The sequence below is a fragment of the Heptranchias perlo genome, chromosome 13 (assembly GCF_035084215.1).
Source record: "Heptranchias perlo isolate sHepPer1 chromosome 13, sHepPer1.hap1, whole genome shotgun sequence".
NCBI lineage: Eukaryota > Metazoa > Chordata > Chondrichthyes > Hexanchiformes > Hexanchidae > Heptranchias > Heptranchias perlo.
The window spans coordinates 62521496-63098211 of record NC_090337.1 but is presented as its reverse complement, the minus strand read 5'-3'; the positions used below and the strand labels follow the sequence as shown (position 1 = coordinate 63098211).

At 46.7% G+C, this 576716-nt stretch overlaps 4 protein-coding genes across 5 annotated transcripts; 2 read left to right on the top strand and 2 right to left on the bottom strand.

Moving 5' to 3' along the window:
* Nucleotides 1-141063: 141063 nt before the first annotated feature.
* LOC137331653 (claudin-15-like) lies at nt 141064-178542 on the top strand. 2 transcript variants are annotated; one of them, XM_067995590.1, is made up of 5 exons: nt 141064-141413; nt 165929-166093; nt 169464-169545; nt 173584-173688; nt 175138-178542. In XM_067995590.1, exons 1-5 carry the CDS (start codon nt 141194-141196, stop codon nt 175217-175219), a joined length of 654 nt encoding a protein of 217 aa, XP_067851691.1. In that variant the 5' UTR covers nt 141064-141193; the 3' UTR covers nt 175220-178542. The 2 variants fall into 2 exon arrangements, with proteins under 2 accessions (XP_067851691.1, XP_067851692.1); XM_067995591.1 differs by lacking the exon at nt 141064-141413 and adding an exon at nt 157631-158010.
* Nucleotides 178543-184991: 6449 nt separating this feature from the next.
* On the bottom strand, nt 184992-191234 carry dusp28 (dual specificity phosphatase 28). Its single transcript, XM_067994802.1, has 2 exons — nt 190641-191234; nt 184992-185669 (listed from the first exon to the last, which is right to left on the bottom strand). Exons 1-2 carry the CDS (start codon nt 190983-190985, stop codon nt 185550-185552), a joined length of 465 nt encoding a protein of 154 aa, XP_067850903.1. The 5' UTR covers nt 190986-191234; the 3' UTR covers nt 184992-185549.
* A 21886-nt stretch (nt 191235-213120) lies between these two features.
* On the top strand, nt 213121-320358 carry ankmy1 (ankyrin repeat and MYND domain containing 1). Its single transcript, XM_067995589.1, has 16 exons — nt 213121-213475; nt 219993-220139; nt 234483-234952; nt 258812-259028; nt 260083-260247; nt 261833-262314; nt 264148-264319; nt 267777-267926; nt 269098-269250; nt 274081-274188; nt 286122-286253; nt 289484-289597; nt 292703-292868; nt 305831-305981; nt 317559-317725; nt 320110-320358. Exons 1-16 carry the CDS (start codon nt 213197-213199, stop codon nt 320340-320342), a joined length of 3306 nt encoding a protein of 1101 aa, XP_067851690.1. The 5' UTR covers nt 213121-213196; the 3' UTR covers nt 320343-320358.
* A 29860-nt stretch (nt 320359-350218) lies between these two features.
* LOC137331650 (glypican-1-like) lies at nt 350219-512903 on the bottom strand. The gene is made up of 9 exons (XM_067995588.1): nt 512169-512903; nt 451589-451747; nt 398965-399356; nt 379352-379517; nt 377553-377683; nt 368298-368429; nt 367103-367236; nt 353501-353676; nt 350219-350792 (listed from the first exon to the last, which is right to left on the bottom strand). The coding sequence occupies exons 1-9, from the start codon at nt 512317-512319 to the stop codon at nt 350569-350571; spliced, it is 1665 nt and encodes a 554-aa protein (XP_067851689.1). The 5' UTR covers nt 512320-512903; the 3' UTR covers nt 350219-350568.
* Between the last annotated feature and the right edge of the window lie 63813 nt (nt 512904-576716).

Here is a 576716-nt window from a genome sequence, read left to right as displayed (position 1 = left end):
GGTGTAGACTTTGTAAGAACTGAAAACTGGAAGGTCCGTGAGCCCTAAATAGGACTGAACAAAATGGAGGGGAGGGAAAAGATTTCAACAGGTATAAATTAGGATTTAATGGCAAACAGGCTTTTGTGAACAGGTGCAAAGAAGGTCAAATCTGGTGACTGACATATAAAGATGATCCCGCGAAGCCCTGAGAGCTTCCTAAAAGGACAAGAGGACATGAATGTAGCTCAACAAGTTAGTCAAAAGGCATGCAGAGGAAGAAGGGCAAGTGTGTGGGAGAAATAGAAAAGAAAAGCTACAAATAAGAACATAAAAACATAAGAAATAGGAGCAGGAGTAGGCCATACTGCCCCTCGAGCCTGTTCCGCCATACAATCAGATCATGGCTGATCTTCGACCTCAACTCCACTTTCCTGCCCGACCCCCATATCCCTTGGTTCCCCGAGAGTCCAAAAATCTATCTATCTCAGCCTTGAATATATTCAATGACTCAGCATCCACAGACCTCTGAGGTAGAGAATTCCAAAGATTAAAATACGGGAAATCGGAAAGAAAAACAGAAAAGTCTAGGGACACACAGCAGTCCCACCTTCACTTGAAGGGACAAAGGAAGGGCCAATGACCCAACCACTGAGCCTCCCACCAGAACTCTGTTCTGACCAAGAATCCACACCCATTTCTCCTCTCCCCCCTCCCCCAATGCCAACGGACCCATCGGGCGTCCCCAACAACCCCTCCCCCGCTACCAAGAAAATGACCAAGTAGTCATTCTACTTTTCAAGTTATTTGACCATGGAAGGGGGACCTTCGCAGACAAGTCCAATCCTATTCAATCCAACATGCACATGTGTACATTCTAACAGGGGGAACTGGAGAGAAACCAGGGCTAGATTTTCTGATCACTGTAATTTTAATGGGTTGCTGCTGGCATTAAATTAAGACTCATTGGAAAATCTAGGCCCAGGAGTGGAACCTTGGCTAATTTCTCCCTAATCTGGGGACACTGAGGCCAATTTTTTACATCACCACTGCCCCCATCCGAGATCAACTACTCAACACAAACCAGAGGGTCAAAGGTGGGACTTTCATTCTGCAAACCCTGGGGGTCGATTTTGACTCTTAGGCGACCGACTGGCGGAGTGCGCTGGTGAGCCGCCTGTGCCGAAGACGAAGGGCCCACCCCGCCATTTTGAGGCTTTGGCCTCATTTAAATTTGGCAGGCAAGTTACAAGATGTCAAACAACAGGCGTCCCGATGCAGCTCGCCGGATTGACGCCTCAAGATCTGGCCGGGGCAACCATCATCAAGGTAAGTTTTGATGATGGGAGGAGGGGGGGGTGGCGGTCACGATGGCGGAGGGTGTGGGTCCCAGGCAGCAACGGCCCAGATTTTTTTGTGGGTCCCGGGAGTAGGAATCCTCCAGGGCCCACAAAAGTAATTCGACACTTACATTTTGGCAGGCGTCTTCGGTTCCATCGCCCGTGGAACATCAGAGTGTGCACGGCACAAGTATCTAAAATGGCAATCGGGGTCCTATTTACATCAATAGATACCAATTTCTATATTAAAAGGGGCCTATCGCCTGAAACAGGCGGGCGCTTTGGACACCTCACGATAGACCCCTTTCAAAATGGTGTTAACAGTGGTGGTAAGGTGACTGACCCCATCTTGAGGCCATTGCCGTCCCGTTAAGTCAGGCAAGGACGGTGAAAATCGAACTCCCGGTCTTTGCATGAGCAGCTTTTGAAATCCGGGTTGTGCAATGACTTCATCCATTGCTCGCAGGCTCCATCTTTGACAGACTCCCCCTAGATTATAGTACAGTGAATAAAAGTGTACCAACAATCTAACACTGGGTGAGCACCCACTGTGAGAGACATTAGCGGGGAAATCAAAAAGAATAATAAGAAGATAAGGAATCGTGGAATGGAAAAAAAATCACAGACCAGGCACAACAAGTGTCCAAACTTTAAGTGCGCTTACTTTAGCTGTAAACAGTAGAACCCCACAGGGAGTGTGTGAAGTTATAATCCACACTCTCTTTAATTCACATCCATCTCAAGCTGCCAACAATAACAGATCTTGACGTTCAGATTGAGGATTACCCAGCACTGAGAACACACCTATACTCCAGGTGCATGAAATTCAAACAGGAGGGACCGGTAGAGTCAGCACAAATAGAAACTTGGGTGTTGGGCTTTGTGGGTCACACAGGCAGAGCTTGGGGAGCGCATATCACCCGTGAGACACAGTGTGGGCTCCTCAGCAGGGCAACCTGGCCTTTGGTGAACTCGAGTTTCCCTTTAATTTCCCAATGGAAACTGCTGTATTAATAACTCACTGATCGTCAAACGTAATCAGGAAAAGCTCCAGAATATTCATCTATTCTCACCCCTCCACTGGAGCAAGCTTTTGGCTTAGTGGTAGCATTCCTGCCTCTGAGTCAAAAGGTGCAGGGTTCAAACCCCTCTCCAGATAGTCCCCAGTGAGTGGAGACCAGGACTCCAGCTCTGAATTCCAGGTTGATGTCCAGTGGGCACACTCGTGTCCAATGGGTGTGAGTGGCACTCCCCCTGCCCCCCCCTCCCCCATCGTGTGTGTTTTGGGAGGCCATAAGACCCTCCCACTGTATAGGACTAACCACCTTGTCAACCAGTATAAAGGTGGTTATGGCCATGGAAGGAGCGTTAATCAGCCTACGAATCTTTCCACTACTTCACACTATTCTCTCCAAGGGAAGAATGTGAAGATACAAAATACAACAACAATCTTTCCACTATTCAACCCTGGCCCTCCAAGCAACATCTCCAATCCCCCTCCCTACCTCAACAGCACAGGAACTTTCATGTCCCTTAGAATATTTGATCAGCTCCTTCTGTGACTGCACTTTATCTCCAATTCCCTTCCCAACCAGATATTTGTGCAGTTCCTTTTTGAAGGAATTAATTATCCCAACTGCTTTTGAGGGGAAGTAACTGTTGAACAAACATGAAATCGTTCATTTTAATCATCCTTGATTATTTGTTTTGACCATCCTGCAACATGTAACGATTTTTCTCACCAGCCATTTGAGAGCATGTGTACTATTCCCAAGTTACGACCTGGCCTCTGCCAACTCAGCCCTTGAAGCAGCCACTAGAAGGTGCAAGATAGCACTCCGGGTGGCTCTCCCACCAATTTTCCCTCCTTCTCTGTGGGTAAGCGACTTCATTCAAAGCCACTGGTATCAATCTTTTAATCAACGACTGGCAGCTGTCATGCAAGTAGCCCCAGGAGGACATTTAGCAGTGCTACCATTGTTCTTCCTTTTCAACAATGTCCCAATGTATTGTGCAAAGATATTACAAAATAACAGAGAGAGACAATAAAAATCCCTCATGAAGGAGTCACTTTGGATGACATTCACAACAAAGCACATCATTCGATGCTATTTGAAGTCTAGACAGTGGTTTCACCTCATTCCACGAGTTCCACTAAGGGCCATGGATTGATGTCAAGTCTTCTCCATCTGCAGCTATTGTAATTCTCAGTAGAGTGCTCATCTCCACCGTGATTGATAATTGGACAATTTATGAATACCTCTGTTGTAATGGTGCCTATTATAACCTTGTCCCGTGTCACTATAATAGAAAGAACTTGCATTAATATAGCACCTTTTCGTGTCCTCAGGACATTCCAAAGTGCTTAACAACCAATGAATTTCTTTTGAAGTGCAATTACTGCTGTTATGTCAGTAACCACAGCAGCCAATTAGCATGCAGCTAGATCCCACACGCAACAACTTAATGAATATTTTTGGTGGTTTTTATGAGGGAGGAATGTTGGCCAGGACACCAAGAGAACTCTCTGCTCTTCTTTGAATGGTGCATGGGATCTTCTGCTGGCAGGCAGATGGGGCTTACGTCTCCTCTGAAAGAGATGTAGAAGATCCTGATGGAACTGAGCCCCGCACATTGGGTATAAGGGGAAATGTTACCCCAGATTCCCATTCCTTATCAATGTCCAGTGACCCCTATTGGAAAGTGTGTGCATCTGAATATTGGATGAGGTTAGGACATGAATTTGGCTGTGATAACTCAGCCTCCAATTAAATTACCTGTCAAAGTTCACCCCCTAGCCTCATCTATCAAAAATGAGCTCTTGGGCAAGATATCGGACAGTGGCTGGTATCTTTGAAGGAAGTTAGGACCTTCAAAAAAGGAGGGGAAAATTAAGAAAAAAACAGTAATGATAGAATACACAAAGCAGCAAGTGACGGATTGCACAATGTTACAGATTTGCTGTACAATCTCACAGCTCTTATATACCTTCAGGCCCTAAATCAGCAACATTGTGCCTCAAATTATTAGAGATATGGGAAGAGAGACCTAATGGGCAGACCTTGAACTGGTGTTCAAGAAAACACTCGCCTAGCACTCTCCACAGTATCATCCACCATGATGAGATTGTAAAGTCCGCTAGTGGGGGAAAAAAGCATCTAGTTAGAATTCACCGGCCATAGCTGAGAATGTGCTCCCTTGACCACTAGAAGCCAGCCACCTGACTTGTGTGAATGAACCGCAAATATATGGTTGAGATATTGGTCTTCAACCGCAGAGCTGAAAACTCTCATTACACAATTTAGATTTAATTCTCGTCACGCAAGTAGCAGCCTTCAACATCAGTGATGTTACAAAAGGTCAAAGTTTCAGGAGCAACTGGAGACCGAACGATTGAAAGAATGCCTGTGATATAAGCTCAGTGGTTAGGCCAACACAAGTGTGTGTTGACATAAGACCCAAACATGCCCAAAAGGCCAAATCTGGTGTAAGTAGAATAATGAGGACGTGATATCTTACCTTGTGGAATATGGCCCATCGCCCAACTGAATTGATCCCAAGAAGTTTTACATTATTCGGATTGCAGTAAATAATCATGGTGTTGGGACTGTCAGCACTGAGCGATGGTATCTTTGAGTGCCCAGTGGTTTGTTGGCACTGGTGCGAGGATCATTGGGAATCTGTCACTAGCAAAAAGAGCCTGGGACATTCAAAACTGTTCCCTGTCATCACAACCCTGTCAAAACACAGGAGGAGGCCACAAATTCCGTTCTGTTATGGGGCGAATTCGGGCGTTGTGACAGCGGAAGGCCTGGAAATTGGGGCAGAACTAGTTTCCAATTCCGATCCTAGATAGGCTCCTAGCTGCCCTGTTAAATATGAATGGAGCCGGGGTGGGGGGGGGGCATGGGGGGGGAAAGGGGGGAGGGGGGGTTAGTGCTTCTTTGACCTGCCTTCCCTCCATCACAGCATCATTTGGGAGATGTGTCTGGGGTGGTAAAGCAGGTGTACGAGCCATTCTGGACCACACATGGGCCCCACTATGTTGAAATATAGAGGTATCAATTACTATTAGAGCCTGGGACCTACCATCCTGCGAGCAACAGGGGTAAAGGTGCTGCCAGTCGTACTCTCCCAGCAGACTGGCCTTGTAAGTGCTCAACAGAGCAGCGAGATCTCCCTGTAGTATCGCTACTGGCATGGGCACATGGCCCCACTGGAATTTCTACCGTTGGAGATCCCTCCTTGATTGATCCCAACCCTGCCTTGACACCATCTCACCATGTACACCAATCCCTTCTTTCTCTAGAAATACATTTAGTATAGGAAACCACAGGGTTCCATGTTTGCGGTTGCTTTAGCTGATATCAGCCAGTGGGACAACAATTGCGACATGGCAATTGACTTCAGTGTTCCTGAGTTAGGGAGCCGGAAAGTCAGCTGGAGTTCCTGATCCTGACTGCTACCCAGGAACCTCTGCTGGGATGTGCATCTTTGATGAAGGTTGGATGGAAATTGGACTGGGCTCTTCTATGCTGTTTCATGTGGCGGAATAGCCCGTCAATGTTCACTGCCTAGGCTCATACGTGAAAAATGATCATTAGTCTTAGGTACTGGAAGGCAACTACTTCCACAGAACCATATATGGGGTAGAGACAGTACCATCAGAGGTGAGGGGAGGAAATTGGGCCAAACAAAATATAAAATGGTAACTCCTTAGCTATATCAAGAAAAGAATGGATTGGATAGTGAATTAATGTAATTCAAATCCACTGACGGATGAACTCATTGGCACTGGAGGCATCTGATTCAAGGAACCAGATAGATGTTTGGCAAAGAAAATGATTGAGGAGCTTGACAGATAGAGCAGTGCAGAGAAATGTATTAACTTTAGAATTGAACAGAGCAACCACATTGGTCACTTCAGGCCCTGTATGTTCCAATGTTCCAATCTAGGGACTGTCCTGCAAATGCTGTAGGGACAAAATGTACAAGAGCCGCACCAACACCTACACTAACGTCAAATTCTGAAAACAAAATAAGGATTTTTATTCAGCACAAGCAACTGCTAAGATTGTAGTCTTCATTGCTACGAGATCATTATAATAATTCTGTACATTTCAATTACACCTGCCTCAGTGATTAGTGGAAACCTTCAGAGGATCAGACTCAAGATAAAGTGCCACATCAGCCATAATGTTACTCAACGTTGCCATCTCAATGGCACCAGGATGGATGATAGGTGAGTCCATAGCTCATTGAATGAGGACATCCTTGGACTGCATGGGGGTGGGTTACTGGTAATGGACCAATTCTGTTTGTATTTTGACTGCAGAGCCAATCTACTCAACTATCTTTGGCTGCCCAACCCTCACTATTGTTATGCAGTGTGCAATCTAATATATCACCGTGCACCGAGCAACCAGCACAGTGATAGCCCCCACCAGCATGACTACTGGTTCTTGTCCCTGGGTGTGCTGAGCTCCTGAACACTAGGTCACTGTTGCCTCTTGCAGGATAGTCATTCGATTCCTTGCGCCTTCTAAGAGTAGGCCCTGAGGAGTTTCCTGTCTTGGTCGTATCTCCTTCTCTCCCTGCCAGATAGGATATTTTTGAACTCATATTTCTTGCTCCAAAGGAGACTCAGTGGGGTAGAAATTGGACCTTGTTGCACCTGTATCACGAGCGTAAAATGGGCACAAAGAGGACCAAAAATTGGGGACCAACGTCCCGGCCCAAAAGTATGCCTGAAAGTCCTTAGTGGCCACGTAAAACAGGCCTAACACTTATTTGGATAGCGATGACTGGAGTAGGAGCCAGGCCTGCTCCGCTCAGGATTCTTCAGCAGCTGGTAGGTTTTTTTAAAAAAAATGTCAAAAATCATTTCTGTGGAGCCAGGAGGGGCAGGAGAGCTCCCCTGACTCCGTGGCTCTCCCAATTGCCCACCCCCCTCATCTCCGCTCCACCTTCCCTCCTGGGACTTACCTTCGGGTATTTTCTTAAAATAACCTTAATGAGGCCTGAGGACTGATCTCGGGCAGGCCTCAGTCCTCCCGGTTCGGCGCAGCACATATTTCAGGCCCGAAAACGGGCCTAAAGAAATTCCTAACCCAGAGTCTATGCCTTCAGAATCTTAGAATCCTGTTTCTGCTCCTCATTGGAAAGAACTATGGCTCTGGACACAAATATAGCAGCAGTGTCTTTGGGAGACATGTTTTCATAGCTGTGAAAACCATTTTACGCTTTGAAAAACAATTTTGTTTGAAAATTTATGGAGTACTAATGCAAGAGGACAATGAACGCTGGCCGTGGTTCCACGTACTTTTCATGAAATATTTGACAATCCGTCCAAGTATGTGTTATCTTCATGCAGAGAATGACATAATAGTAGACACATATTATACAACGTAGTGCCCAGGATTGATCCATTCAGAGAGATCCTAACCTCTCCCGCTGTAGTATGCAATTATTTTTCAAATGATCACAGGGGATTTTGCCTCCACTACTCTATCTGGAAGTTTATTTCACACGTTGATCACTTTTTGTGCAAAGAACAATTTTGTGATATCAAGTCCTAAAGTTAAGGTTTTACTAGTTTGAACCATGTTCGCAGTTCTACTCCTTCAATTTAAAGTAATATTCTGTATTAGCTTTCTCTATACCTGTAACAATCTTATATATTGCTTGGCGCCTGGCTGTAAATCTCACAGGATATCCAGCTATACGTGGGATATCACTCGGAGCCTGGTTGTAGCTCTCACAGGGTATCTGGCGATAACACAGGAGCTCAGAGTTAGTTATTATAGGTTAGCACAGTCATCGTTTTTGTATAAAAAATAGTTCATATTTCAAAGGGTTAACTTTTTCTGTCAGAAATAATTTTGTTTTTTTGATGAGCACCACCCAGGTACATCAAACTCAAGGAAACAGTGACTCAGACCTCACTGTCACTACTGGATTCTTTTATCTGACAGTGAATCTCTTTATTCTGCTGCTGCTGATAAATGCCTCTTGGCACAGTGACAAATCTCACCATTCTACAAGCCCTGGTCCAAGTAATCAGCTCCTGGTGATTCTCCCCTGTTTACTTTCTCAGCGCAGGGCCATCCGATTCACATCAAAAGAAAAATCAAACAGGAAAAAAAAAGGAAATAGCAAAATTAATCAGGCTTGTGCAAACTCACACAAGTCAGGGCAGGTGATAAAGGCAGACATTACCTGTAAATTGTCCTTGGTTTGGTGAATTAGGGATGGTAAGCAAAGAAGGTTAGCTGTGAAATTTTAACTAGGCTGTTTTAACTGTGATGTTTAATTTAACATTTAACTGGATGTGCTTGTTGGTTGACATGGTAAGCTATGCCAGCTTTTCTGCCCCTTCCACAGATATTGCTAACCGCTAGGTAGAGACATAACGTACTGCCAATCACCCTTCAAACAGAGACATTGCACACTGCAAGACTCACCACCCAAACAGGGCCATTGCATATTGTCAGACTCACCACCCAAACAGAGACATTGCATACTGTCAGACTCACCACCCAAACAGAGACATTGCATACTGTCAGACTCACCACCCAAACAGAGACATTGCACACTGTCAGACTCCTCACACAAACAGGGCCATTGCATACTGTCAGGCTCCCCTTCAAAGAGAGGCATTGCTTACTTCCAGGCTCCCCTTCAAAGAGAGGCATTGCTTACTTCCAGGCTCCCCTTCACAGAGAGGCATTGCACACTGCCAGGCTCCCCTTCAAAGAGAGGCATTGCTTACTTCCAGGCTCCCCTTCAAAGAGAGGCATTGCTTACTTCCAGGCTCCCCTTCACAGAGAGGCATTGCACACTGCCAGGCTCCCCTTCAAAGAGAGGCATTGCACACTGCCAGGCTCCCCTTCAAAGAGAGGCATTGCACACTGCCAGGCTCCTCTTCAAAGAGAGGCATTGCATACTGTCAGACTCTCTACCCAACCAGCTGCATTGCACACTGTCAGGCTCCCCATTCAAACAGGGGCATTGCACATTGTCAGACTCCTCAACCAAATAGGGGCATTGCATACTGTCAAACTCCCCACCCAAACAGCTGCATGGCACACTGTCAGACTCCCGATCTTAAAAAGGGACACAGCACATTGTCAGGCTCCCCATCCAAACAGCTGCACTGCACACTATCAGTCTCCCCACCTAAACAGGGACATAGCATACTGACAGGCTCCCCATCCAATCAGGGTTCTTTGCATACTGTCAGACTCCCCACCCAAATAGGGGCATTGCATACTGCCAGGCTCTCCTTCAAACAGAGGCATTGCATACTGCCAGGCTCCCCTTCAAACAGAGGCATGGCACACTGTCAGACTCCCCACCCAAACAGCTGCATGGCACACTGTCAGACTCCCCATCCAAACAGCGGCATTGCACACTTGTAGGCTCCCCATCCAAACAGGGACATTGCATACTGTCAGGCACCCCAATCAAAAACAGGAATTGCATACTGTCAAGCTCTCCATCCAAACAAGGGCATTGCATACTATCAGGCTCCCGTACAAACAGGGGCATTGCATACTCTCAGACTCCTCACCCAAACAGAGGCAATGCTTACTGCCAGGATCCCCTTCAAACAGGGGCAATGTACACTATCAGGTTCCCCTACAAACAGGGGCAATGTATACTATCAGGCTCCCCTACAAACAGGGGCAATGTATACTATCAGGCTCCCCTACAAACAGGGGCATTGCATACTGCCAGGCTCCCCTTCAAACTGAGGCATTGCACACTGTCAAGCTCTGCATCCAAACAAAGGCATTGCATACTGTCAGACTCCTCACCCAAACAGGGGCATTGCATACTGCCATGATTCCCTTCAAACAGGGGCATTGCATACTGTCAGAGTCCCCACCCAAACAGCTGCATTGCACACTGTTAGGCACCCCATCCAAACAGGGACATTGCATACTGTCAGACTCCCCACCCAAACACAGGCATTGCACACTGTCAGACTACTCACCCAAACACGGGCATTGCAAACTGCTAGGCTCCGCTTCATACATGGGCATTGCATAGTGCCAGGCTCCCCTTCAAACAGGGGCATTGCATACTGTCAAACACCCCATCCAAACAGGGACATTGCATACTTTTTATTGATTCGTTCATGGGATGTGGGCATCGCTGGTGAGGCCAGCATTTATTGCCCATCCGTAATTGCCCTTGAGAAGGTGGTGGTGAGCCACCGCCTTGAACCGCTGCAGTCCGTGTGGTGAAGGTTCTCCCACAGTGATGTTAGGAAGGGTGTTCCAGGATTTTGACCCAGCGATGATGGAGGAACGGCGATATATTTCCAAGTCGGGATGGTGTGTGACTTGGAGGGGAACATGCAGGTGGTGCTGTTCCCATGCGCCTACTGCTCTTGTCCTTCTAGGTGGTAGAGGTCGCGGGTTTGGGAGGTGCTGTCGAAGAAGCCTTGGCGAGTTGCTGCAGTGCATCCTGTGGATGGTACACACTGCAGCCACGGTGCGCCGGTACTGAAGGGAGTGAATGTTTAGGTTGGTGGATGGAGTGCCAATCAAGCGGGCTGCTTTGTCCTGGATGCTGTAGGACTCCCCACCCAACAGGTGCATTGCACACTGTCAGACTCCCCTTCAAACAGAGGCATTGCATACTGTCAGACTCCCCTTCAAACAGAGGCATTGCATACTGTCAGACTCCCCTTCAAACAGAGTCATTGCATGTTGCCAGGATCCCCTTCAAACAGAGGCATTGCATCCTGCCAGGATCCCCTTCAAACAGAGGCATTGCATCCTGCCAGGATCCCCTTCAAACAGAGGCATTGCATCCTGCCAGGATCCCCTTCAAACGGAGGCATTGCATACCGCCAGGCTCCCCTTCAAACAGAGGCATTGCTTATTGCCAGGATCACCTTCAAACAAAGACATTGCACACTGTTAGACTCCTCACCCAAACAGGGGCATTGCACACTGTCAAGCTCTGCATCCAAACAAGGGCATTGCATACTGTTAGACTCCTCACCCGAACAGAGGCTTTGCATACAATTCCCTTCAAACAGGGGCATTGCATACTGTCCTACTCCTAACCCAAACAGCTGCATTGCACACTGTCAGGTTCCCCATCCATACTGCCAGACTCCTCACCCAAACTGGGGCATTGCACACTGTCAGGCTCCCCATCCAAACAAGGGCATTGCATACTGTCAAGCTCCCCATCCAAACAAGGGCATTGCATTATGTCTGACTCCACACCCAAACAGGGGCATTGCATACTGTCTGACTCCACACCTGAACAGGGGCATTGCATACTTTTTATTGATTCGTTCATGGGATGTGGACGTTGCTGGCGAGGCCAGCATTTATTGCCCGTCCCTAATTGCCCTTGAGAAGGTGGTGGTGAGCCGCCTTCTTGAACCGCTGCAGTCCGTGTGGTGACGGTTCTCCCACAGTGCTGTTAGGAAGGGAGTTCCAGGATTTTGACCCAGCGACGAAGGAGGAACGGCGATATATTTCCAAGTCGGGATGCTGTGTGACTTGGAGGGGTACGTGCAGGTGGTGTTGTTCCCATGTGCCTACTGCTCTTGTCCTTCTCGGTGGTAGAGGTCGCGGGTTTGGGAGGTGCAGTCGAAGAAGCCTTGGCGAGTTGCTGCAGTGCATCCTGTGGATGGTACACACTGCAGCCACAGTGCGCCGGTGGTGAAGGGAGTGAATGTTTAGTGTGGTGGATGGGGTGCCAATCAAGCGGGCTGCTTTGTCCTGGATGGTGTCAGAATCCTCGCCCAAACAGGTGCATTGCATACTGTCAAGATCCCCATCCAAATTTGGGCTTTGCATACTGTCAAGATCCCCATCCAAACAGAGGCATTGCATACTGCCAGGATCACCTTCAAACAATGGCATTGCACACTGCCAGGCTCCCCTTCTAACAAAGGCATTGTATACTGCCAGGATCACCTTCAAACAGAGGAATTGCATACTGTCAGACTCCCCACCCAAACAGGGGCATTGCACACTGTCAAGCTCTGCATCCAAACAAGGGCTTTGCATATTGTCGGACTCCTCACCCGAACAGAGGCTTTGCATGCTGCCAGGCTCCCCTTCAGAGTCGTTGCTAGGCTCCCCTTCAAACAGACATTACATACTGCCAGGCTCCCCTTCAAACAAAGGCATTGCACACTACCAGGCTCCCCTTCAAACAGACATTGCACACTGTCAGACTCCCTATCCAAACAGGAACATTGCATACTGTTGGACTCCTCACCTGAACAGAAGCTTTGCATACTGCCACGATTCCCTTCAAACAGAGGCATTGCATACTGTCAGACTCCCCACCCAAACATAGGCATTCCATACTACCAGGCTCCCCTTGAAACAGGGGCATTGCATACTGTCAGACTCCCCAACCAAACAGCTGCATGGCACACTGTCAGGCTCCCCATCCAAACAGGGACATTGCATACTTTTTTTTGATTCCTTCATGGGATGTGGGCGTCGCATGCGAGGCCAGCATTTATTGCCCATCCCTAAATGCCCTTGAGAAGGTGGTGGTGAGCCGCCTTCTTGAACCGTTGCAGTCCATGTGGTGAAGGTTCTCCCACAGTGCTGTTAGGAAGGGAGTTCCAGGATTTTGACCCAGTGACGATGAAGGAACAGCGATATATTTCCAAGTCGGGATGGTGTGTGACTTGGAGGGGAACGTGCAGGTGGTGTTGTTCCCATGTACCTACTGCTCTTGTCCTTCTAGGTGGTAGTGGTCGCGGGTTTGGGAGGTGCTGTCGAAGAAGCCCTGGCGAGTTGCTGCAGTGCATCCTGTGGATGGTACACACTGCAGCCACGGTGCGCCGGTGGTGAAGGGAGTGAATGTTTAGGGTGGTGGATGGGGTGCCAATCATGCAGGCTGCTTTGTCCTGGATGGTGTCACACTCCTCACCCAAACAGGTGCATTGCTTACTGCCAGGCTCCCCTTCAAATAGGGGCATTGCATACTGACAGACTCCCCACCCAAACAGCTGCATTGTGTACTGTCAGGCTCCCCATCCAAACAAGGACATTGAATACTGTCAGACTCCTCACCCGAACAGAAGCTTTGCATACTGCCTCGATTCCTTTCAAATAGGGGCATTGCATACTATCAGGCTCCCCGACGAACAGAGGCATTGCATTCTGTCAGAGTCCCCACCCAAACAGCTACATTGCACACTGTCAGGCACCCCATTCAAACAGGGACATTGCACACTGTCAGGCACCCCATTCAAACAGGGACATTGCACACTGTCAGGCACCCCATTCAAACAGGGACATTGCACACTGTCAGGCTCCCCATTCAAACAGGGACATTGCACACTGTCAGGCACCCCATTCAAACAGGGACATTGCACACTGTCAGGCACCCCATTCAAACAGGGACATTGCACACTGTCAGGCACCCCATTCAAACAGGGACATTGCACACTGTCAGGCTCCCCATTCAAACAGGGACATTGCACACTGTCAGGCACCCCATTCAAACAGGGACATTGCACACTGTCAGGCTCCCCATTCAAACAGGGACATTGCACACTGTCAGGCTCCCCATTCAAACAGGGACATTGCACACTGTCAGGCTCCCCATTCAAACAGGGACATTGCACACTGTCAGGCACCCCATTCAAACAGGGACATTGCACACTGTCAGGCTCCCCATTCAAACAGGGACATTGCACACTGTCAGGCACCCCATTCAAACAGGGACATTGCACACTGTCAGGCTCCCCATTCAAACAGGGACATTGCATACCATCAAGCTCCCAATCCGAACAAGGGCATTGCACACTGTCACACTCCTCATCCAAACAGAGGCATTGCAAACTGCTAGGCTCCGCTTCAAACATGGGCATTGCATACTGTCAGGCTCCCCTTCAAGCAGGGGCATTGCATACTGTCAGACGCCCCATTCAAACAAAGGCATTGCATACTGCCAGGCTCCCCATCCAAACAGGGACATTGCATTCTGCCAGGCTCCCCTTCAAACATGGGCATTGCGTACTTTAAGGCTTAACTTCAAACAGAGGCATTGCATACTGTCAGACTCCTCACACAAACAGAGCCATTGCCCACTGCCAGGCTCCCCATCAAACAGAGGCATTGCATGCTGCCAGGCTCCCCTTCAAACAGAGGCATTGCATACTGCCAGGCTCCCCTTCAAACACGGGCATTGCATACTGCCAGGCTTCCCATCCAAACACGGGCATTGCATACTGCCAGGCTTCCCATCCAAACTGAGGCATTGCACACTGTCAGGCTCCCCATCCAAACTGAGGCATTGCACACTGTCAAGCTCTGCATCCCAACAAGGGCATTGCATACTGTCAGACTCCTCACCCGAACAGAAGCTTTGCATACTGATAGGCACCCCATCCAAAAACAGGCATAGCATCCTGTCAAGCTCTCCATCCAAGCAAGGGCATTGCACACTGTCAGACTCCTCACACAAACAGGGGCATTGCATACTGTCATGCTCCCCATCCAAACTGAGGGTTTGCACACTGTCAAGCTCTGCATCCAAATAAAGGCATTGCATACTGTCAGACTCCTCACCCGAACAGAGGCTTTGCACACTGCCAGGCTCCCCTTCAAACAGATATTACATACTGCCAGGCTCCCCTTCAAACATGGGCATTGCATACTGCCAGGCTCCCCTTCAAACAGAGGCATTGCATACTGCCAGGCTCCCCTTCAAACATGGGCATTGCATACTGCCAGGCTCCTTTTGAAACAGGGGCATTACATACTGCCTGGATCTCCTTCAAACAGAGACATTGCATACTGTCAGTCTCCCCACCCATACAGGGGGATTGCACACTGTCAGGCTCCCCATCCAAACAGGGACATTGCACATTGTCAGACGCCTCACCCAAACAGGGGCATTGCACACTGTCAGGCTCCCCATCCAAACAGGGACATTGCACACTGTCAGACTCCTCACACAAACAGGGGCATTGCACATTGTCAGGCTCCCCATCCAAACTGAGGGTTTGCACACTGTCAAGCTCTCCATCCAAACAAGGGCATTGCATACTGTCAGACTCCTCACCCGAACAGAGGCTTTGCATACTGCCAGGCTTCCCTTCAAACAGATATTACATACTGCCAGGCTCCCCTTCAAACAGATATTACATACTGCCAGACTCCCCACCCAAACTGAGACATTGCATACTGCCAGGGTCCCCACCCAAACAGGGGCATTCCATACTGTCTGGCTCCCCTACAAACATAGGCATTGCATACTGCCAGGCTTCCCATCCAAACAAGGGCATTGCATAATGTCAGGCTCCTCAACCAAACAGGGACATTGCATACTGTCAGACTCTCCACCTAAACAGCTGCATTGCGCACTGTCAGGCTCCCCATCCAAAAAGGGACATTGCATACTTTTTATTGATTTGTTCATGGGATGTGGGCGTTACTGGCGAGGCCAGTATTTATTGCCCATCCCTAATTGCCCTTGAGAAGGTGGTGGTGAGCCGCCTTCTTGAACCGCTGCAGTCCGTGTGGTGAAGGTTCTCCCACAGTGCTCTTAGGGAGTTCCAGGATTTTGACCCAGCGACGATGAAGGAACAGCGATATATTTCCAAGTCGGGATGGTGTGTGACTTGGAGGGGAACGTGCAGGTGGTGTTGTTCCCATGTGCCTGCTGCCTTTGTCCTTCCAGGTGGTAGAGGTTTGGGAGGTGCTGTCGAAGAAGCCTTGGCGAGTTGCTGCAGTGCATCCTGTGGATGGTACACACTGCAGCCACAGTGTGCAGGTCGTGAAGGGAGTGAATGTTTAGGGGGGTGGATGGGGTGCCAACAAGAGGGCAGCTTTGACCTGGATGGTATCAGACCCCTCACCCAAACAGGTGCATTGCTTGCTGTCAGAATCCCCATCCAAACTCGGGCATTGCATACTGTCAGACAACTCACCTAAATAGAGGCATTGCATACAGTCAGGCTCCCCTTCAAACAGAGGCATTTCATGTTGCCAGGCTCCCCTTCAAACAGAGGCATTGCATACTGCCAGACTCCTCCACCAACAGAGGCATTGTTACTGCCAGGATCCACTTCAAACAGAGGCATTGCATACTGTCAGGCTCCCCATCCAAAATCAGACATAGCATCCTGTCAAGCTCTCCATCCAAACAAGGGCATTGCACACTGTCATGCTCCCCATCCAAACTGAGGGTTTGCACACTGTCAAGCTCTGCATCCAAACAAAGGCATTGCGTACTGTCAGACTCCTCACCCGAACAGAGGCTTTGCACACTGCCAGGCTCCCCTTCAAACAGAAATTACATACTGCCAGACACCCCACCCAAACTGGGACATTACATTCTGTCAGACTCGCCACCCAAACAGGTGCATTGCACACTGTCAGACTCCCCTCCCAAAAAGCGGCATTGCACTCTGTCAGACTCCCCATCCAAAGAGAGGCATTGCCGACTGCCAGTATCCCCTTCAAACAGAGGCATTGCATACTGTCAGACTCCTTCCCAAGCAGAGACATTGCACACTGCCAGGCTCCCCTTCAAACAGGGGCATTGCATATTGCCAGACACCCCACCCAAACTGGGGCATTGCATACTGTCAGGCTCCCCTTCAAACAAAGACATTTGATACTGTCAGACACCCCACCCAAACAGGGGCATTGCATACTGTCAGGCTCCCCTCCCAAACAGGGGCATTGCATACTGCCACACACCCCACCCAAACTGGGACATTGCATACTGCCAGACTCCCCTTCAAACAGAGGCATTGCATACTGCCAGGCTCCCCTTCAAACAAAGACATTTGATACTGTCAGACACCCCACCCAAACAGGGGCATTGCATACTGTCAGGCTCCCCTCCCAAACAGGGGCATTGCATACTGCCACACACCCCATCCAAACTGGGGCATTGCATAATATCAAGCTCCCTATCCAAACAAGGGCATTGCATCCTGTCAGACTCCTCACCCAAACAGACGCATTGCATACTGCCAGGCTCCTCTTCAAACAGGGGCATTGCCTACTGCCAGGCTCCCCTTCAAACAGGGGCATTGCATACAGTCAGGCTCCCCTTCAAACAGGGGCATTTCATACTGCCCGGTTGCCCTTCAAACAGAGACATTGCATACTGTCAGACACCCGACCCACACAAACACATTGCCATCTGCCAGGATCCCCTTCAAACAAAGGCATTGCAGACAGTCAGATTCCCCACACTAACAGCTGCATTGCAAACTGTTAGGCTCCCCATCCAAACAGGGACAAAGCATACTGTCAGAATTCCCGCCCAAACAGCTGCATTGCATACTGCCAGGCTCCCCACACAAACAGAGCCACTGCACACTGCCAGACACCCCACACAAACAGGGCCATTGCTTACAGTGAGACTCCTCACCCAAACTGGGGCATTGCATACTGTCAGGTTCCCCTCCAAACAAAGGCATACTGTCAGACTCCTCATCCAAACAACTGTATTGCAGACTGTTAGGCTCCCCATCCAAACAGGGACATTGCATATCGTCTGACTCCCCACCCAAACAGCTGCATTGCACACTGTCAGACATCCCATTCAGCAGAGGCATTGCATACTGTCAGACACCCCACACAAACAGGGACATTGCATACTGTCAGACACCCCATCCAAAGAGAGGCATTGCATACTGTCAGACTCCTCCCCCAAGCAGAGACATTGCATACTGCCAGGCTCCCCTTCAAACAGGGGCATTGCATACTGTCAGACACCCAACCCAAACAGAGACATTGCCTACTGCCAGGATCCTCTTGAAACAGAGGCATTGCTTGTCACCAGACACCCCACCCAAACAGAGACATTGCATACTGTCAGGTTCCCCTGCAAACAGAGGCATTGCATACACTCAGACTCATCACCCAAACATAGGCATTGCATACTGTCAGATTTCCCACGCTAACAGCGGCATTGCATACTGTCAGGCTCCACTTCCAAACAGGGGCATTGCATACTGTCAGGCTCCCCATCCAAACTGAGGCATTGCATACTTTCAGGCTCCCCTTCAAACAAAGACATTTGATACTGTCAGACACCCCACCCAAACTAGGGCATTGCATACTGCCAGGCTCCCCTACCAAACAGGGGCATTGCTTACTGTCAGGCTCGCCACCCAAACTGGGGCATTGCATACTGTCAGACTCGCCACCCAAACTGGGACATTGCATACTGCCAGGCTCCCCTACCAAACAGGGGCATTGCATACTGTCAGACTCGCCACCCAAACAGGGGCATTGCTTACTGTCAGACTCGCCACCCAAACTGGGGCATTGCATACTGCCAGGCTCCCCCACCAAACAGGGGCATTGCATACTGTCAGACTCGCCACCCAAACAGGGGCATTGCATACTGCCAGGCTCCCCTTCAAACTGAGGCATTGCCTACTGCCAGGCTCCACTTCAAACAGGGGCATTGCAGACTGTCAGGCTCCTCTTCAAACAGGGGCATTGCCTACTGCCAGGCTCCCCTTCAAACAGGGGCATTGCCAACTGCCAGGCTCCCCTTCAAACAGAGGTATTGCATACTGTCAGACACTCGACCCACACAAACACATTGCCTTCTGCCAGGATCCCCTTCAAACAGAGGCATTGCAGACAGTCAGATTCCCCACTCTAACAGCTGCATTGCAAACTGTTAGGCTCCCCATCCAAACAGGGACAAAGCATACTGTCAGAATTCCCGCCCAAACAGCTGCATTGCATACTGCCAGGCTCCCCTTCAAACAGAGCCACTGCACACTGCCAGACACCCCACACAAACAGGGCCATTGCTTACAGTGAGACTCCTCACCCAAACTGGGGCATTGCATACTGTTAGGTTCCCCTCCAAACAGAGGCATACTGTCAGACTCCTCATCCAAACAACTGCATTGCACACTGTCAGACATCCCATTCAGCAGGAGCATTGCATACTGTCAGACACCCCATCCAAAGAGAGGCATTGCATACTGTCAGACACCCCACCCAAACAGAGACATTTCATACTGTCAGGTTCCCCTGCAAACAGAGGCATTGCATACACTCAGCCTCATCACCCAAACCTAGGCATTGCATACTGTCAGATTTCCCACGCTAACAGTGGCATTGCATACTGTCAAGCTCCCGATCCAAACTGGGGCATTACATACTGCCAGGCTTCCCTTCAAACAAAGAGATTTGATACTGCCAGGCTCCCCTCCCAAACTGGGGCATTGCATACTGTCAGACTCGCCACCCAAACAGCTACATTGCACACTGTTAGGCTCCCCATCCAAACTGGGGCATTGCATAATATCAAGCTCCCTATCCAATCAAGGCCATTGCATCCTGTCAGACTCCTCACCCAAACAGAGGCATTGCATACTGCTAGGCTCCTCTTCAAACAGGGTCATTGCATACTGTCAGAGTCCCCATTCAAACAGGGGCATTGCATGCAGCCAGGCTCCCCTTCAAACAAGGGCATTGCATAATGTGAGAGTCCCCATTCAAACAGGGGCATTGCAAACTGTCAGGCTCCCCTTCAAACTGAGGCATTGCATGCTGCCAGGCTCCCCTTCAAACAGAGGCATTGCAAACTGTCAGGCTCCCGTTCAAACAGGGGCATTGCATTCTATCAGAGTCCCCACCCAAACAGCTGCATTGCACAAAGTCAGGCTCCCCATTCAAACATGGTGATTGCATACTGTCAGCCTCCCCATGCAAACAGGGGCATTGCATACAATCAGACTCCCCAGCCAAACAGAGGCATTGCACACTGCCAGGCTCCCCTTCAAATAGAGGCATTACATACTGCCAGGCTCCCCTTCAAACAAAGACATTTGATACTGCCAGGCTCCCCTCCCAAACAGGGGCATTGCATACTGTCAGACTCGCCACCCAAACAGCCACATTGCACACTGTTAGGTTCCCCATCCAAACTGGGGCATTGCATAATATCAAGCTCCCTATCCAAACAAGGGCATTGCATCCTGTCAGACTCCTCACCCAAACAGAGGCATTGCATGTCACCAGACACCCCACCCAAAACTAGGCATTGCATACTGTCAGGCTCCCCATCCAAACAGCTGCATTGCATAATGTCTGACTCCCCACCCAAACAGCTGCATTGCACACTACAGGCTCCCCCACAAACAGAGGCATTGCATCCTGTCAGACTCCTCACCCAAACAGAGGCATTGCATGTCACCAGACACCCCACCCAAAACTAGGCATTGCACACTGTCAGGCTCCCCTTCAAACAAAGCCACTGCATACTGCCAGACTCCCCACACAAACTGAGGCATTGCACACTGTCAGACTCCTCACCCGAACAGAGGCTTTGCATACTGTTAGGCTCCCCATGCAAACATGGACATAGCATACTGTCAGACTCTCCACCCAAACAGGGGCATTGCACACTGTCAGGCTCCCCCGTCCAAACTGGGGCATTGCATACTGTCAGACTCGCCACCCAAACAGGGGCATTGCACACTGTCAGGCTCCCCCGTCCAAACTGGGGCATTGCATAATATCAAGCTCCCTATCCAAACAAGGCCATTGCATCCTGTCAGACTCCTCACCCAAACAGGGGCATTGCATACTGCTAGGCTCCCCTTCAAACAGGGTCATTGCATACTGTCAGAGTCCCCATTCAAACAGGGGCACTGCATGTTGCCAGGCTCCCCTTCAAACAAGGGCATTGCATCCTGCCAGGTTCCCCTTCTAAATGAGCCATTGCCCACTGCCAGGCTCCCCTTCAAACAGGGGCATTTCATACTGCCAGGTTGCCCTTCAAACTGAGGCATTGCATACAGTCAGACTCCTCCGCCAAACAGAGACATTGCATACTGTCATACACCCCACCCACACAAACACATTACCTTCTGCCAGGATCCCCTTCAAACAGAGGCATTGCATGTTGCCAGGATGCCCAGGGCCATTGCATACAGTCAGATTCCTCACCCAAACTGGGGCATTGCATACTGTCAGGTTCCCCTCCAAACAGAGGCATACTGTCAGACTCCTCATCCAAACAACTGTATTGCACACTGTCAGGCTCCCCATCCAAACAGGGACATTGCATATCGTCTGACTCCCCACCCAAACAGCTGCATTGCACACTGTCAGAAATCCCATCCAAACAGGGCCATTGCATACTGTCAGACACCCCACCCAAACAGAGACATTGCCTACTGCCAGGATCCCCTTCAAACAGAGGCATTGCATCCTGTCAGATTTCCCATGCTAACAGCTGCATTGCATACTGTCAGGCTCCCCTACAAACTGGGGCATTGCACACTGTCTGACTCCCCACCCAAACAGGGACATGGCACACTGTCAGATTGAACAACCAAACAGCTGCATTGCACACTGTCAGGCTCCCCTACAAACAGAGGCATTGCATACTGTCAGACTCCCCACACAAACAGGGCCATTGCAAACCATCAGGTTCCCCTCCAAACAGAGGCATTGCATACTGTCAGACTCCTCACACGAACAGGGGCATTGTATACTGTCGGACTCCTCACCCAAACAGAGACAATGCATACGGTCAGGTCCCCTTCTAACGGACATTACATTTTGCCAGGCTCCCCTTCAAACAAAGACATTGCATACTGTCAGACTCCCCACCCAAACAGCTGCAATGCACACTGTCAGGCTCCCCATCCAAACAGGGACATTGCATACTGTCAGACTCCTCAAACAAACAGGGGTATTGCACACTGTCAGACTCCCCAACCAAACTGCGGCATTGCATACTGCCAGGCTCCCTTTCAAACAGAGACATTGCATTCTGTCAGACTCCCCACACAAACAGTGGCATTGCATACTGTCTCGTTTTATCTATTCAGGGCAAACCACCAACTGCTTAAACTGGATTTGCTCTACTGGCTTAGTTAGTAACTGTATTGAGTCCGTTGAGAGAAGTAAGATCCCAGGTTTGATCCACAGTCTGTGCTGTTAGCCGGTCTTGAGCAAGGCAATATATGGACCACTCTAATTGTTCTCAGTGCCCCTGGGCTGGGGAGTGGAAAATCAGCCAGTGTTCCCTGCTGATATTCAAAGGTTTAATTTGTTCTCAGCACTCTGATTTATTTTTTTCTCATTTTCTTTGGGCATTCACTGGAATGCAAAGGTTTACATTCGGAGAACATTCCTGAAGCTGGATATGTTACAAATAATGGAGAACCAAGCAGCCAATCGGAATGGTGCTGAATCACCCATTGATCCCTTAATAAGCCCAAAATCACGACAAACGATGCTCTGGAGCGTGCAAATCTGAACATCGAAGGAGGGGCTAAGGGGTAGAATAATAATTTACATTTCTGGAGCACTCCATGGAAGGCTCTTTACAAGATGGTGGAAAACTGTGATCAACAAGCAGGAGGGAGAAAGGGATTAAACAACAGGTTGGGATGAAGTGAAAGGCCTAGTTAGAGAGAATTACACTAAACTGTCAACACAGTCGACACTTTTTAATCATAAAATTAATTTTAAAAAATTGTCTCGAGAGCAGGTTTAGGAGTTTGGCCACAGGTCAGCCGCTGCTCGATTAGCACCAAGTCCACAATTACTACCCACTGACGTACAGTAAGCGTCTGCACTGGCTCAAACACACACAGCAGCTTGTATCCCTCGCTGTCTGGGCTCTTGGTCACTTGGACAAGAGCAATGGTTTCTCTAGCACCCGCGCCCTGCCCCCGAGACTAGTAACCCCGGGAGAAGTGCAAACCTTCAGGATAGGATGAGAGAAAATAGGAGAGAAGAAATGTACAAAAAAAACCTGAGTAAACGACACACCTGCCAATCTATAAAGATCCGATACCCTCTAACTGACCTCAGGATGTGCCGAGGAGGAATTGGCCTCAGCTTGTGCCTATTTACAGCAATTGGACCGTTTAGTCGTCAAGAAAAAGGACACCTTAAACGCGGCTTCACTTTAGCAACAGAATAATACATATCAAGAAGTGTTACACGAGGTGTTATAAAACAGCACACCCTCCCACTGACTGTGCGCAATACCACGGGAGATCTGCTAGTTTCTTTTTTAAAATACACTGAAGTGGTCAGGTGCTTGTCTATAACCCACCATCACAGTGTCGTGCAGTCTCAGTCTGTAGTAAGTAAGAAATTATCAGCCGAACCTGCTGAATGACAATTCATGGTATTTATCTTGTGAATTTGTGTTTTCTTTTAGGAGGGATGAATCGCCAAAGTAAGGGACGTGATTTTTGCAAAAGGAACGCTTCTTATATTTTCGCATCTGGTGTCAGGTTCAATTCCAGGCTAAAGGCCCCTTCATTATTATCCATCAGCCTGAGTAGGTGAGTATCCTCTCCCATCGCAGTGCGATACTTGCATTCCTCACACCGTCCATCTCTTGGTGAGATTGACAATCTGCTGTGAACTCTTGCTGAATTAAAAAAAGGAACTTGTATTTATATAGCTCCTTTCAGGGCGTCCCAAAGCACTTTACAGCTAATGAAGTACTTTTTGAAGTGTAGTCACTGTCGTAATGTGGGGAGACCCGGCAGCCAACTTGTGCACAGCAAGATCCCACAAACAGCAATGAAATAAATGACCAGTTAATCTGGGTATTTTTAGTGATGTCGGTTGAGGGTTAAACATTGGCCAGGACAATTTTGTGCTGTAGACTTGCCCCAAACTCATTTCATTATTAAAAAAGACTTGTTTCCTATTAGCCCAGGCTGGATTCAAAACCAGGGCCCAGACAGGGAAGGACAATGCTCTAAGCCTCTGTGCCTCACCCACTCCATGGACATGATTGTCTATCTTTTTCTGAAAACTTTAAAAAGTAGTGATCCTATCATTTTAAATCCACGATGGGGATGAATACCTACAAGAAATTAGAGCAGGATTTATCAAGAGAGGGATTATTTCCGACTTTCAAATAAGTCTTCTCTTTATTATATTCCACCCAATGTCATTCATTGATCTCTGACCAAGAGAATGAAAAGGCACCTGACTCCATCTTAGAATTCAAGCCTTGTCACATGAAAGCAAATCGAGGAAAAACATCTTTGCACAAAGCATTGTGAGAATTTGGAACACACTGCCCCATAAGGTGTCTGTCTAGTCCCTTTAATTTGATACAATAAACATATTTATATTGTTAAACCGAGGTCAATGTCCAAAATTTCATAGTGCGGGACATCACCAAAGTGAACAGACAAGAACTTGCATTAAATAATGCCTTATCGCATCTGGGACATGCCAAATTGATTTACAATCAACAGATTACTTTTGAAGTGTAGTTACTATTGTTACGTAGGAAAACACGGCAGTCAATTTGCATACAGCAAGATCCCACAAACAGCGTTTATTGCCCATCCCTAATTGCCCTTGAGAAGGTGGTGGTGAGCCGCCTTCTTGAACCGCTGCAGTCCGTGTGGTGACGGTTCTCCCACAGTGCTGTTAGGAAGGGAGTTCCAGGATTTTGACCCAGCGACAATGAAGGAACGGCGATATATTTCCAAGTCAGGATGGTGTGTGACTTGGAGGGGAACGTGCAGGTGGTGTTGTTCCCATGTACCTGCTGCCCTTGTCCTTTTAGGTGGTAGAGGTCGCGGGTTTGGGAGGTGCTGTCGAAGAAGCCTTGGCGAGTTCCTGCAGTGCATCCTGTGGATGGTACATACCGCAGCCATAGTGTGCCGGTGGTGGAGGGAGTGAATGTTTAGGGTGGTGGATGGGGTGCCAATCAAGCGGGCTGCTTTGTTCTGGATGGTGTTGAGCTTCTTGAATGTTGTTGGAGCTGCACTCATCCAGGCAAGTGGAGAGTATTCCATCACACTCCTGACTTGTGCCTTATAGATGGTGGAAAGGCTTTGGGGAGTCACGAGGTGAGTCACTCGCCGCAGAATACCCAGCCTCTGACCTGCTCTCGTAGCCACAGTATTTATGTGGCTGGTCCAGTTGAGTTTCTGGTCAATGGTGACCCCCAGGATGTTGATGGTGGGGAATTTGGCGATGGCAATGTCGTTGAATGTCAAGGGAAGGTGGTTAGAATCTCTCTTGTTGGAGATGGTCATTGTCCGGCACTTGTCTGGGGCGAATGTTACTTGTCACTTATGAGACCAAGCCTGGATGTTGTCCAGGTCTTGCTGCATGCAGGCACGGACTGCTTCATTATCTGAGGGGTTGCGAATGGAACTGAACACCGTGCAATCATCAGCGAACATTCCCATTTCTGGCCTTATGATGAAGGGAAGGTCATTGATGAAGCAGCTGAAGATGGTTGGGCCTAGGACACTGCCCTGAGGAACTCCTGCAGCAATGTCCTGGGGCTGAGATGATTGGCCTCCAACAACCACTACCATCTTCCTTTGTGCTTGGTATGACTCCAGCCACTGAAGAGTTTTCCCCCTGATTCCTATTGACTTCAATTTTACTAGGGCTCCTTGGTGCCACACTCGGTCAAATGTTGCCTTGATGTCAAGAGCATGTTTGTCCATGTTTGGACCAAGGCTGTAATGAGGTCTGGAGCCGATTGGTCCTGGCAGAACCCAAACTGAATATCGGTGACCAGGTTATTGGTGAGTAACTGCTGCTTGATAGCACTGTCGACGACACCTTCCATCACTTTGCTGATGATTGAGAGTAGACTGATGGGGCGGTAATTGGCCAGATTGGATTTATCTTGCTTTTTGTGGACAGGACATACCTGGGCAATTTTCCACATTGTCGGGTGGATGCCAGTGTTGTAGCTGTACTGGAACAGCTTGTCTAGAGGTACGGCTAGTTCTGGAGCACAAGTCTTCAGCACTACAGCCGGGATGATGTCGGGGCCCATAGCCTTTGCTGTATCCAGTGCACTCAGCCATTTCTTGATATCATGTGGAGTGAATCAAATTGGCTGCAGACTGTCTTTTGTGATGGTGGAGATCTCAGGAGGAGGCTGAGATGGATCATCCACTCTGCAACCATCTTCATCCAGAAGTGCCAACGCTTCAGTCTTGTCTTTTGCACTCACGTGCTGGACTCTGCCATCATTGAGGATGGGGATGCTCACTGGAGCCTCCTCCTCCCGTTAGTTGTTCAATTGTCCACCACCATTCACGACTGGATGTGGCAGGAGTGCAGAGCTTTGATCTGATCCGTTGGTTGTGGAATCGCTTAGCTCTGTCTATAGCATGTTGCTTCCACTGTTTAGCATGCATGTAGCTTGTGTTGTAGCTTCACCAGGTTGGCACCTCATTTTTAGGTACGCCTGGTGCTGCTCCTGGCATGCTCTTCTACATTCCTCATTGAACCAGGGTTGACCCCCTGGCTTGTTGGTAATGGTAGAGTGAGGAATATGCCGGGCCATGAGATTACAGATTGTGCTGGAATACAATTCTTCTGCTGCTGATGGCCCACAGCACCTCATGGATGCCCAGTTTTGAGCTGCTTGATCTGTTCTGAATCTATCCCATTTAGCACAGTGATAGTGCCACACAACACGTTGGATGGTGTCCTCAGTGTGAAGACATGACTTTGTCTCCACAAGGACTGTGCAGTGGTCACTCCTACCAATACTGTCATCGACAGATGCATCTGCGACAGGTAGATTGGTGAGGACAAGGTCAAGTAAGTTTTCCCTTGTGTTGTTTCGCTCACCATCTGCCGCAGGCTATGTCCTTCAGGACTTAACCAGTTCGGTCAGTCGCGGTGCTACCGAGCCACTCCTGGTGATGGACATTGAAGTCCCCCTCCCAGAGTACATTCTGTGCACTTGCTATCCTCAGTGCTTCCTCCAAGTAGTGCTCAACATGGAGGAGGACTGATTCATCAGCTGAGGGAGGGCGGTAGGTGGTAATCAGCAGGAGGTTTCCTTGCCCGTGTTTGACCTGATGCCATGAGATTTCATGGGGTCCGGAGTCAAATGAGAGGAAAGATTAGTTAATTTGTTTTGGGTGATGTTGGTGCTAGAGGAATGTTGGCCAGGTCACCAGAACTCCCTTGCTCTTCTTTGCTGGGTCTTGTATGTCCAACGGAACAAGCAGACAGAGCCTCGGTTCAACACCTCATTCAAAAGACAGTACATCGCAAAAACCCATGCAATGCCACTCCAGATGTTGGCTGGGACCCTGTGCCTCTTCAGCTGCCAGCTTATGATGTTCATCGTAATAGGCGGACAATCATGGGCAGGCGAGCAGAGAAACGGAATACTTTGGCCTATAAGCTCAAGAACCTACAACCTACTAACTCAGTAGCGCGCATATCGACAGCTGCTCCAAGTTGGCACTCAGACAAGATGGATTAGCAAGTGGTGGTTAGGTGATGATGAGCTTGGGTTTGGAGGGCGAGAGAGTCCAGAAGCTATTTGAAAGATAGAGTGTCGGAGGACGCACTGCTGGAGATATATCCATGGGAATGAAGAGCCAGGGGTTGTGCAGAATCAATCGCGGGCAGAAAAACAGTGGCGAAGTTGGAGGTCACTATAAAATCCAGAAGCGGCGGAGGAATGGACTACAGCCCAGGAGAGAGAATTTCTGGCCAGGAACAAACACTGTAGCAAAATAAAGTTGAAAATCCAGTAGAATTAGAAGGGCAGTCGTAGGCTCAGCAGGTAACAGCAGCGGTGGGGGATGGGCTGTGGGCCAGACAAAATTACCTTAAAATTTAAGCAACTGAATAGCTGATCAGAGTGACAGGTTGAACTGACCTAGGGAATAGAGGGCGATCAGTTATTTCGGGAAAAACTGCTTGTCCCAAACCAAAGCAATAAAGATCCATAGTAAATCAATTCCTTAAAAGAGGCACCAATGCTGTTTTAATTGGACAATATGTGGAGTGTAAGTTATTCAATTACACTGGACCTCCACTTGCTTTGGCTTGAGATTCAGATTTTATTTAGGGATTAGCAGTAATGCGCCAGGCCGATCAGATGCGGCCGTGAGCGGCTGTGCGACACGATGTAACTACAAGCAACCTCCCAGCACGAGACATTGCGAATCCAGAGAAACAGCCACAACAATTGGGCTCCTCAGGGTGTATCATAGAATCATAGAAAGTTACGGCACAGAAGGAGGCCGTTCAGCCCATTGTGTCTGTGCCGGCCGAAAAAGAGCTATCCAGCTTAATCCCATTTTCCAGCACTTGGTCCATAGCCCTGTAGGTTACAGCATTTCAGGTGCACATCCAAGTACTTTTTAAATGAGTTGAGGGTTTCTGCCTCTACCACCCTCTCAGGCAGTGAGTTCCAGACCCTCACCACCCTCTGGCTTAAAAAAATTCCCCTCAGCTCCCCTCTAATCCTTCTACTAATCACTTTAAATCTATGCCCTCTGGTCACTGACCCCTCTGCTAAAAGAAATAGTTCCTCCCTATCCACTCTATCTAGTTCCGTCATAATTTTATACACCTTAATTAAATCTCCCCACAGCCTCCTTTGTTCCAAAGAAAACAACCCCAGCCTGTCCAATCTTCTCTCATAGCTAAAATTCTCCAGCCCTGGCAACAACCTCATTAATCTCCTCGGTACCCTCTCTAGTGCAATCACATCTTTCCTGTAATGTGGTGACCAGAACTGTACGCAGTACTCAAGCTGTGGCCTAACCAATATTTTATACAGTTCTAGCATAACCTCCCTGCTCTAATATTCTATGCCTCGGCTAATAAAGGAACGTATCCCGTATGCCTTTTTAACCACCTTATCTACCTGTCCTGCTACCTTCAGGGATCTGTGGACATGCACTCCAAGGTCCCTTTGTTCCTCTACACCTCTCAGTATCCTCCCATTTATTGTGTACCCCCTTGCCTTGTTTGCCCTCCCCAAATGCATTACCTCACACTTCTCTGGATTGAATTCCATTTGCCACTTTTCTGCCCACCTGACCAGTCCATTGATATCTTCCTGCAGTCTACAGCTTTCCTCCTCACTATCAACCACATGGCCAATTTTTGTATCATCTGCAAACTTCTTGATCAAGCCCCCCACATTCAAGTCCAAATCATTAATAGATACCACACAAAGCAAGGGACCTAGTTCTGAGCCTTATGGGACTCCACTGGAAACAGCCTTACAGTCGCAAAAACATTCGTCAACCATTACCCTTTGCTTCCTGCCACTGAGCCAATTTTGGATCCAACTAGCCACTTTCCCTTCGATCCCATGGGCTTTTACTTTTTTGACTAAATTGGGCCAAGTAGTGCCCGTTGTTTCGGAGCTACGTGGCCTTTCGAACATCCAAGATGGCGTCTTGGCTGTGCACGCATGTTTCCAGTGTGATGTGGGCCAGACGCCATCTTGGTATAGGAGTTAGTGCGTGCGCAAATACCGAACACCGGAATCATGTAAAGTAAGGAGCAAATGGATACAATCAGTGTGCAATGCTGATTTAAAGCGATAGACACCATTTTGGGACTTAACGCTCAACTCAACGCATAGTCTTAACCCCGACCATCTGAACATGTCTTAGAGTGCCTGGAGGACCCCCACCAGCACTATTTAAAGGGATTGCAGGATATACAGGTTAGTGGCTGGATTACTGCTTCTGGCTGCCAATACATTTGTAACTGTTTTTGGAGGTCTCTTATACTTGAATACTAGGACGCGGGGTCATAGAATAACATTTAGAGCCAGGACATGCAGGAGTGAAGTTAGGAAACGCTTCTACATGCAAAGGGTGGGAGACATTTGGAACGCTCTTCTACAGATGGCAGTTGATGCTAGCTCACTTGTGAATGTTAAATCTGAGATTGATAGATTTCTGTGAACAGAGGGTATTAAGGGATATGGGGCTAAGGTGGGTATATGGAGTGAGGTCACAGGTCCACCATGATCTCATTGAATGGTGGAACAGGCTCGAGGGGCTAAATGCCACTGCCACTTGCTGCCTCCTGTTATGCGCCACCTTCTTCTGCAAAAAGCGGGACGTGTCTGGATGATGTGCCTGCCATGGTTGAATAGCTGCCAGTGTGTGTAGCCTGTGAGGTGTGGGTGGACGGCTTGCCACAGAGGTAATGTGTGAGGGTGAGAGGAAGCATTTGACTGGAAGAGTTGAGTACTGATGGAAAGAGTTTGTTGGTATGTGGGTGATGGGGGTGTAGTGCATGGTGCAGTTGGTAGGAGATGCCACTTGACAGTTGACCTCTCTCACCTTGACCAATCATGTCAAAGCATTGAACTTCTTCCTGCACTGTATCCATGTTCATGATGCTGTGCGCCTGGCATTGACTTCGTCCCCTGCTGCCTCCCATGGCCTTTTGGGCATATGTCTGGAGGGCCTCTTGCCACCCCCCTCCCGCCCCGCGGATATAGGATGTCCCTCATTCTGAACACCTCTTGCACCAAGGCCTCTAGTGCATCAGCAGAGAACCTTGGTGCTTGCACTCCCGCAGGCCTGGTACCAACTCAGATCGGCAGATTGGTGAGGTCAGGCATGCAGATTGGAAGATGTGGGATTTAGTAGTGCGCAACCTTTATTCAATGTTTTAACATAACTCATCAGTTTGTAAACATAGGGATGGGACCTGCACCTGTGTTTTACGTGTGCAATGTCTGATCTCTGTTCAGAATCTGTGCAGACAGCAGACTGTTATTTTTAGCGAGTAACAGGTACCAGCTACCTTTAATAGATTTTAAAAGACATCCTCCCTTTAAGAGATTGGGGCTCCCCCTGCTGGTGGAAAGTGCAAATTGAATTGAATTGACATGCAAGGCCTGCATTTCAACGCAGATTGAAGGTGAGTACTGAGGCTGGACCACGTTCTCGTCCTGCCTGCGCAGGGGCCATTGGGCGCAGGTTAATAGCGGATGACGCTACCTACACCCAATAATAGGCCCTATCGAATTTTTCTCCCATTAACCTTTACTGTGCTCCAACCTGACTCATATCTCCTCATTTATAAATCTGTACAGTGGCAGCCTACCTAGTTTGCGTAGTTTTGCTTACTCACTGAATAAAATTGGTCAAAAATACATCAATTTCAGATAATCTCGTAATATATGACCTGTTCAGCTCTCCCTGCCCTACATTTCCAATATCACTCAATGGTTGCACTCTCATCTGATTAAGCTGTGATGTTATATGAGCTTTATACTAAATTTTCAGGTGGATTAACATTAAGCTGGTGCTAAGGGTGGCAGCCCTTATATGGGATCTTATTGCCTTCTATGATGTCAAATCGAATTGAAATTCCAATCAATTCGTCCTCACAGTTTGAGCTTTTATCTGGTTCGCGATCTTTCAGATCAAGTGAAAAGTTGCTCGGGGACTTCTAGCCTTTTCCCATTACACAGTTCTCTGGTTTACATCCCAGTTTAGTTGTGGGTGTTCATCTCCAATCAGACCTGAAACACTCCAAGTTGCAAGATCCTTCCACTCCTTTTATCTTCTTTCGAATTAGCCATTTTAAAAAGAGGGAAGTATCAATTCAGATAAATCTTGAGTGGGGAAGGAATCCATCTGAACAAGAGGTTACCAGACTGCGGTCTTCACCCACGCATATGTATATATACACACACAGTATAAAGACAGCAAATCGCACACCTCTGTGTCCGTCACCTTTTACTTCAGTCTTACCTTTTTATATGCAAAATTTTGGGTCTGCTTGCACCTGATTAGCTAAAATTTCATATTCATAAAACAGCAACAAATCACAACTGAACGGGAAGAAAACATGTCAACCTGTAAGTTGCAAGCACAAAAGGAAACCGGTCATCGTGAAGTTCAAAATCTACCAATAAAAAATAGACGGTCAGCAATAGTTATAAATGAAGAAGAGACTAACTGCTCAAAATATCAGGTGGAAATTTTTTTCGGCTGCCAACTTGGTTTCTTCAATAAGCTGAAGTTATCCAGTGGTATAAATGTAATAGGGTATCAGCTGCGGCTCATTCAGTAGCTCTCTCACCTCAGTCAAACATTGTGAGTTCAAGTCCCTCTCCAGAAACTTGAGCACATAATCTAGGCTGACACTTCAGTGCAAGGTGCTCCCTTTCAGATGGAACATTAAGCCGAGGCCCTGTCTGCCCTCTCAGGTGGATGTAAAAGATCATACGGCACTATTTCGAAGAAGAGCTGGAGAGTTCTGCCCGGTGTCCTGGCCAATATTTAACCCTCAACCAACGTCACTAAACAAAGATTTTCTGGTCATTTATCTCATTGCAGTTTTTGTGATCTTGCTGTGTTTAAGTTGGCTGCCACATTTCTCACATTACAACAGTGACTTCAAAGGTACTTTATTGGCTGTAAAGCATTTTGGATAACCTGAAGGGATTCGCAAAATTTCACATGTTCCCCCCACCCCGAAGATTTATTGGAGTTATTAAAGAAACCCTGGTGTGACTGTTTTAAAAAATCCAAGGTCTCTCAAAATGGCTGCAGTCAGACACATGGCCAAGGACCGGCAGATTTGAAATTGCATTCTCAACAACTTGGCAGGCTTCGTGTCTCGGACAGGTTTCTTTAAACAATGCAGCTGCATTCTAGCCCTGAGGCAAGCTATCAACATGGCCGGCCAACACATCAAAATTCGAGCAGGAAGTGATCGCAGATCAAGGTACATTCGGAACAATGGTAAAGCAGTTAGCGAACAGATCGATACAGGAAATGGCCATTAATGTAAATGGGCCAGAGATGGGGTCCTTTGTCTTACGTTTCGTGCTTAAATCAAACAATGAAGCAAGCTGATAAGGTATGAAAAAAACCTGTTACCAAGAGGGTATAACTGGGGCTGCCCAGTATATCTCTCTCTGGCGCTGTTCTCTTCGCCTCTTGGCCCTGTCCTGTCTGTCTGCTAGCAACTAAGAAGGAAGGCTATTCAGTAAACCTCGCAACCACATGTCGACGGCAGCAGCAGGCACAGAGGCCAGGCCTTTTTCATCTGTTTCACCGGTGAGCATTAATTTTCTGGCCGCCACAAGACAACCTAGCATAAGTGTAAGTTTGGGGGTTAAGGGATATTGCTAAACTTGTGATTTTAGAATTTTCCCTCGATGTGTCCGTTTCTTTCAACCCGATAAGTGTAAGACTGTATTACATCCATAGCGATTTCTTTTTATCTTCTGTATTATACTGTTTACCTTGTAGTTTTAGTTTTCTTATTAATAAACATTGGTTTTCCTTGTACCAATCCACTGGTCTGTTTGTCTGTCTTTGTTACCACTCGATAAGTCCTCAGCTCAGAATCAGGAAGGGGTAAGCGATTCGCAACCGCACTGCGGGCAGGGCAGCTCAGGAAAAACATAACTGGCTGACCTATTATAAGCCCGAGAAACAGTAAAAAAAGAAACCCCTTACAGAAATGGCGAGCCAGCCAGGAGCTGAGGCGAAAGTGTGTAACAAGACAGACAGTGGTGCGGAGGAGGAATCCGCAATGGAGATAAGGTTGTCTGCCTATGTGTGCGGCAAGGTAAATATCGCGAAAAAGTGGGTGGGCGATATGTTAAAGGCCGAGCGTCCCATAGATGCAGCCATCCAGTGGACAGCAAGTAAACAGTATAAGAAAAGTATTGAGAAGGCGGTCTGGCTCTTGTGTTTTAAAAAGCAGGTCTTTGTACTAGACCATGCTGTAGCAGTACAAGCAGCCAAGATTAAACAGTTGACCCTAGAGCTGCAGGAAAAGACAGCAGCCGAAGAGCAAGGGGTAGCAGCGCTCCGGGCAATTAGCCAAGAAAGGGCGCAGATGGCAAGGGACCACCAGGCAAAGGTAGAGCGCCTGGAATACCAGATCGCTGAGCTCAAAAGTAGCACTAGGGGTAGAATGGAACACCTGGAATACCAGGTCAGAGAGGCGAGAGGCAGTGAGGTTAGGTTAATGGATAAGATCCACAGCCTCACGCAAGAATTAAAAGAGCAGGAGGAGAAAGTAGGCGAGGTAAAGGCAGCATATAAGCTGGCCTGCGCCCAGGGGTTTGAAGAGGCAGATCATGGCCCCTGCAGGCAAGAAATAGAACGTTTGGGCATGGCCTTAGCGAGGGCGAAGGGCATGGTTTGCCTCCTTAGCCCGAAGGCGGGCCAGTCGGATTTTACCGGCAACCCAAACAGGGAAGTCCCACAGGCAGCTCCCAGAACGACACTGGTTAGGGAACCAGAGGCTTCACGGCCATCACCCATAGCCCCGAGTTTTCAGGAGGTCTGGCAGCAAGGGGGAGTGGAGGATGAAGTATTAGGGGAGACCCAGCAATTCCTGGTAGATAGACCAGGACCGGGACCAGTGTACCCCCTCCGACAACGGAGGTACGGCCCGCCCGCCGATGGCGAGGACCTAGGGGCCATCCAGAACCAGTTTGTAGTGCCGCATGGCACCCCACAGCTCAGGGCCATGGTTAGCCATATCCCTAAGCTTACAGTGGAGGGAGACCCCTCTCTACACTTCCGTGAGATAGAGCAGGCAGCGTGCGTTAATGACTGCGATGAAGCAGAACAAGCAAAAATGCTGCTGTTTTCTCTGGGGGGTGACCTCCTCCAAACCTTATCAGATGAGTGCAAAAGGGGGCAGAAAGATTACGAGGAGTTAAAGGATGAGATATTGGAGGCCATGGGACTAAATGATGGGAGTCCATTCGCCCGGGTGGGAAAAACGGTACAGCTCCCTGGGGAGTCCCCACAGGCTTTCGCAGACAGGCTGTGGCCAGTCTACCGGAGCGCATGCCTGGGAATGCCAGGGCGGGCATTCCTGAACAGAGATCAATTGGCCCACTGGCTCCGCTGTCTCATGACAAACTGCCTGCCCCAAATTCGAACACGAGCTGTGGCCTGGTTTGACCCCCGTAGCCCCCAGACCACCGAGGAAACAGTGATCTGCCAGCTCACGATAGCATTTAAAAATATCAGGGGTATCGAGATGCCCCAACCCAAGGGGAAAGTCCACGAGGTTAAATCAGGGGCCCAGCATAAAAGGGAATGGCACCAGGAAGGGAATCGTCCCGCCCAGGCTAAGTTAAACTGCTTTGGGTGCGGGAAGAACGGCCACTGGCGGAAAGATTGTAAAAACCCCTGGAAGGATACTAAGGGAAAGAATCCCACCGCCCCAGCCCAAAAGGCAGCGACGGGGGAGGCAGAGACAGGAATTGCCCCCGCTGCCATGGAGTCATTTTTTGAGGCCATGCGATCTTTTATGGCCAGCCAGGGAAGAATAGCAGCCACTACCGGTGTGGTAGCTCCCTCAGCCCCCCCTAACAATGCCCCGCTATGACTAGAGAAGAAAGCGCAGATCGGTCAGCAGGAAGTTAAATTCCTGGGCCTGACCGTCCGCGCAGGGGAAAGAGCCATAGACAAGGCTAGGAGGGGAGCGGTCCAAGAGCTACCAGTCCCCAGTACTGTGGAGGCGAAAAAGCAGGCAGCTGGGATCGAACCCGAGGTTAGAAATCCCCAGCTCCCAGCTCACAGGCAGCACATGCAGGTGCAGTCGCATGCATCAGGGGAGGAGTCACCCAGACCCCTGTCCAAACCACTCCCCCTCTCTTCTGGGACTCAGGTGGGGAAGAGGAGGAGCCCGAGGCAGGTAGCCCCACCCCCGACCCAGGTTTTGAACCTGGAGAGGAAGGCTCTCAGCAACAGGCAGCAAACAGCAGGGGGTTGCCTGTTCCCAGCTCAGACTTGGGAAGGGAGGAGCCACAGGGGAAAAGTCCCCAGCCAGCGAGGGCTGCGACCCACAGCAAGGGTCCGCTCGCCAGGGTAGCCCCACCAACAGCACTTCCTAGGAGGTCCCCTCGGACACCCCAGCCTAGGAAGGCATGGTCGCCGGCTCCCCAGTTTAAAAGGGCTACCTCCCGTGCTAAAGTTAAGTCGAAAGACAAAGGTCCTCAGCCAGCAGTCGCGGGCTGTGAGGGACCGGAAGTAAAGCTCAGTACAGCCACACCGCAGGAAGCAGCCTGCAGCAGTCCTGACAGAATTTGAGCTGGCCGCTCGGAGACGGGCGGCGGATGTATATAACTTTAGCAGTTAAGTTGTAGTTTTAAGTTAAGATGTATAGGTTTATTATAAGGTGTGGAACCGTAATGTAATTTTAAGATGGAACCGTTCCAGTGTTGTCTACGTGAGCCGAGGTCCAGGGACCCGCTCACACTTCACCTGAGCCAGGCAGCCTATCGGGAGCCCGGCTAGATGTTCTTTATCTTTTACAGGGAATGTTCGGAGGAGTGATCCTGCTCGCCCTGTCTGGACTGAGCCTCGCGAGAAGGGGCGACACCGAGGACCACCACATCTTCGGATGCTCCGGAAAAACGGCGCCCCTAGCCCACGATGGGAGTGGCCTACGCGAGGCGGATGAAATCGCCTTGTACACTCACGAGGGGAGCTGGCCCGGATGGCTGGGGTCAAATTCGACCCAGTACTCGAGCCAGACCGGTTTTTCATACAGGGAGACCTCCCTCCAGTGCCCGAGGATACGAATTATCACCCCAAGGATTAGCGTCACCGTGGGAAAAGGAATATGTTTGTCATGTAAAGGCAACGTTCCCCTGGATAGGTGGTGGTGGCTTAGGAAATTAAGTAAGGATATGGGGAACCCCAGGGTAGAGTGGGAAAGGTTAGGGAATAACACCCACAGGACCATCACAGGGACCCAGGGAGGGTTAAGTGTGTGCTGGGACAAATGGTGGGAACCGGATCAGGGGATCTATGTCTGTATGTGGGGTTCAGAGAAAGTCTGCCCCACAGGCATTTCCATCATTTTCCACAGCCAGTGGCAAGATGACGGGAGGGGGATGGACTGGGAATCGCGCCTGAGCGCATGCGTGATCCCATAGTCCCCAATCTCGGTTAATGCCACTGAATTAGTAACCCGCCCCCGACAGCCCCTGCCCACGACTGTGACGTCACGTATGATAGTAGAGGGATGCCCCGCCACCACCAAGGGACCAGGGAACGGCTTGGTGCTAGTACCTACAGACCAGGTGCTGTATCAAGGGGTGCACTACGCGGTAGCCTCCGTGATTTTAAACCTCACCGAGGTACACCTACCCGCGTGGTGCCCCACACAGACCGCACAGTTGTATCAAGCCCTCTTAAAAGAGATGTTCCGTAAATTTTATCAGTTTGATTTTTCAGACGTTGACAGAACCAGACTATACACCCACGAGCTTTTAGACGGGATTGGGAGACAAAGAAGGGGTGTTTTTAACGATGTCTTAACTGGTTTTAACACGGGGTCTTCTGTCATCAACAGCTTAGATGACATCGAGCTGCAGACCCAGATTAATGGTTTAAAAACCCAATTAAAGAAAATATTAATCGATGCGAATAAGGTGGTGGGTTCGGAACTGCACGAAGATCAGGCCATGACTCTCCACTTAAAGGAGATCATAGCGGAGCTGGAAAAGCATGCAAAGACGGTGAATGCGCTCATTAGGGAGGGTCGGAATGCGTCAGACCAGGCGGCGCAGAATGAAGTGTGCGTGCTGTATGGGGCATGGTTGCTGGGCGAGGCCCGCAGCAATCTGGAGGATTTAAAGCAAGGTTTAGTCCCCTCCTGGATCAGCAACAAACACCTCGCAGCCCTCCACCCTTTTGAGAATACATTAAGTCCGTGCCAGCTCCGCCTAGCTTCTGAGGCCTACCCAGTCCCAGTGGACTGTGGGCGTTCCAACCACACCATCATAGGGATAGTTGTAAGGATGCCAGTCATGGGCGGGACGGCCCGACCCGTGCCGGTGTACAGGGTGGAGAACATTGGTGTCATTCAGGGGGGTGCACACGTTCGTTTCACAGCGGTCCCGCCCTACGTCATAAAGTGGGAGCATGGTATGACGGGTACTGACCTCTCGGGGTGCCAGAGCCGGGGATCACACATAATCCTGTGTCCCCAGCACTTGAACGCCTATTCAAAACCGCAGTGCGGGTTCAGAGCTGCTGACGCGAAGCCTATAAACTGCACCATGGAAGCCATGGCACAAGGCCATGTTCCCCCACAGGTGGCGTATATAGGAGGTGGGACATATTACGTCACCACAGCAGTGTCTCACTACCAGCATGGTCAGTACAGCTGGTGCGCGGTGAGTGACAGCAGTTTCTGCTTTAAACCCGAGGCAGAAGTTCAAGTGGCACAGATACGAATTGTCCCCATCCCTGAACCATCCACTGTTCACCTCACTGTGAAAGAGAATTTCACCAACCTCCAAAAGTATGTAGCCCACTTTGGCTATCAGATCCCCCCCTCTCCCAGAACACCTCGTTAAATTATTAAAAGCAGTAGGGGTGTCCCAAAAACACTTTTACATGCTGGAACAGAAGACTGTCCAGATAGGGGCCGATATTCTGAGTATTACGACCCCACCCTGGTGGGACATCTTTGAGAATATCGAGGTCCCCTCCTGGATTCGTCTGGCATCACACGTGCTAGTAATCTGTCAGCTCGGGATCGTCCTCTACCTGGTTTGCGTCCAGTGTAGGAATAGGGGTCTCGAGGTAGTAGTTAGAACACAAAGGGTATGGAAGGACCAGTATGCTCGGGTAGACGAAACACCCATGTGAGTTCGGGGACGCATCCCTTGCGAGTGATGGCAGCCTGTTTCATTATTTTAATAAAGATGGTCCCTTCCGTTTGTTGTTTTCAATAAAGTAATGTTTACGTTTTGATGTTATTTTGAATAACGATTGTTCATTGTTGTGTTGTATAGTATGCGAAATACTGTTTCATCCCAAGTGGTGCAGGGGTATTTGGACCCCTCCGTGCTGGGATTGTTGTAATTCAACCTTGTTTTCTATCCGAATGCCTGCCATACACTGGGGTTCTCTCCAAGTAAGGGAATGTATGTGTCGAGGGATTAGGGATAGGTAAATAAAGGGGAAGGTTGTTTGCAACAGTCAGAAATCTTTGCTCACCTTGCATGGACACTTCAAGCAAGTTTAAGTATCCACAGGGGGGAGTGAAGGGATTTGCAAAATTTCACATGTTCCCCCCACCCCAAAGATTTATTGGAGTTATTAAAGAAACCCTGGTGTGACTGTTTTAAAAAATCCAAGGTCTCTCAAAATGGCTGCAGTCAGACACATGGCTGAGGACCGGCAGATTTGAAATTGCATTCTCAACAACTCGGCAGGCTTTGTGTCTCAGACAGGTTTCTTTAAACAATGCAGCTGCATTCTAGCCCTGAGGCAAGCTATCAACATGGCCGGCCAACACATCAAAATTCGAGCAGGAAGTGATCGCAGGACAAAAGGTGAACCATCAAGGTACATTCGGAACAATGGTAAAGCAGTTAGCGAACAGATCGATACAGGAAATGGCCATTAATGTAAATGGGCCAGAGATGGGGTCCTTTGTCTTACGTTTCGTGCTTAAATCAAACAATGAAGCAAGCTGATAAGGTATGAAAAAAACCTGTTACCAAGAGGGTATAACTGGGGCTGCCCAGTATATCTCTCTCTGGCGCTGTTCTCTTCGCCTCTTGGCCCTGTCCTGTCTGTCTGCTAGCAACTAAGAAGGAAGGCCATTCAGTAAACCTCGCAACCACATGTCGACGGCAGCAGCAGGCACAGGGGCCAGGCCTTTTCATCTGTTTTCACCGGTGAGCATTAATTTTCTGGCTGCCACAAGACAACCTAGCATAAGTGTAAGTTTGGGGGTTAAGGGATATTGCTAAACTTGTGATTTTAGAATTTTCCCTCGATGTGTCCGTTTCTTTCAACCCGATAAGTGTAAGACTGTATTACATCCATAGCGATTTCTTTTTATCTTCTGTATTATACTGTTTACCTTGTAGTTTTAGTTTTCTTATTAATAAACATTGGTTTTCCTTGTACCAATCCACTGGTCTGTTTGTCTGTCTTTCTTACCACTCGATAAGTCCTCAGCTCAGAATCAGGAAGGGGTAAGCGATTCGCAACCGCACTGCGGGCAGGGCAGCTCAGGAAAACATAACTGGCTGACCTATTATAAGCCCGAGAAACAGTAAAAAAAGAAACCCCTTACAAACCTGAGGTCACGAAAGGCGCTGCATAAATGCACTATTATAAATAACATTTTTAACATAACAAAGATGTAAACAATTATGACATTTACAAGAAAATGATTAAAAATACTTGTACAACAGCATTTTCTGTGTTTGAAGTATATTTACCCTCCTGAGGCCTGTGCCTATTCGAGAAGCCTGAGTTTTGAGTATATGCATGCTCACAGAATGTTGGCTAAAGAAAATCAGACTAGCAGTTCTCAACATGCACCTGTGCCCAAAACTGTTTGAAAGTTTTATGATAGACAGCAAGAATGGCCATTCACAGCAGGTGCCATGACTTGCTGTTTGAAAGCCCTGCCCCTTCAATTGAAAATTACTGAGAATGAAAATGCTCTGGGGAAATCATTCTTAGCAATAACAAGATTATTTTTGTATTAAGCACCAGTATGAACCCTTCATTTTTTTACTGAGGTAACTTTGAAAGTAAAAATGTATATTCTGTGTACTAGATGATGTCCCACAACAAAACACCAAGTACTCTAAGAGAGATGAACATCACTACAGTTGAGGGGAAAATTTACAGGTGTAGAAGGACATTTTTTTTATTCGTTCATGGGACGTGGGTGTCGCTGGCGATGCCGGCATTTATTGCCCATCCCTAATTGCCCTTGAGAAGGTGGTGGTGAGCCGCCTTCTTGAACCGCTGCAGTCCGTGTGGTGAAGGTTCTCCCACAGTGCTGTTAGGAAGGGAGTTCCAGGATTTTGACCCAGCGACGATGAAGGAACGGCGATATGTTTCCAAGTCGGGATGGTGTGTGACTTGGAGGGGAACGTGCAGGTGGTGTTGTTCCCATGTGCCTGCTGCTCTTGTCCTTCTAAGTGGTAGAGGTCGTGGGTTTGGGAGGTGCTGTCGAAGAAGCCTTGGCGAGTTGCTGCAGTGCATCCTGTCGATGGTACACACTGCAGCCTCTGTGCGCCGGTGGTGAAGGGAGTGAATGTTTAGGGTGGTGGATGGGCTGCTTTGTCCAGGATGGTGTCGAGCTTCTTGAGTGTTGTTGGAGCTGCACTCATCCAGGCAAGTGGAGAGTATTCCATCACACTCCTGACTTGTGTCTTGTCGATGGTGGAAAGGCTTTGGGGAGTCAGGAGGTGAGTCACTCGCCGCAAAATACCCAGCCTCTGACCTGCTCTTGTAGCCACAGTATTTATGTGGCTGGTCCAGTTAAGTTTCTGGTCAATGGTGACCCCCAGGATGTTGATGGTGGGGGATTCGGCGATGGTAATGCCGTTGAATGTCAAGGGGAGGTGGTTAGACTCTCTCTTGTTGCAGATGGACATTGCCTGGCACTTGTCTGGCGCGAATGTTACTTGCCACTTATCAGTCCAAGCCTGGATGTTGTCCAGGTCTTGCTGCTTGCGGACACAGACTGCTTCATTATTTGAGGGTTTGCGAATGGAACTGAACACTGTGCAGTCATCAGTGAACATCCCCATTTCTGACCTTATGATGGAGGGAAGGTCATTGATGAAGCAGCTGAAGATGGTTGGGCCCAGGACACTGCCCTGAGGAACTTAGTGCTGGTCTCTACATCGTAGTGTATTCCAGCAGCTGCATCTTATTTATTTCTGCTTGTATGTAGCTGTTTTTGAGTTTTGAATATGAATATTGGTAATTTCTGGAAGAGCTGCATAAGTTTGAAGGGAAGTTCTGAATAAAATATCTGCAATTTAAATGTTTTACCAAATGATTCTGCTTAAATATGCTAAGAATTGTTGCACAGATATTTGGTGAAGAAAATGCAAATAAGAGATGATTAATGTTTTATAAAAAGTCCCACGCTAAACAAATGGTCTGTAAAGTTTCCTCAATATTTCAGGCAGAGGTTTATTTATTTATTAGTGGTATGTGAGGAGGATAAATATATTTATCTTTAAAAGATCTTTATTTTCAATAAACGAATCAAAAAAACACTCACACTATCTCAGAGATTTCTTTCAAGCTTCTTTCTAAATCCACTCCCCCATATACGAATCCTAGCATTCTCCTTGCAATGTGGCATCCTCTGACTCTCCATGAGCAATGCCACCGAGGATACACTGGTCTATATTACATAAGAACATAAGAAATAGGAGCAGGAGTAGGCCAATCGGCCCGTCGAGCCTGCTCCGCCATTCAACAAGATCATGGCTGATCTGATCCTAACCTCAAATCTAAATTCATGTCCAATTTCCTGCCCGCTCCCCGTAACCCCTAATTCCCTTTACTTCTATTTAAAAGACTTGGCATCCACTGCTAATTCAAAATGTCACAAATGCAAAGTCTCTGTCATCCTTGCAACTGATAAGCCCAAGTATCATATTCATAAAACAATAATAAATCACCGCTGAATACTCCAATTGACCTCAGGATGTGCCTGGTCATCTCTCCCCATCTCCAACCTCCCTTTCCTCTCCAAAGTCCTTGAACGTGTTGTCACCTCCCAAACCCCTGACCATCTTTCCCGTAACTCCACGTTTGAATCCCGCCAATCAGGTTGCCGCCCCTGCCACAGCCCTTATCAAAGTCATAATTGACATTTTATGTGACTGTGACGATGGTAAACTATCCCTCCTCATCCTTCTCGACCTGTCTGCAGCCTTTGACGCTGTTCACCACACCATCCTCTTCCATTGTCCAGCTGGGTGGGACTGCGCTCACCTGGTTCCATTCTTATCTATCCAGTTGTAGCCAGAGAATCACCTGCAATGGCTTCTCTTCCTGCTCCTGCACCGTTACCTTTGGAGTCCCCCAAGGATCCATCCTTGCCCCCCTTCTATTTCTCATCTACATGCTGCCACTTGGCGACATCATCCGAAACCACAAAGTCAAGTTCCAGATGTACACTGACGACACCCAGCTCTACCTCACCACCACCTCCCTCGACCCTTCCACTGTCTCTGATTTATCTCACTGCTTGTCCGACATCCAGTACTGGATGAGTGAGAATTTCCTCAACTAAATATTGGGAAGACCGTAGCCATTGTCTTTGGTCCCCGCCACAAACTCTGTTCCCTAGCCACTGAGTCCATCCCTCTCCCTGGCCACTGCATGAGGCAGAACCAGACTGTTCACAACCTTGGCATCCTATTTGACCCTGAGATGAGCTCCTGACCACATAACCACTCCATCACCAAGACCGCCTACTTCCACCACTATAACATCACCCATCTCCACTCCTGACTCAGCTCATCTGCTGTTGAAACCCTCATCCATGCCTTTGTTATCTCTAGACTTGACTATTCCAATGTTCTCCTGACCGGCCTCCCATCTTCCACCCTCCATAAACTTGAGCTCATCCAAGACTCTGCTGCCCGTCTCCTGACTCGCACCAAGTCCCGTTCACCCATCACCCCTGTGCTTGCAGACCTACATTGGCTCCCGGTCTAGCAACGCCTCGATTTTAAAATTCTCATCCTTGTTTTCAAATCCCTCCATGGCCTCGCCCCTCCCTATCTCTGTAACCTCCTCCAGCCCGACAACCCTCCGAGATTTCTGCACTCATCCAATTCTGGCCTCTTGCGCATCTCCGATTTTAATCGTTCCACCATTGGCGGCCCTGTCTTCAGCTGCTTAGGCCCTAAGCTCTGGAATTCCCTCCCTAAACCTCTCCGCCTCTCTACCTCTCTCTCCTCCTTTAAGACGCTCCTTAAAACCTACCTCTTTGACCAAGCTTTTGGTCACTGCCCTAATACCTTCTTATGTGGCCTAGTGTCAAATTTTGTTTGATAATTATTCCTGTGAATCGCTTGGGATGTTTTACTATGTTAAAGGTGCTATATAAATGCAAGTTGTTGTTGTTGCTCATGGCAAATTAGACTTTATGACATTAAAGGTTAAATACACCTAAGCAGCAGAATAAAACATTGCGCATCGCATGGTTTAAAATTTAAATTTCCTGTCCTTGTAATACAATATATACTCTAACTTGCCATTAACTGAGAAAATGAACAGAAAGTTGTAGGAGAAATTTATCTACAAGGAGAGTTGCTGGAGCGTGGAATCCTTTGCTACCAGGAATGGTTGAAGCAGGGACCACTGCATCTTTTAAGGTAAATATGGGTAAACATTTGAGGAAAAGAAGATGCAGGGCTATAGGGAGAGCATGCGGCGGTGGCATTAGCTTTGGATGGGTCAACAACAAATTGCACTAATATATCACCTTTAACGTAGTGAAATGGCCTCCTGTGCTGCAAGCTTCTACGGTACTCCTTGATTTACGTTACTTTCTCTTAGAATTTCTTTCAGTCTTGGTAGTGTCCTGCACTATAGACCTTAGCTCTTCAATCGGGTTTTACAATTAATAAATTTCTATGGAGTCAGTAATTTCTTTGCATTGATCTTACAGTTTCCAGCTGAAAGAATTTACTAAAAGTGAGTTATAATCTAGAGCTAACTCTTTGTAAACCTAAATGCTGTTCTCTGCAAATAGATTTTTTTTTTCTGCCAACTATTTCAATGTTACCGGGTAAAGTCACCAATCCCACGCCTCCAGTAGGGAACAGTCCTCAACGGGAGTGCGGGTCAATGGATTGGCGCTCAAGTGTTGTAAATCCATCTCCATCAACAACAACTTGCATTTATATAGCGCCTTTAACATAGTAAAACTTCCCAAGGTGCTTCACAGGAGCATTATCAGACAAAAATTAACATCAAGCCAAAGAGCGAGACATTAGGACAGATGACCAAAAAGCTTGCTCAAAGCAATAGGTTTTAAGCAGTCTTAAAGGAAGAGAGAGAGAGAGAGAGAGGAGGAGAGGGGAAGAGGTTTGGGGAGGGATTTCCAGAGCTTAGGGCCTAGTCAGCTGAAGACACGGCCGCCAATGGTGGGGTGAAGGGAATGGGGGATGCACGAGAGGCCAGAGTTGGAGGAACACAGAGTTCTCGGAGGGTTGTAGGGCTGGAGGAGGTTGCAGAGATATGGAGGGGCGAGGCCATGGAGGGATTTGAATTAGCAGGAGAAATCCTGTGCTTCCTTTGAGCATGGCTCCCCACTGGGATCTGTGATTTTTCCCAATATCACTCGCATAAAGAATTGCATTGTGTGTGCCAAACATTTCAACACAAAGCTGCAGTTTGCAACATATTTCAAAAGAGTGAATCTGCCTTTGGCTATGTAACCATTTGTTCACAATACAATAGCAATGACAGCTTTCATCAACCCCCAAAAGTGCAAGTATACACAAAAGCACAGAAGTGAAAATTAATGCTTACCTATGCCAATATTCAGGTGTAACAACAGTAACAGAACAGGTGTCATATCCTACTGAATCTGTACTGTACCCTCTCTTTTGTCTCTACATCCTTCCTACAGTGTGGAGCCCAAAACTGCACACAGTGCTTCAACTGTGGTCTTACTAAGGTTTTATATAGAGTCGCCATTACACCTTAACTTTTAGATTCTATACCTCTTGCCATAAAACCCAATATTCCATTAGCTTTCTTTATGGCGTTAACCACTTGAGACGCTGCTTTTAATATCTTGTGAACCTGAACCCCCAAATCCCTCTGCTCTTCCACATCATCCAGCTTTCCCCCATTCAAACTATAATTAATACTTTAATTATAATAACAAAATTTCCTGCCTCACGTTTATTGACATTGAATTCCATCTGCCACATTTTTACCCATTTCACCATCTTATCACTATCCCCTTACATCTCCCTTTTTAATCTCAGAAATATTGACCTCCTTTAGCTTAACTAACTTCTCTAACATTTTCCTTTTATTTATCATAAATATCGCTCATCTCCCTTTCAACCAATTTGAGATTTGCCTCCTCCCCAGTATGCTTCTCTTTTACAATATTGTCCTGGCCAATATTTATCCCTCAACCGACATCACTAAAACAGATTATCCAGTCACTATCACATTGCTGTTTGCGGGATCTTGCTGTGCGCAAATTGGCTGCCCCGTTTCTTACATTACAACAGTGACTACACTTCAAAAAGTACTTCATAAGCTGTAATATGCTTTGGGATGTCCTGAGGTCATGAAAGATGTTATATAAAAGAAAGTTCTTTCTTTCTATTTAACAGATACTGAAGCAAAGTACTTGTTCAGTATCCCTGCCAGCTCTCCTTATCCTCTACAAACTCACTCTCTTCTCCTCTCAGGGATCTGGCCTCACCTTTAATAATTCTCTTTCTGCCGATATATTTGCAGGATACTGCTCTTTTTGTTATTTTTTGAGATTCTCTCTCCTTGTTTTCCTTATCCTTTCCTGAAACTCTTTTCTTATTTTCTCTTATTGGGGTAGGAATTAATGTGTTTCCGATGCGAGAGGCCCGAGGAGCGATAAAAACTGGTCCTCAGGCACCATCTGAATAGCTGGGGAAGAGCGGCCAACACTGACCGCATCTCCACAGGCAGCTCGCCGGAGGGGAAGCGTCAATTTCAGGCCGGCAGCGGCCCTCAGGTAGATTTCGGGAGGTGGTCTGGAGCGGGCTTTGTGTGGGTGGGGGAGGGGGGGACGCTGTGAAGTTTGGGCAGCGCTCCTGATCCTCCTGGCTTCGTAGGAAGATTTTTTTTTAATTTCAAAAACTTACCTTCGGTTGTTTGTTGTGGAGGCCGCCGAAGACTCCTGAACAGGTCCGGTTTGATGTCTACCCTGCTCTTGAGGTGACCAATTTTATAGGCCTTTGGCCTCTAAATTATATATTCAAGGAGCCTAACACCTATTTTAGGCATCTGCCTGGGACGCCTAAAATATGGGCCCCACAAAATGGCAGTGGGACCAACGCCTGCGCAGAATGGGCGCAGGCTATTCCAGTGCTACATTGGCGTGATTTGGGCCTGTTTTACCTCAATTTCGAACCCATTCGTGTCGATTTTAACCCCCCTCATCCAGCGAGAATGGTACGTGGGGGAGGGGTTAAGATCAGGCCTACTCCACTTACCGGCCTGAGACCTCATCGTCCCCGCCCGGCGACCTCTAATCTTCACTGGCTTTGAAATCGGCCAAGGCTCCCGCTGTAGGCAGACGAGGGCCCAATTTAAATGCAAAAGTGGCGGCCCGCTGACATCATCGGCGCCGCAAAATGATTTTCACGAGGGCTCATGGGGAGGACCCTTCGGGAGGAGGGTCAAAACCGCCAGAGAAACCTGGCGGGATGCAGCAGAGCGCCCAGAAGAGGCCAAGATAAGTAAAACCTTTGACTCTTTGGAGGAGCAGGAAGAAACCCTTGGCCCTCCCTCTCCCTCCCCACACCAGCATCTGATTGGGAACACCCCCTTCCCTCCCCAGCACTTACCTTCTGCCGGGACCCTTCCCCTTTAGGCTCACGGCGGCGGCCGGCTCTTCCGCCTCAATTCCCGCTCTGGCCCGCTGGTCTTGACATCATTCCCGCTTCGAACGGGCACCGATCTCAATTATTCAACTGTGGCCCTTCAGTTAAAACCAGCCAGGCCTCGCTTCCCTCATAATGGCAGTCTGCTTCGGGCCTCCCACACACCACGCCCGACGTTCCCCCCACCCCCCTTTAAAATCGGGGCCTGTGCCTCTTATCAGTTTTATCCTCCCTTAAGGCTCCGTGTGCCCTCTTCTTCAATTTTAGATTGTTTTGAATTTATTTATACACAGCGTCCTGAAACTTGAAGAAGTCCCCTCTTTTTAAAATGGTAAGCTGTATATTTATTCTGCAACTTATTAAAAATATCTCAGTGTTGCTCTGGTGAATTTCTCTTTCAATCTCACCTCAGCTAGCTCATCTTTCTAGAATCTATCCTATTCCAATCTGGTGCTCTTCTATCCCTTTCTGTTTGGACCATAAACCTTATCAAGTTATGTCCACTGCTCCTGAGGTGCTCGCTCACATTTAATTCATCTCCCTGAACTATTTCATTACTCATAACGAGACCTAGCAACACCTGTCCCAAGACACTACCTGATGAGCAAATCCTGCACACATTTTAGGAATTCCATTCCTTTTTCTCTGTTTACTCCCTCCCTGTCTCGATCAGTGAGTGGGTAGTTAAAACCTCCGAGAACAATCATTTTGTTCTTCCTACTCATCTCCCTGATCTGTCTATAGATTTCATTTCACTCCCATAATTAGGGGATCTGTAGTACGAACCCACTGATGTGACAATCCTTCATGTTGACTCGTGCCTGAACCTCCTTTTTATGTCCGTCAGTTCTCCCTGCAGCAAGTTTTCTCTCCTTCACCGATACTGCCACTCCTTCTCCTCCTTTCTTATCTATTCCATCCTTCCTAAAAATATTCCAATCCAATATGTTCGTTTTCCATTCTTGCTCATTTGCAGCCAAGTTTCTGTTCATGCTCTGAAATCTGTACCTTTCCATGACATAAGGGTAAAAAGTTGCAGGGCTATGGGGAAAGAGGAGTGGGACTAATTGGACAGCTTTTATCAAAGAGCCAGCACAGGCATGATGGGCCGAATGGCCTTCTTCTGTGCTGTAAGATTCTATGATTCAGTGATGAGGGGGGGAATTTTCACCTTCGCCACCTGGGTGGTAATCTGGCGGAGCGGATCGAACCCAATCATTGATTAGGATGGAAATGGGACCAGTTCTACAACAGGTGTGCAATTCACTCGACCAGATTACCACCCAGCCGGTGAAGATTAAAATGATCCCCAAGAGCTTCTAATTCCCTCAGTTTATTTCCTGCACTCTGGATATTCACTTATTTTTTTGGTCCTTTTCCTTTGATTTAGTCGTCCAAGATAACATCCCTTTCCTTCATCTCAGTCTTTTCCCTGATTATAACTGAACTTCCTACCTAACAGCATTGTTTTTTTTTATTCTTTCATGGGATGTGGGCATCGCTGGCAAGGCCAGCATTTATTGCTCATCCCTAATTGAGAAGGTGGTGGTGAGTCAACTTCTTGAACCACTGAGTGGCTTGCTAGGCCATTTCAGAGGGCGATTAAGAATCAACCACATTGCTGTGGGTCTGGAGTCACATATAGGCCAGACCGGGTAAGGACGGCAGGTTTCCTTCCCTAAAGGACATTAGTGAACCAGATGAGTTTTTACTGACAATCCAGTAGTTTCATTGCCACCATTACTGATACTAGTTTTTTTTTAATTCCAGATTTTATTTAATTAATTGAATTTAAATTCCCCAGCTGCCGTGCATGGGATTTGAACTCATAACTCCGGAATGTTTTTTCCATAACCACTATACTACCATGGTGGGACCACCTTCAACACACGGACTGCAGCGGTTCAAGAAGGCGGCTCACCACCACCTTCTCAAGGGCAATTAGGGATGGGCAATAAATGCCGGCCATACTGGCGACGCCCACATCCCGAGAATGAATTTTTAAAAAATTGATTTTCCTCCTCCACTCCCTTTATTCCTTTTGCACCCTACCCCTTTTGCTAAATTTGATCTTATTTGTACATTTTTCTTATCTATTTTCACCTTCTCTATTTGCTCTTTCTGATTGCTTTTATTTTTGATTGTGAATAACTTCATGGATAGCCTGCACAGTGTACTGAGTCACGATGGACCAGTATATCAACAGTCGCATCAAAGAGACCAGTGTGGCATATGTACCATTGTGATTGAAAGGCATGCAGCCTGAAGCTGAAAACACAGAGATGTGGGTGTTACCTTCCCTGAGTGCCTAGCACTCTCACCTCTCAATCAAAAAGCTGTAGGTTGAAGCACCATTCCAGAATCTGAGTGCATAATTTAGGCTGGCAACTCAAAGCAGTGTTGAGGGAGTGCTGCACTGTCGGAGGTACTGTCCTTTGGAGGGGGCATTATACCATAAAGGAGACCTACTCATGGAGGCAGAGGGGATGGCCGAGGTACTAAATGTGTACTTTGCATTTGTCTTTACCAAGGAAGAAGATGCTACCAGAGTCGTAGTAAAGGAAGATATAGTTGAGATACTGGATGGGCTAAAAATTGATAAAGAAGAGGTACTAGAAAGGCTAGCTGTACTTAAAGTAGATAAGTCACTCGGTCCGGATGGGATGCATCCTAAGTTGCTGAGGGAAGTAAGGGTGGAAATTGTGGAGGTACTGGCCATAATCTTCCAAACATCCTTAGATACGGGGGTGGTGCCAGAGGACTGGAGAATTGCAAATGTTACACCCTTGTTCAAAAAAGGGTGTAAGGATAAACCCAGCAACTACAGGCCAGTCAGTTTAACCTCGGTGGTGGGGGAACTTTTAGAAATGATAATCCGGGACAGAATTAACAGTCACTTTGATGAGTGTGGATTGATTAGTGAAAGCCAGCACGGATTTGTTAAAGGCAAATTATGTCTATCTAACCTGATAGAGTTTTTTGATGAGGTAACAGAGAGGGTAGATGAGGGCAATGCAGTTGATGTGGTGTATTTGGACTTTCAAAAGGCGTTTGATAAAGTGCCGCACAGTAGGCTTATCATCAAGATTGCGGCCCATGGAATAAAGGGGGCAATAGCAACATGGATACAGAATTCGCTAAGTGACAGGAAACAGAGAATAGTGGTGAACGGTTGTTTTTCGGACTGGAGGGAAGTATACAGTGGTGTTCCCAGGGGTCAGTGCTGGGACCACTGCTTTTCTTGATATATATTAATGACTTGGACTTGGGTGTACAGGGCACAATTTCAAAATTCACAGATGACACAAAACTTGGAAGGGTAGTGAACAGTGAGAAGGATAGTGATAGACTTCGAGAGGATATAGACAGGCTGGTGGAATGGACGGACACTTGGCAGATGAAATTTAACACAGAAAAATGTGAAGTGATACATTTTGGAAGGAAGAATGAGGAGAAGTAATGTAAACTAGAGGGCACAACTCTAAAAGGGGTACAGGAACAGAGAGATCTGGGGGGTTATGTGCACAAATCATTGAAGGTGGCAGGGCAGGTTGAGAGAACGGTTAAAAAAGCATACGGGATCCTGGGCTTTATAAGTAGAGGCATAGGACTCAATTTTGAAGCAGAGCCGAGAAGGTGGCCGGGGGGGGCGGGGGTGTCAATTTGAGGTCGGGAAACCCATTGTACGGGTTTCCCAGACGTCCTTACAATTTTGACGTAAGGTTTCCTGTCCGACTGACTGGCTGATTGACAGGCTGGTCTGAGTCGGACTTGAGACCAGCCAGGGATAGGATGTCTGCACGTAAGTCTGCAGGTAAGTCTTTGTTTACATGAAAGGGGATGGATGAGGAGGGCATGGGTGGGCAAGGGGCATAGGTAGGTATTGGTGGTCACGGTGGTCGGAGTCATGGGGGATGGGAGTGGGGGTCAGTCATGGAGGGGCAGGATCGGGGGTCATGGCGGGGGTCCGCAATCGTTGAGGGGGAGGGTCGGGGGATCGGGGTCGGGGGATCGGGGTCAGGGGTCGGGAGATCGACTTTGGGGTCGGAGAATCGGGTTGGAGGATTGGGGTCGGGGGACGGGCTCGGAGGGTCGAGGTCGGGGGTCGGGATCGGGGGTCGAGGTCGGAGGATTGGGGTCGGGGTCAGAGGGGGGGAATCGGGGTCGGATGATCAGGGTTGGAAGGTTGGGGGGTCGGGGTCGGGGAAGGTCCGCGATGGGGAGGGTCCGATATCTGGGGGGTCCGCAATTGGGGTGAGGGGTCGGTGCAGGTAGGCTTGTTGGGCCTGGGGGAAGCACTCCTGCTCCTCTGGGCCCACGAGCTGTGCCTTTCCAGGCAGTTACCTGCAGTCTCGGGCCTTCTTGCCTCCTTTCACGAGGCGTAAAACAGAAAGTCTGGGAATCCCGGCCCCCCGGGGTTGAAATCAGGAATTAGTTAAAAATGGAGGCACGAAGACTCCTTGAAAGATTTTAAGGCCCGACCCACCTCCTGGGAGCGGGTTGGCCGCCTGCCCCTCGTCCCGCCCCCGTGAAAATCGGAAATGGGCGGGTTGGAGGTGGGTTGGGGGCGGGTCTGAAATAGTGTCAATTTTCAATGCCCCCCCCCACCCCGCCTCAACCCACCTATTTTTTATTTTTAAAATCGAGCCCATGGAGTACAAAAGCAAGGAAGTCATGATGAACCTTTATAAAACACTGGTTCGACCACAACTGGAGTTTTCTGTCCAGTTCTGGGCACCGCACTTTAGGAAAGATGTATAGGCCTTAGAGAGGGTGCAGAAGAGATTTACTAGAATGATTCCATGGATGAGGGGCTTTAGTTACGTGGATAGACTGGAGAAGCTGGGGTTGTTCTCCTTAGAACAGAGAAGGTTGTGAGGAGATTTGATAGAGGTATTCAAAATCATGAAGGGTCTAGACAGAGTAGATAGAGAGAAACTGTTTCCATTGGTGAAAAGGGTCAAGAACCAGAGGACATAGATTTAAGGTGATTAGCAAAAGAACCAAAGATGACATGAGAAAAAACTTTTTTACACAGTGAGTGGTTAGGATCTGGAATGCACTGCCCGAGGGGGTGGTGGAGGCAGATTCAATCATGGCCTTCAAAAGGGAACTGGATAAGTACTTGAAGGGAAAAAAATTGCAGGGCTACGGGGATAGGGCGGGGGAGTGGGACTAGCTGGATTGTACTTGCATAGAGCCGGCGCGGACTTGATGGGCCAAATGGCCTCCTTCCGTCCTGTAACCTTTCTATGATTGTATGTCCTGGCCAATATTCCTCCCAAAACCAATTCCATCAACAACAGATTAACTGATCATTTATTTTCATTCCTCTTGTGGAATATTACTGTGCTCACATTGTCTGCCACGTGTGACTGCACTTCAAAATGTAGTTTGTGTGAAGCACTTTGAGACGTTTCTCAGACACATGCTGAGGTGCTATATAAATGGAAGTCTTCCTTTCTGTACAGTGCAGTAGTGCTCACTATATGTTTAATACAGCTGTGAAACATGATCTCTTTATTTGGCACTAATTGGTCATCTTATTTAGAGAGGCTCCAGGATGGCTTGTGTGGGAAATGGAAGAAAAATGTCAGACACATGCAGCAGGGAGTGCTCTCCTGAGCTTGGGGCTGAGGCACGTGGCTGTGACAGAATAGAGAGAGCTTAACTCTGCATCTGGCTGTCTGAAACCTGGTCTGGAATGCTGGAAGCTCACAAATGGGGAGAGTTTCATCCTTCTCCTTGACGAGCACAAAATATAAAGGCTGCATATAGTGATACCACTATTCCCAGACAGAATGGAGTTGACTGGGTAATTCCCCCATCAATCTCGCCTGGAGACCACACCGCTGTAAGTGACTGGGATTGATTTCATGCTCATAATTTGTATTATGTAACTATCCTCCACTCACTGCATTTTACTGGAGAAATAAACTTGCTTTTATCGGGAGTCTCTGCTGCAGTTTCAGTCATGAATTCTTTTTGCTGTAGTTTATTGTTTAAATAGACTCTGCTTGCGATAAAAACATAGAAAATAGGAGCAGGAATAGGCCATTCGCCCCTTCGAGCCTGCTCCGCCATTCAATATGATCATGGCTGATCCTCTATCTCAATACCATATTCCCGCGCTCTCCCCATATCCCCTTGTAGTGGGTAGAGATTCTGTTTAAATAGACTCTGTTTGTTGTTTGATAAGTAAATAGACTGTAAAATCGACTATTTGCTGTAAAATAAACTGTTTTCTGTGAGTCCTATCATATGCCCCACCCCACCTCCAAATCAAGTGGTAAGACAGAGTGAGGCCTATCATCACATTCAAGGTTATTTTCCAAGTGCATATCCAACTGGCAGGACACCTAACTACATATCAGAAAACCATAATTCTACAGACAACTGACCACAGGACAATGGACAATAGAGGAAATCTTTCAAGGGTAGCCTGAAGGGAAGTTGCAACAAATGCAAAATTCATCCAGAGAGCTGGAGACATCTAACCCAAGATCATGCAGTCTGGAAATTTGCCATGAAACATGGCACCACACACTTGAATTAATAGAGTGTTAGCAGTGGAAGAGAGGAATCATCAGGAATAAAGTCAACCAGTGACAGTTGGCTAACGGGCAGCAATGGACATGCCATGGACGTGGCTCTCACGAATTTGCCTATGGAGCCAGTCCAACAAACACTAGTTTCAGGCAGGAGAAGACCTTCAGCCCACCTATCCACAGTATTCCCTTGGTGCATTTCCAAGAACACTGAATCCCATTTATTGACAAGAACTTGTCTAGTTTCTTCTTGAAATCCATTAAGATTTCTTGTTCCATCACCCGTGCCGGTAATCTGTTCCAGATACTTACCACCCGTTTAGTAAAAAAGTTCCTCTTGCATTTCCTGTTTTCTTTTGTTGTGCTTAATTTGTAAATACGACCCCTTGTGTTTTGTAATTCTGTAATGGCAGAAAAGCTTACTTGGATCCAATTTGTCCCAACCTTTCATAATTTTAAACATTTCTATCATATCCTCTCTCAGTCTTTACACCGCCAAGGGTCAAAAGAGTAGGAACGATCAGACAACTTGAGAATAGTGATTGGGGTGATCAGAAGTTTGGGTTTCAAAATCCTGAAAATTATATGAGGGGGAAAAGACTAAGGGATGAAATGAGCTGCACGTGTTGAGGTCCTGAGAAAGAATGAAGTAGAGTAGGAGACAGTGCAGTTGTCCTCGATTATATCCCAGTGCGATCCTCGATTATATCCCAGTGCGGTCCTCGATTATATCCCAGTGAGGATGTAGGGAAGAGGAAGAATATGTAGGATGGAAATCTATAGCTTAAGAGGAACAAGAGAGGAAACTTCAAAGGAGTAGATGGTGATAAAACAGAGAAAGACAAGAAAGGCTATGACAGGCTAGAGGTGAGAGAGAGGTTAGAGGTCAGAGTGAGAGAAGTACCTAACAGACGATGAACTTTACCTGGTATGTTGCTCCAGAGAGGGAGAGAGGTGCTGGAATTGCCTCACCATATATGGGAGTGGTATTCCTCTGTTGGACGGGCTTGGTTTTTATAGATAGTTAAAATATTTGAGGTCAGAGGGTGCTTCCCTTCTGGGGGGAGTTGGAGAGGGAGAGGAGAGGAAACTAAGAGGAGGAATAGTAAGGAGAAACTGAGGAAAAAGTTAAATCTTTGATCCATCATGATATGCTTCAAGGCAAGTGTGACCAAACTACACTTTTGCAGGCTACATGCAGTCACGAAGCCCAGGAAACTCAGCCTAGCTTTTACTTAAGGTGTCAGCCGTGGCTCAATTCGTAGCACTCTTGCCACTGAGTTAGAAGGTTGTGGATTCAAGTCCCACTCCAGAGACTAGGCTGACATGCTAATTCAGTATAGAGGGAGTGCAGCACAGTTGGAGCTGCTGTTTTTTGGGTGAGACGTTAAACCAAGGTCCCATCTGCTTGTTCAGGTGGATGTGAAAGATCCCATGGCAATATTTCGAAGAAGAGCAGGGAAGTTCTCCTTGGTGTCCTGGCCAATCTTTACTCCTCAACCAACATCACGAAAAACAGATTACCTGGTCATTTATTTAATTGCTGTTTGTGGGACCATGCTGTGTGCAAATTGGCTTTTTTTTATTCATTCATGGAATGTGGGCATCGCTGGTGAGGCCAGCATTTATTGCCCATCCCTAATTGCCCTTGACAAGGTGGTGGTGAGCCGCCTTCTTGAACCGCTGCAGTCCGTGCGATGAAGGTTCTCCCACAGTGCTGTTAGGAAGGGAGTTCCAGGATTTTGACCCAGCGACGATGAAGGAACGGCGATATATTTTCAAGTCGGGATGGTGTGTGACTTGGAGGGAAACGTGCAGGTGGTGTTGTTCCCATGTGCGTGCTGCCCTTGTCCTTCTAGGTGGTAGAGGTCGTGGGTTTGGGAAGTGCTGTCAAAGAAGCCTTGGCGAGTTGCTGCAGTGCATCCTGTGGATGGTACACACTGCAGCCACAGTGCACCGGTGGTGAAGGGAGTGAATGTTTAGGGTGGTGGATGGGGTGCCAATCAAGCGGGCTGCTTTGTCCTGGATGGTGTCGAGCTTCTTGAGTGTTGTTGGAGCTGCACTCATCCAAGCAAGTGGACTCCTGACTTGTGCCTTGTAGATGGTGGAAAGGCTTTGGGGAGTCAGGAGGTGAGTCACTCGCCGCAGAATACCCAGCCTCTGACTTGGTCTTGTAGCCACTGTATTTATGTGGCTGGTCCAGTTAAGTTTCTGGTCAATGGTGACCCCCAGAATGTTGATGGTGAGGGATTCGGCGATGGTAATGCCGTTGAAAGTCAAGGGGAGATGGTTAGACTCTCTCTAGTTGGAGATGGTCATTGCCTGCCACTTGTCTGGCGCGAATGTTACTTGCCACTTATCAGCCCAAGCCTGGATGCTGTCCAGGTCTTGCTGCATGCGGGCACGGACTGCTTCATTATCTGAGGGGTTGCAAATGGAACTGAACACTGTGCAATCATCAGCGAACATCCCCATTTCTGACGTTATGATGGAGGGAAGGTCATTGATGTGTGAGGCAAAGGAGGAGATTGCGGGGGCTCTGACACATATATTCAGAACCTCTCTGGCCACAGGGGATGTGCCAGAGGACTGGAGAACCGCTAATGTAATACCATTATTCAAGAAGGGGAGTAGGGAAAAACCGGGGAACTACAGGCCAGTGAGCCTAACATCAGTGGTAGGAAAATTATTGGAAAAAATTCTGAAGGACAAAATTAGTCTCCACTTGGAGAAGCAAGGATTAATCAGGGATAGTCAACATGGCTTTGTCAAGGGAAGATCATGTCTGACTAATTTGATTGAATTTTTTGAGGGGGTGACTAGGCGTGTGGATGAGGGTAACGCAGTGGATGTGGTATACATGGATTTCAGTAAGGCCTTCGATGAAGTCCCCCACAGGAGACTGGTCAAGAAGGTACGAGCCCATGGAATCCAGGGTGCCTTGGCACTTTGGATACAAAACTGGCTTAGTGGCAGAAGGCAGAGGGTGATGGTCGAAGGTTGTTTTTGTGACTGGAAGCCTGTGGCCAGTGGGGTACCGCAGGGATCGGTGCTGGGTCCCTTGCTGTTTGTGGTCTACATTAATGACTTGGATATGAATGTAAAAGGTATGATCAGTAAGTTTGCTGATGATACAAAAATTGGTAGGGTGGTAAATAGCGAGGAGGATAGCCTCAGTCTGCAGGACGATATAGATGGGTTGGTCAGATGGGCGGAACAGTGGCAAATGGAATTTAACCCGGAAAAGTGCGAGGTGATGCACTTTGGAGGGACTAACAAGGCAAGGGAATACACAATGAATGGGAGGACCCTAGGCAAGACAGAGGGTCAGAGGGATCTTGGTGTGCAAGTTCACAGATCCCTGAAGGCGGCGGAACAGGTAGATAAGGTGGTAAAGAAGGCATATGGGATACTTGCCTTTTTTAGCCGAGGCATAGAATATAAGAGCAAGGAGGTTATGATGGAGCTGTATAAAACACTGGTTAGGCCACAGCTGGAGTACTGTGTGCAGTTCTGGTCGCCACACTACAGGAAGGATGTGATCGCTTTGGAGAGGGTGCAGAGGCGATTCACCAGGATGTTACCAGGGCTGGAGCGCTTCAGCTATGAAGAGAGACTGGGAAGATTGGGTTTGTTTTCCTTGGAGCAGAGGAGGCTGAGGGGGGACATGATTGAGGTGTACAAAATTATGAGGGGCACAAATAGGATGGATACTAAGGAGCTTTTTCCCTTCGTTGAGGGTTCTATAACAAGGGGACATAGATTCAAGGTAAAAGGCGGGAGGTTTAGAGGGGATTTGAGAAAGAACTTTTTCACCCAGAGGGTGGTTGGAGTCTGGAACTCACTGCCTGAAAGGGTTGTGGAGGCAGGAACCCTCACAACATTCAAGAAGCATTTGGATGAGCACTTGAAATGCCATAGCATACAAGGCTACGGACCAAATGCTGGAATATGGGATTAGAGTAGACAGGGCTGATGGCCGGCGCGGACACGATGGGCTGAAGGGCCTCTATCCGTGCTGTATAACTCTATGACTCTATGACTCTATGACTAGCTGAAGATGGTTGGGCCTGGGACACTGCCCTGAGGAACTCCTGCAGCAATGTTCTGGGGCTGAGATGATTGGCCTCCAACAACCACTACCATCTTCCTTTGTGCTAGGTATGACTCCAGCCACTGGAGAGTTTTCCCCCTAATTCCCATTGACTTCAATTTTACTAGGGCTCCTTGGTGCCACACTCAGTCAAATGCTGCCTTGATGTCAAGGGCAGTCACTCTCACCGCACCGCTGGAATTCAACTCTTTTGTCCATGTTTGGATCAAGGCTGTAATGAGGTCTGGAGCCGAGTGGTCCTGGCGGAACCCAAACTGAGCATCAGTGAGTCGGTTATTGATGAGTAAGTGCCGCTTGATAGCACTGTCGACGACACCTTCCATCACTTTGCTGATGATTGAGAGTAGGCTGATGGGGCGGTAATTGGCCGGATTGGATTTGTCCTGCTTTTTGTGGACAGGACATACCTGGGCAATTTTCCACATTGTCAGGTAGATACCAGTGTTGTAACTGTACTGGAACAGTTTGGCTAGAGGCGCGGCTAGTTCTGGAGCACAAGGCTTCAGCACTACAGCCGGGATGTTGTTGGGGCCCATAGCCTTTGCTGTATCCAGTGCACTCAGCCGTTTCTTGATATCATGTGGAATGAATTGAATTGGCTGAAGACTGGCTTCTGTGATGGTGGGGATATCGGGAGGAGGCCGAGATGGATCATCCACTCGGCACTTCTGGCTGAAGATGGTTGCAAACACTTCAGCCTTGTCTTTAGCACTGACGTGCTGGACTCTGCCATCATTGAGGATGGGGATGTTTACAGAGCCTCCTCCTCCCGTTAGTTGTTTAATTGTCCACCACCATTCACGACTGGATGTAGCAGGACTGCAGAGCTTTGATCTGATCCGTTGGTTGTGGAATCGCTTAGCTCTGTCTATAGCATGTTGCTTCCGCTGTTTAGCATGCATTTAGTCCTGAGTTGTAGCTTCACCAGGTTGGCACCACATTTTTAGGTACGCCTGATGCTGCTCCTGGCATGCTCTTCTACACTCCTCATTGAACCAGGGTTGACCCCCTTGCTTGTTGGTAATGGTAGAGTGAGGAATATGCCGGGCCATGAGGTTACAGATTGTGCTGGAATACAATTCTGCTGCTGCTGGTGGCCCACAGTGCTTCATGGATGCCCAGTTTTGAGCTGTTGGATCTGTTCTGAATCTATCCCATTTAGCACGGTGATAGTGCCACACAACACGTTGGATGGTGTCCTCAGTGCGAAGACGGGACTTCGTCTCCTCAAGGACTGTGCAGTGGTCACTTCTACCAATACTGTCATGGACAGATGCTTCTGCGACAGGTAGATTCATAAGGACGAGGTCAAGTAGGTTTTTCCCTCGTGTTGGTTCGCTCACCACTTGCCACAGGCCCAGTCTGGCAGCTATGTCCTTCAGTGCTCGGCCAGCTCGGTCAGTAGTGGTGCTACCGAGCCACTCTTGGTGATGGACATTGAAGTCCCCCACCCAGAGTACATTCTGTGCCCTGGCTACCCTCAGTGCTTCCTCCAAGTGGTGCTCAACATGGAGGAGGACTGATTCATCAGCTGAGGGAGAGCGGTAGGTAGTAATCAGCAGGAAGTTTCCTTGCCCATGTTTGACCTGATGCCATGAGATTTCATGGAGTCCGGAGTCAATGTTGAGGACTCCCAGAGCCACTCTCTCCTGACTGTATATCACTGTACCGCCACGTTTGGTGGGTCTGTCCTGCCGGTGGGACAGGACGTATTCAGGGATGGTGATGGATGAGTCTGGGACGTTGGCTGCCACACTTCCTACTTTACAACAGTGAGTACACTTCAAAAGTACTTCATTGGCTGTAAAGCACTTTGGAACGTGTTGAAGTCATGAAAGGCGCTGTATAAATGGAAGATCTTTTACTTCTATTTCTCATTCGATGGTTTGTGCAGTTTGAATTTTGTGGGCCTGTCGGTTTGAAAAGGGCTGTTCTTGGCACTGTTACCTCATTGGTGGATAAATAACGACACCAAGATCTGTTAGCATCCACAGCAGGAGGAACAGGCCAATTAACAAAAAAAACAGCAATGAACATTTTATTTGTGGCCAGTGAGTCTCCATGGTGAGCACCTCAGTGGCCTTACGGAGGCAGAAAGCCGGGACATCCCTGCCTGAAGAGCTCTGGGTCTCAAACAGGGGATGTCGCAGTTCCCTCGGTAACTGATCAGTGCCTAGAATGGATGCACGTGATATACAGGTGAGAGAAAAGAACCTGGAATGAAGCCGCAGCATCATCTGTATTTAAACAGCAGCGGTCGGTAACAAGAGGCTCGTCTGCTGGTCCCCTCAGAGCATGAGAAATCATGTAAAATATATCAATTTCAAAATTAATAGATCAATCTCGGAATGAATGCAGAAATGTATAATTACGTTTCTAAATTAATAAATAGCTTTCCAAATCAATTTACAAACTTGCAGACTGATATAAATTAAGCAATTGGTTTTTTAAAAATTAATTTTCCAGTTATTTATAGCCAGATGATCTTTTTAAATTATTAATGATATCGCCAAAATAACTAGTTCCAGGGAAAATTATGATTAAACTCCATTTGATTTGTAAGATATCAAAATGAAAAGTTTGCTAAATTGAATTTAAAGAGATCACTTTTTTAAATCTATGTACTGTTCACACTCTGACCTGTCAATCACAATGTCATTCCTTGGCACATCAAGGGAAGAGAATCGTTACTGATATGGTCTTGGATCCAAAGGGTATTTTTTTTGGAAGAGTAGGAACATTTAAAGAGGCCTGGTCTTTGTATTACGCAATTGGCAATCAGGCTCAGCTCTTGGAACAACCAGCAGCATCTTGCTCTTAAAAGAAAGAACTTGCATTTATATAGCGCCTTTTGCAATGTCCCAAAGTGCTTTACAGCCAATGAAGTACTTTTAAAGTGTAGTCACTGTTGTAACGTAGGAAACACAGCAGCCAATTTGTGCACAGCAAGATCCCACAAACAACAATTTGATAATGACCAGATAATCTGTTTTTAGTGATGCTGGCTGAAGGATAAATCTTGGCCAAGACTCCAGGGAGAACTCCCCTGCTCTTGTTTGAAATAGTTCCATGGGATCTTCTACATCCACCTGAGGCAGCAGGCAGGGTCTAGGTTTGATGTATCATCTGAGAGACAGCACCATCTGATAGTACAGCACTCCCTCAGTATTGCACTGGAGTGTCAGCCTAGATTTTGTACTCATGACCTTCTACCTCAGAGGCACGAGTGCTACCATTGAGCCATGGCTGATCTGGGGACAGAGACAGAAAAGTTGAGGGAGGATGTGACCTTAGCGGCCACTTGCAGTGTCATCCCTATGATGGAGGTTGGCTGCAGTGTCCTTGCAGCAAATGGCACAGCTCTACAACCAGCGCTCTGCCGATCCAGAGCCTGGGGAGCCAGTCCCCATTGCTCCTTCCAAGGTGGAAGCACCAGGGCCTAAAGATATGGGTGATGGCAGAACAGCAGGTGTGGCAGTCTGGTTCCGGTGTCCACTGATCTCCTTGGCAAGCCTTCTTTTATCTTGTACCTTTCAACCGTGAAATAATGCACTTGGGGCACTTCAGAACAATGCCCCCCCCCATGTTAAGTTTAACACTGACTGCCACAGGCTCTGTAGTTTGCACTTAGACGCGTGCTGCCCCTGCGAAAGTCTGTTTTGGAAGAGCTCCCTTCATGGGCACCCTTTTTTTTCCAGCTCTTTCTGATCTACGGAAGTCTTGTGAATGTTTTAGTCGCAGACAGATTTCCAGTAAATTAGCAGACAATAAGTATTCCTCTATTTTAATTTTCACATAAACATTTCCTACTGTTATCAGAAGAAAAATATACTCCAATAAAAGTAGAACAGTTTGATAAAAAGGCCATAAAAGTAACAAAAAGCAGGACTGAAGGAAAGGTCCTTGTTTCCCAAAAATTATCAAGAAAACATAGGAACATAGGAACAGGAGTAGGCCATTCCAACCCTAAAGCCTATTTTACCATCTGTATCTCAACTCCATTTACCTGCCTTTGATCCCTATCCCTTGATACCCTCGCCTACCAAAAATCTATCGCTCTCAGTCTTGAAAATTCCAGTTGATTCAGCATCTACAGAGGGAGTTCCAAATTACCACTACCCTCTATGTGAAAAAGTGCTTCCTGATTTCACTCAGGAAAGCAGGGCCTTCTGATCCCTGGTCAATTTGTCTCCGCCTTCCGCCTTCCGCCTTCCTCACTTGGGACGGTGCTGGGACTAGGATTAAAGAAGGACAGGGAAATAGAACAAGCAAAATGAACTGCTTTATGATAGGTCTACGAGGGTCATCATTCAGGATTGTGGCCCTGCACAGAAAACTAATGAGAACCCGTGCCACGGACCAGTTATCATAGAATCATAGAATCGTACAGCACAGAAGGAGGCCATTTGGCCCCCCGTGCCTGTGCCAGCTCTTTGAAAGAGCTATCCAATTAGTTCCACTCCCCTGCTCCTTCCCCATAGCCCAGCAAATTTCTGACCCCCCACCCCCCTGCCAAGTATTTATCCAATCCTCTTTTGAAAGTTACTGTCGAATCTGCTTCCACCGCCCTTTCAGGCAGCGCATTCCAGATCATAACAACTCGCTGCGTAAAAATAAAATTCCTCATTTCGCCTCTGGTTCTTTTGCCAATCACCTTAAATCTGTGTCCTCTGGTAACCGACCCTCCTGCCAGTAGAAACAGTTTCTCCTTACTTACTCTATCAAAACCCCTCAGAATTTTTAGCACCTCCATTAAATCTCCCCTTAACCTTCTCAGTCAGTAATACATAAAAGTTACAACATGGAAATAGGCCATTCGACCCAACCAGTCCATATCGTTGTTTGCCCTCCTCGCGAGCAAATATTTCTAAACACACTTACCCATCCCGTTGCCATATCCCGTATTGTTACTGGATTAGTAATCCAGAGAGCTGGATCCAGAGAATGTGAGTTCAAATCCCACCACGGCAGTTTGAGTTCAGTTTAATAAGAAATTTGGAAATAAAAAGCTGATCTCAGCAAAAGTGACCATGAAGCTGCCAGATTGTCGTAAAAACCCAACTGGTTCACTGATGCGCTTTAGGGAAGGAAACCTGCCGTCCTTACCCAGTCTGGCCTATACGTGACTCCAGTCCCTCAACAACATGGTTAATTAACAACTGCCCTCTGAAGTGGCCAAAAAAACATTCAGTTGTATCAGCTACCATCGGTTCACGAAGAAGACCTACCACCACTCCCTCAGGGCAACTTGGTAATAAATGCCAGCCTTGCCAGTGACGCCCACATCCCGAAAATGAATTTAAAACAAAAAAAACCCTTTCCCTTCATCCACCGAGCCAATCGGAGGTCACATGACCCGAGCTCACGGATACATTGGGAAGAAGGTCCGAATTCCAATATTCCGATCAGGATTGAAATACATGCTGCTTTCAAAGGGAAAGAGAAAACACCAATAAAAACTGGTACAGTGCAAGTGAAGATGGGGAGACCTCCCCCGTGAGCTGGTTAAAGTAGAGAATGGATCAGAGTCTATTCAACTGATCAGCAAATTTAAATATTCTCCGACGCAAAATAATTAGCTTAGATATTTATATTCAGATATTTATATTCTGTGAGTATTGCTGATGCTCACAGTATGTAAAGCCATTACATTTCACTGGGAAGCTGTCCTGAGATCAAAGCAGTTTATTGTCAATCGACAGCACACATCGATAGGCAGAGCCTTGCTGTCCCCTAGTGGCAAGTTGTAATATAGCCAGAAGTCAAAAACAATTCTTTGCTCACTGTTTTCACTGTGATGCATAAATAAGAGGTATAATTCTGTTCCTAATACGCCTCTGGGGACATTCATCATTGGGAGATTTTTTTTTAATGGGAGGTTTTATTCTAATTTACTTAGTTTCAGTTACGATCATTACAATGATGGTTAGGCCTCAACTGGAATGTTGTGTCCAATTCTGGGCACCGCACTTTAGGAAGGATGTCAAGACCTCGGAGAGGGTGCAGAGGAGATTTACTAGAATGGTACCAGGGGTGAGGGACTTCAGTTATGTGGAGAGACCGGAGAAGCTGGAATTGTTCTCCTTAGAGCAGAGCAGGTTAAGGAGAGATTTAATAGAGGTGTTCAAAATGATGAGTGGTTTTGATAGAGTAGATAGGGAGAATCTGTTTTCACTGGCAGGAGAGTCGATAACCAGAGAACACAGGTTTAAGATAATTGGCAAAAAAGGCAGGGGGGAGATGAGGAGAAATTTTTTACTCAGCGAGTTGTAATGATCTGGAATGCACTGCCTGAAAGGGTGGTGGAAGCAGATTCAATAGTAACTTTCAAAAGGGAATTGGATAAATACATAAACTGGAAAAAATTGGCAGGGCTATGTGGAAAGAGCAGGAGAGTGGGACTAATTGGTAGCTCTTTCAGCGAGCAGGCACAGGCACAATGGCCCGAATGGCCTCCTATCAGGAAAGATTGAGCAGGCTGGGGCTCTTTTCTCTAGAAAAGAGAAGACTAAGGGGTGACCTGCTCGATGTCTTTAAGATTATGAAAGGGGTTGATGGGGTAGTAATAAGAGATGTTTCCACTTGAGGAGGAGACCAGAACTAGGGGCCATAAACATAAGATAATCAAGACAAAGCAGCCCGCTTGATTGGCACCCCATCCACCACCCTAAACATTCACTCCCTTCACCACCGGCGCACTGTGGCTGCAGTGTGTACCATCTACAGGATGCACTGCAGCAACTCACCAAGGCTTCTTCGACAGCACCTCCCAAACCCGCGACCTCTACCACCTAGAAGGACAAGAGCTGCAGGCACATGGGAACAACACCAGCTGCACGTTCCCCTCCAAGTCACACACCATCCCGACTTGGAAATATATCACCGTTCCTTTATCGTTGCTGGGTCAAAATCCTGGAACTGCCTACCTAACAGCACTGTGGGAGAACCTTCAATACATGGACTGCAGCAGTTCAAGAAGGCGGCTCACCACCACCTTCTCAAGGGCAATTAGGGATGGGCAATAAATGCTGGCCTAGCCAGCAACGCCCACATCCCATCAATGAATTAAAAAAGACCTAACAAATCCAATAGGGAATTCAGGAGAAACTTCTTTACCCAGAGGAGTGGTAAGAATGTGGAACTCACTACCACAAGGAGTAGTTGAGGCAACTAGCATAGATGCATTTAAGGGGAAGCTAGATAGGTACATGAGGGAAAAAGGAATAGAAGGATACGCTGATAGGGTTAGATGAAGTCGGGAGGGAGGAGGCTCGTGTGGAGCATAAACCCCGGCATGGACCTGTTGGGCCGAATGGCCTGTTTCTGTGATGTACATTCTAAGTAATTCTATGTAATTCTGTGCCCATCTTTCCCGCAACACCAATTTTGAACCCTTCCAATCAGGTTTCCGCCACATCACTGAAATGGCCATTTTCAAAGTCACAAATAATATCCTCTGTGACTGTGACCATGGTAAACTATCCCTCTTCATCCTTCTCCTCATCCTTCCTACATTACAACAGTGACTACACTTCAAAAATACTTCATTGACTGTACAGCACCTTGGGACATCCTGAGGTCATGAAAGGCGCTGTACAAATGCAAGTCTTTCTTTCTTTCTTTTCTCGACCTGTCAGCAGCCTTTGACTCGGTTGACCACACCATCCTCCTCCAACGCCTCTCCTCCGTCATCCAGCTGGGTGGGACTGCCCTCACCTGGGTTCCATTCCTATCTCTCCAGCCATAGCCAGAGAATCACCTGCAATGGCTTCTTTTACCCACTTCCGCACCATTACCTTGAGTCCCCCAAGGATCTATCCTTAGCCCCCTCCTCTTTCTCATCTATATGCTGCCTCTTGGCGACATCATCCAAAAACACAACATCAGGTTCCACGTGTTCAGTGGCGATACCCAGCTCTACCTCACCACCGCCACTCTCAACCCCTCCACTGCCTCTGATTTGTCACGCTGCTTGTCCGACATCCAGCACTGGATGAGCAGAAATTTCCTAAATAACGGGAAGACCGAAGCCATTGTCTTCGGACCCCACCACAAACTCCGTTCCCATAGCCACTGACTCCATCCCTCTCCCTGACCACTGTCTGAGACTGAACCAGACCGTTCACAACCTTGACGTCCTATTTGACCCTGATCTGAGCTCCCGACCCTATGTCCTCTCCTCACCATGACCTTCATAACATCACCTGTCCCCACCCCTGCCTCAACTCATCTGCTGCTGAAACCCTCATCTGTGCCTTTGTCACCTCAAGACTTGACTATTCCAATTCTCTCCCGATCAGCCTCCCGTCTTCCACCATCCATAAACTTGAGCTCATCCAAAACTTTGGTGGGGCGGGGGGGGTTACCAGTAATTTGGGGCAGAACCTGCCAGAATTCTTCCTTTTCCAAAGTTCTGGAGAGAGTTCCCTTACCCCCTCCCCGCTCCCCCCCCCCCCACATCACTGGAGCATGCCTGAGGGTGTTCCCAGGCTACCTGGTGAATTATGGCCATTATTATCGATAAAATAGAGAGAGGGGAAAGGTTGCAATGGATGGGGTTTGGAGTTAGAGGTGAGAGAGGGATCACCAAACAAATAACAAGACTTTTCTTGTCTCCTGTCAAGGAGTGAGCTCCATATTATAAAGGCTTGCCTGTTACTGGACAGAAGCAATACAAAAATAGGGCAACTCAACCTTTGAGACAAGGCTAGAAATTACTGTTGGTGATATCAGCAGACGAACAATTAATGGGAGCCATTTGAACTTTTATCATCGGGTGAAAAACAGGTGATAGCAAATCGGCAGCCTGTTTACGCCTCGCCCAATTGTCCCATTGAACGGAAAAGAAAATCGGAGGAGTTGTAATACAGGCTGTCGATTCGCCAACATCCATTTTTCGCCAGACGATAAAGGTTAAAATGACCCTCCCAATGCGTTCAGATCACATTGCTCCATCTGCTTTTTATGGGTGTTACCCCATTTAAATCAACCCTGTTAACGTGCCATTAAACCTGTGCTGGTGGAATGTCAGGGGAACGTATTAAGTGTTCCTCGGCTAACACGGGATTCGAGCCCATACTGTTCCAACAAGGTAGCGCAACTGTCCCACAGTGACATTGTGGAGGACATTTAACGTACACAGTCCGGTCCTTGTAAGACCATCAATGTACTGAATAGTATGGGCACAGATGGATACTAATGGACAGTTAATAGAATTTTCAAACAGTCAATAGGGAGTGCATTGCTCTTCATAATGCACTGTATTGTTAATCTGTCATATACTTTATCAATAAAAGTACCATTGTTCAAAGGAACTAAGATTGCGGGCAACGGAACTGAGTGTTCCAGGGGAGTATGAAAAGCTTTAATTCGGTCACTGGAAATCTTTTCTATAATGTGTGGCAGCAAGGAGCACTGTAATTATGAGGCACAAAAGCACTGAAAATTGCCATGTACTTACTAAGAAGGAAAATCAATCGCTGGCCACAAAGAGTTGTCTTTTCACATAATGGAGAGCGAACTTGTTAAATTCGGTGGTCAATGTAAGAGAGCAAGAATACCATTCACACAATTATACAATAAACCAGAGCTTTTATTTTTGCTTTTCTCTTATCCAGAATCATCAATGTTCTTCATTACAATGGAATCTTGATCGTGTTGTGTGTATGTCATGACAGGTGAAGGATTTTTTTTTTCTCAAAAGGATTATGCTCTCTTCTTCCTGCAAACTGCTCTGTATTGCCTTGCCCACTTTGAAAATAGCACTGCGCAACTTTCAGACATCAGGATCTTGCGCCCTGCTGCAAGTTTTGTTCATTTCTGCTTGGGAATGATTGGTGCAGTGCGTTAGAAATGCTGGCTTTTTCAACAGGGAGTCCAATTTAAAGGACTTGCTCCTTTTCTTCTTGGGTTACCTTCTGCTACAAACAAGAGGCCAGGTGCCTGCATGGCCACCTGGCCTCTTGTTTGTAGCAGAAGGTAACCCAAGAAGAAAGGGAGCAAGTCCTCCAGCCAATAGGACCGTTCCCAACGTACGTGTGGACAATTGGGTGGTGGCCATTTTGCTCGGTCCCGGTAGGAATCCAATTTTTCAGTCAAGTTCAGTGACAAAGTAGACCACCCTCGGGTATTCAAGTAGACTTTCCGTTTGGCTTCACCAGTTCCACCCGAGCAGATTAGGCGAGTGCGGGAGTGGGGGGTGCTGAGGTAATCAGGTGAGCAGGCCTTCAGCCTAATTGTAAGGGAGCAGGATTTTATGGACGGCAGGATTCGGGGTCCAAGGGCATTCTCACGCGAAATGTGAAGCATCCCAAAGCACTTCAGAACGAAGGGATTACCTTTGAAGAGCAATCATTGCGACAATGTAGGCAAACCTGGCAGCCAATTTGTGCACAGAAAGATTCCTCCGACACCTCCTCCCCACCATACAGCAAATGAGACGAATGACCAGTTAATGTATTTTGTTGATGGTGTTGGTTGAAGGAGGAATGTTGACCAGGAGAACCTTCTACTCTTCTCCCAGTATGCACAATGGGACACACCAGAACAGTGCTCAGTTTGATATCTAATTCAAAAGACGGCACCTCTGACAATGCGGCACTCCCTCAGTACTGTACTTGAAAGTCAGCCCAGATTATAGGGGGCCACTTTGGTTTGCTTACTGGCCTAATCATGCTGAAACGTGATTTGGCAGGCAGAAATCATAAGAAAGAACATAAGAACATAAGAAATAGGAGCAGGAGTAGGCCAATCGGCCCCTCGAGCCTGGCTTTGAAATGGGCAGCCAAGGCTTCTGCCCGAAGCGGGGTGGGGGTGGGGCAGCCTCATTTAAATATTTAAATCAGTGTCTTACACCAGTTGTAGGACCTTGACACAATTTTTAGGTACCAATGGGCACCACATACACTCCCCCAGTGGTACTGGATATGGAGCAGCTTAGTCAGCGATCCTTAAGGGCTGCTCCAAAAATGGGGCAAAAACCTTGATGCCACCCACTGCCTGCTACTCAGTGACCCCCCCCTCTCCCCTCCCCTTTTAACATTTAACTTGCGGCTCAGTTACATGATGGAGCCGAGTATCTTCCGGCCGGTCAGTTGCCTGACAACGCTTGTTGATCCAATTCAAATAGGCCTGGCCGTGAAAATGGTTTAGGCCTCTCGCTAGTGGCATCAGGTGGGCAGCGCGACCACACCACCCACTGCCCGTTCGATGTGCACGACAATCGAAAATCATCCCCATACACTCAAGTCCTGGAACGGTGCAGGAAACCCCCCGCCATTTGATTTAGAGGAGAGAGCGCTACCAACTGAGCCAAGCTGACACGACAAAGCCCTGATAATTATGCAGATTACTTAAATTATCTATAAGGCACAATTTAATTCTAGCTCATGGAGTAACGAGGCGTCTAGCAACAAGGGAAGAGGGTCTCATGCCAGATTGCAGGACAATGTAAAATTAATGATGGGTTTCCTTTTTAAAGTGCCCAAATCTCCCTATTGGTGTGAGTGGCATAGGATGAAAGAAGGCATGCCAGCGAGATTAGCTGGCACCAGAGTTGTATTGCCCACATACCCGTTTTATCAACTAAGCATATTGCAGATCCTGAACAGCTATCTGGCAATGACTGAGGGCAACTGCCTTCCCTGGTTCGGGGTCAACATAGTGACCCGCAGTCAATATAAGGTTGGCACTGCCCGTGGCATTCAAGGTCACAATCTCTCTCTCAACTTCTATGTTCCAGCTCCTTCCCGGCTACCACGGGGGATGTCAGCAACATTAGTCAATCCACAGTGCATTGATGCATCAAGCAGATCACTGTTGCTTTGTCTACCAAGGCAAACGCCTTTATCCCATCAATGGAAAGCCAACAGCACTCCTGCTCCTCCAGGGCCCACAAAAATAATTTGACACTCACCTTTGGCGCGCCTCTTCCATTCCATTGCCCGCGGGACTGGTCGGGGCCTGCACCGCGTAGGTTCCAACCAGTTCTGACCAACATTGACAATCGGGGTCCTATTTACATCACAGGACCCCAATTTGCATACTAAAAGGGGCCTATCTCCTGACGCAGACGGGTGCTTTGGACGCCCGGGGGTAGGACCCTTTGAAAATGGAGCCGGACACATTGCAGGTGTTAACTGGGGCGGCACGGCCAGCGACGCCAGCTTGAGTCTGTTACCATATCCCGTTTATGCCAGACGAACGCAATGAAAATTGACCCCTTCCTCTTTAACCAGGACAACAATCGAGCGAGAGGTTTCTTTTTTCCTTAAACACGAGCGGTAGGGAATTTCAATCAGCATCTTCTCTAGGATTTAGCTCCCTACTAATTTCTGCCATGATTGGAAGTTGTATCTTATCTGTCCGCCTCATTCTTCCTCCCTCTTTCTGCACCGTTTGAATGACATTAATACTGTTCATCCAAAATTAGAAGGCAATTTTAAATTGAAGAGGGGAGCAGAGAGGTTGAAATGAAATCTGTAAATCTCTGGACACAGATCTGGGCTTCTGACTTCTGGCACTTTACATCCACACAAAATGTGCTTCTAGATAAATGGAATCGGCTGCAAAATTCCTGCAGCTACCTGGACAGAATCCGATGCATTGTCTGCTCTGATTTCCCTCAAATCACTTTCTATCTTAATCTGACAGCCAGACTTGATTAACCTGCATGTAAATTACTTTTCTCGCCACCAGCTGCTTTAGTGAAATTATCTTAATTGTACAGTTATTACCTTTAAGCTTCAATGTGTGCACTTCCTCCCTATCTCGTTATAGACTGTAAAGGGCATGGAAATTGTCTGTTGTCTACGTATCCTTAAAGGGGCAGTGAACCAGTTTCCCGACTTCAATTTTCCTGTAGTCTCTCCTGAAGCTGCTGATGTACAATTCCACGGGTAATGGCAACTCTCCGGTTCCTCCCCCAGGTGTCCCTTCTTCACTTATGAGTCTCCGCCCCTGCCTCAGCCCATCTGCTGCTGAAACCCCCATCCATGCTTTGGTCGCCTTCAGACTGGACTGTTCCAATGCTCTCCTGGCCGGCCACCCATCTTCCACCCTCCGTAAACTTGAGCTCATCCAAAACTCTGCTGCCCGTATCCTAACTCGCACCAAGTCCAGTTCACCCATCACCCCTGTGCTCACTGGCCTACGTTGGCTCCTGGTCCCCTAATGCCTCAAATTTAAAATTCTCCCTCGTGTTCCAATCCCACCATGGCTTCACCCCTCCCTATCTCTGTAACCTCCTCCAGCCCTACAACTCTCTGAGAACTTTGCGTTCCTCCAACTCTGGCCTCTTATCCATCCCCCACTTCCTTCGCCCCACCGTTGGTGTTCCGTGCCTTCAGCTCCCTAGGCCCTAAGCTCTGGAATTCCCTCCCCAAACCTCTTTGACTCTCCACCTCTCTCTCCTCCTTTAAGACTCTGCTCAAGACCTACCTCTTTGACCGAGCTTTTGATCACCTGTCCTAATGTCTCCTTTTATGGCTCAGTGTCAATTTTTATGTTTGATGACGTTTCAGTGAAGTGCCTCAGGACGTTTTACTACGTTAAAGGTGCTATATGAATGCAAGTTGTTGTTGCTGTTGATACACAGTGAGTGCCAATCATAGAGGGCCATCATAGCCAAGTCCCAATCCTACTCACACTCAATCTCCTCACTCTTCACCATCCAGCAGGCGTGATGGGATAGTGGAGGCCTAAATTCAACATTGTTGCTCCCATTTTACAGGCGTAAAACGGGCACAACGATAACCAATTGAACCGCGCAGAGGCCTGTGCCCGATCTGCATGGGCGTTCGGGCCACTGCTAAATTGGTCGGGGCCTTTCCCTAGGCAGCCCTGGTGGCTGTCTGAAATGAGCACAGGCCTCAATATTGAAATGAGGCTCCTGCGCCCATTTCAGACCCGTACTCCTAAATTCGTTAAGAACAGTTGGAGTTTACGATGTGCAAGCCCCGCCTCGAGCTGCCGAAACGATGGTCCTTAAAGGGACCCCTGGAAACCACTCAATAAAAGGGGCCAAAGCCTCAGAAATGTTGTTTTTTGTTGAGTCAGATGGAGCAGGAGTGCTTCTCGTAGCTCCACTACACAACTGTGGGCCACTGTCGGCCCAACCTCACTCCCCTCCCGATCGCTTCCCCCTCTCCCCTTCTTAGCTGTGGGCCTCGACGTCAGCCGAAGTTGGTTAGGCCCAGACAGGTGAGCAGCTCGGGGCACCTGATTGGCGCCTGCAGCTCGTCTGAATTATGACGATAAGCCTAGAGGAGGAATTTTGTTCGGTCCTCGGGCCTTCCGTTCTGGTGCGCCATCGCAGCCTGCCGTCGGAATCACGTCCGGTTTGGGGCACTAACGGATTTAGGCCCCAGTGATCTGGAGTGGGAACTGTAGTTCACTTCCTCCTCCACATCCCACTAGGCCCAAATTTTAAAACCCCAACTGCTGCCTCATGTAGCAACAGTTACCACAGGACAAGCCGGGAATCAAACCTGGGACCTTCCTACTCTTATATGGTTCATTATTACACCAGCAATGATTTTGTCCACTAGGCAATCAGGGGAGTTACATACACCTCCTCCTTAGGCCCAGTGAGCCTGTTTTTTTATAAGAAGACTACCTAAATTTTACTTTAAAAAAAAATCATATAGTCTCCTACTCCGGCTCATTCTTTCCCAGGATCCCAAAGCTGTAGAAGTCCTTACCTCCTTCCATTTTCCTTTCCTCCTCCAATATTGGTGTTGTCTAACCACTCCCACTGTACCTGATTTACTCTGTATTCTCTCCTATGCTTTCCCATCTAGTTGGTGCTGTGCTCTGGCCCTTCACCCTTCTTTCTCAATAACAATAGGAAAGAAGTGCCTTCCCAATGGCTTAATTGATCAGTCTGCTATCTAAAGAATTAGAAAAGTCCATAGAAACAGAAAATAGGAGCAGGAGTAGGCCATTCGGCCCTTCAAGTCTGCTCCACCATTTAATGTGATCATGGCTGATCCTCTATCTCAATGCCATATTCCCGCTCTCTCCCCATACCCCTTGATGCCTTTTGTGTCTAGAAATCCATCTAGCTCCTTCTTAAATATATTGTCCAACTCATTGCTGGTGTAGTAATACGCCACACAGAGCAAGAAGGTCTCAAGTTTGATTCCCGACCTGTCGTGAGTTAGCTAACACTACATGAGGCAGCGGTTGGAGTGTTAAAATTGGAGTCAGTCCAAGACTAATCCCACTGCCCACTCTCCATAGCCCTGTATCCTCCTTTGCTTCAAATATTTATCTACTCTCCCCCGAAAATATGGAATGGTCTCTGCCTCAATCACTCCTTGTGCCAAAGCATTCCATGCTATCAAAACTCTGGATGAAGAAAATTCCCCTAACCTCTCGCCTCACTCTCAGTGAAAATTTTAAATTGACCAGCACTTGTTACTGACTCCCGATCAGAGGAAATAGTCTTTCCGCATTCACCCCATCAGAATCCTTCAGATTCTCTCAAGTCTCTCCTCATAACTACAGTTTCTCAGTGTGGAATGGAGCTGTATAGACCACGAAGATTGAAGGTTTGATCCCTGCTTTGTGCTGAGTTGGCTGATCTCAGGGTTGTTAATATTGCCCCAGTGCCTCTGGGATGGGGAGGAGTAAAATCAACCAGGGCTGTTGCACCTCATTGCTATCTAGCAACTCCCACCGTACAGTATGTGTCTGGGGACATCATGTGAGGACAGGATTCATAGAATCGTACAGCACAGAAGGAGGCCATTCAGCCCATCGTGCCTGTGTGCTGGCTCTTTGAAAGAGCTATCCAATTAGTCCCACTCCTCTGCCCTTTCCTCATAGCCCTGCAGATTTTTCCTTTTCAAGTATTTATCCAATTCCCTTTTGAAAGTTACTATTGAATCTGCTTCCACCGCCCTTTCAGGCAGCGCATTCCAGATCGTAACAACTCGCCGCGTAAAAAAAAAAATATTCTCCTTATCTCCCCTCTGGTTCTTTTGCCAATTATCAAAACCCTTTAGGATTTTGTACGCCTCTATTAAACCTCCCCTTAACTTTCTCTGCTCTAAGGAGAACAATCCCAGCTCCTCGAGACTCACCACACAATTGAGATATCTCATGAAGGGACTTCAGTTATGAAGGATTGGACCACTTGGCTGAGGTAGCAGAGGGTTCCTGCTGCACCCACGGAGCTACATCCTGCTCTTTCACAAGAGAAGGAAATTAAGATGCAAAAATGACTTTTGCAAGCATGTGTCCGTATTCAGGAGTGAAATTGTCTTGACAAAGCTTTTATCTAGCAGTGGTTATTCAACTGGCATAGATATGAAGGGAAGGCTAAGTAGTTTTTAAATGAGAGTACCGGAATGTATTAGCGAAGCACTGAAGAAGCTTTTAACTATCGTTAAGAATTTAACAAGTTGACCTATCTTAAACCCTACCTTGTGACATTAGTGCGATATTAAACTAAAAGGGCTTAAGTACAATGAGCTCCAATCCAGCAGAACAACCCTATTCGAAAGCACCTGACCTTTATTACAAGGGTGGTTGAAGCAATTAGATACGGTGCGTGACTTTTTAATAGGCATAAATCCAGCCTGTAATGCTAAAGCCAGCTCTACAGTAAGAGATCCCTGTCATTTCCTGGCCATGTAACTCTTACTTCCCTATAAAGGTCCGATCAGTCCAAGACTTGAACACTGCTCCCATATTGGTGCAGGCTCTTTCAGTCCCCCTCCCTCACATTCCTGGACAGGATGCTTGAAATCCATCCTCTTTGGTTGGAGCTTTAAACTTCGGCAGGGGCCTAAAACGGGCGTTATCAATGGAAAGAAAAATTGGATGCGTTGTAGAACCCTCGTTTTATGCCGCCACTGAAGTTGAAAGCTCCAGCCTTTATCTCTCCAATAAACCATCCCCACTCTCTCCCAAACTAACTTTCTTGTAATTCTCTATTTATCAGTGGCACTGAGATCATTGCCCCTATGAGTTTTTCTATTTTGTGCTATGTCCTGAGTGTATTGGAATCAACAATCATCACACCATCTCCTCCTTATTTTCCACCCCACATCATCAAGACTGTGGAAATCCTTACTTCCCTGAATCTTCCCATCTTTTTACAATCTACAGGCTTGCAGGAACCAGTTCTGAATACTGGTCAGGGAGAGGGTTCTACTGGGGAGTACAGCCAGAGCCAAGTCCACAGCATCATGGGTGGCTCAGCTCTACAGAGGTGGAGGAGAAAGGTCAAGAGAGCGATAGTGATAGGGGATTCTATAGTTAGGAGAACAGACAGGCATTTCTGCGGCCGCAGACGAGATTCCAGGATGGTATGTTGCCTCCCTGGTGCCAGGGTCAAGGATGTCACTGAGCGACTGCAGAACATTCTGGAGGGGGAGGGTGAACAGCCAGATGTCGTGATCCATATCGGTACCAACGACATGGGTTGAAAGAGGGATGAGGTCCAGCAGGCAGATTTTAAGGAGTTAGGAAAGAGATTAATAAGCAGGACCTCAATGGTAGTAATCTCCGAATTACTACCAGTGCCATGCACTAGTGAGTATAGAAATAGAAGGGTAGAGCAGATGAATGCGTGGCTGGGGAGATGGTGCAGAAGGGAGGTGCTTTAGATTCCTGGGGCATTGGGACTAGTTCTGGGGGAGGTGGGACCTGTACAGGCCAGACAGGTTGCACCTCAACAGGGCCGGGACCAATATCCTCACGGGGAGGTTTGCTAGTGCTGTGGGGGAGGGTTTAAACTAGCTTGGCAGGGGGATGGGAACCTGAATGTAGATTCAGATGGGAGAGAAGCAGAGCTGGAAATGGAAGGCAGAAAATTAGTAAGTGAGTTTGAAAGGCATAGGAAACAAAGGTTAGAAACTAGATAACAGAGGAGTTTGGCAGTGCTTAAAGGTATATACCTCAATGCAAGGAGTCTAGTGAATAAGGCAAATGAGCTAAGGGCACAGATAGACACCTGGAAGTTTGATATCTTAGCTATTACAGAAACATGGCTTAAAGAGGGGCAGGAATGGCAGCTCAAGCTTCCTAGTTACAGGGTATTCAGACGAGATAGAGAGGGGGATAAAAAAGGAGGGGGTGGCAACATTGGTTAAAGAAACAATTACAGCTGTGAGGAGGGATGATATGTTAGAAGGATCATCAATATGAGGCCATATGGGTTGAGCTAAAGAACAAAAAAGGGGCAGTCACACTGCTGGGAGTGTACTATAGACCCCCAAACAGTCAGAGGGAGATAGAAGAGCAAATATGTAGGCAAATTCCTGAGAAGTGTAAAAACACTAGGGCATTAATAGTAGGGGATTTCAACTACCTGAATATTAACTTGGATAGAATCAGTGTAAAAGGCATAGAGGGCACAGAATTCTTAAATTGCATTCAGGAGAACTTTTTTAGCCAGTACGTAGCAAGTCCAACAAGAGGGGGTGCAGTTCTGGATTTAGTTTTAGGGAATGAAGCTGGGCAGGTGGAAGGAGTATCTGTGGGAGAGCATTTTGCTGGTAGTAATCATAATTCATTTAGATTTAGCATAGTTATGGAAAAGGACAAAGGAATAAAAGTTTTAAATTGGGGAAAGACCAATTTTACTAAGCTGAGAAATGATTTAGCAAAAGTGGACTGGAAATAGCTACTTGAAGGCAAATCAGTGTCAGAGCAGTGGGAGGCATTCAAGGTGGAACATAGGAACAGGAGTAGGCCATTCAGCCCCTCGTCCCTGCTCCGCCATTTGATAAGATCATGAGATTCAAGGGGTTCAGAGTAAACATGTTCCCACAATAAAAAAGGGAGAGACTGCCAAACCTAGAGCCCCCTAGATGACAAAGAGCATACAGGGTGAGATAAGGCAAAAAAGGGAAGCTTACTTTTCTGCCCACCTGACCAGTCCATTGATATCTTCCTGCAGTCTACAGCTTTCCTCCTCACTATCAACCACGCGGCCAATTTTGGTATCATCAGACATGTCAGACACCAAGGGCCCGATATTAGGAGGGCGGCAGGTTCGCAGCGGGGGGGTCGACGCACCCAGTGAAATCGGGGGGCTCCGCACGCAATCGCAGGCTAATTGAAGCCACTTACCTTTGCTTCCGGGTTTCGTGCTGGAAAGCTGCGCAGCGGGCAAACTGCACATGCACAGCATAGGCTGTCAACTGGAGGAGCCTTCTTAAAGGGGCAGGCCACCAATGCTCCTCCTGCAGCAAACAACCAATTTTGAACCATGAAGCAGGCCAGAGGAAAGGCTGCCCCAAGGTTTTTGGACTCCTCACTCCAGGTTCTGCTTGATGGGGTGAGGAGGAGGAGGGAAATCCTTTTCCCATCTGATGGGAGGAAGTGCCCTCCCTCCACCACGGAGAAGGCCTGGCTGGAGGTGGCAGAGGAGGTCATCAGCAGCGGCAACGTGCCACGAACCTGGGTGCAGTGCAGGAAGAGATTTAATGACCTAACCAGGTCAGCCAAAGTGAGTATACTTACGCATTCTCCCACACTCCGTCTTCCACATCACCTCCACCACCACAGAACCCCTTCTGCACGGCCACCACAATGCTCTCACATCACTCCTCACATCCACTCAGCCATCATCCTCACCTTGCCTGCACTTACTCACCGCCCCAGTTCCCATTCAAACACTACCACGCAACCCAATCCCCATACAATCTCATGGCTATGTCGCACACGCACCCTCCCATGCATCTCCCTCACGCTCAACCCCACCCACACCAATGCATGCAGCGGCTCACCATGCAACCATCACTCAATCACGCCTCTGTGTTTTGCCTTGATAGGAGAAGAGATGCCAGAATGCCCGGGAGAGGGCACGGACCGGAGGGGGCCTGCCACACCAGGTGACACTAACAGACGCGGAGCAGCAGGCACTGGAGATAAGCCGCACGCTGGAGTGCCTGTCCGTGGCGGATGCCGAGATTGGGATTGCACCAGCGGCTGGTGACAGAAATCTAACACTCAGCACTCATGATAGCAAATGACCTTAGCATCACTTGGCATCTGCAGCACCTCAACATCTGTCCACATGCTTAATATTGCTTTCTGCTCTCTTGCAGGCCCATCTGCGAGCGCCGTGACTGCGGAGGGCGATTCCTCAGAGGACCTGCCGGCCTCTGAGGGTCCATCGTCACATCTGAGCCGTCCATCCACCAGCGCAGATACACACACCTCGGTGGCTCCCCGTCCTCAGTTAGTTGGGCTTGCACATGGTGAGCCACCACACACATGTGAGCACGAGCAGACCCTGGTGGCAGGGGCAGCCGTGCAGAGTTCGTGTCGGTGGGAGCACTCTTCTCCAGGCTCTGCTCAGCTGGACCCAGATGCTGAACACTGGGGGCCAGCCATGAAAAGGAGAGTCATCGAGGGCCAGCAGCACATTGCCGAGGTACTGGAACAGTTGCCACGTGCACTCTCCACAATCGCGCAGAGGATGGAGGAGTCCAACTCCTGCATGAGTGGAATACTGTCACAGTGACGTGAAGGCATCTCTGAGATAGTGTCGCGGGTAGGTGCGGGAATGTCTGCGATGGAGGAAAGGCTAGTCTCCATCGAGCATCAAGCACGGCTCAACAATGAGTCCATTCAGGCCCTGACAACAGCCGTTCGGATTCAGGGTGAGCAACATTCTGCAGCCTTAAACAGGCTGACAGATACTTTACAACTGGCCTGCCAAGGCTTCACACAAGTCCTCCAAACTGTCGTCCAGCAGGGTGGAAGGAGTGATGTGGGTCTGGGTCAGGAGAGGGATGATGGTGAAAGGGGACATGGAAGTGGGGACACCACTCAAAGTGCTCCCACGTCTCACCCGTTGCCCCCCTCTCAACCAGTACCCGCAATGCTGCCCCTCTCCAGGTGGCTGAGTCTGCCCCTGCACAGGTGCAGGTGGAGCAGTCTTTGGAGGGGCCCTCACGGGCACCGAAACCCAGAGGGCGTCCGCGCAAAGCATCTAATCGTTCAGGGCATGGACAAGAGCAACCTGCCACTACCTCTGCTGAAGCCACAGGAATAGCACCACGTAGGGGTTCCCGTAAACGCAAGGCGAAGGTTTTGTGAGCAGAAAGGGAATGCACAAGGTTGTTTGACGATTTGTCATGTTTTTTATTTATATTTTTTTTCTGCCACATTCACAATAAATCTTGTTATCACCACTACTGCCACGTCTTTGCCATTCTTGATTGGCTTGTGGAATAGGTCTCGTTCATGGGGTTCACCATGAACACGCACACTTGATGCGACCCATTGGGTCATTCTACAGTGGGTGCAGGTGTAGTTGCACCACTGTTTTTTGCAGGGGGCAGGGGAGGGGGCTGGTATGGCCGCTCCTCTGTCCAGGTGATGAGGACAGTCTGATGTTAGGAGAACCGTTCACATAGCAGTGACTCCTGGCCTCACAAGCAGCCAGGTGAGCCGCTGTTCTGCCCATGGGTTGTTCCTCCTCCTCGTCCTCCTCATCCTCGGCCTCCCCCTCGTCCTCCTCGTCCTCCTCCTCCTCCTCAATTTGGTTGGCAGATGTGCATGGGGCCTCCTTCAGCGGCACTTCTCTCTGTTGTGCCATGTTGTGCAGATGACTATAATGCGTCCCACTCTGTCTGGTGCGTATTGAAGCGCTCCCCCAGAAAGATCAAGGCACCTGAAGCGCATCTTGAGCAGCCCTATAGCATGCTCAATTGTAGACCTGGTAGCGATGAGGCTGTCGTTATATCGACGCTGTGGCTCAGTGGTGGGGTTCCTCAGAGGTGTCATAAGCCACGTGTGCAGGGGGTATGCCTTGTCCCCGAGGAGCCAGCCCTTGCGGGTGTTGGGTGAGTGGAAGAGGGGCGGGATGTTGGACTCCCGGAGGATGAAGGAATCGCGGCAGCTGCCAGGGTATCTGGAGCACACATGAAGGAATCTCTTCTTGTGGTCACATATGAGCTGAGTGTTGATGGAGTGATACCCCTTCCTGCTGATGGACAGTCCTGGCTCGTGTGGAGGTGCTCGGATTGCTATATGGGTGCAATCGATTACACCCTTGGGAAGCCAGTCGCAGCATGGAATCCAACTGCCCTCTCCATCTGGCTGAGGTCATCCATGGGGAAGTTGATATAGTGCGAGGCCCTGTGAAACAAGCCGTCGGTTACCTGCCTTATGCACTTGTGTGCAGACAACTGAGAGACCCCGGTGTTGTCCCTGGTGGCACCCTGGAAGGATCCGGAGGCGAAGAAGTTGAGGGCAGTGGTGACTTTGACAGCGACAGGTAAGAAGATGCTGCTCGGTCCATCCGGGAGCAGCTCGTCATTAAGGAGGCTGCAGATGTCCGCGACTACCTGACGACTGACTCTGAGCCTCCGTATGCACTGCTCCTCAGAGAGGTCCAGGAAGCTGAGCCTCAGTCTGTGGACCCTGTGGCGAGGGTAGTGCCTTCTGAGACGCATCTCTCTCTGCGGTTGCCCTCCCTCCTGCTGTGCAGGTGGATGTGTCACAGCACTGTGTTGTGGAGCTCCACGTGTCAGAGGTGGACGGCGTGGCCGGCGAGGCTGGTGATGCTGTTCGTCCTCCGAGGAGGTCATGACTGCAACTAGGGGGGCCCCCATCCGGAAGATGTACATTTGAGGGGGTCCGCAAGGTAAGTAAATGTGTCCACACACGGGGTTGAGGTTCCAAGTTGGTGAATTGTAGTGTTAGGAGGAGGGTGGTGGAGGCCAAACTTTGTCCCAAGTGATAGAGTGGCCTCCTGCAATGAGTGAGGGTCTCCCCCCCGCACCTGTCAAATGGACCTTTGCAGCTGCCACAGGCTGGTGACTGCAACACGTCCGTTTCAACTGGGAGTGTTTCCCCTAGTACGGGAAACAGTCTCAGTTCATTGCAAAATCCCACCCCTCCTAAAATATCAGGTCAATCAGGTCTGTAAACGACCTGAAGTACCTGGTTAATTACCTTAAGTGGGATCCCGCTGGCTTTAATTGCTGACGGGAGTCCCACATGCGGGGGCTGCGCGCGCATGTCAGCGCGTCACTGGGAAACCTGGAAGTGGGTGGGTTGGAGCCGGGCTCTGGACCCGCCCCGGGAATCCCCGAATTTCGCAGCCCTCTTGCCACGACCGCACCCGGTCGGGGGTGCGAAAATCGAGCCCCAAGAGCTCAATACTGCAGAAAGCCTGGAGGAGTATAGAAAGTGCAGGGGTGAAATTAAAAAGGAAATTAGGAAAGCAAAGAGAGGGCATGAAAAAATACTGGCAAGTAAAATTAAGGAAAACCCCAAAAATGTTTTATAAATACATAAAGAGCAAGAGGATAACTAAGGAAAGAATAGGGCCTATTAGAGACCAAAAACGTAACCTGTGTGTGGAGGCCGAAGATGTGGGTATGGTTCTTAATGAATACTTTGCATCTGTCTTCACAAAAGAGATTGTAGTTAAGGAGGAGTGTGAAATATTGGATGGGATAAACATAGTGAGAGAGGAAGTATTGAGGAGTTTAGTATCTTTGAAAGTTGATAAATCGCCAGGCCCGAATGAAATGTATCCCAGGCAGTTAAGCAAAGCAAGGGAGGAAATAGAGGAGGCTCTGACCATCATTTTCCAATCCTCCCTGAATACAGGCGTGGTGCCGGAGTATTGGAGGACTGCTAACGTTGTACCATTGTTTAAAAAGGGAGAAAGCGATAGACGGAGTAATTATAGGCCAGTCGGTCTAACCTCGGTGGTGGGCAAATTATTGGAATCGATTCAGAGGGACAGCATAAATCGTCATTTAGAAAGGTACGGGTTAATCAAGGACAGTCAGCATGGATTTGTTAAGGGAAGGTCATGTCTGACTAACTTGATTGAACTTTTTAAGCAGGTAACAAGGAGGGTCGATGAAGGTAACACGTTTGATGTAGTGTTCATGGATTTTAGCAAGGCTTTTGACAAGGCCCCACATGACAGACTGGTCAAAAAAGTAAAATCCCATGGGATCGAAGGGAAAGTGGCTAGTTGGATCCAAAATTGGCTCAGTGGTAGGATGCAAAGGGTAATGGTTCTCGTGACTGTAAGACTGTTTCCAGTGGGGTCGCACAAGGCTAGGTATTGGGTCCCTTGCTTTTTGTGTTATATATTAATGATCTGGACTTGAATGTGGGGAGCTTGATCAAGAAGTTTGCAGATGATACAAAAATTGGCTATGTGGTTGATGGTGAGGAGGAAAGCTGTAGACTGCAGGAAGATATCAATGGACTGGTCAGATGGGCAGAAAAGTGGCAAATGGAATTCAATCCAGAGAAGTGTGAAGTAATGCACTTGTGGGGGGAGGGGCGAAACAAGGCAAGGGAGTACACAATAAATGGGAGGATACTGAGAGGTGTAGAGGAACAGAGGGACCTTGGAGTGAATGTCCACAGATCCCTGAAGGTAGCAGGACAGGTAGATAAGATGGTTAAAAAGGCATACGGGATACTTTCCTTTATTAGATGATCCAGATGGTCCAGATGAGTTGCATCCTAGATTACTGAGGGAAGGATGGAAATTGCGGAGGCCGAGGTCACAATCTTTCAATCCTCCTTAGATTTGGGGATGGTGCCAAAGGACTGGAGGATAGCAAATTTTACACCCCTGTTCAAAAAAGCGGAGAGAGGTAAACCTGGCAATTACAGGCCAGTGAGCCTAACATTGGTGGTGGGGAAACTTTTAGAGACAATAATCCGGGACAAAATTGATTGGCCCTTGGAAAAGTCTGGGCTAATAAATGAAAGTCAGCATGGATTTGTTAAAGGAAAATCATGTTTGACTAACTTGATTGAGTTCTTTGATGAAGTAACGGAGAGGGTTGATGAGGGTTGATGTTGTGTATATGGACTTTCAAAAGGCATTTGAGAAAGTACCACATAATAGACTTGTTAGCAAAATCAAAGCCGAAGGGATTAAAAGGACAGTGGCAGTGTAAATACAAAATTGGCTAACGGACAGAAAGCAGAGAGTAGTGGTGAATGGTTGTTTTTCAGACTGGAGCGACGTATACAGTGGTTCCCTAGGGGTTGATATTTGGACCACTGCTCTTTTTGATATATATTAATGACCTGAGCTTGGATATACAGGGTAAAATTTCGAAATTTTCAGATGACACGAAACTCGGAAATGTAGTTAACAATGTGGAGGATAGTAATAGACTACAGGAGGACATAGACAGATTGATAAAATGGGCAGACACATGGCAAATGAAATTTAACACAGAAAAGTGTGAAGTGATACATTTTGGTAGGAAGAATGAGGAGAGGCAATATAAACTAAATGGTATAATTTTAAAGGGAGTGCAGGAATAGAGAGACCTGGAGGTGCACATACACAAATCTTTGAAGGTGGCAGGACAAGTTGAGAAGGCTGTTAAAAAAGCATTTGGGATCCTGGGCTTTATTAACAGAGACATAGGGCCCGATATTACCAGGGCGGCGGGTTCGCGGCGGGGGGGTGGGGGGGGGCGATTGGGCGCGTGGGTAATGCGCCCGGTGAAATCAGTCTGCCCCCTGCGCAATCGCAGCCTAATTGGATCCACTTACCTGCTCCTCCGGGTTCCCCACTGCTGACCTGCGCGTCGGGCGGGCTGCGCATGCTCAGTAAGGTCTGTCAGCTGGAGGAGCTCTATTTAAAGGGGCAGTCCTCCACTGACTGATGCTGCAACAAATAGAAAAAATTACAGCATGGAGCAGCCCAAGAGGAAGGCTGCTTCCATGTTTAATGATGCCTCACTCCAGCTCTTATTGGATGGGGTGAGGAGGAGGGGGAGGACAGAGATCTTCCCCCCGGTGGGCATGAGGAAGCGGCCTGCCTCTGCCACCAGGAAGGCCTGGCTCAAGGTGGCAGAGGAGGTCACCTGCACCACCAACAAATCGCCCACCTGCATACAATGCAGGAGGTGCTGCAATGACCTCAGTAGGTCAGCCAAAGTGAGTACACTTACTCATTCTCCTACACTCCATCTGCCACATCACCGCCCCCACCCCACACCTCCTTCTACACTGCCAACACTACTCTGTCACATCACCCCTCACACCCACTCAAAGCTCATCCTCATCTTACCTGCACTTACTCACCTCGCCAGTACTCATCCCGCCACTACCACTCAACCCAATCGTCATACAATCTCATGGCTCTATCTCGTACTCACCCTCTCATGAATCTCTTTCACAGTCAGCCTCACTCAACCTGCCACTACCTGTGCTGCAGCCACAGGGCATGCATCACATATGTGCAGTAGGAAGCGTAAGGCAAACGTGTCATGAGCATGAAGGGAATGCACAAGGGTGTTTGAGGGTTTGTCATGGTTTTTACTTATATTTAATTTCTGATCAACTCACATTACATATTATATTGGCACCACTACTGCCACGTCTTTGCGAATCTTGTCTGGTTTGTGCAATGATGCCCTTTCCTGAGGATCACAATGAAGACCCACAACTGATGACACCCATTGTGTCACTGCAGAGTGGGTGTAGGTGTATTTGCAGGGCTCTTTTGTGCAGACGACTGAGAGACGTCGGCGATGTCCCCGGTGGCACCCTGGAAGAATCCGGAGGAGAAGTTGTTGAGGGCAGTGGTGACTTTGACAGCGACAGGTAAGAAGATGGTGCTCGGGCCAATCGGGAGCAGCTCGGCATGAAGGAGGCTGCAGATGTCCACGACTACATGTCGAGTGACTCTGAGCCTCCGTGTGCACTGCTGCTCAGAGAGGTCCAGGAAGCTGAGCCTCGGTCTGTGGACCCTGTGGCGAGGGTAGTGCCTCCTGCGACGCATCTCTCTCTGCGGTTGCCCTCCCTCCTGCTGTGCAGGTGGATGTGTCACAGCACTGTGTTGTGGAGCTCCACGTGTCAGAGGTGGACGGCGTGGCCGGCGAGGCTGGTGATGCTGTTCGCCCTCCGAGGAGGTCATGACTGCAACTAGGGGGGCCCCGATCCGGAAGATGTACATCTGAGGTGGTCCACAAGGTAGGTACATGTGTCTGGACACCGGGGTAAGTGTGCAAGTTGGTGAATTTAGTTGTTAGGAGGAGGGTGGTGGAGGCCAAACTTTGTCCAAAGTGACAGAGTGGCCTCCTGCAATGAGTGAGGGTCTCCCCCCACCACCCACCTGTCAAATGGACCTTTGCAGCTGCCACAGGGTGATGGCTGCAACACGTCCATTTCAACTGGGAGTGTTTCCCCCAGTACAGGAAACAGTCTCAGTCAGTTGTAAAATCCCATCCCTGCTAAAATAACAGGTCAATCAGGTCTGTAAACAACCTGAAGTACCTGTTCAAGTACTTTAAGTCGCACCCTGGCGGCTTTAATTGCCAGCGAGAGTCCCACATGCGGGGGCTGCGTGCGCACGTCAGCGCGTCAGTGGGGAACCCGGAAGTGGGCGGGTTGGAGCCGGGCTCCGGACCCGCCCCGGTCATCCCCGATTTTCGCAGCCCCCGCGCCACGAATGCACCTGATCAGGGGTGCGAAAATCGAGCCCATAGAGTACAAAAGCAAGGAAGTTATGCTAAACCTTCATAAAACACTGATTAGGCCTCAGCTGGACTATTGTGTTCAATTCTGGACATCACACTTTAGGAAGGATGTCAAGGCCTTAGAGAGGGTGCAGAGGGGATTTATTAGAATGGTATCAGGGATGAGGGACTTCAGTTATGTGGAGGGACTGGAGAAGCTGGGATTGTTCTCCTTAGAGCGGAGAAGGTTAAGGGGAGATTTGATAGAGGTGTTCAAAATCATGAACGGTTTTGATTGAGTAAATAAGGAGAAATTGTTTCCAGTGGCAGAAGGGTCAGTAACCAGAGGACACAGATTTAAGGTGATCGGCAAGAGAGCTATCCAATTAGTCCCACTCCCCTGCTCTTTCCCCATAGCCCTGTAACTTTTTTCCCTTCAAGAATTTATCCAATTCCCTTTTGAAAGTTACAATTGAATCTGCTTCCACCATTTTTTCAGGCAGTGCATTCCAGATCATAACAACTCGCTGCCTAAAAAAAAATTCTCCTCAACTCCTCTCTGGTTCTTTTGCCAATTATCTTAAATCTGTGTCCTCTGGTTACTGACCCACCCATCAGTGGAAACAGTTTCTCCTTATTTACTCTATCAAAACCCTTCATGATTTTGAACACCTCTATCAAATCTCCCCTTAACCTTCTCTGCTCTAAGAAGAATCTCAGCTTCTCTAGTCTTTCCTCATAACTGAAGTCCCTCATCCCTCGTATAATTCTAGTAAATCTCCTCTGTACCCTTTCCATCTACCTCAATACTTGTTATCTGAATTCATTCCTCACTCTCAGTTGCTTCACGTTTCTTTCCCTTGTTTTCAGTCTTAAACTATAGAATCAGTAGATCAGCATATGCCTCTCCTCATCCTCAGTCATGCTTTGAGTAAGTAATCTCCTCTCCCTCAGTCCACTAATGACTAAATAAATTCCCATGTTATTTTCCCATAGTCTTGAGAAATAGACGATTCAGTCAATGTTCTCAAACTCTCTCTGCAGCCTCAGTAAATTAGGGAAAAAATGAATTCTCTAACCTTCTCTCTTCGGTCCCAATGAACTAAGGAAATAACCCTTCTGTGGCAATAGAATATTTTCACACTGTGAGCAGCAAGCCAGGTAGAGCAACCTCGTAACTGTGTGACTACATATCATCCATTGTCATTTTTGTCAGGTTATTAGCATGTGTCCATAGTCAGGAATTCCTAGCCTGTGGGTACTAGCTGTCGTTGAATTTTGAAGGGAATTAATTTAAATTGAATGTTTGTGTAGTTTAGGAGAGAAAGCTATCAATCTGCAGATTGTCTGTCGGAAGAACTCCCATCTCCTCGCTTATAGGTCATGTACCGACCGGACAGCCCTTTGGCTCTGCCAATTAATTATTGGATGGCAGAATTTGGATGATGGCGGCCTGTCACAGGGATTAATACCTGATTGAACTTTAAAGGCATAGAGTACAAAAGCAAGGAAGTCATGAAGAACCTTTATAAAATACTGATTCGGCCACAGCTGGAGTATTGTGTCCAGTTCTGGGCACCGCACTTTAGGAAAGATGTGAAGGCCTTTAAGAGAGGGTGCAGAAGAGATTTACTAGAATGATTCCAGGGATGAGGGACCTTAGTTACGTGGATAGACTGGAGAAGCTGGGGTTGTTCTCTTTGGAACAGAGACGGTTGTGAGGAGATTTGATAGAGGTATTCAAAATCATGAAGGGTCTAGATAGAGTAGATAGAGAGAAACTGTTCCCATTGGCAGAAGGGTTAAGAACCAGAGGACATAGATTTAAGGTGATTGGCAAAATAACCAAAGGTGACATGAAGAAAAGCTTTTTTACACAGCGAGTGGTTAGGATCTGGAATGCACTGCCTGAGGGGGTGGTGGAGGCAGATTCAATCATGGCCTTCAAAAGGGAACTGGATAAGTACTTGAAAGAAAAAATTGCAGGGCTACGGGGATAGGGCAGGGAATGGGACTAGCTGGATTGCTCTTGCATAGAGCCAGCACAAACTCGATGGGCCAAATGGCCTCCTTCCATGCTGTAATCTTTCTATGATTTAATGATTCTATGAACTCTGTTTCTTCCTGCCCCACCTTACAACAGCAAGTTCAAATTTTCACTTGAGACTATTTGCTGCTCCAGGAAGCTAAAGAGATCTCCCTTGAGCACTACTGCTAATCATAAAGGACACGAGAAAATATGGACATTGAAAAGACTATTCCTTCACACAAGCCAGTCCATCCACAGCCCATGTACAATCTACCCTATCGTTCACTTTACCCCACCCATTTAATCTCCTTCCACAGACCATGTACAATCTACCTTATCATGGACTCTACCCACCCATTTAATCTCCACCCGCAGCCCATGTACAATCTACCTTATCATGGACTCTTCCCATCCATTTAATCTCCTCCCACAGCCCATGCACAATCTACATTATGATGGATTGTACCCTACCCATTTAATCTCCTCCCACAGCCCATGTACAATCTACCCTATTATCGACTGTACCCTACCCATTTAATCTCCTTCCACACACCATCTACAATCTACCCTATTATGGACTTTACCCACCCATTTAATCTTGGTTTAAGTACTCCTTGGTCCCAAAAGTATTCAAGCAAAATTGCAGAATACTCATCCATCCTCACTCCTCCACGATCCGAACCTGACCCTCTGCTATACAATCAACACCCTTCTCTGCACTGCTCCTCCAACCTACCCCAGCAACACAAGAACCACTGGGGCAAATGTTCTGCTCAGTCTGGCCAGTGATGCCATTGTGTAACTGAGCAGGAGCCAGGAAATCAGGCAAACATCCAATATTGCCACATCCACTCCAATTTTGCACAGTCAGCCAGCCCGGCCTAAGATGCTCTCACATGAGCTTCATTTAAATAATACAATGTATGCTAATATCAATATAATGAGAGCAAGTGTGATTCCCATTCAATGGACAATGAGGATCCGACCCGATCCGGCCAGATAGAAAGTGCCTGCTTAAAGAGATTCCAGTTATATTTGCCCCATGATGATTTCCTATCGTGGACTTTAACCGCGAGTTTCAAAGTGGTCAGTTTATTGGACAGTTTTTTCTTTGGAAGCAACATTTTTGATTGTTCAGATTAAACTGCAGAATATGGAGATCACTTTGAGGATTTATCTCTTTTTGTGTAATTTGGAAGACGGAGAAGAGTTAGAAAGGAAAGGTATGACTAAAATGAAACAGAAAAAGGAGGCATATGTCAAATGTAAGGGTCATAATACAGTACAGAACTAAGCTGAATACAGAGAGTACAGAGCAGATCTAAAAAAGGAAGTAAGAGGAGCAAAGACAGAGTATGAGATTAGATTAGCGGCTAAAATAAAAGGGAACCCAAAAGTCTTTTATAAACATATAAATAGTAAAAGGGTAATCAAAGGAAGGGTGGGGCTGATTAGGAACAAAAAAGGAGATCTTCTTGTGAAGGCAGAGAGCATGGTTGAGATAATAAATGAATACCTTGCATTGGTCTTCACTCGAGAATAGGTGAGGCCACGTTCCCCGCAACTCCTGTGAATTAAATTAATGAAAATACTTACTGCGGGCCCTGTGGCGTTGAATTGTTTGAATTTGAACTTTAAACAAAATTGTGCACTATCGATCCAGGCTCTGAGTTGAAGCGCAGTTGGAAAAGTCTGTGAAGAGAAGACACGCCCACAAAGTCTGTCAGATTCAGGCTGCATTGCTCAAGCAGGCAAGCAGACTTCATTCATTGAAAGTTAGTATTCTGTGTGTCATTGTAAGTAAAAAATTTAATTTTTTTAATAAAAAGCCAAAGAAATAATTGAATTAAATTAAAGAGACAGAAGGAAAAAGTTTTTTAAAAATTTCATTTTTTAATAACCAGAAACTATTAAAATAAGGAGTACTATGAGACTCCATGTTTTTAAAAGTTAATTTTTAAGTGATTGACAGTCATTAAGACTAAACTTAGTTTAGACCTGGTATTTTTAAGCATACCTGTTTGGTGGCGTAATTAGTTACTTTCCAGCTGGGCAGATGAGCAAGTTGGTGCTTGTTCAATGATTTCACTGATTGCAGCGTGCGATGGCCCTTTAATTCGAAGCTGTCAAATCGCCGGTGAACCACTCAGAGCAAGTTCCAGATTTCCGCGTGTCACTACGCATGTGCAAACTTGCTCCTTCAGTTCATCACTAACAACGGGGAGCGCTGTTGAGCTCCTCTGTTATTGCGGGAGCGATTTCTGTCCCCAATAATCCGGGACAAAATTAATTGGCACTTCGAAAAGTATGGGCTAATAATTGAAAGTCAGCACGGATTTGTTAAAGGAAACCCTAATTGAGTTCTTTGATGAAGTAACGGAAAGAGTTGATGAGGGTAGTGCGGATGATATTGTGCATATGGACTTTCAAAAGGCATTTGAGAAAGTACCATATAATAGACATGTTAACAAAGTTAAAGCCCATGGGATTAAAGGGACAGTGGCAGCATGGATACAAAATTGGCTAAGGGACAGAAAGCAGAGAGTAGTGGTGAATGGTTGTTTTTCAGAGTGGAGGGAAGTATACAGTGGTGTTCCCCAGGGGTCGGTATTAGGACCACTGCTCTTTTTGATAAATATTAATGACCTGGACTGGGCACACAGGGCATAATTTCAAAATTTGCAGATGACACGAAACTCGGAAATGTAGTAAACAATGTGGAGGATAGTAACAGACTTCACAAGGACATAGACAGACTGGTGAAATGGGCAGACACATGGCAAATGAAATTTAACGCAGAAAAGCGTGAAGTGATACATTTTGGTAGGAAGAATGAGGAGAGGCAATATAAACTAAATGGTACAATTTTAAAGGGAGTGCAGGAATAGAGAGACCTGGGGATGTATGTACATAAATCTCTGAAGCAGGCAGTACAAGTTGAGAAGGCTGTTAAAAAAGCACATGGGATCCTGGGCTTTATTAATAGAGGTATAGAGTACAAAAGCAAGGAAGTTATGCTAAACCTTTATAAAACACTGGTTAAGAACATAAGAACATAAAAAATAGGAGTAGGAGTAGGCCATAAGGCCCCTCGAGCCTGCTCCGCCATTCAATAAGATCATGGCTGATCTTCAACCTCAACTCCACTTTCCTGCCCAATCCCCATATCCCTTGATCCCCTTAGAGTCCAAAAATCTATCGATCTCAGTCTTGAATATATTCAACAAGTGAGCATCCACAGCCCTCTGGGGTAGAGAATTCCAAATATTCATGACCCTCGGAGTGAAGAAATTTCTCCTCATCTCAGTCCTAAATGACCGACCCCTTAACCTGAGACTATGATCCCTGGTTCTAGACTCTCCAACCAGGGGAAAAACCCTCTCCGCATCTACCCTGTCAAGCCCGTTTAGAATCTTATATGTTTCCCTGAGATCACCTCTCATTCTTCTAAACTCCAGAGAGTATAGGCCCAATCTACTCAATCTTTCCTCATATTACAACCCTCTCATCCCAGGAACCAATCTACTAAACCTTCATTGTTCCACCTCTATGGCAAGTATAACCTTCCTTAGGTAAGGAGACCAAAACTGTACACAGTACTCTAGGTGTGGTCTCACCAAGGCCCAGTACAATTGCAACAAGACTATCTTGTACTCCAACCCCCTTGCAACAAAGGCCAACATACCATTTGACTTCCTAATTGCTTGCTGTACCTGCACGTTAATTTCCTGTGTTTTGTGTACAAGGACACCTAAATCCTTCTGAACACCAACATTTAATAGTTTCCCAACATTTAAAAAAATCCTGTTTTTCTATTTTTCCTACCAATGTGAATAACCTCACATTTCCCCACATAATACTTCATCTGCCACCTTTTTGCCCATTCATTTAACCTGTCGATATCCTTTTGCAGACTTTTTGCGTCCTCCTCACAGCTTACTTTCCCACCTAGGCTTTGTGTCGTCAGCAAACTTGTGTACTTGGTTAGGCCTCAGCTGGAGTATTGTATTCAATTCTGGGCATCGCACTTTAGGAAGGATGTCAAGACCTTAGAGACAGTGCAGAAGAGATTTACTAGAATGGTATCAGGGATGAGGGACTTTTCAGTTATGTGAAGAGACTGGAGAAGCTGGGGTTTATCCCCTTAGAGCAGAGAAGGTTAAGGGGAGATTTAATGGAGGTGTTTAAAATCATGAATGGTTTTAATAGAGTAAATAAGGAGAAACTATTTCTAGTGGCAGAAGGGTCGGTTGCCAGAAGACACAGAATCATAGAATCATAGAGTCATAGAATGGTTACAGGACAGAAGGAGGCCATTCAGCTCATCTTGCCCATGCTGGCTCTTTGTAAGAGCAATCCAGTTAGTCCCATTACCCCACTCTTTCCCCGTGGCCCTGCAAATTTTTTCCCTTCAAGTATTTATCCAATTCCTTTCTGAAAGCCACAATTGAATCTGCTTCCACCACCCTTTCAGGCAGTGCATTCCAGATCATAACAACTCGCTGCGTAAAAAAGCTTTTCCTCACGTCACCTTTGGTTCTTTTGCCAATCACCTTAAATCTATGTCCTCTGGTTCTCGATCCTTCCGCCAATGGGAACAGTTTCTCTTTATTTACTTTATCTAAACCCTTCATGATTTTAAACACCTCTATCAAATCTCCTCTCAACCTTCCCTGCTTTAAGGAGAACAACCCCAGCTTCTCCAGTCTATCCACATAACTGAATTCCCTTATCCCTGGAACTATTCTAGTAAATCTTTTCTGCACCCTCTCCAAGGCCTTCACATCCTTCCTAAAGTGCGGTTGGTAAAAGAAGCAGAGGCGACATGAGGAAAAAAAATTTTGTGCAGCGAGTTGTTATGATCTGAAAGAGTGGTGGAAGCAGATTCAATAATAACTTTCAAAAGGGAATTGGATAAATATTTGAAGGGAAAAAATTTACAGGGCTATGGGGAAAGAGCAGAGGAATGGGACTAATTGGATAGCTCTTTCAAAGAGCTGGCACAGGCACGATGGGCCAAATGGCCTCCTCCTGTGCTGTACCTACTATGATACTATGCTATGAGGAAGGATCGAATGTGAAGGTTCTTATAATGAAAGGGCAGTATTGCGTGCCTATTGATAGATTATTTCAGTTTGATAAATTGGGGAGGGCCACGGGACATGCATTTAAACTGTGCAAATGTAGGAATAGGCTAGATGTTAGGCGGTTATTCTTTTCACAGGGTAGCGAGCCTCTGGAATGCATTGCCGCCTGGTGCAATGGGTGCTGACTCTCTGTTATGCTTTCAAGAGGGAGCTGGACCGGTTCTTGGCTGGGGCAGAGATCGCATCATGTAGAAAGTAAGTGGATTAACAGCTAATGTACGAATGGTCAATGTGATCTCCTGGACTGGTTTCAATTGCCTGAGGGGGTCGGAGAGGAATTTTCCAGAGTTTCTTTTCCCCTCACGTCTGAGGGAAACTGCCTTCGCTTCACCAGGCAGGCAGTGATTGAGTTGTGCCATCTGCTGGCAGCTGATCTGAAGACAACCTGCACCATGGGGATGACACTGTCAGCAGCACTCAAGGGTCACCACAACCCTGGACATTTATGCCTCAGGCTCATTCGAAGCTGCCAGAGGGGACATCAGCAACCTCAGTCAACGGGCAGTGCATAGATACACTGTGTTTTTCACGAGGGCAAATATCTTCATCATTTTCCTGTGGAACTTGGTAGCAGAGTAAGAGTATGCTGCAATTTTTCATAGTCAAGGGCATTATTGACAGCACCCATGTAACATTTGGGCCCCCCACACAGTTTTTCAGTTTTTCAACCTTACAGTCAGCATTTCTGCCCAGGTGTCAGCTCAACATTGCTTCAGAAGAAAAATCAACCTGAGATTGAAGATTAGCAATAAGCATCAATCAGATCATTTGGAGGGCAGGAATTAAGGTTGTTAGAACCAATGAATCAGATGTTAATTTTATACCTGTTGGTTGCATTTGAATTTGAGGCAGAAACATTTTAAGATGAGCTGATGGTTTCTGAGAGTTGCAGTTACAAGGCAACTCTCCAAAGAAGTAATATATAGCATGCTGCAAAAATGCAGCTTTTAAAAACATTTTATTTTCCTCAAAATAACTTTCAGGGGCATGCTTGGCTGTTGCCTTATGTGAAGGTTTATTTTCTTCAAAACTAGTTGTGGACTCTTTTTTGAGCTAAGTGGGGCTGTTCCCTGGTGTCAATGAAGTAATTGGTTTCATATGAGCATACCTGATGGTGTACTTGTAGAATTGCCGTTGTTTGGAAATAAAATAAGGAGCAAGATACAAACATATGAACATACAGAAAAGCACAGGAAAAATCCAATATATCCAAATAACCCATCCCATTCAGAAATGGTGCAGCCAACATGCACCATCACCCCGTGCAACCTCTGGAAGAGGCAGAAAAAACAGTTAACAAAACGTTGGAAAAAAACTCTGGAAAATTCCTCTTCATCTCCAAAGGCAATCAATTTCCAGGAAACTGCAGCAACTTATATCACGAATTACAACTACCCCTCATCTATCTTCGAGGACTCAAGATGTCTTCCACTCTTAAGAATTGGAGTGATCATGAATTTTACTTCATACACTGAAACTCCTACTTGAAGATTTTACCACAATGTACTACGGTGATGCACGATTCACACCTTTTGGCCTGTTTGTTTTTGACTCGCTGGACTTGGTTATGTTCTGTAACTTTGGAAGGCGTTTCCCGTTTGCTTATGTGCGCATGGTCTTTTTGTGCAGAAACAGGGGGGAGAGAGCCCACACCATCCATGTTAGAGCAGTCAACGTCCATGGGGAAATGTGTGGAGGGAGGTTAATAAATAGTAAGTTTTTGATAGATTGCAAATCCTGGGCTGGAAGCACTCAGTCAAAGCAACCTGGGAGCAGAAAATTTATCTCCCTGCGCCTGTTCCTGCAAATCATGATTCTGTGCATGTTTTTTTTTAATGATCGCTGTGTGTAATTAATTAATAATGAATTAACAACAATTAATAAATATTAGAACAACAACTTGCATTTATATAGCACCTTTAACATACTAGAACATCCCAAGACAGTTTCACAGTGGTGTCATCAGGCAAAAATTGACACCGAGCCAAAGAAGGAGATATTAGGAAGGTGACCAAAAGCTTGGTCAAAGAGGTAGGTTTTAAGGAGTGTCTCAAAGGAGGAGAGAGAGGGAGAGCGGCGGAGAGGATTAGGGAGGGAATTCCAGAGCTTAAAGCCTAAACGGCTAAAGACACATGTTGAAAAGAATAACATAGGCTCGAAATTACTTTTGGTGACAATGGAGTGCGAATGATGAGTGCTTTCGTTTGACATTCTCTACCAACTATTAATATGTCCGCCTGTTTGTGCGCAGCTCTATTATGTACCGACCCACAAAAAAGCATCCCACCCTTAAGTCCACCCTCAGCCGCCAAGAATGCAGCTGTATGTCAGAAATTATGAGGAAATCTGACTGTCTTGTCTGCTGTAGTACCTAGCATTGTGCTTCTTCCATATGTCTCTCAAGTGGCAGGAGTAAGTCTTGGGGGCTGGCTGCTGGGTGTCAGTGAGAGCCTCTTGAGATTGAGGTGGACCTCGCCTTCCTTGTGTTGGGTCATGGGAACGCCTTTCTAATTGCTTCCGCCATGTCCACTGCTGCAGTGACTTTCTGGATTTTGGCCACTTTCCGGTACATGGACAGTCACCCTGAGCAAGGGAGGCTGGATAGTCCTGATGCAGCGTTGTCCTAAGGGACAGCTGAGTCTCCCATGCCACCGCTGATCCCTAGAAGAGTAATTTTAACTTTGTGCGATGATATAAAATGGGCAATATCATAGTGGACACCCGTTATATGCCCTGCCATATATCCCCTTCCATTGGCTTCAATAGAAAGGAGAATCAGGCGTTGTGTATAATAGGCAAAATTTGATTTCGCCCGTTTTACACCAAGGCACAACGGCAAAATTACCTCCTGCAAGTTTGAAGACTACATACAGTGACACCTAAATGTTCACCTTGAGAGAAAACTCTATGTGGCTGTACATACTTTGCCCATCTACTTGACATAGGGAAAGACTAGCTAGCCATTAACCATTACACACTTGCTGAGGCTAATAAACTTTTATTTCCCCTCTGCTTCTTTGTCCTTTGGGTGTCAGATACAGCATTACCTTGCTGGATGGCTCCCTCCCAAGCTGAGTGCACAGATCTCTTGTGGGAAAGGTAGTCCTGGGAACGCAAACAGTTCAACTCTCCTTTCCCACACTTCCTGCAGAAGCACGTCCAATGCAGCGTGTTCAAAATTATGAGGGATTTTGATAGAGTGAATAGGGAGAAACTGTTTCTACTGGCAGGAGGGTCGGTAACCAGAGGACACAGATTTAGGATAATTGGCAAAAGAACCAGAGGGTAGGTGAAGAGACATTTTTTTACGCAGCGAGTTGTTATGATCTGGAATGCACTGCCTGAAAGGGTGGTGGAAGCAGATTCAATAGTAACTTTCAAAAGAGGATTGGATACATACCTGAAAAGGAAAAATTTGCAGGATAAAAAGCAGGGGGTGTGGGACTAATTGGATAGCTCTTTCAGGCACGATGGGCCAAATGGCCTCCTTCAGTACTGTAAGATTCTATGATTCTATGTTCTGTAAAGGAAGATATCTTGCAATATTCTTCAGCCATCTGTATTTTTGTGCAACAAAATTTCTGCACTGGACAAGAAGAAATACACTTCCCCTTTAAATAGCAGTCACAGGCCTTTCAGAGCTGAAGCTTTGCACAATTTGCCAATCCACACTGGCAGTGTCCAGTGTAACCAATGACTAATATTTTTTTATTATTTGTTGTCAGTATGTGAACGACACTGGTATTGCTGCATGTATTGCCCATACCTACCTGCCCTGCCAAGGTGGTGGCAAGCCTTCTCCATGGACCACTACAGCCCTTGTGGCAATAGTGCTGCCGTGATGATATTAGGTAGGGAATTCCAGGACGATGAAGGAACGGCGATGTATGTCCAAGTCAGGATGGTGTGTGACTTGGAGGGGAACTTGGAGGTGATGGTGTTCCCACAGCACTATCCTTCTCAGTGGTAGAGGTCACAGGGCAGGAAGGTGCTGTTGAAGTAACCTTGGTGAGTTGCTGCCTACTGCAGCCACAGTTCACTGGTGGTGGAGGGGGAGGATATTGAGACCGAGCTCAGGAGATCACCTAAGGTTGCATGATTTTGGGAAGCCTAAAGCTTTCTGCTCTCTGGGCCCACCACTTCAGAGCCGGGACCTGAAAATATACCCTATTTTGCTTCACGAAGTTCTGTGTTTAAGACTACATTGTGTAATATTGCAGGTGTCCATCAGAGGGAGCAAGATCTTGGTGTAATGCTGTCTTTCATATGGGAAGCTCTTGGTTGAGGTATGTGAGTCAGCAAGTTGGAGAATATGTTGTTGAATAAAAACATTGATTTTGTAATTATAGGACCCAGTTCTACACACAATAATGACTATTTGATAAACTTAGTCTATACCAGTTCCTTATTATCTAAAACAGTTTAACTCAGGATGTGTATTGATGCCTTGTCCAAGGCCAAAGCATCGGGCCTAGCTTTGTTACATTCTTGGTACTCAGGGTGCTGTTAAAGGCAGAGAGAAATAAATCTTATTCAGCCAGAGAGAGAGGGTGGATCATTTCTGTTGAATTGTGTCCCTTGTTTATGCCCAGCAAGTTTTTCCATGAAGGGACAGATCGCACTGGAGTTGTATGTTCCAAGTTACTGGAGCAAAGATTCCAGTACCACGATTCACTGATAATCCCTGAAAAAAATACTTGTTCTCCTGCCCATGTTTCCCTAGTAACTGACAGGCTATCTGAGTGTATGAGTTGCACCTCAAACAGTGGAGGGCTGAATTCTTCAGGCATCTAATCACTGATGGAAAACATGCTGTTCCCCCCTCTTCTTGGACCCCAAGAACCCAGACAATGTTTAAATCTTAAAATATACCATTTAAAGCATCCTTTCCAGGCCACTACACTTATTTGCATACTGATTCACCTCCGACTTGGGCCCTCTGTCCATCCCCTCAACGCACCATTGGTGGCAAAACCTTCGGCCTCCTCGGATCTTCTCTCTGGTTAAAACCCTCTCTCTTCCCTTTCCACCTTTACAACCAAACATTGGGTCACACTTCTTAACTCTCCCACCATGGCTCGGCAGAAGTTCCTTTTCATTTTCCTTCCACTTTCACTGTAAAATGCCTTGTGATGTTTTCTACATTAAATGCACCATACCATTACAAGCAGTTACTGTTGTTGTCAGTGCTCATTCTTCATATGTGACCACCCACCTTGCACCCTCTGTAAACTTGACCTCATCCAAAGCCCTGCTGCCCCGTATCCTAACTCACGCCAAGTCCCGTTCACCCATCACCCCTGTGCTCGCTGACCTACATTGGCTTCTGGTCCAGCAACACCTCAATTTTAAAATTCTCATCCTTGTTTTCAAATCCCTCCACGGCCTTGCCCCTCTCTACGTCTTTAACCTCCTCCAGCCCCACACCCCTCCGAGATCTCTGCTGTCCTCCAATTCTGATCTCTTTCGCATCCCCGATTTCCTTCACTCCATCATTGGCGGCCGTGCCTTCAGCTGCATCGGCCCCTAAGCTCTGGAATTCCCTCCCTAAACCTTTCCGCCTCTCTACCTCTCTCTCCTCCTTTAAGACGCTCCTTAAAACCTACCTCTCTGACCACCTGTCCATATATCTCCTTATTGTAAGCAGTGTAGATGAAAACATAAAATTACAAAGCGATATTGATAGATTAGGTGAATGGGCAAAACTGTGGCAAATGGAATTCAATGTAGACAAATGTGAGGTCATCCACTTTGGATCAAAAAAGGATAGAACAGGGTACTTTCTAAATGGTAAAAAGTTAAAAACAGTGGATGTCCAAAGGGACTTAGGGGTTCAGGTACATAGATCATTGAAGTGTCATGAACAGGTGCAGAAAATAATAAGGCTAATGGAATGCTGGCCTTTATATCTAGAGGACTGGAGTACAAGGGGGCAGAAGTAATGCTGCAGCTATACAAAACCCTGGTTAGACCGCACCTGGAGTACTGTGAGCAGTTCTGGGCACCGCACCTTCGGAAGGACATATTGGCCTTGGAGGGAGTGCAGCGTAGGTTTACTAGAATGATACCTGGACTTCAAGGGTTAAATTACGAGGAGAGATTACACAAATTGGGGTTGTATTCTCTGGAGTTTCGAAGGTTAAGGGGTGATCTGATCAAAGTTTACAAGATATTAAGGGGAACAGATAGGGTGGATAGAGAGAAACTATTTCTGCTGGTTGGGGATTTTAGGAGTAGGGGGCACAGTCTAAAAATTAGAGCCAGACCTTTCAGGAGTGAGATTAGAAAACATTTCTACACACAAAGGGTTGTAGAAGTTTGGAACTCTCTTCCGCAAATGGCAATTGATACTAGCTCAAATGCTAAATTTAAATCTGAGATAGATAGCTTTTTGGCAACCAAAGGTATTGAGGGATATGGGCCAAAGACAGGTATATGGAGTTAGATCACAGATCAGCCATGATCTTATCAAATGGCGGAGCAGGCACGAGGGGCTGAATGGCCTACTCCTGTTCCTATGTTTATGTGGCTCGGTGTCAAATTTTGTTTGATAATCGCTCCTGTGAAGCGCCTTGGGAGGTTTTACTACGTTAAAGGTGCTATATAAATGCAATTTGTTGTTGTTGTTGTTGAACAATTTCTGTTTTTAATTAGTTCTGTCCTCTCCAGATGCCGCTGACTCCATCCGCACAAGGGTTGGGTGTCTTCTGGCAACTTGCTAAAGTGGCCATTCTTTACACGTGAAGTAAACAGTAAGCGTCAGTGACTATTCGACCGCGGGGGTGCCACAGCCCCACCCGATCGTGTCCTCCCCTGACATCCACACACTTTCCAGGTCACCAGTTGGCGATCCAGCACAGCAATCCTGAATGATTGCTCCGCCCTCTGGCCCCCACTCTGGTTCTGACCGTTCGTTGTTTGTTTCTGGGAATATCGTTGAGTTCTACAAAGCAAAAATCGAAGTGCGTCCTTGTGGTAAAAGGGACGATTTTTTTGAGTTTGCACTCCCGGGCGAGGGGGCGGGGCTTCACTCAGGCGCACATATCTGGAAATCCCGGACGTGCTGCTCTCGATTTTCCATCAAATTGGAAGGGCCCAAAATTTCCCACTGCACATGCTCAGCCGACGAGGCTGCCCAACGGCCACACAAACTCGTACACACTGGCCATTAAATTCTTCATCTTCCTCATTGACACTTTGAAAGGACAATCCTGAATGGATTCTGCATCTAAGAGTAACAAGGAGACCCACCTTAGTTCTCTCAGACAGGGAGACTTCACCTCCTGACTGCTCCAGTTCCAGTGTCGCTATTCGCCAGGCCCGTGGCAGGAACATGGTAACTAATTCTGAGGACCAAAGGAAATGGGAAGGGGATAAGGTGGAAGGGATAAAAAATGTGGCAGATGGAATTCAATGTCAGTAAATGTGAGGTGGGACATTTTAGTTGAACATTAAAAGAAATGATTATACTTTGAATGGGGGAAAGCTGGGTGAAGTGGAAGAGCGGAGGGATTTGGAGGTTCTCGTTCACAAGACGTCAAAAGCAGCGCCTCAAGTGGATAAGGCCGTAAAGAAAGCTAATGGATGACCGGGTTTTATGGCAAGAGGTATAGAATATAAAAGCCGAGATGTAGTGGATGTGGATCTACTTAAAGCCTCAGTAAGACCACAGTTCATGTACTGTGTGCAGTTTTGGGCTCCACACTACAGGAAGGATGTGAGGCAGTAGAGAGCGTACAGCACAGATTCACTAAGAGGCTGCCTGGTGTGAGGAAATACAAATATGAAAAAAAGACTCGAAAAATTGAGGCTGTTTTCATGAGAAGAGAGGAGATTGCACAGTGATTTGATAGAGGTTTTATTTTATTATGAAGGGGTGGGACAGAGTAGATAGAAACAGACTGTTTCCAGTGGTTGTGAGGTGTAGAATGAGAGGGCATAGATATCAGATTGAACGTAAGAGAATTAGGATAGAGAACACGAGAACCTTTTGTATACAGGTTCTGAGGTGGTAGAATACACTACCAGAGTTAGTGATTGAAACAGAGATATTTAAGAGTAGGTTAGATAGATGGTTGAAGGAAAGGAGGATAAAGGGATATGGAAACAGGGCAGGCACATAGGATTAGCACTACTGCTTATGTGAAGAATAAACACTGGTTGCAGAAAAGGTCTATTCCTGTGTTGTAATTCTATGTAAGGAAGTTTTCAGACCACTCTGAGCCACTTCTTTGAAGTTTCAAACGGTTTGTACCAATTGGGCGGGAACATTAAAAAAAGCGGTTGACACTACATTAATGATTTGCAAGGATGCAATAAACCCAAACTGTACAGCTAGAGCTTATCAAAGGACACGTTGTCAAGTTAATGGAACAAGATATTGCACAGAACAAGAGCAAACACAAGCAGTGGGCAAAATAATCCTCCAAGTGGTAATAGTAATAGGAACCAAAAGCAAAATACTGCGGGTGCTGGAAATCTGAAATAAAAACAGAAAATGCTGGAGAAGCTCAGCGAGTGAGGCAGCATCTGTGGAGAGAGAAACAGAGTTAACGTTTCAGGTCGATGACCTTTCATCAGAATCGGAAGATGTTAAAAGAGTTAAAGTTTTTGAGCAAGTACAGAGCCGGGGAAAGGGGGGAGGGAGGGGAGGGGAGGAAAGAACAAAAGGGAAGGTCTCTGATAGGGTAGAGGGCAGGAGTGATTAAATGACAAAAGGGGTAGTAATGGTTCTCTCCGACGGGATTTCCGTTTGTCTCTTTTACCTTGTTCACCTTCACTGCTTTCTGTCTCCCTACTCATGTTTGATCAGGTTTCTTCTAAAACTTGCTTTCACAGCCACAACTCCCATTACCACCTTCCTTGCCTTGCACCATCATCCCTTTTGTCATTTCATCACTCCTGCCCTCTACCCTATCACAGACCTTCCCTTTTGTTCTTTCCTCCCCTCTCCCCTCCTTTCCCTGGCTCTGTATTTGTTTAAAAACTTTAACTCTTTTAACATCTTCCGATTCTGACGAAAGGTCATCGACCTGAAACATTAACTCTGTTTCTCTCTCCACAGATGCTGCCTGACCTGCTGAGTTTCTCCAGCATTTCCTGTTTTTATTTATAATAATGGGAAGAGTAGTTGACTTCCTGCTCCGCTCTCTCCCTCCCATCCCATGCCAATAATAGATGGCTACCACACGTGCTTTCAGAAAGGGTTTAGGAAAGTCCCCAGGAAATGGGATGGTAGTCATGGAAACCTGCCAGCCGCTGTTCCCTTTCATTGCTATCAATCAGGGGGAGTGATAATGCCAGATGATGCCAGTCTCATGTAGCAGGATGATACAAAGTACTAAACAAAGAAAGAACTTCCATTTATATAATGCCTTTCATGACCTCAGGACTCACGACAACCAATGAAGTACTTTTGAAGTGTAGTCACTGTTGTAATGTAGGAAACAGGGCAGCCAATTTGTGCACAGTAAGGTCCCACAGACAGCAATGTGATAATGACCAGATAATCTGTTTTCTTGATGTTGGTTGAGGGATGAATATTGGCCCCTGGACATAGGGGAGAATTCCCCTGCTCTTCTTCAAAATATTGCCATGGGATCTTTTACATCTACCCGAGAGGGCAGACAGGGCCTCCGTTTAACATCTCATCCGAAAAACGGCACCTCTGACAGTGCAGCACTCCCTCAGTACTGCACTGGAGTATCAACCTAGATTTTGTGCTCATGTCTCTGGAGTGGGGCTTGAACCAACAACCTTGTAACTTAGAGGCAAGAGTGCGACCCACTGAGGAACCGCTGACAACACTCAGTGCCAGGCTGCTAGAAAAACGTGTAGGTTTGATCCCTGATCTGCTCAGCGACAATTGGAGGCTGTGGTGTCTTCCAACAACGGACTGGAGAGGGGACAGACGTGCTTCAGTGGTCCCTGGTGCATTTTGGTCTGATTACAGAGGCCTAATAGCTAATAGCTTGCCTGGTAAGTGCACCAGATAGGTTAATATTGCGCCATTCAGGTCCCAAGTTCAGTTCAGGCGTGGGGAGGGGGGCATGCTGCATGTGATTCTTCTGACCATTGATATTAAATGGTTAAAAAAACCATGGAAGCACAGGTCTGAATCTTGACTAAGCAGGAGATGCTCTCAGCAGGAGCCCAGAGTTAGAAGAACATACCTATTGTGTTAAGGCTCCTTCTAACTCACGTGTTCATACATCAGACGTTGTTTATCCTACTCTCCTTTATTATCTCATCTCTGTGAGAGGTCGATGTTTCTATTTGGATGATGATGTCATTGTAAAATGGTCAATATTTGAATATTATAAAGACTTTGTTACTCCTGTAGCACTTAGTAACATTAATAGGGAATTTTACAATCTATGTAATGCTGCAACAAGATCTACCTCATATCCCACCTCTGCCTGATAATTCCACCTTGCACCCACTCAGTGTTTGTGGATAATACAATCAACACTTGCAGTCTGAGTACTATTTCCTGTAAAGGTAAGTTGGGTGTGATTATTGACCATCTGCTCAAATTCCAGTCAGTGTGAAGCTGTTATCAAGGAGGCTTGTCAATCGCTGGAATCTGATTCCAGTAAAAACAAGTTATTCGAACTTTGTGTCGATCACTGCTGAGGCCACATTGGGAATATTGATTTGGGTTTTGGGAATCCTGCCTTCAAGAGAACATTGATGGGTCGGAGAAGGGCTAATGAAGTTCTGCGACTTTGGCCTTCTATTTAACAAGAGAGAATCACAAAGCTGAACTTATTTTCATTGCTGAAACAAGATTAAAGAAAGAAATTGTATTTATATAGATCCTTTCATGTTCTTAGGATGTCCCAATGTGCTTCACAGCCAATGAATTATGTTGTTCTGTAAACAATCGTAGCAGCCAATTTACTCACAGCGAGGTATCAAAAAAGCAAATGAGATAAATGATCAGTTAATTTGTTTTGGTGGAGACATTAATGCTGGCCAGGACACCAGGATAACTCCCTTGCTCATTTTTGAGTAGTACCACCCGATTTTTTACGTCCACCAGAGCAGATAGACGGGGCCTCAGTCCAACATATTCGAAAGACAGCACCTCCGATAATGCTGCGCTCCCTCAGTTCTGCACTGAAGTGTCAGCCTAGATTAACTGCTCAAATCTCTGGAGTCGGGGCTTGAGTTTTTGACCTTCTGACTCAGAGGCGTGCGTCTCTTGAACCCATGAAGGAAGGACATGATCCAGATCTGTACAAAGTTGAGAGGGTAGATGCAAACAGCTTACTTATCTTCGATTATGATTACATAGAATTGGAGAATTAGAACAATAATAAATTCTCAAGCAAGACGCGAGAAGCTTATTTTCCACAGAATAATAAAAATGTGAAAAGATTCCCATCGAAAGCAGTTAATCGTGATAGAGTCTGAATTGTTTGGCCCCTTGATTGTAATGTTGAAATGGCAGATGGCCTCTTTAATTAGTAGGGGTTTTCTGTGATGCAAGAAACTGCTTTCCTCAAAGATGGAGACATTGAATCAATTCGTAAAAATCCAGTTAACCTTCATTTTTCCTGAAGGCACTTTATATTCATCCTTTGTATTATGTAGAATCTGTCTCCTACATTGATAAAAACTCTATGTAATCTCCAATGCGAATCAGAAAGATGCTCGAGATATTGTTTCACCTGGGAAAAGTGCCTATTAAGAATATCTGGAACTATCGGATCTGACAGAGTTCACAGCAAGCCTTGCAAAAGCCACTGGTGAGTTAAGACAGTGGGGGAAAAATATTGGATAGGGCCTGTTTTTGGGTGGGGGTAGCGCAATCCGCTATTACCCCACGCCCAATGGCCCCTGCGCAGGCAGGACGAGACTTTCGTCAGGCCTGAGAACTTACCTGCAATCTTCTTTGGAAATCAGCGTTGAACGAGGATTCCTTGCAATTCGCACTTTCCACCAACAGGGGGTGCTCCAATCTCTTAAAGGCAGGCTGTCTCTTAAAAAATCTCTTAAAGGTAGCTGGTACCTGTTATTTGCTGAAAATAACAGTCTGCTGTCTGCACGGAGTCTGAACAGAGATCAGACATCGCACATGTAAAACACAGATGCATCTCCTGTCCCTATGTTTACAAACTGATGAGTTATGTTAAAACATTGAATAAAGGTTGCACACTACCAAATCCCACATCCTCCAATCTGCGTGCGAAATCGCACCAATCTTCCGATCTGAGTTGGTACCAGGCCTGCGAGAGTGCAAGCACCAAGGTTCTCTGCTGATGCACTAGAGGCCTTGGTGCAAGAGGTGGACAGAAAGAGGGACATCCTATATCCACAGTGGGGCGGGGTGGAAAGAGTCCCTCCAGACATATACCCAAAAGGCAGTGGGAGGCAGCAGGGGATGAAGTCAATGCCAGGTGCACAGCATCATGAACATGGATACAGTGCAGGAAGAAGTTCAATGCTTTGACATGAGTGGTCAAGGTGAGTGAGGTCAACTGTCAAGTGGCATCTCCTACCAACTGCACCCCTAGCCGCATCCACTGCTCCGCACACAACACCCCCATCACCCACATACTAATAAACTCTTTCCATCAGTACTCAACTCTTCCAATCAGATGCTTCCTCTCACCCTTACACTTTACCACTGTTGCAAGCCGCCCACCCACAACTCACAGGCCACACACACTGGCAGCTATTCAACCATGACAGGCACATCTCCCAGACACACCTCCCGCTTTCTTACAGGAGAAGGTGGTGCATATCAGGAGGCAGCAAGTGGCAGTGGCATTTAGTCCTTCGAGCCTGTTCTGCCATTCAATGAGATCATGGTGGACCTGTGACCTTACTCCATATTTTTTTTTTTCATTCATGGGATGTGGGCATCGCTGGCGAGGCCGGCATTTACTGCCCATCACTAATTGCCCTTGAGATGGTGGTGATGAGCCGCCTTCTTGAACCGCTGCAGTCCGTGTGGTGAAGGTTCTCCCACAGTGCTGTTGGGAAGGGAGTTCCAAGATCTTGACCCAGCGACGATGAAGGAACGGCGATATATTTCCAAGTTGGGATGGTGTGTGACTTGGAGGGGAACGTGCAGGTGGTGTTGTTCCCATGTGCCTGCTGCTCTTGTCCTTCTAGGTGGTAGAGGTCGCGGGTTTGGGAGGTGCTTTCGAAGAAGCCTTGGCGAGTTGCTGCAGTGCATCCTGTGGATGGTACACACTGCAGCCACAGTGCGCTGGTGGTGAAGGGAGTGAATGTTTTGGGTGGTAGATGGGGTGCCAATCAAGCGGGCTGCTTTGTCCTGGATGGTGTCGAGCTTCTTGAGTGTTGTTGGATCTGCACTCATCCAGGCAAGTAGAGAGTATTCCATCACACTCCTGACTTGTGCCTTATAGATGGTGGAAAGGCTTTGTGGAGTCAGGAGGTGAGTCACTCGCTGCAGAATACCCAGCCTCTGACCGCTCTTGTAGCCACAGTATTTATCTGGCTGGTCCAGTTAAGTTTCTGGTCAATGGTGACCCCTAGGATGTTGATGGTGGGGGATTTGGCGATGGTAATGCCGTTGAATGTCAAGGGGAGGCGGTTAGACTCTCTCTTGTTGGAGATGGTCATTGCCTGGCACTTGTCTGGCGCGAATGTTACTTGCCACTTATCAGCCCAAGCCTGGATGTTGTCCAGGTCTTGCTGCATGCGGGCTCGGACTGCTTCATTATCTGAGGGGTTGCGAATGGAACTGAACACTGTGCAATCATCAGCGAACATCCCCATTTCTGACCTTATGATGGAGGGAAGGTCATTGATGAAGCAGCCTTAGCCCCTTATCCCTTAATACCCTTGGTTCACAGAAATCTATCAATCTCAGATTTAGAATTCACAGTTTAGCTAGCATCAACTGCCATTTGCAGAAGAGCGTTCCAAACATCTCCCACCCTTTGCGTGTAGAAGCATTTCCTAACTTCACTCCTGCACCTCCTGGCTCTACATGTTAGGCTATGTCCCCTAGTCCTGGTATTCAAGTATAGGAGACCTCCAAAACCAGTTACAAATGTCTCGGCAGCCAGAAGTAATAATCCAGCCACTAACCTGTAAATCCTGCATGGTCCCTTTAAATCGCGCTGGTGAGGGTCCTCCAGGCTCTCGAGGACACATTCAGATGGTCGGGATTAAGACTGTGAGTTGAGTTAAGTGTGAAGTCCTAAAATGGTATCTATCACTTTATATCAGTGTCGCACACTGATTGTATCCATTTTCTCCTTACTTTACATGCTTCCGGCGTTTGTTATCTGCACCTGCGTGAACTTCTATATCAAGATGGCGTCCAGCGCACGTCACGCTGGAAACGTGCGTACGCAGCCAAGACATCGTCTTGGCACTTCGGGATGCCGCATAGCGCCGGAACAACGGGTGCTACACGGCCTAATTTAGCGCCCAGTGATTTTTTTTCCCTATGACCCTGTCTGAAATTGCGCAGGATCACAGTGGAAACTGAGGCAAAATTGGATGGCCTCCCCGCCCCAAGCTCCATTTTCCTCCCCTGGCCCTGGCTGGGACTGCCTCCAGCTGCCGTGTCACACCCAGTGCATAACAATGCTGCAGGAGGAGTAGGATCCACCTTCCAGACCCATTTCCCTCCCCTCCACCCCTCTTACCTCCATTCCCCGGAAGTATCCAGTTAAAGGTGGCAATCAGGCTAGGATGCCCATCATCCCTGTGCTCGCTGACATACATTGACTCCCGGTCCAGCAACACCTCGATTTTAAAATTCTCATCCTTCTTTTCAAATCCCACCATGGCCTCGCCCCTCCCCATCCCTGTAACATCCTCCAGCTCTACAACCCTCCAAGATCTTATGCTCCTCCAATTCTGGCCTCTTGTGCATCCCCACTTTTCATCACTCTATCATTGGTGGCCGTGCTTTCAGCTGCCTAGGCCCTAAGCTCTGGAATTCCCTCCCTAAACCTCTCCACCTCTCTACCTCTCTCTCCTCCTTTACCTTCTTAAAACCTACCTCTTTGACCAAGCTTTTGGTCACCTCTCCTAATATCTCCTTATGTGGTTCGGTGTCAAATTTTATTTGATTACGCTCCTGTGAAGTGTCTTTGGATGTTTCACTGCGTTAAAGTTGCTATATAAATGCAAGTTATTGATGTTGTTGTTAGTTTCAAAAGAAGGTAAGGGCCTAGTAGAGGCCTCCTCCTCCTATTCCTCCAAATAGGCCCCCATTTCTGCTAAGACCTACAAAGGCAGTAAGTTTCTACATCTTTGGGGGGGTCTTTTTCCCCTTTAAGGTCCCTCGCTGCCTCTTCAGGTGGCAGTCCCATTGCACCATTGCCTGATTTTCCTGATTGCAATGGTAGGCTCCCTCTTGGTGTTGAGAATCTTATCAGTATCATGCCTTGCATGGGAAATGACCCTCGACCCAGGAAAATGGGCCAGGGTTATGCCAGAGTCGGAGGAAGAGGAGGGCGATGAGGGGGCAGAAGTCCCTACTGACTCTACTCCACCCCTAAGGGGGAATCCCACTCAGTGACTCTCCCTGATAATTCACAATTCATAATTACATACCAATTTGACAGAGAGATTTGGGCTAATCAAGAAGCCATGCTTATTGAGGGTAATTAGCCCATTATGGGCATTTTCTTTGCATTTTATAATGGGTAAATTTTAATTGAAAAATGGATTTGAGTGAATGGGTGAGCATAGACCATATTGTTAATTTAATTTAGCAATGTTATTTTCATGACTTAGAGCCTCCCATGTGAAAGTAGTTTCTAAAATGGGGAGAAAATCACTTCTTAAGGACTTTTCGAATGATAAGCCCGTGAACAAGGCAATAAATAGAGCTAAGCTGTCCCTAATTGTAAATGAGCTGTTAATTATTACAAATCTTTTATGAGTGTCACATAGCATTCCATCTTCACAAATCTATGTAGTGATAAGGGAGGGCATTTACCCATCTAGCTCATCCATCCAGAGGGACCTAATGTTCCCCTTCCCAATCATTAGCATCTAACCGCTACTAGAATGACTCCAGAATTTTGGTCTCCAGTACCCCACCTGGATACTGGAGCCAAAGCACTCGGCAGTATTTCCAGATTACCATCGATCAGTTCATATATTCTGAAATCCTATTCATTTTTACAAAAACAGACCGTTCATAGAAACATAGAAAATAGGAGCAGGAGTAGGCCATTCGGCCCTTCGAGCCTGCTCCGCCATTCAGTATAATCATGGCTGATCCTCTATCTCAATACCATATTCCTGCTCTCTTCCCCCATATCCCTTGATGCTTTTTCTGTCTAGGAATCTATCTAGCTCCTTCTTAAATATATTCAGTGACTTGGCCTCCACAGCCTTCTGTGGTAGAGAATTCCACAGGTTCACCACCCTCTGAGTGAAGAAATTTCTCCTTATCTCAGTCCTAAATGTCCTAAACTGAGACTGTGACCCCTCGTTCTGGATCCCCCAGCCAGGGCAAACATCCTCCCTACATCCAGTCTGTCTAGCCCTGTCAGAATTTTATATGTTTCAATGAGATCCCCTTTCATTCTTCTAAACTCGAGTGAATACAGGCCGAGTCGACCCAATCTCTCCTCATACGAGAGTCCTGCCATCCCAGGGATCAGTCTGGTGAACCTTCACTGCACTCCCTCCATGGTAAGTATATCCTTTCTTAGGTAAGGAGACCAAAACTGCACTCAATATTCCAGGTGTGGTCTCACCAAAACCCTGTACAATTGCAGTAAGACATCCTTGCTCCTGTACTCAAATCCTTTTGCAATGAAGGCCAACATACCATTTGCCTTCCTAACTGCTTGCTGCACCTGCATGTTTGCTTTCAATGACTGGTGTACAAGGACACCCAGGTCCCTTTCTACATTAACATTCCCCAATCTATCACCATTTAAATAATACTCTGCCTTTCTGCTTTTCCTTCCGAAGTGGATAACTTCACATTTATCCACATTATACTGCATCTACCATGTATTTGCCCACTCACTCAACTTCTCTAAATCGCCTTGAAGCCTCTTTGCATCCTCCTCACAACTCACAATCCCACCTAGTTTTGTGTAGTCAGCAAACTTGGAAATATTACATTTGGTTCCCTCATGCAAATCATTGATATATATTGTGAATAGCTGGGGCCCAAGCACTGATCCCTGCGATACCCCACTAGTCACTGCCTGCCACCCTGAAAAAGACCCATTTATTCCTACTCTTTGTTTCTTGTCTGTTAACCAATTTTCAATCCATGCCAGTATATTCCCCCCAATGTCATGTGCTTTAATTTTGCACACTAACCTCTTATGTGGGACTTTATCAAAGGCCTTCTGAAAATCCAAATAAACCACATCCACTGGTTCTCCCTTATCTATTCTACCAGTTACATCCTCAAAAAACTCCAGTATTTAGTCAACTTTCCTCATAACTTGGTCCTTTGACCCTGGGGATCAACCTCAAAGCTCTTGTCTGCAACACTTCCAAGGCCTTGGATGTGTCAGTGACCAGAACGGAATGTACTATTCGGGGTGAGGCCTGCCCAGAGCTTGATAGAACTTAGAGTACAGCGCCCTCAGATATTGGCTTCCAGTCTGGCAACACCTCGATGTAAAAATCTCATCCTTGTTTTCAAATCCCTCCATGGCCTTGCCCCTCCCTATCTCTGTAACCTCCTACTGCCCTACAACCCTCCGCTATCTCTGCAGTGCTCCAATTCTGGCCTCTAGCGCATCCCAGATTTCCTTCGTTCCACCATTGGCGGCCCTGTCTTCAGCTGCCTTGGCCCTAAGCTCTGGAATTCCCTCCCTAAACCTCTCTGCCTCTCCACCCCTCTCTTCTTTAAGTTGCCTCTTTAAAACTACCTCTTTGACCAAGCTTTTGGTCACCTGTCCTAATATCTCCTTATGTGGGTCAGTATCAAATTTTGTCTGATAACACTGCAAAGCACCTTGGGATGTTTTACTGCCTTAAAGGCACTATATAAATGCAAGTTGTTGTTATACCCTACTGATTGGGTGATATAGCTCAGCATGATTGCTGCTCTGCAATGACTGGACGTGGTCACTGTTGAGTCTACAATCACTCTCAGATCTCTTTCAGACTCTCCCGTAGCCAGTTCAACATAAACACTTACACTCTTAGACCATGTGCTAGGATTGCCTTCCTGCATTAGTAAAATGCCCACAAACAGTGCCACTGAAGTTATCCAGTAGTATAAATGTAATCAAGGCAGCATTTGACCGAGTGTGGCACCAAGGAGCCCTAGTAAAATTGAAGTCAATGGGAATCAGGGGGAAAACTCTCCAGTGGCTGGAGTCGTACCTAGCACAAAGGAAGATGGTAGTGGTTGTTGGAGGCCAATCATCTCAGCCCCAGGACATTGCTGCAGGAGTTCCTCAGGGCAGTGTCCTCGGCCCAACCATCTTCAGTTGCTTCATCAATGACCTTCCCTGCATCATAAGGTCAGAAATGTGGATGTTCTCTGATGATTGCACATTGTTCAGTTCCATTCGCAACCCCTCAGATAATGAAGCAGTCCATGCCCGCATGCAACAAGACCTGGACAACATCCAGGTTTGGGCTGATAGGTGGCAAGTAACATTTGCGCCAGACAAGTGCCAGGCAATGACCATCTCCAACATGAGAAAGTCTAACCACCTCCCCTTGACACTTAATGGCATTACCATCACCGAACCTCCACCATCAACATCCTGGGGGGTCACCATTGACCAGAAACTTAACTGGACCAGCCATGTAAATACTGTGGCTACAAGAGCAGGTCAAAGGCTGGGTATTCTGTGGCGAGTGACTCACTTCCTGACTCCCCAAAGCCTTTCCACCATCTACAAGGCACAAGTCAGGAGTGTGATGGAATACTCTCCATTTGCCTGGATGAGTGCAGCTCCAACAACACTCAAGAAGCTCGACACCATCCAGGGCAAAGCAGCCCGCTTGAGTGGCACCCCATCCACCATCCTAAACATTCACTCCCTTCACCACTGGCGCACCATGGCTGCAGTGTGTACCATCCACAGGATGCACTGCAGCAACTCGCCAAGGCTTCCTAAACCCACGACCTCTACCATCTAGAAGGACAAAGGCAGCAGGCACATGTGAACAACACCACCTGCACGTTCCCCTCCAAGTCACACACCATCCCTACTTGGAATTATATCGTCGTTCCTTCATCGTCGCTAGGCCAAAACTTTGGAATTCCCTTCCTAACAGCACTGTGGGAGAACCTTCACCACACGGACTGCAGCGGTTCAAGAAGGTGGCTCATCACCACCTTCTCAAGGGCAATTAGGGATGGTCAATAAATGCTGGCCTTGCCAGTGACGCCCACATCCCATGAAAGAATTTTTAAAAAGACGCTAACCATTAAAATAGGAACAAGCACAATGGCCACATCTTTGTAAAAATAAAAAAGATTTACCATACACGAACTGCAAAGATCAATGGGAATCTCTACAGATATTGTGGAACATGACATTTAAAGAGGTTTAAAATCGTTTACTCATCAGCACAGTTATATCCCCAAGGGTGGGAGTGAGCCTTTGGTTTAGTGGTAGCATTCCTGCCTCTGAGTCAGAAAGTGCAGGGTTGGAACCCCACTCCAGACAGACCTGGCGAGTGGAGACCAGAGCTCCAGCTCTGAATTCTGGGTTGACGTTCTACGGGATACTCGTGTCCGGTGAGTGCCCCCCTCCCTCACCGTATGGGTTGTGGGAGCCCATAAAACTCTCCCGCCATATAGGACTAACCATCCTATCAGCTGGTATGAAGAGGATTATGGCCATGGAAGGAGCATTCACGTCACGGCCTGTCAGACTCTTAATCAGCTCTTTCCACTGCTTCACACTATTCTCCAAGGGAAGAGTGTGTAAATAGGAAAAGAACAGTGGCCATGCAAATGACCTAATAAGCTTTTGGCCTACCAATATTTTGCATGACTCTTGAGGAGATTAGATTTTACTGTGCCATATTTTGCGAGGGCAATGCAATCTATGGCACTATAATGTGAATTATATTGTCACCTTGTTCTATGCTGCTTATATATGACAGTGCAGCTCTGGAGCTACCCCGGCCTACAGTGCTGTAATATAAACAACCTAGTGCTCATGGAGGCCCCAATACCCACATAGTAAGGTGGGCCTTGAAGTGTTCTCCAGAGGCCACTTATACATAAACAGCCGTCTCCAGCACCACTGAATGGCGCTTGCTGCCATTTTTTTCGGCCGCTGACAGGCCGAGCTATCAGCTTACGAGAAGAAGTGGCAATTAGCAGTGCCAGATGCTTACTCGGATCCCAGGGAAGGTCAGGGACAGCTAAGTCACGTCGTTAATGTGACTCTGCACAGTTTTGCCTGCGTATACTGGAAGCAGTTGCCAGAATGTGAATAAGCCAATTGTGCATCATAAATGTAAATAAGGTAGCTTGTTAATAGTGAGAAGTGTATTGTGTCAAGATGTTCCCAAGATGAGCTAAGGGTTCATTGATAAGTCTTATCAGTGGTGCAGTACAATAGGAAGAGCTTGGCTGTGATGTCTGGTTGGGTATATAAAATTGTTTTTATATAGAGAGCCAAAAATAAGAATTGACGTCTGAGAGCTGATTCAGCAGTTCTGCTCAACAGGAGAGAGGGCTCACAACCAGGGCAGAGGGATCTGGGAATTGGGAGAACAGACACGTTCCCCACTTGTGCCAATTTCTTACTGGGCTGAAACTCCGCATTTTTCTGAATTTAGTGAGCTGAAAAGTTTATGCCCGTTTTATACCTGAGCCTCATAAAAGCCCCAAATTTGATGCAAAAATATTCAAATGAGCCCCTAGCACAATCCAGGTTTGTTCTTTATCCCTGGTGCACCCATTGGGAATGGGACCATGGTCGATAGAGCTTTTAAATTGCCACAAGATTTATATTATTTTTGCTGCAATGTTTACCTTTCTGTGTTGTTTTTATCAGACACTTCTCTATATTTCTAAAATTTTTATTGATATTTTTGCAAAAAAAACTTTAGGGGCCAATTCTTCTATGCCAGATGTTTATTTTCAAAATAGCTCATATGCGTTGCTTCATGGTTAAGTTGGCAGAATATGGACGAAGTCATGGTGGTGAGATGATCGGGTATCAGACTATTCCGGTATTTCTGGAGAGAGTATGGGTCTGGGATGGATTTGCAACATTCCCCCAGGATTTCCTCAGAAGTCTTTCTGCTCTGTCCACGTAACTTTGTCAAAAGTGCGATGGAAACCCCATCTATCCAAAACTCATCGGACCTCTGCTGCCCATATCCGCGCCAGGTCCAGCTCACCCATCACCCCTGACCTTGGCCTTATCCTTGTACATTGGCTCCCAGTCCAGCAACGCCTCAATTTTAAAATTCTCATCCTTGTGTTCAAATCCCTCCATGGCCTCATCCCTTCCTATCCCTGTAATCTCCTCTAGCTATACAACCCTCAGAGAACTCTGCCTTCCTAAAATTCTGGCACCTGGAGCATCGCCCACTTCCTTCACCCCACCACTGGTGGCCGTGCCTTCCGCCGTCTAGGCCCTAAGGTCCAGAATTCCCTCCCTAAACCTCTCTGCCTCTCCACCTCTCTCACCTTAAGATGCCCCTTAAAACCTATCTCTTTGACCAAGATTTTAGTCACCTGTCCTAATATCTCCTTATTTGGCTCAATATCAATTTTTGTCTAGTTACGCTCTTGTGAAGCACCTTGGGGCATTTTCCTACGTTAAAGGCGCTATATAAAGGCGAATTGTTGTTGTTTATGCACGAAGCAGGGTGTCCATCACACTTCCGGCAAAGTTACGGTGGCGGAGTGGGAACAGGCCCGAGGAAGTTCAGAGCCAATATTGTAGTAATGGTTCTCTGACCCATGCTCCCTGTAAGCCTGCATCTACGCTGAAAGTACAGACCTGCGCCGTACCCGGCAGGAAGATCTCTGATAGCCTGGCGCTACTCAGGGATACGATCGCCTACGTACAGGACGGGGGTGAACACCTGCCTGATCAGCCTGGACCACGAGAAGGCTTTGACAGAATATCCCACACGTACATGATGGACGTGCTCTCCAAAATGGGGTTTGGGGAGGGAATCCGCAATTGGATCCAACTGCTCTACACAAACATCAGTAGCGCAGTTTCAATCAACGGGTGGGAATCAGAAAGCTTTCCGATCAAATCTGGAGTCAGGCAGGGCTGTCCTCTCTCCTCCGTCTTGTTCGTGTGATGCACCCTTTGCCGAGTCCATCAGGAGGGATGCGGGCATAAGAGGGGTGATGATCCCAGGCAGCGGAGGCACTCAGGTCAAGGCCTCCCTGTACATGGACGACGTCGCCGTCTTTTGCTCGGATCAGCTGTCGGTCCGCAGATTGATGAGCATCTGCGACCAGTTCGAACTGGCCTCGGGGGCCAGGGTAAATCGTAGCAAGAGCGAGGCCATGTTCTTTGGGAACTGGACCGACCGATCCTTTGTCCACTTCACCGTCAGGTCGGATTACCTGAAGGTGCTGGGGATCTGGTTCGGGGGGGCCGGGGCGTGCACCAAAAACTGGGAGGAGCGTATTTCCAAGGTTAAGCAGAAACTGGGACTGTGGGATCGACGATCCCTCTCGATCGTGGGCAAGAACCTGGTCATCAGGTGCGAGGTACTCTCGGTGTTGCTGTACGTGGCGCAGGTCTGGCCCATACCTCGCTCGTGCGCCGCGACAGTCACCCGAGCCATCTTCCGCTTTATCTGGAGATCAAAAATGGACCGTGTCCGCAGGGTCACGATGTACAAATCTCCAGAGAAAGGGGGGAAAGGCGTGCCCAACGTGGCCCTCATCCTGATGGACACCTTTGTGTGCGGCTGCATCAAGCTGTGCGTAGACCCTCGGTACGCAAACACAAAGTGTCACTACGTGCTGAGGTTCTACCTGTCCCCGGTGTTGAGAAGGATGGGCCTGGCCACGCTGTCATGGAACGCTCCGTCCAGTTGGACCGTTCCGCCCCACCTGTCCTTCGTGGAAAGGTTTGTGCAGAAAAACACCTTTGACCACAAGGCGATCAGCAAGTGGTCCGCACGTAACGTCCTCGAGACCCTGAGGGAAAAGGAGATGGTGGATCCTGTCGGTTGATTCCCCGAGCAGACTGTCAATGTCATTTGGCAGAACGCCTCATCGCCAGAGCTTTCAAACAAGCACCAAGACCTAGCTTGGCTGGTGGTGAGAAGGGCCCTTCCCGTCAGATCCTTCATGCACTCCCGGGCTCTCAGCACCACCGCGCGCTGTCCCCGAGGAGGCTGCGGTGGAGACGAGACCGTCACCCATCTCCTTTTGGAATGTGCCTTTGCAAAGAAGGTCTGGAGAGAGATGCAGTGGTATCTGCCCAGGTTCGTCCCGAGCAGTTCCGTAACACAGGATTCTGTGCTCTACGGGCTGTTCCCGGGGACGCACACTGAGACGGACATCAACTGCTGCTGGAAGACCATCAACTCGGTGAAAGACGCCCTTTGGTCTGCCCGAAACTTGCTGGTCTTCCAGTGCAAGGAGCTGTCCTCGACCGAGTGTTGCAGACTGGCACATTCCAAGGTCCAGGACTACGTGCTGAGGGACACACTGAGGATGGGTGCAGCCGCCGCAAAGGCTCTGTGGGGAAAGGCAACCGTTTAGAGCCTTCCCGCCATTGTATACCGAGGGGCTGAAATCAGGGAAAAACCCCCTCGGGCAGAATGCAAAACTCAAATTGATGTAATGTACCTGTAGTAAATCTGTAATGTACCTGGAATGAATCACCTGTATTGATTGTGATGCAGTGAGACACCCGAGAGTGTCATGAACTGTAATTATGACCAATGTGTTTCATTGAACTATATTTGATGTAACCTGCAAATTGCATAATCTATATTGTGTACGTTTGGAATGTGATATGACAACTGTATTGTATGTACTGCTGCAAATTTTATGAATAATATATATTTTTTGAAAAAAAACAAGCAGCTAGTTAATTCTATTCAAACCTGACACCAATAAAGTATGCTGGAGCATTCTGACAACCTGTCCTGATCCCAAACATTCATTTGTCCATTTATTTGCTGAGGGAAGGCATTCACTCATCATTTAGGGCTGAATAAATAACAGGCGGTAACAAGGAGGGTCGATGAGGATAGCGCGCTTGATTTAGTCTACATGAATTTTAGCAAGGCTTTTGACAAGGTCCCACATGGCAGGCTGGTCAGAAAAGTAAAAGCCCATGGGATCCAAGGGAAAGTGGCAAGTTGGATCCAAAATTGACTCAGTGGCAGGAAGCAAAGAGTAATGGTTGATGGTTGTTTTTGTGACTGGAAGGCTGTTTCCATTGGGGTTCCACAGGGCTCAGTACTGGGTCCCTTGTTTTTTCTGGTATATATTAATGATTTGGACTTAAATGTAGGGGGAATGATTAAGAAGTTTGCAGATGATACAAAAATTGGCTGTGTGGTTGATAGTGAGGAAGAAAGCTGTGGACTGCAGGAAGATATTAATGGACCATATGAGACCAAAAGAGATAGGAGCAGGAGTAGGCCATTCGGCCCCTTGAGCCTGCTCCGCCATTCAATAAGATTATGGCTGACCTGATTTTTACCTCAACTCCACTTTCCCGCCTTTCCCCATATCCTTTGACTCCCTTGCTGATCAAAAATTTGTCTAACCCAGCCTTGAATGTATTCAATGACTCAGCCTCCACAGCTTTTTGGAGTAAAGAATTCCAAAGATTCATGACCCTCTGGGAGAAGAAATTCCTCCTCATTTCCATCTTAAATGGGCGACCCCTTATTCTGAGACAATGCCCCCTGGTTTTAGATTCCCCCATGAGGGGTAACATCCTCTCAGCATCTATCCTATCGAGTCCCCTCAGAATCTTGTATGTTTCAATAAGATCTCCTCTCATTCTTCTAAACTCCAAAGAGTATAGACCTAACCTGTTCAATCTTTCCTCATAAGACAACCCTTCCATACCCGGAATCAACCTAGTGAACCTTCTCTGAACTGCCTCCAAATCAAGTATGTCCTTCCTTAAATAAGGCCACCAGAACTGTACGCAGTACTCCCGGTGTGGTCTCACCAGCACCCTGTACAGTTGTAGCATGATTTCCCCTGGTCAGGTGGGCAGAAAAGTGGCAAATGGAATTCAATTCGGAGAAGTGTGAGGTAATGCATTTGGGGAGGGCAAACAAGGCAAGGGGGTACACACTAAATGGGAGGATACTGAGAGGTGAAGAGGAACAGGAGGACCTTGGAGTGCATGTCCACAGATCCCTGAAGGTAGCAGGGTAGGTAGATAAGGTGGTTAAGAAGGCAAACGGGATGCTTTCCTTTCTTAGTCGAGGCATAGAATATAAGATCAGGGAGGTTATGCTGGAACTGTATAAAACACTAGTTAGGCCACAGCCTGTGTACAGTTCTAGTCACCACAATATAGGAAAGATGTGATTGCACTTGAGAGGGTACTGGGGAGATTTATGAGGCTGTTGCCAGGACTGGAGAATTTTAGCTATGAGGGAAGATTGGATAGGCTGGGGTTGTTTTCTTTGGAACAGAGGAGGCTGAAGGGAGATTTAATTGAGGTGTATAAAATTATGAAGTGGATAGGAAGGACCTATTTCCCTTAGCAGAGATGTCAATAACCAGGGGGCATAGATTTAAAGTAATTGGTAGAAGGAATAGAGGGAAGCTGAGGAGAATTTTTTTCACCCAGAGGGTGGTGGGACTCTGGAACCCGCTGCCTGAAATGGTGGTAGAGGCAGAAACCCTCGTTGTATTTAAAAGGTACTTGGATGTGCACTTGAGGTGCCGTAACCTACAAGGCTATGGACCAAGAGCTGGAAAGTGGGATGAGGCTGGATGGTTCTTTCTCGGCCTCCGTCTGTGCTGTAAATTTCTATGATTCTATAATTCCAGTGTACCCGAGTGTCAGCCATAGCTCAGTGGTAGCACTCTCACCTCTGTGTTAGATGGTTGTGGGTTCAGAACCCACTCTGGAGACGTAAGCACATAATCTAGGCTGACACTCCAGTGCAGGACTGAGAGAGTGCTGCAATGTCGCAGCTGCAGTCTTTTGGCTGGGACTTTAAACCGAGGTCCCATTTGCCCTCTCGGGTGGACGTTAAAGATCCCATGGCACTTTTTTGAAGGAGAGCAGGGGAGTACTCCCGGTGTCCTGGCCAATATTTATCCCTCAACCAACATCATTAAAACAGTTTAACTCATTGCTGTTTATGGGAGCTTGCTATGCGCAAATTGGCTGCCATTCTTCCTATATTACAACAATGACTACACATCAAAAGTACTTAATTGGTGTGAGGCACTTTAGGACATCCTGAGGTCGTGAAAGGTGCTATATAAATGCAAGTTCTTTCATTTCCTCAATTCCAGGGGCATCTTTATTATTCCAAATAGGCCACTTCATTAGAAACCAAGATCTGGGCTTGGAATTTGCTTGGAGTTACCTCCTGCTCCGTCACCGTAACTTCACCAGAAGTGTGGCGGAAAATCTATGTGCGTAAACCAGCGGAGCGGGAGGAGAATCAAGGCTCTGGTCTCCCCATTGGCTCGGCAGGTTTATCCAGTGAGGAGCTGAGGCACACAGGCTAAAAAAAACTCCTGCTCTGATCATTGGTCTTTATTGAGTGATCTGTTCTGAGCCGTGCCACAATTGTTCTCATCACCTCCAGGTCGGGAAGAGCGGAAAATTTGCCAGGATTCCAGCTCCCTGATTGTATTTGGTGACCTCATGCTGGAAGGACTCCAGGGGAGACAAGATCGGACTTGAGTGACGTCTTTTCCCCTAAGCCTCATCCCTCACCATGGTCCCAGCCTGCCAGCATTCAACTTAAGGCACACACGTGATTAATGGTTGCTCGAGCAAGTTGCCAGATGGTGTTTGCTGTCCATGGAACTGTAACCCAGTGAGGAGTCAATGCCTTCAGTAAGGGAGGGGAGACAGATGGCAGAGCAAATTAGTGAGGGGATAAAAAGTCAAGACTTAACGTGTCTTCCATCGGTCAACTTGATTCTGGGTAAGAATACAATTGACAAAATGACTGGCTATTTCCCTTCAATCGAGTCAGATGACATAGTTACTCAGGCTGACTGTATCTTTCTGCTAGCTGAATTAATCAGCCACTCGATGTTAATTGAATGGCTCACATACTCTCCCGCAAAGCCTCTGTTTGACAAGAATTAGGAGACAAAACCAGCGACACAGCTTGACTGGTTGGGTTTTATCTCAATGAAAACTCATCATCAACTACCTCGAGCCCGAGTGAGTCATTTCCACACAGAGGCAAAGGTCCCCTTCTGTAAACAGTGAGACAATGTCATTGTATATTTACAATCCATTTAATTATTTGGATGATATTAAGTTTCGGTAACTGACGAACCCTGCAAGTATGGAGTGGGATATGAAATATGATGGCAAGTACTGAAAGTTCTAATCTCCATATAAGGAGTGTAGTCGAACGCCCACGTTCTTTATTTGAATGGGCTGGGCTGGGGTGTGCTGGGCTGTTTTCCTAAACTCCTTGAGGTTTTTATATAATAGATACATGGTTATGAGATTTTGTGTTCAGACTGATTAATTTTTAACAATAAGTCACCGCCTCATCAGTACAATCCAAAGATATTTGTAGCACCAGTGTTCTGGTCATTTTTATGAATCATATTTTAAATCCAATACCCCCAAGAAAGAACTGTACTGTTTGGAAAGCTTGTGGGAGTGGCTTAGGGAATAGGATTGACTGGCAGGAGTTTCGAGCCAGGCTAACCTGACGAAGGTGCATTCATGTACAAACGGCCATTTCACACTGACAGGCTGGGTGGAAGGGAACCCAGGCCGATTGACGTCATCACCATGGTTACTGAGAACAATACCCGAGAGGTAACTCAGAGACATTCAGTCCCAACCGAAACTGGTGGAAGGCAGGAGATGGCCGGGCCATTGTCTTCCAGGAGAGAAGCCAGTTAAGCAAGATCGGTTTGAGATCGAAACCCATAACCTGCTAATGGGGGCCATCAACTCAGGAAACGACAGACACCCAGTAATCAGCACCCATTGTTTTTTTTTTATTTGTTCATGGGATGTGGGCGTCGCTGGCGAGGCCAGCATTTATTGCCCATCCCTAATTGCCCTTGAGAAGGCAGTGGTGAGCCGCCTTCTTGAACCGCTGCAGTCCGTGTGGTGAAGGTTCTCCCACAGTGCTGTTAGGAAGGGAGTTCCAGGATTTTGACCCAACGACGATGAAGGAACGGCGATATATTTCCAAGTCGGGATGGTGTGTGACTTGGAGGGGAACGTGCAGGTGGTGTTGTTCCCATGCGCCTGCTGCCCTTGTCCTTCTAGGTGGTAGAGGTCGTGGGTGTCGGAGGTGCTGTCGGAGAAGCCTTGGCGAGTTGCTGCAGTGCATTCTGTGGATGGTACACACTGCAGCCACTGTGCACCAGTGGTGAAGGGAGTGAATGTTTAGGGTGGTGGATGGGGTGCCAATCAAGCGGGCTGCTTTGTCCTGGATGGTGTCGAGCTTCTTGAGTGTTGTTGGAGCTGCACTCATCCAGGCAAGTGGAGAGTATTCCATCACACTCCTGACTTGTGCCTTTTAGATGGTGGAAAGGCTTTGGGGAGTCAGGAGGTGAGTCACTCGCCGCAGAATACCCAGCCTCTGACCTGCTCTCGTAGCCACAGTATTTATGTGGCTGGTCCAGTTAAGTTTCTGGTCAATGGTGACCCCCAGGATGTTGACGGTGGGGGATTCGGTGATGGTAATGCCGTTGAATATCAAGGGAAGGTGGTTCGACACTCTCTTGTTGGAGATAGTCATTGCCTGGCACTTGTCTGGCGCGAATGTTACTTGCCACTTATCAGCCCAAGCCTGGATGTTGTCTAGGTCTTGCTGCATGCAGTCACAGACTAATTCATTATCTGAGGGGTTGCGATTGGAACTGAACACTGTGCAATTATTAGCGAACATCCCCATTTCTGACCTTATGATGGAGGGAAGGTCATTGATGAAGCAGCTGAAGATGGTTGGGCCTACGACACTGCCCTGAGGAACTCCTGCAGCAGTGTCCTGGGGCTGAGATGATTGGCCTCCAATAACCACTACCATCTTCCTTTGTGCTAGGTATGACTCCAGCCACTGGAGAGTTTTCCCCCTGATTCCCACTGACTTCAATTTTACTAGGGCTCCTTGGTGCCACATTCGGTCAAATGCTGCCTTGATGTAAAGGGCAGTTACTCTCACTTCATCTCTGGAATTCAGCTCTTTTGTCCATGTTTGGACCAAGGCTGTAATGAGGTCTGGAGCCGAGTGGTCCTGGCGGAACCCAAACTGAACATCAGTGAGCAGGTTATTAGTGAGTATGTGCCACTTGATAGCACTGTCGACGACACCTTCCATCACTTTGCTGATGATTGAGAGTAGACTGATGGGGCGGTAATTGGCCGGATTGGATTTATCCTGCTTTTTGTGGACAGGACATACCTGGGCAATTTTCCACATTGTCGGGTAGACGCCAGTGTTGTAGCTGTACTTGAACAGTTTGGCTAGAGGCGCGGCTAGTTCTGGAGCACAAGTTTTCAGCACTACAGCCGGGATGCTGTCGGGGCCCATAGCCTTTGCTGTATCCAGTGCACTCAGCCGTTTCTTGACATCACGTGGAGTGAATCGAATTGACTGAAGACTGGCTTCTGTGATGGTGGGGATATCGGGAGGAGGCCGAGATGGATCATCCACTCGGCACTTTTGGCTGAAGATGGTTGCAAATGCTTCAGCCTTGTCTTTTGCACTCACGTGCTGGACTCTGCCATCATTGAGGATGGGGATGTTTACAGAGCCTCCTCCTCCCGTTAGTTGTTTAACTGTCCCCCACCATTCATGATTGGATGTGGCAGGACTGCAGAGCTTTGATCTGATCCGTTGGTTGTGGAATCGCTTAGCTCTGTCTATAGCATGTTGCTTCCGCTGTTTAGCATGCATGTAGTCCTGAGTTGTAGCTTCACCAGGTTGGCACCTCATTTTTAGGTATGCCTGATGCTGCTCCTGGCATGCTTTTCTACACTCCTCATTGAACCAGGGTTGATCCCCTGGCTTGTTGGTAATGGTAGAGTGAGGAATGTACCGGGCCATGAGGTTACAGATTGTGCTGGAATACAATTCTGCTGCTGCTGGTGGCCCACAGCGCCTCATGGATGCCCAGTTTTGAGCTGCTAGATCTGTTCTGAATCTATCCCATTTCGCATGGTGGTCGTACCACACAACACGTTGGATGGTGTCCTCAGTGCGAAGACGGGACTTCGTCTCCACAAGGACTGTGTGGTGGTCACTGCTACCAATACTGTCATGGACAGATGCATCTGCGAAAGGTAGATTGGTGAGGACGAGGTCAAGTAGCATCCATTGTCTCTCCAGGTGCAAGGTCTGGGAGTGGGAAAACGAAATAGCATTTTTCACAAAGATTTCAAAGGTTATGAGTCACTCCAGGGCACGGCGGGCACGGCGGGGGCGGGGGGCGGCGGGGAGGTCCAGACAGATCACCTGAGTCAATACATCGATCAGTATTGGTGGGAGAAAAGGTGATGGGTTTTGGGGGATATAAGGAGCCGTTTGGCAATGGTTCCTGGCTCGGCTCTGCTCTGCGCTCTTCTCTCTTCTCCTCAGCATCAATCTCCAGTGAGTCTCCCGAGTGGGGCTCGCCTCGATTCAACGGAACACCGCCAGAAGCTGAGCGCTGCTCTTCATCCCTCATCAACAGACCTCGACTCAAACTGGAACTTGGATACTGCGTCGGTGGTGAAGAACCAGGAGCGAGATGTGCAGGAAGAAACTGCAAGCAACAACAGGCAATCGGGGTGAGCATATTGCCTGCACCTACACATCCACAAGACCACTTAACTGTGTGAGGGGGTGATTGTAAGTCCCAACCAAACCTTAGGGGGTTTTAGTGCTGGGGTGAGGGGTGCTCCTGTGTTAGTTTATTTCACGGGAGGGTTTTTCTCTCATTAGGCCGTGGTAATTTAGCACGGTAGGGCTTATTGGACAAGCCAGGGTTGTACGGTTTGTACTGTTTACTAGTGTTATTGTTAATCTTATTAAACACAATACGGTTGAGCCTGAAAACGTGTGTCCGAGTCTGACCTGTCCTTACAATCCCTATCGTTCCAGAACTTTTAGTAAGAGGTGTGTTTTCGGTAAGCCCAGGAAAACCACTTACATATTCCAGCACAAGGCGTCACTGAGCTCCTTGTAGGCCATTTTGGTAGTGCGGGGGGAGGGGAGGGAGGGGAGGTGGGGTCACTTCTCAAGGAGGAAAAAAAGAGAAAAAGGCTTGTTGATAAACCCAGGTGAAGCTATAGCAGCCAGTTACAGACTGACAGTGTTTGAGGCCTGGGAGTAGGGCACTGGCCTGCTTGCAACTACTAGTTGTTATGGTTTCCAAATTTAAGTGTAACCCTTGGGGAACTGATGACAAGTTATCCTGGGGTACAATCAGGCTGCCGGGACCACCGACCAAGGTAACAGCAATGCTTTCCCTGTGCTCTCAAAATTTGACTCAGTCACGTCCATTATGGGACAGAGACAGAGCCTCAAGTCAAAAGATGACAGTTTATAATCATGGGTCCCACCTCTAAGGTGGAGATTGGGGCCTGGGAAGCAAAAGCAAAAAACTCCCAGTGGCTGTTTATGGACAGGATAGCAAGGAAGGTCACTCCTTGGTTTCCCTCTCAGCCAGGACGTAGGGCAGGGAGACCTAATAGAAGGGAAATGTACAACATCCATCTTTTAAAAGATTGCCGTGGCCTGAGGTTACACTGTGTGAATATTAGTGTTCAAACATTTGGCATGTTGATATTTCTGCTACTTTACCAGAACCGTTAACCCAATGACTTTAAACTTGCAGATCTCCCATGGCATTGCTCAGGGTGAGTCAGAGTCAACACTATTATAATGACATGAGCATTATACCATGTAACACAGCATAACAAGTATTTTCCTCTGAGCTGCCCATCGTTCCGCTGCCGTAACTTTGCCGTAAGTGCAGCGGAAATTCTGTTTACGAGCTGGAAGCAGTCCGGCCTATGTATTATCATATAGTTGATCTCATGTACAAACAAAATGATTTCTCTCTTCCTGTAACTGTGTCTCTGTTCCTTTCCCACACTCTCATTCTTGCTGTGTCATTCTCTCTAACTTTCTGTTTATCTTTAATTTCTCTCTCTCTCTCTCTCTCTCCGTCAGTCTACCTCTCTCTCTCTCACTTTCTCTCTCTCTCTCTCTCTGTACAGCTCTCACACACTTTTCTCACTGGGGGTCTGTATCATGGTGTTTGTATCTGAGTTGTTTTCTCACTCTTTCTGTCCTCCCTTCTGTCTCCTCTCTTCTTTTGCATGAAACTCTCTCTCACACCGCCCACCCCCACCAAAGGCTGTGGATGCTGGGTTAATGGAAATTTTCGAGACTGAGATCGATAGATTTTTGTTCGGTAAGGGTGTGCCAGGTCTATGACGTGATGTGACATTCCAAGGAGCTGTGGTATTAGAGCTGTGATTTGCCACACAGTGAGTTCCCAATCTCAATAATGCTGCCAGCATGAGGCAGAGAACGAACACCAGGAGATTCCCCATAGGGGGAAAGGGACATTTGGAGGTAAAAGCATGGTTGGACTCAAGTTGTGGGCCACCCTAATGACCTTATAGAGTTGGTATTCCCAGGGGCCTCGGAGCAGACCACCTAACTGCCTTTTCATGGGAACACGGGGCAGAAAGACTTGAACAACACGGATTATGGGACGTAATGATAGAAGTGTTTAAAATGATGAAAGGATGCAACAAGGTAGCTAGAAGCAGATAATTTCCAGTGGTTTTTCAGGTTCTTTTTAAAATTTTCTCAAACTTACCTTTGGTTGGTGGCTGCTGAAGAATCTTGAGCAGGGCAGGTCCGACGCCTACCACATTCATCGGGAAATAATTTTAAAAAGGGGTCCTTCAGCAGGCGTTAGGCCCCTCATTAACATATTCTAAAGGCCTGAAGCCTGCTTTAGGACTCCTAAGAAACTGGACCCACGAATTTAGCAGTGGGACCAGTGCCTGCGCAGATTGTGCGTGGGTCGTCCCACTGCTAAATTGGTATGCTTTGTGCCCGTTCTACGCCCGAAAAACAGGCGAGTTGCCTACCAAATTCTACCCCGAGATGTCCTTTTCAAAATATAAACCGGCCAAAAGCTTAACGCTAGCGGATTTCCAAACAAAGAACGTGACTGGGCGTAAAGCAGAACAGGCTGCAAAGGGTTAAAGATTACTACATCCTCAGGGCACTAAATTCGCTGTGTCGGTTCTTGGTAACGGTAAACAGCAGTTTGTATTATGCTAGGTAATTGCTGTTAACGTTCAGACTTTGAACAGAAAGAGAGGAGAAGAGCTCCAGATGTTAAACATTAACTACATTGTATCCTCTCCCATCCCTGCAAACTCCAATTTATTGCATTCTACTGCTACAAGGAGATTAATGTGAAACCATCAGAGATGATAACACACTTTCCTTTTGTGGGGCGTTTTGGAGACTGGACTGTGGATATCACACTGCAGTCAATGGAACCGAAATCCCACCCCTCTCCCGTCTTTCCCTTTGGCCCAGCTACCCGGTGTCTGCTCTTTTGTCCTCCTTAATGCAAGGTGCTTTCAAATGGCTTTCTGTGTGTGCGGAGTACTGTATAAACACAAGTTCCTCTTGACAATACTGAAATTGAAGTTGGATCGACCCCCATCCCATCCCCAGCATCCTGTTCCTGTGAATATTTCATCACATGGAGCTTTACGCAACCTGAAAAAAACCCCTAAATGATGCAATTGGTTGCACTTTTGATTTAAATACTGGTGCATCAAAAGCAAGTGGGATGGAGGGCCTGTGGGACCTGGCTCCAAATCCAGTCCAGAGTGATGGGATGGAAGTCTCCCTCTCTTCGCTGTCTATTGGCGACCTTCAAGAAATTCATTTGGCATTGCTCTTAGCCATCCTCTGAGAGGCCCTGGTGAGGGAAGCAATGGAGCAGGTGTTGCAGACAGATGTTGGATGTCTTCCATGGTGGGGGTGGGAGATGGATGCCCACTTTAATGCCCAGAACTGTCTCCTTGCAGTTCCTCCCTCCCCCTCATGTTCCGCACAGAACATGACAGTTAAATGAACATATACATATTCACAAATTTCCAATTCACGGATCGAACCAAAGTAACGTTTTGGCACAATAGCACTGAGCTGGAAGTATGTAGTTCCACATGTTCACTGCTATCTTCACGTCCACATGATGTTCAGATACTTCTGCGACACTCCTCAGAAGGTTGCAAAATGGATGGGCTTCAGACCCAGGAGAGCAAAAGAGGTCCAGTGTGGGGAAACCCAGAACTGAAGGTGAACATGGAGCCAGAGACGAGCAGAGTCTGGAGGGAAAAGGGGATAAGACAGTCAGAAATCAGGCAGGATGTAAAACCAGTGGCTGATCCCATCCCATCAGTTTCCAACAGGATGGGTCAGGTTAAAATTACCCCCATAGGCCAGTGGGGTGGGCAGACAGGTGGCAGATGCAGTTGAATGTAGAAATCAAATTGAAGTGATGCACTTTGGAAGTTTGAATAGGGAAAGGGAACACAGCTTATATTGTAAGGTTTTCAATGGATTGCAGCAGCTCGAAAAAAAACAAAGAGATGGAATGAGATGAGGAGGCTGGAACTTCAGAAGGCTCCAGCCCTCGTCCGTGTCCATCCCATTTCCCGCACTTCTGCCCTCACCCCTTCCCCTCCCTCCCAGAACCATGATAGGGTCCCTCTTGTCCTCAACTTCCACCCCACCAGCCTCCAGATTCAATGGATCATCCACGTCATTTCCACCACCTCCAGCGCGATCCCACCACCAAACACATCTTCCCCTCCACTCCGCTTTCAGCATTCCGAAGGGACCACTCTCTTTGCGACACCCCCAACACTCGCTCTCCTCCCCACGGCACCTTCCCGTGCGAACGCAGGAGGTGAAACACCTGGCCCTTCACCTGCTCCCTTCCTATCATCCAGGGCCCCAAACACTCCTTCCAGGTGAAACAGCGGTTTACTTGTACTTCTTTCAATTTAGTAAACTTTATTCATTGCTCATAATGCGGTCTCCTCTACATCATGGAGTCCAAACGCAGACTGGTTGATCACTTTACTGAACACCTCCTCTCTGTCCGCAAGCTTGACCCTGACCCGCTTTCCATTTTAATTCCCCGTCCCTCTGTCCTCGGCCTCTTACACTGTCCCAGTGAAGTTCAACGGAAGCTCGAGGAACCTCACCTCATCTTTCGTTTAGGCACTTTACAGCCTTCTGGACTCAACATTGATTTCAATAACTTCAGATCATAACCACTGCTCCCATTTTTTCAGTCAGCCAGTGCTGGTAATGGTTCTGCTGCTGCCATTTACAGCTACTCCTGATCAATCTTTTGTTTCTTAACCTGGCCCATTACCACCCTCCTCGCCTTGCACCATCATCCCTTTTGTCATTTAATCATTCGTGCCCTTTACCCTATCACAGACCTTCCCTTTTGGTCTTTCCTCCCCTCCCCCCCCTTTCCCTGGCTCTGTACTCGCTTAAAAACTTTAACTCTTTAACTTCTTCCAGTTCTGGTGAAAGGTCATCGACCTGAAACGTTAACTCTGTTTCTTTCTCCACAGATGCTGCCTGACCTGCTGAGTATTTCCAGCATTTTCTGTTTTTATTTCAGATTTCCCGCAGTATTTTGCTTTTGATTTAATATAGACGCAAGTCTTTCTTTTTTTTAAATATCGATCGATTTAGGGACGGTCACTTAATAATGACAAGCCTTCCCCCCAAAAATCTAATTCAATCCATTCCTAAGCGGATGATATAGGGGATGGAGTTCCAATGACCAATGTATTTCAGTTTTATCTTCAATCTATAGGAATTGGGATACAATAATGCTCATTCAAAGATGAATTTTCTTGCTAATCAGATTCAGTGCTGGAACATGAACATTGTGGAAGTTTGTCTGGGAGACAAGTTTATCAGATAAATTCTACACCCACACACTTCCTCAGAAAATCTCCGTGGACTGTTTCATAAGTCGGCAGGTAGGTCGTCTGCTACAGTAAACGGTGGAATAACAATTCTTACTGCGTCACTCCTGGCCCACAAGACTGCGCACTCCCAGCCTGCGATTTTCTGTCCATTAATTTCAGTGATGCAAAGTCACAGACTGGAAGTGCGCAATTTTGAGACGTGTGCTCAGACCTGAAGGATGTGGTGAGTGGTATTCCACGGAGCTCTGTGTTGGGTCTGCTCTTATTAACTATCTACAGAAAGGATCTGGACTTAGGAACTCAAAATGCTCTCCCCTCGCCACCCCACCTCTGGATGTGGTATAATGGGATAGAATGTAAATTTTGGCCCTGGGAGTTCTGGGCTAGGGAGGAGCAAAATTAGCCTCTGGTTATCTGCTCTAAAGCAGGCGTATGGGTACATCATGTAAGGCTAGGATTGGGCTTGGCTGTAGAGCACCCCATGGTTGAATAGCCGGGTGACAGGCTCAAATGTGAAGAATGGTCACTCGGACAAGGCAACGGCCTGTATTTCTGGCATGAGTCAAGAGAGGGGAAGAGGAAAGCCTGGAACAATATATTTAAAGATGAAGAATTTATGGGTATTGCGATATAAAGGAATCTGGAGCAGATATGAAAGCAATCTCACCAGTGGAGCAAAGCCTGCAATAGATCTACAAGGTCAGTGCTAATTGTGGGGACGTGTTTACTAACGCATTAGTGTAGTCCCTAAGATGGGAACGTTTGTCTTTTTTATCTTGTGCACTGCACACAACTGACTTGGACGTGAAGGCTCCCGGCTAATCATTATCTCAGTTTATCAATGGTTGGACTCCAAAGTACGGCCTGCAAAAAATATGCCCTTTTATGCTGGAATAGGGATCAGCGGATAAAATAAAATATGTTGCTTCAGTTGGCAAATCTGATGTGGAAACCATACAGATGAGGACGATCCCAGGTGCCATCTCTGCTCCATGCTGAGGCAGTTCTCATCTAAGGCAGAGGCTGTGATTGTCCTCAGCGTCCCTCGGCTAGGGGGAAAGGGCGGGGAGAGTAATCATGCAGGGTTCCCATTCCTGATTGCTATCCAGTGGCCCATTGCTGGAAAGAGCATGTGTATGGAGGGCTGATTGGATTGGGTTTCTGCTGCGATGCCCATCACAGTCGAATAGCTAACAGTCAAACACAGATTTTGTGATCAGCACTGTTTTGAAACCGACCGCCAGCTCTACGGTAAGACCAGTCAGAAATTCCAAGCTTTACTCTCCAAGCTTGTACGTGAAGATTGGAACTGTCTCCCAGCATGAGTTAGCAGCACTGGGAGGAGCAAGGAGATGATGGAAAGGTGGATTGTTAGCAATAGGCTTCATCTACCTTCTTCAGCCAGGTATGAAGTAAGTGCAGAGTTAAAGGCCAGGCAGGACTTTTAAGTGCATATAAGCGAGGTCAGTAAATGGCACCTGCGATAAATTAAATCCCCTCATCCATCGCCATTAATGAAGACTTTGGACACACTTCAGGTTCAGTCAGTCTGGCTCAGCAATATATTTAGATGTTACTAAAGATTGTGTCAGGAGCAAACTCAATGCATCAAGGGTTATGGGCAGGAAGGCAATGTTAGTGGATTTTCAATTGATTTTGATGAAATAAATCCATCTCAAAATCTCAGAATTCACTTATAATAAGGAGCAAGAATCAACATCATTACCAGAAGTGACTTTTAAACAATGTTTCTTGAGATGTGCGCGACACGTGCAAAGCTGCATTTATTGCCCACCCCAAGTTGTGCTGAGGATATTAAGAGTCAACCACGTAGTGTGGGACTGGAGTCACATGTAGGGACGGTAGTTTCCCTTCCCTGAAAAACAATAATGAACCAGTTGGGTTTTGACAACAATCTGGCAACTTAAAGCAAGCAAAACTCCATGTCTCCACAGATGATTCTTCCATGTGCAACTCCTCAGAGTCAATGTAACCTTGGGAGGAGGGAGGTGAAGATGGCTGTCCAGCATGAAGACCCTGGTGTGACTGAGGAAGGTATGCAAACCAAAGAGGTGCAGTGAAGCCTAGGTGGGGAACAGAGCTTACAATGTACGGTCAGACAGTAGCGGATATCCTTCCTGAAGCCAGCACAGATAAGAGGAGCACATCAACCAGAGTCTACAGATCTAAGGACACCACAGTCCCAGTGGTCTGATGTTGGACAATCTTGGTTACAGTATGTTGCATGGGCTCAATCATGTGCATAATAAAAGATTAAGTACATTATAGAATGATTTACAATATTGTGAGGCCCAACTGTCACATCATGTAGTCTCTCTTGTCAATCTGATTCACACTATTGTGAGCTTTTATGAGATCCTCTTATATATCCCTGTGTCATTATTCAGACACCATAGAATTAGAGGAGTGGAATCTTGAATGAATGTTTGGACCTTCCTGACTAAGGTGATGCCAATGTTTTCATCTTTTTCCCGCTGTCTCTCTTTCTGTGTCTTCCATTGTATGTCTGTCTAGCTGTTGGTAGCTCAATGACAGTCTGTCTGCCCTGATACTGAATGACTGAATGTGTGAGGACAGGGGAGAAAGGAAGAGAATATTTGTAAACAGAGCTAGGGAGCAGAGAGAAAGAGAAACAGAGAGATTGCATGGAGAATCAGAGAGAAATTTCAGGGCAAGACTCTGCAAAGTGAGTCTATGTGGAGAAAAACTGGAGTAGAAAGAGGGAGTGTTGAGAAGAAGAGGATAGAGATAGAGGCCCTGAAATTCCTGGGCCCAGGAGGGCAGAACGAGGGCATAAGCTGGGCTGGGTGGCAGGGACCTGGAATATGGAGCAAGGCCAAGTTTTGCTGGGTTTCTGCCCCTCTTGTGAAATTACAAGGGCACCTCTTGCTTCTGCTGTGACATCGCTCAAGGAGGCAGGCTTGGAGGAATGCCCCTCCCCCCCACCAGAAATCCCACAGTTGAGCCTTTCCTGTTGTCAAGGTGATGTACACCTGCATGAATAAGGCATACTGACTGAACCAAGCTGGAGTTGGGGCCTAATGCCAGTTTCCTATCACAGAGAGGTCAATTGCCATTCAGAGACCAGCTGTAAAGAAACTACTGATTTTTTTTTTGAAATTCGACAATTTGGCTGATACATCCATCCCCTCCTCCCCCCGCCGACTCAGTGGCAAGGTCCATTCTTGACATTGCTGGTCTCCTTGGGGGTCGGCGCAGGAAGCACAGTACATGGCACGGGCGCATACCCCTTTCATGCTAATGACCTTATCCCTGGGATTTGGGACAGGTCAACACTGGCGGCCAGAAGTCCCACTCTGCTGCACTCCCGGTGACTAAGGGAGGCTCAAGGAATTTCATCCTCGGAATCTTGAAATTACAGCACAGGAGGAGGCCATTCAGCCCATTGCACCAGTGCTGGTGCTAGCTTTTCAACTGGAGCTCTCCACTCTACTTCGATTTCCGTATGCTTTCGTTGTATCCTTTTATATTCTTCCTTTCCAAATACTTATCCAATTTTTTTTTGTTATATCCTCTGTCTCATTGGCCTTTTGTGCCGAACTGAAGCAATTCCCATGTTTTTAATAACTGCCTGTGTGAAATTAATTCTTTTTACTTCCCCCTTCATTCTTCCAGTGATAACTTTCTGTCTACGGCCTCCTGATTACTGAGTCCCCAAATCAGTGGAAACAATGGCAGCAATTCTGACTTTCTGTGATAGTGTAAAATGGGTGAGCATGAATCGGCAGCCCGTTTTACATCTCTCCCCATTTTTATTTCCGTTACACCATCGCACAAAGTCAAAATTACCCCCAATCTTTCACTGTCCTCTCAACATCTTCATCATTTTGAAAACTTCGATTACCTCCTCAACATTCCCTGTTCAAGCGAAGAAACCTATACATTTATTTTTCATTTTGGTCATTTGTATTGTAATTTTTAATATTAGAAAATTCCTTTGTAGATTCAGAAGTAGTAGAAGACGTTAGAAGCTGGATCCATTTGACTAACTTTATAAACTGAGACACTGTAAGTAATCAGTTCCAACTGCCCGCTGTTTTCTGGTTAATCCCCACTTGTGTTATGAACATAATACAACTCTCTTGACTCCTACATCACAACAGTGACTGCACTTCAAAAATACTTCATTCACTGTGAAGCACTTTAGGACGTCCAGAGGTCGCGAAAGGTGCTAGAGATATACAAGTTCATTCACTCTTTCTTTCTTTCTTTCTCAGCTTTGGGATAAATTCTGCATCCAGTCGTTCGCTCATCGCGTGTCCTCACATTCTGGTCTCTCTGGGGAGCAGGATGTGATTACTGTGGCGGCGGGAGGGTTTTTAAAATTTGGTTTACTTGCAAAAACAAGGTCAGCACCGTCGCCCCAGGGATGTTCCGAAGTTTTGGAGAGGGAGAGATGAGAGAGTCCCTCCCAATCTCTGTTTGCACAACAGACAGTGCGTAGGACATTTGGACTGACACACACACACAGTCACTGGCAGAGAGGTAAAAGCATTCTAGAATTCAGTCTATTTTACTGTTAACATTGTTTCAATGGCATGTCATTCAACAACTGAGATTGTTGTTTTAAACCAGCCGCTGGTAGCTGTTTCAAATTAATTGAAAGAAATCAGCTCAGTCACAACTACCTTCAACGGGAGAAACCAAACTAACTGGTGTCAGCCTTGGCCAGAAGGTCATGGGTTCAATTCTCACTCCAAAGACTTGAGTGCAAAATTTAGGCTGACACACCCAGTGCAGTATCAAGGGAGTGCTGCACTGTTGGAGGTGCCATCTTTTGGATGAGACATTAAACTGAGGCCCCGTCTGTCCTCTCAGGAAGATGTGAAAGAACTCATGGCACTATTCGAAGTGAAGCAGGGATGTTCTTGCCAATATTGATTCCTCAACCAACACGTAAAAAAACCCAGGTTATCTGGTCGTTTATTTCATTACTATTTGTGGAGCCTTGCTATGAGCAATTGGCTGCCGTGTTTCCTACATTAAAACAGTGAATACCCTTCAATAGCACTTCATTGGCTATGAAGCGCTTTGGGACGTCCTGAACTCATGAAAGGCGTTATATAAATGCAAGTTCTTTCTTCTTTTTCTTTAACTAATAATCAGTGGCATGTTTTACTGATTATATCTACCTGGTATAAAATGAGACGCAGCTGGTTTATTCCTGCCTGTCATTTTCATATCTTATGAGGAGGTCCATTCGCCCATGGAGTTATCCGGGCACTGGCATTATGAAGTAATTGACCAATTTCATAAACAGGAAGTTAAAAAGTCCCCAGTGGCGATGGCAGTGAAGTCTCGGAAAGGACTGCCATGTTGTCCATATGATGTGAGCCACACGGGATGATGGAATGACCAGTGAGCAGTTATGGATTCTGACTACCTGCACAGTAATGACCTCACAGCCCTCCTCTGCTAACACCATCATGGATCCAAAAGGTGGAAAGTGCTGGTCCTTGGTCGTTGGTCGTTGAGCATTGGTCGTTGGTCACTGGTCGCTGGTCATTGGTCGTTGGTCATTGGTCGTTGGTCATTGGTCATTGGTGGTTGGTGGTTGGTAGTGAGCATTGGTCATTGGTCATTGGTGGTTGGTGGTTGGTAGTGAGCATTGGTCATTGGTCATTGGTTATTGGTCATTATTGTTCACCCTGCTGGCTGATTGGACTCAAAACTAAACACAATGGCCCTTAGATTTCCGGGGCTTGCTCAGGCAACAGGGAAGCCGAAACCTGGGGTGGACATCCATTCGCCAGAGTTCGGCCTCTCATTTCAGCCCATCAGGAATCCCAGCACTTTCAGAGGCAAGCCCATAATATGCCCTCCCGCTTGTCATATAAAGAAGGGAAATATATCATACCATTTCACGGTGAAATTTCTCACCCTCAAACCCCCCCTCCGCCCTCTTCTCAGCCGGATGCCCCTATACCCCCCCCACCCCCCAACACCACTCCCAAGACCTCTCCAGGAGTTTGAGGGCCAAAAGATTCAACAAAAGCCCAACATAAATTAGACCAGTTGAGCCAAATAGCCTTTTCCTGTGCTGTAATTTCTATGTAATACTATATAAATGAATACATTCAATGGATTCTAAACAGAAGTAGAATTGGGGCAGCTTCACAGCACAATCTAATCTCAGGGTTCAGATGACATTTATTCAGCTCTCACTGTTCATATTACAATCTGAACAATTTTCACTTCTAATCATTCGCAAATAGTTGTGTTTTTTTTCTGAACCTTGTTTCGATGACGCAAGTTGTTTGCTACAATTTCCTGGAGTTCCTCAATGGGGATGAGGGGAGACTCGGTAGGGGGCACGAGGCAATCCACCACCTCACTGGCAATGGACCCCAAATCGTCCCCGGTGCCCAACACCGAGTAACCATCCTCCTCAAGGTCATCACTGCCCGCGGCCGACCCACCCCCCCCCGCACAGGGTGCAGCAAACGGATCGGGGGCACCAGCCGGCCTTCCCTCTGTGCCAATCTCACCCCCAGGATCAACGGCAGAGGAGACCTTCCTAGGGTCCTCCGGAGGGGTCTGGGTCAGAGGGCGGTGGCGAGCAAAGGCCCCCTCCCGCCCCTGCGCAGTATAACTCCAGCACCGGGCTCTACAGCAAAACAGGGAATAAGACTATCCCCAGTTCCACCAAGGTGCCCGGCACCAAGCCCAGAGATGGGGAGAGTGGGCTCTCCCCTTCACCATCACCACCAACCGACCCAGCGGATGGAGTGTTTTTATTAACGTCGTCAACCAGGTCGAGCAGTTCCTGGGAGATGTCAAGTTGCTGTGGCTGGTTAACCTCAGCCTCATCAGCCTCGCCCACCCCAGCCCCCTGGACACTCGACCCGGTGACAAGTGACAGTTCGATTAATGGATCCATGGCCCCCCCCACCCCCCTATAGGCAGGGCTTCCTTATACCCGTCAGCCCCCCCCCCCACAAACCGGGAGGTACAAGCTGGACAGAAGGACCTGTCCCACCCTCCCGAGAGGTGGACGACTCCTGCCAATGGTGTGAGGTGGTGAGGGGTGGGGGGAGAACGCAGGATCCACGCCCGACGCTGACTCCTCTCCCATGGGGGGGGAGGGGGGGCGTCCCTTTGCAGGCTTCCCCTCCGCTTCCAACGAGTGGCACCTTTTTTTCCCAGAGGGATGCGGAGGGAGGGAGACCGCTATGCCTGTTGGGGTCTCCACCTCCGCACCCTCCTTATCTATATGTGTTCCCGGGCTCGGGCACTGGATGGAAACAGCCGCAAATAGTTGTTATTCTCTGTCAGAACTTGGTGTTTATATAGCACTCCAGTTGTAAAAGAACCTCTCAAAGCCCATCACAATGGGGCGTGTTGCGTTCCAAGTGGGAAATAAAAGAATTTGGAAGGAAACCGAAGGCATGGCCAAAGAGATGGACTTTTAATTTCAAGCTTGCATCACTGGGGCCACTCTTGTTCCTGAGCCAGGAGGTTGCAGGTTCAAGCCTCACTGCAGAACTTCAGCACATAATCTAGGCTACCAGTTCAGTGCAAGACTGGGGGAGTGCTGCATTGTTGGAGGTGCTATCTTTAGGACGAGATGTGCAGCTGAGGCTCTACCTGTCTGTCCAGGTGAATGGAAGGGAGTAGGGATTTCTTCCAGTGTCCTGACCAACATTCCTCCCTCAATCATCATCACCTAAAGCAGCTTAACTGGTCTTTTGTCTTATTTGCTATTTGTGGGTCCTTTCTGTGTTAGATTGCATACCATCAGTGACTAAACTTCAGAAACGTCTTGAGGATATGAAAATCACAATATCAATGCAAATTTTTCCTTTTTTTCAGAGACTTTTAAAGGCAGGGAGGAGGCAAAATGGGCCTGGATAAGAGTTACCAACATACGAGCATACGAACAATGACAGACAGAAAAAGACCCCACTCAAAACCATGTGATCTCCTGGGAGAGGCGAAAAACCAGATAAAAACCCAGGCAAATTTGGGGGAATAAAACCTGGGAAATTCCTCTCCGACTCCTTAGGTGATTGAAACTAGTCCAGGCGATCACTCTGGCCCTGAATTCTATACATTTCATTACCTACCTTTTGTAAGAGGTGATCTCCGCCCCAGCCAGAAACAGGTCCGGCTCTCGCTTGAAGGAAGTCAGTGAATCGGCGTTCACCACACGAGCGGACAGCCTGTTCCAGAGGGCCACTATTCTCTGGGAAAAGAACCACCTCCTGACATCTAACCTCGATCTGGCCTTTTATACAGCTTAAAATTGTGACCCCCCTGGTCCTCCCTAACCTATTTAATTGGAACAAACCGTCAACTCAAACACAATCTATTCCTTTCATCATCTTATAAACCTTGATCAGATCAATCCTAAGTCTATGTTTCTCTAAAGTGGTTGAGTCCCAGTTCTGTTAGTCTATCTCGATAACTAAGATGCTTTAAACTAGGAATTAGTCTAGTGACCCTCTTCAGCACCCTTTCCAAAGCCTCAATATCACCCACCATGTGGGGAGACCAAACTGGACACAGTATTCCAACTGAGGCCTGACCAAGGTCTTGTACAAGGATAAGAAGGCCGGAGAATAATGGCTGAAGCATCAGCCCTTATTTTCTCTACCTGTCCATGATATTTTAAATGATCTATGTACATGGACCCCCTCAGTCTCTTTGGACCTCCACTGTTTCAAGCTTTTCACCATTTAGAAAGTACTCTGATCTATCCTTTTTAGGTCCAAAGTGGATGACCTCACACTTGCCTACATTGAAATCCATTTACCACAGTTTTGCCCATTCACTTAATCTATTAATATCTCTCTGTAATTTAATACTTCCATCTACACTGCTTACAATATTGCCTATCTTTGTGTCATCGGCAAACTTGGATATGTGGCTCTCTATCCCGTCATCTAAGTCATTAATAAATACAGTGAATAGTTGCAGCCCCAACACAGGCCCCTGTGGGACACCACTAGTCACATCCTGCCAATTTGAGTGCCTGCCCATTATCCCTACTCTCTGTCTCCTGTGCTCAATCAATTTCCTAACCAGGTCAATAATTTGCCCTCAATTCCATGAGCTTCAACTTTAGCTATAGTATATATAGCATATGCATTTAAGTATATATCCCTAATGAGGGATATATACTTAAATGCATATGCACTACGATTTTTTTTAATACTTGCTTCCATATTGGTCTGTTAGAATTTAATGACCACATGATTCAATGACTGCCACCCCTAGAGGTCATTCTGTTGCCTACGATTTGGTTACAATACAATTACCTCTTCTGTCAACTTAATTTTTCTTGTTTATTCTCTCTCTCCATGCCCTCCACACCCAGTTTCTCTGAGCCAAACACCACCGATAGTAGAGTTGGCAGTCAGGTGAGCACCCTTGCTCTCAGAACTCCAAGAGTGATCAAGTGATGAGGGGTCCTTTGATATTCCCTCGCTTCCCTCCTGTGGGAAGTGCCCTTGATTTGGTGTTAAGAGTTGTATTAGTGGAGTCCTGGGAGCAGGCAGCCGATGGTGCATGAAGTGGATAGAGCCAGAGGGATAGCACAACAAATTAGGGCCATAGTGTCACAACATCATGGGTTTCTACCTTCAATTTCCTATGTAGCAAATTCTCAAGATGAAACAAAGGGACACGGCCCATAGAGAGAGTGGGAAAATCCAAGTGAAAGACACCATCATGTGGTGACTCTACAGTTTCAGTGCAGCTGGAATCTTGGCCGTGACCTATCTGGAAAATGGGATAAGGAGAACCCCAGAAAAAGCCATTTAAATTGAGAGTAAATAAAATATAATCCATCTACTTTGTGGTATTTCTATTTCTATTCCTTGAGAAAAGAAAGATTCTCTTCACAGACCAGGGCTCCTGCTCTTATATAAATGAACCAAATCCCACCTTGCTGTCCATTTAGTGTTAAGGTTGTAGCAAAGAAATACGAGCAAAGGCAAAATGGAGCTATCACTGGTTTTGACCATCATTCCTATAATGGACGCATGTTGCAAATGACCGTTAAATATATTCCTGTGTTGGGACCAGGAAATGCCACATAGGGAAGGTTCAATTATGTACAAGTGCAATGTTAAGAAAGAATGAACTTGCATTTCACATAGCATCATATCACATCCTCCTAAAGAGCTTCACAATCAACAAATTACTTTGTTGAGATGTCGTGCAGTCACTGTTATTTATGCAAACACATTTTGTACACAGCAAGATCCCACAAACAATAAATGAAAGTAGTGAGCAGTTAATCTGTATTTGGTGGTGGTGGTATGTGTTAAGGGAGAAACATTGGGCAGGATACCAGGGAACTCCCAGCTCTTCGATGAATGGTGCCATGGGATCTTTTACAACCAATAAGGCCTCAGTTTAATGTCTCATTCAATAATGAATACCTCCGACAGTGCAGCATTCCCTCAGTCCTGCTCTGAAGTGTCAGCCTGGATTACGTGCTCAAATCTTGGATGGGGCTTGAGCCCTTAGCCTTCTGACTCAGAGGTGAGAATGTTACCAATTGAACCTGGATTTTCAGTAGGTTACCGTAACATAGGAACAGGAGTTGGCCATTCAATCCTTCGAGCCTGGTCCGCCATTCAATTAGATCATGGCTGATCTGTATCTTAACTCCATTTATCCACCTTGGTTCCATACTCCTTAATTCCCTAACCTAACAAAAATCTATCAATCTCAGTTTTGAATTCTCCTAGCCTCAATAGCTTTTTGAGGGGAGAGAGTTCCCGATTTCTTTATTTTTGTTTTTCTTTTTCTCTCTTTTTTTCCCTGCTAAATCATTTTTTAATCAGGAATATTACAGATTTCAAAACTTTTACAAAGGTGCTTGCAAAATCAAGCAGCCATAATAACCCACTATAGGTCCTTAATGCAGTTGCGACATGACCTTAATTTACTATTGTTCTTCAACTACCATTCTTACAAGGCTGCAGGTACTCAGAAGATTTTTGAACTGAGAGTGAGAGGGGTCAATAGGAAAAGACTCAAGAATATTTTGTGACTTGTGTAATGAACCAAATTCCTGTTCAAAAATCCCAAATGTTTCCAACTGCTAATAAACATTTATAAAATGGATTAGTAGCTATTTCGATTATAAAGCACCTGACTAAATGCTGAGCATAAAGCATTGGGGAGAAATTTCATAGGCTATTTTGCTCCTGTACACTTTACCTCTAGTTATTCAGCTTCCCTCAAGAAACCCAATGAATTGGGTGATAGACCAAATTATATATCGTCTGTGGGAAGAATGGGCTTGATGGATCAGAGTGATGACCTTCTATCATTACATGCTCTCATATAAAATCCAGTCTATATGTTGAACCTGTGGACAGGTACTTACAACCTGCAAACCTAGGGATACAACTCAATTAGTATTGCAAAGAATCCTTCACTGCTCAATTAATGGCTAAAAATGTAGTGATCTTGTTTTTCCACCACTTGTTCACAATCCACCTTCTGATGTGGCTCTTCACCAAAGTCATAACCCTGATGTAGAGCTGTAGGGAAGGGACAAGACGATAATCTTTTTAATAAGGCAAAAGGCCAAGATACATAGTGGAGGACACCACACATGTTGGAAGGAATAGGAGAGAAGGTGAGATAACTCAAGTAGCAATGGTTAAGTGGTTGCAAGCTTGGGTTTTCAAAGCCTGGAGTTTGTAGGAGAACGTAAAAACTAAGGGAAGTTCCACATTTCTGTGGTCCGAGGAAAGAATGAATTAGGACGGGAGCTGGTAAGGATGCAAAGAGAAGGAAGAACAGGTAGGTTGGGGTAGTTGAAGCTTAGGAGAAACAACAGCAGTAATATTGGTGAAACAAGAAAGTAGGCCACTGGAAAAGATAGAGGTTGGAAGCTGGAGAGCAGAGAAGGATCATTCAACAGGCAACAAGTTCTTTATTTGACCCTGTATAGGAGGGAGAGAGGTGTTAGAAAAGCCTTTCCCAGAAGAGTAACAAATCCAGAGCCAGCAACAGTACATAAAGATAAATTGTGAAAAGCGCTCAATTGCACAAGATTCTAAAGTCCTTACTTTGTTTCCATTAGCTCTAGTGTAAACATAAATCACTTATTTTACAAACAGAAACTGTTTATTTATGTAAAGTATTGACCTTGAGATTAATTCCCATTGCCTTATTTGCACATTTCATTACTTTGCAGCCTCCCGATCCAACCAACCCTATGTCCCTTTAACAAGGAGCTTATTTCCCAAACTGTGTGGTGGACATTTTAATTGAAACAGACAACTAACTCTCACTCCGTTATTGTCTCTGCAGATAAGAACCTTCAGGTTCTCTTGGTCAACACCAGCCCCTATTTATTCAGTGATAGGAAGGGATGAGAGTGACAGCCATTCAGATTTTCTCTCTGCTTTTGGCCTTCCTGGGACTAGTCCTTGCCTCTGTTTCCATGATGTCTAATGAGTGGAGGATCTCAAGCACATCTACCACACTAATTACTGCCAGCTGGATCTACGATGGGCTCTGGAAGACATGTGCCGCCAATGCTATGTGGGTAGTACAGTGCACCTACTACCTGTCTTTGCTTTCCTTACACCGTAAGTGGCAGCTTCTCCTGAATTTCCTGTCATCGGTAATTAAAAAAAGTTTGAGGGGAATTTTCTAACCAAACTTTTCCCGTATCCTAGCAAACCTCCGATGGTGTTGTTCTTCGTGAGGACAGACCGGCTGGGAATTTCCTCAGAGCTGCTCTCGCTCCGCCATCATAACTCCACCGGAGGTCTGGTCGGTAACCCCGCTCACGGTCGTAAACGGAGTTTCTGCTACACTTCAAGCAAAGTTACGGCAGCCGAGCGGGAGATGCTCCAAGGAAATTCTACGGCCATTGTTTTGCAACAATAGGGCCACTGATTTACAGTGACTAAGTAAATCAAACTCTTAAATTATTAAATGGTGGTCTGGGGATTTTCACCAGCGCTTGCAGGAGCGAATTCTTCCTCTCTGTCCAATATTCTGTGAAAACCATAAGTGAGTGGCAAGGTGGTATGCAAGATGCACCAATTGGAGGCAAATAACTGTGTCTAGAACTTCAGCTTCTGCTTGGAGTAGACTTCAGGTCCAATGGCTGTGGAGGGACCTCGGCTGAAGCAGAACCTTGGCTCTGTCGGCTTTCTGCCTCTTCACAGCAATCACGGCAAATTCCGATGAAACAGGGGTGGGGGATGGGGTAAGGTACTTTAATCATTCTGCGATTCTGTGAGCTCTACTTTGCGGACTCTCCTATTGTACCACAACTGGTTTGGGCACTCGCCCGATCATGGTAGTGACCCCCATTGCAATGGGACAGAGTCATTTTTGGCTAAAAGAGTAGTTGGAAATTCTGCCCCCACCCAACTGTTAAAACTGGATAGCCATGTGGTGAAGGAAAGAACACTAGAGCCTGGTCTTGAGTTGCTTCTGAGCCTATATTCTCAGAGTTTCCTCTTGCACACACCCCACACCCTAGCTAAGCTCTCCAATAAAAGGATCCAAGAGAGTCTCCAATCGACACCCACCACCTGAATACAATTAACCCCAATTGATACAAACCATACAATTAACACCAATGTCCAGTAGCAAATGGTGAGAACCTTTAGCCTCTGCTATGTAGTAGTCCTGGGTGGTGTTTAGTGGCAGTAGAAATGCTTCCTCACTTTGGTAATCAATGATTTGGATGAGGGAACTAAATGTAACATTTCCAAGTTTGCAGATGACACAAGCTGGGGTGGAATGTGAGCTGTGAGGACGATGCAAAGAGGCTCCAATGTGATTTAGACAAGTTGGGTGAGTGGGCAAGAACATGGCAGATGTAGTATAACGTGAATAAATGTGAGGTTATCCACTTTGGTTGTAAAAACAGAAAGGCAGATTATTATTTGAATGGTGATAGATTGGAAAAAGGAGAGGTGCAACGAGACCTGGGTGTCCTTGTACACCAGTCGCTGAAAGCGAGCATTCAGGTGCAGCAAGCAATTAGGAAGGCGAATGGTATGTTGGCCTCCATTGCAAGAGGATTTGAGTATAGAAGTTTACAACATGGAAACAGGCCCTTTGGCCCAACATGTCCATGTCGCCCAGTTTATACCACTAAGCTAGTCCCAATTGCCTGCACTTGGCCCATATCCCTCTATACCCATCTTACCCATGTAACTGTCCAAATGCTTTTTAAAAGACAAAATTGTACCCGCCTCTACTACTGCCTCTGGCAGCTCGTTCCAGACACTCACCACCCTTTGAGTGAAAAAATTGCCCCTCTGGACCCTTTTGTATCTCTCCCCTCTCACCTTGAATCTATGTCCCCTCGTTATAGACTCCCCTACCTTTGGGAAAAGATTTTGACTATCTACCTTATCTATGCCCCTCATTATTTTATAGACTTCTATAAGATCACCCCTTAACCTCCTACTCTCCAGGGAAAAAAGTCCCAGTCGATCTAACCTCTCCCTATAAGTCAAACCATCAAGTCCCGGTAGCATCCTAGAAAATATTTTCTGCACTCTTTCTAGTTTAATAATACAGGAGCAGGGATGTCTTACTGCAGTTATACAGGGCCTTGGTGAGACCACATCTGGAGTATTGTGTGCAGTTTTGTTCTCCTTATCCAAGGAAGGATGTCCTTGCCATGGAGGGAGTGCAACGAAGGTTTACCAGACTGATTCCTGGGATGGCAGGATTGACGTATGAGGAGAGATTGGGTCGACTAGGCTATATTCACTAGAATTTAGAAGAATGAGAGGTGATCTCATTGAAACATATAAAATTCTAACAGGACTAGACAGACTAGATGCAGGGAGGATGTTCCCGATGGCTGGAGAGTCCAGAACTAGGGGTCACAGTCTCAGGATACGGGTTATGCCATTTAGAACCGAGATGAGGAGAAATTTCTTCACTCAGAGGGTGGTGAACCTGTGGAATTCTTTACCACAGAAGGCAGTGGAGGCCAAGTCATTTGATGTATTCAAGAAGAAGATAGGTATATTTCTTAATGCTAAAGGGATCAAGGGATGTGGGGAAAAAACAGGAACAGGGTACTGAGTTAGACGATCAGCCATGATCATTTTGAATTGCGGACCAGACCCAAAGGGCCGAATGGCCTACTCTTGCTCCTATTTTCTATGTTTCTTTGTTTCTACGGTAACATCAGGAGATGGTCCTGGGTTTTATGCAGAACTAGAGACTGGATCCTGGAGGTTGGAAGGACTGCAGTGGGGCAACTAGGGCCTGGTAGCATTTGGATCCTTTTGTCTGGAGTCACTGAGGAAGGGAGAACCAGAGGTTCAACAAAAGCGGAATGTGGGGGTTGGCTCACTGGTGGGTTCCTGGTGTTTGTCAGTGGTGAGGGAAGGGACGAGACATGTTCTTAGCAGCACGGGGAGTGACACTGAGTTAGGAATTCTATAGATTAGTTCTCAAAGAAATGGAACACAAAATAATCTGTTACCCCCAGAGGGCAATCCTTTTTTGAGGAAGAATGAGGCACTCATTCTATAGGTCATTAATCCAGCTGCCATTAAATCCAATGCCACACGTTTCAGGAGACAACTTCACCTCGTTTTGTTTAATACTTGGATTGTTTATTCCTCAGCTTTTCACAAAAACTGATTAATTTAATTCTCACTGAATTAATTTTTACGTTAATTAGTCAGATGCAAAGAGAAATGATCCACCAAAGATCGAAGGACAAAAAACTAGACAAAATAGTTAAGCAGAGACTAACAAAAAATACATGGATAAGATCCATTCTAAATCTGTACAGATTTGAGTTTAATTATTGATTTTCATGTGAAACTTTGTCAGAAGCCCGTTGGAAGTCAAGATACACCATGTCACCATAGTCCACTTGGGTTGTCACTTCCTCAACAAAGTCAGGGAGACTGGCCAGACAGGATCTATCCCTCTTGAATCCATGTTCGCTGCTGTTTACTAGATTCTTATTGCACAGGTGGTCCTGAAGTTACTCCTGATAATCAATTCCATTAATTTACATGGAATGGAAGTAAGTCCAAAGTTGCCTGTGTCAGTTTGGTCACCTTTTTTGAGTATAGATGCCATTGGCCTGTTTCTAATTTTTTAGTACCTCCCCAATGTTCAATGGCTCCCTGATAATGATTGTCAGTGGTTCACAAATCTCCTCCTGAGTATCTCTCAGCACTCGGGGACCGATACGATCTATCCCTGGGGATTTATTTGTATTGAGCTAATTTAGTATGTCTAACACCTCCATCACATTTATAATGAAGTCATTAATTTTACTTGGGATATTTTGTCTGGAGAGGGCATGTTGCAAATGTTCACTGGTGAATACTTAGAGGAAGTTGTCATTCAGAATATTTACCACTTTGTGCTTGCGCTCAGTTTCAATTTTTTTTGAAGTTTTCACCTCTTCTCTGACTGCCCTCTTGCTGTTGTGGTACTGAGAGAATTTGTAACCGTTATGTTCATCTTCAGATGTTTTGTTTTTTCCCCAGATTTTTCTATGCCTCAATGATCACCTTTTTAACATGTTTCTGCAACTTCTTGTACTCCTCCCAATGAGCCCCTTCTCCTTTTCCCTTCCAGAGTTTCTACATATCATTTTCCCTCCTTTTCATACTTTTAGTTTATTTACTGATCCATTTAGGGTCACATTTGTTTGGTCTGAGTTTGTTGGTTTTGGGAATGTATTTATCCCACATGCTCAGCATTATACCTTTAAAGTTGATCCATTTTGCTTCTGCTGAAATGTTGTTGAACAGCCTCGCCCAATCAATTTACTTTACCCAGCACTGCTCTCAATCCCAGCACTGTAATATAAATGAGGGACCCTGATCTCAATCCCAGCACTGTAATATAAATGAGGGACTCTGATCTCAATCCCAGCACTGTAATATAAATGAGGGACTCTGATCTCAATCCCAGCACTGTAATATAAATGAGGGACCCTGATCTCAATCCCAGCACTGTAATATAAATGAGGGACCCTGATCTCAATCCCAGCACTGTAATATAAATGAGGGACTCTGATCTCAATCCCAGCACTGTAATATAAATGAGGGACCCTGATCTCAATCCCAGCACTGTAATATAAATGAGGGACTCTGATCTCAATCCCAGCACTGTAATATAAATGAGGGACTCTGATCTCAATCCCAGCACTGTAATATAAATGAGGGACTCTGATCTCAATCCCAGCACTGTAATATAAATGAGGGACTCTGATCTCAATCCCAGCACTGTAATATAAATGAGGGACTCTGATCTCAATCCCAGCACTGTAATATAAATGAGGGACCCTGATCTCAATCCCACCACTGTAATATAAATGAGGGACTCTGATCTCAATCCCAGCACTGTAATATAAATGAGGGACTCTGATCTCAATCCCAGCACTGTAATATAAATGAGGGACTCTGATCTCAATCCCAGCACTGTAATATAAATGAGGGACTCTGATCTCAATCCCAGCACTGTAATATAAATGAGGGACTCTGATCTCAATCCCAGCACTGTAATATAAATGAGGGACTCTGATCTCAATCCCAGCACTGTAATATAAATGAGGGACTCTGATCTCAATCCCAGCACTGTAATATAAATGAGGGACTCTGATCTCAATCCCAGCACTGTAATATAAATGAGGGACTCTGATCTCAATCCCAGCACTGTAATATAAATGAGGGACTCTGATCTCAATCCCAGCACTGTAATATAAATGAGGGACTCTGATCTCAATCCCAGCACTGTAATATAAATGAGGGACTCTGATCTCAATCCCAGCACTGTAATATAAATGAGGGACTCTGATCTCAATCCCAGCACTGTAATGTAAATGAGGGACCCTGATCACAATCCCAGCACTGTAATATAAATGAGGGACTCTGATCTCAATCCCAGCACTGTAATATAAATGAGGGACCCTGATCTCAATCCCAGCACTGTAATATAAATGAGGGACTCTGATCTCAATCCCAGCACTGTAATATAAATGAGGGACCCTGATCTCAATCCCAGCACTGTAATATAAATGAGGGACTCTGATCTCAATCCCAGCACTGTAATATAAATGAGGGACCCTGATCACAATCCCAGCACTGTAATATAAATGAGAAATTATTTACACTGCCAAGAATTGAATGCTACTTAGTCATGCAAAGTGAAATAATGGGGCTAATGTTCTGCTTTAGCGCTCTTCGGGTAGAGCTCAATCAGATGGGAGCGCAATCAGAAATTCAGGATCTGAGGCCATTGCATCTGATTCATGGCCTGCCCTTTTTTTCCTCTTTCATTTCACTTTCTATTCTCGAGACCTTTATTGGAAATTAAATTGCAATAAATTACTGAGAGGCGCATTTCATTCTAAGATTGTCACTTCATCTACCACTCTTATATTTATATATATATATATATATATATTTAATGTGGTCCTGAGCCAGGCAGGGCAGAAAGATCCTACAAATTTGAGATTTGAGGGTGGGATCGACCCTAAGAAATACCAGGCAGAAACCCTGGACTCAATATCCATTTACGCGGTTTCTCCAGATTTCCGCCAATCTTCCATTCCATGAGATCGGGAGAAGCACCACGAAGATTCTGCCCCTTGATTTTTAATGCAATGTGTCCAGTTACCAAACCTCCCTCTCGCTCATCGTGTCAGTTTGGCTCGTTTGGTAGCGCTCTCAACCTGCAGCATAGTGTGTTTGCCTTGGCTGTCCATATCTTAGAACTTTACAGCACAGAAGGCCATTCAGCCAGAGCTAAGCGATTCCACAACCAACGGATCATATCAAAGTCCTGCAATCCTGCCACATCCAGTCGTGAATGGTGGTGGACAATGAAACAACTAACGGGAAGAGGAGGGTCTGTAAACATCCCCATTCTCAAAGATGGCGGAGTCCAGCATGTGAATGCAAAAGACAAGGCTGAAGCATTTGCAACCATCTTCAGCCAGACGTGCCGAGTGGCTGATCCATCTCGGCCTCCTCCCGATATCCCCACCATCACAGAAGCCAGTCTTCAGCCAATTCGATTCGCTCCACGTGATATCAAGAAACGGCTGAGTGCACTGGATACAGCAAAGGCTATGGGCCCGACAGCATCCTGGCTGTAGTGCTGAAGACTTGTGCTCCAGAACTAGCCGTGCCTCTAGCCAAACTGTTCCATTACAGCTACAACACTGGCATCCACTCGACAATGTGGAAAATTGCCCAGGTATGTCCTTTCCACAAAAAGCAGGACAAATCCAATCCGGCCAATTACCGCCCCATCAGTCTACTCTCAATCATCAGCAAAGTGATGGAAGGTGTCGTCGACAGTGCTATCAAGCGGCACTTACTCACCAATAACCTGCTCACCGATGCTCAGTTTGGGTTCTGCCAGGACCACTCGGCTCCAGACTTCATTGCAGCCTTGGTCCAAACATGGACAAAAGAGCTGAATTCCAGAGGTGAGGTGAGAGTGACTGCCCTTGACATCAAGGCAGCATTTGACCGAGTGTGGCACCAAGCAGCCCTAGTAAAATTGAAGTCAATGGGAATCAGGGGGAAAACTCTCCAGTGGCTGGAGTCATACCCAGCACAAAGGAAGATGGTAGTGGTTGTTGGAGGCCAATCATCTCAGCCCCAGGGCATTGCTGCAGGAGTTCCTCAGGGCAGTGTCCCAGGCCCAACCATCTTCAGCTGCTTCATCAATGACCTTCCCTCCATCATAAGGTCAGTAATGGGGATTTCGCTGATGATTGCACAGTGTTCAGTTCCATTCACAACCCCTCAGATAATGAAGCAGTCCGTGCCCGCATGCAGCAAGACCTGGACAACATCCAGGCTTGGGCTGATATGTGGCAAGCAACATTCGCCCCAGACAAGTGCCAGGCAATGACCATCTCCAACAAGAGAGAGTCTAACCACCTCCCCTTGACATTCAATGGCATTACCATCGCCGAATCCCCCACCATCAACATCCTGGGGGTCACCATTGACCAGAAACTTAACTGGACCAGCCATATAAATACTGTGGCTACAAGAGCAGGTCAGTGTTTGGGTATTCTGTGGCGATTCACTCACCTCCTGACTCCCCAAAGCCTTTCCACCATCTACAAGGCACAAGTCAGGAGTGTGATGGAATACTCTCCACTTGCATGGATGAGTGCAGCTCCAACAACACTCAAGAAGCTCGACACCATCCTGGACAAAGCAGCCCGCTTGATTGTCACCCCATCCACCACCCTAAACATTCACTCCCTTCACCACCGTGCACTGTGGCTACAGTGTGTACCATCTACAGGATGCACTGCAGCAACTCGCCAAGGCTTCTTCAACAGCACCTCCCAAACCCGCGACCTCTACCACCTAGAAGGACAAGGGCAGCAGGTACATGGGAACAACACCACCTGCACGTTCCCCTCCAAGTCACAAACTATCCTGACTTGGAAATATATCGCCGTTCCTTCATCGTCGCTGGGTCAAAATCTTGGAACTCCCTTCCTAACAGCACTGTGGGAGAACCTTCACCACACGGACTGCAGCAGTTCAAGAAGGCGGCTCACCACCACCTTCTCAAGGGAAATTAGGGATGGGCAATAAATGCCGGCCTCGCCAGTGACGCCCACATCCCGTGAACAAATTTTTAAAAAGCCCATCGCGCATGTGCTGGCTCTTTGAAAGAGCTAACCAATTAGTCCCACTCCCCTGCTCTTTCCCCATAGTCTTGCAAATTTTTCCTTTTCAAGTATTTATCCAATTCCCTTTTCAAAGTTAGTATTGAATTTACTTCCACCATCGTGTCAGGCAGTGCATTCCAGATCATAACAACTCGCTGCATAAAAAAAATTTCTCCTCATCTTCCCTCTGGTTCTTTTGACACTTATCTTAAATCTGTGGCCTCTGGTTACTGACCCTCCTGCCAATGGAAACAATTTTTCCCTATGTGCTCTCCCAAAACCCGTTATAATTTTGACCACTTCTATTAAATCTCCCCTTAACCTTAACTATCATTCTAGTAAATCTCCTCTGCACCCTCTCCAATCATTACATCCTTCCAAAATGTGGTGCCCAAAATTGGACACAATACTCCAGCTGTGGCCGAATCAGTGATTTATAAAGGTTTAGCATAACTTCCTTGCTTTTGTACTTTATGACCTTTATAAAGCCAAGGATCCTACATGCTTTTTTAACAGTCTTATCAACTTGAACTGCCACCTTCAAAGATTTTTGTATGTGAACCCCCGGGTCTCTCTGTTCCTGCACCCCCTTTAAAACTGTACCATTTAGTTTATTTTGCCTCTCCTCATTCTTCCTTCCAAAATGCATCACTTCACACTACTTTGCATTAAAAATCTTACAATTAAAGCATTAATATTTTTTTAATGAATCCATTTAATCAAACATTAGTTTCTGGGTAGGGAGGTTGGTTAAGAAGTGCTGTTTACTGGAGAAAAAATTTGTGTAGCACTGGAGAAAAGCTTTACTTTTCAGAAAGCTGAAGCCTGAAATGAGAATTTTCAGCAATGACTGGTGTCTTACTGCTCACTCAGCAGTAACTAGTTAGACTAATAGAAGGAAGGCTGCCTGTTTTGTTATGGTTGATCATATCCTTTGTATCTCTCACATAGGAGCTGTGATGTGGGCAGGGCATTTTAATAAAGCATTCAAAAAGTTGCACTTTAGTCACAGGAGAATCACACGTGGCTCGTAAGATGCCAGTTTCTCAGCCCCCACTGCTCCGTACGGCTATCAATTGCCTCCTTTCAAGGCTCAAAAGTCCAAGTTTCTTTCCTCATAACTCAGCCTTCTAGATTAGAAATTAATCTTGTGCCTCTTTTCTGAATTGCCTCCAGGGCTTGACTGTCTCCCTTGTGTCTCCATGACCAGGACTGGACACATACACTTTCTGACACACTTTCAGAGATGTCCACATTGTTAAATTTCAAAATATTGCGACTTAGATCCCTTTAAAAATGGGGTCTAGAAGGCGCTGGTCGTAAAGAAAAGAAAAAGAAAGACTTTTATATCGAGCCTTTCACAACCTCAGGACGTCGCAAAGTGCTTTACAGGCAATGAAGTGCTTTTTGAAGTGTAGTCACTGTTGTAATGTAGGAAATGCGGCAGCTAATTTGCGCACAGCAAGGGCCCACAAACAGCACTGAGATAATGGCCCAGATAATCTGTTTTAATCATGTTGGTTGTGGGGTAAATATTGGCCAGGACACTGGGGGGAGCTCCCCCGCTCTTCTTCGAAACAGTGCATGGGATTGTTTATGTTCACCTGTGATGCGCTCCTGAAACCGGGACCGGATTGGGCATTTCCATGGGCATTGGTCACCCAAGCGGGCATTTTATGATTCTTGCCGGTGGGTGCCAATAGATTGCCCATTTGCAGAAAACAGTGAAGCCAAGTTCTCCTGTCCCCACAGGTCTACGTGCACTTTCTCCATGCTTTATTTTTGATGGTGCAAAACATGAACCACATCTGCAGTCACAATATAAAGATTGAATTTAATAAGTTATGGATTTATGGGAAAAAAAATTTAAAATAATGAAGTCCCAACATAGAAAAAATTAATTTCCTTTTGATATCTTCTGGATTATGTACAGAAATTCAAAAGCTGCTGTCCACACCCAAACAATGACATAGACTTTACAGCATCGAAACAGGCCAATCGGCCCAATGGGTCTATGCCGGTGTTTATTTTTTTTTCAAAAAATATACTTTATTCATAAAATTTGCAGCAGTTCATACAATACAGTTCTCATATCACATTCCAAACATACACAAGATCGATTATGCAATTTGCAGGTTACATCAAGTACAGTTCAATGAAACACATTGGACATCATTACAGTTCATGACACTCTAGGGTGCCTCATTGCATCACAATCAATACAGGTGATTCATTACAGATTCATTGCAGATTTATTGCGGGTACATTACATCAATTTTGAATTTTACATTCTGCCCGAGGGGGTTTTTCCCTGATTGCAGCCCCTCGGTATACAATGGCGGGAAGGCTCTAAACGGTTGCCTTTCCCCACAGAGTCTATGCCGGTGTATGCCGGTGTTTATGCTCCACATGAGCCTCCTCCCACTTTACTTCATCTCACCCTATCAACATATCCTTCTATTCCTTTCTCCCTGCAGACATTTAATTGAATACGGCCACATTTCTCTTAAAATGCAAATTCATTTTGTTTTCCCTAGTAACTAATTGCTGGTTATCGCAAATAAGCCTCACTGGGTATCAGAAGAAGATGCAGCGAGCCAGTGAATGGGAACATGTAAATTGTTCAAAGGGATTAGTTAGAATGAAACAGCAGGTCTACTAAATTAATACGTTACTGTACATGGTGGTGTTTGGAACTAGAGGGGCCTCATTAGGTCACATTTAATGATGTCCTCTGTGACCATGCAGAGCTCCCAAAACAACATGCAGTGGGAGCTATTGGAAAAGCAGCTGTAGATTTGGGTTGGGATCATAAGCTGCTGATTTGGATTGAGCTCAGTGGGGATCGGGGGACTGTCGAGGCAAGGCAGATCACTGGGGACAGTGAATGGAGCGTCAGCAGTACACTAACTCCTCTCACACATACCCGGGATTTCAAATAGGAAATTCAGAGAAACATAGGGGACTCCAATTTCTGATAGAAACTCAGCGTCTCCAAATGTTGCCGTCTCGGCAGTTTCATATGATTTCCTTTGATTGTGTCCGACTGTGTTGGCTGCATAGTGCAGTATTCTATTTGCTTTGTTGATTGCGGCGGTCGGACATATTGAACGTCGAGTCTACTAAAACCCCTGGATCTCCTTTAGCTTCACCCTTAGCTGTTTCAACACTATCCATCGAATGCCTACCTCACCCACTTTCCCTCCTTTGTGCAGTACTTTACACTTCTCTCTACTAAATTTCATCTGCCATTGTTCTATCCACTTAGATCTAACTCATGTTGTAGCTCCTGAGCTGACTCCTCGGGTTCAACTCCTCTTAGTTTGATATCATCTGCAAATTTTACGTTTGCAATGAGCTCCTGAACGACCCACCTCTCCTGCTCCCAAAATCAATTTACTTAAGCGATTCCCTCATTTCCTTCATTGGCTCCTTTAAAATTATATGCACTTGGCTTCTGGTCTTAAGCATTTCAGAATCTCAGAGCACGTCAAACAAAATCATTCTGCATTTGCTAACTCCAAAGGATGCCATGAGTTCCATTTCCTGTGTGCTGTCCGGGTCACTTGCTCTTACCAAGCACTTCTCCTTGTAACCTCCAAAATGCACTGAGCCATGAAGCAATTGTGCATTAACTTTACCAACTTGAATTCCTACCTGTCTGGAGTACTGCATTCAGTCCTGGACACCGCATCTCAGGATGGATATATTGGCCTTGGAGGAGGTGAAGTGCAGATTCACCAGAATGATACCGGGGCTATAAGTGTTAAATTATGAGGACAGGTTGCATAGACAAGATCTGTATTCCCTTGAATATGGAAGATTAAGGGGTGATCTAATTGAGATGTTTAAGGTAGATTACAGGATTTGATAGAGAAAAACTATCTCCTCTGGTGGGAGAGTCCATAACAAGGGGGCATAAACTTAAAATTAGAGCTAGGCTCTTCAGGGGTGATGTCAGAAAGCACTTCTTCACGGAAAGGGTAGTGGAAATCTGGAACTCTCTTCCCTAAAAAGATGTTGAGGCTTGGGGTCAATTGAAACTTTAAAAATTGAGACAGATAGATTTTTGTTAGGCAAGGGTATTAAGGGTTATGGAACCAAGGCGGGTAAATGGAGTTAAGATACATATCAGCTGTGATCTAATTGAATGGCGGTAAAGGCTCGAGGGGCTCAATGGTCTACTCCTGTTCCTATGTTCCTATATCTTCATCCTGAAGGAAAAGTGAACGCTTCTGAATCTATTCATGGCCCAGTGCATCAGGGAAGCCATAAGAAGCATTGCACATCTTGACTTGGTAATAGCAAGTGACCCAGTTAGCACACAGGAATTGGAATTTGTGGCACCCTCGGGGGATAGCAATCTGGGATTCAGAAATACTGAAGGCTGGAATCCAGGTACATATAATTATAAATGGGCTAACCTCAAGGGAATGAGGGAATTGTGTAAGCAAACTGATTTTAGGGGTAGGAGGGGAGAGTTGTTCAACAACACTTCAGTGGAGGACAAGTGGAACACCTTTAAAGGCATACTGAGAAATCCAATTGGCCAATTGAAAATTTCAAAACTGAGATTGATAGATTTTTTTTTAGGCAAGAGTATTAAGGGTTATGGAACTAAGGTGGGTAGATGGAGGTAAGATACAGATCAGCCACGATCTAATTGAATGGTGGAACAATGTGTTGAATGGCTACTGCTGTTCCTATGTTCCTACTCTAGCAACACAGCAGGCCTTGACACAAGCACGGCCAGGAGGGAAGTGGGCTCACTTTTGCTGGCAGTCTCAGACCACATCACCGGTCTAGCAGCAAGAGGGCAAACCCCACTGATCTGGTACATTCACTGGTACACTTTAGTTTGGTATCACAGCTGTATTGAAGATGGAATCTCACCATTAGTACCTCCTTCTTCTATTATTTCCGATTTTCTTCTCCCCTTTCTTGAAGGTGTTGGACTTTTGCTGGGCTCCAGTTCCATAGTCATCAGTTACCCTCCAGTACCTCATCTAAGTGAGCCTCAGAAGTCTGTGTCAGCAGACTGTTTGACTGAGCCTGATCCTAGCTCACCCGATGTACATACACACACACACACACACACACACACATAGGAACAGGAGTAGGCCATTCAGCCCCTTGTGCCTGCTCCGCCATTTGATAAGATCATGGCTGATCTGTGATCTAACTCCATATACCTGCCTTTGGCCCATATCCCTTAATACCTTTATCTTGCCAAAAAGCTATCTATCTCAGATTTAAATTTAGCAATTGAGCTAGTATCAATTGCCGTTTGCGGAAGAGAGTTCCAAACTTCTACCACCCTTTGTGTGTAGAAATGTTTTCTAATCTCACTCCTGAAAGGTCTGGCTCTAATTTTTAGACTGTGCCTCCTACTCCTAAAATCCCCAACCAGCAGAAATAGTTTGTCTCTATCCACCCTATCTGTTCCCCTTAATATCTTATAAACTTCGATCAGATCACCCCTTAACCTTCGAAACTTCAGAGAATACAACCCCAATTTGTGTAATCTCTCCTCGTAACTTAACCCTTGAAGTCCGGGTATCATTCTAGTAAACCTACGCTGCACTCCCTCCAAGGCCAATATGTCCTTCCGAAGGTGCGGTGCCCAGAACTGCTCACAGTACTCCAGGTGCGGTCTAACCAGGGTTTTGTATAGCTGCAGCATAACTTCTGCCCCCTTGTACTCTAGTCCTCCAGATATAAAGGCCAACATTCCATTAGCCTTCTTGATTATTTTCTGCACCTGTTCATGACACTTCAATGATCTATGTACCTGAACCCCTAAGTCCCTTTGGACATCCACTGTTTTTAACTTTTTACCATTTAGAAAGTACCCTGTTCTATCCTTTTTTGATCCAAAGTGGATGACCTCACATTTATCTACATTGAATTCCATTTGCCACAGTTTTGCCCATTCACCTAATCTATCAATATCGCTTTGTAATTTTATGTTTTCATCTACACTGCTTACAATGTCATCAATCTTTGTGTCATCGGCAAATTTAGATATGAGACTTTCTATGCCTTTATCTAAGTCGTTAATAAATATTGTGAATAATTGAGGCCCCAAGACAGATCCCTGCGGGACTCCACTAGTCACATCCTGCCAATGTCAGTACCTACCCATTATCCCTACTCTCTGTCGCCTTTCGCTCAGCCAACTTCCTAACCAAGTCCGTACTTTTCCCTCGATTCCATGGGCTTCTATCTTAGCTAACAGTCTCTTAATTGGGACCTTATCAAATGCCTTCTGGAAGTCCATATAAATAACATCCATTGACATTCCCCTGACCACTACTTTAGTCACCTCTTCAAAAAATTCAATCAGGTTTCACAAATCCATGCTGGCTCTCTCTGATTAACTGAAAATTCTCGAGGTGTTCAGTCACCCTATCCTTAATTATAGACTCCAGCATTTTCCCCACAACAGATGTTAGGCTAACTGGTCTATAATTCCCCGGTTTCCCTCTCTCTCCTTTCTTAAAAAGCGGAGTGACATGTGCAATTTTCCAATCTAGAGGGACAGTTCCTGAATCTAGAGAACTTTGAAAGATTATAGTTAGGGCATCCGCAATGTGCTTACCTACTTCCTTTAAAACCCTGGAATGGAAACCATCTGGTCCTGGGGATTTGTCACTCTTTAGTGCTATTATTTTCTTCAATACTGTTGCTTTACTTATGTTAATTTTATCGAGTCCCTGTCCTTGATTCAATATAAATTTTCTTGGGATTTCCAGCATGCTATCCTCTTTTTCAACTGTAAATATTCCGGAAGGGGTTGGTGGATAACAATCAAGAACTCTTTTGCCTGGGGCACTAGGAGCAATTGTAACGTCCCTCATGACTGCTCCAGCTGAGATCAGCAGGAAACTCCAAGCAGACTAGAGGCTGAACATGGGACCTTCTGATTGTTATGGCACCGTACCACAATATACAATGTATTCACCCACTGGCCCATTGTGGGGGTGGGGGGGCTCCCTCTTTATTCTTTTATTTATTTTTTAAAGGGGAAATTATTTGGGGTTCATCCAGTTGAGGAACGTCAGTCCTGGGGAATGATATCATTTTTCCCATTTTGCCATCCTGTGTCAGCATCAAGCACTCCTAGGTTAGATAAAGTAAAACTTCTTTTGCTTTTCCCCAACAACGTGCCTTAACCCTAACTTCAGACAAACTATCCATTACTACAAGGTGACATTGCCATGACCTGCGTCAACCAATGTAAAGTCCTTTGTGAGAGAGACTACGAATTTGTGTACTTTTCATTCAGTTGGGACTGGGTCAAGCCTGGATTCAAACCCAGATCCCATAGAATAAAATCTAGTGTTCTAATCCACTGCTCCACCCAATTTCCATAACATTACACTTCTCAGTAATTAAATCTTTGATAAGGTCTTTCCCAACTTTTCTCTGCGCTACTTTTAAAATACATCTACTGATTACCAAACATTGCAACATAGATATAGGTTCAAAATATATCCTTTAGTTTACTCATAATGCATTTGGATAATGGATCCTTTCCCAAAGTGAATCATCTCCTCACCCTGTAGTTCTCATTCTCAATGTTGAGTTTCGCTGAAAGCCCCGTGCGGTATTGATACTGCAGATCAATATCTTGTCAAACATTAACTGAACTTAACTGTCTGACTCAAGGGTTCCAGAGGACTGAAACTAATAAAAGCACAAAGAGATTCTCTCGAAAATATGAGGCTGTGATCGAAACAATAAGCAACATTTGTGTTTCTCTTCATAGCACAAAATTTATGCAGAGTGGCAAAGATCTCATGTAAAAGTTAAGCATTTCAACCAATTGCTTAAACTGTGCTAGACCATGGCTCATTGCTTCACTCATGGTGAATGACCATTCATATAGGTTCTTCCTGCAAAGAGTTCATTTCACCATATTGCAATCAATAACTGTCTGTGTATTATACACAAGTATGTATAAATAAATCACTAGTTGCATCACTTTTTTTTTGCTGATTATTTTTTACTATAATGGTAGGATCGATACCATCTTGACCGAGACACTCCATTCCTTAGTAATTAATAGATCCACCCAAGGTCACACCCAGTTATTGCCGATTACGTGCCACCTTATCATTTTATGGTCTTTGAGCAAGAGAGCGAAGGTTGGGTTGCCTTTATGAAGCAGACAGAGCGACAGAGAGGTAAAGAGTGTCTGAACTTGAAGCGAGAGGTTTCCCAGTGCTCAACCTTGTGACGAGAGGAGATCTTTTTCTTGCAACTTTCACCGTGGGACAAGACTGTATTTCTAAGATTGACTATGGCAGCGGCTATGGAGGTTACTGGGTTCCTGATGGGTCTGGCAGGATGGATGCTTACTGGATCCACATTGGCGAACAATTACTGGAAGATTTCCACTGTTTTTGGGAGTGTGATCACAAGCTCCAGGTTGTATGAGAATCTGTGGAAAAGCTGTGCCCAGGACAGTACTGGAGTCTTCAACTGCCGAATGTTTGAGACCATGCTCGGCCTATCGTGTAGGTGCTTTATTCTTAATAATTACCGTAGAATTGTGTTTCTTTAACTCTTGGAAATTTAAAGTTTGAAAGTCTAGGTAGAAGGACAACTAAATATTGTACTCTTTTAGTTACCGTGCTTCATAGGGTTTACAAGCAAACTATAAACACTTGTAAAATGACTGCCATTGCTCTTATAGTTTTTTAAAATTAGATTTACCTGTGACTGTGATTCAGTCGCAATGAGTCAGTCCATGTTAATTAGCAATTTTAAGTATGCAGTGTCGCTATGGCCAAAAAGCTGGTCGAGAACAGCAAGAGTTTTAAAAAGAAATAGATTAATAATCGGACAAGAATGTCCCTTCATCCAATTTACTTTCAAGTTAAAATTGAAACCTTTGAGAATCTTCCTTTAATTTTCCAGTCTTTTCATAATCTTTTAGAAAATGAGCTGCCATTTTACTGAGACAAGTGACGTTGGTGAAAGTCTATTGAAGGAAATGGTGCTGCTTTTTTTTAAACAAAGAAATAATGCCCGTTACCGTAACACAAACAGTTAAGGGAAATATATTAAGAAAGGTTTGAATTTGTACCACTATTCAAGAGCTGTTACAATCAAATGAACTTTTTAGCTTTCTTATCGTCCTCCAGAAGGTATCTTCCATAGTCTTCATAGAACGAATCATAGAATCATACAAAATTTACGGCACAGAAGGAGGCCATTCGGCCCATCGTGTCCGCGCCGGCCGAAAATGAGCCACCCAGCCTAATCCTACTTTCCAGCACTTGGTATAGAATTCAATGAAAACACTTATTCAAACTAGGTTTTTATTGTTATTTCATGTTAATTTTTCAGTTGAAAATAGTTTACAAGTCAACAAGATAATTGGAAACGCCAATATTTATAAGTACAGTATAAAATATCTGTGACCTTCTCCTACAACTACTGCAGTGGATCTTCTCAAAACCAACCAAGTGGGCGTCAGTGGGTTATGTCTTATTATAGCAGTCTTTGATTCAATGCATCAAGTCAAACCTTTGCTAAGGGCAGAGATGTTCTGAAAGTTGTAGCTTGGAGTTAGACAAACAGTTAATGTCTACTGAGACAATGCTTATTTTTATTGGATTAATTCCCACACAGTCCAACAATGGTGTCAACATTTTGCTTCTCCTAAGGTATTACCCCGATCCCTGGTCATGTAGAACAAAGTTACCTCATGAGAAAAATATTAAAAAGCAGGTGAATGCTCAAAAACCATAGTCTCAACAATTGTAAGCAACTGGTGATACAAACCACTTGTAACCTTTGAAGGAACAAAAGTATCGATAAATTTGTTATACTCATTTTAGAATTAATTATTTAAATCACTATTGAAGCATCAGTTGGTTTACAAGATGGTCAAAATGTTACTGGGTAGTTCTTCACCTCCATTTTGATTACGAGTCTCACCAGTGTATCACAGGAGTCCTGAAACTACACTATCAAAATGGAGGACTCAGAAGCCCGGACCAGCATTGTTGATGTGGAATGCAAACCTTGCGGAAGAAACTAAACAGGTCATGGCGATTATAGAAAATATTGAAACGATATTTCTCGAGTGAGAAACATGAAGATTTTCATGGGATATTGTGCATTGTGGCACGGACTAAAGCTTTACTCAATTCCTTTAAATCAGTTCCATCTATGTACATTGACCTAAGATTGATTCCTTCTTAGGCTTTTATTACTCAGATTTAATCTTTATTTAATGAATCTCTAAGAATCATCCTAATTGTTATGTAAAGACACTGCAGCTCAGGTGATTTATGTAACTGGGATCAGACCTGCTTAGGAAGACAATGGCTTTTTAGCAGCTATTTTCAAGTAACTTTCTGTCTTACTACAGTCTGGCAAATTGAAGCGTTGTAAAGGAACAACTTCCAATTGGCAAACTTCAAGTACAAACTCTTAGCGCACTTTTACTGCCTTACTGCATATGCCATTTTAACACAGGGAATAATCATTGAATCTTACAGCACAGAAGGAGGCCAATCGGCCCATCGTGCCTGTGCCGGCTCTTTGAAAGAGCCATCCAGTTAGACCCACTCGCCTGCTCTTTCCGCATAGTCCTCAAATTTTCCCTTTTCAAGTATTTATCCAATTCCCTTTCGAAAGTTACTATTGAATCTGCTTCCACCACCCCTTCAGGCAGTGCATTCCAGATCGTAATAACTCGCTGAATAAAAACATTTCTCCTCATCTCCCCTCAGGTTCTTTTGCAGATTACCATAAATCTGTGTCCTCTGGTCACCGACCCTCCTGCCAGTGGAAACAGTTTCCCCTTATTTACTCTATCAAAACCCTTCATAATTTTGAACACCTCTATTAAATCTCCCCTTAACCTTCTCTGCTCTAATCTGCTTTCAATAAAAATAACTTGCACATTAAGTGTTCATCTTTGATCTTCGCTGATCAAAAGTCCTACTCTCTAGTTTGATTAGGACAGCCTGCATTCTCCTTTCTTTTCACTAAATTTTAATGTTCAAAGAAGATGGTGAATCCATTAAAAAAGCAAGTAGAATATGAGGATATATAACTCGGACCGCAGGGTACAAGTCCATAGAGATTATAAGCAAGGTTTTATAATGCAGCACTCAGAGCGCACTTGGAGTCCTCTGTACAATTCTAATTATGTTACAAAAAGGATATACATGCATTTGGGAGGGTGCAGAGAGGAGCAACAAGAATGATCCCAAGTTTAAGTAAGATGAAGAAAGTTGAGAGAAGATCAAGCATTGAGAGAGAAGGTTATGAGGAAACCTCATCAAAGTATATAAAATATTAAATGGAACAGATAAGGTAAACTCAGAATATTACTTCAATTAGGTTTGGTTAGTAGGACCAGAGGAGATAAATTTAAATCACTGGCAATTTTGGTATTGAGAAATTTCTTTCCTCAAAGGGTAACAAATATTTGGAATAATCTGCCAGGTGTAGTTGTAGGGGCAAAGACATTGGAGCATTCAAAAAGCAGTTGGATGGTAGTCCATGGTCCATTAGGTCTTTTCTCTTTCCTTCTTTGACTGTTCTTGTGCTGTTTTGTGGATTGTATGTACTGCTCTGGGTTTGCTTGGCATCTGCCAGATAAACCTCTTTGCACTTAGCAGTTGCAACAGTATGGCGGAACTGGCAGGTTGTGACTTGAGGTCCAGGGACGCAGGTCTGCCGAGTGCCACGGATGAGATGGATATTTCCCACAAATGGCCTCTGAACCCTATTATGGGTAACAACATATCTTGACACATCCCGCCTGAGGGCAGGAGTCCAGCTGTGTATCTTCATATCAAACAGCTATTACGTCATCTAGCCTGCATTTTACCTGGATCACATGTCCATGACTCTCTTGCCCACCAGTAACACACACAGCGTCAAGCATTATTAGACCTGTTTATCACTAGTGGACAATTTTAATGTTCGTGCCTTGGCTGTAGTGGTAACTAAAGGGTAAATTCAATGATCCCATCCTCCAAGTGTTGAACCTTGCTCAAAGGGAACCTGGCTCAGAGGATTAGGGCAAGAGGAGCCCTATCCCTGACCTCAGCTTCCTTCAAGTAAGGCGCAATGCAGGGAGTGGAGGATCACTGAATTTACCAGTACATTTCACCTCTGTAAACTATCCTGTAGTGTCAGAAAACTCCAGCCCAATCAGAACGTCTACACATTTGATAGACATTCATCATATTTGCCAATATGCCAAATTGCAGGAGGAATTGGATATATACTTGAAAAGGAAAAATTTGCTGGGCAATGGGGAAAGAATGGGGGAGAGTGGGACTAATTGGATCGCTCCTTCAAAGAGCCAGTCTAGGCACGATGGGCTGAATGGCCTCCTTCTATGCTGTAAGGTTCCATGATTCTATGATTTGTTTAATCCCATGCATGTCCCAAGCTCCAAAGTATTCCAAATTCAGTGTTTAAACCCACTGGAATACCCAGAACTAGCTACATTGTGGGTTTATCCAGTGGTGGAGTTTTAGGGAAAATTATGGGTGTGGATATTTCCTGGTTGTTCCAGGAAGTTACCCAACCAGGAATTCCTCCATTAATGAAGCTTATCCCCAGAGGAAGTGCTAGTTGTGGACACAGAAGTCCAACGGAAAACTCGATTCGGTCAGACGCCCACAAGCAGAATTATGAGATTTTGACCTTATTAGTTGGAGTATCTAGCTGATTGGAAAACAATAACTTGTATGTAGGTGGGTGACACACCCTTTCTGTGACCTTGCCATACATCGCCTGCCGAGGAGGCACCCATGGTATATAAAATCAGATTTTATGGGTCTGTGAAGGATACAGATTGAAGACGTTGGGGTAGATTTTCAACTTGGCACCAGAACAAAGAAGTGGCATTACATATTGTCCACCCATTATAGAAACCGCCCGGTTTTCATCACCATTAATTTCTATGGAAGTGAAAATCAAGGGGTTCTACAACAGACAGCTGATCTGGGATTACGTCAGTTTTACGCTCGGGCGCCAAACTGAAAATCCACCCCATCGAGTCAAACCTTCACTGAAAGCAACTATGTTCTGAAAGTTGAGGCTTGATCATGGTGAAGGGCAAAAGATTTGCTCACCAGGATTGGTGTCATAGTTTATCTAAGTTAAGCTAACAGGAAAATGACCAAAAAAGGAGAAAGAAAGCTCACTAACTTGAAGTGGGGGGGGCGGTTGCTGATAAATGTCAATCATTCTATAAGTGCAACCTTATTGGATAATCTAAACCCCTCCCCCGAGAGTAGGTCAAAGGTAATTTTTATAGTCAGAAGAATGTAGTTTAATGCCATTTATGAATGGAACAAGGAAACAAAATCACCTTTCTTGTCAATTCTGGAGAACTGAATTATTTATTTTTTCATTAATCACAATTTATGGTTCTGGAAAAAGCACCAAAAAAGAAACAGATTTCTTTATGGTTTACTCTTGTTTCACTGACAGTATCTTACTTCCAAAATGTACTTGTTAAAAAATATATTATTGGCCTACCAACTATGATTTCTCATCATTTATGGGGAGGTTTTGTAAAATTGTGTGTGTATGTATTATGCATATGATAGATAGAGTAGATAGAGAGAAACTGTTCCCATTAGCAGAAGGGTCAAGAACCAGAGGGCATAGATTTAAGGTGATTGGCAAAAGAACCAAAGATGATATGAGGAAAAACTTTTTTACACAGAGAGTGGTTAGGATCTGGAATGCACTGCTCGAGGGGGTGGTGGAGTTAGATTCAATCATGGCCTTCAAAAGGGAACTGGATAAGTACTTGAAACGAAAAAATGTGCAGCGCTACAGGGATAGGGCGGGGCAGTAGGACTAGCTGGATTGCTCATGCATAGAGCTGGCACGGACTCGATAGGCCGAATGGCCTCCTTCTGTGCTGTAACATTCTATGATTCTATATGTGTGTGTGTATTATATGTGAATACATATGTGTGTGCATGTGTGAGTATGTATATGTTTGTGTGTGTACATATGCATGTGTTGGGATGAGGCTTAGCAGGAAACATTTTAATTTTGATTATAAATTAATATCAGAGTCCAACTGTAATACACACTGAGTGTTGCTGAGATAGTGAGTGTTATTGATGATAAATCACCAGCAGATTGCAAGAAACAGGAGATAGTCAACTGACACAAATCTGCGGACGTACTTCTGCACTTGCACTGTGACTCTTCCATTGTCATGAGTTTGTCTGCTGCAGGTTCCATTCTATGATTATTATTGGAGGGCCAAGGCCCAAAGTGGAAGACATCACCAAGGTTGAAAAGAGTAGAAAAGAAGATGAGACGAATCAAGTAGCAGTGGTCAGGTGACAACAAGCTTGGATTTTAGACTACAGGAGGAAGGGAAGACTGAGAGAGGCAAGGAGTTCCACAATCTTGAGTTCCTAGGAAAAATGAGTCAGTATAGGAGACACAAGAATATAAGAAAAAGTCAAGGATGAGAAAAGATCCTTTGATCCATTGAACCTCATATCCATTACTCACCCAGTCTAGAGTCCAACTGTATTTTGAGCACTAACACCACTAATATCCTTGACTCCATTACAACTCCCAGTTTTTCTTACCCTTTGAGGAAAGACATTGGGGATGAAATTCACCTTGGGCCAAAGCGCAAAATGGGAGACAGCGAATCGGCAGCCAGCTTGACATTGACTTTGAGGGAAAAGAAAATTGGATGGAGTGTAAAACGGGCAGCCGATTCGCTATCCCCCATTTTGCAATATCGCACAAGACCAATTTCATCCCCATTCTTTTTAATATGTTTTAAATCTACTTTGTACTCATTTAAACTTCTGCCATCCAGTCCTACAGAGGGTTGTGGATTGCACTGCCAGAGTTAATAGTTGAGGCACAGACCGTGTCAACATTTAACAATAGGTTTGGAAAGGTGGTTGAAGGAAAGGGGGATATGAGAAAAAGAGCAGGCACTTGGAATTAGGACTACAGGAGGAAAAACAGCATCACAGACTGGTTGGGCCAAACGGCCTGTTTCTGGGTTGTAATTTCTATGATCTGACTCACCATGAAGTAATACTCTGGGTTTATTTTAATTATACCATTTTGTATTTTATACACTTTGGAGCGGTCTCCCCTTAGCCTTCAGTCAACCTTGGATTCACAGTGTGGATTATGAGGAGGAGGAGAAAGGGAGAGAGAGACAGACAGACAGAAAGACACAGAGAAGGAGAGAGAGACACGCTCACAGAAAGAGAGTATATGAAGTCGTATTTGGAGTTTAGGAAGAGCAACATTTCGAGGAATAATGACTATTGTAACATTGATTAAAGAAAGGTTATCTGGGATGATCCCACAGTCCTACACTTCCAGCTGGGAGGGGGCTCACACGCACGTGTGGTGAATGTGAGCTACAACGTAGAGATGCCTCCAATTCATTCCTCCTTTGTGTTTAGCTTCCCACGGGGAGTATGAGATCATGAAGTCACCCCTCATGCAAGCTGCTCAAGATCTGAGACATTGAAGGGAAGCCTGAGGACCCGAATTAGAATATTTCCCATCACAGCTGGACTTCGGGTGTCCAGATTACCGTAGTCTGAGATATCTTAAAATGTGGATCTCAGGAGACCCTGCCCTTTCAAGGCTCACCCTATATCCAGCAGAGTTCATCATTGTACTCCAACATTTTTAAAATCTCACTGTTTCATTAGTCAGATGGAAAAAGAGCTTTACTTTGATTTTTTTTGTGGATTATTTTGGCGCTTATCAAGTGTCAAGGAATGGAACACTTTCCCATTTCTGGCATGTACGCCAGGTTCTCCTGATCTACCGTCATACGTTCAGCGGAAGATTGATGGAAACTCAGGATAAGTGGGATTCCCGCCAAAGTTATGGCGACCGATCTACAGAACCTCGCCGCCCACACCCCCCCACTGCCAAAGGAAATTCCCAGTGCTCATGTCAGCATGAAGCGCTCCCAGGACAGGCAGAACACAGCCAGATGCAGAGTAAAATGCTCCATATTCTGCCCAACACAGTGCCTCTCATCCAGCCTCAGAGGTGCAGTCCCAATGTGGCACCTCCACTTCCCACATCAATCATCCCTGTGGCTTCTCTGAGAGAGATTGCCAACTAAAGTGGCAGATTAATGCGGTGGCCACTTGAAGGTGGGTTGAGATCATCCAAATTCTTCACATAGGATTCTTACGGTCGGCAGAAAGGACAGGCCTCGATCCCGTCAATCTGGACTGGATCTGGTAACTGAGAAGGGAGGAAGGAAATTCTCTTAGAGCACAGTAAAAAAAATGCTGCTTATACTGACTTTCAGAACAGTTCATAGACACTAAGATGGCTCCTGTGGAGGAGCTGTTCTGGTGACTGTTTCTGCACGAGTCCTGGCTCACTCTTGTACCAGCACTAAAATATTTCCTTTCCTTGCAGCTTATATCCAAGCATGTCGAGCTCTGATGATCATCTCCATCCTTCTGGGAGTTTTCGCCACACTGATGGCTCTGTTTGGCCTGAAATGCACCAATCTCGGGAACACCAATGAGACTGTAAAAGGAAAGATTGCCCTTTCTGGTGGGCTTGTTTTCATTCTAGCAGGTCAGTAAAACTGCAAGAGCTTTCAAAGTAGTAGGTTAACCAGTTAAATGGCTAGTCACATGCTGAATGGTGAACAAACGGAACAACCAACCCATGGCTCGTAATACTTTATGAATGGAGCCTCACGCTGGGCTCACGTCAGAAAATGACAGGCGGACTTTCCCAAAATAGAAAATCGTACCTCATGGTCCCAAAACTTCCCGACGTGCTGCCGGCGGGCGAGGCTCCATGACAGGAGCGCACGTTTGTAAAAGAATGGAAGTCTTGAATTTATGTAGCGCCTTTCACAACCTCAGGGCATCACAAAGTGCACCAAAGCCAACAAAGTACTTTTTGAAGTGTAGCCACTGTTGTAATGTGGGGAACATGGAAGCCAGGGGTCACTGGATAGCAATCAGTGAAAGGGACCCCAGTCTGATTTTTTTTCTCCAATGTTAGCTATGACACTCCTACTGCTACACAAAGGTCAGTTAACCCAGCACAGACAATAGATTGAACCAGGTCCATAGGGCTCACTAAAGGGGAGGAAAGAACTCGTCTTTATATAGCTTCTTTCATGACCTCAGGACATCCCAAAGCAATTTACAGCCAATGAAGTACTTTTTGAAGTAAAGACATTGTTGCAATGTAGGAAACGCGGCAGTCAATTTGTGCACAGCAAGGTCCCACAAACAGCAATGTGATAATGGCCATATAATCTGTTTTTGTGATGTTGATTGAAGGATAAATATTTACCAGGACACCCAGGAGAACCCCCCTGCTCTTTTTTGAAATAGTGCCATGGGATCTTTTACATCCTCCTGAGAGGGCAGACGAGGCCTCGGTTTAACGTCTCATCCAAAAGGCAGCACCCCCGATGGTGCAGCACTCCCTCAGTATTACACTGGAGTGTCAGCCTGGATTTTGTGCTCAAGTCTCTGGAGTGGGATCGTCCCTTAACTTCAAAATACAAAATTGAGTGCTTCAGTCACAGCTGTCTGGAGAGGTAGTCAACACACAGCATTAAAAGATTTAGTAGTCATATTGAGGCCTGCAGATAACAAGTAAATTACTAGTTACAATTGAAATGATAGCTTAGTAATCAAAATACTGATATCACAAGCAAGCTTTACTGAGTGTTTCATCTTGAAACCTGGTTAAGAGTTAGCCACTGATTCCCAAGTGCCAATCGATATTAAGATTCAAGCTTTGACTGTCTGCAGTGTGAGCCCATTTTGAACTGACGGCCCCTCTATATGAATGACAACTGATACAGAGGCTGTGATCAAGACAGTCGTTAGTTCCTTCAGGGAGGACACTGACATCTGCATTGGCTATTTCACTTAACATTAGTACCAGCTTCCATACAGAAGAAGCCTGAACTGATTATTCATCACTCCGGATAAACTCAACCATTCAATATATACCTTATTGCTCAAATTTCTTACTAGTCATGTGATGTCTTGGGGTAGAAATCGGTATGCGATGCACCTGTTTATCTGGCGTAGAATGGGCGGAAAACATACCAATTTAGCAGTGGACCGGCCTATGCCCAGTTCGTGCAAGCGTTGGTCCCACTGCTAAATTCGTTGGGGCCGTTTTATTGGCATCCCAGGGAGATGCCTAAAACAGGCATTAGGCCCTTTAGATATGTTAACGATGGGCCTAACCCTTGTTTAAGGACTCCTTTATAACATGAAGTATTGATGAGCAGGGCAGGTTGAGGATTCTTCAGTGGCTGCCAACAAAAGGTAAGTGTTGAATTTTCTGTGGAGCCAGCAGGAGAGGGGAGTGCACCCGTTGACTCCGCAGTTCCTGGTGATCTATCCGATGTGTGCTCCCTACGAGGGCAGTAACCCTTGCTGAGAGCGAGGGATCGGCGAATGTACCCTGTCGCACAGAGCATTATCTTTCACCAAGATTAAGTATGTGTTAAACAAGTCAGATCCACAAAGGATAAATTGAAGTATTTAAGTCATGAATTTAATCAGCTGAGTTTTAAGTTGTGGGCAAGTTTTGGAGGCGATGCCCCCAGTGCAGGGCTTCACTTAATCGAGTGACAATCGTAGAGACGGGCATGGAGGCTGGCAAGCCCAAATTGGGACATTCCGCATTTGCCAGCCATTCATTTTAACAACCTGGAACTCATAAATCAGGAGTGTTGACCTCCCCCCACCCCACCCACATCGGGAGATTTGTCTCTCAAAATTTACCCCACAATCCGAACCCCATTATAACTTGGGCCGGTTTGTGGGAACTGGTCAATTGCTGAGTTTTAAGTTCCGCTCGTACAACAGTGGCAAGTTTGCAAACGTCCAGGTGTTTTTTTAAAAACAAATGGGGTTTTGAAGGGCTTTTCCACTCAATGGTGAGCATGTTCCTTGGTAAAGTGCTCCGCCCAACACACCAAGAAGGTCTCCAGTTCGATCTCCGCGTCGATCACTGTGCTACCTGACTACAGTTGGAGCCGTGACAGAGCCTCCACAATTGGCTTAATTGCTTCTCGATCAGGGAGGGCAAAACTGGGGTTCTCATTATCCATTATCCAGTGACTCCGGTTGGAAGGTGCATGTGTGTAGGCATCGGGTCAGCACAGGACTGAGCTCGGCTAGGATGCTCTTTGTGATCATATAGTCTGGCAACACTCACTTTATCAGCTCACGTCAAAAAGTTGGCCATTTGGGCAAGATACCAAAGATGAATGGGACCCAAGGAACTGCACTCTGGCAAGAGATAGCAACCTCAGGAAAGGAGGAGTTTGGGTGGGGACAGGGGTTCACTTTGTGCAACAACCTGACATTGGTGGTTTGAAGCAATCCCAACGGAAATGGCTTCAAAAGGCAAAGAAACCCATAAGGATGGCTCAACACCAGTCTTGGGTAAATTGAAACCCAAGTACATGTGAACATTAGGAACAGGAGTAGGCTATTCAGCCTCTCGAGCCTGTTCCGCCAATCAGTCACATAATGGCTGATCTGTACCTCCCCTCCATTTTCCTGCCTTTGCTCCATATTCCTTGATGCCCTTACCTAACAAAAAGCTAGCAATCTCAGTCTTGAAAGCTTCAATTGTCCCCTAGAATCCACAGCCTTTTTGGGGAGAGAATTCCAGATTTCTCTTACCCTTTGTGTGAAAAAGCACTTCCTAATTTCGCTCCTGAACGGCCTGGCTCTAATTTTAAGGTTACGCTCCCTCATTCTGGATTCTCCCAGCAGAGGAAATAGTTTCTCTATATCTACCCTATTGAATCCTTTTAACATTTTAAATATCTCGATCAGATCACTCCTCAATCTTCTATTCTTAAGTGGGACTTAAGTGAATCAGTAGGCATGTTTCTGTCATTTATCTGTTTTTTCTGGAGTTTAATGTATTCTTTCCATTTGATTGACAGGTCTGTGCGCGATCGTGCCAATTTCCTGGTATGCCTACAACGTCACCATGGAGTTCTACAACCCCACCTTCGGTGGAACAAAGTACGTATGGAGCGTTTCATTATAGAGTTGGGGATCTTGTCAACTGTACTCCCTTCAGAATCCAAATATGTTTGGAGAACTACGGATAGATCTTCCAGTGTGCCCTCCCGTCATGGGCCCTGGTCTGTTAGGAGTGTATCAGGAAATTGGAAAATTAATGGATGGGTGGTGTGAGTGAGATTTCGAATCATGCACTCCCAATGGGCGAGGATCCATGCTGCGAGTGGGTACTTGGCTAAATGTATCTACAGGATTAACTTCCTTCAGTCTATTTATCTTTTTTTTTATATTTATATTTTTGATTAAGCAATATGTATTGAGTCGTAACTCTGCTCTTGCCTCTGAGTCCAAGGCTGTGGGTTCATCACCCCTAGAGGACTGATACTTCAGTGTTGTACTGTCGGAGCTACTGTCCTCAGGACAGCTATTAAACCACGTCTGCCTGTACAGGTGGATGTTAAAGGTGCAATGGTGGGGTTAACTTGGCCCAAAGACCTTCTTCATCCAAGCCTATTTTAAGAATGAGGAGACACTGCGATCGAAACTGGTCCTCATTGCGCCCATTTTACGGGCGGAAAACGAGGACAGAAAGTACCATGTCTCACGTGCCCAAGGAAGGCTGAAATACGTACTGTCCCACATTGGGTCATGCGATTTTTTTTAGGCATCCCTGGTGTTCGACCCCTTGCATATGTTAATGAGGGGCCTAGAACCTGGTTTAGGATCCCTCTGTTAAATTAAGCCACCCTGAGCAAAACAGGCGCCGATCATGCTCTGCTCGGGGATTCCTGTTGTGGATGCAGCCTAGCAAGTGGCCGCTACCAAAACAAAAGTGCATTTTGTTTTTAACAGCTTGATGTGGAACCCGGAGGAACAGGAATAGGAATGCTTCTCCCGCTCTGCAGCGCTCCTGAGGGCTGGTGCTGGCCCGCGACTGGCTTCCCTCCCATTGTCCTTCGACCGTCCCTGCGACTAACCTGAGGGTCGGTGCTAGCGAGGGAGGTGGCTGGAAACTGCCTCTGGAGTCGCAACAGGTGGCGGCAACTATTCAAAATATTCAAATGAGGCCCAAGGTCCAATTTAGGGTGAACCTCGGGCCTGCTGGTTTGGGCGTGTGCAATCTGCATGCCATTGGTTACGCACCATATAATGGGCCATAACCAATTTCTGCCTCACTGTGCCCAACACTGCAGGAAACAGCATGTTGAATATTACTGAGGTAACAAAATCTCATCCATTACTTCATCTCCCCGACCCTGCTGGTCTTGATATTCCCTCCATGCCAATTTTTTAACATTGTGTGCATTTAATGTTTAGGCAAAATATTGGAGTACTGTCTACCACTGGGAGGGTACTCAGGGCTACTGTCTAACAGTGAGAGGGTACTCCAGGATACTGTCTAATACTGGAAAGGCACTTGCAAGCGTAGAAGAAAGTCCCTGAGGGTACAAGCTGGCTCTTGCCAAATTTATCACATCAAACTTTTAACATACCAGTGTCAAATTAGTCTATTACTTTTACAAGATGTGTTAATCAAATTTATTTTAAACGAGTTAGCACCTCTTTTTAAATAATAGAGAGGGATTTGATGCTCATATTCAGCATTCATAGTAACACTGTTGACTAACCTTTGCTGTCCTTTTATCTGGGTCCTAATCCAACCCAGGCTGACAAGGGGTAAGTCTCCCTTTGCTGCAGACTATAAAGATTCTTAAATGGCATGTGAATTTTTGACTGCTATCACCTTGTTTGTACCTTGGGTGCAGGAGTGGAGCACAAACTGGCACTAAACTTACAACCGCCACTCCGAGAAGCCCAAATTGTGGTTTTTGCCAGCTGGAGAAAATCTTATTCTGTGGCAGTATGAGGTGCCCACCTTAAGTTAGGGGTTAAGCCATGTTTTTTGGACAGCTTTGCTTTGCATCTGTTCCATTGCTGTACCTGGCCATGCAGTGCTCGATTCTGACAATGAAAAGATTAAGAGCTCTCCGTTCCCAGTCAAGGCCGTCCACTCTGATGACCTTGATGAGCACAAAGCTTACAGGCACGAACAAAAAAAGGATGTTGGAGTTATTGGTAACTCTTTGCAAATCTGTGTGGCCATGCAGTTCCAAACTGATTGTAACTTATAGAATCATAGAATCATAGAAGTTACAACATGGAAACAGGCCCTTCGGCCCAACATGTCCATGTCGCCCAGTTTATACCACTAAGCTAGTCCCAATTGCCTGCACTTGGCCCATATCCCTCTATACCCATCTTACCCATGTAACTGTCCAAATGCTTTTTAAAAGACAAAATTGTACCCGCCTCTACTACTGCCTCTGGCAGCTCGTTCCAGACACTCACCACCCTTTGAGTGAAAAAATTGCCCTTCTGGACCCTTTTGTATCTCTCCCCTCTCACCTTAAATCTATGCCCCCTCGTTATAGACTCCCCTACCTTTGGGAAAAGATTTTGACTATCGACCTTATCTATGCCCCTCATTATTTTATAGACTTCTATAAGATCACCCCTCAACCTCCTACTCTCCAGGGTAGGAGGTTAAGGGGTGATCTTATAGAAGTCTATTTTCTGCACCAGCAACTTAGCAGATGCTGGTGCAGAAAATAGACAGCAGAGATCTACCAGCCCAAAGTGCAGCACTGTCAGATGTGCCGTCTTTCAGATTAGACGTTAAACTGAGGCCCTGTCTGCCCTCTCAGATGGATGTAAAAGATCCCATGGCACTATTCACAGGGGAGTTCTCCCCCATGTCCTGGCCAAAATTTATCCCTCCTCCAACATCACTAAAACAAAACAGATGATCTGGTCATTATCACATTGCTGCTTGTGGGAATTTCCTGTGCGCAAATTGGCTGCCGCATTTTCCTCCATTAGAACAGTGGCTACACTTCAAAAACGTACTTCATTGGCTGTAAAGCGCTTTAGGATGTCCTGAGGTGGTAAAAGTTGTTATATAAATGCACTCTGTGTTCATTGCTTGACCAGCTTATGTTGCTAAAAGGTGCGGCTGTCGGCTTTACACCGACAGGTGCCAACTGTTCAAATAGGCCCTGTTGTTATATTGATTTATTGCCTGGTAATTTAGTCTTAACCGGGGAAAATCCAGTCAAAGACAAGGACCAGATTGTGCCCTTGTGAATTTGAGCCAACTAAAGATATTCTGAAGGTAAAACTCATTAAATCCCTTTTTTATTCAACACAGGTCAATTGTTTTAATTTGTTGCCCTCCTCACCTAAAGGACGCTGCCTATTGCTGGGATCTGCCTCCACCACCACTGGCACCTTGTCCAAATGGACATTCACCATGTGCGAGCCTAGGCAGTGAATGTTAACAGGAATCACGGCCACGCTCACTGGCCTGCATTGGCTCCCGATCCATGGCCTCACCCCTCCCTATCTCCGTCACTTCCTCCAGCCCTACAACCCTCTAGGAACTCTGCGTTCCTCCAATTCTGGTCTCTTGCGAATCCCCGATTTCCTTCGCCCCACCATTGGCGGCCGTGCCTTCAGCTGCCTAGGCCCTAAACTCTGGAATTCCCTCCCTAAATCTCTCCACCTCTCTCTCCTCCTTTTAAGATGCTCCTTAAAACCTATCGCTTTGACCAAGATTTTGATCATCTGTCCTAATATCTTCTTATTTGGCTCAGTGTCAATTTTTGTTAGATAACCACTCCTGTGAAGCGCCTTGGGATGTTTTACTATGTTAAAGGCGCTATATAAATGCAAGTTGTTATTGTTGATCCTCTACTCGCCCGACATCCCTACGCTGGATAGCGATTAGAAATGGCTGCTCTTTCCACCCCCTAGCCCAGAGGTCCCGTGACCAACTGTAATATACCCAATCATATCACCCAGTTCAGCACGGACGGGCGACTGAACCCAAGACCCTCATGGTCCATGTGAGTTTGTAACAAATACTGGATGGTGCACTTACTCACTGAGTCACCGTCGGAGCTTGGGCATTTGGTTCTAATTGGTTAGAAAATGGTTACATTTAAGAGTATATGAGCCTAATGATTCCTTTGCTTGCAGGTATGAGCTGGGGTCTGCCCTCTACATTGGATGGGCTGGGTCAGCTCTCCTCATCCTGGGAGGTGCGTTCTTGTGTTGTTCCTGCAAAAGAAATGCACAACAAAGGTGAGTGTTTTTTTTTTGGCCAATATGTTGAGTCTTTGTCCTTATAAAAGTGGCTGCCCCATACATGTACCTGACTCAGGAGCGCTTGAAGCTGACACTGGATAGCTGCGATTTCCATTCCTCCATACCAACACCTCCGACTGTGATGAGTATAAAAATATACCCAAAATATTAAAGAAATAAAGACACTCGGCAGACTATTAGATCAAGATAAAGTCACTGGATTGGATAATAGATTCAAATTTCTGAATTCTAACATTCTTATCAGACACTCATAGGATTCTCACAGTGTGTCTGTCAAAACCAAATTCAAAAAAGGAACTGGCCTGATAGGGATAACTTAGCAAAATAGAAGGCCCAGCCAAGACACCATCAACATAGCAACAAAGACTGTGATTTTGTGGCATATTGCCTCGCTATGGGTAAACCCTAAGCAGATCTCAGTATAAGTAGGGACAGTACAAGCCTCAATAAAAGTAGGGTCCATTCAAGTTTCATTATATATGTATTGTCTATACTCTCCTCACCGTAAGTAGAGTGCAGATACCTCACTGTAAGTAGACTCTATACAGGCCTCATTTTAAGTCAAATGCACAGTTGCCTCATGATGAGTTGGCTCTATACAGACCTCATGATGAGTTGGCTTTATACAGGCCTCATGATGAGTTGGCTCTATGCAGACCTCATGATGAGTTGGCTCTATACAGGCCTCATGATGAGTTGGCTCTATACAGGCCTCATGATGAGTTGGCTCTATACAGGCCTCATGATGAGTTGGCTCTATACAGGCCTCATGATGAGTTGGCTCTATACAGGCCTCATGATGAGTTGGCTCTATACAGGCCTCATGATGAGTTGGCTCTAGACAAGCCTCATGATGAGTTGGCTGTATGCAGGCCTCATGATGAGTTGGCTGTATGCAGGCCTCATGATGAGTTGGCTCTATACAAACCCCATGATGAGTTGGCTCTATACAAACCCCACACTAAGGTGGCTTTATATAAGCCTTGCTATGAGTAGGCTCTATATAGGCCTAATGATGAGTGGGGACCATACTGGCCTCTTTTCCATTAGCAAGGAACAGCTCTTGACAGCATCATTGTTCGTTATTGTCCAAGCTAGTGTTCGACAGATGGAGTAACTCCCAGGGCTGTGTTGGCTGCAGCTATTTCATCCATTATAAGGCAGAGAAGGTTTGCCATGATTTGCCAAAAGGTATATTTGGATTGATTTTTTTCTTTTCTTTGTGTTACTTCGAGAGCTGCTTGTCATTTTTGTTCTAATAGGAAAGATGAATAGAAAATAAAAACAGAAAAAAAAATCAATATGTGTGAAAAGAGAGGAGATAAAAAGACAACAGCAAGGCTTTTATACTGCAGTAGTGATAACTGAAAGGAGGCTGTGAATGTCCCTGTGCAAGTAATGATGACCGTGTGTTCTCTTTCACAGTGGCTACAAGTATTCTTCTGCCCAAAGTGGGCAACGGATCTACACAAAGGCAGAGTCAGCTCAATCAAAAGCCTACGTCTAAACCAGAGACTCACAAAAAAAAAACGCTTCTTATGTTACTCAGGTCTTCGAAAGTCTTGCAAGAAAATAAATATGTATTTTGTCAAATTATTATGGCACTCTGTGAAGCATTTAAATAAGTAGAGTAGATTTCTGCGCTGCAGTACTGAGTGACTTGAACGTTCTATCATCACAATGCCAGAGATTTTTTTTGTTTGAATCTACACGAAGGATGTTGGCCCTGTAACTCCAGTTGTAGAGGGTTGAATCACACTCCCGGCCTGCAGTATCATTCGCTTTAGATGGTTGGGCTTTGTCAGGGGTGGCTGGATTGAGAATGGGAGCAGGCAGACTCCCCGGGGGGTGTGAGAAGGGAAGGAAAGGTTTGTCACGGCCTGGCACTGCCCCACACAAACAGATCTCTTTGCAAATCTGGCCAGCCCATGCTTTGAAAGGGGGAGGGAGTTTGGCAGCACGTAGCAGTGACAGTGGGGGGGAGGAGAATAAAATACCATAAGGGTGCAGTGAACACCATTCAGAGAGCAAGATATCAAATAGAGTGGTTAGTCAACCACTGGTCCTGGGCTATCACATGGGTCTATAATAATGGGGTCCATGGAGCTGGTTCCCCAATCGAGCTTTCCAGGGAGCGCTGATTGAGAAATGAAGGCCTCACAGCCCCTGGTTTTCTGTCCATTAATTTAAACGGATGGAGAATCAAGGTCTGTGGACTCGTGATTTCCTTGTGAATGCTACTCACTCCTCACTGGGAGCGACCAATCAGAGAAACAGACCATACATTTCTTCAGGACATTGGATTTATAAAAAATAGTTGAGATAAACACATTGACACCATCAATTCGAGTCGGCTCTGCACAGGCCTCACTCCAGTTAGGCTCTGTATGGGCCTCACTCCAGTTAGGCTCTGTATGGGCCTCTCTACAGTTAGGCTCTGTATGGGCCTCACTCCAGTTAGGCTCTGTATGGGCCTCTCTACAGTTAGGCTCTGCACAGGCCTCACTCCAGTTAGGCTCTGTATGGGCCTCACTCCAGTTAGGCTCTGTATGGGCCTCACTCCAGTTAGGCTCTGTATGGGCCTCTCTACAGTTAGGCTCTGTATGGGCCTCACTCCAGTTAGGCTCTGTATGGGCCTCTCTACAGTTAGGCTCTGCACAGGCCTCTCTACAGTTAGGCTCTGTATGGGCCTCTCTACAGTTAGGCTCTGCACGGGCCTCACTCCAGTTAGGCTCTGTATGGGCCTCACTCCAGTTAGGCTCTGTATGGGCCTCTCTACAGTTAGGCTCTGCACGGGCCTCACTCCAGTTAGGCTCTGCACGGGCCTCACTCCAGTTAGGCTCTGCACGGGCCTCTCTACAGTTAGGCTCTGTATGGGCCTCTCTACAGTTAGGCTCTGTATGGGCCTCTCTACAGTTAGGCTCTGTATGGGCCTCTCTACAGTTAGGCTCTGTATGGGCCTCTCTACAGTTAGGCTCTGTATGGGTCTCTCTATGGGTAGGCTTGGAACAAATTGCACCCAGACTAATCTCGCAGGACGGGTAATGGAGGTGACGTCTTTGCAGTCACCTGTTGAATGGTATTATGGAGAGGGGGGCAGGGGGAGTGGAGATAGGCTTTTGTTTTTGGATGGGTGAGCTAAAATAGACTAAATGGTCTTCCTCATCTGTATTTATCTTGTGATTTTGTGACAGCTCTATAACAAACTCCCAGCCACCTATTATTGTGTATTATGGAGACAGCGGGGGTAAATTCCCGCAGACAATCTACTCGTCTGCCGTAACTTTGGCGGAAGAGCCGCGGGAACGCCAGAAAAATGGTGCAAATGAATTTTGCCACTTTGCTTCCATCCACAGTCCCAATTTGCCCTTACTGCCATTAACTGCCATTATTACACACAACCCAGTTGGTAGTGATATCTTATTGCAGAAAGTGGGGTAGTGGGTACCTCCATTACAGCACCAGAGGTGCATTACATAAAGAAAGTTTGTCACTCAGCACTAGCTCAAGCTAGAGGTAATTTTATGAAATCACAGGACCGTTGGTAAAATTACCCCTTCTATGTTCCTCAAAGAGGAATACTCCAACACTATCACAGGTCAACTCAATGGAAAGTGAAAATCCTATTCTATCGATGTGTTTTGTGTCACTCCCAGTAACTAAAGACTTTTAGCTGGTCAACCTCTGGAAACCGAATCCCTTTCAGTCCCGATGAGGCATTTTTAAAAATTATTCACAGTCTGAACTGCGCACTTTGCCATCTTTCGCGTTTCAAATCTCTGTGAACAAGAATGTAGGAATTCTGGCCCAATAAGCAAAATGCCGAATCAGCGTGATTTTGTGGCATTGACTGCGCAGCCCTCAAAGGATTCATGGGAAAACAAAAAACTCTGGCTTTGTGATACCTTACACCGCTCAACCTCCGAACTTCCAAATCGGGACAAAGACCTCAAAAGATCAGGAATAACCACCCAAAATCAGTAGACAGAACCAAAAGATCAGGGGCAAACGGACAAAATCAAGGACATAGGCCCAAAAATCAGGGACAAACGGACATAGGCCCAAAAGGATTAGGGACAAATAGACAAAATCAGGGACACAATCCTTAAAAATTGGGACTAAATAATAAAATCAGGAAGTAGGCCCTAAAAATCAGGGATAAGTGTCCAGAATAGGGAGCCTTTATTTTGTAACGTGAAATGCCATGAATATTCAAATAACCTGATAGCTTCCCTTTTTTTTATTATTATTTATGTGCTTCTAATGAGTTTAATGCATTGTTATAGTTTTCACAAATTTAAAGACAAAATTTAGCCATGCTAATAGCTAGCATCAGATGATTAAAGGAAAGGGAAATTAAAACATATCTTAAAAGGGAAGGGGGAAAAATACCCCAGAGCCCCTTTAAGAGATCCAGCCCAAAAAACAAACACAAAACTCCATCTCAGAACCAAAACAAAATATCGTCATTTTAAAACCCAGGAATGCCTTTCCAAAATTGGGGGGCGGGGGAAGGAACAGTGGGACAGGATGGAAATTGATCTGTAAAATCAGGATGTCCCGATGAAATGGAGATGGTTGAGACGCAGGTGTGTAATATTCCAGCCCTTTAAATCTATTCGGTCTGATCGCCATTCATTTTTATATGCATGTATTCGGAGTGCTGAACTTTTATAGGTTGCTCTTTTTTTGTATGTTGGTAATTGTTTTTTTTCCCCGGCTTTTCGGTAGTTTTTAAAAATAAGATTTACAAAAAAAAAATTCCAAATTATTACCTTTCTGTAAATGCTTCAGTGATGTTCAAAGTTTGTTCTTGTTGGAATTGTAAAGTACACACTAATAAAAAATCAAAATGAGGGCATGCATTTCTGTGTGTGTGTGTGTGTGTGTGTATCTATATCTGTGTGTGTGTCCGTTTGCGTGTGTGTCTGTGTATCTGTGTCTATATGTGCGTGTGTGTTTGCGTGTGTATATCTGTGTCTATATCTGCGTGTGTGTCTGTGTATCTGTTTCTATATGTGCGTGTGTGTTTGCGTGTGTGTCTGTGTGTGTGTATGTGTCTATATCTGCGTGTGTGTGTCTGTGTATATGTGTCTATATGTGCGTGTGTGTTTGCGTGTGTGTGTCTTTGTATCTGTGTCTATATCTGCGTGTGTGTGTCTGTGTATCTGTGGCTATATCTGCGTGTGTGTGTCTGTGTATCTGTGTCTATATCTGCGTGTGTGTGTCTGTGTATCTGTGTCTATATCTGCGTGTGTGTCTTCTGTTTGTGATTAAGTGACCTGTGACCAGTTTTGGCAATAATCCTGCATTGAAAATGGCAAGAACTGGAATCAGATCTTGATGGATGATACTAGGAAAGCTGGCCTGCCAGTAGGGAGCAATTGGGGCTTTATAGTGAGTTAGGACGCTGGCCCTTTGCCTTTCATTTTGGGTTTCAATCCAGCCAGAGTGTCTACTAGCTGCAAGGGTCAAAGGCTCTCTCAGAAAGAGGAGTGGTCCTCCTTCCCTCCTGTGCACTGGATCCTCTCAGCACAAGGCAACAAGAAAAAGTAGAATTCAACGATTTCTTGCACTTGATATGAATCGCACTAAGAGAGCACAATGTATCATAGTGGTAACAGCAACGGAAGGAGGCCACTCAGCCCATCGTGCCTGTGCCAGCTCTTTGAAAGAGCTATCCAATTAATCCCATTCCCCTGCTCTTTCACCACAGTCCAGTAATTTTTTTCCCTTCAAGTATTTATCCAATTTCCTTTTGAAAGTTACTATTGAATCTGCTTCCACCGCCCTTTCAGGCAGCGCATTCCAGATCATAACAACTCGCTGCGTAAAAAAATGTTTCCTTATGTCGCCTCTGGTTCTTTTGCCGATCACCTTAAATCCTCTGGTTAACGACCCTTATGCCACTGGAAACAACTTCTCCTTATCTACTCTATCAAAACCGTACGTGATTTTGAACACCTCCATCATATCTACCTTAACCTTCTCTGCTCTAAGGAGATCAACCCCAGCTTCTCCAGTCTCTCCAAATAACTGGAGTCCCTCATCCCTGGTACCATTCTAGTAAATCTCTTCTGTACCGTCGCTAAGGCTTTGACATCCTTCCTAAAGTGCGGTGCCCAGAATTGAACACAATACTCCAGCCGAGACCTAACCAGTGATTTATAAAGGTTTAGCATAATTTCCTTATGGGAAGTGGGAAACCCGGGGAAGCTCCCCATGCACCAGGAGCAGAATTTCAGTCCCTAAATTGACATTAATTCGGATACATACAAAAATGACGGACAGGAAAAGACTCACTGGCCCATCCAGCCTGTCCCATATGCCACGTACTTTCCAGGAGCTAGGCTCCAGGAAATACATAGCAAGCTGGATGCCTTGATGAAGAAAGAAAATAAAGAGACTGTTTTGCTTTACATGTGGGGAATAAATATGAATAGAAAGTCGGTCCTCTTATAGGGCGATTACCGTGTCAGTGTTGACGATGAGAGCAATCTGTAGCGAAAACTCAGGCGATAGTCCCCTCCCCGACCTTGGGGATCTAAACTAATAAGAGCACTGCCCCTGGCTGAGATCAGAGAACTCTGCAAAGTTAGGGGATCAAACCTGGACCTTCCTGCTGTGTGTGTGCCTGAGAGATGATGACCTACCCAGGGTTTCTTAATTTTATCTTGATTAACAAAACTGAAAGGAATTTTGAAAAACACGTGGAAATAGTTCATGTTGCAGGATATGGGATTTGCTAGAGGACAAACTTCCCGCTGATGTCATGGTGGCAGATGGGTTTACAGAGCTATGCCTGGTCTCTTTCAGGAATTAATCCTGCCTAAAATCTCTACATTGAACCATAAAAAAGCCCTTTCAAATTGTTAAGCTCAGTAACTATTGTATTTGCCAATTCTCTCCTTTCCTCTCCTGAAAGTGTTGACCCTTATTGAGACTCAATGGGACTGTTCCATTCCAGTACCTTGTTAAACTGCAGCCATACATGAGTACTTTCCAACATGGATAACAATTAGGAATGGAAAGCCTGGCTGATTTTACGTAACCACCTCTCCAAGCCCAGAGCAGTTGAGATTATTTATATATAGCACTCCAGTTGTTGTCCCAGCTGTGCTCAGTTACCTTTGTTTAAACTGTGGATTGATCCTGGCTCTTACTGTAACATCAGATTTCACTTCATTGGACCATGAGAGAGCTGTAGCTTAGCTTAACCACAACAGCAACAACTTACATGTATATAGCACCTTTAACATAGTAAAATGTCCCAAGGCGCTTCACAGGAGTGTAATCAGACAAAATTGTCACCGAGCCAAAGAAGGAGACATCAGGACAGGTGACCAAAAGCTTGGTCAAAGAGGTAGGTTTTAAGCAGCATCTTAAAGGAAGAGAGCGAGGTAGAGAGATTTGGGGAGGGGATTGCAGATCTTAGGGCCTAGAGTGGTGAAGGCACAGCCACCAGTGGTCAGATGAAGGAAGTGAGGGATGCACAAGAGGCCAGAGTTGGAGGATCACAGAGATCTTGTAGGGTTGTAGGGATGGAGGAGCTTACAGAAACAGGGCGAGGCCATGGAAGGATTTGAATATGAGGATGAGAATTTTAAATTTGAGGCATTGGTGGACCGGGAGCCAATGTAGGTCAGCGAACACAGAGGTGATGGGTGAACGGGACCTGGTGCGACTTAGGATATGGGCAGAAGATTTTTGGACGAGCTGAAATTTATGGAGGGTGGAAGACGGGAGGCCGGCCAGGAGAGCATTGGAATAGCTGAGTCTAGAGATAAGAAAAGCATGGATGAGGTTTCAGCTTTGAAGACTCCCATTCTAAAATGGGACTTAAATGAATGACTTTATCCTGCATTATTGGCAGCACAGCAGATTAAGTGCAATGTCAGATTTTCTTCATAAAGAATTGTGACAGCTGTAGCATCATTTCATTATGCCAAAGCACTCAAAGATTCTCCTGTCCATTTACTCTCCCAGTAGTCAGCAAGACTCTCTTTTAGCTGATATACGCTGTTTCAAAAAGTGGCAGAAGTATTCATGCATAGTTTATAGGACAGGGTTTTGACAGTACAGGCCCGGAGTAGAACATAGCAAACACATTTACGTTCCATTATCCATCCATGCGATGGTTCCTGGGTCTGGGACACATTACCAATACAAAAGTGAGCTCGGCAGTCACTTTAAATGTTAGGTACTGCCAGCTGATGCCTCAAGCTGCAGGGAATATACATTATGGTCTGCTTTGCATAAGGTCACTTTGAGGACATTAGGGTCGAATTTCATCTTACGCCTGCAAACAGGGCCGTAGTGAGATGAAAATGGGTGGGGGGGGGGATAATTACTGACTTATCAATGGAGTTTGGCCCTCAATTTAGGCTGAATTTAGGCAGCGGTTCAAGAAGAAGGCTCATGGACAACTAAGAATGAATAAAACCAATATAAATACAAGTTGTTGTTGAAAAGTAAGAAACGCAGCAGCCAATTTGCGCACGGCAAGGTCCCACAAACAGCATAAGAACATAAGAACATAAGAAATAGGAGCAGGAGTAGGCCAATCGGCTCCTCGAGCCTGCTCCGCCATTCAATAAGATCATGGCTGATCTGATCCTAACCTCAAATCTAAATTCATGTCCAATTTCCTGCCCGCTCCCCGTAACCCCTAATTCCCTTTATTTCTAGGAAACTGTCGATTTCTGTTTTAAATTTATTTAATGATGTAGCTTCCACAGCTTCCTGGGGCAGCAAATTCCACAGACCTACTACCCTCTGAGTGAAGAAGTTTCTCCTCATCTCAGTTTTGAAAGAGCAGCCCCTTATTCTAAGATTATGCCCCCTCGTTCTAGTTTCACCCATCCTTGGGAACATCCTTACCGCATCCACCCGATCAAGCCCCTTCACAATCTTATATGTTTCAATAAGATCGCCTCTCATTCTTCTGAACTCCAATGAGTAGAGTCCCAATCTACTCAACCTCTCCTCATATGTCCGCCCCCTCATCCCCGGGATTAACCGAGTGAACCTTCTTTGTACTGCCTCGAGAGCAAGTATGTCTTTTCTTAAGTATGGAGACCAAAACTGTATGCAGTATTCCAGGTGCGGTCTCACTAATACCTTATATAACTGCAGCAATACCTCCCTGTTTTTATATTCTATCCCCCTAGCAATAAACGCCAACATTCCGTTGGCCTTCTTGATCACCTGCTGCACCTGCATACTAACTTTTTGATTTTCTTGCACTCGGACCCCCAGATCCCTCTGCACTGCAGTACTTTCCAGTTTCACGCCATTAAGATAGCAATGTGATAAATGACCAGATAGTCTGTTTTAGTGATGTTGGTTGAGGGATAAATATTGGCCAGGACACCGGGGAGAACTCCCCTGCTGTTCTTCAAAATAGTGCTGCGGGATCTTTAGCATCCACCTGAGAGGGCAGACTGGGCCTTGGTTTAACGTCTCATCCAAAAGACGGCACCTCCGACAGTGCAGCACTCCCTCAGTCCTGCACTGGGACTATCAGCCTAGATTGTGTACTCAAGTCTTTGGAATGGGGCTTGAGCCCACAACCTTCTGACTAAGAGGTGAGAGAGCTACCAACTGAGCCACACAGCTGATGCTACCGCGGTGGGCAGTGAATTTGCCAATTGAGCCCATCAGAAGCTTCCTTCTCCCTGAGAAGGCCGAGCAAAGCTCTGCATTCCATGAAGCGCAGAAACATTCCACTCAACTGAGGGCCTCGTCCCAGTTTGGCTCTCAGTAATGAGGCTACCAATGTGAATCCCCAGTCTGTAACTTATCCAACTTTATATTTACTCAGCAATGTAGCTGGCATGCTCCAACACACAGTTGGTGTCCATTAATCACCGTTACATTTCACTTTCCATATTTGTACTAGTCTGTGCCGTCTGTTTATTGTATTAAGAGCTGTCACTGTAGTGTAGACAGTACACAGGAGATGTTCCACTGGGCCGTTAAACGAGCATGTTATTGGTGATGCGCCCGCCGTACTTGCCCAATGCAACAGTTTTCCTGCGAGCTGCAGCCACCAAACGGCAACTCCGCTGCAGCTCGCCGGTTTCCTGCGGTGGAAAAGATGTAGCCAGCACGCAGCCAGCCGGGGGTTAAGGCCAGCCGGGGGTGGGGGTGGGGGGTTCAATGACAGAGGGAGGGGTGGGGGACGAGGATGGACTGGCAGCAGATCGGAAGATTTCCGTGGGGCCTGGATGAGTGCTCCTTCTCCACCAGCTCCACAAAAATCTCGATAAAAACAAAAAACTTATCTTTTCGGAGAGGCCTCCAGGAATCGGCCATTTAGGACCGAGATGAGGAAAAATTTCTTCACTCAGAGGGTTGTGAATCTTTGGAATTCCTTACCCCAGAGGGCTGTGGATGCTCAGTCATTGAGTATATTCAAGACTGAGATCGATGGATATTTGGACACTAAGGGAATCAAGGGAAATGGGGATCGGGTGGGAAAGTGGAGTTGAGGTAGAAGATCAGCCGTGATCTTATTGAATGGCTGAGCAGGCTCGAGGGGCCGTATGGCCTACTCCTGCTCCTATTTCTTATGTTCCTATGGTCCCTTTTGAGGAGCGCTGGTTAGGCCTCTCAGCACCTGAAGAAGGTGGGACTCTCATGCACCATGCGTGCTTCGCCCATTTCTCCACCAAAATTGCGGCCAGAGTCCTACAATAGGCATAGGACCCCTTATTGCATATTTAAACAGCCTCGCGCCTGCTTTGATCAGAAGTGCTGGGCATCCATTGAAAGGCCTGCCTGAAAATTGGTTCAGGTGGGCAAATGGGTGCACAAGGTCCCCGACCAGAGCTTCCTCTGCCAGATGTCTCATTTTTTAAGGCCAACCGATGAAAATCCCCTCCTGTAAAGTCACTCATTAAATTTCAAACTCAACTCACAGTAAACAGAAAAGGAGTCTCTGGTTATAGAGCCTTATAGCCAACAATGAGAAGCATGGTGAAACACTGCTGTCGGTTCACTTCTCCCAGAAAGGAGATAGGCTTTCTGTTAATTGTTGAGAGACCAGGCTGAAGGACCATGGTCCATAGTCCAGGAAACCAACACCACCTACGTTGGGTAGAACAAAAAGTAGTGATTAATTGATGCCAAACTTGAGTTTTAAAATCTTGTAGATTGTAAATGGTGAAAGAGGTAAGGAGTCCAAACTGTTTTGAGGCCCATGAAAAGAATGGGTTAGGGAAGGAAACAATGCATGACTCTTGATTTGAACACAGGGATGAGGAAAAGTGTATATTTGAAGCTTAGGAGAGGAGAGTTTAGAGCAACACCACCACAGTAATGGATCAAATAGAGAGAGGCGAGAAAGGTTACGAGAGAGAGAGATAGAAATTGGAAGCTAGAATTGACCTGTGTTCATTACCTGAGCTTTAATTTAGTGATTAATGGGACATAACTAATGGCTGTTAAGATAACCATTGTTTTGTAAAGGTGCAAATGAATGGGGCTATTAGCGACAAAAAAAAATGATTGCTTCTCTTGTCCTGTAACATCCTCAAGACATGTGCCTTGTCCAAACCTTCCATCCCCAAAATGTTCCGTTGCTAGGCCTGTATTGGCACAGAATCCACAGAACCTGACTACGCAGGATGATGGAACTACAGTGCCATAATGTACTGTGGCCAGGAGCAAACTTAATGACATCCTTCTTCAAACAATGAACCAGTGGCAAAATAAGGCTGCATAACTGGCCACCTCACAGTAGCAGCAACTTTCAATCTATATTCTATAATATCAGTGAAGCAGATCCTAAGGAAAGTATCTCAGTGCAAGGACTGGTGTCCTTCTTGAAGCATTCATCCATTGGTTGAAGGACTAGCTTCCATCTGTCTGGATTGAAGTTCGCCTTCGTATCTTTGAAGTTGGTCCCAGAAACCTTCATTGGGCTCCACCGCTGGCCTGGCAGACTTCACGTGCTGCAAAAATATAACACAGTGGCAGGTTTAAAATAAGTCACTCCGGCTCTCCTGATAGCCCAGCAGGGACCAGAGCTTTTCAAACCAGGTAGGTTTCTGGTTGGATCCCCTGCCTGTGCTATATTGGCTGCTCTTCGCTTTCCAGCAGAGGTCACTGAGCAGTGGTCCAGAGTGGGAACGCTGGCTGATGATGTTCCCCTCACTGGCCAAGTTGCACTGGAGCCAATTATAATGGCCCCCCTACCACCCTAGCTGGCATCAGCTAACTCAGCACAGGCCAGGGATCTAACCTGGGACCTTCCGGTTCTGTATGGCCCAGCACCATACAGGGCAATTCGTTCACCCACCAATAGGCCCTTCCAGTTCTGTTTGGCTCAGGTTCATACTGGAAAGTCAAAGTGCCTAATTCTCCTCGTGATACCAGCATCCAAAAATTATCATTTTATCATTAAATGTTGGTGTACAGGGCTTTGGTGAGACCTCACCTGGAGTACTGGGTACAGTTTTGGACTCCTTATCTAAGGAAGGATATACTTGCCTTAGAGGCGGTGCAACAAAGCTGCTTCATCAATGACCTTCCCTCCATCATAAGGTCAGAAATGGGGATGTTCGCTGATGATTGCACAGTGTTCAGTTCCATTCGCAACCCCTCAGATAATGAAGCAGTCCTTGCCCGGGTGCAACAAGACCTGGACAACATCCAGGCTTGGGCTGATAAGTGGCAAGTAACATTCGTGCCAGACAAGTGCCAGGCAATGACTATCTCCAACAAGAGAGAGTCTAACCACCTCCCCATGACATTCAATGGCATTACCATTGTCAAATCTCCCACCATCAACATCCTGGGAGTCACCATTGACCAGAAACTTAACTGGACCAGCCATATAAATACTGTGGCTACAAGAGCAGGTTAGAGGCTGGGAATTCTGCGGCGAGTGACTCACCTCCTGACTCCCCAAAGCCTTTCCACCATCTACAAGGCACAAGTCAGGAGTGTGATGGAATACTCTCCACTTGCCTGGACGAGTGCAGCTCCAACAACACTCAAGAAGCTCGACACCATCCAGGACAAAGCAGCCCACTTGATTGGCACCCCATCCACCACCCTAAACATTCACTCCCTTCACACCGGTGCACTGTGGTTGCAGTGTGTACCATCCACAGGATACACTGCAGCAACTCGCCAAGGCTTCTTCGACAGCACCTCCCAAACCCACGACCTCTACCACCTAAAAGGACAAGGGCAGCAGGCACATGTGAACAATACCACCTGCACGTTCCCCTCCAAGTCACACACCATCCCGACTTGGAAATATATCGCCGTTCCTTCATCGTTGCTGGGTCAAAATCCTGGAACTCCCTTCCTAACAGCACTGTGGGAGAACCTTCACCTCACGGACTGCAGCGGTTCAAGAAGGCAGCTCACCACCACCTTCTCAAGGGCAATTAGGGATGGGCAATAAATGCCGGCCTCACCAGCGACGCCCACATCCCATGAACAAATAAAAAAAACCGAAAGGTTCACTAGATTAATTCCTGGGATGAGAGGGTTGTCCTTTGAAGAGAGGTTGAGTAGAATGGGCCTATGCTCTCCAGAGTTTATAAGAATGAGAGGTGATCTCATTGAAACATATAAGATTATGAGGGGGCTTGACAGGGTAGATGCTGAGAGATTGTTTCCTCTGGCTAGAGAGTCTAGAACTAAGAGGAATAGTCGCAGGATAAGGGGTCGGCCATTCAAGACTGAGATGAGGAGGAATTTCTTCACGCAGAGGGCTGTGAATCTTTGGAATTCTCTACCCCAGAGGGCTGTGGATGCTGAGTCATTGAATATATTCAAGGCTGAGATGAATAGATTTTTGGACTCTAGGAGAATCAAGGGATATGGGGATCGGGCGGGAAAGTGGAGTTGAGGTCGAAGATCAGCCACGATCTGACTGAATGGCGGAGCAGCCTCGAGGGGCCGTATGGCCTACTCCTGCTCCTATTTCTTATGTTGGGGGTTAAAATTTAGGTGTAACCAAAAAAGAAGCTGCTGGATTTAATTTACCGTAGGAATGGGTTGGGAGGTCTTGGAAAACCCACTTCAAACCTATTTTCATCAGTTTTCATATGTCTTTCAACCTAGTGCTTCGTGCGTCCATCATGAAGCAGAGGGAAGCCCCTGAAGTACAAGGCTGAATCTTAGAGTTTACCAGGGTGTGTACACCAACTCCAACATTCAGGTAAGGAAGAACGCGGTAGATCTTATCTTTATGCGATAATGTAAAACAGGTGGTAGCAGTGGAAATAAAAATCGAAAGAGATGTAAAATGGGCTGCCTACTCTCTACCTCTCATTTTACACCATCGCACAAAGTTAAGATCTACCCAAATGGATCCTATCCCTTTTGAAAGAGGAGTGAAGCATGGTTTCCGCAGTCACCTATCATATCCAATAGGGGTAATTTAACCTAACTCGCCCAACGGGGAACAGCCAGGATAGGATGGGCTGCCCATTTTACAGGGTTTGGTAACTATCTTGATTGTTGCTGAAGCTCCAAGCCTTTATTCAGTGGAATATCCACTCCATGGTATGTGGACTGTCTCCATAGTGTGGTCAAGAAGATGGTGGCACTGAATAATTTTATGGTCACTTCTCACCGTACCCCTCAGTAATGGTTTTTGGCACCTGCTGTCTATCTAGTGAAAGCTCAGACCCACTCTCGTCAGACGCCTAATGAGCAATGTTTTCATTTGGTGTCGGGATGTGGGTGATGCTGGCAAGGCCACGTTTATTGCTCTGGCAAGGTAATGGTGAGCCTTATCCTTGAACTGCTACAGTCCTTGTGGTGATGATGCTCCCACAATGGTGTTAGGTAGGGACTGTCCTCCTTTTGAGGCAGATGAGTGCTGTCTCGTTGGGGTCAAGTTGGTTCCAAGATGACATGCTTAGCAATGGAAAGATTGAAACTAAGTCGATCAATAATCCAATACCCAACCTCTGTGGTTTGGCAGTACTCCAGGGCATTGCTAACGACTGACCAGACTGGTTCACCGATGGGATCTGGAGGAGTGTACCCATCACCAGGAGTTGGGATTCTTCCCACCCGGCTCCAGATAGCCCTGAAAGCCAATGCCCTAACAGATTGAATGGTCCTGGCCAGAGAGTTGGCAAGAACGTCACCAGTGCTCTGCGCTGGTGAGCTGTGTGGTTTTAGTAAGCTGAACCCCAGCAGTAGCCCTGCACACCTTGGGAATCCTTAAACTTCGTTTTTTGTCAACCTACCCTATAGATTCTCGGAGCTCAGGTAAGTGTCGTAAGTTCTTACAGAGGGAGAGATAGAATGCACTCCCGATCAAGCAGGTTGAACCCCTACCTGTATTGATCTCGTTAGTTTGGTTTGGAGAACCCTAAACGTTATGATGGATTTCTTCGAGTGTCAAACAATCAACTGACCAAAACAAAAAACATGCCCTGTGTAATCCATTTTTTGAATGTTAATCACGGTTTAAAACAACATATTAAAATAAATCAACAGAAAGAAAAGAATAGGTTAAACCTAACTTCTGGAGTGATATAATTTATTTAATTGAGGAGCCTCCCTCTTTAAGTCCTGCTGGTCACAACCCTCCTCATTGATTTCTATAAAAGTTATTTGGTCAATAACATTCCATCTATTGAGCACATCATGTCCTAAATCATTAGATTCTGAATTAACAAAGTGAAGCTCTCCTTTACCCACAATTCAGCCCCTTGAGCCTGCTCCGCCATTCAATTAGATCATGGCTGATCTGCCCCCCAGATCCATTTACCCGCCTTTGACCAGTATCCCTTGATACCCTTACCTAACAAAAATGATCAGTCTCAGTCTTGAAAGCTCCAGTTGTCCCAGCATCCACAGCTTTTTGGTGGAGAGAATTCCAGATTTCCACTACCCTTGGTGTGGGAAAGTACTTCCTGATTTCCCTCCTGAACGGCCAAGCTCTAATTTTAAGGTTGTGTCCCCTTGTTCTTGATTCCCCCACCAGAGGAAATAGTTTCTCTGCATCTTCCCTATCGAAATCCTTTTAACATTTTGAACTCCTCGATCGGATCACCCTCAATCTTCTGTACTTGAGGGTAAGGGGCGTCACGGAAACCCGAACTTGTCCTCCATCCGATGTCCACACTATCCAGCGAGGGTTGGCCGACTAACACTCATTTGGAGGGCTGCTGCCACCCATTGGGTCAAATCCTAGCAACAGCACAGCGGGAAAAAATTAATTAAAAGAAAGTTTGCCTTTTCAGCAAGAAGTTATGGCAAACCTTAAAAAATCCACTGGTTAATCCTCAGCTGGAGTATTGTGTCCAATTCTGGGCACTGCACTTTAGGAAGGATGGCAAGACCTCGGGGAGGGTGCAGAGGGGATTTATTAGAATGGTATCAGAGATGAGAGACTTCAGTTAGGTGGAGAGACTGGAGAAGCTGGTTTTGTTCCCCTAAGAGCAGAGAAGGTAATGGGGAGATTTAATAGAGGTGTTCAAAATTATGAGAGTAAATAGGCAGAAACCGTTTCCACTGGCAGGAGGGTCGATAACCAGAGAACACAGGTTTAAGATAATTGGCAAAAAAGGCAGGGGGAAGATGAGGAGAATTTTTTTACGCAGCGAGTTGTTATGATCTGGAATGCACTGCCTGAAAGGGAAGCAGATTCAACAGTAACTTTCAAAAGGGAATTGGATAAATACTTGAAAAGGAAACATTTGCAGGGCGTCAGGGAAGCAGCGGGGGGAGTGGAACTAATTGGATAGCTTTTTCAAAGAGCTGACGCAGGTCCGATGGGCCGAATGGCCTTCTTTTATGCTGAATGATTCTAAGTTGCTCCTTGCATTACCGAACGCCAGAGAGAGCTGGGACGGCCACAAAAGTGACATACAGTGAAGGCAATTCCCATTGGAAATTCCCAGCTGGCCTCGCTTCGTAGAGCAGCTTGTTTATAACTCACTCACCTCGAACGCTTCCCGGAGGGAAAGGTGCCTGTGCTTCATGAGGTAAGCGGTGCAAATGGACGCCGATCTGCTGCGGCCGTTCTTACAGTACACCAGGGTCCTGCCGCCCGCTGTCCCGACGTCTTGGATCGCATCGGCGCACCTGTCGAAATACTTGTAGAGATTCTCAGCTGGTTCGTCGAAGACCGGGACTCGCAAGGTGCCGATCCTCAGCCCCGGGAAGGGCTGCTGCTTCGACACGTTGATGCAAAAAGTCACCCCCTCTCCGGAGAGCAGTCCGTTATCGCAGGCCGATCGGGAATTGCTGATCAGCAACGAGTCGGTGATCTTGCACAGCTGAAGCATCGAAATAGAGAATGAAAAGGCACCACACAAACACACACACACACACACACACACACACACAAAAACCCGAAGCCGAGTTTTGACACGAAATCCTTCGGAATAATCCGTCCTCTGGAGGTATCGGAACTCAGCCCCAACGGCACTCCATCTTGGTCAAGTAACGTTCAGCGGCTGCACTGGGGCAAGCAAATAATGGGGGCATTCCTTGAACTTGTAGTGCATCTCTTTGGTAGCTGCCTTGTACTCTCAGTGAAGTGAGTGTGTATGTAATGAATCTGCTATATTTACAGCAGAGTCATTGCTCAGGAGGATTCCACCAGGTCCTAATGCCACCTGCTCTCGTGAGTCAAGCAATACAATATTTTCCACTGAAAGAAAGAATACTTCTTTAAGAGAAACAATAAATAAGTAAATGTTTTCTGATTCCTTTCTTTTCGCTTATTTTTCCCCTCCAATTTTCCAATGCTGCTGCCTTTCAGTGGCTACCCATCATTCGCAGGCTATTTGACAGTGGGAAGCAACACAGCCAAGGTCTATCCTACCCTCGCCTACACGCACTTTCCATTGGCTGAGTTTCTCCCATTGACACTATAAGGCTGATTGCAGCACCCTAGTTACCACCCAGGATGAGATCAGCCAGCTTGCCTCAGAAGAAAGCCACACAGACAAGTAAATTTGTCTGCAGTGCAGCAAATCTTCATGAAGAAAAGTGTCCGGGAAAGGAAAAGAGCTGCATGTCATCTTTGTCACAAGGACGTTAAAAGCAAGTGGCGATGCTTTCGATGGAATTCACCTTCTCACGATGTGTGCTCACGAGCCACCGTGAAATAGGTTGGCCAAACACCTTTTCAGAGAGACAGCAAGGCACCCTTGAGTCGAGGAGATGAGGAAAAGGTCAATTAACCTGTGAAATTTCCGATCAGTGATCTCATTGTTAGCGCCTTGTGCCCTTTCAGTTAAGAAACTCAACTGTTGAACTCCTGAGGTGGCCCCTAATGGTATTTGAGGATGGCGGGAGAGGGTGAAAATCAGCTAAGGTTTCCATTTCCCGATCACTACCCAGTGAAGCAGGATTGGGCATGGCCGTGGTGCTCTCCATGGTCGAATAGTCTGCTGATGCTCACTCCCTAGGATCCCACATGAAAAATGTCATGTCGGTGAGGTACCGGAGAGCTGCTGCCACCCAAGGATTGGTACCCAGGATCAGTCCAGACAGGAGAATATCGGAGAGGAAAAAAAAAAATCACATATTATCTCCATGTGAAATAACTGTTTGCGAATGGAACTGGTGATTATTGGAATGTTCAATAAACTGAGATGATCAAGTACTCCATAGGACACAATGGTCTCTGTGCTCTTGAGGCCTGGGAGACAGGACATGTGTGGGAATGTTGGCTGGAGCACAGCGGGCCAGGCTTGGAATGTGGGGTTGAATACAATGGGGCTTTGCCCGGTTAGTTTTGGGGAATTAGGGAATATTTCCATTGAACTTTCCCAGAGGCGAGTAGAGTAGAGTTCGTAAAAGGGCAGATTGGACATGATCCGTGGAATGGATGGGCTCAATGGACCAAATGGTGTTTCTCAATCCACGCCTTCTCATCTTCCTTATCTATAACTGAATGACTGTGTATAAGCACTGACTTTTCGAGAGGGACTACAGCAATGGAGACTTGAGCACCAATGTGGTTCTCCACTCCTGTCTTAATTTTCTTCCCCACCTCTACTTCACAGTCTGTTGGACTGATTCAAAGGGATGTGCTGTTTGCCTAATGTTGTGACTATCTTGTACAATGGTCGGTCGGAGCCTAATGGCTTCAGTGTCAAGACTGTCAAGACTGCCTGGCATAATGCTGGGCCATACAGAACAGGAGGTCCTTGTGTACACCTTGACAATGAGTGTTGGCAGGCTATTTGATGTGAATGGCCCAATCCTATCCACAACCAACCTTCACACTCGCACTTTCCAGTTGGAGTCTTTGGATAGCAATCAAATGGGGGAAACTCCAGACAATTTAGTTTCCTCTCGAGCCCCTGGCCGCTCTAGTCAATTGTAGTGCCCCCTACTGTTGCCCTGGCAGAAGTCAGCTACCTCCGCACAGACCAGGGATTGAACTGGAGTGTTCTGGTGTGTGCGGCTGAATCCCACACAAGGCAGTGCACTGAGCTATTACCTTAAAATCCAATTTATCTCACTTCTTTCAACAGGTGTCAGCTGTGGCTCAGTGGGTAGCACGCTTGCCTTAGTGTCAGAATGTTGTGGGTTCAAGTCCCACTCTAGAGACTTAAGCATAAAATCCAGGCTCACACCCCATGCAGTAATGAGGGACCGTTGAAGGTGCTGTCTCTTGCATGAGACTTTAAACTGAGGCCTGGTCTACCCTCTCAGGTAAATGTAAAAGATCCCATGGTACTATTTGAAGACAGAGCTGGGAATTCTCCTGTGTCCTGGTCAATATTTATCCCTCAACCAACATCAATAAGAAATAGTTTATCTAGTCATTATCACATTGCTGTGTGCAAATTGGCTGCCAGGTTTTCTATATTACAATGTTCAAAAAGTACTTCATTGGCTGTAAATCACTTTGGGACGGCCTGAGGTCATGAAAGGAGCTATAGAAATACAAGTCTATCTATAACATCTTTTCAACTATGCCATTTTACCTCACTCCCCAACACTGCTGGAGTTTGTACTCACTCTTTGCCTGAAAAACAAAAATAACAAGCAATACCTGCAGGTCATTATAAGGCTGTGATTCAGCTGCTGTCACAATTCATGAGGGCAATGAATGGGACAGGTTATAAGCACAGAGATTAGATTACAGCCATTAACTTACATTTGTATCTGTAATTGTTCATCAAGGTGAGGGATGCTAGTGCTGGGGAATGGGATTCTTGCCCTGTTAGGTATCCAGTGTAATCCTAGAAGTCTCTTGTGCATCCCTCAATTCCTTCGCCCCACCATTGGCGGCCGTGCCTTCAGCTGTTTAGCCCCTAAGCTCTGGAATTCCCTCTCTGCCTCTCCACCTCTCTCTCCTCCTTTAAAACGCTCCTTAAAACCTTTGACCAACCTTTTGGTCACCTATCCTAATATCTCCTTCTTTGGCTCGGTGTCAAATTTTTGGTTGATTACGCTCCTGTGAAGCACCTTGGGGCATTTTACTACGTTAAAGGTGCTATATAAATGCAAGTTGTTGTTGTTGTAAACATCCAAGCACTCCTAGGTCAGGTAAAGCATAGATGAATGGAGAATGAAGCTTCCTCCTACATTGTCCCATCAAACACTCCCAGGCCAGGTACAGCACGGATTAGATAGAGAGTAAAGCTCCCTCGACACTGTCCCATCAAACACTCCCAGTGCTGATACAGCATCGGTATATACAGAGTAAAGCCCCCTCTATTTTGCCCCTATAACATGTCTCAACCCCAACCTCAATAGTACCCCCCCCACCACCTCTAGTGCGACATTTGTCTTTTCCCACCTCAGCCACTTTGTGGCCTTTCTGAGCCTTGTCTAGTGCACAGGCAAAATGGCATAAAAATACTCAGGGTTATCCTTAACTTGGAGTTTTCAGCACTCCTGCCGAATTCTGGGAAAACAGAAAGGGTTATTGCTAAGACCCAGGGGTGCTTCCTGGACAGAACTGTGGGAATAAAAAAAATCTCTCTCACAGATAGCACCTGGTCCCAATTAGTGACTGGAACCTAAAACACCAAGCTTGTCAAGGGGGAATGAAGGACTATGTTCTGATGACCATCAAAGTGGTCCTCCTTTATGTTATCCAATCACCCCACATTGTGATTATGGCCAAAATAACATGAAAGGGGTCTCATAAACCACCCTGAAGACCTGATTCTTCTCTGAGTTGTTTTACTATGGTTATTTATGACCCAGGAAGTAAGCATCCTTCTACCTGATGGATCAATTTTTTTTTCATTAAGAGTTGTTCGTTATATGTGCTTGACACGAACCTGATTATTTGTCACCAAATTAGGGAGATTCTGTCACAACAATGCGTCACTCCGGCTGGCCAGTACATAAAATTTGAAAAGAGGTATATCGCGGAGATTGGTTGAAAATAAATTGAAGGGGTTTGCTTTGTGAATCAGATCAGAAAAACCAGTGAGAACAGTTGGGAAATATCAGAAGAGGTTAAGTAGAAGAAGGTTACAGGAGTTCAGAGAAGTTTAAGAACTCCATTAGCTAGTATCCTGTCAGCGTTAAGTTCCTGATAAAGGCAGGGTAAGGGCTACCAAGAGAGAACTAACACCGGAAGGATAAAACAAAATTACAATGTTGGAATGTCACGGGAATAAATCCAAGCATCCCAGAGGGAGGTGGGTCAAGCAGCTCTGCTGCTCTGACTCAGGAGGGCAAGGTTAGATAAGCTCCATCTTTGCCAAAGATACAAGCTAGCCAGCAATAAGCTGAATGAACTAGACTCATAATAATATCCAATGGACTCCTATTCAAGGCCGATAACTTGTCAGGGAGGATATATTGGCCTTGGAGGGGCCGTGGTGCTGATTCACCAGAATGATACCGGGTCATAGAGAGTTAAATTACAAGGACAGGTTGCATAAACTTGCCTTGCATTCCTTTGAGCATAGAAGATTGAGGGGTGATCTGATCAAAATGTTTAAAATGTTAAAAAGATTTGATAGGGAAGATAAGGAGAAACTATTTCGTCTGGTGGGGGCATCAAGAAAGAGGGGACATAAGAACATAAGAAATAAGAGCAGGTGTAGGCCATCCGGCCCCTCGAGCCTGATCCGCCATTCAACAAGATCATGGCTGATCGTCTACCTCAACGCCATTTTGTTGCACCATCCCCATATCCCTTGATGCCTTTAATGTCTAGAAATCTATCGATCTCTGTTTTGAATGTGCTCAATGACTGAGCCTCCACAGCCCTCTGGGGTAGAGAATTCCAAAGGTTCACCACCCTCTGAGTGAAGAAATTTCTCCTCATCTCAGTCCTAAATGGCTGACCCTTTATTCTGAGACTGTGACCCCTGGTTCTAGACTCGCCAGCCAGGGGAAACATCCTCCTTGCATCTACCCTGTTGAGCCCTGTAAGAATTGTGTATGTCTCAATGAGATCACCTCTCCTTCTTCTAAACTCTAGAGAATACAGACTCAGTCTACTCAATCTCTCCTCATACGACAATCCTGCCATCCCAGGAATCAGTCTGGTGAACCTGCGTTGCACTCCCTCTATGGCAAGTATATCCTTTCTTAGGTAAGGAGACCAAAATTGTACACAATGCTCCAGGTGCGGTCTCACCGAGGCCCAATATAATTGCAGTAAGACATCTTTACTCCTGTACTCAAATCATCTTGTAATAAAGGCCAACATACTATTAACATAATCTTAAATTAGAGCTAGGCCATTCAGGAGGGAAATCAGGAAGCACTTTTTCACTCAAATGGTAGCAGAAATCTGGAACTCTCTACCCTAAAAGGCTGTAGATGTTGGGACAATTGAAACTTTAAAGACTGAGATCGATAGATTTTTGTTAGATAAGGGTGTCAGGAGATATGGAGCAAAGGGGAGGAAATTAAGTTGAAGTGCAAATCAGCCATGATCTAATTGAATAGTGGAGCAGGCTCAAGGGGCTGAATGGCCTACTCCTGTTCTTAATGTTCCTATGTTCCTATATCAGCTGCACACCAATTATAATCTAAACTAACCTTGCTGATTTTATGTTGGTCTTGGGCATCGAGCATAATAACTTGCTAGAAGTGGAGCCCAGCTAATGCTGCCACTTAATGGCTTTGAGCATAATATCAACCCTTGTGATAAGTAGAGCTTATGATGCTGAGTTACTGTGATATGCTTGAACTGACTTTGTAATCTCAGTTAATAATATAGGGGGGAATTCTAACTTTCCCCACTCGTCAGGAATGGAACGGACAAGTTAAAATGGAGTGGCTCCATTTCCCACTTTGTTCCCACTGATCTTTGATTTGAATGCTGTTGGTTTTGGTGGCAGATGAGGCACCCACTGGACTCAGGCGGGGCCCACGTGCATAAATGATAATTGGGGTCCAATAACATCAATAGGACTCCAATTGCATTTTAACCTGAGCCTGAGCTGGTGTGCTCCTCCGGGCCCCTGAAGGAACGTCTAGGCCTCCTCTTTCCCGGGTTTCCCCTTCCCCTCCTGCAAGACAGTGCTGAACGTCCCCCTTCGATTACCTACTTGCCGTGAGCCTTCCCTTAATGCGACCAGCAGCTTCTGGCCGCCCAAACTTCCTCTCCCACTTGCCATATGCCCCAACCCTGCCTGCCCCAAACCTGCTCAGGGTTAAAATCTGTCTCAGTACCTTGCGTACTCTAACTGTTTGAAATTAAGATGCTCCTAATTGTATTATCCTAAGTGTGTTAAAGAGAGAAGAAAGAACTTGCATTTATATCGCGCCTTTCACGACCTCAAGGCATCCCAAAGCGCTTTACAGCCAAAGAAGTACTTATGAAGTGTAGTCACTGTTATAATGTAGGTAACATGGCACCCAATTTGCGCACAGCAAGGTCTCACAAAAAGCAATGAGATAAATGACCAGATAATCTGTTTTATTGATGTTGGTTGAGGGATAAGTATTGGCCAGGACACCGGGGAGAACTCCCCTGCTCGACTTCGAATAGTGCCATGGGATCTTTTACATCCACCTGAGAGGGCTGACGGGGCCTCAGTTTAATATCGCATCTGAAAGACAGCACCTCGGACAGTGCAGCACTCCTTCAGTACTGCACTGAGATGTCAGCCTGGATTAGGTACTCAAGTCTCTGGAGTGGGACTTGAACCTACAACCTTCTGACTTAGATGTGAGATTGCTACTACTGAGCCTGACACACTATAATAATTGTAAACAATTTTACAACACCAAGTTATAGTCCAACAATTTTTATTTGAAATCTACAAGCTTTCGGAGGCTTCCTCCTTCGTCAGGTAAATGTTTTCAAACATTTACCTGACGAAGGAGGAAGCCTCCGAAAGCTTGTAGATTTCAAATAAAAATTGTTGGACTATAACTTGGTGTTGTAAAATTGTTTATAATTGTCAACCCCAGTCCATCACCGGCATCTCCACATCATGACACTATAATAAAGCAATGTTAATAAAGAAATGTTAGTTCCCTACACAAGGACGGTGAATTTTCAGACTGCTCTTTGAAGAGGAGTTAAGGTGAAGGGGTTAAAGATTTGTCTGGTGTCTTTTGATTAATGTTCCTTAGATGGTTTATTGGGTAACTGGATCCCAGTGATTCTGCAAGACCCAAATTAGAGGCCTTTGTGAGTCCATGCCCACTAATAACTGTGCTGAGGCTGCCTAAACTCAATTCACATAGGACCCTTACAGACAGCAGATTGAGGAAACTTTCATCCTGTTAGTCTGGGCTGGAGTTGAACTGAGGTCTCAGAGAACATGACTAATGTTTGGTCAGTTTTGGGGCCAACAGTAGTTGTCCCTGCAGGACAGCTTGCATAGACTAGGCTTGTATTCCCTTGAGCATAGAAGATTAAGGGGTGATCTAATTGAGATGTTTAAGATGATTAAAGAATTTGTTAGGGTAGATAGAGAGAAACTATTTCCTCTGGTGGGGGGAATCCAGATCAAGGGGCCATAATCTTAAAATTCGAGCTAGGCTGTTCATGGGTGATGTCAGGAAGCACTTCTTCACAGAAAGGGTAGTGGAAATCTGAAACTCTCTCCCCTAAAAAGCTGTTGAGGCTGGTGGTCAATTGAAAATTTCAAAACTGAGATTGATAGATTTTTGTTAGGTAAGGGTATTAAGGGATTATGGAAACAAGACAGGTAAATGGAATTAAGATACAGATCAGCCATGATCTTACTGAACGGCAGAACAGGCTTGAGGGGCTGAACGGCCTACTCCTGTTCCTAATGTGCCAGACGCTGGCTGCTAAAGAAGGTTTGAAGATTGTGACAATGTTATTGAAGGTTAATTGAGAAATAATCTGCAGTTGATTGAGGAATCCTATAGGAATGATTCAACGAACCGGCATTCCCAGCAGGGAAAGCTCATGACTGTTCCTCCAATTAACTTTAATGGATGGAAAAGCACAGGCTGTGAGCTCACAATATCCCAAGGTGTGCTTGATGTGAACATTGCTCTCTGCTGGGTATCAGATTGCAGAAGGACCTTTATGTCCATGGGGAACTCAGGGATTAGTTGGTTCATTGGATTAGCACATCGACCTTTCACCTCTTGGATCAGCTGTTGATTCCAGCACAGCGATGGGATGAACGTTTGGGGAAGTCTCAATGAGGGCAGGTGAAGTTGATTTAATTTTTTTTTTAGCCACTCTTTCACTTGGGTACTTAAGGACAGAAAGCTTCTGTAATAGTGAGAACAGAGAAAGAAAGTAAAGTTGTGAGCAAGTTGCAGTGGGCCATATTTTCCTCTACTCACAACTTGTAAGGAGAAAGCAGACTTGAGTAAACAACTGGCATAATAATGGCAAGAAGTGAAAACAAATTATTGGATTGCTCTGAGGATTCCTCCAAATTCAAAATAGCAAGAAAATAATGCTAAAGTAACAAAAAGGCCAATTTAGCACTGTATTAAGGCCTTCTTAAAGGCCAAACATGGAAAACTTATTTTGAATTATAGCACTGTAGAGAATAATTTGACTTGACCTTGTCCTCACCAATCTACCTGTTGCAGATGCACCTGTCCATGACAGTATTGGTAGGAGTGACCACCGCACAGCCCTTGTGGGACAAAGTCCCGTCTTCACACTGAGGACACCTTCCATTGTGTTGTGTGGCACTACCACTGTACTAAATGGGATAGATTCAGAACAGATCTGCAGCGCATCCTATATATCGTGCACACTGCGACCACAGTACATCAGTGGTAGAGGGGTAGAATGTTCCATCACACTCCTGATTTGAGACTTGTAGATGGTAGCGAGGCATTGAGGAGTCAGGAGGTGAGCAGCTCATCAGAGTACCCAGCCTCTGCCCTTTTCTTGTAGCCAAGATGTTGATGTGGCTGAACCAGTTAAACTTCTGGTCAATGTTGACCCCCAAGATGTTGATGGTGGGGGACATGACAATGGTGATGCTGTTGAAGGCCAGAAGGTTATGGATGGGTTTTCTCTTGTTCGAGAAAGATTTCAAAGCATCACCATAGCAATGGCGGAAGTGAACAGTACAGAGACTTCTGTCTTAGAACATGGGTTATAGTGAGCATCACTGCATATCTCGCAATGTAGCGGAAGGAGGAAGAGAGGGTGGAGTGCGTAGACTAGAACATGACTCGCTGTGGTCATTACCATATTCATTGCTTTAACAATGACAGTAGCGGTGATGACTATGCTCAATTTTTATACCAAATGAATCTTCCAGATACCCACAGTGGACCGATAGGAACATAGGAACAGGAGGAGGCCATTTAGCTCCTCAAGCCTGTTCCACCATTCAATGAGATCATGGCTGATCTATGACCTAACTCCATATACCCACCTTAGCCCCATATCCCTTAATACCTTTGGCTAACAAAGATCTATCAATCTCTGATTTAAAATTAACAATTGAGCTAGCATCAACTGCTGTTTGTGGAAGAGAGTTCCAAACTTCTACCACCCTTTGTGTGTAGAAGTGTTTCCTATCTTCACTCCTGGTCTGGCTCTAATTTTTAGGCTATGTCCCCTAGTCCTAGACTCCCCAACCAGCGGAAATAGTTTCTCTCTATCTACCCTATCAGTTCCTCATAACATCTTGAAAACTTCTTTCAAATCACCCCTTAATCTTCTAAATTCCAGGGAACATAACCCTAGTTTGTGTAATTTCTCCTCGTAATTTAACCCTTGGAGTCCAGGTTACTCTAGTAAATCTACGCTGCGCTCCCTCCTAGGCCAATATATCCTTCCTATGGTGTGGTGCCCAGAACTGAACATAATACTTCAGGTGTGGTCTAACCAGGGCTTTGTATAGCTGTAGTATAACTTCTACACCCTGGTATTCCAGTCCTCTAGATATAAAGGCCAGCATTCCATTAGCCTTTTTGATTATTTTCTGTACTGTCCATGACATTTTAATGATCTATATACATGGACCCCCTAAGTCTCTTTGGACCTCCACTGTTTTGAGCTTTTCACCATTTAAAAAGTACTCTGATCTATCCGTTTTAGGTCCAAAGTAGATGACCTCACACTTGCCTACATTGAAATCCATTTGCCACAATTTTGCCCATTCACTTAATCTATTAATATCTCTCTGTAATTTAATGCTTCCATCTACACTGCTTACAATGCTGCCCATCTTTGTGTCATTGGTAAACTTGGATATGTGGCTCTCTATCCCGTCATCTAAGTCATTAATAAATACAGTGAATTGTTGAGGCCCCAACACAGATCCCTGCGGGTCACCACTAGTCACATCCCTACTCTCTGTCTCCTGTCACTTAGCCATTTTCCTAACCAGGTCAATAATTTGGCCTCAATCCATGAGCTTCAACTTTAGCTAACAGTCTCTTATGAAGGACTTTGTCGAATGCCTTCTGGAAGTCCATATAAATAACATCCATAGATATTCAAGAATTAAAGAAAGAAAGAAAGACTTGCTTTCATATAGTGCCTTTCACAATCTCAGGATGTTCAAAAGCAAGATTGTGAGAGACATTCCTGGCCAATGAGGTTAGGGTGATGGATGCTGTTTCCATCCTGTGTCAAGTTATAAGGTATTTCTATATTAGAGCTTAACCTTTAGTAAAACCAAGTTTGGCAAATTTAAACTGGACTCTGTTAACTGCTTTTAACTAAACTTTTGTGTGAGGGACACGAAGGTGGGGTACAGTGAACACACAATACTGTCTGAGTTTAAACTGTAATGTAAATTATTAGTCCTGCAACTTTGAATACCACAGAATCTTTTGAACCATAACTTAGCAAACTATAGACAATCTGTTGGACAATTTTTAACTTATATGTAAATTCCAATCAGACAAATGTCAAGAATACAGATATAGTTATTACCGGCAATGGCTGGGCCATTGAAAATAAGCCAGTCAGATGCACTTTGCATTAGCAATTCTTGGATATATAGGCAGTGGATACCGATGCTGATTAACAAAAAATGTGAACATCATTATGACTTTGATCTATCTTGATTGACAGTTCTGTATCCAGAGGTCTCTCAATCTCAGATAAATACAGCAAGGACCATCTTTTCACTTCACTTAGAGATGAGCAGCAAGGTGGAACTCCACGGAGCTGACCACCCATGTTATATTTCCCAAGATCCAGTTAAAGAATTCTGAAAAAGAACTCTTAAGAATTCTGAAATGTTTTTGTTATTTTGGTTTCAAAAAATGGTTCAAAACATTGATAAAAGTATTGTACTGCTACTTATCCTGTTGATGTATTTTCCTTCTGTATAAATTTACATCTTACAATAAAAACATTTTGTAGTTTAACCTGAAATAAATAGTCTACCAGCATAATGTTTTTCCACCTATTGGAGTGACCAGGAGTATACAAGGCAAATTCACCAATCCTGTACTCCAAGAATGGAGTTTTACTTGAAGGGAGCACAGGCCAGAGAGTCAGGGATACAGTTTTGCAGTCCTAACTCTGACGTATGCTCCCTTTTAAGCATAGTTTCCTGTAGGATTGATGAATTTATCCATACGTCTTTGAGAATCCCTACGTGGTCAGTTTTCAGTAAAATATTAAGATGCCTACGTGGCAAAGAAGCAGAATGCAAAATGGTTAGAAAGGGTTAATTAGTTAGTAACTGAGATTGGTACAGGTGGCCTGGCCTCCTGCTGGGCCATATGTTTGCGTAGTCAGCAGGTTTGCATGGTCTTATCAATGTAGAGTCTTTGATGTGATTCAAGGACTGGTCTGAATGTCTCCATGTTTATGGCAGATCAATATAGGTAACGAGCTTAGCCAAAGTTGAAAGACATTCCAGGTTGGGAGATAAGGAACAGAAGGAACAGGGAAGAACATTCCAAGTTGGAAGGTGAGGAAGTATCCCCTTTGATGTCTAACAGCAACATGGTCAGCACATGATTATCTATGATTGGCCGGAAATAATGTAACCTCGCATGGCAACCTGTGCCCGGCTTATGATTGGTGTTGACTCTTGTGTTAATGATGTTCCAACCCCTATCGATCTGTATAAAGGTATGAGTTTTTGTCTTTGTCTTTCTCTCCTTATTCTGTTAGAATCGTTCGGATTCTCTCAGGAATCTGAATTGAAGCTACAGACTAAGACCTGCTATTAAAGTTGTGATGAACTTTCAAATGTATTCGACTTCAGTTTTTACTGAACCAGACTGAGGGGAAAGAATCCGAAGCGTCATCTTCACAGGGTGCAACTTGAGATAAGAATAATTATTAAACAGGCAGCCTACCCTGCCTTTGGAAACTGCTTTGTTTCTGTGAGCACAAGTATAGAGTATTGAGAGGAAGCTTGAATTGTAACAGATGTAACCCTTTAAGCATTGATTGCAAATCACAGTTTATGTGGCAGGGAAATGCGAACAATTTTTCCCCCATTTTTATTTTTATCTAATGTGTCAGACTGGTGCGCCGCACTCTTAGAGAAGTGAAGTTCAATGTTGATCTTAGCTTCAAACAGCTGTGCCTTTACTGGCTAATAAATAATAAAGTGCTGATATATTGACAGGTTGTTTTACTGTAAATGCATTTATTTGTTGGTACTCTGTACAGTGCTGATGTGCTTACTGGCTGCTTTTTAGTCTTTGCGTTTATAACTCATTTCTTTACAAGCTAATAAATTATAAAGAGTTTCCAGGAGAAATTTTTCTGTAAATTGCTCTAGTATTTGCAGGCCTTTTGTTGTAAAGAGCAGCTCTATTTATATACTGGTCTGTTATATGAAATGTATACACAGAAATACATAGGATAACACGGAAACAAGCCATTCCAGTCCATATTGTTATTCATCCTCCATAGTGGGCAAATAGTTCTATTCACATTTACCCACCCTGTTCCCATATTGCATGAGCCTCTTTCCTTCACCCCCCTTTCCAATCTAATGTTGAAGATTGACATAGTTTCTGCCTCAACCGCTAACCCAGGAGGTGAATTCCACAGCCTCACAACGCTCGAAATGAAGAAGTTTCTCCTGCTCTCTTCTAAATCTCTTAGCTTTTAATATTGTACCTGTGGCCCCTCGTTCTTGGCCCCCCAACTACTGGAAACAGTTTGCTTCTATCTACCCTGCCCCATCCTGTCATAATTTTAAACACTTCTATCATATCGGCCCGTAATCGGCATTGTTCGAATGAAAAAGATCCAAGCCTCTGTTTATATATAAGGGCTGTTTCATTCTCAAACGTCAGTGTGTTTACATACTTAAGAATTACATTAGTTTACGGTATATTCACACTGTAGGTTCAACGCTGGCGCGATGTAACTTTGGCTTCATGCCTTATCTCAAGTTAAATGTGAGCCCCGAAATTCCTCAGCTTTTCTTGAGTGGAAATTACGTGACCTGGACCGGGTGGGGGTTTGATCTGGGGCGGACCTCAGTTACACTAGGACCCCGCCCCTGATCCTAAATCCTGCAGGAAAGGAGCACAGCCACTCCTCGTGCCTGCTCCCTTTCCATGGTGGTAGAAGTGGGATTGGCGGGGTGACGTCAGGCCTTCTAAATCCCGTTAGTTGCCCCCAGGTGCGCTGTACGCCTGGATGAAACGGTCACAGGTCAAAGTGGGGCCCAGCATCCTTGTAAATATCTCCTTCCCTTCGGCAAATTTAAATTCTGCATAGCCTTTCTTCTTTCACCTTCCGGCTTGACCAGTTTTGGTACTCTACGGCAGCAACACTCCTCCCCTGAGATTTTCACTTCTATGGCCTGACTTGCTGCATTCTTGCTGACATTTCTCCGCATTAGTGCAACATTTTTTTGTATATATCTTTTAACAGCTTTGGCTTTCTTTCATGGAAGGGGGGAAAAAGAACTTGCATTTATAAAACGCCTTTCATGGCCTCGGGTCGTCACAAAGCCCTTTACAGCCAATGAAGTACTTTTGAAGTGTAGTCACTGTTGTAATGTAGGAAACAAGGCAGCCAATTTACGCACAACAAGATCCCACAAATAGCAACGGGAGAATGACCAGATCATCTGTTATCTGGAGGGGGCCTGTCCTCCTGTATGGACAATGTCATAGCTCACAAGGACATCCGGAGGCCTGGTCGCTAAATCTGGATCTTTCCGTGAGTTACTGATCCCTTGTCAATAGACCACGTGTACTTCACAACTGCGATAAACCAACTTTTTGGTATTTGTACTACATTGCTTTTAAACCAGCTCGACTTCCTGCTCCTGGAGGCTGCCCTTCCAGCTCGAGAGCATATTCCACGGATACGAGAACAATTGGAAGGATAGGGATGGAAGAAAACAGGGGAGGCAAAAATGCACAGCAGCCTATTAGAAATCAAAAAGAAAGAACTTGTATATATAGCACCTTTCACATCTTCAGGACGTCCCAAAGTGCTTTACAGCCAATGAAGTACTTTTGAGGTGCAGTCACTGTTGTAATGTAGGAGACGCGGCAGCTAATTTGCGCAAGGCAAGGCCCCACAAACAGCATTGATATAATGACCAGATAATCTGTTTTAGTGATGTTGGTTGAGGGATAAATATTGCCCAATACACTGGGGAGAACTCCGCTGTTCTTCTTCGAATAGTGCCATGGGATCTTTTACGTCCAACGTCCACCTTAAAGGGCAGACGGGGACTCAGTTTAACATCTCATCCGAAAGACGGCACCTCCGACAATGCAGCACTCCCTCAGTACTGCACTGAATCTGTAACCATTTTTTTTTGCTTTTTCATAACTGAACCCTTTATTAACAAGCACACTGATATACAACATGATGTTACAGATGTACCCAGGTTCCTTCACCCTGTAGGCCCGGGTTTACTGGTCTTTCAGCTCCCAAAGACGGCAACGGCAGCCTTTAGAGCTGGGCTGCCAACTCTGGTTGGATGTATTCCCGGAGGTTTTGTCACATGACCTCCTGCTTCCATCCGCCCCACACAGTCAAACAGCCTTTATTCCCATCTCCAATATTACCACAACTAATAAACAAAAGTGTTCAAAGAAAATAAAGAAAGCACACAGTTTCTGTAATGCCCCTACAATTTATCTCCTGGGTTGTTCACAGCAGTGTCCAGGAGATTAATCCTTAATTCCCGGAGACTCCAGGACAATCCTGGAGGGTTGGCAACCCTACTTTAGAGTGATGGCTGAGGTTGTGTTTCAGGCCCAGGCCTCTCCATCCACTGTCTTCATGCAGGGATCCACAGTTCCCCTTACCAACCGTTCTCTTCTTCACCTTAGTCTAGCCAAAGAAGGATGATGGGTATTTGGCATGCTGACTGATTTCAATCTTTGTCTCCATCTTATGTTTCAGTTTCAGCTTGGGTCTAAAATCTATTCTCTTGGCAAAGTAGATGCCCTCTGTATCAATCTCTCCTCCAGCCCATCACACAGTGCACAGAGTGTAACCAATCCCCGAGGGAACTATTTCTGACATTGCTGATGTTAGGCCAATACAGCCATTTCCTGGCAGTAATTATTTTCAGCGATATCAATCAATACTTTTTAAGAAATAATTAGATTTTCTTTTTAACTTAGAACGATGATGCTGAGCAGCTTTATTTTAAATAAAGAAATGTTTGGAGGTTTGGAGAAGTGTCCATGTAGGTCAACTCCTCCATCAATTACTGGATTCAAAGTGAGGCTAAGGTCTCTCACGAAATGGATCAGGACGCCACGGGGCAAACTGTGCAATGTCCAGCCCAGAACCACGGTGCCAGTGGAATGATGCCACACCTGGCCGGGTACGTCTTAATGAATTGCAAGCCACCAATCCATCAAGAGGTTAGAATGATGTCAGAAACTGTAAGTGTGAGGTTCAAACACTCTTACAATCTAAACCAATTACTAACTGAAATAGTTGTCCCAAATTTAAAATTCTCATCCTTGTTTTCAAATCCCTCCATGGCCTCACCCCTTCCTATCTCTGTAACCTCCTCCAATCCTACAACCCACCGAGATCTCTACGTTTCTCCAATCCTGGCCTCGTGCTCTCCGACTTCCTTCACCCCACCATTGGAGGCGTGTTTGTTTGTGAGAGAGAGAGTGTGTATATGTGTGATTGTGTGTGTGATTGCGTGTTTGTCTGAGTATGTGTGTGAGTGTGTGTGTGTATGTGTAAGAGCCTGTGTGTGTTTGTGTGTCTGTGAGTGTGTGTGTGTGTGTGTTTGAGTGTGCGTGAGAGAGAAAAACACACAATGACTAAAATGAATGCAGAGTGAGAGAGAGAGAAAGGGAGCACATATGCAGAATCAAACAGGAACATGGACAGCTGCCTGGGCCCTAAGCTCTGGAATTCCCTCCCTAAACCTCTCCGCCTCTCTATCTCTCTCTCTCTCCTCCTTTAAGACGCTCCTTAAAACCTACCTCTTTGACCACCTGTCCTAATGTTTCCTTCTTTGGCTCGGTGTCAAATTTTTGTTTGATTACGCTCCTGTGAAGTGCCTTGGGACGTTTTACTACGTTGAAGGCGCTATTTAAATGCAAGTTGTTGTTGTCCCGATGGTCCAGTTGGTAAGTGCACTGTCCAGTATGGAACTGATCCATATGAACAGGGTTTTTGCAGGTGTGATCCCAGATAGTGACCGTCAGCAGGATATTCAACTGTGGGCCGGACATCACAACCTGTGGTTGTCCAACATCCCACACACTATCAGTAGAGGTCACTGCAAAGCTCCCATGTGCAGGGTTCCTGGCCAACTTTTCCCTTCCCTAGTCTGAGACCAATACAAGCACCATTAGCACCTGCCTGGCTGAGATCAGCTAAAGATTTCAAACTATACTAGCGTGTATGTTCGTGAGAGAGAGAGTGTGTGTGTGAGAGTGTGTGTTTGTTTGAGTATGTGTGTGAGTGTGTGTATGTGTAAGAGTCTGTGTGTGTTTGTGTGTCTATGAGTGTGTGTGTTTGAGTGTGTTGTGTGTGTGTGTATGAGAGAGCGTGTGTGTGTTTGAGTGTGTGTGTTTGTTTGAGTGTGTGTGAGAGAGCGTGTGTGTGTTTGAGTGTGTGTGTTTGTTTGAGTGTGTGTGAGAGAGCGTGTGTGTGTTTGAGTGCCTGTGAGTGTGAGTGTTTGTGTGTGAGTGTATGTGTTTGAGTGTATGTGTTTGAGTGTGTGTGTGAGAGAGTGTGTGAGTGTGTGTTTGTTTGAGTGTGTGTGTGAGTGTATGTGTGAGAGTGTGTGTTTGTTTGAGTGTGTGTGTGAGTGTATGTGTGTGTGTGTGTGTGAGAGAGTGTGTGTGTGTTTGAGTGTGTGTGAGAGAGAAAAACACACAAAGACTAAAATAAATGCAGAGCGAGAGAGAGAGAGAAAGGGAGCATGTATGCAGAATCAAACAGGCACATAGATAGGGATAGTGAGATGCACAAGTAGACAGAGATATGAAGAGGGAGCGCACCCCTAGGTGTAATTCCCCGATCTTTGCTGAGTTAGTTGATCACAGGCAGGAGGGTGGTAGTGGTGCTAAGATTGTTCTCAGTGTCACTTAGCTAGGGACAGGAAATTAATCAGACTTGCTGCACCTGATCACTATCCAGGGAGTCCTACGGGAAAGTGCCTATGTGTGACATCATGTGGGTGCAGACTGACACAGTTGTGATGCCCACCACAGTGGAATAGTCTGCTGACAATTACAGTCTTGTCTTAAACATTGGGCAAGGTACCTGAGTTTGCCCCCACATGGGTCAGTGGCTTCAGGAGAGGCGGGCAGAGAATTGGTGGGTGGGTGGGGAGTAAATTATCTGATACCTGATCTTTGGCAGGGTGTCCTGCTCCCAGGTGGGTGTCTTGCTCCCTGGGTGAATTCCCTGCCCTCAGCTGTGTGCCCTGCCCTCGGGTGAATTCCATGCCCTCAGCTGTGTGTCCTGCCCCTTGGGTGAATTCCCTGCCCCCTGGGTGAATGCCCTGCCCCTAGGAGGGTGTCCTTGCTAAGCGCCTTGAGATGTTTCATTACATCAAAGACGCTATATAAATGCAAATAGTTGTTGTTGTCCTGCACCCTGGTGAATGCCCTGCCCTCAGCTGCGAGTCCAGCTCCCCTGGTGGGTGTCGATGAGGCCCATGTGTGCAAAAACAAAGCAGGGGTAAATTTTCCGAGGCTTTCCACTGGTGGGGCTTTGACCACAGCTTATTGGCACTGCCCTCAGTTTGCTCTACAATAACGGATGCAAAATAGCAGGCAATACTCCTACGATTTTCATGTTGTGTCAAGGCCTTGCTGTGTTGGCGGTTCCCGGAAAATGTGGCCAATAGAAAAAGATGTACAGCAAGGCAGGGATACCCATAGAGACACCGCATACAGAAAGAAAGGGTGGTGGGTTCAAGTCCCACTCCAGAGACTTGAGCAGATAATCTAGGCTGACACTCCAGTGCAGTACTGAGGGAGTGCTGCACTGTCGGAAGTGCTGTCTTTTAGATGAGATGTTAAACCGAGGCCCCATCTGCCCTCTCAGGTGGATGTAAACGATCCCATGACTATTTCGAAGAAGAGCAAAGGAGTTCTCCCCGGTGTCCTGGCCAATATTTATCCCTCAACCAACATCACTAAAACAGATGATCTGGTCATTATCACATTGCTGTTTGTGGGATCTTGCTGTGCGCAAATTTGCTGCCGCTCTTCCCACTTTACAAGTGCCTACACTTCAAAAGTACTTCATTGGCTGTAAAGCGCTTTGGGACATCCTGAGGCCATGAAAGGTGTAAATGCAAATTCTTGTTCTCTTTGTTAGTTTATCTGTCAATTTTTTTTAATTCGTTCATGGGATGTGGGCGTCGCTGGCGATGCCAGCATTTATTGCCCATCCCTAATTGCCCTTGAGAAGGTGGTGGTGAGCCGCCTTCTTGAACCGCTGCAGTCCATGTGGTGAAGGTTCTCCCACAGTGCTGTTAGGAAGGGAGTTCCAGGATTTTGACCCAGTGACGATGAAGGAACGGCGATATATTTCCAAGTCGGGATGGTGTGTGACTTGGAGGGGAACGTGCAGGTGGTGTTGTTCCCATGCGCCTGCTGCCCTTGTCCTTCTAGGTGGTAGAGGTCGTGGGTTTGGGAGGTGCTGTTGAAGAAGCCTTGACGAGTTGCTGCAGTGCATCCTGTGGATGGTACACACTGCAGCCACAGTGCGCTGGTGGTGAAGGGAGTGAATGTTTAGGGTGGTGGATGGGGTGCCAATCAAGTGGGCTGCTTTGTCCCGGATGGTGTCGAGCTTCTTGAGAGTACAGTAAACCCATCAGATATTTGATTGATTTAATTATTGATTCCAGTGGATGATAATTATTTAGATTTTCACTTGAATCAGTAAAACAGATCTAGGAACCTTGAACCAGGGGGGCAGAGGGACCCTGAAGAAGCCGCCCTTCCCTCAGTGCGGCCAATCTGCTAACATGTAAGCTGTCTCATTCCATTCCCTTAATTAAAGCATGGCTCAGGAGGATATTTTTAGAAACTCTGTCAGAATCCGAACTAATAGGGTATATCTTAGAGACACAGGGGTTATGTGTTAACAGATATGAGAGTCAATTCCCGTACAATCACAACATGTAACATTATCAATTACTAAAACTGGTGCACTATATAATACAGAGATAGGGACCAGGCTCTGATTTAATAGCATTCTTATTCTAATTCTCTTCCCTTCTCTTCCCTTTCTCTCCCCACATACCATCAACATCCTATGTGTCACCACTGACCAGAAATTGAACTGAAACAGCCTCATAAATACTGTGGCCACTGGAGCAGGTCAGAGGCTGGGTATTCTGCGGCGAGTGACTCATCTCCTGTCTCCCCAAAGCCTCTCCATTTCCTACAAGGCACAAGTCAGGAGTGTGATGGAATACTCTCCACTGGCTGCAACAAACATCAAGAAGCTCAACACCATCCAGGACAAAGCAGTCTGTTTGATCGGCAGCCCATACACCAACTCAAACATTCACTCCCTCCACCACCGGCGCACCGTGGCTGCAGTGTGTACCATCTACAGGATGTACTACAGCAACTCGCCAAGGCTTCATCAGCAGCATCTCCCAAACCCGCGACCTCCACCACCTAGAAGGACAAGGGCAGCAGGCACATGGGAACAACACCACCTGCACGTTCCCCTCCAAGTCACACACCATCCCGACTTGGAAATATATCGCCGTTCCTTCATCGTCGCTGGGTCAAAATCCTGGAACTCCCTTCCTAACAGCACTGTGGGAGAACCGTCACCACACGGACTGCAGCGGTTCAAGAAGGCGGCTCACCACCACCTTCTCGAGGGCAATTAGGGATGGGCAATAAATACTGCAAGTGATGTCCATATCCCAAGAATGAATTTTTAAAAATGTTTTGGGATTGCTGCAGATTGGGAACTGGATTTCTGGGAGTGCTGGATTCTTGGATTACTGGATTCCCTAAATAGCTGCAGGCTAGAATCTAGACTGCTGGATTCACAGGATTGCTGTGGACTGGAAGATCGATTTCTGGGATTTCTGGATTCACAGGATTGCTGTGGGATGGATTCCCAGGATCCTATGATAGCAGCGAGTTGGATTCCCAGGATTGCTGGATTCCTGGAATAACTGGGAGCTTGATTGCTGGAAATGCTGGATTGCTAAAATAACAAGGAGTTGGATTTGTAGGGTTTCTGGATTGGACGGAATTGAATTCTCGGGATCGCTGGATAGCTAGATTGCCAGGGTAGCTGGATACCCTGGATTGCTGTATTCCCAGGATTGCTGCTTTTCCAAGATAGCTGGATTTCCCAAATAACTGGATGGGGATCCTTGGGATAGCTAGATTGCCAGATAGCTGAATTCCAGGGATGGCTCGATTCCTGGGATTGCAGTATTCTGAGGATTTCTGGCTTTCCAGGATTGCAGGGTTTCTGGAGTAACTGGCAAGAGATCACCGGGATAGCCAGATTACTGCAGTGCTGGATTCCTGGGATAGCTGGATTCCCGGAATAGGTGGATTCCCTGGGTAGCCAGATTGCTACACAGCTGGATTCCTGAGATAGCCAGATTGCTGCACAGCTGGATCCCCGGGATAGCTGGATTCCCGGGATAGCCAGATTGCTGCAGAGCTGGATTCCTGGGATAGCTGGATTCCCGGGACAGCTGGATTCCCGGGATAGCCAGATTGCTGCAGAGCTGGATTCCGAGGATAGCTGCATTCCCGGGATAGCCAGATTGCTGCAGAGCTGGATTCCCGGGATAGCTGGATTCCCGGGGCAGCTGGATTCCCAGGATAGCCAGATTGCTGCAGAGCTGGATTCCCAGGATAGCTGGATTCCCGGGATAGCCAGATTGCTGCAGAGCTGGATTCCCGGGATAGCTGGATTCCCAGGACAGCTGGATTCCCGAGATAGCCAGATTGCTGCACAGCTGGATCCCAGGGATAGCTGGATTCCCGGGATAGCCAGATTGCTACACAGCTGGATCCCCGGGATAGCTGGATTCCCGGGATAGCTGGATTCCCGGGACAGCTGGATCCCCGAGATAGCCAGATTGCTGCAGAGCTGGATCCCCGGGATAGCTGGATTCCCGGGATAGCCAGATTGCTGCAGAGCTGGATCCCCGGGATAGCCGGATTGCTACACAGCTGGATTCCCGGGATAGCCGGATTGCTGCAGAGCTGGATCCCCGGGATAGCCGGATTGCTACACAGCTGGATTCCCGGGATAGCCAGATTGCTACACAGCTGGATTCCCGGGATAGCCGGATTGCTACACAGCTGGATTCCCGGGATAGCCAGATTGCTGCAGAGCTGGATCCCCGGGATAGCCGGATTGCTACACAGCTGGATTCCCGGGATAGCCGGATTGCTACACAGCTGGATTCCCGGGATAGCCAGATTGCTACACAGCTGGATTCCCGGGATAGCCAGATTGCTACACAGCTGGATCCCCGGGATAGCCGGATTGCTACACAGCTGGATCCCCGGGATCCCCGCTGACTGCGATCTGTTGCCAGTCTGTATCGCGTCCGTTGCCCCGGTAACGTTGTATTTGTTTGGTTCAGGCGGGTCAACAAATCAGATCAGCCCGAAACCGCGCGGAAACTGACCAGGCTGAGCCGGGCTCGGTCCCCTCGGTCCCGGCCTGAGCTGTGAACGGCCGGCCGGCCGGCGGGCCATGACTTCCCCGGTCACCACCCCTGTGGAGGGAACCTCGCCCACCTCCAGCCCCAGCCCCCAGACCCACACCCCGGAGGGTCCCCTCGAATCTCAGCATGTCCGAGATCCGCTCTACTCGCCCGAATTGGTCACAGTCACACCAGCCCAGAGCATCTTGGAGGTGAAGTCAGGGACAGAAGTCGGAGTCCAGGAGTGGCCGAACGGCTGGAGATACGAAGGGGAGTTTCAGGGGAATCTGAAGCACGGACAAGGGGAGTTTAATTGGGCCAACGGGGAGGTAAGTGAGTCAGTGCCCACATGGACAACAGGAAAATGGGACATTCGGCCCAACCAGTCCGTGTCTGCATTTACCCTCCACACGAGCAAATAGTCCTAATCACACTTACCCCACCCTGTACCTCTATCCCTTCAACCCCCCCCCCCCCCCTTTCCTTCATCCCCCCACCCTATCCAATCTAATCTTGAATGTTGACATAGTTTCTGCCTCAACCACTAACCCTGGAGGTGAATTCCACATCCTCACAACTCTCTGTGTGAAGAAGTTTCTCCTGCTCTCTGTTCTAGATCTCTTACTCTTAATGTTGTATCTATGGCCCCTGGTTCTTGACCCCTCAACTACGGGGAAACATTCTGCTTCTCTCGACCCTGTCCCAACCCTTCATTATTTGAGCACCTCTGCCATATTGCTGGGAAATCTGTGCTATTCAAATGAAAGAGGACATCCATAAATCAAGAGTTCATTTCTTAATATGTTTATAACTGGGAGGGGACAACTATAGAGGAGCCCCCCACCCCACCCCAGTTCATTCCTCTGGCAAACTCAGAAAAGTTTCCTACAAGCCATTTCTCGGCAGACATTCAAAAATTAATGGGGGGAGAAAGCAAAATACTGCAGATACTGGAAATCTGAACTAAAAGCAGGAAATGCTGGAAATACTCAGCAGGTCAGGCAGCATCTGTGGAGAGGGGAAGGTAGGGTTAATGTTTCAGGAATGACCTGAAACGTTGGCCCCGATATTTATGGGGAGATGAGGATGGAGTGGGAGGGGGGGCCTCATTATCATTTTTTTTACTCCGTTTCTCGCCTGGCAGCCGGCCAGATTGAGAGGTTGGGCCGGTTGCCGGGCGGGAAAGCCGGTAGCAGAAGGCTTCAGCCGGTCCTCGGAAACTGGGAAACGTCGCGGGGGGCGTGAGTGGGGGGGTCGGCCTGCTGGAAACAGCAGCTCCCACCTCCCTTTAGATGCTGGGTTTCCAGAGCCCTGAGAAACGCAGCCGGCCAGCGTGAAATTCAAATGGCTGTCAAAATCTGAGGAACGGAGCCTCATTAACACATTATAATCACTGACCCGCCTCTCCAGAGCGGACGCCCCCTAATCCACTGCGGTTAAACCGGAAGTAGATGCCCGCCCACTGTGGGGAGGTTAATATTCCCCCCATTAACTCTATTTCTCTCTCTACAAATGCTGCCTGACCTGCTGAATGTTTCCAGCATTTTCTGTTTTTATTTCTGAAAGAAGGACCAGTTTTATAAATGTGCAGAGCCTCATGGGGAGCTCATCCACCATCTCCCAGTGTGTGCCCCCTGTGCGGGAGGTTTTACATCAGGACTGCACATTTGTAAAGTAGACTCTTGAATAATTTCAACATTCGTTAAGTTTTCTTCATTTTAAAGCTAACAACATGGATTGCTGTTAGTAGCTGAGAACAGGACATTTTACCAAGCTGTCAAGAGCTGGTTAGGTACAGAGTAAAGCTCCCTCTACACTGTCCCATCAAACACTCCCAATACAGGTATAGCATGGGTTAGATACAGAGTAAAGCTCCCTCTACACTGTCCCATCAAACACTCCCAATACATGATGTGGAGATGCCGGTGATGGACTGGGGTTGACAATTGTAAACAATTTTACAACACCAAGTTATAGTCCAGCAATTTCATTTTAAATTCACAAGCTTTTGGAGGCTTCCTCCTTCCTCAGGTGAACGTTTGTTGGAAATGAAATCCTCGAAATGAGATCGCATTTATAATTCACAGAACAATGCTTGGTGATTACAGACAGTTTTTTCAACTGCCCGTTGCCAAGGCAATCAGTGTGCAGACAGACAGGTGTTACCTGCAAGGTCTCCGAATATACAAATCACCAAAAAAAAACAACAAACAAAAAAAAACAGAGATAGAGAGGTAGAAACGTAGAAAAGACAGCAACTGACCCGTTATATTAAAAACAGATAACATTTGTTCGCTGGTGGGGTAACGTGTAGCGTGACATGAACCCAAGATCCCGGTTGAGGCCGTCCTCATGGGTGCGGAACTTGGCTATCAATTTCTGCTCGACGATTTTGCGTTGTCGTGTGTCTCGAAGGCCGCCTTGGAGTACGCTTACCCGAAGGTCGGTGGCTGAATGTCCTTGACTGCTGAAGTGTTCCCCGACTGGGAGGGAACCCTCCTGTCTGGCGATTGTTGCGCGGTGTCCGTTCATCCGTTGTCGCAGCGTCTGCATGGTCTCGCCAATGTACCATGCTCTGGGGCATCCTTTCCTGCAACGTATGAGGTAGACAACGTTGGCCGAGTCACAGGAGTATGAACCATGCACCTGGTGGGTGGTGTCCTCTCGTGTGATGGTGGTATCTGTGTCGATGATCTGGCATGTCTTGCAGAGGTTACCGTGGCAGGGTTGTGTGGTGTCGTGGACGCTGTTCTCTTGAAAGCTGGGTAATTTGCTGCGAACGATGGTCTGTTTGAGGTTGGGTGGCTGTTTAAAGGCGAGTAGTGGAGGTGTGGGGATGGCCATAGCGAGGTGTTTGTCGTCATTGATGACATGTTGAAGGCTGCGGAGAACATGGCGTAGTTTCTCCGCTCCGGGGAAGTACTGGACGACAACTGGAAGTCGGAACTGTCGATCGATGAGTCGAGCGTCATATCCTGTTCTTACTAGGGCGTCTTTCAGCGTCTGTAGGTGTCCATCGCGTTCCTCCTCGTCTGAGCAGACCCTGTGTATTCGACAGTTCCGACGGGCCACAGCAAAAAATCGCATAGACCTCCTCAGGAGACTAACACGGGACGCAACCAACAGAGTACCCTTTGTCGTCCAGTACTTCCCCGGAGCGGAGAAACTACGCCATGTTCTCCGCAGCCTTCAACATGTCATCAATGACGACGAACACCTCGCTATGGCCATCCCCACACCTCCACTACTCGCCTTTAAACAGCCACCCAACCTCAAACAGACCATCGTTCGCAGCAAATTACCTAGCTTTCAAGAGAACAGCGTCCACGACACCACACAACCCTGCCATGGTAACCTCTGCAAGACATGCCAGATCATCGACACAGATACCACCATCACACGAGAGGACACCACCCACCAGGTGCATGGTTCATACTCCTGTGACTCGGCCAACGTTGTCTACCTCATACGTTGCAGGAAAGGATGCCCCAGAGCATGGTACATTGGCGAGACCATGCAGACGCTGCGACAACGGATGAACGGACACCGCGCAACAATCGCCAGACAGGAGGGTTCCCTCCCAGTCGGGGAACACTTCAGCAGTCAAGGACATTCAGCCACCGACCTTCGGGTAAGCGTACTCCAAGGCGGCCTTCGAGACACACGACAACGCAAAATCGTCGAGCAGAAATTGATAGCCAAGTTCCGCACCCATGAGGACGGCCTCAACCGGGATCTTGGGTTCATGTCACGCTACACGTTACCCCACCAGCGAACAAATGTTATCTGTTTTTAATATAACGGGTCAGTTGCTGTCTTTTCTATGTTTCTACCTCTCTATCTCTGTTTTTTTTTTGTTTGTTGTTTTTATTTGGTGATTTGTATATTCGGAGACCTTGCAGGTAACACCTGTCTGTCTGCACACTGATTGCCTTGGCAACGGGCAGTTGAAAAAACTGTCTGTAATCACCAAGCATTGTTCTGTGAATTATAAATGCGATCTCATTTCGAGGATTTCATTTCCAACAAACGTTCACCTGAGGAAGGAGGAAGCCTCCAAAAGCTTGTGAATTTAAAATGAAATTGCTGGACTATAACTTGGTGTTGTAAAATTGTTTACAACTCCCAATACAGGTACAGCACGGGTTAGATACAGAGTAAAGCTCCCTCTACACTGCCCCATCAAACACTCCTAATACAGGTACAGCACGGGTTAGATACAGAGTAAAGCTCCCTCTACACTGTCCCATCAAACACTCCCAGGGCAGGTACAGGGTTAGATACAGAGTAAACCTCCCTCTACACAGTCCCATAAACACTCCCAGGGCAGGTGCAGGGTTAGATACAGAGTAAAGCTCCCTCTGCACTGTCCCATTAAACACTCCCAGGGCAGGTACAGGGTGAGATGCAGAGTAAAGCTCCCTCTACACAGTCCCATCAAACACTCCCAGGGCAGGTACAGGGTTAGATACAGAGTAAAGCTCCCTCTACACAGTCCCATCAAACACTCCCAGGGCAGGTACAGGGTTAGATACAGAGTAAAGCTCCCTCTACACAGTCCCATAAACACTCTGAGGGCAGGTACAGGGTTAGATACAGAGTAAAGCTCCCTCTACACTGTCCCATCAAACATTCCCAGGGACAGGTACAGGGTTAGATACAGAGTAAAGCTCCCTCTACACAGTCCCATAAACACTCCCAGGGCAGGTACAGGGTTAGATACAGAGTAAAGCTCCCTCTACACTGTCCCATCAAACACTCCCAGGGACAGGTACAGGGTTAGATACAGAGTAAAGCTCCCTCTACACTGCCCCATCAAACACTCCTAATACAGGTACAGCACGGGTTAGATACAGAGTAAAGCTCCCTCTACACTGTCCCATCAAACACTCCCAGGGCAGGTACAGGGTTAGATACAGAGTAAAGCTCCCTCTACACTGTCCCATCAAACACTCCCAGGGACAGGTACAGGGTTTGATACAGAGTAAAGCTCCCTCTACACTGTCCCATCAAACACTCCCGGGTCAGGTACAGGGTTAGATGCAGAGTAAAGCTCCCTCTACACTGTCCCATCAAACACTCCCGGGTCAGGTACAGGGTTAGATGCAGAGTAAAGCTCCCTCTACACTGTCCCATCAAACACTCCCGGGTCAGGTACAGGGTTAGATGCAGAGTAAAGCTCCCTCTACACTGGTAGAAATTACAGCACAGAAGGAAACCATTCGGCACATCATTTTCCACTGAAGCTGTCTACCCCCAATCCCATTTCTGTAGTGTAGTGAAGAGTGAGGAGGATAGTGATAGACTTCAAGAGGATATAGACAGGCTGGTGGCATGGACGGACACGTGGCAGATGAAATTTAACGCAGAAAAATGTGAGATGATACATTTTGGTACGAAGAATGAGGAGAAGCAATATAAATTAGAGGGCACAATTCTAAGAGGGGTACAGGAACAGAGAGATGCGGGGGCATATGTACACAATTCGTTGAAGGTGGCAGGGCAGGTTGAGAAAACGGTTAAAAAAGCATATGGGATCCTGGGCTTTATAAATAGAGTACAAAAGCAAGGAAGTCATGATGAACCTTTATAAAACATTGGTTCGGCCACAACTGGAGTATTGTGTCCAGTTCTGGGCACTGCACTTTATAAAAGATGTGAAGGCCTTAGAGAGGGTGCAGAAGAGATTTACGAGAATGATTCCAGGGATGAGGAACTTCAGTTACATGGATAGACTGGAGAAGCTGGGGTTGTTCTCCTTGGAGCAGAGAAGGTTGCGAGGAGATTTGACAGAGGTATTCGAAATCATGAAGGGTCCAGACAGAGTAGATAGAGAGAAACTGTTCCCATTGGCAGAAGGGTCAAGAACCAGAAGTCATAGATTTACGGTGATTGGCAAAAGAACCAAAGGCGACATGAGGAAAAACATTTTTACACAGCGAGTGGTTAGGATCTGGAATACACTGCCTGAGGGGGTGGTGGAGGCAGATTCAATCATGGCCTTTAAAAGGGAACTGGATAAGTACATGAAAGGAAAAAATTTGGAGGGCTACGAGGATGGGCCGGGGGAATGGGACTAGCTGGATTACTCTTGCATAGAGCCGGCACAGACTCAATGGGCCGAGCGACCTCCTTCTGTTCTGTAACTGTTCTATGATTCTGTGGTAAAGTATCCCATATTCTGATAGCCCTCGGTGTGAAAAAAGTTATTCTACTTTCCCCTTCCACTTTCTGGTGATAAACCTCCGTCTGTGCCTCTTTGTTAACAATGTGCTAGCCAGTGAAAATGACCTTTTGCTGTTAGAATTTCAAAAATCTCCACTAACCTTCTCTGTGCTAGTGAAAAGAGACAATTTTTGTTTTTGAGCCTTCGTAACTCCAACCTCACATTGTTGGTATAATTCTGAGGAGTTTCCAGCACCTCTTCAGAACCAGCATGGAGCACCGCCTTTGAGGAGTTGGCGGTAGGAGACAAAAGGCTGTACACAATGACGAGGATTGGTTAATGGGGTAATTTCCCAATTTTGCACTCCCAGCGTTGCCCACTGGGAGCGCTCAGTGCGGATCGTTTTCCAACCACTCGTTGAAATGTGTGGAAATTTCGGCACATCACGGGGCCTGTACCTGCAGTATGGAGACGAGGCTCCAGGTTAGCCATCCAAAGTCAGAAAACTATCCCTCATATCTGCAACTTTGCACCGCATTTCCCCTGTTCATGTCCTTCTCTGCTCAGAAGGCAGCTTCATCTGTTCCCATCTAAACATTTCAAGCACTGGCTTTCTTCCTTCCTTTCTTGAGTAGAACCCTCCCCCCTCCATGAAGACCTTGTGTGTTTTATTATTGCAGTATTATAAGGGGCAGTTCTACAAAGATCATCGCCATGGAAATGGGACCTACATCTGGCCGGATGGGACCAAATTCACGGGAATGTTTTACCTGGATCGAAAGGATGGATACGGAACCTTAGAAATGAAGGATGGCTCCATATTCCAGGTATCCATTAACTTCAAAATATGGGGGTGGAAAAAGCTGTGAATCTTTTTTCTTGAAGGTCCGCAGTGGCTTTGTTTTTTATATTCGTTCTCGGGATATGGGCGTCACTAGCAAGGCCGGCATTTATTGCCCATCCCTAGTTGCCCTTGAGAAGGTGGAGGTGAGCCGTCTTCTTGATCTGCTGCAGCCCGTGTGGTGAAGGTTCTCCCATGGTGCTGTTAGGTAGGGAGTTCCAGGATTTTGACCCAGGGACCATGAAGGAACGGCGATATATGTCCAAGTCAGGATGGTGTGTGACTTGGAGGGGAACTTGGAGGTGATGGTGTTCCCAAGCACCTGCTGCCCTTGTCCTTGGAGGTCGCGGGTTTGGGAGGTGCTGTCAAAGTAGCCTTGGCGAGTTGCTGCAGTGTGTCCTGTGGATAGTACACACTTCAGCCACGGTGCGCCGGTGGTGGAGGAAGTGAATGTTTGTTTAAGGCTGTTAAAGGTGGGCAAAGTAAAATGGGTAGTAGAAAAGAGCAGAGTTCCCAAACTGGCAGTGCCAGCAGTGAACCTCGCCCACCAGTGCCGTGTATTGGGGAATGGTGAGTGCGCTGCCCACGGTTTTCAATCTGGGGAGAAATCGCAGGCTAGGGTGTCCGCCAGGTGCACAAACCTGGAGAACTGAGAGGATGTCAATGGCCTGCTTCTACTGCAGTCCTACAATATGATGCATCTGCCTCGTTCTGGAGTTCGCCATATTTGCACTGTGGGGTGCACTCAGCGACCGACAGAAAGGCGTGAGATAATTGATAACCTAGTCAAACATAGAGAGGTTAAAACGCCTGGTTTGGATAGATTGCATCCATGCATACTAAAAGAAGCTGGGGAAGAGATAGCAGAGGCACTAAGATATATACATAAAAAATTAATAGAAAAGGGAATTGTGCCAGAGGATTATAGAATCATAGAAGTTTACAACATGGAAACAGGCCCTTCGGCCCAACATGTCCATGTCGCCCAGTTTATACCACTAAGCTAGTCCCAATTGCCTGCACTTGGCCCATATCCCTCTATACCCTTCTTACCCATGTAACTGTCCAAATACTTTTTAAAAGACAAAATTGTACCCGCCTCTACTACTGCCTCTGGCAGCTCGTTCCAGACACTCACCACCCTTTGAGTGAAAAAATTGCCCCTCTGGACCCTTTTGTATCTCTCCCCTCTCACCTTAATTCTATGCCCCCTCGTTATAGACTCCCCTACCTTTGGGAAAAGATTTTGACTATCTACCTTATCTATACCCCTCATTATTTTATAGACTTCTATAAGATCACCCCTTAACCTCCTACTCTCCAGGGAAAAAAGTCTCAGTCTATCCAACCTCTCCCTATAAGTCAAACCATCAAGTCCCGGTAGCATCCTAGTAAATCTTTTCTGCATTCTTTCTAGTTTAATAATATCCTTTCTATAATAGGGTGACCAGAACTGTACACAGTATTCCAAGTGTGGCCTTACTAATGTCTTGTACAACTTCAACAAGACATCCCAACTCCTGTATTCAATGTTCTGACCAATGAAACCAAGCATGCTGAATGCCTTCTTCATCACCCTATCCACCTGTGACTCCACTTTCAAGGAGCTATGAACCTGTACTCCTAGATCTCTTTGTTCTATAACTCTCCCCAATGCCCTACCATTAACGGAGTAGGTCCTGGCCCGATTCGATCTACCAAAATGCATCACTTCACATTTATCTAAATTAAACTCCATCTGCCATTCATCGGCCCACTGGCCCAATTTATCAAGATCCCGTTGCAATCCTAGATAACCTTCTTCACTGTCCACAATGCCACCAATCTTGGTGTCATCTGCAAACTTACTAACCATGCCTCCTAAATTCTCATCCAAATCATTAATATAAATAACAAATAACAGCGGACCCAGCACCGATCCCTGAGGCACACCGCTGGTCACAGGCCTCCAGTTTGAAAAACAACCCTCTACAACCACCCTCTGTCTTCTGTCGTCAATCCAATTTTGTATCCAATTGGCTACCTCACCTTGGATCCCGTGAGATTTAACCTTATGTAACAACCTACCATGCGGTACCTTGTCAAAGGCTTTGCTGAAGTCCATGTAGACCACGTCTACTGCACAGCCCTCATCTATCTTCTTGGTTACCCCTTCAAAAAACTCAATCAAATTCGTGAGACATGATTTTCCTCTCACAAAACCATGCTGACTGTTCCTAATCAGTCCCTGCCTCTCCAAATGCCTGTAGATCCTGTCCCTCAGAATACCCTCTAACAACTTACCCACTACAGATGTAGTTCCCAGACTTTTCCCTGCCGCCCTTCTTAAACAAAGGCACAACATTTGCTACCCTCCAATCTTCAGGCACCTCACCTGTAGCTGTCGATGATTCAAATATCTCTGCTAGGGGACCCGCAATTTCCTCCCTAACCTCCCATAACGTCCTGGGATACATTTCATCCGGTCCCGGAGATTTATCCACCTTGATGCGCGTTAAGACTTCCAGCACCTCCCTCTCTGTAATATGTACACTCCTCAAGACATCACTATTTATTTCCCCAAGTTCCCTAACATCCATGCCTTTCTCAACCGTAAATACTGATGTGAAATATTCATTTAGGATCTCACCCATCTCTTGTGGTTCCGCACATAGATGACCTTGTTGATCCTTAAGAGGCCCTACTCTCTCCCTAGTTACTCTTTTGCCCTTTATGTATTTGTAGAAGCTCTTTGGATTCTCCTTTGCCTTATCTGCCAAAGCAATCTCATGTCCCCTTTTTGCCCTCCTGATTTCTCTCTTAACTCTACTCCGGCAATCTCTATACTCTTCAAGGGATCCACTTGATCCCAGCTGCCTATGCATGTCATATGCCTCCTTCTTCTTTTTGACTAGGGCCTCAATCTCCCGAGTCATCCAAGGTTCCCTACTTCTACCAGCCTTGCCCTTCACTTTATAAGGAATGTGCTTACCCTGAACCCTGGTTAACACACTTTTGAAAGCCTCCCACTTACCAGATGTCCCTTTGCCTGCCAACAGACTCTGCCAATCAACTTCTGAAAGTTCCTGTCTAATACCATCAAAATTGGCCTTTCCCCAATTTAGAATTTTAACTTTTGGGCCAGACTTATCATTCTCCATAGCTATCTTAAAACTAATGGAATTATGATCACTGGTCCCAAAGTGATCCCTCACTAACACTTCTGTCACCTGCCCTTCCTTATTTCCCAAGAGGAGGTCAAGTTTTGCCCCCTCTCTAGTCGGGCCATCCACATACTGAATGAGAAATTCCTCCTGAATACACTCAACAAATTTCTCTCCATCCAAGCCCCTAATGCTATGGCTGTCCCAGTCAATGTTGGGAAAGTTAAAGTCCCCTACTATTACAACCCTATTTTTCTTGCAGCTGTCTGTAATCTCCTTACATATTTGCTCCTCAATTTCCCGTTGACTATTTGGGGGTCTGTAGTACAATCCTATCAAAGTGATCTCTCCCTTCTTATTTTTCAGTTCTACCCGTATAGACTCATAGAGTCATAGAGTCATAGAGTTATACAGCACGGATAGAGGCCCTTCGGCCCATTGTGTCCGCGCCGGCCATCAAGCCCAGTCTAATCTAATCCCATATTCCAGCATTTGGTCCGTAGCCTTGTATGCTATGGCATTTCAAGTGCTCATCCAAATGCTTCTTGAATGTTGTGAGGGTTCCTGCCTCCACAACCCTCTCAGGCAGTGAGTTCCAGACTCCAACCACCCTCTGGGTGAAAAAGTTCTTTCTCAAATCCCCTCTAATCCTCCCGCCTTTTACCTTGAATCTATGCCCCCTTGTTATAGAACCCTCAACGAAGGGAAAAAGCTCCTTAGTATCCATCCTATCTGTGCCCCTCATAATTTTGTACACCTCAATCATGTCCCCCCTCAGCCTCCTCTGCTCCAAGGAAAACAAACCCAATCTTCCCAGTCTCTCTTCATAACTGAAGCGCTCCAGCCCTGGTAACATCCTGGTGAATCTCCTCTGCACCCTCTCCAAAGCGATCACATCCTTCCTGTAGTGCGGCGACCAGAACTGCACACAGTACTCCAGCTGTGGCCTAACCAGTGTTTTATACAGCTCCATCATAACCTCCTTGCTCTTATATTCTATGCCTCGGCTAATAAAGGCAAGTATCCCATATGCCTTCTTTACCACCTTATCTACCTGTTCCGCCACCTTCAGGGATCTGTGAACTTGCACACCAAGATCCCTCTGACCCTCTGTCTTGCCTAGGGTCCTCCCATTCATTGTGTATTCCCTTGCCTTGTTAGTCCCTCCAAAGTGCATCACCTCGCACTTTTCCGGGTTAAATTCCATTTGCCACTGTTCCGCCCATCTGACCAACCCATCTATATCGTCCTGCAGACTGAGGCTATCCTCCTCGCTATTTACCACCCTACCAATTTTTGTATCATCAGCGAACTTACTGATCATACCTTTTACATTCATATCCAAGTCGTTAATGTAGACCACAAACAGCAAGGGCCCCAGCACAGATCCCTGTGGTACCCCACTGGCCACAGGCTTCCAGTCACAAAAACAACCTTCGACCATCACCCTCTGCCTTCTGCCACTAAGCCAGTTTTGTATCCAAAGTGCCAAGGCACCCTGGACTCCATGGGCTCGTACCTTCTTGACCAGTCTCCTGTGCGGGACTTTATCGAAGGCCTTACTGAAATCCATGTATACCACATCCACTGCGTTACCCTCATCCACACGCCTAGTCACCCCCTCAAAAAATTCAATCAAATTAGTCAGACATGATCTTCCCTTGACAAAGCCATGTTGACTATCCCTGATTAATCCTTGCTTCTCCAAGTGGAGGCTAATTTTGTCCTTCAGAATTTTTTCCAATAATTTTCCTACCACTGATGTTAGGCTCACTGGCCTGTAGTTCCCCAGTTTTTCCCTACTCCCCTTCTTGAATAATGGTACTACATTAGCGGTTCTCCAGTCCTCTGGCACATCCCCTGTGGCCAGAGAGGTTCTGAATATATGTGTTAGAGCCCCCGCAATCTCCTCCTTTGCCTCACACAGTAGCCTGGGATACATTTCGTCCGGGCCTGGGAATTTATCCATTTTTAGGCCTGCTAAAACCGCCAATACCTCCTCCCGCTCGATGTTAATATGTTCGAGTATATCACAGTCCCCCTGTCGTATTTCTCTGTCTACGTCGTCCTTCTCCATAGTGAAAACAGATGCAAAAAAATCATTTAGAACCCCTCCTACATCTTCCGGCTCCACACACAGATTGCCATTTTTGTCCCCAATGGGCCCTATTTTTCCCTAGTTATCCTCTTACCCTTAATATACTTATAAAACATCTTAGGATTTTCCTTTATTTTGCTCGCCAGAGTTTTTTCATGGCCCCTCCTTGATCTCCTAATTTCCTTTTTAAGTATCCCCCTGCACTTTTTGTACTCCTCTAGGGCTTCCTCCGTCTTTAGCCTTTTGTATCTGCCAAAAGCCCTCCTTTTTTTCCTAATCCATTCTCGTATATCCCCTGACATCCAAGGTTCCCTGGAGTTCTTGGAACCACCCTTGACCTTTACAGGAACATGTTGCCATTGTATGGTCTCAATCTCCCTTCTGAAAGACTCCCATTGCTCCGATGCGGATTTTCCTACAAGCAGCTGATCCCAGTCCATTTTGGCCAGATCCTGCCTTATCCTATTAAAATCGGCCTTCCCCCAATTTAGAACCTTTATTTCCGGCCCCTCCCTGTCCTTTTCCATGACCACCTTAAATCTCACTGAATTATGGTCACTGTCACCAAAGTGCTCACCTACTTGCACTTCTTCCACTTGGCCGGACTCATTCCCTAGAATTAGGTCCAGTACCGCCCCCTCTCTTGTAGGACTTTCTCCATGCTGGCTCAAAAAGCTCTCCTGGATGCACGTTAAGAATTTTGTACCCTCTAAGCCTTTTACACTCTGAGTATCCCAGTTAATATTGGGGAAGTTGAAATCCCCCACTATTATTACCCTATTATTTGCACAATTTTCTGAGATTTGCCTACATATCTGTTCCTCTATCTCCCCCTGACTGTTTGGGGGTCTATAGTACACTCCCATCAAAGTGCTTGCCCCCTTTTTGTTTTTAAGCTCCACCCATATGGCCTCATTTGAGGAATCTGCTAATATATCATCCCTCTTTATGGCAGTAATTGATTCTTTAATTAATATTGCGACCCCCCCCTCCTCTTATACCTCCCCCTCTGTCTCGCCTGAAGATTCTGTACCCCGGAATATTGAGCTGCCAGTCTTGCCCCTCCCTCAACCATGTCTCTGTGACAGCAACAATGTCATACTCCCATGTGTTTATCAACACCTTCGGTTCATCCACCTTATTTGCAAGACTCCTTGCATTAAAATAGATGCCATCCAGCCTTGCTCTTACATATTTGCCCTGTCTTCCAAGCTGACTTGTTTTTTTCTCAATATTTGGCTGCACATCACCCCCTATTGTAGCTCCACTCTGTATCCCATCCCCCTGCCAAGTTAGTTTAAACCCCCCCCAACAGTGCTAGCAAACCTCCCCGCAAGGATATTTGTCCCGCTCTGGTTCAGATGCAACCCGTCCGACTTGTACAAGTCCCACCTTCCCCAGAAGCAGGCCCAGTGATCCAGGAAACTGAAACCCTCCCTCCTGCACCAACTCTTTAGCCACGCATTCATCTGTTCTATCCTCCTATTTCTATACTCACTAGCCCGTGGCACTGGGAGTAATCCAGAGATTACAACCTTTGAGGTCCTGCTCTTTAATCTGCTACCTAGCTCCCTAAATTCTTGATGCAGGACCTCATCTCCCTTCCTACCTATGTCGTTGGTCCCAATGTGGACCACGACCTCTGCCTGCTCACCCTCCCCCTTGAGAATGCCCTGAAGCCGCTCAGTGACATCCATGACCCTGGCACCAGGGAGGCAACAAACCATCCTGGAGTCACGTTTACGGCCACAGAAACGCCTGTCTGTTCCCCTTACGATAGAATCCCCTACCACTATAGCTCTTCCACTTTTTTTCCTCCCAGCCTATGCAGCAGAGCTACCCCTGGTGCCAGGAAGTTGGCTGCTGCTGCCTTCCCCTGATAAGTCATCCCCCTCAACAATATCCAAAGCGGTATATTTGTTTGAGAGGGGGACGGCCACAGAGGACCCCTGCACTGCCTGCCTGCTCCTCTTACTCTGCCTGGAGGTCACCCACTTACTTCCTGCCTGTACAACCTTTACCTGCGGTGTGACCATCTCACTAAACGTGCTGTCCACGACGTTTTCAGCATCGCGAATGCTCCATAATGAATCCATCCGCAGCTCCAGTGCCGCAATGCGGTTTGTCAGTAGCTGCAGCTGGATACATTTCCCGCACACATGGTCGTCAGGGACACCGGAAGGGTCCCTGATTTCCCACATAGAGCAGGAAGAGCATAACACGGGGCTGGGCTGTCCTGACATGACTTACCCTTTAACTAATTAATTCAAATTAAATGAATCCCACCAATTTCACTTCAATTAAAAGGTATACTCAAGGGCCCTTGCTGAACAGCAGTCCCCCACTACACAACAGAGACCCGAGAATCCACAAACTCTAACCTTAGACAAATTCAGCAGGAAAATACTCACCAACCAATCACTTCCCTCTTCCTTGGTGACGTCCCACTTTGGATTACTTTTTGCTTCTTATTTATCTTAGGTCCAGGAGTTAAGTCCCTGAAAACAAAATATAAAAACGAACCTACCCTTTAAATTCCCTCTACCCCCCCAAAAGGTTAGAGGAGGTGGGAGGGTGGGAGTCACTACTAGTGTAGTGTCTCGGGTTTAGCAACCGCTCCACCTATATACGGGTACCAATGAATTGGCCCCGCCCCCTGCCTTTGAAAAAGCCGCGAAGCTCCTTCCCCGCTGGGGAAAAAGACTCACGTAGGTCTCTCCTAGGTCCGCTCCCGCCTGTGGCTCCGCTCCGAGTGCGGGTAGGCCCTCGAGCCTGGGCCTTTAGTAGTCTCCGAGTCCCGCGCTCTCTCCTAGGTCCGCTCCCGCCTGTGGCTCCGCTCAGAGTGCGGGTAGGCCCTCGAGCCTGGGCCTTTAGTAGTCTCCGAGTCCCGCGCTCTCTCCTAGGTCCGCTCCCGCCTGTAGCTCCGCTCCGAGTGCGGGTAGGCCCTCGAGCCTGGGCCTTTAGTAGTCTCCGAGTCCCGCGCTCTCTCCTAGGTCCGCTCCCGCCTGTAGCTCCGCTCCGAGTGCGGGTAGGCCCTCGAGCCTGGGCCTTTAGTAGTCTCCGAGTCCCGCGCTCTCTCCTCGGTCCGCTCCCGCCTGTAGCTCCGCTCCGAGTGCGGTTAGGCCCTCGAGCCTGGGCCTTTAGTAGTCTCCGAGTCCCGCCCTCTCTCCTCGGTCCGCTCCCGCCTGTAGCTCCGCTCCGAGTGCGGTTAGGCTCTCGAGCCTGGGCCTTTAGTAGTCTCCGAGTCCCGCCCTCTCTCCTAGGTCCGCTCCCGCCTGTAGCTCCGCTCCGAGTGGGCGAACCCTCGGATATATCCCCTCTCACTACTGCCGTGATGTTCTCCCTAATCAAGAACGCAACTCCCCCTCCTCTCTTACCTCCTGCTCTATCTTTCCTATAGCATCTGTACCCTGGAACATTGAGCTGCCAGTCCTGCCCCTCCCTTAGCCATGTTTCAGTAATAGCTATAACATCCCAGTCCCATGTACCCATCCATGCCCTGAGTTCATCTGCCTTGCCCATCAGACTTCTTGCATTGAAATAAATGCAGTTTAATCTAGACTTCCCTTGGTCTTTGCCCTGCTTTCTCAGACCATCTGTCCGGTCATGTTTTGTACACTCTCCCTTACTGCCTTTTGTTTCTGTCACCACTTTACTTCCCACTGACTTCCTGCATCGGTTCTCATCCCCCTGCCACATTAGTTTAAACCCTCCCCAACAGCACAGATTGTCCGCAGCTAATGTTATTCAATGTTATTCCAATATTTTAAAAGGGAGATAGAACAAATCCAGGGAACTATAGACCAGTTAGCTTAACGTCAGTGGTAGGATAGATAATGGAATCTTTACTCAAAGACATAATGGAAAAACATCCAGAAACCGAAAATATAATAAAGAAAAGTCAGTCCCGATTTCGAAAGGGAAGGTCATGCTTGACCACCCTAATCGAATTCTTCGAAGAGGTAACAGAAAGAGTAGTCTAGAGTAATGCATTGGATGTAACATACTTGAATTTTCAAAAGGCCTTCGATAAGGTAGACCCATGACTAAGGTCAGAGCATGTGGAGTCAGAGAACAAGTCCCAGAATGGATAGCGAACTGGCTATAAAACGGAAAACAGAGAATCTTATAGAATCATAGAAAGGTTACAGCACAGAGTGGGGGTTAAGGGTCGTTACTCAGACTGGCAAAAGGTGGGAAGTGGTGTACCACGGGGATCGGTGCTGGGACCACTGTTGTTCATTATTTACATAAATGATTGGGACACGGGAATTGGAAGTACAATATCAAAATTTGCAGACAACACCAAATTGGGAGGTATAGTTAATACTGAGGAGGACTGCTACAAAATGCAAGAAGACGTTAACAAACTTGCAGGATGGGCATATAAATGGCAAATGAATTTCAATATAGATAAGTGTGAGGTGGTGCATTTTGGTAGGAGGGATAAGGAGACCACATACTCCTTAAAAAAAGGAATCTAAATGGGGTAGAGGAGCAAAGGAATCTAGGGATACAAATTCACAAATCATTAAAAGTAGCAACGGAGGTTAACAAGGTTAACAGAGGCGAGTGACTCACCTCCTGACTCCCCAAAGCCTTTCCACCATCTACAAGGCACAAGTCAGGAGTGTGATGGAATACTCTCCACTTGCCTGGATGAGTGCAGCTCCAACAACACTCAAGAAGCTCAACACCATCCAGGACAAAGCAGCCCGCTTGATTGGCACCCCATTCACCACCCTAAACATTCACTCCCTTCACCACCGGCGCACTGTGGCTGCAGTGTGTACCATCCACAGGATGCACTGCAGCAACTCACCAAGGCTTCATCAACAGCACCTCCCAAACCTGCGACCTCTACCATCTAGAAGGACAAGGGCAGCAGGCACATGGGAACAACACCACCTGCACGTTCCCCTCCAAGTCACACACCATCCCGACTTGGAAATATATCGCTGTTCCTTCATCGTCGCTGGGTCAAAATCCTGGAACTCCCTTCCTAACAGCACTGTGGGAGAACCTTCACCACACGGACTGCAGCGGTTCAAGAAGGCGGCTCATCACCACCTTCTCAAGGGCAATTAGGGATGTGCAATAAATGCTGGCCTTGCCAGCGATGCCCACATCCCATGAATGAATAAAAAAAAGCCATTAAAAATGCAAATAAAGCACTGAGGTTTATTTCTAGAGGAATAGAATTCAAAAGCTGGGAAGTTATGTTAAACCTTAGAGTACTGTGCTCTGTTCTGGTCTCCATATTACAAAAAGAACATAGAGGCATTGGGGAAGTTGCAAAAAAGATTTACAAGGATGTACCAGAACTGAGAAGTTATAACTATCAGGAAATACTGAACAGGCTGGAACTACTTTCTATAGAGAAGAGAAGGCTGAGAGCTGACCTGACAGAGGTCATTAAAATTATAAAGTGGTTTGATAGGGTAGACGGAGAGAAGATGTTTCCACTTGTGGGGGAGTCCAAAACTAGGGGCCATAAATATAACATAGTCACTAATAAATCCAGTAAGGAATTCAGGAGAAATTTCTTTACTCAGAGAGTGGTTAGAATGTTGAACTTGCTACCACAAGGAGTAGTTGAGGCAAATAGCGTAGATGCTTTTAAGGGGAAGCTAGATAAACACATGAGGGAGAAAGGAATAGAAGGTTATGCTGATAGGGTTAGATGAAGTAAAATGGGGTGAGGTTCATGTGGAGCCTAAACACCGGCATAGACCTGTTGGGCTGAATGGCCTGTTTCTGTGTTGTAAATTCTATGTAATTCTATGTAGATGTAACAAAACATGTCTGCCCAAGGTTTATGCATGTTTAATTGCTGGTGTCGGCGATTCCCATTAAGCAAGTGTAATTTTTGTTAACTTGCTCTGCCATTTCCTCCCTAACCGTTCTACTGTAATCCCAAACTGGAAGGTCCCCCCAACCCCATCTCCTCAGTATCCTCTCCCTAAATCATGCTTTTCCTGGAGCATTCCGGGATTGATGCGTTGTTGTGCACTATTCAGCCACCGGTCTTCCTTTGCATTAGTATAGCGATCGATGGTCTAATTTAGGGATGTCCAAACTACAATCTGTGGATCACATACATCCACGAGTCCTGGTGACCCAGCTCTATTTGATTTTATATTGTACTCCTTATTTGCTGCTTTAGTGTCAGCTGTGGTTTAGTTGGTAGCAGCCTCGCCTCTGAATCAGGAAGGTTCTTGGTTCAAGTCCCAATCTAGGCTGACACTCTGGTGCAGTACTGAGGGAGTGCTGTACTATTGGCAGGTGCCGTCTTTCGGATGAGATGTTAAACCGAGGCCCTATCTGCCCTCGCAGGTGGACGTAAAAGATCCCTTGGCACTATTTTGAAGAAGAGCAGGGGAGTTCTCCCCAGTGTCCTGGCCAATATTTATCCCTCAACCAACATCACTAAAACAGATTATCTGGTCATTTACCACATTGCTGTTTGTGGGATCTTGCTGTGCGCAAATTGGCTGCCGTGTTTCCCACATTACAATAGTGACCACGTTTTAAAAGTACTTCATTGGCTGTAAAGCGCTTTGGGATGCCCTGAGATTGTAAAAGGCGCTATATAAATGCGCATCTTATAGGGAAATAGGAACAGGAGCAGGCCATTCAGCCCCCTGTGCCTGCTCCGCCATTTGATAAGATTATGGCTGATCTGTGATCTAACTCCATATACCTGCCTTTGGCCCATATCCCTTAATACCTTTGGTTGCCAAAAAGCTATCTATCTCAGATTTAAATTTAGCAATTGAGCTAGTATCAATTGCCGTTTGCGGAAGAGAGTTCCAAACTTCTGCCACCCTTTGTGTGTAGAAATGTTTTCTAATCTCACTCCTGAAAGGTCTGGCTCTAATTTTTAGACTGTGCCCCCGACTCCTAGAATCCCCAACCAGCGGAAATAGTTTCTCTCTGTTCCCCTTAATATCTTATAAACTTCGATCAGATCACCCTTTAACCTTCTAAACTCCAGAGAATTCAACCCCAATTTGTGTAATCTCTCCTCGTAACTTAGCCCTTGAAGTCCGGGTATCATTCTAGTAAACCTACGCTGCACTCCCTCCAAGGCCAATATATCCTTCCGAAGGTGCGGTGCCCAGAACTGCTCACAGTACTCCAGGTGCGGTCTAACCAGAGTTTTGTATAGCTGCAGCATAACTTCTGCCCCCTTGTACTCTAGTCCTCTAGATATAAAGGCCAGCATTCCATTAGCCTTATTGATTATTTTCTGCACCTGTTCATGACACTTCAATGATCTATGTACCTGAACCCTAAGTCCCTTTGGACATCCACTGTTTTTAACTTTTTACCATTTAGAAAGTACCCTGTTCTATCCTTTTTTGATCCAAAGTGGATGACCTCACATTTGTCTACATTGAATTCCATTTGCCACAGTTTTGCCCATTCACCTAATCTATCAATAGCGCTTTGTAATTTTATGTTTTCATCGACACTGCTTACAATGCCACCAATCTTTGTGTCATCGGCAAACTTAGATATGAGACTTTCTATGCCTTTATCTAAGTCATAAATAAATATTGTGAATAATTGAGGCCCCAAGACAGATCCCTGCGGGACTCCACTAGTCACATCCTGCCAATGTGAGTGCCTACCCATTATCCCTACTCTCTGTCGCCTTTCGCTCAGCCAACTTCCTAACCAAGTCCGTACTTTTCCCTCGATTCCATGGGCTTCTATCTTAGCTAACAGTCTCTTATGTGGGACCTTATCAAATGCCTTCTGGAAGTCCATATAAATAACATCCATTGACATTCCCATGTCCACTACTTTAGTCACCTCTTCAAAAAATTCAATCAGGTTTGTCAGGCACGACCTACCTTTCACAAATCCATGCTGGCTCTCTCTGATTAACTGAAAATTCTCGAGGTGTTCAGTCACCCTATCCTTAATTATAGACTCCAGCATTTTCCCTACAACAGATGATAGGCTAACTGGTCTATAATTCCCCGGTTTCCCTCTCTCTCCTTTCTTAAAAAGCGGAGTGACATGTGCAATTTTCCAATCTAGAGGGACAGTTCCTGAATCTAGAGAACTTTGAAAGAGTATAGTTAGGGCATCTGCAATGTGCTCACCTACTTCCTTTAAAACCCTGGGATGGAAACCACCTGGTCCTGGGGATTTGCCACTCTTTCGTGCTATTATGTCTTCTTTCTTTTATCCAGTTTGAATATTGTGGAGGTTTACAGGGCTATTCTTCACAGGTGGGTTAATCCTAAATTAGAACACCAAGATCTTTTGGCGTTAGTAACTTGAGATACATGCAAACTAATGGAAACATGGCTTTAAATTTATATTGGTAGGGTCCAGTAGCCTGGTGGTTATGGTACAGGACTTGCAACTGAGAGGTCATGAGTTCAAATCCCACCAGGGCAAATTGTGAACTTGAATTTAATAAATCTGGTAATTTCTGGGCTGGCACCAGAAAGACTGACTATAAAAGCTGCTGGTTTGTTGAAGGGAATCTGCTACCCCTACTTGGTCTGGCTTACATGTGGCTCAGGCAACTAGGGAGGGACAATAAATAATGTCTTGCCAGTGACGTTCACATCCCATGAGAAATTAAGTGGCCCACCAATACAAAAATCTTGGACGCTCCTCATCTAACTGCTGGCAAAGAAAATGTACTGAGCCCATCCTTGGCCTGTGCTGAGTTGCATGATCTCCATCAGGGTGGGAGGGGTGCTACATTTGGCCAAGATGTCCCTGGCAGAGAGAGGAGGACAATCAGTGAAGGTTTCCGCTACAGTTCACCATCCAGTGGTCCCTGTTTCCGCTGGACTTCCAGAAAGGTTACGGAGGGGAAAGCGGGAGCAGCTCCGAGGAAATTCCCGGCCGATGGGACATGATAAGGTGCTACATAAATGCAAGTTCTTGCTCTGAGCTCTGATCTCCTAGGATGTTCAGATTTCCTTTACAGAGATGGCCATCCCTTGTCTTTGGACATTAGCAGTAAAGTCGACTACTTTAATACACAGTGTATAGTCCTTCCGCTCCGTATTGCACCTTCTGTAACCTGCAATCTTTCTTTATCTTCTTCAATTAGGGGCTTTATAAAGCCGATGAGCGGCTTGGACCTGGGGTGTTGACCTACCTCAATGGACACCAAGATGTGGGCCTGTGGTACCGGAATCACCTCATCAAACTTTGTACCGAAATCCCAGGAGCCTTTACGGTGAAAGAGCACCCAATGTACCATCCGGACATGGAGAAACGCATCGTCCCCATAGATCCTTACAAGGAGAAGTACTTCTGGAGAACCGATCCCGAAGAAGATCCATTCTTCTACCCTTACAAAAAGCTCCTCTTTGACGATAACTACACTCTGCCTGCGGAGATTGCGACTTATTCCAGCGATGCTGACCACTTGCCCCTCACTCGCTCTTACAGGAGAGAAGGTGACAGAAATTTCTTCCAAGAAGAAGAGCTGGAAGATGAAGACCACACAGAATACCTCACCATTACGAACAAAACTCCTTTGCTGGTTATAATACAGATGCACATCCATAGACATAGGTATACCGCTGTAGGTTATTCTGAGATGCTGGCCAAGTATCAGTATGATATCACGTACACGTTTTGTCTGTTACCTCTTCAATTTTGTACGTTTTTTCTCCTTTCCTCCATTGCAACAGGAGGGCAGGGAAGTAATCTACTCCCAGGCTTCTGTCAATACCGCTCTTCACTGTGGCAAGTATGTGGAAGTGGCCTGGCAATGACATGCCCTTGAAGCAATCCCTTCCCCATCCCCCCAACCTCCACTTGGAGCTTTTTGTGTAATATGACCGAGATCAGAAACTCTTTTGAGTTGCTCGATGGCTCAGGAGATGTAAGGAGTGATTAGCTGAGCTGTACAGACCAGCAGGGTCCTAGATTTGATCCCCTCAGTCCGTGCTGAGTTAGTTCACCTCAACCATGATGATGGTAGAGATGCTAACATTGGCCTGATTTAGGGAGGGGGAGAAAATGTCCAAGGTTCTTGCAGTAAGTTTTTTTTTAATTCGTTCACGGGATGTGGGCATCGCTGGCGAGGCCAGCATTTATTGCCCATCTCTAATTGCCCTTGAGAAGGTGATGGTGAGCCGCCTTCTTGAACCGCTGCAGTCCGTGTGGATGGCGGGTGAGGACATATCAGCCTTGGCTGTAATCCCACCCACCGTGGTCTAATTCCCCACTAACACCTACTGTCTAGGCTTACACATAAACAACGGTTACTTGGGAAAGATACTGTGAGGCTACCAGCATCTGCTATTGGTGATTTATGTACCTGGATACCCAAATCCCTTTGATCGTCCACAGTTTCTAATCTTTCGCCATAAGAAAATATTCCGATTTGTCTTTCTCCGATCCAAAGTGTATGACCTCACACTTCCCCACATTGAATTCCATTTTCCATAGTTTTGCCCACTCATTTAATCTACCTATGCCCCTTTGTAACTTCCTGGTCCCATCTATACAACTTATTGTGCTACCCAATGTAGTATCATCTGCAAACTTGGATATACAACTCTCTATTCCTTCATCCAAGTCATTAATATAAATGGTGAAAAGCTGAGGCCCCATTACAGATCCCTGGGGAGCACCACATGTCACATCCCAATCAGAGAACATTCCTTGTACCCCGACTGTCTGTCTCCTACCTTCCAACTGATCACTAAGCCATATCACAGGGTTATTTCCAATCTCATTTTTGCTAATAATCTCTTCTCAAATGCCTTCTGATCTCCACCAGCAAGACTGATGTTGGAGGCAACCCTGTAATGTAAACGACCCAACGACAGTACCTCGAGAGGCACCAAAACCCTCCCACCAAGGCAGTTTAGATGGGTGCCTCCAGCAGCAAAGTGCCAACTGCGCAAAGTTAAGCAGCCGGCGCCAAAAGCACTTGTGCCACATTGGCCCTCTTTAGTCTGGCTGCAGCTGAGTTGTATCCTGTGCTAGCACGCTTCCGTGGTAAAAATGGGCCAGCAGCAATGGGAACTGGCTACCACTGAGTCATGCAAAACTGCACTTTGTTGCTTTAAGTTGATTTCAGATCATACCTCTCTATGTACCTTGTCCGCCATGGCTCGGTGATAGCACTCTTGTCTCTGAGCCATGAAGGTCATGGATTCAAGTCCCACTCCAGAGACATGAGCACAAAATCTAGATTGACACTTCAGTACAGTACTGAGGTTGTGCTGCACTGTCAGAGATGCTGTCTTTCAGATGAGATGTTCAAATGAGGCCCCATCTGCTCGCTCAGGTGGACGTAAAAGATCCAATGGCACTTTTTTGAAAAGCAGGGGCGTTCTCCCTGGTGTCCTGGACAATATTTATCCCTCGACCAGCAGTACAAAGGGAAAAACAGTGACTACACTTCAAAAATACTTTATTGGATGTAAAGCTCTTTGGGACATTCTGAGGTCTTGAAAAACACTATGTAAATACAAGTCTTTCTTTTTTAATACTTCCAGTCTGATCTTAGTGATTATTTCTGCAGCTTAGGTATCTGGCCTCTTCATTGGAGATTAAACAAATACTGCAGGGTTCTGAAATTCTATTTCTTGTCTTGTTTTCTGGCATGCTTTTTTCTGTTAAGTTAAATACTTCCCTACCCCATTGCAATATGCGTCAAAAGATTTTGAGGACTCCTCTTGGCCCAGTGACTGAATACAGCACCTGGTGTGCTATGAAGGCAAGTAACAACGTATATTTATGTGGAGCCTTTAACTTGCAAGACATCCCAAGGCACAGAAATAATGATAAGGAGTGGACTCTCCGTCATGGAGGTGAGCTTAGGTGAGATGATTTGAAGGCGAGGTTGAGAAGATGGGTTTTGAAGAGATATTTTAAAGGAGGACAAAGAGATGGAGGAATTTAGGGAGGGAGTTCGAGAAAGTGGGACCAAGTTGACTGAAAACTGTTCCACCAATGGCGCAGCTAAGGAAAAGAAGAAAGAAAGACTTGCATGTATATAGCCCCTTTCATGACCTCAGGATGTCCCAAAGCGCTTTACAGGCAATGAAGTACTTTTGAAGTGTAGTCACTGTTGTAATGTAGGAAACGCAGCAGCCAATTTGTGCACAGCAAGATCCCACAAACAGCAATATGATGATGTCCAGATCATCTGTTTTAATGGTGTTGGTTGAGGGATAAATATTGGCCAGGACACCAGGGAGAACTCCCCTGCTGTTATTCGAAAAAGTGCCATGGGATCTGTAACTTCTTTGTTTACAGTTCGGTCTTTAATCAGAAAGGCTGCGAGTAAGTCTTGGTCCAAGCATAAGGCTTTATTAGGAGTAACAATACAGGATAAGTAGCAAAAGATGTTAAAATACAATAGTCCAATTATAAGTACAATTATAAGACGTTGGGATACAACCTGGCTTTACACCGACAAGGTTCCCGAGGTGATCAAACTCGACCCTGCAATAAGATATTGAGCTGTCCAGTCTCTCCGAGAATATTCTAACTAGAACGCCGTTATATATGTGTTACATCCACCCATATTTCTTACAGGACCTTGAGCCCCCCCTCCTCCCTTTTTGGGCCTGCACCTCAATCAATCTGTTGACTCCTGCACATTTCACAACAATACAGAAACAGGCAACGAACGGTTTCCTATGCCATAACGCACTATAAAGATTAGATAATAATGGAGACATGGGGCGTGATTTTAGCATGGCGGTGGGAACTCAACGCGTGTGTAATTCTTCGTGTGGGAAACCCGGAAATAATTTTAGCGCATCAGTTTGAGCGATTGCAACTGAATTGTAGGCACTTAATTTTACTTGCGGGTTTCGAGTCTCCGAGCTGCGCAGCGGGCGTACTGCGTACCCGCATGATGTGCTGTGAACTGGAGAATTTAAAGGGCCAGTGCAAAAATGGATTTTGAAGGAGAAAGGAGGAGCAACTAAAATGCAGCAGCACAGAGCCAAGGCAGCACCCCGGTTCAGTGACACTTCCCTTGAGGTTCTACTGGCTGGTGTACGAAGCAGGAGGGAGGTGCTGTCCCCAGCTGACAGGAGGAAGAGACCTACTTCTGCCACTAAGAAGGCGTGGCTGGAGGTGGCAGAGGAGCTGAGCAGCAGGAGCACGGTGCCCAGGTCCTGGGGTTCAGTGCAGGAAGCGATTTAATGACCTAACCAGGTCAGGAAAAGTGAGTGCATTTGCTGATTCACCCACATCCTGTGAAAAGAACCGCGCCCCCCCAACTCTCTCACTCTGTGTTGGCAAGCCTACTCCATCACATCACTCCTCACACCCACTTAAGTTTCATCATCAACTTACCTTCACTTTCTGTGCACTTCCTCACCTCCCCATTTGTGCACCTACCACTCCCACTCACCCCAATCCTGATGCAATGTGACAAATCTGTCTGATACTCACCCTCCGATGCATCTGTTTCATTGTCAGCCTCACCCAAAGCAATGCATCCATCGGGTGAAGACGTCACTTTCAGTCATTCACAGGTCTGTTCTTTCTCCCTTGTAGGAGATGAGAGCACAAAACCCAAGGAAGAGGAGTAGATCTGGAGGTGGACCACCACAAATAGCCCAGGTGACAGATGCAGAGGAGGAGGCCATGGACATCAATTGCACCGTTGCATGCCTGGCCATCGGAGATGGAGAGACTGGCAAACCGCAGATGGCTGGTAACACCCTTCACACAGATAATGAATTGATGTTATCAGGGATTGACCTGTTCCACACCTCAGTATGGTCATTAGATTGTCACTTCTCCGATGAATAATTAATAATGGTTTACGTTGTCTCCCAGGGCCTTCACGGATTCAAGAAGAAGCAGCCGCTATGGAAGAGGGCGATTCCTCAGATGAGCTCCATTCCTCTGAGGACGCACCGTCACATCACATCCAGCCATACACCAGCGCAGATACTCGCACTTCGATGGATCCTGTCAGACAGATAGTTGGGTTGTCACCTGGTGATTCACCACTCATAAGTGTACACAAACAGACACTGGTGGCAGGGAAAGCTGCGGAGCATCCATGTCGGGGGGGGCGGGGGGGCGGACTCCTCTCCAAGCTCTGCTCAGCTGGACCACAGATGCTGAACCTCAGGGCCATCGTTGAGATTAAAAATGATGGAGGTACAGCCGCACCGTTATGGGGTAATGGAGAATGCGCCACACATGCTCTCCACAATAGCGGAGAGGATGGAGGAGTCCAACTCCATCACTAGTGGATTGGTGGCGCAGGTAACTGCGGGAATGCCTGGGATGGAGAGAATGATAGCTTCCATTGAGCTTCAAGCACAGCTCTCAAATGAGTCCGTGCAGGCCATAACAAAGGCCGTGCGGACTCTGAATGCCAACCTGTCCGCTGCTTTAAACAGATGGACAGATACTTCATCTATGGCCTTAGAACGCGGCACATCTGCTCACCAACCTGCTGTCCAGCAGAGTGGTGAGAGTGATGTTGCACTGGTCCGGGCGAGGGATGATGGCGAAAGGGGACATGGAACTGGGGACTCCACTTGAAGCGCTCCCACTTCTCACCCATTGCCCCCCCTCAACCAGTACCCACAATGCTGCCTTCTCTTCCGATGGCCGAGTTTGCCCCTGCGCAGGTGCAGGTGGAGCAGTCTTTGGCGGGCCCTCATTGGGCTCCAAAACCTAGAGGTCGTAGGCCGAAAGCATCTCAGCCACCAGGCCAGGGACCTGAACAACCTGCCACTACCTCTGCTGAAGCCAAAGGGGATGCACTACGTAGAAGCGGTATGAAGAGGAAGGCAAAGGATTTGTAATTCACCAAGGGGGATATGCACAACGGTGTTTGACGGAATGTCATGTTGTTACTTTATAATTTTGCTTTGTTTATGCCACATTAAATGTTATAATTCTCACCACCACCACTGCCACGTCTTGCCCATTATTGAGTCCCTTTTGTGAATTCGCCCTTTCCTGTGCTTCATCGTGAATGCCAAGACATGATGCCACCCATTGGGTGCATGTGCAATGGGTGCATGTGTGGCTGAAGGACCATTTTATGCAAACGGTTGCGGGGTTGTGACGGTTGGTAGAGGTGGCGGTTGGTAGACTTGGCGGTTGGTAGAGGTGGCGGTTGGTAGAGGTGGCGGTTGGTAGAGGTGGCGGTTGGTAGAGGTGGCGGTTGGTAGACTTGGCGGTTGGTAGAGGTGGCGGTTGGTAGAGGTGGCGGTTGGTAGACTTGGCGGTTGGTAGAGGTGGCGGTTGGTAGAGGTGGCGGTTGGTAGACGTGGCGGTTGGTAGATGTGGCGGTTGGTAGAGGTGGCGGTTGGTAGACGTGGCGGTTGGTAGACGTGGCGGTTGGTAGAGGTGGCGGTTGTTCTAGGCGGCCTGAGTAGTTCAAAGTCTTCAATTTGCAGATCTCATTATGAGAACCTGTTAGAGATGAGAGAATCCCTGGCATCACGGGCAGCCAGGTGTGCGGCTGCTCTGGCGATGGGTTCCCCAGCTTCACTTTCCTCCTTCTCATCCTCGTCCTTTTCTTCAGTGATGCCGGCAGATGAGGATGCTTCGCGAGCGCATTCGACCTGTATCCCTCTCTGCTGAGCGATGTTGTGCAGGACGCGGTACATGACGATTATTCTGCACACCCTCGCTGGTGAGTACTGAAGGGCTCCCCCAGATCTATCCAGGCACCTGAAGCGCATCTTCAACATTCCTAGGGCATGCTCAATGACAGACCTGGTGGTGATGTGACTGTCGTCGTACTGCTGCTGTACCTCACTGGTGGGGTTGCTCACAGGTGTCATGAGCCACATCTGCAAGGGGTATCCCTTGTTTCCAAGGAGCCAGCCATTAAGTCTGTCTTGTGCGTGGAAGAGGGCTGGGATATTGGACTCATGCAAAATGAAGGAATCATGGCAGCTGCCAGGGAATCTGGCACACACCTGCAGAAACCTCTTTCAGTGGTCTCACACCAGCTGTGCATTGATGGAGTGATATCCCTTTCGGTTGATGAACAGTCCTGGCTCATGTGGAGGTCCTCGGATTGTTATGTGTGTGTAATCAATTGTGCCCTGTACCCATGGGAAGCCAGCCAGAGAGTGGAAACCCACTGCCATCTCAGTCTGGCTGATGTTGATGGAAAAGTTGATGCAGACGGATGCCCTGGCAAACAAGCCACCCGTCACCTGTCGTATACACTTATGTGCAGACGGCTGAGAGTCTCTGGAGATGTCACCTGTGGCACCCTGAAAGGATCCGGCAGCAAAGAAATTGAGGGCAGTGGTGACTTTAACTGCAACAGGCAGTGCGTGCCCACCAGGTCCTGCCAGGAGCAGCCTGCAGATCCCTGAAACCACCTGGCATCTCAATCTGAGCCTGCTGTAGGCATTGCTCCTCAGAGAGGTCCAGAAAGCTCAGCCTCTACCTGTAGACCCTCTCACGTGGAGAGTGCCTCCTGTGACTTCGGCCCCTCCAGTGGTCCCCTCTCTGCTCTTCTCCAGGTCCTTGTTGTGCATCTCTGTCTTGTGCACCTGCAGATCCCAGAACTGCACGCCGTGCCTGCTGCGGATGGTGATGTGTCTGCTCCTCAGACGTACTGTGGCATAGATCCATTGCGTTCCCCGCCACCCCCATCCTGTTGTTGTCAGTTTGAGGGGTTCTAAAATGTAGGTATTTTTGTGTGAACATAAGAATTCTCAGTGTCAACAAAGAAATCTCAGTCTAAACACAAAGAAGTCCCAGCCAAACATTTGTCTGAGAGAACTGAGTGACCGGCTGCAATATCTCACCTTTTATTGAGATGCGTCAATCACTGGTTTAAAGGGCCAAATGAGCTTTGGCTGCAACTTGCCTCCGTTTCAATGGCGTGTTTCAAAAGCCACGGGAGACACATTCAGGAGAAGTTAAATTGGATTATGTTGCAGAATCCACAAAAGGTTAATCACCTGAAGTCTTTCAACTACCTAAATTGGCCCTTTAAACATCGGCCTGCTGCCTTTAAGTGCCTGGTCAAACCCGGTAGTGGGCGCGTTGGAGCCAGGATGCGGTCCCGGTCCAAAAAGCTGACCTTTAACCTCCCACTCGCCCCCAACCCACTCGTTCTTGGGGGTTAATATTACCCCCATGGTGTCTCATGTCGCACTATTATGACAAGATGTAAGCAATCTTTAGCTGAAGGTTGACAATTATATGGACACAATTTTGATGATGCTCTTAACAATCTTTAACCAGAGCCTGGAAAATACTGTTTCTTACTTATCCCACCGATTGAACCGAAGGGTTTTCCCTTGGGCTCACCTGACCACCCCAACTTACAATTTTCAGACAACTTCTTATGTATTGAGGATATTACACAAAGCATTATCCCACCATGCTATCCCAGCTGTGTTATATTATGTGGCACTCTGATATGACCATCCGGTAAAGTCTTAGAATCATAGAATCATAGAAGTTACAACATGGAAACAGGCCCTTCGGCCCAACATGTCCATGTCGCCCAGTTTATACCACTAAGCTAGTCCCAATTGCCTGCACTTGGCCCATATCCCTCTATACCCATCTTACCCATGTAACTGTCCAAATGCATTTTAAAAGACAAAATTGTACCCGCCTCTACTACTGCCTCTGGCAGCTCGTTCCAGACACTCACCACCCTTTGAGTGAAAAAATTGCCCCTCTGGACCCTTTTGTATCTCTCCCCTCTCACCTTAAATCTATGCCCCCTCGTTATAGACTCCCCTACCTTTGGGAAAAGATTTTGACTATCTACTTTATCTATGCCCCTCATTATTTTATAGACTTTTATAAGATCACCCCTTAACCTCCTACTCTCCAGGGAAAAAAGTCCCAGTCTATCTAACCTCTCCCTATAAGTCAAACCATCAAGTCCCGGTAGCATCCTAGTAAATCTTTTCTGCACTCTTTCTAGTTTAATAATATCCTTTCTATAATAGGGTGACCAGAACTGTACACAGTATTCCAAGTGTGGCCTTACTAATGTCTTGTACAACTTCAACAAGACATCCCAACTCCTGTATTCAATGTTCTGACCAATGAAACCAAGCATGCCGAATGCCTTCTTCACCACCCTATCCACCTGTGACTCCACTTTCAAGGAGCTATGAACCTGTACTCCTAGATCTCTTTGTTCTATAACTTTCCCCAACGCCCTACCATTAACGGAGTAGGTCCTGGCCCGATTCGATCTACCAAAATGCATCACCTCACATTTATCTAAATTAAACTCCATCTGCCATTCATCGGCCCACTGGCCCAATTTATCAAGATCCCGTTGCAACCCTAGATAACCTTCTTCACTGTCCACAATGCCACCAATCTTGGTGTCATCTGCAAACTTACTAACCGTGCCTCCTAAATTCTCATCCAAATCATTAATATAAATAACAAATAACAGTGGACCCAGCACCGATCCCTGAGGCACACCGCTGGACACAGGCCTCCAGTCTCAAAAACAACCCTCTACAACCACCCTCTGTCTTCTGTCGTCAAGCCAATTTTGTATCCAATTGGCTACCTCACCTTGGATCCCGTGAGATTTAACCTTATGTAACAACCTACCATGCGGTACCTTGTCAAAGGCTTTGCTAAAGTGCATGTAGACCACGTCTACTGCACAGCCCTCATCTATCTTCTTGGTTACCCCTTCAAAAAACTCAATCAAATTCGTGAGACATGATTTTCCTCTCACAAAACCATGCTGACTGTTCCTAATCAGTCCCTGCCTCTCCAATCTAATCTTGCATGTTGACATTGTTTCTACCTCAACCTGGAAGTGAATTCTACAAACTCACAACTCTCTGTGTAAACAAGTTCTTCTTGCTTTCTGTCTTGTGTCTATTGCATTTAATCTTGTATCTATGACCCCTCATTCTAGACCCCTCAATCACTGGAAACAGTCTGCTTCTATCTACATCAAAAGCAAAATACTGTGGATACTGGAAATCTGAAATAAAAACAGAAAATGCTGGAAATATTCAGCAAGTCAGGCAGCATCTGTGGAGAAAGAAACAGAGTTAACATTTCAAGTTGATGACCTTTCATCAGATCTGGAAAAAGCTGAAGATTAAATAGTTTTAAAGCAAATACAGAGCCAGGGAAAGTGGGGGGGTGGGGAGGAAGGGGAGGGGAGGGAAGGGGAGGAAAGAACAAAAGGAAAGGTTTCTGATAAGGTGGAGGGCAGGAGTGATTAAATGACAAAAGGGATGATGGTGCAAGGTAAGAAGGGTGGTAATGGAACAAGTAAAGAAACAAAAGATGGGTCTAGAGGAACAGTAAATGGCAACATCATGACCATTACCAGTACTTGGCGACCAAAAAAATGGGAGCAGTGGTTATGATCTGAAGTTATTGAAATCAATGTTGAGTCCGGAAGGTTGTAAAGTGCCTAATCGAAAGATGAGGTGCTGTTCCTCGAGCTTCCATTGAGCTTCATTGGAACAGTGTAAGAGGCCGAGGACAGAAAGGTCAGAGTGGGAGCGGGACAGAGAATTAAAACGGCAAGTGACCGGAATCTCAGGTCACGCTTGCGGACTGAGCGGAGGTGTTCAGCAAAGCAATCACCCAATCTGCGTTTGGTCTCCCCAGTGTAGAGGAGGCCGCATTGTGAGCAGCGAATACAGTTTACTAAATTGAAAGAAGTAAAAGTAAATCGCTGTTTCACCTGGAAGGAGTGTTTGGGGCCCTGGATGGTGGGAAGGGAAGAGGTGAAAGGGCAGGTGTTGCATCTCCTGCGCTCACATGGGAAGGTGTAGTGGGGGGCGGGAGGGGAGCGTGTATTGGGCGTGATGGAAGAGTGGACTAGGGTGTCGCGGAGGAAGCAGTCCCTTCGGAATGCTGAAAGGGGAGGGGAGGGGAAGATGTATTTGGTGGTGGGATCGCGCTGGAAATGGCGGAAATGGCGGAGGATGATACGTTGAATGTAGAGGCTGGTGGGGTGGAAGGTGAGGACAAGGGGCAACCTATCATCTGGGAGGGAGGGGAAGGGGTGAGGGCAGAAGTGCAGGAATTAGGACGGACACGGTCAGGGGCCCTGTCAACTATTGTGGAGGGGAATCCTTGGTTGAGGAAAAGGGAAGACATATCGGAAGCATTGGTGTGGAAGCTGGCATCGTCAGAACAGATGCGGCAGAAACGGAGAAACTGGGAGACTGCTTCTATTTACCCTGTATCGTCCTTTTATAATTTTAAACACTGCTATCATATTGCCCCGTACTCTGTGTTGTTCTAATGAAGAAAGTTCCAATATTTCAAGTTTTTCTTTGCATTTGTATTTTCTCATACCAGGTAGCATCCTAGTGAATCCTAGGGGTTGGAGTACAAGAGTAAGGAAGTCTTATTACAGTTGTACAGGGCTTTAGTGAGACCTCACCTGGAGTACTGAGTACAGTCTTGGTCTCTTTATCTTCGGAAGAATATACTTGCCTTGGAGGCAGTGCAACAAAGGTTCACTAGATTGATTCAAGGGATGAGAGGGTTATCCTATGAAGGAAGGTTCAGTAGAATGGGCCTATACTCTCTGGAGTTTAGAAGAATGAGAGGTGATCTCATTGAAACATATAAGATTGTGAGGGGGCTTGACAGGGTAGATGCTGAGAGGCTGCTTCCCCTGGCTAGAGAGTCTAGAACTAGGGGTCATAGTCGCAGGATAAAGGGTGGGCCATTCAAGATTGAGATGAGGAGGAATTTCTTCATGCAGAGTGTTGTGAACCTTTGGAATTCTCTACCTGAGGGCTGTGGATGCCCAGTCATTGAATATATTCAAGGCTGAGATAGTTAGATTTTTGGACTCTAGGGGAATCAAGGGATATGGGGATCGGGCGGTAAAGTGGAGTTGAGGTCGAAGATCAGCCATGATCTGACTGAATGGCAGAGCAGACGCGAGGGGCTGTATGGCCTACTCCTGTTCCTATTTCTTATGTTCTTAGGAATCTGTACTGTGCACTCTCTAAAGTCTCAATATCCTTCCTATAGTGAGGAGCGTCTTGTTTTAAGACTCAGTGACAGTGGTGGAATCAGATGTCCCAACTGTATAACCTCCCTTAAACCGAATTCCACCTGAATTTCCATAGCTTTATGAATGTTCACTGGGGTCAGGGCCAAGCTTGCAATGGTAAGAAAAGCCCAATATTGTTGCACAGTAACGATCTCTTCCCATGTACCCATATCTTGCCCGTCCCGATTTCCATCGTTGAACACTGTACGATTAGTGCCGTGCTCATCTGGGGTGAAACCAGAATCCGGGACACTGTTCTGGGTGACATCACACCAACATATCCATATGCCCTTGATCAGAGCACAGCAAGATAAAGTTAACTAATTCCTTATCTCCCAAGGTTTCTCTCTCTTTCATTTCCATCCTGTGCTTCTCAAAATTTGTTCTTCACATTACTTGGCTCCTTATCAGACATGCCCAAGGTCTACATATTCGCAACACATAAGACACTGCCCTTATCTCGAAATCTGCAATGCAAGCAGCTCGCAGCTTTACATCGCTCAACCTGTCATTCTGCATTCTGGGTGGTTTTAACTTGGCTATTTCATGATCCTAAGTGACTGTCCTACAATCCCTAGTTATCTTATGTTTATAAGCGTGTGCTGTTTATTCATTAAGATGCCTAACCAAAACATGAGTGGTTTATATAGTTTATATGTTAAAAACGTCTAATCCAAACATAAGTTTTTGCTGAAGGTACTAGTTCCTGACCCCTCACCCTTTAAACAAAGCAGCCAATTCCAAGTTCAGGGTTTTCTTGATTAACCATTTGAACCAATGCATTGTTCCAATTAGAATAATGAGGACTATGACAAACCTCATTGACATTATTCTAGCCCATGGGTGCTGATACATAAGAACATAAGAAATAGGAGCAGGAGTAGGCCAATCGGCCCCTCGAGCCTGCTCCGCCATTCAATAAGATCATGGCTGATCTGATCCTAACCTCAAATCTAAATTCATGTCCAATTTCCTGCCCGCTCCCCGTAACCCCTAATTCCCTTCACTTCTAGGAAACTGTCTATTTCTGTTTTAAATTTATTTAATGATGTAATAATGATCTATGTGGTAAACCATCTCCCACCATGCCTGATTCCCAAGGGTAGGTGTCCCCTTTTTTTTAATGTCAGCATTACGTTGTTCCATATGCATGTCAGTCGTTCAATATTCGGGGTTTTTAAACGAGAGAAATAATCCAAGAAAATGGTTTCCTTTACTACTTCTCATCTCTTAGTCTCCACCAGCCCCTGGTTAGCCCGCATGGCCTTATCTAAGATCCTCGTATTATTAGAATCACATACTTTTCTCGAGCCATTTGCTCTTTTGGTCTAAATTTCATTTGGCCAACAGTGCACATCATGATACAGACAAAGAAAATCATAATATATTACACAGAAAGCTATAGCACATTACCATGGACTTAAGAGATTCTCCAGCTCTCCTTTTACTGTTATCCACCTTGTGGATAATTCTTGCTAAGTATTATTTTTCCCTTGCCCTCAGTTGTCCCAATTTCAAAGGAAACCAACCCTGAACTTTGGAAATCTAAATTCTATGACCCTCTTTTTGATTAGTCGATTTCTCTCTGGAGCGTGTGTCAGTGCCTTGATTAAATAGTTTTCTCCCTCTCCTGAGCCACGTTAACCACTTCATGTCATGGTGTTGTCAAGCAACTGAGCATGTCTGAGACCTGTTTTTTCGGTGCACCTACGTCATGCATTTCCGCACACTAGCTGCCTCACATTTGTACACACACACCGGGGGTATCCCAGGATCATGCCACACTTGACATCGGATACAAGCCATTCCTGGGCTTTCAGGTTATCCTGTCAAGAGATGGGGGGGTGTCTGAAGGTCGTTGTTTATCTCCCCCTGCATGGTCCCGATGACTCGGGTAATGGACAGGCTATCAAATGCATTTTCTTATTGTTCAGCATAGGCAAGGTCACGGACATCTCCAAGAGAAAACTATCAAATAACTATTCTCACCTACACTTTATTCCTGACTTTACTCGTGCTGTACTCACATATCTTTCAGTCACCTCGGGCAATGGCCCTCGAACCCATTTGGTAGTGCATTTTTTCTGCTTCCGTCACATACCTTCAATCACTTCCTCATATTATTTTACACATCCCATTAATTACCATTTCATCTCATTCGTGAGCCCTGGAGGAACTTTGCTGTCTAATACAAAATTATCATTAACCCTTAAAACACAGACTAAACGTTCCCAACTTGGTCCAAGTTATCAACACATCTTTATTTATTTTACTTAACCTCTTCTTGGACCATTTATATATCCCACTACATGTGCCCGAGTACAATTATGTCATTTCAAAATTATCCCAATTCCGCAGAGCAGTGTTGTTGGACTGACAGGACTTGTCAATGTTCAATTTTATTTCCCTCAAAAAACTTGCTTCCTTGATACACAGCATTGGGCAGGACCCACTTAGACTGGACTCTTTGTTCCAAGTAAAATGTGATTATCCCCTTAAACTGCAGGTAAATGATCCCTTCTTGAGTGCTTCAACAGCAACTCATATCAATTTATCGTATCAATTCCAATTTCAGAAACAAATTATGCCCAGGTTTAGTGGTTTTACAGTAGAGGCGGAAGTGCTTATAATTACTTTTGGATGAATTCCCATATCTCCCCCCTCCCCCAGCCGTCCCGCTGTCGTCCCCCCCCTCCAATCCTGAGCACTCTGTCTTAGAAGATAACAAATGACCCTGAATGAGTTAAAGCCGAGCCCTTGAGAGGCAAAGTCTTATTCCAAATTGTCACCACGTTGTGACATTTGATATCTGCCCATGTCTGCAGATAAGGTCTTAAATTCTTAACACCACTGGATCATTTTCTGCACCAGCACTTTTCCAGCAAAGGTTGCCCTGTAACTTTGTGAAGCCAACTTTATGCCAAAGAACCATTCTCGGTAATCTGGCACCATCAATAGTCATGCGGTCCGGATAAACATGGTCCCCTGTTTTAAAAGAAAAAGAAAACAGAAAATCCATTGCAGCTCTTCTTGAGAGCCCAAGGGGTTAATTTGTCAATTCATGATTCGTTCATATCACCATAGGGAAATATCTACTCAAATTAAGAAACTTAAAATTTAACACTGCCCAATATATGTTTACATTCAGCGAAGTAAAGGTTGTTGCTTGGTGAATTAAAGACAGATGTTCTTGGAAGGGGTTAATTTCTTTGCAGAAAAGACGATGACATAGCCGGATATCATCACTCACGAAGCTTGCGCCACAGAACCTTTAAGTAAATTTTTAAAAACTGAGCCAAATGAAAAGAACCAAAAAGGTCTTTGTGTTGTTAAAACTTGCACAAAAGCTCCAAATACAATTACATTCAGGATAATTTTAAACATATTCATGTCAGGGAAGATAGCATTTATTTAAGAGGTGTCCAAAAAATATTAACTCTTAGGTATTTAGTCCAACTGCAAGATTTCTCCAGATTGTTGCCCTTGAGATAGTACATAAGAACATAAGAAATAGGAGCAGGAGTAGGCCAATTGGCCCCTCGAGCCTGCTCCGCCATTCAATAAGATCATGGCTGATCTGATCCTAACCTCAAATCTAAATTCATGTCCAATTTCCTGCCCGCTCCCCGTAACCCCTAATTCCGTTTACTTCCAGGAAACTGTCTATTTCTGTTTTAAATTTATTTAATGATGTAGCTTCCACAGCTTCCTGGGGCAGCAAATTCCACAGACCCACCACCCTCTGAGTGAAGAAGTTTCTCCTCATCTCAGTTTTGAAAGAGCAGCCCCTAATTCTAAGATTATGCCCCCTAGTTCTAGTTTCACTCATCCTTGGGAACATCCTTACCGCATCCACCCGATCAAGCCCCTTCACAATCTTATATGTTTCAATAAGATCGCCTCTCATTCTTCTGAACTCCAATGAGTAGAGTCCCAATCTACTCAGCCTCTCCTCATATGTCCACCCCCTCATCCCCGGGATTAACCAAGTGAACCTTCTTTGTACTGCCTCGAGAGCAAGTATGTCTTTTCTTAAGTATGGAGACCAAAACTGTATGCAGTATTCCAGGTGCGGTCTCACCAATACCTTATATAACTGCAGCAATACCTCCCTGTTTTTATATTCTATCCCCCTAGCAATAAACGCCAACATTCCGTTGGCCTTCTTCATCACCTGCTGCACCTGCAAACTAACTTTTTGATTTTCTTGCACTAGGACCCCCAGATCCCTTTGTACTGCAGTACTTTCCAGTTTCTCGCCATTAAGATAATAACTTGCTCTCCGATTTTTCCTGCCAAAGTGCATAACTTCACATTTTCCAATATTGTATTGCATCTGCCAAATCTCCGCCCACTCACCCAGCCTGTCTATATCCCCTTGTAGGTTTTTTATGTCCTCCTCACTCTCTACTTTCCCTCCCATCTTTGTATCATCTGCAAACTTTGATATGTTACACTCGGTCCCCTCCTCCAATCCTCCACCCATGCCAGAATATTACCCCCAATCCAGTGATTCTTTATCTTGAGCAATAATCTTTTATGTGGCACCTTGTCGAATGCCTTCTGGAAGTCCAAATACACTATGTCCACTGGTTCCCCTTTATCCACCCTGTACGTTATATCCTCAAAGAACTCAAGCAAATTTGTCAGACATGACTTCCCCTTCGTAAAGCCATGCTGACTTTGTCCTATTAAATTATGTTTATCCAAATGTTCCGCTACTGTCTCCTTAATAATAGACTCCAAAATTTTACCCACCACAGATGTTAGGCTAACTGGTCTATAATTTCCAGCCTTCTGCCTACTACCCTTTTTAAATAAGGGTGTTACATTAGCAGTTTTCCAATCTGCCGGGACCTTTGCCGAGTCCAGAGAATTTTGGAAAATTATTACCAAAGCATCCACAATCCCTACTGCCACTTCCCTCAAGACCCTGGGATGTAAGCCATCAGGTCCAGGGGATTTATCCGCCTTGAGTCCCATTAATTTACTGAGTACCAATTCCTTAGTGATTTTAATCGTATTTAGCTCCTCTCCCCCTAGAGCCCCCTGTTTGTCCAGTGTTGGAATATTCTTAGTGTCCTCTACCGTAAAGACTGAAACAAAATATTTGTTCAGCATTTTTGCCATCTCCATGTTTCCCACCATTAATTTCCCGGTCTCATCCTCTAAGGGACCTATGTTTGCCTTAGCCACCCTTTTTCTTTTTATATAACTGTAGAAACTCTTGCTATCTGTTTTTATATTTTTTGCTAATTTATTTTCATAATCTATCTTCCCTTTCTTAATCAATCCTTTCGTTACTTTTTGCTGTCTTTTGAAGACTTCCCAATCTTCTATCCTCCCACTAAGTTTGGCTACCTTATATGTCCTTGTTTTTAGTCGGATACTATCCTTAATTTCTTTACTTAGCCACGGATGGCTGTCATTTCTTTTACACCCTTTTTTCCTCAGTGGAATGTATATTTTTTGAAAGTTGTAAAATAACTCCTTAAATTAACACCACTGCTCATGTACCGTCTTACACTTTAAACTATTTTCCCAGTCCACTTTAATCAATTCCGCTCTCATACCATTATAGTCTCCTTTATTCAAGCTCAGTACGCTTGTTTGAGAACCAACCTTCTCACCCTCTAATTGGATATGGAATGTAACCATTTATGGTCACTCATTCCAAGGGGATCCTTAACTAGGACATTATTAATTAATCCTGGCTCATTACACAGGACCAGGTCCAAGGTTGCTTGCCCCCTTGTAGGTTCAGTTACATACTGCTCAAGAAATCCATCCCTAATACACTCAATAAACTCTTCCTCAAGGCTACCCTGCCCAATTTGATTTGTCCAGTTAATATGATAGTTAAAATCCCCCATAATTATAGCTGTTCCCTTATTACATGCCCCGACTATTTCCTGATTAATACTTCTTCCAGCAGAGTTGCAACTATTAGGAGGCCTATATACTACGCCCACGAGTGTTTTTTGCCCCTTATTATTCCTTATCTCTACCCAAACTGTTTCATTATCCTGATCCTTTGTCCCAATATCTTTTCTCTGTATTACAGTGATTCCTTCCCTTATTAACATAGCCACCCCACCTCCCCTTCCTTCCTGCCTGTCCTTCCTGATTGTTAAATACTCTGGCATATTTAATTCCCAGTCGTTGTCACCCTGCAGCCATGTTTCTGTAATGGCCACAAGATCATACCCATACGTCGTTATTTGTGCCGTTAACTCGTCCATTTTGTTACGAATGCTACGTGCATTCAGATAAAGAACTTTCAAATATGTTTTGTGACACTTAGTTCCTGCTTTTTCCTTTTTTAACACTTTACCTTTTACTCCATACCTTCTGTCCCTTCCTGATACGCTTTCTTCTGTCTCCCTGCTCAGGTTCCCAACCCCCTGCCACAGCTTTGATGCTGGGTTAATCGCCTTACGCCTTCTAGTTTTTATTTTATCTGTTGTGCCTAAAGTACACTTTCTTTCCGCTGCTCTATGCTTTTCCCTTTCACTTGTTCTTGAACAACTGTTTGTACTATTTGAATTGTAGATTTCCCCTGGGTCTTCCCCTCTCTTGCTGCTCTCAACTTTATTCCCTTCTGACTCCCCGCTCAGGTTCCCATCCCCCTTCCACTCTAGTTTAAACCTTCCCCAACAGCACTAGCAAACACCCCGCGAGGACATTTGTCCCGGTCCTGCTCGGGTGTAACCTGTCACGCTTGTACAGGTCCCACCTTCCCCAGAACCGGTCCCAATGTCCCAGGAATCTAAATCCCTCCCTCCTACACCATCCCTGCAGCCACGCATTCATCCTGTCTATTCTCCTGTTCCTATACTCACTAGCACGTGGCATCGGTAGTAATCCTGAGATCACTACCTTTGAAGTCCTGCTTTTTAATTTATCTCCTAACTCCTTAAATTCACCTTGCAGGACCTCATCCCTTTTTTTACCTATGTCGTTGGTACCAATATGGACCACGACTACTGGCTGTTCACCCTCCCCCTCCAGAATGCCCTGCAGCCGCTCCGTGACATCCTTCACCCTAGCACCAGGGAGTCAACATATCATCCTGGAGTCAAGTTTGTGGCCGCAGAAATGCCTATCTGTTCCCCTTACAATGGAATCCCCTATCACTATAGCCCTGCCACTCTTCTTCCTCCCCTCCTGTGCAGCAGAGCCACCCGTGGTGCCCCGAACCTGGCTCTTGCTGCTTTCCCCTGATAAGCCATCTCCCCCAACAGTATCCAAAGCAGAATATCTGTTTGAGAGGGAGATGGCCCCAGGGGACTCCTGCTCTACCTGCCTAGTCCTTTTACTCTGCCTGGCGGTCACCCATTTCCTTTCTGCCTGCGTATTCTTTACCTGCGGTGTGACCACCTCACTGAACGTGCTATCCACGATAGTCTCAGCATCGCGGATGCTCCACAGTGAATCCACCCGCAGCTCCAGCTCCGAAAGACGGTTAGCCAGTAGCTGCAGCTGGACACACTTCCTGCACACATGGTCGCCAGGGACACTGGTAGTGTCCATGACTTCCCACATCGTGCAGGAGGAGCATATCACGGGTGGGAGCAGTGCTGCCATGACTCACCTTAGACTCTTAGACTCTCTTCCAGCTCTAGGTCTCCCCTTTTATACTCTGCTCACCTCTCGGACTCTCCTGCCTCACCTGTGATGTCGCACAGTAGTTGTCTCTTGTTGCAGGTCTGCTGCTGCTTTTATTCCACAATCTTAGTCTTCTACTCTCAGGTCCACTGCCACTCTGCGGGAAAAGTTCGGAATAGCAAGGCAAAACAGCACCTCCTTCCCCCACTTCACTGAACTCCCACACTTACCAAACTCTCAGCAGCACACTGTGTATCCGCACACCGTGCAGTTTGCACTGACAGGCCCCTGTATTTCTACAGTTGAGACTCAGATGAGTCAGGCCTGCCCCACCTTCAAGTACCAGTTGAATCTAGCTAACCAATTAACTTGCTGCAGCAGCTCTCTGCTGAAGCCTGACAGAAACTTAAAAATTTAAACTTTTAAATTGACCTTAAACAGTTGAAGCAATATGCACTAGATTTAAAGAGCTTAACCCTTTAACTCCCACACTTACCAAACTCTCAGCAGCACACTGTGTATCCGCACACCGTGCAGTTCCTTTAATCATTCTTTTTTTCCTGGTCACTTTTATTTTGACCACAGCCAATCACAAGATCAAAGGTCAGTTTGCTAACAGTTATCACATTCCGGTGTAACCAAGATGATTAAAAAGTAGAATCATCTCAACTGTCCCAAAATTTTAGCACATCAATTCACGCTCTTCGATACTCAAAACAACTCCAAACACTTCAATTACACTCGAAACTAACTCCTTATCCATTTCAAATCATTAAACATTTAAGAAATTCAAAATGCCAATTTTAGATGTGATAATCTCATGTCCGGAATTAGAGACTCCCACATAATTTACAATAACCAAAATTTCACCGTGGCCACAGTAAAAGTCTGGTTTTTACAATTTAATTGGTTAGTTAACTTCAATAACTCCAATTTAATTCAGCAATATCTTAAACTAAACACAATACAGAACAGATAAAATTATCAAAATAGCACATGCTTATTAAAACCCAATAAATTACGACGTCTTTTGTTTTCTTTCTTCAGGCCCCTTTCCAAATAACTAAAAATACTGAATATAACTGAAGAAAAGATTAGCCTTCATAGCTAAACAAAATCTTTGTAACATTACACAAAAGGGAAAAATATATAACAAGCATTGAAAGGGGGATGTAGCCAGCCACAGGGAAAAGAGAGCACTGACACAGGCTTTAAAAGAGATTGTAGAACACATTCTGTAGCAGGTAAGTAGAAAAGGAACAGGATCTTCTCCTTTCTCCTTCTTTATTCCTCCATAGAATAATCTATCCTTTTTCACTTAAATCAATTTTCAATTTCTGATGTTTGCAACTTAACCCCATTCTGTACATATTCAAAACCTTAAGCTCATAATCCGTGCCCTGGTTAGGTCCCTTTTGACTCCTCTCCTTTTTCATAAGGTCAACCATTGATCCAGTGGCCACCATCAGTTCATGTTGTTTACCCTCTTTTTATTCCTCTTTTCTTCCTCATCTTTCAACCTACCCTTCAGAACTTCAATTTCCTCTCTCTCAACCTCCCTAACTCTTGTAGTTGGAACAATAAGACTCCTGCTTTCCAATCATCCTCTTTAACTTTTGTTTGCTATACCAGTTTCTTCATCTTAGTCTCCACCTATCCTAAACTTTCGCAGTCCTTCCATAACAAGATGCAAGTGATTAATTTGCATTGTATGTATTTCTTTGTTCTCTCCACCAGAGTTTTTACTGGCTTTTCTCCTGTGTTCCCGCAACTGTCAATCTCGTCTACCATGGCTAAACGCACTCCTTTCTTTTTTTAAAAAAAAACCTTTTTTTTTGCAAAATCATGAGTCCGTGCGAGGATATAATCTCTTGCCATGTTAAAAAACCCACCTTTTAAAATTGTGAGAAAACAAATCACACTGGTACCACCCCAGAACTTTTACACAGGTCCCTTACAACCAAAAATGTGTAACGAAACAGGTCTTTCCCAGTCAAAAACCGTAATCCCTACTTTGCCCGTGAACAGGTACAACAACCCAAATACTGAAACTTCGTACTACACGAACGACACCTCGCAACTCCATCTTGGAGCGACAAACGTAAGTTCTTTGTTTACAGTTCGGTCTTTAATCAAAAAGGCTGCGAGTAAAGTCTTGGTCTAAGCATAAGGTTTTATTAAGAGTTACAATACAAGATAAGTAACAAAAGATGTTAAAATACAATAGTACAATTATAAGACATTGTGATACAACCTGGCTTTACACCGACAAGGTTCCTGAGCTGATCAAACTCGACCCTGTTATAAGGTATTGAGTTGTCCAGTCGCTCCGAGAATATTCTAACTAGTACGCTTTGAAGTCTTGTGATATATAAGGTACATCCACCCATTAGTTCTTACAGTACCTTGAGCCCCCCTCCTCCTTTTTTGGGCCTGCATTTCAATCAATCTGTTGACTCCTGCACAATTCACAACAATACAGAAACAGGCAATTAATGGTTTCTCATGCCATGACGCACTATAAACATTATAAGGAGACATAATAATGGAGACATGGGACATGATTTTTACATGGAGCCAGGAAGAGAGCAGGGGTGGGGGGGATGATTTTCCCTCGGGAAACCCGGAAGTGAAGTGAGTGCGTCGGAATCTGCGATCGCAACTTAATCGAAGCACCTGTGGGAAGCCAGCCAGAGAGTAGAAGCCCACCGCCCTCTCATTCTGGCCGATGTCGTCACGGGGGAAGTTCACATAATCGGTTGGTGTGGCAAACAACTCATCCTTCACCTGTCTTATACACTTATGTGCAAACGACTGACCTGGAGATGTCACTGGTGGTGCACTACAAAGAGCCAGAGGCAAAGACATTGAGGGAAGTGATGACTTTTACCGCGACGGGCAATGCGTGGCCACCAGGTCCAGCAGAAAGCAGCTTTTCCTCAAGTTGGCTGCAGATGTCTGCAACCACCTGCCCAATCTCAGCCTGCGTAGGCACTGCTCCTTACAGAGGTCCAGGAAGCTCAGCCTCTGCCTGTAGACCCTCTCACGTGGGTGATGCTTCCTGTGACCTCGGCCTCTCCTTTGCTGCCCTCTCTGCTGTTCTCCAGATCTGTGTTGTGCACCTCACTTTTGAGCACCTGCAGATCCCAACACAGCATGAGGTTGCTGCTGTGGATGGTCATTTTCTTCCTCCTCAGATGTCCTCTCGAATACATCCATTGCACCCCCCTCCATCCTGATCTTGTCAGTTTGAAAGGTGCCAAAGTTTTGCAAAAGCTGTCTCAACACATGAACTCTCTGCCAAACGTTTGCCAGAGGAAACTGAGACACCAGCTGCAATAACTGAGCTTTTATTCAGATGGAGCAATTAAAAGTTTAATTACCCACATGAACTGCGGCTCAGTCTCGCCTCCTTTTCACTGAAAATGGGAAACCCGTACTGGAAACATTTGAAGTTGGGTGACATTCAATTTAAAAACAGCTACTCGACATTTACTAACGACGTTAATTGCCCAGCAAACAACCCGCTTGCTGGCACTAATTGTGGACGCCACCTCAGCATCCAAACGCACGGAAGTGGGCGCGTTGGAGCCGGGTTGCGGTCGCGATCAAAAAAACTGCGCTTTTCACCTTTGACCTGCCAGTTCTTGGGGATTAAAACTCCCCCCTTGGTGTCTCATGACGCACTATTATGACATGATATAAGCAATCTTTAGCTGAAGGTTGGCAATTACGTAGACACAGTTTTGTTGATGCTCTTAACAATCTTTAATGGAAAGCCTGGAAAATACTGTTTCTTATAGGACTTTTTATGTCCATCTAAGAGGTAGCAGGAGCCTCAGTTTAACATCTCATCCAACAATGCAGCACTCCCTCAGTATTGCACTGGAGTGTCAGCCGAGATTTCGTGCTCAAGTTCCTGAACCCACGACCTTTCATGACTCAGAGGTGAGAGTGCTACTCACTGCAGTGGCTGAGGCAGAGGGCCAAGGGACGCAGGAGGGCATTTCAGGGCTGGAAGCGTTTGCAGAGGTAGGGAGGTGTGAGGCTGTGGAAGAGTTTGAAGACAAGGATTTTAAAATGGATGTGAATGGGGGAATAGGGAAGTCTGAAGGTCTCAGGTTTGACCCCTCAACCAAACTCAATCAATTCTGTGAGGGTCTCAACATCCCCGGGCTAAGGAGAGAAAAATTACCACTGGTTCCACCACTCCCCACCGCTCCCCCCCCCCCCCCCCCGCTTCCTGGAAACTATCCAAAGTCCCCTCCTAGAAAACCTACACAAACGTTTGGTGAGGACAGGACTGAGCTTGACTGTGATATCTCTGTGGTGGAATAGCCCAGTGGGTCACAGATGACAAATGGCCACTGGAACGAGGATTCGGGAGGAGAGGGCTACCTCTGTAAAGAGTCAACGACTTTGGAAGAAGAACAGAGGAAAATAGAAAAGGGTCGCTCCCTCGAATTGATGCCCTCAACACGTAACTTGCAGGGTTACTGTCCAGCTAGTGTTGCCAACCCTCCAGGATTGTTCTGGAGTCTCCAGGAATTGAAGCTGATTCTCCTGGACACTGCTGCGAGCAATCAGGGAGAAAAATCACAGGGGCTTTAAAAAGAAGGTCTCTTTTCCATATTCTTTGAACATGTTTATTTATTCATTATAAAAATAGTGGAGATTTGGGGGAAAAGGCTGTTTGACTGGGTGGGGCAGTTGGCGGTGGGAAGTCATGCGATGTAACCTCCAAGAATGCATCCATTCAGAGTTGGCAACCCTGCGTCCGGTATGCAGTCCGTTAACACGGTGACAAATTTGTTTTCTCGTAGGCACGCTCAGGCAAATCTCCAGTGGGATGTCGCGGCTGTAATAGAAGGAAAGCGGGAGAGCTTTGGTCCCAGAGGGCCCCTGGAGTGCAGTTCCGAACAACTGATCATTGCAGCTGAAAAGGGAAACTACGAGAAAGTTCACAAGATCCTCAAAACGCACTTAGTAAGTGCGGATGTCACTGACGTGCAAGGGCATACACCACTGATGGCCGCCGCGGTAAGTATCATTCTTGCTTAACTTTCCCGTCTTTCACCTCGCTTCGTAATATGTGCACGGAACTTTCTGGAATTCATACCAAGTTGCAGTGTTACGAAACTGTCCGCGAGAGGTCGCTCTCAGGAATGCTCCAACATACTGGGAGGGGACTGTGGGTTCACACCCACTGCTCTCCAGCCAGGGAGCTCTTGACCTCAGTTATGCCGGGTGGACCTGTCATGGTGCAGTAGATTCCGGGACAGCATTCCTTGCTTTCTCTTGGTGGACTGGTCGGTGCTGACTCAGCTCCAGGAATATCCCTCAGTTGGGAAAAAAAAACACAACAGAAAATATCTTGCACTTATATAGCGCCCTGTCACATCTCTCAGAAACAATGCAAAGTGCTTCACATGATGAATTACATTGAGGTGCGCATGTGTCCATAACAGCAGTCCCTGCCCTTTCAGGACCTCCACTCACAGGCATGGAGCCCTGGAGACTAATATCCCTGGCAGTAAGGGGAATGGGCCTCAGGTGGCTCTAAGGCCTTTTTACCATTCTGTCCTATCACAGTGAGTGATTTAAAAACATTACTCTGGGGCCCAGACCCTTCAGCCAGTATGATTCACTTAAACAACACCTACTGAAAAGGTCCAGATAAAATATATATATCTCTCCTGTTCCAAAAATGATTATGAACAGAAAATAAGATGCTCTGGATGGTACAGTGGGTGAGACACTGTCCTTTCACACTCTGGGATTGGGTGGTACAGTGGGTCAGGTCATTAGCCTGACTCTCAACTCCAGGAGAACTGGCCAGATGTGGTGGGGAGGTTGCCACTACACTCCTATCGGCCAGTTGCCACTACACTCCTATTGGACACAAGTATCCTGCTAAATGTCAACACAGTATTCAGAGTCCAGGGCTGTCCAGAGCGGGGCTCGAACTCATAACTTTCCAACAAAGAGGTGGGAGTGCTACCACTGAGCCAAGCCTCACTCTGCCACTGGATTTAGATAGATGTTGATGTGACTTCCCCATCTCACAGGGCTTCATCTGAGCAATTTCTTCCAGATTATTTGCCACAACGATATCATCAACCTTCTGCTCGATAATGGAGCCAATGTGAACAAGCTGAATAACGAGGGTGTTTCAGCGCTCAACATCTGCAACATACTTTACTATCCTGTCAAGTCCTTTCTACACAAAGGGATCAACAAAATCACAAGCAAAAACAAGGTTTGTTTCACTTGAAGCCGACACCAGCCAGTGAGGATGTTTCCTTAATTCATTTTCTTTTGCACGGGCAACTGGTAAAAACAGGACAATTTCATTTCCGGTGAGATGTCCAGAGTCCGTTTAACTTAATTTATGAATTCATCCATTTGAACCCTTCTGTGCTTTATGATTCGATGATCTCAGCAAATAGAGTCATACGCCAGTGATTTCCACGAGCGTTCTCACAATCTCTGGCGGTTTACACTCTTTCTCCACAGTTTCAGCCAATCTTCCACCGAAATGACGGTGGGAGTTCGGAGAGTGCTCCCCACCCCTTAAATTCTACCCAACATAATTTTACAGCATTAAAACAGGCCATTCGGCCCATCGTGCCTGTACCAGCTCTCTGAAAGAGCTGGTCCCATTCCCCTGTCCTGTCCCCATACTCTCTGAAATTTTTCTTTTTCAAATATTTATCCACTTCCCTTTTAAAAGTTGTTATAGATTCTGCTTCCACCGTTTCTGGTATGTTCCTGAACTCTCCCTTACTTCTTTTTGGCGATGATCTTAATTTATGCCCTTTAATTAGCGACTCACCGACCAGTGAAAATAGTTTTTCTTTATCAAAAGGCTTCACAATTTTTAAAATTTCCCTGTACATAAAGGATGGTGTCATGCCTCATGTAAAAACCATTATAATGAATGGATGATGCAAGTTACGGGAAGGGAACTGCTAGGATTTTAGAACTTTAATTGTTGTTTTAACAGATGGTGTAAAGTTAAATGAGGTATTACAATCTGTTGAAACCTGCTGGGCTTTGTTCACTTCTGTTTAATCTTACATCTTAATCAATACAAATGAGTAGTTTAAGTGTGAGCTAACAGTCTGTCACTGTGGTGTTTTGGAACATAGGAACAGGAGTAGGCCATTCAGCCCCTCGAGCCTGTTCCGCCATTCAATTAGATCATGGCTGATCTGTATCTCAACTCCATTTACCTGCCTTGGTTCCATATCCCTTAATACCCTTGTCTAACAAAAGTCCATCAATCTCAGTTTTGAAATTTTCAATTGACCCCCAGCCTCAACAGCTTTTTGGGGGGGAAAGAGTTCCAGATTTCCACTCCCCTTTGTGTGAAGAAGTGCTTCCTGACATCACCCCTGAACGACCTTTGAACAGCTTGCAGTCACCTAAAGGGTCAATCTACCCAACCCACTGCTCCAGCACAAAGCTTTTCATAATGGGAACACCAAGTCCAACCAACCTTGATCCTCCCGCGCCCCCCCTCCCCCCACCCCCACATTGTTATGTCCATTAAAATTAATGAGCGATAAACTGCCCTGGTCATGAATCAGATGTGCTGATGTCTGCGATATGCATCCTTGTCATGCAAAGTTCAGAACTGGAAACGCCAAATCCCAAAACGTAGCTCCAGTCTCTACTTCCTGATTTGCCCTTTCCTTTCTTCTAGAGCCAAAAAAGTGTCCCGGTTTAACCTTGTTGATATCTTGCACTATAGACCTTGGTCTTTCATTGAGGTTTCCCACTGAAGAGTTTACTGTTGTCCGCTTTGTGTTCACCATAACTTTGAATTGCTGTTTCTCCAGGCCAAGCGGGCTTCTACTACCGGTTCAGCGAGAAAAGAATCCCAGAGGGACTCTGTTAGTTTACTGACGGAGGAGGTCAGGAAGGCCAAAAGACTCTCGGTTTACGACCGCAAAATCAGGGTGGGCAGTATAAGCTACAAGAAACTTCCGGCCATTGTAGTGTTGGAAAAAAGCAAAATCGAGGAGGAGGTGGCATATGAGGATCAGACTTTGGAGTCAGTAGGGCTTGCGGATGGGGAAAGTATGAAGTCAGAGACTGAAGATGATATTGAGAGCCTACTGTCGCCTTCAGCAGGCGCTCCCTCATCTGGTAACTTTGAATCTTCAGAAAGCGTCCGGCACTTTAAGATCTACGTTGCTGACCAACACGTGCAGCGTGCAGCTCATGTCTTAAGTAAGAACAAACAATTTAAGGGCTTGACTGGGAAATCAACGACTGCTCCTGTTGAAAACGTATGGAGAATAGCAGAGATGAAATCAGAGTAGGTGCAACAAGAAACAATAATTGTTTCACCCACATATATTACCGAAGCCTTGCAGTAAAGGCATCCCATCTAAATACAACCCTAAGGACACATTACATTGCAGTAAAGGCAACCCAACTAACCTCCTTGGCCCTTTTCAATGTAAACTGCTGACCACTCAATATGTTTTCCATCAATTATCTCCTCCCCCCCCCCCCCCGACTTCCCCCATCTCCCGGTGAAGGCACCAACTGAAGCAGAGGTACAAATTCATAGTGGGTGCCCTTGAGTACTTCACTCAGTCTTCATTTGCGAGCCTAATAAGTGAGTTTTGGCCATGGGCAGTGTTGTCAGCAACACCTGAACTGCCCTCATCTGACAGCCATCAGCAGTGTGAACCCAGGCTGCTTATTTTTTCTGCTCTCTAACCCAAGGGTGCTGAGGCCAACTGTAGCATCCAAGCCTAGATCTGATATCTCAACAGAGGGATCGAACATGGAGCCTTCCTGCACTGGGCTCTGTCCAGTTATCCTCATGCTCTCCCTGTCCCATTACTCAATGAACTGGGCTCTGTCCAGTCAGACTTACACTCTCCCCTCTTCCATTACTCAATGCACTGGTCAAGTCCCAGACGTCCTCACATTCTCCCCTCTCCCATCACTAAATGCACTGGTCAAGTCCCAGACATTCTCCCCTCTCCCATCACTAAATGCACTGGTCAAGTCCCAGACATCCTCCCCTCTCCCATTACTCAATGCACTGGTCAAGTCCCAGACATTCTCCCCTCTCCCATCACTAAATGCACTGGTCAAGTCCCAGACATCCTCCCCTCTCCCATTACTCAATGCACTGGTCAAGTCCCAGACATTCTCCCCTCTCCCATTACTCAATGCACTGGTCAAGTCCCAGACATTCTCCCCTCTCCCATCACTAAATGCACTGGTCAAGTCCCAGACATCCTCCCCTCTCCCATTACTAAATGCACTGGTCAAGTCCCAGACATCCTCCTCTCTCCCATTACTCAATGCACTGGTCAAGTCCCAGACATTCTCCCCTCTCCCATCACTAAATGCACTGGTCAAGTCCCAGACATCCTCCCCTCTCCCATTACTCAATGCACTGGTCAAGTCCCAGACATTCTCCCCTCTCCCATTACTCAATGCACTGGTCAAGTCCCAGACATTCTCCCCTCTCCCATCACTAAATGCACTGGTCAAGTCCCAGACATTCTCCCCTCTCCCATTACTAAATGCACTGGTCAAGTCCCAGACATCCTCCTCTCTCCCATTACTAAATGCACTGGTCAAGTCCCAGACATTCTCCCCTCTCCCATTACTCAATGCACTGGTCAAGTCCCAGACAGCCTCACATTCTCCCCTCTCCCATCACTAAATGCACTGGTCAAGTCCCAGACAGCCTCACATTCTCCCCTCTCCCATCACTAAATGCACTGGTCAAGTCCCAGACATTCTCCCCTCTCCCATCACTAAATGCACTGGTCAAGTCCCAGACATTCTCCCCTCTCCCATTACTCAATGCACTGGTCAAGTCCCAGACATTCTCCCCTCTCCCATTACTAAATGCACTGGTCAAGTCCCAGACAGCCTCACATTCTCCCCTCTCCCATTACTCAATGCACTGGTCAAGTCCCAGACATCCTCACATTCTGCTCTGTCCCATTACTCAATGCTCTGAGCTCTGCACAATCAGATTAATTCTCCTTTGTCCCCGATAAATAGTTGTGTTAAGTTTGACCCTTCGTTCTGGTGCTCGTGTGTAAATATTGTTACTCCTTGACTTATCACTTAAAGATAGTACAATTTTACTTTTCCATATGTGTGCCATTCCCAGACACCAGAAGAGAAGAGTGACCATTAACCTGCTTCTTCGCAGAGGGGCAGACCCTAATAATTCCTTGAACCCGATGCCAACAATCTATTTCTCCGTGTTGGCAGCCGACTTCGCGGGAGTCAAATCCTTACTGGAGAGCGGAGCAGACCCAAACATCCGACTTCCGTCGCCGGTAATGTGCCAAACTGTGCTAAAGTTGCGCCCCCTGGCATGATGAGGGGCAAAGCCATTGTTGGCAGCGCTTGTGACATTGATTGGAATATGTGACGCCTTAACAATGACTTGGGTTCAGGCTCCGAGTTGTGTGACAGTCTTGAAACTCAACAACTTGCATTTACACAGCGCCTTTAATGTAGTGAAATGTCCCAAAGTGCTTCACAATGACGTAATCAGAAAAGAATTGGATGCTGAGCCAAAAAAAAGTTATTAGGATGGTTGACAAAAAAAAAAGCTTGGATAAAGAATTGGGTTCTAAGGAGGATCTTCAAGAAGAAAGAAAGACTTGCATTTATATAGTACCTTTCACGACCTCAGGGCATCCCAAAGTGCTTCACAGCCAGTGAAGTACTTTTGAAGTGTAGTCACTGTTGTAATGCAGGAAACGTGGCAGCCAATTTGCACACAGCAAGATCCCACAAACAGCAAAGAGATAAATGACCAGATAATCTGTTTTAGTGATGTTGGTTGAGGGATAAATATTGGCCAGGACACGGGGTAAAATTCCCATTCTCTTCTTCGAATAGCACCATGGGATCTTTTACATCCAACTGAGAGGGCAGAAAGGGCCTTGGTTTAATGTCTCATCCGAAGGACAGCACCTCTGATAGTGCAGCACTCCCTCAGTACTGCACTGGAGAGTCAGCCTAGATTTTGTGCTCAAGCCTTTGGAGTAGGGACTTGAACCCAAAACCTTCCAACTCAGAGGCAAGAGTGCTACCAATTGAGCCATGGAGGTGGAGAAGCCAGGGGCCTTTATTTGCTTTCCAGGACAGTTTTGGCTGAGGAGAGTGAGGCTCAATAGCGCTTGATGTGGTGATGGATGACAAGGCCAGTTGTGCACCAAGTATGCTCGCGTTTGCATCCCTTGGACTGGAGGGAGCGATGAGGGAGGTCATATCGGGGGAAATGACCGGGATGGGAGACAACCAAGGTTTTGCAGGGGACAAGGGCACAAAGGTGGAGGTGACGGAGTGGTTGTGTAAATCGACAGTTGCAGAAGGATTGTAGAGAACGGAGAGCCAAAAGCTAGGCCGTTGGGAGTTTGAAAATACAGTTGTAAGGGACTTGAGGGAGAGTTTGCAGAAGGAAGTGGGTTGGAATGGAGTAGGCGGATGTGGGTGGTGAGAGAGCTTTGTTGGAACGTGGTGTAGTACACCTGTACCATGTGACACGTACAGTAGTGTGACCGTATCATGTGACTTGAGCTGCGTTGTTCTAGAGCTGTACCAGCAAAGATAAAGGGGGAGGTGCCGGCCGCTGCCCAGTTACAGATGGCCTCAGTGTCCCACAGATATAGCGTGGAAGAAAAATCAGACAGGGTTCCTGCTCCAAATCGTGATCCATTGATTCCTGCTGGAACGTTTACATGCATGGACTTCAGGTAAGGAGAGGATTAGACTCTTCTGTGATATCAGTCAATGGAAAAGGGGATGGGGTGAGGGGTGAAACGGGTGGCCGATTCGCTAGCGCCTGTTTTGCGCTACCCGCCCAAGACCAACTTCACCCTCATTATCTTCAGCAGAGGAGAAAGAAGAAAAAGAGGTAAAATTGGGCCATTTCTGATCTGGCCCTGCTGGTGTCTAAAATACGAGGTTCAGCAATGGGCTGCCATTCTGGCATTGTGTAAGGTGCTGCCTGAAATGTGGGGCCTATTTTAGTGGGTGGAAGCTCTTGCTGCCCACCAGAATCAGCCGGGGTCACTGCCTTAGATACATTCCCAGTTGGACAGCGTGACCTGCGCTTATGTATTTAAGTTCAACCCTGGCAGAACTCCAGAAGTCATGAATGCCATCAGTGGGTCAATGGAGATGTCTGGTCTAGCAGGCAGGGAGGACCTAGACAAGCGAGTGGTACATCACAACCTTCATTAATATAAAACACCTTTAATAAGTGACAAGCCTTTACCCCTTCTCTGAGTGCAAATTTGAAGCTGCCGCTTTGGGCAGAACTCAAGTACCACCATGTGATAATGGGATGATAAGCAAGCTGTCGACCTGGAAATGGGCCTCACTACCACCATCCCCCCTACGATCTCCAACCCCCCCCCCCCCACCCCACAATTTCCAACCTTCCCCTCGATCTCCGACCGCCCTCACGATCTTCGACTCCCCACGACCTCCGACCCCCCACGATCTCCGGCCACCCTGATGTCTTACCGCGCCAAGACCGAGCCCCCGATGACTCTCCCAATGACCAACTCCCCGATGACCCCGACCCCGACGACCGACCCCCAATGACTCCGACCCCCTGATGACCGATCGCCCTGATGACCCTGACCCCCCGATGCCCGACCTCTAGATGACCCCTGAACCCTCACTGACACCCAACCCCCCAAAGACCGACCCCCGCCCCCCCCCCCCACCACATCTAAGACTTACCTGCTGGCATCCACTATCCCTGGCTGTTTTCCCATTCAACTGACAGCCAGCCTGTCAATCTTGACACACAAATCCCTTTGCCACACGCAGCAGTTTGAAAGTCTGTATCAACCCAAGTGGACACTCATGCTGCTTTCCCCCTGGCTCCATGTCATGTTGACCTACTGGGTGATACACTTCATTCCTCCAAGAGGACTGGGACAGGGGGTCTGTGCCCAGACTTCTAAGGGTGCTCCTGGCCAGACGCAGGGAGCAGCTCTGTGAAGTCCTGTGGCCAGTTCCTCCTCCAGGGAAATATCTGGCCTGCACTCAGCACCTCCACACAGCTGAAACTCAAGATTGGGGAAGGGGGGAGGATCAGAACCCATGTCCCACCGTACTGCACCGTCTCATTCTTACGTCCCTGTATTCCTTGAATATTGTCCTTTGTGAGCACTCTGACGAGGTGATGGTTCATTTCTATGTCCTTTTTGGCAACCAAAGGTATTAAGGGATATGGGCCAAAGGCAGGTATATGGAGTTAGATCACAGATCAGCCATGATCTTATCAAATGGCGGAGCAGGCACGAGGCGCTGAATGGCCTACTCCTGTTCCTATGTTCCTATGAGTGAGGAATCCTCGTCAAGGATTGGCGCGGTTTTGTTGAGCATTAATCCATCAGTGCCCAGTGCCGTGGAGCAGGAGCGAATCCCGCTTTGCTCTGTTCCCGATCTGAACTAGGATGAGCGGGGATGTAGGCTGCACTTCCCAACATCTCCCAACAGCGCTAAGGGATGATAGGAGCAGAGAGTCAGACCCCGGGGCAGTCTCTGGTACCTGGTTGGCTCCAGGAGTCAATGGCAGCACGTTGGAAGATGCCAACGACCTTACTCCCCCCGCCCCCCCCCCCCACCAGCTCCCAGAATCAGGCCTTGCAGGTGAAGAAATGAGGGTGATAGCACAAAAAAAATGACAGGATTACCTAAGTGAACATCCCATGAAAGATAAATAAAGGTGAAAATGAGGACTGGGTTTCTGCTGTTCACTTACAGATGAAGGGAGTGAAAGGGATGCCCCCACTCCACATCGCTGTGGCTATCCCTGGCAGGAAAGGAGTGAAGATCACTGAGCTGCTGCTTAATGCAGCGGCCGACCCCGACATTGGAGCAGAAGATCAGGATGAGATCTACGAGCCTGACAAGGTACCGTTTTCAATGACCGATTGCCACACACTTGTTTGTGGAACTCCTTTAACCTATTGGGGTAAAGTAGACAGGGGAGGAGCAGTGGGTTCATTGGCTGTTAGCCTAGGAGTTACGGGAAGGTCAGGGAATGATAGCCACGTCTATCTATCTCGTTTTTGCATCTCATGAGTGGCCGACATGTCAGTAGGGCATGAAGCTGGTTTTAAGAGAATGGGAAACTTGAGCCAATCAAAACCACTCCAAATAAATCACTAGTTGAAAAAAAAGTTACTGACGCTTTTCTCTAGAAAAGAGGTGGCTGAGGGGTGACCTGATAGAGGCCTTTAAAATTAAGAAAGGGTTTGATAGGGTAGACATAGAGAAGATCTTTTCACTTGTGTGGGAGACCAAAACTAGGGGCTAAATATATGATAGTCACTAATAAATCCAATCGGGAATTCAGGAGAAACTTCTTTACCCAGAGAATGGTGAGAATGTGGAACTCACTGCCTCAACGAGCAGTTTAGGTGAAGAACATAGATGCATTTAAGGGGAAGCTGGATAATCACATGAGAGAGAAAGGAGTAGAAGGTTATGCTAATAGGCTGAGATGAAGAGGGATGGGAGGAGGCTTGTGTGGAGCATAAACACTGGCCAGTCGGCCCGAATAGCCTGTTTCTGTGCTGTACGTTCTATGTACGGATGAAGAAAATTACATTCGGTTAAAATGAGGGTGTCTCAGAGTGTGGACCATGTTATACAACAGCGGGTAGACTCTGAGCCCTCCTGATGGCACTGTTTTTGCAATGAGTAGTGTTTCACTGTCTCATGACCAGTGGAGAGGACGTTGCAAGAGTGGGGCTTAGAGGGTTAATTTATGAAGTCAGGCTGCATAAACTGAGCTTGGTAAATGGAGATCTTACTGTGCGTCATGTTTGCCCTTGTAACAACAGTCACGGCACTTGACAAAGTAAGATTTTTGTTGGGTAAGTGTATGAACGGTCACGGAACCAAGGCAGGTAGATGGAGTTAAGACTCAGATCAGCCATGATCTAATTGAATGACAGAATGGGCTCAAGGGGCTGAACGGCCTACTCCTGTTCCTGTGTTCCTATAAGTCATCGGCTGTGCAGCACTTTGAGACGTCCTGAATAAGTCAAAAGACAAACGCAAGTTCTTTCTTTCACAGCCCCGTGAGTCGAAGTCACTGACAGGATTCGTTGTAAAAAGCCCCAATCAGTTGGGAGTGCCATTACATTACCACGAACCTGCTGAAATAACTCCCAAGGAGGATGGACGAACACCTTTACATATCGCTTCCCAACGTGAGGACAACTACAAGGTAGGAAACCATAATGGCACAGCGTAACGAGCACAGCCCCGGCCATGGTGTGACGGAACGCTCCCCCCTCCCCACCCTGCTGGATTCCATCGGTTTTACAATTACTGGCGGCGATTTTCGTTACGGGCGTAGACCGGGTGAGCAGGCAGTGGGCAGAGCTCGCCCGCCGCCCGTCGAACATCAGCATCGAGAGGCTCGACTGATTGCCATGGTGCGCTCTCATTAGCATGCCTCCGACAAGCAGCTGTGCGTTCAGAGCGTCGACAGGAAGCCCCCCCCCCCACTGAGGGAGGGGTCGGAAAGACCAGCAGCTCCTCTGTAGAGCCATGCTGTTAAGATGGGGGGGGGCAAGCAATAGTGGTGGGGGGAAGGGGAGACGCAGGGGGACCAGCAATGGCGAGACAATTTTTGTAGGTTCAGAAGGAGTTCCCCTCACATTTGTTCAATAAAATAACTCCCTTTTCCGTTTCTGGAGCGTCCACCAGTGGTCCCTTTAAGGATCGCTGGTTAGATCACTGGGTAAGGGTTAGGCAGCATGCACTGTGGAAACCCAACATTACATCACGTGGGCCCGATTGGCATGGGTTGATGAACTGCCATCTATTTGAAGCTGGGAGAGATGTAGCAAAGCAAAGGAGCTGAGGAAGTGCATGGGCCGTGATAATGACACTCTCTATTCTCAGAGGGATCTTGAGTGTGGCGCTCTCTATTTACTAGAATGGTCATGATGTGGAGATGCCGGTGATGGACTGGGGTGGACAAATGTAAGGAATCTTACCACACCAGGTTATAGTCCAACAATTTTATTTTAAAATCACAAGCTTTCGGAGATTATCCCCTTCGTCAGGTGAATGAGTGAAAGGTTCTCAAATCGCATATCTTATATTAGGCTGGGACACCATCACACCAATCAAAAGGTGTCGTTGGTGTTCAAACAGGCCAGTCACGGAGAACAGCACGTCCCAGTACACTGAATATACATTGTGTCAATTACACAGACAGAGAGAAAGAGACCCAAATGGCAGAGAGAGAGAGTATTAAAAACAGATAACTTTTTTTTTCCTTTTGCTGGTGGGGTTACGTGTAGCGTGACATGAACCCAAGATCCCGGTTGAGGCCGTCCCCATGGGTGTGGAACTTGGCTATCAACTTCTGCTCAACGATTTTGCGTTGTCGTGTGTCTCGAAGGCCGCCTTGGAGAACGCTTACCCGAAGATCGGTGGCTGAATGTCCTTGACTGCTAAAGTGTTCCCCGACTGGGAGGGAACCCTCCTGTCTGGCGATTGTTGCGCGGTGTCCGTTCATCCGTTGTCGCAGTGTCTGCATGGTCTCGTATACGTTGCAGGAAAGGATGCCCCGGAGCATGGTACATTGGCGAGACCATGCAGACACTGCGACAACGGATGAACGGACACCGCGCAACAATCGCCAGACAGGAGGGTTCCCTCCCAGTCGGGGAACACTTTAGCAGTCAAGGACATTCAGCCACCAACCTTCGGATAAGCGTTCTCCAAGGCGGCCTTCGAGACACACGACAACGCAAAATCGTCGAGCAGAAGTTGATAGCCAAGTTACGCACCCATGAAGATGGCCTCAACCGGGATCTTGGGTTCATGTCACGCTACACGTAACCCCACCAGCAAAAGGAAAAAAAAAAGTTATCTGTTTTTAATACTCTCTCTCTCTCTCTGCCATTTGGGTCTCTTTCTCTCTGTCTGTGTAATTGACACAATGTATATTCAGTGTACTGGGACGTACTGTTCTCCGTGACTGGCCTGTTTGAACACCAACTACACCTTTTGATTGGTGTGATGGTGTCCCAGCCTAATATAAGATATGCGATTTGAGAACCTTTCACTCATTCACCTGACGAAGGGGATAATCTCCGAAAGCTTGTGATTTTAAAATAAAATTGTTGGACTATAGCCTGGTGTTGTAAGATTACTAGAATGGTGGCAGGGATGAAGGACTTCAGATATGTGGAGAGACTGGAGAAGCTGGGGTTGTTCTCCTTAGAGCAGAGAAGGTTAAGAGGAGATTTGATAGAGGTGTTCAAAATCATGAACAGTTTTGATAGAGTGAATAAGGAGAAACTGTTTCCAGTGATAGAAGGGTCAGTAACCAGAGGACACAGATTTAAGGTGATTGGCAAAAGAGCCAGAGATGACATGAGGAAACATTTTTGTTGTTATGATCTGGAATGCAAAGGGTGGTGGAAGGCTGGTGGAAACAGATTCAATAATAACTTTCAAAAGGGAATCAGATAAATACTTGAAGGGAAAAAATTTGCAGGACTATGGGGAAAGAGCAGGGAAATGGGATTAATTGGATAGCTGTTTCAAGGAGCTGGCACAGGCACGATGGGCTGAGTGGCCTCCTTCTGTGCTACCTACTATGATATTATGATAAGAAGGATCTTGACTGTGACAGGATTGTGTGATGATGGTTTGTGTGAGGAGGGATTGTATGTGTCGAGGGTTTGTGTGTCGAGGGTTTGTGTGTCGAGGGTTTGTGTGTCGACGGTTTGTGTGTCGAGGGTTTGTGTGTCGAGGGTTTGTATGTCGACGGTTTGTGTGTCGAGGGTTTGTATGTCGACGGTTTGTGTGTCGAGGGTTTGTATGTCGAGGGTTTGTGTGTCGAGGGTTTGTATGTCGACGGTTTGTGTGTCGACGGTTTGTGTGTCGAGGGTTTGTATGTCGAGGGTTTGTGTGTCGACGGTTTGTGTGTCGAGGGTTTGTGTATCGACGGTTTGTGTGTCGGTTTGCGTGTCGGGGGTTTGCGTGTCGAGGGTTTGCGTGTCGAGGGTTTGCGTGTCGAGGGTTTGTGTGTCGAGGGTTTGTATGTCGACGGTTTGTGTGTCGACGGTTTGTGTGTCGACGGTTTGTGTGTCGACGGTTTGTGTGTCGAGGGTTTGTATGTCGACGGTTTGTGTGTCGAGGGTTTGTATGTCGACGGTTTGTGTGTCGACGGTTTGTGTGTCGACGGTTTGTGTGTCGACGGTTTGTGTGTCGAGGGTTTGTATGTCGACGGTTTGTGTGTCGAGGGTTTGTATGTCGACGGTTTGTGTGTCGAGGGTTTGTATGTCGACGGTTTGTGTGTCGAGGGTTTGTATGTCGACGGTTTGTGTGTCGACGGTTTGTGTGTCGAGGGTTTGTATGTCGAGGGTTTGTGTGTCGACGGTTTGTGTGTCGAGGGTTTGTGTATCGACGGTTTGTGTGTCGGTTTGCGTGTCGGGGGTTTGCGTGTCGAGGGTTTGCGTGTCGAGGGTTTGCGTGTCGAGGGTTTGTGTGTCGAGGGTTTGTATGTCGACGGTTTGTGTGTCGACGGTTTGTGTGTCGACGGTTTGTGTGTCGACGGTTTGCGTGTCGAGGGTTTGCGTGTCGAGGGTTTGTGTGTCGAGGGTTTGTATGTCGACGGTTTGTGTGTCGACGGTTTGTGTGTCGACGGTTTGTGTGTCGACGGTTTGTGTGTCGAGGGTTTGTATGTCGACGGTTTGTGTGTCGAGGGTTTGTATGTCGACGGTTTGTGTGTCGAGGGTTTGTATGTCGACGGTTTGTGTGTCGAGGGTTTGTATGTCGACGGTTTGTGTGTCGACGGTTTGTGTGTCGAGGGTTTGTATGTCGAGGGTTTGTGTGTCGACGGTTTGTGTGTCGAGGGTTTGTGTATCGACGGTTTGTGTGTCGGTTTGCGTGTCGGGGGTTTGCGTGTCGAGGGTTTGCGTGTCGAGGGTTTGCGTGTCGAGGGTTTGTGTGTCGAGGGTTTGTATGTCGACGGTTTGTGTGTCGACGGTTTGTGTGTCGAGGGTTTGTATGTCGACGGTTTGTGTGTCGAGGGTTTGTATGTCGACGGTTTGTGTGTCGAGGGTTTGTATGTCGACGGTTTGTGTGTCGAGGGTTTGTATGTCGACGGTTTGTGTGTCGACGGTTTGTGTGTCGAGGGTTTGTATGTCGAGGGTTTGTGTGTCGACGGTTTGTGTGTCGAGGGTTTGTGTATCGACGGTTTGTGTGTCGGTTTGCGTGTCGGGGGTTTGCGTGTCGAGGGTTTGCGTGTCGAGGGTTTGCGTGTCGAGGGTTTGTGCGTGTCGATGGTTTGTGCGTCGAGGGTTTGTGCGTGTTGATGGTTTGTGCGTCGAGGGTTTGTGCGTGTTGATGGTTTGTGTGTCGAGGGTTTGTGTGTCGACGGTTTGTGCGTGTTGATGGTTTGTGAGTCGAGGGTTTGCGCGTGTCGAGGGTTTGCGTGTCGAGGGTTTGCGTGTCGAGGGTTTGCGTGTCGAGGGTTTGCGCATGTTGATGGTTTGTGCGTGTTGATGGTTTGTGTGTCGAGGGTTTGCGTGTCGAGGGTTTGCATGTCGAGGGTTTGCGTGTCGAGGGTTTGTGCGTGTTGATGGTTTGTGAGTCGAGGGTTTGCGCGTGTTGATGGTTTGCGTGTCGAGGGTTTGCGTGTCGAGGGTTTGCGTGTCGAGGGTTTGCGTGTCGAGGGTTTGCGTGTCGAGGGTTTGCGTGTCGAGGGTTTGTGCGTGTTGATGGTTTGCGTGTCGACGGTTTGCGTGTCGACGGTTTGCGTGTCGACGGTTTGCGTGTCGAGGGTTTGCGTGTCGAGGGTTTGCGTGTCGAGGGTTTGTGCGTGTTGATGGTTTGTGAGTCGAGGGTTTGTGCGTGTTGATGGTTTGTGTGTCGAGGGTTTGTGTGTCGACGGTTTGCGTGTCGACGGTTTGCGTGTCGACGGTTTGTGTGTCGAGGGTTTGCGTGTCGAGGGTTTGTGTGTTGAGAGTTGTGTCGAAGGTTCACATCGCTGCAGGTATTGATGAACGAGTGTGCTGTCTTGTTTCAGTATCCTCACCAGATTGTTCACCATCTCCTGAGACACAGAGCAAATCCCAACATATTATGGAGCGGTCACTCGCCTCTTTCGATGGCAATCGCCAGTGGAAACGACCTGGTAGGTGTTCCCTTCAAATTCTTTGAAATTGCAAGACCTTATTTACCGTCTGTCACCACAGGATGGAGAGTCAATATTTCCTCATCTTGGTTGTCCCCACTATCACCCCAGTATTAAATGTCCTCCTTCTGCAGGGACCCCTGCTGGAAAGTGTGTGCACATCAAATGAGGACAAGATTGGGCTTGCTGTCAATTCTCCTCCCCCCTGCAAAAAGGTCAAACTCCCCGAAAGGTCAATCCCCCCATCCCAACAGGCCAATCCTTCTCCCAACAACGATTGACATGTTGGGGAATTCCCGTTGTCTCAGGCTCCCTTCCCGGTACCCAGAAACCACACAAATTATGACCCTTATGCTCCCCGCCCTCTGAATCAGGCTTTCCAGGACTGGGGAACTGAGGCCAGAAACCCAGCACATCACAAGCCCTAAACCACCCACAATCCGCTGGACCCTGTGTATCAAAGGAAGAGAGGGGCTGAAAGTTTAAAATTTAGAAACAGGGAAAAGTGATGAAGTGGGATTTATTGGGCCGGAATTCGCTGTAGCAGGTGAACGAACGGAGGCCTGCGTTAGTTGGACTTGCTCTTGCCCGTTTAATTGCCATGAGACCTTGCACTGGAAGTTGCTGGGAATGCGAGACGGAAGTGGCACGGCGGCCTCTACAGGGCGTCTGGGACCTGTGTGAACAGGTACATCACCTTAACCAATCAGATTGAAGGATTGTGAAATAAACAGCGCAAGGGCTGAGAAGGAAGTGTAAATTAGAGTGGCTGAATTCAATGTCAAATCAGGTAGAGAAAGAGAAATAAAGAGAGGGAAAGAAAGATTGGATTACGAAAGAGAAAAAAAAGACAGAAAGGAAAAGTTTTTTAAAAATTTAATTTCCACACTTGTAATCGTTAATTTTCAGTGCCAGAGAGCTTGTTTGGCAGTAATTAACATTTATCACGCTGTTAAAAGGGTATTTTGACTGGAATGGACAAGCCCTAACTCTTTTTGCGAGTTTAGTTTGTTGCTAACTGCGTAAACACAGCAACTTCACACCGTTCAGTGCATGTGAAAGGTGAGGCAGACAGTTAACGGGGGAGCGGTGCATCTCGGACAGCAACTTCCGCATTTTTGCGTTTAACTGCGCATCTGACCTTGCCTGAAGTTCTGTGCGATTTGTGCATAAATAACGGTGAGCACCGTTAGCCTCACCATTATTTTGACAGCAAATTCTGACCCATTATATCGGAGAGAGGATTTTGCAAATGTTTACAGCCTTGGGGAAAATCTTTTGAAAATCCAGTCGCATTTTGGCTTATGAGGTTACATTTGGCCTTGTTATTTTGCATTGGGTTCAAATTCCTGCAGTACTGACTATTTGCCATCAAGTGGTGCCAGTATACTATGTATCTCTGTATGGCGAGTTATTCCCCTCGAGTGGCAGAAACCAGTACTACAGCTGACAGGGTGTCGGGCAGGATGGGAAACTGCAGTTATTACTGAACACAGAGCAGGAGGAAAGAGAGTTCAGCACTAGGGGTATTGAGAAGTTGGAAATTTACAAACTCAATCCTCTTAATTAAAAAGAAAGTCAAAGCCTTGGAGAGGAGATTTACCGGAATTATACCAGGGATCAAGTTACATCGAAACTACAGCACAGAAACAGGCCATTCGGCCCAACTGGTCTATACTGACATTTATGCTCCACATGAGCCTCCTTCCTCCCTGCTTCATCTAGCCATATCAGGATACCCTTTCTATTCCTTTCTCCCTCATGTGTTTATCTAGCTTCCCCTTAAATGCATCTATGCTATTTGCCTCATCTACTCCTTGTGGTAGCGAGTTCCTCATTCTTACCACTCTCCGGATAAAGAAGTTTCTCCTGAATTCCCCATTGGATTTATTAGCGACTATTTTATATTTATGACCTCTAGTTTTGGCCTCCCCGACAAATGAAAACATTTTCTCTACGTCTACCCTATCAAACCCTAGCATTACCTTAAAGACCTCTATCAGGTCACCCCTCAGCCTTCTCTTTTCTAGAGAAAAGAGCCCCAGTCTGTTCAGCCTTTCCTGATAAGTATATCCTCTCCGTTCTGGTACCATCCTTGTGAATCTTTTTTGTACCGTCTCCAATGCCTCTAGATCCTTTCTGTAATATGGAGACCAGGGCGGTGATTCTAAACCCCAAGAACGGGTGGGTTGGGGACGGGTGGGAGTTGAAAATAGTTGTTTTTTTGAGTTGCAACCATAAAATTTTCGGTCTTTGCGTTCCCAGTGGGAAGCCTGTACTTTAACGAGCCGACATTAAACCCGGAAAAAAAGCCTCGACATTGACTCCGGACTCCATGAAATCTCATGGCATCAGGTCAAACATGGGCAAGGAAACTTCCTGCTGATTACACCCTACTGCCCTCCCTCGGCTGATGAATCAGTCCCTCCTCCATGTTGAGCACCACTTGGAGGAAGCAGTGAGGGTCGCAAGGGCACAGAATGTACTCTGGGTGGGGGACTTCAATGTCCATCACCATGAGTGGCTCGGTAGCACCACTACTGACCGAGCTGGCCGAGTCCTGAAGGACATAGCTGCCAGACTGGGCCTGCGGCAGGTGGTGAGCGAACCAACACGAGGGAAAAACTTACTTGACCTCGTCATCACCAATCTACCTGTCGCAGATGCATCTGTCCATGACAGTATTGGTAGGAGTGACCACCGCACAGTCCTCATGGAGATGAAGTCCCGTCTTCGCAGTGAGGACACCATCCAACGTGTTGTGTGGCACTACCACCGTGCTAAATGGGATAGATTCAGAACAGATCTAGCAGCTCAAAACTGGGCATCCATGAGGCGCTGTGGGCCATCAACAGCAGCAGAATTGTATTCCAGCACAATCTGTAACCTCATGGCCTGGCATATTCCTCTCTCTACCATTACCAACAAGCCAGGGGATCAACCCTGGTTCAATGAGGAGTGTAGAAGAGCATGCCAGGAGCAGCACCAGGCGTACCTAAAAACAAGGTGCCAACCTGGTGAAGCTACAACTCAGGACTACATGCATGCTAAACAGCGGAAGCAACATGCTATAGACAGAGCTAAGCGATTCCACAACCAACGGATCAGATCAAAGCTCTGCAGTCCTGCCACATCCAGTCGTGAATGGTGGTGGACAATTAAACAACTAACGGGAGGAGGAGGCTCTGTAAATATCCCCATCCTCAATGATGGCAGAGTCCAGCACGTGAGTGCAAAAGACAAGGCTGAAGCGTTTGCAACCATCTTCAGCCAGACGTGCTGAGTGGATGATCCATCTCGGCCTCCTCCCGATGTCCCCACCATCACAGAAGCCAGTCTTCAGCCAATTCGATTCACTCCACGTGATATCAAGAAACGGCTGAGTGCACTGGATACAGCAAAGGCTATGGGCCCCGACAACATCCCAGCTGTAGTTCTGAAAACTTGTGCTCCAGAACTAGCTGCGCCTCTAACCAAGCTGTCCCAGTACAGCTACAACACTGGCATCTACCCGACAATGTGGAAAATTGCCCAGGTATGTCCTGTCCACAACAAGCAGGACAAATCCAATCTGGCCAATTACCACAGCATTAGTCTACTCTCAATCATCAGCAAAGTGATGGAAGGTGTCGTCAACAGTGCTATCAAGCGGCACTTACTCACCAATAACCTGCTCACCGATGCTCAGTTTGTGTTCTGCCAGGACCACTCGGCTCCAGATGTCATTACAGCCTTGGTCCAATCATGGACAAAAGAGCTGAATTCCAGAGGTGAGGTGAGAGTGACTGTCCTTGACATCAAGGCAGCATTTGACCGAGTGTGGCACCAAGGAGCCCTAGTAAAATTGAAGTCAATGGGAATCAGGGGGAAAACTCTCCAGTGACTGGAGTCATACCTAGCACAAAGGAAGATGGTAGTGGTTGTTGGGGGCCAATCATTTCAGCCCCAGGACATTGCTGCAGGAGTTCCTCAGGGCAGTGTCCGAGGCCCAACCGTCTTCAGCTGCTTCATCAATGACCTTCCCTTCATCATAAGGCCAGAAATGGGAATGTTCGCTGATGATTGCAGTGTTCAGTTCCATTCGCAACCCCTCAAATAATGAAGCAGTCAGTGCCCGCATGCAGCAAGACCTGGACAACATCCAGGCTTGGGCTGATAAGTGGCAAGTAACATTCGCGCCAGACAAGTGCCAGACAATGACCATCTCCAACAAGAGAGAGTCTAACCACCTCCCCTTGACATTCAACGGCATTACCATCACCAAATCCCCCACCATCAACATCTTGGGGGTCACCATTGACCAGAAACTTAACTGGACCAGCCATATAAATACTGTGGCTACAAGAGCAGGTCAGAGGCTGGGTATTCTGCAGCGAGTGACTCACCTCCTGACTCCCCAAAGCCTTTCCACGATCTAAAGGCACAAGTCAGGAGTGTGATGGAATACTCTCCACTTGCCTGGATGAGTGCAGCTCCAACAACACTCAAGAAGCTCGACACCATCCAGGAAAAAGCAACCCGCTTGATTGGCACCCCATCCACACCCTAAACATTCACTCCCTTCACCACCGGCGCACTGTGGCTGCAGTGTGTACCATCCACAGGATGCACTGCAGCAACTCGCCAAGGCTTCTTCGACAGCACCTCCCAAACCCACGACCTCTACCACCTAGAAGGACAAGAGCAGCAGGCACATGGGAACAACACCACCTCGACTTGGAAATATATCTCTGTTCCTTCATTGTCGCTGGGTCAAAATCCTGGAACTCCCTTCCTAACAGCACTGTGGGAGAACCTTCACCACACGGACTGCAGCGGTTCAAGAAGGCAGCTCACCACCACCTTCTTAAGGGCAATTAGGGATGGGCAATAAATGCCGGCCTCGCCAGCGACGCCCACATCCCATGAACGAATAAAAAAAAAGCCGGGTTGCGGTCACGACCCAAAAAACAATTATTTTCAACTCCCACCGCCCCCAACCCAACCATTCTTGGGGTTTAAAATCACCCCCCAGAACTGTGCACAAGTGTGGTCTAACCAAGTTTCGATACAAGTTTTCAATTCCATCCCTCTCGAAATGAACCCCAGTGCTTGGTTTGCCTTTTTTAAGGCCTTGGTAACCTGTGTCGCTACTTTTAGTAATTTATGTATCTGTACCCCTAGATCCCTTTGCTCCTCTATCCCGTTCAGATTCTTACTATCCAACCAGTATGTGGCCTCTTTATTCTTCCTACTAAAATGCATCACCTCGCACTTATCTATATTGAAATTCATTTGCCATTTACATTTTAACGCATCCTTCCTTTGTATTAACTGCACCCCAATTTTGTGTGGTCTGCAAATTTTGAAATTGTACTTCCGATTCCCGAATCCAAATCGTTAATGTAAATTGTGAACAACAGTGGTCCCAGCACCGATCCTTGTGGAACACCACTTTCCACCTTTTGTCAGTCTGAGTAACTACCTTTAACCCCTACTCTCTGTTTTCTGTTTTGTAGCCAGCTTGCTATCCATTCTGCTACCTGTCCCCTGACTCCACATGCTCTGACCTTAGTCATGAGACTACAGTGCGGTACCTTATTGAAGGCCTTTTCAAAATCCAAATATATTACATCTACTGCATTACCTTTGTCTAATCTTAGAATCATAGAATGGTTACAGCAGGGTAGGAGGCCATTCGGCCCATCGAGTCCATGCCAGCTCTTCGCAAGAGCAATCCAGCTAGTCCCACTCCCCCGCCCTTTCCCCGTAGCCCTACAATTTTTTTCCCTTCAAGTACTTACCCAGTTCCCTTTTGAAAGCTATGATTGAATCTGCCTCCACCACCCCCTCGGGCAGTGCATTCCAGATCATAACCACTCGCTGCGTAAAAAAGTTTTCCCTCATGTCGCCTTTGGTTCTTTTGCCAATCACCTTAAATCTAAGTCCTCTGTTTCTTGACCCTTCCGCCAATGGGAACAGTTTCTCTCTATCTACTCTATCTAGACCCTTCATTTGTAAACAATTTTACAACACCAAGTTATAGTCCAACAAATTTATTTTAAATTCCACAAGCTTTCGGAGGCTTCCTCCTTCGTCAGGTGAACAGTGTGGAGGTTCACCATTCACCTGAGGAAGGAGGAAGCCTCCGAAAGCTTGTGGAATTTAAAATAAATTTGTTGGACTATAACTTGGTGTTGTAAAATTGTTTACAATTGTCAACCCCAGTCCATCACCGGCATCTCCACATCATAGACCCTTCATGATTTTGAACACCTCTATCAAATCTCATCTCAACTGTAAGGAGAACAGCCCCAGCTTCTCCAGTCTGTCCATGTAACTGAAGTCCTTCATCCCTGGAACCAATCTAGTAAATCTCTTCTGCACCCTCTCTAAAGTGTGGTATCCAGAATTGGATACAGTACTCCAGTTGTGGCCGAACCAGTGTTTTATAAAGGCTCATCATAACTTCCTTGCTTTTGTACTCTATGCCTCCATTTATAAAGCCCGGGATCCTGTATGCTGTTTTAATGGTTTTCTCAACCTGCCCTGCCACCTTCAACGATTTGTGCACATATACCCCCAGATCTCTCTGTTTCTGCACCCCTTTTAGAATTGTGCCCTCTAGTTTATATTGCCTCTCCTCATTCTTCCTACCAAAGATCTGTTACTTTTTCAAAGAATTCAATAAGGTTGGTCAAGCATGACTTTCCCTTCTGAAATCCGTGTTGACTATTCTTTATTAAATTTTCATTCTCTAGATGTCATTCTATTACATCTTTGAGTAAAGATTCCATTATCTTTCCTGATGAGGGACTTCAGTTATGTGGAGAGACTGGAGAAATTGGGATTGTTCTCCTTAGAGCAGCGAAGGTTAAGGGGAGATTTTAATAGAGGTGTTCAAAATTATGAAGGGTTTTGATAGAGTTAATTAGGAGAAACTGTTTCGACTGGCAGGAGGGTCGGTAAGCAGAGGACACAGATTTAAGATAATTGGCAAAAGAACCAGGGGGGAGATGAGGAGATTTTTTTTACACTGCGATTTGTTGTGATCTGGAATGCGTTGCCTGAAAGGGTGGTGGAAACAGATTCAATAGTAACTTTCAAAAGGATATTGGACATTTACTTGAAATGGAAACAGTTGCAGGACTATGGGGAAAGAGCAAGGGAGTGGTACTAATTGGATGGCTCTTTTAAAGAGCCAGCACAGGCACGATGGGTCAAATGGCCTCCTTCTGTGCTGTAAGATTCTATGAAAAACAGTATTTCAACGCACTTGATATTTTCAGTGCCCATCCTCTCTAGCAGCATCTGAAAAATTTGAAACACGTTGAGCTGAGGGACAATACTAGTCTAACAATACACTTCCCCCATCTAGCATTAACTCTCCCCCAGTCCACCAATATTCCTTCCAACAATATCCCTCCCCTATTCCATGTTACACCTCCCCCCTGTCTGTCAGTACACATCCCCCCAAGCCTGGATTTGCCCTTTTCCCTAGTCTAACATTACACCTCCCTGGCTCTGACGTTATCCCTCCCCCAACTTGACATTAGAACTCCTCCCCCAGAATGGCATTGTCCCTTTCCCCAAATTGACATTACCCCTTCCCCAGACTAACACCTTTTCATATTTGTTCCAAGATGTGGGCAATCTTAGCAGCCCCGAGGGCATTAAGAGTCAACCACATTACATGCAACTGGAGTCATTGTAGGCTGGACCGGGTAGGGGCAGCAGGTTCCCATCCCTGAAGGACATCAGTGAACCAGTTGAGTTTTTACAACAATCCAGCAGCTTTTTACCAGATTTTATTGAAATCGATTTGATTACTTGCCATGGTGGGATTTGAACTCACAACCTCAGTCGCATAACCACGAGGCTGATGTACCCTACCTAGTGGGTTCTACCTCGAAGTCCAGGCCTGGGTCTTGAGCTGCCGGGGTCTTTAGAAGAGTTGGGAATTCCATCGTTATTTTCCCCCTCCCACCCCCACCACCCCAGCTATGGCAGGTTCCCACGACGTACACCAGTGCGCTGAGCAGAAGAGAGTCCCAGCAATTGGATCCCGGCACCTATATCAGGATCGGGAGACTACAGGAGTTCGCGGCCATTACGTTTGCTTGTTTTCACTCCTACGGGACCTTATTTAGCCCAAGATTCCTTTGTGATGATAGACAGTATTCCGTAACATTCCCCCCTGGTTAAAACCCCAGGGTATCTACAATTTGGCCAAAGAGTTGTGTTGATCTTTATTCCCTTTAGCTTACCAAGTACCTCTGCCATGCTGACCTTACCATCCTCTAGGATATTGGGTAGACTACAATATTTGGATAAGAAGTCAGTGTTACCTCCCTGGGTCAATACTTCCAGAAAATATTCATTTAGTCTTTAAACTATATCAAATATTTATAATGCAGTTATACTAGACTGTCAGCCTTGGCTCAATGCCAGCACTCTTGCCTCTGAGTCAGAAGGTTGTGGGTTCAAGTCCCACTCCAAAGACTTGATGTATGTAATCTAGGCTGATATTCCAATGCAGTACAGAGGGAGTGCTGTACTGTCTGAGGTACCATCTTTCAGAGGAGATGTTAAGCCAAGGCCCTGTTTGCTCTCTCAGGTGGATGTAAAAATCCCATGGTACTACTGGAAGAAGAGCAGGGGAGTTCTCCCTAGTGTCCTGGCCAATATTTATCCCTCATCCAACATAACTATAACAGATTATCTGGTCATTTATCTCATTGCTGTTTATGGGATCTTGCTGTGCGCAAATTGGCTGCCGCGATTCCCACATTACAACAGTGACTACACTTCAAAAGTACTTCATTGGCTGTCCTGAGGTCGTGAAAGGTGCTATATAAATGCAAGTCTTTCTTTTTCGATATATTCTCTCCAGGTTCACTTTTACCTGTTCGATTCTAACACTAACACTATCTGCTCTTTCACTGGGAGAATGTTTTGTTGTCATTCCGAAAATTTTTGCTGTCCCCGTTTCTAGGCCCTTTTTTTAATACCTTTAATATCCCTTTTAACCTGTTCAAGCAAATTCCTATCCCTGTTCCTCCATTTTGGGAACTACCTGTTTCACTTCAATCCGTTTCTCTTGAGTATGTATTTATCCTGCAGCTGCAACATGTTATAATTTTCAAACTGATCCATTTTTTCCTGACGCCGATATTTTCAATGATATTTCCCAGTTAATTTCTTTGACTTCATCCTTCATTCCTTTGAAGTTGGCCTTTCTAAAGCCCTGTATTTTTGCCCTGATTCCTGCTAGTGCTGATTGCTAGATAATCTTAAATGTGATCATCATGCATTCACTAATCCCCGGAGAATCCACTACTTCTATTTTGTGGATGGTATCCTGATCATTTGTAAGAAGCTGGTCTGGGTGTGAGTCACCCCTAGTGGGGTCTCTGACACACTGGCTCACAGAACAATCCCCTCCCACATTCACTATTTTGGATTCTGTTCCATCAGGGAAGCTCCAGTTTATACCGGGTTGATTGAAGCCAGTCATTATTACAACAAAACCTTCTTATCTCCTCCTATAGTATCGTGCCGTCCTTATCCTGCCCAGGGGGTCTGGGGTAATGAACAGGCTACACCATTACTTTTTGACCCCACTGAAAGTAACTCACATCTGGACCTGGTTCCTTCCATCCTTCCATGCATCCGACACTCTAGTAGTCACCTCTGTCCCTCTATCTATCTATAAACAGTGGAACCTCGGAGCACTATTGAACTTTCTCTATATCTCTATATTCCTCTATCTATCTTTTTATTTACCAGTCTATCTGTCCATTGAAATTCTTGACCTATTCGTCAGTTCACTAGCAGTCTATCAGTCCAAATATCGATCCAACTATCTATCTATTATCAATTAGTCTATCCAACAGTCTAATTATCTATCTATCAGTCTATCTATAAGTCCATCTATCTATCTATCTATCTATCGATCTACCTATCTATCTATCTATGTGTTATCAAACTGCTATCTATCGGTCTATCTGTGTATTACTCTAGTGAACAGTCCAACTATCTGCTTATTTATCTATCTATCTGCACAATAGTATGTTTGAAAAGAAAGGAAGAACTTCCATTTAAATTGAGTCCACAGCACAGAAACAGGCCATTCAGCCCAACTGGCCTGTGCCGAAAATTATGCTCCACACGAGTCTCCTCCCACCCCTCTTCATCTAACCCTATCAGCATATCCTACTATTCCTTTCTTCTTCATGTAGCTTCCCCTTAAATGCATCTATGCTATTTGCCTCAACTACTCCTTGTGGTAGCACGTTCCACATTCCTATGAGGAGAGATTGAGAGGAAAGGTCCTATATTCTCTGGAGTTTAGAAGAATGAGAGGTGATCTCATTGAAACGTATAAAATTCTGAGAGGGCTTTACAGGGTAGATGCGGAAAGGCTGTTTCCCCTGGCTGGAGAGTCTGGAACTAGGGGGCATAGTCTCAGGATAAGGGGGGCGCGATTTAGGACTGAGATGAGGAGGAACTTCTTCACTCAGAGGGTGGCGAATCTTTGGAATTCTCTATCCCAGAGGGCTGTGGATGCTCCGTCGTTGAGTACATTCAAAGCTGAGATCAATAGATTTTTGGATCTAAGATATGGGGACTAGGTGGGAAAGTGGGGTTGTAATCGAAGATCAGCCATGATCTTATTAAATGGCGGAACAGGCGTGAGGGGACTGACGGCCTACTCCTGCTCCTATTTTTTATATTCTTACCACTCTTTCGGCAAAGAAGCTTCTCCTGAATTCCCTATTGGATTTATTAGTGACTATCTTATATTTATGACCTCTAGTTTTGGACTCCCTCACAAGTGGAAACATTTTCTCTACATTTACCCGATCAAACTCTTTCATTATCTTAAAGACCTCTATCAGAACACCCCTCAGACTTCTATTTTCTAGAGAAAAGAGCCCCAGCCTGTTTAGTCTTTCCTGATAGTTAGAACCTCTCAGTTCTGGTATCATCCTTGTAAATCATTTTTGCACCTCTCCAATGCCTCTATATCCTTTCCATAATATGGAGACCAGAACTGTTCACAATGCTCCAAATGTGGTCTAACCAAGGTTCGATAAAACTTTAACATAACTTCGCTGCTTTTCAATTCTATCCCTCTAGAAATGATTTGCCTTTTTTATGGCTTTATTAACCTGCTTCACTACTTTTAGTGATTTGTGTATCTGTACCCCTAGGTCCCTCTGCTCCTCCACCCCATTTAGACTCTTATTATCCAAGCAGTGTGTGGCCTCCTTATGCTTCCTACCAAAATGCACCACTTCACATTAATCTATATTGAAGTTAATTTGCCAATTACACGCCCATTCTGCAAGTTTATTACTGTCTTCTTGTATTTTAATGCATTCTTCCTTTGTGTTAACTACACCCCCCAATTTGGTCGTCCGCAAATTTTGAAATTGTACTTCCGATTCCCGAGTCCCGAATCCAAATCGTGAATTCAAGTCCTCGGGACATCCTAAAGCATTTCACAGCCAATTAAATATTCTTTAAGTGTAGTTACTGTTGCAATGTAGGGAAACGCGACAGCTAATATGTGCACAGCAAGGTCCCACAAACACCAATGAGGTAAATGGCTAAGCAATCTGTTTTTAGTGATGTTGGTTGAGGGATAAATGTTTGAGTTAGATAACTGCAAGTTCATTAACTCCAACCCAGGCCTTTACACTGTGTGACATTTCCGGTCTGAGATATCAGGTCAGCTTCCTTAATTCCCAAGGGATCCTGATTATTCGGCCTCTCTCCTCCTCTCGTGTCTTTTCCAATCTCTCTAGGACGCCCTCTACCCCTGCGCATTGAATGCATCTGTTACCTCAGAATCGCCACAGTCCCTATACAGCTCCGAGCCCTGTTAACCAGAGGGAGCGGCAGGCATTTGGTAACCTTTGAACTCTCTGTCCTGTAACTGTACACAGGCAGTGGACGAACTCTTGGCCAATGGGGCTGACCCGAACTTGGTGCTCACTCGTGGGGTGGGAAGTGCACTGTGTGCAGCTCTGAACACTGACTACGAGCACAAGAGAACCCTGCCCGGCAGAGTCATGTTGGTAAGTAGTAGGCAAATCGGATCTTCCTTGTCGGGTGGGTGGGATTGCTCTTTGCCGTGCTGTAAAACCTACAAGCCCCTCCGTAGATTGATAGGACTTCAATCCCCAGCAGAGACTATCCAATTGCAAGGTTCACGGTCAGATCCAGTGACCTACTCAGTGGCCTCTGTCAGGAATGCTGCACCAAAGAATGATGGGACCAGGGCCTGGGCCTTTGAGTCCCACACAGTAAGCCCCTGTGACATAACCGTGGGCAGTCGCCAAATGGAGGCTAGGCACTACCCCGCAGGAAGAGGGGAAACAAAAAGACAGATAGTTCTATTCTTTGGTGCCATTCGCCCTCTCTATAGCAGCTGACGTAAACTTGCCTTCTTATTACAGTTCCCTCTTTTGCTGCAGAGCAAAGGAAAGGAGAGGGAACTGCCCCGAACCCTGACCCGATGGGCGCCTCATATCCCTTGCTGGGATGTGAATGGAGGCCCAGAGGAATTCAGAGCAGCAGCCACGGGTGAATGGGGAGCTGGGTTGTCAACAGCCCCGGGCCATATTATGAGCCATGCTGCTGGCAGGGGTTGGCGCTGAGGTATCCTGTCTCCGCTGGTTTAATCCGGTCTGTGCTGTGTTATCAAAGAGGAATGTCCCGTGTTTCCCATAATCATCAGCATAACCTGCACACAGCCGGTATATCTCTGTTGACCAGTTTTGCCATTAAGTTCTGATGCTCGGAGGCTGCTTGGACTGTGCGTGTTGCCCCCGTTTAAGGGTGTTAATACAGGTGAACTTATATAGTCATGTAGAGGTCTGTTGTGTAACACTGATATAAAGTCATGTAGAGATTTTGTAGTGTAACACTGTGATATAGTTGTGTATGGTTCTGTAGTATAACACTGATATAGTCATGTAAAGGTCTGTAGTGTAACACCGTGATATAGTGGTATAGAGATCTGTAGTGTAACACCGTGATATAGTCGTGTAGAGGTCTGTAGTGTAACACCGTGATATAGTCGTGTAGAGGTCTGTAGTGTAACACTGTGATATAGTCGTGTAGAGGTCTGTAGTGTAACACTGTGATATAGTCGTGTAGAGGTCTGTAGTGTAACACTGTGATATAGTCGTGTAGAGGTCTGTAGTGTAACACCGTGATATAGTCGTGTAGAGATCTGTAGTGTAACACTGATATAGTCGTGTAGAGGTCTGTAGTGTAACACCGTGATATAGTCGTGTAGAGATCTGTAGTGTAACACTGTGATATAGTCGTGTAGAGGTCTGTAGTGTAACACCGTGATATAGTCGTGTAGAGATCTGTAGTGTAACACCGTGATATAGTCGTGTAGAGGTCTGTAGTGTAACACTGTGATATAGTCGTGTAGAGGTCTGTAGTGTAACACCGTGATATAGTCGTGTAGAGATCTGTAGTGTAACACTGTGATATAGTCGTGTAGAGGTCTGTAGTGTAACACCGTGATATAGTCGTGTAGAGATCTGTAGTGTAACACTGTGATATAGTCGTGTAGAGGTCTGTAGTGTAACACCGTGATATAGTCGTGTAGAGATCTGTAGTGTAACACCGTGATATAGTCGTGTAGAGGTCTGTAGTGTAACACTGTGATATAGTCGCGTAGAGGTCTGTAGTGCAGAGGTCTGTAGTGTAACACCGTGATATAGTCGTGTAGAGGTCTGTAGTGTAACACTGTGATATAGTCGTGCAGAGGTCTGTAGTGTAACACCGTGATATAGTCGTGTAGAGGTCTGTAGTGTAACACCGTGATATAGTCGTGTAGAGGTCTGTAGTGTAACACTGTGATATAGTCGTGCAGAGGTCTGTAGTGTAACACTGTGATATAGTCGTGCAGAGGTCTGTAGTGTAACACCGTGATATAGTCGTGTAGAGGTCTGTAGTGTAACACCGTGATATAGTCGTGCAGAGGTCTGTAGTGTAACACTGTGATATAGTCGTGTAGAGGTCTGTAGTGTAACACCGTGATATAGTCGTGCAGAGGTCTGTAGTGTAACACTGTGATATAGTCGTGTAGAGGTCTGTAGTGTAACACCGTGATATAGTCGTGCAGAGGTCTGTAGTGTAACACCGTGATATAGTCGTGTAGAGGTCTGTAGTGTAACACTGTGATATAGTCGTGTAGAGGTCTGTAGAGTAACACTGTGATATAGTCGTGTAGAGGTCTGTAGTGCAGAGGTCTGTAGTGTAACACCGTGATATAGTCGTGTAGAGGTCTGTAGTGCAGAGGTCTGTAGAGTAACACTGTGATATAGTTGTGTAGAGGTCTGTAGTGTAACACTGTGATATAGTCGTGTAGAGGTCTGTAGTGTAACACTGTGATATAGTCGTGTAGAGGTCTGTAGTGTAACACTGTGATATAGTCGTGTAGAGGTCTGTAGTGTAACACTGTGATATAGTCGTGTAGAGGTCTGTAGTGTAACACTGTGATATAGTCGTGTAGAGGTCTGTAGTGTAACACTGATATAGTCGTGTGGAGATTCTGTAGTGTAACGTTGTGATGTAGTTGTGTAGATGTCTGTGGTGTAACACTATGTAAGGTTCTGTGGTTTAACACTGTGATATATTCGTGTAAAGTTCTGCAGTGTAACACTGTGATATAGTCATGTAGGATTCTGCAGTGTAACACTGTGATATAGTCATGTAGGATTCTGCAGTGTAACACTGTGATATAGTCATGTAGGATTCTGCAGTGTAACACTGTGATATAGCTGACCCTGGCTGCACCCTGACGTAATATTATTTAATATTTTAAAACATCGCAACTGCTCTTGTGACCCAGTGAGAAAGGCCACCACTCAGTATGGCGGTGAGCAGTACAGAGCAGAATGTCGCAGGCTCACTTTCATCCTGTGGTCAATTTGCCGATCTTGGCTGAGGTGGTTAACTCAAAGGCAGAGTTCCTGCTCCTGGTCACTATCCAGTGAAACCCTCCGCAATGTGTGGAGGCTGGGCGAGGACACAGTCGAGCTCAGCTACCCTGCCCTCCGCAGGTAAATAGCTTTCCGAAACTGCCAAGGCTTTCACACTGAGAATGGTCCCTTGGGCTCTGCCCTGTAAAGCTGCTGGAACCAGTGGGCCCATAACCGGTTAGGTGTCAGCTCAGGTTATATACAAAGTAAAGCTCCCTCTTCTTCAGGATAGGAGGATGAAGAGGGCGACAGAAAATGTGTTCCTCATTTTTCCATTTGATATGCAGTTCTATTCTTCCTAGGTCAACAAATTACTCCAAGCCAATGCCAATATTTTGATGCCCATCACGATTACCTATGAGGACAACCAAGCTATAGGAACAGCTCTGGACTATGGCTACTACAAATATTATCAGGTAGCAGTCGTCAGTCTCTCTCTCTCTCTCTCTCTCTCTTCTCAGAACCCATTTCCTTGACCAAGCTTTCAGTCCCCTCTCCCCCTCCTTAATCTCCACCCACATTTTGGGATGTGGCTCAGTGGGTAGCACTCTTGCCTCTGAGTCAGAAAGTCATGGGCTCAAGCCCCCCCAGAGTCTTGAACACTGACTGACACTCCCAGTGCAGTACTGAGGGAGTGCTGCACTGTCGGAGATGCTGTCTTTGAGATGAGACGTTAAACTGAGGCTCTGTCTGCCCTCTCAGGTGGATGTAAAAGATCCCATGGTGCTATTTTGAAGAATAGCAGGAGACTTATTCCCGGTGTCCTGGCCAATATTTGTCCCTCAACCAACATCACTAAAAAACATTATTTGGTCATTATCACATTGCTGTTTGTGGGACCTTGATGTGCACAAATTGTCTGTCGCATTTTCTATATTACAACATTGGCTACACATCAAAAAGTACGTCATTGCCTGTAAAGCGCTTTGGGACGTCCTGAGGTCGTGAAAGGTGCTGTAGAAATGCAAGTCTTTCTTGTTAAAGGCGTTGTCCAAAGGACAATTTTTCCTTTTCAATTATGTATCCAACTATGGAAGAAGGGAAGCTGCCAGTTAGTTTCATATCTTCTTAAGTTTTGGGTTATCAATTCAGGAATAGAATTACATTACATAGAATTTACAGCACAGAAACAGGCCATTCGGCCCAACTGGTCTATGCCTGTGTTTATGCTCCACACGAGCCTCCTCCCTCTCTACTTCATCTAACCCTATCAGCGTATCCTATTATTCCTTTCTCCCTCATGTGTTTATCCAGCTTCCCCTTTAATGCACCTACGCTATTCGCCTCAACTACTCCTTGTGGTAGCGAGTTCCACATTCTAACCACTCCTCTGGGTAAAGAAGTTTTTCCTACATTCCTTATTGGATTTATTAGTGACGATCTTATATTTATGGTCCCTAGTTTTGGTCTCCTCCACAAGTGAAAACATCTTCTCTGTAAGTCGGATAGCCAGGTGGTGAAAGATAGAATACTAAAAGCCTAGTCTTCAGTTGCTTCCAAGCCTTTATTCTCAGAGCTCCACATTCCATATCGAGCACCCCCATAGATAAGCTCCCTCTTATAAATGGATACAAGAGAGTTCCCAACCTGAATACAATGAACACTAATTGATATAAATCACATGGATACAATTAATATTCTCTACAGCTCTCTATCAAACCCTTTCATAATTTTAAAGACTTCTATTAGATCACCCCTCAGTGCTCTCTTCTTTAGAGAAAAGAGCCCCAGCCTGTTCAGTCTTTCGACTGAACATCTGCCCTCTCTTATTGGTTAACATCTCCAATAATTTAAAGATGTCAAACACCTAACCCAGTATCAGCAAAAGAGATGGTGAAGTGAGTGCGAGAGAATCTGTAATAAGGCCTTTCCTTACAGATACTCGCTCCTTCCTTTCAGTACTCTGAGTGATATGTTCTTAACCATTCCTCGGACTGGTTATTTTAGTGGACATGTTAACCGATTTAAAATAAACAGGTTAGCGCCTGTGTTAAATAGCAGACACGGGTGTGTCAATCCAATATCAACCATGGTATTTCTAGGCTTGTGGCTGGAGAGTGATTGTAGTCCTCTGTTTCATTTTTTTCACTCTTTCTCACTTCTTTGCTATATTTTAGCTTTGTTAAACACTTATTGCAAGAAATCCTAGGAGCACAGAATTTCCATATTCTTGTAAGTGTAAGCAGTGAATCAATCAGACATGAGCTGTTTTGTGGCCAGCGACACATTGCACTTAGTTGTCAGTAATGCAGCTATCTCAAGCAGATCACACAGGAACACAGGAAAGTGCAGGATGGCAGTACACCTGGCTGGGACTAAAAACTAATGTCCTTAATTGGCCTCAAATAAAGAAAGAAAGAGCTTGCATTTACATAGTGCCTTTCACAACCTCAGGACATCTCAAAGCGCTTTACAGCCAATTAAATACTTTTGAAGCGTAGTTGCTGTTGTAATGTAGGGAAACATGGCAGCCAAATTGTGCATAGCAAGATCCCACAAACAGAAATGAGAAAATGACCAGATAATCTGTTTTGGTGGAGTTGGTTAAGGGATAAATATTGGGCAGGACACTGGGGAGAACTCGCCTGCTCTTCTTCGAATAGTGCCGGGGGATCTTTTACATCCACCTGAGAGGGCAGACGGGGCCTCGGTTTAACGTCTCATTTGAAAGAAGGCACTTCTGACAGTGCAGCACTCCCTCAGTACTGCACTAGGAGAGTTAGTCTAGATTATGTGCTTAAGTTCCTGGAGTGGGACTTGAACCCACCACAGTCCACATTCTGAGTACTACCAACTGAGCCAAGACTGACACCAAACTTATTCCTCCACACTGCCTGCCTTCACTGCCCTCCTGGGCACTCTGTTTCACAACTTCACTGCCCTCTGTGTAAACTGCTTAAATCAAAACAGTCTGTGCACCTTCCCTCTTCTTAGCTTGAGCCCATGTCCTCTGCTTCTAGCACTTGTGGCAATCTCATATTATTGGGGATTAATTTATCTATTATCTTATGAATCTTGAAAACCTTGATTAACCCCAGTACATTAAGGACGCTTTCTGCGTTATAGGGAGGCTGCGGGTTTGATCTGCACAATAGTCTGTGATGAGCTAACTAACTTCAGCCAGGTTAACAGCACAGGCATTACAATTGGCCTCAGTGCTTCTGGTTGGGCGGGTGAGTGCTGGAAAATCAGCGAGAGTTCCCATTCTTGGTCAATATGCATGGATTCCTGCTGGAAAATGTGGGCAGGTGGATGATGGGTGGAGCTGGGCCATGGTGCACCCCACGGGCCCACGAATGGGCCCGCCAACTCTCACTGCCCAGCTCGCACGAGGCACGGCCAGTTGGGGTGAGATAGCGCAAAGTGAGTGGTCGGCAGTTGCAGAGGGGGTGGGGGGGGGAGGAAAAAAATTTGGAAGCAAAGTTAAATGTCCTGCCCCCGGGCAGCTTGACGGCAAAAGGCGGGGGAACGGTCAGTGTGTCTGCGTGACATTAAACATCTGGGTCTCGTTGTGTGCACAGGATGAAAAAATAGCGCAAACGCCTTACCACGCCCTGACGCCCAAGGAGCGAGACATCTATAACGCCCGGCGTTATCTGCTCAGCTATCTGAGTGATCCATTCCGAAGGGCCGCCATCACAAGGGAAAGGAAGCGGTTTGAAACCATCATACAGCAGAGCTTACGAAGTAAGGAGACACATGACAACAGTTTTGCTTCTTACATTGTATGGGAGTTCTGGCTTTATCCTGCCCACCTGGGGAGCCACCTCAGCCCAGGCTAGTGCCGATGACTGCCCAGGCTGGGGCTCCTCAGAGAAACCACGAGGGTACCCTCGGGGTCCGGAGAGCTTGTTACGCCGAGTGAGGCTCTGACTCCAGGGGGTCGTGACCGGGGCCAGTGCTGCTCGCTGGAGAGGTGGGAGGTCTTAAAGACCCTGGACAGATGTGGACTCCACACTGCATTAGGGGTTAGCTAATGCCTAGCTAAGTCTAGGACAGCAGGCAGAGCGGAAGCCCCAGTTTTAACCTAACCCCACCTGGCGGGAAAAGGGTGGGATAAGGTTGGGCGTCCGTTTTAGACCCTGTCCAATTTTAATCTCCATTGACTTCCAGTTGACCACCAGACGGGTTAAATCAAAATCGTGGGCTGGTATTTGTCCGCATTGAGTTCCTAAAGGCTGCTCTAGGCAGAAAGGGTAATGGTCTAAGATATCTGTGCCAGCTCACCCTTCTGAGGTTGGGGATTCAAATTGCATTCTCGAGACATTCGTTTCTCAGTGTTTCAGGGTGAAGCTGTGGTTTTGATCCCAAGAAGAATGTTCTCCCCTAATGAGCCCAAGGGCTCACTGATAGCAGCTCTGAAGGCGGTTACGTTGGGTTGTCACAGCATGTACAGTAGACACGTAGGAGGTCCAAGGTACATTAAAAAAAAGAACATTTCCCTCTCATAAGGAATGCGTAAGGGAGGTTATGGCTTTACACGAGATCAAGGAACACCATTCCATTGAGGAGACCCACTTCATCGATTTTCATAAGGATTTCAACCTGACGCCTCATGCAGGAAGCTGGAAGCTACGGGAGTTCAAGGATGAGTCTTGGATTTTATCTTGATGCATGCTGCAGCTCCAAGATCCAGAGGGACTCCCTGAATCTATCCCTCTCAAAATGTGGCCGGGGGAGGGGAGGAATGGTGGGTGGTGAGGCAACGTTGCTCAATATCGTTGGAGCTATCTCTTCATCAGTGCTATGTTGATGACATCTTAAGGGGAGAGTTTTGTGTTGTCTGTTCCAGGGACTTGTGAAAGAACTGGGGATTTTCCCGATTCAGCATCATAAACAACGGGCTAACCAGTGGGACATGCTGGGAGTAGGTAACCCCGAGTGCTCTGCACAGCTCTTAGGGGGATATCAAAGGTGTCAATTGGAAGATAGAAGGAGTTTCTGTCCAGTGGTTGATTGATATGGAATCATAGAATGATATAGCACAGAAGGAGGCCATTCGGCCCATCGTGCCTATGCCAGCTCTTTGAAAGAGCTATCCAATTAGTCCCACTCCCCTGCTCTTTCCCCATAGCCCTGCAAATTTTTCCTTTTCAAGTGTATATCCAATTTCTTCTTGAAAGTTATTATTGAATCTGCTTCCACCTCCCTTTTGGGCAGTGCATTCCAGATCACAACAACTCGCTGCGTAAAAACATATCTCCTCGTCTCCCCTCTGGTTCTTTTGTCAATTATTTTAAATCTGTATCCTCTGCTTACTGACCCTCCTGCCAGTGGGAACGGTTTCTCCCTATCTACTGTATCAAAGCCCGTCATAATTTTGAACACCTCTATTAAATCTCCCTCTAACCTTCTCTCCTTTCAGGAGAATAACCTCAGCTTCTCCAGTCTCTTCGCATAACTGAAGTCCCTCATCCCTGGTACAATTCTAATAAATCTCCTCTGCACCCTCTCCAAGGCCTTGACATCCTTCCTAAAGTGTGGTGCCCAGAATTGGACACAATATTCCAGTTGAGGCCTAACTGGTGATTGATAAAAGTTATCAACACTTTAGTGTGTTTGTGGATGCTGGTTACAGCTGGGACACAGTTCTTTGAGATGGTGCTGAGGAGGAGCAAAAGGCTGCTTTCGACGACAGCAAAGTCACAATGTAGGTAAACCTGTGGCCAAAACGGTTCCGCAGCTCGTTCGGACCTCCTGGACACGCAGTGAAAGAGTTTCCTCCTGCCTGTGCGCGAGGTTCAGACTAAAGCTGTGAGGTGGATCGTAGCAGAAAGGGTGACAGATGCAGGAAGGAAGGCTATGGCCTTCAATAGCCTGTCTTCCGGCAGCTTCATAGCAGCCACACAGGGGCGGGGGGCGGGCAGGAAGGGGACGATTAGGCACTTTGATTTTCTGGTACAAATCAGACCAGCTCTAAAGGATATTCTGCACTGTCTCAGCATCGGTTACTTCTTTTTCCTAGATTTCTCTCTCTATCTCTCTCTCTTTACCTCTGTGTCTCTCCATATATTTATTTATCTGTCTATCCCTCTCTCTCTGCCTACTTCGTTTAAGCACAAAAGTCTACCGAGTGTGATTTGCCACTGAACTGACAACCCAAAACTTAAGAAGATATGAAACTAACTGGCAGCTTCCCTTCCACCATAAACAGTTGGATACGTACTTGCAAAGGAAAAATTTGTAGGACTATGGGAAAAGAGCAGGGGAAGTGGGACTAATTGGATAGCTCTTTCAAAGAGCCGGCACAGGCACGATGGGCCGAATGGCGGCCTCCTGTACTGTAAGATTTTATGAATTCTGCGATGGCACTTATTGGTATCGAAGAGTTCCTGTTTAATTACCTTTGTATAAAAGAGACTTTTTATACAGCTGCCCGAACCTCTCGCAAATGGTGGGAGAGACAGTGATCTTGAGCTCTGAAAGCCTTGTAGATTGGAGGAGAAAAGGAAGATTGAGAGACCCGCATTTAAAAGAAGCAGGCAGTTTTCCAGCAGTTTTGCTCTAAATGTCCGCTAGGGTCTCTCTGTGTTACACATACCTGCTACCTTATGGGGTAGGCACAAGGGATTTGATGCATTTCTGACTACAAGAGGCTTCTCTTGCAATGTGAGTTTTTTTTCTCGTTAGTCCATTAGTCAGGCGATTGTTTTTCTATTAGGGTCTTCTCATTCATCAGTGTCTCGATCTTCGAACGGCTGTAGTTTCTGATTGCCTGCTCACAATTACAAGCAGACAAGCCCAGGCCCCTGACATCCTCCGCTATTCTCTTACTCAGCGGGGATGCGTCTCTCCTAATTGATCTGGAGCATTTCAAATTCCCAATTTAGTTTTTGTCCAGATGCTTCTGCTTTTTTTCTTTTACTAGAATCCATAAATTTAGCTGTAGAAATATTAGAATTCGTTCACCATGCAGCAGGGACATAAGTGTGTGGGACTGTAACACATTATATTTTGAACCGGTCGATCACTTACCGCGGGCAAAACAGGGGTTGGGGGGGTGTGGTTGTGGGGGAAATTGTCCCTCTCTTCCTGTAAGTATTTCTGCATAAAAAGCCACACAAGGCGGTTCGCAAGTGTTCTTGTTTGGCCATCGTACGCAGCCTTGCTACCTCCAAGGTCTCAATCACTCAACTATTGAACCACCGGAGTTTCGCACAGAAGGAGGCCGTTCGGCCCATCTCTTTGCTAGAATGATCCAAAACGAACCCCACTGCCCTGTTTCTTCCTCTACCTCGAATGTATCCAAATTTTCTTTAAAAGGTGCAAGTCTCTGCCTCAACCACTGCCTGTGGCAAAGCATTCCATGTGTCAACAACTGGCGACAGAAAGAAATTTCTCCCAGTTCTCTACTCACTCCCTCGGTGATAATTTTAAAATTGATGACCCCTCGTCACTGACTCCCCAAACAGAGGAAATAGTCTTTTCCTATTCACTCTATCAAAACACTTCATCATTTTAAAAAACACTAGTAAATCTTCTCTTTGACTTAAAATTATTCCCAGTATCTGAAGTCTCTCCTCACCATTATGGCTTTGCAGCCTTGGCACCATCCTGGTCAATCTACACTGTGCACTCTCTCTGGAGTTAATGTCCTTTCCATAACAGGGCACCCAAAGCTGGACACAGTACTCTAACTTCGGCCTAACAATTGCTTTGTACAAATTTATCATTACTTCATTACTCTTGTACTATTTATAAAACCCAAAATGTTGTTGGCCATTTTGTATTGCTTTAACCATCTGCACGTTCAGGGAGTTATGTATTTGATCCCCTTGATTCATCATCGCTCTTCTTTCTATTGAGCGAATACTCCCATTCCTTGTTTTTCATTCCAAAATGCATTACCTCTCGCTTCTCCACGTTAAATTGCATCTTCCACCTATCTGACCATTCCACTAACCCATCAATGCCCACCAGTCTTTTCCAGTCCTTTTCACTGTTTGCCGAGCCTCCGACTTTTACGTCATCAGCACATTTCAAGATTGCGTTCCCTATACCCAAGTCCAAATCATCTATATGTACAGAGAACAAAAGTGGACCCAGCACTGACCCCTGGGGTTTACCACTTCTAACCCTTCTCCAGTCCAAGCAACACCCATTTACCCTAACTCTCTGCGGTAGATCTTGTCTTTGTGTGATAGTGTAAGTCGGGTGATAGCGAATCAGCGGCCCATTTTACATCTCTCCCCATTTTTATTTCAGTTGAAGTCAATATAAATGGTGAGAGATGTAAAACGGGCTGCTGATTCGCTATCACCCATTTTACACAAAGTCAAGATCACCCTTTTATTTCCTGTCCGTCAACCAACTTTCTGTTCATGCTGCTATATTTCCTCTTATGTTAAAAGCCTGAATTTTTCTGACGAGCTTCTTGTGAGTCATCTTATCAAACGCCTTCTGAAAATCCATTTACACTACATCTACTGCATTCCCTTTATCCAATCAGTCACCGCTTAAAAAAACTTCTCAAACATCACTTGTCTCTAACAAATCCCTGTCGCTGTCCTTGATTGATCCATGCATTTTTAAATGCTCACTAAGTTTATCTTGAATCATGGATTCTAACAGTTTGACTAAATGGTCTGTAGTTACTTGGTTTGTCCTACTCTCCCTTCTTGAACAAAGGTGTTACATTGGCAATGCTCAAGTCCCATGGTAGAGTTTGCATTTTTAGGGAGGACTGAAAAATTGTGATCCAAGTCTCCAGTACCTCCTCACCAACTCCTTTGAACAGCCTGGCGTGCCGGGCCCAGTGAAAGAAGAAGAAAGAACCTGCATTTAAATAGCGCCTTTCACAACCCAAAGTGCTTTACAGCCAATGAAGTACTTTTTTTGAAGTGTAGTCACTGTTGTAGGAAACAGGGCAGACAACTTGCACACAGGAAAAAAAAGAAAGTCTTGCATTTATATAGCGCCTTCCACGGCCACAGGATGTTCCAAAACGCTTTACAGCTAATGACGTACTTTTGAAGTGTAGTCACGACTGTAATATAGGAAACGCGGCAGCCAATTTGTGCACAGCAAGCTCCCACAAACAGCAATGAGATGATGACCAGATAATCTGTTCTTAGTGATGTTGGTTGAAGAATAAATATTGGCCAGGACACGAGGATAACTCCCCTACTCTTCTTCAAAATGGTGCCATGAGATATTTCACATCCACCTGTGAGGTTTAATGTCTTCCTCAGTATGGCACTGGGAGTGTCAGCATAGATTATATGCTCAGATAGCAACAAGAGTGTAAAGGAGTCAAAGGGACCAATATGTCACCGTTGCCAAGATGGTGTCCAGCACAAACACTTGGTATGACTTACATCAACATGTGCAGTTGTAAATACTAAAAGGAGCTTCCCAGCTCCCCGCACCCCTCTCCGAAGACAGTTTCCCTTTAAGATCACCTTTAACAGATGAGGAGAGTGGTCCTTTTGTCCATTTGTCTAGGATTTTAAATCAGTACTTATCAGGAGAGGAATCTGGTGAAAGTAACATAAGTCTGAAGATAAAAGAAATAGGAGATGAGAGTAAAGGTCAGACCAAGGTAAGGAATAAGGGTAACATAACCGGTCAGGGAACAGATACAGTTACAAAACATCAGTACAAAATGACTGTTAAAAATAAAGTGAGGGGAAGAATTATTAAAAACAAATTAAATTGCCTGTACAGCAATGTGCACAGCATCCGAAACAAAAGGGGGGAACTGTAGGCAATAATTCATAGCGAGGAGCCAGATATAGGGGTAACTGAAACATGGCTGCATAAAGAACAGGCAGTTAAATATTGCAGTATATAACGTATTTAGAAAGGATTGGGATGGAAGACGGGGGGTGGGGTAGCTTTACTAATTAGAGACAAGATAAGGGCAATAGGAAAAAGGGGACATAAGGAACATTAAGATAGAAACAGAATCCATAATGATTGAGACAAAGGATAACAAGGGATCGATCATATTAATAGGGATATTCTACAGACCACCTAATAGTGGAGGGGAAGTGGAGGATGAAATATGTAGACAAATCTATGAAATGAGTAAAAAACATTGAATAATAATCGTGGGAGATTTCAACTCCCCCCAAATAAACTGGTAAGAAGAGGTAGGGACAAGAGAAAAGGGAATGGGGTTTTTACAGTGTGTACAGGACTCCTCTCTTACCCAGTGTGTGAGAAGCCCAACAAGAGAGGAATCACTGCTGGATCTATTAATGGGAAATGAAGCAGAGCAGATAAAAGAAGTGTAGGGGAACATCTGGGCAATAAGCGATCATAACATAATAAGGTTTAAAATAATGATTGAGAAAGACATAAGTAAGACAAAGACCAAAGTAATTGATTGGAAAAAATCTAATTTTGAGGGGATGAGAATGGAACTAGGGAAGGTAAACTGGAAAAATATTTCGACATTGAGATAGAACAGGAGTGGGAAATATTTAAAACGGTGATCAATAGAGTTCAGGAGAAATGTATTCCTCTAAAAAAACAAGAACAAACTAGCCAATAATGAAGTGCCATGAATGAATAAAGAGATAAGGGTAAAATTGAAACTAAAGAAAAAGGCAAACACTAATTACATAGATAATAGAGGAGAGGATGACAAATGGGAATACAAAGAGGTTAGGCAAGAAGTCAAAAAAAACAATTAGGAAAGCGAAGAGGAACTACAAGATTAAATTATCAAGGAATATAAAAAGAAATAGTAAAGTATTCTACAGACACCAGGGCCACTAAGGGATGCACAAGATAAACTCACAGGTAATGACAGGGAAATGGTAGAAATATTGAATAGTTACTTTGCCTCATTATTTACCAGGGAGACTAACAAGGTGGGTATGACATTAGAAGAGGAAATCAAAAATGATACAAAAACATTTAAGATAGAAAGGGGGAGATAATTGATAAACTAATCAAACTCAGATAGAATGCAACCCCTGCACCAGATGGATTGCATCCGAGAATATTAAAAGAAGTTAGAGACGAGATAGCAGAGGCACTATTATATGTATATAAAAAATCATTAGAAAAGGGAACAGTGCTAGAGGACCAGTGGACAGTTAATGTTATTCCTATATTTAAAAAAGGAGCGACAACAAATCCAGGGAACTACAGACCAGTTAGCTTAATATCGATGGTAGGAAAGATAATGGAATCTTTACTCAAAGATGTAATAGAAAAACATCTAGAAACCGAAAATATAATAAAGAATAGTCAGCACGGATTTCAGAAGGGACGGTCATGCTTGACCAACCTTATTGAATTCTTTGAAGAAGTAACAGAAAGAGTAGACAAGGGTAATGTAGTAGATATAATATATTTGGATTTTCACTAAGCCTTCAATAAGGTACCGCATTGTAGACTCATGATTAAGGTCAGAGAATATAGAGTCAGGGAACAGTTGGAGAATGGATAGCAAGTTGGCTACAAAGTAGAAAACAGAGAGTAGGGGTTAAGGGTAGCTACTCAGACTGGCAAAAGGTACAAAGTGGTGTTCCACAAGGATCAGTGCTGGGACCAGTGTTGTTCACGATTTACATTAACGATTTGGACTCAGGAATTGGAAGTACAATTACATAATTTGCGGATGACACCAAATTGGGGGGTTTAGTTAATTCAAAGGAAGGATCCGCCACAATGCAAGGAGACATTAAGAAACTTGCAGAATGGACGTGTAATTGGTAAATGAATTTCAATATAGATAAGTGTGAGGTGGTGTATTTTGGTAGAAGAATAAGGAGGCCACATACTGCTTGGATAATAATAGTCTAAATGGGGTAGAGGAGCAAAGGGACCTAGGGGTGCAGATACACAAATCACTAAAAATAGCGACGCAGGTCAATAAGGCCATAAAAAAGGCTAACCAAGCACTAGTGTTCATTTCTAGAGGGAAAGAATTGAAAAGCAGAGTAGTTATGTTAAACTTGTACAGAACCTTGGTTAGACTTGGAATACTGTGCACAGAGGAAATACTTATCAGGAAAGGCTGAACAGGCTGGAGCTCTTTTCTCTAGAAAAGAGAAGGCTGAGAGGTGACCTGATAGGGGTCTTTAAGATAATGGTAGGGTTTGATAGGGTAGATGTAGAGGAAATGTTTCCACTTGTGGGGGAGTCCAAAACTAGAGGTCACAAATATATAAGATAGTCACTAATAAATCCAATAGGGAATTTAGGAGAAACTTCTTTACCCAAAGAGTGGTAAGAATGTGGAACTCGCTACCACAAGGAGTAGTTGAGGCAAATGGCATAGATGCATTTAAGGGGAAGCTGGATAAACACATGAGGGAGAAAGGAATAGAAGGATATGTTGAAAGGGTTAGATGAAGTAGGAAGGGAGGAGGTTTGTGTGGAGCGTAAACACCGGTATAGACCAGTTGGGCCGAATGGCCTGTTTCTGTGCTGTAGATTCAATGTAGTTTGCAAGGAGAATGACCATCCATTTCAAAACATGCTTCTTCATCTAAATTTGGAAGTCTTTCATCAGGCGTGGTCCCCACTCTCCCTCCCACCAGAGATGTATCAGGGTTGTTTCAACCGGGCAGGTGCTTGACTTGAATACAGATTTGGGGGCATGTCAGGTTTGCATGCCAATTTCCACTGGTGTGCAGCACGCCTGAGATGAACGGCTGTTGTTAATTGCTCGGGGTTGCTATGGAGTCGCAACGATCAGGAGGGCACGGCATTTCTTTAGCGTTCTTCTTATTTTTTTTTGTCTTGCATTTCTCCCCCCTGTTGGCACTTAGGTTCTCACGAGCCTTTTGTTGTAAATTATTTATTTTTCTCTACCCAGTATCACCCACTGGCACCAGCGGGTTTCCCAGTGGGAATTCTCCTGCAGGTAGGGCCTATGGAGGGATACCAGGCAGGTCAGGCTGTATGAGAGATAATCTGTACCCACCTGCAGCCGTGGCTCAGTTGGTAACTCACTTACCTCTAAGTCCAAAGGTTATGGGTTCAAAACCCCACTGCATCTATGCCTAACATTTCAATCCAGTACTGAAAGAGTACTGCACTGTCAGAGATATGAGACATTAAATGGGGCCCTGTCTGCCCACTCAGGTAGACGTAAAATGGACCCATGGTATTTTTCGAAGAAGAGCAGGGGAGTTTTCTCCAGTGTCCTATTCATCCCTCAACCAACATCACTAAAAAACAGATTATCTGGTCGTTTATCTTATTGCTGTTCATTACGTTTCCTACATAACAACAATAACTACACTTCAAAAGTGCTTCATTAGCTGTTAAATGCAATGGGACATCTTGAGTCCATGAAAGGCGCTATATAAATGCAAATTCTTTCTTTCTTCAGCAGATATAATGCCAATGCGCACGCCTCTTGCGCATGCTGGAAGATGTGCCAGCAGACCACCCCCCCCCCCACAATAGCACCACTGAGAGATGAGAGAGACTAGCTAACTGTAGCATTGGTTACTTCCTCAGAAACCCCCCAATTAGGATTTCCTGAAAGAGGCATGTCAGGGTGACAGACAGACAGTGCTGCCAGATTGGCATGATGCCACCTGTCATTTCTTCCGGTTTGACATGCCCACCCGGCTATGAACACGGGCACCTGTTGTACCGGGTCTAGTTAAACAGGGAGGCAGACTCCGAGTTGCTGCATGGATGCCTGCAGCCAATGTGCAGTGGCAGCCACGTTCTAGTCTGTGCGGAAACTTTAATGAGGCCTCGTTTCGGCCAAGCTGCAATGGTGAGAGGGCGTGGGTCAGAGGGTAGCCCTCCTCGCAAGCACTTTATGCAGTACCACCTCAACTTCCAAATCCATCAAAGGGGGGGGGGGGGAGGGTCGGGTGCCGGTCTGCTCGTCACTTGTCTGGAGGCCAATGCCTGCACCTTTCCCTTTAGTTTTGCCTGTTGCTTCTTGCTTGCCTGTCCCTCCAGCCTCGGGAAATGCCGCTAATGGTTTGAGAAGCCTTCTGAGCCTCTCCAATGACTCGCTGAATTTTTGTCTCCCCCAAAGTGACATTCGCCTTTAACTGTGCCCGTCCCTTTAAAATTTGTCTTGTGCAGTTTTCCTCTCCCACCACTAGTCTGCACTTTAGATCCATTCATTCGTAGTTATTCCAATGAGCCAACGTAGGAATATTGGGTTAAACAACACCCTTGCAATTTAGTCCACCTAGAATCCCGCCAATAGCCATTCAGGCGCAAAATTACAGCAAAATAGATAAATTGTCCCTTACTCTTCAGCCTCGATTGTGTCTTTATTGAGAAACCGAGACGAAGTGTCAAAGCCCGTGGCATAGAACGCTGATGAGGTTGAAAAAGAGTAGGAGAGTAGGTTAGGTAAATTAGGAAGTGGTGGTTAGGCTGGAGTTTTAAAACCCTGTAGATTGTAGGAGAAAGGGGAGACTGAGGGAGGTGAGGTGTGCCTCAGTTTTGAGACGCTGGGAAAGAATGAGTTAGAGAGAAAGAGACTGTGCAACGGTTCCTGAGGAGGAAGTGTGTGTAGTCGGGTGGCATATGTACATCTTAAAAGGAATATGAGGAAAGTTCAAAGGAACACTGACCATGAAAATACGATAAACTAGAGAGAGGAAGGGTTCGAAGACAGAGAGAGACATTGGAGACTAGAGGTGAAAGAGGGAGCACCTATCAGATGGCTAGGTGTGTCCAATCCAGGAGTGTGTGAGATATGGGATCAACACCCTTTGATGGGCTGGGACTTTAGTAGAGAGCTGTTCATAGAATCATACAATGGTTACAGCACGGAAGGAGGCCATTCGGCCTATCGAGTCCGTGCCGGCTCTCTGCAAGAGCAATCCAGCTAGTCCCACTCCCCCGCCCTATCCCCGTAGCCCTGCAAATTTTTTCCTTTCAAGTACTTCTCCAGTTCCCTTTTGAAAGCCATGATTGAATCTGCCTCAACCACCCCCTCAGGCAGTGCATTCCAGATCACAACCACTCGCTGTGTAAAAAAGTTTTTCCTCATGCCACCTTTTGTTCTTTTGCCAATCACCTTAAATCTATGTCCTCTGGTTCTTGACCCTTCCACCAATGGGAACAATTTCTCTCTATCTACTCTGTCTAAACCCTTCAAGATTTTGAATACCTGTATCAAATCTCCTCTCAACCTTCCCTGCTCTAAGGAGAGCAACCCCAGCTTCTCCAGTCTATCCATGTAACTGAAGTCCCTTATCCCTGGAATCATTCTAGTAAATCTCTTCTGCACCCTCTCTAAGGCCGTAACATCTTTCCTAAAGTGCGGTGCCCAGAACCGGACACAATACTCCAGTTGTGGTCGAACCAGTGTTTTATAAAGGTTCATCATAACCTTCTTGCTCTATGCCTCTATTTATAAAGCCCAGGATCCCTTGTGCTTTCTTAACCGCTTTCTCAACCTGCCCTGCACCTTCAACGATTTGTGCACATGTACCCCCGGATCTCTCCGTTCCTGCACCCCTTTTAGAATTATACCCTTTAGTTTATATTGCCTCTCCTTGTTCTTCCTACCAAAATGTATTACCTTGCACTTTTCTGTGTTAAATTTCATCTGCCACGTGCCCGCCCATTCCACCAGCCTGTCTATATCCTCTTGAAGTCTATCACTATCCTCCCCACTGTTCATTACTCTTCCAAGTTTTGTGTCATCTGCACATTTGGAAATTGTGCCCTGTACACCCAAGTCCAAGTCATTAATATATACCAAGAAAATTGTAAACAATTTTACAACACCAAGTTATAGTCCAACAAATTTATTTTAAATTCCACAAGCTTTCGGAGGCTTCCTCCTTCCTCAGGTGAATGGTGTGGAAATGAAATTTTCGAATCCTTCGCATTTGAAAATCACAGAACAATGCCTGGTGATATACCAAGAAAAGCAGTGGTCCCAGCACTGACCCCGGGGGACACCACTGTATACCTTCCTCCAGTCCGAAAAACAGTCGTTCACCACTACTCCTTGTTTCCTATTACTTAGCAAATTTCATATCCATACTGCCACTGCCCCCTTTATTCCATGGGCTTCAACTTTGATGACAAGCCTATTATGCAGCATTTTATCAAACGCCTTTTGAAAGTCCATATACAACACATCAACCGCATTGCCCTCATCAAACCTCTCTGTTACCGCATCGAAAAACTCAATCAATTTAGTTAAACACGATTTGCCTTTAACATATCCATGCTGGCTTTCCCTATTCAATCCACATTTGTCCAAGTGACTGTTAATTCTGTCCCGGATTATTCACGACCGAGATTAAACTGACTGGCCTGTAGTTGCTGGGTTTATCTTTACTTCCTTTTTTGAACAAGGTTGTAACATTTGCAATTGTCCAGTCCTCTGGCACCACCCCTGTATCTAAGGATGATTGGAAGATTACGGCCAGTCCCTCCGCAATTTCCATCCCTACTTCCCTTAGCAACCTAGGATGCATCCCATCCAGACCTGGTGATTTATCTACTTTGAGTACAGCTAGCCTTTCTAGTACCTCCTCTTTATCAATTTTTAGCTCATCCAGTATCTCAACTACCTCCTCTTTTACTGTTAAAGGAAAATAGAACACCAGAGCCCAATACTGATGGTTAGTGCTTGGAGAACAGCAAAGTAGATCACTTCAGTTTTAGAGTGTACCAACATTAGGTTTTAGAGATTGTACAATTACCTTTGTAACCCTTGCTGGCAAATATTTGTGCTATTGCAGGCCGGGATCCCAGTGACCAGACCCAACTCACTGAATCAGAGGCACTTGCTCTTGCTGACATCAGTCTGACAGCAAAGGCCATCTTTGAGCGGAATGCGCTAATATCAGCATCCTCTGATAAGAAGAGCAAAGCCCAAGATACAGCTCCCAGGTAAGACATATGGGATGGAAATGGTGAAAGGCTATAATGCTGAACTTTACCAATGGCCCAGGATTTCCAAGATCATTTCCACCAGGTGCAGGTAGACCTCGAGCTCCAGTCCTCCTAAGAAGGTCCAGGTCAGACCAGCAGTTGAAGGAAAGTTCTCGGGAGCACAACATCGGGCAAACAGAGAGCGTTGTGCCAGGCAATCGGTGCCAGAAGCACAGGGCCAGCAGGGAGCACCACACTGAGTGAGTGGGGAGCACCGCACTGAGCGAGCAGTGGGGAACCGCACTGAGCGAGCAGTGGGGAACCGCACTGAGCGAGCAGGGAGCACCGCACTGAGCGAGCGGGGAGCACCGCACTGAGCGAGCGGGGAGCACCGCACTGAGCGAGCGGGGAGCACCGCACTGAGCGAGCGGGGAGCACCGCACTGAGCGAGCAGTGGGGAACCGCACTGAGCGAGTGGGGAGCACCGCACTGAGCGAGCAGGGAGCACCGCACTGAGCGAGCAGTGGGGAACCGCACTGAGCGAGCAGTGGGGAACCGCACTGAGCGAGCAGGGAGCATCTCACTGAGCGAGCAGGGAGCACCACACTGGCCGAACTGGGAGCATCACACTAAGCAGGCAGGGAGCACCACACTGGGCAATGGGCAGCACTGCACTGAGTGAGCAGGGAGCACCACACTGAGCGAGCGGGGAGCAAAGCACTGAGCAAGGGGGAGCACCGCACTGAGCAAGGGGGAGCACCACACTGAGGGAGCAGGGAGCACCGCACTGAGCGAGAGGGAGCACCACACCGAGCGAGGGGGAGCACCGCACCGAGCGAGCGGGGAGCACCGCACCGAGCGAGCGGGGAGCACCGCACCGAGCGAGCGGGGAGCACCGCACCGAGCGAGCAGAGGGGAACCGTACTGAGCGAGCAGTGGGGAACCGTACTGAGCGAGCAGTGGGGAACCGCATTGAGCGAGCAGGGAGCACCACACTCAGCGAGAGGGAGCACCACACCGAGCGAGGGGGAGCACCGCACTGAGCGAGCAGGGAGCACCGCACTGAGCGAGAGGGAGCACCACACTCAGCGAGAGGGAGCACCACACCGAGCGAGGGGGAGCACCGCACTGAGCGAGCAGGGAGCACCACACTGAGCGAGAGGGAGCACCGCACTCAGCGAGCAGAGAGCACCGCACTGAGCGAGGGGGAGCACCGCACTGAGCGAGCAGGGAGCACCGCACTGAGCGAGGGGGAGCACCGCACTGAGCGAGCAGGGAGCACCGCACTCAGCGAGCAGGGAGTATCTCACTGAGCGAGCAGGGAGCACCACACTGGCCGAACTGGGAGCATCACACTGGGCAATGGGCAGCACTGCACTGAGTGAGCAGGGAGCACCACACTGAGCGAGCGGGGAGCAAAGCACTGAGCAAGGGGGAGCACCACACTGAGGGAGCACTGCACTGAGCGAGGGGGAGAACCACAGAGAGCGAGGGGGAGAACCCCACTGAGTGAGCAGGGAGCACCACACTGAGCGAGGGGGAAAGCCACAGAGAGTGAGGTGGAAGCACCACACTGAGCGAGGGGGAGAGCCACACTGAGCGAGGGGGAGAGCCACAGAGAGTGAGGGGGAGAGCCACACTGAGCGAGAAGGGAGCACCACACTGAGCACCACATTGAGCGAGGGGGAGCAACATACTGAGTTGTCAGGGAGCACCTCATTAAGTGAGCTGGGAGCACCACACTGAGCGAGGGGGAGCACCGCACCGAGCGACCAGTGGGGAACCGCACTGAGCAAGCAGGGAGAACCACCCTGAGCGAGCAGGGAGAACCACCCTGAGCGAGCAGGGAGAACCACCCTGAGCGAGCAGGGAGAACCACCCTGAGCGAGCAGGGAGTATCTCACTGAGCGAGCAGGGAGCACCACACTGGCCGAACTGGGAGCATCACACTAAGCAGGCAGGGAGCACCACACTGGGCAATGGGCAGCACTGCACTGAGTGAGCAGGGAGTATCTCACTGAGCGAGCAGGGAGCACCACACTGGCCGAACTGGGAGCATCACACTAAGCAGGCAGGGAGCACCACACTGGGCAATGGGCAGCACTGCACTGAGTGAGCAGGGAGCACCGCACTGAGCGAGGGGGAGCACAGCACTGAGCAAGGGGGAGAACCACAGAGATCGAGGGGGAGCACCACATTGAGCGAGCAGGGAGCACCACACTGAGCGAGGGGGAGAGCCACACAGAGAGTGGGGGGGAGTGCCACATTGAGCGAGAAGGGAGCACCGCACTGAGCGAGGGGGAGCACCGCACTTATCGAGGGGGAGCACCACACTGAGCAAGCAGGGAACACCATACTGAGCGAGGGTGAGAACCACTCTGAACGAGAGGGAGAGCCACAGAGAGCAAGCAGGGAGCACCACATTGAGCGAGCAGAGAGCACCGCACTGAGCGAAGGGGAGCACCTCACTTATCGAGGGGGAGCACCGCACTGAACGAGCAGGGAGCACCACAGAGAGCGAGGGGGAGAACCACACTGAGTGAGCAGGGAGCACCACTGAGCACCACACTGAGCGAGGGGGAGCAACATACTGAGTTGTCAGGGAGCACCTCATTAAGTGAGCTGGGAGCACCACACTGAGCGAGGGGGAGCACCGCACCGAGCGACCAGTGGGGAACCGCACTGAGCGAGCAGGGAGCACCACCCTGGCCGAACTGGGAGCATCACACTAAGCAGGCAGGGAGCACCACACTGGGCAGTGGGCAGCACTGCACTGAGTGAGCAGGGAGCACCGCACTGAGCGAGCGGGGAGCACCGCACTGAGTGAGCAGGGAGCACCACAGAGAGCGAGGGGGAGAACCACAGAAAGCGAGGGGGAGAGCCACAGAGAGCGAGGGGGAGTGCCACATTGAGCGAGAAGGGAGCACCGCACTGAGCAAGGGGGAGAACCACAGAGAGCAAGGGGGAGAACCACCCTGAGCGAGGGGGAGAGCCACAGAGAGCGAGGGGGAGAACCACAGAGAGCAAGGGGGAGAACCACCCTGAGCGAGGGGGAGAGCCACAGAGAGCGAGGGGGAGTGCCACATTGAGCGAGAAGGGAGCACTGCACTGAGCACCACATTGAGCGAGGGGGAGCACCACACTGTGCGAGCATGGGAGCACCGCACTTATCGAGGGGGAGCACCACACTGAACAAGCAGGGAGCACCGCACTGAGCGAGGGTGAGAACCACTCTGAACGAGAGGGAGAGCCACAGAGAGCAAGCAGGGAGCACCACATTGAGCGAGCAGAGAGCACCGCACTGAGTGAGGGGGAGCACTGCACTGAGCGAGGGGAAGCACCGCACTGAGCGAGGGGGAGCACCGCACTGAGCGAGGGGGAAAGCCACAGAGAGCGAGGGGGAGAACCACCCTGAGCGAGCAGGGAGCACCACACTGAGCGAGGGGGAAAGCCACAGAGAGTGAGGTGGAAGCACCACACTGAGTGAGGGGGAGAGCCACACTGAGCGAGAAGGGAGCACCACACTGAGCACCACATTGAGCGAGGGGGAGCAACATACTGAGTTGTCAGGGAGCACCTCATTAAGTGAGCTGGGAGCACCACACTGAGCGAGGGGGAGCACCGCACCGAGCGACCAGTGGGGAACCGCACTGAGCGAGCAGGGAGAACCACCCTGAGCGAGCAGGGAGTATCTCACTGAGCGAGCAGGGAGCACCACACTGGCCGAACTGGGAGCATCACACTAAGCAGGCAGGGAGCACCACACTGGGCAGTGGGCAGCACTGCACTGAGTGAGCAGGGAGCACCACACTGAGTGAGCAGGGAGCACCGCACTGAGTGAGCAGGGAGCACCGCACTGAGTGAGCAGGGAGCACCACAGAGAGCGAGGGGGAGAGCCACAGAGAGCGAGGGGGAGAACCACCCTGAGCGAGCAGGGAGCACCACTCTGAGCGAGGGGGAGCACCACATTGAGCGAGGGGGAGCACCACATTGAGCGAGGGGGAGCACCACATTGAGCGAGGGGGAGCACCACATTGAGCGAGCAGGGAGCACCACATTGAGCGAGGGGGAGCACCACATTGAGCGAGCAGGGAGCACCACATTGAGCGAGGGGGAGAGCCACATTGAGCGAGGGGGAGTGCCACACTGAGCACCACATTGAGCGAGGGGGAGTGCCACATTGAGCGAGGGGGAGTGCCACACTGAGCACCACATTGAGCGAGGGGGAGTGCCACATTGAGCGAGGGGGAGTGCCACATTGAGCGAGGGGGAGCACCACATTGAGCGAGCAGGGAGCACCACATTGAGCGAGCAGGGAGCACCACATTGAGCGAGGGGGAGAGCCACATTGAGCGAGGGGGAGTGCCACATTGAGCGAGGGGGAGTGCCACATTGAGCGAGAAGGGAGCACCGCACTGAGCACCACATTGAGCGAGGGGGAGCACCACACTGTGCAAGCAGGAAGTACCACACTGAGCGAACCGGGAGCGACACACCGAGCGATCAGGGAGCATCTCATTAAGCGAGCTGGGAGCAGGACACTGACCGAGCAGGAAGTACCACACTGAGCGAGCAGGGAGCACCACACTGGCCGAACTGGGAGCATCACACTAAGCAGGCAGGGAGCACCACACTGGGCAGTGGGCAGCACTGCACTGAGTGAGCAGGGAGCACCACACTGAGTGAGCAGGGAGCACCGCACTGAGCGAGGGGTTGCACCTCATTAAGCGAGCTGGGAGCAGGACACTGAGCGATCAGGGAGCACCGCACTGAGCGAGCAGTGAGCAGGGAGCACCACACTCAGCGAGAGGGAGTACCACATTAAGCGAGCTGGGAGCACCGCGCTCAGCGAGCAGTGGGGAACCGCACTGAGCGAGCATGGAGTATCTCACTTAGGCGAACAGGAAGGCCGAACTGGGAGCATCACACCAAGCAGGCAGGGAGCACCACACTGGGCAGTGGGCAGCACTGCACTGAGTGAGCAGGGAGCACCACACTGAGCGAGGGGGAGCAAAGCACTGAACGAGGGGGAGAACCACAGAGAGCGAGGGGGAGAACCACCCTGAGCGAGCAGGGAGCACCACACTAAGCGAGGGGGAGAGCCACAAAGAGTGAGGGGGAGAGCCACATTGAGCGAGGGGGAGAGCCACAAAGAGTGAGGGGGAGAGCCACATTGAGCGAGAAGGGAGCACTGCAATGAGCGAGAAGGGAGCACCGCACTGAGCACCACATTGAGCGAGGGGGAGCAACATACTGAGTGGTCAGCGAGCACCTCATTAAGCGAGCTGGGAGCACCACACTGAGCACCACATTGAGCGAGGGGGAGAGCCACACTCTGCGAGCAGGGAGCACCGCACTGAGCGAGAAGGGAGCACCCCACTGAGCGAAGGGGAGAGCCACACTGAGCGAAAAGGGAGCAACATACTGAGTGGTCAGGGAGCACCACACTGAGCGAGGGAGAGCACCGCACTGAGCGAGGGGGAGCACCGCACTGAGCGAGGGGGAGCACCGCACTGAGCGAGGGGGAGCACCGCACTGAGCGAGGGGGAGCACCACACTGAGCGAGGGGGAGCACCACACCGAGCGATCAGGGAGCACCTCATTAAGCAAGCTGGGAGCAGGACACTGAGCGATCAGGGAGCACCGCACTGAGCGAGGGGGAGAACCACAGAGAGCAAGCAGGGAGCACCACATTGACCGAGCAGAGAGCACCACACTGAGCGAGGGGGAGCACCACACTGAGCGAGGGGGAGCACCGCACTGAGCGAGGGGGAGCACCGCACTGAGCGAGGGGGAGCACCACACTGAGTGAGGGGGAGCACCACACTGAGCGAGGGGGAGCACCTCATTAAGCGAGCTGGGAGCACCACACTGAGCGAGGGGGAGCACCACACTGAGCGAGAGGGGAGCACCACACTGTGCAGCGGGGAGCACCACACTAAGTGAGCGGGGAGCACCGCACTGTGCACGTGGAGAGCACCGCACTGTGCACGTGGAGAGCACCGCACTGAGCAAGCTGGGAGCACCATACTGTGCAGCGGGAAGCACCACACTCAGCGAGCAGGGAACTCCACACTGAGTGAGCAAAGAGCATCAAATTGGTTTGTGGTAGAGAATCCTACATTCAAATCTCTCTCCGTCTAAAAAGATTTATTTGCCAACCTCCTCTAATTCTTTTTGCGATCATTTTAAACCTGTTAACTCGGTATACGTCTTGCTGACTGATAGAATCGATCCATCACTTTGAACAGTGGGCGAAGCTCTAAAGGGCAATGTGCTCACGTGGAGCAGACTCCAAGAGCCACCCTTCTCCAGGAGGGGAGGGCATAAAATGACTGGGTTAAAAGGGGAAGTACCTTTCATTAAAAACCTGTGCAACGCAGAGACCAAAAGGTGTCCTGCTGAGCCCTGGCAGAACAGCCTGTCAAGAAGCTTTGCAGAAAGTGATACACTTTTGGGAGAGAGTGTAATTGGATGCAGTAATGATGGCCGTGCTAACACATGTACCTTGTTGCTCCATTAAGCATGAAAAACACACAAGGGTAGCTTTACAAATTGGTTATGCCTGATTAACGGGCATCAAGATGCATTGGTTTTGATCTTCCAGAATTCCCTAGATTCTAGAACAATCCCTGTGGATTGGAAGGTAACAAATGTAACCCTGTTATGCAAGAAAGGAGGGAGAGAGAAAACAGGGAACTATGGGCCAGTTAGCCTGACATCAGCAGTTGGGAAAATGCATGGGATTGGGGGTAATATATTAGCATGAATTGAGGATTGGTTAACGGACAGAAAACAGAGAGTAGGAATAAATGGGTCATTTTCGAGTTGGCGGGCTGTAACTAATGGGGTGCCACAAGGATCGGTGCTTGGGCCTCAGCTATTTACAATCTATATTAATGACCTAGATGAAGGGACCGAGTGTAATGTATCCAAGTTTGCTGACGATACAAAGCTAGATGGGAAAGTAAGCTGTGAGGAGGACACAAAGAGCCTGCAAAGGAATATGGATCGGTTAAATGAGTGGGCAAGAAGGTGGCAGATAGAGTATAATATGGGGAAATCTGAGGTTATTCGCTTTGGTAAGAAAAATAGAAAAACGGAATATTTTTTAAACGGTGAGAAACTATTGAATGTTGGTGTTCAGAGGGATTTGGGATTTGGGTGACTTTGTACACAAAACATAGAAAGTTAACATGCAGGTACAGCAAGCAATTAGGAAGGCAAATGGTATGTTGGCCTTTATTGCAAGGGGATTGGAGTACAAGATTAAGGAAGTCTTGCTGCAACTGTACAGGGCTTTGGTGAGACCACACCTGGAGTACTCTGTGCAGTTTTGGTCTCCTTACCTAAGGAAGGATATACTCGCTTTAGAGGCGGTGCAACAATGGTTCACTATATTGATTCCTGGGATGAGAGGGTTGTCCTATGAGGAGGGATTGAGTAGAATGGGCCTATATTCTCTGGAGTTTAGAAGAATGAGAGGTGATCGCATTGAAATATATAAGATTCTAAGAGGACTTGACAGGGTAGATGCTGAGAGGGTTTTTCCCCTGGTTGGTGAGTCTAGAACTAGGTGGCATAGTCTCAGGATAAGGGGTCGGACATTTAGGACTGAGATGAGGAGGAATTTCTTCACTCAGAGGGTCTTGAATATTTGGAATTCTCTACCCCAGAGGGCTGTGAACTCTTATTGAATGGCGGAGCAGGCTCGAGGGGCCGTATGGCCGACTCCTGCTCCTATTTCTTATGTTTCTTATGTTAAGTGGACTAACCGATCGGAAAAACAGGCAAAGGCCCATCACGTCAGATTTCTGAACCATTTCGCACCCCGTTAAGTTTTCTGGTGGAATTTCTGTACCAGTTTGCAGCTGGCTGGATTAAAATGCGACCCGGTTGATTTCATTCGTACATTTCACGAACTTCCCGCTGTTTGTGCCGCTTTCACTCCAGAAGAACGATTGACGAGCAGCACCTGGGAGCCACTGTAAACCCTGGGGAGGGAGATGAGCTGGGCACGGGATAAGTGGGTGAATGGGGCGGGTGCCCGCTGGTGTCTGCCAGTCAGGCACGGGAGAGCCCAGACTGCTCACTGCACAATATCAGCCAAAAAAATTAAACGCAATTGAGTGACTGCAAGAATCAGCAGAACCGTTGTGGGGGAGCATGGGCTCACAAAGAGATCCAAAAAAGTGATACATTATTTAACCTCAACTGGCAGAAGCAGTTACATTCCCTCCCTTTGAAATAGGTTGTTCTAATCTTCAGTCACGTGAACAATCTCCATTGCCAATAGGAAGAAAAAAAATCAATATCCTTTTCTCTTTCCTACTTGCGTGGAGTAATTACCATCCATTACATCAACCTCTGGCTCCAATAGTCAGACATTTTGACTAAATGCTCTTCAAATAAGGTGGCCTGTTTTCCTTGCACTGGTTTGCAATAACAATAATCAGAGTCACGTTGCAAAGTATATGGGACTCCTTTCTCTCTCCCTCGCCTCACTTATGTCTCTCGCAGCCTCCTAACCTCAGTAACTCACAGAACCTTCCAATGTTTTTTTTAAACAAACCTGTCCTCTCTATCTTTGAAATCGCTGTTCTTGGTGACTTCGATGATTGCTGCCAGCCATAACTCTCCCCACTCTACTGATCAGGCCAGCATTATGCTACCCTGTTTTATTCTTTTCCCCGATCAGCCAAGAGTCCAACATGCCAAGAAACCCCTCACCATGTTTATGGGAAGTTGTGGAGAAATCCACACAGGTAGACTTTCTGTCTGCCCAATACAGAGTGCAAACTCTATCCTAGCAACGACCAACGTCACTTACTGAAATTCAGAGCGATTTGTGCAGGCTGAGGAAAGTGATCACTCTAATCCTTCCAACATTCCCCCCACCTTCATGTTATCCCTAAATTGGTATTTTCTAATGCTATCGAAGTCAATACTAATTCTTAAGTGATTCTTGGAAGTTTTGACCTAATCTATGATTGACGATATAGTTTTCAGCGGGGCAGTTCTACTGGTGATCTTGTTGTCTAGGTTACACAGCTCTGGGACTCTGCACTTAAGTGTTTCAACAAATTATCTGCCATTGCTTTTGATGACCTCAAACTGCGTGACAGAGTCTGGAACTGCACACTTGTGAACGAGTTCCCATCATAAGACCACCAACCAAATCCATATTCATGGGTATCAGCTTTCTTCTCAAATGCTCCCTGTTTTGTGCCGCTCGACGATGGCTGGTCCTCGAACACTTTTGCTGATGATTCCTCTCCATGTTCCCCAACTAACTTCAGATCGCACGCTCACAGCCTCATTCAGGGTCAGGCCTGGATTGCTACTTCTTGATTTGCTCTGTGTCCTTCAATAGGATAAAGAAAATCTTGTTTCTTCCAATTTTTCAAAGCCATGGTTTTTTTTCTTCATACCTCTCGCAAGTCCAAGCATTATCTGCCACCTCATGTTTGATGGCACCACCCTTAATCCTTTGTCATCTATCTACACTCTTGGCCTCAGCATCTCATCTCTGAATTCAGACGGAGCACTCACCACTCCTCCATTGCTAAAAATACATTCAAAAACCTTCGTTTTGTTTTACATGCCCACAGGGATTCTTAACTCTCTATTGAGGTCAAGTAAGAACATTAAGCACAGTAGTAGGCCATTCAGCCTCTTGGCCCTGCTCCACCATTCAGTTAGATCATGGCTGATCTCCAATTCAACTCTATTTTCCCTCCTTTGTTCCATTTCCCTTCACACCCTTACCTAACAAAAATCTATCGATCTCAGCCTGGAGATGGTGCAGCCAAGGTTTGAATCCTGGCCTATCTCTGGGGAGGCTCTTCTAACACCTCTTGCATATTCCTGCACAGGATAAAACTTGTCAGAAATGATCCCTCTCTCACCTCTAGCTTGAACCACTTTCTCAGTGGTAATCTTTCTTGTCTCTCTCTATTTTATCCACACTACTATGGTCATTGTTGGTCTGAAGTTCTCTATTTCCTTCTAAGCATCAGAGACACCATCCTACACATTCTTCCTCCCCAGACTTATCACATGATTTCCTCCTCCAACTAATTCTTTCCCAGGACCACAGAGTATGGAGCTCCTTTGCTCCCTCCACCTTTCCAGCCTCCTACAGTTTTCAGGTTTGTGAAACTTGTCATCAGTGAATCACCACTGGCCTACTTACTCTTTTCAGCCTTGCTGATGCCTCGCTCTGTGGGTCCTTCACCGGGGTTTCTCAGTTTCTTTGCGGTTAAAGATATTGCACAGTGGAACTAAGCCATATTGACCAAGGAGGTCCCAGGTTCAAAACCTAATCTGTGTTGAATTAGGTGCAACAACTGTAGAGCTGCTGCAGACGGCCTCAGTACCCATTGGTTATGGAGGGGGGGGAAACTATCACCAACAACAACAACTTGCATTTATATAGCGCCTTTAACGTAGTAAAATGTCCCACAGCTCTTCACAGGAGCGTAATCAGACAAAATTTGACACCGAGCCACATAAGGAGATATTAGGACAGGTGACCAAAAGCATGGTCAAAAGAGGTTAGGTTTTAAGGAGCATCTTAAAGGAGGAGAGAGAGGTGGAGAGGATTAGGGAGGGAATTCCAGAGCTCGCGGCCTAGTCGGCTAGTGGTGGAGCATAGGAAACCGGGGATGCACAAGAGGCCAGAATTGCAGAGCTCCCGGAGCCTTGTAGAGCTGGAGGAGGTTACAGAGATAGGGTGGGGCGAGACCATGAGGGATTTGAAACCAAGGATGAGAATTTTAAATTTGAGGCGTTGCTGGACCGGGAGCCAATGTAGGTTCAAGAAGTAGGCAGTCTTGGCGATGAAGAAGATATGGGGTCAGAACCAACGAGAGTTCCTAGTCCTGATTGCCGTCTAATGACTCCTGTTGGAATGCTCACATGTGTGAATATAGGGTGAGAATAGAATTGGCACATTTAGGGGGAGAGGTGAGGTGGGTGACGTGCCAAAGGAGCTCAGTGGTAACCCCGGCAAGAGGTGCCTTCAGGAGGAGAAACACCTTTATGAGTCCAGTATCTGTGTGTATCCTTGAGCCATTTAGGGTTGGATTACTCCTCTGCTTTACCGCCCACCCCACTACGTTTAAACCATGGCGGGGGGAAACCGGCCGACTTCACTACCTCATACCTGAGGTGCCACCATCCCCAGAAGAGAGGGGCAACATAACCCGAGCCTGCTGATTGCCCTGTTGGAGGGAGAGGACCCAGCGGTGAGCATGCCCTCCCCTCGTAGCTGATCCCCAGTGTCCCGTGGGTCAGTAATGGCCCTTCCTTTTAGTTCTCTTCAGGGCCACTTCTGCCCCCCTTTGATTGCCCCTTCCTGCTCATCCCGGCCGATCTCGGCACCCTCGCGGTGGCGGGGATGACACGAGCTGGCGAGCCTGCCTGCAACGGTATCGAGCGCTGGCCCCAGGAAATTGGGCGCAAGTCCAGCCCCGACCCACCTCACGGTAGCAACGCCACCCTGGAGGAAAAACCCAGCCCTAACATCGGCCTTCGATTCCAGACCCTTTGCCTTGTCTAATAGGATTTCTGTCCTCGCACCTGGTTTAATAGGAGACAGCTGTTCAAGTTCAAGTTCTGTTACTACTGCGGCCGTTCGGTGGGGGTGCGGCTGATTCCGTGCAGTCGGTGTAAGGAGGTGTACTACTGCAGCAAGGTCTGTAAGATAACATCCTGGAATGAATTCCACAAGGATGAGTGCTTCCGATCGAAAGGTAAAGGTATGTCCTTGTTAAATTACGCCTTTAACAGCCCTACCAGATCAGCAATGTGAACCCAGTTGCTTGACTGCAATCAAGCAGCACAGCCTGAGTGCCAAGGCCAAGCCTGTCCTTTATAATTAGGGAACTTTAGACCAGCAAAAATCGGCCAGACCGTTTATATCTGAGAGAGACTCAGGAGGGGGTGGCTCTCATTATGGAGGAATCATTGAACATTGATGAGGATCCACAGCACTGGAAACAAGCCTGTATTTAAATAAAGGGGTGGAATATCTGGAAAATTCCTCTCCGATCCCTCTAACTAGTCCAGGAGACCACATTGACCATGACTTATATTAGTTGGTAACTACCTCTTTTATGATGCAATCTCCACCCCAGAACAAGACTGATCCCAAAGGGGATAAGCTATGAGGAAAGATTGGAAAAACTCAAGCTTTACAGTCTAGAAGGAAGGTAGTTAAAGGGGTAAAGTCCACATTGGCTAAATGTATGGACGCCTTCAAATGTACAGACACTATTTCAAAATCCATATTTCCCTCCTGACCACATTAACTCAGTTAAACATTCTGGTTAAATGCACACTGTTTTAAAGCACACACCTGCTTAAATACACAAATAAAAACAGAAAATGCTGGAAATACTCAGCAGGTCAGGCAGCATCTGTGGAGAGAGAAACAGAATTAACGTTTCAGGTCGATGACCTTTCACCAGAACTAGAAGATGTTAAAGATCTAACAGCTTTTAAGCAAGTACAGAGCCAGGGAAAGGGGGCCTGTATTTTGCTTTTGATCAGCCCTTAAGTACACATATGCTTACATCACCAGCCCATCACCCCACACCGACAAAACATTTCACATCTTTTAATGCAAAACTGTCAGAGTTAAGTACTGTCAGCCTGCCAGATATGGAGCAGCCTAATGCAACAGATCAATTGAAATCATCTGCTGTATTAGATCATTGCAATGCTTTGGGACAGTTGATACACTGTCGGCCTGTATTCAAACGTTAAATTCAAGAGTGTGCAGATCGACAAAGCCTACACTGCCTCTTTAAGCTCCCAAACGCCCAAATTATTCTTCAAGTTCCACTAATTGAATGTGTGAGATGCATTTCTCTCTCCCCCTTTGCACAACAGAGGGGTAAACCTGTTCAAATCAGGTAATCATCCCACTTGACTAATAATACAGCCTTTCATTTACTGTTACCAGTAGACCTGTCTCAATAGAGTGCTTCAATCAGGATGCAGAGTGAAGCTGCCTTCTCAATAGTGAGTTGAGGGTTCTCCTAAATAAAATAAACAATTTACCTTGGAGACGTTCCAGAAAGCCAGTGCTAGAGTACCTTGTCTGCCTGCGATTTATAAGACACTTCGACTGGCTTTCCTTCATTTAAAACCTCTTCACAGAACTGTTTTGTACACCTCTTTGTGTGAAATAAAACTGCTCCTGGTTTCACCTGTTGGGATGGGCTTTGATGAGAGAGTTAGGGTATTAGAGAGATGGGCTTTGATGGGAGAGTTAGGGGTACTAGAGAGATGGGCTTTGATGGGAGAGTTAGGGTATTGGAGGGATGGGCTTTGATGGGAGAGTTAGGGTACTGGAGGGATGGGCTTTGATGGGAGAGTTAGGGTATGAGAGGGATGGGCTTTGATGGGAGAGTTAGGGTACTGGAGGGATGGGCTTTGATGGGAGAGTTAGGGGTACTAGAGAGATGGGCTTTGATGGGAGAGTTAGAGTATTAGAGGGATGGGCTTTGATGGGAGAGTTAGGGTACTGGAGGGATGGGCTTTGATGGGAGAGTTAGGGTTTTAGAGCAATGGGCTTTGATGGGAGTGTTAGGGTACTGGAGGGATGGGCTTTGATGGGAGTGTTAGGGTACTGGAGGGATGGGCTTCGATGGGAGAGTTAGGGTACTGGAGGGATGGGCTTTGATGGGAGAGTTAGGGTACTGGAGGGATGGGCTTTGATGGGAGAGTTAGGGTACTGGAGGGATGGGCTTCGATGGGAGAGTTAGGGTACTGGAGGGATGGGCTTCGATGGGAGAGTTAGGGTACTGGAGGGATGAGCTTCGATGGGAGAGTTAGGGTACTGGAGAGATGGGCTTTGATGGGAGAGTTAGGGTACTGGAGGGATGGGCTTTGATGGGAGAGTTAGGATATTAGAGAGAAGGGCTTCTATGGGGGAGTTAGGGTACTGGAGGGATGGGCTTTGATGGGCAAGTTAGGATACTGGAGGGATGGGTTTTGATCAGAGTGTTAGGATACTGGAGACTTTGGCTTTGATGGTGAAGTTGAGGTACTAGAGAGATGGGCTTCGATGGGCCAAATGGCCATTTCTCATCCTAATTTTGTGATATTTGCTTATGAAATCTCTCTCTATTTGCAGCTCGTACCCCACCAAAAAAGAAGAAAGAGGGAATGGATGGAAAAGATGGAATAGAGGGAAAAGATGGAATTGGGGTAATAGAGGGAGGGGAAGGAAAAGAAAGAATAGAAGAAAAAGAGGGAATGGAAGGAAAAGAAGGAATGGAAGGAAAAGAAGGAATGGAGGAAGAACTACAAGAGTGGAGCCGTTCAACGTCACCATCCATAGAACTGGACAACTACAGCTTTAATTAAAGCCATTTTCAATCAATTGCTTTTCTCAGTGTTTATTCTCACACTATTTTTTTTTGGGAGGTGGCTGACAGCATTTTTATGGTGAGTGATGTAAATAATGGGAGTTAAATACTTTTTGGCAAAGTTTCAACATTAAGCAGTCCTAGGCTAGAATTTTCGTAGAGTAAAACTCCCTCTGCACTGTTCCACCAAGCACTGCCAGATAAATTATGGGACAAGTTCGATCCAAAATAAAGTTCCCTCTCTACCGTCCCATCGAACACTCCCAGGTATAGAATGGTGTTACGTTTCAGGGTTTCAGGCTGTTCCCCCACAGGGGGTCCTTAATGTAATATGTTAACATTTCTACCATTGAGCTAAACCACTCTCAAGGGCTTAAATTTGCATGACAGATGGACTGGCAGGTGTAAATTAGCTTCCAGACAGGGAATCTGAACTAGCGTGCTGGAGACAATTATAAACAGTTTGACATTCCAGTGATTGTTCACACTCATTGCTGCTGTTGATTTGAACTCAGCTGGGGCCATTGCCAAGTTAGTCTTTTGTATTCCACTGTGGGGGAGGGCGGGAAGGTTATCAGTTTGACTAAAAGCTACACTAGAGTCAGACTTAACAAACAGAAAGAGCTGCGAAAGCTTGGGGAGAGGCAACTGCAAAGCTCTGTAAGGAACATGGAACATGGAAGAGGGGAGATGAGAATTAAGCTCAAAGTCAATCAAGGTGACTGAGGGGTAGCATGGTGTGTTCATCATTTTTATATTATTACACAAAGAAAAGTTGTGTTGATTGAAATAAGTGAATCCGATCATAACTGTTGCTCTGTATGTTCACCTTACTGTGAAATAAAGCAGTGATTCGAAACAAGCCTAGCCTCACCTAATGGTAACTCAGTCTGTTCATGAGATTGAAGAAATGCATGTGTGAAAGACATAGGGATTATACTGTACAAGTATGGCAGTGTGAGTCAACTCTTGTAAGACACTCAGACTGCTTAAAGGAGCAAATGATGCCAGTGAACCTGCGAGGGTATGACAGGCCTCAATTCATAACAAATAAGTTATATGTTAAGTTAAGCTCCCTCTATATTCCTCCATCAAACACTCTCAGGTGTGGTACTACCTGAGAGAGAGTAAAGTTCCCTCCATACTGTGCTATTAAGCACTACCAGGTCAGGTTCAACATGGGTTACACACCGAGTAAATCTCTCTCAACGCAGTCCCACCAAGTATTCCCAGGTCAGATGCAGCACTAATTAGATGCAGTGTAAAGCTAACACTACACTGTCCCATCAAACATTCCCAGGGCAGGTACAGTGCAGGTTAGATATAGGGTAAATCTCCCTCTACACTGTCCCATCAAACATTCCCAAGTCAGGTACAGCACAAATCACATACATAATAAAACTCCCTCTACACTGCCCTATCAAACACTCACAGGTCAGGTACAATATGGGTTAGATCCAGATCAAAATATCCTCTACACTGTCACATCAAACACTCCCTTGGCAGTTACAGCACATGTTAGATACAGAGTAAAGCTCCCTCTACACAGCTTTATCAAACACCCCCAGATTAGGTATGGCACAGCTTACATGCAGAGTAAAGCTTCTTCTACGCTGCCCTATCAAACACTCCCAGAGCAAGTACAGCATGGGTTAGATACAGAGTTAACCTCCCTCTACACTGTCCAATCAAGCATACCCAGTTCAGGTATAGCATGAGTTAGATCCAGAGTAAAGCTCTCCCTACACTATCCCATCAAACACTCCCAGGGAAGGTACAGCACAGGTTAGATCCAGAGTAAAGCTCCCTCTGCACAGCCCCAGGTCAGGTACAGCACAGGTTAGATCCAGAGTAAAGCTCCTTCTACACTGTCCCAGGTCAGGTACAGCACAGGTTAGATCCAAAGTAAAGCTCCCTCTACATTGTCCTATTAGGTTTCCTAGATCAGGTACAGCACAAGTCAAATGCACAATAAAGCTCCATCAATATTTTCAGGTGAAGTGCAACAAGGATTAGAGAGATCCCTCTATAACTAATCACATACCCTGCGAATAACCTACTGTCTAGGTTCACACGTGAAGCTCTGTCCTGTTGGTTCTTTAACACTGCAATTGAGCTGGTATTTGGATGCCATTGAGTAAAGCACCATTTCCTTGATGACAGTATAACTCAGCTCCATATCTGTCTATGCAGATACCAGTGACAAACCAAACAGGTTGAACCATAAGTATCAAAAGATCAGTATTTCTACTACTGTCCACTGTACCCTTCTTATATTACAGTGATGTCTTTGGAAGCAGCACTGTAATACAAACATGATGGTGTACACACCCGAGGGGAAGGGAGTATCACCTTGTGAGGTCCTACTTCTGGAGATAAAATACTAGCGACAGGAAATGTAAATGGCTGCCAATGATTTTGCTTACTGTCGAGGACCCTTTTATGTTTGGATGAACTCTCAGCCTAATTGTGCAGGCCAACAAAGGGTTTCCAACCATACGAGAAAGGAGAGATAGGAAAAGACTGTCTGGTCTCTCAAGCCCACCCGATCCAGTCATGGTTCAGCCTCGTGCACCATCGATCCACGTCCCTCCCTCCTCAATTCACGCATTCTCCTGAGAGAGGCCAAAATGACCCAGAGATAAACCTTAGGCCAATTCCGGAACAGGCTATGGGAAATTGTCCAATCTCCAAAGGCAGTGAAGATAGCTCTAGAAAGCTATTAACAAATTGACAAATAACAAAGAAAGAAAAATTGGAATATTTTCTTAATGGAGAGAGACTAGGATCTGTGGAGGAGCAAAGGGATTTACGTGTACAGGTACACAAATCACTAAAAGCCAGTGCACAGGTACAAAAAGTAATCAAAAAGGCTAATGGAATGTTGGCCTTTATCTCACGGGGACTGGAATATAAAAGTGAGGAAGTGATGCTTCAGTTGTACAGAGCCTTGGTCAGGTCCCATCTGGAGTACTGCATTCAGTTTTGGGCACCAAACCTCAGGAAAGATATATTGGTCTTAGAGGGCAATTCACCAGATTCACCAGCGCAGATTCACCAGATTGATACCGGGACTAAAGGGTTAAAATATGAGGACACGTAGCATAACTTGGCTTGTATTCCCTAGAGTTTACAAGGTTGAGGGGTGATCAAATCAAGTTATTTAAAATGATTTGATATGTTAAATACAGAGAAATTATATCATCTGGTGGGTGGGGGGGTCCAGAAACTGGGGAATAATCATAAAATTAAAATTAGGCCATTCAGGAGCAAAATCTGGAGGCATTTTTTCACACAAAGGGTAGTGGAAATCTGGAATTCTCTTCGCAAAAGGCTATGGATCCTGGGACAACTGGAGCTTTCAAGAATGAGATTGATAGATTTTTGTTAGGTAAGGATATCAAGTGATATGGTACAAAGGAGGTGAGGTACAGATCAGCCACGATCGAACTGAATGGTGGAACAAGCCCGAAGGGCTTAATGACCTACTCCTGTTCCTTTATTTCTATATATTGATGGTCTGTAATCACAGGGGTAGACATTTCAAATTCAAGTGTACCCCCTCCGATTCTCCATCTGTTAATGGCTTGAAAATCGTGTGGAATTCATCCACCTCCACACCCGAATTCCTGGTATCCGTTACTGTCGCGTGAAGCTCTGTGTCATTAAATCTATCCTTAGAATCATAGAATGATACAGCATAGAAGGAGGCCATTTGGCCCATCATGCCTGTGCTGGCTCTTTGAAAGAGCTATACAAACAGTCCCACTCCCCTGCCCTTTCCCATAGAACCATAGAACCATAGAAAAGATACAGCACAGAAGGGGGCCATTCGGCCCATCGTGTCCGCGCAGGCTCGAAGAACAACCAGGTGCCCATTCTAATCCCACCTTCCAGCACCCGGTCCGTAGCCCTGCAGCTTACAGCACTTTAGGTGCAGGTCCAGGTACTATTTAAAAGAGTTGAGGGTCCCTGCCTCTACCACCAATTCGAGCAGCAAATTCCATACACCCACCACCCTCTGGGTAAAAAAGTTTTTCCTCAAGTCCCCTCTAATCCTTCCGCCAATCAGCTTAAATCTATGTCCTCTAGTTCTTGAGCTCTCCGCTAGGAGAAACAGGTACTTCCTGTCTAATCTATCTGGGCCGCTCATAATTTTGTACACCTCAGTCAAGTCTCCCCTCATCCTCCTCTGCTCCAAGGAAAACAACCCCAGCCTATCCAATCTCTCCTCAGAGCTGCAATTTTCAAGCCCTGGCAACATTCTTATAAATCTTCTCTGCACTCTCTCCAGAGCAATTGCGTCCTTCCTGTAATGTGGTGACCAGAACTGCGCACAATACTCCAGCTGTGGCCTTACCAGCGTTTTATACAGTTCCATCATTACATCCCTGCTTTTGTATTCTATAACTCGGCTAATAACAGAGAGCATTCCGTATGCCTTCTTCACAACCTTATCTACCTGTACTGCCACCTTCAGGGACCTGTGCACATGCACTCCAAGGTCTATCACTTCCTCTACCCCTCTCAATATATTCCCGTTTACTGCTTATTCCGTTTTACTGTTTGCCCTCCCTAAGTGCATTACCTCACACTTCTCCGGGTTGAACTCCATTTGCCACTTTTCCGCCCACTCCACCAACCCATTGATATCTTCTTGGAGTCTACAGCTATCCTCTTCACTATCAACTACACAGCCAATTTTTGTGTCGTCTGCAAATTTGCCAATCATGCCCCTACATTCAAGTCTAAATCATTAATATATACCACAAACAGCAAGGGACCCAACACTGAGCCCTGTGGCACACCACTGGAAATGGATTTCCATTCGCAAAGACATCCATCGACTTTTACCCTTTGTTTCCTGTTACTGAGCCAATTTTGGATCCAATTCACCACATTTCCCTGTATCCCATGGGCTTTTACCTTTCTGACCAATCTGCCATGTGGGACCTTGTCAAATGCCTTACTAAAATCCATGTAGATAACATCCACTGCACTACCCTCATCAATCCTCCTTGTCACTTCTTCAAAGAATTCAATCAGATTTGTAAGGCATGACCTTCCCTGAACAAATCCATGCTGACTATCCCTGATTGAACCATGCCTTTCCCCATAGCCCTGTAAATGTTTCCCCTTCAAGTATTTATCTAATTCCCTTTTCAAAGTTATTATTGAATCTGCTTCCACCACCTTTACAGGCAATGAATTCCAGATCATAACAACTTGCTGCAAAAAAAAATTCGCCTCATCTCGCCTCAAGTCCTTTTGCCAATTTCCTTAAATCTGTGACCTCTGGTTACCGACCCTTCTGCCACTGGAAACAGTTTCTCCTTATTTACTCGATCAGAACAACCCCATCTTCTCTAGTCTCTCCACGTAACTGAAGTCCCACATCCCTGGTACCATTCTAGTAAATCTCCTCTGCACCCTCTCTAAGGCCTTGACATCCTTCTTAAAGTGTGGTGCCCAGAATTTGACACAATACTCCAGCTGGGGCCTAACCAGTGATTTATAAAGATCTAGCATAACGTCCTTGCTTTTGTACTCTATGCCTCTGTTTATAAAGCTAAGGATCGCGTATGCTTTTTAAACAGCCTTCTCAACTTGTCCTGCCACCTTCAAAGATTTGTGTACATACACCCCCACGTCTTTGTGTTCCTGCACCCCTTTATAATTGTACCATTTAGTTTATATTGCCTCTCCTCATTCTTCATACCAAAATGTATCGCATCACACTTCTCTGCATTAAATTTCAACTGCCAGGTGTCTGCCCATTTCACCAGTCTATATCCTCCTCTCACAGCAAGAGCTCCTCTGGGGAATAGTGATCATAATATGATAGAATTTCACATTGATTTTGAGAGTGACGTGCTTAAGTCAGAAACTAGAGTCTTAAACATAAATAAAGCCAATTATATAGGTATGAGGGATGAGTTGGCTAAGGTAGATTGGGAAATTAAATTAAAGGGTTTGCTGGTTGAAAAGCAATGGCAAACATTTAAAGAAATATTTCAATATTCTCAACAAGTATACATTCCATTGAGAAATAAAAACTCCAGGGTAAAAGTGATCCACCCATGGCTAACTAAAGAAGTTAGGGATAGTATTAGATTAAAAGAAGAGGCCTATAATGTTGCCAAGAAGAGTAGCGAGCCTGAGGATTGGGAGAGTTTTAGAAACCAGCAAAGGGCGACCAAAAAAATTGATAAAAGAAGAGAAAATAGAATATTAAAGTAAACTAGCAAGAAATATAAAAACGGATTGTAAGAGCTTCTACAAGTATGTAAAAAGGAAGAGAGTAGCAAAAGTAAACGTGGGTCCCTTAGAGGCCGAGACAGGAGAAATTATAATGGGGAATCAGGAAATGGCAGATGTGTTAAACAAATACTATGTATCTATCTTCACAGTAGAAGACACAAAAAACATACCAGAAATAGTGGGGAACCAAGGGGCTAATGAGAGTGAGGAACTTAATATAATTATTATCAGTAGAGAAAAAGTACTTGAGAAACTAATGGGACCAAAAGCTGATAAATCACCTGGACCTGATGACTTACATCCAAGGGTTCTAAAAGAGCTGGCTGCAGAGATAGTGGATGCATTGGTTTTGATCTTCCAAAATTTCCCGAGATTCTAGAACGGTCCCAGCGGATTGGAAGGTAGCCCCGCTATTCAAGAAAGGAGGGAGCGAGAAAACAGGGAACTACAGGCCAGTTAGCTTGACATCTGTCGTCAGGAAAATGCTGGAATCCATTATTAAGGAAGTGGTAACAGGGCACTTAGAAAATCATAATATGATTAGACAGAGTCAACATTGTTTTATGAAAGGGAATTCGTGTTTGACAAACCTATCAGAGTTTTTTGAGGATGTAACTAGCAGGGTGGATAAAGGGGAACCAATGGATGTCGTATATTTAGATTTTCTAAAGGCATTTGATAAGGTGCCACATGAAAAGTTGTTACACAAGATAAGGGCTTATGGGATTGGGGTGACATATTAGCATGGATAGAGGATTGGTTAAAGACCGAAAACAGAGATAGGGATAAACAGGTCATTTTCAGGCTGGCAGCTGTAACTAGTGGGGTGCCACAAGGATCAGTGGTTGGGCCTCAGCTATTTACAATCTATATTAATGACTTAAATGAAGGGACCGAGTGTAATGTACCCAAATTTGCTAATGATACAAAGCTAGGTGGGAAAGTAAGCTGTGAGGAGGACACAAAGAGTCTGCAAATGGATATAGACAAGTTAAGTGAATGGGCAAGAAGGTGGCAGACGGAGTATAATGTGGGGAAATGTGAGGTTATTCAGTTTGGTAGGAAGAATAGAAAAGCAGAATATTTTTTAAATAATGAGAAACTATTAAATGTTGGTGTTCAGAGAGTCTTGGGTGTCCTCGTACAAGAAACACAAAAAGTTAGCACGCAGGTACAGCAAGCAATTAGAAAAGCAGATGGAATGTTGGCCTTTATTGGAGTACAAAAGTAAGGAAGTCTTACTACAATTGTACAGGGCTTTGGTGAGACCTCACCTGGAGTACTGTGTACAGTTTTGGTCTCCTTATGTAAGGAAGAATATACTTGCCTTAGAGGCAGTGCAGCAAAGGTTCACTAGATTAATTCCTGGGATGAGAGGGTTGTCCTATGAGGCGAGGTTGAGTAGAATGGGCCTATACTCTCTGGAGTTCAGAAGAATGAGAGGTGATCTCATTGAAACATGTAAGATTATGACGGGGCTTGACAGGGCAGATGCTGATAGATTGTTTCCCATGGCTGGTGAGTCTAGAACTATGGGGCATAGTTGCAGGATAAGGGGTCGGCCATTTAAGACTGAGATGAGGAGGAATTTCTTCACTCAGAGGGTTGCGAATCTTTGGAATTCTCTACACAAGAGGGCTGTGGATGCTTAGTAATTGAATATATTCAAGGCTGATATAGATAGATTTCTGGGCTCTAGGGGTATCAAGGGATATGGGGATCGGGCAGGAAAGTGGAGTTGAGGTCGATGATCAGCCATGATCTGATTGAATGGCGGAGCAGGCTCGAGGGGCCATGTGGTCTACTCCTGCTCCTATTTCTTATGTTCTTATGTTCTCCTCAAGTCTGTTACTATCCTCCACATTGTTTACCATGATTGCAAGTTTCGTGCCATCTGCAAACTTTGAAATTATGCCCTCTGCATCCAAGTCCAGATCATTAATATATATCAAAAAAAGCAATGGTCCTAAAAACGACCCCTGGGTATGCTTCTCTCCAGTATGAAAAACAACCATTTACCATTACTGTCTGTTTTCTGTACCTTGGCCAATTTTTTGTCCACGCTGCCACTGCCTCTTCAATCCCATGGGCTTCAATTTTGCGAACAAGTCTATTATGTGGTATTTTATCAAAAGTCTTTTGGAAGTCCATATACACAACATCAACCACACTACCTTCATCAACCTTCTCCGTTACTCTATCAAAGAACTCAACGAATTTTGTCAAGCACGATTTGCCGTTAACAAATCTTTCACTTACTAACCCATATTTTTCCAAGTTTTTTTTTATTCTTTCATGGGATGTGAGCATCACTGGCAAGCCCAGCATTTATTGCCCATCCCTAATTCCCCTTGAGAAGGTGGTGGTGAGCCGCCTTCTTGAACCGCTGTAGTCCGTGTGGTGAAGGTTCTCTCACAGCCTTTCCACCATCTACAAGGTACCAGTCAGGAGTGTGATGGAATACTCTCCACTTGCCTGGACGAGTGCAGCTCCAACTACAATCAAGAAGCTTAACATCATCCAGGACAAAGCAGCCCATTTGATTGGCACCCCATCTACCAACCTAAACATTCATTCCCTTCACCACCGGCGCACTGTGGCTGCAGTGTGTACCATCCATAGGATGCATTGCAGCAACTTGCCAAGGCTTGTTCGACAGCACCTCCCAAACCCGCGACCTCTACCACCTAGAAGGACAAGGGCAGCAGGCACATGGGAACAAAACCACCTGCACGTTCCCGTCCAAGTCACACACCATCCCGACTTGGAAATATATCGCCGTTCCTTCATTGTCGCTGGGTCAAAATCCTGGAACTCCCTTCCTAACAGCACTGTGGGAGAACCGTCACCACACGGACTGCAGCGGTTCAAGAAGGCGGCTCACCACCACCTTCTCAAGGGCAATTAGGGATGGGCAATAAATGCTGGCCTTGCCAGCGATGCCCACATCCCATGAACGAATAATAAAAAAAGAATACCCAGCCTCTGACCTGCTCTTGTGGCCACAGTATTTATGTGGCTGGTCCAGTTTAGTTTCTGGTCAATGATGACCCCCCAGGATGTTGATGGTGGGGTTTCAGCAATGGTAATTCCGTTGAATGTCAAGGGGAGCTAGTTAGACTCTCTTTTGTTGGAGATGGTCATTGCCTGGCACTTGTCTGGTGCGAATGTTACTTGCCACTTATCAGCCCAAGCCTGGATGTTGTCCAGGTCTTCCTACCGGTCAGGTGCCGAGTGGTCCTGGCGGAACCCAAACTGAGCATCGGTGAGCAGGTTATTGGTGAGCAAGTGCCGCTAGATAGCACTGTCGACGACACCTTCCATCACTTTGCTGATGATTGAGAGTGGACTGATGGGGTGGTAATTGGCCGGATTGGATTTGTCCTGCTTTTCGTGGACAGGACATACCTGGGCAATTTTCCACATTGTCGGGTAGATGTCAGTGTTGTAGCTGTACTGGAACAGTTTGGCTAGAGGCACGGCTAGTTCTGGAGCACAAGTCTTCAGCGCTACAACCGGGATGTTGTCGGGGCCCATAGCCTTTGCTGTATCCAGTGCACTCAGCCGTTTCTTGATATCACGTGGAGTGAATCAAATTGGCTGAAGACTGGCTTCTGTGATGGTGGGGATATCAGGAGGAGGACGAGATGGACCATCCACTCAGTACTTCTGGCTGAAGATGGTGGCAAATGCTTCAGTCTTGTCTTTTGCACTCAGTGCTGGACTCTGCCATCATTCTGGCTGCTGGTAGAATAGGACGTCTTTGTTGAAGCTTCCTATACTTACAAAGAGTTGCTATACTATATTTGAGAGTGGTTTGGCAGGTACCGCCTTATGGTCGGTGCAATTTACAACAGTGTTTGAACAAGATTCCTGTCAACCATGGTGGTCTGCTAGGGCTTGCACTGGGCATAGAACACGACTGGGAGCAAACAGAGAGGCCACGCAGAGCAGGTCAAGCTGCGGAGAGAGGGACGAGGAGGAGAAGGAGGTGCAGGGAACTGAGCAGGAGGCCATATCCCATGAGGGTCTTCAGGGAACACCACTCTTGACTCCAGCTCAGCAAGGATCAGCGCATCCGACGGCTGAGGTTCATCGAAGAGGTCATGGCGGAGATCTGTCACCTGCTGCAACCACAACTACAGCCTCAGAGCAGAGCAAGGACACCATTGCCTGTGGCTGTCAAGGTAAATGTAACGCTGAACTTCTACAACTCTGGATCCTTTCAGGCCTCTGCTGGCAACATCCTACAGCGTGCAGTGCACTGCTGCATAAGGCAGGTCATGGAGGCTCTGTACAAGATGTGCAACAAGATTCATCACATTCCCTCTTGACAGAGAGAAGCAGAACGAGTGAACACAAGGGTTTGCTCACATTGCAGGCTTCCCCATGGTGCAGGGTGCCATTGACTGCACGCATATTGCCCTGAGTGCTCCACATGTCAACTCGGCCATCTTCATGAACTGAAAGGGGTTCCACTCCCTCAATGTGCACCTGGTGTGTGACCACATGCAGCGCATCATGGAGGTCAATGCCCGCTACCCTGGCAGCAGTCACGACACCTTCACTTTGCGGCAGTCCAATGTGCATTTGAACCAGCTCAGCAAGTGAAAGGCTGGCTATTGGGTGACAAGGGCTATCCCCTCATGAGGTGGCTCATGACCCTGGTCAGGAGCGCACACACGCATGCAGAGCGGGCCTACAGGGAGAGCCATGCTGCCGCACGCAATGCCACTGGGCATACCATAGGCATCCTAAAGCAACGCCTCCGTTGCCTGGATCATTCTATTGGAGCCCTGCAGTACTCAGCTGAGCAGGTGTCAAGATTTGTCATGGTATGCTGCATGCTGCACAACCTCGCCATTATGAGGGGACAGCTCTTGCCACCGATTATCAGGCAAGACCCTGAGCCGGAGGAAGAGGAGGAAGAAGAGGAGGAGGAAGAGGCTGAGGGTGAGGGGGAGGAGACAGAGGGGGAAGTGGAGGAAGACGCAAAGGGGCAACAAGGAACACTGGCCCTGTCTGCCAGGGCTCTGCGTGTTCACCTGATCTGTGAGCGATATCAATAATGTGAACGACATCTCCCAAGTCACCAACAGTCCTACACTCCCCACCCGTCCTCCCCCACATGACCATCAAATCACCCTCCATATGATTACACATTGCTTCCTCCCTCAGCTCATTGCAAAAATAAAAAACACCACCAAATGCAAATTCAAATTTACATTTATAAATTAACACACAAAATTATGCAAACAAAATGAGACTATTCACCCTTGGCATTCCCTTAGCTCCTGTCATTCATGTGCCTTTACCTATCCTAGTGCTCCTTCAAGGTACATCCCCAGTGGCTGGAGCATGGGTGGTGGGAGGCTGCTACCGTCAATGGAGGACCATGTTGATGGGCTTGGAGGACAATCTCGAGCAGCTCTGGGCCGGGAGGGCCCGGCTTCAGACTGCACCATCTCGGCATGGGCTGCAGCAGTCTGGCCCGGCTGGCTGACAGGCAACAGCAAGGGCACTGGCGGAGTGGCAGGGGTGGGAGCAGGAATGTTGTCGTCTGGACAAAGGACAGCAGGTTCGACTGCCATGGCGCTACTGCCACTCGCACAGAGCGGCACCTCAGCAATCCTGGTTATCTGCTAGAGAAGGGATTGATGGAGTGTTGTGATGCCCTGGGAACCCCATTCCACAGTGATACCCAGAGCCACGATAGCAGCAGTCTGAGCTTGAACCGAAGCTTGCAGACCTTTGATCACATAGGTTTGTGCTGCAATGGAAGCCATGACATCGGCCATCAGCACTGTGTTATAGTGGGTTCCACAGGTGCACTGATGGAGCTGGCCACCCGTTCCATGTGGATGGGCTCCAAGCTCTGTGCAAAGCCCTGCGCCAAGTTGGAGCTGGACTCCTCCATACCCCTTGACATTGTGCGCAGGCTTTCTGGCAGGCTTTCGAGTGCACCAAGCATTTGGTGGTGTATGCCCATCAGCCTTCTTCTGTAGCCCAGCCCATCAAAGTCATCATCTGGCACCTCGGCAGCAGAACCATTATGTGACCTTGCCCTCTGGCGAGCTGGCACCTGTGGTATCCGTTCCCACCACCCTGGCTCCTGCACACTGGTGCCCGGTGTCTCACCACCTGCAGATCGCTCCTCTAAAGCACATGCAGTGTCGGTATCTGAACTGGTGGATGCAAGTGTCAGATCAAGTGATGGTGCGGCCTCAGTGTCCTCCCCATCCTCCTCGGACGGTGCCAGCTCCAGTTGGGTATCTGCAATGACAAAGGGAAACAGGTTGAATTGTGCAGCGGGGAGAGGAACAAGAAAGACGTCCGTGCGCCTTTCATGGTCAAATAGCTGCCAGTGTGTGTGACCTGTGAGTGGTGGTTGTGTAGCCTGCAAAAGTGGTACTATGTGAGGCTGAGATGCAGCATGCCGAGTGCAGCGTTGCATAGGGATGGGCGGTGTTTGTTGGTGGGTGGGTGATGGGGGGTGTCGCGCGTGGACCAGTGGTACAGTTGGTAGGATGTGCCACTTGACACTTGCATTCACTCACCTTGACCACTCGTGTCAAATCATTGAACTTCTTTCGGCACTGCACCCACGTGCGCGGTGCCGTGCTCCTGGCGTTCACCTCCTCGGCCATAGCCTCCCATTGCCTCCGCCGCTGGTGTCTGTCGGGTCTCCTACCACCCTGCGGGTACAGGATGGCTCTTCTTTCGTCCACTCCCTCCACCCGGGCCTCCAGTGCGTCTTCAGATAACCTTGGGGCTCTCTTGCCGGTCCAGCAATCCTTCCTGCCATCCTGCACTGCTCTCATTGATTGTGTACCTTCCCTTTACGAGGTACAGGCTGCCTTTAACAAGTGCAGGCCACGGCCCATTTTGGGCCTCCTACTTGTGCGTGCAGCCTCTCAACAGCGTGGGGAGCACTGGCTGCACTTAGAAATCATGTTAATAACCAGGCAGCACGAATCTCACTTGCTGCCTGCATTGGAAGTCCCGGGCGCGGGTTAATCGCAGACCACGATGCCCGTGCCCGGTTTCGAAGGTGATCGAATTTATCCCCCCTCCTCTTTATCTATTTTTATCCTATCCGCTTTCTCTACTCCCTCCTCCTTTATTGCTACAATGGCGGCATCCTCTTCTCTCATGAAGACGGATGCGAAGTATTCATTTAGTACCTCAGCCATCCCCTCTGCCTCCACAAGAAGTTTGCCTTGTTGATCCCTAATCATTCCCGCCCTTCCTTTGACTGGCATTTTACTATTTATATGTTTATAAAAGACTTTTGGTTTCCCTTTTATGTTACCCACTAATCTATTCTCATACTCTCTCTTTGCTCCTCTTATTTCCTTTATCAGTTCCCCTCTGTACTTTCAGTATTCAGTTTGGTTCTCGACTGAATTATGAACCTGACATTTATCATAAGCCTTTTTCTGTTTCATTTTATTCTCATATCTTTAATCATCCAGGGAGCTCTAGTTTTGGATGACCTTCCTTTTCCCCTCGTGGGAATGTGTCCAGTCTGTACCTGAACTATCTCCCATTGCTCATTTACTGTTTTACCTGCCAATCTTTGATTCCAATCTACCTGGGCCAGATCCCCTTTCAACTCACTGAAATTAGCCCTCCTCCAGTTGAGTATTTTCACCTTCTGTGTCACTGCATCAATTCTTCGTCAATTCTTCGTCACATGCCATCAAGGATGTGGAATGGACCTGCTCTCCCCGCCCACCATGACATCAGCTGTCAGCAAAAGGAAACAGAAGGGAGCCGAGTCAAAGTGGAATAGCATTGGGGTCGGATTTTAAGCTGCAAGTTTTTGCAGGGAGATGAGGGGTCCGTCTAAAGCAAACGGGGATCTCGTGAATTTATACAGATAGGGATCCTATTCCGTCACCCAGGTGGCATTTTAACCGGGGCATGAGCTGGGAAGCCACAGAGGCTTTACCACCAGGCCGTAGGAGGTCTGCAGGCAGAAGAGGTCCTCCAAAGTAAGCATGAAGCTTTCCTTTGTGGCTTCCTCTCAGGTGGACATAAAAGATCCTTCAGCCCTGTCCGAAGAAGAGCAGGGGAGCTCTCCCGGTGTCCTGGACAATATTTAGCCCTCAACTAACATCACTAAAACAGATGATCTGGTCATTATCACATTTCTGTTTGTGGGATCTTGCTGCGCGCAAATTGGCTGCCGCGTTTCCTACATTACAACAGTGACTACATTTCAAAAGTGCTTCATTGGCTGTAAAGCGCTTTGGGATGTCCTGAGGTTGTGAAAGGCGCTATATAAATCCTTATCCTTTTATTTCATTCTAGGTTGTGACCAGTACTTAATATGGAGAAGTGTTATTGCCCAAAGCGATATTTCGTGCTGTGCTTTTTAACAATGTTTTATTGAGGTGTGCACTGATTTGTGCCCCGGGGGATTGTAAATTTCTTTGTAATTAACAATGATAATGCTGTAATGGACAATGCTGTTCACAGGAGTTATTAATGACCTCAGTAGAGGTATTGTAATTAATCATTTAAGTTTGAGGATGACATGCATATTGGAGAGTAGGATATTTCAATGAGATGGATATCATTGAAGGAGACCTGCAGTCACTTAGCAACTGGGCAGAGATGAATAGCAAACACATTTAATAGAGAATTTGGACTGTGAACAGCGAGCTGGAGGAAATGAGTATGAAATTAACCAGCCTCGAGCAAGACTAGAGATTAGGAAGATTCTTTCCCCACACTTCAGTGGAATAGACTTCCAGCTAAAGAAATGAACACTAGAAAGAAAGAACTTGCATTTATATAGTGCCTTTCACGACCTCAGGACGTCCCAAAGTGCTTTACAACCAATGAAGTACTTTTGAAGTGTAGTCATATTTATAATTCAGGGAAACAGAACAGCTAATTTGCACACAGCAAGCTCACACAGACAGCAATGAAATAATGGCTAGATAATCTGTTTCAGTGATCTTGGTTGAGGGATAAATTTGACCAGGACACCAGGGAGAATGTCCTTCAAATAAGACGTCAAACCATGGCCCCGTCTACCCTCTCAGGCGGACATAAGCGATCCCATAGCCACTATTTGAAGAAGAGCAGGACAGTTCTCCCCAGTGTCCTCATCAATATTTATCCCTCAACCAACATCACAGAAATAGATTATCTGGTCATTATCACATTGCTGTTTGTGGGACCATGCTGTGCACAAATTGGCTGCCAGGTTTTCATAAATTAAAACAGTGACTACACGTCAAAAGTACTTCATTAACTGTAAAGCGCTTTGGGACATCCTGAGGTCATGAAAGGTGTTATAGAAATGCAGGTCCTCTTCATGTCTTCTTGGGGACATCAGTGCCAGCTGCAAATGGTGCCCTCACCTGACACCTACACAAGTCTGCATCGGATAGCAATGGGTAACACTGACTGATTATTTTGTTCCCCCTCCTTACCCTTAGCTACTGAGGTCAACTATAGCGGCCTAAATGCTGACCCCAGTACAGACTGGAGATTGAACCTGGGACCATCAGGTCTGGGGTTGCCAACTCTGGGTGGACGTATTCCTGGAGGTTTCATCACGACTTCCTACCTCCAGCTGCCCAACCCAGTAAAAGAGCCTTTTTTTAAATCTCCAATATTTTTATAATTAATAAACAAAAGTGTTCAGAGGAAACCAGTTTTTTTAATGCCTCCATGATTTACCTCCCAGGTTTGCTCGCACCAGGAGGTTAATCTTTAATTCCTGGAGACTCCAGGTCAATCCTGGAGGGTTGGCAACCCTAAGCCGGTCTGTGATGGTCAGTTCAACACCAAGCGGAGTATTGGAGAATGACACAAATAAAAGAGAGATGAGAGCTGCGGAGAGCAGGTGAGACCGGTCAGGATAGAGGGAGAGCAGCTATTAAAAATAATGGACAAACAAATGAAACTACAAAGAATGACCACGTGTAATGGAGCCCCATCAAATGGAGCATTCCAAGTTCCTGCAGGTGCACATCTTACTGGCTGCTCATTAAGCAGGTTACTTTGTCAAAGCCAGTCTGCGCTGAGGTAGTTTGGGGAAATGATTCCAATAATATCTGTTAAGCAATGGAGTTAATCTTATTTGCTAATATTGATTTTTAAAAAAAATATTTACACTTTTCCCCAACAGAAAACCAGTTTCAGTCAGGAAGGAAAACAACTACAGTGAAAAGATTTTCTAGTGTTTCGCTTAATTAGGTTTCGGGGAGGGGGCGGTTGCCAGGCAACCTTCTCTCAGGAGATTAAATGGGCTGGGTAGAGTCCAAATCGAGTAGGTTACTGATTGTCACATTGACTGTGACGAGGGTGTCACTAACAATCTCAGGTTATCTTCGTGTCTGATTGTCCTTGGGCTATGTGTGCACATCGGTGGTTAGTGAGGCCAGTGCATGGTGTCAGTGGCATTGGTGAGGAGGATGGGGGATGAGAGTAGAATGCGGCCTGCAATTAAATCGTTGAGAACAAAGCACGTCAGAAGATCACTTTGATGAGCTTGGTTTCAAAATTCCTTTCACGGTACACCACAACTATTAGCATTTATGTAAGCTTTCTTCAACATAGAAAGACATCCCAAGGCAGTCTTGTCTCAGTTGGTAGCACTCTCCCCTCAGAGTCAGAAGGTCATGGGTTCAAACCCCACTCCAGAGACTTAGTGAATAATCTAGACTGATACTTTGGTGCGGTACTGATGAAGTGCTGCACTATCGGAGGTACCATCTATCGATGAAACATTAAACCATGGTCCTCTCAGGTGGACGTAAAAGATCGGATGGCACTGTTTGAAGAAGACCAGGGGAGATGTCCTGACCAGTATTTATTCCTCAACTAACATCACTGGAATCATAGAATCATACAGCACAGAAGGAGGTCATTCGGCCCATCGTGCCTGTGCTGGCTCTTTGAACGAGCTATCTAATTAGTCCCATTCCCATGCTCTTTCCCCATAACCCTGCAAATGTTTCCATTTCAAGTATATGTCTGATTCTGTTTTGAAATATACTGTTGAATCTGCTTCTACCACTCTTTCAGACAGTGCATTTCAGATCGTAACAACTTGCTGCATAAAAAAATTCTCCTCATCTCCCCCCGGTTCTTCTGCCAATTATCTTAAATTTGTGTCCTCTGGTTACCGACCCTCCTACCAGTGGAAACAGTTTCTCCTTATTTACTTTTTCAAAACCCTTCATGATTTTGAACACCTCTATTAAATCTCCCCCGCTCTACGGAGAACAGTACAAACTTCTATAGTCCCTCCACATAACTGAAGTTCCTCATCCCTCGTCCCATTAAAACAGATTATCAGGTAATTTGTTTTATTGGTGGTTAGGGGACCTTGCTATGCGCAAATTGGCAGCTGCGTTTCCCTACGTTACTGTTTCACTATGAAAGCATATCACAGCCAGTCTCAGTGGCGTGATCATACAACATACACACATACATCAGGAATCACAGAAACCCTGGCTGATTTTCCCATCACTAACCGGAGGGTTACAAGGCCAATTGTCACATGCTGTCTGATGTCCTGGTGAGATGAACTGACCCAGCACACACCGGGGAGCAAAGCAGGGACCCTCCTAAAGGGTAAGGTTCAGACACACACTGGTGGTACATTCAGTATTATATGTTTTTTTAAACAGTTTCATACATCAGGGTACTTCCCTTGAGTTTAGAAGATTGAGGGGTGATCTGATCGAGGTGTTTAAAATTTTTTAAAGATTTGATTCGGTCGATACGGATAAACTATTTCCTCTGGTGGAGGAATCAAGAACAAGGAGACACAATCTTAAAATTAGAGCCAAGCCATTCAGGAGTGAAATCAGGAAGCACCTTTTCACACTAAGGGTAGTGGAAATCTGTAATTCTTCCCCCAAAAGGCTGTGGATGCTGGGACAATTGGTGCTTTCAAGACTGAGATTGATAGATTTTTGTTAGGCAAGGGTTATGGATCAAATGGAGTTGAGGTACAGATCAGCCATGATCTAATTGAATGGCGAAACAGGCTCGAGGGGTTGAATGGCCTACTCCTGTTACTAATGTTCCTATGTTCTTAGGGCTTACCTTAGGAATGCATACATAGAATCATACCGCCAGAAAGAGGCCATTCGGCCCATCATGCCTGTGCCGGCTCTTTGAAAGAGCTATCCAATTAGTCTCACCCCCGTGCTCTTTCCCTTTTTCCTTTTCAAGTATTTATCCAATTCCCTTTTGAAAGTTACTATTGAATCTGCTTCCACCACCCTTTCAGGCAGTGCATTCCAGATCATAACAATACATGCCAACCGTGCACATTTGGTTCAAAGCGCCAGCCTTTCGGGGACCTTTTCTACTTATCCGTGTTCATGGACCATAAATGGGCACCCCCATCCCTTCCCCCGCTCCCGCCTGCTGTGATTGACAGCGCTATACACTGTGGGCGGGAGGTCTCATGAGATGGGGAGTTATCGCTCAGCATCGTCCAACACAGCAGGAGTGCCAGCAGACAGGAGCTCAAGGAGTGGCACCTGGGGGAAGGGAGAGAAAGGGGACAGAACTTTTGGTAGGGGGAAGAGAGACTAGAAACTAGAAGCAGCAGCTGGGGTGAGGGTTCAAGGGAAGAGTAACCAGAGGAACACTTGGGGAGGAGAAGAGGGGAAGCTGAGAGCAGTGTTGGGCAGGCTATTCAATGGTAAAAGGGCATTACAGCTCAGCTTGACCTTGCCCTCACCTAATATCCATAAACAAGCACTTTCTAGTCACTGAAGTGGTCAGCGACAAGCACCCTGGTTGATTTTTCCCTCCCCTAGCTTTTCTCAATATTTTAAAAATACATATTTGATCAGAGTTGAATTGATCATGCTCTGTTAATAATCTCAATTTGCACAACACAGAAATAAAAATGGCCGCCTCAGTCAAGATGGAAATTTTTGGTCAGTGTAGCAACTGGTGGAGAGGCTCATGGGTATTGTTATCCATTCTGCTCAGCACGGTAATGCAATAATAATGAGCTCGGAGACCCAAGAGGATCTCAATGAACGTGTTCGATCACTGTCTTTTTGGATGATACAAAGCAAAATGAGTCTCCTTCTTGCCTCTTATGAGCTATGCAGGAGTCAAAGGTCATTGTGATCCCATGCAACACATTTAGATTAGCATTGGATCGCAGTAATTAGCCAAACAGCAGCCCTCCTTTCAACCCTGCATTCTCCTTACAGCTATAGAAACAGGCATATAAAAGAACACAGTTCCTTTATATGTGTGTAACAAAAAAAAACTGCTGAAAAAATCTTTTAAACATCAGAGTCTACATTGAATTACATAGAGTTTTACAGCAGGGAAACAGGCCATTTGGCTCAGCTAATGTTTATGCTCCACACGAGCCTCCTTCCACCCTACTTCATCTAACTCTGTCAACATATCCTTCTATTCCTTTTTCCCTCATATACTTATCTAGCTCCCCCTTAAATGAATCTATGCTATTTGCCTCAACTACTCCACGTGATAGCGAGTTCCACATTCTCACCACTCTCTGAGTATTCTCCTAAACCTCCTCAATTCGAATTTGAATTCAAGAAATTTCACTGGCTTTCAAAAATATGACTGGGGAGAGAAATCTATGATTTAAATACTGAAAACGCAGGTCAGTGTCTGAAAATACAGTGTCAAATTCATGATTTGCATGAAATGGTTCTGATAAAGGCTCACATCCTATCTCTTTCAGACGTTGACTGACCCGTGGTGTCTTTCAAATCATTTCTGTCTTTAAAACCTTTATCTATTGGTGTAAAGTATTTTATTTTTGTATCAAAAACCCACTTTACAAGACTTTAACTGGGCTCCTGATGCTGGTCAACTCTTTTTGACTGGGAATCGGCAGAGCTTGTGTGCCCTGAAAAATTAAACATGGCAATCGTGGCGCGATTTTGATAAACACTGTCTTTTTCACAGCGAGTGATCATTCAGTTCTGAAATATCACATCCTGCCAGACCATGAGCAGCACAATGCTCCCTCCGCTGGGAGGAGACTGGTGTGTCATCCGTCAAAGAGCCTAATGGGATTCAGTAAGTGGTGGCCCCACTTATTGTCGTTCAAATTTAAAAAACAAAATGAGCAAAATTAATTTGAACATAATAGAATTCCAAGCCAAGGCTGTGAAACTCCAAGAACTATGAGGTTGAAGCCTAACTAATCATAAGTCAGAGACATTACTTCCAACCATCCTTGGGGACATTTGGAGGCAAATACTCCACAGGAAAAGGAGAAGACCATTTGGCCCATCGAGCATGCTCCACCATTTTGTTATTCATGGAAGCGATCTCTTTACTTTTCTTCCCTATCTCCATATCCCTTAATATCCTTACTTCTCAAGTATCTCTCAATGTCTCAGTTGACTTTGCATCGATGGCCTTTTGGGCTAGCGTGCGACATATTCTTGCAATCCTGTGTGTGTAAGGATTTTGTTTGGATTTGCTTCTAACTGGCTTGGTTGCAGTTCTAAAGCTGCCTTTCTATTTGGGTCCATGTCACCAGTTCCTGACAGGCGGATCGAGCACCGTCTTTCCAGGGTGTCCGCGGCTCTCCTGCCAAAGGGAGGACTCCCTCACTCCACCTGGTGTTGATCGCTACAGGTCCTTACGATGTGATACGGATCATACTGAATGCAAGTATTACTTATTATTAGCAGTTCCTCCTTAGGACTTTTATCAGGCAAGTTGTGAAAAGTGACCTGACCATAGAAGAGATCACTTTCTCCAACAGGATCCCTCGTCGAGAGCTCTTGGGGATGGGTCTGAGCACTTTCTGTACTGGACAAATCTCCCTGACTTGGACCGCCTGCATCCTGGACTAGAGCTAGGTTGTGAATTCAGTTCCAAAGTCTGCGTCGTGCTGGATAGAGATGCACTGAGAACAGACACCTTCTGTATTCATTGATGTCTTATGACAGGATGTGCACACTGTCAAGTCTGGTGCTGTTACATAATCAGACTGCTTTTGATTTGTTTCGTGTTTTTCCCTTTCCCTCCCCCCTCCTCTCCTATGGCTGACGGGTACGGATGGCTCTCTGTTCCCTTGTCCAAGTGGCCTTTTTTATCATATCTGGGCCCAGACTATGAGCCCAGTCCTGTCCTCACTTGATGTCCACACACATTCGTTCACCTTCCGGCAGGACTCACTGCTTGTCTCTCCCTTCCCCAGCCCAGCAACCTTCCCCCTACTGCAGCCCTGTCTGAAATAAGCTACAGCAGCTCAGACTGCCTATCGAATGCTGAACCCTGTATTACATGGCTCATCGGAACAGGAGTAGGCCATTCAGCCTCTCGAGCCTGTTCCACCGTTCAGTTACATCATGGCGGATCTATATCTTAACTCCATTCACCTGCCTTGGTTCCATAACCCTTAATACCCTTGCCTAAAAAAAAGTTTATCAAACTCAGTTTTGAAAATTCCTATTGACCCCCAGCCTCAAAAGCTTTTTTGGAGACAGTTCCAGATTTCCACTACCCTTTGTGTGAAGAAGTGCTTTCTGACATCACCCCTGAACAGCCTAGCTCTAATTTTAAGGTTATGCCCTCTTGTTCTGGACTGCCCCACTGGAGGAAATAGTTTCTCTCTATCTACACTATCAGATCCTTTAATCATCTTAAACATCTCAATTAGATCACCCCTTAACCTTCTTTACTCGAGGGAATGCAAGCCTAATCTATGCAACATGTCCTCAAAATTTAACTTTTATGCCTGGTATCATTTGGATCTGCGCTGCACCCCCTCTAAGGCCAATATATCTTTCCTGAGGTGCGGTGCCCAGACCTGAACACAGTACTCCAGATATGGTCTAACTGGAGCTCTGTACAGCTGTAACATAACTTCCACCCCCTTTGTATTCCAGCCCCCTTGAGATAAAGGCCAACATTCCATTAGCCTTTTTAATTATTTTTTCTACCTGTCCATTAGCTTTTAGTGATTTCTGTACATGGACCCCATAATCTCTCTGCCCATCCACAGTTCCTAGCTTTTTACCATTTAGAAAATACTTTGATCTACCTTTCTTAGGTCCACTTCCCCACATTGAACTCCATCTGCCACAGTTTTGCCCACTCACTCAATCTATCAATGTCCCTTTGCATCTTTTTGTTCCCATCTACACTACTTACTGTGCCACCTAACTTAGTGTCATCAGAAAACTTGGATATACGGCTCTCTATTCCTTTACCTAAGTTAACGATAAATATAGTGAAAAGCTGAGGCTCCAGTACAGATCCCTGGGGGACACCACTAGTCACATCCTGTCAATTGGCGTACATACACATTATCCCTACTCTCTGTCTCCTAACTCCTAAGGAAGTGGAAAAATTTGCAGGGCCATGGGGAAAGGGCAGGGGAATGGCACTAATTGGACAGCTTTTTCAAAGAGCTGGCACAGGCATAATGGGCCGAATGGCCTCCTTCTGTGCTGTATCATTCTATAATTCTAACCAATTCCCCACCCTTGTCAATAGTTGCCTCCAATTCCATGTGCTTTCATTTTTGCTAACAGACTCTTGTGTGGAACTTTATCAAATGCCTTCTAGAAGTCCATATAAATAACATCCATAGACACTCCCTTACCTACCACATTGGCTATCTTCTCAAAAAATTGAACTCGGTTAGTTAGACGTGCCTTACCCTTTACAAATCCATGCTGGCTCTCTCTGATCAGCTCATATTTGTCCAAGTGCTCAGTCACACTGTCCCTAATAAGATTCTAGTAACTTCCCCACAACAGACATTAGACTAATAAGCCTATAATTTCCTGGTTTCTCTCTCCCACCCTTCATAAATAATGGAGTGACATTGTCAATTTTCCAATCCAAGGGGACAACTCCTGAATCAAGATGTTTTGGAAGATCATGACTAAAGCATCTGCAATTTGCTCATCTACTTCTTTTAATACCCTGGGGTGGAAACTATCAGGTCCTGAAGATTTGATAGGTTCATTAGGACTGAGACCACTCATCCTGGTTTTAACAAAAAAAATCACTCTTAAAAATGGATTTGCAATCTGGGTCACACCCAACATTGAGAGCACTGAGATTGTGCGCAGTGATGTAACCCCCCTCCCTCCCAAAATAATGGGCTTCTCCAGCTACTTCCCCCTCCCAAAATAATGGGCTTCTCCAGCTACTTCCCCCTCCCAAAATAATGGGCTTCTCCAGCTACCTCACCCTCCCAAACTAAAGGGCTGCTCTCTGCCAGCCTGCAGGTTTTCTCAAGGCTGGAGGCAGGCGGTGCTGCTCACCCGGTCGAATAGCCCTGTACCACTCACAATCTAGCCTCCCACAGGAAGGGTGGGCCAGGGAGGCGTCTGGCGTCCATGGAACACGTACCCCCGCACGAGTTAGCTTCAGAAGAGGGAGGGGAGGGATAAAAAAGCCATGAATGAAGAGCCTCCCATTCCATGCGGCAGAACACTGGAGCACCAATGAACGGCACTGCTGCCCCATGTCCAAAGTCCGCACCTCAACAACTGGGGTCAAATAGGGGAGGAGACCAGCAATCCAGTCAGCTGCAGTTCTGAGTTCCAGGCACTTGAGTTTCAGCTGTGGCTCAGAGGTAGCACTCTTGTGTGCTGAGTCAGAAGGTTGTGGTTTCATAATCCCCCTCCAGAGATTTTGAGCATATAATCCAGGCTGACACTCCAGTGCAATACTGAGGGAGTGCTGCACTGTCGGAGGTGCAGTCTTTCTGATGAGATGTTAGACTGAGGCCCTGTCTGCCCTCTCAGGTGGATGTAAAAGATCACTTGGCACTCTTTTGAAGAACAGGGGAGTTCTCCCCAGTGTCCTGGCCAATATTTATCCCTCAACCAATATCGGTAAAACAGATGATCTGTTAATTTATCTCATTGCTGTTTGTGGGATCTTGCTTTGTGCAAATTGGCTGCTACATTGTGTTCCCTACATTACAACAGTGACTACACTTCAAAAAGTACTTAATTGGCTGTAAAGCGCTTTGGGATGTCCTGAGATTGTGAAAGGTGCTATGTAAATGCAAGGTCTTTATTCTGAGTTTTAAAAGAGGCAAGAACGTCTGAAACAGACTCAAAATGTTCTTTTTATTTTCTGAAAAGCTTTGAAACCAAACATGTAGTAAACAGGTGAATGTGTACTTTTGTTATTTTTTTAAGCAACAACAAAAAATAACACAATAAAGACTTAACAACACTGATTTCCAAAGCATCTTAGTCTTGGAGGTTACTGACAGTAAACGACCCAAACGATTAACATTAAAATTAAAGGGAAATGACCATATTGACATTCCTTTTGAGTTTAAAAAGGCACAGAATGACTTGTGAGGTGTTTCAACTTGATAGGGCGAAGCTTTTATCTACATCAATGAACCCACGAAGTGAGTATAACGATCGACTGGATTTACAAGACCACAGGGGGCAGGGGTTGTGTTACCTAGGCCCCAGGCTGCTGTTGGCATGGTGACAATGCATCCTTGTGATTACAGCCACTTAAGAAGGTCACCTATGGTGGGGCAGGCTCTCCTCCCTCTCCCCTGACCCTAAAAAAAGTGTGTGTCCAACACTTTGGTGCTGCTTTGTGTTCTTGGGGGCAACAAGTTGCAATAGTGGGGAAGCAAATTGCTGGCAGGATGGCGGAAGAAAAATGTACCCAGTGGGGTAGAAAATGGTCCATCCTACTCGTAGGCCTTGGGACCAGCTAGTAGGACATACCTGGGCCACAGTCTTCCTTCGTCCATCTTTCCACTTACTATTATAAATGAGGAGAAAATTCCACCCGGAAAAACCTCTGACTCCAGCAATCTCTCCCCTGCTTGCTAGTGCTTGACCCTCAGCTCAACAAGCCAACTGTAAGGGCCCCATTAGTGCAGTTCATATACCAGATTGAATAAAGTTGGTCAGCTCGTTCAGGAGACTAACCCCCGACCCTTCCCCCATCCCCCCCCCACTGCAAATGGCAAAAACCCAACACATTCTGCCGATTACCAGGACCAGAAACAAAACAGAACCAAGAAAGAAGATGCGGTTGAAAGGCCCCAGTAAGTCAGACGCTGCCTTTTCGCAAAGACCAAACAGTCACAAATGCGTGTGTTTCCGTCGATGGTGCAGAAGAGGCTCCGATCCTACCCCCCTCCCAACAGGAATTCTCAAAAAAGATGTCCACAAATGACCAACAATTATGTAAAGTGTCAAACATCACAGGAAAAAGGAAGGCCTTTCAAGGCTTGTCTCGGCACGTTTAGTGTCAGGACCGCGCGAAACCCTGAGCTAATATTAGTACAAAAAACAGATACGGTTAAAGCAACTTAAAGGGTGAAGGGACGGGGAGAGGGGTAGAGATCGTCCTTTTATGTTTTATATATTTTTTTTAGAAGCATGTATACTTGCTGTTGCTATGCAGTGTCTGTAAATACACAATACCCCTTCCCACACTCATAAAAGGTACTGTTACCTGGGACGAATGGAAATGACAAGACTCCCTCTACACCACCCCACTCCCCATCTCCCTCTGCGGCCCTCTGAAGGCAGACTTGACTAGCCATTCCAAACTGATGGCCAGATGTTAAGGTATTCCCACTTATGCCAGGTTATTCGATTGGATCTGTGCATTGAAGCCCCGAAAACAAAGTGTGCAAATTCCTCCATACAGTGACTTAACTATCGTTGGTGCAGGTATCAAATGGTCAAAAAAGACAGTGCTTTCTCTTCCGATCACATTAAATCATTCTCCTGAACCATTATACGCCTCGCTATTGTCATCAAAGGTTGTTCTTTTTTAACTTAATAGATTTTACAAAAATTTACACCTGCGGTAATATAAAAAATCCTAAACCATTCACTCATAAAGATACCGAAAAGATTTAATCGCACGTAAGCTGCATCTCTTGTGCCATAGTAGAAACTGTTTACTCTCTACTGTGCAAGAGAGAGAGTGAGCGAGAGAGAGAAAAGATGAGAGAGAAGACATGAGATAGAGAGAAAAGACGAGAGAAAGAAAAGGCACGAGAGAGAGAAAAGACACAAGAGAGAGAAAAGACATGAGAGAAATGACATGAGAGAGAGAAAAGACATGAGAGAGAGAAGACATGAGAGAGAGAAGACATGAGAGAGAGAAGACATGAGAGAGAAGACATGAGAGAGAGAGAGATGTGAGAGAGAGAGAGAAGACATGAGAGAGAGAGAGATGTGAGAGAGAGAGAAGACGTGAGGGAGAGAAAAGACGTGAGAGAGAGAGACGTGAGAGAGAGAGAAGATGTGAGAGAGAGAAGACGTGAGAGAGAGAAAAGACATGAGAGAACGATTGTGAGAGAATGCGAGAGAAAGAGGGAGCATGGGGAAACTGACAGAAAACATGGGAAATGAGGGGAAAATGTGAGAGAACATGAGAGAGGGGTAGCATGAGAGAGATTATACATTTTTTTTAAAAAAGAGTATTTCTCAGGAGGTTTTACTCAGAGTACATGAACAAAAGAATTAAACGTAACCAGAAAACACAACTGCAAGTAACAGAGGCTTAATTCGAGCAATCAGTAACAGTGAGAATTATAGAAAAAGAGATGGGAACTCGAAGGGGGTGGGGGCTGCAGGAAAGGAAGAACTCGTGCATCAAAAAAATGGCCCCTCCACCATCACTGGATCCTCAGACTTAAAACCAGCTTGGTCCCAATTACATTTTTTTTACACCAAAAATTAAGGCAGTGCAAAATTTATTAAAATATATATATTTTTAAAGAATCACAATCACCAGCTGGAATATTAGCAGTATGTAAATAATATAGCAACCAATATAAAACATGAACTGGGATGTAGCATTCAGTTGTCCGCCTCCTAAAAGGGACAGGGATTTAATCCTCGAATGTGAGGTTCGTCTGAAGGAGGAAAACCAACAAACCGGCTCTTGATAAATTAAATGTACTGAGGAGATTTGCATGGCTTCAACGTAGTTTGGAAGTGGGAATCTTTATAAATCTGTCAGGTCCTGATGGACAGCCTTTATTTTAGTCCGCCAATATAATTGACTTTGCTTTACCCTTTTCCACTTTCGCCGTCCTTCCAGAGCTTTCCACTGTGTCAACATGTCACTAAGAATAATTGCGTAAAAAATGTCATTTAAAAAAATGTCGATAGGGAAATCTTCTACATTAGTTACTATGTGACATTTATAACCTAGCCAATTGTAAAGTATATGGTTATTTTTTACAAAGGTTTGTTTAAAGGAGGGCTGTAAGCAAGCGATGTACAGTCACCTACAGGTTACCTTCTGCAAAATGAGGCAAACTGCACACTTGGTCGGGGAGGGGCATATCCAGGGTCACCACTGGGGGGGATGGGCATATCCAGGGTCACCACTGGGGGGGGAGGGGAATATCCAGGATCACCACTGGGGGGAGGGGCACATCCAGGATCACCACTGGGGGGAGGGGCACATCCAGGATCACCACTGGGGGGAGGGGCACATCCAGGGTCACCACTGGGGGGGAAGGGCATATCCAGGGTCAGCACTGGGGGGAGGGGCATATCCAGGATCACCACTGGGGGGAGGGGCATATCCAGGGTCAGCACTGGGGGGAGGGCCATATCCAGGGTCAGCACTGGGGGGAGGGGCATATCCAGGGTCAGCACTGGGGGGGAGGGGAATATCCAGGGTCACCACTGGGGGGAGGGGAATGTCCAGGCTCACCACTGGGGGGGAAGGGCACATCCAGGGTCACCACTGGGGGAGGGGCATATTCAGGGTCACCACTGGGGGGAAGGGCACATCCAGGGTCACCACTGGGGGGAGGGGCATATTCAGGGTCACCACTAGGGGAAAGGGCACATCCAGGGTCACCACTGTGGGGAGGGGCACATCCAGGGTCACCACTGGGGGGAGGGGCACATCCAGGGTCACCACTGGGGGGAGGGGCACATCCAGGGTCACCACTGGGGGGAGGGGCACATCCAGGGTCACCACTGCGGGGAGGGGCAGGGAGCAGAGGGCAGATTCAGGATCATCACTAGGGGTTGCGCAGTGGGCATATTGAGGGTCATCATGGTGGGGGGGTCGGGGTGGGGGCAGAGGACATATTCAGGGTCACCATTGGGAGGGTGGGCAGGGGGCATATTTAGGGTCAAAACCGTGGGGGGGGGGGCAGGGGGCAGACGGCATATTCAGGGTCACCAGTGGTGCGTCAAATCATCTCTGTAGGAAACACCCAGCTACTTGCTGTATACAAGACTGGTAATTTTTGCATGGAAGGGGGTGTAAGGTTGAAATGAAAGATTAAATTAAACCGAAATCTAAAAATGCTAAATGAAAAATCAGTGAGCGGATAGAAATAAATTGGAGGTTAGCCTGCATTTTCTGTGTGTAATTTTGTTTTTTTAAAATGTTTTCTTCCCCCCAAAAATAAAAGCAGTAAAACTCAAACACCAAACACGACAATGTTGAGGACAAGAAATTAATTCCCACAATGAATGGGCAGTTGTCCCATGGCCAGCTCACTAATGTCACAGTGTAACTACCCCTTACCCACCCAGTGAGAGATCCTGGTTATGTCCTTTCAAACAGTGCCACACAATTATTTTTCTTTATTTAATTTTTGCAATGGCAACCCCTTTTAGGCCCAAGATTTCCCACCATCCTACCTCAGGTTGAGTGACTTCCCCCATGGCTGATATCTTTTGGGCTCAAAATGGCAGCCATATTTTAAAACACAACAATGCTACTACACTTCTACCACATAATGGACAACGTACAAAGGCAGTATCAGATCTAAGGACCGTTCCCTTTTATCACCCCCCCCTCAACCACCCCATACCCATGCTTTGCCCTCGTTTTTCCAAGTGAGTTGAAGATTCAGGAACCGTAAACCACGGGAACATTTTACCCATCATCCTCCCGTGCAGCCAGAATTTTAATTGGCTGCCTCTGTTAGCCTTTTGCATGTGTGTGATTGTAACCATTTGTTTTTTGTAGACCTCTTCTCTGCCTAGTCTATCTTTCTGTTAACCCGTCTGTTGAAACAATACTGCATACAAGTCACTCGCTTGCCTGAGTTCCTGCAGATGACAGTCAGATCCAAGTCTGTGCCAGCGAGGAGACACTCGTGTCACAATGAACAGGAGGACCGTTTCAATTCAATTATTCAAAAAAAAATGTTTTAACATCCAGTGAGAATGCAACTCCGCACTCTTAACCACAACCCCCCCCCACCACTTAATAATCCCATTCTCTACCAACTCAACAATGTAGCATTGCAAACATTACATGTAGCATTAGTCACTCTCCGACCCTTCGAGAAATATCAACCACAGTTTTGCTTTTAAAGGCCTAATACGAGAAGCAGAGACTCTGTGATATGGAAATTTCACAAACGATTATACCAACGCTTCAAACACTATAGGCTAAGAAGAACCAGGCGCCTTGTTATTGGGAAAAAAATCTCCAGGAAGATTGATCCTGGTATTCCATAATGATGCAATTATCAACTCATCTGGAATTAAAGGGATAATACCCAACATGACATCCCTGTGGGTGTCCTTACTGTCAACGTACTATAGCACACGGTGTACCTGATAATATTTCGCTGGGTTGTTTATCTTCAAGAAAAGGAGTTCAATATGAAACTTAGGAATATTTGTTTTTTTATTATTAGCCTCTCGATACATGGAGACCTCCCGGCCTCCCAGTGGGAGCCTGTGTCTGTGCTGCATTGAGAACATTGGTGATCAGAACAATTAGATGCCCCAAAGCTGGGAAAAAAAATTAGGCTTGAAAAGTACTGGAACCTCTTCGAACTGCACAGAGGAAACTCCCCTCCCCAAAGTGTTCAAAGATTCAAAGTATATTCACCTCCAGAATTTACAAATAGCCAAAAGATTCTTTTTTTTTTGTTGCAAAGTTAAACAAAATGCTTGTCCGTTTTGGCAAAGGTTTTGCCTCAGTCTCTCTCTCTCTCTCGTGCCCCACGAAGAATTCTACCGACACAAGTATTGCAGGGCGAGGGCTAAGGCCAGCAAGCGGAGGAAGGTGGCTGAGCATCGCAGGGCGTCGCCGCTGTTTCCGATGGAGTTTTCGTTGCCGCTCTGCTCTGGGATGGCGTAGACAATGGGCGACCTGGTCGCGGCGTTGAAGGACCTTCTCCTGCCGCAGCCGTCCTCCGAACAGGCGTCGCCGCTTCCAGATCCGCTGCTGTCGTCGCCTGTGGCAAATACGAAGATGTTAATGAGAAGAGGTCCAGTTATACTCCCAGCTCCAGGCCCAATATACTCCCAGAGTGTCAGCTCCAGGCCCAATACACACCAAGAAATGGTGGAGTGAGGCCTGGATTGGCGCATGAGAATCAACATGGAGAGATGGCCTAAGGTTTGCAGGGAGGTGGGAAGGTGGTGAGGGGGAGGGGGGCGTCTGAAGCCTGGGAGTATTCATGGGGATGGGGTCTGCGAGACTTGAGGTGTAGAGTTTTTGGAGCACTCAGCGGGGCTGGGCCCCAGGAGTATTAAAGGGTCTGGGAGTGTTACGTGGGGAGGGTTTCAGGACGTAATTGATGGTCAAGGGAGTCCATGAACATTTTTGCGGAGGGGGGTCTTGAGTCTGTGAGCATTCGGGGGAAGGATTAAATGTCAGGGGAGCTGCGTAGGGATAGGACTGGAGTTTGGGGTTGGATGCACTTTGGAGTGGGTCCACCAAAAGAAATCGCCTGGAAATTGACACAAATTTTGCTACATATGGCCAGGGTAGGACCCATGCCTTGTCAGCTAGAGAGAGAATGGCCTTGCCAGCAAGGTAGAGAGTACACAACCTAAAGTATAGATTAGTGGCTGCAGTAGGGTGAGAGAGAGGTTGACTTTGACTGGAGCACAGACAATAACCATGCCTGTCAGGAGCCAAAGCACACAGTGGTAGGGAAAGTGAAGATCTGAAAGGTGGCGGTACTTGGGGGTGGGGAGAGCAAGATACTAAGGGACACTGTGGTCACAGGCCTGAAAGATATTAGGACTCAAGGCCTAGCTGAAGGACTCAAGCTCCAGGGACAGAACAAAAGGCAAGCCCATGCCCCAAAAAGAGCGGGAAAGTCAACGCAGGCAATGGACACTGGAATGGGTAAGTTTTGCAAATTATTATATTTGTTTCATGCTTTAAAATTTATATATTACTAGTCAGTCTCCCTGGCACTGCACATGGACAGTCAAGACCAAATTTAGTTTTCAAGTGAAGCTGGGTCAGAGAGCAGAGAATAATTGGACCAGAGTACATCGAACTGTTTTAAAATCAGGCATTCTGTCCTTATTTCTCTGCAATGCTTTGTTAAATAGCAAAACTTACGTCAGTTTGGAAAGCCAGGAAGTACAGTTGGTCGGAGCACAGGAGCTTCTCTGGAGTATAGGCTGGGAGATAGAAAACCAAGGCACTGCAGCACCTCCAATGGCGGGACGGTGGAATTACAGCGTGACAAGTTTACATTGGCAGTTTCCGTAAGGTGGACACAGGAATTTAGAATGGGAAATTTGACAAAAAAGTGTGGTGAAAATATAACAACAGCGGAACTTTTTACAGTTTGCATCAGCTTCAGGAGGTGATAGGTCACTCTGTTTAAAGTCACGTGATTTGCATCTCTGGATGAAACCCTGTATTCCTATGGCAAAGGTGGCCAATACAGGATCAGACCATGGCAATGGGAGATTTTAGTCCAGGATGGATTTTCTTGTATGCATTACCATTTCGTAATCAATTTTGTCACAAGTTACTTGATGGCCAGAACTGGCAGTTTGAAATATCATCATATGCAGCTTAACAGACGACGGGTTAGACAAATTCAATTAATCTAATCATTGAACCATTAAAATGAGGCGTTTGCAGGAAGATGGCAAGACGTACACATTCAACCCCAACTCACAAGAGCAGACTTCAAAGGCATTCCCATGACAGTAAATCTCAGCTTTAGATCTGTCAGGAGATCTGAACTCTATGGATTATAAATTTGCATCATACTCATACAACTTCACATCATGAAGGTCTGTGAAGCACTATTTCATCTATGGGTCCTATTGCTTATCAAGCGGTGTAAGAAATATATTCTAAAAAGAGTATTTTAACTCTGTGTGTTCTGATTCTCTCTGCGATATTAAGCATTGTACTTTCAGTAATTTGCTGCGTCTTACCGATTCTCTGCATTATTCAGTCTGTAAATAAATCTGACTACTAGTGTTAGCCTGTGCATACTGTTCTGATAGCTTAGTATTTTCTGCTTATTAAAAGGACTAAGGAGAACATGGTGGGTATCTCTCCCATGAACCCGTGGTTGGCATCACAAAATCCTGTGCCACATCTTCTTGCTCAGGGTACATGTAAAGGCCGCAGGTTTCAGTTCATGTAAAACTCACGTTGTTTACGGTAAAATGTCAGGAGAAAGCTTGAAATGTAAAAATGGCCTCAGTGCCAGCATCGTTAGATTGAAGCAGCAGGAAGGATTGTTGGGAGAGTGGGAGAAAGTAGAGACCAAGAAAAGTCAGCAGGTGAGAAGAGAATCCAGGGACGAGAAGGAAAAAGGGAGGAGAATGAGGAAGAGAGGAAGGGGCAAACAAAGGAGGAAGGGGGTGAGGGGGGGGGGGGGGGGGGGAAAGGGAAAATGGAGTGATACGAACGAGTAACAGAAGAGAGAGGAGCGACAAGGGAAGAGGGTAGATAAGAGAAGGAAAAGTAGCATAAAGAGAAGAGTAAGGAGGGAGGAGCAAGAAGAACCTCAACTGGAAAATGTAGAGGGAACTCAGCACCATAATCGATCCATGCTGTACCAGGGACTGAGTGAACCTCTCCTTTGCACGTGAACTCTCTCACATCAGTGAGCAAATATACATCCACCAAAACCAAACAATGACAATAAAGAGAGAACAGCAGGCCAATACTCACTCGTATCCTGGAAGTCCACATCGTTGCCATTGTAGGCATTCCGCAGACGGTTGGTCATGATTCGCAACTGCATGATCTGCTGGCGAATGGTCATGTCCGGTTTGGTGATGTCAACCTCGACCTCTGGATTATTAATCTGATTGGCTAGTCCATCTGCCATGACCTCTGGGAGGTACCTGTCATGTGGGATCAGAGTTTACAAGCATTAGTCCCGAGCGCGCACAACGCAGCTGTTTTCTTTTCGGGAGGGAGAGGAGGTGGGGGGAAGGGGAGGGGTATGGGTATGGGGAAGGGGAGGAGGGAGAGGAGAGCAGCGGGAGTGGGGTGGGAGAAGAGGAGGGGGAGGCAGGGCAAGTCCCGTCTGCTGAATGTTGAACTGCCCTAGATATAATGATTTGGAAGAATTCAAGGTTAGATAGTACCGTCTATGTTCTGCAGGAACGATACTCAGGTATTTTAAACAGCAGAAAAGAGACCTTTGTGATAAAATCTATATCCAGTGGTCAAATGGCTCACTTGGTAAAGGCATGGCCTATTTTGGTACTGAGCTACACAGGAGGAGATAGTCTTGAGTTCAGTGCCCTGATACCTGATCTCATCTAGTGAAGTGGGAAAGACAATACAATTGGCATCAACTCCCCATGGGTAGTCAGGGAGGAGAGAAATCAGTCAGGATCATTAGCGACCAACCCCTGCTGAAAAGTGCACACGTGTAGACATTGGGTAATGGCAGGACTGCCATCACCTGTGATGCTCTGCGTGGGCAAGCAGCCTGCTGATCCCCAATCTCTAGGTGCACACATGAAGAGTAGTCTCTGTCCAGTCGGTGTCAAGAGCAGGACCCCCGGCTGATTATATTTTCCCCTCCCTCTTTCTAGCCTAGGAACAGTGAGACTAACCGTGCCCTCACCACTAAGGCCAACCCGCTCAACAAGGACCAGGGATTGAAAATGTCGCCGCTCTGCACTGTACAGCTCAGTACCCCACTGGGCAGTGCATTTACACACTGAGCCAACAGGGAACTCTCCCCCGCAAAGTTTAATTGCCCAACACCACTGAACTATAACAGGGCCACACACAGCCAAGCAATGGAATTGACGATCCTGAGCAAGCGTACACGCACGCACACACACACACAGATACACATTCACAGACACACGTGCACAGGCTCACATGCACGCGTACAAGACACAAGCTCATGCACATGCACGCACGCTTACACACACACGTGCACACCCGCTCACACATAAGCACCACACCTTTCCCTGAAACTCCTGTCCCCACAGTTGCTGGGCTTGGTATTTACATTGTCACATTAACTAGTCACACCACCCAACCTGGTCTGTGAAGACAGCTGCTACAATAGCAATATACTGCACACTGTGGTTTAGGGAGGGGAAACCAAATCTGTTCAGTTTGGATAAATACTACCACTGTTGGGATATAGATTGAGCAATCTAATACAGCACTTAATAGCTCCGAGCCCTCATCTCTGTACACAAGCTCTGGAATTCAGTCGATAAGATTTTTAATTAGAAAACCACTCAAACGATAAATTTCCATTATTTTTTTTAAAAATAAATAAAAATAAAACACATTCCCATTACTTAAAGCCATACAACTCCCTATGGGTAATTTTTCAGCACAATAATCAATAACAAAAAAAATTGCCTCAGATGGGCTGCTGTAGGAGAAAGACCATTCTTTGCTCCCTAACAAGATCAGCATCGCACACTCCAGTAATCCTCAGGGTGCAGTGTGTCCTATGCTGCCAGGTTGGATTCTACCATTAGACATCACCCTGTTCATCACAATGAAGCCCATGGACTTCTTAAAAGGCCCCTTTCATAATATGTACAAATTCAATTGAGAGAGGGACAAAACACAGCATCTTTTTATTAATCATTGACATCGAGACGCGAGACTGCTAATGTCAAGTGACAACACTGGACACCACACAAAGCTCTCTGCCTATCTGAGCACCGGTTATAAAAATCAACCAGGCAGCGACTCCAATTGAGGCTCTACGCTGGAACAGCTACTCACTAACCTGTTGTCAAGGGAGCCGCTCTCAGGAATGCCGGAACTCAGAATGTTGGGATGTGGGTCTGCACCTGTGATCCCCCGACACAATGAACCCCTGATTCCAATCACACCACTGTTGACAATTTCTAAGCGAATCAATCCCTTCCACTTGCTGTGTGGAAGCTGGGACTGCTTTGCCGACAGTAACATCCCCTTGGCTATCTGTTGCCGGAGAACAGGAAAAGGAGAAGGAGCTTAACTGAATCCCAGCTCAGTCAATATCTCACAGCTGGGTAGACCACAAATGGAGGCCGAGGGTCATGTGGGATGGCAAATTGGTCAAGGAAAAACAGGCCCCAAATGTCTATTGCCCTGTATTGTGAATCCTGCAACATATCTGACTCAAATTCTGTTTCTTGCCTTGTAGTTTACTAAATGTAAGAAAGCACAGAATGAGAAACAAGCCACCGGTCGAAGGAGACTACTGTTTCTGTAGAGCATGTCCAAACTGCCGTATCATGGACTCTATCTATCCCACCCATTTAATGTCTTGAGGAAATATTCTACATAAGGATTCCTTGTTCCAAATTAAACACTCCCATGATCCCAAATTAATTCAAAAACAAAACCTCTGTAATGTTCATCCATCTCACGTCTCCACTATTCACTCCAGGCCTGCTTTCCCCAAACACAACATACTCCATCCTCTCCCCAAGCCAACAGAAGAGATTCCTTGCGGGAGGTGGGGGGTCACTTGCCTCAGACAATCCAAATTAAAATTTTGGAGATACGTATCCAGGTTACCACTTGCTATGTCCTCCATGACAACCAATACAGTTGGTATCCGCGATAAAACATCTGCTCTGCTTTAGTGCTAATTACCCCCAACCCACACAAATTCACTCCCACAATCCCACCCAAGGCTTGAAGATTTGACCACTCACTAGTGCTGATAAGCTAATTCAGCTCAGGCATGAAGTGGACTGCTAAAAGCAGGAACTATTTGAATTTTGATTGATCAGGGTATCGATTCCTGACCCTGTTAAAAGCCTGTAAAGCTGTCTAATTTTTTAAAATTTTTTTATTCGTTCACGGGATGTGGGCGTCGCTGGCAAGGCCGGCATTTATTGCCCATCCCTAATTGCCCTCGAGAAGGTGGTGGTGAGCCGCCTTCTTGAACCGCTGCAGTCCGTGTGGTGACGGTTCTCCCACAGTGCTGTTAGGAAGGGAGTTCCAGGATTTTGACCCAGCGACAATGAAGGAACGGCGATATATTTCCAAGTCGGGATGGTGTGTGACTTGGAGGGGAACGTGCAGGTGGTGTTGTTCCCATGCGCCTGCTGCCCTTGTCCTTCTAGGTGGTAGAGGTCGCGGGTTTGGGAGGTGCTGTCGAAGAAGCCTTGGCGAGTTGCTGCAGTGTATCCTGTGGATGGTGCACACTGCAGCCACAGTGCGCCGGTGGTGAAGGGAGTGAATGTTTCGGGTGGTGGATGGGGTGCCAATCAAGCGGGCTGCTTTATCTTGGATGGTGTCGAGCTTCTTGAGTGTTGTTGGAGCTGCACTCATCCAGGCAAGTGGAGAGTATTCCATCACACTCCTGACTTGTGCCTTGTAGATGGTGGAAAGGCTTTGGGGAGTCAGGAGGTGAGTCACTCGCCGCAGAATACCCAGCCTCTGACCTGCTCTCGTAGCCACGGTATTTATATGGCTGGTCCAGTTAAGTTTCTGGTCAATGGTGACCCCCAGGATGTTGATGGTGGGGGATTCGGCGATGGTAATGCCGTTGAATGTCAAGGGGAGGTGGTTAGACTCTCTCTTGTTGGAGATGGTCATTGCCTGGCACTTATCTGGCGCAAATGTTACTTGCCACTTATCAGCCCAAGCCTGGATGTTGTCCAGGTCTTGCTGCATGCAGGCTCGGACTGCTTCATTATCTGAGGGGTTGCGAATGGAACTGAACACTGTGCAGTCATCAGCGAACATCCCCATTTCTGACCTTATGATGGAGGGAAGGTCATTGATGAAGCAGCTGAAGATGGTTGGGCCTGGGACACTGCCCTGAGGAACTCCTGCAGCAATGCCCTGGGGCTGAGATGATTGGCCTCCAACAACCGCTACCATCTTCCTTTGTGCTAGGTATGACTCCAGCCACTGGAGAGTTTTCCCCCTGATTCCCATTGACTTCAATTTTACTAGGGCTCCTTGGTGCCACACTCGGTCAAATGCTGCCTTGATGTCAAGGGCAGTCACTCTCACCTCACCTCTGGAATTCAGCTCTTTTGTCCATGTTTGGACCAAGGCTGTAATGAGGTCTGGAGCCGAGTGGTCCTGGCGGAACCCAAACTGAGCATCGGTGAGCAGGTTATTGGTGAGTAAGTGCCGCTTGATAGCACTGTCGACGACACCTTCCATCACTTTGCTGATGATTGAGAGTAGACTGATGGGGCGGTAATTGGCCGGATTGGATTTGTCCTGCTTTTTGTGGACAGGACATACCTGGGCAATTTTCCACATTGTCGGGTGGATGCCAGTGTTGTAGCTGTACTGGAACAGCTTGGCTAGAGGCGCAGCTAGTTCTGGAGCACAAGTCTTCAGCACTGCAGCTGGGATGTTGTCGGGGCCCATAGCCTTTGCTGTATCCAGTGCACTCAGCCGTTTCTTGATATCACGTGGAGTGAATCGAATTGGCCGAAGACTGGCTTCCGTGATGGTGGGGTTATCGGGAGGAGGCTGAGATGGATTATCCACTCGGCACTTCTGGCTGAAGATGGTTGCAAACGCTTCAGCCTTGTCTTTTGCACTCACGTGCTGGACTCCGCCATCATTGAGGATGGGGATGTGTGCAGAGCCTCCTCCTCCCGTTAGTTGTTTAATTGTCCACCACAATTCACGACTGGATGTGGCAGGACTGCAGAGCTTTGATCTGATCCGTTGGTTGTGGAATCGCTTGGCTCTGTCTATAGCATGTTGCTTCTGCTGTTTAGCATGCATGTAGTCCTGAGTTGTAGCTTCACCAGGTTGGCACCTCATTTTTAGGTACGCCTGGTGCTGCTCCTGGCATGCTCTTCTACACTCCTCATTGAACCAGGGTTGATCCCCTGGCTTGTTGGTAATGGTAGAGTGAGGAATATGCCGGGCCGTGAGGTTACAGATTGTGCTGGAATACAATTCTGCTGCTGCTGATGGCCCACAGCGCCTCATGGATGCCCAGTTTTGAGCTGCTAGATCTGTTCTGAATCTATCCCATTTAGCACGGTGGTAGTGCCACACAACACGTTGGATGGTGTCCTCAGTGCGAAGACGGGATTTCGTCTCGACGAGGACTGTGCGGTGGTCACTCCCACCAATACTGTCATGGACAGATGCATTTGCGACAGGTAGATTGTTGAGGACGAGGTCAAGTAAGTTTTTCCCTTGTGTTGGTTCGCTCACCACCTGCCGCAGGCCCAGTCTGGCAGCTATGTCCTTCAGGACTCGGCCAGCAGTGGTGCTACCGAGCCACTCTTGGTGATGGACATTGAAGTCCCCCACCCAGAGTATATTTTGTGCCCTTGCTACCCTCAGTGCTTCCTCCAAGTGGTGTTCAACATGGAGGAGGACTGATTCATCAGCTGAGGGAGGACGGTAGGTGGTAATCAGCAGGAGGTTTCCTTGCCCATGTTTGACCTGATGCCATGAGATTTCATGGGGTCCAGAGTCAATGTTGAGGACTCCCAGGGCCACTCCCTCCTGACTGTATATCACTGTACCGCCACCTCTGGTGGGTCTGTCCTGCCGGTGGGACAGGACATACCCAGGGATGGTGATGGAAGAGTCTGGGACGTTGGCTGAAAGATATGATTCTGTGAGTATGGCTATGTCAGGCTGTTGTTTGACTCGTCTGTGGGACAGCTCTCCCAATTTTGGCACAAGTCCCCAGATGTTCGTAAGGAGGACCTTGCAGGGTCGATTGGGCCTGGTGTTTTGCCATTGTCGTGTCCGGTGCCTAGTGGTCCGATGCCGGGTGGTCCGTCCGGTTTTATTCTTATTATGACTTTTCGTAGCGAGATTTTACAACTGAGTGGCTTGCTAGGGCAATTAAGAATCAACCACATTGCTGTGGATCTGGAGTCACATGTAGGCCAGACCGGGTAAGGGCGGCAGGCTTCCTTCCCTAAAGGACATTAGTGAACCAGATGGGTTTTTACGACAATCCGGTAGTTTCATGGCCATCATTACTGATACTGGTATTTTAATTCCAGATTTTTTTATTTATTTAATGAATTGAATTTAATTAATTAATTGAATTTAAATTCGCCAGCTGCCGTGGCAAGATTTGAACTCATGACTCTGGATTTTAGTCCAGGCCTCTGGATTACTAGCCCAGTAACATAACCACTATGCTACCATTCCCTGAAGAGTGGAGGGTGTGTGCAAGGCCATGTTGCTGGGGAAGACCACTCAGATCAGGAGGAATAGGGTTCTTGAGGTTGGGGCACAGGGAGCTGGATGCCAATCGAGTGAACGACTATGCAGGAGAGGACACGGGCTGCAGAGCTCCGAATAAGTTTGAGGTTTTTGGGAGCACAGTGAGGAGAGGGTTAACAAGCAGTTAGCACTGGGTCTCTGCATTAATGCATAAAATGACTACATTTTAGCACTAACTATATAAGAGAGTTATTTTATGCCCTTGATGGGTTTTAGTGCAGTAACAATTTTAAGAGACTTGGGAGGAAAAGCTTAATTTATGAATTGTTTGGTCTTTGCACTTTTGAGTTCCTTGTAGGTGAATCCATTCAAGTCGTTTTTCTGTCTGGACTATTTAGGTTGCTAGGAACATGAGGGAGAGGAGTAGGCCATTCAGCTCCTGGGACCTGCTCCGACATTCGATCAGATCATGGCTGATCTGCACATTAATTCCATTTTCCCTTCTTTGCCCCATGGCAGCCAATACAGTGAATCCTGCCCTTAGTGAGCCTCAGGAGCTAGGAATCATGTTCAATATTCACCTGTTGAGCATTCCAGGTGGCTTTGGTTTGAAAGAGCGTTTCACAGTTGAGAGCAGAGTATTACGGGGTACGGTAGCATAGTGGTTATGTTACTGGGCTAGTAATCCAGAGATCTGGACTAAAATCCGGAGTCATGAGTTCAAATCCTGCCACGACAGCTGGCGAATTTAAATTCAATTAATTAAATAAAAATCTGGAATTAAAATACTAGTATCAGTAATGATGGCCATGAAACGACCGGATTGTCGTAAAAACCCATCTGGTTCACTAATGTCCTTTAGGGAAGGAAGCCTGCCGCCCTTACCCGGTCTGGCCTATATGTGACTCCAGACCCACAACAATGTGGTTGATTCTTAATTGCCCTCTGAAATGGCCCAGCAAGCCACTCAGTTGTAAAATCTCGCTACGAAAAGTCATAATAAGAATAAAACTGGACGGACCACTAGGCACCGGACACGACAACGGCAAAACACCAAGCCCAGTCGACCCTGCAAGGTCCTCCTTACTAACATCTGGGGACTTGTGCCAAAATTGGGAGAACTGTCCCACAGACTAGACAAGCAACAGCCTGACATAGCCATACTCACAGAATCATATCTTTCAGCCAACGTCCCAGACTCTTCCATCACCATCCCTGGGTATGTCCTGTCCCACTGGCAGGACAGACCCACCAGAGGTGGCGGTACAGTGATATACAGTCAGGAGGGAGTGGCCCTGGGAGTCCTCAACATTGACTCTGGACCCCATGAAATCTCATGGCATCAGGTCAAACATGGGCAAGGAAGCCTCCTGCTGATTACCACCTACCGTCCTCCCTCAGCTGATGAATCAGTCCTCCTCCATGTTGAACACCACTTGGAGGAAGCACTGAGGGTAGCAAGGGCACAAAATGTACTCTGGGTGGGGGACTTCAATGTCCATCACCAAGAGTGGCTCGGTAGCACCACTGCTGACCGAGCTGGCCGAGTCCTGAAGGACATAGCTGCCAGACTGGGCCTGCGGCAGGTGGTGAGCGAACCAACACGAGGGAAAAACTTACTTGACCTCGTCCTCACCAATCTACCTGTCGCAAATGCATCTGTCCATGACAGTATTGGTGGGAGTGACCACCGCACAGTCCTCGTCGAGACGAAATCCCTTCTTCGCACTGAGGACACCATCCAACGTGTTGTGTGGCACTACCACCGTGCTAAATGGGATAGATTCAGAACAGATCTAGCAGCTCAAAACTGGGCATCCATGAGGCGCTGTGGGCCATCAGCAGCAGCAGAATTGTATTCCAGCACAATCTGTAACCTCATGGCCCGGCATATTCCTCACTCTACCATTACCAACAAGCCAGGGGATCAACCCTGGTTCAATGAGGAGTGTAGAAGAGCATGCCAGGAGCAGCACCAGGCGTACCGAAAAATGAGGTGCCAACCTGGTGAAGCTACAACTCAGGACTACATGCATGCTAAACAGCGAAAGCAACATGCTATAGACAGAACTAAGCGATTCCACAACCAACGGATCAGATCAAAGCTCTGCAGTCCTGCCACATCCAGTCGTGAATTGTGGTGGACAATTAAACAACGAACAGGAGGAGGAGGCTCTGCAAACATCCCCATTCTCAATGATGGCGGAGTCCAGCACGTGAGTGCAAAAGACAAGGCTGAAGCGTTTGCAACCATCTTCAGCCAGAAGTGCCGAGTGGATAATCCATCTCAGCCTCCTCCCGATATCCCCACCATCACGGAAGCCAGTCTTCGGCCAATTCGATTCACTCCACGTGATATCAAGAAACGGCTGAGTGCACTGGATACAGCAAAGGCTATGGGCCCCGACAACATCCCAGCTGTAGTGCTGAAGACTTGTGCTCTAGAACTAGCTGCGCCTCTGGCCAAGCTGTTCCAGTACAGCTACAACACTGGCATCTACCTGACAATGTGGAAAATTGCCCAGGTATGTCCTGTCCACAAAAAGCAGGACAAATCCAATCCGGTCAATTACCGCCCCATCAGTCTACTCCCAATCATCAGCAAAGTGATGGAAGGTGTCGTCGACAGTGCTATCAAGCGGCACTTACTCACCAATAACCTGCTCACCGATGCTCAGTTTGGGTTCCACCAGGACCACTCGGCTCCAGACCTCATTACAGCCTTGGTCCAAACATGGACAAAAGAGCTGAATTCCAGAGGTGAGGTGAGAGTGACTGCCCTTGACATTAAGGCAGCATTTGACCGAGTGTGGCACCAAGGAGCCCTAGTAAAATTGAAGTCAATGGGAATCAGGGGGAAAACTCTCCAGTGGCTGGAGTCATACCTAGCACAAAGGAGGATGGTAGTGGTTGTTGGAGGCCAAGCATCTCAGCCCCAGTGCATTGCTGCAGGAGTTCCTCAGGGCAGTGTCCTAGGCCCAACCATCTTCAGCTGCTTCATCAATGACCTTCCCTCCATCATAAGGTCAGAAATGGGGATGTTCGCTGATGACTGCACAGTGTTCAGTTCCATTCGCAACCCCTCAGATAATGAAGCAGTCCGAGCCCGCATGCAGCAAGACCTGGACAACATCCAGGCTTGGGCTGATAAGTGGCAAGTAACATTCGCGCCAGATAAGTGCCAGGCAATGACCATCTCCAACAAGAGAGAGTCTAACCACCTCCCCTTGACATTCAACAGCATTACCATCGCCGAATCCCCCACCATCAACATCCTGGGGGTCACCATTGACCAGAAACTTAACTAGACCAGCCATATAAATACTGTGGCTACGAGAGCAGGTCAGAGGCTGGGTATTCTGCGGCGAGTGACTCACCTCCTGACTCCCCAAAGCCTTTCCACCATCTACAAGGCACAAGTCAGGAGTGTGATGGAATACTCTCCACTTGCCTGGATGAGTGCAGCTCCAACAACACTCAAGAAGCTCGACACCATCCAAGATAAAGCAGCCCGCTTGATTGGCACCCCATCCACCACCCTAAACATTCACTCCCTTCACCACCGGCGCACTGTGGCTGCAGTGTGCACCATCCACAGGATGCACTGCAGCAACTCGCCAAGGCTTCTTCGACAGCACCTCCCAAACCCACGACCTCTACCACCTAGAAGGACAAGAGCAGCAGGCACATGGGAACAACACCACCTGCACGTTCCCCTCCAAGTCACACACCATCCCGACTTGGAAATATATCGCCGTTCCTTCATTGTCGCTGGGTCAAAATCCTGGAACTCCCTTCCTAACAGCACTGTGGGAGAACCGTCACCACACGGACTGCAGCGGTTCAAGAAGGCGGCTCACCACCACCTTCTCAAGGGCAATTAGGGATGGGCAATAAATGCCGGCCTTGCCAGCGACGCCCACATCCCGTGAACGAATAAAAAAAAAGATGCTGCTTGTTGCCCACAATCAGAGGCTGTTCTTCCAGTCACCGTGCCCCTGTTCTCTCCCAAAATACCAACTGCCTTGCCACATCCCTCATAAGAATATAAGAAATAGGAGCAGGAGTAGGCCATATGACCCCTCGAGCCTGCTCTGCCATTCAATAAGATCATGGCTGATCTTCAACCTCCAGTCCACTTTCCCGCCCGATCCCCATACCCCTTGATTCCCTTGGTGTCCAAAAATCTAGCGATCTCAGTCTTGAATATACTCAATGACTGAGCATCCACAGCCCTCTGGGGTAGAGAATTCCAAAGATTCACAACCCTCTGAGTGAAGAAATTCTTCCTCATCTTGGTCCTAAATGGCCGACCCCTTATCTTGAGAGTATGACCCCTAGTTCTAGACTCTCCAGTCAGGGGAAACAGCCTCTCATCATCTACCCTGTCAAGTCCTCTCAGAATTTTATATGTTTCAATGAGATCACATCTCATTCTTCCAAACTCCAGAGAGTATCGGCCCATTCTACTCAATCTCTCCTCATAGGACAACCCTCTCATCCCAGGAATCAATCTGGTGAACATTCGTTGCACCCCCTCTAAGGCAAGTATATCCTTCCTTAGGTCAGGAGACCAAAACTGTACACAGTACCCCAGGTGTGGTCTCACCAGAGCCCTTTATAATTGCAGCAAGACCTCCTTACCCTTATACTCCATCTCCTTGCAATAAAGGCTAACATTTGCCTTCCTAATTGTTTGCTGCACTTGCACGTTAACTTTTTGTGATTAGTGTACAAGGACACCCAAATCCCTCTGACTACCAACATTTCTTAGTCTCTCACCTTTTAAAAAATATTCTGCTTTTCTATTCTTCCTACCAACGTGGATAATTTCACATTTCTCAACATTATACTCATTGTTTTGAAAAGACTCCTAGAAACCGAGCTCTCTGACCCTGCTTTAACCTCCCTCTTTCCAAATGTTCCTTCCTTTCTCTTGCTTGTTATATGTGTTGTGAAGTGCTCATAGGTATTTTCTTTGCTCCCACATTTCCCCAGAAAAGGTGGGTGAGATTCCTGCTCACTGGGAATGGGAAGCTCAAAACGGCTTGAACCAACGCATCAGGCAATGGGGAAGCTGAGACAAACATGTAGGGCAGCATGGAGAGTGCAGAAAGCCCCAGGCTGCCACAAACGCCCACTGGTGCGAGGGAGGCGAAAGCATGAGTCACCATCCCCGCCAGGCCAATCATAACTGCACAGGGGAAGGCAGAGCTGACGAGTATTGCACAGTTACAGGGGCTGTGTGCCAAGGAGAGCAGATACCTCACCACAGGCTTATAAGTAAAAAGCAGAGTGATTGGGCATCAGGGCACGAGCCAACGCAAGGCCTTCTGGGGACATGGGGTTACAGCATACAGCACACTGTTAGCCAATGTCTGCAGGTTTGAGCTCCCTGGTCAGTGTATTATTGCTCATGCATACGGACTGCCTGTAGAAGCTGTGAGCTTAGTTATAATCTTCCAAGTTTGCAGAAAGGGCACAGAGCAAAGTCATGCATTCCAGAGAGTGCGTTAAAAAAAAAAGGAAGATAGAATGAGCCCCCGTGCCCTGAGTAATTTCATCTCCAAGTGTTCAATTCATACGGTGAGTGTCATTTAAGAACATTAGAAATAGGAGCAGGAGTCGGCCATACGGCCCCTCGAGCCTGATCCGTCATTCAATGCGATCATGGCTGATCTTCGACCTCAACTCCACTTTCCCACCCGATCCCCATATCCCTTGAATCCCTTAGTGTCCAAAAATCCATCGATCTCAGTCTTGAATATATTCAATGACTCAGCATCCACATCGTTCTGGGGTAGAGAATTCCAAAGATTCTGAGTGAAGAAATTTTTCCTCATCTGTTTTTCAGAGTTTTTGTCATTCATTCACCAGACAGAATGGACACTGGATTCCTAGTCATCGTCCCCCACTCCCTTTCAGAAGGCCGTTGCCTCCATATTGGGTTTGAGAGGCGGATCGCAGCTCTCCTCGATGGCTCAGTGGGTGAATGTGCTACTGAACTGTGAGGAAGGGGGGTGAGGGAATCAGGAATGTCCAAACTTCAATCCCAAGTCTGTGCCCGATTAGCTGATTCTAGCTGCAGGGATAGGGGCCCTCCAATTGGGCTCAGCTTGTGACAGGGAATGGGTCCTGACCCCTGCTCAGGCATAAGGTGAGGACAAGATCAGGGTTCGCTCTGATGCCCCTCCGACCCACCAACACTGCCCACATAGAATGGTGAAAGTATCAAAAAACGTTGGCACTCAATACGGAACTAAGAGAAGTGAGGAACCACATGTAATGCAATGGAACAGTAAGAGGCGAGACTTTCCATCCCAGGAAACTGTGCTTTCCATCCCAGCTTGTGAAAACAAGGGCTCAGGGCGTTAGATTTCCCGAGGCGGCAAGTCTTCCCAGAGATTCCTATTCCACCCAGAGGCTGTTTTGACCATGGGATTGTGGTTAGTTTTAGAGTCTCCAACACTGCTGGTCATTTGTAAGAGGGCGTCTCACACAGTGCGTTATAATAAGAAGGAAAAACAGTGGAAGCCAAGGAGGAGGGAGAAAGGGGAAATGGAGACGGTGAAAACATGGTTGGAGAGAAGGATCTGGAAAGCAGGGAGGGAGGTGGCGAGAACTAGGTAGAGAATTCCAGCGGGCAGGAGCACTGAATGAGCATCCACAGCTGGTGAAGTGGAAGGAGTGAGAGGCAAGGAACAGCCTAGTGTTCGAGAGGTGGAGGGTACATCAGGCTGGAGGAGATCACTAAAGGCAGAGCCTTGGAGGGATTTGAAACCAAAGGTTGGGAAGGGAGAGGGTTTGGAAATCAGGCCTCGCACCCTTAGTCGCTATTCAGCCATCCCTGGTGGAATGAGCACGAGTTCTTATTGGGTGCGATACCTCCGACAATCGAGTAGCCTTCTGTCACTCACTGTCTGGGCTCACATGTGAAGAATGGCCATTTAGCTGAGGAAATTGAAGGCTGCCAGCTCCCTAACAAGAGGCAGTGTCCTCAGGAGACAAGGGAAGGAAAACTGAAATCAGAAATGTCCTATTAGGCTCATTCCCCATATTTAGCCAACACAAGTTCTGGGCTCAATGCTACCAGCTATGCAATGGAATTTACAGTGGTTGAAGAGGCACGGACAACTTTCTCCAATTTCGACTGAGGGAGCAGAATCTTACCTCCCTCTGGTCTGTCCATTCCAACACTTGTCCTCGTTGGCTGACCCTGCAGTCATCTTCTCACTGCACAGGGCACTCGGGAGGCTGACCCACAATTCTTTAACATCTCGGAGCTTCATCTTCACCTCAGTAACCTGAAAGGACATCAGCCATTAATGTACATCGAACTCAATCATAACCACCTTGAGCATCAAATCCCATGCTGACTCAGGCCATCTCTTTAACACGGCGCGCAAACTCCCCTCCCTTTCCCAAGAAACACATGTGGTTGACCTCACCAACGATGGATTAAAGACCTGGAAGCAATCAGATAACTGATTAGCAAGCTGTTTCTTTTTATGTCGAGCAAATCTTCTTCACGTCAGGGGTTTTGAGATGCCCCTGGGTGGGAATCATCGGGGGTCCTGTTGTTTCGTAGCAACATGGCAGAATGGAACAGACTTGGTGGACCAGCTGGTCTTCTTCTATCCATCTTTCTCTGTTTGTTCCGTAACAAGTCAAACTAGAATGGCATTGGAAGTGAAGAGGCTCCATATAATCAGCACCCTGGAGCCTAAACTCCAGCGGGCGCAGCGTAATCACCAACGCACACCAAAGCACTCTTCGTTGCACTATGGCATCCTTGGCAGGTGCCCTGGTGACTTTGCTGTGTGCCCTTTGTCTCATGGCTTGAAGGCAGTGGCAGCTTCAGAGAAGTAATAAGTTCCACCCTCACGGGTCTCATGGTTTATCCTTTCCCTATCTTTGCAGCTTGATGTCCAAATAGCTGCAGGATGTTCCCCCTTCCCCAAAAGAAATGGCCCATCAGCGACTGAAAGAGGCGAGTGGCTGTCCGATGGCAACTGATGCTAAATGCACGGTGCGGTTTGGTACTTGGTCCTACAGACCTCGATGGTCCAGGTTCAAGTCCTGGTCTGTGCTGAGTCAGCTGGGTGGGGCACTACTATTAGTCTCAACTCCCCTGGGCTGGGGAAGAGGAATAAAAGTCACAGCCAAGGCCCACACTCATGATCACCATCTAGGGAACCCAGCTGGAAAATGTAAGCACATGATCAGGCTCCACTGTGCTGCCACCCACAGTCAAATAGCCAGCCACCCATACTTTCTGGGAACTGTCTTTTCTTTAAAAGGAATTCAGCAATAGTAACATTCATCTGAATGGAACTCTTGAATCTCTAAGTCATCCAGTACCTACCAATCTGTCCATGTGGGGAGTGACTGAACTGACTGGCTTCTCCTCCACTGGGTACGGCTTCCCCCGTTTCTTTGGGTCATCTTCGGCTGACCGTTTGGTCACTGATTTGAGGTTGCCACAGCCCTGAAGAACCTGGGACAGAAACAAAAGCGATGGAATATTCAGTCAAATAAACAAACATATCCTGCTTACCAGGTAGCATTTGCTTTTTATATAGATAAAACTTGAAAGCACAGGACATTTGCAGACACACCCATATTTGGCACCATGTGATCTCACGCCAATGGAGAACGAACTTTCCCACAGTGCCGAGCGATAGAGAAATCACCCTATGAATAACCATTTGTATTGGGGTGTCCCACAGGATAGCTCACTTCAAGCACACACTTCTGTCCACAAAGGTAGTCCTGATCTTCTTTTGCCCCGTTGGCGTTCGCACTGACCCAACTAAACTTAACTCAAGCTTTAGAAACAGTATTTTATCTTCCTGCTGGACACTCTGCAGTCCTGTCATCCAAACACTGCCCTTAGCAGCCTCAAAGCTCAGACATATCCCTCATTTTCTTACCCGTTCCCCTCCCATCCAACTTCCACTCCCTTCCCCTCCATTTTGAAGCTATTTTTTTGGTCTTTCTAAGTAGCGACGCAGTTTAATAAGGCCATAAAAAGGCAAATCAAGCACTAGGGTTCATTTCTAGAGGGATAGAATTGAAAAGCAAAGAAGTTATGCTAAACTTGTATAGAACTTTGGTTAGACCACACTTGGGGGTAAATTTTAACCCCCAAGAATGGGTGGGTTGGGGATGGGTGGGAGGTTAAAATAACAGGTTTTTGGAGCGGGACTGCATCCTCGCTCCCACTCGCCCACTTCTGGGTTTAACCCAGTCAGGTATGTCTGCGTGTGGATAGCAGACACCAGGAAGTCCGCCCCCACTTAAAACCGGCGGGCCGATACTTAAAAGGGCAACGTACCTCATTGAAATACTTGAGGTGCTTAATATTTAGTGTACTGGAACATTAAAATGAATTTAACCGTACCTGTTTGGGTTTCCCATCGCTTCCCATTCATGCCAGGTGAAAGCAGATGGGAAGGGCCGGATCCATGAGGTGAGTGCCTTTATTGCACTGTTTGTGGGCCCGGAGGAGCAGGAGAGCTTCATCCAGGCCCAACAAGTTCACTTGGCTGACAGGAGCCTCGTGATCGGCTGACCCCCACCACCCCTCACTCCTGCCACCGATCTCCGTTGCTGACTAATTCCCCCACGCCCCCGATGTCGTCCCTGGCTGGCACCCCCCATATCCCCGTTGCTGGCTGACTCACCCTCTCCCCGCCGCCGATTTTTTCCAAGTCCGTTGATCTGACTCTCCCTCCTGCCCCCCTCTCTGATTTGCAGTTCCTTTCACAGTCTGTTAATCTGGCTGCCTGGTGTGTGGGAAACCCAGGAGCAAATACTCACCTTCAATTGAATTGCGATCGCAGATTGCGACGCACTCAATTCGCTTCCGATTTCCCCACGTGACTATATGCGGACGCGTGGGGTTCCCGGCTCCGAGCTAAAATCATGCTCTTGCTGTACTGAGCACAGTTCTAGTCTCCATATTATAAAAAGGATATAGAGGCATTGGAGTGGGTGCAAAAAGATTTACAATGAAGATACCAGAACTGAGAGGATACACTTATCAGGAAAGGCTGAACAGGCTGGGACTCTATTCTTTAGAAAAGAGAAGACTGAGGGGTGACCTGATAGAGGTCTTTAAGATAATGATAGGGTTTGATACTGTAGACACAGAGAAAATGTTTCCACTTGTTGGGGAGTCCAAAACTAGAGGTCATCAATATAAAATAGTCACTAATAAATCCAATAGGGAATTCAGGAGAAACGTCTTTACCCAAAGAGTGGTAAGAATGTGGAACTCGCTACCACAAGGAGTAGTTGAGGCAAATGGCATAGATGTGTTTAAGGGGAAGCTGGATAAACACATGAGGGAGAAAGGAATAGAAGGATATGCTGATAGGGTGAGATGCACTATGGAGGGAGGAGGCTCGAGTGGAGCATAAACGCCGACATAGACCAGTTGGGCCGAATGGCCTGTTTCTGTGCTGTACTTTCGATGTATCTCGATGTCCTTTCACAACCCTACTGAGATGAGGCAGTGATATTTTTCCGGTTTTTAATAAACGTGTTTGCAGACTGTGAAACTCATTAACTTTGTGACGGGAGTCGACGTCCTTAATTCCTGACTCTTCTCTGTTGTTTTCCGTATACCCACGTCCCCTTCTGAAATTTGGTTCAGTCCTACAAATGGGCCTGTCTGGCAACCAAAATGCTAACCTGTCTTTTCTCTTTCCAGATGCTGACAGGCCTGTATGTATTTCCAGCCCAGCCTGGCTTTTCTTTCCTTCAGAATTCCAGCTTTCCTTTCGAGCTGTTACATTTCCTTTTTGATCCCAGAGCACAGACATTCACTCAACAAGCCGAGAGAAAGCGGCTAGAAGCAGATCAATAATGGATTCCAGCAAATGCGCAATTAATTGTTAATGAGATAATTACGGACCTGATAAAACCTGCGGTGGCGATGGGGTTAGGGGAGAGGGCTGTCTGCTATCAAAGTGCTGCATCGATGGGGGTCATTGTTTCAAAGCTTAACAAGATAATCCCTCAGTTGACTTGTAGAAATGACCACAAAAAAAAAAGCAGCACAGAACAAGAAACTGGGCACAAGTGGGGACAGAGGTGGGAGGAATGAATGAAAGGCAGAGAGGAGACACAGGCTGGGGCTGCAATAGCTGGGGGAAAGGTAGATAATCAGAAATCTCCTCTCTATACTACCCCCTGTAAGGCAGATGAACAATCTTGTTCTCTTTATCCCTCCTGCTTTGCTACAGGATGATTCAACTGCTCCTAGCACAAGAGCGCCCTAGAGTGTTTTTTTTTTAAATTTTCCCTCAAGCTCTATGTCAAGTGAAGCAGCCTCCTTCATGAAATCACCCTTTCCGGACTCATGGAGAACAGACACAGGTTTACCACACAATTCAAAACGTAGAAGAGAAAAGAAGTGACAAAGTAGGCCGATGGAAAACGGACCGTACAATTGCATGGGGCCCCGAGCGGATGAGTTTAAGGATTGGGATATAAATCGATCTCGACTTTACCGGAGGGGCGTCTAACCCGACCTCTGCACATGGGGGGGAGGGGTGGAGAGGGCCACAAGGCAAACTGCATTCCTGATGGGAAATGGGAAGAGCGTGAATGTGAAGAGGGGAAGACAATTTTTTGGTGGGGAAGGGAAACCAGCTTCCCCAAGATTTGCCGATTCCAGTGGGAGGAGGGGGCAGCAATGCTGAAACATTCCAACGCTTCACAAATGCAAACCATCGGCTACTTTTACATTCAATTTTACAGCACAGGAATTCGGCCCAACTGGTCTATGCCAGTGTTTATGCTCGACACGAGCCTCCTCCCACCTTACTTGATCTCACCCTATCAACATATCCCTCTATTCCTTTCTCCCTCATGTGCTTATCTAGCTTCCCCTTAAATGAAGTTATGTTATTCGCCTCAACTACTCCTTGTGGTAGCGAGTTCCACATTCTCACCACTCTCTGAGTAAAGAAGTTTCTCCTGATTTCCTTATTGGATTTATTAGTGACTATCCTATATCCTTTACATCTATCCTACTGAAGGCCATCATAATTTTAAAGACCTCTATCAGTCTTCTCGTTTCTAGAGAAAGGAATTACTTTTAATTATAAAAGCAATTAATGAATTACTTCTGAAGTCCAATGATCTTAGGCAAACATGGCAGCCATTTTGTTACACGGCTCTGGTGCCACATTGGTACCGATGGCTCCCAACCAGGAAGACCCCGCTTCCCTTTTTATTGCCAGGTGAGGCCATGATCAGAGGCAGGTAGGACACTCCACACTAACACTCACTATCTGCCAGCACCCAGTGTCCAAGTTCACACACGAAGAACAATAGCAGTGGCCGTGAAACAGAGTCTCAGCAAGAGGCAGTACTTTCAGGAAAGGAGGGGAGAAGAAAGGGGAGGAAAACATCCGAGGCCCAGCATTTCCTTTAGAGGAGTCACTCGAGGTAACGATGCCGACTTAACTGGCTAAACTGGTTCATACGTTCGTCTCCAGAACAATGAAGAAGTAGAGAGAAGAGTACAAGTCTAAACATGAGGATTATTTGCTGATGTTCCTTCACAAAGCTGTCGAAAGGAATCTCTTCAACACATCCACTCAGGACCAAGGGAACGAGTTAATTCTAGTTACAAACTGCAGTCCAAGGATGGCAAAGTTCATTGTACATGAAACAGCAGCAACAACAACAACAACTTGCATTTATATAGCACCTTTAACGTAGTAAATCGTCCCAAGGCGCTTCACAGGAGCGTAATCACACAAAATTTGACACCGAGCCACATAAAGAGATATTAGGACAGCTTGGTCAAAGAGATAGGTTTTAAGGAACGACTTAAAAGGAGAAGAGAGAGGTGGAGAGGTTTACGGAGGGAATTCTAAAGTTAAGGCCTAGGCAGCTGAAGGCACGGCCGCCAATGGTGGGGCGATGGATATCAGGGATGCGCAAGAGGCCAGGATTGAAAGAGCACAGCGAACTTCTGCGCGCCCACTCTATCCACTGTAAGGTGGCAATGTAGAGCCCACGCCTGCCCCATCCTCTCTGATGTGCGTGCCCAGGCCTCTCAACTTGCAACAGGTGGGATTAGGGTCGGTATTTGGGGTGGGATTTTTAGCAGAACATAGATGCTGGCAGCTCGGGATCCTTGTGTTCTTCAACAGTGTGCTGTGCGATGTCTGGGCATGCTGAGTAGGACTGCTGACTGGCATGTGTGCATCCTTCATTCTAAATACATCAGCCAAGACTAGCTCGGTGGCACAACATTCCCCACACTCGCATCCATCTAAGAACGTAAGAACTTGCAATTCTATAGAACTGTTCATGTCCTCAGGAAGTCCCAAAGCGCTTCACCGCCAATGAATTGAAGTGAGTCACTGTTGTTATGCTAAACCTACAAGTAGCAGTGGGGCTGTTTTCGTTGGAAGACAGGAGATTGCAGGGTGCTTTGATAGAGGTGTTTGAAATTACGAAGGGACAGAGTAGATAGAAACAGACCGTTCCCAGTGTTTCAGAGGTCTAGAACGAATGGACCACAGATTTAACCAGAGAATTAGGGCAGGAGAATTTTTAAAAATATATATATACACAGAGGGCTGTGAGGCTGTGGAATGCACTACCGGAGTTAGTGACTGGCAGCTCGGGATCCTTGTGTTCTTCAACAGTGTGCTGTGTGATGTCTGGGCATGCTGAGCAGGACCGCTGACTGGCATGTGTGTATCCTTCATTCTAAATACATGATGGGCGAGAATTTCCTGGGACCTTCACCGTTACCTTCTGGGGAAGTGTGTCAGGAACCCAGCGGCGTAGCAGGAGCAGCTCCCAGGAAATTCCCAGCCCACGTCAACATTTATGAATCGGTGGTTGATAGAAAGGGGGGAATAAAAGGAGATGGGAACAGGGCGGACCCATTGGATTCAGACCTACTGTTTATATAGAGGATAAACACCAACACGGGCTGCTTCCGTGTTGTGACTTCTATGCACCAATGCCAGGAGTGGGGTTTGAACCTCCACTCTTCTGACTCCAAAGCCACTGAGCCAAGCTGACTCTGTAGCTAGGGTGCCCAGTTTTTGTCGGCTGTGTTGGTGTGTACCATGAAGTTTTGGTGGTCATTTTATAAGATTCTATCCCTGATTCCATTAATTTCCATATCTCTCTCTCTCTCGCTCACTCTTTCTCAAGTTGCTGATACTAACAGATCTTGGTGTTCTGATTCAGGATTTATCCACTGATGAGACGACAACACTAAGGACGGACCTTTCCAAATTTCCTGTTCCGTGAAACTAAAGAAGGGCAAACCAGTGAATCAGAAATATAGGACTGTTCCATCCGGGCTTTTAATGGGTCTCACTGCCAGGGCTCAGGGCCCACAGGCCGCGGGTTAGACACCCCGCCATCTAAATCCCATTCAGATAGGGCTTCCAATGGATCAGTTGGTAACTGGAATGGAGTTATAAGGCCGTGTTCAATCCCTGCAATGTGCTGAGTGAGATCTCCTCATCTGGGGCAGCTGTTAAAGTGTTATTATTGGACTTCGGCATCTCTCGTTTTGGGGGAGGGGTCGGGGTCGGGGCTAGTCAGCCAGACCCCGCCTGAAAACTGCAAACGTGGACATCAGAGAAGGACAAGGTTGGACTCAGCTGTGTTGCCCTCCGAGGATTGCGCCTACTGTCTAGGCTAGCACGCGAAGAATGGCCTACTTGTAGCCAAGCTATCAGAGGACTGGAAGACCAGAATGAACAGATAGAGAGAGAGGAGATTTTAAATTCGGGACAATCCAGCAGAATAGACATTTAATAGCCTTTTGTGTGAGTTAATCTCCACTTGGGAGGAACATCAGAGGCACTGGTGGAGTCAACGGCTTCCAGAGAGGAGGAGGGGGAAGAGAATTGGGTGAGAAGAAACCTGGTTGGAAGAGCTGCATCCCCTCTGTATCCCTCCTACCCCTCAGGAAGAAGAAAGATTCCACAGGAAACAGTACAACTCTACAATCTAAAGTAGTTATAAGCGAGTGTGAAAAGAACCATCAGACAGCCTGTTCCTGATGTCAGCTCAGTCACCGTGCAGGTAGGGGAATGGTTCCAAGTGGAGGCAGGGGGGAAAAGGCAAACGGAACAAAAACTGCAGCTCTGACAGGTGCCCAAACCCAACAGGTGGGGAGTAGAGGCAAACTATTGGCTTGGATAGGGAATTGGTTAGGAGGTAGGAAACAGGGAGTAGGGATAATGGGTATGTACTCAAATTGGCAGGATGTGACAAGTGGTGTCCCCCCAGGGATTTGTACTGGGGCCTCAGCTTTTCACTATATTTATAAACGACTTGGATGAAGGAATAGAGAGCCGTATATCCAAGTTTGCTGATGACACTAAGTTAGGTGGCACAGTAAGTAGTGTAGATGAGAGCAGAAAGTTGCAAAGGGACGTTGATAGATTGAGTGAGTGGGCAAAACTGTGGCAGATGGAGTTCAATGTGGGGAAGTGTGAGGTCATCCATTCTGGACCTAAGAAAGATAGATCAGGGTATTTTCTAAATGGCGAGAAGCTAGGAACTGTGGATGGGCAGACAGATTATGGGGTCCATGTTCAGAAATTACTCAAAGCTTGCGGACAGATACAAAAAATAATTAAAAAGGCCAATGGAATTTTGGCCTTTATCTCAAAGGGGTTGGAATACAAAGAGGTAGAAGTTATGCTATAGTTATATAAAGCTCTGGTTAGACCGCATCTGGAGTATTGCATTCAGTTCTGGGCACCGCACCTCAGGAAGGATATATTGGCCTTGGAGGGGGTGTAGTGTAGATTCACCAGAATAATACCAGGTTTAAAGATTAAATTTTGAGGACAGGTTGCATAGATTAGATTCACCAGAATGATACTGGGCCTAAAAGGGTTAAATCATGAGGACAGGTTGCATAGACTAGGCTTGTATTCCCTTGAGCATAGAAGATTAAGAGGTGGACTAATTAAAGTGTTCAAGATGATTAAAGGATTTGATAGGGTAGATAGAGAGAAACTATTTCCTCTGGTGGGAGAGTCCATAACCTTAAAATTAGAGCTAGGCCGTTCAGGGGTGAAGTCAGGAAGCACTTCTTCACACAAAGGGTAGTGGAAATCTGGAACTCTCTCCCTCAAAAAGGTGCTGAGGCTCGGGGTCAATCGAAAATTTCAAAACTGAGATTGATAGATTTTTGTTAGGCAAGGGTATTAAGGGTGACAGAACCAAGGCGGGTAAATGGGCACAGATCAGCCATGATCGAGTTGAACAGCGGAACAGGCTCGAGGGGCTGAATGGCCTACTCCAGTTCCTATGTTCCTATGAGTGGGGCACCATGTGAGGAGACAAATCATTTTAAAATAAGGAGGGATAATCCTACATTCCATTCTGGGAGCTGGGTCCAAATGCAGTCTGGAGCAATAGGATGAAAGTTACCCCTCTCTATACTGATTGGAAAGGACTGTGGGTGAAATGATTTGGCGAGTCTCGTGCCTGCTCCAAGTGGGTAATAAACGACCATTAATCTGGCACTAAATTGGCAATCTCATTCAGAAAAGCCACGCTCGCAGTACCGTAACTCTTCTGAATTTCTGGAAAAGGCGCAGCCTTAGGTCAGAAACGATGAAAACTTCACCTTGTTTCTGGCATGTCTGTACCTGTCATGGGAGTGCCTGATATTAGAAAATGTCCCAACCCCCAGTGCTGACATCTGCCAATTTGATGAGCACAGAAATAGTCAGTAGAAGCAGATAAACAAACAGCTGGTGTGGAAAAACAAGGAGAGACACAGGAAGAAAATGAAAGAATTTCCACTGTTATCAGACTGAGACATTTACTTACTATTTATTGGGCGGGTTGGGTAGAATAGTCATTCCATTTATGAGCGTTTTATATTTCGGCTAACATGACAATGGATAATAGCAAAAGGTATGGGACACTGGTTATTTACAACCTTACATAACCTGCTAACCAATTTATATTGCTGTGGTTTATTAAATCAGGCTATCTATGGACAATCAATACCCCGTCCCAAACCATGAAGTGGTAGTTCCAATCATGGCTCCCAAATCCAACCATGGGTCCTAATTCTAACCATTACTTTAGTAGGCCAGGCAGCTCGTGTGGCCTGTAAGCCACGTGAGGAAGGACAGCAGAAACTGGCTTGAAGTGTACTCAGCTGTTCAGCGTTTGACGAAGGTGAAAGGCCCCTGTGGAGGTAATTGGATGTCCCACAGTCAGGTGTGGCACAAGGCTCCTTCTGCTGTTCCTCAATGATGCTCGTTGATTCCAACCACGGTTGAACACGCCACTCTTGCGCTGCACCAGTGTTATAATTCCATCACATGTGCCAGCCTTCCTATGCCACAACCTGAATGTGACGCCAACTTGGTGCCACTTAGTGCCCAATGATGGGCAGTTTTGTACTGGTGATTTGGAGCAAATAGAACTGGCCTGAGACTCCCCAAACCCAACTCTCATAGGAGCCTTACAACTGGCACAGAGAGGAGCATTTTTCATCCCAGTTGCCATAGCGAAAGGGCAGAGCTCTAACCCGTTTTGCCATCCAGTCCCTCCAAGTCCAAAATTCACTCTCTGCCCTGGCTAACCTCACCTTTGATGAGATGTGAGCTCTGTTATCTTGCATGGTTTGTATTGCTTCAGAGATCTTCACATAAATTGTATCAACCAGCGACTCCATGTTTGACGCCCCATCAAACCTGTCGGCCACCTGAAGCATAGAGTCTGAAATAGCAAACAGAGCAGTTAAGATCAGAGCTCAAATTCCTCCCACCGATCACGCTCCCACTAGTACGCTGTCCAGGCCCCACACTCTGGAATTCCCTCCCTTTTGTCTCCACTTCTCCACCTCCTTCTCTTTCTTTAAGATCCTACTTAAAACCCATTTCTTCCACCAGAGTTTTAGTTGCCACTCCTAATATCTCCTTCTTTGGCTCGGCATCGATTTTTGTCTGATTACAACGCTGTGTAGTGCCTTGGGACTTTTTTCTATGTTAACGTGCTATGTAAATGCATTCTGATGTATTATTAAATCTTTTTCTCCCACCTCCAATTTTCTCTCCTGGTCTCTAGAGGGTGTTGACTCTAGCTAACTCTGAAGGCACTGGGCATCCTGGAACATTTCCCCAAAGTGGCTATTCTATATGTGTGAACCCAGAGTCGATATCGGTGGGCTATTCAACCATGCAAGGCTTGACAGCCAATCCCAATCCTGTCCTTTACCTGACACTGTCCAGCAAGGGCTGGAAGCTGGGCTGACATTTTCATCTTTAGCTCAGGGGCGTTCAGGCCAGTTACAGCCCTAATGTTGCCCTGGCTGAAACCAGCTAACTCAGCACAGACCAGGAATCATACCTGTGATCCTGTGTTACTGGCTGCATCTCTACGGACATTAATCCAGCTCCCTCACACTGTGACTCAGTAACCCATTATCCCAGCACCCTGTGTTACTGACTATATCTCTACTGATGTTAATCCCTCTCCCTCACACTGTCATTCAGTAACCCCTCCCCCAGCGCACTGTGTTACTGACTGTATCTCTACTGATGTTAATCCCTCTCCCTCACACTGTCACTCAGTAACCCCTCTCCCCCAGCGCACTGTGTTACTGACTGTATCTCTACTGATGTTAATCCCTCTCCCTCACACTGTCTCTCAGTAACTCCTCTCCCCCAGCACCCTGTGTTACTGACTGTATTTCTACTGATGTTAATCCAGCTCCCTCACACTGTCACTCAGTAACCTCTCCCCCAGTGCCCTGTGTTACTGACTGTATCTCTACTGATGTTAATGCCTCTCCCTCACACTGTCACTCAGTAACCCCTCTCCCCCAGCACCCTGTGTTACTGACTGTATCTCTACTGATGTTAATCCAGCTTCCTCACGCTGTGACTCAGTAACCCCTCTCCCCCAGTGCCCTGTGTTACTGACTGTATCTCTACTGATGTTAATCCCTCTCCCTCACACTGTCACTCAGTAACCTCTCCCCCCAGCGCCCTGTGTTACTGACTGTTTCTCTACTGATGTTAACCCCTCTCCCTCACATTCTCGGGCTCAGTAACCCCTCCCAGCCAGTTCACCCAATGCTGCCATCAGCACTCATGGTATGAAGAGAAGGTCATTTCCTCGGGGCGTCTCCTGATCGGCCGCAGTAACTTTGGCAAAAGATCGTCGGAAACCTCGGACAAACCGGCGCCTGTGTTCAAAACCGAAGGTAATTCCCGGCGCATGTGTTCAAAATCAACGAAAAGATCAAGAAGAAAGAAGCAGAATTCTTTAGATGTTGAGTAGGAATCCAAACAGCGTGATCCCAGGTACCTCATGTTCAAGCTCAGTGTCCATGACTGTCGTTCCCCCCCCGCACCCCCCCGAACCTTGAACCTTGAACCTTACCGACTAGGTTCCTCCATTCGCTGTCTAGGTCGGCCTGGTTGGCCAGGCAACCCTTCAGGATGTTGAGGCAGTAGTTGTTGCAGGGCTTCACACTGGCCATGCTCCGGCAGTGAGTACAGTACATCAACCTCATCATGGCTCGAACACACTCTGGGCTTGGAGGCACCTGTGGGGGTGGGAGGAGGGGGTAAGATTTAATACAACTTTGAAAAGGATCACCCCTTAATAAAAACCCTGATTTGTCCACCGAGAGCCCAAAGTTGCAACGTACTTCTTCCGCAGTGAATGTTTATGCTGTTCAAGGTGTGCTTGTTAGTGCTTGGGAATGGAACAGATATGCCCTGCACTGGCAGACACAGGATAAAACTTCCCTCCGTTCAGTCCCAAACCCACTGCCTTACCATTAGATATAGAGAGTTATGGGTACAGTAGCCTAGTGGTTGACTTGTAACCCAGAGGTTGTGAGATCAAATCCCACCATGGTAAGTTCATAGAATCATAAAATGATGCAACACAGAAGGAGGCCATTCGGCCCAGTGTGCCTGTGCCGGCTCTTTGAAAGACCTGTCCAATTAGTCCCACTCCCATGCTCTTTCCCCATAGCCCTGCAAATTTTTTCTCTTCAAGTATTTATCCAATTGCCTTTTGAAAATTACTATTGAATCTGCTTCCACCACCCTTTCAGGCAGCGCATTCCAGATCATAACAACTCGCTGCGAAAAATCATTTTTCCTCATGTCGCCTCTGTTTATTTTGTCAAATTTAATTTTAAAAAACAATCTTGGCAATTTTCCAGATAGTGACCATTAAAAAACCCAACTGGTTCACTACTGTCCTTCAAGGAATGCAGCCTGCCACTCATCGGCCTTACATGTGACTCTAGTCCCAATACCATCAGGGCAACTAAGGATGTTGCCCAAATCCAGAGAATTTTTTTTAAAGGGAGCGATCCTTACTTTTCCCTTTCAGGCCATTCAGCCTCTCCAAGTTAGGGACAACACATACAGATAGTGTGGATCCCTTCCGTCTGCCCCAATCCTATGCTTCAGCCCAAGCTCAGAACAGGACACCTGCTGCACCAGCATGACATGTTTGCTTCCCGCCGTTGCCCACCCTGAGTGCGATTTGCCAAGCCGGGCCAGTTGAAAGGCAGTTCTGTGCTGTGACCTGATGCCAGCTATTAACTGGGTTTTATATAGGAGCCTTACAGCGGTGGGGGAGATGGCAGTGTGTTAGCTCAGTGCTTCACTCAGATAACAAAGCATTGGTGACTCAGCAGCAGCTGCAAGAAAAAAGGTTGTCTATTGAAAAAAATAAATCAAATACTTAGATATGAACCAGGATTTTCCAGCGATGAGGGATTGGAGTTATGAGGAAATACTGGAGCAGCAAGGCTGCATTATCTTGTACTGAGAAGATTGAAGGAGGATTTAATACTTGTTCAAAATTCTAAAAGGAACAGAGAAGGTAAACACAGATAAATGATTTCCATTGGTAATAAAGCAAAGACACAAGGCCGTGATCTCAAGATATGCATCAGATGCGTATGGGATTAGGAGAAGCCTTTACACGCAGAGTTATTGGAATGTGGAATGTTTCCCACAAGTGCCGGCTGACGCTAACTCCATTCCAGCATTCAGGAAGGTCCTCGATATTTACTGAAACAAGATTATAGAAGGGAACGGGAGGAAAAGGTGATTAGTTTGAGGAGAAAAGCAGGAAAAGGGGATTTGTTCGAGGAGAAAAGCAGGAATGGGGGATTAGTTAGGAGAGAAAAGCAGGAAAGGAGACGATAAAAACATCCGGGAAGTGAAGGCAAAAAGGGTCGGATGACGTCCTCTTGTGATAAATGTTCTATGTTTCTATTACTTATTCTTAAAATGCTAATTAAAGGTACATTCAGCAGTTTGTACAGTAACCAACTGACATTGATCTCTCAATACTGTGTATTTACTGAGTACCACTTTGTTCTGTATGTTAACTGCCTATCTTGGTTAAGGTCCTGTAAGTATTTTTACCCTGAATGTGTCAGATGTGCAGTTCTACCCCTTCCCTCCCCCACAATTGATGACAACTCTCAAATATAAAGTTCCTGACCTCTGAACCAGCAGCAGCATCACATGCCCACTCTCGCTCGCCGCCTGGTGAGGTAATTATTCAATTGTTTGTGCCTCCTGTAGTTTCTCCCCCCACCCCCTTCCCTTTCTCTCCTGAAGATGCTGTCTCGAGATGGGCTATGATTCCAACAGCACCTTCAGAGATCTTCCTCAACTGACCATTCTTCACCCACAAGCTGGACGGTTGCACATTGGCAGGCTATGTAAATATGGGCAGGGCATCACAGCCAAACCTGGCCCTCTCCAGCTGGGTTCAGGACATCTCCCTACCAGGCACTCTTGCTACTTTTGCCACTGCTCAGCCCAATTTGATAATAGCTTCAACCTTGTGCTTGACCTCTCCAATAACTGTGTTTAATATCCATGCAGTGTCCAGCACGGTTAGATCTCCCAGCACGGCCCTCCCCCCCCACCACTTCCCATCCTCATCTATGGCAGGGTATTCAAGCTCTTGTCTGTGTGAGCCACTGGCTATGTACTATAGAGCCCTGGGTTCGAGAATATTCCTATTAATTTCCATATATTTCAAGTTGTTGACACTATCTTGGGGTTCTTATTTAGGATTTATCAATTAATTAGGCCAAAGGACTAAGAAAATGTCTTTCCAACGCTCCAAGCCAACAAAATTCAGATTGGATAAACAAACAAGTAAGTAATACAAGGGCAAATAGGACTGAGCCGCATTGGCTTCAAGGGGCAGATTGACAGATTGCCAGAGATCAAAGGTCCACGAGTGGCCCTAGGGTTAGTGCCCCCTGACTTATGGGGGGTTTTCACAGTGCCAGTAGGTTGTGGGTTCAAGTCCCACTCCAGAGACTTTAGCATAAAATCTAGGCTGACACTCCAGTGCAGTACTGATGGAGTGCCGCACTGTCGGAGGTGCCACCTTCCGGATGGGACGTTAAACCGAGCCCCCATCTGCCCTGTCAGGTGGATGTAAAAGATCCCATGGCACTATTCGAAGAAGAGCAGGCCAATATTTATCGTTCAACCAACATCACTAAAAGTGGATTATCTGGTTATTATCACATTGGGACCTTGCTGTGCACGAATTGTCTGCCGTGTTTCCTACATTACACTTCAAAAGTACTTCATTGGCTATAAAACACCTTGGGACGTCCTGAGGTGGTGAAAGGCACGTTATAAATCTAAGTTCTTTCATATTTCTCTCCATGAAGTTATTTCCCCCTTGAGGACTCCCCACCCCGTGATGACAAGACCAGTAAGTGGTGTGGTCAGTCTAATTAGAGGATAACGTAAGCCGAGTTCTTCCCCTCCTTCCACACTCTCTGAACTCAGCACCACCGAGGGGCCAGTTATATTACAGACACCATTCTCCGAATGTCAGCTGTACAGTGCAATGCAAGTTTGCGAACTCGGGTTGCAGTGTCCACTTCTACATTGCCCTCTGCTCAGTGACAATGGTGCACTCCACCCCTGTGCCTCCATCGAAATACCTGTTAAATGGTTAAAAGTAGGAAAGAGCAGATGTGGTCACTGATGCTCTATCCACATTATAAAGAGTTGAGTTAAGTTCAGAGGTTCCTAGGCTTTCCACCAATCAGTGGTTATGTTGCATTTGTTGTGAAACCCAAATGGTGAGAGACTCCCCCGGAAGTGGTCTCACTCTTCTGACTTTCAGGGTACATTTACACTCACCTTTTTAGCTGTTAGCTCTGGCTCGAGTGCTAACTCTCTCACCTCTGGGTCACAGGGTCATGGGTTCAAGTCCCACTCCAGGACTCGAACACGTAACTCAGACTGACACTTCAGTGGAGTGCTGCACTGTTGGAGGTGCCATCTTTCGAATGAGACGTTAAACCGAGGCACCACCTACCCTCTGGTGGATGTAAAAGGTCCCATGGAACTATTTCGGACAAGAGTAGGGGCGTTATCCCTGGTGTTTTGGCCAATATTTAACCCTCAACTCAACGTTATTAAAACCATTTAATTAGTCATTCATTGTCGCTGGGTCAATATCCTGGAGCTCCTTAACTAACAACAGAGTGGGAGCACCTTCACCGCACGGACTGCAGTGGTTCAAGGAGAAGGCCCACCACCACCTTCTTAGGGCGACAAGGGATGGGCAATCAATACAACCGTGCCAGCTTCGCCCATGTCCCAAGCTCCTCAAAATCCATGTCTTTGACCAAGCTTTTGGTCATCCCTCCTAATTGCTCCCTCTCTGGCTGCTTTTCTTCTGCCCACTTGTGAAGCACCTAGAGATGTTTCTGCAAGTTAAAGGCAGTATACAAGTAAAGCTTGTCATCATTGAAGGACAAGGTATTTGGAGCTTAAAGAGAAGAACTTCCATTTATTTTGCACCTTTCATATCCTCAGGACATCCTAAATGAATTACTTTTGAAGTACAGTCACTGATATAATGTAGGCAAACACAGCAGCCAATTTGCGAACAGCAAGATCCCACAAACAGCAACAAGATGATGACCGGTTAATCTGTTTTGATGGTGTTGGTTGAGGGGAGAGCTCCCTGCTTTTCAAATAGTATCATAAGATCTTTTACATCCACTTAAACAGGGCTTCGGTTTCACGTCTCATCCGAAAGAGAATACCATCTACAGTGCAGCTCTCCCTCAGTACTTCAATGAAGTGGTGGCCTAGATTACGTGCTCAAGTTCTGCAGTTGAACTTGAACTCGCGACCTTCTGCCTTAGAAGTGAGAGTGCTACCTACTGAACCAAGCCGATGCCTTAGAAGGAACAAGAGAACTTCAGAAAGGAGGAAAGCTCCAATAAATGTTCCCATGCTTCTGCTCCATTGCTCTTCAGATATTAGCGGGAAGAGAGAAAAAAAACCCACAGATGCGCTACGATAAAACCAGCTAATATGAGGAGACGGCTGCTTTCCATTTGTTATGATGTAATCTGACAGCTCTGTCTTCTCAATAACAGGAGCTCCTTTGTTGGGTGGCATTTTCTCAACAGGAGGTGGGAGGATCTTTTCAGTGCACATCGCTTCAGGGGGAAGTCTGGTGCTGTAACACCTTATAATTAAAATCTGCCTTTACATGCCTTTGACACACAGGTGCACAGGCTCGATTGCCAAAAGGGTCTTATCACTCTGTACTGTTGAGCTGATGAACAAAAGGTGAACCAGTGAGAGAATATCTTGGAGGCACTTGATCACAAATGCCAACACAGAACTCCTTTTTTTTTTGTTCGACCTAGGGGCTAATTGCTAAAATCACACAAAGTCACCACAAACCGAGTTTTCTGGATGGAAGTGTGGGTCTCTACTAAGACGCAGCCCAGTCCTTCAGGGTCACTTCTGGCTGCAGTTGACTCGAGGGTCAAACCGGGGAGTGCATCTACTGACGGAGAAACTGGAGGGAAAAGCCCCCAAATGAGTGAGATAGAGACAAAGGATTAAAAAAAAACACCCACAGCGATAGGAGACGAGGGCTAATAGTGAGAGAAGGAGTCCATGTGGGAGAGCAGCATTCCCTGGGTAGGAGTGCACAGCTATCCCATTTACTGCCAAGAACACCTTCAAACTGCAGAATAGCTAACAGCTAAGGCAGAGCATTTAGCATGATGCTAATCCTTGGCATAATACATTGAAACACTTGCACCACCACCAACTGCTCCATGCCTTTCTAAAATCCAAGACCCACTGCTGGGCACAGCACCCTTTCTTTTCCATCCAATTTTGTCTCCTCCTCTTTTCGACAATCTAGACACTTGCCGGGTACATGTCCACATCCATTAGAAGCCTTCCAGTACCTTAACCAAAGGGCTAATCCTTGACCATGGAAGATGAGCTAGGTTACTCTGCTGTGGAAGGCATCACAGCTAGGCCCGAGGAGCGAGGAGTCAACGGATGGCGATCAGGAGCAGGAACCCTGGCTGAGTTCTCTGCACTCCTAGCTCTATGCGCTGAGGTTAAGTGCAGCACCCCAGACGGCTGCCTTAAGCAGAGACACATTTAGCTCAGTGCAGACAGAGAATGGAAGCTACACCAGGCAGTGCCTTCGAAGTCAGTGGGGAACTACATGGCATCTTCAATGTACTGGCCACCTCGGCAAGTTGGCCGCCACGTCATAACCTCAGAAGAGACGGTGCCCCCCTTATTATCGATTCATCAACCATTAGAAAACATCTTCCACAATTTACCCTTTCATACTTTGAAAACCTCCATTATAGTCCTCTTTAACCTCCGCCGTCCCAGTGAAAAAGCCACAATTTTTCAAGCCTTTCTTCATAACTATCACCTCATCCCTCGTGTCATTTCATGTGTTTAAATGAACACCAGCAAAGGTATTCAAACACTTGTTTCTGCAAAGCTCCGTTTGTCTACGTTAAAGGCTCTGTATAAAACCAAGTTGTTATGCTTGTCAATTTACTAAAATACATTTTGAAATAAACTATTGAGATCACTATGGGGAGTCTTTGAGTCACAGTTTTCAAAGCAACGTATAAGGGTGAATTTTGTGAGACCCCGGCCACCCCTGGTGGGGCCTCGAACACACCTAGCATGTATTGGAAGATCGTGATCAAGCTCCCTGGTTGCAGTGTAAAGATGGCTAGAGCTGACTGTGTGGTATCTGTTCATACCAAGAACCTGGGCTTGAATCCAACCCAGACACATGAGTTAAAAGTCTCCTATCTCTGTTGGGTGTAAACATGGAATTAGAGTGGGAAGCATCAATCCAGTTCATAGTGTGTGTACAAAAGAACCCCATGTCCTGTACAAGCTGACAATGTCACTCAGACAGGCTACAGGATGGAAAAATATCACATTGGTGTGGGTGCTTCTCTGAGACTAGCATTGAGACACTTTGGTAGAAGACTGTAGAGGGAGCTTTACTGTGTATCTAACCTATGTTGTACCTCACCTGGGAGTGTTTAATGGGACAGTGTAGGTGGAGCTTTACTGTGTATCTAACCTATGTTGTACCTCACCTGGGAGTGTTTAATGGGACAGTGTAGGTGGAGCTTTACTGTGTATCTAACCTATGTTGTACCTCACCTGGGAGTGTTTAATGGGACAGTGTAGGTGGAGCTTTACTGTGTATCTAACCTATGTTGTACCTCACCTGGGAGTGTTTAATGGGACAGTGTAGGTGGAGCTTTACTGTGTATCTAACCTATGTTGTACCTCACCTGGGAGTGTTTAATGGGACAGTGTAGGTGGAGCTTTACTGTGTATCTAACCTATGTTGTACCTCACCTGGGAGTGTTTAATGGGACAGTGTAGGTGGAGCTTTACTGTGTATCTAACCTATGTTGTACCTCACCTGGGAGTGTTTAATGGGACAGTGTAGGTGGAGCTTTACTGTGTATCTAACCTATGTTGTACCTCACCTGGGAGTGTTTAATGGGACAGTGTAGGTGGAGCTTTACTGTGTATCTAACCTATGTTGTACCTCACCTGGGAGTGTTTAATGGGACAGTGTAGGTGGAGCTTTATTGTGTATCTAACCTATGTTGTACCTCACCTGGGAGTGTTTAATGGGACAGTGTAGGTGGAGCTTTACTGTGTATCTAACCTATGTTGTACCTCACCTGGGAGTGTTTAATGGGACAGTGTAGGTGGAGCTTTACTGTGTATCTAACCTATGTTGTACCTCACCTGGGAGTGTTTAATGGGACAGTGTAGGTGGAGCTTTACTGTGTATCTAACCTATGTTGTACCTCACCTGGGAGTGTTTAATGGGACAGTGTAGGTGGAGCTTTATTGTGTATCTAACCTATGTTGTACCTCACCTGGGAGTGTTTAATGGGACAGTGTAGGTGGAGCTTTACTGTGTATCTAACCTATGTTGTACCTCACCTGGGAGTGTTTAATGGGACAGTGTAGGTGGAGCTTTACTGTGTATCTAACCTATGTTGTACCTCACCTGGGAGTGTTTAATGGGACAGTGTAGGTGGAGCTTTACTGTGTATCTAACCTATGTTGTACCTCACCTGGGAGTGTTTAATGGGACAGTGTAGGTGGAGCTTTACTGTGTATCTAACCTATGTTGTACCTCACCTGGGAGTGTTTAATGGGACAGTGTAGGTGGAGCTTTATTGTGTATCTAACATATGTTGTACCTCACCTGGGAGTGTTTAATGGTTCAGTGTAGGTGGAGCTTTACTCTGTATCTAACCCCGCTGTACCTGACCTGGGAGTATTTTAATTGTTTCTGACAAGGATCAGGAACAGAAATTTTGATATCTATTTTCCCCTCCCCTGACTTAGATTACATCCTAACTGAAGCAAATTCACTGTCTTCACTGAGATCAGTTAACCTGGCACAGAGGATCTAACTTGACGCCACAAGAGCCAGGCAGCAGCTGAGTAACCGGGGAAAGCAGTAAAATGAGGCCTCGGTTTCTCTGCTGCCAGATCAGCAATCAGCAATACCCTCAAAATGATCAGGGCAGCACACTGGGCACCAGTGCTGGTCTCATTACCCATCATCATAATCTCTCACTCCGTCCAGGTTCGAGGACTCTATTGTATCTTTCCTAGATCATTACTGCCCAATCATCACTCATAAACCACGAGAGAGGAGACCGCAACTTTGAATATATTGGAAATTCCTTTCATGGATCACTTCAGCCTGAGTCTATCTGAAGTGCTTGGTGCAACTCATCTCTGACTCACCAGAAAGTAGGCTCCAGGGACCTCACTCATGAGAACAACCAACGCCCTTGAGATGCCAGTAATTAGAAGGGATCTTGCGTTGCCAAGGTGAGCTCTTCTAAACTCACTGGGGATGAGCTCCAAAATAAAACTGGCCAGCACTGTGTTTTACAAACCCAAGGAGGTGGGGGGGGGGGGGGGGGAGGGGGGTGCTGGGTGGTGCAGTGGGCTCCCACTCCTCATCACTATCCAGTTCGAAGGAAGTCCAGATGTGTGTGGGTGCTGGGGCCGAGTGAGGACAGGATCAGGTTCGGATTCAATGGCCCCCACTGGTGCATAACCTCCCGCCACTTAAATGTTTAGGCTCATCGATGAAGAATGGCCATTTGGGCAAGTTTTTTCGTGGGGGGGGGTGGGTTTGCACCCCAACAGAAGTCAACAGCCTCAGGAATGGACGACAGAATATACTAAGGAAGGATCTACATATATAATGATGCAATCGTTGTCATAGAGATGTAATGCACTGTGTTATGGGGCCGTGATGATATATCATCATACACATATATATATACACACACACACATGTATGATAGAGAGACTAGGGAAGTGGGGATTGTTCTCCTTAGAGCAAAGAAGATTAAGGGGAGATTTAAAGGAGGTGTTCAAGTTTATGAAGGGTTTTGATAGAGTAAATAAGTAGAAACTATTTCCACTGGCAGGAGAGTCAGTAACCAGAGGACACAGATTTAAGCCATTTGGCAAAAGAACTAGAGGGGAGATGAGGAGATATTTTTTAAGCGGCGAGCTATTACAATCTGGAATACATTGCGTGAAAGGCCGATGTAATTAGATGCAACAGTAACTTTCAAAAGAGAATTGGATATATACTTGAAAAGGTAAAATTTGCAGGGCTATGGGGAAAGGGCGGGGGAGTTGGACTAACTGGATAGATCTTTCAAAGAGACGGCACAGGCTCGATGGGCCAAATGGCCTTCTTCTGTGCTCTATTATTCTATGATTCATATTGTAATGCTGTTATGCAATTTAAGACCGACAGGCCACTTGCAGCCACACACAAACCAACATGTACTACAAGGGTAAATCTCCTTGGGGAATGATCCCTTCCAAAAGATTACAAAAAACATCTAAACACAGTTAGTGCACAGACTGCAAATTCAGCCACACTCCTGGGACCTGACTCTCTGTTAATTACAACTGGGAGGTTTTTTTTCCCTGCGATGTGGAAATGCTCGTGTTTCAATGGCCCCGGTATCAGCAGTAAATACTCCTCTATTCTGCTATTCTCCACAAAACTGTCCACAATTCAATATTAAATACATACTCCTGCTCAGAGACTCCTGCTCAGTGTGTCAGCAGTAGGTGTGGCTCTTCTTGAATTATGAGCAACCCACATTGGTGGGGCATTGAGGGAACTTTACTCTGTATCTAACCTGTGCTGCCCCTGCCCTGGGAATGATTCATGGGACAATGTAGAGCAAGCTTGACGCTGTATCCAATCTGTACTGTACCAAACATGGGAGTGCTTGATAGGACAGTGTAGACGGAGCTCAACTCTTGAATCCAACCCATACAGCATCTGCCCTGAGAGTTTTTGATGGGCAGTGTAGAGGGAGCTTCACTCTGTGTTTAAACCATGCTGTACCTGCCCTGAGAGTATCTGATTGTTGAATAGCCTACATATTTAGGCCCCGATATTTACAGGGAGGCGGGGAAGAGGTTTAGCGACCAGGAAACCCTGATTTTCCGGAGGTCCTGCCGAATTTAGGGAGGCTGGCCGTCTGTCGGGCAGGTAGGCCTGGAGCACCAGGCCGCAGAAGGAGGGAGGTGAGTCGGACATTGTGGGGGGTGGGGTGGGGAAGAGAAGCGGAGATCGTGGTGTGGACATCGGAGGGGGGGGGGGGGGGGGGGGGAGTCGAACACGTTGTGGGGGGGGAGAGATCGCGGGGCGGACCTTGGGGGGGAGGGAGATCAGGGGTCGGTCATTGTGGGGAATGGGGGGTGGAAATCGCGTGGGTCCGATTGTGGGGTGGTTTAGAGGTTTGCTTGGGGGGCCGGGAGGAAGCACTCCTGCTCCTCTTGGCCCACAAGCAGTACTGGAAAGGCACTTACCTGTTCCGTCCTGCCGTTCTCGCCTCCTCTCAGCTGCCGGGTTTCCCGAGATCTTGAAATCCCGGCCCCCAGGAGTTAAATGTGAAACAGAGGTAAAGTTTGAGATAAGCAGCCTCATTAACATATTTTAATGACAGGCCCGCTTCCATTAAAACCGGAAATAGGCACGTTGGAGTCGGGTTGGGGTCGGGTTTCCCATCTTTAAAGTCCCCTGTCCGTCCTGGGGGGGTTAAAATTACCCGCTCAATGTCTAGATTCACTCTTGGCCATATGGCCGAAGGGCCAGAGGGTAACCAGTATCCACATCACATTCCCCCACCCGGAGTTAACAGATTCGGGGTGGGGTGGGCGTTGGGGTGGGGTGATAAGGGAAGACAACTGGCTGAAAGAAATGTCTCCACAGCGAGCGTAGGCTGGTTTATTAGGTTCGACCAGGAGACAAAGTAGAAGTGAGATCACTGAAGCCAGTGGCCTTCCGCCAATCCAGCTCTTTCCTACGCTCAGGTTCACTCGCTCCCCAAAACCAACGATGTTCCTGAGCTCAGCAACACTTGATTTGAGAAGTGATTGCGTTGTAAAGTGTTGTTACAAAGTGCATCGAATACATGGCACAACGTTCGTGCATCGTCCAGACTTTGTTTCAACGTGATCCGCATCATCGCATCAGCATTTTGGCAAACCAGCAGTAAAGGGTTTGGCAAAGAATTTTCGGATGTGGGTTGTATCATTGTTAAGGAGAACATTTCTGTGAATGAAGTGTGAAGCCCCCAGCCACTCAATCATCTCAGCCAGGTTTCTCTCCAGTTGGGCAAATGTTTGGTTTTTTTAACCACGTTTTACCCAGCAAGGAGAAAACTCGATTGAGTGTTTCTAACTTCACCCTTCCATGGATATTTCTGGCAGTAATTTGCACAGGGGTTCGCCCGATCATCTGCCATAAATTCAGTGGAATTCCCAGAAAAATGGCAGAAATGGCTACTTCTGGTCATTTCTCGAGGGTTTCTGCCAAAGTTATGGCAGATTATCGGAAGAACCACTGCAGAAAATCGACCCCTTAATTTTCTTTCACACTCCATGTACAATCTACCCTATTATAGACTCTACCCCACCCATTTAATCTCCTTCCAAAGCCCATGTACAATTTACCCTACCATGGACTCTACCCACCCATTTAATCTCCTTCCACAGCCCATGTACAATTTACTCTATCATGGGCTCTAGCCACCCATTTATTGTCCTGAGGGAAAGTTCGATATAAATACTCCAAGCAAAACTCCAGAATATTCATCCACCCTCACGTTCCAGTATTTACCTGGGCAGCTGCTTCCACTGAAAATCCCCCTTCCCTGCCCCACCAGCACAGGAAACATCATGTCCCATGGAGTATTTGACCATCTCAGTCTTTACCTACCACTAGCCCCCAACCAACTGCTTTCATAGGGAGTCTGATCCGCATCCCCTGCTCTGTTGGGGAAAAAGGTTTCTCTAATCTCTAGACTTGCTTGAGGTTTGTTCATTTTACCTTTGTGTCCTCTGGTGGAGAGCTCACAATCCACATCAACCACACCACTCACATCTCCTCATTTTAAAGGTCAGAGAAGGCTAAATTTGCTGGGTGTGCGGGATCTACATTGAATTCTACTTCCCTCCAGTGTAAGCAGGGTTAAGCTCATGGAGTCACTCATAGCTTACAGCCCTATGTTCTGGAATTTGCCTGTCCCTACTCCCTGAACTCTTCGACGCACTCTCATGATTCATTAGCAGTAGGTGTAATGCCGAGGGGCCCTTGACGGTCAGACGCAGGAGGCCGAAAGTCGGTGTAGCTCCTGGCCCGGAAAAGGCTGCGTGGTCGGTCAAATCTGACATGGCAGAACTATTTACAGGAGGACCAGGACGAGAGAGCGATAATAAGAGGAGACTTGAGAGAGCAATGGCAGAGTGGAGAAAGCAATGGCAAGGTCTATGGGCGGCCTGACTAATAGTAAGCAGTAAACCAGTCACAGTGAGAAGTGCTGACTGAATATCTCGTGTGCTGAATGTACTGACCTGTTTAATCATTACCCCTGTGCTCACTAACCTACATTGGTTCCTGGTCCACCAATGCCTCGATTTTAAAATTCTCATCCTTGTGTTCAAACCCCTCCATGGCCTCGCCCCTCCCTATTTCTGTAACCTCCTCCAGCCCAACAACCCTCCAAGAACTCTGCACTCCTCCAACTCTGGCCTCTTGCGCATCCCCCACTTCCTATGCCCGTCAATGGCGGCCGTGCCTTCATCCGTCTCGGCCCTAAGCTCTGGAATTCCCTCCCCAAACCTCTTTGCCTCTCCACCTCTCTCTCCTCCTTTAAGACACTGCTTAAAACCTACCTCTTTGACCCAAGCATTTGGTCACCTGTCCTAATATCTCCTATTTTGTCTCGGTGTCAATTTTTGTCCGATTACGCTCCTGTGAAGCGCCTCGGGATGTTTTACTACATTAAAGGCGCTACATAAATACAAGTTGTTGTTGTCTTCACATCTTTGGACGTGGGTTGGGGCAGTCTCATGTGGGGACTGTAACAGCACTTCAGTACCGTGAAATGGAAGGGCTGCCACATGAAACAATGTGTTAAAGGACCCTGTCTGTCCATCCCTACGAAGGAGATCCTGCTCCCAGTTGAGCCAGATGGGATGAAAGAAGAAACAGAAATAAAAATCGATGCTGAATGAGAGGAATTAGTGAAGAACCTACTCTCACTCTCTCAGACATGCAGTATTATCAAACAAAAATTGACACCGAGCCACATAAGATGATATTAGGACAGGTGACCAAAAGCTTGGTCAAGGGGGGATGGGACATTTTTCCATTTTGGGCCACCCCATGTCACTGTGCAGCACTCCCAGGTCAGCTATAGTACAGCTAGTTGCAGTGTAAAGCCCCCTCGACAGCAACACTGGACCTCAACCCTTACCTCAGATGAGTACTCTCTCCAGCACCAGAACGGCACTCTCTATTTCCTGCACTTGCCGTGCTGTGGCCCTTGCTAAGTGAGATGCCAATTTAGTGCCAATTATTGCCAAATTAAGGCATCTGCCGATGGGAGCTGAGTTGAATCTGTTGCAATTAAGTCATACACGAGCCCTTACGGCTAGAATGCTGTCTAATTAAAAGAGGCTCCATTGGGCAATCCTTGCTTCCAAGCAAACTATTAAGTTCTGAGGAAGGGGTAAATTTGTTGTAATTCACTCCGACATCAAACTTTAAGATATGGACGTGACTAGCAGCCGAGAACTTCTACAAAAGACTCTTGGTAATTCTGAATGTTGGCCTATTAAAATCCGACATCTCTCGCCAGTACATGTGGCGAAAAGTCCGTGAATCCGGTCAGAAAGTCAGTCCGTTTGGACGGGTCTCGAAAAGGGATCCGCACTGAAAATGTAGTCTAAAAGCCTCTTTCTCCCCCCACCCTCACACCGACCCTCGACAGGGGGGCCTGGGATTAGTGAGGCTTTATTTCTCACAGCAATCCCAGAATTTCACGAATTGTTTTTAAAACCATGGCTCGGACCTCATGGCCTTAGTGGATATGGTCTCTGCAGATATTAGTTTAATTGTAATACACCATGTTGCCGGAAATCACGTGGTGCTTTCCAGCCTGAAAGATTTCGAAATGCTCCGCGCGATGAATTCCTTTACAAAGTGCAGTGACGTAGGTAAGCACAGCGGCTGTTCTGTGCACAGTATCATCCCACAAACAGCAATGAGATGAACAATCGCTTAAAGCCGACACTGGCTACGGGAGAATTGTTTGTCCCTGTGCGTGGTCACATGATCAGGGAGCGGGAACATTGGCTGATTTTCCTTCCTCTCCATATCTTTTGAGATGCTGAGGCCAATTATACTGGTTGGCTAGGCCCAGGACCATCATGGTCTGAAACTTCTATCCCACAGCACATCGTACGTGTTACCCATTCCGCTAATGGAGCAGAAAACAGCCGGTATCTCTTGTTTGAAAACCGTACTCACCTAATGCGCAGTTCATTTTTCCTCAAAATCACCTCTTGGGAAAAACGTAACAACTGCGCAGATACTAACTTGCTTCCTGCTGCGTTCTTTGGAAAAAAATTAGCATTCTGTACCTGAAACCTTAACCTGTCTCTTTTTCCTTTCAGACGTTGGCGCCCTGCTGTGTATCTCCAAGCAGTCTCCGTTTTCATTTCAGACAAGTTCATGTTCTGTCATGGGCAACAACAGCTTCAATATTCACCTCTGTCTGAACTGCTTGTGTATCCCTGACGAAGACCTCTCTCTATCTGGCTGGAGATCTTCCAGTTCTCTGTGTTATTAATGGCCGCAGTTGAGGTAACTTGCTGTGGTGCAGAATGCTTTGTTTGTGAGAGGCAGGTGGTGAGTTATGTTTTTGTACATCACCGACCCGCTCTCTCAATACTGCTTCTGTTGTGCGGACAAGATTTCATTTGTCTCTCTTTGGCACAGTTAGACCGTAATTTGTCAAAACGCAAATTGCAGAAAACAAGAGGGGAGGTGGGACATTAGAATGTAAGAAAAGTCAAGTACAAGAAGAGGCCTCTTGACTGACTAAAGTTCATCCCTCTAGGACCCCTACTCTCCTGTTTTTGTATCCAATCGCCTTTGCGTTTTGTCTCAGAGACTTGGCCTGGCAAATCATTCCAAACAATTATCCGTCTCAGTGTGGCTCAATTGGTAGCAATTCTGAGTCAGCAGGTTTAAGCCGCACTCCGGGAATTAAGCTTATAAGAACATAAGAAATAGGAGCAGGAGTAGACCATACGGCCCCTCGAGCCTGCTCCGCCATTCAATCAGATCATGGCTAATCTTCTACCTCAACTCCACTTTCCTGCCCTATCTCCATATCCCTTGATTCCCTTAGTGTCCAAAAATCTGGGCTACCATCCAGACTAACAATTACTGAGAGAGTGCTGCATTGTCAGAGGTGCTGCCTTTTAAATCAGACGTTAAAATGCCTGTATAGGTGGACGTAAAAGACGCTATGGCACAATTTGAAGAGGAGCAGGGGAGTTCTCCCAACGTCCTGATCAACATTCACCCCTCAAAAAACACCACCAAAAAACAGATCAATTGGCCAAACATCACAATTGCTGACTGTAGGACTTGGCTGTGTGCAATTGGCTGCTGCATTTCCTTATATAACAAGTGACTGCACTTCAAAAATAATTAGTTGGTTATGAAGCACTTTGAGGATATGGTAAGGCACTATATTGTTGAGTTAAGAAGTTTTTTTTACCAGCTCAAAGCAAACGGATTCACATTTGGACTGTTTTTGGACCTTGGTGGCATCAGGGGTCATAAATATGAGAGTTACTAATAAATCCAATATGGAATTCAGGAGAAACATCTTTACCCACGGAGTGGTTAGAATGTGGAACTTGCTATATCATGGAGTAACTTTTTAAAAAATTCGTTCATGGGATGTGGGTGTCGCTGGCGATGCCGGCATTTATTGCCCATCCCTAATTGCCCTTGAGAAGGTGGTGGTGAGCCGCCTTCTTGAACCGCTGCAGTCCGAATAGCATAGATGCCTTTAAGGGGAAGCTAGATGAGTACATGAGGGAGAAAGGAATAGACAGATATGCTGATCGGGTGAGATGAGTAAGGTGGGAGGAGGCTCGTGTGGAGCATAAACACCGGCATAGACCTGTTGAGCTGAATGGCCTGTTTCTATGCTGTAATTCTACGGAATTCAGACCTTTCAATGAAAATGGAACATGGCAGTTGGATGGTATAGTTGTTTAACAAACATATTTACCTCTGGACCCTGAGTTTCAATACAATCTAGCTCAATAGGACAATGTCATCGCTGTTCGTTAGCGGTAAGCAACCAATGAATTTGGTCTCAACTGAGTGCATGGTGGGGAAAATGTTGTCTGGTGTAAGAAATTGTAAAATAGCAATCCTGAACCCTACTTGGAATCCTGGGATTGGTGAGATTGAATCCCAGAGATCACAACAGGCGGTCAAAGTGGTTTGATTGAGGGTGTTTAAATTAATGGGGGGGGGAATTTACAGGGGAATCCAGAACAAGGGGTCTTGGAGAGGGTGCAGAGGAGATTTACTAGAATGACACCAGGAATGAGGGACTTCAGTTATATGGAGAGACTAGACTGGGATTGTTCTCCTTCGAGCAGAGAAAGTTAAGGGGGGATTTAATAGAGGTGTTCAAAACCCTGAAGAGTAAATAAGGAGAAACTGTTCCCACTGGCAGGAGGGTCGGCAACTAAAGGGCACAGATTTAAGATAATTGGCAAAAGAACCAGAGGGAGATGAGGAGAAATTTTTTTACACAGCGAGTTATTATGATCTGGAATGCACTGCCTGAAAGGGTGGTGGAAGCAGATTCAATAATAACTTTCAAAAATGAATTTGATATGTACTTGAAAAGGAAAAAAATTGCAATGCTGTGGGGAAAGAGCGGGGGATAGCTCTTTCAGAGAGCCGGCACAGGCACGATGGGCCGAATAGCCTCCTGTGCTGTAAGGTTCTATGATATCTTAGAATTGGAACGAAGCCAGTTAAAAGTGAATCCGAGCAAAATATTTTCACACAAAGAGCTATGAGAATATGGAATGCCCTGTCCCAGAAGGCTAGAGAGGCAGAATCAATTGAGATGTTTAAAAGAGACATAGATACCGTACTTGAGAAGTACGGCTTTTAATGGATATGGAGACATGGGAGGAAATTGGGATTAAAAAGGCTTCACGTTCCTGACTGAGACTGTGAAGACTTGTTTGCTCCCTCCGTTCGGGGCCTGCAGCTGTGGTGTGAGCTTCCCCACTTTCCGTAGTCAGGTTACATCTATTTATCCTCTGAAAGCTGATCCGCTGACACTCCGCAGGTGTGAGCCGATCCTTCAGCTCTTTCTCATGATCGGTGGAATTACAAGCCAGAATCTCGCCAAAGTTTTAAAAAAAAAATTCAATACCCAGGTGCAGTGAGAAAGTGAACTATGTTCTTTTAAAAAAATAACATGAACACGAGGTTAAATTTACCAAGCCCCAGCCTCCCGGCAAAGAGCCGTGTTCAGAGGGGAGGGAGGGGGACGGCGAATTGCAGATACAGTGTGTTAATCCTGCCTCCGACTCCTGCGTACTTCAAAAGTGACCCTCTGTTGTGAGTGCAGGATTGCAGTTTACCTATGATGCCTGCAAATAGACTCCCCCGAGTGCCTCACAAGTACAGACTGGGGAGAATTTCAGGTTTGATTACTTGTCCATGTTCTCAGTTGGAACTTCACTACTGGGATTTTAGTGCCCCTGGGTTAGGGGCAATTAGCCAAGGATCATGCTCCTGATAGCCAGCCAGTAATCCATGGTGTGTACACATGTGAATGTGTGTGTACGCGTGCGTGTGTGCATGTATATGCGTGAATGTGTACATATGCGTGAGTATACACGTGTGTGGGTGTAGACTGTGCGTGTGCGAGTGTGTACACGTGCATGTATGCGCAAGTGTGTACGCGAGAGTGTGTGATCATGCATGCATGTGCCAGTGTAGACACTGGGTGATGTTAATGGGTATGGAGAAACGGTAGGAAATCAGGATGAAAAAGGCAGAGTGTCATGGACTAACAAAATGGCAGAGCGGGCCTACTCTATTCTTGTGTGAGCCCATTTGATCTTCTGTTTCAAAAGACACAGTCCACTCTTTGAGTAACTGAGACAGGTTTGGCAGTGAACCTCCGACCCTGAACTATCAGAAGGCGGCCCACTCCCCACATGATATTGTAACCCACCAAGTTTCAACATCTTCAGGAGAGACAGTGGTGGGGAAATTATAGAAAGAAACAATTTTTAATATGTCACTGTTGCTATCACTATCGTAGCAAAGCCTGCCCGGCCTCAGCTGCTAGTCTCTTCCTTCTCAGCTGTCGGCATTGCTAGCCTCAATCTCTAACACTTGCCTCGAACAGAAGCTGTGTGGAATCCAGAGTAAATCGCTCCTGCACTTCAACACACTCGTGTTCTATAATGAAAGTTGAAAAACTGCACTTCCAAATCAAACAGGTTGGAGCTGTGAAATTCGTTCGTGTGGTTGCGATTGAGTAAGATTTTGCTAAGTGACAGCAGGATGTCTTAGCCTTGAGTCTCAGGCACCTCTTTGGATTAACAACCAGTATTAACACTGAGCACCTGGGCTTTTTAAATCATTCGCATGAATTAGTTTTTCTTCCCCTGAATGCCTTGGCTCAGTTGATAGCATCTGATTCAGAAGGTGGTGGGTTCAAGTCCCACTCCAGAGACTTGAGCACAAAATCAAGGCTCATACTTTAGTGCAGTACTGAAGGAGTGCTGCACTATCGGAGGTGCCGTCTTTCGGCTGAGAGGTTAAACCGAGGCCCCGTCTGCCCTTTCAGGGGGACGTAAAAGATCCCATAGCGCTATTTTGAAGAACAGCAAGGGAGTTCTCCCCAGTGTCCTGGCCAATATTTATCCCTCAACCAACAATATCAAAAATAGATTATCTGGTCATTTATCTCATTGCTGTTTGTGGGATCTTGCTGTGCGCAAATTGGCAGCTGTGTTTCCTACATTACAACAGTGACTACACTTCAAAGATACTTCATTGGCTGTGAAGCACTTTGAGACATCCTGAGGTCATCAAAGGTGCTATATAAGTGCAAGTCTTTCTTTTTTTCCTCTGCTGACCTTTGACACAGTTCTTGTGGCCCCAGAAGCGTATATTGATTTGAAGGGAGAAACCTGGAGATTAAATTAAGAAAAGACCTTTGCACCTACCTGAGAGACTTTCTTCACCACGTCCGTGCCAACGCTGAGGCCTCGCACGAAGGAGCGAGCGGCAATGAACACCCGAGTTAGCCTTATCTTGAAGAACCGAGGCACCTCACCAAAGGGCCTCAGCTGCTCTGCGTGCTTAACCATACACTCCAGGTAGTCATCGCTGATCTGGTAATGTGGGTTCTGATGCTTGAATAGGTGCTCCATCAGCTTCGACCAGAATTCATTCAGCACCTCCTCCAGGTTGATGTTGGCACCCTTGTAGTAACGGCGGAGCTCGCTGAACAGGTCCTTGAACATCTTGCTATTCTCAAAGTAAAGGAGTCCGTACATGTGCGTAAACTTCTTGTGAAGGTTCTTTTCAGATTGGTCCAGCAGCTCTTGGAAATAGCCTGCGGGTGAGAAAACCAAACGGTCACTCTCGGTACCCAGAAAGATACCCGAGACACATTAAACCCCAAGTCCATCGAAGACTCGAATCCTGCAAACCCCGCCCTCCCCCCCCCACAATCACCACTATCTGGGAACAATCTAACACCTCTCTCACACACCTGGATAAGATACAAGGGAAAGTCTGTGGGTGATGCCTCTCCCACCTCCATCTATTGCAATCTGTCTGTCCATCATGATCAGTGCTCCTTCAAACTTTCCTCTTGTACCACCCGAGCTCCAAATGCACTGTCCTACGTGTTTCCCCTCCTCCCTGTGTTGACACCGAGATTCATCAGAACATCTCTGTCCGTTGCTTCCCAGGACCTCAACACTCCTTACCTTCCACCGTCTTCCCTTCCTCTCATGACCTAAAGGCATCATATTAAACCCTAAGGTCTTCGCCTATTGAAATACCAGAATAAAAGTTGCCACACAATCTGCTCGAGAACTCAGTGGCTCACCTCACGCGTGGTGTGGCACCGAGATCGGTAAGATCCCAAGTTTCATCGCTGATCTGTGCTGAGCCAAGCTGTTTCAGGGTTACTTCCTCCAATCCCTCAATGCTATCCAGTGACCTCCCCACCACACTGGATGGTGTGCACGTGTGGGTGGGAACAGCATGTAACTTCTCTGTGATGCTCACCATGAAGGAACAGCCTGCTGACACTCAGGTGATGATTTTAATCCTACAGTTAAAATCGCCCAGGTTACTTACCCCGACCCCCTCCCAAGAGCTGACAGGTTCGGATTTTCACCTGCCCTCCTGAGTAGGCGACATGGACCCCCGCCCAAAGTCGGATTGGGGGGGGGGGGGCGCGGGGGGTGTCCTTTTTAACACGTGTATATCGGGTCGCAAAGACGTCATTGAGACCCGACTGCAATTTTAACTTGCCAGCCTGAGCGGGAAGCGGCCGTGAGTTTCCCACGAAGCCCGACCCAGTGGTGAAGAGGATGCGGGGCCAGAAGAGGCCCAAAAAGGTGACGTTTTTTACATTTCTTTATTAACTTCCCTTGCGGGGCCAAGAGGAACAGGCGTGTTCCTCCGGTACCCACAAGGGAAGCTCAGACCTCACCGGCCATGATCTCGTCCCCCCACCTCCCCACAATCTCTCGATCACGGGACGGCCCAGCAGCCAATCCCACCAGTTACCCTCTGTCAGAGGGAGGCCTCTGGCCCGTGCAATTTCCCGCTGCTTCCTGATGACTTCCTGCCCTGAATGGCGGGATTTAAATGAAGTCCGGGAGTTGAAATACTCCAGGCCTCATTTTTGGAGCTGCGGGTAAGTCTCGAACTCGCACACCCCTACCCACCCACCCAAAAACGGGCCCGCACTTAAAATCCAGACCTAATTCTGGGCCCCCATACAAAGAATGACGACTTGAGTAATGTGTTTGTTGATTTTAGGTTCAAAGGTCAGAAAAACCGTGCGAAGGGGAGAACTATTCAGCAGGTTTTACAACAATGTAGCAAGACCTGGACAACATCCAGGCTTGGGCTCATAGGTGGCAAGTAACATTTGCGCCAGATAAATGCCAGGCAATGACCATCTCCAACAAGAGAGAGTCTAACCACCTCCCCTTGACATTCAACAGCATTACCATCGCCGAATCCCCCACCATCAACATCCTTGGGGTCACCATTGACCAGAAACTTAACTGGACCAGCCATATAAATACTGTGGCTACGAGAGCAGGTCAGAGGCTGGGTATTCTGCGGCGAGTGACTCACCTCCTGACTCCCCAGAACCTTTCCACCTTCTACAAGGCACAAGTCAGGAGTGTGATGGAATACTGTCCACTTGCCTGGATGAGTGCAGCTCCAACAACACTCAAGAGGCTCGACACCATCCAAGATAAAGCAGCCCGCTTGATTGGCACCCCATCCACCACCCTAAACATTCACTCCCTTCACCACCGGCGCACTGTGGCTGCAGTGTGTACCATCCACAGGATGCACTGCAGCAACTCGCCAAGGCTTCTTCGACAGCACCTCCTAAACCCACGACCTCTACCACCTAGAAGGACAAGAGCAGCAGGCACATGGGAACAACACCACCTGCACGTTCCCCTCCAAGTCACACACCATCCTGACTTGGAAATATATCGCCGTTCCTTCATCGTCACTGGGTCAAAATCCTGGAACTCCCGTCCTAACAGCGCTGTGGGAGAACCTTCACCACACGGACTGCAGCGGTTCAAGAAGGCGGCTCACCACCACCTTCTCAAGGGCAATTAGGGATGGGCAATAAATGCCGGCCTCGCCAGCGACGCCCACATCCCATGAACGAATAAAAAAAACCTGACAATTGCTTGTAATCATATCGGAAGAAAAGCAGGAGTCCCAACTATTCCATATATTTTGGTAGGCTCCTAACCCAGCAAACTAAAAATAAAATCCTTAAACAAAGCTTTGCCCCAACTGTTGTCTTCAGCCACCATGTGTCCATTCCTGGAACACATGTCCACCGAGATCGTATCCTTCCGTGTGCAGATCAGTATCCTACAGATGCTTGGCAGACCAGACAAGGGGGATGATTACAGATACTCGAGAGATAAACTCTACGTTATGGGCCAGCATCTGCTGATTCAAAGGGAAACCGCACTGAGCAGCATTGTGCCGTGACTGCGTTGAAGTCAGCACAAGCTTGGCGACTGCAACTTTACAGTGTTTGCAAACCAGATGCAACTGTTACATCAGCACCAACACGCCTGCATTTATGTAGTGCCTTTAATGCGGAAAAAATGTCCCAAGGCACTTTACAGAGCAGTAATGATGGACACTTGAGAGTATCTCTCTCTCTCTCTCCTCCTTTAAGATGCTCCTTAAAACCTACTTCTTTGACCAAGCTTTACGTCGCCTATACTGATATCTCCTAATGTGGCTCAGTGTTAAATTTTGTTTGATAATCGCTCCTGTGAAGCGCCATGGGATGTTTTATTACATTAAAGGCGCTATACAAATGCAAATTGTTGTTGTTGTGAATGGGGGAGAATCATAGAATCATATGGCATAGAGCGAGGCTATTCGGCCCATCGTGCCTGTGCCGGCTCTTTGAAAGAGCAGATCCAGTTAGTCCCACTCCCCTGCTCTTTCCCCGTAGCCCTGCAAATTTTTCCTTTACAAGTATATAACCACTTCTCTTTTGAAAGGTGACCAAAGAGATGGTCAAACAGGTAGGTTCAATGGCTGAGAGAGATGCAGTGAGGTGGAGAGGGAGTTCCATAGAGTATTGCCTAAACACCTGAAAACCATGTTGGAACAGGGGGTGGAGGTTGATACACAAGAGACTATGGAGCGGGAGAAACAAAGGACTTCAGACAAGGCATAAGGGTGGAGGAGGTCACAGAGATATGATGGGGTGAGCCCATGGTGGGAGTTATAGATGAGGAAAAGGATTTTGAAATCGATGTGTTGGGGATAGGAAGCCAGTGTTGTTCATTGAGAATTGGAGTGACTTAGGCTGATATTTTAAATGCTGAGAAACCTGGGTGAAGGATTAAGACCCATAGTCCAACTAGTTGGAGTAGGGAAGAAAATGAGGCATATCAGGAAGTAGTGATGAGATGACACCAAATTTGGGTATTGAAAGTCCTAATAGTGTAGGAGGAAGGGAAGACTGAGGGAGGTGAGGAGTGCCACAGGCTCAAGATCCTGGATAGAAGAAGAGACAGCGATGGTCAGTTAGAGAAGGAGATAGAACAGTGAGTTATGATTCTAACGTAATCTGGATTACCAGAGGATTAGGACGAGGCACTGAACAGCACTACAGTTGGCAAAGATTCCCAAACTTCTGCTGCCTTGTAAGACATGTTTGAAATTTAATTGGCCAATACACCCTCTGCCACTGTTCATTGGGTTCAGCTGTACGTTTGTGTAACCTTTATTGGATAATCACGTTTGTGATTGAAAGGCTGCAATGCACCAATCGTTCTGTCAGAATTCGAAAGGAACCGGCTCCCTGATGACTCAGCCGGGCAATGCACCGCCCGGTAAAATGTTGATGGATGTCAACTAGCTAATCCCACCCCCCCCCCACTGCGGACCCCTTGGTCGGTTGTGATTTAGCTAATCTCAGCGAAGGGGGAGGGGTTACCGTGGTTGGTCTGGGCTAATGGGATCAGGTGGGAGAGGAAAATCAGCCACGATTTTCACCCGTGTTCATTATGCTGGGAAGTGTGTGGATGTTAACTGAGGACAGCATGAGACAGAATTTTCCTGCACAAGAAACAGGCTATTTGGCCCATCAAATCTGCCCCAGTAACTTTTCCCCACGAGCCCTCAAGGCTAATTCTGCTTTCCGCTTATTCCCCCCTTCCCTTTTCGAAGATTTTATGGACTCAGCCTCAATGGCTGCTTGGGTGAGATGTCTGTCAGCACTCGCTGTCGAGGCCAACACCTGAAGGATGGTCACTTGGTCAATGTAGTCCACAGGTCGAACGTTAAAATGATCAATGCCAGCTCAGCGTTGTGAAAGAATAGAGCCAAGGATTTTCATGGAACGTGCAACCATTTAATCAGTTGCTGAAGAAATCAATTCGAAGAATCGCTGTGCTTCTTTATAGGGGACAGTATCTCCACCCTGGCCCTAATGAGTCAAGCTGGAAGAAACGAAAATGAAATGTCTTGCACCTCGCACAATTTTACCAACCTCCCTTAAAAAGTTTCAAGCATTTTGACACACATTTAATCAAGGGACAGAAGATTGCTGTTGTAAAAGATAACAGCATCTCATTATAACTAATAAAAGCTGCTGCACTGGGTTAAATTAAATTTCTAAGAATGCTGAGCTCTGATCTTCAGGCTCGAGGAGTCTTTGAATGCTCCTATTCTTCCTGAAGGGCCTTTAAGCGCCAATGCTTTAGTGAGTGCCCTTTCCCCTCCTGTGGATGGGGAAGATCTCCTCTGGTTGCTATTTGCAGTGAGACTGTCACTTTATACTCACACTTACAGATTACAGAACTCTGCTGCCCGTATCCTAACTCGCACCAAGTCCCGTTCACCCATCACCCCTGTGCTCGCTAACTCACATTGGCTCCTGGTCCAACAATGCCTAAGTTTTAAAATTTTCACCCTTGTGTTCAAATCTCTCCATGGCCTCGCCCCTCCCTATCTCTGTAACCTCCTCCAGCTCTACAACCTCCGAGATCTCTATGTTGCTCCATATCTGGCAAACCCGATTTCCTACACTCCACCATTGGTGGCTATGCCTTCAGCTGCTTAGGCCCTAAGCTCTGGAATTCCCTCCCTAAACCTCTCCGTCTCTCTACCTCTCTCCCCCTTTAAGACATTCCTTAAAACCTATCTCTTTGACCAAGCTTTGGTCACCTGACCTAATATTTCCTTCTTTGGCTCGGTGTCAATTTTTGTCTGATAACGCTCCTGTGAAGCACCTTGGGATCTTTTACTATGTTAAAGGCGCTATATAAATGCAAATTGCTGTTGTTCATTACAAGTAGCAAGGAGGAAATCTCTCCAAAGGGCCATGCTGAGATAGTTTCACAGGCGGCTTTCAGCCTCCTCTACATTGCCCAAGTGGTCATAATTTACGTGTGAGCTCCGAGTGTTGCCAGGCTGTTCGACCATGTGGTGTTTGGAGAGGTAGGGGGAATAAAGCCTAATCCTGTGTATCCTCATCAGGCGTCCACACGTCCTGGCCCATTCCTACCTGCTCCAGCCCAGGGGTGCTGAGGCCAATTTTACTGCCCTCCCCTCCAACCCCCGCCCCCCCTCCCAGCTGATATCTGACCACAGATCACAATTACATCCAGGCCTTCCTACATCAGGGTGGAAGTGGGAGGAAGTGGAGGAAAATATTTTGGAGCACACTTATGAAGAATCAAGAGTGTAATATAACGGAAAAGGCAGAGGAAAAGAAAGAAGTCAGGGAAGAATGAGGGAGGAAGGAAAGGAAGTCGGAAGGAAGGAGGTCAGGAAATAGGAAGGAAGGAAGAACTTGCATTTATATGGGGAAGGTGGTTAGGACATGTCCCATTCCCCCACTCAAATTTCTTCAGCGTGGGTTCTGTTCCCCTTCTCCTCCAGATGGCTCCCCTTTCCCCATGGGGAACCTCGACTCTCCACTCGAGGAAAGGAGAGAACAATGTAGAAAAGTCTTCTTCAATTGAAGAATCTTCTCCCCTCCACCATCCTTGCAGAGAGTACAGTGTGTTGACTGTGGACATCAGTGTCTCTTCACAACATCACTGCTCAATCTTCCGGGTTGGTAACCACGGCACTCTCACATGCTGTTGATTTGAGCGATTAAATGACAACTGAGAGCTGCTCGAAGATCCTTTGCACGTCAACGAGGAGATGCCTGAAAGGGCGAACTCGCTGTGCTTCCTTACTATTCCCCTTCACTTGGCAAAGAGCCCCATGGGCATTTGTACAACTGAAGACCTTTTACACTCACCGTGGGAGTGTTGGGACAAGATTCATCTTCTGAAGATAAAGCAGGCTGTTGTCAGATTGGCTCAGTATGGTAGCCCTTTCACCTCTGAGTCAGAAGGTTCAAACCCCACTCCAGCACTTGAGCTGTTTTACAAGGACAACGGCCGTATACCATTTTGCGGGCAAAGTATTATTCTATTGCTGAGATGAGGCTATGCCGAATCGCTGTTGAGTAAACACCAAGTGAGGCTGATCAGATTTACTGACTTTAAAAGTGTTTTGAGGGGTTCCTGGCAGTGGTTAGAAACGTAGAGATGGGGGGGGGAATTTCCGTGGGGTTTCACCTGCTCCACTCCGTAACTTTGGCAGAAACCCCATTTATGTGCGTTAAAAGGTTTTCCGCCAAAGATACTACGGAGGGCCAAGAGAAGCGTCGCAGTAAACGTGTGGCCGATTTTCGGTGAATCAGCCACACATTTACCGTGACGCGACAGTGTTAGAGAAGGTCGAGAGAGAAACACTCCGAGGTTCTAATGTGCTCCCTTCAAACTCATCGAAGTGTCAGACAACCAGCATGACAGATTTCGACAGCAGGCCACCCATAAAGGCTCCAACATTACGTCAACACCCCTTAAACACTGCCAGCACTAATCGTTTGCAATTCTAGCTTAAATTTGTATCTTGGCAAGCACTGATAAGGAGCACTGGTTTTGCCACGAATACTGGAACAAACTCACCACCCACACTTGCAGTATGGTGAATAATTAAGCTTCTTTACAGCTATTACTGATTTTGTTTTTTCTTAATTGATTAAAATGAGACGGTGAGTTTGCTGCACTGGCCCAGCACTGACAGGGTTTATATTATCCATGCAATTAGATATCGCCAACTAGTTACAACCAGCGAGCAAGTCCAACAAATGTGAACACCACCAACAGGAATGGACACAACCAGCTGCCCAGTCGTGAAGTCTCAGGAAAAGGAGGAACGAAAAACACCAATTATACCGGAATTAGACAAGCAAACTCCAGTGGGCTAGAGTGAGAGAGAGAACGAGGAAGGGAGAGGGGGGAAAGTGAGAGAGAGAACGAGGAAGGGAGAGGGGGGGAGAGTGAGAGAGAGAACGAGGAAGGGAGAGGGGGGAGAGTGAGAGAGAGAACGAGGGAGGGAGAGGGGGGAAAGTGAGAGAGGGAACGAGGGAGGGAGAGGGGGGAGAGTGAGAGAGGGAACGAGGGAGGGAGAGGGGGGAGAGTGAGAGAGAGAACGAGGGAGAGAGAGGGGGGAGAGTGAGAGAGAGAACGAGGGAGGGAGAGGGGGTAGAGTGAGAGAGAGAACGAGGGAGGGAGAGGGGGGAGAGTGAGAGAGAGAACGAGGGAGGGAGAGGGGGGGAGAGTGAGGGAGAGAACGAGGAAGGGAGAGGGGGGAAAGTGAGAGAGAGAACGAGGAAGGGAGAGGGGATAGAGTGAGAGAGAGAAAGAGGGAGGGGGAGGGGAGAGAGTGAGAGAGAGAAAGAGGGAGGGAGAGGGGAGAGAGTGAGAGAGAGAAAGAGGGAGGGAGAGGGGAGAGAGTGAGAGAGAGAAAGAGGGAGGGGGAGGGGAGAGAGTGAGAGAGAGAAAGAGGGAGGGAGAGGGGAGAGAGTGAGAGAGAGAAAGAGGGAGGGAGAGGGGGGAGAGTGAGAGAGAGAAAGAGGAAGGTAGAGGGGAGAGAGTGAGAGAGAGAAAGAGGGAGGGAGAGGGGGGAGAGTGAGAGAGAGAAAGAGGGAGGGAGAGGGGAGAGAGTGAGAGAGAGAAAGAGGGAGTGAGAGAGAGAAAGAGGGAGGGAGAGGGGGGAGAGTGAGAGTGAGCGGGAGAAAGAGGAAGGGAGAGAGGAGAGAGTGGGAGAGTGAGAAAGGGAGAGGAAGGGAGAGTGAGTGAGGGAAAGAGGGAGGGAGAGGGGGGAGAGTGAGAGAGAGAAAGAGGGAGGGAGAGGGGAGAGAGTGAGAGAGAGAAAGAGGGAGGGAGAGGGGATAGAGTGAGAGAGAGAAAGAGGGAGGGGGAGGGGAGAGAGTGAGAGAGAGAAAGAGGGAGGGAGAGGGGATAGAGTGAGAGAGAGAAAGAGGGAGGGAGAGGGGGGAGAGTGAGAGAAAGAGGGAGGGAGAGGGGGGAGAGTGAGAGAGAGAAAGAGGAAGGGAGAGGGGAGAGCGTGAGAGAGAGAAAGAGGGAGGGAGAGGAGGGGAGTGAGAGAAAGAGGGAGTGAGAGGGGAGAGAGTGAGAGAGAGAAAGTGGGAGGGAGAGGGGAGAGAGTGAGAGAAAGAGGGAGGGAGAGTGGAGGGAGCGAGAGAGGGATAGGAAGGGAGAGGGGAGAGAGCGAGAGAGGGATAAGAAGGGAGAGGGGAGAGAGTGAGAGAGGGATAAGAAGGGAGAGGGGAGAGGGGGGAGAGAGAGAGAGGGAGAGGGGGGAGAGAGGGAGAGGGGGGAGAGTGAGAGAGGGATAGGGGGGAGAGTGAGAGAGGGATAGGAAAGGAGAGGGGAGAGAGAGAGAGAAAGAGGGAGGGAGAGGGGGGAGAGCGAGAGAGAGAAAGAGGGGGGAGAGCGAGAGAGAGAAAGAGGAAGGGGGGGAGCGAGAGAGAGAGGGAGGGGGAGAGTGAGAGAGAAAGTGGAAGGGAGAGGGGGGAGAGCGCGAGAGGGATAGGAAGGGAGAGCGAGAGAGGAAGAGGGGGAAGAGAGGGGAGAGAGTGAGAGAGAGAAAGAGGAAGGTTAGAGGGGGCAGAGTGAGAGAGGGATAGGAAGGGAGAGGGGAGAGAGTGAGAGAGAGATAGGAAGGGAGAGGGGGAGAGTGAGAGAGAGAAAGAGGAAGGGAGAGGGGAGAGAGTGAGAGAGAGAAAGAGGAAGGGAGAGGGGAGAGAGTGAGAGAGAAAGAAAGAGGGAGGCAGATGGGGTGGACAGCGAGAGAGAAAGAGGGAGAGGGGGGAGAGAGAGAGAAAGAGGAAGGGAGTGGGGGGAGAGTGAGAGAGGGATAGGAAGGGAGAGGGGAGAGCGAGAGGCGGGAGAGAGGGGAGGGGGGCAGAGAGGGGAGAGCAAGAGAGGAAGAGGGCGGAAAGAGGGGAGAGAGTGAGAGAGAGAAAGAGGAAGGGAGAGGGGAGAGAGTGAGAGAGGGATAGGAAGGGAGAGGGGAGAGAGTGAGAGAGAGAAAGAGGGAGGGAGAGGGGGGAGAGTGAGAGAGGGATAGGAAGGGAGAGGGGAGAGAGTGAGAGAGGGATAGGAAGGGAGAGGGGAGAGAGTGAGAGAGAGAAAGAGGGAGGCAGAGGGGGGAGAGCAAGAGAGAGAGGAAGGGAGAGGGGGGAGAGTGAGAGAGAGAAAGAGAGAGGGAGAGGGGGGAGAGCGAGAGAGAGAAAGAGTGAGGGAGAGGGGGAGAGCGAGAGAGAGAAAGAGGGAGGGAGAGGGGGAGAGCGAGAGCGAGAATGAGGGAGGGAGAGGAGGGAGAGCGAGAGAGGGATAGGAAGGGAGAGAGGCGAGAGCGAGAGAGGGATAGGAAGGGAGAGAGGGGAGAGCGAGAGAGGGATAGGAAGGGAGGGAGGGGAGAGCGAGAGAGGGATAGGAAGGGAGAGGGGGAGAGTGAGAGAGAGAAAGAGGGAGGGAGAGGGGGAGAGCGAGAGAGAGAATGAGGGAGGGAGAGGAGGGAGAGCGAGAGAGGGATAGGAAGGGAGAGAGGCGAGAGCGAGAGAGGGATAGGAAGGGAGGGAGGGGAGAGCGAGAGAGGGATAGGAAGGGAGAGGGGGAGAGTGAGAGAGAGAAAGAGGGAGGGAGAGGGGGGAGAGCGAGAGAAGAAGAGGGGGAGAGAGGGGAGAGCAAGAGAGGAGAGGGGGGGAGAGAGGGGAGAGCGAGAGAGGGAGGGGGAGAGAGGGGCGAGCAAGAGAGGGATAAGAAGGGAGAGAGGGGAGAGCGAGAGAGGGATAGGAAGGGAGAGAGGGGAGAGCGAGAGAGGGATAGGAAGGGAGAGAGGGGAGAGCGAGAGAGGGATAGGAAGGGAGAGAGGGGAGAGCGAGAGAGGGATAGGAAGGGGGGAGAGAGTGAGAGAGAGAAAAAGAGGAAGGGAGAGAGGGGAGAGCAAGAGAGGGATAGGAAGGGAGAGCGAGAGTGGGATAGGAAGGGAGAGGGGAGAGAGGGATAGGAAGGGAGAGGGGAGAGAGTGAGAGAGAGAAAGAGGGAGGCAGAAGGGGGAGAGCGAGATAGAAAGGGGAAGGGAGAGGGGGCAGAGTAAGAGAGAGAAAGAGGAAGGGAGAGGGGGAGAGTGAGAGAGAGAGAGGGGAGAGCGAGAGAGGGAGGAGGGAGAGAGGGGAGAGCGAGAGAGGGGAGACGGGAGAGCGAGAGAGGGATAGGAAGGGAGAGCGAGTGAGGGAGAGGGGGGAGAGAGAGAGGGAGATGAAGGTGAGGGGAATGAGAGGGAGAGAGCGATAGGAGGGGGTGGGAGAATGAGAGAGGGATAGGAAGGGGAGGGGGTGGGAGAATGAGAGTAGTATGTGAAGGTGGGGAGGGGGACCACGCCTGTGTGGGAGAAACTTAGGTCCCAAATTCCCGCAGGGCATGTGGCATACCTGGAGATTAATCCAGGTGGGCAAGGACGGGCGATGGTGGGAAAGAGGTTGGGATCTGGGTAATGCCAGCTTCCTTCCCTGAAGAACAGGCCAAAGGAATGAAGAGGTACCGGTTGGATCCGACAAAATTCCTGCTGCTCCCGCTTCCTCTGCCCTGAGTGAAGTGGGCACGGGCAATGTGCTGCTGTTCAGTAGCGCACGTGGGACCCACGTGGGTAAAGACGCCTCTCGTTTGTCCTTACCCAATATGGCAGGCGAAGGGCTTCCTGCCCGCCAGTTTGGGGGTTTCGGAGGCTGCGTAGCGGCTGAAAAACGAGCGCTTCGCAGCCCCCCCCCCGCCATGGCCCAGAGAGATAAAGGTCTCGTAAAGGAAGTTGATTTCAAACACGATCCGCTCTTTTAAGGCTGTCGTGCGGGCTTCACCCACCAGCGGCTCACCAAATGCCACATTTTGCTCTCCCTCCCACCTCCCCAGCAGACATCTGAGACGTGCCAATACTGGCACGGGCACCCACCTGTACTGTGCCAATCGCTTGACCCCAGCAGGTCGGGTAGGATCGGGCCCAGATGGAGCGATTCCCGCTCCGCCACGTCGGCAGAGCTGGATTGCGGATTTTTGACTCCTTGTAATTATGGCCAACATAAGATGGCTTCTTTTAAAAACGTAATGTTTAATGTGTCCATAAGAAAGTTCTTCCTTTCTTCGACGTACTTGTAATGATTATAAAATGATTCACTTTGGCTCATTTACCCGAGCGAGGAAATGTTATGAAAGAAACTTTCCTGCGATTTGATCAGTCGGTTTTGAGGAACTTGTCCGTTTGTGAAAGCTCTGGTTGAAAATAAAACGAGCAGTGCGATAGGTTGATGTCTGTATTGTGGATTGATGGATCTCCCTGCCCGTTCAGCAAATGGAACAGGTTTTTTTGAGCGGTCCTTATTTAGTTAGTGGGATAATTGGAGGCAATCAGCATGGTTAACTTAAACAGCCAATGGCAGACGAACATGTGCTATAATGGCAGACTTAATGTGTGCCTTCGTGAGATCTGAATAACTTGATGCAATGTCCAAACATCACCACTACCAACTTAGCCTGATGAGACTTCTGTCGGATAAAAATTGCTTAAAAAATAAACATACGGGCCTAGAAATTCGGGGGTGACCCTAAGCTGAGTGTGGATGCAGGTCTCTGAGGAGCCCCAGATACTGGGCTATGGGCCTCCTGCTTCTCCAGGCTCCACATTCAGAATTAAGCAACTTAACTGTTTTGTTTGGGTTGATTTCCCTGAGGGCAGCCAACGGTGGCTGTGGGGACCTCGACCTTAGGGTGGGGGCCTCAAACAGGTGTTAGGCCCCTTATTTGCATATGCAAAGAGCCTAATGCCTGCTTCAGGCGTGGGTAAAGACGCCTCTCGTTTGTCCATACCCAATATGGCAGGTGACGCGCTGCCTGCCCGTCAGTTTGGCGATTTAGGAGGCTGCATAGCGCCTAAAAAACGGGCGCTTTGCAGCCCAATTTCCAGGCTATGGTCCCTTGATGGCTCAGTTGGTAAAGGCACTGCCCAGCTTGCATCTGAGCCACAAACTAGGAAACAGCTGAGTTGGCAGCTCTCATTAGGGGCCCTGCAAGAGGCCTCATCACCCTGGGTTAGGGAGAGTAAAATTCATCCAGGGTTCCTGTCCTTGGTTGGTGGCCATATTGGTTTAAGAAAATCAGTCCGTCCCTCTCCCTCTTGGCGCACACAACCTCGACTGCAAAGCACTCGCACCCACCTATACCCATGCTAGTCCACGCAAACTCAAAGGAAGCTCGTGAGAAAGACCTAGTGTTGCTCGCCCTCTGACATCTCCTCCATTCCTTCACTATTCATCGAGAAACTTGACTGATGTCCCAAGGCCTAATAGTACAGGACACCATAGGAGGGAAGACAAGGTCAATCTGGAAGCAGTGACTAAGATCTCCAAGCTTGGGTTTCAAAAGCCTGTAGACTGTGGGATATAGGAAGGGACTGGCCCCCAGCCCAATGCTTGCATCTCTGTTGGTGTAGCTAAGAATGTAAAGTCATTCATGGCCCACGGCATAGTGATCTGGCATTCCTGAATACTGTATCATCTCACTCCACAAGGCTACAAAATGACTTTCTTTTGGTTTTAAAAGCTACCGAGTCACACAAACCAGGAAAGTTCCAAGGTCTAGCCCTCTGCAGTGCCCCTCACTATCTCTGTAACCTCCTCCACCTACAACCCTCCGAGATCTCTGTGTTCCTCCAATTCTGGCCTCTTGCGCATCCCCGATTTTAATCACTCTATCATTGGCGGCCGTGCCTTCAGCTGCCTAGGCTCTAACCTCTGGAATTCCCTCCCTAGACCTCTCCGCCTCACTACCTCTCTCCCCTCCTTTAAGGCACTCCCTAAAACCTACCTCTTTGACCAAGCTTGTCCTAACATCTCTTTATGCGGCTCGGTGTCAAATTTTTGTCTGTGAAGCGCCTTGTGACTTTTTTGCTAAATTAAAGGTGCTATATGAATGCAAGTTGTTCAGTTAGCTGCTCTCAGCCTGGACGATAACACCAGCGATTCAGTTGGCTTCTGCACCCTGGGGTGGGGGGCAGTGACAGACAGGGATCCCGCTCCTGATTGCTACCCAGCGGCATCTGTTGCAAAGCGCACCTAACATGAATGTCAGGCGAGGGCAGGGTCTTGCCTGCCTTTGTCCGCCCCCCAGGGCCTCAGTCCAATCCAGAAAGAATGGGCACTTGGTCCAGGTACCAGGGAGCTACCAGCTTCAGGGAAACGGCATCATCCCAGTGTGGGTCAGTGCCTATAGGAGAGGAGTGATGGGAGTAAAACCCAAATAATAAACATAATACGCAGAGTAAGAGCAAGGATGCGGGTTGGGTGGAGAGCTCGGATGTACAGTACTGTTCTGGAGTCCGTCTTTAAAATGTGGTCCCATGTAAAAGAGCCCAGAGCCCTGTTAACACTAGCTCCTCATCAGTTAAAATCACAGAATCTTACAGGACAGAAGGAGGCCATTCGGCCCATTGTGCCTGTGCCGGCTCTTTGAAAGAGCTATCCAATTAGCTCACTCATCCTATTCTTTCCCCCTAGCCCATCAGAATTTTTCCTTTGCAAGTATTTATCCAATTCCCCTTTTGAAAGTTACTATTGAATCTGCTTCCACCGCCCTTTCAGGCAGTGAATTCCAGATCATAACAACTCGCTGCCTAAAAAATTTTTTCTCCTCATCTCCCCATTCTTGTTGTTGAAACTCAAACAATGGACTCCTTTTTTTTTGGTGGGGGGTGTGATTTTGGCGCCTTTCCTGCAGCGATAGGTCGGGTTCGATTACAGGACTCGCTGCGGTTTAAGCAGCCAAGCCAGCTGTGGAGGAATCAGGCTCAAAGCGCCAGAGCACCCTGCCAGCTGTTCCATGCTCTCTGCCAGGCAGCTGTGCTCGATACCTCCACCCCACCCCCTGTGCGATGGCTGACGGTGAAGGAACAGATGGGAGGCAGGCACATCCTCGGTATGGCTCTCTCAGGCTCGAGAGAAGGACGTGAGCACAGCCAGTGACTCACAGAAAGCGAATGAAAGCAGGATACTGCGATCTGCTGGGGATTAGACCACACAGTCACTCGGTGAGGGCTTTCACAGTTTCCTGACATGTGATATTTTTGACTCAGGAATTAGTACAATTATATAAGTGTTTCCCCTCATCTGTTGGATTAATAGCCGCAGTTGTAATCCTGCATTTTTTGCACAAACCTGGGGACTTTTTGAGGGGGTTTGGCTTGGGACAAGTGGAGCTCAGAAATATTTGATTTCCTTTTCTTGTTATTTTGTTGGCTCATTCCCCTCATTGGCTCCCCAGGCGATGTGGGAAGCTGTTGTTGAGACTTAGGGTATGGGAGAGAGACGAGTGAGGGGCTGAGAGTAATAGACAGGGTGTGGGAGAGAGAGGGAGACAGTATGAGAGAGACAGGCAGAGTGAGAGAGGCTAACACAGAGAGAGTGAGCGAGAGAGAGAGACACGGAGAGAGTGAGCGAGAGAGAGAGACACGGAGAGAGTGAGCGAGAGAGAGAGACACAGAGAGAGTGAGCGAGAGAGAGAGAGAGACAGAGAGTGAGTGAGAGAGAGAGAGAGAGAGACACAGAGAGAGTGAGCGAGAGAGAGAGAGAGAGACACATAGAGAGTGAGCGAGAGAGAGAGAGAGACACAGAGAGAGTGAGCGAGAGAGAGAGAGAGAGACACAGAGAGAGTGAGCGAGAGAGAGAGACACAGAGAGAGTGAGCGAGAGAGAGAGAGACACAGAGAGAGTGAGCGAGAGAGAGAGACACAGAGAGAGTGAGCGAGAGAGAGAGACACAGAGAGAGTGAGCGAGAGAGAGAGACACAGAGAGAGTGAGCGAGAGAGAGAGACACAGAGATAGTGAGAGAGAGAGACACAGGTAGCGTGAGTGAGAAAGCGGGGGACGCACGGGCGGGGTGAGCGGGGGACGCACGGGCGGGGTGAGCGGGGGACGCACGGGCGGGGTGAGCGGGGGACGCACGGGCGGGGTGAGCGGGGGACGCACGGGCGGGGTGAGCGGGGGACGCACGGGCGGGGTGAGCGGGGGACGCACGGGCGGGGTGAGCGGGGGACGCACGGGCGGGGTGAGCGGGGGACGCACGGGCGGGGTGAGCGGGGGACGCACGGGCGGGGTGAGCGGGGGACGCACGGGCGGGGTGAGCGGGGGACGCACGGGCGGGGTGAGCGGGGGACGCACGGGCGGGGTGAGCGGGGGACGCACGGGCGGGGTGAGCGGGGGACGCACGGGCGGGGTGAGAGAGAGATACAGGCAGAGTGAGAGAGAGATACAGGCAGAGTGAGAGAGAGATACAGGCAGTGTGAGAGAGAGATACAGGCAGTGTGAGAAAGCATGACAGTGGGTGAAGTGGAGAAAGGGAAGCAGTGGGAGATTGAGGAAAATGACAGAGACAGAACAAGGCTGATAGATGCATCACCGGCATCTCCACATCAAGGCTGATAGAAGCAGGGAGAGAAAGAGACATACAAAATGGCAAAAGAAAAAGAGGCAGAGATACAACAGAGGGAGAGAGAGAAAGGGACACACACACACACAGCGACAGTCAGATATACACACACACACACACACAAACACACAAACACACCGACTGACACACACGCAGACAGACACACACGCAGACAGACAGACACACACGCACAGACAGACACACACGCACAGACAGACACACACGCACAGACAGACACATGCACACGCTGAGAGACACACACAAGACACAGATGCACACACACACACACAGACACACTCACAGACACACAGTGAGAAACAGTTACTGAAGGCTCTTCAAACCTGACAGTCAGAACTGATGCTTCGATATTTTCTCTGTGTTTCAGAGCCAGGTTTTGTTACAGTTTCACAATGTTTCGCCCTGATGTGTATGTTTCGTTTCTAGAGTACAATATACAACACACAAGACAAAAACAGCAGGCCTAATCCAAGAACAACGTGTGTAGTCGTTTAATCAGTTCAGCCATATCCAAATGCAGTCCCAAGGGAAACTGCAGGAGCACGTCCGCACTTGTAACATGGAATGGATTTTTATTTATGAGACTGTCCATGCCAGACGGGAAGAACGAATGGTCTGACCGTCCACTTGGTGCTCCAGATACCCTGCCTCAACCCTCCACAGGCTTCAACCATCCACAGGCCCATCACCCCAGCCCCGAGCTCCACTAGCTGCCTGAGGCCCAGGGTGTTGACATCAAAACTCTCGTCCTTTGCTTTCAAATCGCTTCCTCCCTAAGCTTCATGCCCCCCCCACCCCCACCTCTGCTCCCTGCCCCCCACCCCCTCCGCTCCGAGTCTCCCACCCCCTCCGCTCCGAGTCTCCCACCCCTCCGCTCCGAGTCTCCCACCCCCTCCGCTCCCTGCCCCCCCACCCCCTCCGCTCCGAGTCTCCCACCCCCTCCGCTCCCTGCCCCCCCACCACTCCCTCCACTCGCTGCCCCCCCACCCCCTCCGAGTCTCCCACCCGCTCCGCTCCCTGCCCCCCACTCCCTTCGCTCCGAGTCTCCCACCCCTTCCACTCCCTGCCCCCCCACCACTCCCTCCGCTCCCTGCCCCCCACCCTCTCCGCTCCCTGCCCCCACCCTCTCCGCTCCGAGTCTCCCACCCCCTCCGCTCCCTGCCCCCCACCCCCTCCGCTCCGAGTCTTCCACCCCTTCCACTCCCTGCCCCCCCACCACTCCCTCCGCTCCCTGCCCCCCACCCTCTCCGCTCCCTGCCCCCACCCTCTCCGCTCCGAGTCTCCCACCCCCTCCGCTCCCTGCCCCCCACCCCCTCCGCTCCGAGTCTTCCACCCCTTCCACTCCCTGCCCCCCCACCACTCCCTCCACTCGCTGCCCCCCCACCCCCTCCGCTCCGAGTCTCCCACCCCCTCCGCTCCCTGCCCCCCACCCCCTCCGCTCCGAGTCTCCCACCCCCTCCGCTCCCTGCCCCCCCACCCCCTCCGCTCCGAGTCTCCCACCCCCTCCGCTCCCTGCCCCCCACCCCCTCCGCTCCGAGTCTTCCACCCCTTCCACTCCCTGCCCCCCCACCACTCCCTCCACTCGCTGCCCCCCCACCCCCTCCGCTCCGAGTCTCCCACCCCCTCCGCTCCCTGCCCCCCACTCCCTTCGCTCCGTCTCCCCCACCCCCTCCGCTCCGAGTCTCCCACCCCTTCCACTCCCTGCCCCCCACCACTCCCTGCCCCCCTACCCTCTCTACTCTTTGTCCCCTCTCCCTCTGCTCCTTGTCCCCCACCCCCTCCACTCCCTGCCCCCCCAACCCCTCTGCTCCGTGACTCCCCACCCTCTCTACTCTTTGTTCCCTCTCCCTCTGCTCCTTGTCCCCCACCCCCTCTGCTCCATGTGTATGCAACCACTCCCCTCCTGCCCAGTTCTCTCCATCTTGCCACCCCCCTCCCTGTTTTCAAAATGCTCCTTCATACCCTTTTCGTGAACCATGCCGTACGCCCCCTTCCAACCTCACCACCTCCCAGTTTTCCCTTTTTCCTCTTCTGCTCACCGTCCAGCGTTTCTCCTGCTTAGTAGACAATACTTTGATCTTTCTTTCTGCTGGTCCCAGGCATGGTGCCCTGTTGGTGGTGGGATTAGGTGGTCTTGCCTGAGGTGCGAGTGGGGGGGTTTCTGGTGGCTTTAGTGGGAGGGAGAAAATCAAAAGCATCAGCCAGACTCTCAAGCATCGCCTAACAATGCATGTTAGGAAGCACATGGGCGTACATATTGGGTCAAGAGTCAAGCTCAGCTTTAACGGTCAAACTGCCCACTAGTACTGGGCTAGTACATGAGGAATTGTCTCTTTGGGAGGAGGTACCCACGGACCGCCAGTGCCTGCCTAACTGTACCCAGCAAGAGGGGAGGGCAATGGAAGATAAACTGAGGGGGAAGTGAAGGAGAAAGCCATGAAGTGATAACCTTTGAGGGGATGAGTCCCCGATCGGCATGTGATGTTTTATCTGGGAAAATGGACTGAGCAGCACAGGAGCCAACCAAAGATACGGTAGCATGGTGGTTATGTTACTGGACTAGTGAATTCATAATCCAGAGAACAAGTTCAAATCCCACTATGGTATTTTGAGGATTTGAATTTAGTTTTTTTTAATCTGGTACCAATAAAAGTGACCATGAAACTGTCAGATTGTCGTAAAACCCCAATTGGTTCACCAATGACCTTTTTTAAAGGAAACCTGTCGTCCTTACCCGGTCTGGCCTACATGTGATTCCAGGCCCACGTGGTCGACTCATAAATTGCCCACTGAAGTGGCCTAGCAACCGCTAGAAACTGCTGCAGCGGTTCAAGAAGGCGGCTCACCACCACCTTGTCAAGGGCAACTAGGGATGGGCAATAAATGCCAGCCTTGCCAGTGATGTCCACAGCCCGAGAATGAATATTTAAAGATAAAACTCCCAGAATCCAAATTAATGGAACACTAGAATAAAAAAAACCCTTGAAACAGCATCTTCATTAGGTTCTGGGTACAGAAGACAAGGGTCAATGAATTATAATGGAGGAGGCAGTAAACAAGTTAATACAGGAGTACAGCTGCTCTCACAAAGTCCGACCTCTGATTCAATCCATTTTTTTTTTACATTCAGCTTAATTTTCACACGCTGGACCCTTATTACAAAACTGTCCTCTGAGCTCAGGCCACTCCACTGTGTAAATGAGATGTAGGGACAGAGCCGAGATCCAGCACTTCTCAGAGATCAGTGTGCTGCTATAACGGATGCCTTTTTGGGGAGAAGGGCGTTGATGACACAATGTTTTAATATCCGGCTCCTTAAATGAGCAACTCGCTCTGCAAACAGCAGCAACACCCAGTAATTTAGCATGGTGGAGAACTCAGCACATCTCTCAGGCCCGCTGTTCTGATCCCCTCAAAAACAAATTGGACCTAAAGTCGCAGCCACAGGCACTCAGCACAACACCTTCTAACTTTAGTACCAGAGAAGAGCAAAATGAAAACAAACTGGCTAATAACTAACGGAGCTGGGCTTCAAAAGGAAACTTTTTCTCAAAACATTAACTTGTCTCTTCTCCCCGCAGATGCTGACTAGCCTTTCGAGTGTTTCATCATTTTCTGTTTCCTCACACTTTATCCCTCTATATCTCAATTTCTTGCTCAGGAAGCTACACTTCACTCCAATTTAAGTAAAGAAATTTAAAATTTGCCAAATTGTCCGATTTCTGTATTGCCAGGCCTTCTTTACTCGATCGTCCTCTGGGGGCACATCAGACTTTTACCACTTGGAATTGCTGGTCTTATGGGTATGAACAGCAAGAGGAAGTCTGACCATCGGGGGTCTCAATCAAATTGGGAGTCTCACCATTAGGGGTCTCACCGTCGGGGGTCTCAATCAAACTGGGAGTCTCACCATTAGGGGTCTCAGTCTAGCTGGGGGTCTCATCATCAGGGTTCTCACCATCAGGGGTCTCAATCAAACTGGAGTCTCACCATCAGGGGTCTCAGTCTAACTGGGCGACTCTGTATAATATACTTGAGCAGCTTTTCCAGAATGTTGGTGGCATCAAAGTACTGGTTGGAAATAATTACCATACTGACATGGACCCGAGAGAACTAGAGCCACCAAAGGGTAGGATTACATCTCCATCAAGTTCCATTCCGCTCTGTCGTGAGGCTCTGAGCTCAGTTTTGCCAGCGTTGACAGGTGCCAAGTCGAGGCTAGACACCAACCCAAGGTCAATGGTAATCTCTCTACATGCCCCAGCAGTTGCTTCAAGAGTGGCATTACCAGAGGCCTGGGAGAAGGCTGTTTGTTTGCCCATTTGGCATCCTTCCTTAACCAGAAGAGGTGCAGACTTGTGCATTTTTCCTCCTCTTCGTCCTCTCCTCCGTAAAGTGAAGTGCCCAGGCTCATGTGCAGCATAAACACAGTCATGGACCAGTTGGGCTGAATGGCCTGTTTCTGTGCTGTGTGCTCTATGTAACACGAGCTGCTTGTTCGAGCTGCCCAGTCAAGTGACACTAATGAAATATTCCATGGTGCTGTACTTTTTATTTGACAATATTCCTCATTAAACATTAATAGACTTCCTCCTTATTTTCCCAGCTGTTACACAACAGAAGATATGAATGATCAGAGAGGTGATAAAGCAATGCATAGCAGTACTGGAATAGTTCTGGAGTTCTGGTGAGTGTAGCGCACCAAAGCTGAATGAAAGACAGTGCCTCGCTCTTATAAAACCCTGTTATATTGCTGTGGTTGCCAAGGATACAGTGAGCAAAGTTGATCAAAAAGCACAGGAACAAAGTCTCTGGCCAAAAGTCGGGGCTATTCAGAGAACTCTCCCAGCAAAAACGGACCGACTTAAAGGAGGGGAGTGAAACAGCAGCAGAAAAAATCTCTAAGGGAGCAGAGAATTGAACAGACTGAAACTTGGGCCATCAATTTACTTTGGTCGGAAATTTGAACTTTAGCTTCTAACCAAAATGGGCAATAATACTTCCAATAAATGAATCCTAGAATAGTGTTCGTCCTACAGCTCAGTCAAAGGCACAGACCACCGCTCCTGGTTCGAAAGGAGGCCAGCAATAAATAAGTCATTACTCAGTGGCCTGAAATAGGGGCATTTTACTCTCGCCTCCTTCCAGGGACAGGCTTACTGCATAATACCTGAAATATGAAACACCCTGTAGAAATTCCAGTACGAGCGCTAGCTTATAAAATATGTAGAAAGAACTTACGTTTATACAACGCCTTTCACGGCCTCACGACGTCCGAAAGCGCTTTGCAGCCAATTAAGTAGTTTTGAAGTTTTAGTCACTGTTGTAATGTAGGAAACACGGCAGACAATTTGCGTACAGCAAGATCCCACAAACATTAATGAGGTAATGACCAGGTCATCTGCTTTTTAGTGATGTTGGTTGAGGGATAAATATCAGCCAGGACACCAGGGAGAACTCCCGTGCTCTTCTTCAAATAGCGCCATGTGATTGTTTATGTCTACCTGAGAGGGCAGACAGGGTCTCATTCTAATGTCTCATCCAAAAGACAGCACCTCTGACAGTGCAGCACTCCCTCGGTAACGCACATGAAGTGTCAGCCTAGATTTTGTGCTCAAGTGTCTGGAGTGGGGCTTGAACTATAAGCCTTCTGACTCAGAGGCAAGAGAGTGCTATCAACTGAGCTTTGACTGTATTACTGTTAGACAGAATGGTAAATGGAACAGGGTCTCAGTGAGGTAGATACCAGTCCCAAGGTCAGCAGACACTGCCCCCCCATGCCCTCCCATCACCATTGAATCTCTTATGATGTCAGGTGCTCTTCTTTATAAAGGCTCTGTCCAGTGCTGTTGCAACTAACTCAAGGCTATAGTGCTGTTTGAAGCTGTTCTATTTTGCAAAACAGTTAACCCCTGTGTTATATCACACATCCAGTATCGGCACAATTTTCTGTGGTGTTTCACAAGGGTAACAGCAAGCTCGAAGGCGTGTGCAAGATCAGTGCTTTTAAGTGCACTACATTTCGTGCCATATCACCAGCTAGGTAATCCCTTTCTCCACCCATTATTGCCCAGTTTGGAGAGACCAGAGAGCAGTGAAGATTAAGGGGAGATTTAATAGAGGTTTTGATAGAGTAAATAAGAAGAAACTATTTCCACTGGCAGGAGGGTCGATAACCGGAGGACAATGATTTAAGATAATTGACAAAAGAACCAGAGGGGAGATCAGGAGAATTGTTTTTTTACACAGCGTGTTGTTATGATCTGGAATGCACTGCCTGAAAGGGCGGTGGAAGCAGATTCAATAGTAACTTTCAAAAGGAAATTGGATAAATACTTGAAAAGGCAAAATATGCAGGGCTATGGGGAAAGAGCAGGGGAATGGGACTAATTGGATTGCTCTTTCAAAGAGCGGGCAAATGGCCTCCTTCTGTGCTGTAAGATTCAAGACTTCAACGCTATATAGGGCTACCAATGCAGCAGTGTGTAGCTTACAGCTGAGTGTTGAAGACCTGTGAGAAATCCCCTTGCTTTTGTGGTCTCACCCCATCTGCAGGACATGTCAAGTAATCCCAGAGCAAGCATCAAAATAAATTACATCTCTGGTGTGCTGCTCCCATCACCGTGACATCTGAAGGATGAAATGACAAGCTGACAGCTTCTGAATTGCTTTGCGGTACCTGGGGAAAGCTGGGTTGCTGGGAGTCGTCACAGGCAGAGAGCAACAACTCATTCCTCCTTCAAGAAGTAGGCCGGCAGAGCCCAGTCCATTCAAAGCCAAGGTGACAGTCTCTCAAACAAAAAGAAACGTGCTATTTCTTCAGGATCACGTTTAATATATTATTTTCGAAAAGATAACTTTTGTCGAAGAAGTTGGACTCAGGTTGACCTTATAGATACAGATATGATAGTAAACCGTCATAGCAGGACCAGGGGACAAAGGCTCAAATTGTGATCAATGTAAGTCTGATATTCTCAAGAGTAATCAATACATGGGATGGACTTCTGGGGAAAGAGTGGAGGCAAAAGTGTTGGAGTCATTTAAGTTGGGTGTTATGATGAGAAGCCGTAGAGTATTTCTGGATATGGGCCAAAGGCAGGTATATGGAGTTAGATCACAGATCAGCCATGATCTTATCAAATGGCGGAGCAGGCACGAGGGGCTGAATGGCCTACTCCTGATCCTATGTTCCTACGGATGGACAGCCTTCCTCACCTCTACTGACCTTGTGATGTTGTGTGATAACCATTAGCTGGCCATTACCTATTGCAACAGAGTGAGTAATTGACGATATGTAACCCATAAGATGTTGAGCGCTCTGTATCAGAAATAGGGATACAACTTTAAGAAATTATATAAAAGGCAGTATAGCTTTAAGGAATCATTGATCTTAATTGCCTTCAATCAGGAATGACTCCCAGCCTGTAAGAATAAAAGGCTGGGAAATGGTTGAGTTGGAGAGAGGAGTTTGAAGGATCTGAGTGGGATAAGAGTTAGGCTGGACAGTAACACAAATCACTGTCTTGTTCATTGCTGCAAGTAAAGACCCCATGTGGGTGAATAAACCCACTTGTTTCACGATCGAGTCTGTGTATCTAATTGACCACTGGGTCCTGGGCCTGCATCAGCTTGTGACACGATTTACATCTCATAACCAGGCTGCCTCTTTCCATTAAACCATGTCAAGTGGCCCGGAGAGGCAAGCAACGCTGAGGACACCCTCCGCCTCCAACTTGTGGCCTGCTCAGATACATTGTGGCCCAACAACTTTCACTCTTCACACTTAATTAGTTGGTTGTTACTGGGCAAATTTGGCACGTTGGTACCAAACCACTATAAGAAAAACTGATCACACTTTAACAATGTGCCAATGTCCTTCTGTGACCTCTCATTCACCAGTTCCAAGAGGCCCCTCCTGGACCGTCCCCTCCCCCCACTCTCCCAAGAACCTCACCCTAGTAGGTGCTCTCTCCAGATACAACCCAAGTTTGGAAGGGCAGAGTCTCGAATTATACTGCATGGTGTTTTGCACAGTTCAAGTGAACATGGTAAGGGGTAATTTGACCAGATTTTCCTGACAATAGCCCAAGACACACTCATAAAACTACCCCTAGTGTTAACATTTCATATACCAGTGTTACACTTCTGCATAACATCACAATTTGCTTATATTCAGGATCTGTCATATGACCATTATGAGATCACAATTTATCTACTACACCTGCACTAAATATCTTATAAAAGTGCCCCTCATTCCCTTTGCTGGAGGTTTCACAGCAGACTACCAGGGATAGAGGGAACAATTTCTTCTTTTCAGAAGATTGTGGGTTCAAGTCCATCCCAGAGACTTGAGCACATAATTCAGGCTCACACTCCCAGTGCAGTACTGAGGAAACGCTGCACTGTTAGAGGTGCCGTCTTTCAGATGAGACATTAAACCGAGGCCCCGTCTGCCCTCTCAGGTGAACATTCCCTCAGTACTGCACTGAAATGCCAGGCTAGATTTTGTATTCAAGTCTCTGGAGTGGGACTTGAACCCACAATCTTCTAACTCGGGAGGTGAGAATGCTACTGACCGAGCCACGGCTGACACTGTCTTTAAATGCAAGTCTTTAGAAAGGGAGCAGGAAGGTTGACACTTGCAGGAATGGGCGAGAGACTCTTATGGAGACTGTACAGTCAGCTTGCCCAGCGGTTAGGCTTTGTGCTGAAGCTTTTCACAAAGTCAGCACATTGAAATCGAAAGATTACAAACTCCAGTTCCGCCACACAAAGCTTATTTCTTTCCCACTCCCAAACTGATTCCCGTTAACACCATTGCATCAGAGAGCACTTACCCACAAAGTATGTGACATTTCACACGGCACAAAAACACCACCGACTGCCCCCTCTAACCCCCCCCCAACATATTAAAATAAAATCACTTCCAATCAGCGTACTTACTCAACCACAGCTGTGCCTAACTGACCATCTCACCAATTATTAATCCAATCAAGGGACCACATTCCAGTGACCCTTCCCTTATCTAGGGGCTCCATGGGTCACAGCACAGGGGATGGAAAGACGCCACTGGCTGTAGCTTCCAAATCGGTGTTTGATTTCCTTCACCAAAATCGATCACCTGTACAACTTCTCAATTCCTGTCCTGTACCCTTCATCGGGTCAGCTTTCTAAATGGCCGGAAGCAACAAATAAAACCATCTGCATTCTGTCACGCTCACACACTACAGCTCACGGGCAGGACGGGCTCCATGTCTATCAGGGGCTGTCATTAAAAAAGTACGAGCCGAGAACGGCTGAGCTGGAAAACACGGCGCAGAGCGTGACAACTGAGGAAAGAGAAACGACTTGCATTTATAAAATGCCTTTCACAATCATAGGACGTCCCAAAGCGTTTTACAGCCAATGGAGTACTTTTGAGGTGTAGTGTACTATTGTAATATAGGCAACGTCCCACAAGGTCCCACAAACAGCAATGTGATAATGACCAGACAATCTGTTTTAGTGATGTTGGTTGAGGGATAAATATTGGCCAGGACACAGGGGAGAACTCCCCTACTCTTCTTCGAATAATGCTGTGGGATCTTTTTGCGTCCATCTGAGAGGGCAGACGAAGCCTCGGTTTAACGTCTCATCCGAAAGACGGCACCTCCGCCAGTGTAGCACTCCCTGCACTGGGAGTGTCAGCCTGGATTATGTGCTCAAGTCTCTGGAGTTGGGCAAGTCCCAGGTTCCGCTGCTCACAAAGGGCAGCTAGTCACTGTATTGGAGACCGTCATCTTGGAGTGAGGGGGGAGGTGGCAAGGAGGAGGCCAAAGTTGCCGTACCCGCCAGGAACAGCCCTCCCCAAAAACTGCACCGAAACTCTGCCATATTGGCCGTGGTGACCCCTGTATGAACTCTCACATTGGCTACTCTTTTTATTGCCTTTAAGGGATATGTTTTGCAATGTAGTATTCCTAGCTTTGGGCAACAGCAGCGCCAATGGATGGCAAGCCAATCAGGACGCAAATTGGTCACGATGACTTAGACACCCAAAATCCCTCTCGGCACGTGATCAGGACCACTAAATTATAAAATCCATCCCTCCGTTTAAAGTTATGAGTCAAGAGTATTTGAATGCAAAAGATCCTATGGCACTATTCGAAGAAGAGCAGGGGAATTCTCCCAGAGCCTTGGTCAGCATTTATCCCTCAACCAACAGCTAAAAACAGATGATCTGGTCATTGCTGTTCGTGGGAGCTTGCTGTGCGCATATTGGCTGCTGTGTAAGAACATAAGAAATAGGGCAAATTGGTGAGGTGGCTCCTTGTAGAGGTTTATACTAATGTACTTGACCTGAGTAGCTTCACCATTCAATAAGATCATGGCTGATCTTCGACCTCAACTCCACTTTCCCGCCCGATCCCTATATCCCTCGATTCCTTTAGTGTCCAAAAATCTATCGATCTCAGTCTTGAATATACTCAACGACTGAGCATCCACAGCCCTCTGGGGTACAGAAGTCCAAAGATTCACAACCCTCTGAGTGAAGAAATTTTTCATCATCTCGGTCCAAAATGGCCAACACCTTATCTTGCGGCTATGACCCCTGGTTCTAGACTCTCCAGCGAGGGGAAACAGCCTCTCAACATCTACCCGGTCAAGCCTTCTCAGGATTTTAGATGTTTCAATGCGATCACCTCTCATTCTTCTAAAGTCCAGGGAGTATAGGCCCATTCTACTCAATCTCTCCTCATAGGTCAACACTCTCATCCCAGAAATCAGTCTAGTGAACTTTCGTTGTACCCTCTCTAACGCAAGTAAATCCTTCCTTAGGCCAAGTTTCTTACATTACAACTGCAACTACACTTCAAAAGGATTTCATTGACTGTAAAGAGCTTTGGGACGTCATGAGGTCATGAAAGACACTGCATAAATGGAAGTTCTTTCTTTCTTCATTTGCTGGACACAACGCAGCAACAAGCCAAGTCTACCAAGCAGTGCCAAAACTGGCAAATTGGTGAGGTGGCTCCTTGTAGAGGTTTATACTAATGTGCTTGACCTGAATTTCCTGTGGCTACCTCATCTTTGGGCTGGTAGCCACACCGGTGAGCAATGGTGACCGGCAAAGTCGGAGACTCCATCCTCAGTCTGTGCAGAGGCAGTGACTGTGGGGGTTGGGGACACTAGGAAGGTGAGGGCTTTCTGGCTTTCTCTTGGGGAGTGCGGGGGCAGAGCTGTCAGGGCTTGAAATGGGTTTTTTTAAGGTTTTTTATGCAATAATTTGGAAAAACCTAACTCAGAATCCAAGAATGTCTCCCCTGTGGATCCTGAATGTCTCATTTCATTGTTGTGTTGTGTTACAAGCAAGTTAATGCAGACACGGTATGTAACTAAATCTGTGCATTTCATTATCGCTGCTTCCTCGAGTATATTAATAGCAAAGTACTGGATTCGCTAAATTTCTCATTACATTAATGCACAAATCCATCTCATAAACTGAGCGGAGGCTGCAAAAGATCATAGTGAATTTCATTACAAATCCCCTCGCAGGAATATGTAAGCTGTCAGCGACAGCAATGGTTAGATTGCTGGGAGCTCAGGGATGAACTGGAACAGCCGAGCTGGCCTGTCTCCCGGTGGCTCGGTGGCTGGATGCACTGCCCGTACAGGAGCGAGTAGGTCCCAGGTTCATACTTGCTCTGTGCCGAATTAGTCAACCCCGGGCGGGAAAGCGATACGGAGGCAACAGTGGGCCTCAGCGCGCCTGAACAGGGAGGGGGGGTACAATCATTCAGTGTTACAGCGCCTGGCGGAGAGAGCCTTTGGGCTCAGTGGTACATTCCCTGCCTCGGAGTCAGAAGGTGCAGGATTTGAACCATGCTCCAGACAGCCCCGGCGAGTGGAGACCACAGCTCCCGCTCTCAATTCTGGGGGATACTTGTGTCCGGTGGGTGTGAGTGCACTCCCCCCCCCTCTCCATATGGGTTGTGGGAGCCCATAAAACCCTCCCATCACATAGGAATAAAGAAAGACCTGCAATTACAGTGAAACCTGTACAAACAGACACCTCCAAAAAACGGACAGTCGTTGGAGTCCCAAATAATTTACATTGTAAAACACACAAGCTGCACCTTGAAACACCAGACACTCGCAAATTCCAAACTTCGGACAGCCTTCAACGTCAACGTTCAAATCCACCCAAGCTAGTTTGTTGGTCGCAAGGGTCCTATGTGAAATGAGTTTGGGCGATCGCCACCCAGATCTTGGTGAGATTGGGTCCTTGCCATGAACTTGGCATTAAGTGGCACTAAATAGGCCATTTCATTCCAAGAGGCTGGGTTGGAAAGCAAAACAATGTTCCTCTGTGAGGTTTGGGACTGACACACATTGTGGGCAAACAGGAGAGGGAGGTTTGCTGTGCTGTGGTATACTGGATCTAGGAACGCTTGGCACCAAAGTGAGGCCCCTGAAATGGTGAGAGGTCCATCCCCGAGCACTAGCATCCCTCACCTTAATAAACATAAAACCCATAGAGAAAAGTCAGAGAATCATAGAGTGATACAGCACAGGAGGAGGCCATTCAGCCCATCGTGCCTGTGCCAGCTCTTTAAAAGAGCTATCCAATTAGTCCCACACCCCTGCTCTTTCCCAGTAAGCCCTGCAAATTTTTCGCCTTCATGTATTTATCCAATTCCCTTTTGATAGTTATTATTGAATCTGCTTCCACCGCCCTTTCAGGCAGTGCATTCCAGATCAGAACAACTCGCTGCGTAAAAAAAAAAATGTCCTCATGTCACTTCTGGTTCTTTTGCCAATTACCTTAAATCTGTGTCCCCTGGTTACCGCCCCTTCTGCCACTGGAAACGGTTTCTCCCTATTTACTCTATCAAAACCCTTCATGATTTTGAATACCTCCACCAAATCTCCCCTTAACCTTCTCAGCTCTAAGGAGAACAACCCCAGATTCTCTAGTCTCTCCACGTAACAGAAGTCCCTCATCCCTGGTACCATTCTAGTGAATCTCCTCTGTACCCTCTTTAAGGCCTTGACTTCGTTCATGAAGTGTGGTGCCCTGAATTGGACACAATACTCCAGCTTTCATCTGTTGAAAACACCTCTCTCACTGAAATAATCTGCTCGGATTTAGAAATTTAGTTTGGAGAGGCAAGATGATAGGATAGAATTAGAATTTACAGTACAGGAGAAGGCCATTTGGCCCATCTGGTCTGTGCTGGTATTTATGCTCGATACAAGCCTCCTCCCGCCCTACTTCATCTAACCTTATCTACATATTCTTCTATTCCTTTTCCCCCTCATATGTTTATCTAGCTTCCCCGTAAATGCATCTAAGTTATTCTCCTCAACTGCTCCACGTGGTAGTGAGTTCCACATTCTAACCACTCTCTGGATAATGACGTTTCTCCCTTTAATTGACATTATAGTCTCTACCTCAGTCGCCACTTGGGATCGCAATCCCACATGGAGCAGGAATCATGGGAATTCGGGTGCACGGCTGAAGATGTATTCCCATTCTTGGACGGAAAATTGGAGGGAGCGAGCTCCTGAGTTCCCAATTCGTGCTCCTTGCAGGCGAGGCCAAGTGCCAATCTAGGAGAATTCCCTCCACGGACAGGCAGTTTCTCAGCAACAAGGCCTCGACCTTGGATCAGTCACATATCATTGGTCACCACTGTAAGCAATGATAACCCGAAGCTGGTGTACATCCTACAAGCAGTTTAGATTCTAACACAGAGATTAGTCATTTGCAATGATCACAGACAACTCGTGGTAACACTAACTCGTTACACTAATGTGTACGCTGCCTCAACCTCTATTCAAAGCAGGAAGGTCACTCAGTGGCTAGCTCCAGGCACTAATAATAGAGATCCAGCCCACATAACTGGAGAGAATTTGGGAAGCTCATCATATTTTTGTAATTACAAACCGCAATAGCTCATCTTTGAAAATAAACCACTTAAATAATTAAAGATGAGAAGCACAGTGGAGAGAACTGAACACACATTCAACCCCCACCCCACCCCCACACATGAACGACAAGGCCCAAACTGGCAAGTAACACCAAAGGCTCCATACAACTGCAGAACTAAAAAAACAGGGGAGATCTACAGATGATGCATTAAAATCGCCACCAGGCGAGTGATGATTTCAATACTTCAGGAGAGAGGAGCGAAGAAAATTGGGGTGGCGGGACAATAAAATAATGAATGTTATTTAGAACACAAATGTTTCCTCTGGTAATTGTACATTGTCACTCTGTAAACCTGCAATCAACTCCAGGGCACTGTTGATGATTGACCAGCCAGCCGGGATTACTACTGGAGCATGGACAGGTAAACCTGTCGCTGGGGCTGGGATTTTTTTTTTTTTATTCGTTCACGGGATGTGGGCGTCGCTGGCAAGTGCGGCATTTATTGCCCATCCCTAATTGCCCTCGAGAAGGTGGTGGTGAGCCGCCTTCTTGAACCGCTGCAGTCCGTGTGGTGACGGTTCTCCCACAGTGCTGTTAGGAAGGGAGTTCCAGGATTTTGACCCAGCGACAATGAAGGAACGGCGATATATTTCCAAGTCGGGATGGTGTGTGACTTGGAGGGGAACGTGCAGGTGGTGTTGTTCCCATGCGCCTGCTGCCCTTGTCCTTCCAGGTGGTAGAGGTCGCAGGTTTGGGAGGTGCTGTCGAAGAAGCCTTGGCGAGTTGCTGCAGTGCATCCTGTGGATGGTACACACTGCAGCCACAGTGCGCCGGTGGTTAAGGGAGTGAATGTTTAGGGTGGTGGATGGGGTGCCAATCAAGCGGGCTGCTTTATCTTGGATGGTGTCGAGCTTCTTGAGTGTTGTTGGAGCTGCACTCATCCAGGCAAGTGGAGAGTATTCCATCACACTCCTGACTTGTGCCTTGTAGATGGTGGAAAGGCTTTGGGGAGTCAGGAGGTGAGTCACTCGCCGCAGAATACCCAGCCTCTGACCTGCTCTCGTAGCCACAGTATTTATATGGCTGGTCCAGTTAAGTTTCTGGTCAATGGTGACCCCCAGGATGTTGATGGTGGGGGATTCGGCGATGGTAATGCCGTTGAATGTCAAGGGGAGGTGGTTAGACTCACTCTTGTTGGAGATGGTCATTGCCTGGCACTTATCTGGCGCGAATGTTACTTGCCACTTATCAGCCCAAGCCTGGATGTTGTCCAGGTCTTGCTGCATGCAGGCTCGGACTGCTTCATTATCTGAGGGGTTGCGAATGGAACTGAACACTGTGCAGTCATCAGCGAACATCCCCATTTCTGACCTTATGATGGAGGGAAGGTCATTGATGAAGCAGCTGAAGATGGTTGGGCCTCGGACTCTGCCCTGAGGAACTCCTGCAGCAATGCCCTGGGGCTGAGATGATTGGCCTCCAACAACCGCTACCATCTTCCTTTGTGCTAGGTATGACTCCAGCCACTGGAGAGTTTTCCCCCTGATTCCCATTGACTTCAATTTTACTCGGGCTCCTTGGTGCCACACTCGGTCAAATGCTGCCTTGATGTCAAGGGCAGTCACTCTCACCTCACCTCTGGAATTCAGCTCTTTTGTCCATGTTTGGACCAAGGCTGTAATGAGGTCTGGAGCCGAGTGGTCCTGGCGGAACCCAAACTGAGCATCGGTGAGCAGGTTATTGGTGAGTAAGTGCCGCTTGATAGCACTGTCAACGACACCTTCCATCACTTTGCTGATGATTGAGAGTAGACTGATGGGGCGGTAATTGGCCGGATTGGATTTGTCCTGCTTTTTGTGGACAGGACATACCTGGGCAATTTTCCACATTGTCGGGTGGATGCCAGTGTTGTAGCTGTACTGGAACAGCTTGGCTAGAGGCGCAGCTAGTTCTGGAGCACAAGTCTTCAGCACTGCAGCTGGGATGTTGTCGGGGCCCATAGCCTTTGCTGTATCCAGTGCACTCAGCCGTTTCTTGATATCACGTGGAGTGAATCGAATTGGCCGAAGACTGGCTTCCGTGATGGTGGGGATATCGGGAGGAGGCTGAGATGGATTATCCACTCGGCACTTCTGGCTGAAGATGGTTGCAAACGCTTCAGCCTTGTCTTTTGCACTCACGTGCTGGACTCCGCCATCATTGAGAATGGGGATGTTTGCAGAGCCTCCTCCTCCCGTTAGTTGTTTAATTGTCCACCACCATTCACGACTGGATGTGGCAGGACTGCAGAGCTTTGATCTGATCCGTTGGTTGTGGAATCGCTTTGCTCTGTCTATAGCATGTTGCTTCAGCTGTTTATCATGCATGTAATCCTGAGTTGTAGCTTCACCAGGTTGGCACCTCATTTTTAGGTACGCCTGGTGCTGCTCCTGGCATGCTCTTCTACACTCCTCATTGAACCAGGGTTGATCCCCTGGCTTGTTGGTAATGGTAGAGTGAGGAATATGCCGGGCCATGAGGTTACAGATTGTGCTGGAATACAATTCTGCTGCTGCTGATGGCCCACAGCGCCTCATGGATGCCCAGTTTTGAGCTGCTAGATCTGTTCTGAATCTATCCCATTTAGCACGGTGGTAGTGCCACACAACAAGTTGGATGGTGTCCTCAGTGCGAAGACGGGACTTCATCTCCACGAGGACTGTGCGGTGGTCACTCTTACCAATACTGTCATGGACAGATGCATTTGCGACAGGTAGATTGGTGAGGACGAGGTCAAGTAAGTTTTTCCCTCGTGTTGGTTCGCTCACCACCTGCCGCAGGCCCAGTCTAGCAGCTATGTCCTTCAGGACTCGGCCAGCTCGGTCAGTAGTGGTGCTACCGAGCCACCCAGAGTACATTTTGTGCCCTTGCTGCCCTCAGTGCTTCCTCCAAGTGGTGTTCAACATGGAGGAGGACTGATTCATCAGCTGAGGGAGGACGGTAGGTGGTAATCAGCAGGAGGTTTCCTTGCCCATGTTTGACCTGATGCCATGAGATTTCATGGGGTCCAGAGTCAATGTTGAGGACTCCCAGGGCCACTCCCTCCTGACTGTATATCACTGTACCGCCACCTCTGGTGGGTCTGTCCTGTCGGTGGGACAGGACATACCCAGGGATGGTGATGGAAGAGTCTGGGACGTTGGCTGAAAGATATGATTCTGTGAGTATGGCTATGTCAGGCTTTTGCTTGACTAGTCTGTGGGACAGCTCTCCCAATTTTGGCACAAGTCCCCAGATGTTGGTAAGGAGGACCTTGCAGGGTCGACTGGGCTTGGTGTTTTGCCGTTGTCGTGTCCGGTGCCTGGTGGTCCGATGCCGGGTGGTCCGTCCGGTTTTATTCTTATTATGACTTTTCGTAGTGAGATTTTACAACTGAGTGGCTTGCTAGGCCATTTCAGAGGGCAATTAAGAATCAACCACATTGCTGTGGGTCTGGAGTCACATATAGGCCAGACCGGGTAAGGGCGGCAGGCTTCCTTCCCTAAAGGACATTAGTGAACCAGATGGGTTTTTACGACAATCCGGTAGTTTCATGGCCATCATTACTGATACTAGTATTTTAATTCCAGATTTTTATTTAATTAATTGAATTTTAATTAATTAAATTTAAATTCGCCAGCTGCCGTGGCCTCTGGATTACTAGCCCAGTAACATAACCACTATGCTACCGCACCCAGATAACTGTCCAGGCCAAAGCCTCATGGTTAGGGTTGTGCTAGCAAGCAATGGAAAACTTACCAGTGATCTGCTCTGGTGAGCTGAATGTTTTTAACTGGTTAAACTCCAGCAGTCTCCCTGCACACTTTTGGGGCCTTGGCTCTACCGAGTTATAGCCAAGGCCTTGGGATTTAAGTTAAGTTGGATGTGTCTCTACAGGGAGAGAGTATGCTCTCAGTATTGGGCAAAACACAAACTCTACAGATGGGTGTTTACATAACAATCGTGACTGCACTTCAAAAGGGACTTCAGTTGTGTGGAGAGACTAGAGAAGCTGGGATTGTTCTCTTTAGAAAGGGTAAAGGGGAGATTTAATAGAGGTGTTCATAATTATGATGGAGAAAATAAGGAGAAACTGTTTCCAGTGGCAGGAGGGTCGGTAGCCAGAGGGCAAGATTTGAGATAATTAGCAAAAGAACCAGGAGGGAGGTGAATAAAAAAAAATTTAACACAGCAAATTGTTCTGATCTGGAATGCACCACCTGAAAGGGCGGTGGAAGCAGATTCAATAATAGCTTTCAAAAGGGAATTTGATATCTACTTGAAAAGGAAAAAATTGCAGGGCTATGGGGAAAGAGCAGGGTGTATGGGACTAATTAGATAACTCGTTCAATGATCCGGCACAGGCATGATGGGCCAAATGGCCTCCTTCTGTGCTATTAAGATTGTATGTTTCTATGAAAAGTATATCCATTGGTTGTGAAGCACTTTGGGATGTCCTGAAGATGTGATCATTATCTATTTAATGCAAGCTCTTTCTTGTTTCTCTTACTTGTTACAAACTATGAAGGTAGCTGTCAAGTCAAACTTTCCTTGAACCTGGGCTCAGGCTGCTCAAACTGGATAGAAACTGCAAGGTTATATTAGCTCTGAGCTCAGTGTTGTCGTGAGCAGCCAATCAGCTGATGCACAATGGACTTGTTGCCCACTCACAAACACATAACAAAGGAAACAACCCCAAATGGTGATGTGCCACAGCCTTGATCCCCGATCGCCGGCACTAAGACCGCACCACGCTCGAATCAGTGCTGGCTAGACCAAGGAAGAACTTCCATCAGGGCAGCACAGGGCATGGCATCAATGGAGTAATCACTTTGTGTTGGCTCAGTTGGTAAATGAGCTGCCTAGTTGGTCAATCCCCACAGACCAGCAAGGTCAGGGGTTAGATCCTCTGGTTTGGGCAGAGTCATTTCATCTCAACCAGGGGCTGGTCTCATTGCTCCTGGGTTGGGGGCATGATCAGCAAAGGTTCATTCTCAGTTGTGATTTACCCACTGAATGCTATTGGGGAAGAGGGCATCATCTTTATTACAGTCTCACACAGCCAAAATACACGCCATATCCACACCAACAATACACGCCATATCACACACCCATAATACACGCCATATCACACACCCATAATACACGCCATATCACACACCCATAATACACGCCATATCACACACCCATAATACACGCCATATCACACACCCATAATACACGCCATATCACACACCCATAATACACGCCATATCACACACCCATAATACACACCATATCACACACCATCACACCCAAACTACATGCCATATCACACACCCATAATACACCATATCACACCCAAAATACACACCATATCACACCCCCAAAATACACACATCACACCCATAATATACACCATATCACACACCCAAAATATACACCATATCACACCAATACACCATATCACACCCATAATACACACCATATCACACACCCATAATACACACCATATCACACACCCATAATACACATATCACAAAGCCAAAATATACACCATATCACACCCAAAATACACACATCACACACCCAAAATATACACCATATCACACCCATAATATACACCATATCACACCCATAATATACACCATATCACACCCATAATATACACCATACCACAAACCCAAAATATACACGTCATATCACAAACCCAAAATACACGTCATATCACACACCCATAATACACATATCACATCACACCCCCAAGCCAGCGGGTCCAATGAGGGCAAATGGATTGTGGGGGAGAAAGACATATTCCAACCAATAAACCTCAGAGCCAATTTTCTAAATGTGCCCTCCTGACCGCACTTCCAGGGTACGTAGAGAGACTGCCTGGTGAGATTTGGCGCCAGGAGATGCATTAAGAAAATCAACTCTCTCTTTTGACAATCTTCATGCATTTTCTATGGTTGTTTCCACTGCTACTCTGTCCTCCCCACCCAAGTGATAGACAGGTCCCCAACAGTACTTCATCTCAGTGCTACATAGCTCAAAATACCCTCTGCAGACACATCTCAAACGTGGAAGGAAAGAGTCTAGATTCGTACTGCTATGCGTTTGTCACAGTTCAACAGGACACAGTATGATCATTTCACACACCCACTGTATTGAAATCTCGGAGACAGCATCATATTAAGTTCACCAGTCCAGCCCGCCTGGTGGGCAGCTACAAAGGAAGGCAGGCCAGAACGAATAGAGAGCAACAGCACTGCAGTACTGATCCTCCGGCCCACACTCCATCAAGAGTGGCCCCAGGCAGGGAGCAGAGGGTCAGTGAATTTACCCAATAACCCATTAGCATCATCCAATACTTGACAAGGATATCCCAAAATGGCTTTTTGAACCTGGAACAATACATGTTAAAGGATTCCTAGTCAGCACCCTGTGTTACTGACTGTATCTCTAGTGATATTAATCCCTCTCCCTCACACTGTCACTCGGTAACCCCTCTCCCCCAGCGCCCTGTGTTACTGACTGTATCTCTACTGATGTTAATCCAGCTCCCTCACACTGTCACTCAGTAACCCCTCTCCCCCAGCACCCTGTGTTACTGACTGTATCTCTACTGATGTTAATCCAGCTCCCTCACACTGTCACTCAGTAACCCCTCTCCCCCAGCACCCTGTGTTACTGACTGTATCTCTACTGATGTTAATCCAGCTCCCTCACACTGTCACTCAGTAACCCCTCTCCCCCAGCACCCTGTGTTACTGACTGTATCTCTACTGATGCTAATCCAGCTCCCTCACACTGTCGAGCTTAATGTCTCATTGGGCACAATCCCTTTTTGGTGAATAGACCTGTTTAATCAGTCTGCAAACACAAGATATTCAAATAGATTTCTAGGTAAATGATCATTTTCAGCATCAGTTCAATATTCACCGTTACAAGACTCTTCAAAAATTTCGATGGACATTCAAATTTTTGCTCCACCTCTCTTCCCCCCACCCTGCAAAGTTCATTTTTTGGCATAATGTTTGTGAGAACAGGAAGTTTTTTCTGAACGCTTTTTAAATGAGCTCAGTTGTTCTCTATCAGGGGGAATCCTCCAACTGCTTCATGCTCAGTGACCTACTCATCAATCAAACCATTCGGGGCTGTGATTAGCTGGCCAGCACCAGCCACCAGCAAATGTACCAACAAAACTCCCAGAACGTCACTTTGACGCAAGTAAGCAGGACAAGGGAAAGAAAGGCAGCCCCTAAACTAGTCCAGCAGGTACTTCTCAACCTACCCCTCTCCTCATGGAGGATACGAGAAAAAGGAATTTCTCTGATTGGTGATTCAAGTCTTCAACCTCTCCCTCTCTCTCTCTCTCCATTTCAAACTTCCTCTATTTTACCAACATCAGTACAGTGAGTGCTCCTCTGAACTTCCCTCTCATCTCCTCACCTCTAAACGGCCATTGGATTCCCTGCATCTTCACTTCGTTGAGAACAAGGTTCGTCACACTGATAGGGTTGCCAACTCTGGTTGGATGTATTCCTGGAGGTTTCATCACATGACCACTGGCCTCCAATCACCCTGTCCAGTCAAACAGCCTTTTACTCGTTTCTCCAATACTTTTATAATTACTAAGCGAAAATCTTCAAAGAAAATGAAAAACACAATTCTTTTAATGCCATCTATGATTTTTCTCCCGGGTTTGCTCGCAGTAGCGTCCAAGAAATTAATCTGTAATTCCTGGAGACTCCAGGTCAATCCTGGAGGGTTGGCAACCCCACACACTGACTCCCTCACTCTTTGAGGATCTCAAAACTATGGAAGTATTCACAACCCCCAGGTCTTCCTTTCCTCCATCAATCTGCAACTTTTGCAAATCCAACCTTGGTGTCACGGAATCACCAAAATGTGATTTACCTCATCTTCTCTCCTACAGTACCAAGGCTGAAGGTCGCCTTGGTAGTGAAATACAGCCGTAGCGCTTCACCTGGGCTCAATACAAATAAACGTTGACAAGGTTCACTATTGATGGGGTTGCCAATGTCTAGAGCTTACTGCATCGCAGCCACACCACCCAGCCACAACGATGCATCATTGTCAAATCATAAAAAGACAAAATGGACTCACTATTTTCAACAAGCAGCTCTTCAGCTACCTATCCTTATTTTTATTTATTTCTACACTTGATTCAAAGTATCGTTTCTAAGATACCCTAGCCTTGTGAATAAGGTGGTAGATGTGGTCCTAACAGGTCTTTGGTTGGCTTCCTGGTCAGCAAAGGGTGGAGGAGGGGCTAATATGGGACCAGCACCTATGATGCAAGGAAGAGAGGGGGAAAAAAAATCAGGCATGGTTTCCTGTACCGGATCACAATCCAATAATTCCTGCTTGAGAGTGCATCAGGCTCAAGGCCAACTGTGGTGCCACACGTCAGGAGAGATGGGGAGGACAGACAATGAATCTACTTCAGTGTAACAGGTCGGTGCTCCAATACCGCACAGTGCAGCAGGGATCACCCTGCTGACCTCCCCACACAAAGCAAGTCAGTTTGGTTCAGTTCAAAATCCTGGGACTCCCTAACTAACAGCGTCGTGGGAGCACCATTACCACAAGGACTGCAGAGGTTCAAGAAAGCCCACCGCCACCTTCTCAGGGCAACCAGGGACTTGCAATAAATGCGGCCTTGCCAGCACCACCCCCATCCCGAGAACAAATTAAGAAAAACATGTAAGTATGTCAACAAGTTGCTCTACTGTGGGATAGAAACATAGAAAATAGGAGCAGGAGTAGGCCATTCGGCCCTTCGAGCCTGCTCCACCGTTCAATATGATCATGGCTGATCCGCTATCTCAATACCATATTCCCGCTCTCTCCCCATACCCCTTGATGTCTTCTGTGTCTTGAGATCTGTATCTCCTTCTTCAATATATTCAGTGACTTGGCCTCCACAGCCTTCTGTGGTAGAGAATTCCACAGGTTCACCACCCTCTGAGTGAAGAAATTTCTCCTCATCTCAGTCCTAAATGGCATACCGCGTATCCTGAGACTGTGACCCCCTCGTTCTGGACCCCCCAGCCAGGGGAAACAACCTCCCTGCATACAGTCTGTCTAGCCCTGTCAGAATTTTATATGTTTCAATGAGATCCCCTCTCATTCTTCTAAACTCTAGTGAATACAGGCCTAGTCGACCCCATCTCTCCTCATACGACAGTCCTGCCATCCCAGGAATCAGTCTGGTGAACCTTCGCTGCACTCTCTCTATGGCAAGTATATCCTTTCTTAGGTAAGGAGACCAAATCTGCACACAATACTCCAGGTGTGGTCTCACCAAGGCCCTGTAGGGGATGGGAGAGAAACATTGAGGAAATTATAATTTTTTTTAATCCTTCCCTCCCATTTTTGGCCCCTCTGCTTTTAAAGTCATTGACTCGACAAGTATTGGTAGCCCTCCAGTTCCTCATCCATGCGGCCAACCAACTTACTCGTGTAAGCAAAGACAGTGAGCGCCAGCACGGAAGGCATCAGAGCTAAGCCCAAACAAGGTGCCACTTAACGGACACATTTTTCAGTGGAGCCACTAAGTAGCAATCAGAAGCAGGAAGCCTCACTGCCTTTCTCCTTCCTTAGCCTCAGGGTCACCCCAAGTGAGATCACTGGGAATCAAACCTGGGCCATTTCCTGACCTTTACTACTCATTACTGCACTGTGTCATACATTAACCCAATAGGCCATCAGTCAGGCTTACAAGGATAAAGTAGAACTTATAATGGCCCGTGCGGCTTCATGCATTTCGAACTTGCACCCGAACCATCCCAAGTGGTTGGCCCCAAGCTATTCAGGATGTTTTCTAACATTGCAGCGAGCTCCTGCACGGACTTGCTGAGATAGTTTTATATATCAAAAAACAAAGCATTTGAAAAGTGCAGCCGTCTGGTGAAAGGGAATTCAAAGCAGATCTTTAAGGAAAAGAGAGGGGAGGAAGAAAGGAATTCCACACTCTGACAAGGAGCACTTTCTTCTTCATCCAGCTGTCTAATTGAGTCTGATAAAATGTCAAGCGTCAATCTTCAGGGAGTTGTGAGGATGTGGAGGTGCAGCCAATAGCGGCGTGAGCACGGAGAAATGGATCAAGATCAAACCTCGCCTTCAGACAGGCAAAGGATGAGCATCACTAAATCACTTTTATAAAGGATAATAATAGGCCACACAATGCCAGGTAAAAATTATGGCAAACTGAAAACCAAGACATCCCAGAAAATCATTTAATGAATGACTCCATGCCCCCCGCCGCAGTAAGTTACCTTGGCACTGTCAACTGGTCCCACCGAACACTGTAATGGGTATCTGGCAGTCCGAGGGTGTTTGAATAGTCACCATTGGACTGGTTACAAATGTTTCAAAGATTGGAACGGGTAGTTTCCCTCTGTGATTCCATTTGATAAACGAGTCAGACTGAGCCATGGTGCGTGGGGAGGTCAGAGGACCCCATGCCTGGTCTGAGTTATCAGTTCTCTATCAGGGCAGCCAGGAGGTATGGGGGGCACTACAAATGGGCACAGCTTCCATCCTCCTTCCCCCTGAAAAAGGAAGAGGAAACAAAGGGTGGGGGGGGTGGCAGATACAATTAGCCTCAGTACCACTCCGCCCTCCCAGCCCATAGCAGTTGTCCCTGCTGGAAAGAAAAACAACTGTGCATTTATATAGCACCTTTCACAACCTCAGGACGTCCCAAAGCACTTTACAGCCAATGAAGTACTTTTGAAGTGTAGTCACTGTTGTAATGTAGGAAACGCTGCAGCCAATTTGCGCACAGCAAGGTCCCACAAACAGCAATGAGATAATGACCAGATAATCTGTTTTAGTGATGTTGGTTGAGGGATAAATATTGGCCAGGGCATCGGGGAGAACTCCACTGCTCTTCTTTGAACTAGTGCCATGGGATCTTTTATGTCCGCCTGAGAGGGCAGACGGGGCCTCGGTTTATCGTCTCATACAAAAGACGGCACCTCTGACAGTGCGGCACTCCCTCAGTACTGCACTGGAGTGTCAGCCTTGATTATGTGCTCAACTCTCTGGAGTGGGACTTGAACCCACGACCTTCTGACTCAGAGGCGAGAGTGCGACGAACTGAGTCACAGCTGACACCGAAACATATCTTCAATATCTTTTTCATTGAGCCTCTCCTATATACTTGGATATTAATATGTCCCACATATTAAACATCAAATATTGAATTTTTAAAAAATTCATTTTAGGGATATGGGTGTCACTAGCAAGGCCAGCATTCATTGCCCATTCCTAGCTGAGAAGGTGGTGCTGGGCCTTCTTCTTGAACCGCTGCAGTTCATGTGGTGAAGGTACTCCCACAATGCTGTTAGGTAGGGAGTTCCAGGATTTTGACCCAATGACGATTAAGGAATGGCCGATAAATGTCCAAGTCGGGATGGTGTGTGACTAGGAGGGGAACCTGGAGGTGGTGTTGTTCCCGTATACTTGCTGCTCTTGTCCTTCTAGGTGGTAGAGGTCGCGGGTTTGGGAGGTGCTGTTGAAGAAGCCTTGGCGAGTTGCTGCAGTGCATCCTGTGGATGGTACACACTGCAGCCACAGTGCGCCGGTGGTGAAGGGAGCGAATGTTTAGGGTGGTGGATGGGGTGCCAATCAAGCGGGCTGCTTTGTCCTGGATGGTGTCGAGCTTCTTGAGTGTTGTTGGAGCTGCACTCATCCAGGCAAGTGGAGAGTATTCCATCACACTCCTGACTTGTGCTTTGTAGGGGGTGGAAAGGTTTTGGGGAGTCAGGAGGTGAGTCACTTGTCGCAGAATACCCAGCCTCTGACCTGCTCTCGTAGCCACAGTATTTATGTGGCTGGTTCAGTTGAGTTTGTGGTCAATGGTGCCCCAAGGATGTTGATGGTGGGGGGGGTTAAGTGATGGTGATGTCATTGAATATCATTGGTTGGGGGCAGGGGGGGGGGTGGAGATTAGACTCTCTTTTTGTTGGAGATGATCAGTGCTTGGCACTTGTGTGGCGCGATTGTTACTTGCCACATATCAGCCCAAGCCTAGATGTTGTCCAGGCCTTGCTGCATGTGGGCATGGACTGCTTCATTATCTGTATATTAAATGCAACTACTTTTTCCTGTGTAATATTCCTCTTCCTTGTGGTACAGTAGAAACCTGAAGGTTGTTCTACCTTCATTTGACACAGGAATTTCTTTTTCTGATCACATACACAAATCTTTGAAGGTGGCAGGACAAGTTGATAAGGCTGTTAAGAAGCAAATAGGATCCTGAGCTTTATAAATAGAGACAGAGTACAAAAGCAAGGAAATTATACTAAACTGCAGCAGCCAGAGGATTGTGTTCAATTCTGGGCAACACACTTTAGGAAGGATGTCAAGGGCTTAGAGAGGGTCAGTGGAGATTTACTAGAATGGTGCAGGGATGATGGACTTCAGTTACATGGAGAGACTGGAGAAGCTGGGGTTGTTCTCCTTAGGGGAGATTTGATAGAGGTGTTCAAAATCATAAACGGTTTTGATAGAGTAAATGGGGAGAAACTGTTTCCAGTGGCAGATGGGTCTGTAACCAGAGGACACAGATTTACTGTAATTGGCAAAAGAACCAGAGGCAACAATTTTTTACTCAGCGAGTTGTTATGATCTGGAATGCACTGCCTGAAAGGGTGGTGGAAGCAGATTCAATCGTAACTTTCAAAAGGGAATTGGATAAACATTTGAAAAGGAAAAATTTGCAAGGCTATGGGGAAAGAGTAGGGGAATGGGACTAATTGGACAGCTCTTTTAAAGAGCAAGCACAGGCATGATGGGCTGAATGGCCTCATTCTGTGCTGTAAGATTCTATGATTCTAGGACCAGTTTTCAGACGCTGCAGGAAATTGTTGCTGTGTCTGCAGACTGACGGATCAACACCTCACCTGTTTGCCAGAGCAGGAGCTATAGTGAGCTCCCTTTGGAGCTGGCTGAACAGGTAAATAAGGCGACTACTTCAAGTAACATCAGTCTGTGGTCCCATTTAAAGGCAGTTAATCAAATAAGCATAGATGTGACTGGAGCTTTCAGAGATGAGCAGTAAGTGCAGAACTAGTCGAGACATGACTAGGTGCCTCCAGTTGAGATTGATAAGTCAACTCAACAGCTCAGACCAACTAACAACCCCTTGCAAGAGCAACAGGTACTTGGAACAACACTAATTAAAAGGGCCTTGGCAAGTCTTTGCTTTGGTTTGGTGATGAAGAATCATGCCTTCATTTTCCTTTCGTCACAATGCTTCCCAAACAATTATGTGTCTGTTTAATTCAGGTCATCTTACATCAGATGCTTGTAAACAAATAAAAACATGGTCACCAAATGATTTTTTACGAAGAGATTGCTCCTTCAAAATTTAAACCGAGTAATCGGAAAAAGGGGCAGCGATGGTCTAAAAGATGCGTAATGTCTGTTCGCATCGGTTAGCATTCAGTGCATCAGAGAGGGAGTGCTGCATTGTCAGAGGTGCAATCTTTCAGGGCCGATGTTAATCCAAGATCCCATCTCTCTGTTAAAAGATCTTAAAGCACTACTCGAAGATGAAGAAAATGAAGAGGAGCAAGGAGCTTTCCCAGTGTTTTGCCCAACATTCCTCCCACAACCAACACCACCGAAAACCCATCCTACCAGCAGTTTGTGGGATCTTGCTGTGCGCAAACTGGCTGCCACAAATGCTTACGTAACAAGGGTGATTGCACTTCAAAAGCAATCCAGAGGACGTGGTAAGTCACTGTGCAGATGCAAGCACAATTCTTCATTACCTCAAAAGAGAAGGAAGCTTAATATTTCACCTGGAGCCCCTTCTTTAGAACCACCAGGATTAAACCTGGGGGCCTTCACGACCCACTGTGCCTCCATAGGAGTTTCTCTTTCCTTTCCCTCAGTTATTTTCTTGGGTTGGATTTCATTACTTTTGTCTGGATTTCTCTCCTCCAACTATTCTCTGTAAAGCACCAGAGTTACTTCAACAACTGTCAACAGTCCTTCGAGCAAACACACCACCTGGTGCAGGTAAGGACTTTAGCTGCCAGCAATCGGCTCTTCTTTCAAGCTATGGCTCAAATCATTCCCCCCCGTGCAACGCAAAGTGGGCCATCAAATCAGAAGCACATTGATCAAGGCAACGTTTCTACAGAATCCCACCTCATCTCTAGTCCACTGCAGCAATTGAAAGCACACTATGTAATTCAGGTGGGGGTCTCTGTTTGTCCTGGGTTGCAGCGTAACTTCCTATTTAAAACAACCACTTTTCTATACGTGGTATAAAGCACAAGGGGGTTGGGCTGGGGAAGGGAGATGAAGCCAACACTCTCCGGGGCGCCAAATGGAATCTACAGATGGGTCAACAGAATTGTGCTCCGATGTTCCCTTCCTCCCACAGTGTCAAATAGTCCCCTAACATTCCTGATCTAGGCTCACTCATGAAGAGTGGCCACTTGGACAACAGTGCTGGCACAATTAGAGCCCAACCCCACCAAGAGTCAGCGCCTTCAGGATAGGAGGGGAGTGGGCAAATCCAGATGAAATGGGGTTAGTCTCTCACAGATGTCGAACCAGGTGTAATGAGTTAGGGTGGACGGGGGGTGGCGAGTGTAATTTATCCCTCAACCAAAAAAAACATTAAACAGATTAAGCTGGTCATTTATCTCATTTACTGTTTGTGGGACTTTGCTGTGTGCAAATTGGCTCCCATATTTGCCTACATTACAACAATAACTACACTTCGAAAGTAGTTCATTGGCCGTGAAGCGTTTTGGACTGTCTTGAGGAGGTGAAAGGTGCGATATATAAATGCAAGTCCTTTCTTTAGCGGAGTGCAGCTGTCAGGAGATTGGTTCTTCCTCCATCAGCTGGACTCTGCCATGGCGAATTCAGCAAACAGGCAGCGTCGCAGACCCCTAAAAATGTGTCTCCAACTGCTCTGCTGAGTTGAGGTTTTCCTGTTTTAGGAAAGTAAAGCCTGGAAGCCAGTCCCACGCGTTTGGCCTCCGGGTCCCCGTCTTGAACACGGGAGACCAGCAGCACCACAGAGACAGGCTACTAACAGAGGGAAGGGATGGAGAGGTCGTTCTCCCGAAATAGGATCAAACATTCAGTAAGGTGTAAAAAGTGTCAACAGAGCAAGTGCAAGCTCAGCGCACTTACTGTAAAGTTGGTCAAAGAATCAAATTCCACCTCCGTCTGGGATGCAGACAGAAGTGGATTGGTTTACAGGCAGGAATCTCCAGCTGGTAGACCTGCCAGCTACTAAATATTGATGTTTTGATGTCAGTGTCAGAGACCGCCCTGAGTGATCACAATTAGCTGCCAGCTCGTTTAATGTGTGAATAAACTTGCAGAATGGGTGTGTAATTGGCAAATGAATTTCAATATAGATAAGAGTGAGGTGGTGTGTTTTGGTAGGAAGAATAAGGAGGCCTTCAGGGAAGGAAACCTGCCGTCCTTACCCAGTCTGACCTATATGTAATTCCAGACCCACAGCAATGTGGTTGATTCTTAATTGCTCTCTGAAATGGCCTAGCAAGCCACTCAGTTGTACAATCTCACTACAAAAAGTCATAAGACGACTAAAACCAGACGGACCACCCGGTATCGGACGACTAGGCACTGGACACGATAAAGGCAAACCAAACCGAGTCGACCCTAACATCTGGGGACTTGTGCCAAAATTGGGAGAGCTGTCCCACAGACGAGTCAAGCAACAGCCTGACATAGCCATACTCACAGAATCATACCTTTCAGCCAACGTCCCAGACTCTTCCATCACCATCCCTGGGTATGTCCTGTTCCACTGGCAGGACAGACCCACCAGAGGTGGCGGTACAGTGATATACAGTCAGGAGGGACTGGCCCTGGGAGTCCTCAACATTGACTCCAGACCCCATGAAATATCATGGCATCAGGTCAGACATGGGCAAGGAAACCTCCTGCTGATTACCACCTACCGTCCTCCCTCAGCTGATGAATCAGTCCTCCCCCACATTGAGCACCACTTGGAGGAAGCAGTGAGGGTCGCAAGGGCACAGAATTTACTCTGGGTGGGGGACTTCAATGACCATCACCAAGAATGGCTCAGTAGCACCACTACTGACCGAGCTGGCCGAGTCCTGAAGGACATAGATGACAGAATGGGCCTGCAGCAGGTGGCGAGCGAACCAACACGAGGGAAAAACCTACTTGACCTCATCCTCACCAATCTACCTATCGCAGATGCATCTGTTCATGACAGTATTGGTAGGAGTGACCACTGCACAGTCGTTGTGGAGACGAAGTCCCGTCTTCACACTGAGGACACCATCCAACGTTTGTGTGGCACTATCACCGTGCTAAATGGGATAGATTCAGAACAGATCTAGCAGCTCAAAGCTGGGCATCCATGAGGTGCTGTGGGCCATCAGCAGCAGCAGAATTGTATTCCAGCACAATCTGTAACCTCATGGCCCGGCATATTCCTCACTCTACCATTACCAACAAGCCAGGGGATCAACCCTGGTTCAACAAGGAGTGTAGAAGAGCATGCCAGGAGCAGCACCAGGCGTACCTGGTATCTCATCGAAACATATAAAATTCTAACAGGACTAGACAGACTAGATCCAGGGGGGGATATTCCCGATGGCTGGGGAGTCCAGAACCAGGGGTTACAGTCTCGGGATACGGGGTATACCATTTAGAACCGAGATGAGGAGAAATTTCTTCACTCAGAGGGTGGTGAACCTGTGGAATTCTCTACCACAGAAGGCTGTGGAGGCCAAGTCATTAGATGTATTCAAGAAGGAGATAGATATATTTCTTAATGCTAAAGGGATCAAGGGATATGGGGAAAAAGCAGGAACAGGGTACTGAGTTAGACGATCAGCCATGATCATTTTGAATGGCGGAGCAGGCCTGAAGGGCCGAATGGCCTACTCTCGCTCCTATTTTCTATGTTTTCCATGTGCCTAAAAATGAGGTGCCAATCTGGTGAAGCTACAACACAGGACTACATGCATGCTAAACAGCGGAAGCAACATAATATAGACAGAGCTAAGCGATTCCACAACCAACGGATCAGATCAAAGCTCTGCAATCCTGCCACATCCAGTCATGAATGGTGTTGAACAATTAAACAACTAACGGGAGGAGGAGGCTCTGTAAACATCCCCATCCTTAATGATGGCAGAGTCCAGCACATGAGTGCAAAAGACAAGGCTGACGTGTTTGCAACCATCTTCAGCCAGAAGTGCCATGTGGATGATCCATCTCAGCCTCCTCCCGATATCCCCACCAACACAGAAGCCAGTCTTCAGTCAATTCAATTCACTCCACGTGATATCAAGAAATGGCTGAGTGCACTGGATACAGCAAAGGCTATGGGCCCCGACAACATCCCAGCTGTAGTGCTGAAGACTTGTGCTCCAGAACTAGCTGCGCCTCTAGCCAAACTGTTCCAGTACAGTTACAACACTGGCATCTACCCGACAATGTGGAAAATTGCCCAGGTAAATCCAATCCACAAAAAGCAGGACAAATCTAATCCGGCCAATTACCGCTCCATCAGTCTACTCTCAATCATCAGCAAAGTGATGGAAGGTGTCATCGACAGTGCTATTAAGTGGCACTTACTCACCAATAACCTGCTCACCGATACTCAGTTTGGGTTCCGCCAGGACCACTCGGCTCTAGACCTCATTATAGCCTTGGTCCAAACATGGACAAAAGAGCTGAATTCCAGAGGTGAGATGAGAGTGACTGCCCTTGACATCAAGGCAGCATTTGACTGAGTGTGGCACCAAGGAGCCCTAGTAAAAAACTGAAGTCAATGGGAATCAGGAGGAAAACTCGCCAGTGGCTGGAGTCATACCTAGCACAAAGGAAGATGGTAGTGGTTGTTGGAGGCCAATCATCTCAGCCCCAGGATATTGCTGCAGGAGTTCCTCAGGGCAGTGTCCTAGGCCCAACCATCTTCAGCTGCTTCATCAATGTCCTTCCCTCCATCATAAAGTCTGAAATGGAGATGTTCGCTGACGATTGCACAGTGTTCAGTTCCATTCACAACCCCTCAGATAATGAAGCAGTCCATGGCCGCATGCAGCAAGACCTGGACAACATCCAGGCTTGGGCTGATAAGTGGCAAGTAACATTCGCGCCAGACAAGTGCCAGGCAATGAGAGAGTCTAACCACCTCCCCTTGACATTCAATGGCATTACCATTGCCAAATCCCCCACCATCAACATCCTGGGGGTCACCATTGAACAGAAACTTAACTGGACCAGCCACATAAATACTGTGGCTACAAGAGCAGGTCAGAGGCTAGGTATTCTGCGGCGAGTGAGTCACCTCCTGACTCCCTAAAGCCTTTCCACTATCTACAAGGCACAAGTCAGGAGTGTGATGGAATACTCTCCACTTGCCTGGATGAGTGCAGCTCCAACAACACTCAGGAAGCTCGACACCATTCAGGACAAAGCAGTCTGCTTGATTGGTACCCCATCCACTACCCTAAACATTCACTCCCTTCACCACTGGCGCACCATGGCTGCAGTGTGTTCCATCCACAGGATGCACTGCAGCAACTCGCCAAGGCTTCTTCAACAGCACCTCCCAAACCCGCAACCTCTACCACCTAGAAGGACAAAGGCAGCAGGCACATGGGGACACCACCACCTGCACGTTCCCCTCCAAGTCATACGCCATCCCTACTAACAAATATATCGCCGTTCCTTCACCGTCGCTGGGTCAAAATCCTGGAACTCCCTACCTAACTGTACTGTGGGAGAACCTTCATCACGCGGACTGCAGCGGTTCAAGAAGGAGGCTCACCACCACCTTCTCAAGGGCAATTAGGGATGGGCAATGAATGCTGGCCTTGCCATTCACATCCCACAAATGAAAAAAAAAACATACTGTTTAGATAACAAGAGTCTAAATGGAATAGAGGAGCAAAGGGATCTCCAGGTAAAGATACACAAATCACTAAAAGTAGTGACCCAGGTTAATAAGGCCACAAAAAAGGCAAATCAAGCACTGAGGCTTATTTCTAGAGGGATAGATTTGCAAAGCAAAAAAGTTATGTTAAAGTTGTATGGAACCTTGGTTAGACCACACTTGGAGTACTGTCCACACTTCTGGTCTCCATATTATAGAAAGAATATGGAGGCATTGGAGAAGGTGCAAACAAGATTCACAAGGATGATATCAGAACTGAGAAGATATACTTATCAGGAAAGACTGAACAGGCTGGAGCTATTTTCTCCAAAAAAGAGAAGACTGAGGGGTGACCTGATAGGGTAAACGTGGAGAAAGTGTTTCCACTTATGGAGGAGTCCAAAACTAGAGGTCATAAATATAAGATAGTCACTAATAAATCCAATAGGGGATTCAGGAGAAACGTCTTTACCCAAAGAGTGGTAAGAATGTGGAACTCGCTACCACAAGGAATAGTTGAGGAAAATAGCATCGAGGTATTTAAGGGGAAGCTAGATAAACATATGGGAGAGAAAGGAATAGGAGGGTAAGAATAGGGTTAGATGAAGTAAGGAGGGAGGAGGCTCGTGTGGAGCATAAACGCCAACATAGACCAGTTGGGCTGAATGGCCTGTTTCTGTGCTGTAGTTTCAATGTAACTCGATTAATTGCCTCATTCTTCAGACATTCACTTCCACTATTCACATCATGAGCTGGAAGCTTTGAAGAGGCTCAGAAGTCAAAGATGATGGCTCACTTTATCAGGGGGTGGGATTGGGGTTCGGGGTAGTTAGGATTAGGGGTAGTTATCAATGCATTGCATATCCTCCCGACACTGAGCTACACAGAGCAGGGATGCCCCAGGTTTCATCCATGGTTGGTTTGGACTTGGCTTATCTTATTAAGATCAACATTGGGTTGGGGGGGTGGGGGGGCGGTTGGGGAGGAGAAATGCTACAAACAGCCTCAGCACCCTGAACTGAGGGGCATGGGAAAGGGTCGCGGGGAAGAAAAATCAGCCAAGGACGGCCACCCCAAAGGGAGTGGAACTTTACCCCAGAAAAAGTCACGACTTTAAGAAAGGAGTGGAGAACATTCAACGGCAGACGGTTTCATTAATTTTAAAGGCCTCAATTTCTCTCCTTTCCTCCAGATTCATATGTTTACAATATCTTGTGCATCCAGTGTCAGAAACAGCACAAGTTAGCCACATAGTACGCCTCCCTCTGCCCTGTCCCAGTGACGTGCTTCATTCCACCCTCTGATGGGTAGTCCTCACCGCACCAACGTGCCCCTTGCATGTCCTACTTCAGCCACCCACGTGGCCTTTTTTGGCGAGTTGGCCAAGTTCAAGTTCATACCACTTAATAGGTGTCAGCCGTGGCTCAGGGTAGCACTCTCGCCTCTGAGTCAGAAGGTCGTGGGTTCAAGTCTCACTCCAGAGACTTGAGCAAATAATCTAGGCTAACACTCCAGTGCAGTACTGAGTGAGCGCTGCTCTGTCTTTCGGATGAAGCGTTAAACCGAGGCACCGTCTGCCCTCTCAGGTGGACGTAAAAGATCCTGTGGAACTATTTCGAAGAAGAGCTGGGGAGTTCTCCCTGGTGTCCTGACCAGTAATTATCCCTCAAACCAACATCACTAAAACAGATGATCTGGTCATTTATCACAGTGTTGGGATCTTGCTGTGCCCAAATTGACTGCTTTAGTTTCCTAAATTACAAGTGACTACACTCTAAAAGTACTTAATTGGCTGTAAAGTGCTTTGGGACGTCCTACGGTCGTGAAAGGTGCTATATGAATGCAAGTCTTTCTTTCTCCTTTTTGCTTCTAATACCAAATTATTGACAGTGGGCAGTGTCACCCATTTCCTACAAAATGGGACAAGACTGGACAAACTACTTTCACAGGAGACCCTTGCAGACAATAGCGGGAGGGGTAGGCTTCACAAAACCCTGGCTTGTGGTCTTGGAATGGACGTTACTCCCAAGAATGAGGAAACAATTTCCGATATGACTCTACATCCCCAGAGTTTGGAAGAGCAATGGCCTCAGTGTGTCGCTCGTCCGCGTTTACATGTGACCTTGTGCCTCCACTCTCATGTTGGCACGCTGGATGCCAACGTGGAAAACAGGTACCAGCGTGAGCCGGTTACGGTCAGCGGCTGGCCTGACGAGTTCAACGCATCATGATATAATTTCACGCTGCGAAGGAAGCACGTTGTTATGTTAACCGAGCTCTGGGTACTCGAAGGCAGGAACCAAGCACTTTTGCTTCTAAGTCAGAAGGTCGTGAGTTCAAGCCCCACTCCAGGACTAAAGCACATATTCTAGCTCAACTCTTCAGTGCAGTACTGAGGGAGTCTTTCAGGTGAGATGTTGAACCAGGGCACCTAGCTGCTGGATCAGGTGGACGCAGAAGGTCCAAGCACACTTCTTTTTGAAGAAGAGCGGAGAGTTGTAGTGACCTGCCCAACATTCATCTCTCAACCAACACCACCAGCAACAGACGAACTGGTCAATTATCTCGTGCCCTGTTTGTGGAACTTTGCAGCATCCAATTTGGCTGCCGCTTTTGCCCAATGTGATTACGCTTCCAAAGTAATTAATTGGCACTTTGGGACATCCCGAGGACATGAATAGTACTATAAAATGCAAGTTCTTTCCTTCATTTAAACTATCCAAACCTGTTGAATAGATTCCAGCCTGTAACTCACTGTTGAATATCTGTTCTTCCCTCTATACAAATGATCCGGACCCTTCGATTAGATCCCAGCCTGCAATCTATATGTGCAGCGCAGCTCTTATACGCTACGAATTCCCACTGGTAACGATTTACAGCGTCAATCTTAAACTTTCTGGTGCTCACGTGTTCCAATTGGGAACTTAATTTTTAGAACATCAAACTAATGTTGCGTCAGAATTATCTTACACAGGCTGCAGCAAGGAAAATGTACGATATCAACAGTGCTATCTTCATTCATGCCACTTGAAGATCTTCAGATTGAATGCAAGGACTCAAAGCCAGGGTCAGTCCTCCAGTGATGAACATGACATGAACGGAACCAGTCGTCAACCGAGCACCCTGTAATTACAAACACCTTGGCTCTCGGATGTTCTCCTTCCAACCCCCTCCCCACCCCCCCTCGCCTCCCTGCACCGCCAACCCCAATCCAAACACTCAGGCTGGATCCCAACACCTCCCACATGCTCGACGACAGGTGCCGTGCGGCTCCTCCCCTGGTCCAGTCACCCAATCCGGACTTACTGTCGAAGCTGTTGTGCTGCGTCATGAGCATCGTCTGCACCGTACGGCTGGCATCCCTCACCAGTGCCTCGAATTCACTCCGGCTCCTCTTAGCCAGGTTCTCCTCCATTTCACTGGTGCAGCAGGTGTAACCCTGCGGGCAGATCCGCAGGTGCTCTCCTGAAACACAACACACATCCAATTTAAAAATGAAGGTTCTCCCAATTTAAGGTCTTCCCAAAACATTTCAAACTTTCCCAAAATGTAATTTCCCAACGACCCAGTGAAAGTTAAGGAACACTTACAGCAGAAAAGGTTAAGGGGAGATTTAATAGAGATCTTCAAAATTATGAAGGGTTTTGACAGAGTAGAAGGGAAGAAACTGTTTCCACTGGGCTGGAGGGCCAGTAAACAGAGGAGATAGATTTAAGGTAATTGGCAAGAACCAGGGAGTAGATGAGAATCTTTTTTACGCAGCGAGTTGTTATGATCTGGAATGCACTGCCTGAAGGGGTGGTGGAAGCAGATTCAATAGTAACTTTCAAAAGGGAATTGGATAAATACTTGGAAAGGAAAAATTTGCAGGGCTATGGGGAAAGAGCAAGGGAGTAGAACTAATTGGATAGGTCTTTCAAAGAGCTGACACAGGCACGATGGGCCGAATGGCCTCCTTCTGTGGTATAGCATTCTATAATTCAACATCAAATAAACAGGGTTCTGGTACCAAATGGCTGAAACATTTGAACTGTGGCGCACAAAGCTTCTCAACAGGGGCAATCTCTTCCATGTATAGATCTCACTGAAAAATCCAGCCCCCCTGATGGCTTAGCGACAGCAACACTCAATGTCGCTGAAGCAAATCAAATAGACAACCTTTCCGCACCTCTGGCGTTTCTTTAACTTGTCGTCGCGGTGTGGGTGACGCTGGCAAGGCTGCATTTATTGCCCAACGCTCAGTGCCCTGAGAAGGTGATGGTGGGCCTCCTTTTTGAACCTCTGCAGTCCTTGCGGTGATGGTGTTTCCAAGAATGTTGGTTTTTTTTATAACTGAGTAGCTTCCGAGACCGCTTCAGAGAGCATGAAAAGTCATCCAGGTAGCGTGGGACTGGAGTCCCGTGCAGGCCAGGCCAGGTAGCGTGGGACTGGAGTCCCGTGCAGGCCAGGCCAGGTAGCGTGGGACTGGTGTCCCGTGCAGGCCAGGCCAGGTAGCGTGGGACTGGAGTCCCGTGCAGGCCAGGCCAGGTAGCGTGGGACTGGAGTCCCGTGCAGGCCAGGCCAGGTAGCGTGGGACTGGAGTCCCGTGCAGGCCAGGCCAGGTAGCGTGGGACTGGAGTCCCGTGCAGGCCAGGCCAGGTAGCGTGGGACTGGAGTCCCGTGCAGGCCAGGCCAGGTAGCGTGGGACTGGAGTCCCGTGCAGGCCAGGCCAGGTAGCGTGGGACTGGAGTCCCGTGCAGGCCAGGCCAGGTAGCGTGGGACTGGAGTCCCGTGCAGGCCAGGCCAGGTAGCGTGGGACTGGAGTCCCGTGCAGGCCAGGCCAGGTAGCGTGGGACTGGAGTCCCGTGCAGGCCAGGCCAGGTAGGGCTGCCTTATCCGAAGGGCACTTGTGGACTTGGCCTTTTTAGCGACAACCCGCCAGCTTTCTCACAAGCTTGGGGAATCCCGCCCACCGTGTACAGCACCGTCAATCACAGCAGGAAGGGGCTTGGGAGTGGCAGCTTGGGGAAGCGAGAGCAGTGGTCATCTTCTGGAAAGTTCCAATCCCACTGCCAAGCATTGCTGGCTCTTCTCTCCACAAAAACATCCATAACTGCAGGACTCATAAGAGGGACATTTCAGTGGTCCTAGTCTACCTGAATTACCCCAATGAACTTCCTCTTTCAGCCTAAAGAAACTGATTGTTTTATACTGAATTTTGAGCTTATTAACATGAGGGGATGTGGGCACAGGGAGTGGGAACACTTCACTGTCCCAGTACTTGCATCATGTACTCCCCAATCAGTTGCAGCATGTGATAGGGTACAGTTACACCCTCCCCACTCTGCAGACTTGAGCACGTCATCTAGGCTGACGTTCCCAATGCAGTACCGAGGGAGTTCTGCACCGTCGGAGGTGCCATCTTTCGGAGGAGACGTCTACTTTCTCAGGTAGATATAAAAGATCCAATGGCACTATCCAAAGAAGAGCAGGGGAGTTCTCCCCTGTGTCCTGGCCAATATATCCCTCAACCAACATTACTAAAAGAACTGATTATCTGGTCATTATCACATTGCTGTTTGTGGGACCTTGCTTTGTGCATATTGGCTGCTGTGTTTTCTACATTACAAAAGTAGCCACACTTCAAAAGTACTTAATTGGCTGTAAAGTGCTTTGGGACATCCTGAAGTCATGAAAGACACACTATAATTGCGTTCTTTCTTTCATTCAAAGTGTCGCGTATCTAGGGAGTTGAACAAATACTAACAACAACAAATTGCATTTATAAGATGGGTGAGAAAAGACCATCTAGACCCATCGACGCTCACCATATACGGGGCAACCCCATGCACTGCCCTCCCCAACTGCTGGTAATGATAACTCCTGGGGGGAGGGGGCAAAAATAACAGACACAAAAAAATACCTGTTCAGGAAAAACAAAGGGAAATTCCTCCCCAATGCCCTAAGGTAATCAGAAGACCACAATTCCCATGATACCTCATTTGATGCACTTAACTAATCTACCCCATCCCCATCGATCTCAATTCCCTTTGGAACATAGGACTCTACAGGATTGGAAGTGACCATATCCATCAATCCTAATGGTCCTTATCCCATTTCACCTAATACCCTTCAATAGCCCTACCTGTCAGCAGTCTGACTCGCGAGCACACAAACGTAGATACGAGACCAATCTAGTCTTACACCCTGGGGATTGTGTACTGAGTAGTCTCATGTGAAGCCACATTTCAAATGTCCATAGGAAGTCCTGGAAACTATCCCACCCATTATCTCCTAAGTTAGCCACTTGGGGGAAGAGGGGCAACAGAGCTCAGCACACACATCCAAGCCTCCTGACGCACTCACTTTTCTCTAAGCTCAATGCGTGGTACAGTTGGCAGTATAACTTGGGTCAGCCAGCTTTACACCTTATTCCACAGACGCCAGTCGGAATTGTTGTGCATCTACAGCCTTAGGTGCAGACTAAAGCTGCCTCAACTCTTACCCCCTCTTAACCTCAGAAGACCATCCCCTAATACACCCGTTTAACAATTTATCATTTTCCACATTAGCCATCTTTGGCTTGAGGGAGAGTGTCAATTAGTGCCATGCCCATTAGGAATTGGCTTGAGTACCTATATATGAGTAATTTGAGACATGACATGTGGTAAGTGTAGCATGCTTGGGAGGAACAGGTGACTTTGGACCTATGGTTCCCAAAGCTCTCCACCACTGGGAATTTTCTTTGCCCCACGTCTGGGTCTGTTGTAGACTCATTGATGGAGATTGATTGCAATGATTAGTCAACTTTATTATTGTATCATGCGACTACCAGGATACTAGATGGACCTTGGTCTCTTTTCGTCCAGCAATTCATATGTTGTTATATTCCCAGTAGTCACACACTTGCTGGACTGTAAGTAATAAATGAAGGGTTCGGGTTCAGCATCGATGCATTAACTGAAAACAAGCAGTTCACACATGACTGCAACCCAACTGGTTTTGGATCAGACTGTCTAGATTTTGAGCGGTCCGGAAATTTCCAAAATCCAAAGTCCTGCGTTGCCATGTGGAACCATTAGTCACAAACTGTTTCTTTCTCTTTGCCAGCTTTCCTCCTCTTCTCAAGTAACCCGCGTTAAACTGCCAAGAGGACCAATTGCTCTCAGGTACCTTGTCCAATGGCTGTTATGTAAGGCTGAGCCGGGTCAGTAGACTATTTGACAGCGGGAGGCATTACAAGCAGAGCCCTGGCCATGTACAAGTACTTCCACCAGGCATCATTCAATACCAATCAGGAGCAAGGAGGATGGCCTTTTTTCTCCCTCCCTAACCTGGGTCCTAAGACAATTGTGGCACTCCTTCTGTCACCCCAGCTGAGATTAGGTAAAGCAGCAACTACCGGGGATTAGAGCACAATCCCCTGGTCTGTTCGGCTCAGTTATTCACCTGATAACCCCACTGAGCAATTGGGGAAAGCAGTATCTTTAAGTGCTCAGTGAATTTTCATCGGCATCATCGGCTGCCCAAGCGTCTTGTGGGTACAGACACTATGCCGCGCAGACCAGAAGGTCGCAGGTTGAACTGGTCGTTCATTTCATTGCTGTTTGTGGGATCTTGCTGTGCACAAATTGGCTGCCGCATTTCTTACATTACAACAGTGACTACACTTCAAAAGTCCTTCATTGGCTGTGAAACGCTTTGGGACATCCTGAGGTTGTGAAAGGCGCTATATAAATGCAGGTTCTTTGCTTCTTTCTTTAAACCGAGAAGAAAGGGTGTCCAACGATTGGCGCAGTGCCAGAATTTGATCCAATGTGAACTGTAAAATAGCTGAAGGTGGGTGAGGGGAGGGGGGAGCGGAAGGTTGATTTTTGCTTAACAAATAATTGGCCCTTTTTTTCCCTCCCTTCCCCCCCCCTCTGAGAGATATGACACATTCTTTGCACAACACAAGTCCGATTCTGTATGAACTCGATACAGTTCAGACACTGGCCAAGAGTTCCCAGTTATAGCTGTGACAGTCCTGCCTCTCAGCCTTTTGTCCTGCATCTCAGTCGTAGAGTGCGACATACACTTGAGAGCGGGAAATGGGGGATGGGAGCTTTGCTGAATGGCAGCATAGACTGGGATGAGCTCCTGCCATTCAGAAGTGGCCAGCGTTTCGCATTTGCAAAGGTTAAGGATGAATAGCGAGCGTGTTGAATAATGGGATAAGAACTCGCGGAGGTTAGTGTTTTATCTAAAGGGAGGGAGTGACATTTGCAGCATCTATTTTTAAATCGCGGCAAGAGTTATTATTAACACAAACAGCCTTTTCTTTCCACTTTGCTGTTGATTTTTAAAAAAATTATAGCTTTGAATGTCGAGTTCTGCCGACAGCTGCAGGTGAAGTTTTGCAGTGAGTCACGGAGTTCAGCCTGTGTAAAGGGAAGTGTAATTAGCATCCATAAAGTCTGTCATTAACCCTGGTGCTGAGTGATAGAGTCATTCACAGTCAACCCCCATCACACGAGCAGAGGTAACTTCTCCAAGCCAGTTCCCCCAACAAGGTCATCAGCAGAGTCTCTTTATAACAAAGAAAAAGAACTTGCATTTATATAGTGCCTTTCAAGACCTCAGTATGTCCCAAAGCACTTTACAGCCAATAAAGTACTTTTCAAGTGCAGTCACTGTTGTAATGTCAGGAAACGCAGCAACCAATTTCTGCACTGCAAGGTCCCACAAACAGCAATGAGATAATGAACAGATAATCTGTTTTAATGATGTTGGTTGAGGGACTAAATATTGGCCAGGACATTGGAGCGAACTCCCCTGCTCTTCTTCCAAATAGTGCCATGGAATCTTTTACGTTCACCTGAGAGGGCAGGCAGGGCCTCAGTTCATTGTTACATCTGAAAGATGGCACCTCCAACAGTGCAGCACTCCCTCAGTACTGCACTGGAGCATCAGCCTAGATTCTATGCTCCAGTCTCTGGAGTGGGACTTGAACCCACAACCTTCTGACTCAGAGGCAAGAGTGCTACCAATCAGCCACAATAATGAGGAGGAGGTAAAGTGAACCATACTCTTAAGGGGCAATTTGATTTAAAGGGGGTGAATGCCACTATTTAAACTTTTAAAGCAAAAGCTACCAACTGCAAGCCACTTTCAGTGGGTAAACAATGACCATTTTGGTTGTTATTTTTTTAAAAATTCATTCATGGAATGTGGGCGTCACTGGCAAGTCCAGCATTTATTGCCCATCCCTAATTGCCTTCAAGAAGGTGGTAGTGAGCCGCCTTCTTGAACCGCTGCAGTCCGTGAGCTGAAGGTTCTCCCACAGTGCTGTTAGGTAGGGAGTTCCAGGATTTTGACCCAGCGACGACGAAGGAACGGCGATATATTTGTTAGTTGGGATGGTGTATGACTTGGAGGGGAACGTGCAGGTGGTGTTGTTCCCATGTACCTGCTGCTCTTGTTCTTCTAGGTGGTAGAGGTTGTGGGTTTGGGAGGTGCTGTCGAAGAAGCCTTGGTGAGTTAATGACTAAGAAATACACATTGAGCTTTTCTGGTGGCTCGGCATTAAAATGCAGGCCCAAAATGGAACTCAGCCACAGAAACCAGGAAGATCCCAGGCCCGTGATAAGTTAAACTAATCTCAGCCACAACTGCAACTGGCCTCTGTGCTCTTGGGTTAAGGAAGTGACTCCCACTGGAGATGCATGTGTGGACAGCCGGGGGGGGGGGGCCAGGATCTGCTTCAGGTGTGAGGTCCCATGCAGGAGAATAGGCAATCAACACTGTCTTGGCACGCATCTGAAGAATGGCTGCCTGGTCTAGGTACTAGAGGGTGACTGGAACATTGGTAGAACAGCTGATCCATGACCCAGTACAAGTAAAGGATGTTAGAAGTTTCAAGAGAATGATGAACACATTTTTGGGAGTCAGTGTTACTAAATGGTACAAAAGATAATGGGCTACATGTATTGGTGTCAGCCTTGGCTCAGCGGGTAGCACTCTTGCCTCTGAGTCAGGAGGTTCAAGTCCCTCTCCACAGACTTGAGCACATAATCTAGGCTAACACTCCAGTGCAGTACTGAGGGAATGCTGCACTGTTGGTTGGATGAGACATTAAACTGAGGCTCTGTCTGCCCTCTCAGGTCGATGTAAAAGATCCTTTGGCACTATTCAAAGAAGAGCAGAGGAGTTCTTCTGGTGTCCTTGAACATATTTATCCCTCAACCAACATCACTAAAAGTAAATTATCCGGTCATTTATCTCGTTGCTGTTTCTGGGACCTTGCTGTGTGCAAATTGGTTTGCTGCGTTTCCTATATTACAACAATGACTACACTTCAAAATAACTTAATTGGCTGTAAAGCACTTTGGGACGTCCTGAGTTCTGAAAGATGCGATATAAATGCAAGTTCTTTCTTCCAACTAATCACTGCCTCTTGATTTACCTCGTATTCCTTTTTGGTCTTTTCCAACCTGCCGGGATCTTGCACGATGGGTCTGACTCTTCATCATGGTTTAGTCTATTGAATGTACGTACAGTGTGAGGTTGGCGCTAATAACACAGCGTTACAGAACCATTCCCGGAGGCACTCGGGAAATCTTTCGTTTTCCCACATGGCCAGTCCGCCATAAGCATTGCTTGAAGTGCAGTGGTACCGGTTGTGTGAAATCAGCTTGGTTTTCAAGCAATGCTACTTTCCTCTGCTCCCACGTGCGTAAGAATCAATGGCAACGAAAACAGGAGACCTGCAGGTAGCAGCAGTCAGCCTCCACTCTCCCAGCCCAGGGAGGGGTGGGGGAGAGAATGAGTCACAAGTCCACACTCCTGATCACTATTCAGAGGAAGTTGTGATCAAATTGTACACGTTCTGTACAATTTGATCACACCTCGAGTCCATCTCTAGTTCTGGTTGTGGAGACACAAGGGAGACATTCAAAGTGCTGGAGGCAATGCAGAGAACGGTCACAAGGTGATCCCGAGTGTCAGGGGTCTGGATTTTGAGGAGAGATTGGGTTTTTCAGCCTGGGAAGGAGGTGTCTGAGAAGTGATCTTATGCAGGCATTTAAGATAGTTAAGGAAGATAAATTTGAAATATTACGTTAAATTGAATGGTAGGAGTAGAACAAGGAGACACAGTTCAAAACAGTCAATGGTGACTTTAGGCCTGATATCAGGAGGATCTTCTTCACACAAAGAGTGACCATCAGATGGAACGGACTTCCCGATAGTGGTGGAGATGAAAACCCTGGAATCATTTAAGAAACAATGAGTGCAGCAATGGCGGGGGGGAGGGGGGGGGGGGGAAACTGTAGGGTTGAATTAAGATGAGCCAAATGGCATTCCTCATACATAAGTATCTTGCGATTATGGGGAAAGTGTGCGAGTACGTGTGGGAAGGGACAGGCAGGGCAGGTTCAGCCGTGAGGACCTCCCCAGGTTAACAAGGGCTAATTTTCCCCTTTGCCACTCACGGTGAGACCACCACACACTGGAAGACCGCATCGGAATACTAGGCGAAGGGGATTGAGAAGCAGGAATGTGCACACTTCTGTGCCCAATACTGAAGCGTGCGATGCTGTACACCAGGAACGTACCCATCGCAGTCTCCATGAGGGTAGGCTGCCTTGTCAACGTACAGTGGGGAGGGGAATTCCAGCGTCCATGAATCCATACCCTGTTATAAGCATTCAGGGGAGAAAGGTAGATATTTAGGGGAGAAAGAACTGAGAGGAGACCCCATAATGAAGCTGTGTGAAAGATAGATCCTCCCCATCACCACCCCCGACCCGCCAAACACTAGTGGTTTTCTGCTTGGTGATATTTAAAACCAGCGTTAACCCGTTTAAAATAAGTGGGATATCACCAATCGGGGAATCTAGGCTTGTGTTGCCTTGGAAACCCCAAATTGTCATCTCCTCAGTTCAACAACCAGCACAAGGTGAATCTCCTGAAACCGGCCGATGTCCTCGGTGGTCAATATTTTCTTTTAATGACACCGAACGACGTTTGAGACATGACCAACGCAGCTGCCTCAAACCCTCTAGTAAATACCACTCCACTCTTATCTCCTCCCGTGTTGACAAGCAGCAAGAGATGAGTCCCGCAATGAGTCAGTAATCAGTCGGCTGCTAGTCAGGGACTGTCATGTTCTAATAATAACTCACTTTGATCTCGGCTTGACAATGGCTGCCTGACAGCCTGGTCTGTGTCTGCCGTTCTACCAGTGAAGTGTGAACAAGATGTAGTTTAGGCCCAGGCGCCCTTGGGCTGGAGCTCGTCGCGCCTGCCCAGGCCTAACAGAGCCTTCCAGGTTGCCGGTGAGCTAGCAATGGCTTGAAGCTCACTTAGTGCCACCGGTTAGGTGCTGACCTGGTTGCACAATGACCTCAAGTCCCATGTATTACCTGTTCCTCCATCGCAGCTAACGCTTTGTGTAACTATTGTGCAGGAATCCTTTGCTTGACACTCCAGTGCAGTACTGAAAGAGTGCTACACTGTCATAGGTGCCGTCTTTTAGATGAGACGTTAAACCGAGGTCTCGTCTGCCCTCTCAAGGCACTATTTTGAAGAAGAGCAGGGTAGTTCTCCCCGGTGTGCCGGTCAACATTTATCCCTCAACTAACATCTAAAAACAGATTATCTGGCCATTTATCTCATTGATGCTTGTGGGACCTTGCTGTGCACAAATTGGCTGCTGTGTTTACCTATATTACTGTAAACAATTTTACAACACCAAGTTATAGTCCAGCAATTTTATTTTAAATTCACAAGCTTTCGGAGGTTACCTCCTTCCTCAGGTGAACCTGAGGAAGGAGGTAACCTCCGAAAGCTTGTGAATTTAAAATAAAATTGCTGGACTATAACTTGGTGTTGTAAAATTGTTTACAATTGTCAACCCCAGTCCATCACCGGCATCTCCACATCATACCTATATTACAACAGTGACTGCACTTCAAAAGTACTTCATTGGTTGTAAAGGCACTTTGGGACATCCTGAGTTCATGAAAAGTGCTGTATAAATGCAAGTTTTTTTTTCCTGCGTGAAATGAGTGAAGTAACAATTTCAACCCCGTTCCTTGTGGACACTGGTCCATAGCACAGAGATACCATAATTTGGCACTGGACTGGTACCAGTATAGCTGATACAAGGTACAAGGATAGCTGGTTTGGCAAAGAGAGCAAGTCTTCTATTCTCTAGGATCAATACCCTTCAGTTTGTGCCAAAGCCAAAGAGAAACCCTATTGGAGGTTAATCAGAAATGTCCTGCAGCGTTGTGCTTGAATGAAGAGCAAAGGGTTTAGTACTTTGGGCCAAACCCACAGATTTAACAAGAAAGAATCACATTAATGTAGTGCCTTATCGTGTCTCACAGGAAACATCTCAAAGCCCTTCGCATTCAACGAATCACTTTGAAGTGATGTAAGTGCAGCAGTATTTAGCACACACACAGCAATGAGATGAAGGGCCAGTTAATGTGTTTTTGGTGGTGTTGGTTGATGGAACCTAGGAAGAGGCGAGATAGAGGGGTAGGGCCAAGGGAGAGGAGTGGCAAGGTCAAGAAGGTGTCCAAGGAGGCCCAGGGTGAGGCAAAGGAAGAATGAGGAGCAGAGTAGAGTCCAGTAAGAGGCAAGGCTGAGCAAGAGGGCTCACACCGTGATTCAGATAAAAACAGCAAAGTCTGATGCCTGTGCTAAAGGGTACAAGGTGCCTGATTCAAAACAAGTCCAAACCCTAACAAAAGGGCTCAGCATTAAAGTTGTTCTCTAATCCTTTCCAGTAGTTTAAGTAACTATCAACCAGCAATGCTTAGGAGTTCCTATTGTTTTATTCATCTCACATTTTTCAAATATTTTCCTCATATGCGTTTAATTAACTGGGAAACTTATTGTCTTGGGAGGGCAAGCTTTCTTACAGTCCATTTCAGCACTGATTCCTTCTCTCTCTCTCTCTCTCTCTCTCTCTTCATTCTCCCGTGATCTTGAATCTGATACAGTGATTGCACTACATTTTTTACACCAGGACAGCTGTAAAATTTCTCCTAATCTGGCCCCAAAAAGGGAGTAAACAGAAGTCAAAGACAAGCGAAGGTCATTCTATACTCCCACTCGTCAGCTGTGGCTCAGTGGGTCGCACTCTTGCTTCTGAGTCAGACGGTTGTGGGTTTAAATCCCACGCCAGAGACTTGAGCACAAAATCTAGGCTGACACTTCAGTGGAGTACTTAGGGAGTGCTGCACTGTCAGAGGTGCCGTCTTTTGGTTGAGACCTCACTCAGATGGACGTACAAGATCCCATGGCACTATTTGGAAGAAAAGCCGGGGAGTTCTCCCCAGTGTCCTGGCCAATATTTATCCCTCAACCAACATCACTAAAACAGCTAATCTGGTCATTATCTCATTGATGTTTGTGGGATCTTGCTATGCGCAAATTGGCCACTGCGTTTCCTACATTACACCAGTGACTACATTTGAAAAATACTTAATTGGCCATAAAGAGATTTGGGACGTCCTGAGGCCGCGAGAGGCGTTATATGGATGAAAGTCATTCTTTCGAGTGTCCCTTCCTTCCCATCTGGCATCCAACTGCACTTCAAATTTTCCTAATATCTTGGACTCTACCAATCCACATAGCAAATTAACACAAATACGTGTCACTCTCGGAGTAAAGAAACTCTTTCTAATATTTGATTTAAATCTATTTTACTCTAGTTTAAATTAATGTCTTGGCCTGCTTACTTTAAAATAATAAATCGGTGCTCATCTTATCTGTGTACCATTTAATATCTTATACATCTCAATGAAGTTTCGTCTTAAACTTTACTTTCGACTGTACGCTTTGATCTTCCCTCATCTCATTTCATTTTTACCTCAGCTCAGGAGTAAGTAAAGAAGAGAAGGGGGATAAAAAGATGCTTACAGAGCAAAAGAGGAGAACATAAAGGATTGTGGTGATTGGAAGGTGAGTGGGATGGGAGTTCCTCGATCCAGTTAACTCACTGAAAGAAGTTTATTAAAATGAAATCACTGTCTCATTTGAGTAAACAAACACGGAACACAACGGGATCCCAGAGCACAGGATGTGTCTGAGTCACAGTCTGCATTCCACACATATAAACAGCAAGTTCCCCATCTTATCTAGCCCACAGAACTGCTCCCTTACCAAGATGTGGAGATGCCGGTGATGGACTGGGGTTGACAATTGTAAACAATTTTACAACACCAAGTTATAGTCCAGCAATTTTATTTTAAATTCACAAGCTTTCGGAGACTTCCTCCTTCCTCAGGTAAATGTTTACCTGACCAAGAGAATAGGAAGGACCAGCTGGTGGACCACCCCTGCACACCTACCAATCAGCTTAACATGACCTGAGGCCTAGGAAATGGATCAGTGACTTACCCTGTTGTCCAGGCAACGGATTAGGTGGGGAGCAGACTAATGGAACCCTCAACCGTGCAAGTTCTAGACAACAAGTGTTTGCAGGAAACCAGTCACATGAGTTGGGAAGTCATCTACCAACAAGATTCCATCTATTTCACTGCAGCCATCAGCAGACGTATGCAGCCCTGAGGTGCTCATTAAGGAGCACCTCCTGTGATTACCAGCATCTCCTCTGGAATGATGCCTTTGCTTTTAAATACCTGAAACTGGCTGTCAGTCAGCTCTGGTGCTGAAATTAAGTTGAGAGCATTGTGATACACTGTGAAGGTCAGCCTTTAATGTGCTTCGTTTAATGACTATTCAGTGAGGACGGATTGAGCCTCTGGGATCCTATCATGTGACCTTTCTCATGGGCAGACCCATCACAGAGCAATCAGACCACCTCTTTGTACCACGTACAAGACAGACATCATTTAATCGTTTAACTCCCCACCTCTTCCCAGCTAATGGGGAACTACCTTCAATATGAACGTGCTGTGTGATGTTACAAACTTGTCATGCATTGCTTGAAATTCCTACACCAGCAATTTTAAAAGCAACATCAACCCAATGTCAGCTGTGGCTCAGTTGGTAGCACTCTTGCTGCTAAGTTAGAAGATCGTGGGTTCAAGTCCCACTCCAGAGACTTTGAGCGCGTAATCCAGACTAACATCAATACAGTACTGAGGGAGTGCTGCACTGTCAGAGGTGCTGTCTTTCGGATTAAACCGAGGCTCCGTCTGCCCTCTCGGGTGGATGTAAAAGGAGCAGGGGAGTTTTTTTTCAACCAACATCACTAACAAATGATTTGGTCATTTATCTCAAATAGGCTGCCGCGTTTCCCTACATTACAACAATGACTACACTTCAAAAGTACGTCATTGGCTGTAAAGCGCTTTGGGGCGTCCTGAGGTCGTGAAAAACGACAATAGAAATGTAAGTTCTTCATTTCATTTAAATTAATTTCGACCTCCGTAAACCTTTTTTTGTTGGACACCCAGGAATCAGTTTCTTCGTCATGACATCATCACATAGAAGTCTAGATTTGCCGATCGGTGTGATGTTAATGCCGGCAATAGCCCATCGAGTCACGACCACCAATCAACAAATCTAGACCGCAGTTGCTCGGTATACTTGCTTCCATTTGCATTCATAGAACCGGTCCCTTTTTCTCCCCGGGGTTTTGTTTGTAGAAGTTATTTTAAAAACTGTATTCGGCCGAGTCGTTTCAACTGCGTGTACCCTCAACATTCAACTGCTGTCCAAGGTGCATTTACTTAAATGTCTTCTCTCCCAACAGTCCCAAAGGTGAAAGGCAGTTGGGCTAATCTATTGCTTCAGTCTCTGACCACCAGTGATGGTGGCGTTCTATCACTATGGTAATGCACTGGTTAAACCCTCCCATCATCTCAGACTTTCCCCCATCCCATCACTTCAAGCGATCATGACTTTCATTTCTGGTAATGCTGGCTTGTATGCCCACCCACTCTTGGCCAATAAAAACAAAACGGTAGCATGCTCCGCTGGCACTAACCGTTCACACCAGCCACTGGGAACACCACTTGAGATAGTTCCCCTTTCCTCCACATTTATACTACAGCACTGCTGGCAAAGCAGGGGATGCTGTTAGCCGCAGCATCGAGCATTAAAGGATTATATCTCTCTTTCTCCCACTCTCCTCCCCTCTGTAATTTTGTTTTGGAAGGTTGAGCGGGCACATTGCTGAAGGAACCTTGGGGAGTTGAAGCACCTGACTCCTTCAATTTACCTTTTTTAAAAAAAAATAATTATTTCTCCTTCCTGTCAATCCGCTGGAGAAGGTGAGAGCTGCAAGCCACGTTTCCTCGTGCATATGAGGCCCACCAAGGCTTCAGCCACATGGTTACACAATCCTTTCAATCTAGAATTTTCTCTTCGCCTCTGGGTGATCACAGGGTGACCTCGATCCACTGGGGTGGGGGAAGGGGCTGGTTCATATCTAACCGGCCTCCTCAGTGTCAGATGCACTGACACTCCCTACACAAGCATGCGAGGTAATAGTAGCCAGCTGTACCTTACAAAACAACCATTAGCCCTCATCCTCCTGAGAGTCTTTGATGACAGCAGCTTCAAAGCTGCGGTGAGAGTTCCAGCACATTTTTTTTTTTTTTAAAACAGACACCAGATTCCATGGCAATCAGCCGGAGGAACAGAGCAGAAAGAGACGAGATGCTGACCGTTGATCTCCTCAATGGGAGCGCACAATGGGAGACCGGGCTTCCTGGGTGAACTGCGGAGGGTGGGTGCTAGGCAGAAGATCATATCTGAGCTCACTCCTGTCCTCAGCCGACACCAATACACGCGTGTTTTCCGCCAGGGATACCTGGCTCATTTGGTCCTTATTAGCTGAGGGGCACTGAGGCCAAAGGGATCACACCCATAAATGTCCACCCCAAGATGAGATTGGTTACTTCAGCACAGACCCAGGATCGAACCGGGGCCCTTCACGGTCTGTGTGGCTCACATTAGAATGGCAGCACGTGGGTAAGGTCATGGAAGGGAGGCAGCCATGGAACTGTGCCCCAGCACCGGGCATCACCTTGAGGAGGCAATGGGTGAACTGAATAAAAAATCATGGGGGAGAAATCTTAAACAAAATGGAAACACTTTCAAGAAGAAAATAGCCTTCTAAATCTACACAAGATTTAAAACTAACTACCAATAGCTTCAAGATATGGATTGGATAGATGTATGATTATTAATAATGGTTATAATATGACACTTGTCTCAATCACTACAAATATTAGCACATAAACAAGGCTAACACTCCAGTACAGTATTGCGGGTGGGGGGTGCTGCACTGTCTAAGGTGCCATCTTTCGGGCAGTCCAAGGCCTCATCTACCTGTTCAAGTGGACATAAAATATCCCATATTACTATTCTGAGTGTAGAATTAATGTCCTGGCTGAAACCACCAAACAACACCACCAAAACTCAGACTATCTGGTCACTTATTCATTTGCTGATTGTGGGATCTTGCTGTGTGCAAATTGGCCACTGCATTTGCCTATATAACAAGCGACTGCATTCCAAAGGCAACCTGTGAAGCACTTTGGGCCTTTCCCGAGGATGCAGTGTAAATGAGAAGGCTTTCTTTCTTGGCTGCCTCTCCTTGTGTTTCCTCAAAGAGTTACGCTCAACAGCAAGTCACCAGAGAAAAATTACCCAAAACTTGAGGTTTTGTGAGTCCCTCAATGATTCCCTGGGTGAGGTCACCTCCTGAGTCACGCAGAGTAGGAATCATCTGGGTTTGATTCCTGACCACAGCTGGGGGTCACGGTGGGAAGTTGCAATTGGCCTTCAGCCAGGGTGTCCAAGCTTTTTTCCTTAACATTGCCACATAGACATGTACTACGGAGCCTGGGAGGCATAATCAATAATTGTAAACAATTTTACAACACCAAGTTATAGTCCAGCAATTTTATTTTAAATTCACAAGCTTTCGGAGGCTTCCTCCTTCGTCAGGTGAACGATGTGAAAAATCACCTGACGAAGGAGGAAGCCTCCGAAAGCTTGTGAATTTAAAATAAAATTGCTGGACTATAACTTGGTGTTGTAAAATTGTTTACAATTGTCAACCCCAGTCCATCACCGGCATCTCCACATCATAATCAATAATGACCTGGACTTGGGTTTAAAGGGCATCATTTCAAAGTTTGCAGCTGACACGAAACTCAGAAATGTAGTAAACCGTGAGGAGGATAGTAACTAACTTCAGGAGGATGTAAATAGACTGGTGAAATGGGCAGACACATGGCAAATGTAATTTAACGCAGAGAAGTGTGAAGTGATGCCTTTTGCAAGGAAGAATGAGGAGAGGCAATGTAAACTAAATGGTACAATTTTAAAGGGGGTGCAGGAACAGAGAGACCTGGGGGTGTATGTACACAAATCTTTGAAGGTGGCAGGACAATTGAAAAGGCTGTTAAAAAGGCATACCGGATCCTTGGCTATATAAACAGAGGCATAAAATACAAAAGCAAGGAAGTTATGTTAAACCTTCATAAATCACTAGATAGGCCTCAGCTGGAGTATTGTGTTCAATTCTGGGCACCACACTTTAGGAAGGATGTCAAGGCCTTGGAGAGGGTGCAGAGGAGATATACCAGAATGGTACCAGGGATGAGGGACTTCAGTTATGTGGAGTGTCTAGAGAAGCTGGAATTGTTCTCCTTAGAGCCGAGAAGGTTAAAGGGAGATTGAAAAGAGGTTTCAAAATTAGGAGGGGGTTTGATAGAGTAAATAAGGAGAAACAGTTTCCACTGACAGGAGGGTCAGTAACCAGAGGACACAGATTTAAGATAATTGGCAAAAGAACCAGGGGGGAGATGAGGAGAATTTTTTTTAGGCAGTAAGTTGCAATGATCTGGAATGGACTGCCCGAAAGGGTGGTGGAAGCAGATTCAATAATAACTATCAAAAGGGAATTGGATAAATACCTGAAAAGGAAAAATTTGTAGGGCTATGGGGAAAGAGGAGGGGGAGTGGAATTAATTGGATAACTCTTTCAAAGAGCCGGCACAGGCACGATGGGCCGAATGGCCTTCAGTTGTACTGTAAGATTCTGTGATCAACGTTCCTTTCAATTTTGCATAGATCAACAAGTGATGGCACTAACAGATTCTTGGTGTTCTGATTTAGGATTTATCCCCTAATGAGGCAACAACCCTTTTTTCCCAAACCTTCAGGCCCACGAAATTTAAGCATCAAATTAGAAATACAACAGCAAACAGGACTGAGTTGCTTGGGCTTTGCGGGACAGATCGCCAAGGCTCGGGGGCTCTACGTTGCCTTTGGGTGGCGGGCTGGTCACCCCTGTTTCCGAGTAAGGATGGGGGGGGGGCTGGGGGCTGGGGAAAATCAGCAAGAGTTCCCAGTGACTGGTGTTGGAAAGAGTGGGAGCACGTGTGTGTGAGCACACATGCACCATCAGGCCAGGCTATAACACAAGAAGATTGACCACCCGGGGTGAGGTGCCAGATGCCCGCTGAAGCTGGTACCCCAACCCGAGGCAGCGGGTTTAGGGAAGGAAGAGAAATTGTACTTGATGACCGAGCTCTAAGGGTGGACTTTCTTCTTAATTCATCCTCCAGTCACATGCCAGTCAACGTATTTGAAATGAAAACATTTCTGGTGGCAATAGTGCCTGGGGCTGTAACTCTGACTGATCCAACAGTGTTGGGAATGGGCTAATAAAACTGCTAAACTTCCTTTTGCACATTTAATCAGTTCCCTGCTTCTGCTCTCTTGTCCATTCCCACCCCTGCTTGTCTCGCACATCCTTCCCGTTCTCATTTAATCGCTGGCCAGGGGAAACGGCTATTGCATATTAAAGTGGCTGAACACAAGTCCCCCTCGAGGGCTGAGTGGGTGAACCTACTGCCGGGTGCAGTCAGTGCAAACCTCAGTTTGATCCTTGATCTGTGCCGAGTTAGCTGATCTCAGACAAGGTTGCAGGTTAGTGAGGGAAAATATCAGCCAGGGTACCCCCCCACCACCTCCCCCCACCCCCCACCCATTGCTATCTAGTGACTCCTGCTGGCAAGGACATGTGTGGGGGCATCAGAAGATGACAGGATTGGGCCAGGATTTGATGTATGATTATTACATCTGCAGCCAAAGAGCCTGGCAACACACTGTCTAGGCTCATCCATGGCAAGTTGGCCGAGGTACCAAAGGGCTGTTGGACCTATGCACTTGGAGTCTGCGCCTTCAGAAGAGAAGAGGAGAGTAAAATTGGGAACAAAGGCCAATTGAATAGTCACAGCTTCAACCCTCACTCAGTTTTGGATGCAATGAACAATAACAACATGGTGTTTATTCAAAAGGAGCAGTAATTCAATACCGTGCATTAGAAATCGGGAAATTATCAGTGGAAACTATCTGAACGGTCACACAGGAACAAAGCTCCCATCGAGTTTCCAAACTCATGCCGTGGGGCAGAGGGAGCTTTACTCAGTATCTAATACAGGAACATAGGAACAGGAGTAGGCCAGTCAGCTCCTAGAGCCTGTTCCGCTAATCAATGGCTGATCTGTATCCTAACTCCATCCACCCACCTTGGTTCCATATCCCTTAATATCCTTTGTTGGCAAAAATCTATCGATCTCAGATTTAAATTTATTAATTGAGCTAGCAGCTACTGCTTTTAGTGGGAGAGAGCTCCACACTCCTACCACCCTTTGTGTGAAGAAGTGTTTCCTAACTTCTCTCCTGAATGGCCTGGCTCTGATTTTAAGATTATGTCCCCCTTGTCCTTGACTCCCCCACCAGTGGAAATTGCTTCTCTCTATCTACCCTATCCACTCCTTTCAAAATCCTAAAAACCTCAATCAAATCACCCCTATCCTTCTATATTCCAGGGAATACAAATTAAGTTTATGTAATCTCGCCTCATAATTTAACCCTTGGAGCCCTGGTAACATTCTGGTGAATCTGCCCTGCACTCCTTCCAAGGCCAATATATCCTAAGGTTCAGTGCCCAGAACTGTACACAGTACTCCAGATGTGGTCTAACCAAGGCTTTGTATAATTGTAGCAAAACTTCCTCATCGTTATATTCTAGATATAAAGGCTAACATTCCATTCGCCTTTTTGATTATTTTCGAACCTGACCACTACATTTTAGTGATCTGTGTACATGGGCTCTGTCATCTCTTTGGGCCTCCACTGTTCCTAGCTTTTCACCTTTTAAAAATACTCATATCGATTTTTTTTGGTCCAAAATAGATGACCTCACACTTACCTGCGTTCAAATCTATCTGCCACAGTTTTGCCCACTCACTTAATCTATCACTATCTCTTTGTAATTTTATGCTCCTGTCTACCACCGGCTGCTATACCTGCCCTGGGAGTGTTTGATGGGAAAGTGTAGAGGGAGCTTTACCCTGTATCTAACCCATGCTGTACCTGCCCTGGGAGTGTTTGATGGGACAGTGCAAAGGAAGCTTTACCCTGTATCTAACCTGGGAGTGTTTGATGGGACAGTGCAGAGACAGCTTTACTCTGTATCTAACCCGTGCTGTATCGGCCCTGGGAGTGTTTGATGGGACAGTGTCAAGGGAGCTTTACTCTGTATCTAACCTGTGCTGTACCTGACCTGGGAGTGTTTGATGGGACAGTGTAGAGGGAGCTTTACTCTGTATCTATCCTGTGCTGTATCTGACCTGGGTGTGTTTGATGGGTAAGTGTCGAGGGAGCTTTACTCTGTATCTATCCCGTGCTATACCTGCCCTGGGAGTGTTTGATAGGACAGTGTAGAGGGAGTTTCACTCGGTATTTAACCTGACCTGGGAGTGTTTGATGGGACATTTACTCTGGGGTTTAGACTTTAGATCTGAAGCAGCTGAAGAAAAGATTGCACTGACAGTATTTGCTCCAGTGCGTACACACAGCACCCCGGCCCCCACACAGCTTTACCTTCACTCTTTTGTTCCATAAAACATTGAGGGGTGGGGGGCAGTTCAGCTCAATAATAATGAAATAGTCATTTCAAAAAAAAGTAATAGACTAAGTGAGCCAAATTTAAACTGAAGGGAAACAGACTGGGCTAATTTTTCCCCTCTCCAGCTAGTAAAATGGAGCAGTTCATTCACCAAACCGAGCCGGCAACTTGCACATGGTTTTAAGTTTCAGCCGAAGAGCAGAGCTTGGCAGTTCGGGGTAGAAAGGAGCAGAGGTCTACCAGACCAGCTTTGAGTCGGCATGGAGGGAGGAATCAACTCCTTACCTCACCTGTCCTAATATCTCAGGCGGCTCAGTGTCAAATATTGTCTGATAACGCTCCTGTGAAGTGCCTTGGGACGTTTTGCTACATTAAAGGCGCTATATAAATGCAAGTTTTTGTTGCTGTGGTCTTGTTTACCAGCAGACTATCTGAAAAAGTCACAAAGGGAGAGAGATACAAATAACCAACAGTATTGCAGGAAGTCAATGGAGTTTCCCTTTACTTCTTTAGCCCTGGAGAAAGTGCAATGCAGGTTTAGCAGGATAATTTCAGAGATAAATGGTTGGATTACAATGAAAGGCTAGAGGAACTAAGGCGTATAGTCCCTCTAACAGAGAATTGAGTGGGGATTTAATAAAGGTGTCCAAAATGATGATGTAAAGAAGACAGATAATTTCCATTGGTCGATAAAATGAAAATAAGAGGCCATGATCTGACGATAAGCATCAGATAAAGGGGCAGATTAGAAGAAGCCTTTTCACGCACAGTTATCGGAATGAGGAAACATTTTGCCACAAGTGGCATCCAATGCTAACTCGATTCCAGCATTCACAAAGGTAATTACCGAAACAAGAATATAAAATGGAGGAGGAGGTTTGAGGAGAAAGCAGGAAGATGGGACTGTGTGAAGGCAGCCCGAGGGGTCCAATTTCAGCAAAGGCAAGGCAGGCTGAATGACCTCCCGCTGTGTTAAAATGTCTGTGTTTTCTGTTCCCTGCCCCCTCACCTGTGCCCCTTAAGGTAGCATAGGAGATCACCGGCTGCAGCCTTGTACTGTGGAGAAGACCAGTCAGCTCACAAAGAAAAATTTAAATAACAAACAAAACAAGAAACTCCAGCTCTACTCTATCAGCGTGAGACTTGGTTTTAGGGCCTACCTATAGATTCACCTGCTCTATGAATTAGGCAAAGTAGGGATGCTGACCTTTAATCTTTCCCAAGGACATTTAGACCTGAATTACTGCTTTTCCTCATCATTTAGTCTTGGAAACCAATTAAAGAAACAGGGAGATAGACAGAGAGAAACCTTTTTGAAGAGTCACGTTTCAAGTAACAAAAGAACTGCCCTTTTAAATTGTTCTCTGATGTGGGGCCTAAGTCACAATAAAGCTCCCATTAATTTTCTACATCCTGCCTCTCTGTTGTGGGTTTAGCCTGGAGGGCCAGACTCGCAGGCAATCCAACGTTAAAACGCTCTTTGCTCCCTCGGGATTTTTTTAAATGACAAATGAATGATGGTTTGTTGCACAGTCAGTCACTCACTCAAGCTAAGACGCAGACGCATTTAAAGCCATTTTCTTTTTACAACGTTGCTCATTTGGTTTGGATTTGGGGAGGCAGGCACCCACCAGCCAGCTCAGAGTGTCTACGCTACCAAATCCGGCTCTCTTAGCCCAGCTGAAGGCTTGTAGGCCAAGATTTTCATGGCTCCACGCGTCTGCTGCCAGGATACGGGAGTCGGATTTAGCTGTGTAAACGTTCACACGCACAAATCTCTCGGAATCCAAATTAAAATGGCACCGTATAAAAGTGCCCTTTAATTATCCCATCATCCCTCACTTCACAGAGTGACGTTACCATGACGAGGGGCAGGGGAGAAGCGTTTCATTGTCGAGTACCACCCCTCCCCCCAACAAGAAACAAAAGGAAAAGACATGAAACCAACCCCCAGCCCAAGACTCCTATTTGTTACTCATACCCCGGCCGTCTGAAGGAGATCAGCCATGTCAGATCTCCTTGGCCGCAAGGGGCTGACTCAGGGGATTTATCCAGGCCACCTGCCACTCCTCTGGACAGGCCTTAATGCCGAATACAGAACATACTCAACCTACCTTGGTTTTGCCCCTTAACCCAAAACAAACCCCATGACGCATCACATAGGGGAGAACAGACTTTTGAAGAGTTAATTCTTGGGATGTGGGCGTCGCTGGCAAGGCTAGCATTTATTGCCCGTCCCTAGTTGCCCTTGAGAATGTGGTGAAACAACAGATTGGTTTGCTTGGCCACTTCAGAGGGCAGTTAAGGTGTGGACCTGGAGTAAGGACGACAGGTTTCCTTCCCTAAAGGACATCAATGAACCAGTTGGGATTTTATGACAATCCAACGCTTTTACTGATCCCAGTTTCGTATTTCAAGATTTTTTTTAAAAACTTAATTCAAATTCTCAAACTGCCACGATGGGATTTGAACTCACATTGTCTGGATAATTAGACCAGGCCTCTGGATTACTAGTGCAGTACCGCAACCACCACGTCACCGCACCCCTGGGTAGAAGAAATGGGAGGGCTGCCTGAAAGCACAGTCGAGGTTTGGAAGTGGCTTTCTAATAAGGGGGGGGGGGGTAGGTGCACAACAGAAGGCCGGAGTAGGAGGGTGGGGCATAGGGCTGGATGAGGTGGGAACAGTAAAAGAAAGAAAGACGTGCATTTATATAGCAACTTTCACAACCTCAGTACATCCCAAAGTGCTTCACAGCCAATGAAGTACTTTTGAAGTGTCGTCACTGTTGTAATGCAGGAAACGCGGCAGCCTATTTGCGCACAGCAAGCTCCCACAAACAAGAGATAAATGACCAGATAATCTGTTTTAGTGATGTGGGTTGAGGGATAAATATTGGCCAGGACACCAGGGAGAACTCCGCTGCTCTTCTTCAAATAGCGCCATTTGGATTTTTTTATGTCCACCTGAGAGGGCAGACAGGGCCTCGATTTAACGTCTCATCTGAAAGACGGCACCTCTGACAGTGCAGCACTCCCTCAGTACTGCACTGGAGTGTGAGCCTGGATTATCTGCTCAACTCTCTGGAGTGGGGCTTGAACTCACAACCTTCTGACTCAGAGGCGAGATCGCTACCAACTAAGCCATGCCTGACACTGATGATTTGCAAACAAGCACAAAAGTATTGAATTCAGTGCACTGGAGGAATAGAGAGAGACTAGTGGAGTCTTAAAGCTAATAAATATGTAAACAAGGGCCGATTCTTTGAGTTCTGCCCTCAAGCCGCATGCCCGTTGCTTCACGATATTTGCGTCCAGCGGCAAGGCCCAGAACGTAGGCCTCAAAATCTACAGCTAATATCGGGGTTCAGGCACATAAGTGAAACATTAAACCACTGTGACTACTGACATCACTTGAGGCAGGACTTATGGCCAAACAGTGAATTTTACAGCAAAACAGAGCAAACAGCAAACAAAGCCTGTTTACAAAGTCTATTCAAAGAGTCTCTACCAACTGCAGCAAACAGAAATCATTCATAAAATCAATCCCAGTCACTTACGGCAGTGCAGTCTCCAGGCGTGATTGACGGGGGAATTACCCAATCATCTCCATTCTGGCCGAGAATAGTAGTGTCACTATATGCAGCCAAATTAAACAGGTTCTTACAGTCTTGAATTGCCCAATAGGTTACCGCTACAAGGTGGTTTGCTAATGATACAGCACAGAAGGAGGCCATTCGGCCCATCGTGCCTGTGCTGGTTCCTTAAAAGAGCTATCCAATTAGTCCCATTCCCCTGCTCTTTCAAGTATTTATCCAGTTCCCTTTTGAAAGTTACTGTTGAATCTGCCTCCACCACCCTTTCAGGCAGTGTATTCCAGATCGTAACAAATTGCTGCGTAAAAAAATTTCTCCCCATCTCTCGATTACCGCGAGCCCTTTCTCCTCGAAAGCTGCTGTCAGTGAGGGCGAGGACGGACAGCGCGCCCGCTCGTGGATGTGCGACAATGGTCATGCTGAAGTGTTGCCAATGGTTACACATAATGACCGCCGGTTAAAACGGCTGGGTGGATTTTTGGTGTTCATCATGGAGTGTACTAGGCATCAGTTGGGCACTGGAGAAGGGCATTTTTGTTTTTGTCAGGGTCTGCTCTCCAGCTGGTTTAAAGTACCAGCCCTAAGTTTAACGGAGCTCCTCTGGGACATAGAGCGTTTGTACCGATCAATAATGTGGGCAAACACAGATTGGTGTTGACCTGGACAGTCTGTCCCCTAGTCTTGATAATCGCAGAATGGACAAAAAAATAAATAAAAGCCTGGTTCTCAACTCCTGCCCTTTAAAAAATGAAATGCTGATTCTCAGCCCATTTATAAATAGCAGGTATTATTAAATGGCTCAACCTTGTCTAGTTTTGCACTGGGCAAAGATGGGTCAGCTTCGTGGGATCGGCCCTGGGACTGAAGGAATAGCTGGTCTTAAAAACAAAAGTAAAATATTATTACAAAATGAGTTTGCATTGCCTTGGACTTCACTCTATGTTTTCTCATTCCCCCCACCCACCCTCCTGAAGGTAGTGGCTCCTTAAAGGGCTACAGTGGCCTCTGGTTCCTCGTGCAAGTGACCATTAGTCTTTGTCAGTAGGCCATTTACTCACGAGGCCTCAACAACCTTGCTGATCCTTTGGTCATTCGATATCCAGAGGCATGCACTTTCTATCAGCAGTCAATGGGCAGTGACTAGGAATAAAGAAGAAATAACTTGCATTTATATAGCACCTTTCACAACCTCAGGACCTCCCAAAGCACTTTACAGCCATTGAAGTACTTTTGAAGTGTAGCACTGTTGTAATGTAGGAAATGCAGCAACCAATTTGCGCATAGCAAGGTCCCACAAACAGCAATGTGATAATGACCAGATAATCTGTTTTAGTGACATTGGTTGAGAGATAAATATTGGCCAGGACACCAGGGAGAACCCTGGCCAATTTCTACCCCCTCCCCCCATCCCAGGGACACCGAGGCCAATTACAGCATTCTGATTGCAGCTCGAGTGGAGTCAGCTGACTCAGCACAGACCATGGACCTTCAGCTTGGAACCTCCCTGGTATCCATAGTTCTGCTGGTAACTGAGGTATCATGGAAGGCCCTACTCAACGCTTCAATCCCTCAAGGAGGCAAACAGCTGGTAAAACTCCCAAGAGGTAATCATCAAGTGGTAACTGCAGGATAGCATTGAACAGTGCGATAAATATTAGGAAACTCCTGGCCAATCGCATTGTACAGCTAACACTTCCATAGGCCAAGCAACACAGGGGTTTGTTGTATCGACCAGGGATGTCCAAGCTTATAGAATAATACAGAACAGAAGGTCATTCAGTCCATCGTGCCTGTGCTGGCTCTTTGAAAGAGCTATCCAATTAATCCCACTCCCCTGCTCTTTCCCCATAGTCCTGAAAATGTTTTCGCTTTCAAGTATATATCCAATTTCCTTTTTGAAAGCTACTATTGAATCTGCTTCCACCACCCTTTCTGCCCTGCATTCCAGATCATAACAACTCGCTACGTGAAAAATTTCTCCTCATCTCCCCTCTGGTTCTTTTGCCAATTATCTTAAATCTGTGTCCTCTGATTATTGACCCTCCCGCCAGCTTATCGTCTTCAAGGGCCACATAGGTGTACCAATTATAAAATTTAGATCCATGTCCCCATTAACTTACACACATCTCAAGTTGCTGATATCAACAGGTCTTGGTGTTCTGATTTAGGATTTATTCACCAACTAGAGAAGAGCTTTGAGGACAGCCCTTTCCAAACCTCCAGGCCCACAAAATTCAAACTGAACAAACTTGTCAGGTTAAAAAATACAAGGCCAAATAGGACTGAGTTACCAGGGCTTCAAGAGCCAGACTGCCAGGACTCAAGGACCCAAGACTGAGAGTTTGGACACTTATGTCCAAGCTTTACTCAAGAGTGGTGAGAGTGTGATTGAGGCGAATTGCATCGATGCATTTAAGGCGAAGCTGTATAAGTACATGAGGGAGAAAGAAATAGAAGGATAAGTTGATAGGGTGAGATGAAGTAAGGTAGGAGGAGGCTCGTGTGGGGCATAAACACTGGCATAGACCTGTTGGGCCGAATGGCCTGTTTCTGTGCTGTAAAATTCTATGTAATTCTATGTGGAGTACTTAATCGTCTGGCTAAAATTAACCCTGTAACATGTAACGCGGTTCTTAACCAGTTCATACTTGAAGGAATTATTAGCACAGCATTCACGGTACAAACTACTCTGTACGAAAAAAATTCTTGCAATATCTTGTCTCTTTGCAAGCTAATTTTATACTTGTTTCCTCCAGATATGTGATCACAATGCAAATTAAACTTGCGTTGTTTATGTTATCCGTGGTTTTAGGCATTTCGTTCAGTCAGCTTGTTCTCCGACACACGGAGAAATCTATACTCAGGTTCAAGAGTCTCCAAACCAAGCTACTGAGACATCCACACAGGTGAGGGGGGGATTCTGTTTGCCCGATATGGAGCGCACTCTCTCCCCTTTGCGATGCACCCCACATACCCAAGTCCACATTGTTCAGCACAGCCAAGACTTCGGAATTCGCCCATATGTGCAGAGGGGCTGTGCTGGAGTTTAATTTGTTAAAGCCTTGAAGCACGGAGCAGTGGTAAGCTCCCCCCACTACCCCGCTTGTCCAGTCTGGACCAACCTACAGTTCATGGCGTTTGGCTGGCAAGGTGATCTGGAGCCGAATAGGAAGTGTCGCAGCTTTCGGTAACTAGTCCGACTCCTCCTGGTCCCATTAATGAACCAGACTGCCTGGTCAATCATCAAAAGTGCCCTGGACTATTGCGGACCTGCCTGGCTCGGGCATCGGATGGCAGAGTCTGCCATGGAACGTTCACTTTACTCCAACCTTCCACTGCCAGGCGTGTCATTATGGAGCCACTTCTCCTCGTTTCCTCCTCCCCCACAACTCCAAAATGAGGATCATTAAAGATTCATTTCCTTTTTCTATCTCCAATGAAACAATTAGCCCATCCCCATAACTCCATAGAAGTTACAACATGTAAACAAACCATTTGGCCCAACTAGTCGATGTTGGCTTTAGCCTTCACGCAAACAAATAGTCCTAATCGTATATACCCACCCTGTTCCCATTTCCCTTCATCCCCCTATCCAATCTAATCTTGAATACTGACATAGTTTCTTCCTCAACCACTAACCCTGGAAGTGAATTCCACCACCTCACAAGTCTCTGTGTGAAGAAGCTTCTCCTGCTCTCTGTTCTAGATCTCTTACGTTTAATGTTGTATCTATGGCCCCTCATTCTTGACCCCTCAACTTCTGGAAACAGGTTGATTCTCTCTACCCTGTACCATCCTTACATAATTTTAAACACAATTCTGAGAATCATCACGTTGCTCTTCCCTGAACCATCAATGTCCTTTTAAAGGTTGGCCGGTGCCCAAACTGCACACAATATTTCAGAGAGATTAAACAACAGCTTAGTGATGTATTGTCAGCCTCTTAACGTACCACACACTGAGGGCACGTGGGTCTGTGCGCCCACATACAACGCTCGCAGCATTGTTGCGATGAGATGGTCTTGCATTTATTCCAAAACCAACATAATTAAAACAGATTATCTGGTCATTATCACATTGCAGTTTATGGGATCTTGCTGTGCGCAAACTGGCTGCTGCGTTTCCCCACATTACAACACTTCAAAAGTACTTCATTGCCTGTGAAGTGTTTTTGGGACATCCTGAGGTCGTGAAAGGTGCTATATAAATGCTAATTCTTTTGTGAAACAGATGATGGGTACTTTTCCCCCACAGAAAGGAAAAGGAAAATTGAAGATAGCATCATCCAACTAATCGTGCGCCCCTTCACAGCAGTCAACCTCTTAAGCTGGTGATGTGTGGTCCAAGATGCCCCAAAGAGAAAGAAAGGGGAGACAGACCAATCCGTTAATCACTTACAGCAACTCTTATTGAGGAACAGCACTGTGCTCGGACATCGGGTACTTACTACAAGGGCAGACTAACCAACACTGGCCATAGAGAGGCAGAGCGACCAGCACACAGGCGGCCATGGCAGTTGTGCTGAAGATTGGTCTCCTCGGAAGGCGGTGGAGTAAGAGAGTGTGGCAGGTGAAAGCTGAGACAGTGGGACTGTGTACCGGAGGAGTGGCAGCTGGCCGAGGGAGACTGCGATGGCGAGGTGCCACCCAGTTCATGACTGCCGTGAACCCAGAGGTGGACGGCCCTCTCGGTGCTGGGAACGGCACGGGAAGACTCACAGTGGGACTCGCAAAAGAAATAAAATGGAAAGTGGGGGGAAAAAATGAAATAAAGAAAAAGGGGAACTGAAACTGTAAACTTGCTGCAAATCAGTGCGTTTGCTATCCTTCGCACAGTTGCAGGCTCCAGGCAAAATAAGGAGAAAGTGGAATCCATGCAAACCATGCAGATTAGATCTAGGGTAAACAGTCACATGTAACCGGCATCAACAACTTCAGCTAACCTACCAAACACTGACACTATTGTAACCACACCACGAGAGAGTGAATCAAAGGCCAGTGACATCAATGGGTCAGGGGTGCCTGGTCTCACATGACTGCACTGTCCATTTTCCCCATCAATGGAGCCCATTAACTCTGAGCACCAAGGCAGGGAACTTGCGTGATCTGGTCTCGCATCAAAGAGTGGAAGCCATGTCATTGCCATTTGCAAAAGTCACGGAGCCACTGCAGTAGCAAAGGGGCACGGCCGACAGCTCAGTTGGTAAATAGATTGCAGAGTGTGGTGCACACCAGGAAGGGCCCGAGCCCGTTCCCCAGTCTGCACCGAGTTGGTTGACTTGAGCTTAGGTAGCGGAGTGGGTGGGGGGAGCTATACTCGGGCTCAAAATCACCAAAAGGTCTTGCTCCCGGTCATTCAACAGTGACCCTTACTGGAAAATGCTTGCATGTGAACTAAGCGGGGGCAGGATCGTTCTCCGATGTGATTCTTGGCGTAGTCGAGTAGCCTTCTGATGCGCACCGTCCAGGCTCACGTGCAAAGAAAAGGGAACTTGTGGAAATATAGCCCAGAACTGGCCAGTTTCCAGGGGAAAGGAATGAAGGGGAAGAATTCTGCTCTTATTTTCCATGGCAGACAATGGCCGTTGTGCCCTTTTTATGTTTTCCAAGTGTCGGGGGAGGGGAGGGAGAGTTCCTCTAGCTCTAGTCTTGTACAATGTGGCTGGCAACAGTCTGTCAGAGGAAATGTTTACAACGTCGTTAATACTGAGGGACCAGGCCAAAGCATCCCCCCTGGTGAAATTACAAACACAAGAGGTTCTTTAAGAAGCTGCTGTGTTGGAAGTGCTGGCGCTGTGAGCATATGGGCCAGTCTTGGCTCAGGGGGAGCTTCCTCGCCTCTGCATCAGAAGGTGATAAAAGTTAGGAAAAATCTCAGAGAGAAAGAAAGGTTAATGTATATACTGTATATAGATAGGTAGAGAGATAGCGAGAAAGAGAGAGACAGCGAGAAAGGAGAGAGATGGAGACAAAGACAAAGAGAAACACAGAGAAAGCACGAGTGAGAAAGACAGAGACACAGACAGACACACAAAGAAAGACAGAGATAGAGAGAACAGAAAAAGACTGAGATCGAGAAAGACAAAAACAGACAAAGATAGAAAACAGAGTGAGTGAGAGAAAAATTAAGAGACAGAATGTAAAAGTAAATGAAAAAAACAGAAAAGTGAGTGAGAAAGACTGTGTGAGAGTGAGTGAGAGAGACAGTAAGTGCAAAAGACAGAGTTAGAAAGGCAGAAAGAGAGAGGCAGAAGAGTGAGAGAAATAAAGTCAGAGAGAGAAAGACAATTAGAGAAAAAAAGTGATACACAGAGAAAGGAACAAGTAAGAACAAAAGCAGAGATGACAGACAAAGGCAGTCAGAGAGAGAGAAATAAGAGAGACAGAGAAAGTGAGAGATATATAGACAGACAGAGTGAGAGAGACAGCCAGTGAACCATTCTGTCCTCACCAGACACCCACAGACCGCGCGGGGGAGTGCAGGACAGTGACATCCCACAGAGCGGGAACCATGGCCGATTTTGTAGTACTGAGGGAGTGCTGCATCTTTTGGATGAGACATCAAACCGAAGCCCTGTCTGCCCCCCTGGGTGGATGTAAAAGATCCCACAGCACTATTCGTAGAACAAGGGAGTTCTCCCCCGGTGTCCTGGACAATATTTATCCCTCAACCTAAATCACTAAAACAGATTATCCGATCATTATCTCATTGCTATTTGTGGGATCTTGCTGTGTGCAAATTGGCTGCCACGTTTCCTACATCACAACAGTGACTACACTTCAAAAGTACTTCATTGGCTGTAAAGCGCTTTGGGACATCCTGAGGTCGTGAAAGGCATGATATAAATCCAAGTCTTTCATTATTGATCTCAGGACTCCAAGTCAGGGAGGGGAAATTCACCTGAAAAATCTGATCGCTATCGAGTGACTGCCGCTGGAACGTGTGGGGACGTCAGGGGCGCGGATACGGTCGGGCTCACAATGTGATGCCGTCGATGGTGAAATAGCCTACTGACATGATCAATGGCCAGTTGGGAACGACACTGGTGGAAGCCAGCACGATAGTCATCGCAGGAGGGGGGCGGGAGGAAGAAATCAAGCAACTTAAACCTCATCATTACTACTTGTTCATCCCTCCCTCCCTTCCCTTGAACAAAGCCACACCTTGTCCGGTGCTGCCTCGGAGAGTTAGTGGTTCACCAGGCTACACCAAGCATTTCAGCGGCAGTGATTCAGACTCAGTGCCTTGCCTGTGACGGAGATTTGCAGTTACGAGTGTATTAGGGTGGATTTAAATGTCAGCTCTCTCTCTCACTTGCTAATGAGCAACATGTGAAGCAGCCACTCTGCAAATAAGCTCCTGAAGTGCGGGGGAGAAGTGGGAGCTGCCATATATCTATCGCCCTTTGAACCAAATGAGAGGTGACATCTGGTTGACAACCAAGGAAGAGACACGCTTTTGTACCTCGACATGAAGCAGCAACATTTTACAGTGTGCTCATTAAAGTTGCATAATTCAATCAAAAAGCACACTGTACGTCCTTGACAGTCTCAGTAGGGCACTGTTACTCAGGGCTTGGTAGCATAGCAGAAGCTGTAGGGATCATTCCAGGTTAGGTTGGGGAGAAGGCAAGAATATCGGCCTGTTTAAAATCAGTGCCTGAGAGGGGCCTACGTTTAATGCAGGCAAAAAGACTCAAACGGCTGCATCCTGGGTTGAAAATTTCAACGTTTCTACGCTCTGAACTTGGGTTTCACCAAGACGGATTGTCAAAGTCCGAGATAAATAAAAGAATGATTTCTTGCATTTATACAGCGCCTTACACAACCTCAGGACGTCCCAAAGCACTTTACAGCCAATGAAGTTCTTTTGAAGTGTAGTCACTGTTGTAATATAGGAAATGCAGCAGCCGACCTGTGCTTAGTGAGGTCCCACAAACAGCAATGTGGTAATGATCAGATAATCTGTTTTTTTAGTGATGTTGGTTGAGGGATAAATATTGACCATGACACTGGGGGAAACTCCCCAGCTCATCTGCGAAACAGTGCCATGGGATTCTTTTAGGTCCACCTAAGGGGGCAAGCAGAGCCTTGGTTTAACGTCTCATCCGAAAGACGGCACCTCCAACAGTGCAGCACTTCCTCAGTACTGCATTGGGAGTGTCAGCCTAGCCCCTGGAGTGGGACTGGAGTTGGGGCATTATCCTGGATTTGGGAGATCTGCACAGGATTACACTGATGGCAGGCCTTTTTAAAAAAAGGGTTGGATTGCAATAGACCGTGTGGTACAGTCTGTGTCAGGCTGCACGGTTACAGAATGAAGGCTGTTGCATTCGTTACTGCAACACAACTTCCTTTGTTTACTTCCATGTCCAGCAGCCATGAAACGAGTCACAGGCACAGCCGAGACTCAGTCACTGGTTACATAACGTCAGACTGATGGATTCCCTCTGATGGCAGACACTTTGTCCGAGGACTAATGACGTGGTGCCAGCACCAACCTCAGGAGGGGGTTTCATCGCCTGTACGTGGAGGCAAAGTGGTGCTGCCTGCCCAGCAAAGATCACATGGGTAAGTACAGATAGTGGGAGGTCATTCGGCCCATCTAGCTCATCCTTCTACAGAAATTACAACACGGAAATGGGCCCTCCACACGAGCAGTTGTCCCAATCCCATTTGCCTGCTCTGTTCCCATATCCCCTTTTATCCTTCTTTTCCTTCAACCACCTACCCTTAAATGTTGACATGGTCTTTACTTCAATCACTAACTCTGGTAATGTGTTCCACAGCCTCACAGTGTTTTATGTAAGTTTCTCCTGCTTTCTGTCCTAAATCTCTTACATTTAATCTTATATCTGCGTCCCCTCATTCTAGACACCTTAATGCCTGGAAAAATCTGTTTCTATCTACTCTGTGCCAACCTTTCTTAATTTTAAAAACCTCTACCAAAATCAACAACAACTTGCAATTATATAGCGCCATTAACGTAGGAAATCATCCCAAGGAGGGGGTCAAGGATAGATCCTTGGGGGACTCCAGAGGGAACAGTGCGAGGGTGGGAAGAGAAGCCATTGCATGAGATTCCCTGGCAATGACGGGATAGGTAAGAGTGGAACTAAGCGAGCGCAGTCCCACCCAGCTGGACAATGGAGGCATTGGAGGAGGATGGTGTGGTCAACTGTGTCGAAGGCTGCAGAGAGGTCGAGGAGGATGAGGGTGGAGAGTTTACTATGCTCACAGTCACATAGGGCGTCATTTGTGACCTTGATTAGGGGCCGGTTCAGTGCTGTGGCAGGGACGGAAACATGATTGGAGGGGTTAAAACATGGAGTTTTGGGAAAGATGGGCATCGATTTGGGAGGCGACAACACGTTCAAGGGCTTTGGAGGGGAAAGGGAGGTTGGAGGTGGGGCGGTAGTTTGCGAGGACAGAGGGGTCAAGGATGGATTTTTTGAGGAGTGGATGATGACGGTAGATTTGAAGGAGAGGGGGACAATACCAGAGAAGATGAAACTGTTCACAGTGTCAGCTAACATGGGGGGCCAGGAAGGGAAGTTGGGTGGGAATAGGTCCGAGACAGCAGGAGGAGCAAGATGTGCTCGGAGAGGGGTTTATGGAGACGGTTTGTAGTGAAGAAAAGAAGCTGGGGATTATGTCTGCAAACCAGGATGATCCTGGAATAGTGAGCAGTTTTGGCAGAGGACAGCACAATCAACAGTGTTTGATGTGGTCCAGCCAGATCTGGCAATGAATGGCCAGATACGTTCAAGTCTGCACCCCTTGGATTTAAGGGAGCAAAGATGTAGCCACACCAGGGGAATGATTAGGGTGGGACGACCCCTTAATCTCCTCTGTTCTTCCTTCCGTTGAAACCTTCCATCCCCCCCATCATCACCTCCAACTGTCTCTTAAATAACTCCACTCGCCTACCCCAGGACCCACTCCAAGTTTGATCAGTCTTTGAAGAAGTGCTTCCTGACATCGGCCCTGAACTCTACTTTAACCAACTTGTACCAATGTGCCCTGGTCCAGAAGTTGCGGTTTAACCTGATTAACCCTTTCTTTTCCAATTACTATCTCACACATAAGGTCCCTAAAACTTGGCGTCAAGTCCGCCACTTGAACCCTGGACCACAGGCTCCACCCACCTGTACAGGTCAGGAATGTGGTTTTGACATTGCTGATCAATACAGATTCTCCCCCCCCCCCCCGATCCCCCCCAACTCCTCCTCTCCACCCTCAATAGTGGGAAAATCCACAGGCAGAATGAGAAACCCACAAAGATGATGATTTTCTGGGGCCAGTTATCTCCTCCTTGCTGCAGGCAATGAAATGACTCCTAGCTGGGGTACAGTTACACAGGCTCACTCTAGTACCATTGGTCACGTGTGAGCCCACAGCAGTGTGCGTCGGGCGGCTATTTACCCATGGAGTGCGGCACAGCCGAAACTAATAATGTTCCCGCCCAACCGCCACACTCACATACTTCTGACCGGCGGGTCACTGGGTGATAATCAACAGCAGGAGCCGTGGCTGACAGGCCCCTCCCCACATCCCAAGAGCACAGAGATGAATTGTAAGACTCAAGCTAGAGTCTGCTAACTCACTAGTCACTCGTGCTTAGTCAGGGCTGATACGGGAGCAGTAAAGGCACCCGAACACCGTAACAGAGCTGTACACTCAGACTTAGCAGCTGCTAACACTGGCACGATTACAGTACACAGGACATAAATTAAATTAGATGTCAGCCATGGCTCAGTGGGTCTCACCTCTGAGTCAGCAGGTTGTGAGTTCAAGTCCCACTCCAGAGACTCAAGCACAAAATCTAGGCCGACACTCCAGTGCAGTACTGAGGGAGTGCTGCACTGACAGAGATGCCGTCTTTAGGATGAGACGTTAATCTGTCTGCCCTCTCAGGTGGATATAAAAGTTCCCATGGCATTATTTCGAAGAAGAGCAGGAGAGTTCTCCCTGGTGTCCTGGCCAACATTTATCCCTCAACCAACATCACGGAAAAAACATGATCTGGTCATTATCTCATTGTTGTTTGTGGGATCTTGCTGTGCGCAAATTGGCTGCCACATTTCCTACATTACAACAGTGACTACACTTCAAAAGTATTTCATTGGCTGTAAAGCACTTTGGGACGTCCTGAGGTCGTGAAAGGCGCAAGTCTTTTTTTTAAAAATAAGTGCATTACAGCCGTGGAAAAGCTGAGTTAGTCCATTTATAATAAATTCCACTGTTCAGATTTGACACACTGAAGCCAATGGCCTCGATTAAGGAAGCCTGACCCAGTACCTTGCAACAACACTGCTCAGAGTTTAAAGATTTTTTTTAAAAATCAACCACAAACACTGGAAAGTTGAAACACCAGCAGAAAATGCTGGTAAAGCACAATGCAGATCTGCTGCGCAGTGCACCCAGCTTATTTACACTGGATTAAACGATTTAAAAAAGAACTGATAATCTGCGGTCGTGCGTGAATCACAGATCAAACGTTCGGAACCAAATGAATGTCGGAGATTTCAAATCCTGGGCTCTCGCCTCCAGTCCGTGTTACTGGGATAGGATCCAACCGTGTGAAGATTAAGAAGTAAATCTGCATAGATTAGGGAGATTATTGATAACAAGAACTCAGGATTCTCCGTGATCTCGGCTTTCTTCCTACAAGCTGGCAGAATTTTTGGGAACAGGAACTGGCCATTTTGACCTATCAACCCCATTTACCCACCTTCTCATCACATCCCTTAGTTGCTTCTCTCTCCCTGCAAAACACACCCAATTGTCCCTTCAAGTCATTTATTCTATCTGCTACAATGGGTTTTCCCAGTAAATTAATCCACAACCCTATTATTCTCTGTGCAAAAAAATGTTCTGCCTGATTTCCTCCTAATTTCCAATTTTGAACCTTGTGCCCCCTGGGATTTGAACCCTTCACCATCGTGAACAAACTGCCTGGACCAGCTTGGTCAATCTCCTCCATGATCTTGAAGACTTCAAAGAGGTCACCTTCCCCTCTCTCAAAGGAAGCAAACCCAGCTTCCTCAGTCCTTTCTTATAACTGAGATTCATCACACTTGAATTCATTCATCTCTGTTGCTTGCCTCTTTCGGTCTCTCTCAAGGGCTACAATATCCGAATGAAGAACAGAGATGAAGAACCTTCACCCAATGAAGACAAGAACTGGGAGATGCCAATAACACCCCATACTCCCCATGCTGTAAGTCGCAGGTTCCTTAAGAATAAAGATGTTTGAGGGAAAGCACAGTTCTTGTTGGAACTTGTTAGATGAAAACCTGCTGGCAGTAGCCAAGAGACCATCTGCTCATCCCCGGCTGGGACTGTTTTTACATCGAGGAAGAAGCTCCATGGTGTTTAAAATTCAGCAGAAAGCTCAGGGTGACCAGGAAAGTAGCTCAAACACAGATAACCTTTCCTCTTCCCCAAATCAATCTTCCAGCGAGCTGCATCCAAACTCCATCAGACTCCGGGGATACCACCAGCTAAACAACCTGCCTGTAAAGGGCAAGGTTCTCTTACAAAAAAAACATTGCAGGTGAGCTGCTTCAGTCTCCATGGGTTATTTTAGAACACACAGATCTCATTAGTACATCAACATTGACTGCAAACCTCCTTATATAATCAAGACCTGTACCGCAGAGATGTTCACCCGTGGGGACTGGATTATATTGGCTGCTTCAAAGGGACGACCATCACCAGGACTGAATATAAAATGAAAACAAGCCTCCCACTTGGCAGCGAGCTAATCGCTTGCACAGAATCCGTTCACAGCCTTGGTTTTGAAGACTGTTGCCTGCACCCAGAAGCCTCTTTAAGCAAATATTGCACTGTTTTCAGTCATTATGAAAGCAGGGTTGCAATGGGACGTGGCCAAGTTAAACTCAGTTGAGGCCTGAAAGCAGTGATTTTTTTCTTTTCCCCCATCTCCCCTCACAAAGGTGCGTCCTTGCAAGGGTATTTTTTCTTTACTATTCAGTCTTGGGATATTGGCGTCGGTGGCAAGTCCAGCATTTATTGCCCATCCCTAATTGCCCTTGAGAAGGTGGTGGTGAGCCACTTTCTTGAACCGCTGCAGTCTGTGTGGTGAAGGTTCTCCCACAGTGCTGTTAGGTAGGGAATTCCAGGATTTTGACTCAGCAACGATGAAGGAACAGCGATATATGCCCAAGTCAGGATGGTGTGTGACTTGGACGGGAACTTGGAGGTGGTGGTGTTCCCATGCGCCTACTGCCCTTGTCCTTGTCCTTGTAGGTGGTAGAGGTCGTGGGTTTGGGAGGCTCTACGAAGAAGCACCATAGGTGCCAAGTTCTATCTAGCGCCTCACTCAAATGACCATTCTTTATGTGTGTCTCGGCAGTGAGTGCTGGAAGGTTATTCCAGCATGACTTCATCACACCTGAACTCTCACCTGATATCAGCCCTTTCCAGGAAGGGTCAGTACATAGCAGTCAAAAGCAGTGACCCTGGCCAATATGTCCCCTCCTTAGAACAGGTTAATTATAGCATTCTTGGGACCACTGCACTAGCTGATAGCAGCAAACTCAGGCAGACCAGGAAATCAAACCTGGGACCACCCTGACCTGTACGGCTCATAACGTGACTTGAAAACAGTAATCAAACAACCAACTGCAATAACCAAAAAAAAAAGCACTCGGGAAATGGTGATTAGATGATTCACGCTCACCTCTGGAGTCAGAAGGTTGTGGGTTCAAGCTCCACTCCAGAGACTTCAGCACAAAATCTAGGATGACATTCCCAGTGCAGTACTGAGGGAGTGCTGCACTGCTGAGGTGCTGTCTTTCAGATGAGACATTAAATCAAGGCCCCTTCTGCCTCTCAGGTGGACGTAAAAGATCCCATGGCACTATTTGAAGAAGGGCAGGGGAGTCCTGGCCAATATTTATCCCTCATACAACTGCACTAAAATAGATTATCTGGTCATTATCACATTGCTGTTTGTGGGATCTTGCTGTGCGCAAATTGGTTGCCGCATCTCCTACATTACAACAATGACTACACTTCAAAAGTACTTAATTGGCTGTAAAACACTTTGGGACGTCCTGAGGTCATGAAAGGCGCTATCCAAATGCACGTATTTCTTTATGTCCTGCATCGTCCTTTCCAGAAGATAACATGAAAATGTACAAAAACATCAGCAAATATTTCAATTCCATCTGTTATTTTTCCCCAGGATGTATTTAAATGGAATAATACAAGCATACAATCATATACAGGTATACGACAAAGGAAAATATTTCTCAATAATCTCCATTTAAATGCTCAGTATTTATTAATCTGATATCCTCATGCATCTCATTTCTCCCCCATCTTTTTTCTTAATGAGCAAACAAGGGCAGAGATCTCAACTGAGGAGCCAGACGCTGCCAGTGACACAAGCCCCTAGATAATCCTGGAATCGTGTAATCCTGGGGTGACTGCTCAGCAACGCACATCATATCCAAGGCCTATCCTGTCCTCATCTGATGTCCACACACATGCTGTTCCAACACTGGTCACTGCATCCTGTTCAGGAGCCCAGGGCACAGAGGTTAATTGTGGCGACTCTAACACTGCACCTTCACCCCCACCCTCCCCCCAAACAAAATCAGTTCAGATCAGAAATCAAACCAGAGATTTTCTGGTCTGCAGGGCTCAGTCACACATTGCCTTTACCAACTCAGCCAACTTGTGGCCGGGGTGGGGGGGAGCTGTGTCTCGTTTAACACTCCCCCCAGTGTTTCAAGCTCCAGATGTGATCATTAGTAGTAGCCTGTCTCTTGTACTCAAGGATGACAGTTCCATCAATGAAGGAAGCATAGTTCATGGTAGATGGGTGTGTTGATGACTAAGCAGGCTGACATGTGACAGACATTGTCTACCACAATCCTCACACAACCGTGTTCCTGGGGAGTTCTCCGGTTGAGCTTTCTGATGTTGTGGATCCTTCCATCTCTTCGTCTCGCCTCCACGCTGGCATGGCATTGTAGCTCAAAGCCCTTCCCTCCTTCTCTCACTTAAGCAAGCCATCTATCGATGACCAGGGTGGCCCAAGAGTCAAAGACCATGTTGCACTACTACAAGTGAATCTTTACCACACCCTTGTAGCGCATTTCCTACATTACAACAGTGACTACACCACAACAACAACAACAACAACAACATGCATTTATATAGCGCCTTTAATGTAGTAAAACATCCCAAGGCGCTTCACAGGAGCAATTATCAGATAACATCTGACACCGAGCCACATAAGGAGGTATTAGGACAGGTGACCAAAAGCTTGGTCAAAGAGGTAGGTTTAAGGAGCGTTTTAAAGGAGGAGAGAGAGGTAGAGAGGCGGAGAGGTTTAGGGAGGGAATTCCAGAGCTTAGGGAACAGGCAGCTGAAGGCACGGTGAAGCGAAGGAAATCGGGGATACATAAGAGGTCAGAATTGGAGCAGTGCAGGGATCACAGAGGGTTGTAGGGTTGTAGGGTTGTAAGGCTGGAGGAGATTACAGAGGGGCGAGGCCATGGAGGGATTTGAAAACAAGGATGAGAATTTTAAAATCGAGATGTTCCCGGACCAGGAGCCAATGTAGGTCAGCGAGCACAGGGGTGATTGGTGAACGGGACTTGGTGCAAGTTAGGATACAGGCAGCAAAGTTTTGAATAAGCTCAAGTTTCCAGAGGGTTGAAGATGGGAGGCCAGCCAGGAGAGTATTAGAATGGTCGAGTCTATAGGTAACAAAGGAATAGATGAGGGTTTCAACAGCAGATGAGTTGAGGCAGGGCGGAGGCGGGCGATGTTACGGAGGTGGAAGTATACGGTCTTGATGGAGAGGATGTGTGGTTGGAAGCTCATCTCAGGGTCAAATAAGACCCCAACATTGCGAACAGTCTGGTTCAGCCTCAGATAGTGGTCAGGGAGAGGGATGGAGTCAGTGGTTAGGGAACAGAGTTTGTGGCGGGGACCGAAGACAATGGCTTTGGTCTTCCCAATATTTAGTTGGAGGAAAATTTTGCTCATCTAGTACTGGATGTCGGACAAACAATGTGACAAATGAAAGACAGTGGAGGGGTCGAGAGAGGTGGTGCCAAGGTAGAGCTGGGTGTCATCAGCGTACCTGTGGAACCTGACATTGTGTTTTTGGATGATGTAGATGAGAAATAGGAGGGGGCCAAGGATAACTCCTTGGGGGACTCCAGAGATAATGGCGCGGGAGTGGGAGGAGAAGCCATTAGCAATGATTCTCTGGCTATGACTGAATAGATAAGAGTGGAACCAGACGAGCGTGTTCACACACTACTGAACGACGGAGGAGAGGTGTTGGAGGAGGATGGTGTGGTCAACCGTGTCAAAGACTTCAAACAGGTGGAGAGGGATGAGGAGGGATAGTTTACCATCGTCACAGAGGATGTCATTTATGACTTTGATTAGGATCGTTTCAGTGCTATGGCAAAGGTGAAAATCTGATTGGAGGGATTCAAACATGGAGTTGTGAGAAAGATGGGCTTGGATTTGGGAGGCGACATCACGTTCAGGGACGTTAGAGAAAAGGGGGGTTAGAGATGGGGTGGTAGTTTGCAAGGACAGAGGGGTCAAGGGTGGGTTTTTTGAGTCGGTGGGTGATGATGGCAGATTTGTAGGGGAGGAGGACAGTACCTGAGGAGAGGAAACTGTTAACAATATCAGCTAACATGGGGGCCAGGAAGGGAAGTTGGGTGATCATCAGTTTGGTGGGAATAGGGTTGAGGGAGCAGGAGGTGGGTCTCATGGTCAAGATAAGCTCGAAGTGGGCATGATGGGAGATAAGGGAGAAACTAGAGAAAGAGGTGAGTTCAGGGCTAGGGCAGGGGGGAACCGTAGCGGAAGTTTGGCTTGGTGGACTAGGGGAAGGGAGGGAAGCAGCAGAGCGGATGGTTTCAATCTTAGTGACAAAGAAGTCCATAAGTTCCTCACACTTGTTGTTGGAGGTGAGGGTGGAGGAGATAGGAGAGAGAGGTTTAAGAAGTCGGTTTGTAGTGGAAAAGAGAAGCCGGGAGTTATCTTTGCATTCCAGGATGATCCTGGAATAGTGAGCAGTTTTGGCAGAGGAGAGCAGGACCCGATAGTGCTTTATGTGGTCCAGCCAGATCTGGCAATGAATGGCTAAACCATTTGTCCGCCATAAACGTTCAAGACTGGGTCTCTTGGACTTAAGAGAGCAGAGATGAGGGCCGTACCAGGGGGAACGACCAGGGAGAGAGAGAGTAATGGTTTTAATTGGGGACAAGGGCATCAAAGATGGAGGTGAGGGTGTGATTGAGCCGATCAGTAGCTGCAGAAATGACGTGGTGAATGGAGGGCCAAAGGCTATACAGTTGGGAATTTGAAAGCACCTCATTGTTTGTAAAGCGCTTTGGGACGCCCCAAGGTCATGAAAGGCGCTATATAAACGCAAGCTTTTCTTTTCTTTCTTTGCTGCCCGCCCTGCTTTCTTCTGTCATCCACCAGTTCTTCATAAAGGACCTGCTTTGGCAACTGTACATCGTGTATCCTAAGAACATGTCCAGTCCAATGGAGTTGAGCATCGATTATCACAGCCTCAATGCCGGTGCTTTCAACACGTTCCAATACTTTGCTTTTAGTGCTCTTGTCCTGTCATCTTATACACTGTAAAGTGCAAAAGTTTCTTTGATGAAACCTTTCCAGATGATGAGCGTGCCCTCTACTGAGTGTCCATGTTTCACATTCATGCAGGAGATCAGTAAGGACAACCGCCTTCAGTCTAATGGGAACCCTGATACCGCACTGATTCCAAACACATTTGGACAATCTCCCAAAGGCCACGTTTGCTCTCCGTACGAGAGCCATCACTTCCTTATCAATTCTTGCATCATCAGACAATACGCGTACTTCCAAGATAAATGAACTCCTTGGCCGCGTTCAATTCAGTTTTGCTAACGGCGATTGATGGTCTAACCAGGAGCTGGTTGATACGTTACTGCAGTCTTCTTCAGGCTAATAGTCAGCCCGTAGCTGCTGGCGGAAGCTGCTAATCTATCATCAGCTGAAGGTCCGCTTTAGAACGTACCACAAGTGGGCGGTCAGCCACATGCAAAGGTTCTTGCACAATTTGTTTGGCGACCTTACCACCAGATGTTGGATGTGTTAGGTGCACACTGCCATATCCCAGTTTTATTTAGTTCTACAGTTCATGGTATGCCCAAGAAAAATAACTTCACACACTAATGTTTTAAAACAACTTTTCCAGAAGCATTGGTTTGCACTGGGTCAACAGTGCCCATTCTTCATGTGTGAATCTAGGTAATGAATGCTGGGACATCACAACAGGGCCCTCACTCCGGATCCACTCTCCAGCAGGGCTAAGAGGGTAATGATCAGGCATGCCAGTGTGAAATGGGGTGGGGGAAGGAGCATACAGAGTGCCAGCCTGCGTTGAGGAGAAGAAGAGAGTGTGAAGGGTGCCAGCATGAACTGGTGAAGGACAGAAAAGGGGAGCGGGGTGAAATGTGCCAACGTGAACTAAACGGAGGGTAGAGTGCCAGCTTGAATTGACGGGCAAAGGTGGGAAGAATACATCTCAGAACCGTGTAAACAATCAAATTTGAAGAGTACTGATTGGAATATTAGAGAGATGTCCAATGACTTCAATCAAGTACAGCAGGTGCAAACTTGGAAATGAGCTCGGCCATCTACACACGCAGAAAATGATACACTAAATCTGCTCACATCTGCACAAGATAAAATGCGATAACCTAGATTCAAAGCAAGAATTTGCATTTATATAGCCTCTTTCATGACATGCCAATGTCGTACTTTTGAAGTGTAATCACTGCTGGAATGTAGGAAACACAACAGCCAACTTGCACACAGTAAGCTCCAACAAACAGCAATGAGATAAATGGTCAAACAATTTGCTTTATAGTGATGTTGGTTAAAGGATAAATATTGACCAGGACATCGGAAGAATTCCCCTGCTCTTCTTCGGATAGTGCCATGGGATCTTTTACATTCACCCGAGAGGGCAGGCGCAGCCTTGGTTTAACGCCTCTTCTGAAAGGATGGCACCTCTGATAGTGCAGCACTTCCTCAGTACTGGACTGAAGTATCAGCCTGGATTATGTGCGCAAGTCTCAGGAGTGGGGCTTGAACTCACAACTTCTGACTCAGTGGTGAGAATGCTACCCACTGAACCAAGTAACTAGAGGCCTGGATCATTTCCTTTTCTGTCGCCAATTATCCCATCCCCATAACTCTATAGAAGTTACAACACAGAAACAGGCCATTTGGCCCAACCAGTCCATGTTGGAGTGCACCTTCCATGCGAGCAAATAGTTTGGATCACATTTACCCATCCTGTTCCCATAGCCCTCCAACCCTTTTCCTTCATCCCTCCTATCCAATCAAATCTTGAATGTTCACATAGCTTCTGCCTCAACCACTAACCCTGGAATTGAATTCCACATTTTCACAAGACGTTTCTCCTGCCTTCTGTTCCAGATCACTAACATTTAATCTTGTATCTATCGGCCCTCAACTACTGGAAACAGTTTGCTTCTATCTACCCTGTCCCATCCTTTCATCATTTTAACACTTGCTTTCCAGTCAAAGACAGCATAGCAACGTGACTGGGAGGCCAGGTTATCCCAGCTTCCATTACAGAGCGTGAAATGGAGTCACTTAAATAGAACTACCAGCCCCGATCTCCATTTGGCAATTGGTCGCAATGGCACAACTGAGTGGGGGAAATCACAGAATTTTTTTGTGCTTCTGTGGGTACAGAGTTCCTGAGAACGGCCCTCGGGCAAGACAAGGCTCGGGTTTGTGGCCTTTGACAGAACGTTGCTGACGACTACTGCCGAGAGGAACACTGCAGATAGCGAAGCGTCTGGCAACACAATCCAACAAATGGCACTTCTTAAAATTCAAACAGTTCCCTTCATAACCATTAAAAAATTCCAGCCCAAATTCTCCTGCAGGACCCTACAATGTGCTTTGCAAAAAAAATGTACAAAGGCTGAAAGGACCCAGCGGAATCTATTTGAATTTAGAATGTATTTTGGTCAGGGGCCTAGCTGGTTTCTATGGAAACCCCAGCAGTGGGTCCAAAAGGTCTACTCCTGTGGAACACAAGTTCACAAAGGAGGCTTCCGTCAATTACAGAGTTTACCAGCTCTTAACTTTGCAATAATCCGTAGAGGGTTCTTCGTCCTGCCACTATATTGTATGGCCTTGTGCACTGGTCAGAAAGCTGGCCTTTTGAACAGTGTTTGAAACAAAGGCACATTTAAGCAAGTCTATTTTCCGACAGGGTGAATATAGGTAAAGGGTCATGCGCACATTATCTTTGCGAAGGTTAATAGCACTGCACCGGCCATTGTTCATTGGACATTCTTCAGGCATAGCGCAACAAAGGCTGAATGAAATCCGTCCTTGGTAGGTAGGTGGGGATTGTGGGGAAGAGGCAGAGTGGGTGGGGATGATTGATGACAACAGGTCTGAGCACGTCCAGACAGCCTGGCCAGTGGTCCAGACAAGGCCAGACAAGTTAATTGCCCCGGATTTTCTTTCTTCTCCTCCTTCTCTTCCTTACACACCAATTAAAAGGCCAATACCTGTCTCATAAGGGATTTTATATAGGGGGAGCTTTCTGTAATGAGGCTCGGACTGTGATGAATTCATCAGTTTATACGGCAAATTAATTTTATATCTACACAGCAGTCATTGTTTAAATATGTGGGAGGGGAGGTGGGAGTATTAAAGTGGAAGAGTAGTTTGGGACCAGCAGTGGCTGAATACCACCTCCCCCCGCGCCTCTCCCCACTTGGTTATGTGTCGGAGACAGCTGTGATTAGGCTTCTCCTTATTATTGGCGGTCGATAGCTCATTTATATTGCACAGCTGCTTCTAACCCAGGCTGCTAACGTGCGGGATGCTGCCCATTTATACTATCAGAGTATCAAGGGCAACAGGCAAGCAACTGGGCACAATCACCAAAAATTCAACCCCACGTAGGGGGGAAATCAGGGACGATGGCAGGATTAGGAGCGGGGTGGGGGTGGGGGGGGTGTGGGAAGGAAAGAACGGGATGTAACCCATGCAGGACTGCCCAGGAATTAAAGATTAATCTCCACAACACTGCTGCGAGCAAACCCTTTTGGTTATTAGTTAGAAAAAATATTGGAAATGGGAATAAAGGCTCTTTGACTGTCAGTCAAGAACCATCCAACTGGGTAACGAAGAGTCTGCTCACTTTCCGACTGGCGTGGGAAGGCGATGCGCCAGGCGACCAATGGCGGGAATGGGGGGGGGGGGGGGGGCAGAAGGTCATGTGTTGAAACCTCCAGGAATATGTCCAACCAGGGTTTGCGAACCTAAACCTGTGCCAAAGAAATTGGAGGGTACACTTCCAATCCATCCCCAGTGGCCCAACCGCCAACAGTCACGCACGCATCGCTTAGTCGTTTAAAACTGCGATGGTGGTTTCGATTTTCAAGGCTGCCGGCAAAGTCCATCCAAACCACACCGCTGACCAATGCCAGAGGGTAAACCCACCCGACGCAGGACGAGGACTGATCTGGAGTCAAAAGAACGGAGGCCATGGCTGGGGCATTGTGCCTGTGGGGAAACATTTCCCACTTAGGACAGGGCGAGAGATTAAAAAAAACAGGGTCAGAAGCTTGAAATCGATTCACTGGGAGTTGGGTGAGGAGGAGGTGCGGAACGAGAGATGAGTATGTGTGGTAGGGGATTCTGGCTGCAATATTCTGGATTAGTTGGAGATTGTGAAGGGCAAAGGGTAGAGTGGCTGGTGAGAACAGCATTGGAGATGTGTTGGGTGGAGGAAGATTTCGGCAGGCGAGTTAGGGACACGAGCAGGTAACGTGCCAGAGGTGGGAGAATGCAGTAATGGGCATGGACCAAACGTGGGGTAGAAAGCTCAGCTCAGGGTCGAACAGAATGCCAATGGTTGCCCACAGCTAGCTTCAACCTGAGCAAGTAGCCAAGTAGATTCATGGAGTCCTCAACAGTCACTAATCTATAGGCGCCCACATTAGGCCCAGCCAATTAAACGTGCCCCAGGTTGGTAGAGTAGCTCGCCCTGGTGCACAATCCTCACAGAACCAACTCGAGGGAATGCATGTTGTTGGTGCTCTCACCCCCAACTTCTTTTCCGCCACCCCCACTTCCTCTGTCGGAGCTGACTCGGGCTGTTGGCATAGTCCTACAGCCAGCAGTTGTCCTCTAGTAGCTCATCCAATTGGCCATTCATTCATCATACGTGAGCCTGGACATTTGAGTGTTGGCAGGCTGTGGGAGGCATCAGTCAAACCCAGGCCTGTCCTCAACCAACATGCAGCAGTGAACACATTCTGAAAGATCTCTACACGCCAGAGAAAGCAAATCAGGAGGTGCCGAGCGGGATAATGGAACAGTCTATTGGGGGAAGAGGTCAAAGCCATAGTCAAAGAGAAGGGATAGCAGGAGCCTCCTGAAAGCAGGGAGGAGGTGGAGAGATGCGGGAGGCACATAATGTCTGTATGAGTGGCCGCCAATGATGGATCAGAGAGAGCAGGAATCAGGTGTGTGGTGGGGCTGAAGAGACTGGAGAAGATTGCTGAGTTGGGGTGGGTTGAGGCTGTAAAGGGATTTGAAATTGAAGATGAGAATCTGGAATCAGGAGTGGAAGCCCTGATAGTCTTTCCCCGCTCTCTAGCCCAGGGATTCCGAGACTTAACTGGATCTCACCAACTGCTGCCCTGGCTGAGATTGGCTAACTCAGCCCAGACTGGGGATCAAATGTGGGCCGATCCTGGCTTAGTGTCATACTGGGCAGCTCTTTAGCAACCAACCAAGCCACCTGGTAACAGGGCATTCAGCTTTAAACCCTCCAAAAGCATTCAGACGCGTCTTCATTTCAGCAATGTGCATGCATCTTTTGTAAGATGCAGGTAGATTGAGGAGATAGGCTTAATTGCAAGAACCAGCATAAACAAGATATTGAGAGCGCAAATCCGGTGGCACCAGTTTCCAAGGTAAGATTGCAATTCCTGTTCCCTCAATATCTCATTCAACTAAAGCTTTGACATTTTCTGGATAATAAGCACACTAAATAATGAGCACTTGAAGGGGAGATCTCAAGTACCACTTGATTCAGCCACAGAAATCTTCACAGTCCAACTAATACACTGAGTGGGCAGTAAGGACCACGGGTAGCATGGCCTCGAGGAACAGCAGAGTGCAAAGCAAGAAAAGGGGATTGTGGGAAAATACTGAGAAAGGCAAGTTGGCCGCCTTTTTTTTCCCACTCCTTTGGAAAGAGAGGAGACTTTGAGGCCAGCTGACTTCAAGTTTTTAAGACTGTGAAGAGGAATTGACCTCAACAAATTGTTTAAGAAGGTGAAGAGTTCAAATGCCAAAGGACACAAGTTAAAAGTGAGGAAAAAAAACTGCAGATGTTGGAAATCTGAAACAAAAAGCAACAGAAGATGCTGGGAACAGTCTGGAGGTCAGTCAGCGACTATGGATGAGTCATCGTTTTGGGTGTGGATCCTTTGTCAGAATTGGAAGGCATTACAGATGAACAGCACCAACCTGTTCTTGATTCCCCCCCCACCCCCGGAAACATCGGTACACCCATGCCCCATATGGGCGGGGGGAAGAATTTGGGGCTTGGGTTGGGACCCTCGGTTGGAACACAATGCTGGTTGGGGGGACAATCCCTCGGTGTTGACCTGCTGTGGTCGTCTCCCAGGCTCCTGGAGCGTGTAGAGCCTGCACTGCTTTGCCGGTTAGTCATTCTTCCATATCTACCTGCCTCACCCTCACCAACGACTCTCACTTTCTCCGTGATCCGCAGAGGTCTTTCCTTTCTTTGACTTCTCTCACTGCCTCCTTTTATCTCATGCTAATTTTATTTCAGCCGTTTAACCATCTCCTATTTTCCACTTAAGCACTTTGCAGGACATTCTATTTCTTCTTGTGCGTGCGTGCGTGTGTGCTTTCCTTCCCCCTTCCCGTCATTCTGTTCCTTTTGAAATGCTGTTCATCTGCATTTTTTTTTCCAATTCTAACAAAGACTTTGTACCTGAAACATTAACTTGTCCATTATTCTCTCCACAGGTGCTGACTGACCTTGAGTGTGTCCAGCATTTGAAGACTTAGGAAGTTGGGGTGGGGGAGGGGGGTTATTTTAATGCGTAGTTTAACACATTAAACAAATCCACCCCAATGACTCCAGTCCTCCGGCTGGTATTCCTTACTGCGTGTGGCTCCGCTGCAGAGAGATCCCGTACAGTGCGTGTTCACCAGAATGATACCAGGGCTTAACGGGTTAAGTTATGAGGACAGGTTGCATAAACTTGGCTTGTATTCCCTTCAGTTTAGGAGGTTGAGGGGTGATCTGATCGAGGTGTATAAAATGACAGACAGAGATTCAATAGGGTAGATACAGAGAAACTGTTTCCCCTGCTGAGGAAATCCAGAACAAGGGGACATAATCTTAAAATTAGAGCCAGGCCATTTAGGAGTGAAATCAGGAAACACTTTTTCCACACACAGGGTAGTGGAAATCTGGAACTTTCTCCCCCCCCAAAAAAGTTGTGTAAGCAGGGACAACTGAAGACTGAGATTGATAAGATTTTTGTTAGACGAGGGTTATGGATCAAAGGCAGGTAAATGGAACTGAGGTACAGATCAGCCGTGATCTAATAGAACAGGTCATGATGTGGAGATGCCGGTGATGGACTGGGGTTGACAAATGTCAGGAATCTTACAACACCAGGTTATAGTCCAACTGTTTTATTTGAAAATCACAAGCTTTCGGAGGAAGCCTCCGAAAGCTTGTGATTTTCAAATAAAACAGTTGGACTATAACCTGGTGTTGTAAGATTCCTTACTAATAGAACAGGATTGAGGGGCTTAATGGCCTACTCCTGTTCCCACAGTCCTAACAGGGCCTCTGGAATACGCATTCACATGAAACTATTTTACCAAAGCACTTAAAGGCTATTTAAAATAAATGGGTTAACATCTCCATTAAAATAGCAAAGATGGGACTCTCAGACAAACATGTCAAGCCTTCATATCCTCCTGTCCCACAGTGTAATTTTAATGCCATTGTGTTTCTGCCAGTAGACAGTGCTATTAGCCCCTTTCCCCTTGCTGGATGACTTGACCAGCTCCCAGCCCCAACAGCCCTCCTTCTCACCCATTATCTAATGCAGCAGATTGCAAATACACTAGGGTTTATATTTCTCTGCCTTGCTAGATATGAAAGGGCTTGGAGATCGGACTACATCATTGTATCTCTAATTCTGCCCTCCTCCCGCCCGCCCCTGCAGTGCTGTCTTGTGACTATCCTGTTTTAATCAATCACTACAAAGCATCACGCCCAAAGTGCTGGGAGATAAGGTCAGCCCATCCAAGAGGCTACAAGACATCACAGGCCATGTGGCAGACAAAACACTGCAATAAGCTGGAGTACTGTGTCCAATTCTGGGCGCCACTCTTTGGGGAGGATGTCAAGGCCTTGGAGAGGGTACAGAAATTTACTAGAGTGGAACCAGGGATGAGGGACTTCAGTTATGTGGAGAGTACAGAGAATCTGAGATTGTTCTGCTCAGAGCATTGAAGGTTAAGGGGAGATTTGATAGAGGTTTCAAAATTATGAGGGGTTTTGATAGAGTAAATAAGGAGAAACTGTTTCCAGTGGCAGGAGGGTCAGTAACCAGAGGACACAGATTTAAGGTAATTGGCAAAAGAACCAGAGGGGAGATGAGGAAAAAATTTTACACAGTGAATTGTTATGATCTGCCTGACAGGGTGGTGGAAGCAGATTCAATAGTAGCTTTCAAAAGGGAATTGGATAAATACTTGAAAAGGAAAAATTTGCAGGGCTTTGGGGAAAGAGCAGGGGAGTAGGACTAATTGGATAGTTTTCTCAAAGAGCTGGCACAGGCACGGTGGGCCAAATGGCCTCCTTCTATGCTGTAAGATTGTATGATCACATGATGGAGTCACCTGGTGCAGTACGGAGGGAGTGCTGCACTGTCGGAGATGCTACATTTCGGTTGAGAGTTGAAACACAGGACCCGTCTGCCTATTCAAGTAGACGTAAAGGATCCCATGGTACTAAACGATGAAGAGCAGGGGGAGGTCGCCCAGCGTCCTGGTCAGCATTCCTCCACCAAGCAACACGACCGATAACAGATTAACACTTCGTTCATCTCACTTGCTGTTTGTGGGATCTTGCTGTGCACGGGTTAACTCCCGCTTTTGCCTACGTAACATCAGTGACTACGCTTCAAAAAAAAAAGTAATTCATTGGCTGTGGAGAACTTTGGGACACCCGAGGGTGTGAAAGGAGCTACAGAAATGCAAGTTCTTTCTCTCCTTCTCAAACTGGACCGACCAACCGCACACAAATCACTGGGCCCAGGACCCGGCTTGCAAGTAAAACTAAAAGGCATCAGAAGAAACGTAGGCAGAGTGTTCAGCACGTAGTGGGACAGCCACCGATTCAAGAATCGTGCCAGTGGAAAAGTAAGGTGTCGTCTGTCACTGCAGCTGGATTGGAGGAGCAAATCTTAACTGAAACAGTGACAGAAAGATGTCCTCTGCCACGTGAATGCACTGCCCAGACAGATCAGAAAAGTCCAGGATTCAATCACTAGTCTGCTTTGCGTGAGCTCGCAGCCCACAGCAACGATGGAGATACTACAGTGGGCCTCAGGTTCCCCCCGCTAGAGGTCCCGCTTTTGATCGGTATCCACTAAGCCAGGCCGTTCAGGGGTGGTGTCGGGAAGCACTTCTTCACACAGAGGGTAGTGGAAATCTGGAACACTCTTCCCTAAAAAGCTGTTGAGGCTGGGGGTCAATTGGAAATTTCAAAAACCGAGATGGATAGATTTTTGTTAGATAAGGGTATTAAGGGTTACGGAACCAAGGCGGGTAAATGGAGTTAAGATACTTGATCTAACTGAATGGCCTACTCCTGTTCCTACGTTCCAGTGACTACGCTTCCCAGAGATGCACCTGTGGACCTCCAGTGAGGACAGGATTGGGTTTGGCGGCCTGTGGTAGAACCTCACCATGTCGGCTCCCAATGTAAAGGGCGGTCACTGGGTTGAGTCACTGGAGTGCGGAGAGCCCGACTGAACGTGTATCCCAGCGCCCCAGCGTGCAGCAGTGTCTGCAGGGCGAAGAAGAACATACGAAAATGACAGGGCAGGAAGAGACCAGCTGCTCCATTGAGCCTGCCGCACACTCATGATGCCTGGAGCACTGTGACTAAGTCACTTCCTGCAGCCATGTAATCTCCAGAGAGAGGAAAGAAAACAGAAAATAATGGAGGGGGGAGGGAAAGGATCAACGGGTTAAAAATAAAATACATCCTCATTTTAAAAACCAATTATAGGCATTTAAAAGTGAAAATTAGCATGGTGATACGATATCAACTAACCCTTCGAACTCAGTATAGGAGCAGGTGTTGGACTGAATACCAGAACAGAAAGCTGAACTCTAACACTGCTTATGTGTTTTCTTTTTTATAGCAGATTCCAAAGCTCTGCTGTACCATAGAGGGGAGGAGGGGCTCGAGACTACGAGTGGAGGCCAGCCATTACAGTACCCAAGTGGCACAGAATGTAAGAAAGTCAACATCCTGGGCAGCTCCAGCGCAGCTCAACAAGACTTGCAAAGACGGAGGGCACACTACCAGTCTGCACACATTTTTGTTTTTATTCATTCTGGGGGTGTGAGCGTCATTGGCAAGGCCGGCATTTATTGCCCATCCCCCAGCTGCCCTCCAGAAGGTGGTGATGGGCCGCCTTCTTGAACCGCTGCAGTCCGTGGGGTGAAAGGGCTCCCAATGTGCCATGAGATAGGGGGTTGCAGGATTTTGACCCAGTGATGATGAAGGACTCAAAGAGGGGCATGGCACAAAGACTGGAACAAATATTATAAAATGGTGGTTGGGGGGGGGGGGCGGTGGTGGAAGGAAAGAAATTATTGCTACACAATCCCCACCTTCCATAAGGGAGGCCCACTAAAATCTGGCCAATGAATCACTGCTATACGGAAAACAGAGCATCACACAGGCAAGGAGCCATCGGAGTTTTGCAATAAAGAAGTTGTTGAATATATGTATTGTTCGAAGCTAAAGCATGACTTCACTGTGAAACGTGCAGCAGCCTGGGCGTCCACCACCAGCCTGGACACGGGCCAAGCCTGTCAGCCTTTGTCAAAGAGGAATTTCGAATGGCAAGCCAGACATTTGATGAGTCCACTTTAAAAAACATTTTCTTTGGCAACATGGGGTTGAACCTTTGAAAGCTCGACTGCGAATAAAGTAAAACACCCACACAAGTCTTAAGCCAGCAATTGGACTTACTGCAGGCCATCAGGTCGGGACTTTCCCTCAGCTCTGTGCTTCTCTGAGTCAGGAGGTTTTGGGTTCAAGCCCCACTCCAGAGACTTGAGCGCAGAATCCAGGCTCACACCCCAGTGCAGCATTGAGGGAATGCTGCACTGTCGGAGGTGCCATCTTTTGGATGAGACGTTAAACCAAGGCCTCATCTGCCCTCTCAGGTCCACGTTAAGATCCTATGGCACTATTTTGAAAAAGAGCAAGGGAGTTCTCCCCGGTGTCCTGGCCAATATTTATCCCTCAACCAACATCACAAAAAAAAGATTATCTGGTCACTATCCTTTGTGGGACCTTGTTGTGCGCAAATGGGCTGCTGCATTTCCTATATCACATTGGGACTTTTCCCTCAGCTCTTGTAGCAGGTTCTTGCCTGTTCTTCCCCCCTCCCCCTGACCTCCAAAAGGCACTGAGGGGTGCTGGGCTCCCATTCCACAGACATTAGGCTATTCTTTGCATGCAAACCCAGACAATCAGCGTCAACAGGCTATCTGACCAAGGGAGGGGATTATCGTGACTGGGTCCGATTCTCCCTCATCCAACATCCAGGTACTTTCCCGCAAGGTCGGAGGGGGTCAACAGCAGGTGTTCAAGACCATGAATCGTGGCTGATTTTACATCAACCTGCCCACAGGGCCGAGCCATAGCAGCAGCAACAATGGGCATTTATGTAGCGTCTTCACGGAAATGTAATCAGACAAAAATCGATACCGAGCTAAAGGACATATTAGGACAGGTGACCAAAAGCCTGGTGAGAAAGGTAGATTTTAAGGAGCATCTTAAAGGAGGAGAGAGGTGTAGAGAGGCGGAGGGGTCTAGGGCGGGAATTCCAGCAGATGCACGGCCGCCAATTGTGGGGTGAAGGAAGTGAGGGATCCGCAAGTGTTGGAGGAGTGCAGAGATCTCGGAGGGTTGTAGGGCTGAAGGAGGTTACGGAGTTAGGGAGGGGCAGGGCCATGGGGAATTTGGACACAAGGGTGAGAATTTTAAAAATCGAGGCGTTGGTGGACCGGGAGCCAATGTAGGTTAGCGAGCACAGGGGTGATGGGTGAACGGGGCCTGGTGTGGGTTAGGATACGGGCATCAGAGTTTTGAATGAGCTCAAGTTTAAGGAGGGTGGAAAATGGGAGGCCGGCCAGGACAGCTTTGGAATAGTTGAGTCTGGAGGTAATAAAAAGAATGGATGAGGGCAGCACCTCCTATTGCTATCGTGTACGAGACCAGCGAAATCAGCACAGACCAAAAATCAAACCTGGGACTTTCTGGGCCGTTTCTGCCTCAGTACCGCACATTGCTTTAGCCATCTGAACTATCAGCAGGGCTGTCAGGAGACCTCTAACCAGGCACTGTGCCCATTTAAGTGTCTGTCTCGGATCCACAGATCTAATTTTTTCTGTGCAATGTGCATTATCATTCACCACACAGAATCAGCAATTCTGCAAAAAGAATGAAAAGAAATTTAATTTGACGGTGAATTCACTGATCCTCATTGTATTTACACCACAGTGTGCCCATCGCAATCATGTGGCATTAACTTGGGATTTGGGACAATTCCATGCTTCTTATGTAGGGGTAGCAGGGACTTTTTACCCAATATTCTCAGGACCTTGACAGAGATGGAAAACCCAGTCAGTTACCAGTGCTCGCAAAGGAGTTATTCATCATGTCCTTGTGCTCGAATGATATGGGATAAGACATCCTCATTCTATTTGGTTATAAGCTTTAGTGACTCTGGGTACCCAAGACCTTTTCTTGTGGGACCAACAGCATAAACATCCCATGGACACCAATATAAAAGTAGCTTTATCTCGTCGCCTCAGATGGTGAGAGGCCTGGATCTCCAGCATTACACCTTGGGGGGTTATTCCACTCAACTTACTCTCCCCAAGCTTGGAAGGTCAAAACCTATGCTTGGGTTGCGAGGGGTCTTCTTCCAGTTCAAGTCGACATAGCAACTTTAATTTGCCCACCATTAGCTCAGCAAGAAGACCTGAGCTGCTTATAGTAGGGGATTTGGAGAGGGGACTGGGTGTTGTGCGAATCTATGGACAATCACAGCAAGCTCGACTGAATCCTTCCCACCCAACAAACCCAAGCTGCTTCGAAGGATGATAGAAGATTTTAAATCAATGATCCATGATTGAGAAGTTACTACTGGAGTTACAATGCACTTTAAGACCAGGGGCGGGTCTTAAAACTAGAGAAATCTAGCACTGCTCCACAGTGTAATCACCAAGATGTCCCGTTAAACCAGCACAAGGCAATGGTGTCGTTTTGGTTTACCGTGAATTCAGGAGAGCTTGCTGTGATTGTCCATAAATTTGCACAACTGCTTCTAGTTTTCGTTTGCATGTTCCAGAATGCATCTTTCAATGATGCAACTGGCAACAGATTGCTGATCCAGGCAGGAGTGGTAGTTTTCATGAGGCATTAGAACCAGTCCAATTCCCCAAATCGGAAGCTGGGGAATTGGACTGGTTGTAATGCCTCATGAGTGTTTTTTTTTATTCGTTCACGGGATGTGGGTGTCGCTGGCAAGGCCGGCATTTATTGCCCATCCCTAATTGCCCTCGAGAAGGTGGTGGTGAGCCGCCTTCTTGAACCGCTGCAGTCCGTGTGGTGACGGTTCTCCCACAGTGCTGTTAGGAAGGGAGTTCCAGGATTTTGACCCAGCGACAATGAAGGAACGGCGATATATTTCCAAGTCGGGATGGTGTGTGACTTGGAGGGGAACGTGCAGGTGGTGTTGTTCCCATACGCCTGCTGCCCTTGTCCTTCTAGGTGGTAGAGGTCGCGGGTTTGGTAGGTGCTGTCGAAGAAGCCTTGGCGAGTTGCTGCAGTGCATCCTGTGGATGGTGCACACTGCAGCCACAGTGCGCCGGTGGTGAAGGGAGTGAATGTTTAGGGTGGTGGATGGGGTGCCAATCAAGCGGGCTGCTTTATCTTGGATGGTGTCGAGCTTCTTGAGTGTTGTTGGAGCTGCACTCATCCAGGCAAGTGGAGAGTATTCCATCACACTCCTGACTTGTGCCTTGTAGATGGTGGAAAGGCTTTGGGGAGTCAGGAGGTGAGTCACTCGCCGCAGAATACCCAGCCTCTGACCTGCTCTCGTAGCCACAGTATTTATATGGCTGGTCCAGTTAAGTTTCTGGTCAATGGTGACCCCCAGGATGTTGATGGTGGGGGATTCGGCAATGGTAATGCCGTTGAATGTCAAGGGGAGGTGGTTAGACTCTCTCTTGTTGGAGATGGTCATTGCCTGGCCCTTGTCTGGCGCGAATGTTACTTGCCACTTATTAGCCCAAGCCTGGATGTTGTCCAGGTCTTGCTGTATGCAGGCTCGGACTGCTTCATTATCTGAGGGGTTGCGAATGGAACTGAACACTGTGCAGTCATCAGCGAACATCCCCATTTCTGACCTTATGATGGAGGGAAGGTCATTGATGAAGCAGCTGAAGATGGTTGGGCCTGGGACACTGCCCTGAGGAACTCCTGCAGCAATGCCCTGGGGCTGAGATGATTGGCCTCCAACAACCACTACCATCTTCCTTTGTGCTAGGTATGACTCCAGCCACTGGAGAGTTTTCCCCCTGATTCCCATTGACTTCAATTTTACTAGGGCTCCTTGGTGCCACACTCGGTCAAATGCTGCCTTGATGTCAAGGGCAGTCACTCTCACCTCACCTCTGGAATTCAGCTCTTTTGTCCATGTTTGGACCAAGGCTGTAATGAGGTCTGGAGCCAAGTGGTTACAAAGGATTCAGCCATGGCTCAGTGGTCTCACTCTCAGATGGTCGTGGGTTCAAGTCCCACTCCAGAGACTTGAGCATATAATCCAGGTTGACACACCAGTGCTGCACAGAGGGAGTGCTGCACTGTCGGAGTTGCCGTCTTAAGGATGAGACGTTAAACCAAGGCCCTATCTGCCCACTCAGGTGGACATAAAAAATCCCATGGTACATTTCAAGGAAGATCAGGGTGGTTCTCCCAGTGCCCTGGCCAACAATTATCCCTCAACCAAAAACAGCTAATCTAGTCATTTATCTTTTATTGCCGTTTATGGGACATTGCTGTGCAAAATGATAAACGTGTCTTCCTACATTACAACAGTGACTACACGTCTAAAATAATTAATCGGCTGTGAAGCGCTTTGTGATGTCCTGAGGTTGTGAAAAGCACTATATAAATGCAAGTTCTTTCAGCTTCAACTGAAAAGAAAAGCAACAAGTGGGTAGCAAGAAGCTCTTGGGCTGAATACAAAAGGCAGTCTCTCTCCTTTTTCCCCCCAACCTTGAACAAATGCCATCAGATAACTGAACCGATCAAAAAATTCTCTGCATCAATGATGAAACTGGTAAGCCAAAAACCTCAAAAGCAATGGTCCAACATTGGTCTAAAGGAGAGCGCAAATGTTGAGGATACGCATCCATTAAGAACAGCAAGCATTTATATAGCATCTTTAACTTAGAAAAATGTCCTAAGGCACTTCAGAGGTGCAAGGAAATAAAAATGGACACCATGCCAAAGAAAGAAACATGGGAAGAGGGGTGAACAAATGCTTGGTCACAGAGACAGGGTTTATAAAGGGTCTTAAATGGAGGAGAGAGAGAGATGGAAAGACAGAAAGGTTTAGGGAGGCAATTGCAGTATGTATGGCCTAGACAGCTGACGGCAGGGCCTCCAATGGTAGGCAAAGGACGTGCACACCCGTTGTCGAACCTGCCCACTGAAATGAATGGACTGAAAGATGGGGCGCATTCTATAAAGGGCGTGCGATCCGTTCCACCAGATTACTACCCCCAAGTCTGCAGAGGGGAGGAATCTAAAACCCCCTCTGTTCTGTACCTGTATGACAGAACAGGAGTCAATCACTACAGTCTTATCGCTGGGATAAGACTGTAGTGATAAGACAAATTTTCACACTGGTGATGGGAGCAATTTGAGGTGTTGAATTAAGAGCATCACACCAGAAGTGTGCTCCACAGCAGTGAAACAAATTGACTGATGTGCGACTTTTCCTATAGTTTATTGCTACCAACATGCTTAATATGCCTGGTACTGTCACCAGAGATTAAACTTCTTTCAAAACACAGCACACTGGAAGGAACTAGCTGCAATTGTAACAACATGAAACTACAACAGAAAATAACATTGAGATACAGTATGAGTAATTTGAGATATGACATATGGTAAGTGTGGCGTGCTCAGGAGGAAAAAGATAAATTTGGACCTATGGTTCCCAAAGCTCTCCATCACTGGGGTTTTCCTCACTCCATGTCTGGGTCTGTTGTGGACTAATTGATCGAGATTGATTGCTATGATTAACCAACAACTCCATTATCATTGCACATTGCGATTACCAGGAGGCGAATTAGATGGGCTGTGGTCTTTTTTTGTCTAGCAATTCCTATGATACTCTCACTTGTTTAAAATGCTCCCCCCTACCCCTTACAATTGTTCTCTCCTGAAGATACTGAGGCATTCAGGGGCTATGGGCATCAGCAACCCTCCATGTGTCAGTCAGTGAGCGAGCGAGCAAGTTATTCCAAGCAGGGTGGGAGGGACATCCACTCTGATCCAGAGGGGAAATCAGGAGCAATAAATCTGATAGCCATGGGGCAGTAAGGCCAATTGTAGTGCCCAAACATTACCCCAGTGAAATCATTTCAGTTCAACCTGGGGCCTTTTCGCCTGCATGGCTTAGCATGGCACTCCAGGGGCTTGAGCACAAAATGTAGGCTGACACTCCCAGTGCAGTACTGACGGAGTGCTGCACTGCCGGAGGTGCTGCCTTTCAGATGAGACATTAAACCGAGGCCCCGTCTGCCGTCTCAGGGGGACCTAAAAGATCCCATGGCACTATTCGAAGAAAAGCAGGGGAGTTCTCCCCGGTATCCTGGCCAATATTTATCCCTCAACCAACATCACCAAATCAGACTGCCGGGTCATTTATCTCATTGCTGTTTGTGGGATCTTGCTGTGTGCAAATTGGCTGCTGCGTTTCCTACATTACAACAATGACTGCACTTCAAAAAGTACTTCATTGGTTGTAAAGCACTTTGGGATGTCCTGAGGTTGTGAAAGGCTGTATATAAATAGCACTATATTTCATTCTTTTAGGTGCAGAAATCCCGCTTTCAACTCCCCCCGAGGCAGCGAGGTCCCAGCCCTGACCACAAGCAACAAACATCCAGTTGGCGAAGGGAGAGGGTGGAAGGAAGGCTCTCAAATCTAAACAAGGGTTGAAACTCAGGAACTCCAACTGGAAGCAAGGAGAAAAGAGGGGCCTCCTCTGAACCACGAGCCCCCAGATTTCACCACTCGAGGCACTGGGCCAAGAAAATGACAAACTGATTACTGCAGATACAATAACCACCTATATTTATATAGCGCCTTTGACACTGTAAAATGTCCCAGCTACGGTGCAGTGCTGAGTTTGGGAGATGGTCCTTTGCCACAATGGTCTACCAAGACCGTGGAGTCCGGGGCTTCCCAGCACCAAAAGGATGAGGTGTTGCCAAATCAAGTTGCCACCATCATTTACTCTGATTTAAAATGTGCTGATAAACTATGGAAAGAGATCTGTCTAAACTTCAAGGGAAATTTCAGAAATAAGGGTGTAAAATAAAAAGACTTGCATTTACATTGTGTCTTTCACAACTTCAGGACATCCCAAAGTATTACAACCAATTAAGCAATTAAGTGTAGTAATATAGGAAAAGCAGCAGCCAAATTGCGGACAGCAAAGTGCCATGAACAGCAATGTGATAACGACCAGGTAATCTGTTTTTTAGTGATGTTGGTGGAGGGATAAATATTGGCCAGGGTACCAGGGTGAACTCCCCTGCTCTTCTTCAAACAGTGCCATGAGATCTTTTATGTCCACCTGAGGGGGCAGATAAGGCCTCGGTTTAACGTCTCATCTGAAAGACTGCACCACCGACAATGCAGCACTCCCTCAGTACTGTACTGGAGTGTCGGTCTAGATTTTGTGCTCAAGTCTCTGGAGTGCGGCTTGTACCCAAAACCTCCTGACTCAGGAGGCAAGAATGAGATTTTTTTCTCTCTAAACTGAATGCGTCCCAATACCAAAGTGCGAAACGCAGGTTCCCCCCAACTGCTCAGTGGGTGTATCCACATGACTGATGAAGCCACAAGGCCAGGAAGGTCCTACTGACTTAAGCTGGGTCTGCAAGTTTGCCACCAGAATAAGGCAGGACTTAGCACTAAACTCAGGAGATGGCTCATGGACACCGACCTCCCACAATCCTAATTAAAACATGTCGGGATAACAGCAGCTTTACTGATCTCTGTCAGGCAGTGATAGGACATTGCAACTGGCCCCTGGATTAAGGGGTCAAATCAGCCAGGATTCCTGCTCCCGATCGCTATTCAGCAACGCCTGTTGGCTGCTACGCATGCGCACCTGCATTTATCAGGATCTGTGATGCCCCCATGGTCGAACAGCCAGTCCAAGATCACACCTTGTGAAGACTGACCACTTGGGTGAGGCTTCAAGACACCAAGAGGCTCCAATGGATCCATGTCCTAGTGTCGGTGTCTTCGGGGGGGGGGGCGGGGGGGGGGGGCAGGGAACGAAGGAGAATTGGATAGAAACATGAACTGCCACACGCATTGAGGGGGACCCTTATCTCCACCGCACGGTGGCAATTGTATTTAACCCAAAGTGCAGGCTGTGAATAAAACTGGAGCAAATTACCAGCTGCATTTGCCCATATCTCCCTCCTTGCACAACATTCCCTTTCACTGGCAGTTTCAATTCCTCGCAAAATGAACAATAAGTATGAAGTGAGAACTACTCTCTTGAACCCTTCTAGGTTTCTCCTACACACACACACACAAAAAAAAGACATTCGCAAGCAAACTATTCAACAGCAAAATGCCCCGCAAGCAGACGGCAGTCATCTTTCTGCAGTGATTGCTATTGTCCTTTCACGATGGCTCTGATTACATTGGGAGGAGGGGGAACACGACTGCGAACAGCTCGCATTAAACATTACAGGACCAACTAAACTGCACAGGGAGCAGCGTCGAAAACAGGGGACCGACACATAGGGCAGGCACGGCCGGCACACTGGCATCGCTTAACCGGGCAGCGGCTCCGGCCAAAGGCGCCTGGCAAATCTCTTTTTTTTAAAAAATCGTTCGCAAAAGGCACGATGGAATCGCGGAACAATCACTGTGCCAACTCTCAGGTGACATTTTCATAACAAACAAACAAAACAAGGAAAGCCTCATGGCATTCTCTTAGAACAAAAGGGTCTCTAGTCAAAGAGTAAAGGGGAATTCGAACCCGCTAAAAAGGGGGCACTGTTTGACATGGCAATTAAAAGTGGGAATTAGGAAATCGTTACCTAGCTTGGGGGGGGGTGGATCACCTCCACCTCTCCCCTCCCTCAGTGTCCAGATCTCTCCCCAAATGCTTGTCCCATTCACCTTTCCACATTGAGCAGATCAGACCCGTTCGGCTGAATTGTTTTGGTGGGGGTCGGTCGGTAATTTTATTCCTCAATCCCATCTAACCCAACAAAGAGGAACCTACACTGCTGGTGGCTTCTAATACTCTGGAAATCCCTTTACATTTCAGTCTGTGTTAACCCCACCAATCCAACACACACAAACAAAAAAACACTAACTTTCTAGTCGCCCCGCTTACGAAAGGGATCATTTATAATAATATGGGGCCAAACCAATAATTATAACCTAAAATAAATCATGGTTCATAGAGAGTCCTTCCCTCACTTTCAGTTTCCCCAGACCTTATTTTGCATTTAAAAGATACATCTTGCTAGCCCATAGTAATCCCAATACAATTCCCAGCCTAGCCTCAATCATTTAGTCTTTCGCTGAAGATCTCTCTCCTCCCCAAACTGAGCAAGACAAAACAGAAAAGTCCCTTTCAAAAGGAGTCCTCTGCCTCCGCCTTGAATTTGGGACCTCAAAAGTGTCTCCCTTACCAGAGATCTCGGTTGAAGGCACGCCGGTCACTGCGAATCCCTTGGAGCTGTAAAGATGTCTCATGTCCGAGCAGGTCTTGGGTCGCTGGTCCCCTAGGACGGGAAAGGAGAGGAGTCCCAGAAAAGCCAGTGGGAGCGAAATCCACATCATCTTCACTGGGGCAATGCAAACAAAACGAGAAATGTGTGTGTGTGTTACAAGCCCCACACTAAAATCCACAGCGAGATAAAGCAAAATCTGGTCAGTTAGATTTCCACAAGAGGCTGGAATCAACACACACACACACACACAAAAAATGCAATCTAAATAAGTTTGCCAGTCTGTTGCAAGAACAAAAAAATACCCCCTAATTTCTTTTTCCCAAGAAAAAAAAAAGCGGCTTGTGACTTGCAATCTTCAGTGAAGATACGTGAGCTTCAATCCATCCCAAGGATTTACAGATGCAAACGGATTAATTAATGTCACAATAAAATCCACAGCTCCCACACACACACACACAAAGGATGAAACTGTCAAATGCTTCTAAAATAAATAAAACACAATCCTCGGGAGTCTTTTTTTTTTCTTAATTCCAGTTCTTTTTTTGTTTGTCTGTTGCTGTGCAGATGGTATTGGAGCCTCTGGGTAAATGATGAGTGAGAGAGAGAGATGGTGTGTAGATGAAGAGTCCCACCAGGCACAGACAGAGAGAGAGTGACTGCCTCTGTCTCTTTCTGTGCAGACTGTGCGCTCTTCAGCTTTGCAACTCCAGCCCCCCCGCCCCTTAACAGGATGTTACGAAAGGCTTGGCCTGGGACCAATAAAGAAGAGCCGAAGCTTTTTGAATTACCTCCCCCTTTTCTTATTGTCGCGGATCCGCAGGAATTTTATTTCCTCCTCCTCCTCCCTCCTCCCGCCAGGCTGCTAGTGAGCAAGTGTGCACTGGTGTGAATGGATGTGTACGTGCAGCTTCAATCTTGCATTCATTTAACCCTTAGAAACACACTGCAACAAATGTACACACACCCACACACCCCCCACGTGTGGTGAGATAGAGTTTTACAACACTGGACTCAAGTGATACTTTAAATGGAAACAATCTATTCACCCTGGTTTGCTTGATACTAATTTATAACATTTTTTTGGGGGGGAGCCATTTAAAAAGCCTTTCCCCCCCCCCCCAATGTCTCAATTGTTAAATGTGCTGCGGTACTGAATGTTGTTGCTTACGGTCCAGCAACGCCTCAAATTTAAAATTCTCATCCTTATGTTCAATTCCCCCCCGTGGCCTCGACTCTCTATCTCTGTAACCTCCTACAGCCTTCCGAGATCTCTGCACTCCTCCAATGCTGGTCTCTAGCCAGAAGGGGCCAGAAGGAATTCCAGAAGGGCCTAGGCAGCTTTCTAAGCTCTTGAATTACCTCCTTAGACCACTCCGTCTCTCTAGCTCTCTCCTTTAAGGTGCTCCTTAAAACCTACCACTTTGACCAGAGATCCTCACCGTCTATAATCAGGCACCGTCTCCGTGATCAGAGATCCTCACCGTCTATAATCAGGCACCGTCTCCATCAGGACAGATCCTCACCGTCTATAATCAGGCACCGTCTCCGTGAGGACAGATCCTCACCGTCTATAATCAGGCACCGTCTCCATCAGGACAGATCCTCACCGTCTATAATCAGGCACCGTCTCCATGAGGACAGATCCTCACCGTCTATAATCAGGCACCGTCTCCATCAGGACAGAACCTCACCGTCTATAATCAGGCACCGTCTCCATGATCAGAGATCCTCACCGTCTATAATCAGGCACCGTCTCCATCAGGACAGATCCTCACCGTCTATAATCAGGCACCGTCTCCATCAGGACAGATCCTCACCGTCTATAATCAGGCACCGTCTCCATCAGGACAGATCCTCACCGTCTATAATCAGGCACCGTCTCCGTGAGGACAGATCCTCACCGTCTATAATCAGGCACCGTCTCCATCAGGACAGATCCTCACCGTCTATAATCAGGCACCGTCTCCATGAGGACAGATCCTCACCGTCTATAATCAGGCACCGTCTCCATCAGGACAGATCCTCACCGTCTATAATCAGGCACCGTCTCCATCAGGACAGATCCTCACCGTCTATAATCAGGCACCGTCTCCATGAGGACAGATCCTCACCGTCTATAATCAGGCACCGTCTCCATCAGGACAGATCCTCACCGTCTATAATCAGGCACCGTCTCCATCAGGACAGATCCTCACCGTCTATAATCAGGCACCGTCTCCGTGAGGACAGATCCTCACCGTCTATAATCAGGCACCGTCTCCATGAGGACAGATCCTCACCGTCTATAATCAGGCACCGTCTCCGTGATCAGAGATCCTCACCGTCTATAATCAGGCACCGTCTCCATCAGGACAGATCCTCACCGTCTATAATCAGGCACCGTCTCCATGAGGACAGATCTTCACCGTCTATAATCAGGCACCGTCTCCATGAGGACAGATCCTCACCGTCTATAATCAGGCACCGTCTCCATCAGGACAGATCCTCACCGTCTATAATCAGGCACCGTCTCCATGAGGACAGATCCTCACCGTCTATAATCAGGCACCGTCTCCATGAGGACAGATCCTCACCGTCTATAATCAGGCACCGTCTCCATGAGGACAGATCCTCACCGTCTATAATCAGGCACCGTCTCCATCAGGACAGATCCTCACCGTCTATAATCAGGCACCGTCTCCATGATCAGAGATCCTCACTATCTATAATCAGGCACCGTCTCCATGAGGACAGATCCTCACCCTTCCTTTCTCCACTGATGTTACCTGACCTGAGTGTTTCCAACCTTTTCTGTTTTTTTTTCAGTTCATTCCTTTTTTTGTTTCTCATAAGCTGTATTTTAACCCTTTCTTTACAGTTTGAGTTGATTTTCTGTTCACCAGTCTATCCATTGCCGATTTTGTCTTCTTGAAGGTATTGATTTCCTAGTGGGGTAAAGTCCAAGGGACACAAGCCACCCTCCAGTGCCCCGCCCAAGTATCCATTCTTCACATATAAAGAAAGAAACAAGAAACACTTGCATTTATTTAGTGCCTTTCGTGACCACAGGACATTCCAAAGCGCTTTACAGCCAATGAAGTACTTTTGAAGTGTGGTCACTGTTGTAATGTAGGGAAATGTGGCTGCCAATTTGCGCACAGCAAGGTCCCACAAACAGCAATGGGATAATCATTAGATAATCTGTTTATAGTGATGTTAGTTGAGGGATAAATATTGGTCAGGACTCTGGGGAGAACTCCCCTGCTCAAAATAGTGCCATGGGATCTTTTATGTCCTCTGTTTAATGTTTCACCAAAGGACAGCACCTCCGACGGTGCAGCACTCCCTCAGTACTGCACTGGGAGTGTCAGCCTAGATTATGTGCTCAAGTCTCTGGGGTACGGCTTGATTCCACAACCTTCTGACTCAGAGCTGAGCTAGGACAGGGAATTGGATCATAGCGGAGTAGACTGAGCTGAACAAATATTCCATGGGCCAGAATCTACCCTATCGTGGACTCTACTCACCCATTTAATCTCCTTCCACAATGCATGTGCAATCTACCCTATGATGGATTCTAAACAACCATTTAATATCCTTCCACAGCCCATGTTCAATTGTACAATCTACCCTACCATGAACTATACCCCACCCATTTAATCTCCTTCCACAGCCCTTGTAAATACACCCTGTCATGGACTCTACCAACCCATTTAATCTCCTTCCACAACCCATGTACAATCTACCCTATTGTGGACCCATTCATTTAATCTCCTGTATAAATACACCCAAAAGAAATCGAGCAAAACTATAGAATATTCACCCACCACATCACAGGGCTGTGGAAGGAGATTAAATGGGTGGGGTATAGTTTATGGTAGGGTAGATTGTACAATTGTACATGGGCTGTGGAAGGATATTAAAAGGCTGTTTAGAATCAATCATAGGGTAGATTGTACATGGAATGTGGAAGGAGATTAAATGGATGGGTAGAGTCCACGATAGGGTAGATTCTGGCCCATGGAATATTTGATCAACCCTCATCTGCTGCCCTCCAAAGACAGCACCATCCCCGTCCCACCATCCTAGCACCCTATCCCATGGAGTATTGGACCATCTCACTCTGTAGCTACCCCATACCCTGCAATAGTTCTCCCGACCAGGTATTAAACCAGCTCCCTTTTGAGGGAGTTAAACATCTCAACTATGTTTTCATTTCGGAGTCTGTTCCTTAAATAGACCACGCTTTGGTGGGGGTGGGGGGGTTTAATTTATTTTGCCGAATCAGCAAGGGATCAAGCAGACAACACAAAGATTGTGCTTCGCATCTATAGGGCAAGGCACAGTTAGAGGTACGCATCCCACAGCTCTGCTATATCACATCTTTTCTGACGGTTCCACATTCTTATCTCCAGCTACAACCTGTACTTCTGGGAGAGAGAGAGAGAAGGAAGAAATGAGAGAGAAAGAGGGAGAGAGAGATAGAGCCAAGAATCCAAGAATAAAGAAAAACCAGGTAAAGAGCGAGGAGAGTTACATTAAACCTAATGATGTCATGAGTTATGTGTTGTGATGTGGTGTGTTTGCTGTCACTGTGAGAATGACTAGCAGCTGTTTTGAAAGCCGTGTATTTATGTTCCTTAAGGTTCTGTTCGGAACTGAAAGATATAATAAAATTATTTAACCGCAGTTAGAAACACTTTGCTGTAGCCTTGAGTTCTGCGATTCCATGTGCCAGCACACCATAAGGAATAAGGTACTCTGTGTGAGTACAATTGTGTGGTTTGCTCCCCTTCCCACTCCGCGGAAGGTGCTGACTCTTGCTGGGGTATGGTTCCACAGTGTCAATCACGTTCTAGATCCTTGCCCAGTGACCATTCTCCATGCATTAGCCCAGGCAGTGAGTGTTGACCGGTTGTTGAACTGTGGAAGGCATGAGCATGGCCCTGTTATCATCCACCCAACATGTACTTACCAGCAGGAGTCACTGGATAGCGATCAGGAGTGGGAACCCCGGTTCATATTTCTTACCCCGGGGGCACTGAGGCCCATTATATCACCGTGAACTGCTGTCTTGGCTGAGATCAGCTAACCTGGGACCCCCCCACCTCCCGCCCCCCGCCCCCCGCAGTCTGTAAGGTTCAGTTCTACACCAGGAGGTGGGGGCGGGGGAGGTGTGGTTGCTGTGTCTTTACCAATTAGGCCATCAGGGAGCGGAGAAAAGCACCTGTTCTTAAGGGGAGAAAGATAAAGGGATAATTTAATTTCCAACACTGCAACACAGTTAAACAAATTCAACTACATTTTAAAATGGCTGCTATTGTCTGGTCAAACAACAGTTCACCAGCAATTGCCTTCTTATTGATTGATGCTTCAAGAAAATGCAGGGACAGGGTTATCCCTTTTGTTGGATACAGGAATAGGCCGTGGTTCCATAATTACATTTGGACTCCACTTCTTTTCAAAACAGATGAGACCTCCCCCCACCCCCCCATCCCCCACCCCCCCATCCCCCACCCCCCCATCCCCCACCTCCTCCGATATCAGCTGGGGCTCAGTGGTAGTATTCTAACATCTGAGTTAGAAAATTGTGGGTTCAAATCCTACTCCAGAGATTTGACTGCACAGTCTAGGCTGACACTTCACTGTAGTACTGAGGGAGTGCTGCACTGTTGGAGGTGCCGTTTTTCAGATGAGATTTTAAACTGAGGCCTTGGCTGCCCTCTCAGGTAGATGTAAAAGAGGCTATGACGTTATTTGAAGAAAATCGGGTCTATCTCCTGGTGTCCTGGCTAATATTTATCCCTCAACCAAAAACTAATTAACTAAGTCATCTATCTCATTGCCTTCTGCGGGGCCTTGCTGTGCATAAATTGGTTGCTGCATTTGGCTACAAAACAACAGGGACTGCAATTCAAAGTAATTTATTGGCTGTGAAGCTTTTGGGACATCTTGAAGATGTGAAATGTGTTAGATAAATGCAAGTTCTTTCCTTCTTTTCTCTGTAATTGATCTTAAAGGTCATGAGAACGTACAATCTGTGTTATAGCAAGCAGCAGTATTGGCCACAGAAGGGCATTCATCATGTGCTTTAAAGATGTACACTGTGGGGTAGTGATCTACACACATGTCCTTGTTCTGTGTGCTTTTTTAATGTGTTATTTCTTTTGGTGAATTTTAGGGCACATCAAGGCATAAAGGTGAGGAATGTCAGTGCTGGAGAATGGGACACTTCAGTCAATTTTAGCAACAGGTACAAACAAACAAAAGAACTTGCGTTTGTACAGCACTCTCCGTGTCCTCAGAACGTCCCAAAGTGCTTCACAGCCAATTAAGTATTTTTAACGTGTAGAAACTGTTGTAATGTAGGAAATGCAGCAGTCAATTTGCAAACAGCAAGGTCACACAAACAGCAATGAAGTAAAAGACCAGATAATCTGTTTTTGGTAGTTGAAAGATAAATGTTGGCCAGGACACTGGGAGAACTTGTCACTTCAAATTACTTCAAAGTCAGTTAAATATTGTCCCATCAAAACACTCCCAGGGCAGGTACAGCACGGGTTTGATACAGAGTAAAGCTCCCTCTACACTGTCCCATCAAACACTCCCAGGGCAGGTACAGCACGGGTTTGATACAGAGTAAAGCTCCCTCGACACTGTCCCATCAAACACTCCCAGGTCAGTACAACACGGGTTTGATACAGAGTAAAGTTCCCTCTACACTGTCCCATCAAACACTCCCAGGTCAGTACAACACGGGTTTGATACAGAGTAAAGCTCCCTCTACACTGTCCCATCAAACACTCCCAGGGGAGGTACAGCATGGGTTTGATACAGAGTAAAGCTCCCTCTACACTGTCCCATCAAACACTCCCAGGGCAGGTACAGCATAGGTTTGATACAGAGTAAAGCTCCCTCTACACAGTCCCATCAAACACTCCCAGGGCAGGTACAGCACGGGTTTGATACAGAGTAAAGCTCCCTCTACACAGTCCCATCAAACACTCCCAGGGCAGGTGCAGCATGGGTTTGATACAGAGTAAAGCTCCCTCTACACAGTCCCATCAAACACTCCCAGGGCAGGTACAACTCTGGTTTGATACAGTGTAAAGCTCCCTGTGCACTGACTCATCAAACACTCCCAGGTTAGATACAGCACTGAGTTAGATACAGCAGCAATAACTTGCATTTATATAGCAACTTTGGTGTAGTAAAACATCCCAAGGCGCTTCACAGAAAGGATTATCAAACAAAATTTGAAACCAAGCCACATAAGGAGATATTAGGACAGGTGACTAAAAGCTTGGTCAAAGAGGTAAATTTTAAGGAGCCTGTTAAAGGAGGAGAGAGAGGTAGAGAGGCGGAGAGGGATAGGGAAGGAATTCCAGAGCATGGGGCCTAAACATTTGAAGGCACAGCCGCCAATGGTGGGGCAAAGGAAATTGGGGATGCGCAAGAGTCCAGAATTGATGGAACAGAGAGTTCTCGGACAATTGTAAGGCTGGAGGAGGTCATGGAAATAGGGAAGGGCGAGGCCATGGAGTAATTTGAACAGAAGATTGAGCATTTTAACTTTGCTGGACTGGGAACCAGTGTAGGTCGGCGAGCACAGGGGTGATGTGTGAATGGGATTTGGTGCGAGTTAGGATAAGGGAAGCAGAGTTTTGGATCGGCTGAAGTTTACGGAGGGTGGAAGATGGGAGGCTGGCCAGGAGATCATTGGAATAATCGAGTTTGGAGGTAACAAAAGCATGGATGAGGGTTTCAGCAGCAGATGGGCCGAGGCAGGGGCGGAGATGGGCGATGTTACTGAGGTGGAAGTACAATGAAGGAGCAGCGATCTATGTCCAAGTCAGAATGGTGTGTGATATGGAGGGGAACGTGGAGGTAATGGTATTCCTGATTATTCTTCTCTGAAGTGCCAAGGAACATTTTACTACATTTTACTACATTAAAGGCGCTATATAAACACAAGTTGTTGATTATTGTCGTCACTGAGTCAAAATCCTGGAACTCAGCACTGTGGGAGAACCTTCACCACACGGACTGCAGCGGTTCAAGAAGGCGGCTCACCACCACCTTCTCAAGGGCAAATACGGATGGACAACAAATGCTGGCTTTGCCAGGGATGCCCACATCTCCTCGCTGAGGTGCTGTTCCAAGGGCACCAGCCTGCCTCTGTTACCTTGCCCAAGCAATCGTTCTTCAAATGTGAACCTTAGTAGTGAAGCCATAGTTTTCCTCTTGGGCACTCACATTCCCCCGTTCATTTTAATGGGCAGGAGAATCGTAGGCTGCTCAGCGCACAGTGGAACACCCCAGCCCAAGTGTGAGCAGGTTAGTTGACCACAGCAGGCATCAGACCCAAGGCCGATTCTGTCCGCACCCAAACAAGAGCACACCCATTCTTTCCAACCGGAGTCGCTGGTTAGCAATTGGGAAGCAGCAGCTGCGTCTGATTTCTCTCGAGCCCAGGACCCTGGCTTTTAACTGCAGCACCCCGAGTGAGATCAACTAACTCAGCACAGACCAAGGATTGAACCTGAGTTCCTCCTGGCCGACACAATTACAGTTCCACATTGGGCAGGGCATTTACCCACAGAGGCATTGGGGGAGTGAAATGTGGCTCACGGTATACTGCCTCGACCTCTCACATGTAATGGCAGTGTTCACAGTGACCTGAGGCCCGGCCTTGCTCCCCTTAAACCATCTTATCGTTGAGCCTTGTCTGTCGCAACGAAGCCATACGACTCCACCATTTTCCACACCGCCATGTGACGTGATTTGATGTGAACGGTTTATTGCCCCAGTCCCAGGAACTCTGTTCAGTAACTAAGGGTAGATTGAAGAAGAAAATATGAAGCAGTGGATTGCCTCAAATATCTCATCACCAAAAGAGAGAAAGAAAGAACCTGCATTTCTGTAGCACCTTTCATGACCTCAGGATTTCCCAAAGTGCTTTACAGCCAATGAATTACTTTTGAAATGTAGTCACTGTTGTAATGTAGGAAGCCAATTTGCACAAAGCAAGATCCCACAAACAGCAATGAGATAATTGACCAGATAATCTGTTTTACTGATGTTGGGTGAGGGATAAATATTGGCCAGGACACTGTGGACAACTCTTCAAAATAGTGCCGTGGGGTCATTTACGTCCACCTGAGAGGGCAGACGGGGCCTCGGTTTAACATCTCATCTGAAAGACGGCACATCCAACAGTGCAGCACTCCCTCAGCACTGCACTGGGAGTGTCAGCTTCGATTCTGTGATCAAGTTTCTGGAGTGGGAACTTGAACCAATAACCCTCTGACCCAGAGGCGAGAGTGATTCCAGCCTGTAACTCACTCCCGGGTATCCATTATTCTCTATATAAACCACCCGAACCCCTCGATTAGATTCCAGCCTGTAACTCACTCCCGGGTATCCATTAATCTATATATAAACCACCCGAACCCCTCGATTAGATTCCAGCCTGTAACTCACTCCCAAGTATCCATTATTCTATATATAAACCAGCCGAACCCCTCGATTAGATTCCAGCCTGTAACTCACTCCCAGGTATCCATTATTCTATATATAAACCACCCGAACCCATCGATTAGATTCCAGCCTGTAACTCACTCCCAGGTATTGATTATTCTGGTGTGTATGCTTTAGTGTATGCATGTTTGTGAAAGCGTGTGTTTGCGTGGGCATATGTGCATGTGTATATGTGTGTGTCTGTGTGAGTGTGTGCATGCATGTGTGTTTGTGTGTATGTATATGTGTGTAGATGTGAGTATGTACATATGTGTGTAGGTGTGTGTGTGTGTAGGTGTGTGTGTGTGTAGGTGTGTGTGTATATGTGTGTGTAGGTTTGTGTGTGTGTAGGCGTGTGTGTGTAGGTGTGTGTGTATGTGTGTGTGTAGGTGTGTGTGTGTGTAGGTGTGTGTGTATATGTGTGTGTAGGTGTGTGTGTATGTATGTCGGTGTGCGTAGGCGCATGTGGAATCATAGAATCATAGAATGGTTACAGAGCGGAAGGAGGCCATTCGGCCTGTCGAGTCCGTGCCAGCTCTCTGCAAGAGCAATCCAGCTAGTCCCACTCACCCGCCCTTTCCCCGTAATTCTTTCCCTTCAAGTACTTATCCAGTTCCCTTTTGAAAGCCATGATTAAATCTGCTTCCACCACCCCTTCAGGCAGTGCATTCCAGATCCTAACCAATCGTGTAAAAAAGTTTTTCCTCATGTCGCCTTTGGTTCATTTGCCAATCACCTTAAATCTATGTCCTCTGATTCTTGACCCTTCCATCAATGGGAACAGTTTCTCTCTATCTACTCTGTCTAGACCCTTCATGATTTTGAATACCTCTATCAAATCTCCTCTCAATCTTCTCTGCCCTAAGGAAAACAACCCCAGCTTCTCCAGTCTATCCATGTAACTGAAGTCCTTCATCCCTGGAACCACTCTAGTAAATCTCTTCTGCACTCTCTCCAAGGCCTTCACATCCTTCCTAAAGTGCGGTGCCCAGAATTGGACACAATACTCCAGTTGTGGCCGAACCCATGTTTTATAAAGGTTCACCATGACTTCCTTGCTTTTGTACTCTATGCCTTTATTTATAAAGCCCAAGATCCCGTATGCTTTTATAACCGCTTTCTCAACCGGCCCTGCCACTTTCAACGATTTGAGCACATATTCCTCCAGATCTCTCTGTTCCTAAACCCCTTTTAGAATTGTACCCTCTAGTTTATATTGTCTCTCTTCGTTCTTTTTACCAAAATGCATCACTTCGCACTTTTCTGCGTTAAATTTCATTTGCCACGTGTCCGTCCATGCCACCAGTGTGTCTATATCCTCTTGAGGTCTATCACTATCCTCCTCACTGTTCACTACATCTGCAAATTTTGAAATTGTACCCTGTACACCCAAGTCCAAGTCATTAATATATATCAAAAAAAGCAGTGGTCCCAGCACCGACCCCTGGGGAACACCACTGTATACCTCCCTCCAGTCTGAAAAACAACCGTTCACTACTACTCTCTGTTTCCTGTCACTTAGCCAATTTCATATCCATGATGCCACTGCCCCTTTTATTCCATGGGGTTCAACTTTGATGACAAGCCTATAATGTGGCACTTTATCAAATGCCTTTTGAAAGTCTATATATCCCACATCAACCACATTGCCCTCATTGACCCTCTCTGTTACCTCATCAAAAAACTCAATTAAGTTAGTTAAACACGATTTGCCTTTAACAAATCCGTGCTGGCTTTCCCTAATTAATCCACATTTGTCCAAGTGACTGTTAATTTTATCCCGGATTATTGTTTCTAAAAGTTTCCCCACCACCAAGGTTAAACTGACTGGCCTGTAGTTGCTGGGTTTATCCTTACACCCTTTTTTGAACAAGGGTGTAACATTTTATTTCTCCAGTCCTCTGGCACCACCCCCCATATCTAAGGATGATTGGAAGATTATGGCCAGTACCTCCACAATTTCCACCCTTACTTCCCTCAGCGACCTAGGATGCATCCCATCCGGACTAAGTGACTTATCCACTTTAAGTTCAGCTAGCCTTTCTAGCACCTCCTCTTTATCAATTTTTAGCCCATTCAGTATCTCAACTACCTCTTCTGTTACTGTGACTTTGGCAGCATCTTCTTCCTTGGTAAAGACAGATGCAAAGTACTCAATTAGTACCTTAGCCATGCCCTCTGCTTCCATGCGTAGATCTCCTTTTTGTTCTCTAATTGGTCCCACCCCTCCTATAGAAGACTTTTGGATTCCCTTTTATTTTGGCCGTCAGTCCATTCTCATTCTCTCTCTTTGCCCCTCATTTCCTTTTTCACTTCCCCTCTGAACTTTCTATATTCAGCCTGGTTCTCATTTGTATTATCAACCTGACATCTGTTATAAGCCCCTTTTTTCTGCTTTATCTTACTCTCTATCCCTTTTGTCATCCAGGGAGCTCTGGCTTTAGTTGCCCTACCTGCCCCCCACATGGAAATGTACCTAGACTGTACCTGAACCATCTCCTCTTTAACGGCCGCCCACTGTTCATTTACAGTTTTGCCTGCCAATCTTTGATTCCAATTTACCCGGGCCAGATCTGTTCTCATCCCACTGAAATTGGCCCTCCTCCAATTGAGTATTTTTACTCTAGACTGCTCCTTGTCTTTTTCCATAGCTAATCTAAACCTCATGATACTTTGATCACTGCTCCCTAAATGTTCCCCCACTGACACTTGCTGCACGTGTATGTACGTGTGTAGCTTTGTGTGTAGGTATGTATGTATGTGTAGGTGTGTAAGTATGTAACTGTGTGTATAGGTGTGGGTGTTTGTGTGTGGGTGTATAGATGTGTGTGTTTGTGTGTATGTATGTGTGTGCAGGTGTGTGTGTTTGTATGTGTGTATAGATGTGTGTGTTTGTGTGTACATATGTGTGTGCATAGGTGTGGGTGTTTGTATGTGTGTGCATAGGTGTGGGTGTTTGTATGTTTGTGTATAGGTGTGGGTGTTTGTATGTGTGTGTATAGGTGTGGGTGTTTGTATGTTTGTGTATAGGTGTGGGTGTTTGTATGTGTGTGTAGAGGTGTGGGTGTTTGTATGTGTGTGCATAGGTGTGGGTGTTTGTATGTGTGTGTATAGGTGTGGGTGTTTGTATGTGTGTGTAGAGGTGTGGGTGTTTGTACGTGTGTATAGGTGTGGGTGTTTGTATGTGTGTGTATAGGTGTGGGTGTTTGTATGTTTGTGTATAGTTGTATGTGTTTGTATGTGTGTGTATAGGTGTGGGTGTTTGTGTGTGTATAGGTGTGGGTGTTTGTATGTGTGTAAACAATTTTACAACACCAAGTTATAGTCCAACGATTTTATTTTTAATCCCACAAGCTTTTAAAAATAAAATCGTTGGACTATAACTTGGTGTTGTAAAATTGTTTACAATTGTTAACTCCAGTCCATCACCGGCATCTCCACATCATTTGTATGTGTGTGTATAGGTGTGGGTGTTTGTATGTGTGTGTTTGTATGTGTGTATAGGTGTGTGTGTTTGTGTGTACATATGCGTGTGTATAGGTGTGGGTGTTTGTGTGTATGGGTGTGGGTGTTTGTATGTGTGTGTGTGTATAGGTGTGTGTGTTTGTGTGTACATATGCGTGTGTATAGGTGTGGGTGTTTGTGTGTATAGGTGTGGGTGTTTGTATGTGTGTGTGTGTATAGGTGTATGTGTTTGTGTGTACATATGCGTGTGTATAGGTGTGGGTGTTTGTGTGTATGGGTGTGGGTGTTTGTATGTGTGTGTGTGTATAGGTGTATGTGTTTGTGTGTGTGTGTGTGTATAGGTGTATGTGTTTGTATGTGTGTGTTTGTGTGTGAATATGATATGAAAGGACAGGATTGGGGTTGGCTGTGATGTTTCACATGGTTGAATAGCGTGCCAGCACTCACTGGGCTCACACATGAAGATTGGTGACTTGAACAAGGTAAGGAGGATTGACAGAACCCATGGAATGTAGCTGAGCAAGAATCAAGGGGGATAGGAAGGGAAAGAATGAGGGGGGGGATTAAAGTTTAAACGGACATCTCTACAGATACTTTCTTGCCACCTAATAACAAGGAGGCAGTGATGGAAACAGTTTCCAGAGCAGATCTACCCTTTATCCCCCAAGAAAACACACACCTTATGATGCCCCTTTAACATATACAGCCTGTAACTGATGGAATGTCACACGGGTGCAATATTTGAACTATTGCTCACTAGTAGGTGAGTGTGACTCCAGGAAAGCCTCGGCGTCACTGAGGTAGTTGAGGGACTTTCCTCACATCTTGCACTACCTGCTCAATCCGAATATCTTTTCTTTATTATTTAATCCTTTGTCAAATTAAATGCCTCAGAGGGAAAAACAGCTTTTGTCGCAGAATGACAAACAAATTGAGGGGAACTGCCAGTCACCCCAGAGCTGTCAACCAATCCTGCTCACACATGAGGCTCGGATTTCAGCAAAAACAAAGGTCTGAACTCTGGCGAGAAAAACCTCAGACACCGCTACAGGTAACATTCAGCACGTATCAAAGGGTCGATTGTTCCAGAGAAAGACACAGATGCTTAAGTAGGGGAGGCTGAGGCATCTCAATATCTAATATTAAGTAATATTACTAGAGGGTAGTTTTAAAAAGGGATATTCTATTTCCTGCTGGGACAGGAGTTAGGTACGGAGCTGTCTATAAAAATTGTCTTGAGCTGCCTACAAAAAAATTGTCTCGAGTGTTGCTCGAGAGACAGTGTAGTTAATGATGAAGTGTGACGAGACAGCTGGCTTATGGGCAGCCATTTTCTTTTTTTGTTAACTAAGAAACTTAGGTGGGCATCACCATAGCATTGAAAAGACCAGGAGAGGGGCATTGAGATGCTGGTGGTTCATGTTGATGGCACTCCTTACCTGGTTCTGGCATGCCTGCCTGCCAAACAGAAGGGTGTGAGCTTCTTGTACAAGGATGTCACCTGGAGCCTTAAATGGAACAAATTGTTCTAAATGAAGCTAATTGACCAATTAAGGTAAATCGATGAGTCACTTGTGTTAAATTGGATTAGGATCAGGTAGTAAGACTGGATAAGCAAAGCTTCAGGAAACACCTGACATTGCTCATAACTCCTTGTAGACAAGAGGAGCATGTCCCAACTTTATTAAGACATTTTTTGGCAGGAACTGTGCGTTAATTGTGTATTCTTACTGCAGGACCATATTGTCACATTGCTTCATGGTTGTTTCCTGCAGTTGATCGTATGAAACATGCTGTGGTAAGTTCAAATCAGACAAATTTAATAAGCTGTTTAACCATTGCGTGAATAAGCTTCCTTGCAAGAAGCTCACACCCTTCTGTTTGGCAGGCAGACATGCCAGAACCAGGTAAGGAGTGCCATCAACATGAACCACCAGCATCTCAATGCCCCTCTCCTGGTCTTTTCAATGCTATGGTGATGCCCACCTAGGTTTCTTAGTTAACAAAAAAAGAAAATGGCTGCCCATAAGCCAGCTGTCTCGTCACACTTCATCATTAACTACACTGCCTCTCGAGCAACACTCGAGACATTTTTTTTGTAGATAGCTCAAGACAATTTTTATAGACAGCTCCGTACCCAACTCCTGTCCCAGCAGGAAATAGCAGGAGCAGAACCCAGACTTATCAGTCCTCATGCATTAGGAGCAAGACTCACTCATTCTGGTTTTAAGATGTAACTTAAGTCTCTCCCCATTGCCCCAGCAGCTTTATCTGGCAAGAAGCTGAACGAGCGGTCATAAATATAAAATAGCCGCTAATAAATCCAATGGGAATTCATAGAAACATAGAAAATAGGAGCAGGAGTAGGCCATTCGGCCCTTCGAGACTGCTCTGCCATTCAATATGATCATGGCCGATCCTCTATCTCAATACCATATTCTCGCTCTCTCCCCATACCCCTTGATGTCTTTTGTGCCTAGAAATCTATCTAGCTCCTTCTTAAATATATTCAGTGACTTGGTAGAGAATTCCACAGGTTCACCCCCCTCTGAGTGAAGAAATTTCTTCTCATCTCAGTCCTAAACATCCTACCCTATATCCTGAGACTGTGACCCCTCATTCTGGACTCCCCAGCCAGGGGGAACATCCTCCCTGCATCCAGTCTGTCTAGCCCTGTCAGAATTTTATACGTTTTAATGAGATCCCCTCTCATTCTTCTAAACTCGTGTGAATACAGGCCTAGTCGACCCAATCTCTCCTCATATGACAGTCCTGCCATCCCAGGAATCAGTCTGGTGAACCTTCGCTGCACTCCCTCCATGGTGAGTATATCCTTTCTTAGGTAAGGAGACCAAAACTGCACACAATACTCCAGATGTGGTCTCACGAAGGCCCTGTATAACTGCAGTAAGACATCCTTGCTCCTCTACTCAAATCCTCTTGCAATGAAGGCCAACATACCATTTACCTTCCTAACTGCTTGCTGCACCTGCATGTTTGCTTTCAGTGACTGGTGTACAAGGACACCCAGGTCCCTTTGTACATCAACATTCCCCAATCTATCACCATTTAAATAATACTCTGCCTTTCAGTTTTTCCTTCCGAATTGAATAACTTCACATTTATCCACGTTATACTGCATCTGCCATGTATTTGCCCACTCACTCAACTTGTCAGGAGAAACTTCTTTACCCAAAGAATGTGGAATGCACTACCACAAGGAGTAGTTGAGGCAGATAGCATTGAGGTATTTAAGGTGAAGCTAGATAAACACATGAGGTCGAGAAAGGAATAGAAGGACATCCTGATAGGGTGAGATGAAGTAGGGAGGGAGGAGTCTCATAAGGAGCATAAACACCAGCATAGACCAATTGGGATGAATGGCCTGTTTCTATGCTACGGTTTCGATGTAACTCGATGTAGCACAGTCCAAAGAGATCACAGGCTCGATCCCCGGGTCTGTGCTGATTTAACCAATCCCAACTGAGACAGGGGTAGAGGTGCTGCTACTTGCTCCAACCACCAGCCCGCTCCCCCCGCCCCACATGCTCACATAACCTGGATGAAGGAGGTAATCGTTATTCAGTGACCCCACCTAGAAATGCATGATTTTTAAAAATGATTAATTCTCGGGATGTGGGCGTCGCTGGCGAGGCCGGCATTTATTGCCCATCCCTAATTGCCCTTGAGAAGGTGGTGGTGAGCCGCCTTCTTGAACCGCTGCAGTCCGTGTGGTGACGGTTCTCCCACAGCGCTGTTAGGAAGGGAGTTCCAGGATTTTGACCCAGCGACAACAAATGAACAACGATACATGTGTGCGGGTGTCAGCTGAACATGGGATCGGGTTTCGCTGTGACACACCCATCCCTACACGGTTAAACAGCCTCCCCACACTCACTATCAAAACCCACATGCGAATAATTGCCACTTCAGCAATGTTCGGAAGGGTAATTGGATCCCATGGAGCCTTACTCAAGAATGAATCAATGTGGGGGGGATGGGGGTGAGAAGGGCAGTAAACAGGCAGAGAAAGATGCAGCCTGTTTTCACATGTCTTGCTCTTAAACAATAAGCCTGACTTCTTGTATGTAGGCGGTTGCATAATCTGTGTTGGTATTGTCAGATTGCAAGTCTACACCTAACATATCCCTGATGTTCACAGCTTTAAAAATAACCCAGAGTCATGGATTTCAAATAGTGAATTGAACATTTTCTAAATCCTTTATCTTTCCCTCTTATTCTCAGTCACACTCCATTTCCTCTCGTCCTCTTACTTTAACTCAAATTCCACATCTCTCACTTTATTTTCCTTATGTTCACAAGCCCTCCTTGTAATTCAACAACAATAACAACAACTTGCATTTGTATAGCGCCTTTAACAGACACTGAGCCAAAGAAGGAGACACTAGGAGGGGGTGACCAAAAGCTTGGTCAAAGAGATGGGTTTGAAGCAGGGTCTTAAAGGAGGAAAGAGAGGGGGGAGACGATTAGGGAGGGATTTCCAGAGCTTAGGGCCTAGACGGCTGTAGGCACGGTGGTTGGAGCATTTCAGGAGGCACAAGAGGCAAGAGTTGGAGGAATGCAGAGATCTTGAAAGTTTGTAGGGCTGGAAAAGGTTACTGAGATACTGTTGGTGTGGGATAGGATATGCCCAGCTGAGTTTTGGATGAGTTGAAGTTTACGGAGGGTGGAAGCCAGCCAGGAGAGCCCTGAAATAATTGAGTCTGGACATGACAAAAGCATTGATGAGAGTTTCAGCAGCAAATGAGTTGAGGTGGGGTGGAGACGGACAACGCAGGGATCAGTGCTTGGGCCCCAGCTATTCACAGTAGATAGCGATGATTTCCAAGTTTGCTGATGACACAAAACTAGGTGGGATCGTGAGTTGTGAGGAGGATGCAAAGAGGCTTCAAGGAGATTTAGACAAGTTGAGTGAGTGGGCAAATACATGGTAGATGCTCTACCTCATATGTTTATCTAGCTTCACCTTAAATACCTCTATGCTATCTGCCTCAACTACTCCTTGTGGTAGTGCGTTCCACATTCTTACCACTCTTTGGGTAAAGAAGTTTCTCCTGACAAGTTGAGTGAGTGGGCAAATGCATGGCAGATGCAGTATAACGTGGATAAATGTGAAGTTATCCACTTCGGAAGGAAAAACAGAAAGGCAGAGTATTATTTAAATGGTGATAGATTGGGAAATGTTGATGTACAAAGGGACCTGGGTGTCCTTGTACACCAGTCACTGAAAGCAAACATGGAGGTGCAGCAAGCAGTTAGGAAGGCAAATAGTATGTTGGCCTTCATTGCAAGAGGATTTGAGTACAGGAGCAAGGATGTCTTACTGCAGTTATACAGGGCCTTGGTGAGACCACACCTGGAATATTGTGCACAGTTTTGGTCTCCTTACCTAAGAAAGGATATACTTGCCATGGAGGGAGTGCAGCGAAGGTTCACCAGACTGATTCCTGGGATGGCAGGACTGTCATATGAGGAGAGATTGGGTCGACTCGGCCTGTATTCACTCGAGTTTAGAAGAATGAGAGGGGATCTCATTGAAACATATAAAATACTGACAGGGCCAGACAGGCTGGATGTAGGGAGGATGTTTCCTCTGGCTGGGGGGTCCAGAACGAGAGGTCGCAGTCTCAGGATACGGGGTATGCCATTTAGGACTGAGATGAGGAGAAATTTCTTCACTCAGAGGGTGGTGAACCTGTGGAATTCTCTACCACAGAAGGCTGTGGAGACCAAGTCACTGAATATATTTAAGAAGGAGCTAGATAGATTTCTAGGCACAAAAGACATCAAGGGGTATGGGGAGAGAGCGGGAATATGGTATTGAGATAGAGGATCGGCCATGATCATATTGAATGGCGGAGCAGGTTCGAAGGGCCGAATGGCCTACTCCTGCTCCTATTTTCTATGTTTGTATGTTTCTATGTTACGGAGATGGATGTAGGCGGTCTTTGTGATGGATAGCTTATGGGGTCAGAAGCTCATCTCTGGGTCACATATGACACTGAGGTTGCAAATGACTAGAGACGGTGGCCAGGGAGCGGGATGGAATCGGTGGCCAAGGGTATGGAGTTTGTGGCAGGGTCCGAAGACAATGGCTTCGATCTTCCCAATATTGAATTGGATCCATCCGATATACCAGACCACAGGTATGACATGTTGCCCCCTTTCAGCTCCATGGAGCCTGGCCTCTTGTAACCCTGCAACAGTGAAATGCGAGGACGCGATAGCTCTCTCAAAAGGAGAGACGCCGCACTAGCATCACCCATGATGTGCGGACTGAAAGTGTACCTTCGTAAAAGCACACCTGAAATGCCACGCTGCATTGCACCGATGCAGCAGAAGGTGATGGACCTGAAGAAGAACATATGGTCATCACATTCCCTGCTCCCCATAAAACCTCTACAATACTCGCATCACGCCAATTCTCCTGTGTGCATCGGAGACTTGGCAAGCAGACCAGGCAGAAATTGACGCAGCGGACTTTCACCACATCTGCTGCGTTCGGTGGTGTGACGCAGTCACCAATAATCAGGTCAGAATGATGAACTCCCAACCTCCTCTAAGTGTCATAATTGCCAAAAGATGTTTATATCGCTGATTGGGCATGTGACCAATTTGACAGTTCCATCTGAGATTGTGTGGGCTCTCTAACCCTCAGCAGGCTGTTTATTTGGATGACTGCTCCATTAAGCTGCTGCAGACCTTTAAACCCTGCAGCACTGTGCGAGTTCCTGATCCCCGATGGTATGGGTCCTGAACCTGTGGTGTTCCGAATGCCTGGCGCGCCCCCTAATTTTGTAGCTTAGGTTGATCTGGAAACTACAATTGGTTCCACCATTTCATATCAGACAGGCCCAAGTCGGGATTTGCTTTCAGCAAAAAATTTAGGCTTAAGCATTCAATGTGAAATGACTGCAGCCAGCTTCAACTCACATCCCATGGCTCATACTCCCAAAGCACAAAAACTAGTCATAATCCAGGACCAATTGGGCTGAAATTGGCAGTGTTATTTCAGGAGACCAGAAGGATGGCTGGTGTCAAAAATGGAACCGTTAGGTCAGAACTCTTATGTAGTTGGAATTAAAGAAGGATCTTGCTAGGTGCAGTGTAGAGGGAGCTTTTCACTGTATCTATCGTGCTGTACCTGACCTGGGAGTGTTTGATGGGGCAGTGTAGAGGGAGCTTTACTCTGTATCTAACCCGTGCTGTACCTGACCTGGGAGTATTTGATGGGGCAGTGTAGAGGGAGCTTTACTCTGTATCTAACCCGCGCTGTACCTGACCTGGGAGTGTTTGATGGCACAGTGTAGAGGGAGCTTTACTCTGTATCTATCGTGTTGTACCTGACCTGGGAGTGTTTGATGGGACAGTGTAGAGGGAGCTTTACTCTGTATCTATCATGCTGTACCTGATGTGGGAGTGTTTGATGGGACAATGTAGGAGGAATTTTACTCTGTATCTAATCCATGCAGTCCCTCATCTGGGAGCGTTTGATGGGACAGTGTAGATGGAGCTTCACTCTGTATCTAACCCATGCGGTACCTGCCCTGAGAGTGTTTGATGCGACAGTGTAGAGGGGGCTTTACACTGTATCTAACCCATGCAGTCCCTGATCTGGGAGTGTTTGATGGGACAGCGTAGAGGGAGCTTTATTCTGTTTCTAACCTGTGCTGTACCTGAGCTGGGAGTGTTTGATTGAATAGTGCAGAGAAAGCTTTACTTTGTACCTGACCTAGATTTTATTGGCTTTGTTTATACACTGGATTTTATGGCACATGTTTAGTGGGTGTTTAACATGGAAGCAGGTATTTTGGTATAAGGATATTCTACGTTTTTATTAAGAAACTGAAATGCAGTTGAGTTCTTTGCTGCCGCTGGATTATTAATTTGTCTTTAGTTACATTTTCCAAACTAGCCTCATTCAGATGGCTCTTAATGTTTTGATATTTAAAGGGGAACACAATGGGCTCAATTTTGAAATGGTGGCAGGTTGGCAGCGGGTGGGGGTGAAGGTTCGCGTGGCAAACCCGAATAAAAAAACCTTACCGTTTCCGACGCGATCGCGATGTAATTGATGGTGATTAAAGTTCTTTTCAGGTTTCGCGCTCGGCAGCCCGATTGACAGGCTGGCTGCCGACAGGAGCTGCAACCCCGAGGAGGGGTGGGTAGAGAAAGAGAGAGAGCGAAACGTCATCCGGAGCAGGAACGGAAGAAAGGGGGGGAGAGGGGAAGATCGGGGGGGAAAGAGGGGATGATCGGGGGGGGGAGAGTGGAAGATCGGGGGGGGGGGTGCAGAGAGTGGAAGATCGAAGATCGGGGGGGGAGAGTGGAAGATCGGGGGGGGAGAGTGAAAGATCGGGGGGGGGGAGAGTGAAAGATCGGGGGGGGGAGAGTGGAAGATCGGGGGGGGGGGAGAGTGAAAGATCGGGGGGGGGAGAGTGGAAGATCGGGGGGGGAGAGTGGAAGATCGGGGGGGGGGGGAGAGTGGAAGATCGGGGGAGGGAGAGTGAAAGATCGGGGGGGGGAGAGTGGAAGATCGGGGGGGGGGAGAGTGAAAGATCGGGGGGGGAGAGTGGAAGATCGGGGGGGGGAGAGTGAAAGATCGGGGGGGGAGAGTGGAAGATCGGGGGGGGAGAGTGGAAGATCGGGGGAGGGAGAGTGAAAGATCGGGGGGGGGGAGAGTGGAAGATCGGGGGGGGGGAGAGTGGAAGATCGGGGGGGGGGGGGGAGAGTGGAAGATCGGGGGGGGCATGGGGGGGAGAGGGGAAGGTCAGGGGGACATCCGAGGGGGATGAGGGGGCGATCGGGGAGACATTGGGGGGAGGAAGAGGGGAAGATCGGAGTGGGAGACATCAGGGCTGAGAGGGACATTGGAGAGGGAGACATCGGAGCAGGTATCAATGGTAGGTTGATTTTGTGTTTTAGCTTTGTACAATAGTTTGTTATTTAATTTATTTTGTTTATTTTTGCCTGACGTGAATCGCCAGGCATGAATCGGAAACCATGGGAAAGCCGTCCGGGTAAGTTAAAAATTGTTCTAACTACCTAACGTGTCAGAAGTGCCTTTAGTACCTCAATGAGGTACATTTGTTTCTCTAACTATCATCCCGCCGGCTTTAATTGCTCTGCATTTATGCAATTTTCGCAGCCCCCCCGCCCCCAACTCATCCGCAATTTAAGTTTAAAATTGAGCCCAATGTTTGAGAACCTCAAAAAACTGAGATATAATGTGTAGCGCCTCATCATGAATTCTAAAATAACTGGTTATTTACCTCTTCCCACTTTTGGCCCTGCCCCTCATCTCTTAAAGATGTTGATTGATTGTTGGGTATGGTCCTAGTGTCACTTTGTCCAAATGGTCCCATGTATAATGCACCCCTGTCTAAAATAGACTTTGATTAAATAACCTGTTTCCATGGTCCAGCATTCTATGATTCTAGGACTTCTAAGTCACAATAGGGTTAACATGAACAAAATGGTGTTTGTTTTGGTTTCCTAGTTATTACTTTAACCTATTTCCCACCATCTCAGAAGGCTATCAATTCCAGCTGTAACGTATTTTGTAGCCCATCCACCACACTTAACATTCACTCCCTCCACCACCGGCGCACCATGGCTGCAGTGTGTACCATCTACAGGATGCACTGCAGCAACTCGCCAAGGCTTCTTCAACAGCACCTCCCAAACCCGCGACCTCCACCACTGAGAATACAAGGGCAGCAGGCACACAGGAACACCATCGCCTCCAAGATCCCCTCCAAGTCACACACCATCCCGACTTGGACATTTATCGCCGTTCCTTCATCGTCGCTGGGTCAAAATCCTGGAACTCCCTTCCTAACAGCACTGTGGGAGAACCTTCACCACACGGACTGCAGCGGTTCAAGAAGAAGGCGCTCACCACCACCTTCTCAAGGGGCAACTAGGGATGGGCAATAAATGCCGGCCTTGCCAGTGATGCCTATATCCCGAGAATGAATTAAAGAAAAGTCCTGCTCCCCCAATGTTGCCTGCAAGTCAGGACCTCTGACACCAGGGGATCTGAGGCCAGTCCAAGTGGCCTGGCTTGGATCAGCTAACTCAGCACAGACCAGTGATCTAACCCGGGATGTCCCTGATCTATATGTGCCGGCTACGCACTGCCTTAATCAGCTGATCCATGGGGAGGGCTTTTTGAAAGTATATCTACCTTTTTTTTCCTAAGCTTCATTCCCTACTTCACATCACTATAGGAACAAGCTGTGCACAAAGGGAGTTACAGTCAGGGGAGTACAGTCATGTGCAGCTGCTTTATCAGTGAAGGAATGAAGAATGAGCCATATTACAGCATAGGTCGTGGTAAATCAGAGAGTAGTTCAGTGAAGACGCATTAGTGCACAGTTAAATCGGGGGGTGGGGGGGGGGATGTGGGGGTTACCATGAGGCAGTATCGAACCAGAGCGGGAGTTACAGTGAGGGCAGGCTGCTCCCTATCAGTGAGAGAGCGTTAAGGCACAGTTAGCAGTTAATCACAGACAGTTACAGGGAAGGGCAGCGGGATTTCATTTTTCTCTTGCTTTTAGTTCAAAGAGGAAGAGTAGAAGAGGCTTTCAAAATGTAAGGCCGGATTAAACCCCATCAGAGGCTCTGTGTGATTGAGGAATATCAGGTCTTTTTACACATGGAATCATATAGCACAGAAAGAGACCATTCGGCCCATCATGCTTGTGCTGGCTCTTTGAAAGAGCTATCCAATTAGTCCCAATCCCCTGCTCTTTCCCCATAGCCCTGCAGATTGCCTTTTCAAGTATATCTGGGCTCTTATGCATCCCTGATTTTCATCATTCCACCATTGGCAGCTGTGCTTCCAGCTGTTTAAGCTCTGGAATTCTACCTCACTCTCCTCCTTTAAGTCACTCCTTAAAACCTACCTCTTTGAGCTAACTTTTGGTCACCTGTCCTAATATCTCTTTATGCGGCTCGGTGTCAAATTTTGTTTGATTACGCTCCAGTGAAGCGCTTTGGGACGTTGTACTATGTTCAAGGCGCTATATAAATGCAAATTGTTGTTGTTGTCGTTTGTATTTCCAATTCCCTTTAGAAAATTATTATTGAATCTGCTTCCATCAACCTTTCAGGCGTGCATTCCAGCATATAGTCATCGGCCTAAACCCACCACAATAGGGGGCTCATTCAATGATCCTGTTACTTGGAGCCTTGTCCTGCAAAATGACTCTTGTAATATAAGATGGCAGAAGTGAGTTCACGGAATTACTGGCAACTTGCATCTGTGTGAAGATATCATATGTGCAGCTCATAATTATTGCTTATCTGTTCTCGGAAAAGCTTCTTGGTGTGTAGGAAGAGAAACTGTTTTACAAATAAGGCCATAAACAAATCTTTCAGAAGGAGAACACAGCAGCACTGCTTGATTTTCTGTTGCCCTTTTATATTTTTGTAGCATGAACAGTGACTTCAGTAAGATAACTAGGGGGGTAATTTGAACATTGGGCGATGGTGTAATCCGAGAGATATCAGATTGGATCCCCGCCCGATTTTCCTTGTCTAATGGGCGGCCCAATCCAATATTGTCCGTTTTACACCGTCGCCCAAAATTAACATGACCCGCCATGTCTAATTGGCATTTATTTTTATTTGTTCACGGGATGTGGGCATCGCTGGCAAGGCCGGCATTTATTGCCCATCCCTAATTGCCCTTGAGAAGGTGGTGGTGAGCCGCCTTCTTGAACCGCTGCAGTCCGTGTGGTGAAGGTTCTCCCACAGTGCTGTTAGGAAGGGAGTTCCAGGATTTTGACCCAGCGACGATGAAGGAATGGCGATATATTTTCAAGTCGGGATGGTGTGTGACTTGGAGGGGAACGTGCAGGTGGTGTTGTTCCCATGTACTTGCTGCCCTTGTCCTTCTGGGTGGTAGAGGTCACGGGTTTGGGAGGTGCTGTCGAAGAAGCCTTGGCGAGTTGCTGCAGTGCATCCTGTGGATGGTACACACTGCAGCCATGGTGCATCGGTGGTGAAGGGAGTGAATGTTTAGAGTGGTGGATGGGGTGCCAATCAAGCGGGCTGCTTTGTCTTGGATGGTGTTGAGCTTCTTGATGTTGTTGGAGCTGCACTCATCCAGGCAAGTGGAGAGTATTCCATCACACTCCTGACTTGTGCCTTGTAGATGGTGGAAAGGCCTTGGGGAGTCAGGAGGTGAGTCACTCACCGTAGAATACCCAGCCTCTGACCTGCTCTTGTAGCCACAGTATTTATATGGCTGGTTCAGTTAAGTTTCTGGTCAATGATGACTCCCAGGATGTTGATGGTGGGGGATTTGGCGATGGTAATGCCGTTGAATGTCAAGGGGAGGTGGTTAGGCTCTCTCTTGTTGGAGATGGTCTTTGCCTGGCACTTGTCTGGCGCGAATGTTGCTTGCCACTTATCAGCCCAAGCCTGGATGTTGTCTAGGTCTTGCTGCATGCAGGCTCGGACTGCTTCATTATCTGAGGGGTTGTGAATGGAACTGAACACTGTGCAATCGTCAGCGAACATCTCCATACTCTGGCGCTGCTGACATCTCCATTCTTTCTTTGCCAAGGAGGTGGTCCCTTGTCTGGCAGGGGTCCCGCGGTTCTGGAGCCACTCTCAATGATCGCCCTCCCTCGCTCGCTGCTTCCAGTGGGGCTACTCTGGACTACATGGGGACACTCCCACTCACTGATGTCATGGAGTAGCCTAGCAGGAAGGGAGGTCCAACCATCTAACATACAATGTGGTATTCTGTTGCTAAGGTGCAGCTGTGTTTAAACTGGCCTGTCCCTTTAAGAAAAAAAGAAAGAGCTTCCATTTATATAGCGCCTTTCACGACCTCAGGATGTCCCAAAGCGCTTTACAGCCAATGAAGTACTTTTTGAAGTGCAGTCACTGTTGTAATTAAGGTCACAAACTCTAATTGTGCTGATTAGGGACATGCTGAAGTTAATTGCTGTGGTGAGGGGAGTTTAATGTTTCCAGGAGTCTCTCTTTTTAAAAAATAATTTTAAACACTCTGAAGTGTGTTGCCTAAACTGTGTGAAAGCCAAGATTTTTATACATAGTACTAGAAGCTCATAGTGAGTCAGAGAACACCCTATTTTAGAACAATAACGGAGTTATCAACAAAGTAGGATGAGGTGAGGAGTGGGAGGGGAGAGGCAGAGTGAGACACTGGTTGAAACAGCAAGGGAAAGCCAGAAATGTGGATCCCAAACCGAAGCAGCGATACTGGCTGTGAACAGTGGGGAACAGGCAGGCAAAGCAGTAAACAAGTGGAAGGCAATTAAAGCCTAGAGGAAAGCAAGTTTCAAGATTAAAATGAACAAATACAACCCTAAAAAGTTTAAAATTTAAAAAAAAGAAATGACTAGCATTTATATAGTGACTTTCACAATCTCAGGATGCTCCAAAGCACTTTACAGGCAATGAAGTACTTTTGAAATGTAGTCACTGTTGTAATGTAGGAAACACAGCAGCCAATTTGCGCACAGCAAGATCCTATAAACAGCAATGAGATAAATGACCAGACAATCTGTTTTAGTGATGTTGGTTGAGGGATAAATATTGGCCAGGTCACCGGGGAGAACTCCGCTGCTCTTCTTCAAAATAGTACCGTGGAATCTTTTACGTCCACCTGAGAGGGCAGACGGGGCCTTGGTTTAAAGCCTCATCCAAAAGACGGCTCCTCCAACTGCACAGCACTCCCTCAGTACTGCACTGGTGGTGCCAGCCTGGATTTTGTGCTGAAGTGGGAGTGGGACTTGAACCCACAACCTTCTGCCTCGGGTGAGAGTGCTACTACTGAGCCACGGCTGACACACAAAATGAACTTCTTGAGGATAAAAAATTCTCTGGAAAAAATCCAAGATGGTGCCCGAGCTCTGAGAGAAAACTCAAAACTTTGGCCCACAGCCACCCACAATTATGCAGTCTGTGTGACAAGTTTACACAGGTAAATCTCCTTATAAATGTGGATGTAGGAATTTATTATGGTAAAAAATTGACACAAAGAATGTAACAAAAACTTGACAACAGGGAGCCAATTGGTATGCACAGGAATTGTGAGCAGATAAAAATAATTTTAATATATAGCATAGATAGATACAAATATATAAAACATTCTTCTATAAAATTGGTAAGTATTTTGAACAAAAAAAACTGCCGCATATTTTCTCTCTCCTTTAAGTAAATCCACTGTTAGTTATTACAACATGTTTGCATGGTAGGCTAATGATGAGGAATAAGGTATATTCTAACGCAATTGTTTATTATGCAGATCGAACATGCCAACCCACACCAACTTTTTACAGAGACAGACTCTCATTGGCAATAGACTATTATTTATTTAAATTTGAAGCCTGTGGTGCAGGAGCTATAATGTCATGGTTTGATCCAGCACTGTCTATAGGGCTGTTTAGTTGTGTTTTTCCTGCACATTTTGTTGCTGATGTGAGGTGAGGGAGAGTGGGACTGTATTCCAACACACCTCCCTCAAACACTCCTACAGCCTCTCGGGGATCAGACTGCAGAATTAGAAACAGCCTGCGGAGGAAAATCTGGGTCAGTCGTATTTCTGCAGGCCGATATTTACTAGGAGTTGAGTTTTAATTGTCAGGGATCAGGCTGTCTGTGACAGCTCACAGAAAGGGGGAGAGAGAGAGAGAGAGACTGACAGACAGAGAGAGAGACTGACAGACAGAGAGACTGACAGACAGAGAGAGAGACTGACAGACAGAGAGACTGAGACAGAGAGAGAGACTGAGACAGAGAGAGAGACTGACAGATAGAGAGAGAAATTGACAGACAGAAAGTGACAATGACAGAGTCTGACAGAGATAGACTGACAGACAGAGAGACTGACAGATAGACAGAGAGAGAGACTGACAGAGCTGACAGAGAGAGAAAGGAAGAGAGGCTGACAAAGAGAAAGAAAGAGAAAGAGAAATTGACAGAGAGAGAGTGACTAACAGAGACAGAGAGACTAGCAGAGAGAGAGTCTGACAGATAGAGAGAGATTGATAGGGAGAGAGAAAGGCTGAGACGGAGAGACTGGCAGAGAGAGAGACTGGCAGAGAGAGAGACTGGCAGAGAGAGAGACTGGCAGAATGAAAGAGAGAGACTTACAGAGACAGAGAGAGAAAGAGACTGACAGAGATAGAGACTGACAGACAGAGAGAGAAAGAAACTGACAAAGAGAAAAAAAATAGAGACCAACAGAGAGAGACAGAGATAAGGACAGATAGACAGAGATAAGGACAGATAGACAGAGATAAGGACAGATAGACAGAGATAAGGACAGATGGACAGAGAGAGAGACAGACAGAGAGAGAGAGACAGACAGAGAGAGAGAGACAGACACAGAGAGAGAGACAGACAGAGAGAGCACTTTTTGATGTGAAGTCCTTCGCTAAAGATTTTCAACTAATTTTCAGCAGCAGCAAAACAAATATTAGAAATGAGCAACATCCCACATGTAATCAATCTGCCCTTATCCTACCCCATGTCCTGTGTCATAGAAAGAAAGGAAGATCCTGCATTTATATAGCCCCTTTCATGACCTCAGGACATCCCAAAGTGCTTTACAGCCAATGAAGTACTTTTGAAGTGTAGTCACTGATGTAATGTAGGGAACCTCTATCGTTTATTAATATTGTTTGACTTTTGTCTTATCCTTCTCCATAGACTGCAGAGCTCGTGTTCTGGAATCCCTTGAGATCAGTCTTGTTGGTCTTCTCCATACACTCTCTAATGTATGAACATCCTTTTTCTATTGTGGAGAGCAGAACTGAACCCAACAATCCAACTGTGGTCTGATCGATGTATGGTGATGTCTCAGTACTCCACAGTACTGGCTGTGTATTCCAGTATTGTGTTACCTTTTTTAATTCCTTCTCCACACTCTTGAGACATTGAAAGTGACATGTTTATTATTAGTCCCAGATCCGTTTCTAGGTCTCTCTGTGTTAATGCTGTCCCATTGATTGTATACTTATGTTGCACAATTTTCACCTAATGTGTAATACTTTATATTTGTCGGTATTGAATTTTATTTGCTATTTGTTTGCCCAAGTTGGAAACACTGATTTAAATCCCCCTGCACATCTTTAACTGAATTCCCTGTCTCTACTGCATTTTGTAAATTAGTATGTCTGCAAATTTGACAAGTTTTCAATTGGTTTTGGCATCCAGGTCTCTTATGTAGATTAAATACAACACAGAGCCAAGCACTGACCACTGTAGAATGCCACTGAACACCTTCCCCAGTCTAACATTACACCTCCCATGAGTACTCCCTCTTTCCTACCTTTTAACCAACTGCTTTTCCAAGTCCCATGTCCTACCCTGGAACTGTATGGCTTTTAGTTTAGCAAGAAGTCTTTCATGTGGAACTTCCGATCATCCAAACTTCTGCTGCCTGTATTCTATCCCACATCATTTCTCATTCACCCATCACCCCTGTCCTCGCTGACCTACATTCGCTCCCTGTTCCCATGATTCTGGCCTCTTGTCCATCCTCCCCTCACTTTGCCCCACCATTGGCAGCCGTGCCTTCCGCCGCCTAGGCCCCACCCAGTTTCAGGCAGGCAACTGACTTGGGGGGGGCACTCAGATGAAGCCCGGGAATTAAAATGGCCTGAGCTGAGCTCGGGGGGCATTTGGTGCTCCCCACACGGCTGATTCCCTTTTCCAGTTAAAATCTCGAGCTTGGTTCAATTGGTGGTACATTCACCTCTGAGTCAGAGGTGTACCAGTTCAAGCTGCACCGTGGGCTTGCGTACATAATCTAGGCTGGCACGTGAGTGCCGCACTGAGGGGGTGCTGCATTGTCAGAGGTGCCATCTTTCCACCGAGATGTTTAACTGAGGTCCTGCCAGCCTGTTCTGGTAGATGAATGATAGCCCATGGCACTATTCAAAGAAGTGAAATGATTGTCCTGGTCAACGTTACTCCCTCAACCAAAACAGAGGCCTCAATTTTAAGTTGGGGTGGGATCATTCTGTGCAAGGAGCCTGGGCGCAAAACAAGTTTGCATAGTGAAGCCCGGAGAGGTTTTAACTCCCGGGCCTCATTTCTGTATCCAGGCCCCAACTCCCACCCGAACTGACGTGGTTTCCTCTTGGTAGGGAGAGTTAAAATCAGGGCCAGATTGTATGACGATTCATTCACTTGCCGTTTGTGCGACCTTACCAAGGTGACCGTGGAACCCGTGCACCGAGCCAGTCAGGGGCCCCGAGCGAATCCAGCGATAAGTATCCAGTATCGTCGTCGAGTAAAATGTAGGGGCCTCGAACCGAACCTTTGCACGGGGTCCCCCGCAAGGTACAAGCCGTCTCTGGGCACCAGCCACCCTTTGGTACCTCGATCAAGTGGCCATCGTTCCGTTGTAAGCTCAGGCCAGGAGGCCAATCCCAACCAAGCCCAGCCTCATCTTCACCTAATATCCGCACATTCCGACAGGATGGTGATCGGATGCAGGGGCTCTCCCTGCTGATTGTCCCCTCCAGGGGTTCTGAAGCCAGCTGCAACACCTTCACTGCCACCTCAGTCGAGAGCAGATACCTCAGCACAGACTGGGGATTAGTGAGCCAGTTGGGTTTTTACGACAATCCGACAGCTTGACGGTCACTTTTATTAATAAACTTAATTCAAAATTCTCGAACTGCCATGGTGGGATTTGAACTCACATTCTCTGGATTATCAGTTGCCTGGATTACTAGACCAGTAACCTAATGCGACCGTACTCAGGACCAGTTGCGCACCATAAACTTTCAAAGCTCCTTGGACTTAAGGGAGTGAAGGTAGGGGCCATACCAGGAGGAATGACCAGGGTGAGAGAGAGAGTAATGGTTTTAATGGGGACAAGGGCATCAAAGATGGAGGTGAGGGTGTGATTGAGCAGATCGGTAGCTGCAGAAATGTTGTGGTGAATGGAGGGCCAAAGGCTGGACAGTTGGGAATTTGTAAATGACCTGGGGGAGCGTTGTTTTCCGGGAGCATGTGCAGATGGAAGTGGGGTTGGGAGGAGGAAGGGGGATGTGAGTGGTGAGGGATACAAGGAAGCGATCAGAAATGGCCTTATCTGTGATTGAGATGAAGGGAACAGAGAGGCCATGTGAGATGGCAAGGTCAAGGGGACGGCTGTGAATATGGGTAGGGGAGTTTATATGGAAAGAGAGATTAAGGGAGGATAGGAGGGCAGTGAACTCACAGGAGAGAGGCCAAGGTCAGTTGAAATGGAGGTTGAAACCATTGAGGATGAGAAGTCGCTCGCTGCTGAGGCTGAGGGAGGAAAGGAGTGAGGATATCTTGGTGAGAAAGAAATGTTAGAACACAGTGTGGTTGAAAAATGAGTGAAAGGAATGACAAATTTAAGGTGGCATCTCAATATATTTAAGCAGAAGAAAAAGAATTTTCCAAAAGTATCAAATTGTTTTTTCTTTCCGTACAAGCAGTCGGCTTTCTGTTGATGTCAAGTGACGTTGTGAAAATGACAGCAGAATTAAAGAGGGGAAAAATGATTTGAATTTGAAAGGAGATGCTGGCTTTTTATAAATAAAAGATCAATGCAGGATCGCTCCAGAATCGGAATTTTAATTTTTAATGCAGCTATAATTAAGTGTACAGAAGATGACAGAAATTGAAATGTGTGGCTGGCAAATCAGAGATTGAAACTTATCCGCGGATGGAGCAAATCAGAGCCCCCTCGCCTGAAAAACATTGTAGAGTGTTTCATCGCCCGGCTGACTGAGGGCTTCCTACAAATGGGGAGGAGCACAATCAGGCTCCTAGTGTTCGTAAAACTTCAAATTAAAACTTAAAAGCCTAGAGAGAAAAAAGAAGCGGCTGTTTCTCTAGAAAAGAGAAGGCTGAGGGGTGACCTGATAGAGGCCTTTTAAGATTATGAAAGGGTTTGATAGGGTAGACGTAGAGAAAATGTTTCCACTTGCGGGGGAGACCAGAATGAGGGGTCATAAATATAAGGTAATCACTAATAAATCCAAAGGGAATTCAGGAGAAACTTCTTTACCCAGAGAATGGTTAGAATGTTGAACTCGCTACCACAAGGAGTAGTTGAGGTGAATAGCACAGATATATTTAAGGGGAAGCTAGATAAACACATGAGGGAGAAAGGAATAGAAGGTTATGCTGATAAGGTTAGATGAAGAGAGGAGGGAGGAGGCTCGTGTGGCGCATAAACACTGGCATTGACCAGTTGGGCCGAATGGCCTGTTTCTATGCTGTAATTTCTATGTAATATTATGTAATGTAATTGCTGTTTTGTCCAGCTGGGTGGGACTGCCCTCGCCTGGTTCCATTTCTATCTATCCAGTCTTAACCAGAGAATCTCCTGCAATGGCTTCTCTTCCTACTCCCGCACCATTACCTCTGGAGTCCCCCAAGGATCTATCCTTGGCCCCCTCCTATTTCTCATCTACATGCTGCCCCTCGGCGACATCATCCGAAAACACAGCGTCAAATTCCACATGTGTGTTGATGGCACGCAGCTTTATCTCCCTATCAGCCCTCTCAACCCCTCCACTGGCTTTGATTTGTCATGCTGCTCATTGACTTCAATTATCGGATGAGCATCAATTTCCTCCAATTAAACATTGGGAAGACTGAAGCCTTTGACTTTGGTCCCTGCCATAAATTCCGTTCCCTAGCCACCAAGTCCATCCCCTCCCTAGCCACTGTCTCAGGCTGAACCAGAAACGTTCGCAGTCTCATTGTTTTGTTTGATCCTGAGCTGAGTTTCCGACCCAATATGTTCTCCATCACAAAGTCCGCCTACTTCCACCTTGGTAACATTGCCCATCTCCGCCCCTGCCTCAACTCATCTGCTGCTGAAACCCTCATCCATGCTTTTGTTATCTCTAGACCCGACTATTCTAATGCTCTCCTGGCCGGCTTCCCATCTCCATAAGCTTGAGCTCATTCAAAACTCTACTGCGTTCTAACTCACACAAAGTCTCAATCGCCAATCATCCTTGTGCTCGCTGACCTACATTGGCTCCCGATCCGGGAAAGCCTCCATTTTAAAATTCTCATCCTTGTGTTCAAATCCCTTCATGGCCTCTCCCCACCCTCTCTCTGTAACCTTCTCCAGGAGGATGGTGTGGTTGATCATGTCAAAGGCTGCAGGGAGATTGAGGAAGGCAAGGAATGCAGCACAGTCACAAAGAAACTCATTCATGACTTTGATTAGGGTCATCTGGGATCAGGACTGGGAGCCCTGGCTGATTTCCCCCCACCCTTCCCTAGACCAGGTGTATGGAATCCAATTGTAGTGTACTTTCTGCAGCTGCACTTGAGATCAGCTAAGTCAACAAAGACCATAGCCTGGATTTGTCAATTTGCATTATTTCGAAGCTGATGTTAATCCATTTAAAATAAATCGGTGAACACTGGGGTTAAAATTGGAAAATATGGGCCCAGGAGTTGAACCTAGGGTTGCCAACTCTGGTTGGAGGCATGCCTGGAGGTTTGATCATGTGACATTCTGACCACATGACATCTGATCACGTGACATTTGATCACATAACATTTGATCACATGACTTCTACAAATGTTATTGCATTTACCTTATAACGATGGGGGTCCCCTGTAGTTGAGTATCGTTGCTCATGGTTTCGCGTCAGCAATTGTTGTACGACAAGTTCCGAGAACCGGGAGGCCGTCCATGAGGGTGGAGAAGAGGGGAAACCGAGGGTGGAGAAGAGGGGAAACCGAGGGTGGAGAAGAGGGGAAACCGAGGGTGGAGAAGAGGGGAAACCGAGGGTGGAGAAGAGGGGAAACCGAGGGTGGAGAAGAGGGGAAACCGAGGGTGAGGAAAAGGGGAAGCTGAGGATGGGGAAGAGGAGAGCTGGAGGGAGGGAAAGAGGGGAAACCAAGGGTGGGGAAGCCGAGCGTGGGAAAGTGAGGAAACCGAGGGCGGGAGAACGATTCACAAAGGGGAAACCAGAGGTGGGATGAACTTTGATTCCATTAGTAACTAATTGTAACTCACTGAAACTGCACTGATAACTAATAGTACATTCAGATTCCCCTCATAACCAACTGATAGTCTATATGTAATTGGTAGTAATAATGCCCGATATCCTATCTGTAACTAGCAGTAATCCTATAACACGCTAATATTCACCCAGAATCCCTCTGCACTGCACAAGGTGGGGTCAGGCTCCCCAGTCAATGCCTCTTTTAACAGGCCCCATCTCTCTCCCTATCTCCTTGGACTCTGGTTTGGACTCTGGTTCTGTGTGAAGGTGACTACCCTGAACTGGGAACCTCAGTCAGAGCCCATCTGTACACTCGTCAAAACCATCCAGTACAGACCGAGCTGAAACAAACCGAGACATTGTACAAAGGGCAGCGGGCTTAGTGTTTGGGGCACTTCTCACAGGGCACATCGTCCTAAACTCAGCTCAGCAACATTTCTAAACCACTCTCTGAGCTCGGACTCAATAAAGGAGAGTTTTCATAGAAATATAGAAATTACAGCACAGGAGGAGGCCATTTCACCCCTGATGCTGTGCTCTCTCCTGTAACCCCATTCCCCCCCCCCCGGCAAAGATCTTTTTATATTCCTCCTTTTCAAATATTTATCCCATTCCCTTTGAAATAAAGTTTTAGTCTCTATCTCAATAGCCACAGATAGTGAAGTATCCCACAGTCCAACAGCCCTCAGTTCAAGAACTTTTCTCCTCCCTTCCCCCTTGTTTCTTCCAGTGAGAATTGTTGGTTTCCGTTCCCTAGTTCCCATTCGCCTACCAATGGAAATAATCTTTCACTATTTACCCACAGTAAGGTCTCGAGGTTTCACTCACCCCTTTACTGGCTGCTCCTCTCTCAGTGCTACTCCCACTCACCACCTTGCTGCTGCTGCTACTCCTGGCGCTGCAGGAAATACTGTCTCCACGCTCACCCCCAACCCATTCCCCCCCCCCGCCCAACTTGAGCCCCAATCCCCAACCCATAGTCCCCTTCCCTCCCCGGCCTCCCATCCCCTAATCCCCCATTCACATTCTCCCTCACTCCCCACTCGTCTCTACCGCTCCACTCTCGAGCCCCCCGCCCCAATTTCAGAGACCCCCATTTCAGCATCCCCAATTTTGGACCACCCCTCCCCCCACCCAATTTCAGAGCCCCCCCCATCGATTTCAGAGCCCCCCCATCGATTCCAGAGACCCCCTCCCCGATTGCCGAGACTCCCTGAATGTCGATACCTCCGATTTCCGACCCTCCAGCTCCCACCCGACTGCACTCCAGGAGTTCGCGGCTCTCTGCGGGTGACGTCACGGAGCTGAGGGGCAGGGGGGTTGGGAGGGGTGGGCACTGCGGCAGGAAATTTACATCACTAAATCTCCCGGGCTGCTGGAGACAACGCTTGGGATAGGAAACCCTGATTCTGGGTAACTCCCGGTCATTCCCGGATGGTTAGGAATCCGACCTGCAGCCTTGCTGTTTACATCATCCTGTGGGACATGGTTTTTCAGGGATCTACCATCTAGGCCTTACACTGGGATTCAGACCTTACACTGAAATTGTGGCCTTCAAAAAAAATTAGTAACACTGGATTAAAGCAGATTTGTACCTCGCAAAGTAATATGGAAAGAAAGAACTTGCATTTATATAGCGCCTCAGGACAGTAAGCTCGCACAAACAGCAATGTGACAACGACCAGATAGTCTGTTTTTTTAGCGATGTTGGTCGATTCCAATCCAGGGTTACCAGGATTCACAGTAATACAACAACATTGTGTCGCATTACTGAAGTCTGGCTGGGCACAGTTGGTGAATCAGGGCATTCAAAATGCCCACCGCACTCTTATAGCACCAAACGACACGGCAACAGGATGGCAATATTGCACATTATGTTATCTGGTTGGGCAGCGTTGGTCGGGGATGTTGAATCATAGAATCATAGAAAATTAACGGCTCAGAAGGAGGCCATTCGGCCCATCGTGTCCACGCCGGCCGAAAATGAGCCACCCAGCCTAATCGAACTTTCCAGCATTTGGTTCGTAGCCTTGAAGGTCACGGCTCTTCAGGTGCACATCCAGGTACTTTTTAAATGAGTTGAGGCTTTCTGCCTCTACCACCCTTTCAAGCAGCTCCCCACCACCCTCTGGGTGAAAAATATTTTCCTCAGCTCCCCTCTAATCGTTCTACTAATCACTTTAAATCTATGCCCTCTGGTTATTGACCTCTCTGCTAAGGGAAATAGGTCCTTCCTATCCACTCTTTCTAGGCCCCTCATAATTTTGTACACCTCAATTAAATCATCCTTCAGCCTTCTCTGTTTCAAAGAGAGCAACCCCAGCCTGTCCAATCATTCCTCATAGCTAAAATTCTCCAGTCCTGGCAACATCCTCGTAAATCTCCTCTGCACCTTCTCAGTGCAATTACATCCTTCCCGTAATGTGGTGACCAGAACTGTGCGCAGTACTCAAACTGTGGCCCAACCAATGTTTTTTATAGTTCCAGCATAACTCCCTGCTCTTATATTCTATGCTAATAAAGGAAAGTATTCCATATGCCTTCTCAACCACCTTATCTACCTGTCCTGCTACCTTCAGGGATCTGTGGACATGCACTCCAAGGTCCCTCACTTCCTCTGCACCTCTCAGTATCCTCCTATTTATTGTGTACTGCCTTGCCTTGTTTGCCCACCCCCCACCCCCGCAATGCATTACCTCACACTTCTCTGGATTGAATTCCATTTGCCACTTTTCTGCCCACCTGACCAGTCCATTGATATCTTCCTGCAGTCTACAGCTTTCCTCCTCACTATCAACCAAACGGCCAATTTTTGTATCATCTGCAAATTTCTTAATCATGCCCCCCATATTTAAGTCCAAATCATTAATATATATCTCAAAAAGCAAGGGACCTAGTACTGAGCCCTGCAGAACCCCACTGGAAACAGCCTTCCAGTCACAAAAACACCCGTTGACCATTACCCTTTGCTTCCTGCCACTGAGCCAATTTTGGATCCAACTTGCCACTTTCCCTTGGATCCCATGGGCTTTTACTTTTTTGACCATGTTATGTGGGACCTGGTCAAAAGCCTTGCTAAAATCCATGTGGACTACATCAAATGCACTACCCTCATCGACCCTCCTTGTTACCTCCTCAAAAAATTCAATCATGTTTGTCAGACACAACCTTCCCTTAACAAATCCATGCTGACTGTCCTTGATTACTCCGTGCCTTTCTAAGTGACAGTTTATCCTGTCCCTCAGAACTGATCCCAATAATTTGCCCACCACCGAGGTTAGACTGACTGGCCTGTAATTACTCAGTCTATCCCTCGCTCCCTTTTTAAACAATGGTATAATATTAGCAGTCCTCCAATCCATTGGCACCACGCCTGTATCCAAGATTGGAAAATTATTTATTGCCCATCCTTAATTGCCGCCTTCTTGAACCGCTGCAGTCCGTGTGGTGACGGTCTCCCACAGTGCTGTTAGGAAGGGAGTTCCAGGATTTTGACCCAGCGACGATGAAGGAACGGCGATATGTTTCCAAGTCGGGATGGTGTGTGACTTGGAGGGGAACGTGCAGGTGGTGTTGTTCCCCTGTGCCTGCTGCCCTTGTCCTTCTAGGTGGTAGAGTTCGCAGGTTTGGGAGGTGCTGTTGAAGAAGCCTTGGCGAGCTGCTACAGTGCATCCTGTGGATGGTACACACTGCCTTATCTTACCCTGTATGCTCCTTGACATCCAGGGGGCTCGAGATTTGGCAGCCTCACCCTTTTTCTTTGTGGGAACATGTTTACACTGCACCCCTTGATTACGGTTAATTTGCTCACCGATTGGTCATAAACCTGTAACCGTCGTCATCACGGCTCGGGGATGTATTTGTACAGACACATTCTCCCGACACAAGTCTTCTGATGGTCAGTACACGGCCAGGGTTGGGAACTGACGCTTGGTGCTTTGAATGATGGATCCCCCCAAAGCTCAGTAACCAGTCCCTTGTATGTGTAGTGTCAATAAGTAGAACAAATTCATGTACTGGCAGAACTAAAGAATTATTTCAACAAAGCGGACTGGTTGGAGGTGTACAGCGGAAGGGTCAAGAACCAGAGGACATAGATTTAAGGTGATTGGCAAAAGAACCAAAAGTTACATGAGGAAAAATGTTTTTACACAGCGAGTGGTTATGATCTGGAATGCACTGCCTGAGGGGGTGGAGGAGGCAGATTCAATCATGGCCTTCAAAAGGGAACTGGATAAATACTTGAAACAAAAAAATGTTCAGGGCTACGTGGATAGGGCAGGGGAGTGGGATTAGCTGGATTGCTCATGCACAGTGCCGGCGCGGACTCGATGGGCCGAATAGCCTCCTTCCACGCTGTAACCTTTCTATGATTCTACGATTATATGAAATAAAAATGTTGTCAAAACCTTCATCGCAAACTATGTGGTAATTCTAAATCTAGCTGTTGGCGGAAACAATTTAGTTTCTTTTGATTGGGAGATAAAGATGTCTGTGCAGAGTAGACGGTGAAAGGATGTTTGCCTGTCTTCCTGTGAAACGCCACAGTGTTTATTTCTGTCAGATGGCAGTTGTTTAATTCAATGTGACAGCAGTCACTGACAGGCTGTTTAATTCCTCATGCCACTGAAGTTTGTGGGATTGGCAGCATTTGTGTGCCAGCGTCAGGCCTCTCTGACATTGCCCCTTTGATGATTTTACACAGCAAGATCCCAGACATGTAAAGAAATAGTGCAACAACCCAGCTGGTGAGATGAATGATCCACAGTCAGAGTGCAGACAGAATAATGGACAATTGGAGTGAGTTACAGGCTAGAATCTAATCGAGGGATTTAAATAGTTGAAGTCTGGGAAAATATTAGATGAGATGTGATATGAATTGGTTGAGATAATCTGATGAGGCTGGAATCTAATCAAAGGGTCTGAATGGTTTAAACATGGAATAATAGATACCTAGGAATGAGTTAAAGGTTGGAATCTAATAAAGGGGCTTGGGTGGTTTCTACATAGAATAATGGTAACCTGGAAAAGAGTTACAGGCTGGAATCTAATCAAGGGGTTCGGGTGGTTCATCTTTAATGTATTGAAATTCCTACATCAGTCGTGCACTCTACTGAAAGATTCTATGGTAACAATTCCTGTCACAATTCCCAGTTAAAAGGTCCATAGTTACCTGTCACCATTCCCTGTCATGCCACTGGCTGGTGCTTTATTCGAATCATTGCTCCCAGTTACACCACCGTGTGGTGTACAGCCTGCTTATATCTTGCTACAGCTTTCTCTGTTGTATCTTTGACTATCTCAAGAAACATATTATAGATTTTGAACTATTTCTGTGTTTCCAATTGTGTTCCTTTAAGGTTGGTGATCTGCGGAAATTTCCTTCCCGTCTGCCATGGAACCCTGCTGTAGCCCAACTTGGGCCCCATCCGCTGGCCCAAATCCCTTCGGGCCTCGAGGCCTTAAATTCATGAGCCTACTCGCTCGAGCAACTGCTGCCCTGGCCTCAATCAAGGAAATCCTTCCACTCCCTGCCAAGTTTACAGGCCCGCTCATCGCTTGGGCCTTGCACCACTCCCAGAAATCCCGCCCATCCCCTGTGCACCCTTCACTCCTTGCCTATCATTGCCCAGACCCCACTCATTGCCCAGGCTCCAGGTCCCACTCATTGCCCTGCTCATTGTCCAAGTCCTGCACATTGCCCAGGCCCCACTCATTGCTCGGGCCCCGCTCATTGCCCAGGCCCCAGGCCCCACTCATTGCCCAGGCCCCAGGCCCCACTCATTGCCCAGGCCCCGCTCATTGCCCAGGCCCCAGGCCCTGCACATTGCCCAGGCTCCGCTCATTGCCCAGGCCCCACTCATTGCCCAGGCTCCGCTCATTGCCCAGGCCTCACTCATTGCCCAGGCCTCACTCATTGCCCAGGCCCCGCTCATTGCCCAGGCCCCAGGCCTCACTCATTGCCCAGGCCCCGCTCATTGCCCAGGCCCCAGGCCCCACTCATTGCCCAGGCCCCGCTCATTGCCCAGGCCCCAGGCCCTGCACATTGCCCAGGCTCCGCTCATTGCCCAGGCCTCACTCATTGCCCAGGTCTCACTCATTGCCCAGGCCTCACTCATTGCCCAGGCCCCAGGCCCCACTCATTGCCCAGGCCCCGCTCATTGCCCAGGCCCCAGGCCCCACTCATTGCCCAGGCCCCACTCATTGCCCAGGCCCCAGGCCCCGCACATTGCCCAAGCCCCAGGCCCTGCACATCGCCCAGACCCCGCTCATTGCCCAGGCCCCAATTATTGTGCTGCCTTTTCTGTCGTCGCCCTTTCCAGCCCAAAACCCATCTCTGCTCCCACACGGTCTCTATTCAGCGAATCAGGCTACCAAAGTACCTGGGATTACGTCCATATTTATTTTTCAATTGAAAAAAATATATAGTCGTGGCTTCAGTTCATAGAATTCATCAGTGGGCCAGCCAGGAAGCCATTTGATAAACAGATAAATGCAGCATCCGTTTGGCAGCAAGGCAGCTGGGCATACATTTAATAAATGTGGACTCCGCCCATGGAACCAAGCTTCCGGGGGCACGGAGGGAATCCGTAATTGATTTAATACTGCTCACCCTACACTCTACCCCAACAAGTGCCCCCATTCCCCAATGCCCACTGCCGGCCCACATATCAACGGTCTGATCACTACCATCACCAAACCATTCACATCCCCTCACTACCCCGATGGCCAATCACTCATTACCACTCCCCCCACCCCCCAATCCCCATTACCAAGTATACAAACTCTGAGGTGCAACTTTCTGCCGCAGTGCAATCGAGAAGATACGCTCGAGTTTATGCCCATTTATACCCCAATGTCAATTTACACCCAAGTTTCCTGTCCTAATTAGACTACGACAAAGTGTAAATAAAACCAATGTAACTACAAAATAAAAAAAATATGCTTTAATATTAAATGACCTGATAATCTAGATTTTGTGCTCAAGTCTCTGGAGTGGGGCTTGAACCTATGACCTTATGACTTGGAGGTGGGAGTGCTAACACTGAGCCACAGCATTATGATTGGCTCGCTGAGAGAATGAGTCACTGGGAATGGGGAGAGCTTGACAACAGTCCAGTTCCAACTCTAACCACAGGTTTGATGAGCTATGGATCCAGTTTTTATATACCCTTTACCAACACATTCCCTAGACGAGAGTGGGAGTCAGACTCCTCATTTGTTGTGGGGGGGGGGTGGAGTTACGATCACAGCGGTTCGGAGTTCCGGGGCTGTGATCGTAGGTACAGTCCTGCTCCTCCAGGGGGGCCGACGGTAATAATTCGACATTCACCTTTGGTGGGCCTCTTTGGTTCTATCGCCCGTGGAACAGGTCAGAGCGTGCACGGCACATGGTCCCACCAGTTTGACCAGAGTGAGCAATCGGGGTCCTATTTACATCATAGGACCTCGAGTTGCATATTAAAAGGGGCCTATCTCCAGAAAGAGACGGGCGTTTTGGACACCCGGTGGTCAACCCCTTTGAAAATAGAATCAAAAATCCATACAGTACAGAAGGAGGCCATTCGGCCGATCGTGCCTATGCCAGCCCTTTGAAAGAGCTATCCAATTAGACCCACTTCCTGCTCTTTCCTCATAGCCCTGCAAATTTTTCCCCTTAAAGTAGTTATTCAATTTCCTTTCAAAAGTTACTATTGAATCTGCTTCCACCACCCTTTCAGGCAGTGCATTCCAGGTCATAACAACTCGATGCGTAAAAATTCTCCTCATCTGCCCTCTGGTTCTTTTGCCAATCACCTTAAATCTGTGTCCTCTGGTTACTGACCCTTCTGCCAGTGGGAACAGTTTCTCCTTATTTACTCTATAAAATCCCCTCATAATTTTGAACACCTCTATCAAATCTCTTCTTAACCTTCTCTGCTCTAAGGAGAACAATCTCAGCTTCTCTGGTCTCTTCACATAACTTAAGTCCCTCACCCCTGGTACCAATCTAGTAAATCTCCCCTGTGCCCTCGCCAAGACATCGCCAGTGTTAACAAGGGCGGTAAGTCAATCGACCCCATTTTGAGACCGTCACTGCCAATCGACCCCTTAGTGTTTAATGGCCCAGCATGGCCATCTGAAAAATGTATTACAAGCTAACTTGATAAGGCCATCAACAATGGATTTTTTTTAACAGGAATTGTGGTCTATCAAAAGAAAATGCCATAACGAGGATGTGTTATGGAGACGTTTATTGAAGACGAAACCTTAAGTAGCGCTGCTTTATGTCAGAAAAGGGATAACATTTTCCAATACAGGGCCCCACGCACCCCAAGTACAGATGGGAAAATCACAGGTGCACTGTCCCCAATTTTCATCCAGCTTGAATTGGGAGAGTTTAAGAACAGTACCTGCTTAACTGTGTTGGAGGGGGCAAGGACGCCAGGTTGAATTAAGGGGGAAGCAGAGTGCCACTGTAACTTGGGAGGGCTGAAGCAGAAGAAAGCATCCCGTGAAAAGGGGTACCGAGTTGGGTGGGTTATGGATTTTAACGACAGGTGGAGAACAAGTGGGCGGCGGGCGTTGCCATTTTGATTCCGCCAAACGGGCACTTCACAGAATCTTGCCGCTTCTGGGAAAGTGGGAAATTGGAGACGGTTGAAGCCTAGGCTGTTCTGTGGGCAGCTTCCAGCAGTGGTCCCTTTAAGAGCTGATGGTTAGGCCGCTTGCCGACTGGTACAGATGGGTGAAGCCTGCTCGGTGCACAATCCATCCATCTGTACCTCAAAATTGCAATCCCCGTCCTTTGTACGTAACGGGATACCTGATTTGTATCTTAACTTTCGCCTGAAAGAGGCAGGCGTCTCAGAGCCGCTCACCTTAGCACCCTACCCAAGATGGCGCTGCGTAAATGGAGCGGTAAATGACCCAGTGCCATTTTCGGGTTTGCCACCACCCCGTTTCTGCCAGGCAGAGGGAGTTAAAATCGGCCCCTTGAGTCTCTGAACTGGGGGGTGGGGCGGTTTGATGTGGCAGAGTGACAGTGGAGGTAACTCTTGGGTCTGATTGGTCTTTTCAAAATCCAAATGTTGTTGGGACTGAAAACGGTGAAGTAAAAATGCTTAAAATTAACCAGAAGACACGGGTTGAATTTCCGCCTGGCCGCTTATCACTGAGTTTTCAGCTTTTTTAGGGTCTGTTTTGAAGCAGTTGCTAATTTTCTAAGTAGATAAATGTAAAATTAATAAGGGCACTGAAGGTTTCAGCAGAGTAAAGGGTAATGAGCCTCTTCAACTTTATGTCTAACAATAAATTAGTCTTAGTAGACCAACATTACAAGTGTCAGTGGAAGATGTTCAGGCCTGTTTAAAATTTGATTTATATAGGCCCTGTTTAGCACCTGCTTCCTTCAGTTGAGAATGACCACACCTTAATTGGCTTTAATTGGTGTGTTCGTCACCTTTACTTATTCTGTTAAAGTGATGTTTCACCAAAACGAGAGGAGGCAGTTATAATTACTGGAGATAATTCTGTCACAGTCATCATAATTCAGAGATATCCCAGAGAGTGCTAAAATCCTGCACGCTAATCGAGGGGTTCGGGTGGTTTATATATTGAATAATGGATACCCGGGAGTAAGTTACAGGCTGGAATCTAATCGAGGGGTTCGGGTGGTTTATATATTGAATAATGGATACCCGGGAGTGAGTTACAGGCTGGAATCTAATCGAGGGGTTCGGGTGGTTTATATAGAGAATAATGGATACCCGGGAGTGAGTTACAGGCTGGAATCTAATCGAGGGGTTCGGGTGGTTTATATATAGAATAATGGATACTTGGGGGTGAGATACAGGCTGGAATCTAATTGAGGAGTTTGCATGGTCTATATATAGAAAATAATGGATGCCTGGGAGTGAGTTACAGGCTGGAATCTAATTGAAGGATTTGGTTCATTTACAACTAGAGATCTGGAATTACCTGTCAATTTGTCGAATTCCATTGCAAAAGATCGAGGAAATTCTGGTATAAGGGACTTTGAGCTGTTCTTACACGGTACCTGAATGACCTCCATCTTTTGCACCATTGCCTTCGAAACCTTCGTCCCGACCCTCAGTTGGGTGGGGTATAGATTTTAACGACAGTTGGAGAACAAGCAGGCAGCAGGCTGAGCCATTTTGATTCTGCCGGCCAGTTGCGGACGCCAAACAGGCACTTCACAGAATCTTGCCGCTTCTGGAGAAGTGGGAATTTGGAGACAGTCGGAGCCCAGGCTGTTTTGCGAGCAGCCTCGAGCAGTGGTCCCTTTAAGAGCTGATGGTTGGGCTGCTCGCCGACTAGTACAGAATGGTGACGCCTACCCGATGTACGGTCCGCCATCTGCACCTCGAAATTGCGATCGGTGTTCTTTGTACGTCGTAGGATACCTGATTCGTTTCTTAACTTTCGCCTGAAAGAGGCAGGCGTCTCAGAGCCGCTCACCTTAGCACCCCACCCAAGATGGCGCTGCGTAAATGGAGCGGTAAATGACCCAGTGCCATTTTCGGGTTTGCCACCACCCCGTTTCTGCCAGGCAGAGGGAGTTAAAATCGGCCCCTTGAGTCTCTGAGCTGGGGGGTGGGGCGGTTTGATGTGGCAGAGTGACAGTGGAGGTAACTCTTGGGTCTGATTGGTCTTTTCAAAATCCAAATGTTGTTGGGACTGAAAACGGTGAAGTAAAAATGCTTAAAATTAACCAGAAGACACGGGTTGAATTTCCGCCTGGCCGCTTATCACTGAGTTTTCAGCTTTTTTAGGGTCTGTTTTGAAGCAGTTGCTAATTTTCTAAGTAGATAAATGTAAAATTAATAAGGGCACTGAAGGTTTCAGCAGAGTAAAGGGTAATGAGCCTCTTCAACTTTATGTCTAACAACAAATTAGTCTTAGTAGACCAACATTACAAGTGTCAGTGGAAGATGTTCAGGCCTGTTTAAAATTTGATTTATATAGGCCCTGTTTAGCACCTGCTTCCTTCAGTTGAGAATGACCACACCTTAATTGGCTTTAATTGGTGTGTTCGTCACCTTTACTTATTCTGTTAAAGTGATGTTTCACCAAAACGAGAGGAGGCAGTTATAATTACTGGAGATAATTCTGTCACAATCATCATAATTCAGAGATATCCCAGAGAGTGCTAAAATCCTGCATGCTAATCGAGGGGATCGGGTGGTTTATATATTGAATAATGGATACCCGGGAGTGAGTTACAGGCTGGAATCTAATCGAGGGGTTCGGGTAGTTTATATATAGAATAATGGATACCCGGGAGTGAGTTACAGGCTGGAATCTAATCGAGGGGCTCGGGTGGTTTATATAGAGAATAATGGATACCCGGGAGTGAGTTACAGGCTGGAATCTAATCGAGGGGTTCGGGTGGTTTATATATAGAACAATGGATACCCGGGAGTGAGTTACAGGCTGGAATGTAATCGAGGGGTTCAGGTGGTTTATATATAGAATAATGGATACCCGGGAGTGAGTTACAGGCTGGAATCTAATCGAGGGGTTCGGGTGGTTTATATATAGAATAATGGATACCCGGGAGTGAGTTACAGGCTGGAATCTAATCGAGGGGCTCGGGTGGTTTATATAGAGAATAATGGATACCCGGGAGTGAGTTACAGGCTGGAATCTAATTGAAGGATTTGCTTCATTTACAACTAGAGGTCTGGAATTACCTATGAATTTGTCGAATTCTATCGCAAAAGAGCGAGGAAATTCTGCTGTAAGGGTCTTTGACCCATTCTTGTGCGGCACCCGAATGACCTCCGTCTTTTGCACTGTTGCTTTCGAAACCTTCGCCTCGACCCTTGGCCTCTTATTAGCATAGCCCCGCCTCCCCATGTGAAAGAGCCTGCAATGCAAATTTCCTGTACTGGTGCAGGTTCAGAATGACTGTAAATTCGTACCCAAAATTTCAGGCCTTTGAATTCTCGCTCCTCAGAGAGATTGGGAAACGAGGTCCCAGTTCTGGAGTATAAAACCAAAGACACTGTTGATAAAGCACGTTAAACCTATTTTGTTGCCTGTTAAATTCATTAAGCTATAAAGCGTGGGTCTACCAATAAATCCTAATGAAAGACTGTAAACCACTTTCAATTCTGTTGCGCCTGGGGTGCAATCATTCCATTGTACAACAGATAGATAAAGAAATCTCTTCATCGGTATCTTCACTTTGGACACACAGGGAGCAGAGTGTAGCTCCACAGTAGTGTCGCTGTGGGGGGGGCGGGGGGGGGAACGGGAGGGTGGAAATTGGCCTTCGGCAGGAGCAGCAACGGGTTATTAGTGAATTGTCAGCCTGTTTCACACCACTCCCGGTTTTCGCTTCCATCGCGGGAAGTAAAGCGGGCTGCCGATTGGCCATGACACTGTTTCTCGCTACTGACGGAGACTAATTTTACCCCCAATTATATTGCTTTAAAAAGTCCTGAAACACATAACGTTTGATTAAAAGAAGTTTTGCGTGATGTTGAAGTTAAAAGGCTTGGTAATTGGTCGTTAAAATGACGAGAGCAAGCTGGGTTATTTGGGAGGGCTGTGATACTTCCCTTTCACGCTGCTGTGTGTGAAGACTGATGTCAAAGTCAAGAAAAATAATCTCTGTTTTATAAATATAGGTTACGAGAAGCATAGACAAAATGTTCTGTCTGTTCCCTTTACAGCCCAGAGAACGAGAGTATTATTCGTAGAATTAGTAGTGGTGAGTGAGTCATTTGACTTTGTGCTGTAGAGAGATTTGACAGTCGGGACAACGTTGGAAACATCCATTGTGTCAGCGTAGCTTAACAGTAGCACTCTCGTCTCTGAGTCAGAAGGTTGTGCGTTCAAATCTCACTCCAGAGACTTGAGTATAAAATCTTAGGCTTACACTCCAGTGCTGCACTGTCGGAGGTGCTGCTTTTCATATGAGACATTAAACTGAGGCCCAGTCTGCCCTCACAGATGGATTTAAAAGATCCCTTGGCACTATTTCGAAGAACAGCAGTTGACTTTTCCCTGGTGTCCTGGACGATATTTATCCCTCAACCAGCATCACTAAAACAAATTATCTGGTCTTTATCACATTGCTGTTTGGGGGACCTTGCTGTCAGCAAATTGGCTGTGTGTTTCCGACATTACAACAGTGACTTCACTTCAAAAAGTACTTCATTGGTGATGCTTTAGGACATCCTGAGATTGTGGAAGGTGCTATATAAATGTAAGTCTTACTTTCCCGCATTTCTGGGTCTATCCAAATTTCGGCTGGAGCTGAGGTCCAAAGTAAGTCCGAGAAGCGATCGGGGGGGTTAGGGGGCGAGGGTGAGCCAGCGGTTTTTTGGAGCCAAGCGAAGTGCTCCTACTCCTGCTCCAACCGACTCCACAAACAAACATCATTTTGGACGTTTTGGGGCCTTTATTTGTGTGGCCTCCAGCAGTCGCTCTAATGACCAGTTAGCCAGCTCAAGGCCCCAGAAATTCTAGTCGGAGCTTGTGCATCGTAAATTCCAACTGGTCTTAATTTAGGAGTCTGGGTCTGAAATAGGCGCAGGAGCATCAATTCAATATTGAGGCCTGTGCTCATTTCAGGCAGTTGCCATGGCGCCTGAGAAAAGGCCCCAATCAATTTTGCAGAGGGTTGAACTCCCGTGCAGATCGGGCGCAGGTGTCTGCCCCGCTAAATTGGTTATCGTTGTGCCCTCCTTATGCCCATGAAATGGGCACTATGATGTTGAATTTAGGCCCCTCACCCTCTAACTCACCAAATGATACGATGTGTCTGGTTTACTGTATCACTCCAGCTCTTCAGAGTTTTATTTTTTTTTAGCAACTTGATTGGTTGGCATTGTTCAAGTAAAGTAAAATCATGAGGGAATTTCTCTCCTCATTAGTTTGGCATTTCATTGTTGGGGACTGGAAGACCATTTAACCCGACGTCAGCATCACCCACATTGGGTACGGTGCAAACCAGTTGTGTGGTGGGAGCTCCATCATGTGCTTTGACCCTAACCTCAGAAGGGCAGCAATATGACATTTCCATTTCCCACACTAGCCATCCCTGTCTGACTGAACAATGGGCACTTTTATACTCGTTTGACTTGAGGCCTATCAGGAACATGGGTTGAAAACGCACATCACATTCAGACCCTTACAACCAGTAGACAGGCAACTTTCTTCCCCTCCTTCTGGACTGGAATCAAACCCCAAGTGTCAGAGGTGAAAGGGCAGCATGCTAGGCCAGGGCACCACCTAGTTGCCCCGTGATTGATTAATTTGTGAAAGTCCTTTCAGTCGTTTGTGCTATTTTTCTGTGGTTTGTAGCAGTTGGAGACTATTTGATGAGTTTTGTGGGAGCTGCTTGTGCAGCTGTTCTTGTGGCTGAAAGTCTGGTGAAGTGGTTGCCAGCTTTGAGTATTTTGTTTGGCGGATGTTAAGGGCATGGTCGAGTCACTGCTTGGCTGGCATCATATGATTCAAACTTGTTTTTTTTTCCTTTTTGCAGATCTTTTGGGTTCCTCCAGTCTAACTGAAGCCACCAATTTCTGCCGTCTGACAAGTGCTATCTGGCTCCCATCACCACAAGTCACCTCTCAGGGCTTGATGGCCGGCGCGGACACGATGGGCCGAAGGGCCTCTATCCGTGCTGTATGACTCTATGACTCTATGACTCATGGTGCAGACTGTTCACTGCCTCGTCTTGTAATCGCTGGACCCTGTCTTAATGCAAACCCACTTCTCATCAAATCTACTCAAAAGCATTCAGCCCCTCGAGCCTGTTCTGCCATTCAATCAGATCATAGCTGATCTGTACCTCAACCCATTTACCTGCCTTTGATCCATATCCTAGAATACCCTTACCTAATAAAAATCTATCGAACTCAAACTTGAAAATTTAAATTGGCCCCCAGCATCCACAGTCTTTTGGGGCAGAGAGTTCCAGATTTCCATTACCCTTTGTGTGAAGAAGTGCCTCCTGATTTCACTCCTGAATGGCCAAGCTCCAATTTTAAGATTGTGCTCCTTGTTCTGGATTCCCCCACCATTCGTTATCTACCCTATCGAATCCTTTTATCATTTTAAACGCCTCGATTAGATCACCCCTCAATCCTCACTCTTGCAGAAACCGGATGTATTTCGCAGAATTTCGGGATGGGGGAATAATGTGGAGTGGGATAAACTAATGCCTCTCAACTCTGTAACCTAGGCTCAAATCCAGCCCAGACTGATGTGATAGAAGTCTTCTCTTCCTTTTGGCGGTCATGGTCTTACATGAAATGAGTCTGGATGGTCTCAAGCCAGTTCCTGATCTATGGTGATCTATGGGCCCACAGTTTAATCTGGCATCAATTGCCAAGAGTGGTCGCAGGTTAGTGGGTGTGGCAAATAGAACAAAACGTCACACTGGTGCAGTTCCTTTTCTAAAATTGGCATTGAGGCACATTGTTCATTCAGAGAAGATAAGGCTTCACTTGGCACCTATGCCTGACTTGGGATTGCTTGATGTTGACATAGAGGTCCTGTAATGAGAAAGTGTTTCATCACCTTGCACTGACCTTCCTCATTTTATGAGTCGAAAAATTCACAAAGACTGGGAATTTTCTTGGAGCTGCTCCCGGTCCACCGGCGTAACCTTACCAGGAGTGCAGCAGAAACCTGTTTATAGTTGACTGAGCAGGAGCAACTCCGAGGAAATTCCCAGCCCAAAAAAAAGTTTATATGGAGCAGTGGATGGGAATGGGGCAGGGGTGAAGCACTGTTTATTGTACCAGGAAGTTACAAAATTCAACACAAAACGTCAAGCATCTCTCGAATTTGCACATGAGGTCTTCAAAAGACAACTATGACTGTCACCCTCACAAAGAACTGCTGAAGCCCTTTGTCAGCAACGAGGTAAATTATGAGGACAGGTTGCATAGACTTGGCTTGTATTCTCTTGAGCATAGAAGATTAAGGCGTGATCTGATTGAGGTGTTTAAGACGATTAAAGGAGTTGATAGGGTAGATAGAGAGAGAAACTATTTCCTCTGGTTGGGGAGTCCAGAACAAGGGGGAACAACCTTAAACTTAGAGCTCGGCCTTTCAGGGGCGATGTCAGGAAGCACTTTTTCACACAAAGGCTGGTGGAAATCTGGAACTCTCTCCCCTAAAAAGCTGTTGAGGCTTGGGGGGCAACTGAAACATTTAAAACTGAGATTGATAGATTTTTGTTGGGTAAGGGTATTAAGGGTTACGGAACCAAGGCGGGTAAATGGAGTTAAGATGCAGATCAGCCATGATCTAATTGAATGGTGGAACAGGCTTGAGGGGCTGAATGGCCTACTCCTGTTCCCATGTTCCTCTCCCAATCCAGTTTCAAGTGCTTGGGGCCGGGACTTGTTTCCTGTCTTAAGGTGCTTTAAGAATTATTATACTATATGTGAAGGGGTCTGATGTGCCCACTGTGCTTTACATCAGTGCACCTCATGAAGAACTCACCCCTAGAATAACCTGTCAGTGTGGAACTGAGATAGGAAAAAAACTGAAATGGCTGACCCACTGCTGCAAAACGTTAAGTCAGAGCTTCTGAAATAAGTGACGTAGAAAACTGGCAAAACGAAGCTGCCACTGTCAGACATAACAGCCACTGAGAATTAAGAGAGAGAAGTTGTCATGGTGCAATCATGGTAAGAACGTACCTATCAGGTGTTATATTCCGATTCCGTGCTCCCTATCAAGAGTGCATGTTGGAAATTCGGGCATATGTTGCGCACAATTTTCCGACCATTTATTTACATAGTCAGGAAATTGTGCCCGAATTTCCAACATGTCCTCGAGGTAGACAAGGCCCCCCTGCTGGGAGCAGAAAGTCAGAGAATTACCCCCATTGCAATATAATTTTGCTTAGTGATCAGACAGGCCTCACCATAGCCTAGCATCGAACTAGCTTCCCCATTGGACCACTGTCCCTGTTACATAGCCACTTTCTAGCTGCTTAGGTTTGCTAAGCCAGCTAATGATGGCAGGAACTGCAGATTACAGAGATAAGTGTGGGAAAGTACATTTTACTGATAACATTTTATTCAATAGATAATCAAACGTCAAACTAAGATTTAAAACTCTTCGGTTATGTGGTTTTAGGTTAATTTTTTGTGCAAATTTAACAAGTCTGCTTATTAAAGTTGTATTAAATAAGGATTTGTCTCTCCATCTATGTTCCCTCCTTCCTCAGGCTATACTCTTTTGTACCAACAAAGGACACCTTCCACATGCTGCCTCCTTTTGGGCATTTGAAGTTGTCTTACGAGTTTGGGAAGTCAAAGCTAAGGCCTTCATTGATGGGACAATTAATGACCAATTGACCTATAACCCCCTGTGTGACATGGTGCACATATAGGAGCTTAACACCAACAAACAAAACAAGGATTGGAGCCAAGGAACTGCCACTAACCCCTGTATGAAGACAGAGATATTCTTACCTAGTTTTGTTCTTTGAAATGACTGGTTTATGCAATGCAACAGTGGTTCAACCATTGCATAATCAGTAAGAATTGCAAATTTATGGATAGTGCAGTAGGTTAGATGTTATCCTTTCACTTCCTGGTTCTGCATTTGAATCCAAGCCGAACTGGTGGGATGCAAGGTTTCTCATTCTGGTGTCTATGCGTGAAATGAGTTTGGGCAGTCTCAGCCTTGTTCCTAGTGGGCACAGGCCCACAGACTGGAACTGCCCACCATTTGGCATGAACTGGTATTAACTTGGCAATCTCACTCAGAGAAGCCATAAGATGGCTGGTATGGGAAATTAAATCCTCACTCAGGTCCGGTAAAGGATGCTCCTCTGTATTTGGGTTGTGGTTGTGAAATTGGGATCAGGGTACGAGGTTGGATCACCTTATAAGGAGCTTTACTCTGAACCACCCATAATACCTGACCTGGGAGAGCTTCATGCTTACACCAGGTGACAAAAAATGTTCTATTCCGCAGCAAGTATTTCACCCACCTACAAGAAACCACTAAAAATATAAATTTCTAAAAAAAACATTTAAATGAAAAATTAGGGATTTTTCAATGAATCATGAAACTTCTCAGTACAAATTTGTTCAGCGCAGCATTGACACATTCTGGAAAAGACTCACTTGTTAATCAACAGGTTCCGTTTGACACCAGCTGTTAGTCTTCCGGATGTAACATCACCTCGGAATGTTCCAGAATAATTTCCAGAACAAACCCTTTGTTGGCACAATCATTGTCGATGGGACTGGATCCTGGAACTCCCTACCTAACAATACTGTGGGAGCACGTTCACCGCACGGACTGCAGTGATTCAAGGAGAAGGCCCAGCACCACCTTCTCAAGGTAACTAGGGATGGGAATGAATGCTGGCTTGCCAGCGGCGCCCACATCCTGAAGAATGATGAAGAAAAAAACAAAACCAGTCAGCAATACATCAGTGGCAAACGAGCTGGGGCATTCACATTTCCTATTATTTACCACCTTGATGAAGAAGGTCATTACTGAGTTCATGCCAACAGGGAGAATGACATTTATCATTTAGTATCATAGTATGGTACAGCACAGAATGAGGCCATTCGACCCATCATGCCTGTGCCAGCTCTTTGAAAGAGCTATCCAATTAGTCCCATTCCCCTTTTGGGGACAATTGCATTTCCTCTGGATGGCCCATCCATCACTGCAGTGAATGAAGCAAAGATTCCTCATCAGAGGCTTAATGCTAAGCACAATGATCCTTCCTTGACTCACAACTGATGACATACCAAGGACACTAGATATTAACGGAATGACATTGGCTTCCCTTCACCACCCCATTTTTCTCCCCCTCTCCTCCTCTCTCCGGAAGGCAATTGGGGTACGAGGGTAGATTCATCGTTTCTACGCTCCCAGCAGGAAGTCGTGTTTGAAGAGAGACAGGACCACATCACTGTAGCCCCAATTCCCCAGGCCGCGCTCCTTTCCGTTGCAGTACCCCTGGGAGAGCGGGAGAAATGAATTTACCCTAAGGGTCGATGGGTATTGTGAAGCCCTTTGTGATACGAACCTAGTTAATTTGGAAAATCGTGGACAGTGAACGTTCAATTATCCGATAAGCCTCCCACTGTGTGCGAGGCCTCACCAATCGTTCTTAGTGTCAGGAAATTTTGCCCTAGGTGTCAACGTATTGAACAATGGGGGGGACAAGATGTGTTTAATCAACACCCACCGCACACAATATCCAGCAGGATTCACAGGATCGAATTTTGTTTTTTCCCTTTGCTGAGGCCAATTGGAGTGTCAGGCTGAGACCATCTAACTCAGCACAGGCCAAGGACTAAATCGAGGACCTCCCTGCTCTGTCCAGCTATTGCATCAGGCGGTGCACCTTACCCTCTAAGGGAATCAAAACGCTTTTGATAATGAAGTTAGATGGATGGTGTTAGATTGATGGCACTCAGGACCTTTCTAGACAGAGGGGACTTTCAACCCATCCTTCTGGGCTATGAAAGGGCAATATTGTACCATGCATTCCCACCTCTGGCATTATCCCAACGCACTGATATCTTCAAATCGCTCCCAATAAAAAACTATTGATTGTATTTCCCAGTTTTAAGGTCAATCTCGTGGAAACCCCACCTCTGTATTGCTGTATTATTGCTCAAATGTTGTTTCTTTTCCGACATGTCCCACCAGCCAGGTTGCCCTGGGTCCTGCGAGCCTTGGGTCAATTCTCCTCACGCCCATCTTACGCAGCAGCACCTCCGTTTCTCCGTCCATCAAATAAGGGGTTTCGGCTGATGCGGAGCTCCACCCCGTGTCCGTGGACTCTATTTCCTGCCTTGGATATGTTGCCTTCCTTTGACCTTTGACCCCATATAAAGCCTTTGGTAAGGCAATGTTTTGCAAATTTCTATCTGCATAATGCAGCCAAATACCTTTAATGTTTCCCACTGGGCCTTTAAGGGCTGCTGGTAAGCTCGATTCCCTGCCCCCTCACTACCCCCTCTCCTTTTCATTGCCGGGCCCAATATGGGCCGGGAGCTCGCCTGCACGTTTAATGAGGACTAATCTCAGGAAAGCCTGCACACGCAGTACGCTTTTGGCGGGCGTTATGCTCTGAGATCCCACCGCTCCAGCGCTGTGAATGGGAAATTTGTCCCAGTATGTTCTTCGTCTGTTGACCTGGAGGACTGAGCATCACGTCCTCCCTCACAGTGCCACAGAGAACCATTTGCAGAGGCTAGATGAGAAGCACAGAAAGCAGAAACACTGTAAACTTAACCTCTGTTAAAAACGACCTCGCCGCACGTTATCTCAATTCCTCATGTCCCTTTTTATTCTCTTGCAGCTGGATCGTACAAGTTCCAACTCAGTGTGCTTTTGTTATTGCTCAGCTAATTACAAACACTTTTTTTTTTAACCATTCTGGGCCCTTTGCCAGAAAATCCATAAATTATAATTCTGACAGAATATCAACATCACGCAGGAGATTGGCTCTTAAGAAAAAAGTAAAAATTCCTTATGACTGACTAACATTGTATTACATTACACTGTATATTTGCTGATGTGCATTACTATAGGGACAGGAGTAGGTCATTAAGCCTGTTCTGCCATTCAATCAGATCATGGCTGATCTGCATCTCAACTCCATTTACCCGCCTTTGCTCCATATCCCTTAATACCCTGACCTAACAAAAATCTATCGATCTCAGTCTGGAAAGTTCCAATTGACCCCCAGCATCCACAGCCTTTTAGGAGAGCGGGTTCCAGATTTCTACCACCCTTTGTGTGAAAAAGTGCTTCCTGATTTCGCTACGGAATGGCCTAACTCTAAACTTCAAAAGATTGCCTTGCATCTGCAGCTGAGTGCAACACTTTGAAGTGTGATGTTTGGAGTGTCACTGTTAATTGTATCTATGTGATTTATATCAATTAGTGTTAATTGTATTCAGGTGGTGGGTATCTATTGAGGACTCGCTTGTATCCATTTATAGGAGGGTGTGTAATGTGGATCTCTGTGAATAAAGGCTTGGAAGCAACTGAAGACCAGGCTGTAGTATTCAATCCTTCACCACCTGACTATCCAGTTTATTACATGGTGGCAGGGGATGGTTGCCTAAAGGTGGAGGTTGAAAACTACAACTTTTTTTGGACATAAAGAAGGAAAACTTGAAAGCCTAGTGGTCATTGTGGAAAATGGAAGAAAGCAAGTTTAAATAGTCGAGGTACGATCTCCCTCCGATGTTCTCGGAGTTTGAACAATATGACCAGTGGAAGGATGAGGTTGATACGCGGACACAGGTTATTACTCTGTCGAAGAGAAAACAAGGCATGGCCTTGGTGCTGTCGCTTCCTGAATGAAGTAAAATCAGAAGTAAGGCATTTTCTGAGATGGATGTGGATCTTTTGGATAATGATGACGGTTTTACCTTTCTAATAGAATTTCTGGATCAAATCTACAAGAAAGTTGACCTGTTAAGTGCCTATGAGGCCTAGTCAGCATTTGATAGATTTCAGAAAATGGACGGTCAATCAATGAAAGAATATATCATGGACTTTAACAAATTGTTCAAAAGGTTGACAAAGTTCCAATTGGGAATCCCTGGATTGATACTAGCGTTTAAATTACTAGATTGTGCTAAAGTGTCTCATATGGACAGGCAACTGGTCCTAACTGGTGTCCAGTTCTCGGAAAAGGAAATGTAAGTGTTCCATTAGCACGTGACTTTAACAAGAAAGTTGCCATTGGATCTAAAGGTACGGGACAAAGACAGAAATGTTTTCTTCTTACATTTTATTAACCTGACTACGAGATTTAGTATTTCTACACTAATATATAGTAAGGAGAAGAAGGTTATTCTAGATAAAATTATGGAAAAATGGATAGGGACTGGACTTGGGACACCAGCAAAGTTTTCGACTGATAATGGAGGTGAATTCACTAATGCGGAGTTCAGAGATATGTGTGAGAATATGAATATAATTGTCGTGAATACAGCAGCTGAGAGCCATTTGAGCAATGGTCTTCGTGAAAGGAATCATGCTGTGATTGATAGCACAGTGCATAAAATTTTGGCTGATGGGACAGAGTGTAAATTGTCATCTGCCCTAGCATGGGCAGTTTATGCAAAGCATGCTCTTCAGATGGTTAGAGGATACCTTCTGTTCTTTTTGATAATCCTCCTGCTCGAGAAGGTACTACAATTAGTGCCATTTTTTCTGAGCATTTAAATGCTATGCATGCAGGGAGACAGGCTTTTATCAAGGCTGAGGTATCAGAGAAAATACATAGAGCACTGAGGCATCATATCAGACCATCTGAGACAGAGTTCAATTCAGGAGATTTGGTATACTATAAAAGAGAGGGTCACAGGGAATGGAAAGGCCCTGGTAAGGTAATAGGTCGTGATGGTAAGACAGTAATTGTCCAACATGGCAATTAAACTGTTAAGGCTCATTCCTCACAATTAATTGAAATTAATTATAAAATCTCAGACTCTGAGCAGTTGATAGAAGTAAACAAAGCACCTTGTGCCTCAGATATTCATGATTCTTTTGATGAGGTTCTTGAGGTGCAGACTGAGGTAGATCAAGGGCTGGACAGTGGTAATGTCAGTGATGAAGAAACACATGACCAGAGCAATCACATCCACAGCACAATTACCCAAAGTGGGGACACGGGTGACATATGTTCCAGAGGGGACTAATGAATGGAGGGATGTAACAATTTTGAGATGTGCAGGCAAAGCTACTGGTAGGTTTAAATATTGGTTGAATGTTCAGGATGATGGCCATGGAGTGAGGTCCATGGACTGGCAGAATGGGGTAAAAGAGTGGAGAGTATGAAAGCGGAGAACAAGTAGGGAATCTGGAAGTGAATCTCACGTCAGAAAACGATTGCGAACTATTGATGAAAGTGGGAATCTCTCAGTAGTAGTCCCTACAGACATAGAAATGGAAGTAGAAGGCATAGTTTGACTAGGTCAGACAATGAAACAAAGACCACAGAACAGTCACATAACAGAACAAGAAGCAGAAGTCCTCATGAATGTGAATTTTTGGTGGCTGCCAATAAACTTGAGGATACACGAGTAAGAGTGGCAAAATAAAGGGAGTTAGATAGTTGGAAAGAATTTGGAGTTTATTCTGAGGCAACAGGTAAGGGTCAACCAGCTTTGTCACATAGATGGGTTTGTACTGAAAAAGTCCTTGCAGATGGGACTTATAAGGCTAAAGCACGGTTGGTAGCTAGGAGTTTTGAAGAGAAATTGGGTGATAGAGATGTTCGAGTGGATTCTCCCGCTGATGGAAAGGTAATCTTAAAAATCTTTTTGGCTCTTTTGGCAACATATTCATGGGAGCATAGGTCAATTGACATAAAAGCCTCATTTTTGCAGAACGATACTTTTCAGAGAGAAGTGTATCTGAAACCGCCCACAGAGGCAGCAGATGCGGAAGGAAAACTATGGAAATTAGGTTTCCATAGGTAACAGAGAGGGTCGATGAGGACAATAAGGTTGATGTGGTGTATATGGATTTCCAAAAGGCGTTTGATAAAGTGCCACATAATAGGCTTGTCATCAAAGTTGAAGCCCATAGAATAAAGTGGGCAGTGGCAGCATGGATACGAAATTGGCTAAGAAATAATAAACAGAGAGTAGTGGTGAACAGTTGTTTTTTGGACTGGAGGGAGGTGCTGGGACCATTGCTTTTTTTGATATATATTAATGACTTGGACTTGGGTGTACAGGGCACAATTTCAAAATTTGCAGATGACACAAAACTTGGAAGGGTAGTGAACAGCGAGGAGGATAGTGATAGACTTCAAGAGGACATAGACAGGCTGGTGGAATGGGTGGACATGTGGCAAATGAAATGTAACGCAGAAAAGTGTGAAGTGATACATTTCGTTGGGAGGAACAAGGAAAGGCGATATAAACTAAAGGGTACAGTTCTAAAAGGGGTGCAGGAACAGAGAGATCTGGGGGCATATATGCATAAATCGTTGAAGGTGGCAGGGCAGGTTGGGAAAGCGGATAAGAAAGCAAACGGGATCCTGGGCTTTATAAATAGAGGCATAGAGTACAAAAGCAAGAAGGTTATGATGAACCTTTATAAAACACTGGTTCGGCCACAACTGGAGTATTGTATCCAGTTCTGGGCACCGCACTTTAGGAAGGATGTGACGGCTTTAGAGAGGGTGCAGAAGAGATTTACTAGAATGATTCCAGGGATGAGGGACGTTAGCTATGTGGATAGACTAGAGAAGCTGGGGTTGTTCTCCTTAGAGCAGAGAAGGTTGAGAGGAGATTTGATAGAGGTATTCAAAATCATGAAGGATCTGGACAGAGTAGATAGAGAGAAACTGTTCCCATAGGTGGAGGGGTCAAGAACCAGAGGACATAGATTTAAGGCAATTGGCAAAAGAACCAAAGGTGACATGAGGAGAAACTTTTTTTACACAGCGAGTGGTTGTGATCTGGAATGCACTGCCCGAGGGGGTGGTGGAGGCAGATTCAATCATGGCTTTCAAAAGGGAACGGGATAAGTACTTGAAAGGAAAAAAAAATTAAGGCTACAGGAATAGGGCGGGTGAGTGGGACTAGCTGGATTGCTGTTGCAGAGATCCAGCATGGACTCGATGGGCTGAATGGCCTCCTTCCGTGCTGTAACCATTCTATGATTCTATGATTCTAAACAAATGCATCTATGGCCTGAATGATGCTTCCAGAGTATCGTATTTTTCGGTGAGATCTGTTAGCTGAAAATAGGTTGTGTTCAACTGAAATTGGATCCCACTATCTTTCTATCCATAATCTTTTCTCTCTCACATTTTTCATAGAGTGTACATTATCCCACAATGAACAATTGTCTACATAACATTCAGTGGGTATACTATCTTCAATACTCCCATTGTACAGGATGTCACTCAAGATATTTGCATCGACAAGAGCCAGTGTTTCAGCGGCCAGAGTACTTTTAATAACCCTTTTTATTTTCTTAGCTTCTCAAGCTAAAGGACAACATTTCCCATTCTCACCCATAAGAAACACTATGAAACCAGCTGTACTAGAATACCCATCAGGAAGATTAGCATGTGGAGCATCGCTATAGGTAACAAGCTTCATTTCCTTTGGGTCACCTAAGGATGGGAACTTAGGAACCCAAAGAAAGAATGGTAAAAAGACAAAATTAAAGGTTCTTTATCTGAATGCGCGCAGCATTCGTAATAAGATAAATTAATTGACGGCACAAATAGAAACAATGGGTATGATCTCGTGGCCATTATAGAGACGTGGTTGCAAGGTGACCAAGGTTGGGAGCTAAATATTCAGGGTTATTTAACATTTCGGAAGGATAGGAAAAAAGGTAAAGGTGGTGGGGTAGCTCTGTTAATAAAGGATGAAATTGGTATAATAGTGAGAAATGATCTTGGCTCAGAAGATCAAGATGTCGAATCAATTTGGACGGAGGTAAGAAATAGCAAGGGAAAGAAATCACTGGTGGGAGTAGTATATAGGCCCCCTAACAGTAGCTACACTGTAGGGCAAAATATAAATCAGGAAATAAGGGGGGCTTGTAAAAAAGGTAATGAAATAATCATGGGTGATATTAACTTTCACATAGATTGGGCAAATCAAGTTGGCAAAAATAGGGACTGTTTCTTCGACCAATACGTTGGGGAACCAACCAGGGAACAGGCCATTTTGGATCTGGTAATGGGTAACGAAACAGGATTAATTAATGATCTCAAAGTAAAAGATCCCTTGGGAAGCAGTGATCATAACATGATAGAATTTCACATCCAGTTTGAGAGCGAAGATCTTGGGTCTGAAACTACTGTATTAAACTTAAATAAGGGCAATTATAAAGGAATGAGGGTGGAATTGGCTAAAGTGGACTGGGTAAACAGATTGTTGCGAGTCATAAAAAGATATTTTATGACTCGCAACAAAAATATATCCCTATGAGGAGGAAAGACTCCACAAAAAGGGTGAACCAACCATGGCTAACTAAGGAAGTAAAGGATGGTATCAGGTTACAAGAAAAAGCATACAACATGGCAAAGATTACTGGTAAGCCCGAAGACTTAAAACTTTAAAAACCAGCAAAGGATGACGAAAAGAATAATAGAGGGAGAAAATAAATTATGAGAGTAAACTAGCAAGAAATATAAAAACTGACAGTAAAAGCTTCTACAAGTATATAAAAAGGAAGAGGGTAGCTAAAGTAAATATCGGTCCCTTTGAGGATGAGACTGGGGAAATAATAATGGAAAACAAGGAAATGGCAGAGGAATTGAACAGATATTTTGCATCTGTCTTCACAGTAGAAGACACTAATAATATACCAATAATAGCAGAAAATCAAGGGGCAAAGGGGAGGGAGGAACTAAAAATAATCACTATCACTAGAGAAAAAGTACTAGGTAAACTAATGGGTCTAAAGGCTGACAAGTCCCCTGGACCTGATGGCTTTCATCTGAGGGTCTTAAAGGAAGTGGCTACAGAGATAGTGGATGCATTGGTTGTAATCTTCCAGAATTCACTAGATTCTGGAAAGGTCCCAGCGGATTGGAAAACCGCAAACGTAACATCCCTATTCAAGAAGGGAGTGAGGCAGAAAGCAGGTAACTATAGACCAGTAAGCCTAACATCTGTCATTGGGAAAATGCTAGAATCCATTATTAAGGAAGTAGTAGCAGGACATTTGGAGACTCATAATATAATCAAGGAGAGTCAACATGGTTTTATGGAGGGGAAATCATGTCTGACAAATTTATTAAAGTTCTTTGAGGAAGTAACGGGCAGGGTGGATAAAGGGGAACCAATGAATGCAGTATATTTGGATTTCCAAAAGGCATTCGATAAGGTGTCACATTAAAGATTACTGCACAGGATAAGAGCTCATGGTGGTGGGGGTAATATACTGGCATGGACAGAGGATTGGCTAACTAATAGAAAACAAAGAGTCAGGATAACAGGGTCATTTTCAAAATGGCAATCTATAACTAGTGGGGTGCCGCAGGGCTCAGTGCTGGGGCCTCAACTATTTACAATATATATCAATGACTTGGTTGAAGGAACAGAGAGTCTTGTGGCCAAATTTGCTGATGATACAAAGATAGGTGGAAAAGCAAGTTGCGATGAGGACACAAAGTGTCTGCAAAGGGATATTGACAGGTTAAGCGAATGGGCAAAAATTTGGCAGATGGAATATAATGTGGGAAAATGTGAAGTCATCCACTTTGGGAGGAAAAATAAAAAAGCAAAATATTATTTGAATGGAGAAATACTACAAAATGCTGCGGTACAGAGGGATCTGGGTGTCCTCGTACATGAAACACAAAAAGTCAACATACAGGTGCAGCAGGTAATCCAGAAGGCAAACGGAATATTTGCCTTTATTTCTTGGGGGATGGAGTATAAAAGCAGGGAAGTCATGCTACAACTGTACAGGGTGCTGGTGAGACCACACCGGGAGTACTGCATACAGTTCTGGTGCCCTTATTGAAGGAAGGACATACTTGCATTGGAGGCAGTTCAGAGAAGGTTCACTCGGTTTATTCTGGGTATGGAAGGGTTGTCTTATGAGGAAAGATTGAACAGGTTAGGTCTATACTCATTGGAGTTTAGAAGAATGAGAGGAGATCTTATTGAAACATACAAGATTCTGAGGGGACTCAATAGAGTAGATGCTGAGAGGATGTTACCCGTCATGGGGGAATCTAAAACTAGGGGGCATAGTCTCAGAATAAGGGGTCGCCCGTTTACGATGGAAATGAGGAGGAATTTCTTCTCCCAGATGGTCGTGAATCTTTGGAATTCTTTACCCCAAAAAGCTGTGGAGGCTGAGTCATTGAATACATTCAAGGATGGGATAGACAAATTTTTGATTAGCAAAGGAGTCAAAGGATATGGGGAAAAGGCGGGAAAGTGGAGTTGAGGTAAAAATCAGATCAGCCATGATCTCATTGAATGGTGGAGCAGGCTCGAGGGGCCGAATGGCCTACTCCTGCTCCCATCTCTTATGGTCTTATGGTCTTAAGTACGCATTTATTTATATTTAATTTTTGTTAAGTTTTATTTGCCCTTAAAACATTCTCTACTATGGGGTGTTTCATTGAAATACTTAACTCCAACACATCAAAACTAGCATCTGGTCTAGTCTGAGTGCACAATCAGTTCAACTGACCAATCAAGCTTCGTTATTGCTCTGTCTCTTCTTTAGATATAACATCTGTGATGACCTAGTACGAATCACCAGAAAGGGAGTAACATTCTCTAAATAGGATTGTTGATTTAAAGTTGTACTCTGCTTAATATCTAAACCAATATATTTAAAAGCCACACAGGCCTGATTCCCAATTTTAAATTCTACTCTAATCTTATTAATGACGAATTTCTCAAATTCCGGAGTACCACCCCATTAGAAATCATCAACATGCATCATGAAAATGCCTGAAAGTTGTCCTTTATGGTACCTCGCTGGCTTGAAACAAATGTGAGTGAGAATAGATTACAGATTGACCTTGCTGGGTTGAAACAAATGCTGGAGAGAAAGGAAATCTCTAAAATTAAATGGGTGGATTCAAGCCATCAACTGTCGGATTGTTTTACTAAAAGAAATACATGTACGAAGAAATGATTAAGGGTCCTGGAGAAGGGTCACAACACAGTGTAATGCTTTGAATAGTATAAGTTGTATAGAGTATGGAAGTTTTTAATTTTTGAAATTTTGTGTATATTGTATGTATAAAGTTTAATTTTAAAAATTTTATTTGGAAAGAAGGGTGAACAGCCAGAGGTCACGGTCCATATCGGTACCAATGACATCGGTAAAAAAAGGGATGAGGTCCTGCAAGCAGAATATAGGGAGTTAGGAAATAAATTAAAAAACAGGACCTCTAAGGTAGTAATCTCAGGATTACTCCCAGTGCCACGTGCTAGCGAGAGCAGAAATAGGAGAACAGACCAGATGAATGCGTGGCTTGAGATATGGTGTAGGAGGGAGGGGTTTAAATTCCTGAGGCATTGGGACCAATCCTGGGAAAGGCGGGACCTGTACAAGCTGGACGGGTTGCACTCAAGCAGAACAGGACCAATATACTCACGGGGGCATTTGCTAGTTGTTAGGGAGGGTTTAAACTAGGATGGCAGGGGGATGGGAACCAAAGGGCAGGTACAGATAGGACAAATTCAGACCAGGAAACAGGAAGTAGAAAAGCAGTTAGTGACGTAGTTAGCGACTCAGAAAGGCAAAAGAAGCAAAGGTTAAATAGTGTTCAGCACAGGAATTTGACGGGGTTAAAGGGTATATACTTCAATGCAAGGAGTATTACAAACAAAGCTGGTGAGCTAAGGGCAGCATGATATCATTGCTATAACGGAAACCTGGCTTAAAGAGGAGGATAATTGACAGCTCAATATCCCTGGATATAGAGTTTTCAGGCAGGATAGAGTGGGTGATAAAAAAGGAGGAGGGGTAGCATTATTGGTTAAAGAATCAATTACAGTTGTGAGAAGGGATGATATGCTAAATGGATCATCAATCGAGGCCATATGGGTTGAGCTAAGAAATAAAAAAGGGGCAGTCACACTATAGTGTGCTATAGACCCCTGAATAGCGAAAGGGAGATAGAAGAACAAATATGTCGGCAAATTTCTGAGTGCAAAAATAAGAGGAAAATAATAGTAGGGGACTTCAACTACCCTAACATCAACTGCGATTCAAACAGTGTGAGGGGCACAGGGGGAGCAAAATTCTTGATCGGTGTCCAGGAGAACTTTTTTAGCCAGTACGTGACAAGCCCAACATGAGGGGATGCAATTCCAGATTTAGTCCTGGGAAATGAAGATGGGCAAGTGGGTGAAGTGACAATGGGTGACCATATTGGGGATAGTGACCACAATTCAGTTAGTTTTAGCATTATTATGGAAAAGGACAGAGTTAAATCAGAAGTAAACATTTTAAATTGGGGGAAGGCAAATTTTACAGAACTAAGAGGTGATTTGGCAGAAGTAGACTGGACATGACTACTTGAGGAGAAATCAGTGGCATGCCAGTGGGAGGCACTAAAAAGTGAAATTCTACGGATACAATGAAGACACGTCTCCTCAAAGAAAAAGGGTGGCACTGTCAAATTTAGAGCCCCCTGGTTGTTTAGAAGTATAAGGGGCAAGATAAAGCAGAAAAAGAAAGCTTAGAAAACTAAATACTGCGGAAAGCCGAGAGGAGTATAGGAAGTACAGGGATGACGTAAAAAAGGAAATAAGGAAAGCAAAGAGGGGGCATGAAAAAATATTAGCTCGTAAGTTTAAAGAAAACCCAAAGATGTTTTATCAGTACATTAAGAACAAGAGGATAGCTAAGGAAATGATGGGACCTATCAGGGATGATAAGGGTAACTTGTGTGTAGAAGCAGAGGATGTGGGTAGGGTTTTAAATGAATATTTTGTCTCCATATTCACAAAGTAAAGGGATGATCCAGATGTAGTAGTTAAAGAGGAGAGATGTGAAATATTGGATAAGGTAAACATAA

Bases quoted from the DNA above. Each gene is read 5' to 3' on its own strand.
- LOC137331653 (XM_067995590.1), top strand. From the start codon at position 141,194: ATGAGAGTGACAGCCATTCAGATTTTCTCTCTGCTTTTGGCCTTCCTG. The intron at 141,414-165,928 runs GTAAGTGGCAGC...CTTTCCTTGCAG, and splicing joins GTCTTTGCTTTCCTTACACC to CTTATATCCAAGCATGTCGA. The intron at 166,094-169,463 runs GTCAGTAAAACT...TTTGATTGACAG, and splicing joins GCTTGTTTTCATTCTAGCAG to GTCTGTGCGCGATCGTGCCA.
- dusp28 (XM_067994802.1), bottom strand. From the start codon at position 190,985: ATGCTTCAGCTGTGCAAGATCACCGACTCGTTGCTGATCAGCAATTCC. The intron at 185,670-190,640 runs GTGAGTGAGTTA...ATATTTTTGCAG, and splicing joins CCCTCCGGGAAGCGTTCGAG to CACGTGAAGTCTGCCAGGCC.
- ankmy1 (XM_067995589.1), top strand. From the start codon at position 213,197: ATGACTTCCCCGGTCACCACCCCTGTGGAGGGAACCTCGCCCACCTCC. The intron at 213,476-219,992 runs GTAAGTGAGTCA...TTATTATTGCAG, and splicing joins TTAATTGGGCCAACGGGGAG to TATTATAAGGGGCAGTTCTA. The intron at 234,953-258,811 runs GTATACCGCTGT...GTTTTCTCGTAG, and splicing joins ATGCACATCCATAGACATAG to GCACGCTCAGGCAAATCTCC.
- LOC137331650 (XM_067995588.1), bottom strand. From the start codon at position 512,319: ATGATGTGGATTTCGCTCCCACTGGCTTTTCTGGGACTCCTCTCCTTT. The intron at 353,677-367,102 runs GTAAGATTCTGC...CCCACATGACAG, and splicing joins AATGGACAGACCAGAGGGAG to GTACCTCCCAGAGGTCATGG. The intron at 350,793-353,500 runs GTGAGTATTGGC...TATTTGCCACAG, and splicing joins TGTGGACTTCCAGGATACGA to GCGACGACAGCAGCGGATCT.